General features: G+C 38.9%; 2 protein-coding genes, 1 non-coding gene and 3 pseudogenes across 3 annotated transcripts; 3 read left to right on the top strand and 3 right to left on the bottom strand.

Annotated features, from left to right (window-relative positions):
* Positions 1–125,864: 125,864 nt before the first annotated feature.
* Positions 125,865–126,486, top strand: LOC134391204 (mitochondrial import inner membrane translocase subunit Tim17-B-like). The gene has a single exon (XM_063115175.1). The coding sequence runs from the start codon at positions 125,865–125,867 to the stop codon at positions 126,219–126,221; it is 357 nt and encodes a 118-aa protein (XP_062971245.1). The 3' UTR covers positions 126,222–126,486.
* A 17,279-nt stretch (positions 126,487–143,765) lies between these two features.
* On the bottom strand, positions 143,766–504,820 carry UBE2E2 (ubiquitin conjugating enzyme E2 E2). The gene is made up of 6 exons (XM_063114307.1): positions 504,681–504,820; positions 499,416–499,599; positions 496,227–496,277; positions 225,249–225,381; positions 183,982–184,129; positions 143,766–144,614 (listed from the first exon to the last, which is right to left on the bottom strand). The coding sequence occupies exons 2-6, from the start codon at positions 499,589–499,591 to the stop codon at positions 144,517–144,519; spliced, it is 606 nt and encodes a 201-aa protein (XP_062970377.1). The 5' UTR covers positions 499,592–499,599; positions 504,681–504,820; the 3' UTR covers positions 143,766–144,516.
* On the top strand, positions 267,510–394,773 carry LOC134390836 (small ribosomal subunit protein eS1-like; annotated as a pseudogene).
* Positions 418,874–419,260, top strand: LOC134390525 (ubiquitin-like; annotated as a pseudogene).
* A 2,998-nt stretch (positions 504,821–507,818) lies between the features above and the next one.
* On the bottom strand, positions 507,819–508,319 carry LOC134390053 (large ribosomal subunit protein eL20-like; annotated as a pseudogene).
* Positions 508,320–549,248: 40,929 nt separating this feature from the next.
* On the bottom strand, positions 549,249–549,322 carry TRNAT-GGU (transfer RNA threonine (anticodon GGU)). Its single transcript has one exon. It is a non-coding gene; the product is annotated as a tRNA-Thr (tRNA).
* Between the last annotated feature and the right edge of the window lie 27,394 nt (positions 549,323–576,716).

Genomic DNA, 576,716 nt, shown 5'->3' with positions numbered 1-576,716 from the left:
GTCAATGTTGAACCCCCAAAATATGAATAATCAATTATGATTCAATAAAAATAAAAACAAAACGAAACAAACAAAAAAACCCCACCCCTCTTTATACAGGCAATTGTAGTGGGAGAGCTGAGATAGCAGAAAGAGCAAGAAAGTAATGATAGTAACAGATTATACATGACACATTGAATAAAACAAGAAACCACTAGTCCATTCTGATACAAATAAATAAATGTCTCAATTGAAAGCCCGATGAGGAATGAAATATTTATGTAGTTTCAAGAGTTTCCACAAAATACTTATTAAAGAGAAGAGAGGCCCTGTATAGATTAGGGATCTGGCAGAGCAGACACCACTCTAATCAAGGGATCCAAGTGAACATCACCATAAATGGGACAAATTGAAATCGTCACCACACAGTAAGATGCAATGAAGGAAAACCCAGCATCACTTCTGCAATATTCCTGCCTGGATCTAATCAAGGGGAAACATCAAGTCAAACCAAAACAGAGGGACATTCTACACATCTGGACTGCAGTCTTCAAAAGTGTCAAGGACATAAAAATCAAGGAAAGAAGGAGGAGCTGTTTCAGACCAAAGGAGCTCAAAGAGTCATTGGTGCCACACGTGATTCTGAATTGAATCCTTTTGCTATAAAAATGACATTATGGGGATAGCTGGTGAAATTTGAATGGGGCTCAGTACCAATGTTAATTTCCTAAATTTTATTTTATTTTTTGGTGGCTAGCCAGTACAGGGATCCAAACCCTTGACCTTGTTGTAACACCATATTCTAACCTAATTCCTCAGCTTTTAAAGTAGTTGTATCGTGTACGCAGGAGAATGTCCTTGTTTGTAGGAAACATATACTAAAATTTTCAGGGCATCAGGTCAGGTCTGCAACTTACTCTCAATGAAAACACTGTACTGTGATTGTAACTTTCCTGTAAGTTCGAGATTTTTTTTTTAAAGAGCAAAGAAAGAGGTCATTTTCACTGAGCAATTTTGGTCAGCTCTGTGGGGGTGGGGGTAGAGGAAGCAGAGGTGGGTTCGGGAGACTGGGGGTAGGTGATAAGAGATTGAGCTTGGGATGACAACATGTAAAGTAGAAGACAGATTTGAGACTTGCTGAGGAGGAAGACTCCTTAAGATTTGGAGAAAGGGGGATGGCTAGTTAGCTCAGTTGGTTAGAGCACAGCCTTGGAACACCAAGGTCAACGTTCTAGATCCCTATACTGGCCAGTCACCAAAACAAACAAACAGAAGATGTGGAGAGGCAGGAGAAGATGAAGGTTTCAAGCCTCATGGAAAGGATGACCTGGGTCAGGAATGAGATGGAGCCCAGGGGAGTGGGCTTGGACGGGGAGAGAGTGGGCACTGTTTGGGGTGTGTTGAATATGACAGCAGCCTGCCTGTGACACTGGGCTGCCTGCTGATCTCCGGGGTATCAAACAACGTGGCTCGTCCTCCCAGATGTGGGATGTGAGATCTTGGTGTGACATTTTCACTGAGACACCAGGAAGCAATGAAATGTGATCTGGCACCAGGAAGAAAAATCACAGCAAGCAATATGGAGTTGGGGGTTATTTGTTTGGAAGCCAAGAGAACAACTGAGATTAGTGAGAGAGGGAAGAGAGGCTTTGAGGAAGGCTGAGGGAAGGAGCCTGTGAATGGGGCAGAGACAGTGCGGCTGGGGAGGTGGCAAGGAAACCAGACTATCTGATTATTTATTTAATGATGTGAACACAGACCCCAAATCTGCCCTACTGAGAAAAAAGTCCACCGGATCACTTTCTTTCTGACCTTCTAGCATATGCTGTTTTTTTCTTATGTGTAAACTAACACCCATGGTTAAAAATAGCTCCCCGTCCCAACACACCCACAGTCTGTATCATTCTCTCTAGTTCGGTTTCTACAGAAGACTTGGTCAAGCAATTGCCAGAGAGGAGGCACCGTGTAGTCATTAAGAGCCTGGAGTCTTACTTCCTGGGTTTAAATCCCAGCTCCACCATTCACTAGCCACATGACCTGGGGCAAGTTACTAAACCTGTCTGTGCCTCAGTTTCCCCATATGTAAAATGGAGATAAAAGTAGTTCTTACTCTTAGAATTGTTATGAGGGCTAAAGGTGTTAATATTTGAAAGCTACTTGGAATAGTGACTGGCACTATATAAGTGCACATGAAACAAACAAAGCCTGAACCCTGCCAGGACTGCCCGCTTAGGCTTTCTTTCCTCCCCCACATCAGCCCCCAGTCATCTAGTAGCACTGTGCTCCTCAGACTTAAAGGTGCATACTCATGACTTGAAGACCTCCTTAAAGCGCAGGTTCTGCTACAACAGAATGAAACTTGAGGACCTTATACTAGGTGAAATAAGCCAGTCACGAAAGGACAAACACCGTATGATTCTGCTCTCATGAGGTACCTTGAGTTATCAGATTCATACACAGAAAGTAGGATGGTGGTTGCCAGGGGCTGGAGGGAGAGGAGAATGGAGGTGCTTGTTTAATCACAGAGTTTCAATTTTGCAGGATGGAAAGAGTTCCGTGGATGGATTGTGGTGATGGTTTCACAACAACGTGAAAATACTTAATGTCACTGAACTGTACATTTAGAAATGGTTAAGGTGGTAACTTTTATGTTACATGTATTTTGCCACAATTTAAAAAAATTTTCAAATGCAGATTCTGATTCAGTAGTTCAAGGGTAGAGCCTGATCTTCTGCATTTCTACTGAACTCCCAGGTGAGGCTGATGCCATTTGAACCACACTTTGTGCAAAGGACGACACCTTGAGTTGCAAGATACTAGAAAGCTGAGCCAGATTCTTTTGGTTCCTTTGTAACAAGGCCAGCACGTGCTTTGCATTAACTCTACAGCGACTGCTTGAGTGGAAGGGAATTGTACTCTAAGCCCTTGAGAGCTCTGGCCTTCTCATTCTACACTCAGAGAAGCTGCCAAGAAAGCCTCAGTCACAACAGACACAATCACAGCAAAACACTTGTATGGCCAGAATTATTTTCTGGTACTCTCGGGCTGGCCTACTCAATAAAAAATTACCTCTAGGGGCCGGCCTGTGGCTCACTCGGGAGAGTGTGGTGCTGACAACACCAAGTCAAGAGTTAAGATCCCTTTACCGGTCATCTTTTAAAAAAAAAAAAAAAAAAAAAATTACCTCTAGCCCAATAGCTCATCTGGTCAGTTTCTAGGAGGTTCTTATAAGGGCTTTTAGCCTGCAGCTTTTCTTTGGTTAGCCCATGAAGACAGGCACCAACTCTGAGATGTTCATTGCTTTAGCTCCAGTCCTAGCATTGTCACTGGTGTGCAGTAGGTGTTCAATAAATATTTGTGGAATGAAAATAATTAACACATATATAGTGCTAATAAATCAATGTTCTGAGAATTTCATATGGTAGATCATATTTTCTAAAGACCATAAAATACCTATATGTTCCTATATGTTCTTGTGAGCTCGATTCCTCCCACTGAAAAATGGGGTATTATCTCCTCCCTTTGAACCTGGGTGGACTTAGTATGGATCACATGGGTAACTTGAAGGGAAAAGTAAAAGACTACGTGCACAAGTTTATGCATACTTCATCATTGGAGAAAAGATCTTTCTAGCGTTGGAGGGTGCTATTAGTCAACTATTTCCACAAAAATGCTGCCACAAAAGTGTTTCCACAAAAGCAACCCCCCATCAGTGGGGTCTGCAATACTTTATTATCAGGGATTTGTGGGTTTGCTGGGGGCTGGCTGAACCAGGTTGTGCTGATCTGGGGTGGTTCGGTTGGGCTGCATGTCTGTCATCCTTCTCTAGAACAGGGTCTAGCCTGGGGATGTTCTTCTCACGGCAATGGCAAAGGATTGAGAGAGCAAGACACATCATGCAAATGCTTTTCAGTCCTCGCCTTGTACCACGTTTGCTAATATCCCAGTGGTCAAAGCAAACCTCATGGCTGAACCCAGAGTGAAAGGACGGGAATGAGAGTAGACATTTTAAACAATAGTCACACCTCTTTCCAAATATTGGCAACATAGTTAGAGGTATGTAGAGGTCTTATACATACATGGTGATCATCTCCTCATTCCATTTGATACATCATTTTCAAAGGCTGCATAGTTCTCCATCATGTAAATGTGTCAAAATGTATTTCATCACTCCCCAGTGGTTGAATGTTTAGGTTGCTTCCTTTTATTGCTGCTGTAATAATATATTACAATGAACACACACACACACACACACACACACACACGCACGCACAAGTCTTGGCTCACTGTCCCTGATTATTTTCTTAGGATCAATTCCTAGAAGTACAATTTCTGGATCAAAGGGATTCAAAAATTTAAGTCTGTGGACAGAGTGTCAATGGCAGAGAATTCTGTTTGACCTCTCTCCTGGAAAGATCACATACTGACTGGTCTATATAAATGAAAAATCACTTGCCAATTAAACTTTTCATTGCAAAACATTAAAGTGGCTTTAAACCACTTCAGTTTGAGTTTGGATGGCATAAGGCAGTTTTGCCTAGGACTAATCACCCCAGGAAAAAAGAAAATTTAAGTTTTACCGGAGAGAGAGATTTTGTGCTCAGACTTATATTCAGACTTATATTCTATGCAGGAGTATAGAAAAATGAAACATGATTTCTGTCCTTGAGAAATATATGTTTTTGTAACAATTCAATTAATAAACTACACTTGGGGAGTAAGACATACTACATTTATTTTTGAAAATTAAATAAGTTCTGGGCCTCCATTCTCAAGGTTGGTGAAAAGTCCAATTCCGTCAATGCAAAAGGCTTTACGTACATACACACACACACACACACACACACGCACACTGTGCCCAGTCAGGGTCACCATATATATGGCACTGAGTTTGTGCACTGTACAACTGCAGGACTATGCATACCATGGACTACGATGTGAATGTTCCCTTCTGAACTTGTTTTAATGATGTGTAAAGCCCTTCACTCCCACCCCACTTAGGCTATACAAGAACTGTGGGGCTTATGTTAGGCAGGAGGAGGGAGGCAGGCCAGGTCTTTGGGTGATGTGGCCCCTGATGCTGTCACTAATTGCTTATTTCCCCTTGCAGATGGTATCTTTGTTTTTGTGGCCAGTTCTTGGGGTGGCTCCAGTTCCTCTGGGTCCAGCTCAGCCATGGGGATTTTCACTGACACTCTCAAGGTGAAAGCACTTACAGCCCAGTCCTTGTAGAACCAGCCAACCATCTCTCTCCCTGGTCCTGCCCCCTCCAGAGGGTATGTTAGAGCAGGCTCAGTTGTCAAGATCTAGAGAGTGGCTATGCCCTCTTTCACTCTTGAAGCTCATGGCCACTATCTCCTTTGCCTCAAATGCCTCAGATTAATCCCCTTGGTGGGTGTAGGCCAGGGTTGTAAATTCAGATGCTTATAAGAACAGGCAGGTACATAAATGAATGTTGTAGGTGGTACAAGACCTTAGGGAAACTGGAAAGTACATGGCCTGTCTAAAGGGGACCAGCGTGACCAGAATCCTGCCAATTTTTGCCATATGAAAATATGGGCTCAGAGATGCTAAATCTTTGCGTTTTTCCAGAGAACTCACAAAACTTCGATTTTCACGGAAAATCTCCCACTTCTTGAAAATTACAGCTAATATTTAAAATCCATACAAAATTCTTCCCAGGCCAAATTACAGATACACTGAGCCACCAATTTTCAATCTCAGAAAACAAATGGGGAGTCCATCCCACCGGGCAGCTTCCCTTTTTCCCACAGAAAATGCACAAAAAGGCTGTTAACTCTCCCTGGGGCGAAGGGAAGCCAGACTTCCAGGACACAAAGGCCTGGCTACCTTCTCCCAGGGGAAGGAGAGAGGGGAGGGGGAAATACTTTTCATTCTTTCTGGAAGAGCCAAGGAGAAACAACTTCTTTCTCAGCCAGTGTGGTTAATGGAGTACATTACAGTCTGGATCATTTGGACAGCTATTAGTTGGGGAGTCAGACATAAATAACTTTATGCAATAATTACATGGTAGCATTCAGACAGGCCCAGAGCACGGGCCTGCAAGGCTAGGGGTACGGAATGTACCATGCCCTGAGGTGGGAGTCACAGCGGAGGCAGCTGGGGAGGGCTGGGGGCCAGACAGGGAACAGAGGGCCTGAGTCCTTGAGGAATGAAGGGGCGGGGCGTGACCAAGCCTGCAGTTCTGAGAGTCGTCTTGCAGATCAATGCTTGTGTGAGGGCAAATCAGGAGGGAAAGGAAAGGGACAGATGTGGCAAGGCCGGTTCAGAGGCCGTGGAAACCGTCCAGGTATGAGCTAAGGGCTGAGACGGGTGTGGGTAGGGAGAAAGGAAGGGACAGTCATGGGCACTGTTACAAAAGAATTGTCAGGAAGTGAGGCACCGGGGAGGGGAAGCAATCAAGATCGCAATCTGTGCGGCTCCGATCTCCCTTCCTCTGCCAGGCCCCTCAGGAGGGCTCAGGGGAGAAAGTGATGGTTTCAAAGGAACAGGTTTAGTTTGGATCCCTGTATCCCCCTACAGGCCAGCTGCCCCCCCCCAAAAAAAGAAAACAAACAAAAAAACCCATGAAGGAACAGGTTTATAGGTTTATAGGTTCATCATCACCAAGCATAAAGGTGGATTCTCCCCCTTGCAAACTAACCATGTTTTATCAGTTCTAAGATGCACAGTTACTCACATTTCAATCTCTCTCTGACATCAGAATCCATCTAACAACCCATGGCAGGTCAGAGTTTCATTGATGGCTAAATTACAATTAAGGGGCCGAGCCCGTGGCGCACTTGGTAGCGTGCGGCGCTGGGAGCGCGGCGACGCTCCCGCTGCGGGTTTGGATCCTATATGGGAATGACCGGTGCACTCACTGAGTGCCGGTCACAAAAACGACAAAAAAAATAAAAATAAAAATAAATAAATTACAATTAAGGGCTAAATTACATCTCTGCAAAATACATATGTTGAAATCCTAATCCCCAGTGCTTTCTAATGTGACTACAATTGGAGATAGGGTATTTAAAGAGGTACCTAAATTAAAATGAGGTCTTTAGAGTGGGCCCTAATCCAATATGACTAGTGTCCCTAGAAGAGATTAGGACACAGATACACACAGAGGGAAGGTCATGTGAAGACCCAGGGAGGAAGCCAGCATCTACAAGCCAAGGAGAGTGGCCTCACTTAACAACCCTGCCGACACCTTGATCTCACACTTCTAGCCTCCAGGGCTGCGAGGAAATAAATTCTTGTTTCAGTCTGTGGCACTTTATTATGGCAAACTGATATGGTGGGTTTGTTTCATTCTCAAAGGTATGTGACATGGTGGTGCATGTTATAATTGATGTAATCTGAGCATCTGAGAGTCCCTATGAATTAGGGTACTTTGTCATTTTTCTTTTGGTGACTTATTGTCTTTGTTCATATAAACTTTATTCTGATCAAGCTAACTATAGTTTATCATCCAAACTGGCATAATTTTAAGAGTAAAAGGGAGGTGCTATTAATAATTACTCAGGAACAACAGGGGTACACTGGCACTGTCTCAGGAAAACAGAGACACTTCGTCACCCTAACTCTGACCCACCTGAGAATATTAAGAGAGATGCAGATCATTCATCTCAGAGCGACCTCATCCCTACATTTCTGTCTGAGGGCCATGCCCCAGGTCACCATCTGCCCTAATGACAGCGCATATAATGATATTATTAACAGAAACAGAAATCCAGGAGTTATTTGGTGACACATAAAGCCCTAGATACAGGTTGGATCTCATTTTCAGTACCAGAAAAAAATATCTTGGTGGCATAATTGGATAAATTCCCTGAAGGCCCTGATGTCATAAACACGTCTTTCCCAATTGGTCTGCCACGATGTGGGAAATTCCCACAGGGTTTCCTCTTTTGAATGAAAACATCAGAGATTCTTATAAAAATGTGAAGGCAAAAGATTACCCATGAAAAGTGACAACACCTTAAGCGACTAAACCTTAAGTTATGTGGGCTAATCAGGGACAACCCTTTGCTGAACACTAACCATGTGCTTTATATACATCTCACCTAATTTTTATGACAAACCCAGTAGGATAAATACTACTATCCCATTTGTCCAGATGAGGAAACTGAGACTCAGAGATGAAGTGACTTGTTCAAGGCCATACACCTATTGAAGGGTGGAGTTAGCACTCTCATGCAGGTTTGTTGACACTAAAGCTGTGCGTTTTTTGCTCTGCCATGTGATATCTTTTATCCTTCCATCCTTTCTTTATTATTTTTTTTGGCAGCTGCCAGTACTGGGATTTGAACCCTTGACCTTGGTGCTACAAGGCAGAGCTCTATCCAATTGAACCAACCTTTCTTCCTTAACTATTTTTTTGATGTTTGTCCAGCTTGCAGATATTTCATGTATTGATCATAGTTAGTGCTTCACAATAAATAAGGAAGGGTTGGGAGAAAAGATACAGAACCAAATGGAATGAGCTGAAATGAGAGATGAGGGACAACTTTCCTGGTTTTGCCAAACACTGGCCCTATACTTATCTCTGCTATCACATTCTACCAGAATTAGATCTTCTGCACCTGATTTTCTAAGTGATATGTGCACAAAATTATAATGCTGACTGAAGCTCTAGAACCTAGTTCCCATACTATTCTTTGGTACCGAATTAAAGAAGACAGGCAAACACTCCCCGCATTTTCCTTTCCTTTCAGAAGGCAATTATCTTCTAGTTAATGGTCTGAATGTCAATCAGGGTTACAAGAGACCCAGAAAAAGACATGTGGCGTATTAATCAATCACTTTAATACAGCTTTAGCTTATAAAACGGTACAGAATGACTTTTTTTTTCTTACACTCATGCTCTGGTGAAGAAATGTTTTATTCTATTTAAGCCAAAAATCACTCTAACACATTTTCAGAGTAACAGTTGCTGATAATAAAATGTTAGGGTGGAAATCAAAATAGATATCTGGAAATGCAAAATATGGTTTCTTATGGCAAGCCAAATCTCCTATGATTCCCATATGTGAACTCTGGGGCAAAATTGCCAGATGCCTCTTGTATCATATGCATCGTATAGTTCTGCACTTTCTAGCTTAATCAAGCTTTAGGGCCCTTCAACTCATGTCACCTGAAGAAATCTACACCTAATGTTCTCTCTCTTGCTCACTGAACTTTGTTTTTTAAGAAAATACGTATTGAAAAAGCAATTCCATTTTGATCATTTTTTAGTGCGTATTGAAAAAAACAAGGAGGGCTGGCTGATTAGCTCACTTGGTTAGAGTGTGCTGATAACACCATGGTCAAAGGTTGAAATGCCGTTTATAGGCCAGCCATCAAGACCAGAACCAAACCAAAAAAAAGGTCAAGCTTTCTAATAGAGACAATATAGGCATTCTAGTTATTAATATATGTATATGTGTGTGTGCATATATATATATATATTTTTGCTGGTGGGTAGAGGGATCGAACCCTATACCTTGGTGTTTTTTTTATATATATAATAGTTACAAACAAAAACAAATTAGTCCGGCTTTGAGTTGTTTCTTCCTCCTGGAATTTAGTTAGAGCCCAGAGCACTATTATTTGGTGGCGGTTTGGAACACTGGCAGTTTCACAGTTATTTTCAGGCCTCTGGCATTCCTATGCAAAACTAAAGGTGTGTCAGGCACTCTTTGAATGTTCAACAATGCTGCTGGGAAGGGAGAAAGGAAGGAAAGAAGGAAAGAAGAAGGGAGAGAAGGAAGGAAAGAAGGAAGGAAAGGGAGGGAGGGAGGAAGGAAGGAATGGGAGCAGGGGAGGGAGGGAAGGAGGTAAGCAGGGAAATGTGAGTATTTTCTGGAGGAGTCTAATTTGCATTTCTAATGGCTAATGAAACCTGGAGAAGTAAAACCCAAAACAAATTTGGTTGAAAGTCCAGGCAACTTTGAGTCACCAAGGGCTCGACTATCAGCCCACGTGGCACTCTGGTCCCACTCCTACTTCCCCTAATTTCTTCCTTCCTATGGGGTACATCATTGCTCATTGTCACCTTCACCAGATGGTAGACTGAGAAGTGACACTTGATTTTCATTTATTTCTTGGTGTTTCAGCAGCTCTTGAATCTCCCAATGAGGGGAAAATCTGAAATTAATGGCTAGAATTAGTTATTTGGATCTCAGGTTTCCACATACAAATTTTTAATTAGCTGGGTAAGCGATCAAGAGTTGGATCTTATGAAGAAGGTGTCCCTATTTTATTTTTATTTATTTATTTATTATTGACTGGTAAGGGGATAGCAACCCTCGGCATGGTGTTGTCTGCACCATGGCCATTCCTATGTAGGATCTGAACCCACGGCCTCGGCGCCACCAGCGCCGCACTCTCCTGAGTGAGCCACGGGGCTGGCCCTTTCCCTATTTTAAATGACTTGAGAGAAGTGAGACCTGGTTAAGGTAAGAAAAGGCTAGCATCGGAGTGGAAATGTCAGAGAACAAGAGTGGAATTTCCCATCACCTCCACTAGCAGGAAATGGGTCAATTTGGTAACAGTTCATGGTATATGTGCACCAGAGCTATTCAATTCTACCACATTTTGCTTCATGTCTTGGTTTTAGTCTTTAAACAATGGTGGGTGGTGGGGGAGTGGGTAACACAGACAGAGGTGGGAGGCTAGGGTCTCTAGAGCCAATGGAGAATGACCCATGCAAAATCTTAAATTTAAGACCTAAAAGCAGTCTACCAAAATATACCTGTTCAATACTGGATTTTAGGGAAACTATATCATTAATTCTGGGATTCAGTTTCTCATTTTTGTAAAACAATGAGCTTGCTTTCTTTAACTCTGATATTTTGTTAGGGTGTGGGTATGTGTGCATGATTTTTATTACTTTTGTAGGATAAAGGAGGAATAATGTGTTTAAAGATGGGACTAATTAAACCTTTCTTTTCTCCTCACCCCCCGTTTGCTGCCACTGGAAACTTGAAGGAAAAAAGGGCAAGGAATCTGGGTAAAAGGAAAAAAATCATATTTTCCCATTTGCCTTTCTTCACCTCCAGTTATTCCTGCATGCACCTGCATCCAAACAGTTTGGTCCAGACCCATTTCTGGTCCTCCTCATAGTCATTTACAGCTGGTCTTTGGAATTAAGTCCTTGACATCAGCCCACCTTGCCTTTATCCTAAGCCCCAGGCTTAGATTCATAGTGACCACTGAGAGGTAGGCTCTCCGTTTCTGGGGAAGGAAGCACTTGATTTCCAAGAGGGCAAGGGTTTCACCTGTTTGGGATGATGGCCGGGAAGTAGGTAGAAGGGGGTGACAAGATGGGCAAGGGAACTCTGAAAGTTCCAGCCTGAGCTCTGAGGGCTTGGCCACCCATGTTTCCCCTTATCTTTGGCACAGCTGGTAGATAGGAATTTCAGCCATAACCCTGGTAGGAAATAAACACAACTTAATTTTTAAAGCAGATCACTAATTTGTATTTTAAGTTTCCATTCTTCCTAGGGTGGCAGGACCTCAATCTAAATCAAGTTTCTTCCTTCCCTCAGGGCGTTTGTATAGTGTCAAGATCAGGTCACCCCGGGAAACTGAATTACCCCACTGGGTCCTGTGTTGGAGCGGAGGCTCCATTCTGCTGTTTCTGTGCCTTGCCCCTGGGTGGAAATCCTGGAGACACTAAGACCGCTCTGCCTGGACACATGGCAGAGCCCTGCCATTTCCTCTGCAGAAGCAGAGAACAGGTGCCCCAGCTCTTGTATTTCACAAACCTCTTTAGGGTTTTGCGGCCTACCAGGGGTTCTGCTACGAAGTAGGGCATAAGTGGCTTCTCTCCCTCAACTCACCCATGTCTCCCCTTCTCTCCAGCCCTGGAGGAGATCTTGGCTCAAACATCAATCCTCTCTAACATCTTGCTTCTGCAAACATCTTGTCGGTTCCTGGAGTTTAAGCAGCGAAGATGCCTTTGTTTCTGCTCTGCCCAGGCACATCCCTCTCCTGAGGCTAGGAGCTCACAGCTGCCTAACAGGTCTGAATTGGCATTGAGTGGGGTGGAGAGTGAAAACTAGGGAGGGGAGAAAGAAGGTGCTATCTCAGAAAATATTAACCCACTCCGTCAGTAGAGACATTGGCTTGATTCCTCTTTCCCCAAGGACAGGGTACAAGGAAACAAGGACCACGTGTTTATCTTTGCCTCTGTCCTTAGTCTCCCTGACACTTGATATGACCAAGGAACCACCTTTTGGTTAGATGAGTAAATGAATCCCCAAAGTAACCCTGAATCCCTAAATGTTCCTAACTGTACCCTCACTGTCTTATGGAACGGGAGGGGAGGTCCCTCAGCTCTGGGGAATTGCCAACCCAACTGCCACTCTCTCGGGGGCAGGTAGAAAGGTATTTCCACTGGAGCCTGCAGGGTGCAGGGTGCACAGAGCCTGGAGCAGACTGAGTCACGTGGGGCAGTGGGGGTGGGCCCATCACGGAGCCTCCTGGATCTGCATTTAATAAGCACTCCCAACCAATGTTTTAGGATCTTGGTGACAGGTTTGTTACACTGAGGATAGGAAATTGTGGTAGACACGTGCTCTCCCGAGGAAAGGTCCCACAGTTGCCCACTGAAAACCAAGGGAGTGAATGAATTAAAATGTACTTGAATTCCATTCATTAAACCTCTGTCAGCAGCCGCAGCAGCAGCTGTAGTAGGAGCATTCACTAGCATTCATTAGGTATTTTGTTAAACAATCATAAAAGTTCTGTACATTTACTTAGACATAAGCTACCGAAAGACAAAATAAATAAGAATTACAAAACTGAACGAATAAATATAACTCAGATAACAAGTGTCTCTGCTTTTAGCTGGGGAGACAGCCAAGGGATATGTGTTTTGGATTAATTTTTTAAAAAGGAAAACAAATTAATTACTTAGTCAATATAGTTTGCTAGACAAGAGCTCTCAAAACGTGGAAGAAATATGATAAAAAATGGGCATTAGTGATTCAAGCAAAGTCTATTTATTGTTTAAAAGTTGGCTGCTTAAGCACAAGAGGCAAATATTTGCCTTTTTATGTTGGCCTTAAAAGTATTGATATATTTGAATAAAGATTAGGCTGACAGTTAATCAGTGTGAACATCCAAATTTGCTTGAAGCTGGAATTAACTGAGGCCACTAAACTCTGATGCAGAATGAAAAGCCTGACTTTTAAAAATTATCAAAATGTTCAGGGGGCACTGCAGCATGGTTGGTCTTTCTGGTATTTGGTTTCAATGCCTGGGAGCCTCTGAGCTAGCCGAGGGGATGACATTACTCAGTAACTCCACTGTTTGATTCTACCTAAATGTGTTTTTGAATTTTTTTTTTTCTTTTTTCCTTTTTATTTTCTGGCCTGTACAGGGATCGAATCCCGAACCTTGGTGTCATCAGCCCCACACTCTAATCAACTGAGCTAACCAGCCTGTTTTTAAAATATTTGAGAAGAGCAGATTTCCAGATTGAGACTGCTTCCCTCCTAGGATTCTCTTGAAATGCCACTTCAAAGTTGGTTCTTGACCTGTAGCTGAATATGATAGTACCAACCTGGGGCTGCCACATTTGACTGCAAAGATTCTTTTCCCCCTGGTACCTACCAGGGGAGGGTGGTCACCAGAGTCACCAGGCACTTGCATCTTACAGCTGGATGGGTTCTTAGCCTTCATCTGGGCCAATCCCCTCTATTTACAGATCTAGGAACAGGGTAAAGGAGAGTACAGTCTGATTATGCCTGAGCGGGCTTAGAATCCAAGTCTCCTATGCTGAATCCAATGCTCAATCTACTCCATCATGGTCTCCTAAACGGAGTTTCTCAGAACATCATTTCCATATGATATTGACAGATGTTCCTCATCTCCCAAAAGACGGTCTGGGGTCAAGTACTAGTTAAAACAAGTTTAAACAGACTACTTTTTCCTCCTCCAGGAATTATTGGAACCTTTAATATGTTAATATACATTGATAATTTCAAGGGAAAAATAGGTAACCTTAAAAATATTAGATGACTTTGGGCTGGCCCGTGGCTCACTTGGGAGAGCGTGGTGCTGACAACATCAAGTCAAGGGTTAAGATCCCCTTACCGGTCATCTTTAAAAAAAAAAAAAAAATTAGATGATTTCATAATTTTAAACATACATAGCATGTGCTTTACCTCCATATAGCTTATAGAAGTGCTGGTAAGAAATAGTTCATATGTTCAAAACAAATTTATTTTGTAAAATGAGGAATCCATTCTATCGGTTTCAGGGATACAATTTTCAGGAACTACAAGAAGTGTTCCTTGCAGAATATGGCAGGAAAAAGGGAACTTGTACCTACTTTTAAGTAAAATTCCACTTCAACTCTCCTCTTTGCCTGTTGCTTGCTATTTTCAGTAAAACCTATTTGCAACTTGAGGGCTGGAAAAGCTGGATTGTGACTAGGTTATGGCCAGGGTAAGGCAAGTGAGGATCCTAGAAAGAAAAAAAAAATTTTTTTTTAAAAATTAGAATTATTTTATTTATTTTTATATAAATCTTTTATTTTAAAGCTCAACATTATACAATGTAATCACTTTTCATGTGATTTACCATGTCCTCTCTCCCCCACCCCTCCTTCCCTCTTACCCACCTCTGGTAACCTTAGTTCTGTCCTCTCTTTAGAAAGGAAAGTTTAAGGAAGCACTCACTCTCGGAGATGTACAAATGCCGACCTTGCACTTACACGAATCTATGTGAGTGCCTCCTTAAATCATGTGCCCTGGGCTTGGTACCCTAGTCCTGGCCGAAGGATGAGTTGTGCATACACAGGGGCATTGAGTGTGAGCCTCAGGGAGAAGAGTTCACTTGAGACAGGGTAACTCAGGATGTGCTGAATCAATCCCACTTTGGGGAATAAAGAAAAATCCGGCCACTAGCCAATTCTGTGGGACACATGGGACTAGGACATCACGATGGTGGGAGGTTGCCAAGAGAACAGGCTGATCTGGGGACAGAATATTATCAGTAAGAAGGCGACATTGTTTGAAGAAGTATTGGTCTTACTTTGTGGCTCAGAGGACCTGTTCGTGGAAAGGGGATGAGAGAATAAGTACCTGAGTCATCAAGGAAGGGGTTGGGCTAACGGAAAGAATGGTGACGTGAGGTGCAGAGGGCAGGCAGACAATCCCAGGTTTCCTGGTGCAGCAAAATTCACTCATAGAAGAGATGCAGGTCTTTTTGTTAATGAAGCAATTTTTATGGCTTCAATATGGAGAGTTTCCTCTACTGCTTAGATGATTCAGAAGTGGGCATTATGTATAGATTTTATGGGATACCTTCAAAGGTTTATTTATTTATTTTTTTTTAAAGATGACCGGTAAGGGGATCTTAACCCTTGACTTGGTGTTGTCAGCACCACACTCAGCCAGTGAGCGAACCGGCCATCCATATATGGGATCCGAACCCGGGGCCTTGGTGTTATCAGCACCGCACTCTCCCGAGTGAGCCACGGGCCGGCCCCAAAGGTTTATTTTTATAAACTAGAATTTAGCACTTTGCATTTGCAAAGCGATTAATACTGTATGTGTTAGTTAACATCCCAGTTTTGGTCCAAGAGCAATATTTTGTTACTTAAAAATTAATAGCAGTATCACAAAGGGCTTATAAAAAAGAGATGTATTACTCTGACAGGCAATTCCATATAATGCTAAGTTTTTATTTGCCATTACTTTAATTACTTAGATATTATTTTATATGTTTTCATTATTTTAAAGTGCCTTGGGAGTATGAAAGATGTCTTACAGATAATGTATTCCATTTTAGCCAGAACAGCCTAATCATAAGTAGCTGTAGATTAATGCATTTATCACTTAGAATTTCTTTTTAATGTTCTGTAAGCAAGTGAAATTGATATCTGGGAGAAGACAGATACCTCCCATGCCATGGAACTCCTCCTCAGCGAATATTTCTTCATTAAATTATGAATATTCCTGGAAAAGGAAATGAATAAAGCGAACAATAAGTAAAAAGAGTTGTACAGCAGTGTGACAAACAGTAGGAAGAGCTGGTGCTTAGAAAACCCTTCACATCGTTTGGACATGGAATATCTATTTTAAACTAAATGGGTCTTCAAATTCCACATGTACAAATTCTTCCCCATTTCCTCATCGGTGGGTTGATGTAACTGTTCGTTCTGTTGAGGTGGCAGTGTTGCAGGGAGAGTTTAAAATGTCCACAGAGCCATGTGGTTTTCCTTCGGCAGGCAAACTGGAGATAAATGTGACTCACAGTCATGATCCCTGGATGAGGGCTTTTAAAAATAACCTATAGCCTCTATTTTTAGAGAACCTGCCAAGCTGCAGTGCTGCGGGCTCCCTTTTTTACAGAAAGTAATTAAGAATCTCTCATCCCTCAGGAGAGTGGGTATCTCTGAAGTTCCTGATTTGGGAACAGAAATGCACTGTCTTAAACAGCGGACGCAGCTCCTGAAACAAAGAGGGCCTCCGTCATTCCACTGCCTGCCCTGGAAGAGGACAGCTAAACCCAAGGGTCAAATCAATAGGAGAAGAGCAAATAGTTTTAAACTCCTAAGAGGTATTATAAATGAGGGGGACTGAAGCAAAACTGTTTAAAAGCAGCTCAGTCCTTTCTGCTTCCCTGATGACTGGAGCTCATTTTTTATTTGATTTCACTTCCCCATCAGCATTAAAGGCCTGAAAACTTTTGGCAGGTTTCAGTGGAATAATTTAAGTACTCTAATAGAAAGACCAGAAGGGCAATTTATACAAGTTCATTCTAAGTCAACCAAAAGTTTTACAAAATAAGAGAACCCGTGGTTTGAGAAGAGTGAACACATACCAGTGGGAGTGTGTATTAGCCCAGGGTGTCCTTCCAATGGACAAAGACTGTTGGTCCAGTTGACAACACCTCAGGTACAAGGCTCTGCCCAGATCCTACTTTTACACCTTCACATAATTCAGTCGTGATGTCATAACTGTGGTGGAGCCGTCTGTGTGCATTTACCAATTTTCAGTGAAGTTCACTGAAACATTACAGAGGCTATCCTTTTGAAATGTCCACTGGTTGACACTTTCTTTGAAGGCGATCATATGCAAAGTTACTATTTGTTGCAGGTATTATGTGCGTGTTCGCACAGCAAGAGTTCAATAAATAAGAATCCCTATTAATATTTGTTTTTCTTAGCATTACATTCTACGTGTTTGTTTTCTCATTACAGTTTCCTGTTGCTTCTCTGTGCTGCTGCTCTTCTTAAATAATTTTGTTTTGTTAAAGTACGTTTTTTAGCAAACCTTTTAAACAGGGTTTGTTAATGGTATATTTTCTGAGTTTTTGCTTTTCGGAAATGCCTGTATTCGTTCCTGTGAGAATGATATTTTCACTTGAATTCTATGTTCACCACATTTTTCCATCAGAATTTAGAGATCTAGCTTCACTGTCTTCCATTGACTGCTGCTAATGAGAAGTGCAGGGTATCATTTTCTCTTTCCCTGTTTTTTTTTTTTTCCTATGTGTGATGTGCTTTTCTCTCAGAAAGGTTTAGGACTTTCTCTTTGTCCTTGGTGTTCTGAAATTTCACCACGATGTCACCCCTATTTATGCGGCATTTTTCATTTTTCCTGCTTGGATTTTATTGGGCGCTTTTGTTCTGAGGACCCATGGATTTCATTAACTCTGGACATTTTTCTTCTATTATCTTTTTTTGGCAGCCGGCTGGTACAGATATCAAATCTTGCACTTTCTTCTATTATCTTTTATAATATTTTCACTCATCTATCCTCTTTGTTCTCTTATCCTGAAAATGTTATTAGCTGGGTATGAAAACTTATGAAATTATTTTCTGTGTTCCTAACTTTTCTTTTGTACTTTTCATCTCTTTACAGGGAATTCCTTAGTTCAATCTTATAGCTCACTAATTTGTTCCTCGGCTGTTACCCATTCTGCTATTTGTCCATGTACTTTTTTATTTTTCAATGTCAGTGATCAAAAACTTAATTTTCAAGATCTCCATTTAATTCAGCAGATGTAACGTCTGATTCTATGTCCACGAGGGTATTGATTAAACTTACTCAAGAATCATCTTCTGTCTTTTTCAATGAACTTTGTTTTCTAAGATGTTTGTTCTTTTACCTGTTAACTTTGACGTCTCCTTCATGGGATCAGTTTTCATGGTGGTTCCTGTTGCGAGTCTGAAGCAGGAGCTGGCAGGGCTCCATCCACCTGCCCTCAGATCCCTTTACCACTTTGGTCTAATCAGGCCCCCATAGGCATCTACTCCCAACAGCCAGCATTTGTGTCTCTGTCGTAGCCCAGGCCTCAGCCTGCTGGATGGTGCTTTGTCAGTGCACACCAAGAGCCAGAAGCGCCTGGGAGTTTATGTCCCTGGGGGCAGTTTACGAACTTACAGGTACAGGGCTATAAATCCTCCAGGTCCTTCACTGCTTGGTGGAGGGCCCCCTGCTCTGTGACCTGTAGTGACTTAGGGCTCCTTGCATTAAGCCAGAGTTATCCTCTGAGGGATCTGTTTGCCATCACACCCTTGGTGGCCTCCTCTCTTCCTGGTTCCACTTTCCCACGCCCCTACCCATTCTTCCTGGGAATATTTTCTAATAAGTCAGCTTCCCACAAATCTTCATCTCAGAGGCTATTTATAAGAGCCCAGCCTAAGACTGCTCATCTTTAGTTGAGGCCCTGTAGGGCTCTCTGTGAGTACCGCATTTGTCACCACCGCCTGGATCCAGTGATTGGAGGGAGGGGCTGGATGGGATGTGTGAACACACACACATAAGTGGATACATAAAATAAGAATACGTATCTTTTAAGTCTTTTTCTAGGGATTTGGAGGGGGAGGCTGAAACATATGCTCAGCTTGCCTTCTTGGTCCAATCTCCATAAACATCTATCTAGTTTTGTTATTTTAATCACAAGCCAAAGCTACAAAAGCAGAGTAATGTAAAATATTTACTCCCAACTGGCAAATTTCTGTCCTTTGGAGCACAACAACAAATTTAGCTGCAAATCAATCTTGAGCTGCAAAATCTGAGCTTGGAAATCAGTTATTTATTCCATTATTGGGCTCTTACTGTGCGCTAGGCACTGCATACACAATAAGCAAAACAGACCAGGACCATACCCTCACAGAGTATGATGGTTCGTATTTTTGCCTGCTCATGTTCTTACACACAAGCTTGCTCCCCCTCCCACCCAACCCCCTTACCCACTGCCTTCTTTCCTACCCCTTTTGGAAAACAATTTGGCAACTTGTATCACCAACTCTAAGTATTCCCTTTGACACAGGACTCTCCCATTTCAGTAAATTTATCCTAAGTTACACAAAAGAGAAAAAAAAATGTGTGCATAAAGCTGTTTATGATCATAAGCACGAGAATCTATAAAACAACCTAAATATGCAACAGGAGAAAGGTTAACTACTACTATACGTTCAGCCCACTGGATGGACAATAATGCAGAAATGGAAAATTATGGTTCGGAGTATAATGGTTATCAGAAAATGCCTATAGTGTTAAGTGAAAAGGGCTGACTACAAAATTGTATATATTGTTGATTATGATCAATTATACAAAATACATATGCATAGGGGCCCAGATTGATGGGAGTACACTCTAAAAATAGAAGTGGTATTGAGGTAATAAGATTACAAGATTACAGGTGGATTTTCTTTCTTCTGTTTTCAAATGTTCTTTGTTTTCCTATTTAGATTTTTTTGTTTGGCTATAAGAAATATTACTAAATGATTCTTAGAGTCAAGAACCTGGAATGCCATTCTTCTAGAATCTAAATCATTACATGGCTGGCTCCTTCTTGAAATTCAAGTCCCAGGTCGAATACCACCTTCCCTGAATAGTTACCTAATTACCCTGGACTCCCAACTTCCAACTGTTCTCCCCCACATTCTGGTTTTCTTTTCTTCAAAGCTGGAGAATTCTATCTAGAATTCTATCTTATTTATGCACTTGTTTACTTATTTCCCATCTGTTTCATCCAGCTAGAATATAAACCCCATGAGAAGAAAGACTCCACGATTTTTGTTACCTGTAGCCGTAGTGTCTTCAAAGCCAAGCTTTGGAGAATATTTGTTGAATGAATGCATTCATCCATTCATTCATTCCATGGTCTTGATAAGCCAGGGATAAACCATCCTTCATATCATAGACAATAATACCTCCTACAATCTAACCCTTGCTCCCTCTCTACCTTCACCTCCTGCCACTTCCGGCCTCAAATTTTAAGCTCTAGTCATGCTGACTGCTCAATGTTTCCCTCATACACCATGCTGTGCCCATAGACGCATCTTCTCCCCCTTACCCAGTGGTGCCTCTGCTCAGCGTGCCCTTTGCATCTCACTTCACCTGGCCAGTTCTTACTCAAGGGTCAGCTCAGTTGTCATCTTCTTCCTAGTCACCCAGCCCTGGCCCCCAGGACACGAGGTGTCCTGACCTCCATCATCACACATTACAAAGGACTTTGTGTTGTGTCTCTGCCAGAATGTGAGCCTATGAGTACAAGGGTAGCATCTCATTCATTCCATATAATGGCCTGTTTTCTGGCTCGTCCCCAGCATACAGTAGGCACTCAATAAATGTTTGTTGAAATAAATTGTACTACTGGGGGGTCTAATGTGTGCCAGGCATAGTGCTGGATGATGTGACATATTAGCAAGAGTAACTATGAGAGGTTAGTAGCATGTGCCAATTTCTCCTAGAGCAGAGATGACGGATTTTTGGCTAATCTCTAAATATTAAGAGATTTTGCATAACAACCCACATGTCTGGCTTCTAAACAATGAATAGTCTAGGAACAGGCAATGGTTGATTGGAACTAAATGGAAGTGTGTCCTGATCACGTGGCCATGCAATTGCCAGTTCTCCACAGTCCTCACCGCTCCTCATAGCTTACCCAGTCTGAGCTCTGCTATCAATGTGTTAAGATTATGAAAACTTGGAAATAAGACAAGAGCATATCCTTTCAATGTCATATTAAAGCCTTGTCTGTTAGGCCCTGCTAGGGATTTTTAAATTCTCTAGGACTGTACCATCCAATACTGTAACCACTAGCCTATTTGCACTAACTTGCAGCTATTTATATTTCAACCCAAATTAATTAAAATGAAATGAAATTTAAAATTTAGTTTCTCAGTCACACTAACCTTATTTCAAGTGCTCATTAGCCACATGTGAGCACTTGAATGTGGCTAGTGTACTAGACGGCACAGATATAGAATATTCCATCATTGTGGAAAGTACTACTGGAGAGTGTTGATCTAGGAAACGTAACTTTGTTTGATTTACTATTGATTAGGGCCCAGTATCTGTGAAGTCACATGTTACCTGATAGATTTTTGCTCAAATAGAATTCTGTCTGCAGGAAAACATAACCCCCAAGGTTACAGTTTTATTGCCCTTTGAGACATTAACCGTCAATTTGTGCAAAGTCATTTCAGTGTCTCTTTGCTGACTGACTAGATAAATCTCTGTTCCTCAAATTTTTCTCTGAATTAACTTTATCATTCTGCTTGTTCCCTCATTAATGAGTGTAGTGAGTTGAACAGTGGCCTCCAAAAGATATGTCCATGTCCAAATCCCCGCGAATGTCACCTTATTTGGAAAAAGGGTCTTTGCAGATGGAATTAAATTAAGGATCTTGAGATTAAATCATCCTGGGTTACTCCTGTGGGCCTTAAATCCAATGATAAGTGTCCTTATAAGAGACAGAAGAGAAGGTGACACAGGTGGAGAGCAGAGACATGTGGCCACGTGCCAGGGAGACAGCCACTAGAAGCTGGAAGAGGCAGGGAAGGATTGTCCTGTAGAGCCTTTGCAGGGAGCGCGGCCCTGCTGACACCTTGGTTTTGGACTTCTGGCCTCCAGAACCGTGAGAGAATAAATTTCTATTGTTTTAAGGCACCTGGTTTGTGATAATTTTTACAGCAGCCCTAGGAAACTAATACAACTAGTTAAACATTTGGTACGTGCTCATTTTATATTTCTGTGAGAGTTATGATTTTAACTTTTAACAATTTTACTTTGACATTTGCCATTTGTATTCAAGTTTATGCCATTCTTTTCTCTCATATTCTTATACTCATTTTTACCTTCCTGATGCTGACAGTGTTTAAGACTGAGACACGATCCTTGGCCTCCTGGTCGACCCAGCCTCGTGGGTAGAGATAGTCCAGAGCTGTGCAGAGTCACGAGAAGACAGTGAGCAGAGCCCTGAGAACAGATCCAGAACCAGCCTACCTGGGGTTGAATCCTGGCTCTGCCATAGTGTGTTGCTTTGGGCACATTATCTGTCCTGTCTGTTTCTTGGTTGTCTCTTCTGTAAAAGGGCGAATCATATTAACTACCTTATGGGCTTTTAATCTCCAGACGATACACACAGAGACAGGCACCAACAACAGAAGGAATTCACTGATGCCCTCCACAGCAAGTCAACATTTAAAAATATATCTTATAATTATCCTATAAAAGTACAGCTATATTGCATCGTATTTTTATGTGTTAGGAATGTTATTTCTATGTTAACAAGTGGGGCTCCCCAGGAGGCGGACTCAGAAGGAGTCAGGATGCCTGTTAGGGGCCGCCTTGGGATCCACACCAGGGAAGGGAACAGAAGGTGGCAGGAGTGGCTGAGCTGAGGTGCCGCCCAATGGCAGCTGTCACTCACCCCATGGGAAGCTCTAAATGGCCTTTCAGAGTTGTCCCCAGTTGAGCTGATATGACCAGGCCTTTACACCCCTGCTGTCCTCGGTCACTGGGTGTGGCTGCCCCCGCAGGGCGCTATCCATCTGGTTGAGGTGGCATCTGCAACGAGGCTGTGTACCAACGCCCACCTCCCAGAGCTGGGCGCCACGTCCCCCACTGCACAGGGCTGCGGGCAGTGCACCGCCTGCCCCCCACACTCTGTTATCCTCTTCCAGGAGGTCCTCACGTTTCAACAGCCAGGCAACCTTGGAAAATGAGAAGCTCTGTCCCAGGGTGGGCAGACGGTGGCGTCACTCTTCCCTCCCTGGCTGTAGGTGACACAGCAGTGTCGTCTTCTTCGGCCCACTCCTCCCCCAACCCCTCCTTCTTCCTTTCAAGGTCACCCTTGGTGGGGACTGGTGTAGAAATGGAAGGAAGCTGGTGGGGGGGAGAAGCCGGATCTGAGCTGAGAGCTCTCTTCCCTGGGGCCGCCTGAGCCTGCCACAGCTCAAGGTGAATCAAGGTGTGTGTCCCCACGTGGCCCTGGGCAGCCACAGACCCCCCTCTCTGCAGGAGGAGGACATGTGCAGAGGGGTGCCCTAGGGCTGCCTTTCAAATCACCCAAGGAGCTGCTCTTTAAAAGCTTAAATTCCAAAGGGATTATTCCTGTCAGGGGAAAGGAATAAAAAGAATCCACTTCTGTAAACATGAAACAAAGATCAGAATAAGGATTTGAAAGTAATGCTTAACTAAGCCACAGAAAAGCGTGGAAGATTGTACTGTGCTCTGGCTGGGGTTTTATTTCTGATCTGAAGAAGAGGGAAATGGTTAAGTGAATGTGTTCAATGTGGGATTCAGCCGGTTGGAGAGGGGAGCTCCCTGGTTGGCCTTGTCAGGAGAAGCAGAGCTGTGAAGGGACCTGGGTGTTCCCCTCATGCCAGCACACCCACGCTGTCCCCTGGGTGCAAAGGATGATGGAGACAAATTCACAGGGCCATAGTGAGGCCACCACTACTAATTTTAGTTCTGATGCTGCCTCTGCCTTTGCATGGAGTGAGACTGACTGGTTCTAATCCCCATCCTGCCACCTAGTAGCCTGTGGCACCCCAGAGGAGAGCCACTGACCCTGGGCCTTGTTTCTTTTCCTGTACGATGGGACTAATACCTAGAATATCAGTAATGGGCTTGCGTGTAGGTACAGAAACCAAGTCTGCCCACATTAAGCAAAAAGGGAAATTAGTGGAATTGATGCAAGCCTGGAGGTGTGGGAAAATGGCAGGAAGCTAGCATGTTTAGGAGGCCAGGCAGGAGCCAAGGCCAAGGCTACACAGCAGGAAAAATCTTCTCTGCACCCTGCAGTTCCCCTGCATTAGGCCCTTACATCACTCATTCAGGCCCCAGAGTCCCTGCAGAGAGCATCAGACTGGCCAGGCCAAAGTCACCCCCCATCAAGAAGGAGGATCTGTTTTCTTATATTTTACTTCCCTGTGCGAATACACAGGAGGGCAGATCCAGGTGCTAATAAGACCAAGGGCTAATACTGGACAGCAAAAACAAAATCACAAGTAGAAATTCCCCACAAATGGCCATCACATCTCCTCTCCTCTGGTTGCTATGATAAATGGTCTGGGAAGTGCTCAGCACAGTGTTTGGCAACAGTCAACAGAAGCCATCATGAATGGACTAATGAGTTGTGTATGTTCATGCAATGGAATTCTACTCAGCAAACAAAAGGGATCAACTACTGGTACACGACACGGATGAGTCTCAAAAACATCAGGTTGAATGAAAGAAACCCAAACCAGAAGAGTTTGGTGATTCCAAACTGTGTGATTCCATTTACATGAAGTTCTAGAGGTTCTAGAGAAGCTTTGGAAGTTCTAGAAAAAATGTGCGCTGTGGCGACAGAAGTGAGAACAGTGGTTGCCTCTGGAGCAGGGTTCAGGAGGAATGCCTGGAGAGGGACATGAGGGAACTTTCGGGGTGATCGAAGAATTCTGTACTTTGATTAAGGAGGTGATTTCTCAAGTGTAGACATTTGTTGAAACTCATCAAAATATACACTTGAAAGCTATGCATTTAAGTATATGTAAATTAAATCTCATTGAAGATGTTTTAAAATGTGATATTTTTCTATCAATTGATGCATAGTGCCTTTCCGCCAATATCATTATAGTAAAAGCATATCTGGGTAACGAATTTACTTCAGGGTTCACCTGACACCCCCATGTTTCAAACATCATTTGAAACTCCAAGTGAAAAATCAGAAAAGTTTGAGAAGTTTGTTTTAATGGGTACCATGTTCTGAATATTTGTGTCCTCTCCCAAATTTATGTGTTGAAACTTAATCCCCAATTCAATAGTCTTATGAGGTGGGTCCTTTAGGAGGTGATCAGATCAGGAGGGCAGTCCTCACGATGGGATTAGTGCTCTTATAAGAGAGGCCCCACGGAGCTTGTTTGCCCTACCACCATGTGAAGAGCAGAGAGAAGGCGCCATCTACAAACTGGACATCTGCTAGAGCCTTCATTTTCAACTTCCCAGCCTCCAGAACTGTGAGCAATCAATTTCTGTTGTTTGTTTATAAGCCACCCAGCTTACGGCGTTTTTGTGATAGCAGCCCAAGCAGAGTAAGACAACGGGTGTGGCTGATCTCTTTCCTCCAGAAACTGAGGGGAGGCATGTAGAACACTTTTATAGCAAGTTGACATTGTGACATCCAAGTGTGTGATCAGAGGACTCATCTTCTCGAAGAGGAAATAGTCTAAGTTGGGCATTGCTGAACTCCTGTGGTTATCACAGTAGGAGCACATATTGGTCTGCTCTAAATTGGGAATAAAAGGTAGTTCGAAAAGCACTGTGGTAAGCTGCCTTCTCAGCTTATAAGCCACTCAGGGAAGGGCACCCCATGCGGTTATTACTGTCTCAGTGTGGCCCACATGGAGCATACTCAGTGAATCCTTATGCATCTGTATTGATTTTGGGCCTGAGACTTCTGAACAAATAAATACAATTGTCAGAACCAGATTACTCCAGTCCTTTGAGTTGTCCTCCACCCAAGAAAAGCCTAGACAAAGCAGGAAAGCCTATATAAAGCAGGCATTCTCTTGAGAGCCTAGAAAACTTTAGCCCCAGATATTGTTCTAAGGCCAGTCCTGACCTTCGTGTCTTGCCAAATGCACAGGTGGCTAGTTGCCACTCCCCGTATCCCTTCTCCTTTTCCTTCTTACTTCTTCTTTACTTGCTGCGCACATTGTAAACAAGAATCAAATACTTATTTCCCAGCCTCCTTTGCTGATAGGTGTGACCACGTGACTTACTTCTGGCCCATGAGATGAATTTGGGGAGACTTCCAGGAAGGCAGTCTAAAGGGAGCTGGCCCCGCAGGGAGGTGCTTCTTTTTGTCTTTACTTCTCTTCTTCTGGCTTGCAACTCCAGCAGCCTATTTTGGACCATGAGGCAACCCTGAGGATGAAGCCACATGCTAGAATGGAGCAGCAGAAAGACTGATGAGGTCTAGCTCCCGTTAGCCCTGGATGTTGCCTCTGAACTTCCTTTAAGGAAGGAAGAAATAGCCTCCTGTCACGTTTAAGCCATTTTTATCTTAGATATTTGGCTGTTTCATGCAGCCAAATCTAATCATAATTGATACATAACCCAAAGTTTGCCTTTTCTCCTTCATTCACTGACAATAATCCATGAAATAGCCCTACCCATCCTTCATCGTGGAAGTCAATGAGGGAAGCGGACTGCTAGGACAGCAGTCTGATTATGCACTCTCTCAGGCATATTTATACTTACAAGAGGACCATCAGAAAAAGCAGTGCATTGTGGTACTAAGTGGAAATAAAATTTGGAATCTTATAACTTTTCCATGTAGATCTGGATACATACATGTAGGGACTCTCAGAAATGCAGCAGGTGCATCCTCTGGCCTTGGCATACATAGGGACTTGGCCACAGATATGAGAGGAAAATAAAAGTTAACTTGATCGCTTCTAAGATCCAGGCTAACGTGTTTGGAAAGACTATAAATTAATGACTCGGAGGGAGATATTATGCAAGTTAATTTTCCACAGGCTTCAGAAAACATTTTCAAAGGGAAATTATATTCTCTAATACACATTTGCAGGTTTATAAAACAACTATATCTCTTATCAGATGTTTTAAAGAAATGTTGGTCTACTTCAGAACAATTATTTATAAGCTTGATTTCTTCTCTGACAACAATTGAATATTTTACAGAGTTAATAAAGAAATTGCTTCTGAATACAGAAGTTGAAAGTTCAGATTTATAAGCGGTTAGAGAAATTTATTCTCTGGAAGTGTCATGCAACAAAAATCATTATTCTCTTAAATGTTGTAATTTGTTTACAGCATGAGGGCATGCTATTCAGAAACTAATTTTGGATACCTTGATAAAATCAGATGAACAATTGGAAAATAGCACCACTGGCTCCTCCAGCACCTCACCCTGTAATTTAATAGGCCACTGAGACCCTATGTATAAATGGACTTTTTCCAATTGAAGAATGAGAGTTATTATAAAGAAAGGGATACAGGAAAGAATTTTTGATAGAATGCTGGATAGAACCAATTGCAGCAACATTAGGCTATTTACATTCAACTCTTGAAGTTCATTTACTGGATGTATTTTGGTTGATGTGGTTTCCTCTTGAACTTGAGACTTCTTATAGCCCATCTCCATAAGGAAAGAGGGAGTGGTATAACAAATTAAATACCTCAAGGAAGCATTGTATGTTCAGTGACAGCTGCCTAAAGGAAGACTGGAAAAATACTTTCATCTGTTGTGTTTTTCTTTTCTCTGACAGGTGCCTTTGGTTCTGTGAGCTAGCATTCTCAGTGCCCACCCAAAAGCACAAGGCCAAGCCTTCAATTGCTTAATCAAGTGAACAAGCCTAGATCCTGAGTGTAAACTCCAGGTCTTTTGTTGTAATCACAGCTGAACAGGCTTGGCTGGACTTCAGTCGTCTATCACCAGCAGTTTCCACTTGCATTTGGGAGGGGTTCACAGACCAATTCCACCATCCTTTTCCCAGCCCAAACCCATCCCTTGGCATTTCCTCTCCAACGACTGTGGTCAGTGCTGTGGGTTTGAGGCCTTGGGTTGCCATGGCTGCCACATCCTCATATGGATTGGCAAGGCTGTCAGAATGAGTGGATGAGACCTCAGCAATGACTGAGGGTTCCTCCCCACAAATGCCTTCAGCTCTGACATTTTATTGTTTTTTTGAAAGCTCATCCATTGTTTTTGTTTTGTTGCAATGTAATTTTACAGAAATAATACATGAAATGTATGATTATATTCTCTTTGTAAAAATTTAAAATGTCTGAACTCAACAGCACCATCAACCAACTGGATATAATTGACATCTATAGACCACTTCATGGCACAACAGCAGAATACACATTCTTCTCAAGCTCACATGGAACACACAACAAATAGATTTCATAAAGGGCCATACAATACACCTTAAACAATTTAAAAGAATGGAAATCATACTATGTGTACCCTCAGAGCACAATGGAATTAAACTAGAAATCAATAAAAGAAAGATAGCAGGAAAATCCCAAAATATGAGTATTTGGAGATTAAACAACACACTTAAATAACACATGGATCAGAAAAGAAATCTCAAAAGGAATTTTAAAATATTTTGAGCTAAATAAAAATAAAAATAAAGATACAACTTATCCAAATTTGTGAAATGTAGCAAAAGCAGCTCTTAAAGGAAAATTTATAGCATTGAATGCATATGTTAGAAAAGAAGAAAGATCTAACACCACTAATCTAAGCTTCCACCTTAGGAAACTAGAAAAAGAAGAGAAAATTAAATACAAAATAAGCAGAAGAAAAGAATTAATAAAAAATAGAGCAAATATTAATGAAATTGAAAATAGGAAATCAGTAGAGAAAATCAATGAAACCAAAACTGGTTCTTTAAAAAGATCAATCAAATTGATAAGCCTCTAGCCAAACTAACTAATAAAAAAGAGAGATGTCACTAATTACTAATATCAGAACTAAAAGAGAGAACACTACTAAAGATCCCATGGAACTAAAAGAAAGAACTAAAGATCCCATGTACATTAAAGGGATAATAAAGAAATGATATGAACAACTCTGTGCCCACAAATTTGATAAACTAGGTGAAATGAACCAATTCCTTGAAAGACACAATCTGCCGAAACTCACACAAGAAGAAATAGATAATCTAAATAATCTATACCTATTAAATAAATTGGGGCCAGCCCGTGGCTCACTCAGGAGAGTGTGGTGCTGATAACACCAAGGCCACGGGTTCGGATCCCATATAGGGATGGCCAGTGACAACACCAAGTCAAGGGTTAAGATCCCCTTACCGGTCATCTTTAAAAAAAAACAAATTGACTCAATAATTAATAACCTTCCAAAATAGATAGCACCAGCCCTAGTGAATTTTACCAAATATTTAAGGGAGAAATTATATCAATTCTCTACAATCTCTTCCAGAAGATAGAAGCAGAGGGAATATTTCCTAACTCATTCTATGAGGCCAGCATTACTCTAATATCAAAAGCAGACAAAGACATTACAAGAAAATTATAGAGCAATATCTCTCATAAATATAAATGCAGAAGTTTCAACAAAATATTAGCAAATTGAATCCAACAATGTATAATAAGATTTACACAACACAACCAAGTAGAATTTATCCCAGGCATGCAAGACTGGTTCAGCATTAAAAAATCAGTTAATGTAACCCATTACATTAACAGGCTAAAGAAGAAAAATCACATGATCATATCAATAAATTCAGAAAGCACATTTGACAAAAATCCAACATCTATTCATGGTAAAAACTCTCTCAGCAAACAAGAAAGAGAGGGGAACTTCCTCAACTGGATAACGAATATCTACAAAAACCCTACAGCTAACATTGTTCTTAATGGTAAGAAACTAGAAGCTTTCCCACTAAGATGAAGAATGAGGCCAGGATGTCTCCCCTCCCACCACTCCTTTCTAATACTGTTTCTGGGAGTCCTAGCTAATGCAATGAGACAAGAAAAGGAAATAAAAGGCATATTGATTGAGAGGAAAGAAATAAAGCTGTCTTAGTTCACAGATAAGACAATCATCTCTACAAAAAATTTGAAAGAATTAACAAAAATCTCCTGAAACTAATAAACAATTATGGCAAGATTGTAAGATATGGGTTAATATGGAAAAGTCAATTGCTTTCCTATATGCAATTAAAAAGTGAAATTTGAAATTAAAAACATAATACTATTTACATCAGTATACTAAAAGATGCATAACCGAGGTATAAATCTAACAATATATGTATAAGATCTGTAGCAGGAAAACTATAAAACTCTGACAAAAGAAATCAAAGAGTAACTAAGTGGACAAACATTTCATATTCATGTATAGGAAGACTCAATATTGTTAAGATGTCAGTTCTTCTCAACTTGATCTATAGATTCAATGCAATTCCAATAAAAATCCTAGCAATTTATTTTAAGGATATTGGCAAACTGATTCTAAAATTTATATGGAGAAGCAAAAGATCCAGAATAGCCAATACATTATTGAAGGAGAAAAACAAAGTCAGTGGACTGACACTACCTGACTTCAGGACTTACCATAAAGTTGCAGTAATCAAGACAGGGTGGTATGGGTGAAAGAAAAGACAAATAGATATATGGAACAGAAGACAGAGCCCAGGAGCAGATTTACATAAACACAGTCAACTGATCTTTGACAAAGAAGCAAAGGCAATACAATGTAGCAAAGACAGTCAACAAATGGTGCTGGAACAACGGGACATACACACATGCGTGTGCACACACACACACAAGAATCTAGACACAGAACTTACACCCTTCACAAAAATTAACTCTGAATGTATCATAGACCTATATGTAAACTGCAAAACTATAAAACTCTTAGAAAATAACACACAAGAACATCTAGGTCATCTTGGGTATGTCAATGACTTTTAGGTACAAGATTGAAGGCACAAGCCTTGAAAGAAAGAATCGATAAGTTGGCCTTTGTTAAAATTAAGAACTTCTCTGTGAAAAGACATTGTCATGAGAATAAGACAAAACACAGGCTGAGAGAAAATATTTACAAAAGATATATTTGATAAAGGACTGTTATCCAACATTTGCAATAAAATCTTAAAACTCAATAAGAAAGAAAATGTATACTATGATTTAACAATAGCCAAAAGACCTCAACAGACACCTCACCAAGGAAGATATTAAGATGGGAAATAAGCCATCTTATTGAAAAGATGTTCAACATTATATGTAATTAGGTAATTGCAAAATAGAACAACAATGAACTACTACTACACACCTATTAGAATGGCCATAACCCCAAACGCTGACAACACCAAATGTTGACAGGGATGTGGAGCAACAGGAACTCTCATTCATTGCCGGGTGGGGATGCAAAATGGTGCAGCCACTTTGGAAGACAGTTTGCTGGTTTCTCACAAAACTAAACATACTTTTACCAAACAATCGAGCAATCATGCACCTTGGTATTTACCCAAAGAAACTGAAAATATGTCCACACAAAAACCTGCATGTAGAAGTTTATAGCAGCTTTATTCGTAATTGCCAAAACTTGGAAGCCATCAACATGTCCTTCTGTAGGTGAATGAAAAAATAACTGTGGTAATCTAGATAATAATGGATTATTATTCAGTGCTTTTAAAAAAAAAGAGCTATCAAGCCATGAAAACATATGCCGGAAACTTAAATGCTTATTACTAGTGAAAGAAGCAATATGGAAAGGCTACATATTATATGATTCATATACATAATATTCTGGAAAAGGCAACACTATGGAGACAGTAAAAAGATCAGTGGTTGCCAGGTGTTGTTTTGTATGATATTACAAGGTTGGATACATGTCATTATACATTTGTCCAAATCTATAGAATGGACACTACCAAGAGTGAACCCTAATGTAAACAATGAACTTTAGGTGATAATGATGTGTTAATGTAGGTTCATCAGTTGTAACAAATCTACCATGCTGATATCTACATGTTGATAATCGGAGAGGTGTGGTGTGGCGGGGGTGGGGGGCGCAGGGATATATGGAAACTCTCTGGAGTTTTTGCTAAATTTTGCTGTGAACCTTAAACTGCTCTAAAATAGCAAAGTCTGTTTAAATAGAAAAAAAAAAATCATTACAGTTAAAATTCCTTTTAACCACCATCTCAAACCAGTTCCTTCTGGAAGGAACCACTGTTCATGTTTGGGTGTGTGTCTTTCCAGAACATTTTCCTATGCATTGATATGTTAGATTGAACCACAGGAAATCAACGTTTTTGTCTGCCCAAAACGATCAAATATTGGCAATTTTATGACTCAGCCTAAAATGTAAACCTATAGAAAATACATGGTATTAACTGGCACTTGTGTTTATATAAACTGTAGCACATCAGTCACGATAATTTGCATTTTCTATTTTTCTTCCACTCAGTAGTTTTTCTTGGAGTCATTTCCACATCGGTATGCATAGTTCCATCTCATTCATTTTAATTGCTTCATGATATTCCACAGTAGAATGGTGTTTTACCTCCAGATAACTATTTGAAGATCCTAGTATTTACTTCTATTGCTTATTTTTCAGGAGTGTGGAAATGGATGGGCAAACCCCAAAAGAAAAAAAAAATATGTCTGATTGCTTCATTTGGCGGGAAACCTCCTTAGAGGTAATAATATAGATAAGTGAAATATAGCCTATGCTTTAATCCATGCATTGCTACAAAAACCCTTAAAATGTCTTATACGTAGTTGACTTTTCTTCCTCATCTTCTGTACAAGCAGACGACTATGCTGTCCCGAGCCATGAACCTGTCTTTAACATCAGGTGTGCTGAGGATGGAATTGATCTGGATCTTATCACCCGTACACTGTCATTCCACATGCCCTCTCTACACTCCAAGTTTCAACCCATTTCAGATGACATGGTCTTTGGTCCTAGCATCTGCCCAGGGCTCTCCTTTCAGCCACCTTACACGGCTCCTCCTCAAAATGCTGAGATAGACCTCTTCCTCCTCTTTTCCCCAAGCCACCACATATACCACATGCAGAACCAAGGGCATACAGAAGATCTTGGAGTCTGCTGATCCTTCAGACACTGTCCACACAACCAGCCTTCTAAAGAGGGAGTGGCCATAGCTGTAGTATCCAGCAGCCAAAGAGGATTTCCAAATGATGAAAGATCGTCTCTGACTCCTGGCTAAACGTGGCAGACTGGAAACACACATTAACTCCGCCCTCGCCTCACACACTACTGAGATAACAGTAAATTAAAAACAATGATATAAACCCTCAAGGACAAAGAGAACAAAAGAGGAGCTGGTGGCAGATGAGCAATGTCAATAAAATTTTGGAAAAGCAAAAGCAGATGAAAAAATGATAATTGACTTAGCAGAACACAGAAACTGAAACCTACTTCCTATGAATTGGGGACAGATTTGCTTGGCAGAACTCAAAAAATTTTCTGAATGTGGAGAACCAAATATCTCTAAATGCTAGGGTGTAGGGTGGGGCTAAAACCAGGATTGATTGAAAGTTTAATTGATGAATAGTTTAGACATCCAGATTTCCTCCTACCTACCCTTCAGGTATTAGTTATCCATTGCTGCATAATAAATTACCTCATGATGTAGAGCCCTAAAACAAAAATAAGTCTTTATTATCTCACAGTTTCTGTAGGTCAAGAATTCCAGAGTGGCTTAGCTGGGCAGTTCTGGCTCAGGGTCTCTCACAATGTTGGCTAGAGCTGCAGTCATCTGGAGGCTGGACTGGAGCTGGAAGATCAATTTCTAAGATGGTCACTCACATACCTGGCAAGTTGGTGCGTTTGTTGGCAGGAGACCTCAGTTTCTTACCACGTGGACCTCTCCACAGGGCTGCTCGAGTATCCTCACAACATGGCAGCTGGCTTCACCCAGAGCAGGTTGTACCAGACAGCAAGGTGTCTTTAATGATCTCACATTGCAAGTCACATGTCCTCATTTCTGCAATGTCTTTTGGTTACACAGGCCGGCTCTATTCGATATGGGCAGGAACTACACGGGAGGCACAAATAGCAGGAGGTGACAATCACTGGGTGCCATCCTGAGGCTGGCTTCTAAACCTCCCTCATCTCTTTAATGTCTCACTGTTTTAACATGGTCATAGAACTGAAGATCACCATGCATTTGAAGAAAGCTTCTAAGGTGAAAAGAGAGACCAATACAAAAAGAAACAAAGAGAAGAATCCAGAGAAAATAGAACATGCAGGAAGCAGAAAGAAACTTAAAAAAAAAAAGTATCTAAATCTTTAGAGAGAAAAGCTAAGACATTACAAACATGAAACAAGACCTGGATGTGATAATAATAATAATGAGAGTGACAACAAAACCCATACGACCTCCATCCCCTACATTTATGGAGTCCATACAATGTGCCCTTTTCTAAACAGGACTGTACACATATTAACTCATGTAGTCCACAAAACAACCATCCCAGAAGGTGGATTCTATTACTTTGTTTACTTTATAGAGGCATTAAGTAACTTCTCCAAGGTCACAGCTGATAAGAGTTGAACCCAGAGCTGGGGTTCTTAGAAGTCTTCAGATCCTATAAACATATGTACTCCAGGGCTGGCTGGTTAGCTCACTTGGTTAGAGATAATACCAAGATCAAGTGTTCGGATCCCCTTACTGGCCAGCCACCAAAAAACAAACCAAAGCAAAAAACCCCTTGTATAGAGAAGGAAAGAACATTGATTTCAGAAGCAGATTGAACTGTTGGACACTCAGCCCAGCCTTTGCAATAGTCAGGGTACAGCTCGAGGTAGGGGGAGTAGATCTGAGGTGCCCATCATAACGGAGAGGAGGTACACAGGGGTGGGGGCAGACACAGCGGCCCAGGGCAGTGCAGTGCCCTGCGTGCCGTGCAAGGGCACCCACCTCCCACAGTGCCTCGATGTATCCCATGGGCTGCATTGTTTATGGAAACTTTGGAGCAGAGTTGGATGTTTAGGGGTTAGTGTCTGGAAGCTGGAAGTTATGGACATGCCATGACCTCCCCAAATTATGTCCATCTTGACCATGATGATAGCCACCATTTAATGATCACTCAATCAAATCACTCTAACCTGCACCACAGCCTTTTTTTATGGATAAGGAAACAGTGATTCAGAGAGATTACGTGACTTTTCCAAGGCCTCATATCTGGTAGGTGGCAAAGTGAGGTGAGACCCTATGCTTACCTGGCTTTAGACTGTGGCCTTTCCCAGTATGAGAAATTGTTTGGTCCAATTCTTCACCCCTCCTTCTATTAACCCTTTACAACTCCGTTTTGCATGTGATCCTGTGACTTGCTTTGGCTAATGGAATGCTAGCTTGTGTGATGTCACCAAAGACTTGGAAAGTGCTTGTGCATTAGGCCTTCCTCTTTTGCACCTTGGCCACCACTGTGACAAGGACCCACCTGGGCTGGACTGCAAATCTCAAGAAGAGGAAGAGAGACACGTGGGGCAGAGATGCCCCAGTGGAAGCAGCTGGTTTCCAGCTGACCCAGAAATTCATGAGAATAAATAATGCGTGTTTCAAGCCACTGAGTTTGGGGATGGTTGGTTACACAGCATTTTTGTGGCAATAGCTAACTGACATACCATGTCATAGAAACTGCTGCCAGCAAGATAAATTAACAGATGACTGACATTGGGAGTAATGAAAAGGCTCAGGGTCTGTCCGCTAGGGTTGCCAGATTTAGCAAATAAAAATACAGGACCCAGATCAATTTAAATCTCAGATAAACATCAAATAATTTCTTAGTGTGAGTACATAATATTCCCATGTAATATTTGGGAAATACTAAAAAAATGATTCACTGTTTATTTGAATTACACATTTAACTGGGCATGCTGTGTTTTACCTGGCAAACCCATTCTAGCAGATTTGCAAGAGTCAAACTATGCAGAAAGCACCTGTGTGTATAAGTGGGCCTGGGCTAGAAAATAGGAGACATGAAAACAGGAAGTCATTTCCTCTACTCTCTATCAGGTAATAAGTGCATTTATAGGGCAGGCATCAGGGCCGTTGGCAGCTTCTCCTAGAGGGACTGAGGCAGCGCAAAAGCTGCCTGAAACAGGAAGATGCGTAGACTTGCCAGTGGTTGGGGGAAGTCTCTTTCAGCTTTTCTATTCAACCACTTTAAAAGTGGGGCTCCCTTGGGGAGGCCTGACTCTCCTGGTTTCAGCAGCCTGTGGTACTGTAGAAAGCATCTCTTTAGCTTGCATCAGGAGGCGTTTCCCAGGTTGTGGTGCCATCTTTCTCCAGGTGCCTGCAAGGGAAATGTGCTGTGGGGAAGAGAAGGGCTGCAGCCCTGGGCCTGCGGAGGCACTGTCCAAGGACTGTTTGTCAAGAGGTCAGGCCAGCCAGTGAACAGCCAGCAAAGGCAGGGAGCGACCCATGAAGCCAGGGGGCTGGATGAAATCAGAACAAACTGAACACCGTGTGAGCTCAGAGTGCGGAACAGCCACGATGTGGAAACTCAGTCCACCCTCTGCCTTCATCTCTCTTGTTAGCAGATCCTGGCAAAACACCGTTTTTAGGCTTTGCATAGCCCAGTTGGCTATTTTTGTGAGTAGTCACCAGCTCAATCCAGGCGGAAATTCCGCACTGTCAGCCAGCAGCACAGACTGTTGCAGGAAAAATGACACAACTCCTCCTCTGGGCAAACTTGCAAATTATTACAAATTTCCCCATCTCTTCTCTACTCACACAGCTGGCTGGAGAAGGGTGTAAATTTTTCCATGGAGATCGGAGATTTTTCCTCTGTATGATTTCTTGATCAAACAAATTCCTGTGGCTCTTGATTTACTTTCATTTCTGGTTCCATTTCCCCTGACCTTGAAATAGAACCTATGTAGGCCCTATGCTCATGTCCCAGAACTCAGGCAACAAGCTCTACTATGAATGGACTTAGTACAAAGTTGGATTCCAAAAGGGACACTGGCCAGCTAAAATTCCGCACCATCAGATAAATGACACCATGAAAACCACACACACACGATGTGGTCATCAGTGCAGAACAGTTTTGACATAAACCACGGCCCACTCATCTGAGGCCCAAGGCTGACCTAACTACTGATGACTCTGCTCCCGACTGCTGATGGTATGCTACTTTCTCCTGACTTCATAGACTCTCTCCCACTTGGATTCAATTCGATGAATAATTATTGAGCCCCTATGGTGCTCATCACACCATGCTAGGCTCCAGGGGAATACAATAATTAATAATGCACAGGATCTAGCTTCAGCAAGTTTATTGTTTAGAGGAAAGATCTACAAATTGCTATCATGTGAAAAGAGACCAAAAAGGACCAGCGTAGTAGTAGTGACAGTTGGAGGAGGGGATTTGGGGGGATGCTCCTTGGCAGGGGAGACCACGGGATGTCTCAGGAAGCAGAATTTGATCTGGGCCATAAAGGGTTTCAGTAATGCGTCTGGGAGATTAGGAAAGTCTAGGCACCAGGATAAGCAAAGGTGTGGAGGGACGGTCACCCCGGTGCATAGGACTTGTAGGGAGAAGAGAGAGAAGTCAGGTTTCAGTGTGAGATGAGGAGTGGGAGCCTCAGAAGCACTTTGTCGGAGGAGAAACCAGACATTGGTTTGTGATCCTAACTGGACCCCAGATGCTGGAGGGGGGTCTCCATCTGACAGTGCACAGTTCAATGCCTGCCCCTTCTCTTATTTAGAAGGCTAGCTTCTAAAACCTTTTACCCTGATAGTTTAAAGGATGAATCTTACCTGTCCCAATGTTGTTATAATCATGATTCCTTAGGCTGTTTCTTTAGAAGACCTCAAATAGTTCTGAGCTCCAGCTGTCTCTGTGGATAGAGAGTAAAATCTTCCTGTTGCAAAAACTTTTGGAGCAGCAGGAAACCAACCTGTCAACTGAAATTGATTTAGTCACTCAACTGGAATGACCCGACCCACTTAATGCATCCCCTGAGAGGGAGCAGTTCACTTCAGTCCCCCATAGGAGTGGGCTGATTATCACATAATAATGTGACGTCTTCATGAGCAAGTCAGGTTAGAGATGACCATTCCTGCTTAATAAAAGTAGAAAACGCAGTACAACTTCCATAGTCATATAAGAAAGATACTTCTAGCCTAATGACGTGTTCACCAAATCATCCAAACACAGTTTCCGTGGATAGAGGGCGAATTCCAGATTTCTTTGCATCTCTATGCAAATATTTTTCTTAACCAGAAAGCCAGATGCTTGGGCTTCTTTATCGTCATAGGGAAAGAGAAATCTAGTTTTGTACTCCAAGCCCCCCTTATTCCTAAATACCAGGTAGTCTGTGGGTTCTTCACCTCATGGCAGTTGCTTCCAACCTCTCTTGCTCTTGTTTAGAATAATTCTTTGAAAGTCCTTTCTGTGTCTACAGCTTGTGGGCTGAAGGTGAGCTCAGAGCCCTGACAAGCTAAGTTTGATTCTGTGACAAGCCGGCTGCAGGCATTCAGTCCATGAGGAAGTGACATCTGCGGCTGTGTCAGCTTCCAAAACTTCCACCTGGCCTTGATCCCCCAGGGTCTCCAGACACTTGTGAGTGTTCATCTTGGGATGCAAAACAGCTGCTGACCTCTGAAGCGTCTCAGTTACCATAGAGACAAGAATATAAACATCAGTGAGGCTGTCAGGGAGCAGGCGGCCAGTCTTAGGAGTTAAAGCATCAGAGGGATTGATTCCCATGGTCGCTATGTGTTGCAAATGATGAAAGCAAGATTTCTGGGTCTCTCTCATCAAATGGGACTTCTGTAACTTCACAGTGAGACTCCTCTACTATGTCTCCATTTTCATCCAGTTATTCATTTATTCCACAGATATGCAGTGAGGGGTTACCATGTGCTGGGCACTGTTGGGGCACCTGAGATAGAAGTGAATGGGACTAAGTCCCTGGCCTCTAAGAACTTGTAATCAAGTGGCGCGACCACCTGTCTTGGGTTGCCTGGGACTGACGGGAGTCCCTGGATGTGGGACTTTCAAAGCTAAAGCTGGGAAAGTCCTGGGAAAACTGGGAAAAGTTGGTCACCTTACTGGAGGAGACACACAATTAACTAGGACACAAAGAAATATAATAATTTCAAATAGTGATACATGCAATGAAGGAAGCAATACCAAGTTGCTTCCTTCTGAGGATACTGAGTGGCCGGGGGCGGGAAAAGGGAGGAGGTTTTTGTGGAGAGCTGGGCAAGGAGGGTTTCTCTGAGGAGGTGACTCCGAACTGAGGCCTTAAAGAGCCATTGAGGAGTGTTACAGGGACAAACCTGATTCGTCTGAGGTAAAGAAGGAAAGCCAGTGGAGCTGGAGTCCCGTGAAAAGGAAGGAGATGACGTTGGGGAGGTTGGCAGGGCCTGGACAGCCGTGTCCTGCAGGCCGTGGCAAGGAGCTGGGATTCTGTAACATAAACAATCCAGCAACCTCACGCTTACCATGGCCCAGTACTCTCCCAGCGGCCACGTGTGTTAACTCATTTTATCCTCACAGCAAAGGTAGGATCATGTCACTATCCTCCCTTTGTTACAAATGAAGAAACTGAGGCACAAGGAGGTGTGAGAACTCTCCTTCACCCAAGTAGCCATCAGAGGCAGAAAGCCAGGCTCCAAGCCCAGGCGGTGTGGCTCCAGAGTCTGCCCACTTAGTCGCTCCCCCACGTGCCTGGGTTTTAGGCAGAGGGGTGCCATGATCTCATTCATATTTGGGCCAAACCCAGCCTGTGGCCTCCCTGTTTGTCTCTCCTGCTCCAGGCCGTCAGATCCCAGTGCTTCGTGGACTGCACTAAAGCCCCAGATCATCAGCGGGATGTGCCACTTCAGTATTTTCATAATGGGCTTCAAATGGAAGAAACCGGGGAGGTGAGACTATTATGGCGTATTGCTTTTTTAACTTCCATTTTGCTTCTTTATAACCACCCTGAATATGTTATTCTTGCCCCTTGTTGAATATAGAAAACAACATAACCATCCAACTGCAAAGGCTGTTATATCAGCAACCAGATTACTGTATTAGGTGTGGTTAAAAATGGGTTTTCTTTCCTTTACCATTTCTGATAAAATGTTTGCACAGCATTATATGGGAAAATATAGAGCTACAGCAATAAAAAATGAATGAGGATAATTTGTGTGTTGGCATTTCCACAATAGAATGTCAAATATTTCATAACCCAGTGATATTAAGCCTTTCTAAGCTTACTGCTATTTTCTTTTAAAAAATGCTTTATGCTCATTTTATGATTAATCTTAAGCTGTACATATATATTACATACACCATTTTTATATGATATGTTTCTCAAACAATATTTTTAAATCTGTCATAAAAATAAATATGCCTTGAGCATTGAAAATGATACCGTGTCAGGCGAACTAACAGGCAGTTGCAACTGAGAGAGAACATTCTTTCTAAAGACCACCCTGCTGTCATTTCATGTGATGACCTGTCCTTTTCAAATTTCCTTAGAATGGTCTTTTCTACCAAGGGAGCTTGTTGCTTTTTGCAGAACACTGTGATTAATCATTGTGGACTCATTTCTCTGGTTATTCTTGGTGTTCTTCACACAGAAACTTTCCAAGTGGTAGATAAGGATAATCACATCCCCAATTTAACTAGGCATCATCAAATTTTAAGAGTAGTTACAAATCACATATTGTGAAATGAGTTGAAAAGTAATCTGTATACATCATTTGGATGTTAGGGCTTTTTTATTCTTAAGAGATAGTTTTAAAATTAAACCACAACAAATATTTTAGATAAACAAGTATAGAAAGGAAAAATTAAAAAAAGGCAGGAGAGACCTGTAGGTAGCTCTGGTTTTGCATTTCAAAAAAACCCTCAAAAGCAGAAGGGCGCAGCCACCAAGTTGTCCTGTGGTGTCTAGGAACCTGGTGAAGACCTTGCATGGTCCCTGCAGACATTTGTTCTCCAGGTTCAAAGCTGGTTTGAAGAAGATGAAGTAGAGGTTCATGAAGCCCTCCCGAGGGAGATAGTTTTTGAACCTGAGGTGACCTGTCTTAAGGAATTGCCAACAAGATCGGGTGGTTGCATAAATGAGTACAGACATCACATTTGATATCAAACAAGCTTTTCATTTATTTTTCATGGCACAGAGAGAAACAAAGCACCCACAGCATCCTGAAATGAGCAATAGGGAAAGATGTCAGAAACACCTGTCATCTGACAACGGGATACTTGGTACCCAGATCATGGAAATGGCAAAGGGGGACAGTGGGTATTGTAGGTTGAAAAATGGCCTCCCAAAGATATGTCCATGTGCTAATACCAAGAACCCATGAATATTACCTTATATGGCACAAAAAGTGAATATCACATTATATGGGAAAAAATGTGATTAAGTTAAGCATCTTGAAATGAGTTTATCCTGGATTATCGAGGTGTGCCCTAAATGCAGTCGTATGTGTCTTTATAACAGAGGGGCAGAGGGAGTTTTGACACAGATTACACAGAGGAGAAAATGACAGAGCCAACAAATGGAGTGATGCAGCCACAAGCCAAGGAATGTCTGTAGCCAGCAGAAGCTGGAAGAAGTAACCCCCCGGGTTACTCCTGTGGCTGTTACTTTACATTGCAAGGGGATTTTGCAGATGTAACTAAAGTTACTAATCAGTTGATTTTGAGACAGCAAGATTGTAGCATGGCCCTAGCCTAATCTTATGAGCCCTTTAAATGGAGTTTTCTCTAACTGGTAAGAGAAGAGCACTCAGCGAGATGCACTTCAGCTGGCCTGGAGGGCAGCAAACATCCATGTGGTAAGCTGCTCGTGGAGAGGGGTGGACTCTAGCAGCTGAGAGTGGTTCTGTCCGACAACTGACAGGAAAATGGGGACCTTAGTCCTAGAGCCATAAGAAAATGGATACTGCCAACAACCAGTGAGCTGGGAAGAGGACCGTGAGGCCCAGCTGAGAAGCACAGCCTCAGCCAAAACCTTGATTTCATCTTTGTGATGCCCTGAGCAAGAACCCAGCCACGCTGAGCCCAGCTTCTAACCTACAGGCCTGTAAGCTCATAAGTGTTACTGAAGTTGCTCAGTTTGTGGTAATTTGCTGCACAGCAATAGATAATCAATACCCCTTCCCAGGTGTGGAACTGACGTGGATGGGGCAGGGAGGTGCAGGTATGAAAGTTCTCTCCAGCGTCCTGCCTTGGCTCATTCCCATCTTGCATTTGTCTCCACCTACACACCATTATATGCCTGGAGTGCAAGGATCTGCCAAAGCCCAGGACACATTTTTTATTTTCTGATTTATCTGAGTTAATCTTGAAGAAATCAAGTTTTTTTTTTTTTTTAAATGACCAGTAAGGGGATCTTAACCCTTGACTTGGTGTTGTCAGCACCACACTCACCCAGTGAGCTAACCGGCCATCCCTATATGGGATCCGAACCTGTGGCCTTGGTGTTATTAGCACCATACTCTCCCGAGTGAGCCACGGGCCAGCTCAAGAAATCAAGTTCTTAGTCTATCAGAGCTTCCTGTAGGCAGGTGCTAAAATCATATGATATGAAGAATAACCTTGCCCATTCCCAAATGGGTTTCCATGTCATTCATTGTATGACACACACACACACAATGGTACAGCCAAGGGCTAAGATGTATTTTGCCCACTTTCAAGGGATAAAACTACAGATATTCACCACTCTAACCAAGAGAAGGAAAACTGCACCGGACTCAACTCAGAGAATAAATCTCTCTCTCTACTAGCTCCAGCCCCACTAATTTCCTTTAAGTCTCTGGAATGTGCTGAGCTCTTCCCTGCTGTAAGGCATTTGTACATGATTTCCCACTGCCTGAAATATTCTTTTCTCTGCTGTTCAAATGGCTGATTTCTCATCTATAAGGTTTCAATTTAAATATAATCTCCCCAAAGACTCTTTTTCCTGACCACCCAATCTAAAATTGGTCTCCATAGTTAGTTTCTCCAAGCTCCTTATTCTTTTCTGTTATGGCACTTTATCACATTTTGTAATTATATATTGATTTCTTCGTCTGCTTGCTTGACCACTAGACTATAGCTTTATATATTATTCAGTACTCTTTCGGTTGCAAGCAACAGAAACACTCTTTGGCTTGCTCAAACTATGAAAGAGGGATAGCTTTTTGAATTCAAAGAAAAATCTTGTCTTAGCAAGGACAGAAATGATGAATATTGTAGGAGTTTTCAGGCCCTCTCTCACAATTCCAGCCACTTTAGAAATTTCAGATTTCATGTTTCAAATTCCTGGAAGAGAGAATCTGATAGATCAGGCTAGGTTGAGTTTCTGCCCTTGGACATCACTGTAAATTCCTCTGGTGGGCCAGTCTGAGGTCAAGAAAGCACGTCTGTTATTTTGTTATCAGAAGGGGGGAAGCGGGCACAGTGGATGGTCCTGAGCAGGGAATACGTGAGCATCACCAGCTTCTATTGAACATGGATCACGCTAAGCAACCTTACTGTATGTATAGGTCTCTGATTTCTTCACACCCCCATAGGCCTTTCAGTTTGGGGATGGCACAAGTCCCTAGCAAGTGTCGCCACCATCAAAAAGCCTTATGGCACTGTGCTTAGGTAAACAAGATGCCACAGGCTAATGCAGCCTGCTAGGTTCCCAGAGCTAGAGCGGTCCAGATGCACCCTTGAGAAGACAATCTGGGTAGCAGGATATAGTGAGAAAAACTGGGGCTCCAGAGAGAAACTTGAGTATGAATCCTGCCTTGCCACTGTGACGTTGGCCAAGTCACTGAGCCTGTCTGAGCCTCGATTTCCTCATCTATAAAACGGGTATAATTTTATCCACACACATAGTTGGCCCTTTGTATCCACGGGTTCTGCATCTGTGGATTCTACCAACAGTGGATCGTAAATATTAAAAAAAAAATTGTTCCTGTACTAAATATGTACAGACTTTTTTTCTTGTCATTACTCCCTACGTGATGCAGAATCACAACTATTTACATAGCAGTTACTTTGTGTTAGGTATTTTAATACAGAGATGATGAGTAATCTAGAGATGGTTTAAAGTGTATTGGAGTGTGTTTGTATAAAATTGTGAGAACACTGCTTTAAATGGATGCCTAATAAAGGCTTTCAGAGATTCCTTTCTGCCACATCACCTTGTTTTATTTTCTGCGTACCACCTATCACCATCAGAGATTATTTTACACTGTGTATTTATACATTTGTCTGTCTGTTTCCCCATTAGAATGAAAGTTCCAGGATGGCAGGGACTAATCTGTCTTGTTAAAGGCTATATTTTCATTGCCTGGCACATAATAGCTGCTTAATAGATATTTTTTGAATAAATTAATGCATGAATAAACAAACAAATGGGGCCCTGACAGGAAACAGAAGGGAATATGACAGGGGTCATCCTTTTCTGGGATCTTATGTGGAAGTGACTTATGAGCTCCAGCAAATAGGCTGCATCCTCTAAACCGCATATTCTAGGATCGTGTTATTCTATTTTCCTTTTGTCCTTCCTTGATCTTACCCACTCTTATTTAGACATTCCAGCCTTGTCTCAGCACTGCTACAGAGCAATAAGAGGGAGGCTGAAAGTCAGAAGGGCCCCCATCTCTGAGGATGCCACACGCTGGTGACACCAACAACTAGGTGTCAGGAATCCTGATGGAGGTGCCCCACTCTGTCCAGAATCAACTTGGGAGCTCCCGGGGAGTCTCCTTGAAGAAAGCAGCAGCGTCCTCAACACTTCCTGACAGCTGTGAGGATTAGATGACATAAAGTGTAAATAAAGCAGCTGACGCATAGTAGGTCCTACAGGAATGTCAGTTCTAGAAATTAGGCTAAGACTCCCTGATTCCAGCCCAGTACTTGTTTTTCCTTCAGAAATGGCTAAATATTGCTGCTGAGTGATAAACTACTTTCTCAGAACTACTGCCAGCTTTGGCCCCTGGCATTTCCTCTTTTTCAGGAAAAGAGCTCCCTTTCTTCTCAGCATGTGGCAACTCAGCTCAAGCAGAATTGCAAACTGCCCACTGAGCAGCTAACCTTCACTGTAATCCAGTGGCTCTCCCATAAAAAAGTCCAAGAAACAATGGAATGCCTGACCCCTTATTCTCAAGTTTTCCACCTGCTTTAAATTAAACACCCGTTTATGGCCCTGGGGGAAGGACGAGTGAGCTGCACTACGCTACAGTAAGTTTTCAAGCAAGCTTCCTCGTGGGCCTGGCGAGAAGATTCCGCCGAACAGTCTGGGCGGCCCCCATGTTGTTGAAAGGGACCCAGGCGGATTCCTGAATTCAAGGCCACCAGGACACTCAAAAGCCTGGTTTCCTAAGCAAACTTGACTCAGATGCAGCAGGTCACCTTTCAGTGGGGGACGGGTGGGGTGGGGACTTAGAATTACTTGAGAGATGTTTTCACCTTTCTAAACACTTTAGCCTGTTTTGTCTTCAGGAAACTCCTGCAGGACTCCATTGAGGAGTCTCAAATTCTAAGATTTCAGAAGTCCAAGGATGATAATGGAGGGGTTGGTGAATTTCAGCAGATTTCACTGGCTGAATCTCCTACCTGTGGGGTGGGGGAGGCTACATTGCCCCTCTGTAAAATGGGAATAATAATAATAATCTGTATCTTGTGGATATATAACGAGGATCGAATGAGTTAGAATAGTGCCTGGCACATGAGTTAGAATAGTGCTTGGTACATTGTATCATTCAACAAATATTTCTTTCCCCCTTTTCCTTTTCTCTGTTTTGCAAAATGACTGTCTTCATTGATTGAGTGGGAAATACATAAACAGGGTTACAAAAAAATTAAACTTACACATGGATCACAATGAAAAGAAACTCTCTCTTCTACTCCTAACCCTCCTTCCCTTCTCAGAAAATGTTTCCAGTTTCTTGTGCATCCATCCAGACAGTCAATATAGATATACATCTGTATTTATATATATGCACTTTTAAAATGAGGAATGGTAGCACACAATGCACTTCTGTGACTGTCTTTTTTTTTAAAAAAATAACAGCTTTATTGGGCTAGAATTCACATACCATACAATTCAGCCATTTAAAGTGTGTCTTGCTTTTTTATGTATCATTTGTCTCAGATAGTTCCCTATCAGCATGACTACATCTGTCTCATTCTTTTCTATGGCAGCGTCTCATTCCACTGTACAGATGTCCCATAATTTTATTTATTCAGTCTTATACTGATGGTCATTTAGGTTGCTGCCAGTGCTGCAATGAATAATGAATATCCTTAGACGTAGGTCTTGGTGCATGTCCAAACATTTCTCTGAAATTTCTCCTCCCGCCCCTGTCCATTCACTGGAAGTATGGGTCTGCTCCTCAGTTATTGTCAATAACAACATTGCTAACAAGCCAGCATGTGTGTGGTGCTTGCAAAATATACCTCCACATCATTCTATTATTGCCTTTGGCCTGTGGTTTTAATGTATGCTGGGTAACTCATACATTATTATCATTACTAATTATTACTGTTATTAATGAGACTGAACATTATGACAGGGGCTTGGCAGGAAAGTGTCAGGAAAAATTGGGGGATATTTGTGATTTAATTTTGATAGAACACTGTTTACCACTGTCAAGGCTGGCTGTGGCAAGAGAAATTGTGGACACATCATGCAGGTAGGAAAGCCAATTTCTCTCAACTTCTCTTCTGCACTGCACTTGGAAATGCAGGCTTGCATGGAGCTCATCCTTAGTTATTGCAGCAGTTCTCCTTGACAACCTGAGACTGAAATGAAGACTTCTGAGAAGTCTGACAAGAGGCCAGAGGCATTTTTCAGTCTGTCTTATAATAACTGCAGGAAATACTTACAAAAGCTTTTAGCACTCACCAGGCACAATTCTAAGCCCTTTACATGTATTAATTCAGTTGTTCCTAACGACAACCCCAGGAGACAGGAGCTATTATTATCACAACCATCCCCATTTTACAGATGAGGAAACTGAGGCATGTAGAGGTTCTGTAACCTGTCCGAGGTCTTCCAGCTGGTGAGTCAGGAAGCCAGTGTTTGTCTGGTGACCTGGCCCCTTTGTGTGGTTAACTGCTTCTCTCTAATGCTGCGGAGACTGTAGGCACTAGGGCTTTTTGTGTCTAAGTAAATGTATGAGAGGGAACCCAGTCCCTAGCACAATGCTGGGCTCATAGAAGGCACGTGATACATTATAATTATTTTATTTCTCCTGCACATTTTTCTGCTTCTTATTAAATTCTTCTATCAAAGATGTATTATCTTGAAGGCTTTCAGGAATATCCTATGAAAACACAAACATACATCTAAAAAATAGGATTCCACGGGAGGAATCAGTTCAGTGAAAGAAAAGGGCCCTGGGCTTACTTCTTAGATCTGCAACTTGGTAGCTGTGTGGCCTTGGGCAATTCCCTTCATCTTTACAAAGTCTCAGTTTTCTTATTTGTAAAAGTGGGATAATAAGAGTGATCTTGATGCCCCCTGAGTTTCTGTGAACATTAAATAATGAACTTGAAGTACTCAGCACAGGGACTGTAGCAGGGAGGTTGTGGGGTGCGGTGGTTAACACACAAACCCTGGGCTCTGACTGCTTGGTTTCAAAACCCTCCTCTGCCATTTGCCAGCTAGGCCAAGCTGGGCGAATCATTTCTCCCCTCTCTAAGCCTCAGTGCCTCATCTGTAAACGGGGCTTTTAATGAGACCTACGTGATAACCTTACTACAACAGGTAAATGAGACACATTGCAACATATCTAACTGTGAGTATTGGATAAGGGTAAAATACAGAATGAAGTTCTGGTCAGCGACAGACCGCATATACCGTTGTGGTCCTGTAAGATTATAATGTGGCTATACCATACAGGCTAGGTGTGTAGTAGGCTATACCATCTAGGTCTGTGTAAGTGCACTCTATAATATTTGCCCAATGATGAAATTGCCAAAAGGTGCACTTCTCAGAACATATCCCCATCATTAAGTGATGCACGACTGTACCACAGACTGGGTGGCTTAAACAATAGAAACTCACTTCTCACAGTCTGGAGGCTAGAAGTCAAAGATCAAGGTACTGGTAGGGCTGGTTTCTTCCAAGGCCTCTCTCCTTGACTTGCAGATAGCTTTTCTCCCTGTGTCCTCCTATGGCCTTTTCTCTGCACACACATCCCTGGTGTTTCTCTGTATGTCCAAATTTCCTCTTCTTATCAGGACACAAATCAGATTAGATTAGGGCCCACCCCAATGAACTCATTTTAAATTTCTCACTTCTTTAAAGACCCCATCTCCAAATATAGTCACATTCTAAGGTTCTGGGGGTTAGGGGTCCAACATATGAATGGGTGGGGGATACAATCCAGCTTGTAACAATGGTCTAATACCTACTTGAAAGCATTGTTCTGAGGATTAAAGAAACCAGGCACGGGACAGGTTTGCGACAGTGTCTATTTATAGCAGATGCTCAAGAAATGTTCTTTTCTTTCCCTCAGCCTGAAAACCCTGAGTTGTAATGGATGATGGGCTTAGTTCTTAGCAGGTGGGAACCACGAAGGGAATTAGAGAATTGATGGGAGGGCTTGTCAGCTGAAGAGGAGGAGAAATTTTCCTTCCCAGGACTTGCCTACTACAGTGGTGCTCAAAATTGAACACACACAAAATGCCCTGAAGGGCTTGTTAAGACCCAGGTTGCTGAATTGGGGTTCTGGGTGGAACCCATATTGGCACGTATAGCAAGTTCCCAGGTGATGCTGATGCTGCTGGTCGAGGGGCCACACTTTGAGAACCACTGCTCTAGCATATTCCTTGTGCATCAGAGGCTCAGAATTAAGAACACAGGGGAGGGGGCATGGGGAGCGCTCCAGGAAATAATAGTTTATGCAGGTGTGTTGCACTGCATTTCTGAGATGTCCAGGAGGATGACCCCAAGTTAGCTTCTGCACCATTTCTCCACTGTTCTCCAAGGAGAGGAACTAGGAAGATTTTCCAAGCAATTTGCAAGGAGTTAATCCTGCTCACTCCTGTGTCCCCCTTGGCTGCCTTCCTCCCTTCCTTCCACCTGGTCCACCTGTGGCTCCCAGGCTGTTAGAGGGCCTAAGGAGAGAGGGCTTCGCAGCGAGAGAGTGGCCCCTTCTCAAAGCAGGGCTCCTGCGGGAGGGAACAAAGCTGGAGCCTCTAGAAATGTCAGCTTTTCCCACAGAGTTGACTAGATGCTGGGAGACGGGAAGGATTTTCTCCTTCTCATTTAAGTAGTTTCATGTGTCTAAAGATGTTTTATGGAAACAGAAATTGTACCTGATAAAGTGCCAGCATTAATCCATTTGATGTGTTTAAGGGAGGCGTTTTCACAGCAACACATCATATTAATGTAATGCTGATGGATAAGAAATGGCAGAGGATGGTTTCAAAAGATTCTTTTTTTTAACACAATGAGAAAAGAGAGAGAGTGACTTTCCATTTTATGTTTTCCTGTGAATAAATGTATCTTTAATCCTAATAGTATTTGCTGTAATAGAGTTTTGGCTAAAATCCAAAGGGAGTTTTCAGAGTGGGGCAATTTCTTTTTACATCTGCTTCACTGACTCAGCCATCAGACAAGCAATTCAGTTCAATAAACATTTATTGAGCTCCTACTGTGTGTCAGGCACTATGCTGCGCTCCAAGAAGCTCAGAGGTGAGCCGGGAACCGACAAATGACAATGACATGTGACAACTGGGCAACCCCCCTTCTACACTTTCACTTCATGAATTATTTATTTTATGAAATCATTACTGAGCACACAGTATGTTCTGCGTCGTGCTCTACAATAAGGAAGCATAGCATCTATGCAACTTACACTTAAATCTTGAAAATTTTGGTATTTTTAAAAACACATTTATCCTAAGCAAGTCCCTGAATGTCTTCTTCATGAAGGAAAACACAGCATTAATTACCTCTCCAAAGGCATTTTACATGAAGATACTATGTTTGTCCAATGACTGGCCTTTGCCTTTGTCTATTAGAGGGGATTCCGTGTCACTGTCATTCACTTGTGTTACAGTGTGCTCTCTGGCAATGGCCCATGGCCTGAGGACTGGCATTTGTAGCAAGTTCCCTGGTGACGCTGATGCTGCTGGTTCAGGGACCACACTTTGAGCCTCTCTCATCTATCAGGGGCATTTTTGGCAGAAATCAGACCAAGGGCATGTGACCTAGGTGGGACAGGTGTGTTCCAAGCTGAGATTTTCAAAGCTGGACCTGTGGGCATGTGTAAACCAAGGCTGAGGCTCTGATTTAATCACACTACACCAAGAAACACAGAAAAGAAGGCAGCAGCATGGAGAGAGGGGTGGGTTGTTGGCGGAGAAAGAAAAGGGAGCGTGAGAGTGGAGAGAGAAAGATCGTGATGGAAACCACAATGCGATTCAACTCTGCTTGGTAGAAAAGCTGCCTTGTAGGGACACAGCCCCCCAGAGGTCGGGCTTCAGTAATCTTTCCATCATAGTAGGGGACAAGCCTTTTCCTTTTCAATGAAAACTGTTTTCAATCTTTATGAAGCTGAGTCATTATTTATGAATTAGGATTGGTGTCTTTTGAGAATTACAGAGAGGATGCGTTTGGCAAGGAAGTTTATTGAATGGCTTTTATCTTCTAGTGACCCTTCAAGAAAGCCTGGAGCCTAGGCCAGAGCCACTGGATGTTTTACAAAAAAGGGATTGTCAACCTGAAGACCCAGAATGGAATGACCTGGTACGACTCTGAAGTAGGGTATCTGCAGGGCGGGCATCTCATTTCCTTCTTTTTCTCTTCCTTTAGTGATTCCACCACCACCATCTCCCATTCAAATGCCCAATTTATGTATTTCCTTCTTTCCTCCCTTTCTTCTGTTCTTCCCCAGCACTTCCGTGAGTACAGTGCCAGGCACTGTGGACGCAATGGGTCAGGTTAGTAAGGTCGTGGACCTGCAACTAGGGTGTTCTCACTTCAACTCCCAGGTTGGGGGTGTGGGGGGTCAAGGAAGCTTCCCAGGAAGGGCCAGTTGAGCTGAGTCTTGTGGGAGGAGTTGATCCCAGAAACAGAGGGCAGAGCAGGAGAAAGGCCAGGGGAACTGGGCAAGTTTTGAGACTGCATAGAATCCAGGGACTGAAAAGTGGCTGGTAAAGGTAACAGGGAAGGGATGGCTACAGAAGGGAAGAGACGGGCCCAAGTGTCCTAAAGAAAGCAACGGGAAACACTGGAGGGTTTAAGCAAGCGTGTCATCTGATTTTGCATTTAAGAAAGAGACTTCTGGCTGCATTTTGGAGATTAGATGGGAGAGATGAGTCGGCAGTAGGAAAACCAGGCAAGAGCATTTTGTAGAGATTTGTTAGAGATTTAACGTGCTACCATTCTTAGGAATGTTGTATCCTGAAAAGGACCCCAAGGAGAGAGTGATGCTCACTGCACAGGGATGAATTGCTAATGGTGGAATTCTTTGGACTTACAGAGAGATGCTTGGGAGCCCGCTGCTGTCAAACTACAGGAAAGACAGCTGCCTCCATGCGGAAAGGCATTGGTGGAAAGGGGGTGGGAGAGGATGTAGTTTAGGACTGGAGGCTGGGGTGGGGTGAAGTTAGAAAAGCAGTGAGGGAGTCCCTGGCAGAGCCCCTGGCCGTGCCTCCTAAACTCGGTTACACGTTGGGATTGCCTGGGGACCTCCTGATGCTGAGACCAATTGAATACAAATTTCTAAAACTGCAGCTCAGGCATCAGCATTTTTCAAGTTTCCACCACGATTCCGATGTGCAGCCAAGATTGAGAACCGCTGCCCTAAAACAGTGATCCTCAAGGTGTGGTCTGTGGACCAGCAGCACTGGTGTCACCTGGGAGCTTGTTAGAAATGCACATTCTCAGGCCCTAGCCCAGACCTGCCAAATCAGAATCCACATTTTTGATTGATGTGGCCTGGGTGGCAGGACTTCTTAAACCTCCACAAGTGATTCTCAAATGCAGCCAGGGGCGGGGAAGGGCCCAGAAATTCTATGTTATTCACAGCCCTGCAGCCTCAAAATAAAGGGAAGGGTAGAGCTTAGGACTATGCAAACCTAAAATCTTACGACTAAATGAAAAGTAACTTTAGAAAAGTTGAGTTTCAAATGCTTGAATGGAATCTGTGTCATCTGCAGCAAATCACTCCTGGAACTGAAATTCCCTTGAGGCAGAGCAGCCATAATATTTGTATTGAAATAAGTTTCATTAGCTGGCTGCCATGTATAACCCCACCTAAGGCATTCAACCTTGCGTACCTAAGGCATTCAACCTGGCGTGCCTAAGCGTGTGCATCTGTGCCTGTGTGCACTTGCAGAGGATCAGTAGGGGAAGCTGCGGCACAGGCAGCCTCTAAAACGGCCCCTGGGGTCTTGCTGCTGGTTTTCTCCCCTTGTGTGACTTCTCCTGTGTGTAGGCTGGATTGGTGAATGGCTTCTAACAGATAGAACATGGCAGAAGTGATGCGATGCCCCTTCTGAGATTAAGTTATAAAAAGACTGTGGCTTCTCTCTCTCTCTCTCTCTGTGTTTCTTGGAGCCCTGGTTGTAGGAGGGAAAGCAAACTTCCTTGTTGTGAGCAGTCCCGGGAGAGGCCACCATGGTGGGGAGCTGTCAACAGCAAGGTCCTGAGTCATGTGAGTGAACTTGGAGGCAGATCCTCCCAGAGTTGAGCACTGAGGTAAAGGCAGCCTTGTGAAGGGCTCTGAGCCCGTCATGCCCTAACCTCAAAGGACACACCCATCACTGCCACAGATTCTATCGCTTGCTTGCGGCAGTTATGAGACCACCCAGGCTCAAGGGGAGGGGAAATAGAATCTACCTTTCAGTGGGACAAGTGTTAGTCACATTGAAAGAGTATTTGGGATGGGAGATAGATAGATATCAATATCTGTGTATATCACAGCATGGCTCATAAAACACCCTCAAGGAACTCCTCAGATTTAAATTGGAGTTTGTGTGCGAGATGGAACAGCTCCCACAGAGCAGACCCCTTCCACCAACACTTAACAGCTCTGACCAGGCCTTCTGCATCATATTGATTTAGTTATCCATCTCTGCAAAATGCAATCCCTCACAAAGTATTTGCTGCTCCTGTTATTACTACCACTGGTAAATAGTAATAGTTGCAGCAGTATCCCTACCCCTTGGGCCTAGGGGTGGATGAGGAACAGTGTATATACCTGGCATCGGGCTTTGGAGCAAGACAGATCTGGGTGGGACTCTTGGGACTATCTCTTATATGGATTCAACCTTAGAAACAGCACTTCCTCTCTAAGAGTCTCAGTTTCCTCATATATAAAATGGGGATTATAAACAAGGCAGAGTGGTTGTATACTGCAGGAATCTATGAAGCATTTAGCTCATGGCCAGAGTGCTGTAGTCCCCCTCACCCATGGTTTCAGTTACCCACGGCCAACTACAGTCTGAAAACATTAAATGGAAAATTCTAGAAATAAACAATCCATAAATTTTAAATTGCACACCATTCTGAGTAGCGTGAAGAAATTTCACGCCATTCAGCCCATCCGTCCGTGGATGTGAATCATCCCTTTGTCCAGTGTCCCCACCACTGTAAATGCTGCCCACCTGCTAGTCACTCAGCCTTCTCGGTGATCAGATCGAACACACACAGTATATATAGGGCTTAGTACTGTCTGAGGCTTCAAGCATCCACTAGGGGTCTTGGAACGTATTCCTCAAGGATTGGGGCGGGGGTACTGCACAAAAAATGGCAGGGTCAGTTAGGCAATGTCCTTCCTTAGGCCACACTCCTCCCTGACTTTTTCCCACCTGGAAAAGTCCAAGCTCACCAAAAGGCTGGTGGGGAGAGAGGAAGGGGGAGATGCCTGAAGCCACTCTAGGCCAGGCTCAGTGTGAGCCTAAAGGGTTAAGGAGGTCTGGATTCACAAGCAGAGGGCTGAGGGGAAGGCAGGAGGTGGGCCTGGAAGGGGCCCGGGGCACCATTAGCATGCAGCTGGTAAATGCTGCCCACTGATGCAGGCTCAGCTGTTACTCCTCCCAGAGCCAAAGGAGAACGATGAAAAATGGTGGTCAGAGCTGTCGGTGGAAGGGGTCTCTCCGTGGGAGCTGTCCCATCCCTGCGCATAGCCCTGATTTAAATCTGAGAAGGAGCCCCTGGAGGGGGTTTTGTGAGCCATGCAATGCTAATTAACTCCTTTGTTATATTTCATTTTCAACATTAGAATCCCTCTAGGATTGGAGCACTTCTTTCTCTTGCAAGAATTTTAAATTTTGCACCAGTGTCTAAAGTCTCTGCCAATACGGTTGGGCAGAAGGGCCTGAAAGGAGAACCTGCAGGATTTTCTGGATGATTCTGGCAGGATTGAGGTGGAGACACTGGTCTTGGTCCAGTGAGAAGTTGACAGCCCCACGTTACCAGAATCTTCTTTCGATTTTTCATTTTATTTAAACCACTCTCCAGTTTCCTGAGTTATGTGTTAATAGAGCTTTTTAAAGGAAAAGGGTGGTGAGGCGGGGGTGGGGGGTGGTGAGCAAAAACCAATGAACTAAACCTTGAGAGAATGGAAGCCACATGAAAGGGCTGATGATGCCAAATTCCCTGAAAAAGCAATTCCAGAAAACTCAAGTTCCCTCTGCCAAATGCCTGGACTGTCTGGGAGCCAAGAAGGAAAGGAGGGACCAGATGAGAAATCTCAGCAGGGAGCCCTCCCCTGCCAACCCACAGAACTAACTCCCCCAACTTGATCTGATCCCAGAGAGGATCAGGTGATTCAAAAGCTAGTCAGGAAGACAATTGTTCAGGGCGTTCTGGATTACTCATAACTCATGATCTGACTCACCAGGCTGGACTTGCTCCAGGCAGAGAGGGAGGGAGAGGCTCTGGGTGAGCGCACAGAAGCGGCCACTTGGCCACTGGCAAACCACGATCCCAATCTAGAGGACAGTGACCGTGGGATCTGGACTTTTGTCCACGGGGTGAAAGCTAGCTGCAGTTTAGGAGGATGGTGATAACACCCTACACCCCAAGGCTGAGTTGAGAGGGAGGCCCAGATATTCCAAGTACTGACTGGCATCCTAAGGGGGGCATAGCTTGACTGCCCATGATTGAGACAGAGGGGGGTTTATTGTGAACACAAAATGAGAGCAGCCTGGCTATTTCAGTGTCTAAGGGTGACACTAGAGACCCTTTAGACCTGCACCATCCACTGTAGTAGCCACTAGCCACAGTACTATCGAGCACTTGAAATGTGGCTAGTCCAAACGGGGACGTATAAAATACTCACCAGATTTCAAAGACTGTGGGTATGAAAGCACAATGTAAACTATCTCATCATTACTTATATTGATTACATGTTGAAATGATAAAATTTTGGATATACTAGGTTAAATAAAATTATTAAAAATAATTTCAATTTTTTCTTTTTTAAATGTGGCTTCTGGGAGAGTTAAAATCACATATGTGATTCACATTTTTGTGGCTCACATTTTATTTTATTGGAGAGCACTGCTTCAGACCCCCTAAGACTCATCTCTCCTAAGGCAGAGTGATTAAGAACACAGGCTCTGGATCTTGACTATTTCGGTTGAAATCCTGGATGTGCCATTAGCTGGCTGTAAGATTTGGTCATCTTACTTAAACTCACCATGTCTCAGTTTCCCCATGACTGAAATAGGGCTAACTAGTACATAAGTAGGTGAAGTTTAAATGAGAAGATGCACCACAAGCACATAGAACAGGGATTGGCACACAGTAGGCATTTATACATATTTGCCTTTATTATTGTCTAATCTTACAATTTTCTCATAAAACCAAGAGAGTCGAGAATATGGATCCATGAGGTTGTTGCTGTCGGAATCCACTCTCACTCCCCTGGTTGCAGCATATAAACCACTGAAAAGAAGCTCCCTCCTCACATGGATTTCATTTGTGAATTTGGAGACTGAAGGTCAGAGAGGCTCTCTGGCTTTCTCAGTAAAGCAAAATAAGTCAGCCAGCTCAGAAAGGGACACTTGGGGTTTTGCTCTGAAACTGGAGAGGGAATCTGGAAGCCACAGGTGCAGGAAGAGAAAAATCTGACTTGGTATTAGAAGTACTGGGTCTAAATCCTGCTGTTTGATCCTCATGAGAGTGCAAAACCTCTCTGGTCCTCAGATTCCTCACCTATCTATATAGCTCTCTGGAAACCTTCTAGTTTCTACTCAGAGAGGCCACAGGGTTTTCATGAACACCTACTATGTGCCTGCCACTGGGAACACTAGGGATGCCATGAGGAGCTTCCAGTCCAACAGAGAAGACGTGAAGCAATTAATTATGAATGTTCATATTTTCTGAAGTATACAAAGGACAGGAAAGAAAAATACAGCTGAGTAGGGTCATACCAGGAGATCCCAACTAAGCTGGAGGAATCGGGCAGAGATTTTCTAGAATGTGATTCTAATTTTCCTTTTTTTTTTTTGCAGCTGGCCAGTACAGGGATCTGAACCCATAACCTTGGTGTTATAAGGCTGCACTCTAACCGACTGAGTGACCACCAGCCCTGGGGTGTGATTATTTACTGGCATTTCAGCTGAAGAAAGAGGGGAAAGGATTGCAGGCAAGGGACTGGGATGGGGCAAGGCCCTGCGGTGCCAGAGACTGAGAGAAAGCCCAGGCAGCTGGCTACACGAAGTGGAGGAAGGGCTGGCATCTGTGCTGCTTAATTCTATGTGTCAACTTGGCTGGCTGTGGTGCTCAGTTCTTTGGTCAGACACTAGTCTAGATGTTGCCGTGAAGGTATTTTATAGATGTGACTAATATTTAAAAAGTGGACTTTCAGTAAAGCAGATTCTTCTCTATAATGTGGGTGGGCCTCACCTAATCAAATGAAGGCCTTAAGAGAAAAGAACCAAGGTTTCCTGGAGAAGAATGTTTTCTGCCTCAAGACGGTAACATAGAATTCCTGCCTGAATTTCCAGTCTGCCCTACAGATTTTGGACTCAGGACTGCAACATCAACTGTTACCTGACTTGCCACCTACAGATTTTGGATTTGCCAGTCCCCACAGTCATGTGAGCTAATTCCTTAAAATCTCTCTCTTGATATACACACACACACACACACACACACACGCACACGCACACGCACACGTATACATACATATAAAATGTATGTGTATATATGTGTATGTCTCCTATTGGTTCTGTTTCTTTGGAGAACTCTGACTGACATGGGGGTCACAGATGAGTTAGACGAAGAAGGAGTTTGCAGGGGGAGGAGAAGGTGAGGAGGTGCAGAGACAATGCCTGGGCTGTAGCTAGAGCTGGAGTGGCAGTGACGGTGCCACACTAAGATTGGTTTAAACATGCTGGGGGGATGGGAGATCATGAATTCAACATTATGAATATTTATTTTGTGGTGCTCATAAAACATCTGGGGAAGGCTGATAGCATTCATGGCCTCAGGTCTTCTCCTTTGCCTGTGTCCACAGACTTTGCTAGTTCCTATCACTAGAGAAGCACGCCTCCTTTCACACTCCTTGCATCTAGGCTGGCTTTGTGACCTGCTTTGGCCAGTAGAATGTGGTAGAAATGCTGGTGTGCCTGTTCTAAGCCTAGGTCTTAAGAGGTCCTGCATGTTTCCACTTGAGTTCTTGTGTCTCTGCCTTTGCCAGAAGAACATGCCCAGGCTAGCCTGTTGGAGGATGAAGGACACTTGCAGTAGGACACAGTTGCCCCAATCATCCTAGCCAAGGCCAGCCTAGATTAGCCAACAATGAGCTGGCCCCAAATGTGAACAAGTTCAACCAAGGTCAGCAGGACTGCCTAGGCAAGCACCTCAGTCACTTGAGCAGTAAGCGCTTATTATCATGTGTCCCTGAGGCTTTGTCGTGGTTTGTTATGCACCATGATTGTGGCAGAAGCTAGCTGGTATAACATCTAAATGTATATGTGAACTAGGCACTTGAATATTTAAATCTAGAGAGCTTAGAAGAGGAGTCCGGGCAAGAGATGGAGATTTGTCAGCAGGTAAGTGTGGGACAATGGCAGTAAAATGACATCAGCTGGGGAGAGAATATACCAGGAGTAGGGAAAGCCCTGAAGAACATCAACAGGTAATGACCGGATAGAGGATGAGGAACCAGCAGGAAGGCTGAGGGCGAACAGTCTGAAAAGCAGGAGGAAAACCAGGAGAACCTGAAACCAGAGAGCAGAGAAACTCATTCTGACACCACTGAGAAAGGCCTGCATACTAAGATGTCCCCTTCCTTGTGTGGGGACATCTGACTAGTGCTTTCCGAGGGCAGTCTTCTAATCCACCGTTGTTTTTACTCTCCACTTCCTGTACAGCTAGAGACAGGAGACCCTTCCACCATCCACTAAGGTGTGGTCTGAGATGGTAAACTCAAGCCGGTCTCATTCATTAAAAGAAAGTCAGTCTTTTCCTTGACTCTGACATAGCCCTGGGAGAAATGAGCAGGTTACTTCATGAAATTCTTCATAATCAAGGGCTCACTCTCCATGGGATCACCAAGTCCTACTGATGGAGTCTCTGTTATAGCTACCTCTTTAATCCACCTGTTACACACTGAATGTTTGTGTTCCCCCACCCCCACTCATATGTTGAAATCTAATCTCCAATCTGATGGTATTTGGAGGTGGGGCCTTTGGGAGGTAATGAGGGCATAAGGTGGAGCCCTCATGAATGGGATTAGTGTCCTCATAAGAAGAGCCCACACAGCTGGCTCATTCTTCTTTTGCTATGCAAGGATACAAGGGGCAGGGGGTGGTCCGCAGCCTGGAAGAGAGCCCTCACCAGAACTCGACCATGCGGGCCCTCTGGGCTCAGACTTCCAGACTCCAGAACTGTGAGAAATAAATTTCTGTTTAAGTCACCCAGTCTATGGTAATTTGTTATAGCAGCTTGAACCGACTAATACACCACCCCATTCTCTATCCACTCCCTTAACTCAGGCTTTTATCTCAGGCCTGGGATAGGCTGTGATAGTTTTCTGAATCATTTTCAGCCTGTATTCTCTCCCTAGTCCAGTCCTCCACAATGCTACCAGACTAATTGGTTAAAATCGTAGATTTGACACAAAACTCCCCACTAGAAATCTTTAATGGCTCCCTAGTGCCCAGAGCAGCGATTTCTGTTTGAAGGGTAAGGAGGAAGAGTGAATGTCGGTCAAACTGTGGAGTTTTTTAAAAGAACGTGTCATTCTTACCGCTTAGGATAACCTCTCTACCTGTTTCTACTGATGACCCTCCTTGTCCTTTAAAACCTAGCTCAAACACCACTCCTCTGTGGTGCCTCTTCTTATCCCATCTGAGATCACCCAGCATTTGGGACCATTCTCTCAGAGCAGTGGTTCTCAGTGTGGATCCCAACCACAGCAGCCCCTGCACCCGGGAACTTGTGAGAGACACAAACTCTCCAGCCCTACTCAGGACTTTGAGTCAGTCACTCTGAAGGTAGGCCCAGCCATCTGGCTTTTTTTGTTTTTTTTTTGTGGCTGGCTGAACCCTTGACCAGCCAGCCCTATCTGGGTTTTAACAAGCCCTCCAGGTGATTCTGATGTACTCTAAAGTTTAAGAACCCCCTTAAAGCACTCATCACAGCGTTTTGGGACTATGTGTCTGTTTCCAGCCCCAGAATCCTTTTGAGGACAAGGACTGCGTTTTATTTTACTTCCTGATGCTTGGTAGACACTCAGTCAAGGTTAATGGTTGAATAAAGGCAGTGTAAAGATGGATGTCCTAATTCTCTTTTCATCTACCTGTCATTGAGTCCCTACGCTTGAACTCAAATGTAGTTCTCAGAGATTATACAATTCAACACAGAAGAAAATAAAACAGGAAGTTCTGTCAACTCTCAGTTGGGTAGTAGAGAGGGGTGGGAAAGGGAGAGTCCCAGGCAGCTCCTAATCATACTTTTAAAAAATGATTAAAGTGTAGACAAAAATAATCTTAACAGCATGTATGAGTTTCCCAGGTCTGCCAAACCCAAGTACCAAAAGCTGGTGGCTTTAAACAATGTGAATTTATTCTCTTACAGTTCTGGAGGCTAGGAGTCCAGAATCAGTGTTGGCAGGGACATGCTCTCTCTGAAGGCTTAAGGGGAGACTCTGATCCATGTCTTTTAGTTTCTGGAATTGCTGGCAGTCCTATGTCCCTGGGCTCATGTATGCATCACTCTCATCTCTGCCTGTTGTCACATGGGTTCTCCCCGTCTGTGTCTCTTCTCTACTTATAAGGACTGCTTATATTGGATTTAGGACCCACCATGCTCAGCATCTTAGCTTGATTATGCCTATTTCCAAATAAGGTCACATTCATAGGTACTAGGGGTTAGGGCTTGAACATATCTTTTCAGGGAGACACAATTTATACTGCAGCATGTGAATGAACATTTTAGGCGAAATTACACACTATATTTAGGAACACATTAACCACTCTCCAAAAATCATTCAGAAGTGTCAAAACATCACATAAGCTACTTGCCTCAACAATATCTAAAAGGCCTACTTCTGACAGAATCGCTGTTATTGATGTCTGTTTTAGCTGAACTCTAATGAATATTGGAACAAAGCTTCACAACTTTAGTCTGTTGCTGAGCAAACTGTCCTCTTGTGTGGAGTATACTATAAAGCAAATGTACTTCACAGGGCCTGGTTTTCCAAAGCCTTGCAGTTTCAAACATTGACCTTAGAAAAAACAGGAAAATTTCCCCAGGCTATTGAGTCTCTGTTGTAAGATAAAGAGTTGTAACACAGCAAGGTTGCTGGTTCAAAGACAGACAGTTACCGATTGATATGTAAAGATACTGGGAAATTGCTGTAAGAAGGGAATGTTTGCTAAGATCAAGCTTTTGTTGGTGGATCACTTAATTGCCTTAACGGAATGTCAACTAACTTGTTTTTACTGAATGTTACCAGCTTCTATTGTTAAACTTGTTAAAACTTTAACCTCACCTATGTCTCTTCCTGTAAATTCCTGGGCTGGAGAATAAATGCAGGAAGAGAACCCCAATTCGGGGTTAATTTCCCAAACAAAAGAAATGCCTCTCTCTTGAGGGTTTGGGGAAATTAACCACTTCGGGGCTTCTCACTGCTCAGAAGAAATGGGCTTTGAGTAATCCTTTGTGGCTCCATCACCCAGGGGAAAAGGGGTGACAAATCCATGGGGGGCAAAGCAACACTCGTTTCTGAATAATCAGCATCCAAAGTGATTTGATGCAGCACCAGCCACTTCTGGGTTTGGCTAATTGGCCCACAGACATGTTCTCTGTGAACTCCTAGTCCTAGGTTTGAAATGACTTAACAGTCGAAAAATGTCTCCTTCCCTTCTGAGAGCAAGGAAGGAAAGTCTGCCAGTTTACTCCTGGCTAGTACAGACTCTGCACTCCCAACTCTCCCTTGTGGCCTCAAAGTAATCAGTGGAGGAGAGTTTCAATATATTTTTAAAAATTCATTTTCAGTTCATTGCAAGAATTTTACTAGGGAGTAAAACAGTTTTCCTTTTTCATATCACAAACTAAGCTTGTTTTTCTTTTGGTTGACATTTATTAAGCTAAATACTTTACATATTATCTCATTTAATCCTTACAACAACTCTGATTTGGGTATTAGCATTAGCTCCAGTTTATAGATAGGATATGGAGATGCAGAGAAGCAACTTGCTGTGGGCCACTCAGCCACTGAGTGGTAGAACTAGGATTTGAACACAGGCCTACAGGACTCCTGATTCCTGACCTGATCATTCGACTTTACTGCCTTTTCCTCTGTTTTCACGGTCTCAATTGGTGGCTCACAGGCCAAACCTATCCAGTAGAAAAGTATTAGGCAGTGGATTTTCAAAAAATTGGGATACTTTTAAGCTGTCTTTTACCTTCCAATTCATTCTAATTCCTGCTTTCTTATACTGTTACTTCCGAATTTGCGGTTGACCCAGGAGTGCATTTGATTTTTGCCTCTATCTGCTTCTATATTCCAATGCAAGTTGTTCAACACTTTTTCCTGTTCTCCCCCATTTGCTTAACCACTTCAAGATTTTGTTAATGTGAAGCTGCAGTGGGCTGAATAACCCCCCAAAGTCATTAAAGCTTAATCCCCACTGTAACTGTTGAGGGTGGGAGATCCTATTATGGTAATTGAAAGGTGGGGCCTTGAAGAGGTGATTAGATTCTGAAGACCATGCTGTAATGAATGGATTAATAATGGTGGTCATGGGCATCGTTCTGAGGGCTTTAGAAGGAGGGCACATGAGACTCTCTCTGTTCTGCCATTATCTGCCATGTGAGACCCCAGCATTGCTGTAAAGCCACCACCAAAGACAACCCTCACCAGATGTGTTCTCTGGACTTTCCAGCCTCTGAAACTGTAAGCAATAAATTTCATTTTCATACGAATTACCCAGTTCTGTGTATTGTGAGCAGCAGAAATGAACTGATACAGAAGCATTACATTTTTCCTCTTGAATTCTGACATTTGTGATAACTCTCATCACTATAGTTATAAACAGTTGCTCCGTCTGATGTGTGGATGTTTACTAATTAGAAGGTATTTTCATTTTCTCACTGATGTATTATCTATTTTTATTCTTACCTCCTTAATGTCATATCAAAGTATCTAGATATATTTAAAGAGACCTGACAGGAACTTGGGGAATAGCTAGCCTTCCTATGTTTGGATTAGGAAGCTAGTGTCCCACAGAAGTGGGAATTTTACACACTCAAATACATAACTATACAACAATCTTCCAAACACAGCTCGAGGATATTGAGAAACTGGTGTGAAACTACTTTTTAAGTTCATAGTTGTCTTTTTGACCCCACTCATGTTGAATCAGTCTTGGACCTTTCAAACTGCCTGCCCCCCCCCCAAATGGGAACAAGAGAGTTCGGTTTGGTGCTGTTTATAAATAAACTCACATCAATTTTAAAGATTCCTAGGGTCCATAAGGCCAAATGCCCTACATCAGCCAGTCCATGATCTGTGTATTTCATAACATATAGTTCCATACTGTGTACGTGTTTAATATAAGTTAATTACTGTTATGCATTAATCACGTATGCAGAGTGTGATATAATAAAAAATATATACATATATGTATATATTTGGTTTCTACCCCTAGTTCTTGGCACAGAGCTCCTAAATCTCTTGAAATTTCCCAGGTGATAGAAGCATCTTTTGTTCTGTTGAGGTGACTCTTGGTGGAATCCTGGATGAGGGCTGGTCACCAAAAAGACCAAGCCATGATTAGAAGCTTGAAACTTTCAGCCCCTCCCCCGCTTCCAGGAAGGGGAGAAAGGCTGGAGATTGAGTTAAAAGTTGATCAGGCCTACGTGATGAAGCCTTCATAAACATCCCTAAAAGATGGAGTTCAGAGAGCTTCTGTGTAGATGGACACATTTGTACCAAGAGGATGGCATATCCCACCTCCACAGGGACAGAAGCCCCTGTACCTGAGACCCTTCTAGACCTTGCCCTACATTTTTCTTCATCTGGTTGTTTATCTGTCTCCTTTGTGATATCCTTTATAATAAGCCAGTGAACATAAGCGTTTCCCTGAGTTCTGCGAGCTGTTCTGACAAATGATCAAACCTGAGGAGGGGGGATCACAGGAACCTCCAATTTATAGCCAGACAATGACAACCTTGCAATTGGAATCTGACGTGGGGGCACTCTTGTGGGACTGAGCCCTTAACTTGTGGGATCTGATGCTAACTCCAGGCAGATAGTGTCAGAAGTTAAATGTTCTGGAAGTATTGAGTGTTCAGAATGAGAGTATGTAAGGAACGGTTGGTTTTTCCTAGGTGAGTAATAAGGGTTATCTGAAAAGCCCCAACTTCTAGAACCCTTCCCAGAATAAGAACTGCATGCCATGGGAAGCTTTGGCAATCATGTAGGGAAAATAAAGTGTTCTGGGATCTAAATGAGGGGCGAGGGACTCCCTATAATACCAGGAAAATTCATGTGATAAACACATCAAAGAAGTTCCGCTCCACAATTGCTGTGAAGTTCCCAGCCAAGTGGGCACAGGTCGCCATGTCCTTCACGAGTCCAATCATGTTTTCGCAGGGCTCTGAATGAAAATTACTTCCGAAACTTCTGCTGTGTACTTTTCTTTGCCAATTACATTAAAAATCAAACCAAAGACTAATCAGCTTCTTCCCGCAACAAAACGCATTTAATATCTCATTAGCTTTGGAAAGTTTCACAGCAAATTGGTGTAAATGGACTGTCTTCCTGTCTAAATAGCTACTGATACTCTTTGTTCTTTTTTTTTTTTTTTTGACAGTGCACTCTGCCTAGCAGCTTTATGAGAAGAGGGCACGTAGCAGTGTCCCCTCACTTCTCTTCATCTCAGGGCTGAGACAGACAAACAGGCCTGGCAGGCCACTGCATTTCCTTACATGGCTCCCCTGTCTTCAAGCCATACTGTGCAAATTAACCTGAAATATTATCAAGAACCTTTTTGCTCCTTTTAATTCCAGGTAAAGGAGTTACGGCTCATTGTACTTATTCATTCCAAACACCTGGCTGCATTCCAGAGTTGTTAGGTGAACAATAATTGCTTGCAATAACTCGTGCACACAGCCATCCCAAAATGAAACAGAGGAGGTCTTAATTTCAGAGATTCCTGCAAATCCAGGATTCTTCATCCAGCAGAGATACACCACTATAACTTAAAAAAATGTATTAAAAGTCAGACTCATCTCCAAAGAATAGCAAAATGAAAAATAAAATTCCAAGTTAGAGCTATGGTGGAGAGAAACCTGCTGGGGTTGCAGTGGGTAAGTCTTTTATTGTGCTATTGGTGACTACGAGAGAATCATAACAGATTTGGGAGAAACCAGACAGGCCAATACCACATCACCAAGGAAGATGGGGTCTACCCCATCTTGATCTAATTTCATCCCCCGGTATTTCACAGGGTGCAGTATGTCCAGATCATCATGCCTGTTCTAGGCACTAGACAAGGATGCCCACTCTCACCACTCCTATTCAACATAGTGTTGGAAGTACTAGCCAGAGCAATCAGAGAAGAGAAGGAAATAAAGGGCATCCAGATTGGAAAAGATGAAGTCAAACTGTCCCTGTTTGCAGATGACATGATCCTATATATCGAACAGCCTAAAACCTCTACAAAAAAACTCTTGGAATTGATAAATGATTTCAGCACAGTAGCAGGATACAAAATCAACACACAAAAATCAGTAGCATTTCTTTTCTCCAATAGTGAACATGCAGAAGGAGAAATCAAGAAAGCCTGCCCATTTACAATAGCCACCAAAAAAATAAAATACTTAGGAATTGAGTTAACCAAGGAGGTGAAAAATCTCTATAATGAGAACTACAAACCACTGCTGAGAGAAATTAGAGAGGATACAAGAAGATGGAAAGATATCCCATGCTCTTGGATTGGAAGAATCAACATAGTGAAAATGTCCATACTACCCAAAGTGATATACAAATTCAATGCAATCCCCATCAAAATTCCAAAGACATTTTTCTCAGAAATGGAAAAAACTATTCAGACATTTATATGGAACAATAAAAGACCACGAATAGCCAAAGCAATGCTCAGCAAAAAAAATAAAGCTGGAGGCATAACACTACCTGACTTTAAGCTATACTACAAAGCTATAATAACCAAAACAGTATGGTACTGGCATAAAAACAGACACACTGACCAATGGAATAGAATAGAGAATCCAGAAATCAACCCTCACACTTACTGCCATCTGATCTTTGACAAAGGCACCAAGCCTATTCACTGGGGAAGGGACTGCCTCTTCAGCAAGTGGTGCTGGGATAACTGGATATCGTTATGCAGGAGAATGAAACTAGATCCATACCTCTCACCATATACTAAAATCAACTCAAAATGGATTAAGGATTTAAATATACACCCTGAGACAATAAAACTTCTTAAAGAAAACATAGGGGAAACACTTCAGGAAATAGGACTGGGCACAGACTTCATGAATACGACCCCAAAAGCACGGGCAACCAAAGGAAAAATAAACAAATGGGATTATATCAAACTAAAAAGCTTCTGCACAGCAAAAGAAACAATTAAAAGAGTTAAAAGACAACCAACAGAGTGGGAGAAAATATTTGCAAAATATACATCTGACAAAGGATTAATATCCAGAATATATAAGGAACTCAAACAACTTTACAAGAAGAAAACAAGCAACCCAATTAAAAAATGGGCAAGAGAGCTAAGTAGGCATTTCTCTAAGGAAGATATCCAAATGGCCAACAGACATATGAAAAAATGCTCAACATCACTCAGCATCCGGGAAATGCAAATCAAAACCACATTGAGATACCATCTAACCCCAGTTAGGATGGCTAAAATCCAAAAGACTATGAACGATAAATGCTGGCGAGGCTGCGGAGAAAAAGGAACTCTCATACATTGTTGGTGGGACTGCAAAATGGTGCAGCCTCTATGGAAAATGGTATGGAGGTTCCTTAAACAATTGCAAATAGATCTACCATACGACCCAGCCATCCCACTGTTGGGAATATACCCAGAGGAATGGAAATCATCAAGTCGAAGGTATACCTGTTCCCCAATGTTCATCGCAGCACTCTTTACAATAGCCAAGAGTTGGAACCAGCCCAAATGCCCATCATCAGATGAGTGGATACGGAAAATGTGGTACATCTACACAATGGAATACTACTCAGCTATAAAAACGAATGAAATACTGCCATTTGCAACAACATGGATGGACCTCGAGAGAATTATATTAAGTGAAACAAGTCAGGCACAGAAAGAGAAATACCACATGTTCTCACTTATTGGTGGGAGCTAAAAATTAATATATAAATTCACACACACACATACACACATACACACACAAACGGGGGGGGGGTAAGAAGATATAACAACCACAATTATTTGAAGTTGATACAACAAACAAACAGAAAGGACATTGTTGGGGGGGAGGGGGGGAGGGAGAAGGGAGGGAGGTTTTGGTGATGGGGAGCATTAATCAGCTACAATGTATATCGACAAAATAAAATTAAAAAAAAAAAAAAAAAAAAAAAAAAAAATCATGCCTGTTCTGAAATTCTTTAGAGACACACTAATGTCCTCAGTCATCATTTCAGCAAACAGTAACTCTGAGTGGTGGCTGATGGAAGGCAGCCTCTATGGAAGATATGAGAAATCTCTGCCTGAAGAGTATTGCTACAGTTGTAAAACTGGTTTAAGGCACCATCTTTTATAATATCCAATGCCTATTAGTTCAAAGTTCAGAAGATAAAATTTCTACTTACATTTGGAGCCAAGAAAAATTTTGTCTCTTGAAATAATCTTATAAGCTTCCTTTTCAAGGATTAAGTAAATTGTTTTTGCAACATAAAGCTACATTTATAGTAGAAGTACAATAATAAAACAGTCCTGGTGTCTGGCAATCCCCATTTTCTGTTCATTTTACTTAATTTGTTTTCTGATTTTTATATTGTATTTCCATGTGATTTAATATTATAAGCCTTTTTCTTTTTAGCATAGAGTGCCATATTTTAAAAATAACTGCAATTAAAACAATGACTTTCCACAACACATCTATTAGAATGGCTAAAACCCCCCAAATTGACAACACTGGATTACCAGCTAGCTCAGTTGGTTAGTGTGCAGTTTGTAACACCAAGGTCAGAGCCCCATATTGTCCAGCCGCCAAAAAAAAAAAAAAAAAAAAAAAAAAAAAGAAAAGAAAAAAAAAAAAATCCTGACAATACCAATTGCTGGGGAGGATATGGGATAATAGGAACTTTTTTTCATTACTGGTGGAAAAACAACATGGTACAGTCACTTTAGAAGACAGTCTAGCAGTTTCTCACAAAGCTAAACACAAGCATACCACACAATCCGGCAGTTGTGCTTCTAGGTATTTACCTAATTGGATTGAAAACTGATTTTCACAAAAAAACTTCCATATGAATGTTTATAAAAACTGTTCATACTCTCCAAGAATTGGAAGCAACCAAAATGTCCTTCAATGAATGAATGGATAAACCAATTGTGGACATTCACATAATGAAATGTTATTCAGCAATAAAAAGAAATAAGATATCAAGCCACAAAATGGCATGGATGAATCTTAAATACATATTGCTAAGTGAAAAAGCCAGTGTGAAAAGGCTTCATTGTGTATGATTCCAAGTACGTGACACTCCAATTATATGATGTGGGGAAAGTAAAGGAAAATGGTCAGGGTCCCTCAGATGTTCAGAATCTTGCCGAGCATTTGATGTAAATACGCACGTGTGCCCAGGTGTTCCTTGGTTATCGTCTAACGTAATTGCATACATGCACCCAGGTGTCCTGGGTTATGGACTTAAGTATAAAGGACGAGTGGTTCTAATCCACAGGGCTCCCCACCCCCAGCGATGTCCCCCCCGGTGGGGGGCATGGGGAGGCCGCTACTGCTATTGGAGGCCGTTGCTGCCAGAGCCCCCAGGATTCCCTGAGAGGCCACCACTGTTGCTGCTTCTGCTACTGCTAAGGACTGAGCTTGTGTCATCTGCTAATGGCTCCCGGGATCTTTCCCAATTATCTAGCGTGGACCTGTGTGTGAGGGGTCTGGGGACCCGGTCTGTACAACAGGTTTGAAGGGCCTGAGCCCTAGCCATGACAATACAAATGGAAACTTAGTATAACTAAAATAATGAAACGTTTTGGCTTTAGTCACTTAGCTATTGCCTCAATCTGACATATGACAAAACTATAGAGACAGTAAAAAGATCAGTGGGTGCAGGGGTCTAGGGGAGGAGAACTGAGTGGGTGTCAAGCTAGGGCTCACAGACCCCTCGAACCCATCGTACAGACTGGGTCACAAACCCTTCACACGCAGGTCCACGAGCTATGTAATAGGAAAAGATCCTGGAAGTCGTGCGTAAAAATTACTAGTCTTTTTTTTTTTTTTTTTGACCTGTAAGGGGATCGCAACACCTGTTGCGACAATCGTTGCTTACACCACGCTCAGCCAGTGAGCACACTGGCCATCCCTATATAGGATCCGAACCCGCGGCCTCAGCACTACCAGTGCCGCACTCTCCCAAGTGAGCCACGGGGCCGGCCCCAAAATTATTAGTCTTTATTCAGAGCTAGGAGCATCTGCCCTAGCAACCTTCTGGAGTGTCTTGAGAAGCACCGTGTACCAGAGCCGTTAGTCCTTTATACTTAGGTCCATAACCCAGGATACCTGGGTGCCCATACACAATTACATTAGATAGTAACCAAAGAACACCTGGGTGCATGTGGATTTTTACAGCAAATGTTCAGCAAGATTCTGAACATCTGAGTCACCCTGACCCTTTTCCTACATTTTCCCTATAGTGGGTGAAGCACAGAGGATTTTTAGGACAGTGACACTACTCTGTATGATCCTACAGTGGGGTATACTTGGCACAATGCATTTGTCAAAATCCATAGAACTCTATAGCACAGGGAGTAAAATTTAATGCATACTGCATACTTAAAAGAACCATTTAGGAGGTTGGGAATGCAGGATGGAATGCAGAATGTAACTGGTCACACTAATTGTATTAAAAATGTATAATAAACCTCACCGAAGGGGTTGGGGGGAAAAGTACTGACCTAAGTAACTTCGGAAATGAGCGGAGACTTATGAGACTAAAGGCAAAAGACACTATAGGCACTGTGCTCTAGTTAATAAGGTTGTCTCTATGGGGGCGTGAGTTAACAATTCTGATAGTGATATGCATGTATACTGGAATTAAGACAATTAAATTGATGGTAGGACCCAGGTTTCTCACTGTTGCAGTAGGAGGTTAGAAGAATACGTGTGGTAATGAATTAGAGTATGAATTCATGTTCAGCTTAGTAGTTATATATAGAAATATTGAGAGATACTGTATATACACATTTCCTTGTTGTGTCAGCTAAGAGGGCCTATGACACTCCAGCAAGGAGCACACCTAGCAGCTAGATCTTGGTTTCTAATACCATTCCCTGATAAAAGGAATCAGGGCTCCTTAGAGAAACGGCAGATTCTACGACTCGGGCAGGAAATACACAAGATGAGTCTGGAGCATCTTGTAATGCCAGAAAGAAAGGAAGTGCTAAAGCAAGAACCACCCCACAATCACGGGGCACATCAAAGGGACTCACGAGCCAACTTAAAGAGCCCCCAGTGACCAAAGCTAGAACAATTTGAGCAATAAAGTAGTATTGGATTATAACCCCAAATATAAAATAAATTCCTATGAGTCTATACGGGTATAAATAAATGACTAAATCGAGGAGAATAGACAAATCTCCCATGTTGAAGAATTCCAAACATTTTATGTAAATGTTCTGCCCTGAAGGTGTGGAGCATAATTCCCTGCTTCTTAAATGTGGGCTGCACATAGTGACCACCTTCCAAAAGGTACAGTATGGAAAGGGAGAAAAAAGTAACTCTGCAGCAGAGAAAGCCAACAAACATTACCTCCAGCCAGGTGTCACAATGACAAGTGATGTCACGTGGGTAGCGTGCACACTTGATGTGACATGATAAAAATGGCACTTTACTTCTGTGATCTTCACCACTAACACACAAAACCTCATGACAATCATGAGAAAAACATCAGACAAATCCTAACTGAGGGATGCTCAACAGAATACCTGACCAGTGCTCGTCAAAACTGTCAAGGTCATCAAAAACAGAGAAAGTATGAGAAACTGTTACAGCCAAGAGGAGCCTAAGGAGACAAACAACTAAATGCAATGTGGTATCCTGGATGGGATCCTAGGACAGAAAAAGACATTAGGTAAAAATGAAAGGAATCTGAATAACGTATGGACTTGAGTCAAGAACGTGTCAGTGTTGATTTGCTGACTGTAACAAATGCACCTTTCTGATGTTGAGAGAAGAAACTGGTGCTGAGTATATGGGAGCTCTTTATTGTCACAATAATTCTATAAATCTAAAACTGTTTTAAAATAAAAAGTTTAACACACACACATGCACACACCTCCAGAGTTTGAGATGACTCATGCAAGCCTGTAAGGCAAACATTTGGAGTCACCAGGATTCTGGGCAGCACCTCCTAGAGCAGAATTCCGCCCCTCGTGGTGCTTCCTAGGGGAGGTGTTCTTACCTGCCCCGGTGTCAGTCGTGACTTCTCATTTCCAAGGAAGAGAATGCACACAGCAGGGGATTATTATCATTTAGCCTGAGTGAGTGGAAGAGACTCAAAGAATTTCCATGCATTCAAATGAAGTCAGGTGCAGCCCCCATGCTGCAGCTCTTCTGGCAGCTTTCGGGGCGGTGGGCACGGGCACCGCCATGGGGAAGCATTCGTGCCAGGCGGGCAAAGCCTCACCTGCTGCTCTACCCGAGGCAAGACCCTGGAGAAGTGATGAGGCCCACACTGAGGCACCCGTGGAGCAGACCTCAGAGAGGTGAACCGAGACACCAGGCCCGGGTGGGGGCTGGGAAGGGCCTTGAAGACCCCAAGGCCACATGGAAGAGGGGCAGGGCCAGTAGGAAGGATGCAGTCCTGCTGCCAGGCCTTCAGATACTCATGAAAAGCCTGGCATGCCGAATGTTATGTGAGTTGCACAGCTTTTAAATGCAGGCAACTCAGTCAACTTCTTTTTAGGAAAACACCATGCTGGCTAAACAAAACACAACTGACAGTCGTACACCGCGGGTGGGCCCCCAGTGGGAGGCCTCTAAGAGAACTGTCCCTACACGGTTCCAGGTTACAAAATTATTTATTTAAAACCCAGGAAGATAGAACGAAGGTGGGGTGGGAATTTGATATAAAGCTTTTCTATGCACTATGTTAACACATTAGCCATGTGGGACATGTGGCTATTTAAATTAAAATTAAGCAAAATTAAATAAAATTAAAAATTGATTTCCTCAATTACACCAGGCACATTCTAAGTGCTGAACAGCATTTTCCATTATTTTGAACAGTTCCACTGGACGGTGCTGCCGTAAGGAGACATTGGGACAATGGGCAAAATTTGAACACAAAGTCTGTATGAAGGTACTTCAAAAAGTTTGTGGAAAAACACAAAATTTTCCATAACCTTTTTGAAGTACTCTTGTGTTTGTTGACACTATTATATCCATGTTAAATTTCCTAATTTTGATTGTTGCAATGTAGTTATATAAAAGAATGTCTTTGCTCTCAGGAAGTACGTGTGGAAGTATTTAGGGGTAAAGAGAGCATGAAGTCTACAAGTTGGTCTCAAATAGTTCAGAGAAATATATGTACGTACATCCAACAATAAGGCAAATATGGCAAACTACTAATAACTGGTGAATCTGGGCAATATTCTTGCAACTTTTCTGTAAATTTGAAATTATTTCAAAAATAAGAATTTAAAAAAAGGAAAAATAAACAATAAAAAACTCCAAGGAAGCCAAGAAAGTCATAAAGTTGATTTTAATGAAGTGCTAAGAATGGTATCAGGTGGCAGCCCTATGCATCCACAGCACACTTCTGGGACTGTGACCATTCACCCAATTACACCCCACCTGTGTGCTTTGTGGCCCTTCAGGACCTCTCGCCACCCTCATGGTGCCTTCTTACATACTCATAGGCCAACGTTTCCCAAACTCCAGTGAACTCCATTCTTTGTTTCCAGGTTGATGATAAGCTACACTTCCTCTTGCTCAAGGTAAGGTATGACCCAGCTCTTGACTCATGCCCTGAACCTCAGTGGCCAATGTTCCACCTGGAAGAGCATCAACTAAACAGAATATGTCCTCAGCTGCAGCCCACATAGTTTTTGTCCATCGATTAAAACTAAGCTGGTTAGCTCAGTTGGTTAAAGCACGGTGTTATAACACCAAGGCCAAGGGTTTGGATCCCCATACTGGCCAGCCATCAAAAAAACAAACATGAAAATACTAAGTGGCACACCTGAGAGGGGTGCTTCCATCTGCCTATCTAAGGATCACTGCTCTAAGAGCTTTCACAGATCGATTTGTATTCATATCTTTATGTATAATTTTGCTTAAATGTGCAAATGTGATGATCTGCATGGATTTAATTTCAGTGCAATATTTCCTTTTTTCCCCTTTTGCTTGTCCTTCCCCATATCTTTTCTCTCTTCCCTTGGCTCCTACATCAGGGCACACATTTTGCCTCTATTGTGACCCCACAGACCCCAGTCTCAGCCACTCAGAGTTGACATTGGGAGTGGAGGGGAAAGGATCTGTGGTCCCAGAATCCCATCACCTCATTTTCTACATACACCTTTTATTATAAGAGCACCTCATTGTTATTAACCTTTGTTAAGTAGCAGGGAGCTGGGTGTCATGGCGGTCACAGAAGCTGCATGATATTGTAATTAAATTCAGCAAACATTTCTCGAGCGCCTACTCTTGGTCCAGGCACTCTGCCAGGTGCTGCTGATACAAAGATCATCGATAAGACTTTGCCCTTGAGGAGTTCCCAAGCAGCAAAAAACAAAGAATGTGATAAGTGCCATTTTTATTAGCAGCGCTAGGGTATCCTGGGCATGGAGCTGACAGCGTGGTCTCATCCGGGGAGGGAAGCACATTCACTGCAACATGCTCACTCCTCATATAATTTCTGACGTCCTAAATCTAGCACCTTTTCATGTACACTCCTCAGACTCTCATCTCATGTATAACTAGCATCCCAACCTTGCTATATCGACCAGTTTCAAGTCGAACTAACTCGAGTCCAGAATAAAGTATCCAAGACAGGAAAGTGTCTGCTCTCCAAAGCTCCTCTTTGTGTAGATATAGTTTATGGCTCTAGCTTTCTCCTCTTTCATGAGAGCTCCACACCTGTCTTTTTAAAATAATTCCCGTCTTTTTCAGAATTTTCTATTAGCTCCCTTCCACACCCCTGCCAGGCTTTGAAGTTTATGGATAAGTCAGCACTTCTGTCCTGTGTGTATAAGCAGCACTCTGTGTGTGACATCAGGTGAAACACTCAAGGTTGGGTATGTGCATTTTCCACACCAGCTTAACTATGCAAGGAAGTGACTGTGACCTCATAAGTACATCCCATTAAACCCAAATTAAATGTGTTTCAAGCTTAATGACCCCTTAGCAGAACTTCCAAAAATGCTCTCGGACACACCAACACTTGCTACTCCATAGAAGTGGAAGACAGAAAGGAAAAAGATAGTCGTCTTAATCGCTGCAGTTAAAAAAATCTTTTGTAAAATTAACAAAAACGTACCATGCAGTGGCTATTCACTGGGCCCCTTCCAGGGCCTCCCAAGGAAGATGAGGGCTCTGAAGCTCAAGTTTCAGTGGCTTCCTGGTAAATACACCTCTGCTTCCATCAGAATATTTGGAATGAGTCACTCTCATAAAATCACTGACTTCTGAGCATTTCCTCAGAGGGCCTTTGATTCTAGAAGCTCTCTCTGGGGAAGGCATGCCTGGGATCCTTTCTTTTCTCCAGGACATATCAATGAAATTGCTTGCCACCAAGGGGAACACCAAAAACACTTTGAAGTCCACAAGGCTTAGACTAGGTTGACCAACCATCCAGGTTTGCCCAGGACGTCCAGTTCTAGCTCTGAAAGTCTCACATTCTGGAAACCCCATTAGTTCCAGGAAAACTGGGATGGTTGCTGGACTTACCTCGGGCTCTTGGAGGAGGCACAGAGGAGCTGTGGATTTAACAAGGACACTGACTTTGGTACTGCATCCCTGCCTACCTTCCCAGCACAACCTTGAACATATTGACCCTTTAAGCAGCAGAAACCAACTCTGATTGACTTAAACAGAAAACAGATTTATTGAGAGAATATTTTCCTCTCTCTGCTTCTTTGTCTCCCACCTTAAGAGTCAAAGCCTTGGGTGGGAGCATCTGATTTGCCAAACTAAGACACGTGTCAACAAACTTGTGTTGGGGGCAGAAATGAAGCAAGAATTAGCCCTTTCTTAAAGCTTCTGGGATGAATGGTGGGCCCTCCCAATCTCTAAACATATACAAAAGGTGTCAGCCTGTTCAGCCTGCTATAAAAAAATACCTAGGCTGCATAATTTATAAAAACGGAAGAGTATTGCTTACAGTTCTGGAGGCTGGAAAGGCCAAGATCAAGGCGCTGGCAGATTCGGTGTCTGGTGAGGTCCTGTTCCTCATAGACGGCACCTTCTTGCTGCATCCTCCCGTGGTGTAAGGGCCAAACAGGCTCCCTGAAACCCTTTTGCAAAGGCATTAACCTATTCATGAGGGTGGAGCTCTCATGACCTAATCACTTTCCAAAGTCTCCATGTCTTAATACCATCATTTTGGCAGTTATGTTTCAACATACGAGTTTTGGAGGGAAAAATATTTAGACCATATCAGTGGGAAATTCTCCAAGTTTAGCAATAATGTTCAGGGCTGTCTGGTTAGCTCAGCTGGTTAAAATGTGGTGTTATAACACCAAGGTCAAGAGTTCAGATCCTTGTACCAGCCAGCTGGAAAAAAAAAAAAAAGTTACTGAGTGCCCCGTGCAGGTGCCTTTCTAAGGAATGTTGTTCAGGTGATTGCCATGCAAAGAAACCAAAGTCACAAATTAAGAGTTTACGTCATACATGAATGGAGCATAAACTGCCTGGCTAAGGGTGGGAGGCAAGCTCTTTGTGTGAAGCAGTTTTATGGAAAACACCTGCGTTGTAATTTCAGGAGGAGAACTTGGAGGAACCTGGGCTGGGTTTGTATGCTCAAGATCTGATCAAATGAAAGAAGCATGGGTCAAGCTAGGGCTTACAGACCCCTCGAGTTTGTTGCACAGAGTGGGTTACAAACCCTCTATGCGCAGGTGTGTGAGCTAGGTAATAGAAAAAAAAGGTTCTGGGAGCCGTAGGTATAGAAAAGTGAATGGGTTTTATTCAGACCTAGGAGCAACCGTCCTAATGGTTTCTTTGAGAGTTCTGAGAAGCACTGTGGATCAGAGCTGTTAGTCGTTTATACTTAAGCCCACAACCCTGGACACCTGGGTACCCATATACAATTACATTAAACAGTAACAAGGAATTCCTAAGGATATTTACAGCAAATGCTCGGCAAGACTCTGAACATCTGAGGGGCCCTGATATTTTCCTAGTTTTCCCAACAGCATGGAAGACTGATAGGAGACAGGATCAGGAACAAGGTGGCATGCTCTAATCCAAAAGTGCGCAAAGGCTTGAAGGCAGAGGTACTGAGATATTCAAGGATGTAGAGGGGAAATATAACAAGATACTTGGTTTTACTTCAGGGGCCTGTTAAATTGCTTAGACATATTAGCTAAGGATTTTGGACCATGGTTCACAGTGGCAGTGTAGCAAGGAAGATCAGATTGGGGAACTTACATTTTTCTTTCCAAGAGAAGTAGGTATTTAATATTTTTTGCTACTTTGTCAATTTCTCCCCACCCCACTCCAGGAGTATTAGCTGAAGTCAGAACTTCACTATTTCCCAAAACCCAGCTGGTTCTTCCTATTCCTTCTATTTTCACATCTGAAAGTCCTTTGTATGCAAAGCCCTCAGTGCATAACTGCCTGGGCCTATTTCTATCTTTAGCTATTTGGTTGCACAGATAAGTCCCTAGATGTTTCCAGAAGGCAACACATCAAGTCAAAAACCTCCAAGGTCTGAGTTCCACGCATACTTTCTTAGCTCAGTGCTTGCTTCTGGTTGCTTTTCTAGCTTCTACCCTTCAGAGGTGTCAGGCTGGGTCACAGACCCTTCACACCTGTCCTGGGCAGGCTAAGTCACAGACCCCTCATATGCAGGTCATGAACTAGGTAATTGGAAAAGATACTGGGAGCCACTGACAAGGTTGACATGCTTTATTCAGACACAAGCTCCATCCCCAGCTTCCTCAGCAGCAGCCCCTGGGGGCCTCCTGGGGACGTCACCAGGGACAATGGCTCAGAGCTGTTTGTCCTTTATACTTAAGTCTGATAACCCAGGAACACCTGGGTGCGAGTCAGATAACTAAGGAACACCCGGGTGCACATGCACAATTACATCAGACAATAACCAAGGAACACCTGGGTGCATGTGCACAGTTGACATTTACACCAAACAGGGTAGGTCCTGCCCAGCAAGATTCCAAACAGCTGGGAGCCTGACCATTTGCTTTCACTTTCCTTACAACAGGGAATCACTTTTTCCAAATAAGTTGATTTTGTTTTCTGTCTGTGGGCAGAAGACATGATTATTTCCCTGTTGAAATGCAGGCCTGTCCTCTCAGCCTCTGAAATTCCACTTGTCCCTTCTGCTCTATCTCTGCTGTTTCCTCTCCCTAAGACCTGCTCTTGCCCTCCCAGCTGGCAGTAAATTTTCTGGCCTCTCAAGGCTCTGAGAACTTCCCACAACCTGATGATAAGCAGGGTCTCCTCGTTCCTTGAAATCTAGACCTTGCTACTCTCTCAACCAGCAGCATCAGCATTGCCTGGGAGCTTGTTAGAAATGCCGCCCCACCCCAGGCCCACTGAATCAGAATCTTCATTTTTACAGGATTCCCAGGTGATCTGCATAAATGTTAAAGTTTGAGGAACACTTCTCAGGATCACTGTTTTTCAACCCTAACTGCATTAGAATCCACTGGGTAGTTCTAGAACATACAGATGTCTTGGGTCCTACCCTAGAGATTCTGATTTTTGGGGGTGCCTCCCGGACATAGGGATTTCTACAAATTTTCCAAGTGATTCTAATGTACATTACATCAAGTTTAAGAACCACTGGCTTAGGCATGATCAGTCCAACCCGTGTTCCACTCCCTTGAAATTCCAGACCTTTTGTGAGATTTCTCCTCCGAACCCGTCTTGGGCAGGCTTGGGGACTGGTGTGCAGACACGTTTTCCACCCTCCACCTCCTCTGGGATTTTTCTCAGCATGTGTTGTCTCTATTCGTACCATGTCAGCTCAGCCACTTCTTTGAACACCCCCAGCTCTCACCCAGCCAAAGAAAAAACTGAGTCATGTAAGACATCTGTGAGAATGATGGGCTAAGGATCTGGAAATGTGAGTGAAGGAGGAGTTTACACAGCAGCGATGCAAACAGCCTCTGAGAGGAATTCTACCATCAGTGGTTAAGACAATAAAATGTCTCCCCAATATATTTTTTATGTATGTAATAATTCTGCCTTGATTTTACAGTTCTATGGGTATATGTCTTAACTAGTTTCAAACTCCCCGAGGGCAGGAACTGTGCCTTGTAAACGACTGTCCCTCCAGCTCTTAGCCTATAGCAGGTGCTGAAGAAGTGACTGAATAGCTGATTAATATCTCAGGATCTAAGGACACAGATGTGTGAGAGGAACCGTGCTTTTCACCTAAGATTCCTCTTCAGAGATAGAGAAACTTTTCCAGGGCAGAAGCAGAAAGAGAAAGTTCCTGAGAGTGAGAAGGTTTCAAGCATAGTTTAGGAACAGATACATCTGCGCTGTCCAATATGGTAGCCACATGCAGCTCCTGAGCACTTGAAATGAGGCTAGTTCAAATTGAGATGTGCTGTAAGAGTAAAATGCACCAGATTTTGAAGACTTAGGGTGAAAAAAAGGATGTAAAGTATCTCATTATCAATTGTGTGTTGACATAATTCTGTAGATACATTGGGTTGAATAGGATATATTATTAAAAATGAATGTCACCTGCTTCTGTTTACTCTTTAATGTGGTTAATGGAAACTTTCAAATTACATATGTGAAAAAATTACATGTGTGGCCCATATTACATTTCTACTCAATGGTGCTGCTTTAAACACTACACTTGGAGAGAAAGCTGGACAAAGCAGAAGGAAGGGGACTGACCTGGAGACCTGCTGTGTGACAGGCTGTCCTGGCCCCACAACCAACCCAAGCAATCAGTAGTGTCATCTCCACTTTACAGACAACTAAGTGGAGGGTCATGAAAGCTAAATATCATGCCCCCAACCACACGGCTGGTGAGAGGAAGAGCTTGTATTAGAATTTAGATTTATTGAATTCTAAAGCCCAAAGCCAGGGCCATCGTCAGGAGAGGAAACCCACTGGAGAGAAGGTCAGAACCAAGCCATGCGGGAACTGTTACAGGAAAAGGAGGACATTTAGTGTGGAAAGGAGATCTCAGGAGAAGTCCATGAGCGCCACCTTCAAATATCTGAAGGCTCTGTGTCACTCCAAGGGGTAGGAGTCAGTAGGAGAAGTTGTAAGGAGAAATATTTCTAGAGACCGAGGAAGAATTTTTCCAGCAGTCAGAGCTGCCCCAAAGCAGCTATTTTGGAAGGTAGTGAGGGCCAGGTGCTGGAGAAGACCTAGCAAAGGCTTCTGACACACGGCAGGGTCCCCAAACACTGCGGCACTGTGAGTGCTTCTCTAGCACTGTTGTGTGCGGTGCCCTCACCAGGATCACCTGGGTGTTATTCAGAATAAACAGGTCCACTCCAGGCCTACTAAATCAGAATCTCACAGGGGCGAGGCCAGGTGATTTTTATTTTGAACAAGTGCCTTCGTTGACTCTGATGTGCAGCCAGGTTTTGCAGCCACTGGCGCGTAGAGGACATTCAAGCATCGGTTCGATGGTTGGACCATGTGACTTTCCAAAGCTCTTCCAATGTTGAAATTTTATTCCATGGCAGCTAAAGCTCGCCAACAAAATTATGGTGCGTGAACTTGGCAAGATGAATCATTTCCTTATTTGGTCTGTTTAATGGGAGTGGGGTGGGGATTCTTTGGCCAAAACAATAAAACTGTTAGTTGCCCATATTAATCAAGATGAATTAGATTTTACTACTTTTTTTACCTTTGATAGGACAGGAGTTCATGGGAAGGGGCAAAGTGAAAGAAGAAACATTTTCTCATCTTTTCTGGCTGATAGAATTAGCACTCATTGCCAGGAAACAACTCCAAGCTCTTTAATAAAAGCTGGTTTGGAACCTTGGGTTGGTCTGATACAGATGAGCATAGCAGGGGCTGCAAAGTTTTGCCTGTGGAATGAGACTGTGTTAATTTCCAAGGAAGCGGTTTTTCCAAGCCTTATTCATAACACACTAGTGACTAAAAGAAACAAGTGCCAAGCCCCAGCGAGTTGAGGTATTGTGGAGAACACAGCTGGGACACAGACGAGTTGGAAAATGCAACCAGAGAAAAGACCAAGAGCAGCAAACTGAGAACTAAAAAAAGGGGCCTTTTATTACTGAAAGGAAACCTGTGGCACTCAGTCCCAATAGAAAGAAATCATTGGGGACTGAATGTGGGGTCACAGAACATCTGAAACGCCAAATCCAGGTGTTGCATGCCCTCTCCAAAAAGCAAATGAAATTGTCGCTTCTTTGCCCAGAGCAAAGTCAGAGCAAAGGTCATAATTTTGCTGTCTTTTTCATTAAAGGATTGCCTGAGGATAAGTACTGAACTCAAGAAATTAGCTAAGGAGGCTGACAGGAGGCCAGGTGAAAAGAAAATGTAGTAACAAATGACTTAACTTGATTAAGTTTGAGCCAATAGCTGCTGGGTCAGGAAAAGTCATAAATGCAGAGTAGGCAGTTACTGGATTCAGATTCTCTGTTTCTCCCTGAAGGCCATTATTTTGTTCTTGGCTTTATGCAGCTATTAAATATGGTCTTTTAAAAATGATATCTGGATTTAAGACACATGGAATCCTTTTTTTTTCTTTCTTTCTAGAACTTCAAGCAAGTCATTTGTCTCCACTCTTTCTAGCTTATCCTATTTCTGGCACTGTTATAACTGTTTTTATTATTTCTTATAGGATAATTCAATTCTAGTCCTAGCTCCTTCCAGTCCTACATGGGGATTACCTCTTTCCACATATGTGAGGGGCTGCAGTCATTTCAGATTTGTGCCTGCGGTTTGTGTGCCCAAACTACTGTCATGTGAACGCAGTTCAACAAAGAGTCCACATCTGGAAAGAATGGGGAATAAATAGCTCATGTATGCAATGGGTAATAAATGCTCCTGAATATTCTCATATTAGGATTTCCATTGGGAATTCAGAGAAAGCCAACATGGTCTGACTTTTCTTTTTGTTTAAGGAAGTGGTTCTCAATGTGAGGCCTCTGGTGGCTATGAGCTAATCCAAAAATGCAACTCCTTTCACCAACTTTCATTTTTATGTACCACTCAGGTCCATTTCCTAGCAATTTACAAACTTAAAATTAGCACCATACTTGAATATGCAGAGAAATCTATTTGGTCTCTTCTCCAAGGTGCAGCTGTGACAACACTTGGCGTCACTACTTTGACTTAGTTTTGTTTCTAATGAATAACTTTCGTGACCCCATATGCATTGCAGTGCAAATATGAACGAACCATAGCTACAGCTAAATAAAACGTATACACCTACCTGTAACTGGCAATTCTTTGCTGTTACCTAGTTGCTCTTCCACTGGAAGGTTGAAATGGGTTGGCTGTTGGAGTCTTTTGTCTCAACCAAACAAATGGTCTGGAATCAGGAAAGTTTGTGTGACACGGTCTAAAACAATGGGACGTAGGAGAAAAAGAACAAGTATCTGGAGTCAGGCTAGCTTACGGTCAAGCCCTACTTGGGGCCTCTCCGCACCAGTGGGCAGGCTGCTGTGCACAGGGGCCTCTGTCTGAGCGGCTCAGCCTGCACTCTGCCAGCCAGGCCCCTCACCTGGAGCTGTGCCTGCCCTGTGAGCGAGGGGGAAGGGGCAGCAGCTGCCTTTTTATATAATACACAGGAAGGCATAGAGGCCAGCTGCAGCCCTGCTAGTACATCTTGGTAGCAGTGTGACTTTGGGAAAATGCAAGTTCTCTCTGTAGCTCAGGCTCCTTGTCTGAAATTGTAGACTAATTTCTGCTTTGCAGGATTGTTGTTGAAGTAATTAGATCATGTATCTAAACTGCCTGGTGCATGGTAACAGATGCTCAGCAAAGGTGAGCTCTGTGGAAGGTCACTATCTAGTCCCAGCCTTGAACTCAAATGGGTTGGGTGAATGAAGTAACATCTCATCTGATTCCTCAGATGAGATGGTCTGGTCCAGCTTAACATTCTTTAATTTCTGTGGCAAAGTAGAGAGGTCAAGTCTTTGGAGATAAGGTAGGCTTAAGTGTCAGTCCCAATTCTTCTACCCACTCACTATGTGACTTTCGAGCAAGTTATTGGACTCATCTGGGTCTCCTGTTTCCTCATCTGTAAAATGGGAGCTCTTGAGACGATTAAATGAATTAATCAGCTAAGCCCAGAACTATGCCTGGCACGTTTTAGGTGCTCAACAAACCTGAGTTCTTTTCTGCCACACTCCCAACCTCTCCTAACCTAATTCTTTGTTTTATTTAATATTTACTAAACTCCATCCCAAGAGAAGTGCAGTCCCCACTTTCATCAGTGCCCTTTCCTGAAGCAAAAAATTTACAGCTTTCCATGTACATTTTGATTAAATCAAAAACCACTTTACAGACTTACTGAGCCCTGGCAGCCATGTAGATAAACAGGGTAGAAAAGGTAGAAAAAAAATTACAGAAAAGTGGTACTGAGTTAAGAGCCCAGAAACCATCCTTGGTACATTTAGGACTTGGGATGTGGTAGCCATGGCCCTACATATCAGGATATTGAGACAGCTGGCTATCCACATTGAAAAAATAAGATAAAATTAGGTCTTTGCCTTGCCCACCCATATGGAAATAAATTCCTGATGGGACTGAAGACCTATATGTGAAAAACAAAAGTTTACAATATTTTTATAACCTTAGGGACAGGCAAGGATTTCCTAGACATGACACACAAAAAAGCTGACCTCAGATTAAAAAGTGGATCCATCTGAGTGCTTCAAAATGAAAAACATGGTAACTAACACCAACGTCAAGGGTTCAGATCCCTGTACTGGCCAGCTGCCGAAAAAAAAAAAAAAAAAGAAAAACACCTGCTGATGTATATAGCAGACACCACAAAAGTGTTAAAAAAAACTAGTGACAGCCAAGGAGAAGATATTTGCAACAAATAAAAAAGGTGAAAGAGTATATTCAAAATAAACAAAGAACTATACATTAATGAGAAAAAGAGAAAAGGGCAGGGACAAACGGTGTATGAGAGGATACGTGGACGGCCAATATCTCCACTTGAGTGTGTGCTCAACCTCCCTAGTCATCAGGGAAATGAAAGTTAAAACTCCAGAGAGTTCCCCTCAGATTAGCAGAAATCAAAAAGCCTGACAAGACTGAATGTTTCAGAGGATGTAGAAAAACAGGAGCTCTTACACAGGAGCTGCTAGTGGGAGGGTAAATTGGCTACAACCACTTTGCGGAGCAATTTGGCTGTACCTACAAAAGTTAAGTCCACTCGTACTCTATGAAACCGCAGCATCATGTGAAATATCAAATTGGAACCAAGCTGCACGGCCATCAGGAGTGGAATAAATACACTGAGGAATGTCATTATGGTGAAACACTATAGGGCAGTTAAAGAAATGAATGGAATCTGTGTACCCACACGCCGGACTCAGTGCCGAGTGAAAACAGCAACTTACAGAAGGATGTGCACTTACATGTAAGATGTGAGATAACACAGCCATGCTGAACACTACTTACCATACATATATGCATGCGGTAGGAGCGGACAACGGGAACTAGAAGCTGGGTTAGTGATAACTCGCCTCGGGGAAAGGAGGGGTATGAGATTAAATCAGGACAAGAGAGATTTTCATTTGATCTGCAATATTCTGTTGCTTCCAATTTTTTTATTTTGTATTTTTGGTGGCTGGCCAGTCCAAGGATCCGAACCCGTGACCTTGGTGTTATAAGGCTGTGCTCTAACCAACTGAGCTAAACGGCCAGACCTCTAATTAACTTTTAATCACAAAATATCCATCTTTGTTCATTCTTAGCGGTGCACATGCTGGTGCTTTTAGTTTGTTTTGTTTAAAAAATTTTTTTTCAAGCAAAAAGAAAGTGTTACTGGGAGCTGCGGAACTTTGAAAATGAACAATGGAGAGCAAGTTTGAGGTTTCCCTGAGGGAATTCAACAGGACATTTATGGAATTTGAAAATTATAATCCCTTTTTTGCCTGGGGGGGGAAAAAGGGAAAGAAAGGAGAAAGAGAAGGGAAAGGGATGAGGAAATCAGAGGTGGTATGAGCTGGGGACTTGCTCCCGCAAAGCTGCTGAACGCTGGCAATGGCCACCTCGCGTGTTTGATTAATGTTCATGGATAGCAGGTAACCAAGAGCCTCACTTCTCTAGTCTGTCATCAGCTGATAGTGTCTTCTGGTTTCTCTCTCTCCCTTCTTTTCCATTTAGTAATTGAGTCTAGGTCTAAATTCACTTTGCCTTATAGCCCTAAAAGTTTGTGATCGGGGTTTTTATAAGAGCTTGTATAAAAGTATCCTGTTATGTACTCTACCTGAGTTCCTTAAAATGTCATCAATTTAAACTTAAAATCCTTGTATGCTGACTTACCTAGGCTGGGTGAACTCAGTAATGCTCTCGATATAAAACTCCCATTATCAACCCTGCGTTCCTTACGTGCCTACTGGGTCCCCGTGCTGGGTGCTATAAATGTAAAACATACTGGCAGTCCAACTCATACACTTTGTTTTATCTCTGTATGAAGCTCCTCTCCTTTAAAGCACCCAGGGATCTGATTACATGGTCATAGCCAAGGACTTAAGTATATAACAGGTCCAATAATTCGTCATTAAGTACATGGATGTGCTAACCACTAGCATAGGTTAGAAGCACCATGGGGGATGGAGTTAAAGGCAGTGAAAATGAAGCCATCAAGGTGCAGGCATGTTTGGAAATCACACTTGAGTAATCACAGCCTCAATAAAGCATCTTACACTTCCATACATTTGTAACTGACCAATGATTTGTTTCTATGGGGTATGATACCCAATAATAAAATCCAAAGACTAGGACCTTTATCACATAAATATCTTTCGTTCTATTACAGATAATTTGGAGTGGGGTTTGTTTCAGCGGTGGGGTGTTGCTTAATTGTAGTTTTGCATAATTTTTTCAGATTATTTAATAAGTAATCTAACAGACTTCTTTTTATGTCTTTTCTCCCCGAGAAAGAGATAAATGCTACAGTTGTACACTTTTTCCTGTTCCTAATGCTTAGCAGAGTTCGATATATCTCATACGCAAAAAATTGCATTTTATTTATTGTTTAAAACATGAAACTTTACTTTAAGGGTATATTTTTGTTTTATTTTCTTTTTTTTCATGCCTGAAAAAAAAAAAAAACAGGGAAGAATGGGGAAAGAAATATTAAAAGTTACTGAGAGGACATTCCTTCCTGGAATCTGTCGAGTGATAAAATATATTAGGTTAAACCATATTAACCTATTAAGGCAGCCATTTCAGATGTTTAATATTACATAATAGCTATGGCTTGATTTCTGTAAATACAAAAATGTTTAATTGCTAATGGTAATATATTCAGGTCAGCTCCCCTACCTTGAACTGGGGAAAATCACAGAGCAGAAGAGTTGGGCCTCTTTGTGGCTGGAAAAAGAATGCTCCCCCCCAACACTGCATGGGGTACCTCATCTGCAGAAATGGGCAAATCCTCACCGTATGTGAGGCCCGATGCCCATTCCCGTATTCTTTGGGAGAGAAGTTAACAAGGAGGCAAGAGGCAGGATGAAGTGGTTCTCAGTCTCAGAGGGTCTTCAGCCAGTGGGCGTGTCATATGTGTTTTCTTGCCAATATGAGTAACAGTTGGAGACCAGAGGTTTGCACAACTACACTTAAAAATGATTGGAACAGAGAGTAGGGTCTCCTTTAATAATAGCATTGTGCCAACAGGTCTTTTTGAGAGGAGCCAGGAGACCATCTCTCACATCTGTCTTATACTGGCCTACGAATGTTACCTAGGGGGTATGTCAAGGCAGAAGAGACTGGGACAAGCCCAAACTTACATGCACTTAGGGTTTTCCATCTGCTCTTTAGAGAGAACAGGTTATTTGACTTTGCCTGAGGTCAATGAGGTCACAGACCCAGAACTCTGATTCCCAGCCCTGGTCTTTCCACCACCCCCTTCACTTCCCTGCATCAGCTTGGCCAAAAGTGGGTGGACTCTGGCCATGTGCCACAGCCAACTGTGCACAGCTGGGGCCGTTCCCCTGCTTTGCAGATCTTTTCTGCTTGAGCACCCTGTTCTCCCATTGCTAACTGGCTTTGGCATGGAGTCTGGGGTGGTGGGGTGCTGGGCAGAAGCCCTTTTTTCCACATCTTTCTGCATTTTCCCATCTGATGAGATAAACGGGCAGTTGGCAGTTAGGCAGACTGCATATTAATTCCTAAACTGCTACCTACCAGCTGTGTATCCTTGGGAACCTCTTCATATCTCAGTTTTTTCCTTAGTAAAAATGAGACTATAAATATCTCCTCAGAGTTGTTGTGACAATTAAGTAAGTTAATGGAGGTGAGTTGCCAGTAAATGATAAAGAGCAAAAAATATTTTTTTCCCTTTCTCTTTATCACCCACCCCCGTCCCCACCACACTCTTCTTTTGGATACTTGTATTTCTTTTCCATGCATGGAAGGGAAAGTTGGTCTGTAACTATTTAACATTAGCTACTTTCTTAGACAATTATAAATAGTAAAACTTTATTATTAACTTGGACTCCATTCAACCTTGGTAGAAATTCAGCCAGGAATGTCTCCTTGTTTAATCTATAGAGGGTTTGCTAAGCTCAAGTGTGTTAGTTAGGAAAGGCTAGGCTTGTGCTGCAGTAACAACCCCAGACCACAGAAAAGGCTACTGCTCATGGACATGAAGTCCACTGCAGGCCACGGGGCTCTCCGAGGCAGCTGCTTCCATTTGGTGACCCAGTGGCCCTACCTGTTCCCAGTGCTTCCACCAGCTCAATCACGGCCTCCACTCTCCTGCTGAAGGGGAGGAGAGAAAGCAGAGAGCTGCACAGGGACTTCTTGTTGCCTCCACCGGGGAGTGAGACTTACCTCCTCTGCTCACACTGTACCAGCCACAATGAGCCACACAGCCCTACCTATGTGCAAAGGGGCTGAGAAGTGTATTTTCCATGTTCGCAGGAAGGAGAAATATGAAGTGGGGTTTGGTGAACTCACAGCATTGTCCTGCTGTATAAGGGTAATCAGGAGTTTAGGGAGAACATATCAGTTTTTAAGTGGGTTTGAGTATCTAGAAATCTACTATTTGTGTACATAAGAAAATTAAGATACTAAAAACAACCATCAGCAAGTGAATGAACAAACAAATTGTGGAATACCTATACAATGGAATACTGTTTGGCAATGAGAGGAATGAACTGTCTATGTGCAGAAGTAAATCTCAAAATAATTATGCTGAGTGAAAGAAGCCAGACAAAAAGGAGTCACACTGTATGATTCCATTTATAGAAAATATTAGAAAATGCAAAGAAATCCACAGCGACAAAAGTAGATCAGTGGTTTCCTAGAAACAGGGATGGAAGGAGGGATGGATTTCAAAAGGACACAAGGAAACTTTTTGGGGTAATGAAAAGGTTATCTTGAGATGGGAGTGATTTCACGGGTGTATACATATGCCAAAACTGACCAAATTTTACACTTAAATTTGTGCAGCTTATGTACTCTGATTATAACTCAATAGAGTTGAAAAAATTAAGAGAATGATTCAAAATATTTTATCTATTATTTACACCTGAAGAATGTATTTGTCTCTTTTGGTTTTTATCTGTATGAAAAAGCAATAAAATGGAATTTCAGTACACATATCGAGTAGTATGTTCACCACCTCCACACTCTGCTGTTTACTCCTGATTCACTGCAGGAAGATTTTCCAGGGCTTTGCAATGAAGAGAAAAATCAGATTCAAATCTAGACTCACCACTTGCTGGCTGTTTTGCATTGGGCGATCTACTGGACTCTGAGACACTGACACGCTATCTCACAGAACTGTGTGGCCAGTGTGAGCCAAGCCCTCCCGGAGCCTGCCCCAGAGCAGGTGCTCATACCTTAGTCACTTGCCCTGGGTGTCTCCCACTTTCCTGCCACGCCATTTCCAATTCCATGTTAGGGTTGCTCCTCTGGTTTTAAAAATGAATCATCGTCACTGGTTTCCAGGCTTGTATTAAATGCAAACAAAATTTAAGAGCTTGCCAAAAAACTGAGCAATCAAAATAAATATTAAAAAAATCAAAATCGATACAAAAATCCCACGATGAACAAGATATCAAAAATTTAAATAAAGGTGGGCTTAGTCCCATCCCAAATTCCTTTTCAAGCCCTTTTTCAAGTTTTGGCAATTGTTATTGATTCTAATTCCTTCAGGCCTTGCTCTTGAAGAATTACTTGAAAGTCTTTAGGTGTAACTTGTTTATTCCAGGGATATTTACATTTAATACCTCGGGTGTGAAGTAATCAGATCCAATAAAAATTGCCAGAATTGGAGAAAGGACTTGAAAAGAAATTTGGAATGGGACCGAGTCTGCCTTTATTTAAATTATTGATATCTTGTTCATCTTGGGTTTTTTGTATCTACTTTGCTTTTTAAAAAATATTTTGTTAAATTATTATTTTTTGATTACTGAGGTTTTTGGCAACCCCTTGAGTTTTGCACCTCGGTCCTAACCTGCCAAAAGACAAACATGATTGTCCCAGTTTTGCCTGGGCAAGTGGACAGCAGAGGGAGGTAGTGTAACCGTGTAGAGGTGTGCAGGACTTAGATGCAGAGACCCGGATTTTAACTCTTTTTCTGCTCCCCTCACTAGCTGTGTGACCTTCCGTGAGATAGGATGCAGGGTGGGGAGAGACAAGGATTGATGTGTTGTGGTTGAGTATAGATCCTAGAACCTGTTTCCTGGGGTTCAAATCCCAGCTCAGCCACTTATTAGCAGTGTGACTTCAGTTTTATTGTCTGAGGGGATAAGAGTTGTTGCCAATAGTATTGACTTGTGTGGATCAAAGGAGTTAACACATGTAAAGCTGTAACGAGGATCTGACGCAAACTAAGCATCAGTAAATACTTGCTACTATCCTTATCACCACACAGTTGTAAGATCAAAATTTTAAATGTTTGTAAAGCCCTTTTTGCAGGCTGCAGAATCCTACCATTAGCTGTTATTATCCCATGGCCTAAAATTGCACCAGAAGTGGAGTTTTTGGTCATCTCTGCTGCTGGCTGAGTTTTGGTCAAGCCCAATTAATTGCAAAGGACAGCTTTAAATTTGACAGATTGTGACAAGAACGAGGTATATTAACATCTAGTGAAGACGAGAGGGAGGTCAGCCTTCTCAGAAAAAATGGCTCAACTGGCTTTTTTCACATCCACTTCTGCCTCCCCCCACTTCGAAGATCGCACTTGTAACGTCCTTTGCATAACTGAATCTTCGAAAGTTTACAGACCCGTAAAAGACAGCAGCCGAAATGAGACCATGTCAAGTGAGGCTGCTTAGGAAAGTCACTGTGAGAGTTTTGGAGGTGGAGGAATTTCACTGATTAGAAACTGAAGCTGAACATTTGAAAATGTATAAGGACACTCAGGAGCTTGCTTTTTTTTTTTTTTTTTTTTAAGTAATTCGAACATTTCCATAGATAGGAAAAAAATGAAGTCAGTGAGGTTTTCCGTGGGCCACTGCTTTCTATAGATCTTGAAAAATAATTCCTGACATAGAATTTATAATTAAATCTCTGTAGATTTATATTTCTGCACCAAGGGACTGCATACTAAAAACTCAGTAACACTACGAATTTCTTAGGGCAGAAATCAAAATGATAGATGCATAGGCAGAACCTCATTACACAAACACATATGGGGGAATTTAATAAATAGGAACTTCTTAAGGATTGGTTCTATTGCATTCAGTAAAAATTTGAGAAATTTGAGTTTGGATTTGAATTCCTAATCCTTGGAAAAGTAGCAACATTTATTTTAAAAACAAAACCACTTGACCCTTGTTTCCAGGGGAGGGCAGACGACAGAAGACTCCCCTCTGCTCAGGCAATGGAGCCCCCAGTGCTCCTGTGACCAGCTGGGGTCAACACTGGAGGCCCAGCCCCACCACGGAGGGAAGGTGGCAAAGTAGCCCTGGCCCACGAGGAGGTGATTGGAAGGACAGTCTCAGAGAACACTCTGGAGAAGACCGGGGAGGTGGAAACGCCAGGCTTCCCTTTCTGCCTCGTCCCGTGCTCACGTTACCGCATCAACTCATAACAAACACGAGGTGGTTTGGGAATCACTGAAGGGTTATGAATAACTGGAGGGAATTGCCTCTAAGGAGAAAAGTATTTGAACAGGATGCTTAATATAACTGTTCCCAGAGTCTGAGGAAAAGGGAAAAGGTCAAACTCTTCAGAAAGGTCCCCCCACAGGTGGAGACCAGTTCATGGCTTTGCTCTGCTGCTTGGCGTTCACTGTTCTTTAGTTCTCTTTAGTTGTCCACGGTGCAAAATCTTCACACTTCCACCTCCTTAGGAAGGGAAACCTCACCTGCTGCTGGAGGAGCTGGTCTTGCTTCAACCTGTGCAGACACAGAACAAGTAACCCCTAGCAATACTTTTCCCACCGTCTGAATTATTTGGTCTGGAACACTCCAGGGAGGGCTTGGGTCACAGTCAAGGTGTGTTAGTGGGTCAAGTCACACTTCTGTACTCTTTCTGGATTTTATTACATGGCTCAGCCACGAGCAAGATTTACATCATCACAAACATGTAAATAGTAAATGTTGATTCAACCAGACATTGTGATATGACTGTGTTGGGAAGATGGGCGAGGGGGCGTTTGTGTGTAAGTGGTGGGGGGGCTGGGGGGTGGCACCAGGGAGGGGAAGAGGAGATAAAACCGTGCTAAACCCTCATTTTCAGCAATAGGAAGAAGACAGATATCTAACATTGAAAAATCAAGAAGTAACAGTATCAACACATTAGAAATACAAATATAAGCACGAGAAGAAATAACCAGAAGATTGCAAGCGGTTGCTTCTGGGAAGCAAGATGTAAAGACAGGGAGAGTACAGTGGGAGACTGTTCTTTTTCATTATTAGCTTAGTAGTACTACTTAACTAGGTTTTTGTTTGTTTGTTTGTTTGTTTTTGGTGGCCGGCTGACTATTTAACTCAAAGCTAAACAAATTGTGCTTTTGAAAAAAAAGAGAAATTTTAAACAGAGCCATTCCCTCTTTTAAAGGTCACCTTGTAGTTACAGAAAATCTTGAAGTTACCCCTAGTCTTTCTCTTGGGCTACATCAAATTTATAGACAGGATGTGTACGAGGGAACTTCAAAAAGTTCGTGGAAAAATAGAATAGAACGATAACACAAATCTTCCCATGAACTTTTGAAGCACCCGCATATGTATCTCGTCGCTGTCCACAGTGAGTCAGGAGATAAAGGGGTAAGTAGGTTTGGTCACATTGTTGGGGAGTAGCTATTACTGGTGGCTCATCAGAACATCTTCTTGGGAGTAGAAGGCAGTGACAAAGATAATTTGTCACCCTTTGTCTTTTAATGTGTTGGTATCCTGCTCTGAAGAACAGTGACCTTTTTAATAAAATATAAGTGTGAAGTCAGTGCACGATGAGGAACTTCCCAGCAGTGGGAAGGGAAGAGGTGCCCCCTCCCCGGGAGCGCTTTCAGGTGATGACTGCCCAGCAGGGGTGTTCTGGAAGGGACTCCCTCCGGCTGTGGGTGGGAGACAAGACCAGCTGCCCTCCAAATTCTGTCCAACACCGAGATTTTAAGCTGTGGTAGAAAAAGGTCTTAGACTTTTGTTTATCATACTGTGTCCTTCACAGCCCTTCGGTCCACAATAAGAAAATTCACTGACAACTCAGGGCCTCTTCCTCACCCACAGTCTTCCCACAAGGAACAGGACATTTGTCAACTGTGATAAGAGAAAATTGGAAGCCACTACCTGGTATATATTTGTTTTATACTCTGTCATCATTACTGCTTACTTTAAAAAATGGAGACAAAGTAATGATGTCACCCTGAAAACCGGTAATAAATCTGCCTGGCTTGGCATTACTGTGATCTGTGAAGTCTTTTGATGTTCTGGAAATCCCTGTTACACAGGAAATGGCCCAGCTCTGAACTCATAGAGGAAGTGCGAACAGTCCAATATGTACCAGTTGCTTATTAAGCATGTCTGAGTGGTTCTTATAATATTGAAATATATGCATCAGCCCTCCAGTGAACAGCCAGATAAATTGCAGGGTGTGGAGCCAACACTCAGGTCTTGGTTCCAAGCTCAGCTCTGCCGCAGTAGCCGTGCAACCTTGGGCAAGTTACTCCAACTCTCTGGATATCGGCTTCCGCATCTCTAAAATGGGCATGACACCTGCAGCAGTTCAGTGTAACAGAAATTCCAACCAAATTGGCTTTCACAATAATGAAATTGGTGGACCCATATACCTAGGTGTCTACAGATTGTGAGGTCTTCATGTGGTTGGTTCTTCACCTCAGTGATGTCCTTGAGGACCCAGGTTCTTTCTGACCCAAAGGCTGCTGCCCACGATGTTGGCTTCATTCTAAACCAAGCTCCCCTTGGGGTCACAGGATGGCAGCCAGAAGCAATCAGGGCTCCTGGTTTTCTTGTTCACATCTAGCTGAAAACAGAAACTAGCTCTTCCTATTTTTTTCCTTGGGCTTTTTCTCTGGCCCAAGAAAAACATTTCCTAGAAGCTCCAGCAACCTTCCCCCGAATGCCATTGAATCAAATTGGTCAGAAGCCCATTTCTGCACCAAGAAGATGAGATTCCTCTGATTGGCTTAGATTAACCAGGACCACCCAATGACATCCCAAACCCTATGGATGCCACAACAGGGGGTAGAGCAGGCAGAGGAAGGAAAACCTCAAAGCCTGCGGCATCCACCACACGCAAAGGGTCACCGGGAAGATTAAACGAGGAAACACATGGAAAAGTACCTGAGATGGTGGGCAAACAACAAAAGTCCTTTCCCTTCCTCTTACATAGTTTTAGCCCTCCAAGAAAATGTAAATACTTTTCTGGAAGGGAGAAAATATATATAGTTTGTAGGATATGTCACCCAGGCTAAGCTATTAGAAAGCATTGCAAGCGATCTTAATGGAGTACACCAAGACTTGACTGCCCAGAAGCACTGGGAAGCTTCTGTTGCAGGCACAGCAGATCCAGGCTTAACTGCCCAACACAGCAAGGCATGGACCTCAAATGCCAACGTTAGGTTCTTCCTCTGGGGCTCAGTGTCGGGCCTCTGTGGTGGGCACACAATCATAGTGGCTGACCCAACACCCTTTCCCAGCTCCGTCCTCTCTAGGCCCCCTTCCAGGGGTGGCCACATGCTCCAGCTCTGCTCGGTGACACACAAGGAAGGCTGCCGGGACGCTCCTGGCAGAGTTTCTGTTTTCTTGTTAGACATCCTGCCACTCCACTTTTCTGCTGCTGACTGCAGATGTGATGGCTGCAGTGACCGCTAGGCTAAGACGGCATGCTCAGGGACATGATGCCAGCAGATGCCTACCTAATTCTTATCTACTATTATGGGGGAAATCGACCCCATACTGTGCCACTCAGATCTCCTGCTGCTTCTGCATTCACTATGTGGATGCCGAGGCCAAGCTGTCCACAGGCTGCTCCTGGTCAGTGACTGAGCACGGCCAAAGAGCCAACGCAGGCTCATTCCTGTGAGACATAGTGGCCTGCCAATGGGCGGCGCTGGATCAAGGACTACCTGACAGCCTTGGCCAAACCTTCCTTGGACTTGCACTGCGGTCTGAGACATTCTGCTCCATCCTCCCTCCTCCCTTCTCTTTTCTTCCCAGGGCTCAGACTGGCACAAGGTCTGAAGGCTCTCTCCGCCTTCTCAGCCTCTTCCTCCTTATCCTGCACCAGCACTGCCCCAATAAACAGCTTCACATCTAATCGTGTCTAACCATCTGCCTCTCAGAGGACCCAAATGAATGCAGCCATTATGGCCTGTTTTTATTATTATTATTGCTATTTTTTAATTTATAAAGAACAGAAATTTATTTCTTACAGTTGTGGAGGCCAGAAAGTCCAAGATCAAGGCACTGGCAGGCTTGGTGTGTGGTTTCTGAAGTAGAGAAGTGTTGGGTCCTCACATGGCAGAAGGCAGAAGGGCAAGCAAGCCCAAAGCTGGACCAAGTCTCTATTAAAAGGGCCTTTGTCCCATTCACAAGAGGAGGGGGTCTCATGTCCTAATCACCTCTTAAAGGTCCCGACTCTAATATCATCACACTGGGTATTAGTTTCAACATCTGAATTTTGGAGGAGACACATTCAAACCACACAGCCCCACACAGCCCCCCAGTCCCCAACCCTGCACCTGCACACACCTGTACACAGTTCCACAGACCAAGGGCCTGTGAAGCGACCCTTCTGCCTCTCATTGCCCCCTACCCCCCACACTGAGGAGGCCTTTCAGAGCATGAACTAGCACAGGGCTCCAATCCCTGGGGGAGGGCTGGGAACTCCCCTCCATGGCTCAGGTGAGGGATCGGGCACTCAGAGGTTAGCAACAGTCCAAGGTTAACAGCCAGCCAGAAGCAGACTTGCCCACACTCAGAGGACCTGGGGAAGAGCCAGGTGACAGTGGGGGCAGGGGACGGCTGCCTCAGTTTCCCCATCTGCAACAAATCCTTGGGGGAGCCATGGGGTCAATGGGATGGCATGGATCACAGGTTCTGCAGACCCCACAGTAGCCGGTGGACAGTGTTGGACTGATGCAGAAGTGTCAGCATGGGATGACAAGGACCACAGCTCAGTGGTGCAGAAAAGATGTGCTCAGAAATGACTTTGATACCAGACGGAGTCATAACGTTTTAGCTGTGGTGTACACAAAACACCCCTGGCTTCCCTTGGCCTTTCCTGTCCTCATTTTCTTGTTACCTTGATTTACTCTCCTGTTGATTTTAAATGTTACCTTTATATGTTTTTGTGAACCATTGTAAATCCTTTCTGGAACAATGTGTGGGCTTGTATAACTAAATATATTAGCAATTCATGTAAATATATGTATGGCTTTAGGTATTTAGGGTCAGGCTGCCTGGGTTCAACAACTTTGTTATTTCCCACTGTTTGACCTTGGGCAAATCTGTACCTCAGTTTCCTCATGTGTAAAATGGGCACAATAGAAACATTTAGCCCGGTGTATAGAGGTGAGGGTCCAGTGACTTAGCCTGTGCAAAGCTCTCAGCACAGTGCCTAGCACAGTCTAACCTCTAGGAATGCTAGTTATGGTTTTATTATCACAGGCACATTCTGGTCTCTGTCCCCACCCCCACAGGTTCCTGCCTGCAGGGGAGTGAGGAGGGACTTCCAGAAGATGGAACATGGACAGCAATTATTGTCAAATCATTGATGAATCTTGGACTAGACTGGCCAGAGGAGAAAAGCCAGAATGACTGCAGAAAAAGTGGATCAACGGTATTTTTCCAGGGAGGACAGGAGAGTTTGTGTTTTTCTTGGGAGCAGCTGAAAAGCTTTGGAGGGGAAAAGGGAGGTAGTGTGGCTGCAAGGGGGGTCATTAAAGTAGAAGGATTTGGGTGTGGGGGGACAAAGACCCTGGAGCGTTCTCCCCCACAGCCCAGTTGGAGGCCTTGGCGACATGCCGTAGTGAGGCCAGGTGTGAACAGGCAGGTACTAGCCTTCTAGACTCAGCTGCCCCAAGTGGAGATCAGTACCCAGTGCCCAGGAAAGAGACTGAAGCTTCTCTGAGTGACTAATTTAACCTGGGAACAGGGAGAATCCTCTTTAAAATATGCAAAGTGCCTTGGAAGAAAGGCAAGCCAAATCTGAACAGTAATTCTGTTGCTAATTCTGTCTGAGATATTATGTATAAAGAACATTAACAACTGGGAGTGTAGTGAGTTTCTCAAAAGCCTAGAAATTCAATCAAGATTCCCCCAACAAGAGTAACGGGACCCCCCCCCCTTGTTTGATGTGCAAATTATAATGAGATTTTTCATTACACTGAAGTAGGAACTTACAAGCTGCCGATGCATATCTAAGAGTGTCAAGTGAGAAGCAACTTGAACACACACATACTCTTAAAGCTATTTCCAGTGTCTTCCGGAAATAGCAACACCTATAAAAACTCTGTTTAAGATCACAAAAAACCTTTAAAAGCCCTACCTGGGATATTGGAGGCTTCCACCTCTTCTGGAGATGGCTAATTATATAACTTCCTCCACTTCTAAATCACAATGAACAAAATCGAACAGGTGAATCACACTCTTTACTGTAACAAGACATAAATTACCATAAAGACTCTCAATTCCCAAATTTCAAAGTGATGCAATGTGACAGAACGTGCATGTCTTTTTTCCTACTTGTTATTCACAAGACTCCTTCTTGGAAACATTGACTTTGACAATGGATATTCAAAGGAAAAACAGTCCCAGCCCCTGCAGCCATGGAGGCATGTGGGGCCAGGGTAGCTAGGTCTTCCAAGTGTTCCAGAGAAGCCTGAAATCCTAATTTTTATTAAAGAGTAAGATCTTCTGGTTTTTAAATGTTGAAAACTAATTATGATTTCTATAAAAATACCGTGGGGTCAACGGGACATGCGTGGGGCTGAGTCTGCCATTTGTGTTCCCTCTCTGGAGGACTCTCTTGCACATGTGCCTTCCTGGCCCCCTAACCCTGGGTCCTCACTACCACGTCCACACCTATGTCTGGGCACCTCAGATCTGGTGAGCCTCAGAGCCATCAGTCCCCCTGGGCTTTAGGCTTTCATGTTTCTGTGTGGGTTCTGGCCCTTTCAGTCTTAGGCTTCCCTCTCTGTACTAGTCTGCTGGGGCTGCTGTAAGAAAATACTACAGACTGGGTGGCTCAAACAACAGAAAAGTATTTCTCAAGTTCTGGAGGCTGGAAGATGAGAAGAAGGTGCTGGCAGGTTTGGTTTTCTCTGAGGACCTCCTTGGCTTGCAGATGGCCCCCTCCCGCCGCCTCTTCATGAGGTCATCTCTTTGTGTGTCCTAATCTCCTCTTCTTAGAAGGACACGAGTCAGATTGAATTAGGCCCACCCTAATGACTTCAGTTTAACTTAATCACCTCTTTGAAGGTCCCCATCTCCAAATATGGTCACATTCTAAGGTTCTGGAAAGGACTTCAACATATGAATTTTTGGAAGAACACAATTCAGTCCCTAACACGCTCACCTTAGTTAGCCCGGCCCCAATTTCCCATTCTTCCCCAGAGTTGAGAGTGGGAATATGGACATCCCTTCCCTGTTGAATTTCCAGGGAAGAATGCTTCCAGAAAAATTAAGACCAGACCACTCCCTCACTAAACTTAGACCACTGAACTGATCTCTTCAGAATTGGCTCAGACCCTCAGACAACCCCACACAGCCCCTTTCCCCTCAGCCAACTTCTCTGCAGGTGTGAAGTGTCCGAACAGAATGTCATAAGGCTCCTTCTGTGGTGGGTTGCCTCCAAAGATGGCCACTAACAGTCCCTTCCACTCCTGAATGAGCCTGTTTCTTCTCCCATTAGAGGTGGGGCCTGTTTGTTCTCCTCTTGGATCTGGGTTGACTCTGTGACTTGCTTTCTCCAATAGAGTGCAGCGGGAGTGACGCAGGGCCAGCTTAGCCCTTAGCAGGCCTGGCAGCGTCCACTTTTGCCCTGTTAAGTCCCCGAGACCACCATGCTGTAAAGAAGCCCAAGCAAGCCTTGCGGAGAGGCCACATGGAGGAGAACCAAGATGCGCAGCCAACAGCTCCAGCCCAGAAAACAGCTGCTTACAGTCACAAGAGTGGCTCCACAAGGACCACAGAATAGTGAGAGATAATAAATCATTGTTGCTTAAGCCATTAAGTTTTGGGGTGGTTTATTATGTAGCAATAGATATCTGAAACATCTCTTCTCATTACAACCTTTCCCTGTTCTTTATACTCTTCATATCAACACTTCAATCATGGTGCTCAGTTCAATGTCAGGGAATGGAAGGATTGCCTTCATGGAAAAGAGAGGTGAATTGAATTGCAGAACAAAAGCTGCATGGGAAATTTCTTACAGTTCAGGTCTTCTCTTTGCCTTACATGGTCTTATGTGTAGATACCATGTAAGAAGTTTGTTTTTCATATAGGTTACGCAAGCTAAATAGACAAAAGACTGGAGAAAACATTTACTACTTGGGAAAATCGTGTTGCAACTAGACTCCTGCAGTGCTGCATCTTAATCCATCTTTGAGGACATAAATAATTATTACAGAGACATGCTTGGGAGAAAGGGTATCACTAGAAATACCATATACCACTCTTACTCATTAAAGTTTTATATTTATTATGCTGTCAGCTGGCCTTTGCTGAATCATATTGAGGTTGGAAGGTGTTTTTGTTTTTTGGGTTTTTTTATTTAAGTGAAAACCAACTCACAGAGAAGTCAAATAATTTACTCAAAGGTAAAACATTGGTAGACATTAAGTGAGGCTGTTATACTCTTGATGTTAATGTCAAGTCAAGTCTTAGTGGTGGAGCAGACACTGTACGTAACAGGAAGGAATGTGAATGGCCAGGAGTTGGCGTGTAAATGCCCTGAGTGCAAGGCCTTGTCCTGCGTTCTCGTGTCATTTCAGCACATAATGTGCCTCACTCACTGTGGTGGACAGAGCATCCACAGGGAGCTGGCAGACTTGGGCCCTAGTTTTATCTCTACCACTCACTGGCTCTGAGCCTTGGGGAAAATCACTTAATCTTCCCTTGCATCAGTTTCCCAAAGGTTATGATCTTAGCATTCCATGGTTTTCTAGAACACTATTACTTTTAAATGTTTTGCAGAATGCTATTAGGCAAAGGAGGCAGTTGTCCAATCACCTGTGATTGAGATGCATATGGCCAGGGAAATGGACACAATTATTAAAATGATCTTCAATGAACTATGGTCATGTCTATATGTCACACTCTTAGGTAGGTAAAAACAAATTGGAAGCTCTGCGAATGGAAATATGTTAAAGTACACCATTAAAGTTATATAGATTTCTTTAAAAATTAATTCACACCTTATCAGATGCAGGCACTGCAATCCCAGCAGAACAGGCATGGCACAGACTGTTAATTATTGTGGTCTTGTTATCCTCAAGGAAATGTTTCCTAAATATGATCAGGTTTTTTAAACAGAACTGATATGATAACTGTTTTTAAGTAGAGAATTGTCTTTCTATTTTAAAATGTTTCATTTGAGTGCTTTAGATCTCAAATTGAATTTGAACTGAACTTCAAAATTGTTGCTGATGTGAGAGAATGTCTTAATTCAGCCCTTTGTCTGGAGCCCTGTGTCTTGGGAGAGAAAATGCATTCTTTGGTGAATATGAAGCTTGCTATGACCCTGCTGAGTTATGAATAATTTGTGCTATCCAGAAACAGTACTCGATTTGATAATACCATTTTAAAGACATCATTTGTTGTTTGACTACCATTTCCTATTTCATACAAAAATTGGAAAACTAGAATAGCAAGTCCCGTCCTCTTGGGACTTACATCCTCATTGGTTTGATGTCTCCTTCCTACTTGAAAATTCTGTGTCAGATATTTGTGATACAAAATGAAAGTGAGCTACCAGCATTCTGTTTTGATGACTTTGGGGAGTGGGGAGGAGAAAATAGATGGCATCATTTGAAATTTGAAGAGGCAACCAGCATTTGCATCAGGCAATTGCTGTTTTCAGGTGACATCCACACATCATTACTTCCCAGCCCTTAACGCTGTTCCTAGATTTCAGTCCTCCCAAATGGAGTGGGCAAGGACTCATCAATCCAACTAAACATAGAGGTTAGAAAAAAATCCACATAGGATAGATGTCTGGTTATGGCATGGCTACTGTGAGGCTAATGTCTCGAATCCTGCTCACAGTGCCAATTGCAGAGCTACTTATCCTATTCGTGACGCCAGTTGTAAAGCTAGGCGACCACGCTAGTTGTTGCGGCTCTTTTACCTGCTGGTAATCCTGCACTGACTGGGCCGATGGTTGAGCTAGGGCTGGGTCTGGAGTTCCCAGACCCCTCAAGCCCATTCACAGACTGGGTCACAAACCCTTCACATGCCAGGCTGGGTCACCAGATCCCTCCATGCCAGGCTGGGTCAACAGACCCCTTCACACAGGTCTATGTACTAGGCAACTGCCACACCATCCTTGGAAGCTGCAGGTCTGGAAAAAAACATGGCAGTGCAGGGTGGGCACCTGAGGCAGTAAAACACCAGCCAAAGTGGCGCTGCCCTGCAAGCACCATGCACCTACTCCGCCCACACAATGTTTACCAAACTGCCCTGAACCGGCTCCGAGGCGAGGGGAGCCTGACCAAATTGTTTCATTTTCCCAACAATAGGGCTTCCAGAATGGTAAAGTAAGGAGCTCAGCAGACCCGCTCCCCAGCAAAGCAACAATTTAAGTGGAGAAAATGATAAAAACAATAACATAAAGTCCCTGGAAATTGTTCAAAGGTCATAGAGGAAATGGAGAAAAAGGCATTTGAGAGAATCTATTGAACCTTAGTAGGAAGAGCGAGAGAGTGTGGCAACAGAGCCATGTCCTGCTTTCTTGCCCACTGCGTCTCCAGCTCTGTGTTACAAAGTGCTCCCTATACTGGGCCATCAACACTAGGCAGGAACAGCTAAGAAGACGGGGCCTCTCTCTTCCCCCAGCTCCCAGCCTGAGGCTATGGTTTCACCCCAGAGGAGCAGGCTCATGCCCTCAGTCCCTGTTTGCAGAAGCCCTGTTCTGGGCAGTACAGTCAAGAGGACCAATCTCCCTTTCTCCACCTTGCCCCACTTGCTTGTAGGGTAAAAGCTCTACTCCAGATGAAGCAGGTTGAATCCTGGAGTCTCCATCCCCCCAACCCGACCCTAGCTCACTCACTGCTGGGGTGGAGGATAAGCAAAGAAGATGGGGGGGCTACCACGGCCCCCACCCCCAGTACATACTTGTAGAGAGAAGGCATCGATCACTCTGGGATAAGTGGGTCCCTGGCCCCAGCTCCTTGCAGTGGTGCAGGGGTTCTGTTCAGGTGGAAGGGTGGGCCATAAGGACAAAGAATTCGTTTGTCTTTGAGAGGACTGAGTTTATTTGGAATAGAGAGTGGAGAACTCCAGGCCTAACAGTGTTGTCAAAAACTGCAGATCTTGGTGGTGAGTACTTAAGAGAAGGCTGGTACTCAGATACCAGAAAAACAGCAGAGCAGTCAAAAGTTTAACAGAGAGAAGGAGGAAAAGACAGCCAAGGAGAGCTGTCCTGGGATCACAGACAACACTGGGATCGGGAAGGCTGTGCTCAGGAGCGATCCGAGCAGGACTGGAGAGACTTAGAGCATTCTGCAAATCTCAAGCAGAGGAGCCTCATTGACTCAAAAGCTTCAACACAACCTCTGACCATACACTGAATGAAAAGTAAGTTACTCTGACTCAGGGGCAACTCTTAGGAAGCCAGGCTTAAAAATAACCTGTCTTCCTTGGTTGTGTGCAATGTCCACAGCTACACCCTCCCAGGGCACCATCAGAGAGGAGCAATCACAGAACTCCAAGATGCTAGAATACGGGACAAAAAAAGTAACCTCCCCCACCCCACCCCCCAAACCGTGCTTCCAACCTCCGTGCCACACACATGTACAACAAAAGATAGAAATCTAACTGGCTAAAGGGTTTTAAGTACAACCTTTGATTAATAAGGAAGCATCCCCTCGAAGCGATTCCTAGTCTTGGTGGCCAGGCTAAGAGGGAATAACAAGGTGAGGGACGTCTGACGTTGGATGTTAGAGGATGCACACTGCAGGGGACACAGACTTCCCCAGATGATTTTAGTCAAGTTGCTAAACAAAGTAACCCCAGCATCCACCCCTCACCCCCCATCCCCCCGGGCTGGTGTCAGTATCCACAAGTTGCTACAAATATTACCTAAAATGTAATACAAACAAACAAGAAACCAAAAAATGGGAAAGTGTGACCCATACACAAGAAAAAAAGCAAGCAATAGTGGAAGCAAGGTATCCAGATAGTGGAGTTAGCAGACAAAGACTTCAAAACAGCTGTTATAAATATGTTTAAAGTATGAAAGAAAACCACACTCAAAGAGGTAAAAGAAGGTATGATGACAATGTCTCATAAAAATAAAATATCAACAAAGAGATGGAAACTACTAAAAGAATCAAAGAAATTCTGGACTTGGAAAGTACAAACAGAAATGAAAAATTCACAGATGGGTTCAACAGTGAATTTGAGCTGGCAGAGAACTCAAAAGGAAATCAGAAGATACTTTGAGATGAATGCAAATGAAGACATAGCATAACAAAAATTATGCGACGCAACTAAAGTAATGTTTAGAGTGAATTTTATAGCTGTAAATGCCTATATTGAGAAAGAAGAAAAATCCCAAATCAATAACCTAACCTTTTACCTGAAGACACGGGGGGAAAAAAGAGCAATCTAAACCTAAAGCAAACCGAAGGGGAAAAAAAGAATAAAAATTAGAATGGAAATTAATAAAATAGAGAGTAGAAAAACAATAGAGAAAAATCAATGAAACCAAAAGCCGGTTATTTGAAAAGATTAACAAAATTGACAAAGCTTTAGCTAGATTGACCGAGAAAAAAAGAAGACTCAAATTACCAGAACCAGGAATGAAAAAGGGTACATTACTACTGACCTTACAGAAATACAAAGGCTTGTAAGGGAACACTATGAAGAATTACATGCCAAAAAAGCAGATAAACTATCAAACTCTTAGAAGAAAACAGTGGTAATTTTTGCGGCCTTGGGATAGGTAATAGTTTCTTCAGTAGAAACAACAAAAAGAAAAAAAATAGATAAATTGGACTCCATCAAAATTAAAAACTTTTATGCACGGAAAGACATCTAGATAGTGAAATGGCAACCTACAGACTAGGAGAAACTTTTGCAAATCATGTATCTGATAAAAGAAACATATAAAAAACTATTGCAACTCAATAATTAAAAAACAAATAAAACAATTTTAAAAAGGGCGAAGTATGTGAATAGAAATTTTTCCAAATAAGACATATAAATGGGCCATAAGCCCATGAAAATATACTCAATATCATTAGTTATTAGGGAAATCCAAATCAAAATGACAAGATACCACTTCATACCCACTAGGATGGCTAGTAAAAAAATACAGACAATAACAAGTGTTGGTGAGTAAACAGAGAAACTGGAACCCTCATGCATTGCTCGTGGATGTGTGAAATGGTACAGTCACTGTGGAAAACAGTTCGGCAGTTCCTCGAAAAGTTAAATATGGAATTACCGTGTGACTCAGCAGTTCCACTGGTAGGTACATACCCAGAGGATTGAAAACATACGGCTACACAAAAAATTGCACATGAATGCTGAGCAGCATGACTCATAAAAACCAAAAAGTGGAAACAACCTAAACGTTTATCAATTGATGAATGGATAAATAAAATGTATATCTGAACAATGGAATATTATTTGGTAATAAAAAGGAATGAAATAGAAGCACTAATACATGCAGGTATAACTTAGGTGAACCTTGAAAACGGTATGCTACGTGAAAGAAGCCGGTCACAGAAGACCACGTTATACGAGTCCTTTTATATGAAACACCCAGAAAAGGCAAATCAGTGTGTGCTTACGGCTGGGGGTTACGGGTAGGAGTGGGAATGACTGTTAAAGGGTACAGTTTTATTTTTGAGGAACAAAAATGTTTTAAAAGTAGATGGTGGCCATGACTGCATAGTCCTGTGAACATACTAAAAAATCTGAAAACACATTAAATAAGCAAATTGCATGGTATGTTAATTTTATCTCAATAAAACTTTAAAAAAAAATCAATATATGTTTTTCTGTGGCAAAGAACGAGCAAATTGTCAATCTTCCAAGGAGTGTAAAAATCTTTATGTCCCTTATTCAAAAAACATTCCTACCAATGTAAAAACAGTATTTATGGTTCCAGAATAATCTTTCCTGGGGAAAGACGACTAGGACAATTTTCCAGATACATACAATTGAAAACCAATGGGAACAGGTGGCACAAATTTAGTCCCATTGACTGCTACCAGACTGCAAAAAGGGTTTCTGGAAAATGATAAATTAGAAAAAAATACCTTATTAGTCTTAAAAAATAACACAATTACCAGGAAGCCACGGGTTTATATTTGGAGAGACTGTTTTACATTACCAGCTCCTGTTACGAAATGAAATCTCTTTCAACTAAAAATTCTGGGAGATTTTTTTTTTTTTTTCCTCCTGGGGATTTAAAATTTTTATTCATATGCTTTTTAAAAAGAGAGAAACTTCTTTGTAAACATGATCTGTTTCTCATACTTTCCAGTGGGTGATTAGATCCACATTTTTAAGCAGATGGCGGTTAAGGATACTAACAAAAAGAAAACACATTTTAATTTCCTTTATTAAATCGAGGTAGGAAGATAATCTTAGGATGATTAAATTAGAGAACTTAAATAATTCATTCCTTAGGAAAATTATGGCCAAACCCACAAAGCTATTTATGTAGTGACAATAGAAACCGAATGGTCACAGGAAATGGGGAAAAGGCTTATTTTCCTAAATAACCAAGAGGAAACGATCATGCTGTCTAGGAGGGCGCTGTCTCCCCGTCTCACTGCAGGAGCAGCTCCAGAGGCGACAGGAGTCGCTCCAGCCTTGCTGTTCTGTACACACACGGGAGACCGAAACCCTTCCCAGGCGATGATCTTCAACCTGGCGCACTCAGCACTGTCTCTGGTTACAACCGAAAAAACCATGACGGGTTTCCTCGATTTACCACCAGTCTCTCAGAAGAACACCGTGTGCGTGATGTGACCATTAAAAATGACCCACCATTCTCTTTCAGAGCAAAGATGCCATAACCTCTTCTTCAAGAGGCTTTTCCACTTTATTACGTTTTCTTGTTCAGTTCTGGCAAGTAGGTATTTTCTATCAGTACAAGGAGAATAAGTCTTTTGAGCTGTCAAACGGGTTATTGCCTTTATTTCTTCAAGGTATAAATTACATCTGTTTCATCCCAGGAATATAAACTAGCCAGACAATAGTTCTTTCTACACATATGCAGGAATAATGTAGCACCCCTGACCTTTTTCAAATCTGCTCTGAATTACAGGAGTTTATTGATGAAACCAGGGATGAAGCTGGTGTTGATATACCCAAGGCCCCTGACTGACCTGTAGATTACGGGTTCACGCGACACAGTGACGTGGGGGAGGACCTGACCCATATCACCGGAGAGAAAAACACTCTGCAAGTTCAGAAAATGAGACCTGGCTAGATTTTAAAGACTGCCTATATACTCAGTGTTTGAAGGGCTGATAATATTGGAACAGGTAAAGAAAAAAGCATGGTACTATTTGTACACTAGTTGAAGTGTGTGGTAATTTCGCTCCTGTTCTGCTTTAATAGTGGACACTCTGGTTAAGTCCCTTCTCATACCTTCTAGTGGGATCCAACTGGTTTAAAAGAATCAATCTCTTGTCAGGATAGAGTGCATACCAATTATTGTCCGTTTTTCAGGGTATATAGATTGTAGATATACATCCCATTCTACCCACTTTCCTTACTATGTGAATTGACACTCCCCCATCAAGAGGTAGGGTCTGTTTCCTCCCCCTTGAACCCAGGCAGAGCCTTGTAAGTGCCTTGGCCAATAGGAAGAGGTAGAAGTGATACTATGTGACCTCTGAGGTCATAAAAGCCAATGCGCTTCTGTGTGACTCTATCTCTCTGGGTCACTTGCCCTTGGGACACAGCCACCATGTTGTAAGGAAGCCCAGGCCAACAGTGGCCCAGGACACAGCCAGCGTCAACTGCCAGGCGTGGAACTGAATCATCTCCTTGCTTCCAGTCTTCCAGTTATCCAGCTGAGGGTCCAGATGTTGCAGAGCAGGGACAAGCCATCCTCACTGTGCCCTGAATCCCTGAATCACAGGAACTGTGAGAGATAATAAGGGACTACTGTTTAAAGCCGTCTTGTGCTGGGATAGGTTTTTACATAGCAACAGATAACTAATGCAAGAAAGATCTATGCCTCTTCCTGGTAGGGAGCCATAAGATAAGGGAAATTAAAAATATTTTATGACCTAGTATAACAGTATCTCAGTACACAATTTATGATTTTCATGGCTTGGGTCATTTTGCAAAAATAATTTGGTAGGTCATTGAGTATGAGTCTCCCAGTACCCAAGTCAGTCATGCATTTGTTTACATACCAGATTAATACTTATTTATTCATTCTTTCAACAAATGTCTTATGGGTAATTATTATATTCTAAACATAAGAATAAATAAAATGTGATCCAAAAATGGCATTTAGTATAGTCTGCCTGGCTTCAAATTTTACATCTGATATTTATTAGCTGTGTGATTTGGGGCAAGTTACTTAACATCTCTGTGCTCCAGGTTCTGTGTCTGTAAATAGGGATAATATTAATATCCACTTCACAGATTTTGTGAAGTTTAAAGGGATTAATACACATGAGTTATTTAGAATAGGACCGGGCACATATTCAGCACTATATAAGTGTTAGTTCTATTGCGATCATTATCATCTGTAATAATTTTTGTTTCTTAAAGTAAGACTCATAGCAAATATGGTGGAGTGTTAACATTTGTCAAATCCATGCAGTGTACTTGTGAGGGTTATATTATTATTGATACTTTGCTATATGTTTGAAATAATTAATAATAAAATTAAATTTCACACAAAAAGAGATGGTCTCAGCTGTAGAACAGTTCACATTAGGGAGGTAGACTAGTAACCAATCCTAGAGAACAATCAGTGTATGTGTGTGCATGTGCACGTGTGTGCATGTGCACGTGTGTGCATGTGCACGTGTGTGCATGTGCATGTGTGTGCGTGTGCATGTGCATGTGTGTGCGCAGTGAGTTGAAATTCTTACCATACCACCTGGCACCAGAATTCCTCTTAGGGAGAGAACAGCGTTTGTTTTGGGAAAACAACTTGATAAGCCACTTCATGTTGGGGTTGAAGGTGGGACCTCGAGGGCTGGGTGCTGGCAAGAGTTCAAGTATCAAAGAGAAAGAAATAAGCTTCTCTGCCTGAGAAACCGAGGGAGGACAGGGGAGAAAGAGACAAGAGGGAGAAGAAAGGAGAAAAGAGGGGAGCCCTGAAACGGTGGGTGGCGGGGCTTTAGCTGGGGTGAGGGTGCATCTGTTAGGCATGCATTCAGCAGCAAATTATGGAAAATGGGACAGGGCGGAGACAATTAGGAGCTTATTTTTTTCTGATAGGAAATATTGCAGAGGAAGTTAGTTTTTGGCAATGGTTCGATAATGGTGTGGCCAAGGGAACATGCCTCACAGACTTCTAGCTACAGTGACGGTAACTGACCGAGGGCTCCAGCTGTCGCCCTCTACTGCAGTGTTTGTGCTGGAGCCATGCATCCCGTGGGCAGCTCCCAGCCGATGGCATGTGCAGCAGGGATACCAAGGCAGACCCGCTCCTGGGAGACCTGGGGCTCCTCCCACAGCCAGCTTTGGTTTGGAAACTCCTCAAAGGCTTTGCTCAACTTTCCTTAGACTGCAGAACAGTCCAAGATGCTTCTCTTCCTCTCTTCTTCGAGTCAGACTTGATCATAATCTGATGGCTTTCCCAGTCTTCTCCAGCTCCCCCCTCTTTTCCCTCACACAGGCATGTCCCCTAATAAAATCTTTGCACATTAAATCCCATCTAGGTATCTGCTTCTTGAAGGACTTCAACTAAAACAATTAGGGGCTGGTTGGTTAGCTCAGTAGGTTAGAGTGTGATGCTGAAAACACCAAGGTCCAGGGTTTGATCCCTGTACCAGCCAGCCACCAAGAAACAAACAAACTAACTAACAGGCTTGGTAAGGCTGAGGCTTCTTTGGACTTTTCCATGTGGTTACAAAAAGATGGCCAGCCTCCTGCCATCCTGTTCACATGCACGACTGAAGAAAGGGTGGAGAAAGACGGGCTGTCCTCATTGTATCAAACCCTTTTATAGGAAAGCAAAAGTGTCCACACAGTAACCGCCCTGTACTCACATCCTAACACCCAATGAAGTCAAGTGGAGTGTCCTTTCTTGGACATCTTAACCGTAACATGAGGCAATGAAGAAACAGGTCAATGCATCTAAGAGTCACTTCTGAGAACACTTCACATGCTGAAAGAAACTGCTTCCAAAAGAATATCATTAGTCATAATCCAACATCTCATTTATTCATTTATTCACTGTTGTCAGCAGCGTGCAAGGCCTCTGCCAGATTTTATAAAACTTTGGGGAATATTCAGTATTGCTGGAAAAAAAATGTTTTTATGAGCACTCAAACACCGAAAGATTTCCTTAACACTAATGACACTAATAAAGCCTTTATCATATAGCTGTTGGCTCAGAGGGTATGAGGAAATATAAAAGCAATTGTATGTTTCAATAGCTCCTGGAAAAAATCCCTGTATTTAATTAGTAGCTATTAAAGCTTCATTAGAGCATTTATCATTTAATGTAAAAGGCCCAGAAAACCATCAAAAGGCCATCTGACCTGTACACAATGCTTTCTGGAATAAGTCTTCAAAAATACTAAGATCACAGGAAATTATTAAAGTGTATATCTTCCAAGGAATTTGTAATTGGTAGAATTTATCCTACCAAAATGCCAGCTAGTATAGCCTTTCAAACACAAGCTGTTCTTTGGAAAATATAATTTTGCATTGCACAGAAATTTATTGAGAAACTTCCATGTGCCAGGTTTGGATGAACCACTCAGACAAGGTCTCTGCCCTCAGGCAATTTACTATCCAGTGAGGGCAAGATAATAAACAAGCAAATGAATAAATAACTAAAACAGAGCATGTGGCAGGTGCCACAAAGGAAAGGAGCTGATGCTGTGGTAGGTCTACATTAAATATATTGATTAAGAATGGCATTTACCAGAAAGTGACATTTAATCTGAAAAAGAAGGATAGCCAGGGAAAGAACTCTGAGAAGAGGGAGTGAGAGAAAGCTAGAGGGCTGGCTGGGAGACAGAAAACTGGGCTGTGGCATAATTTGATTTGCTGCATTGTAGAAAAAGGACTGTAGTGGACCAAGAGGAAAGCAGGGAGCCACCAGCGGGTGACAACAGTGGACTCAGAGAAAAGTCAATGAACTTACTCCTTCTAAAATATAAAATGGTCTTGAGGATAAATGCTGAGAGCCTGGCTACTGCTATTGCTGTAAATAATAAACTGTTCTTTGTCTCTGATCCAGGGGTCTTGTGTCTTCTACCAGTGTCCAAAAAACTGTGGCAGGCTAAGTTGCAAGCAGTGTAAAATCTCAGACTCTTCACATTCTTGACAGTCACTTAACCTGTTCCAACCATGGACTCTCCCTTTAACCTGCCCCTGTCTCCACACACAAATCTCACTATTCCCCCAGTCTTTCCCATCTGAGTAAATGACATCACTCTCCTTCTAGTTGCTTAATCCTGAAATCCGAGATTTATTAATTTCCACCCACACATCCAATCCCTTAGCAAACTTTGTTGGTTCTTCCTCCAAGAAAAAGGGGGCAAACCCAATCCCACAAGTGCTCCTCAAGCCTGTGCTTAACATGTCATGTTAACATTCCATCGGCCAAAGCAAGTCATATGGCCCAACCTAAGGTCAAGGGACAGGGAAATAGACTCACCTCTTTATTGAAAAGAACTGCAAAGTCATATGGCAAAGGGTGTGGATACAGGCAGGGGTGATGGATTTAGGCCATTAATAAAATTTCCACAAACACCCATTTTTTTTTTTTTGCTGAGGAGGACAAAAATAGTCCATGGACACTTAACATATCATCTACTCTGATTTCAAAAGGGCTTTTCCAGAAGAGGGGCTATTTGTCCATGGAGTCCTCAGCAGAGCTGGAAAAAGGGTGTTTCCTGGGATCTGTGTTTCCTGTCACCTGTGTGACAATGGCAGTCAAGGCCTGGCTCTAAAAGGTTTATATCACCACAACCACCCCTGCCGTCTGGCCTTGAGGACCAGTCCAGGCACAGAGAATACCAGCAGGAGTGGACATTCTGAGCCAGAGCGTCCCAAAGCCTGGTAAGCCTATCAGAGGTGGTACATGAGGTGTTGATTTTAGGCATGTGTAAAGTTAGACTCACAAAGTGAAAATAAATGTCATTTCTTCATCTTTTTTTTATTTTTAAACATCTTTGTCGATTTACATATCATAATATTCACCCATTTTAAATACACAATTCGATGAGTTTTAGTAAATGTATGCACCTGCACAACCATCACTACAATCCAGTTTTAGAACCCTTTTATCATCCCCAAATGTTTCAGTTTCCCCTGTACACATATGCAGTCAATCTCCTTTCCTCCTCTATCCCCAAGCAACCACTGATCTGCTTTCTGTCTCCATATATTTTCCTTGTCTGAACATTTCATATAAATTGAATGACACAATATGTGGTCTTCTATGTCTGGTTTCTTTCACTTTGTTTTTGAGATTCACTCACATTGTTACATGTATCAAGAGTCTGCTTTTCATTGCTGAGAGGTCGTCCATTGCATGGAACCAGTATGTTTTTAACACATGCTAATCTTTGATTTTAAGAGATGATTGGTCTAGGCTCAGAGTCTCAGTAGTCAAGAGTATCTAACTAAAACTCAATGGCATCATTTAGGTTTTATTTTATTTTCAGGATATTATCCTTTTATGGCAAGTGGTACTGGTTTTCCATACATGGTTGCATATCAGTTATCTATTGCTGCATTACAAATAACCTCCAAACTTAGAAGCTTAAAATAATAAACATTTGTTACCTGCAATGGACTGAATGTTCCTTTCCCCCCAAAATTCATATGTTGAAATCCTAACTCTGAAGGTGAGAGTATTAGTAGGTGGGGCCTTTGGAGGCTCTGCCCTCATGAATGGGATTAGTGCCCTTACAAGAGAGACCCCAGAGAGACCCCTCATCCCTCCCACCATGTGACGTTATAGCAAAAAGATGGTGGCCTAGGAATCAGGCCCTCACAGACACTGAATCTGCCAGCACCTTGATCTTGGACTTCCCAGCCTATAGAACTGTGAGAAATAAATTTCTCTTGTTTATAAGCTGTCCAGTTTATGGTATTTTTGTTATAACAGCTAGAACAGACTAAGACCTTACCTCAATCAGCTTCTGAGGGTTGGGAATCTGGGAGCAACTTAGCTGGGTGGTTCTGGCTTAGAGTCTCTCATAAGGCTACAGTTAAGATGTCAGTGAGAGGCTGGCTGATTAGCTCAGTTGGTTAGAGCATGATGTTATAACACCAAGGTCAAGGGTTCGGATCCCCATACCAGCCAGCTACCAAAAAAAAAAAAAAAAAAAAAAAAAGATGTCAGTGAGAGCTGCAGTTATTGAAGGTTTGGCTGAGGATGGGAGCTGGTCTTCCAAGTCGGCTCACATGGCTGTTGGCTGGAGGCCTCAGTTCCTCCTTGACTGATGGCAGGTCTCAGTTCTTTACCATGTGGGTCCCTCTACAGGGCTGTGAGTGATTCAAGACAGTGAGAGAGAGGCAGGTGCAGTGCCTTTGTGATCTCGTTTCTGAAACCTCACACTCCACTGGTGCTTTATACTGTTCTCTAGAGGCAGACCACTACACTAAGTCCACACTCAAGAGGAGGAGAATTAGGCTTTACATCTTGAAGGGAAAAGTATCAAATGATTTATGGACAGGTAGTAGTTTTAAAGCCAAAGTTTCTCCTTAAAATTTATTTAAGTTTAAAGTAAGTAAAGTTTTAACAATTAATGACTGTACAGGTGGTATACGGAATCAAGACCATAATACACAAATGATTCAAGTTTGGAAACACAATTTTAGGCCATGACTTACTTACTGATTTTAGTTCTCAGGGAGACTTATTAATAAAAAATTGTGTTTATACAAAATTTTTGTGAGCCAAGGATTGGAGTAGGCAAAAAAAGTATAGTCATGTGTTGCTTAGTGGTGGGGATACATTCTGAGAGATGCATTGTTAGGCAACCTTGCTGTGGTGCAAACACAAGTGTAAATGGTATAGCCTGCTGCACACCTAGGCTATGTGGGATAGACTGTTGCTCTGACCACTGTTGTACATGCGGTCCATTGTTGGCTGAAATGTCATTATGCAGTGCATGACTGTACTTCCAATTAGGTTACTCTTCTTAAAACTCTCAAGGTTTCCCACTGCCTAAGAAATTAAGTACAATCTCTTTATCTTGTTACATAAGAACCACACAATATGGTCCAAGCTCACTTTCCAGTCCTGTCTCCCCATGCACATCCTATGGTCTGATCCAGCATTTCTCAAAGGGAGTTCTGTCAAATTTCAGCGAGTGTTACTTGAGAGGGCAGGATCTGAGGCCAATGGGCTTAGGGACTATCAGGTTAAACAAGTGAAGCTGGTTTATTTCCCGAAGGACTTGTCAGAGTCTTTACCATGCTGATGCACACTGGAAAAGTCCAAGAGACTCCAGTACACAGAATTCCCCCACATTTTAAAAAGCTATAAACCCCTTGTTTTTGTGTGTGCAGCACCTCGTGGGACTAGTGCTTTGGCACTCCTGTGATGCTGTTGTCAGGGCTACTCGCTGCTTTCCTAATACGACACATTTTCCAGCGTCTGTGCTATGGGGCTCATGGCTCCCTTTGCCTGTAGGCCCTTTCACTGCAAGATTGAACTACTGGTCCCAGTTCTTCACCTCTCTCTGCTTTGCCATGTGATTTTGCAGTACCCCCCCACTAGAGTAAGGGTCTGTTTCCCCATCTCTGACTTTGCGCGTGGCCGTGTGACTTGCTTGGGGCAATGGATGTCAGCAAAAGTAACACAGCAGAGGTTAGAGATGTGCCTTTGCATCACCACGAGAAGAACTGCCCCAGATGGACAAATGTGGGACAGAACTGAGCCACGCAGGGAGTAGTCATGGCTGGCAGGACCCTCAGCGTTTCTCAGAGCTGCCCAGTCAAGCCAGCCTAGCTCAGCCAGCCCAGGCCAACCTGCAGACACAGGAGGTGATGTGCAACCTGGTGTCACTGTGATGACAGCTAACCACCAAACCTTCCCTTGAAGGCCCCCACCCCCACCGCCGCCCTTCTGCTCTCTCCCCCACACCCCCACATGGCCTTGATTGTGATTCCTCCCTTCATTGAACTCCTCAGCAAGCACCATGCACTGCTCCTCCAGCTCTTATCAGACCTGCCTGGTGTCTGCCCGGCACCCCTAATTTGTCTGTGCTGCTTGAGGCCAGGAGTTTGTCTCAGTTGTGCATGTCCTGCACTGTCCACTGCCTTACACTTTACTCAATGAGACTTTGTTGAACCGAAGTCAGATTTAGTTCACAATTCTGCCTTTGCAGACTCTGATAAGAAATCACTACTCGATGTTGTTAGCATAAAGAAAAAGAAAAGGAAGCATCCAAAAAAGAGCACCTTTTATTCAGCTGAGTTTGTGTTTGCTCCAGTCACGACGAGGCTGCCAGCGTCCAGGAGCTGCCCCGAGCTGGAGGACAGAAGAGACAGCCCTCTGCCTGCGAGCTCCACTCCCACTAGAAGTCGCGCTTTCACACCATCACCTTTTGATGGCTTCCCCGCTGATCTCGGAACTGACCTGTCCATTCTGAAAACGCTGTAAAGGAAAACAGGACTGTGCAAATGGAAACAAAATGAAGGATGCCTGGCCCAAGGAGCCGCGGCAGTAGCAATCCTCGTTTCCTGGTGCCGCACACAGGACCAATGTCTGAGTTTTATTTTTATTTCAAAAAGAGTAATTTGGAAGGTTGATTGTTGGTCTTCCGAATGTCTGCTCTCCAGGGACACAGGACAGTCTTGTGCCACTGTCTTGGTGATGAACAGCTCAGGACCCGGCAACAGCGGCTGGGCTCTCCGTGCACCTGGGGCGGGTCCCCATGCACTACCTGATGCGTGTGGCCACCGCGCTCCCTGTGTCCTGCGGACACACCAGGCCGCACAGCACCGCTGGAACCGCCAGCCCCAGAGAGGGCTTCTGTGGCTTTCAAAGCCCTGGTCATCACGAAAGCAGCAAGCTGGAGAAAGCTCTCAAAACGGGGAGTGAAAGGAGAGCATGGACGAGAATGAGCCAGCAGGCCTCCTCGTCTGTGCGGCCACGGGAGAGGCGGTCAGCTGCGTCCTGCGACTGGCCTGATGTCTTATTTTTAATGCTGGCCCACTGTGGAGTCAGCACAGAGCAGACACACTGACCCTGGAAGGTGTCGTGGTTGGCCACATCCAGCTGAACGACAGGGCCTGGTTCAGACGTGTTCAGTGGCTGCTCGTTTCCAGAGCTGCCTGGACATGACTTCAGCCAATACTGGCACGTTTGAGAACAGGAACGCAGGGGTTCTGCCTGGAGGTCCGAGGGACTCACGACTCAGGGAGAGGCCAAAGAGCCCAGGCTCAGAGCTGCTCAGCTTCCCTACGTCCTACCCTTCCTTCATGCTGGCGACCAGCTGAGATCCGCACAGTCAACTACAGGGATGCTTGGCAAAATACATTTAAAATATCGATCAATCCTGATGACAGCAGAAAAGGGTGAATGTCTACAGCAGTAGCTGGCAAATTTTTGTAAATGGCCTGAGAGTAAATATTTCAGGCTTTGTAGGCCAGAGGGTTCTTGTCACACCTATTCAGTTCTGCGCTCTCTCCGAAAGCAGACGTTGACAATACACAACGAATGAGCACGGTTGTGTCTCAATAAAACCTTATTTATACAAACAGGCAGTAGGTCCTAGTTTGTGACCTCTGTTCAGAGCATAGCACGGGGACAGAGTCGTTCATGTGGGCAGCACAGAGTAATGTGTGATTTCCTCTGCTGGCAGAGAACAAAGAATCCCTCTCCACAGTAATCCCAAAGCATAATCCTCCCTTGGTTTTGACTTCCAAACAGTTATATTTATCTTTAAAGTGTAAATCTAAAACATCTCCTGTACTCAGTGGTTTCCTCCCCTGATCTCTTCAAATGTGACTGACACTATTCATAAAAATATCTGCTAGGAAGGTCTCAGGGCAGTGTAGAAAGGGACCCCAGGACACCCAAATCAATCCCCTTGTTGTACAGGTTGTGAAACTGAGACTCAGGCCACAGTGGGCAACGGTGACAGAGCAGGGACAAAGCACATTTGGTCTTCCATTGGGGTCAACTAATTCATGAGCACTGTTAAGCAATGCCACTTTTATTGGCAACAACAACATGATAAAAGGTGTGTGTGTATGTGTCTTAAGTTTCCTGTCACATTATAAACTCTGCAAGGGCAAGATCATATCTTATGCCACTTTTTATTATGTTCTTAAATGAAAATAACTTTTTATAAAAATAGTACGTTTGTAAAAATTAATGAAACAATTCAGAAACATATAGAGTAAAAAGAGAAGGTGCCCTTTCATTCGCACACGTTTCCCCCTAGCATGTTATGAAAAACTTGCTACAGAAATACACAGAAATAATAATTTTGCAGTGAGCACTTGTATACCCAAAACCTAGAATCTACAATTAACATTTTACCATGGTTGCTTTATCACGTGTCTGTGCATCTATCCATACTTCTATTCACCCATCAGTTCATCTTCTTTTTAGAATATGTACTTCAGAGTAGATTGCAGACTTCAGCAATGTCCCCTCCAAATTCCTCCTGTACTTCAGCATGCTTATCATTAACTAGTTTAATATTTGTTTACATTTTGTCTTTTGAGATAAAATCTATACCCAATGGAATGTACAAATCTTATGTGTACATTAGCTGGTTTTGATAAATGCAAGAAATGGAGCATAAACATCACTCTGGAAAGCGCCTACCTCCTTTCCAGGCAACTACTGTTCTGATATTTTTCCAGCATAGATTATTTTGCCTGCTCTAGAGCTTTGGATAAATGGAATATTATATAGACGCACAAATACACACATAAATGCACTCTTTTGTGTAAGACAGCACTTTCTGGTTATCTCCTCCCCACCCACCCACGATACACACAAATAGAGAGGTCTGGGTGCTTTCTTTTTACCAAGGGGCCATGCTCTCCACACTGCCCCAAGGCTTGCTCAGTTGCCAGGAGCTGACAGTCTGAAGCAGAGTGTCTGGCTGGAAACCCTCCTCTGACACTTACTAGCTGAGCAACTTTGGGCAAGTGGGTTAACTTCTCTGTGCCTTTGTATCCTCTTCTGTAAAATGGGAATGATATTATCAGTACCAGCCTCTTGGGTTGTTGTGCGGCTTATATGCCCATGCCTGGAAGCACCAGGAGCGGGGCTGGCTCACAGTGGTGACTGCACCTCTCCAGGCCCTCGGATCCCTGTGTCTGGCTCTGCACCTGCATCCAGGTTCTGCGAGCTTTCTGCTAACATCAGACACTTGTGACCTCCTTTAGGAGACTGCCCTGAGGCCACTGGAGCCCCTCACCGTATACCCAGAGAGCTAATGGTGCCTGTTTTCTGCTCGTATCATGACATGCCACACAGCAGAAATAAAGTGGCTGAATTAATATTTCCTCTACCTGTAAGTTTCATGGGAGCTGGTCCCCTGGATGTTCTGAAGTGAAGGTGTGGGAGAGTGGGGGCTCGGTTCCTTGCCCTGGACTGAGATAAACTCAGGTGTAACTTACACGCACAGCTCCCTGCAGGATCAGGCTGAGGCGGGGACACCACTGAGATCACACCCTCTCTTGGCTTCCTCTCTTCCCTATCCTGCTCCCCCCCCTCCCCCGGTTCCTTCCGAGCGTCTCCTGGTGGCACTTCCGTAATTAGTCCCTTGTCTGCGATTCTCATCTCAGGGTCTGCTTCTGGGGACTCCACTAAGATGGTACCTTATTCCATTTGTGCTGCTATTACAAAATACCTGAGACTGACTAATTTATAAAGCACAGCAATGTATTACTCACAGTTTGTTCTGGAGGCTGGAAAGTCCAAGGTCAGGGTGCCGGCAGGTTCGGTTGTCTGGTGAGGGTTGCTCTCTGCTTCCAAGATGTTGTTGGACGCCTTGCGGCTGCGTCCTCCGGACGGCAGGAACACGGTGTCTGCACGTGGTGGAAGGCCGAAGGGCAACCGAGCCCAGTGCTGCGTGGAGCCTCTTTTATGAGGGCCGGAATCCCACCGAGGAGACGAGGAGCCCCACGACCTAATCACCTCTTAAAGGCCTCATCTCTTAACACCGTCACATCGGCCATTAAGTTTCAACACCTGAATTTTGGAGGGGACACATTTGAACCATAGCAGAGCGTACTCAGTACGTTTCTGTCAATCCCAGGACTCAGCCACACCTGTGGGCGGGGCCTAGCGAGGCTCCACCCCCTGCTCCCAGCAGAGCCTGAGCCTGAGCCCCGGCCCTGGCGAGGAGGCCCGGCCGGGCAGGAGCCGCCACTCAGCGTCCTGGGCCCTTTTTCTCTTTGGTAAACTGGGAGGCTGGATCCAGATTATCTGAAAGAGCTCATTAAAGGAGTCAAGGTGGGGTGTCATCAGAGTCACCGCATATGAAGGTGACTGTTTACTGCAAGTACAAGCTTGCAAGGGGAAGGGAGGTGGCGGATGTTTAGAAAGTGCGTGGCGAATGCGGGGCCGGAGAGACGTCCAGAAAGGTGCTGAGTGAGAAGGATAGGAGGGGTCTCTCTGAAAGAGCCAAGTTTAAAAATAAAGTGGAGGTTCTGAATCAACAGGAGGAGGAGTAGATGGTTGACCTTGGTAAGGGTGGGAGTCTGCGGGATGAGGCAGGCTGGAGGCCTCGTGTGGTGTGAGGCCACATGGAGGGACAGGGCAGGAGTGGCCACATGGGACGCCTGCGCTGGCAGAGCTGGGTGCCAGGGCGAGTACCCGAGACTGCCCATCTAGGGCCGTGAGGAGCACACGAGTTCATTTGGGTGAAGAGCTCGGAGTAGAGTTGGCTGTTCGTGCTCACCGGCGTGGACGCGTCTAGGGTAGCACAATGGTTTTTACTCTCTGAACAGACACCTGTGTCCATTTGGAAGACCACAGAGAGGGCCCCTGGATAAAAGTCAGGAACAGATTTCAACTCAACAAATACTCTGTGATTCAAATAAGTAACGAGTAACTTTTCTGGCTTGTAACACATGTGGGGCTCTGTAGGTTTAAAGAGCACTAGGGTGGGGTTCCCATACTCAGATGCTCCCTGTCTGGTGTGAGGATGGTGGTCGTGGGTAAATCAAGGCACATCCCCCATCCGGGGTGGAGGGGGAGGTGTGGGAGCCCGGGGCCCTCAGGAGTATCCAGCTAAATCCCCATCCAGGAACTTCTCAGCTGAAGACAGTCGTTGCTCCCCTGGTTATGCAGAGCCCCAGAGGACCTGCAGCCAGGACAGGACCCCGGAGTTGATGGGGGCCAGGGCTGGAAAGAGGCCCCCCAAGAAGGTTGCCACTTCCTGAGGCAGAAGATTCACCCCTCCCCAGGCTTATCTCCTGGCCCTTGGGAGGCTCACACCACCAGAGGCTACTCTGCCCGTGGGAAGGCCACCTAGGACAGAGCCCAGGGAACCCACGTGAAGAGCCACCTCCACCCCACTCTCGAGACACGCAAGGATACAAAATAATGCACATGGCTGGACCCCAGCACTGGCTGAGCAGGGCTGAGGAGTGATGACTCGGACGGTTCCTCAGAAACACTCCCAGCATTAGCGTCTCACCCCCACCTCAGCCTGGAAGGAGAGGCCAGTACAGGAGACGTTTTGAGGGATCTGCCCGGAGGGGAAGGGGCTGGAGCGACGGTGGGAGGGGCCAGCCTGGGGAGAGAGTTGGAGAGAGTTGGAGAGATTGGGAAGCAGGTAATGTTTTAGAGGAATCCACAAGCACAGGGTCCCCAGGGAGAGGCTCTGTGGTGCAGCCAGGCAGGCTGGACCCAAGGCATTGGGACTCCCAGTCTTGGCAAAGTCTCCCATGTCCAAGTTTGGCCCAGAAGTATCAGCACCATCCTGGCTCTGATAATGAGTTCATGAGTCATTGTCCTTGAGGGCCAGAAACTAGAGTCCTTGATGCCTGTTCTGGATTGTGTAAGGCCCCAGGGAGCAGGGAGGGGGGCGACACAGTCTCCCTTGAGACTGAGATTGGATTTCTCTACTCTGTGGTAAGTGCGAGTGGGACTCAGAGCTAATTAAATTTGATTTAGAGAAACAAATAAATGTGACAAGTGTTACATACCAAGCTGTGGAGCTTGTGCTCTGCAGCCTACAACCTTAACCTGAGCAGAGATAAATATTAAAACTCAAGTCAATACTGTGGGAATTAAATCACGACACAGAGGAAGACACAAAGTTGCCCGTAATTAATTACAAAGTGGGGATGCGCTGGAAGCCGAGGCTGGGCTCACTGCTCAACTCCTGGGGGGCCCTAGGCCTCCTCGAGCTCTAGTCCTTGGCAAGGGCTATTTCCTCTGGTTGGAACTCACCCCTGTCAATTCAAACCTGTTCTCCAGGTCTCAGTTTAAATAAGAACCTTTCTCAGCAAGGCCCCAACGAGGCTGGCTCCTTTGTTATCTCTGCTCAGCATACCCTCTGCTAGGGCACGTCCAGGTATAATAAACGTGTGGATTCCTCATGGGACTTAGCTCAGCCATCAGGGTGTCTATCTTGTTCACTGTGGGAACCCCAGTTCCCAGCATGTGCTAAGAATCTAGTCCTCCCCCCAGAATAGTAGTAGTGTAGGGTGACTTCATAGTGAGAAAATAAATTATTTGAATTATTACCCAATGGAGTTTCTTTCTCTCCCCACCCCAGCTCTTCACCATGAAAGCGGAGCCGTGTCTGGCCGTGGACGGAGGAACCCAGCCCAACCAGAAGCAGAATCCTGATGGAACAAGTCACTTTGTAGTAATGGCAAATGCTTATCATCTTGATTAGGGGATGGTTTCACGGGTGTATACATAGGTCAAAACGTATCAAGTTGTACCCTTTATACATGTACAGTTGATTGTATGTCAATTATCTTTCTGTCAGGCTGTTAAAAAAGATAAAAACATGGCTTTTGAGCTCTCTCATGGTCTTTGGAATATTTAAAGAACAGATAAGTTTTCAAAGCCTGATGCTTAAGAAAGAAAAGAGCCTTTGAAACCCCAGACTTTGTTTAAAATATCAAGAGCTGGATGTGGTGAGTGCAGAACACTGGAAACGGGCTGTGGTTCTCAAACTCTGGCTGGGTCAGAATCACCTGGGGGCTCCTTAAAGCACAGATGCCCGCCCCACTTGCAGGGTGTGGGGTGGCGCCTGAGAATGCGCTCACAAGGCCTCGGGCTGCTGCTGCTGGTCCGGAGCCCACACTCAGAGCCACTGGTCTGACGTAGGTAGGGGTGAGGGCGAAGGCCCAGCTTTCCTGCCTCACGAGACAGGAGGCCGCCTGCAGGAAGGGGAGGAAGGCTCGCGGCAGACGGGACCAAGCTCAGGGCCGGGGGTCTCTGAGCAATGGCCGGGGGTCTCTGAGCAATGGCCGGTGTTCTGTGACTCCGCTTCAGGGCACACTCCAAGTGGCAGGTCGAGGGGAAGGCTGAGTGTCTCGGCGAGGGCAGGGGCCTTGAGAGCAAGGCTGTGCCGGCCCGACTCTCCTGGGCGTGGACACTCCTGCATCTGGGCCTGGCAGTGGACTGGCAGCGTCTTGGTGCTGGGCTTGGGTGGAGCCTCAGAGGCCCGGTGGACCAGCAGTGGCCTCGTGGCTGGAACAAGGAGGACTAGGAGGGCGTGGACCTGACCCCCGGTGGTGAGGACACTGGAAGCAGACGCCGCCACGCAGACAGGGCGGGTCCTGCTGGCAGAGGCAGCAAGAACAGGGTGGACAGACTCGTGTGCAGCCTCCCAGGACCTCGGATCCCCTGAGGAGCAGTTACCCAAAAGAACATGATTTTTAACTGGAAGCCACTAGTTTTGAATTGGCCAGATTAAATGCGCAAGAACTAAGTTAATTTTAGTAAGAGACAAATGAAGATAGGTCCATCTTTGTGCACTTGAATTGCTGATGTTGGGGTTATTCAACTTGAAACCCGTGAGAAACGAATTGTTTGCACAGCTGTGGACTAAGACTAGCACATCTTCAGGGAGGAGTTGAAGTCTTGGAGGTTCAGTAGGACTTTTGGACATCAGGAGGGAAATAAAACAAGAAAAATCCCAGAGATAAGAAAGTTCAATCCCTAACCTTGATGTGGGTGAAAGAACCATAGGGGATTTGGGGTCTGGCTGTGTCCCCCCACACCATTAGGAGAGGTAGGAAGCTCTGGATGGCTGGATGCTGAGCCCAGCTGGGGGGCGTAGGCAAGGGCTATGGCCTGACTCTGGCCCTCGCCAGCAGAATGGAGAGAGCTGGGTCACCCAGGGACAACCCCAGCCATCAGTTTGTGGGTCTGGTGGAGACTATTTCGGGCTGTGGTTTAAATGGGAGCAAAGGAAGTGGTACCTGAGAGGACAGTCGTCTTTGGGATCAAGTAGTCGTTATTCAGCCGTTATTCATGCATATTCATTATTTAGTTATTATTCATATTATAACACACAGAAGGCATATCGTGCTCTGCTAAAATGAAGAATTTAGAAATAAATTGTAGGATATGCAACTAATAAGTAGCAGGTGTTTGGTCTTATGGGGAAAAACAACTACTTACTATTTACAAACCTTTTCTGATGGTCTGAGTGGCCACTCTCTTTACACCATGAGATACCACTTCACACTCACTAGGATGGCTAAAATCAAAACAACAAGGGTTGACAACGATGTGGAGAAATTGGAATCTTTATACATTGCTGGTGGAATGTAAAATGGTGTAGCCATTATGGAAAACAATTTGGGAATTCCTCAAACCAGATAAACATAGTTACCATATGACCCAGCAATTCCACTGCTAGGAACTTGTACACCCAAGAGAATTGAAAACACATGTCCACACATAACTTGTCCATGAATGTTTGTAGCAGCATTATCATAATATCTCTAAAGTAGAAACAATCCAACTGTCCATCAACCAATGAATGGATTTTTAAAATGTGGTATATATCCCTACAATTACTCAGCATAAAAAGTAATGAAGTACTGATACATGCTACAACACGGATTAACCTTGAAAATATGCAAAGTAAAAGAAGCCAGACATAAGAGAATTGTATGATTCCATTCACATGAACTATCCTGAAGAGGCAAACCCGTAGAGGCAGAACGCAGATGGCTGGTTACCAAGAGCTGGGGCTGGGGAGGGGAAGTGACTGCTAATGGGAAGGGGGCTTCTTTTTGGGGTAATGAAACGTTCTAGAAGTAGTTGGTGGTGATGGTTGCACAACTTCATGAATATACTAAAAACCACTGAATTTTACCCTTTAAGAAGGTAAACTTTATAGTATGTGAATTAAATCTCAATTAAGAAAAAAACACTCTTTAAGAACACATTTGCACTTAACCCCCCCCACCCCATAGTCTTTGATGAATGTGACAACAGCAACTTCTAGAAATGATTTTTTCTTTTCCTCTGGTAAAACCCACAAGAGGAAAAATACAACACGTTTCCAAATTGCTCCCTAGGGTGAGTGGAATGTGTCTAATATATTTTTTTAATAATGAAAAGGCAAGAAGTTCCTTTGATAGCTTAGGGCATCTGCTGAAGAGCAGGACTGTTGCACAATCATGTTCCTGTCTAACGAGGGTCTTTGTCTATTAAATATTGAGAAAGATTATTTTTGAAACTGATGTTTAAATGGTGAAAATAGGATTTAAGAAGTTGCAGCTTCAAAGTCGGAATTCATGAAGCCATATAGAAGTTTATGACACAGTATCACATAAAATTAAAGTGTTTCTACCAATTATAAGGGGATTCTTATGTGACTAAAAGAATTTCTTACAGCCTTCAAACCTATCTTGGTGGACTAAACAAAAGCGTAAAACATTTTACATGTAGATTGTATTTTATAGGAATGATGGTGCCTTCCAGGTCTTACTTCACAGGGATTTTAAAAAATCTGGGAAATATATATGAATGTGCTCTGCTCTTTCTAAAGAAATGTGACATAAATTCAAAGCATTAATATCTTAATTCAATAAAAGTTTATAGAAATGATATAAAATCACCTGAATTCTAATCTGTACTCGAATTACCTACACAAAACATTTTTCACTAGCTCCATAAAAGGCTTATGGTCCCCTTTCTCTTCATTTATGTGAGCTTGGAGTGCTCAGAAAAAAGCCCCAGGGATGTCTGTTTCCCAAGGGACACAGGTGTCTCCCCTGACCAGGTGAGGGGTGACCCTTTGCTGGGGTCTTTCATCTGCTCCATGCAGACCCCCACCTACATCTTCCCTGAGACCCCGACTGCCCCGGTTACTTCGCACCAGCAGCATTAAGGCCCACGTTGGCTTTGGGCGCACCCCGGGCTGGGGGAGAACAGATCTTTACTGACCCAGCTGCTCTTCCTTCCCACGCCCCAGCACTTCTGCTCTGGTTTGCCATCTCCAGTGAACTAAAACCACCAGATTCTGACTCTATGTTACAAAACGGCAGCACGTGACAACCCCGCAGAAACTGGCACCCCACCCGTCGCTCACACTCACTCACCCGGCCTGGAGACGGGCTTCCTCTCTCACAGGCGAGGCCACCTCCTCGCTGTGGCCTTCCTGCCCGGGACTCACCCAGGCCCTCCTTGGGCAGGCCCCAAGAGGGAAAATGCCTAATTGCGTTGATACGTATGTTGCAGACTGTCCATCGACAGTCGTAGAAAAATACACATCTGGGGGCTGTCCCTAGCTTTAGGCACAACTGTGGGTTAGTTCCCAGCTTCAGAAGAGCCGTTTTTCCCTGGTGCTGAGATGCACGGGAGGGAGGGCCGCCGGCCAGCCGCAGCTGGAGAGAGAATTCCTCCGGCTTTGAGCACAGGCTCCTTCTGGGACTTGCTGGGTCTGGTTTTATTTTGGCCTTGTCAAATTCTGGCTAGAGTCTGTTCTGGTATTGCCAGCTCTTTCGTTATGCTCATAAAATAACAATGCTAGCAATAACAACAGTGGATAATAATAACAGCAGATCCCATTTACTCAGCACTCACCATGTGCCCAACGCTGGGCCAAACATTTAACCTGAATTTTCTCATTTAATTCTCATACACTCATAAAGGTGAAATAACCTCCCCAAACCCATGCCAGCCAGGAAGTTCTGTTTGGATCCAAAACCCGCTGAGGACTCTGCTCTTCTGTATACGGCCAGGGCCCCTAAGAAAGAGCCTGTACTTTCAAATCCTCGGAGGACTGAACTTTGAGAAGGCTGCTACCTCTCAGTCCCTGGAGGCTGAGAGGTCACTGCAGGGCTGTCATTTTAGTGAGGTCCTATGCATGGAGAGATGGCGAAGCAAAGACTAAGGGAAATGTCACTCGCAAATGTTAGAAATTTATGAAATTGGTGAATTGATATCAGTGTAAAGCAACGTCTACCTTGCACATAGTAGACACCCCAAATTATTTCATAAACTAGAACCCTCTGTTCTTGCTAGACTTACCTCTTTTGTGCTTAGTAGACTCTTTTGATGTCTTTGTAGAGGAGGCATTTTCCAAGCTCATGGTCCTTGACTATCAGTCTCAAGATCTTGAGCCGTAGATTTTCAGGCCATGAAAAATGTAGGTGGAAAAACAATTTCTCCCTTAATTTCTTTTTCTCTATCATCTTGATATTTAAAACACTCCTTGCAGCCCTAGTGTTTCAGGTATTTGTGAATACACCATAATAATGTTAACCATAAATTAGCAGTAAATTATTTTTCCAGGGCTGGAACATTTATTGAAGTTTCAAAACCTAAACATTTTCCAAGAAAATTTGCAAATGAATATTAGCAAAGTCCTTAAATTCTTTTTAGAAACAGGTAGTGAATGAATCCTGAATCATAAATAGTAGAAACCCAAACAGCACAACCCCTCACCAGAGTTTATTTTAGACAGAATCCCAGATTTAAGATTTCCACTTGGGGGACTGGCTGGTTAGCTCAGTTGGTTAGAGCACGGGTGTTACAACACCAAGGTCAAGGGTTTGGATCCCCTTACCGGCCAGCCGCAAAAACAAATGAACATTGGCTTTAGAAGAAATAAGAAAAAAAAAAAAAAAGAAAGAAAAATTTCCACTTGGGAGTTTTCAGTGACACACCTGACTTCTAGGCTCTGTGTTCCCACTGCGGTTAGCCATGGTCCCCTCAGCTATGGTTTCTTAGTCAAGGAGCAAAATTAACCCCCTCTCCTTTTCTCCCCCATTCCAGCCCTGCTCCCTAAGTCTCTCCGAGACAAGAATTCTTTGTAGTTGTACCTAATTTTCCTTCAGGCCTTGTAAATCTTTATCTTTGTTTTATTTCTTTGGCTACATCTGTTTGACTCTGGGGGCGCAAGTAAGTACAGGTGATAATGTGCATAATTCAGACCAAACTGCCACATGGATTCAGACAGGGACAGAAGGAGGACAGCGCTTCAACTGGCGGTTGGCCTCCAGGAACACGCACCTGCAGGCTTGTCCCCTCCAGCTGCTCCATGCTCAGGACCTCTCCCCAGCCTCAGAGGGCTCACAGCCCAACCCCAGGCTCTTCACAACAGGGCCCAAGTCATTTCCTAGGCTTGGCTCCCAAACCCTCCAACTCCTGGTCCCCCAATGTGCTGCGCCCTCGAATGTGTCTCCAGGCCTTTGCTGAGCTAGCCCCTCTTCCTATAAGCCCACCCTTCCTGCCCTCCAAGGGCCAGAATCCTAACCAGCTTTCAAGGCTGAGATGCGGTCTCCCTGGTGTCCTTCCTCCCTTCTCCTCAGTCACAGTAAGATCTCTTCCACCGCTGGGTTTCCATTCCCTCCCTCCATCGCTCCCTCTTTCCCTAAAATTTTATAATGAGAAACCTCAAGCATTCAAAAGTAGACAATGTAGTGTAAATAAGCTGTTGTGCTCCTGTTGCCCAGTTCAACGACATGAACACGTGGCCAGTGGTGGAACACAGTTCTCCATCAATTCCCCTCCACTGGATCAATCTGAAGCAAACCTCGGATTTCATCATTTTATCCACGAATGTTTCAGAATGTATCTCTAAGGATTCTTTTTTTTACAGTTTGTTTACATGAGAATCCAAATAGGTCTATGTATTTCAAATGGTGGATTTATTTCCTAAGCTGCTTTTAATTTATAACACCCCCTCCCACCCCCGCCTCTTCCCAGCATCTCTGTTGAAGAACCAGGGACAATCACTGGCCCTATACAGCTCCTCAGAGTCTGGACTTTGCAGATCACATCCAGCATTTTCCTTCTACTGTCCTTCTGCCTTGGCACTTGGGGCCCTTGGAGTTAGCAGTTGCTGGTGGGGTTTGTCATCGTCAGGGAGCTGACTGTGGATTAACCACAGAGAAAAGGCCCAGCCGAGGGCCCAGCATGTTGTAAACACTCCCATGAGGATCCGAGCCCCCCAAACTGGAGGTAGCTTTGCGGTGTGGGGGGGCCTGTTCTCCACCATCGACTGCGGTCTGGTGCAGCTGCGGGGCAAGGAAGATCCCTGGAACTCCATCACTAGTGGAGCACTGACCGGGGCCGTGCTGGCTGCCCGCAGTGGCCCATTGGCTATGGTGGGCTCGGCGATGATGGGGGGCATCCTCTTGGCCCTCATCGAGGGTGTCGGCATCCTCCTCACTCGCTACACTGCCCAGCAGTTCCGCAATGTGCCCCCGTTCCTGGAGGACCCCAGCCAGCTGCCCCCTAAGGAGGGTACCCCGGCCCCAGACTATCCCAGCTATCAGCAATACCACTGAGGAAGCGACCGCCTAACACCACCACCGTGGGAGCTGCTCCTCGGTTCCCTCCCCAATGATCTACCTCGAAGGGAGGGCTGGCTCCCAGTTAGCTCTGGGACCCTCTAGAGAGGGCCTCTATATTGCTCCTTTGTCCCAGGGTGGGGGTGGGGCACCCCAGCTGCCCTGATAGATGGGTCCCCTTTTTCTCAGGGCACCCTAGCCCCAGACTCACATGTAACAAGCTCTCACCCAGCTCCTTCGTGTGGCACCCTGATGAATATTTAAAGCCAGTTTTAAGATGAAAAAAAAAAAGGGGTGGCCTGGGGACTTGCCAGGGAGGTAGTGTCCTCCAGGTGAGGTCCTTCCCCCTCTGGGTCCCAGAGGAAATACCCTCTGAAGTCTGAGGCAGCAGTCACTTAGGATTGTGAACTTTCAGCGCCCAGCAGAGTCCCTGCCTGGGGCAGCAGACACCTCGGCCCCTGCCAAGATGGACCTTCCCCGGCCCAGGAGCTCCCGCTAGAAGCACATTCCACATGGGATCTGAGGGGACTCGGGAAAGCTGAACACCGGGACCTCTGGGATTCTGGCCCTGCTGGTTTTCTTCAACGTGGCTGATGTCCAGGTTGTTGGGACAGCCAGAGACCCAGATCAGCCCCCTGCACCCTCCCTTCTCTAAGCCGAAGCCTGTTGAGGGGAAATGGCCATTTCTGCCATCTCAGTCTCCGTCCCCTCCCCTCCTCTGGGGCGTCACAGAGCCAGCTGCTCTACTTCCCGTCTCAGTCTGGATTGCTTTTTTGAAGTCCCCACCCACTGACAGGCCCCAGGACTGATGAAAGGATTTAAATAATTCAAGATGATTGTCAGGCTGCGAAATCCCGCGTTTGGAAGTCAGAAGTCTAACACCCCCTAGTCCTGCTTACCCACCCAACTCATTCCTGCAAATCTTGCTGCTAAGGGAAAAGTCACTTAATGGAAAGATTTTTTTCCATTAATTTTAGTGGGAAAAATCATGATGCATTCTCTCCCAACCCAAGATATGCAAACAATTTTCACAGGTAGAAAACTACCAAACGGACAACGAAAATATGTTTATACAAGGAATACACAACACCATGAAGGTAGATAAATCTAGTTTGTACATGAAATGTAATGTAATAGAGGTTATTTGAACTCACCAAAGGGTGAGAATGGTTGACAGAAAAGGACTGGGAGAAGGTCCTTCTTTAGAAGGTTATTCTTCATTCTTTCTTCATCAACATTTCAGCCATTGGGCTTATAATTATTTTGCCTTCAAACTGTGCTTCATGTTATATATAGATAAATACGTAACTGCTGACTCCAAGGGTCCCAAGCACCAAGGTGGAGGGGCTGTGAAAGGAGAAGCCGGGCCGTGACCCGCAGAGCACAGAAGAGAAAGGCTGGGCACGGACGCCGGGGAATGCGGGAGCAGCGCCCACGCACCGCACCCAGGAGCTGTCGAAGGTGCTGCCACTTCGCAGGGCACACTGGGTCCACGCGACGAGGTGTACGGCGCAGGTGTGTTCTATGTGATGTCTTTGACAAGACACTGTTGTGTTGATTAAATTGCTGAGTGCATTTTTGCCTGCCTGGATGTCAAAAGATTGCTCCTTGTAGCATATTTATTTAGTGTTCTTTTGGATAAAAGGTTACTGTACTGGGGGAAAAAAAAGCTATTGTCCAAAAATGTGGTTCAGGAGCCATTATGTTGAAAGGTTAGTTCAACAGTAATTATATGGGGAAAGTCTGTAGTACCTTGATCTTTCTCTGAGATCTCTTCTTCTGCTGTCAATCCTAACTTCCTCTCAGGCAAGTGCATGCTTCAAGTGAACGATCATGGAAGTTTGGTCTTCAGAAAGCCAAAGAACAGCCCACGGATACTTTAAAAAATATTACCAACATAATACTTACCTGCTTCTTAGTGGATACGTTAATAGTTCTTCAAATTATTGATGCATGAAACAAGATGGACGAATTCCAAAAACATGCTGGGTGAAGGAAGCCAGACACAACAGAATACATATTGTATTTATATGAAATCCAGAACAGGCAAGCCAGTCCAAGGAGACACAAATCAGAGTGTGTTCCTCGGGGGTCAGGGAGGGGAATGGACAAGAAAGAAGCATGAAAGAATTTTCTGAGATAAATGAAATGTTCTACATCTTGTTTTGGGTGGTGGTTACACAGATATATGTAACTGTCAAAATTCATCAAACTCAGCACCTAAGATCTGTGCATCTTTTCGTTATGTTTAAAAAGTTGAAAGTAAATGAAAGAATTCAAGAGTCCCTTACATCGTTATTAAAAGTGTCCTTGAATAAATCTGATAGGTTTGGGGGTGGAAGGCCTGGGTTTAAATTCCAGTTCCACAACTCCCAGCTGTAGGACCCTGGGCGTGGTAGTTAACTTTTGCTGGCCTCAGCATTCTCACCTGTGAACCCGTGATGAAAACAGCACCTAGCTTGTAAGGAGCTGTGCACGTTAAATGAGCTGATGCCCCACACAACTCTCAGTAAGTGACAAATGAGTATGCTCCTCTTCTTCCCTGAGCACTTTTGAGGGCATTCATTGAAGTCCCCCACCCACTTCACGTTGTCACCATTTACATTTTCCCATGATCCATCTTCCTCAGAGGCTCTCCCCACCTCCCTCAACCCTGGTCCCTCTCAGTTCCCTCAGTCCTGGCACAGAGGCCCCTCCCAGTCTCCTTCACCACCCAGCATTGCTGTGTCCTGCCTGAATATGGAGGGGTTTCCAGCAGGCTCCTCTGCCAGCAGGCTCTGTTGCCTGCAGTCCAGCCTCCCTCAAGGCCATTGGGTATAGAACCCCTCCAGGCAGCCAGGCTTCACGTGGCTTCCTCCCCATCATGCTAACCTGGAGTCCTCACTGCTTTGCTCACGGTAGCCCCTTCACCTGAAACACTCTCTCTCCCGCTGCTTCTGGGTCTGCAGGGTCCAGGAAGCTTCCCTGACCTCCTCCAGGCTGCAGAGGCTTCTCCTTGTCTGACCACGGTGGCTTTTTATTTAATTCAACTCTACTTTGTTTGACATATACAAATCTTTGGTAGTTGTCTTTGATGTGTTATCTTCGTACACTAAATATTCCAAGATTGGCAGGATTTTATACATTTCTGTATTCCCCTCATTGCCGTGAACTTAGGAGGTCCTCAGCAAGTGTATGGTGAATGTGTGTTATTGCTCACAATTTCAAAGCCCTTTCCTGAAGACAATCTCCATAGAGCTTCACAGCAATGCTTTGCAGAGCCAAGGGCAGATATCATCATCTGCTTATGACAGATGAGGAAACCAGGCCCAGAGTGAGGGGTGTCACCTCTCATTTGTCACCTCTCTCCCCCTGGGTGGTGGAGACCAAAAGGATTACTCAAAGCCCATTTCTTCCGAGCAGTGAGAAGCCCCGAAGAGGTTAATTTTCCAGGAACCCTCAAGAGAGAGGCATTCCTCCTTGGAAGAATAACACGGAACAGGGATTCTTTCTCAGTATTTATTCTCCAGGCCAGAAAGTTACAGAAAAGGAACATAGGTGGTTACAAAAGAACATTCCTGAGATAACAAAGTGACATTCCATAATGCAATTTGTAAAAAGTTAAGTCTATCCACCAACAAAAGCTTGTTCTTAGCACTTTCTTTCCCTACAGCAGTTTCTTTAGTATGTTTACATAACAATCAAGTAACTTTCTTAACATATCAATTAGTAGGTTAACCTGTACCAAGGGCATCTGTCCTTGAGCCAGCAATTTTGCTGTGTTACAATTCTTTATCCACAATAGAGACTTGAGCCTGGGAAAATTTTTCTGTCTTTTGTAAGCTTAACTTTTCTTAGGTTAAACCTGAAACTGCAGGGCTTTGGAAGCCAGGCCCTGTGAAATACATTTGCTTTATTAATGTTAGTATCCTCCACAGAGGGGTGTGTACATGGTCACACAGCTAGCCCAGGCCCAGGCCAGGCTTTCTTTCTTTTCTACATCATCCCAGCATGAATGAGCCAGGACACTGCCCTGGTGATCAATGGCATCTCAGAGTGAGGACGGCAGCAGTGAGGTTAATGGCACTTAACAGCAACCACCATGAAAAGAGAGCATGGTTGCCATCAGCCTGTCTGTGCTGCTCTAACGGAATATCACAGACTGGGTATTTACAAAGAACAAAAATTTATTTCTGCCAATTCAGGAAGCTGGGGAGCTCAAGATCAAGGTGCCAACATTTGGTGTCTAGCAAGGGTCTTCTTGCTGCATCCTCACGTGGCAGGAGGCAGAAGGGCGGGTGTGGATCCTCTTTTAAAGATCCTTCATCCCATTAACAGGGGAGCAGCCCTCACAGCCTAGTCATTTCACCATGTAATACTATTGCATTGGCAACACCTGAATTTTGGAAGGACACATTCAAGCCATTGCAGTTACTGAACTGCACATGGACTGATGATAGTAGTTAGCTTCTTAAGATGATTTTTAAAATGGTTAATAGTTCTTGATGTAGGGTGCTGGCAAAGGTAGGGGTGAGGCAAGAAAGACTCTAGAGAGCTCCAGTCTAGGCCCAACACACTAACTATTGGAGAGGAGGCTCCAAGGAAGCTTCTTTAGGTCATGGTAGTGAGCCTGGCCCTGGAGGTGCAGTCTTCAAATCAGACCAGCTCACACAGGGAGCGACATCTTAACAGATGCTTTGAGTCATCTGCTTCCTCCAGTCACAGACAAAAGTGCCCTCCCTCACGGCCACAGGTGCCAGTGGCTGGAGAATGCTAGGCAGTTTGGGGATATCTCCAGGCCCTGGACACCTCACTTCCTCCATTTATTTCCACCTGCACATCCTTCTTGTGCTTCACACCCCCAGGGCAACGCAGTGATCTACATTAGTGCGTGAGTCTGCTGGGGCCGCCACAGCAGAGTACCCCAGATTGAGGGGCGTAACCACAGAAGCATACCGTCTCACAGCTCTAGAGGCTGGACGTCTGAACTCAAGGAGCCGGCAGGGCCACGCTCCCTGTGAAGGTGGGTGGGAAGGGTCTGCTCCCGGCCTCTCTTCCAGCTTCTCATAGTTCCTTGGCTGTGGCAGCACAACCCTGATCTCCACATGATGTTCTCCCTGTGTGTGTGTCTGTGTTCAGATTTCCCCTTTTTATAAGGACAGTAGTCATTTTGGATTAGGACCCGCCCTACTCTATTATGACTTCATGTTAACTAACTATATCTGCGAAGGGCCCGATTACCAAATAAGGTCACATACTGAGGTATTGGGGGTTAGGACTTCAACATATGAATTTTGGGGGACACAATTCAACCCACAACAGTGTTTCTTAAGCTTCAGTCATTTTTTAAACCACCTTTCTGATTGTTCTTTTGAATTTTGTGCTACCCACATTATTATTTGCTATTAGCTCTTATTTTTTTTTTTTACCTAATTCTGTAACACTCTATGTCATTGTCTGGCTACTACAAGGGCTACTGCGAGGCTATGGCTAAGGCCTGGAATCCTTACAACACCAATTGTCTAGCTCTTAATCCTGTTCATGAAGCCAATTGTAAAGCTAGGCGACCACACTAGTTGTCATGGCTCTTTTACCTGCCAGTAATCCTGCACCAACTGGGCCGACGGCTGAGCAAGGGCTGGGTCTGGAGATCCCAGGCCCCTCAAGCCCATTCACAGGGTCACAAACCTTTCACATGCCAGGCTGGGTCACCAGACCCCCTTATGCAGGTCTATAAGCTAGGCAACCAGCCACACGGTCCTAGGAAGCTGCAGGTCTGGAAAAACATGGCCGTGCAGAGCGGGCGCCCGAGGCAGTAAAACACCAGCCAAAGCAGCGCTATGTGGGCACACTCACTCCACCCACACACATACAATGTTTACCGAATGACCCTGAACTGGCTTCAAGGCGAGGGGAGCCTGACCAAATTGTTCCATTTTCCCAACAACCATAAATAGAAAACCAGTACCATATGGCATAACGAAGTTACTGGTAAACACAATACATACATAAAATAACAAAAATAACATAATAAACATAGTTATGTAACTATTAAAATAAACATTTGTTGGGGTGGCTGGTTAGCTCAGTTGGTTAGAGCACAGTGTTGTAACACCAAGGTCACGGGTTTGGATCCCTGTACTGGCCAGCCTCCAAAAAAAAGGTGTTTGTCAGTGTCCTACCCCAAATCATTTTCTTATCCTCTGTGGCTGAAAATGCCATTTTGCAAACTCATACTATGTTTAATCTTGATGGGGGCTGGGGGCTGTTTCTAGAAATTACATCAAAAGCCAAGAAGGCACTCTCCAGCATGGGAATTTCAGGCCGTTTGATAGGGCAGGAACAGAGCAAGGCTGTGGTCTCCTGGGGCTTGGGAGGACAGGGTGAGGTCTAATTACTCTGCACCAACACAGTGAGCAGATCAGAGGATCAGAGAGTGACCTTACAAATCACATTTTATAGAAGAGAAGAATGAGATGCAGAGAGGTCAGCACCAGGGCCAAGGCTGGAACCTGATCCCAGGACTTCCGTGCTTCAGTTAAGTAAACTTAACCCTTTGCTGCTCCAGCGCCCAGGGCTAGATAGAGCCTGAGTCTTTGCACCTGCAGTAGATTAAAGACAAGGTTTGCACTGCAGCTGGGCTCTGTCTTGTGGGTTGTCAGCTAACTCTTGGTGACCATGCATCTTAATGAGCTCATTTTGGTTTATTATTGTTAAAAGAGAAAGGTATATCTTGGGTCAAGACTGTTCTCCTAATTGTCCTCAAACTGTTTGCTAGAGAGATTTTTGGGGTGAGGGGAGTGGTAGCTTTTATTTCTTGAAAATACACTAGTTGCACCTGGCTAAAATTCACACACTGCTAAAGGTACGTGGTAAAAAGTTTTCTTCCTGTGTCTTCATAATACTTGAGATTCCCTCCCTACAGGTAACCACTGTTACTGTTTCTTGTGTCTCTCTAGAGGTGTGAGAGTGGAGTGGTGGCTTACACACACGCATCAATGAGATGTCTGAAACAAACTTTTCTGAAATTATATAACTTTTGGGAACAATCTCCACCTGCCCCCTATTTAACCTTTTTTTTCCCTTTTCTCTTCCTCTTTTAATTAAACTTTAACCCTTTTACATTTCTGGGTTAAGAGCACAAGAGGAATAAGGTGGCAGCTCCAGCCACCACCATTGGCTCGTAAAGGTGACTCTGGCCAGCACATACCAGGGGATCAATAAATCTTGTCAGAATGAGAATGTGGGAAAGGAAAGAAGCAGGTAAAGCTACATGACTACTCCAGTTGTCTGGTTGAGGCAATAGCTACCCCAATTGTATGGCTAGGGCAATTCATAACTAAAGACAAAACGTTTCATTATTTTAGTTATACGAAGTTTCCATTTGTATTGTCAGGACTAGGGCTCAGATCCTTCAAACCCATCGTACAGACTGGGTCACCGGATCCTCTCACATGCAAATCCACACTAGGTAACTGGCAAAGATCCCAGGAGCCATTGGCAGACAACACGAACTCAATCCTCATCAATGGCAGCAGCAGTTTACAGGTCCGGCAGCCCACAGGTCTGGCCATGGTGGTGGCCTCTCGGGACATCCCAGGGACACTGGCAACAACAGCTTGCAGCAACAGCCTCCAGCAGCAGTGGTGGCCTCCCCAGGGGCATCCCGGGTGTGGGGGACGCCATAGATCAGAGCCACTCGTCCTTTATACTTAAGTCATAACCCAGGACACCTGGGTGCACATGCATATTTACATCAAACGCTTGGCAAGATTCTGAACACCTGAGGGGCCCTGACCATTTTCCTTCACTTTCCCTACAAGTAACTTTAAAGGAATTTTTCCATTTTCCTCGTAACTGGAAGGCCAAGACTTTTTTCCAATCTATAGATAAGAAATGCTGCCATATTCTTGAGTACCTCTGCCTTCAGCAAGTCATCACCACCCAAGAATGTACTGCCCAGGGTGTCTCATTACTTTGTTAGTGGCCAAAACTGGGGAACGTGTACGCTGACCCAAATGTACCTGTTTGCACACGTGGCCACCAACTAAGTTGATCTTCCTACAGACAGTGATGGGACGGAGTTAAGAGGAAGGGTTTGGAACCCTAAGAGAGTATGAATCTTGGTGACCTTGGGCAAGTTACTTAACCTGCGTCAGTTTCCTCACCTGTAAACTGGGGGATGATTATATCTGTCTTAAGGGCCCATCCTAGGGCTTAGAGAAGGAAATGTAAAAGACCTGGCATGGGCCAGCAGGTGGGCGATTCTTCTCTCCCACTTCTCTCAGCACACAATATTACGTTTACCAGTAATTTAGACTACAGAATTCCCTCAATTTCAACACTAGCAAAGAGAAACAGTGATACTGTTTCTCTGTTTTGATATCAAAACTGCACACAAAACCTGAATCATATGGAGAGTAACTCCCACTGAGAATGGAAGGAGATCTGTGCTGGTTACAGGAACTTGACTGACCATGTTGTCAATAACTAAACCTCAGAGACTAACCGCAACAGTGAAATGTATCAATGCAGGACTGCCTGTTATTTAATCTATAATCACCACCTACCATTCTTCCCTGGCCTTGGACCCCCACTACCAGGGTGGATTTCAGGGTCCATCACTTGATTGGTTCCTTGCAAGTATCCCTCATTCCCTCGTCTGTCTCTGCCTTCTCTTGCCTGTGCCCTGAGCAGCTGCATGTTGCTGGAGGAAGCCACACCACCTGGCTGACTGGCTTCAGCGTCTCTAGCTCATGAGCTCACACTTCCACGTGGACAGTCAACCTCGGCCAGCAATCCTACCATGTTTCTATCAGAAGGTCATGCTCCCTTTTCTGAGATGACCATCTCATACCTTCTGTCTTAAACTTCCACGTTCCCTTCCTGCTCCTAGCAGGTGATCTGGCTTCAGTCTTTTCTCAGAAAATAGAAGCTGTCAGATGGTAACTCTCCCATCATTCCATTGCCAATCAACAAAGCCTCCTGCGTCTACACCAGCCCATAGAGTCCTCCCCTCCTTCTTGCTGTGACAGAGAAAGTGCCCTCCTACCACAGGCTTGTCCCCCAACTTGTTCCATCTTAGTGCTTTTCCAACTTCAACATGCAAGGGAATCAATCGCCTGCAGAACGTGTTAAACTTCAGAGTCTGGTTCAGCACATCTGAACTGTGGCCCGAGACTGTGCATTTCTAACATGCTCCCAGGTGGTGCCAGTGGTTTGAGTAACTACATTCCCAACGCTTCTTTCTTTTACAAGTCATTTTCATCACCGTAAGATACTCGAGTATCTTCCGTTTTTAAAACCCCTTTGCTCAAACATCTCTCAAACTACCACCTTGATTTCTTTTTTTTTTTTTTTAAAGATGACCGGTAAGGGGATCTTAACCCTTGACTTGGTGTTGTCAGCACCACGCTCACCCAGTGAGCCAACCGGCCATCCCTATATGGGATCCGAACCCATGGCCTTGGTGTTATCAGCACCACACTCTCCTGAGTGAGCCACAGGCTGGCCCCCACCTTGATTTCTTTATCTCCTTTTTTCTTTCTTTTTAAAAATTTTATCAATATACAATGTGATTGATTTTTGTGTCCCCTTACCGAATCCTCCCTCCCTCCTCCCTCCTATCAACCTCATATCTGTTTGCTTGTCTTAACTTCAAGAAATTGTGATTGTTGTGTCTTCTTCCCGGCCCCCTCCCCTCGTTTGTGTATTTATTTATTTTTAGTTCCCACAGATAAGTGAGATCATGTGGTATTTCTCTTTCTGTGCCTGACTTGTTTCACTTAATATAATTTTCTCTAAGTCCATCCATGTTGTTGTGAATGCAAGCATTTCATTCGTTTTTATAGCAGAGTAGAATTCCATTGTATAGATATACCGCATTTTCCGTATCCACTCATCTGGTGATGGGCATTTAGGCTGGTTCCAACTCTTGGCTATTGTAAATGGTGCTGCAGTGAACACTGGAGTACAGGTATCCCTTTTAAAACAATTCTTATTGAAAGAATATTTGTTCTACCCAGGCTGCCTCCACCCATTCCAAATTTCACCTTTTGTTATGTCTTTACTTTTTCTCTGATAACAAAAGTAATATACATTCATTATAAAAAAAATTTAAGCTTACCAAAATGTATCACACAGAAACAACTCTTATTCCCCCTTATGTGTCTTACTTAAATCTACCTTTACCTCAAAAATCTTGTTTAATTTGGAAAAACATTTACATATAGAAAATCAGATAATATAACAAACATCTCTATATTCAGCCACACAGAATGTGTTAACATTTTTGCATGTTTATTGGCTTTATATCTCTATAAAAAAATAAAAGGTTAGAGATAAAATAAAAATATTTTCTGTGTACCTACCTAGTGTTTTTTTCTCACCTTCCCAAAGGCCACCATCATCATGAAGTTGGTGTGTGAGCATTTGTTAGGCTCAGATCAGCTGCAGGTGTCAAACTCCAACACAGCAGTGGCTTAAAGAAGATAAAAATAGACTTCTCTCTCAATGAAAGTCTGGCTCGATGTCCAGTGTGCTTGGGTGCTCTGGTATCAGGGACCCAGGCACTTACCATCTTGTAGTTCAAAGCAGCAGCTCTAGTTCCTGCATTTCCGCAGCAGGAAGGTTTAACTCTGGAATGGCTCTAGTCTCTGTAGAGTTCTCCTTTCCGAGTTTTACTTTGTATAAACTTCTGCTATTGACTCCATCAATAATTCCAGTGGCTCCATCTTCCAAATCCCTCAGACTATTTCAGCTACTGATGGCATTCTTTTTTAAAAATGATATAAATATATTATTTTAAAAATAAACATTTAAAAATGTGTTAATGACATGTGGACATGAGATTCAGCTGTGAGGGCTGGTCCTGGCCTTTTTCTCCTCCTTCTCCACCCACTTTCCCAAGTGATCCTCTCCTCTCCCATAATCACATTCCTTTCCATGCTCTGATGATTCCCAACTTCATATCTACTATCCTAGATCCTGAGCTTTCCTGAATATGAGACTAATATATCCAATGGTCAGAAATTTCCACCTGGATGTATTCAAGGCACTTCAATCTCGACATGTTCAAAACTGAACTTTTTCTACTTTTTGCTCTGTATTCTCTCGGTGCCATGGTCACAACTAGCTCGCCTGCACTGGGCGTGTACTGCAGACCACAGGAAAGTGTAAAGAGGGAGTGGAGGGTGAGTGGCTTCATCGTATGGGATGAGATCTGGAATTTGCTCGTGTCACTTCTGTTCACTCTTTTGGCCAGAATTTCGTTCCATGGCCGTGCCTAGCTGTAAGGAAGTGTATTAGTTATTGCTGTGTAACAAATCACTTCAAACTTTGTGGCTTATGTCAGTACTATTTATTATTGTTCACAATGTAAGAGTCAGGCGGACACTCTGTCTGGTCTTGGACGGGTGATGTGTGCATCTGCCATCAGTTGCATCCTGGGTGGGCAGTTCTGCTGATCTTGGCTGGGCTCCTTCATATATTGGGGGATCGGTTGGTCTAGGGTTTTCTCAGTTCTTCTCCACACGCCTCTCATCTTCTAGCAGTCTAGCCTGGGGCTTACTCTCAAGGCATGGATGGGTTGCAGGAAAGTTTGGGAGTCACAAAGCCTTTGGAGGCCAAGGCAAGTCCCAAGGCTTGTCTGATTCAAGGTATGGGGGAAAAAAAGACTACCTTTTCATGCAAGAAGCTGCAAAGAATGTAGATACTGGTAAGGACTGAGAATTGGGACCATTTTTTGTTATTAACCTACCACAGAGAGACTGGGCAATTTCTAGCTGGGTGGCCATGTGTACAGCTAAAAGTCCAATGGTTCTATTTATAACAGGAAGAAAAGGAGAACGGATATTAGGGATAATTTATAGACTCTGCCTCAGAAGGAATTATAGTTCCCTATTCATCTTTCCTAAATGGAGGATACGCTCTCAATCTCTTGCCATAAATAACAATATTACAACTCTGAGAAAATTTCTATTCTTCTTAACTAGTGCACATTTTTTATTTTTCTTTGACTCTGCTGACCCAGCAACTTACTCTTGACCTCTTAATCCGTGAAACAAATCAAGTATAAATTGCTTACAAACATTTTGGAGGTTTACTACTATAGTCTTTGGATTGCTGTGCAGTACCCAGCAAGGTAGCATCTTTACATAAACCTACTTTTTAATATATACTCACTTTACATAAATTTTATTGTTATATTAAAAAACAAATTTTTTATATAAACTTATTTTTTTCTCTCTCCCATTCAACTATTTAAAAAACCCCAAACAATAACTAAATATTACCATTTCCCCCAAATCCAGCAGCTCAAATCTGGACCAACAAGTACATCCTGGTATTTTATTACACATCACTAAGAGCACATGGGGACTTGGAGATTATTTAGTAAGGACATATGTTTTACATTTAAATAAAAACGCACAGTCATGCTTGAGTTTAAAATAATTTCCTTACATATTGCTTAAAGAGAAAGGGGTCTCTCGGGGATTAATAATAGCTTCTGGAGTTTCTCATCACAGGTTTCTAATAACTGTCCATAAAGTGCTTTGATTTTTAAATCAAAACTTGGGAGCTGTCTGGTGGTGAACATAAAGTCAACTCTTGGTCTAAGGGAGGGAGACTACACTGTCCAGTTCGTGGAGGTGGACATGTTCATTTATTTATCTGGCTGTCTGTAGTTTCAGGTAGGAGACTGAATGGACAACGAATGCTATCACTGTACTTCTAGGCAATCTCAGCATGGGGGCAGGGTGTACCGGGAGCGTAGCCTCTCACGGCCCCTTTCTACTATTCCTGCTCTGTGGATTAAGTGGAAGAATCTTGCTTGGTGTTTCTCAATGTGCTCAGAGGCACCAATTGGAAAGCATGTTACTTTTCTGTTGCAAAGCGTGACAGAATTTCTCAGGAGGTCTAAACTTCCTATAAGCCAGGGTGATTGCCATCCTGAACTCTGACCTCCCATCTAATTTTTAAAGACGGATGACAGGGCAATGTTGAGTGGGAGGAGGGGATGATATGAGAGTGGGATTAGGGGTTGCATGGCTCCAAAAGATGACAAGGTTATTGGGTAAGATTTTATTCTGTAACCATAACTGAAAACCCTGACACTGCAAGTTCTGGAGCAGTTGGGGTTGGCCTCCACTTTGACTAAGTGGATTTATAAACGGGCAAGAGAGATCAGTGCTTAGAGTATCTCCTCCACTTTCCTGTGTGTGTCCCATGCATAAGAGAGTTTTAAAATCTGGGAATGTCCCTTTTAAAAATCCTCTCAAAAAGCAGATTATGCTTTCGACTATTCGTTCATAGAAAGGCACACATAGCTTAATTCATGTTTGGAGACGAAAGGGAAGGCTGCAGTTGGTTTAAATCCGTCACATGCCTTCAGAACCAGGGAATGCATGAAGAGGGCTGGGCATGAAAACTATTGAGGGGCTGGGCATTTTTCAAACTGTAGAGCACATGTGTCCTCTAAAGGGATTACTGTGCATCAAGTAAAACACTGTTCCTTAAGTAAAACATTCTATGGGCCAGACTGGTCCTGTGTAGTGCTTGAGACCTTCAGCTGAAATTTAGTCCTAGCACAAAAATACACGTGACCAACAGTCCTGGTTTGTCCAGGACTGAGGGGGTTCTTGAGAGGGACCTTCTGTTTTAAGGTAACCCTGTTTTGAATGAAACTATTAATTTAGCTGGTACCACCAGAGGTCTGGACAAAAGAGCACCAGCAGTGAATCCCATCTGCATGGGTCTCTTCCTCTTTTCACAGCCTCACAGGCAGGGGTTGGATTGCAGGCCTGGCTTCAATGACAACAGTCAGGATGTGTCAGTGAGTTGTGGCAAGCCTGGAGACCAACACACGGAGGTCAGGGAAGAAGGCAGGGAGAGAGGAGAGGGCGTAGGCAACTAGCTGTATATACTGGGGAATAGGTGGGGGTCACTTTCAGTTCACGGGCAAATGCTTGAATGGTGCTTTTAAAGGAAGTGGGGAGCCAAGTCTGCTAGGTGGGTGCAGTGTCTCTGAGTCCTTATCTCTGGCCAGCAGCTTGAGGCATTTGGGTGTGGTGCAGAACTAGAAACTGTGACAAAGGTGGCTGAGCCCTGCCTCTGGCACAATACAGCTAAACCTGCATTCAAAATGGATGCCAAGGCAACTTTAAATTATAAATTATAAGCATTCACTACAAACCCTAACCCACATTTATCAGTGCACGTGGTGAAATGTGAGAGCGAAAGGTGCCTGGCGGAGAAGGAATGTTCCAGGCTCAAGGAACCAGTCAGCTCCCCAGCGGGCAACATGGATGTGGGGAAACACACAGCTACCATGGGAGGTTTTCAGAGGCCAAGCTGCTCTCTCAACTCAGATTCCAGAGTTGATGTAGCTCACAAAGTGCCATGGTTCAGAACACAACTAGGCCTGCTTCACATTTCCACTGAAGATAAATCTAGAACTAGCTTAGGATAACAGGGTGTGCTCCTACAGCTTGAAGTCCCGGTCCACATACCAGAGATCCCTGTACAGAAGGGACATTTTGACAGAATTATAAAGCTGCCTTGAAATAAAATACAGTAGGTCAGGATACTCTGGTAGGGTTTTTTTTGTGCAATTTCAACTGTTTTCAGTATTAAGTACGAACATCTCTCTTTTTAAAGACAGAGACATTTAAAAACTGCCATGTCTGATAATAATTAACACCCTTTATTGCAGTAGTGAGATGCAGAGAAATTCAGGGGTTTTTCAAGTGACATGTTTCTCTACTGCCGGTCAAGTCTTCCTACAGCACCTTTAAGATTAGAAAGCTGATTCCTGCTGTTTGGTCTCCCATCTAATTCCTGGCCCACACTTTCTTTGACATTTTTTCCCCATTTATTGAAGATGGCAAAATCATACCACCTAGAAATTGTACAGTGCCATGACTCTAACACCAAATGATGCCAATTTGTTTTTTACAGTACTGCCTTGGAGTTAGAAGAAAGGTGTATGTGGTTTTGTAGTAGACAGCAAAGGCTCTGGGGTCACATGCTTGAATGGGAATCTCACTTTCGCATCTTGCTGGCTTCCTGTGACTGAGGGCCACCTACACTCTTAACGGCTAGGCTGAGGTTTTATTAGGTAACTTATTATGGCCCGGTACACAGTACATTCTGAATAAATATTTACTTTCTTCCTAATTCCTAAACCAGTATTCCATGATGAGCCTCTCTTTATTTCCTAACCTTGGAATAAGAAAGATCTACTACTTGTGTGATTGCTATCCTCAATGGATTTCTGTAGAACAGATGAAAAATGTTGCATTTATTTGCAATTTGGTGACAAATTAAGGCCACAACCTTTCGAATGATTTAAGATCAATAAATATCATCTTAAACTACCTTCCTGCTGACCAATAGTCTTGCCTCAGTCAAGTATCTGCCAACATTTTATTTAAAACAGCTACAAAATACCATAAGTAGCAATAATTGGTATGGAAAGTTTAGTAATATTAGGGTACAAAATCATTTCTGAATTGTAAAAATGTTATCTTCATTTTTTTTTTTAACAAAACTAGCTTTCTGAATGCCAAACTCTAAATTTTATTTTATAAGCATTTTTGAAAACTTATTGGAATTGTATTGCCTACTGTGACTATAGAGTTCAAGTAAAATTACCATGTTATCTGGAATCTACACTTTAACAGTGTATTAAGAGTTTGCTGGTCTCTGTAGAGTTTTTCTAGCTTTCACATTTTGAGAGCAGTGTACATTTGTTTGTCATGAAGTATTCAGAGTTCGTAAAGATGGGGAGAGAAGTTTCATAGCCTCATATCAGAGACTGGCATAAAATCTAAAAATGGCTCACAGAAAAGCAAACACAGATTGTGACAGGATTTCCTATTAGAATTGTTATAATCTTTGGCTCCTCTATAACACTCATTTTTAAATGATCTGTACAAGCAGATATGAAATGTAGAGTTTAATATATTTGATGTATTACTTAAAATGTGTCCAATGGAGTTGACATTTTAAAAGAAAAAAGGCAAACTAAATTTAAACACTACCTATAAAAGTATTAGTGTCATGGGTCTAGTTTAATCACTCAAAAGTAAAAAAAAAAAAAAAAAAAAACCCCAAACCAGCAGTTTAATAAAATGTCATTTTACAGTGGTTCAATGCTTTAAGGGCTGAATTTTTAAATCTAAAGTATTAAAATAAAAATAAAAACCTTGAGGCTGGCTGGTTAGCTCAGCTGGTTAGAGTGCTGCCTTGTAACATTAAGGTCAAGGATTTGGATCCCTATACCAGCCAGCCACCAAAAACAAAAACAAACAAAAACAAAAACTAAAAACCTTGTGGTGAGAAGTCTGTAGGCAATAATACATTCTGGGTAATTTTCTAAAAATTAGTCCTGTACTATATTAATTAAATTCATTTTTCGTGGTAAAGAAAGCAATGACACACGCTTACCTACCCCACCCCACCCCCCATCTATTATGATGGTCTTTATCAGGGCTTGGCAAACTACAACCCACAGGCCAAATCCCACTACTGCCTGCTGTTTGGTAAGTAAAGTTTTACTGGAACACAGCTATGCCTATTCATTTATGTATTGTCTGTGGTTCCTTTTGCTATAACTACAGAGTTAAGTAGTTATAAAAGAGACCATATAGTATTCTAGTATGCTGGAAAACATTTTCAAATAAAATTAACGGTAAAATCATCATTAAAAAGAGAAAAAGTATCCCAAGGTAACCTTGAATTTAAAAGTAGCATTTTAAATATATTTTCTTTTTAATCACTTAAACACAACAAAAACTGTATCTTTTGAATCAGATATTTCAAATGTTGAAATATTCAGAGGTGAATGACTTACATTTGTAAATCCTACTATTTAGCAGTAAAGATGTTAATGGTTCCTTACATGAGACCTGGCTGTATGGTAAACCTGTGCCTGCACTTAGCAGAATCTCCACTACCTTGTAACACGAAGAACCCTGAATATCAGTCAGCAAGTTAGTGTGTTTTAAAAACTGTACCACTTCCATGTTTCCTCTGCCTCCTATAGCCGAACGTTAAAAGAGCCTGAAGATCAAGCCAGACAGACATACTCTTACCACTGAACGTGCTGATCATGACTGATACAGTTGAGTTTACTTCTTCCACTAAAATTATAAAACAAAACAAAGCTCCAGGGCAATCACTATAACAATTTTAGGAGGAAAAAGAAGAGAGAAACTGAAAGTGGTTGAACACAACAATCAGCTCAGACTTCACTTTCACAAGGAGGCTATTTTTGGAGTTACATATTTTGATTGTTGAAGTAAGAAGGTTGTAACAGGAAGGATGTCCAGCCAATATGTAGAATGATAATGATCTACTGAAACAACCATAAAATCATCAGGCTATTGACAGCTGGAGAAATTCCACATGCTAAGCAACTCAACTACAAAGAAATATTAGAGGTTTGAGATCAAAAATACATTTGAACCTGTAATTGAATTAGACAAGCCTCACTGCATATAGGGCTACGCAGGTCACCAGGATACAAAGCAAACACTTGGTTACCAGAAGTGCATTTATCAGCCACAGTGATTTATTGAGTGCTTTAATAATACAAGTGTACATCAACTGATCCACAGTCAAAAGTGGCAGGTCCCTAAGAAATTTACAAGCACTTTAAGTAAATCAAAATACATATTATTTTGTTCAATCCAACAGTCTTCTGCATGGGGGACAGAAGGCTAGTGATAAACAGAGTCTCAGTAATGCACAGTGATTCTGATTGAAGCTTTTGTACAAAAACTTGTTCCCAGTAGCATGCACCCACCAATAAAGACTTCAGTACAAAAAATTAACCCTAAGCACTACATTTAAGTAGAAACGAGATATAATTCTGAATTTGTGTTTTCCCGAAGTTCACACAAAAGGAAAAAATCAAAATAAAACAAACAACAAAAAACAAAACCACACAGTAATACAAAGCTTTGTAAGAAAGCTCTTACTATTACAGATCCGACATTGTTTGCACTGAAAACAAAAGTTCCCATCCACGCTGAGGTGGGAAAGAAAAAATCCCAACTCTTTCAAGTTAACAGAAATCAAAAAGGGAATAAAACAAGAGAAAAAAGAGAGAGGAAAAGAGAGAAAGAAAAGAGGGGAGAGGGAGGGAGAAGGAAGAAAGGGAGGATGGATGACATACCATTACACAACAGTTCAAATCTTAATAAAAATAGGAAAATAAGAACCAAGGTCTGGAGGGGTGGGCAGGGCTATTGATGCACTTGGTGAATGTGCTTGCACAGATCCGGCGGGGGCGGCAGGCAGCAGGCCCCTATGTAGCATACCGCTTGGTCCACTGTCTAGCCATCCGGTCATGCTCTGCTCTGTTGGTCATGTACTGTGTGGCAATGCTGCCCACCAGTGGGTCGGCTGCAAGGGAAGCAGAGTCAGGAGTCAGTAATGATCCAGTATCTCTTCCACCTTCTAAGTTGGGGAAGGAGTGTCCCGAAAGCTGGCCCTTTTTCAAGGAGTGGATGGGGAGAAGGTGAGAAGCTGCAGGACCAGTATCACTGCAGCTCAGCCAGTGACCTGCTGCTAACAGATCACACTTCACACCAGCTGCCCGAAGAGTCATCTAGCTGTGTTTTACTGATACTTCTTGTCATATTTCTCTCCCTGTTCCTACCACACACTTTTCACCCTGCTCCCCTTGTCTTCAAGTAGGTATTTCACCGAAGAAATCCAAGTGGCCTAAGAGAGGGGGACTCCAGGGCCCATGATGTGATCTCTTGGGAAGAGGATTGCATGGCCTAGGCAGTTCCTTTACCCAGGGGTTTAGACCACAGGCAGCGGTGGCACGCATGGCCCTCATTACCTGCTCTGAGGGAATGTTCAGAGCCTTAGCTGAACAAAATCAGGCAGCAGCTGTTAGATCAAATGAAACAGGGAATAGATTCTCAATATTCGAGAATATCAAAATCTATATAGCTCATTGTTACAAAAATACTGATGGATGTTAGTAACAGCTAACACTCACCATGATTTACCATGACTTCAAACTTTAACGTATCGATGATGTAGATCTCTGAGGATGCTGACACATGAGGAAACTGGAGCATAAGGGGGTAAGTCACTTGTCCAAGGTGGAACAAGGGGTGGAGCAGGGCTCAGAGCCAGAGTCCACACTCTTAAACACAGGGTGCTTGGGAGATGGTTCTGGACCCAGAATGTTGACAGGATCAACATTTAATGAAAAAGGTCAAAGCAATTAGAAAGAATGTAACTTAGGTTCTTAGAGACCCAGAGTCTCCAGTTCTCTAATTTCATTCTTTCCTTGATTTTTATTTCCCCCACTTTTGGTATTTAGAATTTGGGTGGACTGGAGCAGACAGAGAAGAAGGAACCAAAAGGGAAAATGCGAAAAATCAGCAAAAGTAATGTAGTAGTAGTAGTAGTAGTAGTAGTAGTAGTAGTAGTAATAATAATAATAATAATAATAAAAAAAGTAGAGAATATGGAAGTGTGTCTGTGGTCTAATATCACCTTTAACTAGGAAAGATTCTGAGACTCTAACCTAAGTAAGATAGTCACAGTCATACCTTCTCTATAATAAAAGTACAATAGAAACATCACCCTTTAATTGGTTTGCTGAGGTAGATGATAGATAACAAAGCCTTTGAAAGCCTGCCTATTAAGCCTTGCTTAAGTTTTCTTGGAATTTTCTTGGAATTGTGCTAAGCTTGTTATAATTATCCTGGGGAGAAGCCAGTTTCCTACCTTCACTTAAATTACAAACAATTAATAGACTGTATGAGCTTGTTCAGAACTTCTGTTTCTCTGTCTGTTCTCTGTGATTCCTCTCCTTCACTCTCCCAAGTGCTGACTCTGAAGCTTTACCATTTAAACCAGCCCTGCAAGGGTTCGAGAAGATTTAAACGAGCAATACCAAATGTAGACACAAAATACCTGGGAACTAGCTAAGATACTTTTTAAAAATGTGGTCTTTCAGTTGAGACTAAGTAATGACCTTAGAGTCTAAAGGGCCAAGGTAAGGTACGATCCACATTTCTAACTTTGAAAAAATCACCATGTTCCAATTCCTGGCAGCCTAGAATTCAAAGCCTCAGATGAGACCTGGGCATCCTCAACAGCTTAAGTCTACACCATTCAAGACAGATGTTTGACTAAATAGAACTTATATTAGTGGAACACACTAAAGACCCATCTGCACTTGCTAACTTACTGATTAAGGTAAGGCTTAACGTCAGAAGAATGACTAGTGAGTGGCATGAATGGTCTACCTCCAAACAGTATCATCACAGTGTGTGCACACTGGGCACAAGACAGGTCTGTCGTCTCAGCTCAAAGAAGGTAGGGGGACAAATGGAGGACGGAGGGAATAGGAAGCTGTGGGGTGGGAAAGGCGTTATGTCACGTGTTAATAGTATTTCAGTAAGGGCAGAAGGGGGAACAATCTCAAAAACAAATTAGAGTGCTGATAACACAACTGACAAGGATTGTGCAAAAATTGCTTTGTGTGCTTAAACAATTAACATTTAATTTCTTTCAGCTTTTTTAAACTTTCCAAGTTTAATTTTAAAAAGAAAGATATTTTCCACCTGTAAAATTATACATTCTTACTATAAAAACAATAATTAATAATTTTTTAAACTACCTCAGACAATACACAGAGACAGAAAGCTGTAAGTGAAGATTATCTGCAAATTCACTCAGATAAAACTATTGTTAACATTTTGACATATTTCTTCCTAGATTCTTTTTAAAGCACACCATGTAACAAAAGAGACTAATTTATAGACTGCTTTTGTAATCTTTTAAAAAATGACTATATGGCAAAAAAGTTTTTATATCAATTACAGATCTACATCATTTTTATTTTTTTAAAGATCAAATTGGCTTTTATTAGTGATTCATGAATCAGGCAGCATCTTAAATAGGGTACCTTGAAAAGTTTGTGGAAAAACTGAGTTAAAAAAAATATGAATCTTTCCATACTTCATTTTTAATATTTACCTGAATTAATAACCAATTTCCTGCTTATAGACATTTGGGTTTTTTCCAACTTTTGCTTTATAAATAATGCTGTGAGGAACATTATTGTGTATGCATTTTTGGAAACATGCAAATCTTAAATTTGTTTAAAGTATAAATGAAGGAATAAAATAAAAATATAATGAAGGAATTTTAAAAATGATGTATTATTAACCAAATAGCTCTTAATGCTAAAATGGTTTGATGAATAAAAGAAAAGACTGCAAGTAATGGAATCGAAACTATGCAATATACATGTAGCCAGTGGCTAGCACAGTGAATTTAATGGCACAAGACACTCCTTCTGTAGTGTCTTTATAGTTATCATCCTAAGAAAGGTGGAATCTTGTTACCAGGTTTCATATTTCATGGATTCACATATACCAGGGATGAAATAACTGTCTCCAGATATAAATTATTCTACCCTATTTTTCTAATAATTTCTTTCTGAAAAAGAAGAAAATATTTCTCATCATTTTGGGTTTCTAAATTATTACTACATTCCCAAATCTTTATTAATCTTTGAGATTATCATCTGTCAGTTTTCCTCCTCTTCACTAAAGAAAAGCCACAAAACTTGTAAGTGGGTAAGTAAATTGAAATCAAATTCTCCTACATTCCTGCCTTTGTTTAATAATTATTCGAATTTTTTTGAAAAGAGGTACATGTTCTTACTTATACAGAACAGGGTTAGAGGAGTTTAAGCATTTAATTCACCTAAATACCAGTATGGTATGAATTACAGGTTCCCTACGGCAGATGTACAGGACCTACAGTGTGGTCAATGTAAAATCATGAGGTGGGATTTAGGTATACAATGCTTTCCTTTAAATGACATCGCCTCATATATTTAATAAAAATCGTGCTGTCATTTTGGACACAATACTAGTCATGAAATACTATCCTGAATGAAAGCTTAAGACTGAAAGATCACTGATGATGTATGGGCCACATGCCTTTTTGTAGCCATCTCTACTTCCCCTACCCAACCTCTGCCTCCCTACAAAATTCCAGGAACAATAAAAAATGATGTTCAGTAAATACTTGTGGACAGTCACTATTATTTGCAAGATGATCACATTGAATACTTTATCTCCTCCCCCATTTTTTTTTTTTTTTTTTTTGAGATTTGTGGTATGTGCCCCTTTGATTCTAGAAGGAACAGGTTTGGAAAACTCCTGTCTGATCTCTGTCATGGCTGGGGCTATCCTGGGTACCCTGCAGGCCAAATGGGTTTATAGCCCCATCCAGAAAAGGGAGGAGAGAGACAGGGCTCAAGACTAAAAGGGCTAAGAAGGGGATGAATGGTAAGAGGGAAGTGAATTTGCAGGGATTGGAGAAAAGACAGGCAGACTGTTGAACTGATCGATTCTATACGTAAGGTCAAAGAAAATTCTATCTTGGCTGGTAGGTGGCATGGGAGAAATTACATGGAAAAGTTACAAGGATTCCCCTTTTGTAAAAAAGCATACATGTTCTTAAAGAAACACAAAAATAGTACAGTATAGTGGAAAAGCGCAGAGCTTTAGATCCAGACCTTCCGGGTTTATACTTCAGTTCTGCCATTAACTGAGCCACCTTGAGCAAATTATTTAACTTCTCTGTGCCTTAGTTTCCTCAATTGCAAAATGGAGACAATAACAGTAACCACTCCATAGTTTAAGAAACTTATAAATGAATTAATCCTTGTAAAGCACATAAAAATTGCTATTACTTTCAAAATGAAGAGAGGCAGATACGCATTTGTACATGTTTTAGAAATACAAATCTGATCGTCTTTCTTTAGATAAAATCCAAAGTCAGCATGTTTCCCAACATCTTCTGTGATCCAGACATTATCCTTCTAGCTGCCTCCAGCTATGCTTTAATCAAAATAAACTACTTTCAGCTTCTTTATTTAATAAGCACTGCTCTGTCATGGCTCTGTAGCTTTGCTTATGCTGGTTCTTTGGCCTGGGATAACCTTTTCCCCTTCTTTGCTTATAGGAGGCTTCTACTCACTTCTCAACACTTAGCTCAACCATCGCCTCCTTGGAGATGTCTTCTAGGGACTTCTTAGCAATCTATCTCTACTTCTGGAGGGTAGATTCCTCTACATGATAGTGCTAGACCAGAGGGAGTACATTTTAAACTTTTTTGCAAATATTAATACTGCCAAACTGTCCTTCAACAAAAGAATGTATAGTTTACATTTTTACTGGACATTCTCACCACTGCATTATCATTTAAAAAAAACTTTTAATGCTAAACAGAAAAAAAATCTGTAATTGTACGTGCATTTTATCTTTTTTTTTTAAGTGTTAAAGAGAAACTTAATGGAAAGATATGAATGCATTTGTATCACTGAGTATGACTGAATCTTGACAACACCTATAGCTCTTTTTACTGTGAAAATGAATTATTTTTTATTGAAACATAAGTGAGTATACATACTTGTGGGGTACAGAGTTGAATATCAATACCTGTATACAATATGTTATTTGTATACTCATCTCTCATTTTTTGGTGGCTGGCTGGTACAGGGATCAAACAATAGACCTTGGTGTTATCAGCACTACGCTTTAATCAGCTGAGCTAACCAGCCAGCCCTGCATCTACTAATTAAAAATCAAGTGATTAGGACAAAGTTGGGGTTTTGTACTTTGGAATGTGGGGAAACCAAGCTACTAATTTCAGGCCAAACCCAAACAAGAAATATTAAGTACCCTTAAAAGACATATACTGTGTGTGTATGACTCATAAAGTGACTTAGGGAGAAAATGATCATTTCCATGATTTAAATAGAATGGTGGCCATTATTAAGCTAGATCTAAAATCGAAAATGCTAAATAAAACTGCATATAAGTCTAGCAAGACGTGCTGTTACTCCAGTGTTACTAACTAGGGATGCTAAAAAAGGTATCAAGTAGCCCAAATTCTAAAGAGACAATAATATCTACTTCAGGACTTATTAAGAGGAAGATGAGCTGACTCTGTCAGCTCTAGGAGTCCACCATAAAACCTAGGAAAGTGGAGAAAGAAGGTTGTGGGAGTATTGAGCTATACCTTGGAGTGTACTGTATATGGCAGTGGGGGTGCTCTGTTCTCACTCCTCCCACAAAAACAGAGATGACTTTTCCCTCTTGAAGCTATGTGAGGAGGGTACCAAGAGATTCATTAGTATCAAAGATTGATTAGATTTAAAGATTGGGAGGGGGGTTCTTGGAAGAATGAAACTCTTGAATGTCATCTGTGGCTGGAGATTTAAGTCAGATATGAGCTGCTCAGGCAGCTGACCTGCTGATGTGCCCCCTGACTAGCTGAGTAGAGGGAGAGGCAGCAAGGAAGCAGTCTGTACTATCCTTGCCATCTTGTCAGTGTCCTCTCAAGAAGGCAACTCCCAGGGGGCACCCCAGTAGCAAAGAGACCCTTAGGAGAATGCTGTGTGAGAGGGGCTAGAACCTGCTTGCTAGCCAATTTTTAAATTTTTAGGAATTTAAAAGCAATCATTAAAAATTATATAAACTTACAAAAAAAAAATTATATAAACTTACAATTAAATAATATTAAAAATAAAAGTAATAAATACTCAAAACATGACTTCTTAATCATTTTACTATTATTATTGTCTACGCTTTTAATTTTTTATGTCTACTCTATCTGTAGGTGCTAAAACAGTGCACTACTGTGCATCTTGTCCCAATTATGCATTCAATAAGGGTCATGTTGGTAGCTTGCAGTTGGCAAATGCTACAAATCAGGACTTTTTATTGTTTTGTTGACTGTGTAGACTTAAGGAAGTGATGAAGAAAATGCTAATAATGCAGATTAAAATTAAAAGTGTATTAAATCTAGAGTCCTTACATTGTGAATAGCACAAAAATTGGAGGACATATTCTCCCAGTATTTGAAAACTATTATCTGATTTATCAAAGTATGTGCTCATGATATTGACCAATAAGTCAAATTCTGACATACTTCTTTGTTTCACTTTTGTCTTACTTCTTAAATAAAAATATCACTCAACATTCATGGTAGAACTATACGCATTTATCATTTGAGACCACGGAATGAATACAGACAAAAGAATTTGGCAAAAATCAGTGGAAGTCTTCTGGAAGAACAACTGGCTACTTGAAATTTGCATTAAATTGTATTATATATTTTATCATTATTTGTAAATTATATACTGCACTTCTTTACACCACTTAAAATATGTAATAAACTAAACATACGCACATATCACCATCCCGCCCCTGCCCCCAGCTCAGTGTTAAACATTTACCAGTACACCATTGGGAAATGGGTTGGTCAAGGAGATTGAGTCAGGGCTGAGTCTTCAATGTCAGGAAACTGGTCAATGAGCTCTCCAAATTACCTGATGTGATGCAACATTTTGACACCCGTCACTCAGAGGCATGGATGGCAACAAGATGTTTGCCAAAGTTGCAGAGAAGATGGTAACCATGGGAAATTAGGTAAAGGGCCACTGTTCTCCCCCATTACCTAGACCCCACTCCTAAGGAGTTGGGCTTTGAAACGAGAAAGAAAGAAAGGAAGTATCTGAGAATCAGGCCGTATTCCACCCCTGCTGATGGACTGTGGAAGGAGGAAATTAGATTTAAATCAGGTATAAGATGGGAATTTGAAAATGAACCAGATTGATCTTCTCATAACTGAAAGTGACCTGAATGCTGTAAGATCTCCTAGATATTGTTAAGGGACAGAAAAGCAAGAGTCAACAAAACATGGCCTAAGGCAGTAACTGGAGAAAATTAAAAACAAATTAATGCCCCTTGAGTTGAGACTGTTCAATAAGCAATAAAAGTACACTGGCTATAAACTAAAGTATATACTTGATAAACTATTTTTAAAAACTTAAAAACTCATCCTGTAAGCCTACACAGCAGTGCTATGTACATTAAATCAATGTGTGTTTTGAAATATAAAGCATTCTGTTAGAATAGACTCATCTAAAGAAGAGCACAGATGGCACATTCCTACTGAGAAGCTATCAGATTGCAATTCCAGGCTCAGTTAAGCAATAATTCCTAATGAACTCTCAGAAAATGTCCTTACAGTACAGGACTTGTTTAAGACACCAGAGATCCACATATTACTTTCCCCAAATACCACTGCAAAATGATGTGGGTACAGCAAGTAGTCCAGGAAACAAAGATCTCCAACGTATCAGAAGCTAGATTTTTATAAAACAGCTTTATTGAGCTACAATTCACATACTGATAGAGTTTGGATGTGTTGTCCCCCCAAAACTCATGTGGAAATTTGATCCCCAATGTGGCAAGTGTTGGAAGCTGAGTCATGGGGGAGGATCCCTCATGCATGGATTAATGCTCTCCCTTGGGAGTGGGGGTAGTGAGTTCTCGCTCTATTAGTTTCTGGGAGAGCTGGTTGTTTAAAAGACCCCGGCACCTCCTCTCTCTTGCTTCCTCTCGCCATGTGATCTGCTTATACCCGTTGGCTGCCTGCCACTTTCTACCATGAGTAGAAGCAGCCTGAGGCCTGAGCCAGATGCAGCTGTACCAGAATCGTAAGCCTAATAAACCTCTGTCCTTTATAAATTACCCAGTCTCAGGTATTGTTATAGCAACACAAAACGGACTAATACACATACTAGACAATTTGCCCATTTAAGGTGCACACATCAATTGTTTTTAGAATATTCACAGAATTGTGCAAACATTACCACAATCCATTTTTGAATATTTTCATGACGCCCAAAAGAAACTCTGAACCCATTAGCAGTCACCCCCAATCTCCCCAAATCCTCTGGCCATTGATCTAGGTATCCACTAAACTACTTCTATTTCTATAGATTTGCCTATCCTGGACATTCATTCTGTATAAATGTAATCAAAATATGTAGTCTTATATGACTAGCTTCTTTTATAAAGCATAGTGTTTTCAAGGTTCATCTATGTTGTAGCATGCATCAGTACTTCATTCCTTTTTATTGCCAAATAATTTTCCACTGTATGAATATACCACTTATATTTATACATTCACCAGTTGATAACGTGTGTCGTTTTCACTTTTTGGCTCTTACAAATAATGCTGCAATGTACAATTTCTTATGTGGACATATGTTTTCATCTCTCTTGAGTATATATCTAGTTATGGAATTGTCTTGTCATATGGTAACTCTATGTTTCACCATGTGAGGAACTGCCAAAGTGCTGTCCAAAGCCACTCCCACTAGCAAGGTATGAATGTTCCAATTCTCCACATCCTCACTAATACTTGTTATCTCTAAAAGCTGGATTTTAGAAAGAATACCTTATGCCCCACTGGCCTATACCCACCAGATATTCAGGGTTTTTAAAAAATATATATTCTCTACAAACATTTGCTCCTGCCAACCACTGAAAATAAATTCTCTTTAATTAGAGTATTTTTCTCTTGGTCTCTGGCTGTGAGAAACAGAAGACTATCCTGATCCTCTCGTCCCTCTACTTCCACCTCTGATGGAAGTAAAAACAACAATAACCTAATGAGACTTGTTTGTAATGCACACATTTTCTTCAAAATAAGAAAAAAATTTTATTTCATAGTCCTCAGATGTAGCCTGCCCACTACAAACTAGTACTCTAATATATCAAATTCTCCTCAAAACAGTCTTTTCTGTTCACACTCCTCCTCAGTGGCTAAGAGTGGGACAGCAGAGGTTGTGAGAGTGGGTGTGAATGCAGCAGTCATGCCCTAGACATTATCACACATGTACACAGTCTCTGCCGCATGTGGGAATCTGGACTTGGCCCAGAGATATAAATAACCTGGCTCAGAGCCGGAGCTGGACAAGAGCCGCAGTGGTTTCAGTTTACTAGGCAATCCTGACTGCCTCTGACTGCCAGACATCTGTAGTCAAGGCAGCTTGGTCAGTCATGCTGTCCATACCGAGGAACGACTGTCCACTGAAGGTGTGGGCTGATTTGGGCTGAGGCCTTGCTCTTATTCTCCCCTCTGAGAGGATGTCGTTGAATCTTCTGCTAAAGCTGGAACCAATCATTACCTCTATCAAGGAGGACAACGATTACTCACCCTGTGCTTGCCAACTACCCCCTCTCCTTGAGGGTAGCAGGGTCTTTCAGTCTTGTATCGCAAAACCAGCAGAGTGCCTGGGATACTGTAGATGACCATGCAATAAGTATTTGTTTAATAAATGAATCAGGGGATGAGTGGCCAGGATGAGTTTAGTTTGTGGGTGGTAGCAAGTTCCTGACTAGACATCCTTCCTCTTTCCCATGCTTTGGCCTAAATTACATTTATAACTATAGGATCGGCAATGCTCCAAGTCACTAACTTGAGATGGTAAGCATCCTGGAAGGCCTAACTTTTGGGGGTTTAATATTTAGCTATCTCTGCTTTGAGTCTAAAGCAGACAATATGATCCATTTCCTATAATTAACCTCTTCTTATGTCTTTAAGCTTTCTGCAACCTCCTTTTTTCAGTCCCTGAAGGTTTCAATACCTATACTTTATAGAGATTCTTACATTTAGTCTGTATTCAGTAGTTTCCTGTTCTACTAACATCTTGTCTGAACTTAAATCACTGTTGTTTTATCCCCTTGGGCAACATGTTCTATCACCATTCCAAACGATTTTCATATACAGTGCTTCTCCCCTACTCCTGCTTCAGCCAAGTGGGCAGGTCTATTTCTAGGATTCAAACTCCTGCTGTATCCCCCTGTTATAGGTAAAGAATCATGTCCAAACAAATGTCAATATATCATAGCTGGTATGTTATGAACTTGGTTTTCCCATTTTCTGCTAGCAAGATGGCTTGGTGGGGTGAAAGGAGGGTTAACCCACTGGGTACCACGAGGTGACTAAACAATGTTCATTGGTCCTGGAATGTGTCTTTCTAGCTCACCAAGACTGGCCTGGAAATTTGTGGGAGACCAGACATAGACAAGTTCACTTTCTCTAGGGTGACAAACAGTCACAAGTGATGTTGCCAGAGTGGCTAGGAAACTAAATTCTGAATCCCAAATGTCTCTTGGCTCTTCCTCTCCTTTTCTTCTTCATGTCCTCTGTCATTTCTTACCTGGGACAACAAATTCTCCCCTCCCAGATGAACTAAGCTTCCGTCTCTAAAAATACAAACTTGGTCATGAAACTTTCCTCTCTAGAAAGCTTTAACCCTTACTCATGAAATCCTTAATAGCAAGGCCAATTATCCACAAAGATGCATTTTTGCCAATTACCTGATGTCCCAGATACAAAAACACTATTAAATTATTTTTTTCCCCAATATTCTTATCATACTGTTATCTTCAGTAGGGACTGTTCCAATGTTCTGCCTTCCTCCTTAGTTCTATTTCTGGAAGAAATATGAGTTTTCAAAAGAGGCAAACATGTGAGAGAAGACTAAGAATAGTATAAAATCATTGTTCAAAAAGGATTATACATTGCAAAAAACCTTATGCTCACTAACCATGAAAAGCTGGCCTACATGTTAAAACCACCCATCAATATGAAGTGGTTTCCATCTTTATAACCTGATGAGCAACAACTCCTGGATGACAATTTAGTCTACACTGTCATTCTAGTCTTCCTAGGGAGACCAATCTCTGAGGAAGAAGGAAAGAGAAACCATTGACTTCATGAGGAGGGCTCTTAAAGCACAGAAGGGAAGAAAGAAAAGTGGTGGCAGGAGCACTAATCAAAGCAATCTACGTACACATTAACTCCTTTAAAACAGCACTGAACTATTCAGGCAGGATCATCTTGTCCCTATGTGAGAGGGTGAAAATAAAAAGACAAACTTCTTATTGTGGGATTTTCCTAATCAGCATTTTAAGCTGGATTTTAAACCTCTTCAGAGTTGAGCCAACTTCTCTCTAGCCAGATGGCCTCTGTAACCTCCCTAGGGTGGAAATTCCAACCTCTCCTTCCTGCTTCCCTAAGTGGGTTTTTGATTACTCCTAACAAGCCCTGTGGCACTGGCCTCTGTAACCTGCTGACCTTTTCTTACCTTAACACTTCCCAGCCCAGCTGCAAACCTCTTTCACTTTTAATAAAATGCCAGTCCTGTTTTGGAACAAGGACTACAGCAAAACTGTCCAAGTTTCTCACTCTGCAGAGAGTGCAGCAACTCAAAGTTGGGCTTCTCTCTAAAAGATTGAACAGCAACTTTGTAAAGTAGGAGAAATCCAGCTTGCGTCTGGTTGCCTACCTGCCTCCCTCTCTCTCCATCTGGCTAATTCCTTGGCCTATTTCTTCTTCCTGACATTCAAAGATGATCCTCTCCCAGAGGAAATGTTCATATACCTTGACTCACATGTGACTGTCATCTTTTCCAGAGGGATGTACATTTTCGAAGAGAACTATAAAGAGAGGCCACATTTAGCACAAAGAAACTAACACAAAATAATGGGAAAAGAGTATATACGTGTATGTACATAATTTAGTTTTCTTTCTGACAAGGAGGAATTTTGGGTTCTTCAAATCACACAGCTGAAAGCCACCATCCACTCTTCCACTGTAAAGAACCCAGCACAATGTCTGTCACTCAACTGCACCTTTTCCTAAGCCTGGTATTGGTTGTTAGTTTTCCTGTAATTAGCTGTGCCAGCCACTCTTTATAGTAATTTGACCCTCACTGATATTTTAGCTGTTAAAATTATTATATTTTAACATTCATATTATACTACTTTAATTCTTTCTTCAAGATACATCATTAAAGACAAGAAAATGGCTTCTTGGCTGTGATCATGCAGACCATTAACATGTGGGAAGGACCATGCTTTCTATCCCATGGATGACGCTGACAGAATCTCACCTACAGGGGCTTTAACTCACCACTAGATTTATTCAAGACTCGTCAAACCACTGGATTCTTTTTGGAAATTCAAAGGCCACTCTTAATTGTGCATGAAACTGGACATGCTGAGGCCCTAATTTTTAAATACTTGTGGGGTGGGCACAGTTACAGGTTCCCAAATACAATGCCTCATTTTGAGTATTTTTTGGAGGCTGAATCTTGGTGTTAAAATTGAATGTGGTAACAAGCACTAAATTACACAACCATATTTAAATTCAAAAATAGTTATTTTTATAGTAGCTTTGTAAAGTTTAATTCACCTCCTTGCCATCAGAGATTTAATGAATGCTTAAAGCAACTCCACTTATTTTTCTATAATTGGCTACATTTGTTTCCAGTGTAAATATGCTGACTAGATTTGCATAGTGATTATATGTCTAGAGCTCTGTTTTGGGGGTGGAGAGGGAGAGAGGCAATGAGCAGACCCACTGCCCCTAAATGAAAATGCACTCACATCTGCGTGAACAATCATATTTTCACTTGCAAATTAGGTATCATTTATACCTATAATGTTTTCCTTGTTTAAAATAATCATTCTTCATATGCAAATACAGTGGTTGTTCTTAGGAATGATGACAAAAACATATAATTTTTGCAAGGTTAATCAACTCTGTAGACCTGTACGTTTTGCTCATTTTTGTCAGAGGTCATAATAGCAGATTTTTGGCACTGACACATGCTATATTGTCTTACTTAGGTCTAGAAAAAAACCAAAAACCAAAAACTGTAGCCCTATGGAAATATACACCTCAATAATGGCTTATGGCACATAAAATCAATAGAATGGATGCTTCTCTTAATTTTATCTATTTGTCAATATTTCGCTTATAGAATACTTTCAGTGAGGATTCTTGCTTGCATCCTTAAATTATCAATTTGAAATTTATTAAATACTTCAAAGGATGCAATCCAGATAAAACAAAGAAGTTAAAAGCTTCAAAGGGAAAAACATTAAAGAAAATAATATGACCTGCTGAGCACACCTGGTGATACTTCTAGCTCCATATTAATAAACATATATGAGGGTGAGGTGTATCTCGGGATTAATACTGAACAATCTCTTTCCTCTAAATGAAAACACATCCACTATTTGCATAAACTATGACTATATTTTTACTTGCAAATTAGATCCAGCCTATACCCAAAGGACGTTACATATTTAAATGACCAAGTCTAGAATAATCATAAAAAAATGTAATAAAGCAAAATAATATTGAAGAACTATTCCTATAAAGATAACAAAAGAACTATCAGCATTTTTTTTTTAAAGGACCAAAGGGTGCTCACGGGTCTTGAATCGCCCCTGCAGGGAAAGTTGCCAGTTGATTCTTCGTTGAAGGAACTGCTGAGCAAGAGCCAGACCAACATCAGCATTTAACTTGAGGTTATTTCTAATGTACACCACGCCAAGCCACTGTGGTGTCAATCCATGTTAAATATTTTAACCAGACTTTAAAATTCTTATTGGAGTGACAGCAGAAGTTTGTGTCCTTCATTCAACATTGTACCAAAATAAAGGAAGAAAGGAAGGACAGACGGACTGCTCATGGCAGGACAGATGGGGCTGCTGGTATTAGTTAAACATGACATCTTTTACTTCTGAAGCCAAGTATTTAAATTTTGATTAAAATTGGAGATGAAAATTAGCTTAGCAATTTACTTCTCATATATATACTAAGTTCAAGTCTCTAGTACAGTCTTTCTGACACACCCCAGGTACTGTGTGTGTGTGTGTGTGTGTTGGCGGGGGGGGGGGTGACAGGTCATGGTTAAGGTTGATTACAGGGCAGAAAAACTAGATGCTTAATGCCTTCCAGGCCCAATGACTCTTTGGGATTGTGTGTCCCTGGGAGTGACATTAAATGCTTAAGCAAATGCACTTGGATTCCTTAAAAGGTGCACGGTGCATGGCTGTGCTAATAACCCTCAATCTATAATCAAGTTACACACCAAAATAAAAATAATTGTTTCTCTAGGGATAATATAAAAATTAAATGTTAGTGCTTATTTTCAAAAGCTGGTTATTTTTAATCTGTCAAATCTAAAATCTGTGGAGTTGCAACATGTTCAGCCCATGCCTATAGCAAATCATTACATTATGCTTGTGTTGAGATTTTTCTAGTGACTTATTTGACTGACCTCATTAGGATTTCTTAGTAAATGATACTACTAACTTATCATGGGAATGAAGGTGTCTATAAAATTTGGTTTTAGCACTGAACTGGTTGATAACATTTAGATGAGCAGATGTTAGTGAAGTGGTGAAACAGGCACTCTAATATGCTCATCTTGGATGGATAATATCAGCTGTCAGATGCTAGGAAACTATGCCACATTCAAAAAGATGGTATATGTCATCCTTCCCATCCATCTCCAATTTACTACAATTTAGATTAAAAATGAAACTCTATAACCACGAGGAGAATCTATTTTAGGGAAAATCTGTTGATAAGCTGGTGCTCTGAACCCCCTTTTCTTGGGGACTGATTTCAGTGTGGTCTAAACATCACAGCCCATACTCATTCACCAGAACTGTTTTTATGTAAGTGTGAGACTCGGGCATCCAACTGAAAAGATACATGTAATACCTATAGCTACATCTGTGCATATGTGTTTGCCTAGGTGTATAAACTGAGAGGCAGAAGAGGAGCAGAGAAGGAGCAATAATAAAGTGAAATACTGTTTGTATTTGCATTTATCTGGGATTTCACCCTATACTTTCAGAATAAAAGATATTAAGCAATATACCTTTGAGGTCTGAGAATGTGCAAATTAGACATGCTAAGTCTGAGACTAGAGCTTGAAGTCATGGAGAAATATTTAGGCAACCAGGTTTTGTTAAGGCATCAAGCTACTAGGGGTTTGGGGGGACATATCTCATTAGATGGAACCAACCCCTGCCTAGCTTCTATTGTTGACATGCTCTTGATAAAACGATCTATAATATGAGTGTCAAGGAATATCACCCTAAAGAATAACAATGAGAAATGCAGTAAGATAGCCATTTTGACATGCTTCTCTTAAGACACAGGCTGAACTAGTGTTAATGTCAAGACAGACAAAAGCTAGATTGACTTTCTAAAGCAATGTGAAAGATTCCTATAAACTTCCAGGAAGGAAGGCTACTTAGGCTTGGTTTGAGGACAAGAGGGTAGAGAAATATAATGACAGAGTGATTTGCTAATAAAGAACTGAGACATTACCTTTGAAAAAAGTTAAAGATGAGTCTGCTATGCTCCTTACATTTGGAAAACTGAGTGAATGACTGGGAAGTTGAATCTCTATGAATTACATTACTAATAAGTAAAGAAAAGAATAATTCTACAGAACATACTAATTCTGCATGCACTATTTCTGGATCACAGAACATTAGCATTAAAAAAAAACTGTGAAGGACTTTTATGAGTTAATTTAAAATATAAATTTTAATGGTATAGAGGAAGAAATGCTGGCTGGATTCCTGAGACATACATGGTTAAGCTATTTGAGTAGCAAAAAGGGTAAAATTTTAAACCATAAGCTTGTATTCCATATTTTAAGAATGACTTCTTTAACCTCAAATAAACTTAATGAATGTCCAATACTGCTTTCATCTTAAATCTAGGATCAGCTGGTTTTTAACACCAATGCCATATCAACAATTCTAATCTGCTTTATTTTTGTGTTTACTTTCGAAGTAGCGATGTCTTGTCAGGTAAACTTTCTAAAAAAATAAGTTTTATTAAGTATATTTAAGGTATACAACATGATGTTGTAAGAGACACATATACATCGTAAAATGGTTACTATAGTGGAACAAATTCACATATCCATCATCTTGAAGTTACCCACTCCCCCCTGCCCTCCCCCATAGCAAGAGCAGTTATAATCTATTCATTTAGCAAAACCCTTGAATCCTGTTGATCTTTTAACTTGTTCATCCTACATATTTGGTACTTTGTATCCTTTGACCCATATCTTCCCATTTCCTCTCTCTCCTCCAACCTTACCACTGGTTATTGTTAGTTATTCTAATACCAAACACTGTTTTATTCTTTCTCTATATATTTGACTCTCCGCTCTTTTTAAAATAAAGATTCCACATGTAAAAGAGATTATGCAATTTTTCTTTCTGTGTCTGGTTATCTGGTTATTTCACTTAGCATAATGTCCCCCAGGTCCATCCATGTTGTTGCAAATTGCAGGATCTCCTTTTTTGTTTTGGGAGGCTGGCCGGTATGAGGATCTAAGCCATTGACCTTGGTGTTATAATACTGTGCTGTAACCAACTGAGCTAATCTGCTAGCCCCAGGACATCCTTTTTAAAGGCTGAATAGATTCCATTATATCGATATACACCTATATATACACCTATATATAGATATATATACAAGGGTACTTCAAAAAGTTCATGGAAAATAGAATTAAAGATAATACGATCTTTAATTCTCATCATTGAGAATTGTTATCTTCATTTCTCACAGTTTCTTTATCCATTCGCCCACTGACGGACACCTAGGTTGTTTCTGTACCTTGGCTATTGTAAATAATGTTGCCATGAACATGGGAGTGCAGATATCTTTATGACAAGGTGATTTCACTTCCTTTGTGTCTATACCCAGAAGAGGGATTACTGGGTTAATATGGTAATTCCATTTTTAATCTCTTTAGGAAACTCCATACTGTTTTCTAGCTTTACCAATCTGCATTCCCACCAACAGTGTACAAGAGTTTCCTTTTCTCTATACCCTTGCCAAGCTTATCTCTTGTCTTTTTGATAACAGCTATCCTAACAGGTATGAGGTGATATCTCATGGTAATTTTGATCTGCATTTCCCTGATAGTGATGTTGAGCACCTTTTCAATATACCTGTTGGCCATTTTTATGTTGTCTTTGGATAAATGTCACACAGGTCCTTTGCTCATTTTTAAATCAGGTTATATGTTTTCTTGCAACTGAATTGTATGAGTTCTTTATAAGCCTTGGATATTAACCCCCTACAGATATATGGTTTGCAAATATTTTTTCCTAACCTGTAGGTTGCCTTTTCATTTTGTTGATTGTTTCCTTTGCTGTGCAGAAACTTTTTAGTTTGATGTAGTCCCATTTATTTACTTTTGCTTTTGCAGCCTGAGCTTTTGGTGTGATATCCAAGAAATCGGTGCCAAGGCCAATGTCAAGGATCTTTTTCTCTTACATTTTCTTCTAGGAATTTTATGGTTTCAGATCTTATGTTTAGGTTTCTTATCCATTTTGAGTTGATTATTATTATTATTATTAATTATTATTATTCTGTATGATATGAGTCCAATTTCATTCTTTGCATGTAGAAATCCAGCTTTTCCAGCACCACTTATTGAAGAGACTATCCTTTCCCCATTGTGTCTTCTTGGTGCCCTTGTCAAAAATTAGCTGACCATATATGTCTGGATTTACTTCTGGGCTCTCTATTCTGTTCCACTGGTCTATGTGTCTGCTTTTATACCAGCACCATACTGTTTTGCTTACTATAGTTTTACAATGTGTTTTGAAATCAAGAAGTGTGATGTCTCCAACTTTTTTTTCCCCCTCTCAATTGCTTTGGCTATTCAGAGTCTTTTTGTGGTTCCATACAAATTTTAGGATTGTTTTCTCCATTTCTGTGAAGAAAACTACTAGGATTTTGACAGGGACTGCATTGAATCTATATACTAGTTTGGGTAGTATGTACATTTTAACAATATTAATTCATCTGATCCATGAGCATGGAATATCTTTCCATTTATTCGTATCCTCTTCACAGTTTCTTTCATCAGTGTTTTTACAGTTTTCAGTGTACAGGTCTTTCATCTCCTTGGTTAAGTTTATTCATAAGTTTTTGGCTTTTTTTTTTTTTTGGATGATATTGTAAATGGGATTGTTTTCTTGATTTCTTTTTTGGCTAGGTTGTAATTTGTGTATAGACAGATTTTTGCATGTTGATTTTATATCCTGCATCTTTACTGAATTCATTTATTAGATGTGTACAGCTTTAAAAAAGGCCACTTAATGCCTAAAAAAAATCCAAAGAACTATTGTCAATGATTGGAAAAATGAATACATGGAACAGAGCATTTAGAATGTCAAACCATTTCCTTCAGAAACAAATGTCCAATTTTGGGTGGTTAATGTATAATCCACTTTAAGAACTATGTCAGTTTATTCACATAAATGGCAGGTTAAATATCACTGACCTAAACCAAGGCCCACTCTATGGTTATGGCTACCAGCATACTGAAGCACTAATTTAGACAAGAAAATGGAAGCAGTGACACTGATCAGGGAAGGGAGACCACTTCACTATGTGCCCACGTCATGCTTCTTTGAAATTATCTTTTTCTTACAGGTAATAAATACGAAGTATATAATACAAGATCATTGATTCTTGATATAGCATTTTGCTTTACTAAATAATGCGTAACCAAAGGTTTCTATCATACTTTAAGAAAATGTAGAACATTTTGGGCTATATTAACAATAGACATATGTCAAGTAATTTATTAATTTTGTTATCTTAAGTAGGCCATAGGCTAACATTATGACTGAAACTTAGGAAAACATTTTCCCTCTTTTTTCCCCTGAAATCACCAACTTTTATCTATAAAACCCTAGGGTGGGTATAATCAAGGAGATTAAGAATCAACAAGAAATGTTTCTTAAAATTTAGAAAATAAAGAACTTCGTCCTTTACATTTAAAACTTTTATATGGAAAATACTATTAATAAATTTTGCAAAATTTATTGAACTATAAATGTGTTGATAGTTATGACTGGCTGAAAACACAGGGAACAGAGAAAAACAGGATTCTGAAATTCTACTCAACCTAGAGGTAAATGATTTTCTGGTTGACTTATGGCCACAGCTACATGCTCAAAGACTTGAATGGTAATTGAAGAGTATTTCAGACTGCATTTGCATTCATGTGGCAAAAACTGACAGAGAGAGGGTCAGCTAACAGAAATGCCACAAAACCTTATGTTCTTAAAAGTTCCAGAGTACAATTTGTAAAGAAGCTATTATAGAGTAAGAAACAGTGATGCAAGATCTAATCAGAATGAAGAGAACCAGGATTCCTGATTGTGCAAAGACACCGTCCTGCAGAGCAGGAATGCATGCACAAATGTGTACTACTTATTTCTTGGAATTGCAGAAACATTCAAACCCCAAACCTCTCCTTGGTGACTATCCTTGTTTAGGCCCTATTTACCTGTGCCTAGATAAAAATAACATCTTAATTTAGTCAAACAGATGTTTATCATGAAATCTAGGTCCAGTCAATACCCCAGCCCCCTGGGAATTGGAACATTATGCAGAATATTTTTACTGACAGTCTGATTGAAATTTTAAACACACCCTTTATTACTCAGCTCAGGCTGCCTTACAAAATCACGTACACTGTGTGGCTTAAACAACAGAAACTTATTTCTCATAGTTCTGGAGGCTGGGAAGTCTAAGATCAAGGTGTTGGCTGATTTGGTTTCTAGTGAGGACTCTTTTCCTGGTATGCAGACAGCCTTATGGCTTTGTCTTCACATGACAGAGAGAGGAAGAGCTCTCTGGTGTCTCTTATAAGGACACTAATTCTATTGGATCACGGCTCTACTCACATTATCTCATTTAACTTTTATTACCTCTTCATAGGTCCTATCTCCAAATATAGGCACATCAGGGGTTAGGGTTTCAACATACTAATTTGGTGGAGGGTAGCACAATTCAGTCCATAGCACATCCTTAGAGGTTACTCCGCCTGAGCTTGGGACTAATTATAGCAAACCATGTTTTACATCTCCATCGTCTTCTCCCGACATCCAAGGCCCTTCAGTCAGTCTTCCTTTTCACTCTCTCATCCCCATACTTCTTTGTCCTCTGCTCCCGGATAATCCTCTCCCTGCTGCCCCCATCTTTTTTAACCACACCATCTCTAAGATCCAGTGAGGCAACATACTATTTCTTTATTTCCCACCCATCCTTCTAGACTGTAAATGGCTGGAGGAGTAACTCCTACTGTAGTAGTAGTAATAGTAGTAGTAGTTGTAGTAGTAGTGATAGCAGTCTTTGTAGAATACCCTGCAGAGCCTAGTACAGTTCCTTCCAACTTGTAGCACTAAAGATAAATATCTGTTGAATTGAGTGCCTGAGGAATGCTCTGAAATTATAGCAATTAACAATAATTGCAATGGCTATTTATTAATAGGTTGATTTTCAATGACCAATAGTGAACAGGAAAATTATTTTACATTTGTAAGTCTGTGAGAATAGTCTGTATGAGGGGGAGGCATGTAGATGGAATAATGTTAAAAGATTGGGTTAAATGCAGAATACTTTGAAAAGACTGCTTACCCGTGGACATTCTTTCAGAGAGAGACTTGCAGAGTGCTATTACAATGCCAAGAGCAAGACACCCAATAGCTAGAGTTATCTTGGAAAAGGAATTGGAACCTTGGAATCACCAGATGTCAATACTGGCAGATATCCGATTCTAAACAAAGGAAAAAACAGACGCCACCAGAATAAACGCAGGGAACATTTATACATCACTCCTGGCTTCTGTATAAAAGGTTCTGAGTTATTTTCAGAACTACAAAGGCAGCTTCATCTACCTCACCCTCAGTTGGCCAATCCTGAGTCCACAATTAAAACTGTATTCCTAGAGGAGACTGTGTGTGATATGCATGTGACTGTGAGCAACAATGGACTTTTGTGATGAACAAATCAGTTAAGAACAATTTCATGTGTGAGGGGATTTGTCTTAAACCAGCTTGTGGAATCTTCCCTACATAGATCTTTCCTCCTCTTCATGCTCCCTTTGCAGAGACTGCAAGGGTCCTCTGAACAGGGGAATTCAAGGAGACAAAGCACATTTACTGGGAGGAGATGGAAAGGTTGTAGAGTGTATTGTGGAAATTCATCTCTTGGGTCTAATGTGTTTAGCTATTAAGGACCCACTATGGTAAGGGGAGCTGATGACCCAGAAAGATTTGAATTCCTGCTATATCCTGCCCCCACCCAGTGTACCCACCCCTGAATAAATCTGTTGTGACAGTCTCCTGCTTAGCTGAAGGGAAAGATACTACAGAAATGCTGATAAAAGCATTCGGGGCTCCCTACTAGGGAGTACCTCCTATCCTGGCCATAGGAATGTGTGGATGGGGACTGGTTTCTAACTGCAGAGCAGCATCCTCAGGCAGACGGCATTTTTTTTTAAACTACCCTCTCTCTCCTCCCCTGGCCCTGGGCCTGAATCCGAGTTTGGTAAATATTTGTTCCAAAACCAAGTGAATGATCTTAACGCATCAGTATGGTGCCAGTACAAAGAAGCTGGACCTCAGCTGTTTCACACACACAGACCACGGCTGGAGCAGTAAGACCCACCTCTCCAGAGCTTAAGCTCTGGAGTCAAACTCCTGGAATGTAAATCCCGTTTCTGTGTCTTACTTACCTGGACAAGTTAACCTCTCTGAGCCTGTTTTCTCATCTGCAGAATGCAGATAACTTTACTGCCTACCTCACAGGGTGGTTGAGAGGATTAAATGAGAAAACTACTGAGAAGTACTGACTACAGCACCTGGTACAGCCGTCACTGTTGTTATTATTACCATATTCATTATCATTACTATCACCAAACCTGGGAAAAGAACAGGAGAAAAGTCAACAGGCACTACTTACCCTCACTGCCACCTGGGTGTTAATGTTGCTGGAGTCATCCCATTTCAGATGCAGTGGCAGGGAGGGCTTGCTTCTCTACTTTCTTTTCCCATCTTTCTCATCTTGGGTCAACCTGTCATTCAACAGGTTAACTTTTAGGGAAAGATGTTTAGTGTCCCTAGGGAGTTGCTTTTAGGAAGTGGATGGTTACTATTATTGTGATAAAATATACATAAAATTTACCATTTTAGCCATTTTTAAGCATACAGGTCAACGGCATTAAGCACATTCAAATTGTTGTTGGATGCTGGTTCTTGAGGGGCAAAATTGTACATCTTTCCCAAGAACAACTTCTAGGACATCTCTCTTCCCTCAAGTCCAGTGATGACCCTGAGAGTGACCAGGGGCTCCTTGGTGATGCCTAAGGATCTGCTTTCAGCTCTGGTACCATGCCAAGTGCAGTCTCCACATCTTGGTGCTAACCAAGTTAATAAGACCTTGGTCTAAGTTTCTTCTCATCACAGTAACATTCATTGTCTCAGACGGTGAAACCATCAGATGGTGACTGATGAGAACCCAATTTTGGTCATGTGGATGCATCATTAAGACTTGAAGTCAGACCTAATTTTCATCTCCTGGGACACAGATAGAAAATGCACACTGTAAATAGATTTTCAGGGGGTGGGATGACAGGACGGGAATAATAATGGTATCATTTATTTGACTACTTAAATTGCACAACACCTACTGCCTCTATAACTATTTAAAGAATGTTAAACTAGAGAACGTTTAAGAAGAAAATGTCTCAGCCATTTAAGAATTTCCTTCTTGGTGTTAAAAAAAAAATATTTCCATCCTATCTTCTGGCTGATTACTACAATGGCAATGGATGTCACTGGGATGATCTATTAAAATAAATATATAATACACGTTTTAAAAATAAAATTTAGAAGTTCTGAAAAACATTCTAATTATCTACTAGGAAGATCACAACAGAAACCGGAGGGTTACATTTTCTTCCTGCTGCTCAGTAGACGGAGGACGATGCCTGTTCCTATGCTCCCTTTTTCTCATGAGGGCACCTCTAGGGATTACCTTGCTGACAGAGAAGCTGAAGCAATGTTTCTTAACTTTACTAAAACTCCTTGAAGAAAGAGGAAATTAATTTTCCTTTAATTCTGAAATGTATTATTTTCATTTCCTATTGAGTTTCTAATTCTCTGTAAATTTAACATAGTAGAAGAAAACAGTAAATACACACGTCACTAATTACTCATGAAAAGGAAGTAATTCCTCAAGACAGAGAGGGAAACTCCTTAAGTTTAGGAATCAACCATCAGTGACTAGATGCTTTAAAGCAATAAAGATGTGCAGAGAATGCTTACAAAGCACAATGTAACAACTTATTGCAACTTTGAATAGTATAGCTGTTTGCACACTTCTGTTACAGCCGACGTAAGTTTCTGTCCAGCTTTTAACATTTAATATTTTGGTTCTAGTTCAGCAAAAGACATGCTAGTCAATTCTTAGAGCATTCACATTTCATGAACTTAAGAACTGAATAAATTTGAAAAAATTAAAAACTACAAAAATGCTTCAGTAACTAACTTAAAAGCTTGGCCTTTTGTAAACTAAAATTTAATGTTAGCTTTTCCCATTTTTATTTATCTTCTCCTGGTTACAGGTTCTATTTTCCTGCTTTTAAAATGCCTGGTAATATTTCATCGGATGTTAAATACTGTTAATTTTACACTGTTGTGTGTTGGAATTTGTTGCATTCCCTTAAAGAATGTTGCACTTTATTCTAACATGTAGTTAAGTTATTTAGGCACAGTTTGATCCTTCCAAAGCTTGCTTTTAAACTTTGTTAGGGCAGATCCAGTGTAGCCTTTAGTCTAGAACTAATTTATCCCTTCTATTACCGCAATATTTTCTGAGGACTACACGTAAACTTAGCCACAGACTTAAAGGGATCCCTTTTCAGATCTCGAAAGCTTTCTCTCTGTGCAGTCCCTCTTCTCAGGGTTTCTACCCCACAAATACTAGCCATCTTGGTCTTCCCAAACTCATCTCTGTCTCCTCAACTCAGTGAGACTGCTGGGCTCTCTCTTTGGTTTCTTTCTTCCTGTACTGCAGCCTGGAAACTGTCTCTAGACAGTAAGATGAGGGCAACTGCAGGGCTCACTTCATCTGTTTCTCCTGAGCTGCCTGTTTTCCAATGTCTAGTTTTCTTGTTGTTTAAGGTAGGAGTATATATCTGGTTCCTGTTATTTCTTCATGGACAGAAGCAGAAGTCCACTTTGCTGTATTTTAAAAACCTTAACTAGACAGACAGACATAGACTTTGACTTCCAGGAGTTTGCCATCTAATATAATATCCTGACACATTTTAAGTTGTCTTTTAGGCCTGAGACTTATGTCGTATACAAAGTAAGAGCAAAGGAACACTAGGGGTGGGAGTAAAGGTTAAAAAAGGCTTGGGCTTGAAATAAGGCAGTTTCCTGGGGAGTGCTTTGGCCAGATAGGGTTGTATGAGTGGATACAGTTTGTGTATTATGGGTGCTGGGAATAAAGAAGTAGACTTATAACTCATTTTGTAGATGACAGAGGATAATTCTAAATATTTAAACTATCTAGTTAATAAAGATAGCAGCTTAAATAAAGCAAATTGAAATCATAAAGTCAAGTTCAACTTCTAATTCATTTTCCTATTAGTTTTCCTTACAGAAAGTAAATTCTATCACATACAAAACTCCAAATTCACAAAACTATGAAGAAGCTATTTGCATATTCTATGCAGGGAATGAGATTGCTTTTATAGACATCTCAAAGACATACCTAATATGGGCCTTCAGTTCAATACATTCCATATAATGATACTCAGAGCCTTCAAAGTGTTTACAGAGGTCTGTACACACCGCTTTTTCTTTATGATAATGCTGCAAGATAGTCAGAGTTAGTCTTCAATTCACAAATGAGGGCACTGATATATCTAAGGTTACCAGCTAGTTAATGAGAGAGCTAGGTCAAGACTCCCAGTTTTCCTGGAAGCTTTAAAATTTAGTATAATTTGGTTCCTTTTACTTAATCCTTTTTAACATGGCAAGGTATAACTGTTCATTGTGTTCATGATCTGTCTGACACTGGTGAATCTAGCAAGGGGCATGATAAGGTTTGCTGAAATGATGCATACAAAGGCATGTCACTATGGCTTAGAGAAGTCAGGCATTAATGCAGTGAAGATCATAGCAATAGCTTAGAACTAAACGATATAAAACCACTATGGATCAACTCTTGTGTTTTCATTTAAGACCTTGCTATCCATACACAGGACAAAAAGTTCAGAACATCAAAATGAGATTACTACACTACGTGCATGATAATGCTTTGTTAGTCCTGCTTATAGAGCATAAGACTTTATACTGAATATGTTTTCCAAACTAGGTTAAACAAAAAGCTGTTTAACTGGGGAAAGAGGCCACAGCATTATGAAGGTACATACTAGTTGAAACTGGCAAGGATTCCAACATTACTCACAGTGTTCAGGCACATTTTCAGAATTGACACTATACGCCTTGTGAGAGTTGGCAGACCCATTCTTACCCTGGCACACCAGAAGAACAGGAGCCACCAACTTGACATATGAAGTGAAATGGAATATTCCAAGGTCATACTAGGTTAACAGATGCTACAAGCTAAGTCATATGGTTATAGAGAATAAATAAGGTCTATTTAAATAAAAATATATCAAAAAGATAGTCTCGATTTCCTCCTGTTTGTTTTTAAATATTTTACTGGGTGCAAGAAAGTTTAAAAGAAGTGAAGGGGGAAAGCCGCATCTGACCAGTAAGGATAAGAAAAGAAGGGAAAAGAGAAGAAGCTGCAGAAAAACCAGGAGGCTGGAAATACAGAGAGAAGAGACCAGCTAAACAAGGGTCTTGTTTAAACGGAGCTTTGTGGTGCATCTTTGGTTATTCTTCCAGCTTGAAGGTGGAGTCAAATCAGTGCCTAGAGTGAAGGTGGAGTTTGTGTACATGTACTCTGAAAACACAACAGTTCAATTGTTTATATATTACAAACTACAGTAAGTACTCGTAAAGTAAAACACAACAAAATCCCTGGGCTCATGGGGACAGGTCAAAGATGAGTAGGAAAGATTTGCAGGGTGTGGGGTCACAAAGCTGAGAAACATAGCTTTATATGATATCCTAGTATCTTGCAAAAGATGATGCGGTTCATTCTCTTTCTCTTAATTGCTTTTTCTATTAGGATTACTGAAAAAGACAGTCTTTACAAGTCAGCAATGAACAAGCTAATGTGAGAACATACATGTAAAAGTCAGTTGTTCACACTGTTTTGGCTATATCTATTGGCAGGCAGAAGGAGAGAGTCTAATGCTTCACCTTTAGAGTGTCCCTCTTCCATCGGTATTCACACCTGGTCCCTGAGGACATTAGATAGCTACTAACAAAGTATGAGCATGGCTTCATTAAATCCTGTGGGCAAAAAGATTCTTTAAAAGTCAGTGTGATCATAGAGGGTGATCACTCCTCAGTACTGGGTGGATGATGTCATTGTTCTCAGAAGGTGGTACAGTCCGAATGGTTACCTGAAGGGTGAATGTGACAGCCAAATGGGGAACTGTACTGAGATAGAAAAGAATGTCTCCTGTTTAGGAAAAGAAGATCAGGGAACTATGTCCTCTACGCTTTGGAATCCTGAGTGAAGGGTGGGCAATCAATATCCCGCAGGGTGTTTTATGCCATTATCAAATTTGAAAACATATTCAATTTTAAAATTTATATAAAGTAAAATCCATTTACATTATTTATAAACCAGGTACAGGTAGGTGTACCTGACAATAAATTTCATTAGAATGATTCCATTTACCAATAACAAGCTTGCTGTATTCATAAACCACTAACTTAGATGTGGACTGAAGAGAGGCAGAAATCTAAACTGTGAAATAAATCAACCAACAAAGAAATAGCACTTTCAGTTTCAAATGTGGTGAGTGGTCAAGAATTAAGACAATTACACAGACCATAGATAGCTACTTAATAATCTCATCATTTCTAGGTATTTTAAATAGTGGAAAAGACACACTTGTGGCAAACCCCTGCCTGGGAATAACACCTGGAACCTTTCTGTTTGGAGACCAAGAGCCTACTTAACAGCTGGACAACAGATACAGGAAAAATAAGTCTTGCTGTTGGAACAAAATTGCTTAGTAAAGCCTAACACAGTTATGTCTCTCCTGAGAGAAGATGTAAATAAACCCTAATGGTGAGTGCTGGATAGCTATCAAATGTGTTCTTTGAGCCCACCACCAGCAAAAATTTTAATCTCTAATTTATACACCTCACTTTGCCAAATGAGAGTTAAACAATTTGTGATAAAATACATATGCTTAATAAAATAATTTTAACAGAAACGGAATAATCCAACTCATAAAAAAAAAAAAAAAACGAGCATGGATAAAACTATAGAAAGAAGGCTGTATAATTAGCTTACATACAAGTAATAACCATAAATGTTAACATAGTGATTGTAATAAGCATTAAATTAGTGCTGTGCTACCTGACCACCAAGCCAAAAAACCCCAAAAAACAAAAACAAACAAAAAAAAAGAAACAGGCCTAAGTTTAAAGAGGGACAAACTTTTTCCTGGTCCTAAACTGTAAGAAAACAACAACAACAACAAAAACCAACCAAACAAACAAAAAACCCATGTGAAAGGTTACTAAGAGAATAGCAAAGACCTCTGACCTAAAATATACAATTCTTGCCTAATTCTTTCCTTGTCATTTAAAGAAGTACTTTTTACTCTAGAATGAGGAGAATTAATCATCTGAGTTTTTCCCACCACTGTAACGTTTATCTTCTATTTATTTATATTTTTGGCAGCTGGCTGGTAAGGGGATCCCAACCCTTGACCTTGGTGTTATCAATATTCTGCTCTAATTAACTAAGCCAACCAGCAAGCCCTTCTTTTGATTGTCTTCATTTAAACAATAATTTAAATGTTCTTGACTCTTTAGAAATTCTTAAAGGGAAAGAAAGTCTTTGAATCATTCCTTGGGTAAACAGATCTGAGTAAAAGACATATTTACATGAGAGTAAAGAACAGTGTTTGTTTCTATTGAGGATGTGCTTCCCTTTCCAGTTTCCTATTTGTGTTTTCAGAGCCTTTCATTGTTATGACAGAACAGATACTTTCGACAACTTTACCTAATTCCCTAAAGAGCATCAGACACCAAAGATCTAAGATAATTTTAGGGGAAGAAAAACACCTAAAGTACAGACACACTATTAAATTTTAACAGTGAGAAAAGATGTTAATTGATTTTAGTGGAGGAAGACCTCAGTTTTGGGAGAGTATAGAAATCAATAAGTACGGATCTAGAAAACCCTATTTCTTTCTTAGTGTTTCTCTCTTTCACTCTTTTTCTTTTTTTTTGGTGGTTGGCTGCATGGGGATCCAAACCCTTGACACTTTGGTGTTACTGGCATCACGCTCTCCCAAAGTGAGCTAACCGGCCAGCCTAGTGTTTCTCTAAACAAGAAAAAAGATAATTGGTGATCTTTAAGAAGGAAAACTTTAAAACAATATTGTCTAAAAAGTAAACTGAAGAGAATTTTCATCATAAGTTAGGATACAGCAGACTTTTAATGAGATCAACTTCCAAACCAACAAATTGCAGTTTTTATTGCACGGAGAGCAATAGACTTTGTAACAGAAAATTTTTAGCAACAGCTAATCTGTGTCTAGATTTATATTAATTACAGAGCAATAAAATACGTGAGGGAAATGCTAAGAAGCAGGTCAAAGCCAGGGCTAAAAGTTGAGGTCAGCATGTCTAAATTTACACTAAGCTTATAATGAGACAAACTTAAGTGAAAATATACTTTGCTGAGTCCCACCAAATTTGAGTTTCCAGAGCAAACAGCCTCAAATACAAATTAAATACTTATCTTTAAAGGATGGTTGATTGAAGAAAAACTTAGCAAGCAGGTACTATTTTTATTTAAAAAAACAATAAAAATATTTCCATTTTGATAAAAAGAAAAAGCCAGTACAGACACATTACTGAGGAATATATCTAGAACTCCTTTTTCTCACCTTAAGACACACCATCCCTCCACCATGAACACTAAGAATACACACAAGGCCTGAGTTCACCAAATGCAACTCCCACATATAAATCAAAGGCTTCTTTGCCTACTTAAAAAACTGCAACTTTAAATCATCTTTACAGAGAATTAAATAAATAAGCAAACAAAAACCTCCCGCAAACGGTAATCTTTCACTTAAAAACTTTTACCGAATTGGACACAGACTATTAACTTTTTGAACTTATATAAAATTAATCCCAACTCTAAGCTTTCTATAATATTGTGATCCCTCAGATAAATGCATCCTCCTATAGAATACCAAGGGTGGCTGGCCCTCTTATGTGTCTTTGCCCCAGTGAAGTATGGTTATTCATGCACTGTTTTTTTCATGTAAATGTAATGCTTGCACCCAAAGCTAAAGTACAAAGACATCTCCTCTAGGCCTCCGTTCTTTCTAACATCTCTTATGTATTTAAATTAGACTGTGTATGAATTTGTTTCCACCACAGGAGCCATTCTGGACAAGAAAGTCAGTCACTACAGCACACGCATGGCCACAATGTTCTGAATAAAGGAAGATGGTGCACCCACTGGTGTGAACAGTTGCCCCAAAAGGTGCTACCTACACTTGTCTACAGGCACATAGTTAGACAGGCTTTTGTTGGCTGTCTAGGCACTTGAGTATCACAAACAATATGACTTATTTGAGAAAATGCCTTCAGAGGGAAGGCAGTGCCAAAGTGTGTGTGTGTGTGTGGGGGGGGGGGGGTACACACTATTTTCAAGAAAAGATAAATGGGGGTGTTCATTATTCAACTTTATACATGTTTCATTTGGCAACAGGTTTCTTTGTAGGATAATCTTAAGCAGAAAGTTTTTCAAATATGTCTTAAATATTTTGATTTACAATTTTTTTCTAGGAACACACCTGTTATAAAAAAAAATATGCTTCTAGTTTAAATGAACTCCTGTACTGCTTATTATGTGAACTCTTCAACAATATGACATAACCCAAAATCCAACACCTATAATAAGCATTAAAGTTCCAGGATCTCTTAAAGTAAGGACAAATATAGAGAAAAGAAATAGAGAGTAGTTATTGTAATTGTGTAGGAATAATTAGCCTGACATTTTAGAAGTGCCTTTTTTGAGTTAGAATTACTATGAGTGTTGTTACTGATAGCACCTTATCTGGACCAGCTACTGAATGGAAAGCTGAGTTAGAAGTTAAGGAAAAAGAAAGAACTGCCCAGCTGTGAAGGGCTCCAGACTCAAACAATGGTAGAGTTACGTTAATCCTTCAAATTTTCAAAATTATGCTATTTCTCCAAAGACACCATACAATCTCAAATATCCAAATTAAAGAGAAAATATTTTTTAAATTTTAATTTATCAATATACAATGTAGTTGGATTTTCATGTCCCTTTACCAATTCCTCCTTTTCCTCCCTCCCTCTTCTCCCTCCCCCCCACCAACATCATATCTGTTCATTTGTCTTAACAAGTAAAAAGAGAAAATGTTATTCAATCATTTGAATGTTTTGCCCACACTGGTCAATTTCTGGATAGAGGAGTTTTATTATGTTGTTTCAGATTCAAATTCCATATTAAAACTGGTATATATACACACTGGAATATTATTCAGCTATAAAAAAAAAATGATATCCTATCATTTGCAGCAACATGAATGGAACTGGAAACCATCATGTTAAGTGAACGAAGTCAGGCATAGAAAGACAAATACTGTATGATCTCACTCATATACGGAATCTAAAAACCAACCAACCATCAAAAAAAAAAAAAAACATGGTTCTCTAGAAGTAGAGAGTAGCAAAATGATTCACAGAGACTAGGAGGGGAGGGAGATTGGGAGTGGGGGAGAAGAGGTGGACTAATGGGTACAAAACTATGCTGTCGACCCTAAATGAATCATTGGGCAGTACATGAATATACTGAAATAACACACTATACCCCACAAAGACGTACAAATGTTAAAATAATATAAAATTACCTTTGTAAACAACAAATTCCACATTAAAACACTATAGTGCATTATTAAGATTTCAAATATGCATCATCTAAACATGGTGTTTCAATAACTTATCTTCATTTCTCCTTAAAGATCAAAACTTTATTCCGTGGCCTATCCCTTACAGCAACATATACTGCACTTTTCAGCAACATGTCATTAACTTGACCCTTGCTAATTTAGTATTAATAATAATTCTGATGAAGCAAGGTTTTAATGTGATGGACACATTAAGGTTCATTATAACCATTTTCTCTATTTTTGTGAATGTGTAAAAAATCCACTTCAGCCCTTTCTTTGGTAAAGCAGTCTAGAGGACATCTAGTTTACTAATATTTCCTACATGCACTTAAAAGTATTATCTTCACTCATTTAAAATTTCCTACACTTCATTAAAAAATAACAAATCAGGCTGACCTTCTCTCAATTATACAGGTTGAGTATACTTTCTTCAACACGCATAGGACCAGAATATTTTGGATTTCAAATTTTTTCAGTCTTTGGAATAGTTGCATATATGTATTGAGATATCTTGGGGATGAGACCCAAGTCTAAACATGAAATTCATTTATTTTTCATGTACAACTTATACACATAGGCTGAAGGTAATTTTATACAATATTTTAAATAATCTTGTGCATGAAACACATGAGGTCAGGTCTGGAATTTTCCACTTGTGAAGTCATGTCGGCACTCAAAATGTTTTGGATTTTGGAGCATTCTGGATTTGGGATTTTTAGATTAGGAATGTTCAACCTTTACTGAATTGATGAGATTTTACTGAAATGCTGCTGTTGTAGGACACACCAATCAGAATCCTAAACAGGATGCATGGACATCTCTATTACGGTAAAAAAGAAACAGAAAAGGAATCAACAGCTTGCCATCCTAGGGATTCATCTTCCTACCTTAAGAATGCTGGTAGCACTTTATAGGTTAAGCAAAGTTGACAGCTATTCCCTAGGTCAGGGGTAAGGAAACAAAAGTGAGGAAAGGAAACATGAAGATGATAAACACAACACTGTATTTTCTTTACCAAATGGGAGCAATTTCTCCAAAGACCCTTTTCTTTAGATAAGAGATAGGAGTAAAACGTTAAAGGTACTTTTTAATGTATACCATACATCAGCCAATTTGGTAAAGTCTAATTTTTACTATCTTTAAAAGAAACCTACCAAAGACATACATCTAAGCTATGAAAGTAACAAAGTTTTTGTAGCTCAGCATTTCTGAACAAGGACCTATCAAAAAATAATAAACAGCTAATGCTTTTTCATTGAGGCAAATTGAATGTTCAAGGAAGATACCAAAGTGCTGGTCACGTTAAATAAAGACTTGCCCACATAAAGCAGAAATACTAAGGGTTATACAGGATACTCTTGCTTTGCCATGAAGTCATCTCTCACCTACATACTCAAGCCACCAAACTTTCCTGGCGATTCTTTGACTCAAATAGAAATTCTTTTTATTTGTATCACAACTAGGCAATCCAAGATCTAAACCTACGATAAGGTAATTTCAGCTTTCCTTTCTCATTCAGTATTTCCTGGAAAATCATTCTTTGATAAAACAATTGAATCATTTGGTTTTGGTTTGCATTATTATAAATCAGTATCCCTTGTAAGAAAAACTAAAGAGTTTATTTTAGCAGAATTGACAAAATAGGAAAATAGTCCTTTTAATAGCATTTAATGCTCATATTTACAAATTAGCAGCTAAAGGTGAAAATCTGAGAACTGCTATTTTGGTTTTTTTTAAACCAAATATATGATGGTACAAAATCACTTCTGCAAAGCTTCTTTAATTCACAAAACAGAAATGTTCTCTTTATGATGTGTATTCCCTAATTTTATTCACCCTTCTCCATGAATCCTCAATTTTTCCAGAATCTCCATAGCATGAGCAGTATTATTTCCAAACTCATCTGAGTAAGCCGACTGGGACTTGTGAGGAGAAAGGGGGAAGTGTCCCAGGATTCTACAGATAATACTGAGCTAGAACCTGAAGTCCTTTAAAAATTTTTGGACTTTATTTACTCTCCTGGTATTAAAATAGAACACTGACAATTATGAGATTAAACAATATCAAAATATTATCAGTGGGGGCAAAGTGTAACTACAGCTTTCTTTTTCTTTGTGTAAGGTACCAGAGAAGTTAAATGACTATACATTATAGTCTTATCTACATCTATATTTGAAAGTACTGATTAGAATGACTTTTGGAATTCAGCATGTAATAACTGAGAAGAGAAGCCAAATTCTTCACAAATAAAACAGCTTGAAACTAGCTATATATTGTGACATGTTGTGGCGCAGGGGCTAATGTCAAATGCCCTGTGGACATCACCAATTGTAGTGTTCTTAATCCTGTTCATGACGCCAGTTGTCTAGCTACTCGACCAGGCTAGTTGTCGGGCTCTTTTTTCCTGCGGCTAAATCCTGTACCAACTGGACCGATTGTTGAGCTAGGGCTGGGTCTGGAGCTCCCAGACCCCTCAAGCTTATTCACAGACTGGGTCACAAACCCTTCATACACCAACCTGGGTCACCAGACCCCTTACACACAGGTCTATGAGCTAGGTAACCGGCCAAAAGGTCCTTGAAGCCATAGGTTGGAAAGCATGGCCGTGCAGGGTGGACGCCCAGGGCGGACGCCCGCCTGCTTCACCAAAACCTCCCTCCCTCCCTCCCTCTCTCTCACACACAAGAATAGCAACAAAACTAAAAAGATACATTGACACACACACACACACACACACACACACACACACACACACACACAATTTGCTTACAAAGAATGCTGAACCACACCGAACTGGACCCGAGGGAAGGGTCCTGACCAAACTATTCTATTTTCCCAACACATGTGTTTCTACTTTATAAGTTTCTCACTTAGAAAAAAAAGTCGTAGGCATCAGAAGAAGTCTGGTGTTTATGTAGCCAACTATAGTGGCTGCTCTAGAATAAAACTTTTTTTGTTTTGCATTCCTGCTAAGATAGTCTGCTTTGAAAAGAGGTAGGCATCATTTTTATAGGTTTACCTGGATTTCAGTTAAAGAAATTGTTCTTTGTCGGTTCTCAAGTATGACAGAATGGGATATGTAGAAGAAAGGTTTGCACTACTGTGTAAGCACTGAAATCCTATTAAAGTGTTAGAAGAACCTTTTATCAGTCTAACAGCTCATGAACTTGGTATAAATAATCTACACAAATATAAATGTGCTGAAATAATTCTACTTTATGGTCCCTATCCACCAGTAGTCATTATCAATAATAAAATTTTTATATTAAGTAACACAATTTACAATCCAGGCCAAAGAAAAGCAATTCATAAAAATCGAAGCTAAGGTATCAGAGGCAATTTATGGATAAGGACTGTATTAGTTGTTTAAAAAACAAGCTTTAAGTGATCTGGAACAAAGAGCTGTGATGTTACAGAATGAGGAAGGAGCCATTCTCCCGACCTTTTATACATCTCTATAAAACAGCCACTGGGAGCAAATTCCTCTTTTCATTTGCTCAGTCCATTTGAGAAGAATAAAGCTCTTACCAATGAAGCTGCAGCTGTGCTCACCCTCTGCTTAATCAGTGTAAGGCTGAGGTTAATTAGTTGCCATTCTTAGCTCTATTTGTTGTTCTAAAAAAGATTTGCATAAATCTAAGACTGGGGTAACTGATACTTGATTTTTATTTGAAAAGTGATGGGGGAGGGGAATAGCTAATCCATCCTGAGTGTAGGTGTTTGCGGATATGTTTAGAGCATTTTCATTAGACCTGGCCTGTACAGTTCTGCCTATCTGAAGAGTGGTAGAGAAAGATTTCATGGTTGCTTATGAACGCAGGCCCCTGCTGGCCCAGGCTGCACCACTAGGCAGCCGATGGTGTCAAGGCAGATGACAGGGTAGTGAAACACACAGGGCGGGGGGCAGGAGCCCAAATGATTTGCTCCCAGAGCAAAAGAGAGCCAAATCATACACCTTTCACAGAGTATACTGCTGGTATGTCTAATCTTTGGAAATTAAAGAAAAATCTTTATTATGGAAAATATCAAACATATTAAAAAATAGACAATAATATAATGAACTCCTATGTACTCATCACTCAGATTCAATAATCACAATGGTCAATTGTGATATCTTTCACATCCCTACTCTCCTCCAATCTTTCTGGATTATTTTGAAGCAAATTCCATATATCAAACAATTTTATTTGAAAATAGTTCAGTATATATCTCTTAAGAGGCAAGGACATATAAAAAAATTCATAATCACAATTCCATTATTATGCCTAAAAATTTCTGGCAATGATTCTGAATAGCAAATGCTTCTTTTTCAAATTTTCAATTGTCTCATAAGAGTCACATTGTGGGGAAGTCTTTTAAAGATACAGTATCAGAATCACATTTAGACTAAAACAAGCTCGTAACACTTTAGAAAGTAACAGTAGTAGAGTAGGAAAGTAGAAGTGAAATTAGTAAAATACTACTGGAGGGTATATTTATGCGCTTTTTAGAAAAAGGGAAAAGAAATATTTCTAGACATTATAAATAAAGCATCACATCCAGGAAAACTGTTGATTTCCTTGGTTTATCTCATAACTGTCAGTGTTCTCAGGATAGCTGATTCTGTATGAGGTAAAAATAACCATTAATTATAGGTCTGAAGACGATAGTATAAATATTGTACTATTTAAAATGTGTTTAAAGGAGATTTCATATAAAGAATATTACAAAACATCTAGGAGTTAAAAAACCCCATAAAACAGCAAAAACAAATTTCAAAAGATAAAACCAAATAGAACTTAAATTTTATATATGCTGAATAATGAGAGGAGAGTATTTACAAATAAGAGCGTTCTATGCAAAATAGAAATTTGATTCCTTAATAGTATTTTCAACTTTGGCAATTCATTAATTAAATTATGTTCATCAGGAGCTTAGAGCTTAGGGAGGCTGGTTCTGACCTTTTGAGCTTATCATTCTCTGTTCCTCTCCTGCCACTGTTTCCTACTGTGTGTTGTCACAGCCAAACTCTGGCAGCTAGAAATGTCTGACAAATAAGAGTGCTGTATCAGGCTTAATAAACACCACCATGAGGTGGTGGCCTCATATGGCCAGCAGTTAGATCTACCTAGACCACTGAGTTTGAGAACGGAATGATTATCACAGGTGCACCCATCAACTGGCTTATAACATTTGGACATGTGCCACTTGAGAGATAATCCTTCTCAAGAGATAACACAACAGGCACTACTAATTCAGAATTAGGCTTTTTTTTTTTCCAGAAAAAAAAAGAAAACAGAAAATAAAATCCAACAGAATTAATGCTGAGGTGACGGTGTTAGAAATACTATCTTCACTAATATCTTCAATACTATCTTCTCTCAATTAAATTCAATTAAGTAGGTATTCATCAGTCATTTACTGTATGCCCATTTGGTGTCCTAAATACTCTGGGAAATAACACCAACTACATATTACTGTTTTAAAAAGGGCTTTCACATACACCATCTCATTTTAAACTCACAGGAATCCAGAGATTTAGGTAGGGCTGGTAATAATCCCCATTTTACATAAAAAACCAAGGCTGAGGAAAGTAAGTGATTGCTTCAAGGTCACACAACTAATAAACAGTAAAGCTGGTTTTTAAATCCTAATCTGCTGCCTACATATATCATGATTATAAGGATGTGTAGCCCCATCCTAAAAAACATAATGTAATGGACCAATAATTCTTGAAAGAGACAATGTAAATTATGAGAAGAGTATGAAGAAAATGGAAAAAATTTATGTAGAAATAAGAGTGAGAAAGCATTTTTTAAGTTGGTAAAATCTACATCATTATGCAGGGGCCTCCTTTTGAGCTGACAGCATTCTGGTGTTAAAATAGCTCTACAGATGCAGTGTAGGAAAATCTTATTTATTCATATTTTATCAAACATGTATTTGCGATAATTTGAAGGTAATTTAGACTGAAGTTTAACTTAAATCTAAGGGGGAAAAAACCCACAGAAAATGGAACTGTACTGGATAACAGTGTGACGTAAGTCCATTAAACAAATGAATGGGCATTTTAACTTGTTCAAGATAAGCAATTCTTCTTAAGACTCTAGAAGTGTCAACATTCATAAAAATGAGGTGCCAGTTAGGAAATCTTCTTATAAGTGTTAAAGTGTGCAGAACTAAATGTAAGCATGCATTTTACAAGTACTATTTTATTTTCTTAACAGATAGGCTGCCTCTGGTTTTAACGGACATTATTATTTTTAGGCTCATTCTTACTATCAATAGCATTATTTTCAAAATCTATTTCTTTTACTTAAGCGATTTTGCTTTAGTCAGGAGTAATTTTTATTTTTTTTTTGCAGAATGCATCTGCAATTTTCTGAGACACAGCAGAAGAAAACTAGTTCACCAAATAGAAACCTTTTTGATTGCTTAGAGAAGGCTTTGGTGGAATGAATCTATTCCATCAAGCAGAGTTACCTGCGTAGAGAACAGATTCTCACACAGAGAACAGACTCTCACAGTAATGTGTTGTTCGTGTTACTTCCCAGAGTATTTAAGACAACAAATGGGCATACAGTAAATGACTGATGAATACCTACTCGGTTAAATTTAATTGAGAGAAGACAGTATCGAACAGATAACAGGCCCATTTCAGCTGACTGGGAGGCAAAGCAGGCCAGGCCTCAAATCACTAAAAAAGAAAAAAGCCTTCTGTTGACATTACCTCCAAATGAGGTTTTACATAGTCACAGACAAATGGGATTGAAATAGGAACAATGAGATCGAAAGAACAAAATCAACTTTAAATTAGCGTAGCATTATTAGATTTCATTATCTGGGGTGAAGTATGAATTCATTTAAAATATTTTTTGCACAACTATTTTTATTTTCTTTTTGGTGTTAAAAACATTACTTTGTTATTTTAAAATATTTAAAACACATTACAATTTTATTAAATTCTGTTTTAACATTTCTTCGTTAAAAAGGTCTTTATTACTGAAAAATAACAAACATACAAAAGCAGAAAAGATTATAATTTCTTCATGTTTTATAAATCAGCCAGGAGCCTAAGACACCCTGATTCACACTTGTCATTTCTTTTTTGCCTAAAATTTCACTTATCTAGTGAAAAGTTTATTCCTGAACATGAAAGAAAATTTCATGTGTTATTAAAGCTATTAATTAAGGGTCGGCCCCGTGGCTCACTCGGAGAGTGCAGTGCTGGTAGTGCCGAGGCCGTGGGTTCGGATCCTATATAGGGGATGGCTGGGGTGCTCACTGGCTGAGCGGGGTGCAGACCATACTGTGCCGAGGGTTGCGATCCCCTTATCGGTCAAAAAAAAAAAAAAGCTATTAATTAAATACTCAAAGAAGAATGTTCCCATTGAGAATATCAATAAAAACCCTATAGCTACCTTTGGATTTTTTTATTTTCCAAAATAAACCGAAATATATAAAAAATCAGTCATTGGTTTGTCTTTTAGTTAAAAGAAACTAGTCAAAAACACATAATTATATATCTAGGAGCATACAGGAACAACAACTTTCAGTATTAGGACACTAGCAAGCCACAAAGACCTGGCCATAAACTTGTTAGTTTTCCTGGAAAGTAGTATTTCTTTGATTACGTTTGGGATTTCCTATTTTAGGACCATTCAGCTTTTCTGCTCTAATAGCTTGTTGGGATGCATAGTTAGTAAGATGCCAAAAAGGTCACGCCTGTGTGGTGCTGCCTGGTTGTTATTAGATTCTAATAGCCCACATTTCTCAAATTAACATCTTCCGGTAGGCACCTAATAAATTATTAAGCTATTCAATTTGGATTTTCAATATTATTTGGCAGGAGAATTTAATGCATTTTTTAAAATGTACTTTCCCATCTAAAATGATTTTTCATTAATTTTTACCACTCTGTTTTTTTTTTTTTCGGCAAATAATAAGCCTTAAAGGAGACTAATGAGAAGACCCAATTAAAAAAGAAAATAGCTACATACTATGGAAATTTAAAATCAATAATAGTAGTAGTAGTAATTGTGGTGTTAGTAGTAGTAAAATAAACAAGTTACTCAGGTCTGACATTTAAGTTTTGAAAAGCTCCCATTCAATACCAGATTTAAAGTCTCTCACCAGGGTTGCAATCTGTAAGAAGTGAGCAGATGGAGAGGAGAACTTTAGAAATAGTGAGGGCCGGACTCCAGTTGTCCTTTAGGATGTCCAGACAGATCACGCCTTGGCTGTTAATATTACAGTGATAGATTCTTGTTCGGAAGGTAACCTAAGAAGAAAATGTAATGTTGTTACAAACGGATACATCTTTTATTAGACAGAATAGCCCAGCTCACTGGTTAAAATTTACTTGACTTTTCCTTGGACACATGAGAATAACCAATAAACAAAAATCATCATTTTAGAACTTGTCATTCTGGGCACAGAGAACTAAATGCCAACAGCATAAATGTGATGTTCAGCTTGTAATGAAGAGTTCTGTTATTTAACTTATGTTCTGGAAACTGAATTTATTTATTTATTTATTTATTTATTTTGATGAACACTTGACCTTGGTGTTATAACACTGTGCTCTAACCAACTGAGCTAACCGGCCAGTCCTGAATTTACTGTTGATGCAATTATAGCTGTGTTCATGAGGAAAAAAATGACTCTGACCTCTGAAAAATTTTAAAGAAAACTTTTGTTGAATTCTAGTTTTATTAGGATTTTGGACATTTATAAGATTCAAACACAAAAAAGCAGTATACTAATAAAAATAAAATAAATATTCTATAACATGGTTTTAAAACATGAATTAGGCCATATATGTAAATAATATGCTTAGTTTATAGAACTATATTAGTTATAACTTACTATATATAAACCATTCCTATACTGAAAATATCATAAATTGAAAATGCATTTAATACACCCAGCCTACAGCCCAACCTAGTGGCTTAGCCTACCTAACTTAAATGTGCCCAGAACACTTACATTTGCCTACAGGTGGGTAAAATCATCTAATGCAATGGCTATTTTATAATAATGTGTTGAATATCTCATGCAATTTATTGAACACTGTACATTATGTTGAAATTGCAATGATTTCACTCTTTTATTCTAAAGCCAAAAAATCATTAAGTCAAACTATCATTAAGTTGGGGACTGTCTGTATTAGTTATACAAGTTGAGTGTCCCTTACCCAAAATGCTTGGGATCAGAAGTGTTTCGAATTTCTGGTTTTTTGGATTTTGGAATACTTGCATTATGTTCACTGGTTGAGCATCCCTAATCACAAAATCTGAAATCCAAAATGAGCATTTCCGTTGAGTGGCATGTCAGCACTCAAAAAATTTTGGACTTTGGAGGATTTCGGATTAGAAATGCTCAATTAATTACAATTAACAAACTTTTACTTCTTAAATTCTGTGTTTTGAATGTAATATTAGTGCAGCCTTTCCTTTCCCTATGATAGCTAGATCGCCACTGTACTATACTTGCATATAATTTTGAAACATGGTTATAACATTTTTTAAAACTTGAACTGAAAAAAATTAAGTCCAAATCAGCTTTATAACTGCTAAAACGTTTTATAAGTCTTATGTAAGCAACAGTAAGATTTTAATGGTATTTATTATGTTTATAAATATTGCCAAATTTATAAGTTGAAAAATACAAAAATCTTGATGTTCTAAAGACTCGTTTTCAGGAACCCTAAGTTCAAAATGGCTCTGAACCAAGAAAAACACACATGGCAGATTTCTGTAAGTGCTGCCACCCCACCAGGGCATCCAGCATCCACTCAAACATCAGGAGATTTATGTAATACATATGACATCAAGCCTCAGTAAGGACAGATCCAGAGTCTTCTACAGTTGCTGAACAACATGGCACCATTCTCGGGCTCGGTTAGTACTCCTAATAAGAACTGTCCGGGCCGAGCCCGTGGCGCACTCGGTAGCGTGCTGCGCTGGCAGCACAGCGACGCTCCCGCCGCGGGTTCGGATCCTATATAGGAATGGCCGGTGCACTCACTGGCTGAGTGCCGGTCACGAAAAAGACAAAAAAAAAAAAAAAAAAAAAAAAAAAAAAAAAAAAAAAAAAAAGAACTGTCCTTCCAGCATTATACCACAGAAGATAATCTTGACATTATTCCCTGCACACACAGATCTCAAGTGCCTAGAAATGTTGAAAAAAATATAACCAACATTCTTTAAAATGCACAGCTAAATATGCAAGCTGAATCCCCAGGGGTCAGAATTTACAGTAGGACAGTGCAGCAGTCAGGGGTGGGGTTTGGGGAAGAGGGACAGGAGTGAAGGACAGTAGTCAGTCTTAATAAAATGGAGGTTTGAGTTTTGATGCCCTTATGGAGAAAGACAATGAAATCTTAGGAGTGCATGTGACAAAAGGTTGGAATTGAGAACTCTTACATCAATTAGGCCACTTGAGTAACTAGTTTTTCAGTAAATGGATGATATGCCTTATGGGTGAGATAGCAAAAGAACTTGCCAGAGAAAGCCTGAACTCTGAATTGGGGAGAGAAATGTCTCCACTGAGAATTTTAAATCACAGACACATATATTATGCAAACACTAACTACAAAAGAGCTTAAATTGCTATATTACTATCAGATCAGATACATATTTAAGGTAAAAAGCATTGTTAGGAATAATGAGGGTGACTGCATTATGATAAAATGAACAACTCATCAGGAAAATAATAATTCTGAATCTGTTGTACCTAACAATATAGCCAAAAATATACAAAGTAAAAATTGGCAGAATTATAAGGAAAAAATGACATATCTACAGTCAAAGAGGAATATTTTCATGATGGTAACTGATAGGTCAATCAGACCAAAAATCGGTAAGGATACAGAAAATTCAAACAACCAAATAAATAAAATCAAGGGTCTGAATGAACATAAAATTCTTCACTTAACAATTAAAGAATATATATTCTTTTCAAGCACATAAAAAATATTTACGAAGTTGACCACATGCTAAGCCACAAAGGAAGCTTAACGTATATCAAAGAATTGATATTATCAAGACCATAATGCAAAGGCAGAATCTACACATAAAAGATTCCCCCATCATATGTTTGGAAACTAAAAAACACATTTTCAAATAATTCTTGGATCAAAAGAAAAAAATCAGCTACATTTATAGCTGAATGACAATGACAATATTGGGTTGCCAATACCAAAATTCGTGATTTGGATAAAATAGTTGTAATACAGAAATCTACAGTTTCAAATATATACATTAGAAAGGAAGAAAGACATTTAATTAGTTAAGTGTCCAACTTGGGAAAGTAGAAGAAGAACAACAGAGTAAACCCCATGAAAGATAAAATAAGAAATGAGCATGAGTTAATGAAACAGAGAATACATAGTGATATTAAAATCTCTGCAAAGTCAGAGTATCTATCCCTTTAAGTGCTAAATAGACAAAATATTTTTATGAACCAATGTAAGTGATGAGTGGCTTATATAATAATGATACTTTAAAAACCTATCAGATATTAGCTACTCTGAACTAGTTAATCCTCAACACAACTCAACAAGGGATTGAGTATTATTGCACACACTTTAAAAATGAAGAAACTGAGGCACAGAGAGATTAAGGAACTGGCTCAAGGTCCCACATGTGGTAAGTAGTGTAGCCAGAATTTGAACACAATTTTGCTGATCCAAAAGCCCATGGTCTATTACTCAGATTCAGTGCCTGTTTTTTTTTTTTTAAACTTTTAATTTTGGAATAATTATAGCTTCACATGCATTTGTAAGAAATACTGCAGAGAGATCACATATATCTTTCACTCAATTTCCTGCAATGGTAACACTTTGCATAATGATAGTATATCACAGGGAACTGACATTAATTTAGTCCATTGAACTTTTCCAGATTTAACCAGTTTTAAGTACTCTCATGTGTGCATATGCATATAGTTCTATACAGTTTTATCATGTGTAGATTTGTGTGACCACCCCCAGAGTCAAGATACAGAACAGTTCCATCACAAACATCTTTGTGCTATCTTTTGATAGCCACACTTGTTTTCCTCCTTTACTTCTTTAATTCCGTAACTGTTCCTCATGTCTATAATTTTGTCATTGTATGAATGCTATATAAATGTAATCATACAGTATGATGAAATTGGCTCTTTTCACTCTGCATAATTCCCTTCAGGTCCATCCAAGTTGTATGTCAATGATTTGTTCCTCTTTATTGCTGAGTAGTATTCCATGTTTGGACTATGTTTGTTTAACTATTTCCCCACTGAAGGACACCAGGGCTTCTATGAGACAGGAAAAACCAAACTGCTTTTCCCTCTAACATGCAACACAAATACTTCTGTGACCAAATGTGGGGTGGGGGTTTTCCCCCCACAACCAGTCTTCTGACACCAGCTGTGTGGCCCACAATTTAATTCAATTCTGACACTATCCACCACCTGGAGTTAGAGGCGGATCCCATGGGTTAAAGACTCAGCCCTACAAGACCATGCCCCACACTTCAGATGCCAATATTAAGTCTGGGCCTCCAGAACTTCTGACCAACTAACCATAAATTGAGGGTTCCCACTACTCCCTCCTTGAATTTGATCATCTGCTAAAGCACAGAACTCAGCAATGTGCTTTCCTTGTGTTCACTGGTTTAATATAAAACATATTAGAAAGGAAAAAGATGAACAGCCAGACAGAAGAGATGCACAGAGCAAGGTATGGGGAAAGTGGTGGAAAGCTTCCATGCCCTCTTGGGGCACACTAACCTCCATGAGTTCAGAAATCCGGAAGCTCTCTGAACCCTGTCCTTTAGGGTTTTTACAGAGTCTTCATTATGTAAGCATGATTGATTAAATCACTTGGTCACTGGTAATCAACTCAACCTTCATCTTCTCCCTTCCTGGAGGTCATGGGGGTGGGGCTTAAAGTTACAATCCTCTAATCACATGGTTGGTTCCTCTGGCAACCAGCCTCCATCCAGTAGCTATCCAGGAGCTCCCTCACCCCCAAATCAGTCATCTCAGCATACAAATGTACACATTTCACTTCTGAGATTCCAAGGGTTTTAGGAACTCTGTGCCAGGAATGGGGACGGAGACTAAATATATATATTTCTTACTAAAAAGCACAACATCACAGGGTTGTTTCTAGTTTTTAGCTATCACAAATAAAGCTGCTATGAACATTTGTGTATGTGTTTTTGTGAGAACATAAGTTTTTATATCTCTGGGATAAATGCCCAAAAGTGTAACTGCTGGGTCATATGGTAGGCTCATATTTAGTTTTATGAGAAATTGCCATACTTTCCCAGAGTGTTTTACCATTTGATATTTCCACTAGCAATGTGATCCAGTTTCTCTGCATCCTTGCCAGCATTTGGTGTTATCACTATATTTTATTTTAGCCATTCTGTTAGGGTGTAATGATACCTCACAGTGGTTTTATTTGCATTTCCCTAAATGCTAATAATGTTGGATACTTTTTCATGTGCTTATGTGCTATCTAGATATCCTCCATGGTCTGTCATGTCTTTTTCCCATTTTCTAATTAAAGGTTGCTTTTTCTTTCTTTTCTTTTTACTGTTGACTCTATGATGTTTTAAGTAAAGCCATTTCATTAAAACTGAAGTATAGTTGGATGAAAAACAATAAACCATGAGTTTGCAAAGAATCCTGTGCAGTTTTCCGGCAGAATTTTACACTTGAATGTTTTATAACACTGATAAAAAGGATCTACTTTGGTGATATTTGTCAACTTCTATACTGACAGGTATTTGTGAATTAAGTTGCTACATGTTCTAATGCTAGAGCCTCCCACAACTACCACCTTTTGAAGCAGGATAAATTCATGATCCCAGAGTTTTAAGAAGTGTCACGCATTTATCCACTGTAATGTAAGCAGCAACCTCTTCGGAGTTCCCCCATCATATTTCTATTTCTATACTTTAAAGACCTCCTTGCCAAACCATGAATTACTCATAAAAATATTTTCTTTCAAATGATGTCCAATGTAGTGCCTGGCATATAGAAAAAGCCAACTGTTTGCTGAACAAATGCTAACATACCACAGGCAAATGCTCAAACACACAAGTGTCTCTCTGAGGGGTTGTAACATCTTACTGTTGTTTAGGTAAAAGAGCATTTTATGACCAGCCACCAAAAAAAAAAAAAAAAAAAAAAAAAAGCATTTTAGAAACACAACTTAAGAGTAAAAGCTGAAAATTGTGGAGAATATCCTCAGAAGCAGAAGATATTTTTAACATCTTTTTGTCCCATGCTACCTTACTGAATTTTCCTACAGATTAAGAATTATTTCAGGAGATTAAGATATTATTTCAGAAGAGATTTCATATAGGTTAAACCAATAATAAAAAATAATTAATACTTAGTAAGCACTCTATATGTGTCAGGCACTCCAACACAGACATTTTTACTGTTGCTATTTCCTATTTAAATGCTAAAGAGAACGTAAAAAATGTGTGGCCTGGTCATATCAGCAGCAAAAACTTGCTAACAAAAGCTCTTGGAACAGCCATTCTCTTCCAGACCCATGGGAAGAGAGAGAAGAATACATGCAAACTGATAAGGAATTGTCTGCAGTCCTTAGATATTAGTGATTCAGAAATAGGAAATAATGTTTAGAATATTGACAAACAGCAAAGGATTTGCAACTGCCAAGAGATTTTCAGAGGCTGAGAAAGCACCGCCCTCCCACCCTCACCCAAAAGAAGGCTGCTCTGATCTCTGACTCAATTTTTCAGAAAGCCCATCGCATTATCTTGTTCAGGGGGCTGGGCAGCTGTACATCCTTCACTTCACATTCCTGACAAAGAAGCAAATAATAAAAAATGACCATAAAGAAAATTCTAGTTCCATTGCCAGGGTTAATAACTACTACGTTGTGTATCAAACAACTTATCCTACATTTGCATTTACAGCTGTATTTGAAGCACAGCTCAATAACTCATGTTTACAATGACAGCTATCATTCCTCAAGGATAGGTAAAATTATATTGAGAATACTGTTTTCAAAGTCAGGGAAGAGAGCATCTTTTAGAATATTTTCCATATATAAGAAAAATTTAAAAACACGATTTGGATATAATGATATAGAAAATTTATTTATCTAGAATAGCTAATTCCCAGATGACCATGGATGAGAAAGATTTTAATTTATGTGTGATACACAAACACCACATAGGCATGTGAGTATATGTGCAGTAGACAGAATGACCCTCCCCCAAAGATGTCCACAACCTAATCCCTGTAACCTGTGACTATTACCTCGCATGATAAAAGGGAACTATGATTAAGCTAAGGATCTTGAGATGGCATGACTAAACTAGATTATCTGGGTTGGCCCAATATAATCACCAGGATTCTTATTAAGAGGGAGGCAGGAGGATCAGAGGCAGTAGTAGGCAATCTGATGAGTGATGTGAGGAAGGGGCTACGAGCCAAAGAATGCAGTCAGCTTCCAGAAACTGGAAAAGGCAAGGAAAGGCTTTTCCTCTGAAGCCTCCAGAAGGAACTCAGATATGCTGACACCTTGATTTTAGTCTTCTGACTTCCAGAAGTTTAAGATAATAAATTCATACTGTTTTAAGCCACCAAGTTTGTGCTAATTTGTTAGAGCAGCAAAAAGAAACTAATATGGTGTGTGTGTGTGTGTGTGTGTGTGTGTGTGTGTGTGTATGTATTTCCCAGTTGCCCCCTTACTGTATCTTATAAGGTACCTTAAAATGAAGCCGTGCTATTTCTGTACTTCACAGAATTACCTCTCCTTAAAAATAGTTTTAGAAAGAGTTAATGATTCTCTATGTTGACAACAGCATAAAAAGATGCTACTAAGTAGTGACTGATCTTGGATAAGTCACTTTGATACTCTGAGCTCTATTTCCTAACAAAATGAGAGACTTAAACTAGATTATTTCTAAGACCCCTTCTAGCTCCAACATATAAGAGTTGTACTATGGAAGTGTGGGAGACCAAAATATGCCTGTCTGAAATATGAAGGATTGCTGAGCTGAAGACATTTAAGAAGCAGATGCAGAAAAGCTCTCTGATCTCCCCCTATTTGCCCTACAGCAGGACATAAACTTGTGAAAGTGCCTCCTCGCCCCTCTCTATCAAGAAGAACAGAAGTTATTCACTGGAGACAGCTATAGACCCTTATCAGCTGGATATGGCACGAGAAGAATCTACTAACAAACCTTACTCCATTAGTGTTTTCCCATATATTTACCTTCCCACAATTTCCCACCTTTGGAAGCTTTGGACTGCTTTCCTTTTATTTGGTCAATTTCCTAAAATTTATTGTTTTTTGTTAGATATACTGTATAAGCCAGACTCCTAAACCACTGCTTTGACTGACTTTTCACTAAGGTTTCTCCTGCATGATGTGCACTGATTGCTTTTCTCTCGTTAATCTGTCTTTTTTTTGCAGAAGTCTGTCCCAACTATGAATGCATGAGGGTTGAAGAAAAATTGTTTTTTCTCCCCTCAAAAGTATGCATTTGGGAGTTAACTGGACTTGGGCTGTGATAGAGTTTAGATGTGTTGTCCCCACCAAAACTCATGTGGAAATCTGATCCCCGATGTGGCAGTGCTGGAAGCTGTTTGAGCCATGGGGGCAGATCCCTCATGAATGGATTAATGCTCTCCCTGGGGGAGGAGGGGTAGTGAGTGAGTTCTTGCTCTGTTAGTTCCCACGAGAGCTGGTTGTTTAAAAGATCCTGGCACCTCCCTCCACCTCTCTCTCTCTCTCTCTTGCTTCCTCTCGCCATGTGATCTGCTTGTACCCACTGGCTGCCTGCCACTTTCCGCCAAGAGCAGAAGCAGCCTGAGGCCTGTGCCAGATGCAGCCGTCCCAGAATTGTAAGCCAAATAAACCTCTGTTCTTTATAAATTACCCAGTCTCAGGTGTTACATTATGGGAACACAAAATGGACTAATACAGGCTGGAATCCTTATTTCAGATGAATCACTTAGTATCTCTGAGATTCAGTTTCCTTACCTGTGATATGAAGAAAATAACACCTATACCCATAGTAACTGTGAAGAGAGAAATACACAAACAGTTCTAATGGCACGCCTGGCACCCAGCAGAATCCAATCAGTGTTAGTCTTCTTTTCCCTGTCATATCCCCTAGTTATAAGTTACAAGATTATCTGAGGCAATGCATGTGTTCCTGTAATAATCCCCCAATCACCTGGATTTTACATATTTTCTTTATACCACCCCCTTGCTCTAGGGTACAGACAACACTCCAGATACAGACAAAAAAAGTGCTTTTTTAAGGGGAGAAAGATCACAAAGGGTATGAATATAGAGAAAAAAATTTTTAATAAACTATTTCTAACTGATTCTACACATAATTTAGAAAAATATTTTAAAGTAAGTAAACACCTCCAAAATGGAAAACTAATTGATAATGACATTAAAAATGATCCGTTAATTTTTCAATGATAACCTCTGTTTTACACATAGTGTGCATGTAATGTATATATTTTTAAGTTTATTTATTAATTTTTTTTATCTGCTATGATGTTGTGGAGCAGTTGGGGGCGGGGGAAGGGCAAGGGGGAAAGAAATAGGGTGGGAGAAGGAGGAAGGAGGAGGGGTGGGGCTGAAGCCTGTGGCACCACCCATTCCTGCAGGGGAGACCAGGGGGCTTCCAGCGGTGGCTTGATCATTGCTGGGCTGGGTGCAGATATCAGGGTAGTGTGGCTGAAGCCCTCACCCCCCACTGCCTCAGTTCGGGAGCCAGGGGTGCTTCTTGCAGTGGCTCGGTGGTCATTGCTGTGCTGGTTGTGGGTGTTGGGGGAGTGTGGTCAAGGCCCTCAGGGCCCCCACTGCCCCAGCTCAGGAGAGACCAGGGTGCTTCCTATGGTGGCTTGGTGGTCGTGGCTGGGCTGGTTGCAGGTGTTGGGGGACATGAATGAGGCCCCCAGCCCTCTCCCCTCCCTGGATTGGTAGCCCAGGGAACTTCTCGTCCTTCTAGGTTTTAAAGGTGGTATTTGGTGATGTGAGACCTTTACTAGTGAGTATCAAACTTTGCCTCTGGTATTTGCCTGTGGATATTTTGTTTTTCTTCCAATTCTGTGTTGGATTATTTGCTGTTCCTACCACTTAAACTCCGCACTGGAACTAATTTGTTGTCCTTTGCTTACTTGTAAAATGGGGGAACTTCCTGTGGGAACCAGCACTTGAGCTCTGTAGCTGAGCTAAATTTTTGCTTTGCTGGTGATTCCCTGGGGAAAGCTTTTTGTGCAGCTCAGGTTTTAATGGTTGACTTTATAGGTACTTCTGGGTGAGATCTGGTATACTTTGGTTGTGTAGAAACTCTGGTCTGGGCCTGAGTCTTTTCAGCAAATTGCACCCCCTGCAGTTCTATATTCCTGACCAGTCTCCACTGAGTGGTCCTGCGCTGATAGGGGGGCAGATCAGCTGTCCTTGTTGTGCCCCAGTGTTCTCCTGCTGGGCCCATCTCCCCTACTGCCTGTGCTCCAAACACTTCCCATGGGACGGGCCATGCGTTGATCCCTTGCGATGACTCACTGGTCTCTGAGTGGCTCCTTTTTTTTAGTTGTTGTGGTTCCTCTTATGTGGGTCCACAGGAACCTAATGTTAGTAGTTTTGCTGGTCTGGGGGCCACCAAAGTCTTCTTCTCCCCTGCCGCCTTCAAGCAACTCACCCAAAGGGCACAGCTGAAGCTTTTGCCAGCTCCTGCTTTGTGCACTCAGCAGCTCCAACCTGGAAATGGCCAGGGCTTGAAACGGTCAGAGCGCTTCTTTCTTTCTCTCATCGTGGCTTCTCTGGTCTTCATGAACTCTGTAGGTCTCTCCTCCTCTTCCCCTGAGCTCTGGCAGCCCCAACTTAGCTCTTGTTGCTTTGTAATAGTTGTAAATTGGTTGATTTGTGCGAAAGAGTGATGCTGGGGACAGTCTATTCTACCATCTTGACCAGAACCAGTGTATATTTTTCAAAAAACGTTTTGATCAGGAGATAAATGGCACTGTGATTTACTGAGGAAGTACAATACCAGCGAGAAACGCATCCTTCTTAAAAATGCTTTTCCATGAAGAATTAGAAAGGAAATATTTAGAGTGCCTGTGCCATGACTCAGTGAACCACCTAACAAAGATCCAAAAACAGCATGGTTGACATCATTCAAATGGTTCTTTGCCTTAGGCTCACTACAAAACTGTTTTATTTGAACAGGTTATTAGTACACATTTAAAAAATGTCAGTACCCCCTACCTCCTTGAGATTTCAAGTGCTCTTTTCTTAAAACTGATTCAAGAGCACTGTACCAATAACTAACACATGCTAAGATTGTTTTTACATGTGAGTGACATGGCAAAAACTATTTTAAGTGACAGGAATGACAAATCCTGAAGAATATGAATATCTAAGAAATGTATCAACAAAACAAAGCACCGCCCCCCTCCAAACAATGGAAATATATTTCTTGAATAACTGGCAATAAAAAAATTTAAATTAAACATCACCTAGAAACCATAATATATGCAGATGACACCTACCTAGCTGTGAATGCTACATGCTACAGCTACTTTTTAAAGCTTTCAAGTACAATTTAAATGATTAAAAACAAAAGACTTTCAAAGCATAGATTTTTTAAATTTAAAAAGACTTTTTCTTCCTTTTATATATAGAGACAGAAAAACATGCAACTGAAAAATTTTCCCCATAATGAGTAGCAAATCTCTCAGGAGATGGGAACATCTTATTCAATTCCCAGGGCCCTTTCCTGCAATGCAGCAGATTACTCCCAACTCCTGCAAGCAGGACACTTGGTATGACTTTTGAGGGACCAATAATTAGATTCCTTCTCATTCAACTTATAAAAATTCAATTTATACAGTATGTTTTGGGAACATATTTATAATAAATAAAGATCAATTTGGTTCTTTTCCAAATTTGGGTGTTCATTATTATCAACTTGCTCTTTCATTATATTTTGTATTCCATCTTTTTCTCTTTAAACAATTATCTTGTCCCTTTTGACTTGTTCTATGGTCTCAAGTTTCAGGAAAGGTACTCTAGATGACTGTCCTTTATCGTAGATGGTATCACAGTGTGGTGACTGTAATCTCTGAGTGCAAATTCATCCTCTGTGTACACTTTATTTTTCTGTAGAAGTCCCATGTGGTTTGGATTGTGCAGTGTTTTGCATTTGCTTCTTCATGGGCCTCAGGGATAATTGAGTTTAAGACTAGATCATACCGCACATGCCGAAATATAAGGCAATAAAATCATCCCTTAGGAAAAGAATTGATTTACATTCAAATATTTATAAAAATCTCTTATATTATAGATGATGTCTCAATTACTTTATTTTTCACAAGGTACTATCTGGTAAAGACACAGTAGCCTGAAACCAGCTTAATTAATACTTGTTTGACATGCATTTAGAGGTTTCCTTCCTTAAAGGGAGACAGAAATTTAACAGAGCTCTGGGAATATAACATCCCTAGGGGTGCAAACTCACCATTTGAAGGCTTGGATTTTATCAAGCCTTTAAAAAAAACATTAAAAAAAACCCAAAACAGTAAGAAGGAGTTTTTTAAAAAGCTGGCTGTTTATGAGTTTTCTACAAATGGGTTTTTATGGCTTGGGACAAATTTTCTAGTAACAAAATCAAATTATGGATTAAAAAACTGCTGAATCTCAAACAACTGAGGAAGAAATGAAGATGACACAATATCTAAACTTAAACAGGTACACAAAGGATCACTTAAACATTCCCACTGTTCATTGTGCACATACACCATAGGTGCTTAATAAATACCTAGGCGGTCCATCAAAACCAGAACCCAAAGCTCTCATATTTAAATGTGTCCTCCAGAGGCATCTGCCATCCCCAAATCAGACACTAGAACAGCTGCTCTTGAATGCTGAACTTAACAACCATTATATGGGTTATGTTGATCCAACACTTATTTATTAATTAGTACTATATAGGGAAGATAATTTAACAGATGTCCCATGAACCTACAACTCTTAGACAAGATGATTCATTTCTGCTGTATAACTATAAAAGTGCCTCATACATAACAACAATTAATTAGGAAGCACAACAGCTGAGATACTTAATGGATTTCATGTAAAGTATATGATAAATGACTGACTATATGACACTTGCTGTTAAATTAAAGACAGTGACATAAACATAAACAGAAGGAGAATGCCCTCCTTTTTATTTATCTGTTTACATTTTTTATAGGTCTCATACCACCCAAGGCAATACTGTAAGATGTAGCATATTTACGCATTTGCTAAATGTAAAATGGAAGTAACATACAGGATTCCTTCATCCTTCAGGAAAGAAATAATAAATTTTATGTTTGTAGACATATGAAGTGGAATTATTTATCTTAAGAGATTAATAATCCAATTACATACAACACAGTAGAAAGTATTTGTCATAACTAGCTAGAAATGACAAATTTGTTTTTTCATATAGCCCACAACAATGTAGAAGTAAATTATATTTTAACACGGTCTAAAATAAAACAATGACTAATTCTGTTAATGATACAGTAAATTTACAGCAATTATAGAGTTGGCTGAATGCCCACTCTTCTGGTGAATGCTATACAACACACAAAAGAGACATTCTTTGAAAGTGGCAGTGCTCAGAAATACCACAAAAGTTTCCAAACTTTGCATGCATACTAGAGAGGGTAATATTTCTTCGATATGTTTATACTATGAAGTTTATTCCTTTTTTTTTTTTAACAGCCCTATACCATTAAGTTTGAAAATACTGTATGTGTATCATAGAAAGTTGTAACCAAAAAATAATAAAAATTAAAAATGTCTAACAATTATGACATGTTTATATGCCAGACACTGTGCTAAGTGATCTGCATTTATCACATAATTTAATCTTCACAGTCACACTGTGAGGTGGGTACCGTTATTATTCCCACTTTACAGATAAACTGAGACACAGACAGGGTCAGAAAAATTCAAATGCTCATAGTTGAGTCACTTCCAATAGCAGGTAAAGAAATAAGAGGGAAGGAAAATACTAAATAAACGAGAACAAACTCAAAACAAACATACACACATACAACAAAACCCACACCTTAAAGTTTTTTTAAAAAATGACATAAAAAACAAGAAGAGAATGAAGAAAATTATATGAATTCTAGATCTCAATAGTTTGACTTCAGACAGTGAAGCTAATGATGATACAGGAATTCAACAGGTTTCTCAGATCGAGTTCCGATAAAATGAAAATGCATATAAAATGTTAAGCAAAGAGAAAAAATGTTTAATGATATTCACTATAATTATTACTGTTCTTCTGCCAAATGACTTATCATATCTGTGAGATTACTGAAGGCAAGAAAAACCAAGTCAACCAAAAAAAAGATAAAGAATATTTTAACATGACTTGAAAATTGTCACTTAACATTGTTTAATCTTTGAATAATTTAGATTTCAGCATTTAAAATATTCTAGTAAATACTCTTTAAACATTTGTGGAGAACAGATGTAATGAACTGACCTGATACTCATAATATTGTACACTATAACTGATAGCCAACCAGGTGGCCTACTTGAAAAGTAAAAATGGGCACTTTTTGTCTTTATTAAATATTTGAATGTTTTAGTTTGTTTTATAACAGGCATGATTACACTATGCGATGATGTGAATTAGATTCTAAAATAGAAATAACGATATTGTATAAGCCCTCTCTAGGAACACAATAGCAAAAAACAAGAAAAACCAAAAACAGCCACTTGGTAAAGTGGAAGGTAAGCATATTTATTTCTGAAAGATAGTTACTTCTATTTGAGAGTGCACTGATTTTGGATGTATCAGGCCCCCTTGTAACAACCTGACATGAAAATATTTTCATTTACTTAGAAATGGTTAGAAAATAAGATTGAAGTCTGACTGGAAGAGTGAAGGGGTAGACATTGAATGATAAACTAATAAGCTGGTCCTTCATCCTGTAGTTTTTGATCAGGGAAGCGCCACAATGAAAGGGGTATTTTAGGAATTTGGAATAGGATTGTTACATCATGTTTGGTCTTAAACTAGCCTCTCAAGGAACAAATCCTTTCTGGTAGGTAACACTTATTCCTAAGTTCACAAAATGGCTTTTATATGACCAACACCATGGAAGTTTTTCTTTGTATATTGTTTTAATAGCTGACCAAACCAAGAGAGAAATGAATACATGTCAAACAGAAAAAAGGGAGGGAAATGGAGAAAAGATAGGCAACTCAATCCACAGTATGAAGCAGGTATGGAGGAAAGGAGGGGCTGGACACTGCAGGCAAAGAGCAACCAGAACTGATTGAAAAGTCAATTCTGGTCATGGTCTTCACCACCTCCTGGAACCCACCTGCTGAGAAGATCAGGAAGAGGGAAAGGAAGACAGCAAATATATGAGAAGGGCCCAGGGTAAGCATTCTGACTCTGCAGGTCAGGCATCCTTAAAAAGATGAATATAAGTTTCCCCCCTCACTAAAAAAAGAGGTTAATTGGCTCTCAACTCATACCAAGAATTCGAGGACTATCACCCAACATACCTCTTTTCGTTTTCCTGGCAAGTATTCAAGAAACACCTGCTACTTTTACTGAAGGAATATTTAGTATTAGAAGGGATACCTCAAATTTTATTTTTATCTAATGATAACTGTATGGGTTTGTTTTCCACTTAAACTTTCATGCCTAATTTTCTTTTATCCTAGGCAATCTCTTTCTTCCTCTTCTGTTCCCCTCCTATTCTCCACTTGTCCACAATCTAATCTCTGCTCCCACTCTGATTTCTGACATTTATTTCCCTAGTCTCTATTTCCATCTTCTCAGTTATCTTGTTGCATTCACAACTCAAGCCTTCTGAAGCTTGTTATTTGGGTTTATCTTTTCCTCTCCAGATTCTCTGTAAGACTACTGCCTTAAAGAAATAGGTTAATTTTCCCTAAGGCTGTGTGGAAATGTATCTGATAGAAACAAGGAAAAAAGGGGGGAGGGAGGAAAGATGAAGGAGCCAAAGAGCAGTGATTCAGAACTGTGTGGAAAAAAATTACATTCCCATGTTCTAATGTTCTATTCCTGCTGCCTGAATCTCCGATCCCTAAATGAAATCTGAAGTAGTATCTTAAATAAACACTCTAGGCTGCTTTTTTCCTTTCCTATAATTTGCAACATTCATCTTTGTATTGTAGAAAATTGGCTGCTGTGGTATAACAACAAAATATTACCCTTTAGAAGTAAACAACTGCACTACATGTGGCTTTTTTATAAATAGTGCTGAATTCATTTTACAAAACTGACTTGTATGTATAACTACATAAGTAATTTTTGTAGGCTGGCTACCAAAGATGTTTATTTACAAAAAGAACAAATTCATATAAGGATTATAAGGACAGGGATTATATCTGATACTGATTTTTATATCATCTAGAGAAAGTAGGATGCCAGCATGTATTTGTTCAATAAACAAATTAACTGGAAAAATACAGAATATTTACATTTGAAAAGAGGCCACACATACCATAATTAAAAGCAACAATTTAGAAGTTCTGATGTTTCAACATTTAGGTTTACAGTGTGTTTTTTGGGGAGAGGGAGATGAGGAAGTGTCAAGCGACAGACATGTAAAGTTTATATATAAAGGGAAATGTGTTTTGTTATTCAAATTTGATTTATGGCAATTTTCAGTCTTGTGATTAATATTTTAGTCAGTAGAGATTACAACTGTCTTTTAAGCATTAATTGTAGAATTGGGATTAAAAATTAAAAAAATAGAACTGATAGAAATTCCAAAAGCATGGCATATATCAATACATTGTGTCTACTTCAAATAAAAAGTAAAAAGAACTAAAATGTCTGAGATGTCTAGGCAGAAATGACTAATAAACTATGCTTTTTCCCTCCCAGAAGAAGATTCATGTACTTTTGTTCTGACAATATTAGTAGAATTCACTTTTCTTCAAAAGCCTGTATGAGCCAGTGTTTTGTTGTTGTGGGGCTTTTTTCCCCCTCCTTTTTTGCTCAAAATTATTCAGTGATGATATATAGATTAAAGGACCAAGAAATCAACCCCTTCGTTGTAGTAAAAACTATGTTGTCATAGTAAGGTGGTGATGTTCAATATGAAACTGATCAGTTCTAAGGTTTTCAAGGACACATATATAGAGGTCCCAAAACTATAACAGATGAATAGCTTTACTTTCTTAGATATGGTGAAACTCTAATAAGATTCATTTCTTAGGTATGTACTTAAAACCTGTATCATTACTTTATAGTCACTTGATAGAATTTTTTGGTCTGGTTAGGAATACAGGATACAAGAATAAATCTAACATTTTATCCAAATTTCTAATTATTATTAATTTTCACTATTAACTTTTAAAAGTTACACCTTCAGTTTGATATTATGATGCTAGAACAGTTATCTTCTCGAACACTGTTGACTGTTATAATTTACATTTGCTTACTTTATACTGAGCTTAGTGGAGGAACAAGATGTTTTTGGTTATAGATACTGCTGGTATAAGAGATTCTGTTCCCACAGAGTGATTAAGCTTTCCTTCTTCTCTAATAGTAACTGAGGAAGGTAAAAACGTATTTCCCTTCAGCAATTTGTCTTATAGATTTGATCCATGGTGATAATGCAATCTCACCAAAGTAATCTCATAAACTCAAGTTTTATGTACTACTTCAAGAAGATGCTTTTGAATATTCTTATAAGCATACAATGCTATTGCCCTGATATATATATATATGTTTTTTCTAATATTTTTTGCCTGTACTTGTTGCTTCACACGTGTAACACATATACTTTATTTTTTTCCCAGAAACTATTTGAGAGCAAATTGCAGAAATCATGAAGGTTAGTTCATTTGATCTTTCATCATGCCAAGTTCAGAGATGCTGGGAATGATGATATTAACCAGGAATTTGGCTATTTGGTCTTCCAAAAGATATGACCAACGTCAAACTTAAGAACAGGTTTTGGCCCAATACTAAGGCTGAAGACAAATAAATCAGAATTTATTCCCAATTCTTATCTGCCTACTGCTTAATCCTAAATCTTATATTCATTCTTATACTTTTATTGTATTCTCGGAGTTCATCAATTCAATAGTCTGGTCTCAGTTTTTAATCCTTCTGATGGCAGTCACTGCCAGGGTTTCAAGATGGCGGCGGCTGCGGCGGCTGGCGCGGAGTAGCTGAGGTGGAAAAGGTGGCCACTGGGCCTCAGGCAGCCGGGAAACTTGCGGACCTTTCTCTGGCCATCTCTTAAGGGAGGACTGCTGCTGCTGGCCGGTCGTGGGGGCTCAACGCCACTTTGCCCCCGGCAGGAGAGGCTGCCTCATTTACAGGCAACAGCTTTGAAGTGTGGAGCAGGAAAAGAACTGATTCTTAGCTGCAAAAGCGAGTCTTGAAACAGGGAACACGGCGCCAGGGCTGCTGTGGATGCAGCCAGGATCCCGGAGGCTGGGGCCGCACTGAAGGCGGCCAGCTGCCCTATCCAGGATTCGAGGTTTCAGGCCGGCATTAAAGAAGACTCCTGGGAGCGCCGGAGCGGCGCCGCGACTGAACAGCCCGAGGCGGCAGCGCCGAGAACACGGAAGGCAACAAACCAGAGACAGAGCGAGCGCCCGACCTGGCACAGCACTGTGAGTGATCCCTGGCAAAGCTCTGTTCGGGGGGTGGATGCCCACGCGGCTCCCCGCCTGCACCACCAGGCCACTCATTGCCCCGGTGCTGCCTCCATTTTCCCAGGTGCGGGCAGCTCCGCCCTGCTCGGCCATCACTGAGCCCATTTGCTTGGCCTGGCGCGGGGCTTTCCGGACCCTGCGGGCCGGCTTCCTCTCCCACTCCCTCCACGGTTCTCTGGCAGGGCTGGGGGTGTGGGGCGTCCCGACCAGTTTTGGGAGGGCTAGGAAGTACGGGCGGGCCGACTGTCACTCCACCACACCCTGGACTCCGGCCCCGGTAAACTTCCTGTTACGGGGAGGCAGATACCATCTCTGCGACCACCAGTTTGGAAAAAAGCCTAACGAATTTCTGGTTGGGAATAGTGTGGTAGGAGAGTTCCCAGGTCTGCTTGAACCTGCCGGAGAGCAGGCTGCAGGCGGGCACTAGACTCGGTTTATACCGGGGGGATACAAAGGTGAACAAGACCCGAGAAAGATCTACACAGTGCTACAAAGGCACCCAGAGAGACCGGTCGTCTGTGCCTAGCAGAAACCTGGTAGACTTCCTGGGCGAGGCGGTGCTGAGCAGGGTCTTGAAGGCCCAGCTGATAGACGAGGGGTGCAGAAGACACGCCCCAACCCAGCACAGTGTGCACAGAGGGGGGAGACGTGCGGCCAGGGAGGCGGAGACTGGACAGAAACCACACACCCGGTGGGGTCGCCACTGCACGATCTAACAGCCTGGGCCAGAGCACACTGAACGGGGAGAAGTCCTGTACAGAAAGTGAAAGCTCAACAGAGATCACACACCCTGTGGTACGTGATCCACCAGCCCAGCAGAGTACAAGCTGACCAGAAAGGTGGATCCCCGGAGAAGCCCAAGACCCGAGGCAACCACACACACAAGACACTAGAGGCCAACTGAGCAGTCACGGCGGGAGCCATACCAAATTGGCAACCACAGCAACATCCTAGTTAGTCATTAGTCTTAAACCGGTGGACTGTGAAACCCCCTGCCACAATGAATAAACACCAAAAAAAAGACACCAGAAATACAAAAAATCAAGAAAGTACACCACCAAAAGTTAATAAATCTCATACTCTAGATCCTATAGAACAAGAAGCCCTTGAAATAACTGATAAGGAATTTCGAGTGATAATTCTAAGGAAACTGAATGAGATACAAGAAAACTCAGCTAGACATCATGATGAAATGAGGAAAAGTATACAGGATCTGAAAGAGGAAATATACAAGGAAATCAATGTCCTGAAAAAAAATGTAGCAGAACTTGCTGAACTGAAGAAGTTATTCAGCGAAATAAAAAACACAACGGAGAGTTTAACCAGCAGGCTTGTCGAAGTTGAAGAGAGAACCTCTGAACTTGAAGATGGGCTGTTTGAAATAACACAAGCAGACAAAAAGAAAGAAAAAAGAATCAAGGACATGGAAGAAAATCTGAGAGAGATATCAGACAACCTCAAGCGCTCAAATATCCGAGTCATGGGTATTCCAGAAGGGGAGGAAAATGGAGATTCCATTGAAAACATATTCAACAAAATAGTGGCAGAAAACTTCCCAGGTATAGGAAAAATCACAGATCTTCAGATCCAGGAAGCTCAACGATCTCCAAATGTATTCAACCCAAAAAGGCCTTCTCCAAGACATGTCATAGTCAAATTGGCAAAACTCAGAGACAAAGAGAGAATCTTAAAAGCTGCAAGAGAGAAGCGTCAAATCACCTATAAGGGAGCCCCAATCAGGTTAACATCAGACTTTTCATCACAAACCCTAAAAGCTAGAAAGGAATGGGATGATATTTTCAAAATACTAAAAGACAAAGATTGCCAGCAAAGAATACTCTACCCTGCAAGGCTATCCTTCCGAAATGAGGGGCAAATAGTATATTTCTCAGACAAACAAAAACTGCGGGAGTTCACTACCACAAGACCACCCTTACAAGAAATCCTCAAGGGAGTACTGGGTTTGGTTCCTGAAAAATAACTACCACTGCCATAAAAACCTAAGAAAAATCTAAACCCGCTAGTACAATAAAAATGGCATTCAGGAAGAGAAAACAAGCTAACAAAAACACTATCTACAACCTAAGGAACCAACAAACAAAGAAACCAAACAGTAAATCAGAAAGCAAGGAACAAAAGACACCTAAGACAACCAAACAACCAATAAAATGCTAGGAATAAATCAACACCTTTCAATAACAACTCTTAATGTTAAAGGCTTAAATTCTCCAATTAAAAGACACAGACTGGCTGACTGGATCAAAAAGCAGGACCCAACTATATGCTGCCTACAAGAGACCCACCTCACCCATAAAGATTCACACAGACTAAGAGTAAAAGGATGGAAAAAGATTTACCATGCAAACAGAAAAGAAAAACGAGCTGGAGTGGCTATTCTTATATCTGACAAAATAGACTTTAAACTAAAAACCATAAAAAGAGACAATGAGGGACACTACTTAATGATAAAAGGACTGATCCATCAAGAAGACATAACAATCATAAATATGTACGCACCCAATGTTGGAGCAGCCAGATTTATAAAACAAACTCTATTAGACCTAAAGAAGGAAATAGACACTAATACCATAATAGCAGGGGACCTGAACACTCCACTGTCAATATTAGACAGATCATCTAGGCAAAGAATCAGTAGAGAAACACAAGATCTAAACAAGACTCTAGACCAATTGGAATTGGCAGATATCTACAGAACATTCCACCCAACAACCTCAGAATATTCATTCTTCTCATCAGCACATGGATCATTCTCCAAGATAGATCACATATTAGGTCACAAATCAAGTCTCAATAAATTCAAAAAAATTGGAATTATCCCATGTATCTTCTCAGACCACAATGGATTAAAACTAGAAATTAATAACAAACAAAACTCTGGAAACTATACAAACACATGGAAATTAAACAGCATTCTACTTAATGACATATGGGTCCAAGAAGAAATCAAGCAGGAAATCAAAAAGTTTATTGAAACTAATGAAAACAATGATACATCATACCAAAACCTGTGGGATACTGCAAAAGCAGTATTGAGGGGAAAATTTATTGCATTAAATGCTCACTTCAGAAGAATGGAAAGATGGCAAGTGAACAACCTAATACTTCACCTTAAAGAACTAGAAAAACAAGAACAATCCAATCCTAAAGTTAGCAGACGGAAAGAAATCATTAAGATCAGAGCAGAACTGAATGAAATTGAAAACCAAAAAACAATTCAAAAGATCAACGAATCAAAAAGTTGGTTTTTTGAAAAGATAAATAAAATTGACAAACCATTAGCATGGCTAACAAAAAAAAGAAGAGAGAAGACTCAAATAACAAAAATTAGAAATGAAAAAGGCGATATTACAACTGATTCATCTGAAATACAAGGAATCATTCAAGACTACTATAAACAACTATACGCCAACAAATTTGAAAATCTGGAGGAAATGGATAAATTTCTGGACACACACAAGCTCCCAAAACTGAACCGTGAAGACGTAGAAAATTTGAACAGACCAATAACAATAAAGGAGATTGAAGCTGTTATCAGAAGGCTCCCAACAAAGAAAAGCCCAGGACCAGATGGATTCACAGCAGAATTTTACCAAACATTCAAAGAGGAATTGACACCGATTCTTTACAAACTATTCCAAAAGATTGAAACGGACGCAAATCTCCCAAACTCATTCTATGAAGCAAACATCATCCTGATACCAAAACCAGGTAAAGATATAACCAAAAAAGAAAACTACAGGCCGATATCCTTGATGAATATAGATGCAAAAATCCTCACTAAAATACTAGCAAACAGAATACAGCAACACATACGAAAAATTATTCATCACGATCAAGTGGGATTCATCCCAGGGATGCAAGGTTGGTTCAACATACGCAAATCAATAAATGTGATACACCATATTAATAAACTCAAACACAAGGACCATATGATCATCTCTATAGATGCTGAAAAAGCATTTGATAAAGTTCAGCACTCATTCATGACAAAGACCCTCTATAAGTTAGGTATAGAGGGAAAGTATCTCAACATAATTAAAGCCATATATGCCAAACCCACTGCCAATATCATCCTGAATGGGGAAAAGCTGAAAGCTTTTCCTTTAAGAACAGGCACTAGACAAGGATGCCCACTCTCACCACTCCTATTCAACATAGTGTTGGAAGTACTAGCCAGAGCAATCAGAGAAGAGAAGGAAATAAAGGGCATCCAGATTGGAAAAGATGAAGTCAAACTGTCCCTGTTTGCAGATGACATGATCCTATATATCGAACAGCCTAAAACCTCTACAAAAAAACTGTTGGAATTGATAAATGATTTCAGCACAGTAGCAGGATACAAAATCAACACACAAAAATCAGTAGCATTTCTTTTCTCCAATAGTGAACATGCAGAAGGAGAAATCAAGAAAGCCTGCCCATTTACAATAGCCACCAAAAAAATAAAATACTTAGGAATTGAGTTAACCAAGGAGGTGAAAAATCTCTATAATGAGAACTACAAACCACTGCTGAGAGAAATTAGAGAGGATACAAGAAGGTGGAAAGATATCCCATGCTCTTGGATTGGAAGAATCAACATAGTGAAAATGTCCATACTACCCAAAGTGATATACAAATTCAATGCAATCCCCATCAAAATTCCAAAGACATTTCTCTCAGAAATGGAAAAAACTATTCAGACATTTATATGGAACAATAAAAGACCACGAATAGCCAAAGCAATGCTCAGCAAAAAAAATAAAGCTGGAGGCATAACACTACCTGACTTTAAGCTATACTACAAAGCTATAATAACCAAAACAGTATGGTACTGGCATAAAAACAGACACACTGACCAATGGAATAGAATAGAGAATCCAGAAATCAACCCTCACACTTACTGCCATCTGATCTTTGACAAAGGCACCAAGCCTATTCACTGGGGAAGGGACTGCCTCTTCAGCAAGTGGTGCTGGGATAACTGGATATCGTTATGCAGGAGAATGAAACTAGATCCATACCTCTCACCATATACTAAAATCAACTCAAAATGGATTAAGGATTTAAATATACACCCTGAGACAATAAAACTTCTTAAAGAAAACATAGGGGAAACACTTCAGGAAATAGGACTGGGCACAGACTTCATGAATATGACCCCAAAAGCACGGGCAACCAAAGGAAAAATAAACAAATGGGATTATATCAAACTAAAAAGCTTCTGCACAGCAAAAGAAACAATTAAAAGAGTTAAAAGACAACCAACAGAGTGGGAGAAAATATTTGCAAAATATACATCTGACAAAGGATTAATATCCAGAATATATAAGGAACTCAAACAACTTTACAAGAAGAAAACAAGCAACCCAATTAAAAAATGGGCAAAAGAGCTAAGTAGGCATTTCTCTAAGGAAGATATCCAAATGGCCAACAGACATATGAAAAAATGCTCAACATCACTCAGCATCCGGGAAATGCAAATCAAAACCACATTGAGATACCATCTAACCCCAGTTAGGATGGCTAAAATCCAAAAGACTATGAACGATAAATGCTGGCGAGGCTGCGGAGAAAAAGGAACTCTCATACATTGTTGGTGGGACTGCAAAATGGTGCAGCCTCTATGGAAAATGGTATGGAGGTTCCTTAAACAATTGCAAATAGATCTACCATACGACCCAGCCATCCCACTGTTGGGAATATACCCAGAAGAATGGAAATCATCAAGTCGAAGGTATACCTGTTCCCCAATGTTCATCGCAGCACTCTTTACAATAGCCAAGAGTTGGAACCAGCCCAAATGCCCATCATCAGATGAGTGGATACAGAAAATGTGGTACATCTACACAATGGAATACTACTCAGCTATAAAAACGAATGAAATACTGCCATTTGCAACAACATGGATGGACCTCGAGAGAATTATATTAAGTGAAACAAGTCAGGCACAGAAAGAGAAATACCACATGTTCTCACTTATTGGTGGGAGCTAACAATTAATATATAAATTCACACACACACATACACACATACACACACAAACGGGGGGGGGTAAGAAGATATAACAACCACAATTATTTGAAGTTGATACAACAAACAAACAGAAAGGACATGGTTGGGGGGGAGGGGGGGAGGGAGAAGGGAGGGAGGTTTTGGTGATGGGGAGCATTAATCAGCTACAATGTATATCGACAAAATAAAATTAAAAAAAAAAAAAATAAAAAAATAAAAAAATAAACATAAAAAAAAAAAAAAAAAAAAATGTAGAAAGGGGGGAATATTGGAGAGATGTAGTTCTCCAGGAAAATAAACATACTCCTAACTTCTAAAAAAAAAAAAAAAAAAAAAAAAAAAAAAAATCCTTCTGATGTTTTGCTTGAACGAGACCCCTCCGTCTGACCAGACTTCCTAAGAAGCTTCTCAATTTGTTTCGACTTGATGCAGTTCCTTAACCACCTCTTTGAGCCTTCTTGGTCTTCTATGCTGAATATTTTCCATCTGTCATTTCTCATGTGGTCAGGTACCCCGACCCTTTACCATCTTCATAGGCTGACAGTTTTTCTATTTTCAAAGCTTCAAATGATCTTTAAATACATTACCCTAACATGTGCTGTCTCTCTGAATTCAAGTTCCGTATGTGCAATAAATTATCATGCTTATGATGTAGTTGGTAGAACAAGTTTGTTTTTCCACAAGTTTGTTCTACCATCCTGCATATTGAAAACCTAATACTTACTTTTACCTATGGAAATGCTAGCCATCCTTGATAGACACTTCCTATATGAAGCTTTCCCTGCTACTTCCAGATCATAGCACTCAATCATTTTCTGAACTTCTATTACATTTAAACTTACACTTGTGTGTGTATATTTCTTTCTTTCTTCCTACCTAGACTAAAGGCTATCTGAGAGTGGGGCATATAGGAGATTTCTTTCCAATGTCCATGGTACTGCCATACATTTAACAGGGCTTGGATACATATTTATTGAGTGAATAAATGGTAATTCTCTATAAGAAGGCTTTAACTATCAAATGCTTGTGTTCTTCAACCCCCAAGCAAAGGGAGGAGTGCGAATGGAAAAAGAGAAGATGTACTAATTTTTTCTACATAATTTGCATTTAAATTTTAATTTAAACATTTTAGGATGTTTAACCTCAGGAGTATGTTGACATGACTAGACAGTGGTTTTCAATATTGGTTAGAGTTACCTACTTTAGTTAGTTACCAATCCCTTGTAGGCTCCAAATACTTGCTCAGATATAACTCAACTCACTTGTTAGCATTTATATAAGTAAGTACAATCTAGGAAGGTGAGAATCCTTTTCTTAGAAATGTCTCAGTGAGTACAGGATATAAATTTTACTCTTTTCTTTTTTCCCCTTATTTCAAAGTAATGAATTAATCTATTAAACCAAGGAGGTATTTATTGAAGCCTACAGTTTACACAGGTCTGTATTAGGTTCTAGGAAAGATACAAAAGAAGTATAAATACTCTCAGACCCTAAGGAATGTTTGCTGCCAATTATAAAGATAAGAGCCTTTGGTGGAACAAAGGAACATAAGGGACAGCTTTTCATTCACGCAGCAAATACTTGTTGACCCTGTACTACATTCAAACCACTGTGCTGAACTGGGGAGCTGGGGAGGACGGGTGGGAGAGAGAAGCTAAGATGAACAAGCTGGGTCCTGGCCCTTAGACACCTGACCATCTAGCAGAGAAATAGGAAAAATCACACAAATAACTGCCACAAAGTGTCACATAGGTGAACACAGGGCTCTAAAGTTCAGATGAGAAGAAAGGATAGCTGGCTGGGAAAAATCCCAGAAAGTATCAGAGAAGAGGTAGGTAAAAACTGAATTTTGAAGGACTGGGTTAAGGAGGATTTGCTGATAGATTTCTTCCCCCCCCCCCCCCCCAAATTGCTAATCAGGAGGAAGATGGACAACTTCAAATGTTTTTATCTACATAAAAAAATTCTGTCTTATGTCTTACTAACCTGCAGTTATTGGCTTTATACAGTCTAAGCTGCATAGTAATGGATATGCACAAAAGCTTAGATCTTCAGAAAAAAATACAAAGTAATATCAATGTATCCTCCAAGAAACTTATGGTATTAACATGAGAGAGATGTATGGAACAGGGGCTGGCTGGTTAGCTCACTCAGTAAAGCATGGTACCGATAACATCAATGTCAAGGGTTTGGATCCCCATACAGGCCAGCCGCCAAAAAAGAAAAGAGAAATGTATGGAACAGACATTACCTCAATTTCTCTATCTACTTCTTCATTCTCCTTGCCAGTGCTTTAGTTTAGGCACTCATCAGATGAGATTACTGCAACGACCTCATTCATGACATACATTCATGCCCCAAATTGCTTTAAGGCTGATCTTTCCAGCTTGCAAATACATTCAATATTCCACTGCCCGCAGCATAAACTCTAACACTTGCTTACCCCCGGAGGGCCCTGGTTCTCCATGAACCATGTTGCCCTGAAAAGGTTGCACACTTGCAGTCCTCTGTCCATGCTGTTCTTCTGGTCAGGAATACCCCCTTTCTTTTCTCTGAGGGATATGGCTACCACCCTTCAGGTCTTGGTTCTTTATCTCTTCTCTGAAGACCTCACTGACTCCATCAGGCAGATTCAGATACTTTTTCTCCAATGTCCTCACTGCACTGTTACCCTTATGAGAGTCACTGGCACATCTATCTCCCAACTCACCTGTAAGTTCCATGAGGGCCAGGGTTGTGTCTCTTTATTCAAGCGTGGGTGCTATTTCCTACCTGTACTTTTAATTGTCTTAAAATCCTGCCATTAAAATAATTTCACGGGTTTAGACAGATTCAGAAATGAGTTTTAGGGGGAAAAATGCTAAAGAAAATAAGGTCTTTTCGATCAAGAATGTGGCAAATTAAAGAAGAGAACCACTGCTTGGAGTAGCTGACAGTGACATGTTAACAGATGGCAAAGAGAACGCAAAGTTTTTCAACTGTATTCAATTTAATTACATTAAATTCTATTTCTTTTGTTAGCAGAGAGAATGCTATAATTTAAAACAAAATTCTCAAGGGATTATTAAGCAGATAATATTCTGTACTTTGAAAATGATTTGGTGATCAACAGAATTAAGCATGGATATACTAAAAACAAAGTATACCATGGGTGACTCCATTTCACTTTCAAGAGTTATTAAAATTACAAATCGGGGGAATAAAGCAGACACAGTACATCTGAACTCCAGCACAGTTTATGATGAGGTCTCTTAAAAGTCTTTTAAAAGACTTAAGTCATGTCATAGTTTGAAGGTCACATGCAGACTCTTCTTGAATGCTGGTGCTGTACCAATAAGTTACACCTCTGAGGCAATCTTTGGTTATATCTACAAACAGCATTTTCCTATTCTGATCAGGCAAACACAATCAACAGTCTTAAAAGTCCGTCTTTATTTCTGTCAATGGCACTGGTCTAGTGTCAAAACAAATGTACCAGCTTGATAGTCAGAAAATTCTTGAGTGTTATGCATGTGAATAGGCATTATTTATGACCCAACAGATTATTACACATAGTAGGGGCAAATGGACAATTGCAAACTTCACTTTGAGCACATCCTTGTGGGCAAGAGAGAGAATTCCAGGCTGAATAATCCTGTTTTGGTAGAAAATTTGCTCAATAAGCAAATTTTAGACCTGGCTGAATGACCAAATAAATTAAGCTGGCACAAAGCAGCTCTCCAGTGGGATAATTTGTGATTAGTCCTCTTTGAGCATTTCATCAGTGACTTAAATGGAGACATAAAAGACATGTTTTTCAAAGCTATGAATAACGTAAAGCTGGATTGACAGTTAATGCACTAGTCAACAGTGAAGAATTAAAACATCCAAATATGTCAAACACTGGGATAAAAAACAAATTTAACAGGAAAAAAAAAAAAGACCTACATTTAGGTTCAAAGCACTATTTTTACAAGATGGAGAACACCTGGCTTAAATCTAGAAGTATAGGGTTTTTAAATAGAAACTATTGAAAAATTGAAATATAACACATGTAAATAAAAGTACACAAATCAGCAGCCTACAGCTTGATTAATTTTTACTGTCAACACACCTGAGTAACTATAACCTAGAACAAGATAGAGAACATTGACAGCACCCCAAAATCTCCCATTTACTTATTTCCCAATCATAATCACCCCACCAAATCTAACAGCTATTCTGACTCCTACTGCTATACACTAGTTTTGACTGTTTTTGATCTTACATAAATGGAATCATACATCAGTACTCTTTTATGGCTTGCTTCTTTCTTTCAATATCTGTATTTATGACATTCATATGTATAGTACATTTCATCTCATTGCTACATAATACTGCACTGTATAAATAAAACCACAATTTATTTTTTCCCTTCTACTATACATAAATTTCTCCCCCACCCCCCAGGGTTTTCAGTTTAAATAAACCTAAGTGATGATAGTTGTGCAATGTGACAAGGTGGCAGCAAAGACAAAGTTTACATACTTTCTTTGCCGAAGTCTGGCTTTGAAAACAAGCACATGTACTGATTTGGCATTCAGGATGCAACTTCAAATCCTTAAGATGTAAAAATAGTATAGAAAATGAATATGTTCATATTACATTACTGAAGGGAGATATCTACAGGAAAAGGTACTTGATTCATGAATTATATTACTACAATCCTTTGCAAAATTTGGCAAATGTACTGAGTATTATTTGAACCTATATTTAATGATGCAAATTATTTGCTTATAATATGTGTCAACAGATGGCCTGCATAAAATATGGCCTAGATACTTTATAAAATCAAGAATATCATATTTCTAACAACATGAAAATAAAAACAAGTTTTTTCTTTAACATAGACTAATTTCTTGTTGAGCTAGCCAACTAAGTTTCATGACAATATTTGCAGCACTTAATTTTAAGCATTTTAATATAAACTATATTACTTTCTACTGTTTTAAAATAAAATGCAGTACTTTCTACTAGGTTTACTGATGTCCTTATGGCAGGCATCTTCATAGAAAAGGAAGCTCGTGACTTTCAAATGTTTCTAATTCTGTAGGAGAATGAGAATGAATGCACATACACGCTTACCGCACAACATTTCGATACTACAAACCAACAGAGCAAAACAGATATCAGAAATGTTAAGGATATGACAGGCAAAATGAATATACTACTAGTCAATCCTATTAACCAGGCACTACAAGACAGGTAAGGTCTTCGCTCACATGGAACTTACAGTCTAGTGTGGCTAGGCAGAAAATAAAACCAACCAACAAATAAATAAAAATGTGATTATGGAAAAGTTTCATGGAAGAAACTATCAGATTCATGTGACAGTAAATAACCTGTGTGGGACTATTTATATAAGACGGTCAGGAAATGCACCTCTCAGAACATAACTGAAGAGGAGGTGTGAAGATTAAGGTGTTGGCCACAAGAATAACTGGATCAAATGTGTTCCAGAAAAATGGATCAGCAAATCCTATAGTCATTAAAAACAAAAAGGAGGCCTTAGGAGGCCTGTAGTATGAAAAGATATGCACGGCCTTCTAAGCCAAGGTAGGAAGTTTGGATTTTATTCTAAGTGCTATATGGGAAGCCACTAAAGAGCTTTAAGAAGGATGGTGACAAATCAGTGACAATTAAAGATGAAAGGTATCTTAAAGACTGTAAAACCTCTTTCTACAACTGAAAATACTAAGTCCTACAGAATTTGGTGTCATCCAAGTTCCAAGTTTGAAGAGTGTAAAGAAGGGCCTAGAATCTCGTTCCAGGACCCCCACAGATACCAAAATTTGTGGGTGCTCAAGACTTGCACGTCCTCCCGTATACTTTTAAATTGTCTCTAGATTATTTTTAATACTTAATACAATGTAAATGCTATGTAAGTAGTTACACTATATTGTTTTTAATTTGAATTATTTTTTTATTGTATTATTTTTGTTTTTTTTGTTTTTCAAATATTATCTATCTGCAGTTGGTTGAATCTATGACTGTGGAAACTATAGATACTGAGGGCCAACTGTATGTTCAAAGACACTCAATGAAACATTATTTGTGATGGCAAAAGATTGAAATAACTTAAATGTCTATCGAAGGGAAGCTGGTAGATTATGGTACATTCATTTGATAAAATATTATGTAATCTTAAAGATATACACATATAAATATGAGATAATCTTCAAGATGGTTAATGCAAAAAGCAAATGCAGAAAAAAAGATATCTTTGGAAAGTAATGGGAATGCTGGGCACTGGGGAGAAAGACTTAATTTTACTGCATACCTTCTATACTAAGTCAACTTTTTAATGTGTACATATATTATCCATTTAAAACTATTTTCAAAAATAAAATAGTGTGGTTTTGAAAGCAAATCACAAGTATTAGTGATGTTTTAAAGGAACAAAGGAAGGAAGGTAAGGATAAAAGAGTGGGAAAAAACAGAAAACTGGAAATAACTTGAAATAAACATACTGCTTTACATATTATTTCTTTGTTGCATAAACTATTGTTTTATATAATCTATAAGTATAGAGTTGAAAATGCTAGTGGGCAAGTATGGGGAAGCATATAAGGAATACTGTACATATACAGATTTATAATTTGGTAAATGCCACATCAAATTATTTAACTTTAATTTTCCACAAAAACAGAGAGGCAAAGGAACTTGTTCCATTAATTCTGGAAAAGAATGCAAGGGGTGATCTAAAGCATGGCTGTTGGGAATAAACTGAATTATTATGTGCTTAGCAAGATCATGTCACAGTTCAGCTATTGCAGGTGTGAAGAGTGGGGGTTACTGGAATGGAAATTAGGAGGCCAGTAGTTCTAATCCTGGCCCTGCCACTTACTAGCTATGTGATCTTAATCACATCACTTACTCTCTCTAAATCTTAGTTTCCTGTCACAACAGAATTTGAAACTGAAACCAAAGACTCAAGGGGAATCTGAAAAAAGCAATTTAGTCCATTCTCCTGCAGAAGTCCACTTCAACTACAGGTAATGAATTACTTTGACTTATTTTAGGCCTGATTTAGGCACTTGTGGGATAGATTAATTTATCTGGCTTAATTATTTATGTTTTCATGATTTAACAACAAATGAGTTTTTTATTTTTTAATAAGAGCATGGTATTTTGTGAAGTATTCATGCATAAGCTTTCCAGCAACAATACTCTATATGGAAAATAACTTTCCAGTCCTCAAATATTGAGAACATAATGAAAAAGAGAAAATGTCAGTTTTGTTAGTGTTTTCAATTATCAGTCTTCTCCTTTGGGAAGCCCATTCAGGAAATTTAGAGGTCCAAAAATTCAGTTTGGGGTGGAAATTGCACATTTCTATGGGTGAGATAATTTATTCTAGGGTTTTAATCTCCAAATCTGTATCTGCTAACTCCCAAATCTTTAGCTCACATCACTCACCTGAGCTCCAGAGCTGTCAACTGAACATTTCCTACCCAGATATCCTGTAAGTTCCTTAGAGGCAACATATCCCCACCTGGCTATTCGGGTCAGAAACGAGAGTCCTCACTGATGTTTTAAATCAATCACCAGTACACATGAATGCTACTGGTAACACAGTGGTTCTCAACAAGGGGTGATTCTCCCTCTTTTGGAGGACATTTGGCAATATCTAGAGACATTTTTGTTTGTCACATGGGAGAAAAAGGAGACTGATATTAGCATTTAGTGGGAAGAGGTCAGGGATGCTATGTATGCTACAATGCAAAGGATAGCTCTCCACAACAAAGAAGTATCTTCCCCAAAATGTCAATTGTACCAAAATTGAGAAAATCCTGTTCTATCACATCTTGAATGTAAACTCTATGCAAGAAGGGGTATACTCTTGTTCACATACGTATGTTCAGTAACTAGACCACTGCCTGGTACATACATATATATGTATTGAATAAAGGAATGAAAAAGAATTCATACATTATTCCCCCTTGTTTTTATCCTCACAGCTTAGCCTTAGTTATTTTCTGGCTTGGACTATTGTATTAGACCCTAATTGTTCTCCCTGTCTCCCTGTTCCCTAGAGCTGAATCTTATTCATCTTTATTCAAGTGCTTGGAAAGTAGCAGGAGCTCAACAAATCTCTGCTTTATAAATTAGGCTTAAAATAGATATTTTAAAAGGCAACCAATATGTAAGAATTTTTGGCAGATCTCTGCTAACATATTGATAACATCAGAAAAATGTAACTGATGGCTTAGAAGAGCTATACTTGTAGGAATCAGTGTAGCTGTCTGACCCTAGATCCATTTTATTTAGAATCTTTATTGTCTGTCTGACTTTATTTTATTGTTTCTCCTTATTTTCTACAGGGCAAGATGTGCAATACCTGCAAAAGGCCAGTTGGTCATATCTTTTCTCCAGTTCAGTGACAAGCCATGGTTACATACTGACTCTGAACTTGGCCAGCTGGGAATTTAGGACAATCCTTTCTCCCTGCATCATTTTCCTTGGACCTGCTTAAGCAAGTCTCTAAGAGGCTGGCTGCTATCTTATCAAGAGATCTAGCTCTAAGGGGGAAAAAAAAAATCAAGGAAATTTGACCACTTGCCATAAAGGGACTGATATTTGGTAGGTAGTCTTATAAATGAACTTGTAAATCACTGCTCTTTCTGAAAATCCTGGGAGACACATTCAACTTCTTCTCTGAGCAGCAGCATTAACAACAATAAAAACAAGTACATAATAATCTATTTAGGATGAAGTTGTGAAACTCATTGTTAAACTTTATAGCTCTCTCTCTGGCTTTCAAATGCTGGATATATCATTGTTTCTTACTATAACTAAGTAGCTACTTTATCTACGAACGGCCTTGACCTTAAGGTAAAAATTTAATGAGGAAAATAAAGATTTTGAACACCTGAGGACCTAAACTATCAATTTCACTGTCCAAAAGCAGTTAAGCCTTTCCTATTGAAAGCAGTTAAGCTGACATTTCATTACTAAGCAACCCATAGTTAGGATAAAAACAAAAAACAAAAAACCCAACAAATAAATCCATAAAACATATGATACGCTCTGAACTGGTATCTAAGATTTATTTAAGAATGTATTTGATAAAATTTACAATGAAAGAACTGTATTTAAAAACTTTTTATTATTCTTGATTTCTCTCAGATACTTCTATGTAATTTTTTATACAGAAAAATTAGATTTTTTGTAATTTTTTTGTTTTGTTTTTTAAACACCTTAGGCACAAATTTTATCATTCCCTTTTTGGAGAATGTCCACCAGCACATACTGTCTTGCCATAACCAAAGAAGACAAAGTTTTCTAGTAATAGATAGGAACACTGACCTAGCAGGTCTGCCTTGTGCATAGGCTACCTGAGATACTAAAAATAAATAGCAAACACGTTTGACTCACCTACCTATCTAACTTTAAATCTGTTTGGAATGCTCACTTATTTTCTATAAAATAGCCAAATCCGCAGAGAGACCAAAAAAGCCAAACAAATATGGGCTACTTCTCTATGTATTTCTAGCGTAAAAACAAATATCTGATCAGTTACCTAAAATGGCTCCTTAGTTAGAAAGTATGTCATTAGAATCTGAGACAAAAAAACATGACACCAAGTGTCACGTATTATCAAAGTGTTTTTGGTAGAAAAAAACATATGTAGTAATATAACATATTCCATTATTTTGTTTCTAAATTTTTCAAGTATCTTTGTTAATTTTATTTGGTGTGGGACTTTTAAGAAAAAATTCTTTCATACTATTCATAAAAGGAGCAATAATTGGACAACAGTGTACGTAAGAACTACACATCTCACTTGTAGTCAAATAAATGTAAATTAAAGCAAACATGAGCTATCATTTTTCATCTATTAGACTGGCAGAAAATAAGAAAAAAGACTCGGGATCTTCAAAACCGAGAAGAGTATGGGGAAGGACTATACTATCATATGTTGATAAATGTGATGTAAATTAATACAATTTTTCTGGAGGGCAATTTGTCAACTTTTATTTAAAAAATGCTACAAATATGTGCAAACTGTTTATCCAGAAATTCCATGTCAACACATTTAGCCTCAGGAAATAATCATACAAGTATACAAAATATCTAATTATAAGGATATTCATCACATCACTGATTATAACAGAAACTTTGTGTGTTTGTGTGTGGTCCAGTAAAGGGATTGAATCCTGCACCTTGGTGTTATCAGCACCACGCTCTAACTGAGCTAAACAGCCAGCCCTATAACAGAAAGGCTGACAAGAACCTAAATGTCCAACTATAGGAAATTGATTAAATTTTGGTATATTTATACAATGGAATACAATGTAGCCTCTAGAATGCAATATAATTATGTTTATTAGAAATATATATATTGTGGAGTGAAAATATAACGTTAGCTAAAAAAGTAATTCTGAAGCCCAACATGTGTATAAATATGGCCCAATTTTGGTAAAAGGGATGTGTGTGTGTGTGTGTGTGTGTGTGTGTGTGTGTGTGTGTGTGTGTGTGTTCATATATGAGGGTACTTTAAAAAGTTCATGGAAAAGCTGGATTACAAGAAAATACTAATTTTTCCATGAACTTTTTGAAGACCCCTCATATATGTAGAGACCAAAAATCTCAAAAGAGATATACCAAAAATAGCACGAATAGTTAGTTTTTGGGATAGGACTCTAGCTAAAAATTCTCCCTTTTACTTATCTGCAATTGCTTTTTACTCTATAACAAATATTTGGACTGCAAAATTAAAAACATTAAAATACTGAAACATTAAACTTTAAAATAAAAAAGTGCAGATTTTGAGCAGAGGAGTAATTACCTATAATATGAATAAGAAAATGTAATCTCCAACAAAATAGAAAGCAAATTCTACTTTACAAATAAATAGGTATGTCAATAATAATGTTAAATATTATATCCACACTGAAAAATAAATATGGTAAAAAAAACCCTTTGATACATAGCAGCAGTATATTATGCTTTCCTTTCTGGCAATAATGTACTATCCCTAGGTAGTTCCATTCAACAGATAATTTCCTAGAGAAATAATACTAGCATTGATGGTTAAGTACTCAACTGAAGACTTGGCATCAAATGCAACTAACAATGTCATACAAGCAAAGATGTAATGTAAAATATTTTAAAAACTCTGAAACAGTAAAATTAAGCTGTATATTTAGTAAAAGAGGCATAAACATAATTATTATACAAGAAATTTAATGAACTAAAAATTGTACTGAAATATAGCATTTAAAAAATACAACTAGTATTCAACCTATTTTTTTTTTTTTTCTGACCGGTAAGGGGATCGTAACCCTCGGCTCGGTGTGGTCCGCACTACGCTCAGCCAGTGAGTGCACCGGCCATCCCTATATAGGACCTGAACCCACGGCCTTGGTGCTCCCAGCGCCGTACTCTCCCAAGTGAGCCACGGGGCCGGCACGTATTCAACCTATTTAAAACTAGAATAATAAATTTAATGAACATTATATACTTAAGTAAAAATTGTTTTGCTGGCCTTATAAGAATTTAGGTGAATTCTGGAACAAATTATTAGAACAGTTCATCTCTATTTTGAAAAATAGGTACTGGAGTGTGGCTCATCTGAACTTATTAAGCCCTACTTACAAAATGATCCTGTAGCATGAGTTCCGGTCAAGATGGTGGAATAGACGGTTCCCAGTGTCAGTCTCCCACAAATCAACCAATTTACAACTATAAAAATATAACATCAGCCAAGCTGGGGCCACTGGAGCTCAGAGGAAGAGGAGGAGCGACCTACGGAGTTCATGAAGGTGGAAGAAACCACGGCGAGAGAAAGAAAAAACTGCTCTGAGCGTTTCATGCCACGGCTGCTTTAAGGCTGGAGCTGATGAGTGCATGGAGAAGGAGCTGGCAGAAGCCACAGCTATGCCCTTCAGATGGAGTTGCTTGGAGGCAGCAGGGGAGAAGAGGACTTGGTGGCCCCCAGGACAGCAAGACCATTAATGGTGTTCCTGTGGACCCACGCAGGAGCAAGGAGCCAGAACAACTGAAAAAAGGGAGCCATTCAGAAGCCAGTGAGTCATAGCAAGGGACCAGCACAGGACCTGTCCCATGGGAAGTGTTTGGAGCATGGGCGGTGGGGGAGATGGGCCCACTGGGAAAACACTGGGACACAGCAAGGACAACCGATCCACCCCCCAATCAACATAAGACCACTCAGAGGAGACTAGTCGGGAACACAGAATTGCATGGGGTGCAGTTTGATGAAAAAACTTAGGCCCAGATCAGAGTTTCTACACAACAGAGATCCACCTGGTCTCTGGAGAGCCAGAAGTACATAAAAGGTCAACCATTAAACCCTGAGCTGCACAAAAAGCCTTCCCTAGGGAAACAGCAGCAAAGCAACAATTTAGCTCAACCACACAGCTCAAGTACTGATTCCCACAGGAAGTTCCCCCATTTTAGAAGTAAGCAAAGGACAAAAAATCAGTTCCGGTCTAGGCACACCAGTAGCACGTTGGGGCCTGCCTGGCAACCAGAGGCTTGGAGCCGGGGACCGGACCCTACTCCTACATCCAGGCACACTATGCCAGCACCTTGGGCCCCGCCCAGTGACCCAAGGCATGGAGCCAGGTGCTGGACCTTCCTCCCACAACTAGGCACACCATGCCAGCACCTCAGGGCCCACCTGGTGACCTGGGATGTGGAGAAGGGGATCAGACCACTCTCCCACAACGAGGCACACCATGGCAGCACCTTGGGGCCCACCCAGGGACCCAAGTCATGGAGAATGGGACCAGACTGCCCTCCCACAACCAGGCACACTATGCCAGCACCTTGGGGCCCTCTGGTGACCCGGGGCATGGAGAAGGAGACTGGACCCCCCTCTCACAACTAGGCACACCACACCAGCACCTTGGGGCCCACTCGGGGACCAGAGGCATGGAGAAGAGGACCAGGCACACCCCACAACCAGGTATACTGCCAGCACCAAGGAGCATGCCAAAAACTTCACCTCCATGTGCATGGCCCACCATAGCCACCACAGTAATCATGGCTGCTGCAAAAGCGACTAGACACCACAACCACCACGTAGAAAGTCCACCACCACTGCAGTGTATTGACACAAGGAGAGTCACCAGCAGAGATGAAGAAAAGAAGAGGATGTCTCTCTCCACAAAGCCCATTTCAGAGTGACAGAAGAAGCATCTGCTCTATGATAATGCTGGGGGACCTGATCACCCCTCTCAGCATTGGACCGATCATCTAGGCAACAAATTAACAGAGTAACCATTATTCTTTCAGGAGAGAAAAAAATCTACCGTAATTAGTGGGGGATGGGGAGAGATTGGACAAGGGTCATAAAGAATAATTATGATTTGTAACAATATATATGCTAGTAATAATGATTTGATCAACATATCTCAGTGTTGAACCCCTAAAATAGTAGTCAATTTTGATTCAGTAAATAAAATAAAAATAAATAAATAAAATAAAAATACGATAGAGAGAAGCAACAGAGTCAAAAAAAAAAAAAAAAAAAAAAAAGATCCTATAGCAAGAAGAGGCATTCCAAATTGCTCCACTGACTTTTAAGCTGTATTTGAGCTCCCTAGTGTTTAAAGTCCTCACTAAGGGTTCCAAGTTTGAGAATGTGGAAAAAATAATCTCATGACTCCACTCACGCTATAGAGTAATTTTATGTAGTATTAAATGTCTACATAGACAACCAGTAGATAGTCTATTATATTTATTTGTGAGTCTCTGCTCTCAACAAAAAATTTCCCTTGACACCTGCTGATTTCCTGGGTAATTCTTCAGAGTACTGGGAAATGTTACATGAGTCAAAATGCATGGCTAATGTAGAAAAATGAGTAAAGGAGCAGAGAAAAAACAAACAAACAAAAAACCCAAATAAGACAGCCCTGAATGTGGGCTATTTGGAGTGAGAAGAGACCAGAAAGGCATGAATGTGGTACTTAAAAACTATTAATAATAAAAGTATTTGTTTAAGTTAACAGCTTTTAATACACTCACAAACTTTTTCTCCCTAGAGTAATATATGTCTACAAAATCTGATTTCTAAAACTGATAAATTAGAAGGTGATAACTTACTTTTATCAACTTCCTACAGGTTTCTATTAAATGTGCATTTAAATTGTGATCACAGTTACCAAAGTTTGATTTTTCTTTTGCCTTAGAGGTTGTCTAGTCCAATTCATTTAGTGGAGGGATTCAATATTTTCTGGTAATATTTTTGACATGTAGTAATTCAGCTTTTACTTGAACACTCCCAGTAAAGGGAAGTATGGTATCTTACAAGTAGCACTATTTCAACAGCAGACTGTCCAACTGTGGGTCAGATTTTCCTCTTAAAGAATTAAAATCTACTCCCTGTAACTGAGACCCTCCTGTTACTATTTTTGGCCCATCCAGCCATTCAGGATAAAGTTTTATCCCAACCCACATCACAGTCCCTGAAATATGTGAGGATAGATATCACATTCCTCCCATGACCTATTTTTACCAGCAAACCTCTCCAGGACGACTGTGTATAATCCAGTGAAAAGTACATAGCCCCTTGAATCAGAGTTCAGTAGATTCTTGGTTGTATTTTCTTGGAAAACATCTTAAGTCTCATCTAAGTTTCCTTTTCTGTCAATGGGGAAAATCCCAGCCTTACTAGAGTGTTCTGGAGAAGAAATGAGTTGACACAGCTGATGCCCAGTACAGCACTTGACTCAGTCAAGAAACTCAAGAATGCTAATGACTCTGTCCACCCAGCTTATTCCCATTTGTTCTTGAAACGAGGAGCTCAGAAACAAATGAGGCATTCTAGATACCGTGTGATTGGCTCAGTTTTGGATATTGTACTCCTGATAATGCCTCCTTAAGGATGCAAGAACCTCAAGTTCCCACAGAATTTTTAGTCAGCCAACAGCCCCCAAATACTATTTATATGAAAATAAAGCAGGTCTCTCGTTTCCTATCTTGTATCATGATTTTTTCTGATTCTCAATGAAATACTACATTTCAGCCATGTTAAATTCTACCTTCCAGTCCATCAACACCTTTTCAGAAACTGAGTTCTTTTATCCAACTTATTAGTTCTCTCCTACAGCTTTGTTTAATCTACAAATTTCTGCCATGCAGAACTTGAATAAGTCCACACATTTTCTCAGACTTCTATTTCATAGAACAGACCACACCAGATTTACAACCAGCACAACTGCCTGGTCTGAGTTTTCCTCTCTTCCTCACTCTGTACATCTTTTACTGCAGAGGCTATCAAAGAAAGGTGCTCACATCTCTGGTAGTGCAAAAGGTACTCCAGGTGATTTATAAGCTAGTCAAAAGTAGAATGGAAAGGTATACGGTTCCCATCCACTAAAGGCAGAAAATAAGTATTAGATTCACTATGGCTCATTGAAAACCTACCAAATGCAAGCTCTGGGTGGTCACCAGTGCCACTAGCCCTGTCAGCTTGGATAAAATGTGTTTCGTAATGTACTGGGGAGCATGGACTTTGGGGCCAGACTTCCCAGGTTCAAATGCTGACACTAAGATTTGCTTGTTGTATAATGCTGGGCAAGTAACTTTGTGCCTTGGTTTTGTCATTGGTAAAATGAGGACAATTATAGCTATCACTTTTTGTTTTTATATCAAAACACTCTCCAAGCATCAATGGCAAGGAAGGAAGGAAGGAGGGAAAAAAAGAAAAGAGAGGAATTACAGAAAGTCATGGAGAAGGTCTAGTTTTATTCTTGTGTTTAAAATTGTTTACTCCAACCTATAACCCAAAGAAGTTTTATTTCACTCTGCATTGAGAAGTTAAGTCAGAGCCAGATGAGAATTCTTTTCTGGTGGCCAATACATAGAGTCAGTGTCCTCAGGGTCTTATCCTTTCCCATGGTGGAGAACAAATGCTTATGGAGATGATACTTAAAACAGTCAAATGACTGATAAGCAGTAAAGGCAAAGTGAAGACAGAGGATATAATTTTGGTTTAAAAAAGTGAGAATTCTTCCATGTTCTGATTACACTGCACTCATGCACTTTCTTTTTAGATGTGGACATAAATGACTTTTCAATTAATCAGTTTCATTAATGGACTATTATAAATACTTCTTTATTGAATTTTCTTGGCACAATTTTTAAGTCTCTGTGGCTTACACTTTCCATTTTAGTGAATGTGTACTTCATGTGAGCAGCTAAACCCTGGAGGCACCAAAACTCAAAGCTCCATAGCTGTGCTATAATATAAACCTTGCCTTGATGAGGCTTCCTTTGCCTTTTAGCCCAGCTCCTGGGGTTGGGGTCGGCTCTGGCTCTACACTATGTCTGGTTCTCTGGGCTTTAGGGCTGGCCCTGGCTCAACCTCACTCCCCCACTTCTACCCATGAAAGATGGATTTTTATGTTACATTAAAACACATAGGCACAGAAAAGAGACAATGAGAAAGGATGAGAAAAGCAGTGAGATATGAGTAAAAAGTTGGGTTGGGGAAAATAAATTATAATTTTTCATGTTCTGTCTCCTTTTACTTACTATCAGTCCTGGGAAGTTGTCTATGCTAACAGAATAGACATGCATTCCTAGAGAGATATATATTCAAAAATATGTATATGTATATACACATATAAGAATACATATTACTAAAAATGGATGAATATTTCATACTGACCTTTGGGGGTTTAAACGGATAGTCTGGTGAAAAGGTAATGTCAAGAAAGAACACCCCTCCTTCATAGACAGATCCTGGGGGTCCCAATATAGTTGACCTCCATTCATAAATGTTGTCTCCTTTGGGTCCAGCACTGAAATAAGACATACAAATGAAATGTGCTTAGAAATTACATAAAGCCTGGAATTAAAAAAAATGTATCTATGGTTATGATAAATTGAGCAATCCCATAAAAACACAACAAAGTTAATAGGTTAATTCTATATTATGATTCCTATGTCAATATCATTATTGTATTAATAAAATATTTTGATATTACTTACTAAAACAGAACCAAGAAAATTCTGTTTCACCATTCAAAATCCTAAGCCTATAGAACAAAAGATTTGAAGGACCATGGGTCAGAGGTAGGAGCACAAATGTTTAATAAAGCTTAAATTATCTGTGAAGTCCTGAAAAGAGTGACATAGCCCTAGAGTCAAAGAGACAAAATTTTAAAGCTAGAATGGCTGCTGGAGAACAACTAATCTAATTCCTTATCTAACAAATAATGTTCCTGAAGATCAGTAAACGTCCATCATTCAGAAGACTCAGCTCAAGTATCATATCTCATCTACATCTTCTTCCTATTTCCCCACCTAAAGGATTTCCTGACCCCTTACCCCCATCCAATACATCATGAACAGTGTGGTTTGCAGATGCTAAGATTTATCACTTTGTTTTATAACTGTTCTGTGACAGTTACTTCTTCTGTCCTTCCTTAGAAGTTCCATGTTCTATGTCAAATAGATTTTGATTTGTCCTTAATACATAGTAAGTAAATGTTTGTTGGATGATGAATTAATAGCAAAGCAAGTGAAGAAGCCATATGGCTACTAGCAGGAAACATATGTTTCTGAGTGTCAGAAAAATTCACTAAGGAATATAAAGCCCTCATGAGTCAATTGAATTGCATCAGTTTTCTCAGGTGAACAGAGGGAAAAATGAGATAGAATTCAGCTTTATAGTGTTCTTTTTACTTTATTAAGCTATTACCTACATCATAGCTAGAAATTCTCCTCACACCCTATAGCAAGGTAAGCAACCCTACTAAGGTGCTTGGGAAAGATTTTAGTGCCAAAGACTTAGCTTCTTTTCCTCCTTATTTTGAAATTGGTTTATATCTATAAAAAATTCACTGTTGAGCAGCATATCAAAAGAGCATCCTAACCAAGCTGTCATTATTCCAGGAATGCAAGCATGGCTTAATAATAAAAAATTAATGTAACTCACCTAACAGAATAAAGTAGGAGAAAATAATAATCTCAATAGGTGCAGAAAAAGGACTCAGTGGGCTTTAATAGCTATTCATGATTAAAAAACAAAACAAAACAAAAAACTCTTAGCAAAACTGGAATAGAAGGAAACGTCCTAAACCTGATAAAGGACATCCACCAAAACCCTCACAGCAACTACTGTATTCAGTGGTAAAATATTAAAAGTACTCCCTTTAAATTGAGGAAGAAGACATGGATGCTTTCTCTCCATTTCTAATCAGTACTGTGCTAGAGATCATATTCACCAAAGTAAGAAAAATACAAGAAAAATAAAATGTATATGGATTGGGATAAAAGAAATAAAACTATTAGTATTTGCAGTATTTATGCTCACAGGAAAAAAAAACCCCAAATCTATATACAGTTTATTAAGCTTAATAAAAGAGTGTAGCAAAGTGGCTGGATATAAGATCGATATCCAATACTTCATCTCAATACATCAACAAAATTAGAAATGTATTTTAAAATAAGTTACAACAGTATTAAAAATATAAGGAACCTATGAATAAGTTTCATGAAAGATACATAAGATCTTTATGGAGAAAATTATAAAATTTATTGAAGTATAGTCAAGAGAATTAAATAAATGAGAGATATCAAGTTTATGGGTAGGGTGACCCACTATCCTACAGATGTCAATTTTCCCCAAATTGATCCATCACAATTCCAATGAAATGTCCAACATTTTTTTTTAAATGAAAAAAGTTGATTCTAAAGTTTGTCTGGAGTCTTAAAGAAACTCCTCAAACACATATAAAAACCTGGTATATGTCAGAACTGATGGGGCTAGGAAAACAGTTTTTGTATTTGGAAAATAGGAAAATTGGATTTTTACCCTCAAAAAATATATAAAGCTCTGTTACAGACAAGATTAAACACTTAAACGCAAAGTAAAAATTTTAGAGTTTCACTGAAGAGAATGATAGAGCAAGCCACAAACTGAAAAAAGATATTTCAATCATATAAAACTGACCAAATTCTAGTGTCCAGAATATACAAGTTCCTAAGAATCAATAAGAAAAAGACTAACAATCCATTAGAAAAGACATGAATAAACATTTCCACAAAGAAACATGAATGGCCAGTAATCATATGAGAAATGCTCAATCTCATCAAAACCAGGGAAATGAATTCTAAAATTGCAATTAATATTGTTTTACAAAAGATATAGGCAAAAAATGAATGCCTGACAAAAACAAGTGTTGAAGAAGATGTGGAAAAACCATAACTCCTATACACCGCTGATGAATGTATTTGATCACTTTGGGTAAGAATGTGGGCTTATTAAGTTGAATGTACTCTTATATTACAAATAGCAATTGTACTCCTAGGTATAATCTCCAGAGAAATGTTAACACAGATGTACCTGAAGATATGTACAAGAATGTTTGTGGAAGCACTATTTGTAACAGCAAAATTGGAAACAACACAAATGTCCATTCACAGAAAAATGAATAAATTTACCCAAAGGAATAATATACGGCAATGAAAATACATAGATTAACATGAATGAATCTTGAAAATATATCGAATAAACAAAAAAGCAAGTCCTAAAAGAACATATACAGTATGATACTATTTCTACAAAGTTTAAAAGCAAGCATATAAGAAAATATATTGTTAACAGACACATAAATATGGGGTAAGGCAAGAAAATGAATAAGAAAGATGTTCAGAAGACTGGTTTCATGGGTAGGGAGCAAAGGTTGGAGGAGCAGCACATAGGAGCTTCAGTGGTTCTGGGTTGTTCTGCGTCTCGGTGTGTGTGGTAGATTCAGGTGTTACTTGTTTTATTACTAGGTTTCATAACCTACTTATGTGTTAGATATGTCCTTATATATACATCAAATTTCTATATTAAGAAAAAGTATGTCAAAAGTCTATGAAAATGTTATGTAAGAAAAGCAAGTTGCAGCATATGTATGGTGTGATCCTACTGTATAAATTAAAAACAGAACCTATTGCATAAATACTTTACATTGCTTATGGATACATATCAATGTCAAAGTCTTTGAAGAAATGGACTGGAAAGATATACCTAAACCCATGGCAGTGGCTGTACAAGGAACAAGGGGTGAGGTGGAGTGAGGAGATGGGAGGAAATAGATCTAGAGATGGTAAATGAAGCAGAGTTCACTTTTACTTATAGTTTTTAATTTATTTTATTTAAAGAAAAGATGAAGTAATTTTTTAAAGGGCAGAAATACATTGAGAAGCAGTTGTCGGTATGAGGGACCAGAGTACAGCATTCGTGCTCCATCTTCCCCCTTGCCTACCTCTCCTGAAGTTAGCAATGAGGCACAGATAGTATATTCAGCACAGATGACAGTAAAGCTTTGGCAACAACAGCCTCTTGTTGCCAAACAAGCTCACTCACTCAGGTGAATAATACACATGGTTATGCCCTAAGCTATAATTAGACCAAATATGAATAGATAAGTTTATCAGAAGGAAGAGCTTAAAAGTAGAGTAAATTATAGGTTTATAGTTACAACACTACTTCAAGGTAGATGAAAGAATTTAGTTAAAAAAAAAAATACACACGGCAGAGTACACAGCTATAAAACAATGTGCACAACACATTACCCAAATATGAAGATATAATTTGTCTGAGTCACTTCAAGAAATTTTAAGATGATTTTCCAAAAAGGGTAACCACAGTTAGTTTTAAAAAAATAGGCTAAATAATGAGTCATCAAATAGTACTGTCAAGGAAGGGACTCAGAAGTAGAAGACCAGAAATATCTCACTAAGGAGGGCAACGTCTATAGATAAACTCAATTTGTGACCATTCCAAGGTATACCTGGCTCTCAGTCAGAACTCCAAATTTTATTGGTTCTTGGACTAAAATGACACAGCTAACATTATCACCCTGAGTTGGTTTATGCCATCAAAGTGTGTCTTTTTAAGAAATATTTAGCCAGACTATCTTGAAAACAGATTGGTGTTTTAAAAATGCATATAAAACTACTGTTACTCCACTAATACACAGATTGAGTTTTAGCAATCTGGCCTCCTCTACCATTTTAGAAATGGTATATCTGCATTGCTTGCAACCCAAAAGCTTGGAGCAGTGGTTTTTCAACCATACAGACCTCTGCCCTACTCCCATTTGGATATATCCCAGTTTAGAACCCTCTGTATAAAAGTCCAGAACTATGCTGTATAACATAATAGCCATGTGGTTACTGAGCACTTGAAATGTGGCTAGGGCAAATTGAGATGTGCTATAAATGTGAACTATACACCAAATTTTGAAGACTTAATGCAAAGGAAAGTAAAAGATCTCATTAATAATTTTATTTCAATAATTATTTAATAATACTTATTAATTTAATTCAATAATTATAATAAATAATTACATGTGTAAATGGTAATATTTTGAGATATACTGGGCTAAAATATTAATAGATCTGCAACATAACCAGCGCCACTTTAGACAAGCCCAAGTACAAAATGGCGCAGCCCACTTCCTCCCCTTCCCTCCCCCATTCCCTTTACAAGAAGCCTCCTGAAAAATCAGAAACCCCTTTTGCTTCCACAAGGACACAGTTCTCCACCCTGATCCACATTAGCATAATGACCCTCCTTGATGGTATCACCCAGCTCTTGACGCCAACATACCAACACCTGATGTGTATAAGCTCTACCACCCCGACACCTGATGCTGCCCACCATTTTCAGGGCAGCCCCAGGCTGTCTGCCACTCTGAGCACAGCCTGGCAAATTTCTTTCTTTAATAGAAAGAATCTCAGCTCACTTTCTTTCATTATGGTGCCGAACCCGGGAAGGGTTTTGGCCAATGGTGTGGATGATCCCCTCTCTCTTGGGGTGATCGGCCCTTGGCCGCCCTTCCTGGACCTGCCGGAATCAGATACACTGGGGACTCTCTCTCCTTTTGCCGTTTCAGACCAATGCATCCAACACCGGCCAATTCAGGGTGAGTCAGTGGGTCTGTTCTGCCTACTTCTACAGTTCCCCCGACTACTCTCTCTACAACTCAGGTCTCTATGAAGCCCAGGTACCTGGCCGAGGAAACTCTTCTTGTGGCCCTGCAGCTATTGGAGGACGTTCCTCTAGCTGGCTGGTTGGCTTTTCTCTCGAAAAGACGGTGGGCAACAAAAAGGATGCTCTTTGTTGGTATGCTTCTTCTACCAGGACTGACTGCCCTTTCTCACTCTCTACACAGGATCCTCATGATCGAAACTTCCATGCTCTAATCCCTGGCCAATTTCTCGGCCTCCAGGGAGACATTAAAATTCAAATGCCTCATTACAATGGATCCCAGTGGCCACAAGATGGTACTTAATTTAGACACTCACTGAAATGGCAAAAGCTGTAGAGATTCCTTGTTCAGGCCTTCTCCTGTCTCTGAAAGTGTTCTCTCTGTCAAAACTGTCCTATGTCTCAAATTCTCCTAGCTCATGCTCAACCTCTCCTTCCAGACTCTGATCAATCTTCTGATCCATCAGCCCTCCACATTTCTTTCAATTCCCCACACCTGGCCTCCAGATGCTCATCCTCAGCCCAACTCCTCCCCTTCTCCCCCTTTTATCAGGTAACAACTCCGCCTCAGCTCCAGCTTTTTATAACCCTTCTGTGAAGTGGCTGGGATGGAAGGAATTGTTTGAGTCCATGTACAGGGAGCAGGTCTGGATGGCAGCTCAGGTACATGCTCAAAATAATAGGCAGCCTATGGGAGCAATTGCTGTTCCTTGCACGGACCCAAATTGGAACTACCAGGCTGGCCATGGGGATTGGGATCTCCAGGATAACATGATCACACACCTACTTCACAGCCTCCAAAAGGGTACTCACAAGTCAGTCAATTATGACAAGCTTAGAGAAATCACTCAGAGATCCACTGAAAATCCCAGCGAGTTCCTAACCTGCCTCTCTGAGGCTTTACATGAATACGCACATATAGACCCAAACTCCCCTGAAGGCATGGCCCCCTTACACTCTCATCTCATTACCCAATCAGGGCCTGATATTCGAAAAAACTATAAAAGAGATCAGGCCAAATACCAGCTCCTTGCTAATGCCATCCATGGCTCACATGCTCCAAAGCTGGCTGCCTCAAGGGGCAAGCCACCCGAGAACTGCTTCAAATGTGGTCAACTGGGCCACTCAACATGGACCTGTCATAACCCATCCTCACTACAAATGGCCAGGTTACTGGGGGATTGACTGTGCCACGTGCCAGAGAAGGAGTGACCCAGTTCTCAACCTACAGTCTTTGGCTTCACGGCCATTCCTACCAGAGCTTCTCGGCTTTTCCCAGGATGAGGACTGATGATGCCCAGGGCCCAAGGCCACCACAGAGATCACCATGCATGAGCCCAGGGTAACTCCCCTTGTAGCAGGTAAGCCAATCTCTTTTGTCATCGATACAGGGACCATTTACTCTACCCTTCCTGAATATGTAGGACCAATAACCCCATCCTCTATCACAATAGTAGGGGTCACAGGATCAGAAAACCACCCATGGATCACTCAAACCCTTTCCTGCACCCTACATCACACCCAATTTACATACAAATTCTTAATAATGCCTCAATGCCCAGCCCCCTTACTGGGATGGGACATTCTTTTCAAATTTAAAGCTACTCTTACCCTAAACACTTTAACTCCAGCTACAATACTCCTGTTATAGGCCATACCCAGACCTGGCCCCTGAGGCTTCCACCTTCCCTTCCCCTCCCCCTCAGACAAGGTTAATCCCTAGAATGGGATGTTTCTTCTCCCTCCATTGCTACGCACCATTCCCCTATCCTTGTTAAATTACTGAACCCCTCTTTGTTCCCTAATGTCCCACAGTACCCCATCACTAACAAACACCTAATAGGCTTAAAACCCGTCGTACACAAACTCCTTTCTTCTCGTCTCTCACGGCTCACCCACTTGCCTTTCAATACACCCATCCTTCTGGTTATAAAGCCTAACAGCTCATATACAGGACTAATCCTGACACGTGCTGTTCCCAACAGCTTACTTGGGCAGTACTGCCTTAGGGGTTTCGGGATAGCCCCCACTTTTCCAGCCAGGCCTTAGCTCAAGACTTATCTGAACTTCCTCCAACCTCTAGCACTTTAATACAATATGTGGATGACCTCCTCCTTTGCAGCCCCTCCTGTGAGGATTCACAGGCCCACACTGTTGCTCTCCTTAATTTCCTGGCCTCCAGGGTATGTCGAGTGTCCCCAACAAGGCCCAAATTTCTTCTCCCTCAGTTCAAGAGTCTAATTTCTGAACTCCCTACTCCTACCACAAAGGGTGAAATCCTTTCTTTCTGGGGCTTGCAGGGTATCTGTGCCTGTGGATTCCTAACTTTGGCTGCTAGAAAAACCACTTTATGGGGCAGCCAAAGGGGATCCTGCCATTTCCTTAGATCCCACAAAGCTCATTCATTCTCCCTTCCAGCAATTAAAAGCCGCTTTCCTTGCAGCCCCAGCTCTATCTTTCCCAAGCCTATCTCATTCTTTTATCCTATACATCACCAAAACCCAAAGATTGGCAGTTGGGGTTTGGGGACAAAAGGCAGGAGATGTTTTCTCCCCAGTTGCATACCTCTCTAAACAACTAGACACCACAGCTCGAGGATGGGATGGGGCCTTGTTTACGAGCCTTGGTGGCAGCCACTCTTTTAGCACAAGAAAGCTCTAAACTAACTTTTAAACAACAGTCAAGACCTTCTCAGCCAAAAGGCCAAGTCAATTCTCTCCCTTTCCCGCCTACAACTTATTCACATTACTTTCATTGAAAACTCCCAGTTCTCTTTTAAACCTTGCCCTCCCTTAAAATCCAGCCACTCTCATCCCAAAACACTCACAACCCTTAAAACATAACTGCAGGGAGGCTTTAGACCTCTTTCTGAATCCCTTTCTGCACATCTCCCTGCATCCCATTACACGGTTCATAGATGGGAGTGCAACCTCCACGCCCACCCCCTGGGCAGGTTATGCCATAGTAAATCTAACACAAGCTATTGAGGCTGCACAACTCCCAAAGGAGATTGGGGTTATACATTGCAGAGGACACCAAACCTCCAACGACCCCATAGTCCAGGGAAACCAACTGTCGGATATAACCATAAAACAGGCTGCTCAATCGCCAGGCTCCCACTCTTCCTCTCCTGCTCAGGTCCTTCTCATGGCCCCTATGCCCTTATCCCAATACACACTCCAAGAAATACAACACCTCCAGCAGTTGGAGGCACAGAGAAAGGACAACTGGTATACTCTCTCCAGTCGCTGTGTTTTCCCTACTACACAAGCTGAGCAAATCCTTTTAGATTTCCATAATTCAGTTCATACAAGCTAAGAACTCCTACTATGCCTTCTTCAGCCCTTATATTACTCTCCCCACAGAAGGACATGCTATCTTCTAACATTAGTAAATACCTTTTCAGGTTGGATTGAGGCTTTTCCCTGCACTTCAGAGGCTGCTACAGCAGTAACGCATGCTCTCACCTCAGAAATCATCCCTCATTTTGGCCTACCCATCAGTCACTCAGTCGCCTACAGGCTGCCCCCCGCAAACCCACAGGCCTCAGCCCCCTCGAACTTACATACAGTAGGCCCTTCACTCTCATACCTCTCCCAGCTCATTGCCTTTAGGCCAGTATCTCCCTACTCTTTCACTCATTAGGGATCTTAGGGAACAGGCCAACCTTCTATTACCTCATCCTTTCCTCACCAACCCTCTCAGACTTTAAATTGAGCCTGGGACAACAAGTGTATATCAAAACCCGAATTCCAAAGCCCCTCTCACCATGTTGGGAAGGGCCTTATACAGTACTTCTCACCATCCCCCACGGCAGTAAAAGTACTAAGAAAGGCCCCTTGGTATCACTTATCCTTGGTAAAACTAGCACCTGAGACTTTACCCAAAGAATCTGTTAACACCAAGCCAGAGGGGTCCCTCTGCTCAACCCCCAACCCAACATCTCCTTACACTTCATTCATTTGAGGACCCACAGAACTGAAAATCTCCAGGACCTTCGCTCTTCCCCCAATCCCAGAAGGACGATCTTTTCCCTAGCTATTACCCCCTCTCACTCTCGCAGGCCTACTTCACGTTCCTCGCACAAGAGCTACTATTATACTATCTGTTCTAGTATTTGCTACAGGATTGGCAGCAGCTGTCGCAAAAGAGTGTAACATTATGGGAAGATTTCTCCTGGCACTTCTTTACCTCCTATTGGTAGGATGCTTCTTAACAATATCATTGTGGCAATGTGCCCTTTAAATTCTTTTGGCTCCCTAACCCTTCACATCCTTCCCATGTTTTTCCTCCTATCTCAATGCTGCCCCCCACCTGAAACATGGAGGTTCCAGGTCCGCAGGGATGATGCAGTCCTCAGCGAATCAGCCTGGTCTCCGAGTGACTCATCTGTCTCCCACTTTGAGAGAAACTTTTTGTGGTCACCCCCCTCCCTGTCGATGCAGCCCACAACGTTTCCACAAACATCTCTACACTTTCCTCTAATCTCACCTCAGTGGGCATTGTCAGGGTTGTGCGGGGCCTGCCCACTCTGCCTTACTAACACCAAATGCTACCACTCACTCACCCCCTCCTCATCCATGCCCTAAAAACCGGAATATATTTCCTACGTAAAACTGCATTATCCTGTTGCCTGCCCCCAAAGGGATTTCTTGCATATTCTTTTGGCTTGTCCCTGACATCACCCTCCAGACAGATGGAGAGATGGAGACGGGACTGGGACTAACTTTGGCTCCCCCCTCAGGAAGTTCCCCTGCTCCTGTAGGGCACTAATTGTACCTTTTAATTGGGGCAGGGATCCTTCCTGGAACTGGAACTGGCACAGTGGGCCTTGCTACTGCCTCTCAACTCTATCAAAAACTCTCAGAAGAACTAAGTATAGATAGCATCTCCTCCCTCCAGTGACAGGTCACCTCACTCGGGACAGTCAACAGTCACTTTACAGAACTGTCGGGTTCTTTACATCCTTATAGCCTAGAAGGAAGGCACCTGCCTCTTCTTGGGGGAGGAATGCTGTTATTACATAAATGAGTCTGGGGTGATCCAAAACAGCTTAAACCATTTTACTGAACCTGGCTTATGCCCCTACTAGGACCCCTAACTGTGCCTCATCCTACTTTTTGGCCCCTGTCTCTTCCAGTGTTTCTCTAATTTCTTGCAGGAATGTATGCAGGCTTTCACCAACCAATAGGTCGCTGAATTGTTCCTGCAAGGAGGATATCAGCCTTTCAGAATCAGTGACCCCCCTCCCCCGGAGGAATACAGCCTCCCTACACGAAACCAATACCCCACCACCTAAATCTTTTATTTTTTTTCATATCTTCGCCCATCTCCAGCAGGAAGTAGCTTCAGAAGAACAAGACCTCCACCCTAACCTTTTTCCTATACTTAAAAGGCAGGAACAATAGATCTGCAACATAACCAGCGCCACTTTAGACAAACCGAAGTACAAAAAGGCGCAGCCCACCTCCTCCCCTCCCCTCCACCCTTCCTTTTACAAGAAGCCTCCTGACTTAAACAGAAACCCCTTTTGCTTCCACAAGGACGCAGTTCTCCACCCCGATCCACATTAGCATAATGCCCTCCTTGATGGTATCACCCAGCTCTTGGCACAACATACCAATATAAGCTCTACCACCCCGACACCTGGTGCTGCCCACCATTTTCAGGGCAGCCCCGGCTGCCTGCCACTCTGAGCACAGCCTGGCAAATTTCTTTCTTTAAAAAAGCTTGAATGGTACCTGCCATCTCGGCTCACTTTCTTTCAAATATATTAAAATAAACTTCACTTCTTTTTGCTTCTAAAAATATAGTTACTAGAAAATTTAAAATTACATTATATTTCTATTATATTACTATTCCATAGTACTAGATCAGTGCTGTCCAATAAAACTTCTGCTTATCTTTATTCAACATGGTGGTCACTGAAACTTGTGGACATTAAGCACTTGAAATGTGGTGAGACTATAACCAAAATTTCAATTTCATTTGATTTTAATGAATTTAAGTTTAAATAGCTAATTGACTAGTTGCTACTGTATCACATAGTACAGGTGTAGAGGCTCTGGTAGCCCATATTGACCAAAATGGTTTTTAATATGTCAGAATTATTTGTATCTGTATGAAACAGAAGAATGGGCTTGTATGAGGGTATTTCAAAAAGCCCATGGAAAAATAGAAGTAAAAGATAATATGAATCTTTCAACAAACCTTTTGAAGTACCTTCAGATATACTTTACCTGAATCAAAGAAGAAGCAGATGCTGCATACTGTTTTAAACTTTTAAAGATTGCTTCTCCCTTAAATTGATGGAATAAAAGTGAGTGTCAGAGGACACCTGTAGTATAGAGCAGTGGTAAAGGGCATAAACAGACTCTGGAGTCAGACCTGCTCATCTGAATGTTAGCCCTGCCACCTAAAACTATGACTCTGAATAAATGTGTAATCTTTCTATGTCTTAGTTTCCTCATCTGCAAAATAGGTTTATTATAGCACCAAACTTGTGAAGCAATTGTGAATTTTCAGAAGAACTGTACTCACAGAACTTGGAAAATGGAGCCTGTCAGAGCCCAAATAGTAAAACTCCACAAATTAGGTGCTACTGTGGTTGTCGTGATGTGTTGTGGATGATAAAGACGTTCACAAACACATTAAGAGATTAATTGCCTAGTGAATTTATAAGAAAGGTTTCAGGATCCTAGGATTGTGCATTAAAAAAAAAAATAATCCTGCCACAGAATCTTATGATGTCTATTTAAGTAGGACATAATTGAAAAGCATCAAAACCCATAGCTGCCACTCTCAGAAAATCCAGTTTGTCAATGAATACAATGTTTATTTAACATGGAGATTTTCATTTATGAAGTTATTTAGCAATGTTTTCCCCAATTGCAGTATTTTCACTTTTTTCTTTCTTTCTTTTTTTTTTGCAGCTGGCCAGTATGGGGGATACAAACCCTGACCTTTGGGTTATAAGGCTGTGCTCTAACTGAGCTAACCAGCCAGCCCTCTAATTGCAGTATTTTTAAAATGATGAATTCCCTTAACAATAGTTTTTTATATTCAGATTTTATTACTTAGAGAAGAAAAATAAATAGAGCTAACATTCAGTTACATTTAAAATAAAAATGCAATTAGATAAATCTATTAAAATGCAAATATCAGCAAATTATGAATTGGTTGAATACCCCAGCTTTCTACTAGCATAAATTCTGCTAGATAATCAATGTTATAAACTGTGTTTAGCTTTCCATGCTGCCACCTACAGTGGATGAGCCCCTATGTACAGCTGAAATATTACATACAATAAAAATGATGAAAAACTAGGTGCAGTCTTTATTTAAGATCATAAGATGCTATAAGTGTACTGAATACTTTCAAGGTGCTGTGGTGCAGCTGTGGCTCTACAACCATCAGTTTCTGGCTGTTGGCTGCCTTTTCCCTTAACTCTGACTTTGGGATGGGTAAAGAGGAAGGATGCCTGGGCAATGTTGGGGTTTCGGCTCCACAGGAGTTGGGTATCTCTGATGTGCCAGCACTTATCACTCAACCTTTTTGTGACTCAATTCCTTCATAAGTAAAATAATGGTAACTGAATCAAAAGGTTGTTGGGAAGTTTAATCGTATTACTACAAATAAAGTGCTTAGAACCTTGTTTGAACATAGTAAATGCAGAATAAACATTAGCTACTTCTATTACTAGTCTAAATCTTGATTGTAAGGATTGTAATTTTGATGGCATAACTTGAAGAAGTCAAAGGGGAATAGGCCTTTTAAAATTAGTATTCATAGAACAGGCTAGCTAAAAATAGTTTTAACAGCAATGGATACCTAAACCACGCATTAGAAATTCAAGCATACTACACAGCAAGTGGGAGTTGTTGTCTGTTGAGTCCTATGACCAGTGAGATTCTCTTAGAGTGTGTGTGTGACTGACCAGGTAGGAAGAATTTTGTCTGAAGAACAGGTGTTAGTCCCTGCAGGTCCCAAAGTAAACTCACTGAAGATGCTCTTTAGGGCATGGGACTGTCCTGAAATTGACAGGGATGGGGGTGGTGAGAAGATAGTACAAGGGGATTTTTCATAAGATTTAGCAATCACTACTTATACGTCAGACTCTGTTTAAGTGAATTCATCCCTTCCAGCAGGGAGGCATTTTGTTCACACTTAAATAATATGCTGCACCTACGTCTGAAGTTCCTTTGGAAGTCAGCTGCAGGAATAATGAGCTTCTGGCTTACAACACAATAATGAATGTGTTTCTCTAGTGTCAGACTGGACGGAAAAGGTAGTTCCTACCCCTTAAAAAAAAAAACCATGAAGGCAAGGCCCAAATCAGGTTACAGATAAGGACAGTAGGAAAGGCAGTTGAAGAGAGGAAATGCCATAAAATTGTCTGAATAAAATGAGAAAACACATGTGGGGGTGGGAAATTCAAGGGGGAAAATGTCTTTTGTGTTCTGAAGGCCACAGGCCAAGTTACTTGTTGCAAAATCCAAGAGTGCTTATTGTCTTCTCTTTATTAACTCTGTAGTTTCCCTATAGTGATTCCTGAAAAACTCTCTTCCCCAGGTATTTCTCCAAGAGTCTCCCTCTACTTTAGGGATCTAGTCTATTTGCCTTGTCCTTTTCAATGACCTCTCTTCGATGTCCACTCCCTACCCTCAGCCACCTTTCTTCTCATCTTCCTTCTTATTATCCACTGTTGATAATCACCTACCAAACCCTGATGGCACCTGTAATCTGGTCAGATACCTGAGGGTCATCCCTGACGATGCCTCCTCCTCCTCCTATCCCCAAAGTCCCCCAAATTCTGTTGAATCTCACTTCATAACATCTCTGTAATCTGTCTACTGTCTGAATCAGCTCCCACTTACATTATGGCACCAGCGTCCTCTGTGGTTTCCCTGCCTCCAGTCTTGGATGATGGAATTTGGATGTGTTGTCCCCTCCAAAAATGATATGGAAATCTGATCCCCAATGTGGAAGTGTTGGAAACTGATTGAGTCATGGGGGCGGATTCCCTCATGAATGGATTAATGCTCTCCCTGGGGGAGGGGGGAGTAATGAGTGAGTTCTTGCTCTATTAGATCCCACGAGAGCTTGTTGCTTAAAAAGACCCTGGCACCTTCTCTCTCCCTCTTGCTTCCTCTCTCTTGCTTTCTCTCGCCATGTGATCTGCTTGTACCTGCCAGCTGCCTGCCACTTTCTGCCATGAGCAGAAGCAGTCTGAGGCCCATGCCATATGCAGCTGTCCCAGAATCGTAAGCCAAATAAACTTCTTTCCTTTATAATTACCCAGTCTCAGGTATTTCTGTTATAGCAACACAAAATGGACTAAAACACCTTCCTAAAATCCATTCACTAAGCTGTAGATAGGGCAATCCCCCAAAACTTTTTAAAATGGGATTTTTGCTTCCCTGCTTTTTCTGGCTTCTTAATACCTTCAAGATCAAGCCCAAATTCCTTTGTGGCATACAAGGTCTTTCACAAAGATGTGGTTCTCACTTACATCCCTGGCCTCATCCCTTGCCGCTCCCCTCTTCTCCAACTCTATTCTCCAATCACACTGAAATTACTTGTAAAACGCACGAGGCAGCTTGGCTCTTTCTTGTCTCCTGGCTTTTGGATAAGATGCTCTGTAGGTCTGACCATTCTGTTCGACCTTTAGGTCTTAATTTAGCTGCATCTTGCCTACTCTTAAAGCCTGCATTAGGTTCTCCTTTGGAAGTGGTAACATTTTATGCAAATATAAGCATTATAAAAACATAGGCATGAATGGGACCTTTAACACTAGGGAAGGATTAAATATTAAGAAACAGCATCATGTGGATCACAAAAAAAACCCCCAACCTCTACGCTGATAGTGAAAGGGCATCTCCTATGGCCAAGAGACTGTTGAGAAACAGGCCAGTAGTGCCTGAGAGGACAAATGGAGAATGGTATTTCAAAAACTTTGTAAGTTCCCTATATTTGTATTCAGTAATTTTTTTTTTTTAAATAACCAATGCGTCTTAGAAAGTTAAGGATATAATAGTGTTGAAAGAAAAGATCTATTTTGTACACTAAACTCCAAGCAGAACTGGACTGTTAATCTTTCTCCTCCTTTCTAGTCCTTAAGTGTCTGGTCCTAATTCTCTTCAAGTATTCTAAGAAAAATAATTATTTTATACTCTTGGTCGCTACTGTTACCTACTTTTTAAATACCCTTTATTAACATTATCAACAACTTAGCAGAGAGAAAGAAACAGAAGGAAAAGAGGATTTTAAACAAACAAAAATTACTACTTAATAATCATAGTACTTCCTTCTCTTAGGGAAGGCAGTAGCTAGCAAGACTGCATGCTCCGTGAGTGAACTAGCCTTCCATAAGTCACTGAGAAAGAAACACCCTCTCAGTAAATTCAAGATACCCCTAGCATTCCCTGCTTCTTTTTGAGTTACCTGTGTGTATTTAATTTTCACAATGTGCGATATATTGCAGTGAGTGCACAATAGACAAAATTCCGCAATATAACTGTATGAAGTAGTGAGCAGGGAGAAGGAGAGAAAGTGGGAAGCAGAAAGGGAGATTACAGGGAAAACCTGCATATTCTTCCTATCCTTTTAAGCTACATTTTTATAAGACACATTCACTTGTAAGCACAAAGACAAGCCACAGAGTCAAAACAAAATGAAAACCTTACTTTTTATACATATGGGTTCTTAGAAATAAGGTTATAATTATAAACACTTGGGGAACCATCTAGTTCAACTTTATCATAACACACAAGCAAGCATTAGAACTGGACTGGAAGTCCACTGATTGAAGAATTAGTCATAAAGCCAATCAGAATTACTTAAAATTATGAGTTTGGATCCCCATACCAGCCAGCTGCCAAAACCCAAACAAACGAAAAAAGCAGAATTACTTAAAATTCTGAATTATAGAATTTTTAATCCTTAAATTAGCTGAAAGGACCCTAGAAATGAGTTTACTGAGTAATTCTCAACCTTTTTTTTTTGCCATCCCAATATATCCTCTTCTCCCTGAAGTAAAAATGACCCACTTCAGCAGTGATTCTCAGCATGTATATAGGGGCAGGGGAAAGGAAGGAATAATCAGAAAAAATGAAACTACTCTTCCTTTGCTAAGAATCACTTCTATCCAAAGCCTTCATTTCAAAAAGTGATAAAATTAAGGGTCAGCAAAGTGAAGTGCTTTGCCCAAGACCACACCCACAGAAGAAAACCTAAGCCCTCTAATTCTAAAGCAAAGGCTCTTATTCTGTCACAACTCCTGCCAATTTAGACACGAAGACGCAAGTGAAAAAAACTGCATGGTTACCAGTATGATTATCTGCCCTGCTTAAGACAGGAGACCAGAGATCAAGACCAGCATCTGGACACATTTTTTAACCTTTTCATCCTCAGCATGCTTCAAAGGGTTGTTAAACAGCCGTTTTTATTTCTGTGACCAAATTCTTTTTTTAGCTTTTCAAACTAGAAACTCAATGGTGACTTTTGGATTACTCTCTTCATTTCTTTAGCAAACTTACCACTTCCTCCTGCAATACTGCTTTTGTTGCCCACCTCCTACCCCAACTCTTGTGTTTTTAACTCTATTCTGTATGAGAAATGAAAGACCTCAAGGTACTCAGGGCCTCCAGAAATAGCCTCTTTTATCTGTACTGTAAGAATAATTTTGGTATGTGAGCCAGTCAATGTAGCAAGAAATGTTTCCTTATTATTTAATCTCCCCCCATCCCACCACCTGTGTTAAGACAGGAAGGTTGTAGAGCTTTAATGTATCTACTGATCTTATCTTCAGCATAAACAAGCTTTTGACAGATGTGCAAGCCACCGCTGCCCCTACATCATTGTCAGGAAGCCAAATCCCCTCTCAAAAATTTTCAATTTTCAAAAATCTTACCACTCATAGATGATAGAATGTGAAGCTCCCAGTACCATTTGCAGCTTTATTTCTTTCTAACATTTATAGTATAACAAAGTAAAAATTACATTTAAAAGTTAAAACGGGGCAGATTTTAGGGACAGTTAAATATCCTTAAACAAGATAGTTAAGATTGTTATTTGTATGGAGTTATCATCAAGGCAATTTTTTTTCCAAAGTAGGTAAAATACCTCTTCCAATATACTCTTTTAAAAAAAATTTACTATTATTTTTTTACATTCTAAGATGTTGCAGAGCAGTTGAGGGGGTGAGGGGGATAAGGTGGGAGGAAGAGGAAGGGGGGTTAAGGCCCATGGCACCCCCTCATTCCAACAGGGGAGCCCAGGTGGCTTTTGGCTGGTGCTCGGTAGTGGCTTGACTGGATGTGGACTTGTGTAGGGGCAGTGGATGAGGCCCTGCCCCCCACAAACCTAGGGTGCTTCTGGAAGTGGCCTGGTGGTTGTTGTTGGGCTGGATGCAGATGTTGGGGGGGCATGTCTGAGTCCCTTGGTCCCCCACCTCAATACACTTTTCACCAGCTGAGAAAACATCTTTTGTTTCTTGAATAGGAAAATGGTAAACCATTTCTTCACACAGCTACTTAATTTATTCCCAAAAATGTTGGTTGTGATATCCTACGACCTGCATGATTTTTTTTTTGTATCCATGACACTGACATTTGGCTCTCTTCTCTTCTACCGACTGCCTGGAGGCCATTAGCACAGAGGAAGATGAGTCAGCTAGAAGACCAATAGCAAAGTGACCTGCACACACAGGTCACACATTTACTTGGTAAATGTTTGTTGAAGAATAATAAATATCTTAAGTAAAATACTACTCTATTGGTACAGCACAGTGGTGTTAAAAAAGAAAAAAAAAAAAAAGGGTGCTTTGTGAAGATACAGAGAACAGAGTCTGAATCCTGACACTGCCACTTACTGTATAACTTAGAGCAAGTTATTTAACCTCTTGATGTCTCAGGTCCCTCATCACTGAAATCACTGAAAGAATGTCTACCTCAAAGCTGATGTGAACATTAACAAAGTTAATATATGTAAAGTTCTTAAAACAGCACCTGGCCCATAGTAAGGGCTATATAAGTTTATGCTATTATTATTACCAGGCTAAGTGAGAAACTAGTAGGACTCACTTCTCTCTTGAGTCCTGGACTCAAAACACAGAAATAAGAACAGTTTCTCTTTAAGAGCTCTAATTTCCCTTTTCTATACCTGCTGTATGACAACTTGCATGCTAATATCTGTCTCCCATACTTCTCTCCATTAAATGCTGAGCTCATGAAAGAAACTGACAAATGACTGATAAGTCCCACCTTTCTTGGTTTATAATTCAATAAAGAATAGCTTCAGTTTTTGCATCTTCCACCCTATAACAACATCTGAGATAGCACCAAGCCAAAGTTGCCACATGCTCTGTAACAGTGGCTTTAAAATATGTTCTCTCACCTCCATGATACACACACATTACCATTTCAACAAAAAGAAGTAACAGAAGAGAGAGAGAATGCTTTTATCTGCAAGTTTAGGAGAAGAAAGGCTAAATTAAACATTAGCCCTGTATGGGAAGAAAAGTGCTGGTTGGCTAAAACAGACCTTGTAAACAATAATCTAGCACTAAAAGATATTGATTGATTGATAGCAAGAGGCAGTGTTTAGCAGATGTCTTAGTTTTCTTTTGCCTGTAATAGAATACCTGAAGCTAGGTAATTTATAAAGAAATGAAACATTTCTTACAGATCTGGAGGCTGGGAAGTCAAGGTTGAGGGGATGCATCTGGGGGTCTTCTTTCTTGTGGGGACTGTTTGTACCGTCCTGAGGCAGCTCAGGGCATCACATGGTGAAAGGGCTGATAGTGCTAACATGCTGGCTCAGGTCTCTCCTCCTTCTCATAAAACCACCAACCAGTTCCACTTCCATGACAACCTATTACTTCATTAATGCATTAATCCACAAATGAATTCATTCATTCATGAGGGCAGACCCCTCTCAAAGGCCTCACCTCTCAACACTGCCATACTGGGGATTAAACTTCAACATAAGTTTTGGAGGGGACAGTCAAACCATAGCAGCAAATTTAATTCAAAACTTCCCCATTATTATTTCAGGAAATCAAGAACTCCACAGGATTAAATACTAGCTATAGGGCGCTGAGACTTATTTTCAATAGATACCCACCTTTTCCTCAGTGCGTATTATGTATAGGGCAAGACAAGGTACAGTCCTGATCTCCAAGGGGCTTCCTGCCTGGCCAATTTTAGAGAAGGCAAGTTGTATTTGTTCCAAGGAATTCATAATCAAGATGCTCTGAGAGCAAAAAGAATGATTTTACTTCCTGGTGGGTGGGCTTCTTTATCCTGTCTTACACCACAGCAGTAGTATGTCTCATTTCAGCAGTGACGTGAGGAAAAGAAACAATAGACTCTCTCAGGGTGAGCATATGGTTTGAACAAGTCCCACAGGTGATTTTGACATGTAATGTACCTCCTCTAGGGAGAGGCTTCATAAAAAGGGTACCAATTCGACTGGGTTGAAAAGGTAAGTAGATTTCAACAGGTACAGGAAGATGGGGTGTAACAGGTTAAAGGGACCTCATGGATAAAAAGCAGGGAGGAGGGAAGTGGGCTGCCTGTTGGGAGAACAGCAAATATATAAGGATGGCTGAGATTAGATAGTGCAGGGCTTAAATGCCATGATAAGGCATTGGAAATATATTCTGGAGAAATGTGGTTTTCAAATTTGTTGCTCCTAGGAGCTACAGGGCTCCACTGAAGACTTTGGGGTCACTAAGCTCTCTGCTCCTTCCCCATAAGAGATATAACCAGAGAAACTTTACTCTGTGTGTATTTGTGTTTATATTTGTGGGTTTGTGGGTGTGTATCATCAGCACATGATTTCTTCAAATGTTCTTTGAATAAAGGGAGTCTACGGCTTAAAAAAAGAGCTTGGACTGCCTCTGGAATTTAAAAAAAAGCCTGACTACCAACCTGAACCAAATTAATCAAATCTAATGAGCACCTGGAACCACTATCACAGACTATGGAGTCTCTGAGGGCCTGAAAGTGTGGTCCAGAGAGCAGCAGCATTAGGCAGACCTACCGAACCAGAATCTAAAGTTTTACCAAGATCTCTAGATGACTGGTGTGTATATTGAACGTTGACAGGCACTTATGGAAGGTTCTAAGAAGGGAAGACACAATGAAATTCATGTGATATAATAAGATCCACCCTTTGCTGAACATTTCTATGTGCTGACATTGTGCAAGGCTCTTTTCATACCTCTTGGAGCCTCAGTTTCCTAATCTGTGAAAAAGAAAACATTATTTATCATGTAAGGGTGTCACAAGAATTAGATATTTTACATTTATATATGTATAGTGTCAAGTATAGTGCGTGGCAGAGAGTGGGTTCTTTAAAAATTGTAACTATTGCCATTAACATATATATATTCCTTCAAATTACTGCCACTCTGCAAACTTAAATGTTATCTGAAACTAAAGGTCAATGAAGTTCAGTGGCTTGGCAACGGTTTTGCAGTAAATAGTAGAACTGAGTTTCAAACCTAGATGAGCATTCAAAAGCTCATCTTGGGGTTGGTCAGTTAGTTCAGCTGGTTAGAGTATGGTGCTGATAACACCAGGGTAGAGGGTTCGATTCCTATACTGTCTGGTTGCCAAAAACAAACGAACAAAAAACCCCACTAAAGCTCATCTTTCCCATGCAACACTTTTACAGCAAGGCTTGGTGTGGACTGGAAGCAGGAGAAACAGAAGACCACGGCAGCACTGATAATAAACTAAATGATGTTAGCATTAGTTCCCTAAATTTCTGTTTAAGAGACTAGAACTGGCTAAAATTACAAACGAGAGGCAATAAAACACAAATTAGAGCTACTATGGTCTGAAGAAAATGTATGCGTGTCCTAACGTCATCTAAACACTTAGCAATTTAGTTAACAATATTTATAATTATATTTAGTTAGTTACTTAGCAATTTAATATTTAATCTCTAGACAGGTTTACAGAGTTGACAAAGCATTTTCACATATATCATCTTTAACCTTCACCACAACTATGTGAGATAGGAGTATTCTCAAATGAGATAGCTCCCCTTACTTTTTTCCTCCTATTTAATCTCATAAACCTAGATTTCCTAATACCTTGCAGTGGCTTTCATGAAAGAATCAGGCTTTGTGTTAAAAAAAAAAAAAAACCCAGGCCCTCAATGATATGCACAGATTTAATCTCCTATCCCTCCTTCTTCCCTTCGGCCCATCAGCAAAGGTCAGGAAGACAGATGGGTTTTTGGTCAGAGGGAGGAAGAACAGGGCAGGAAGCATGGCACAAGAGTTGTCTATCTTAAGTGCTCCACACAAAAGGAATGGAAGGTATTGAACTGAGTGCTGGGGGTTCTGGGCAGAAGGGTTGCCCCAGCCAGAAGCGAGTTTTTAAGAAACCAGTTACACAGAACACCTTGGTGGAAAGAGGTTGGGTAATGAAATAGAAGACTAAGCAGTTTATTTTTCCAGTTTTTGGGTTATTCACAAAATCTATTTTCCTTGATAAAACCAGTTATTCCCCCCCCCCATCATTTGTGATCACTATTTCTATTAGGCATCTTCTACAAAATTCCTGATTCCATAGCTGTAATGAATACACGTTATCAAAAGGGAAGCAAATGAAAGGATCTATGTAGACACATTTTCTTCCTTACAGCGCTCACAAGAGTTGAGTTACGACAGCACTTTCACATTAAGTCACAATCCACTACTCAACGGCTTAGTTGTCTAAGGATAGTCCATTACGCCCTAGCTTTCATGTGAGATTTTGCAGTCTGTCCTTGTAAAAAATTTATGAAAGTGACTTCTAGCACTCAACTTGGTGATTTAATATCATACAAAGTTCATTAGTCATGGTATCTACATCAATTTTCTATAGTAGCTATTATTGCCTTTCAGATTTCAGCCACTGTCATCTCTCTGTGAGTAAAACAAACACAGATTTTACAGAAGATCTGCTACTTAAGAACCACCAATTTGTTGTATCCTTCAGTAATTCCTGTCAACATGGACTATCTTTGAGGGATTCAGTGGTTTTTGATTTTTGGCACTGCTGCAATAGGGGAAATAACTTACACTGCCCACCCCAGCATACAGTGTCTGCTAATAGGCAGGGTTGTTGGCTGCCAAGCAGATTTAATTTATCCACTTCTCAGTTTGCATTAACCTTTGAATAATAAAGCACAGCTGAGGCTGTTGCTGTAAGAAACAAGCCAAGGGATGAATAATTAAAAACACCTTCTCAGCCTTGGAAAGACCAATCCCTAACCATTAGGGGAGCTTTAATTGTGACTGAACTATGCATTTAAAAAGGCTAATTGTACTCTTTATAAACCAAAACAAATGCTAAAGACATAGTGTGACTACAATATATGAAGTATATGAAAAGCAAAGCTCTGAAAGCACCAAGTAATTAGTTCAAATGAAAAAGAGTAGCATGACTCAAAAAAAAATTTAAAGATGGGCACACTTATTGTCTAGATTCAGAAAAAAACTGCTTCTACTAATAAAAAGCTATTATTCATTTGATGCAGGTGGACTGGCTATAGCAGCATTTGAAAGGATAGAAATGTTAAAGCTGAAACAAAAAGTTGAGTACAGAATATATTATAGGACAACTCTATCTTTATTGAATCTGTCAAGTATTTATGCCAGCTGGGCTGCTTCTTTGATGGATTTAATTGTCCTTTGGGAAGATCAAAACGCAAATACAAATCTGCCATATTTATGTGTTACGATCACAAAATACTTATTGATCTTTTATATAAACGTTGCTAGTATCTAATATTTTCGAACCAAAGAATACCCTATTTATCTGAATAGTTGGAAACAATCATCTGTTTCTAGATCTGCAACAAAGAGCAAGATATCCCCCTAAATCAAAGAGGGCAATTTCCCCATTACTGACTTCAAAGTATTTATGTTTAATTTTTCTTACACTAGGAAGTTTTTTCTTATGCTTAGCTTTATTTTGCTGAACTTAAGGCCCTTTCCTCTATTTCTCTTCAAAAGTCACTTTGTCGGTGCCTTTCTGATAACCTTTCAGTTACTAAAAAGTTAGCAGAAATTTTTTTACTGTACCAATTTTATGGCTTTTTAAAACGGCATTTTCCATTTTTATGCTGCTTTTGCTTCTCTGTATCTTCTCTAATTTTTCTGTATACCTAACTTAAAGATGATTCTCTGCACATAAGTAAAAGGACCAAATGAGAACAGAACTGGATTTGTTATTATAGCAAAGACCAGCTTCTCATCTAGGGGAACAGAAATATTACTTTTTTGTTCTTGCAGGTTATACTCTTAATATTTTCTTGTTTCACATCAGTTCTTGATGTAAGAAAACTAACCACTGCCTTATATTAACTTGTTTCCTGCTGGGACCTGGAAATCCTCCTGTTCTCCTCGTTATTAGCCACCATTGGATAAAGATGTTCTTATTGTTTCTTTTGAACATTACTGTGCTTTTGTTCTCATCGTCTAATTGCTAGATATTTGTTTAAATTTCCTTTGGTGGTCAGTCCTTTGCCATTTTCTCAGAGTTAGCCACTTTGTAACACTTGATTTCACTTCCACACAGTAAAAAAAAATGATCCCTATGCCAGCAGGTGATGACTTCTATCTCTGTTAAAGCACTTATCTCAGGCTACATTGTTGCCTGCCTTTTACAGAGTAGGAGTCTCTTGAGGGCAGGCAGTGGCTCTTATTCATCTTTGTATCCTAGGTAGCTGTAATGGTGTCTGGAACACAATAGATACTCAAAGAACATACTTTGATTGAAAGTGTGAATTCACAAAGAACTGACACTTCCAACACGGATAAAAAGTGCTGAGGACAGAGCAGGTACTGAATAAATACACGATTAACTGTTGGGGCAGGGGGTGGGGGGGTATTTTTAAAAGTAAACTATTTAAAAAGTTTTAGATTTACAGAAACACTGCAAAGATAGTGCAGACTTCTCACATTTGTTCCTATTATTAACATCTTACATTAGTATGATACATTTGCCACAATTAATGATTAGATAAAGTCCATACTTTGAGATTTTCTTAGGTTATACCTAATGTCCTTTTTCAGTTCTAGGATCCCACTTAGGATATCACATTACATTTAGTATTCATGACTCCTTAGGCTCTTTTCTTTTGAAAAAATAAAAAAAATAAACCAAGTTGAGCAACTGGGTGTGTGTGGGGGTGGGGGGGGGTATACAGAAACACTCTGTACTATCTTTGTAACTTTTCTGTAAATCTAAATTTATCCCAAAATAAAAATTTTAAAAATTGATCCTGGAAATGATAACATCTTTTTGTGGCTTCCTTTAAAGAAAATTCCTATGTGTACAACTATATTCCTATATGAACAATATGTTTAAAATCTCTATGTCGAGATTTTCCCCAAATACTGTCAAATGTTTTATATTAGCTACACCCTAGTACTATTAATGACACTGGTAATATGATAGTACTTACCAACAGTGTTAGTAAAATACTAAAATTTAAAATTACTTGTTTTTTGGAAAATGAGAGGTATTGGAAAGAGGTGAGGGTAGGGACATTTCAACTGAATCTGTTCACACTCAAGTTAAACTGTCCAAACTCAGTTTGCATGATCCTTTCCTCCTCCAGACTCTCAACCCCTCCATGGTATATTAGTGTTTTAAAATTTTACTAAGCTGAGTGAAAATGGATATACAATAAAAAAAAGTTAGCTGGGATGTTTCCAGTGTTTATAGGTCATGATATTTTAGGAACTCAAAATACATTCCCAAATTCACCACCCTTTTATCCAGAGACTATGGAGGAGGTATGTCATTCAAGATTTTGTTTGAATCAAATGTGTCAATGGAGTACTCAAGAAAAATAATATAAAAACCCTGGTAATGGTTAAGATTTGGTCAATGGTTGTTTATCAATTCTGTAAGCCCTGCCATACTCTCAGTTCCGTAAGTCCAGGTGTTCATTCTTGTAACTTTCTGTATGTAAACAGTACAGAATGAATCACTGTTACCACATACCTCCAATATATTAACATTACTGATAGTTGCTAAAACTACTTTTTAATATTGTAGCCCCAAAGCATCTTCTTTCATTGTTATAGTTGCATGTCAAATGTCAGCCCATGAAGATCATTATATAATGAAAACTGCTAAGAATGATGAAGTCTGAGGAGAGACCTGAGAAGGAAGTGGGACTGACTAGGCAATAGGTACTCCAGCATTCCTGCATATTTGACTATTGATCCTTTCATTAAGTCTTGAGGATATACACATGCTGGAAAAATATAGAATAAAAAAAGGAAGAGAGAAAGAGGGAGATAAAAGAAAGGAAAGAAAGGAAAGAGGAAAAAAAGTAGGAGTTAAAGCTGTTTGGAACCACTAGAATGTGGCAGAGTAGATTTACAATTTATTATTATATTTATAAAAGCTGGCAGAATTCAATTTTCTTGTCCTACTCCAGTTTAGGCCCTGATGAATATAAAATTTAATTTTGTTTAGGTAAAGTGTATTGTATAATATATATAAAAGGACAGCAGCTATTCAACAACAACCACCTGAAGCTGGGTAGGGCTGCAAGGTGGAGGCCAAAAAAATGAATGAAAATTACCCAAATATAGGATTCTTATTTTACTGAATGGACCCCAAAGCAGAGAACAACAGCTTCTCATATGTTTCTGAAGGTTAATACACACAATTAGCAAATTGCTAGCTAAAATAATAATGAAAGAGGACACTAATCACACTATTTTGCAGGCATCCATGACTTTCTCTAACTGCCCCCACCAAAAGGTTCGGAGGCTTTTATCCAAAGCAAGACAGTCACCCATCCTCACTGCTAAGTCCAAATGACTGTTAAGGGAACATCTTGCACCACATCCAGTGGTGATATTGCAATGTGTTTGTCTGTGCTACTCACGGATACACATGATGCTACAATTTTCCTTACACTGGATGATGAATATTCTTCAGTTTCAAGAGGGTTTTTCTTCAGGAGTCATATCTTCACAAATTTTAAATAATAAAGTACACTGTCAAGCTTTGGTCCTTTTAATTTTTTTATTTAAAAAAAAAAAAACCCCAAACTGGTGGATCAGAGCATAGATTCTATAATCTGTCATTTACCATCTCAGTTTAACAAACACAGGGTTACTAAAACATCTTCATCAGATTTTATTTACATTTAAATGCAAACCTATGCTTTAACGTACCAAACTTCTTTAGAAAGGTATTTTACTCTTTAATAATATAAAGAAATCCTCAAAATATATTAAAAAGAAAAAAGATGCAAAATGAAATTAATTTACTTGTTACCTTATTCATATATTCAACAGATATATACTAAGCACTGCTCTACATGCTGCAGATTCAGCAGTGAACAAATCCCACGTTCTTCATTCTACAGAACTTATATCCTAGTGAAGGGAAGATAACAGTAAGCAAATAAACAAGTATGTACATAATATGTCTGATGCCATGAAATGATGGTGAACAATAAAACAGGGCTGGTGAAGGTGGTGACTCCAGATTATTTTTTAAAACATGTATGTAGAGAGCGCAGCCTTGCAACACCAAGGTCAAGGGTTCAAAACTCCGTACTGGCCAGCCACCGAAAAAAAAAGAGAAACAAAAACAAAAACAGAAATGTATATGTAGAATATTTAGGTATTTACCTCGTGAAATTTATCTTCTTCCACAAGATGCATTTTTCCATTCCAAAAAACTAATCAACAAAAGCGCTTAAAAGTGTATTAGCACACACACTGCTTTCTCTGTGAAGTGTAATAGTTCATTGTATATTCACAGCTAGCTAAGGATTTACAAAACATCAAGAAAAACTGTCCTAATTCAATGTAAGAGTTCTTCTATTTTAGGCTAACAATTTATTCACTGCAAACACAATTACAATGTTTATGACCACAGCATGCTAAGTATCCATGATGTAATTTTTAAAATGGTAATTTTGTTAATGATTTTATCTCTTTAGCTCAGCAGAATAATGTTAAAATAAACACAGAGTATATTTTCAATAAAAGAAACAATAAGGAATTTAACTCCAACTTCCAGGGCTAAATCAACACTACAATTGAAAATACTAAACTTGGACACTCATCAGTTAAAAAGCTAGTACAATCCAAGCTGATTATTCCTGTAACTTTATGTATGATGTGGGCAGCAGCAACTCATAGGACAGCTTTTATAGTACACAGAATGCGAGTAACAAAGAATAGTTTATTAAACACTGAACATAGTAAAACTGAAAATCAAACCATTTAGATTCATTAAATTTAAATTGTGGGTCAGTATCTTTTGGTGGTGTTCTAGTGCCAATTACATAAATCTGAGATCTAGGATAATAATTATATTTAATATCTATGCCCACAGAAGCAATATCAGTCTGAAGAAAATACCCAGTTGTCAAAACATTAGCTCTATTTCTTAAATTTCAAAAACAACAGCAACAACAAAAACCTCAGACAGGTGATAATCCACTTCTTAGCACACAGAAATGGAAACCAATATAAATCAATCAATCAATCAATCAATGAATCAATCTTTTGGTTGGGGGCGGGGGGACTGGCTGATACAGGGACCAAAGCCTGGACCTTGGTGTTTTCAGCACCATACTCTAACCAGTTGAGCTAAGCAGCCGCCAGCCCAGAAAACCAGTATTCATAAATGTATGTTGGATAGAGAAACAAAAATCCACCTTACAAAGCAAATTTATTTGCTGTGTCTCTTAGGCAAGGCAAAAAACAATATGGGAAGGGAAGGAAGAGGCAAGTTAGCTCTAATACTATAAAACAGATTATAGCTCATATAGTGAATGAAAAGGAAGCCTCGGGTATTCCTTGCTTTTGCTTGGATTGGTAGTAGTCCATTTCCAACATTGATATGTTGCCACTGACTAAATAACATCTCTAATTTTAAATTTAGAATCTTATCCAAATGGTGGATGACAGGTCAATTCATGTTTTTAACTTCTCTGTTTAAAAAGGCTCAACTTATTACAGACACATTATGAGTGTTTACAGGTTTACCCTTAATGCTCTGCTTGCCAACTTAGTGGCCTGTATGTTCATTATGGTAACTAGCAATAGATGAGAAAGTTACATTTTGTAATGGCACAATATTATGATGTAGTATATTTCCCTCAGAATAATCAGTGTGTTCTTCTACAACAGTCTCAATGCCAGGAAAAATTAAAGACATGCTTATGTATTTATGTAAACCCTGCTCACATGGATTTCAGAGAGAGCTGCATGTCTTACTGAGAAATCCAGCATTAAATGGTGGAGATCCATTTCCCTTTCATGGTTAATCATGCTTAAAAAACAAACTCTGCCACTTATATATTGGCAGGCTCCTGCTCATCCATAACCAACTGATCTAAGTTTTGATTTATTGAAGAGAATTTAAGAAATGCATTTTACTCAATTTAACTATGCTGCATATTAATAATACAGTTATAAATGCAGATCAAGAGAAATACGTTGAAGGAAGAATGACTGGAAAGAGAATGGGATACTCTTCCTGAGAATGTTGCTAATGAATTTCAATTAGAAAAATGGTTTCAGAGACAAAAGCTCTGGATATACTTACCTCCAGAAAAGAGGAACAGAGAGACTAGAAGCATATCAGGAACACAAAAATCTAGATGAGATCCTGTTAGGTTTGATTAGCCTTTCTGATGCTACAGTAAATATGAAGAGGGCTTGAAAAGCATCAGTTCTCTAAGCATAGCAGTGATGAGTAGGCTGCTCATCACATACCCCTGATGATGGAGTAAAGGAGAGAGAAGGGGGTGAGACAAAGATAATTATCACAAGATTACACCTAAGAAGGGATGTTTATGGGAAAGAGAGACCAGAGGCTGATATCGACTCCAAAGGGGCCAAACATAGAAAAAGACACTGAGCAGTGTGTCCAGGCTCAACCTACAACGTGGCTGGTCACCAAGAAGTTGAAAGAGAATTCCCACAGGACATATGCACTCAGTGGTGTCAGAGAGGTTTTAAGGGTATTACTCTTCTCTCAAATCATTGCCAGCATTGCTTAAACATTAAAATTCTATGTTCTTCTACATATAAGCACAAAGGTAGATTATTTATTTATTTAAATTTTATTTTGTCGATATACATTGTGGTTGATTATTGTTGCCCCTTACCAAAACCTCCCTCCCTCCTCCCTCCCCCTCAACAATGTCCTTTCTGTTTGCTTGTCTTATCAACTTCAAGTAATTGTGGTTGTTATATCTTCTCCCCCCCCCCCGGTTTTTTCTTTTTTGTGTGTGTGTGTGTGTGAATTTATATATTAATTTTTAGCTCCCACCAATAAATGAGAACATGTGGTATTTCTCTTTCTGTGCCTGACTCGTTTGACTTAATATAATTCTCTCAAGGTCCATCCATGTTGTTGCAAATGGCAGTATTTCATTCGTTTTTATAGCTGAGTAGTATTCCATTGTGTAGATGTACCACATTTTCCGTATCCACTCATCTGATGATGGACATTTGGGCTGGTTCCAACTCTTGGCTATTGTAAAGAGTGCTGCGATGAACATTGGGGAATAGGTATACCTTTGACTTGATGATTTTTATTCCTCTGGGTATATTCCCAGCAGTGAAATAGCTGGGTCATATGGTAAATCTATCTGCAATTGTTTGAGGAACCTCCATACCATTTTCCATAGAGGCTGCACCATTTTGCAGTCCCACCAACAACATATGAGAATTCCTTTTTCTCCGCAACCTTACCAGCATTTATCGTTCAGAGTCTTTTGGATTTTAGCCATCCTAACTGGGGTTAGACGGTATCTCAGTGTGGTTTTGATTTGCATTTCCCGGATGCTGAGTGATGTTGAGCATTTTTTCATATGTCTGTTGGCCATTTGTATTTCTTCCTTAGAGAAATGCCTACTTAGCTCTTTTGCCCATTTTTTAATTGGGTTGCTTGTTTTTTTCTTGTAAAGTTGTTTGAGTTCCTTATATATTCTGGATATTAATCCTTTGTCAGATGTATATTTTGCAAATATTTTCTCCCACTCTGTTGGTTGTCTTTTAACTCTGTTAATTGTTTACAAAGGTAGATTTAAAAGCTATTTGTATCAGTGGTGGGATACATAATGACAATGTTAATTGGAATCTTAGGTATTACAACTAGAAACAAAAAATGAAAATGTTTTGCAATCACAATTTGCCTAGAAGATATACTTGTGGGTCTTCTGAGGTTTAACCACCTGTTCTTAGGCAACATTTAAGTACAAATATATTTGTATAATAAAGGTCATTTGAGTTCTTTCCAATTTCTCAATTATTCATTTTAATTAATTTAATGTCACCGTAACCAGATACATGAGGTGAAGAAAAAAAATTTATATGGAACCACAGGAGAGCCAAGAAAATCTTTTCCTGAGCTTTACAAAGAGGAAAAATTGGAGAGCTTAGAAAATTTTCCTAGGAATTTTCACAAAGTTACTAAAAGTTAGATTCTTTTTACACTTTTAAAGCTTTGGGAAATCTGGGTTTCCTTATTATGTTTCAGTACACTGGAAAATGACTGTTCTATTTATTTCACAGGTCCAATAAAGTTTATAAAATTATTTACTTTTTCAGAGGGCTGGAATCTCACCAATAAGTTAGGGCTATGACATGGATCCCAAAGTTGTGTCCTAGCTTTAGTTCCACTGTAATACAGATAATAAAGCAGAAAAAGCATTTGATAAAATTCAACATCCCTTCATGAGAAAAACTCTCAACAAATTAGGTATAAAAGGAAAGTACCTCAATGCAAGAAAGGCCACATAAAACAAATTCACAGCTAACATCATACCGAGTGAGTAAAAGTTGAAAGCTTTTCCTCTAAGAACAGGAACAAGATAAGGATGCCCACTTTCACCACCTTCCCAACATACTATTAGAGGTTTTAGTCAAAGCAACTAGACAAGAGAAAGAAATAAAGAGCATCCAAACTGGAAAAGAAGAAGTCAAAATGTCCCTGTTTATAGATGAAATGACCTTATATATAAAAGCCTAAAGACTCCACCAAAAAACTCATAACTGATAAGCAAATTCAGTAAAGCTGCAGAATACAAAATCAACATACAAAAACCAGTAGTGTTTCTATATACCAAAAACAAACTAGCTGAAAAAGAAATTTATAATAGCTACCAAAAATAAAATACCTATGAATAAATTTAACCAAGGGGCTACATATCTCAACAAAGAAAACATCAAAACACTGATGAAAGAAATTAAAGATGACACAAATAATTGAAAAGACATCCCATGTTCATGGACTGAAAGAGTAAATATTGTCAAAATGACCGTACTTTCCTGAGTGGTCTACGGATTCAATCAATGCAATTCCCATCAAATCCCTACCAATGATATTCTACAAAGAAACAGAACAGGCAATCTAAAATTCACATGGAACAACAAAAGACCCGAATAGCCAAAGTAATCCTGAGAAAAATGCAGGAGGCATTTCACTACCTGACTTCAAAATATACTACTACAACGCTATAGTAATCAAAACAGCATGATTCTGGCAAAAAAACAGACACATGGACCAATGGAATAGAATAGAGAACGTAGATATAAATACACATATCTACAGTCAACTAACTTTTGACAAAGGCATCAAGAACAAACACTGGGAAAAGGACAGCCTCTTCAGTAAATGGTGCTGGGGAAATTAGATATCCATATGTCAAAGAAAGAAACTAGACCCCTATCTCTCACAAAAATCAACTGAAAATGGATTAAAGCCTTAAATGTAAGACCTGAAACTATAAAACTACTAGAAAAGAACATAGGGGAAACACTCCAAGACACTTGAAATGATGTTTCTGCTGTTGACAGGACTGGTGCCATTTTAAGAAAGCCCCTCCATTTTGTATAAACTCAGGTGGGAAAAACTCAGGTGGGAAAAACCCGGGTGGGAAAATGTGGGAGGGGCTGGGAGGAGCCATGCTAACCACAAAATTAGCTTATGTACTGTTGGCTTGCATGTATTGGCCAATAACTCCTAGCACGGTGATTGGGTGACTGAGTTGCCACGCTTGCAGCTTTAAAAATCAAAAGTAAAAATGGCTCGGGGCCACACTCTGAATTGGCTGGTGCAGTCCCGGCTGCTGGCAATAAATTTTTTTTTTCTTTTCCATATCGGTCTCTGAGAGTGATTTCTCCCGACACCTATAACATTTGGGGGCTCGTCCGGGATCACCATTACCCCTTGGGGACCAACTCCACAGTGCTGGGATTTTTCCCCACAGTATGAAGTCTCTAGGGGGGAGCTCCTGAGAAGACATTCCTCAGCCCCGGAGGCACAAGATCTTCTGCTGGCCAGCTTAGGATTTTCCGGTGCCTCTAGATTTGGGTGAGTAGACTCTTTTGGTGGTGATCAGGCCAGACTGGACGCAGTTGCAACGCCTCTTCCCCGGACCCAGCGAGACGTCACTGCGGTCCACTTGGTGGCCTCCCTTGGTGGCCAAACTTGTGTATTGTCTTTGTGTTTGTCTTTATAGTAACCTCGTGGGTTTATGTATGTTGTTGTGAGTCTGTCCATTTTATGTGCTTGGCCATATTTTGCCCCTCAGGTCAACATGGGACAGGGATCCTCTAAGCCAACAGTCCTTCAATGCTTTCTCACTAATTTTAAAACCTTTCAAGAGAAGGAACTTGATTTAGGTGTGTCAGTCTCACCAGATGTTTTAAGAATTTTATGTGAAGTAGACTGGCCAGATTTTGATGTTGGATGGCCTATGGAAGGCTCTACTAGTCTTCCCCTTGCACAGGCTGTCTGCCAGATCATTTTTGGGAAACCTGGGCATCCAGACCAGATTCCCTACATCCAAATCTGGATCGAAATTTTAACCTTCCCAACCCCTTGGTTAAAGAAATGTTTTCCAGAAGTCAAGAAACCTTCACATCTATGAGTGACGCGAACCGTTCTCCTGGCCAGACCGCCCTCCTGGCTTCAGAAACCAGTACTCCCTTCACCCCCTGACGAAGAAGATGTAGTTCGGCCGCCCCCTTACACAGACAACCCCCAGCGGATGGACAACCTCCTTCTTTTGCCTCCTCACACCCGTTCGGGTGCCCCTTATTCCCCTGAACTCTCTTTGCCTTCTGACTCTTCTCACTCCACTTCTTCTCCCTGGGTCCACCTCTTTCCTTTGCGTGAGGCCCCAGGACCTCAGGGACCCTTCATGGTTTATGTTCCCTTTACTACTAGTGATCTGTATAACTGGAAGAATCAGAATCCCTCTTTTTAAGTGGAACCCCTAATCTCGCTCCTCGAGTCTGTCTTTTTTACTCAATAGCCCACCTGGGACGACTGTCAGCAGTTGCTGCAGACCTTATTTACCTCTGAGGAGTGAGAAAGGATCTGGCGGGAGGCACGGAAGGCCATACACGGGCCTGATGGCCATCCCATGGATGATCCTGAACGCATATCCCTTGCCTTCCCATCAGTCCGTCCTGAAAGGGACCCCAACACAGATAGAGGTAAGGGGGCCCTCGATCAGTATCGCCAGACTCTGCTGCAGGGGGTCCGAGTAGCAGCCCGGAAACCAACCAACCTTTCAAAGGTTAGTGAAGTAACCCAACAGCCAAATGAGTCCCCTAGTGCTTTCCTTGAGCGCCTCCTGGAGGCTTATTGGATTTATACGCCGATTGACCCAGGGGCACCTGAAAATAGGTGAGCTATTAATTTGGCCTTTGTAACTCAGTCACCTCCAGATATTAAGGATAAGTTACAAAAATTAAAGGGCTTCGAAGGCAAGGTTCTCTTTGAGCTGGTTGAGATAGTCCAAAAGGTTTACCATAACCACGACCCACCTGAACATAGACAACTAAAAAGGCTAACAAAAGTCCTCCTCGCCGGTCCAGAACAACCCAAACGAGGACAACAGAGAACGAAGTCCCATGGTGTTGGCCCAAATAAACGCACACCTCTGGACAAGGACCAATGTGCCTACTGTAACGAAAGAGGCCACTGGAAGAAGGATTGCTCCCTGCTAAAAGACAAGACAGATTCCAAGGCCATCATTTCATGTACACATGACACAAGATTCAGATGATTGATGAGGCCAGGGCTCCACAAGAAGCTGCCCCCGGGAGCCCAAGGCAACACTAAAAGTAGGGGGCAAACCCGTGTCATTTCTTGTTGACATCGGGGCAACATATTCAATGCTCCAAAAACCTGAGCAGCCCAGTTCTAGATTGCCAATTCTCATCCAAGGGGCAACAGGAAGGACTGAATTTTGCTCTTGGACTGATGCTCGACTTACAGTCTTAGAAAGGAACTGTTACACATTCCTTCCTCCTTAGGCCAGACTACCCCTACCCTCTTTTGGGTAGATTTGCTTCATAAATTGGGAGCCACCATCACCTTTGGGCCCGCTTCTGCCAATCTCCAACTAAATGGGAAAGTCACTACCCTAATGGTAACTGTGTCTTTACAAGAGAAATATAAACTTCTAGAGACTGAAACTTTAGACAGCCCAACCCATGAAAAAGGGTTATTGGCTATCTACATGAAAGAAATACCAGGTGTACGGGCAGAGACTAACCCCCCAGGCTTAGCAAAGCACCAAGCCCCCATTGTGGTGCAACTAACTAGTTCTGCCATACCAATCAGGGTAAAGCAGTACCCTATTCCCTTGAGGGCCAGAGAAGGTATAACCCCGCACATAAATAGGCTTATGAAAGAAGGCATTTTAATTCCATGCCAGTCCAACTGGAACACTCTCCTGCTGCGGGTCCAAAAACCTGGTACAGGGGACTTCTGACCTGTGCAGGATCTCAGAGAAGTTAATAAAAGAGTGGAAACTATCCATGCCACTGTTCCAAATCCCTATACTCTCCTCAGTCTCCTGCCACCTGGCCATAAGGTATGTACAGTGTTGGATTTAAAGGATGCCTTTTTCAGCCTACTTTGGCTAGTTCCAGCCAGCTTATCTTCACGTTCAAATGGAATGCCCCTGATGGGAGCTTCTCTGGAGAGCTAACACGGACTTGACTGCCACGGACTTGACTGCCACAAGAATTCAAGAATTCTCCTACGCTGTTTGGCGAGGCTCTCAGCCAGGATTTACAGCCTTACAAGGTAAAATGGGGACCCAAGGTTACACTTTTACAATATGTGGATGACCTGCTCCTCGCTGCTAACTCCTACCAAGATTGCGAGGAGGCAACTAAGGATCTTTTGACAACCTTACAAGGCCTCAGATATTGGGTATCTGCCAAAAAGACTCAATTATGTCTACCATCTGTAACTTATTTAGGATACATCTTGTCAGAGGGGAGATGGAAACTTTCCCCTAAACGAATAGAAGCCATTCTTCAAATACCCCAGCCACTTTCTAAGAGGCAAATTCGGGAATTTCTCGGAGCTGCAGGATACTGCAGACTATGGATTTTAAACTTTGCTGAGAAAGCCCAATCCATGTATAAGGTCATCAAGGGCCCTGGGTAGGGAATAAACTGGACAGAGCAACAACAAAAGGCCTTCAAAAGCCTTAAATCTGCCCTCACCCAGGTCCCAGCATTAGCCCTCCTGGACCTGAATAAGCCATTTTCCCTCTTTGTGGCAGAAAAAAAGGGAATTGCAAAGGGGGTCCTCACCCAAGATTTAGGGCCCTGGAAACGACCAGTTGCCTACTTATCTCATAAGTTAGATCCAGTAGCCTCTGGATGGCCTAAATGCTTAAGGGCAACCACGGCTACTGCCCTCCTTATCAAGGAGGCAAACAAACTAACCAAACAAATTAACCTTAGGGCAAGAGCTCCAAGTAACCTCCCCCCATGGGGTTGAGACTCTATTAAAGACCCCCCCTTGGGAAATGGATCTCAGACGCACACCTGACTTATTATCAAGCCTTGCTGTTAGACCCAACGCGTATTAAATTCCTTCCTGTAACCACTATAAACCCTGCCACATTGCTTTCTGACCCAGACCCAAAGATACCCATACATGACTGCCTGGAGGTACTGTCTACATTCCAAGGGACCTGGCCAGATTTAAAAGACTCTCCTTGGGAAGGAGCAGAACTAACCTTGTTCACAGATGGGAGCAGCTACATGATTGGCAGGGTCTGGTATGCAGGAGCAGCAGTAGTCACTATGGAGGCCGTCATATGGTCACAAGCGTTGGGCCCAGGAACATCAGCACAACGAGCAGAGCTCATTGCCCTTACGAAGGCATTACAGCTGAGCCAAGGGGAAACAGTGAACATCTATATGGACAGCAGGTATGCTTTTGCCACGGCGCATGGACATGGTGCATTATAAAAAGAGAGAGGACTGCTAACATCAGATGGGAAAACCATCAAAAACGTACCAGAGATCCTGGCCCTACTAGAGGCCATCTGGCTCCACGCCAAGGTCGCCATCATCCATTGTAAGGCACACCAACGGGGGAACTCTCCCACAATACTAGGGAATAATTTTGTGGACCAAATCACAAAAGCAGTTGCCTTAAAACCAGTGGGGATCACAACCATAGAGCCTGCTTTACTGGAGCCCCAGCTGTCAGCAAAAGCCAGCTTAGTCAAAAACTGATCTAGAGTGGGCCAAAAAACTTGGGTTAGAGCCCGATCAAGACACTGGATGGATCAAGTTTAAAGATGGGACACTTTGGTTACCAGAGAACTTGGGGGCCCACCTAGTTTTAGATACTCACAAGGTGACCCACTTGGGGAAAACTAAGTTATTTACCTTGTTGAAAAAAATTTTAACTTCAATAATATGCAAAAAGCAATAGAAACTGTCACTCAATGCTGTTTCCCATGTGCACAAGTAAATGCCAAAAACATTGCTAAAAATTGGCAAGGAAATCGACAAAAAGGAGAATATCCTGGAGAACACTGGGAAGTCGACTTCACTGAGGTCGCACCAGGAAGGTATGGATACAAATATTTGCTTGTTTATGTGGATACTTACTCGGGATGGTTTGAAGCTTTCCCAACCAGAACAGAGACAGCTCAGATAGTTGTCAAAAAATTCATATATGAAATTATACCCCGATTTGGCCTCCCCATAAAAATAGCATCAGATAATGGCCCAGCCTTCACAGCCAAAGTTTCCCAGCAAATGGCCCAGAGCCTGGGAATTACTTGGAAATTACACTGTGCTTACAGGCCTCAAAGCTCTGGACAGGTAGAAAGGATGAATAGAACTTTAAAAAAAAATGTTGACAAAACTCCGCTTGGAGACTGGCGAAAACTGAGTGGACTTCCTTCCCTCTGCTCTGTTAAGAATTAGGAATACCCCTTATAGAGAAAATTTTTTTTTTTTTTTTTTTTTTTTTGTCGTTTTTTCGTGACCGGCACTCAGCCAGTGAGTATACCGGTCAGTCCTATATAGGATCCGAACCCGCGGCGGGAGCGTCGCCGCGCTGCCAGCGCAGCACTCTACCAAGTGCGCCACGGCTCGAGAAAATTTTATACCTTTTGAAATATTGTTTGGGCGACCACCACCCCTGTTGCCCAAGCCCATAGCAAAGGAACCCAATACTCAGGGATCCATACTGGGTGAACTCCAAGCACTCCAACAGGTCTTCTCAGAGATCTGAAATAAGCTTGATGTTACTAATGACCCTTCTCCCAAGCAGGAACGGGAAGCCAAAGTGCCCGTTCCCCAGCCTGGGGACCTCAGCACCCCAACAGCAGTGAAAGTCGCTGGAAAGCATGCCTGGATTCATTGGACCCACATAAAGCCTGCGCTGCCCACTGAAGATGTTTCAGGAGACCGATGGACCATTCAACAAACAGACTCACCTTTTAAGATAAGACTTACAAAATGTTCTGGTTAATTGTTTTAAATATTTTGGTTCAAACTTTAAACTATGTCACTGCAAATCCCCATGCTATTTATAATTTTACCTGGGAAGTAACCCAGGTAGGAGATTCATCTCGCCGTGTATTAACTTCTTTTAGCACGACTGGTGTAAACCTAACTACTGTGGCTTTTCCCAGGTCACTTGCCTTTAACCTAACTGATTTATTCCCTACTATACCCCAGCTCCGACTAAGGTTATACTATCAATGGAATGCATGCCCAGGACCCATAAACCAGCCCCATAATTGGCAATGTGGATATGAAAATAGTTTCTATTGTAAAACTTGGGATTGTGTAGAATCAGCAGGTTGGAACCCCCAAACCGCAAAAATGCTCTCATTTCCATCACAAGGGACCCAGTTTACAGCGGACAAACTCCTCGGGCATCCAACTGAGTCAATATCACCTTTACTGCTGCAGCAAGAGCCCACTCCTTAACTGATTGGAAGATGGGCCTAACTTGGGGCATCCAACTTTACAGATCCTTCCTTCGCCCACCCAGGAGGAATTATTAAAATTAGATAAAAATAACATCCTTGGTAAAATCTATGGCTATTGGCCCTAACCAATCGATAATCTCCCCGCTGATTCCACCAAGCCCATTCCCTAGAGTCTCTGCCCCCACTTTCCCAATTACAGTTCTTCCAGCCAATGATTCTGGGACCAAATAGAAAGTATATATAATGTACTAAACACCACCAACCCAAATGTCATCAGCCCTGGATGCTGGATATGCTTGCTAACCTTGCCCTCTTATTATGAAGGAATAGCGGTTTCAGGAAATTATACCATTAAGACAGACATTGATAACTGCTGCTTGCAACATCCAGGTACAGGAACCACCTTAGAACTACTTACAGGAAATGGGACCTGTATAAGAAATTATTCTGCCCATTCCAGACCCTGCCAAACTGTTAATTCCTCCATCGCTTACTCATGCTACTACATACCCCCAAAGAGGAAATGGTGGCCCTGTACAACTGGAATAACCTCATGTGTCCACGGACAAATGCTAAATAAGACTGGAGGGTATTGTGTCCTGGTATTCCTATTTCCCAGAGCTTCTGTTTATGCCTCTGACCAATTTCTCCCCGAGCTCAGTTCGGACCCTTTACATAGGTCCAAAAGGGAGCCTATAACACTTCTCACCATTGCTTCCACTGTAGGCTTAGCTGGGTTAGGGACCGGGGTAGCTGCATTAAGTACCCAAAACTCTGCCTTAGCAGTATTACAACAAACTATGGACCAGGATCTCTGAGAGCTCGAAAATTCTATAACCCTCCTCCAAACTTCCTTGTCTTCCCTTTCCGAGGTAGTCCTACAAAACTGTAGAGGACTTGACCTTCTCTTTCTACAAAAAGGGGGACTCTGTTTGGCATTAAAGGAAGAGTGCTGTGTATATATAGACCATACCGGAGTTGTTAAAGACTTCATGAAAAATTAAGAGAATGCATTGGACAATGGGAACAAGACTGAGCTCAGTCCTCAGGCTGGTTCGAATCCTGGTTCAATTTTTCACCTTGGTTAACTACTCTGGTTTCTAGCCTAGCGGGCCCCATAGTAATTCTCCTCCTACTACTCATGGTGGGCCCCTGCATCCTCAACAAACTTACAAACCTTATAAAGGAGAGAATACAAGCTGTTAAACTCTTAAGCTTATGGTCTCATTATGATCAAATTCCTCTAGAAGATCTAGAGGACCTTAAAGATCTTAACTGGGGTCCAGATATTGATCCGTAAGTAAGGATTTGCTCTCATGGTTAAAAAACCAGTGGGGAATGAAATGATGTTTCTGCTGTTGACAGGACTGGTGCCATTTTAAGAAAGCCCCTCCATTTTGTATAAACTCAGGAGGGAAAAACCCAGGCGGGAAAATGTGGGAGGGGCTGGGAGGAGCCATGCTAACCGCAAAATTAGCTTATGTACTGTTGGCTTGCTTGCACTGGCCAATAACTCCTAGCGCAGTGATCGGGCGATCGAGTTGCTGCGCTTGCAGCTTTAAAAACCGAAAGTAAAAAACGGCTCGGGGCCACACTCTGAATTGGCTGGTGTGGTCCCAGCTGCTGGCAATAAAGTTTTTTTTTTCTTTTCCATATCAGTCTCTGAGAGTGATTTCTCCTGACACCTATAACACATTGGTCTAGGTAAATTTTATGGGGAGGACTTCTAAAGCATAGGCAACAAAAGCAAAAATGGACAAATGGGATTATATCAAACTAAAAAGCATCTGCATAGCAAAGGAAACAAAGAGTGAAGAGGCAACTAGCAGAATGGGAAAAAAATATTTGCAAACTATTCACCAACAAGGGATTAATATCCAGAATATACAAGGAACTTAACAGCAAAAAAACCAGATAATCCAATTAAAAAATGGGCAAATGACCTGAACAGACATTTTACAAAGGAAGACATACAAATGGCCAACAGGTATATGAAAAAATGCTCAATATCACTAACCATCAGGGAAATGCAAATCAAAACCAGCATGAGATGTCATTTTACCCTCGTTAGAATGGCTACTATCAAAAAACACAAAAATAACAAATGCAGGCAAGGATGCAGAGAAAAGCAAACTCATATACACTGTTGGTGGTGGGAACATAAATTAGGAAAGCGATTATGGAAAACAGTATGGAGATTTCTCAAAAAACTAAAAATAGAACTAACATACTCTCCAGCAATCGCACTGCTGCTTATTTATCCAAAGGAAAGGATATTAGCATACCAAAGAGATATCTGCACCCCCATGTTTACTGTAGCACTATTCACAACATCCAAGATATAAAATCTGGGTGTCCATCAACAGTAGAATGGATAAAGAAAATGTGGTAACTATACACAATGGAATACTACTCCACCATAAAAAAAGAATAAAATTCTGTCATTTTCAGCAACATGGATGAGCCTGAAAGATATTAAGTAAAATAAGTCAGGCACAGAAAGATAAATACTGCATGTTCTCATTCATGTTGGGAAGCTAAAAAAAAAAAAAAGAAAGTTGAGTTTTTAGAAGTAGAGATTATAACTGTGGTTAATAGAGGCTGGGAAGAGGAGGGAAGGAGAGGAGGAAGGGGATAGAGTGAGGTTGATTAACAGATACAAAAATCACAAAAGGAAAAATAAGTCTAGTGGTCTACAGCAGAGCTAAGTGTCTATAATTAATAATTTATTGTATGTTCTCAATCGGCTAGAAGAGATGAGTTCAAATGCTCTCATCACAAAGAAAGAATAAATTCTTGTGATGAATATGCTCATCACGCATTGGATACATGTATTGAAATATAACTCTGTACCCCATAAATATGTATAATCAATACATATCAACTAAAAAAGAAAAGAATTTACCAGTCAGCTGGCCACACACACACACACACACACACACACACACACAAAAAAAAAAAAAGAAAAAAAAGACTATATAAACCCAAAACGGTACCTTAATTCAACCATTAAAAGAAATGTGCAGATGCTAGATCCTGGGATATAATTATGAATAAGAGATAGCTGCACCTCCCATGGAGTTTACCATCTTTTGGAGGAAGACAGACAAGTTAGAAGACAACTACAACACACCACGATAAGTGCTATCTATAATAGGAGTAAGCAGGAGTGCTTACGGAAGCAAAGAGAAAAGGCTCCTCATGAGATTTGAGATCTAAAAGATTCAAAGAAGTTATCCAGGAGTAAGAGGAAAGTGGAAAACGGGGGTGGAGAGAGAAGGGTAGGCAGGGAAGAGCACAGGCAAAGCCTAGGAGGCAACAGAAAAGGGGAAGTTTCTTTCAGAAAACTAAAAGTAATGTGTAATATTGGGTAAATGTAATGTACTGTAAATGTAAATGGTGAGGCTGGAGAGGTAAAAGCAGGGCCAGATCAAGAAAGCACCTTTTATGTAGTGCTAATGCAGACTTATCCCAAGGACAGGTTTTAGAACAGATTCTCATTTTAAAAAGATCACTCTGACTACTATGAGGAAGGGGTTGAGGTTGGGGGAATGGGTCAAGTTAGCAGGCTTTACAGAGATCAAGGTATGAGATGATGGTGGCAATGACAGGGGCATGGAAAGAAGTCGATGAATCTCAGAGCCCAGATACAAAAGGAGCATGCTGGATTTGAAGGGCATGTTGGATGTCCAAGTGCAGATGCTAGCCAGGTGTGAAATTCAGGTGAAAGGGCTGTTTTGCGGCGTATTCATAAGCCAACAGCAGCACACAGTGGGTCTTCAGAGCCCCAGGAGTGCTTCAGGTAAGGAGAGAACGAGCAGTGCAAAAAAAAGAGAAGTTAGGAGGGAAGTTCCCCTGAGAAACACTCATTGACATTTAAAGGTGTGAGCAAAAGAAGAGACTGAGAAAGAGTGATCAGCCATAAGGAAATTCAGGGGAATATGGTATCACAGAAACAGAGAGAGGAGCGTACTTGAAAGGGGAGAAGTGGTCAAAAGTGCTGTACACTTCAGAGTGGTGAAGAAAAATATTGAGAAAGCAAGACAAAATAAGGCTACTAGGCCTGTGGATCAAACTGACTCCATTTTCCCTGCAGAAGACACTTTATTACTTTCCTAGTCCTCAATCATGAGACCCCCGGGGTACATGATTACCCCATGGCCCCCCCTGATGAAATAAACTGAGATAAGAGGGGAACAGATATTCTCTGAGTTGCAAAACCCCTCCCCAAGGCTTGTTTACCATAATCATAAAAATTAAGTTACAGATTAACCTTAAGACCCCTTTAGGAATTCTCGCATGCACACAAAGCTTCAAGGTGACTGCTACGATGACCCTCCTGGGGTGATGATGATGAACGCCACCACCATCTTGGACCTACTGAGCAGGTGCAAGGATCAAAGCCTTAACTGAGCATGTGCTCATGATGCAATCAGCAAGAATAGAATGGACCACCTCTAGTGACGCTGGCCTGTACCCCTTAATTCCTTTCCCTATAAAAGACCCTGAACAGCTCCCCTTGGGGGGCTATCTTTACTGTAGCTACCACCCTTATGCATAAGTCTATCTCCTCTTTTAATAAAGTGTTGCTTGCTTGACTGCTGGGTACATTGTTCATTTCTATGACTTTGGGACCCAAGACCCTATTTCGGTAACAAAAGGTCCATCATTTTCAGCAAAATGGAGCTGCTTGTGACTGAGAAGAGGAGTTTAAGTGAAATGTTTGGCATTAGTTATGAGTTAAGGAATGGAAAAAAAAAAAAGAGAGATTGGAGGGACAATGTGTTTCTCTTCTAGAAGTCTGGATGTGAGGGGGCACAAAGGAATGTGAGTTTTAAGGAGGAAGCAAGAGGAAGTGGGATACAAAGTGCACAGGCAGGAGGGCGGATTAAACCATAGACAGCACTGACATCTCTTCTACTGTGACAGGAAGGAAGGACGAAAAAGGAGGAAGATGGAAAACTACAGTTGGTATAACACTATGTTATTATCGCATGTGTGGAAAAAGCGTAGTTTTAGCCTAGACTGCCACCCCAGTTGTGTGACCACGAGTAAGTCTGACCATGTGTAAGTATAAACTCTTCTGGTCTTTAGTTTACTCTTATGAAGATGAGGATGGTGGATTAGGTACCCTCTATAAAGTCCCCTTAAGCAATAAATCCCATAATTATACATTATGTCATAATCCTATTAGGTTTTTGTGACAGAAAATTATCAGAAATGTACTAAAATATTCAGAAATGTATTTACTTGTGTCTGAAATCTGCACAATCCCCTTGGGGAAGAGCACTTTGAACCAAATTTGCATTTTAAAGTGAGAACTAGAATGACTGTGACACAGAAATATTCACTTTGGTCTAGTCTGCCCAAGCATAACAATTAAAGATAGGATTATGCTTCTTTTGACCCCTGGGGATAATCAATAAAGGCCATGTAGATTGGTTTTAAATACTAGAAAGCTACTTAAACATTCAGAAAAAACTAATGTTGTTTCTACAAGAGCATTTGAATAAAATTAAGAACTTTCCTCCACGCTGTTGTTCTTCCCCCCCTTCCATTTTAAATACAACAAAAGTTTATTTCTTCCTCAAGTCATTTTCAATGCACGTTCACCAAGTGGGGAGAAGGCACTCTGCTCCCACATTAATTAACAGACCATATCTCCTTCCATTTAAGTCAGAAGTTTCTACTCTCTTTTGGGTCATGGACTTATGTTTTTAAATGCCTAACAGAAAATGCACAATATTACAAAGGAAACAAATTATATTGAAATACAGTGATCAAAGAATTAAAAAATTTGTTATAGATATGCTTCCTTATTAAATGACAAAATCTCATCTAATCTGGTAGGTCTAATAATTACTGTAATCTTAAAGTAGTAAAGCATAAACATTATTTTTGAGATATGTGTAATAACTGTAAAGGGATTTCTACTGGTGACAAAGAATATTTTGCTGGACCCTTCGCAAGCAGCTGGCCAATCAGTAAAGAGAGTGTGGAGGATAGTGCCTGGTAGTACCCAGTATTTCTGCCACGCCATGTCAGGGCCAGAACTCAGTTACATGGACCTCTACCTAAGCACTAGAAAACAGAATTTCACCAGCTCCTACCCTGATGTCTCTCCAGTTTTTGTTTTTCATTTTCATTGTCTGAAGCTCATTCTCCACTAGATTTCTCAGCAAGGACTCAGGTGAACAATATCCACTTCTTGGAGTGTTCATACTATTTGTCTGCAGTAGTTGTACTTGAAGGGAAGTTTGGTTGAATAGAAAATAAGTGGCTTATGTTTTCTTTCCTCGAATATCTTCAACATGCTACTCCATGGATTTTTCTCCAATCACCTAATTTCTGAGTCTTTTCTAATTTTGATTTATGTTTCTTTCCTGTCCTCTATCATTTAAAAAATACCTTTCAGCTTGTTTTGACGTAATAATTTAGAGTTTTTATCTATTTTGTGGACTTTTGGGGGCATGCTTTCATTGCAGGAACATTATTTTGCCCCTTATTCTATTTCCTATAAAAACTTTGCTTAACAATTTTTATTTAACTCTTAAAAAAAAAAAAGAAGTTTCCTGTACTTTGGGTATAGTCCACATTAGTATTTCTGACTTCGTGATTCTAGAACTCTTTCTTGTTGTTTTTGCAATGTGATTTAAAAAATATAGTCACCCAGTCCTCTGTTCTCCTTGTCCACTTTTTATCTAGACTTTCTCCTTCTTCTCCCCTATTATGCTGTGCTGCTCAGGTGGATACTAATTCAAGCAGCTTTCTTTAGTGACAGCATTTGTTCTGAAAGGGAGCTTTGTTTGCTTGCTTCAAGAGTTTATAAGGCCCAGGCTGCTCCAGCACCATCAAACTGAATAGCTTCTCAGTCCCTCTGTATTCACCTATGAAAGTGAACCTGCAAAAAAACGCCCACCCAGTGGCTGCTCTGTGCCTGGCTTGCTGTGCTTTCCAATGAGTCCTTGCTGGTATTCTGAGGGCTCTCCTCTTCTCAGGGTCCATTAGTCGCCTGAGGGCTCTCCTCTTCTCAGGGTCCATTAGTTGCCCTCTTTCCTTCCATTTGCTTCCTCTCACACAGTTACTGATCCCACATTGATCTTGTAGTAGTTGCTAGTAGTTTGTCTTTGCTTGCTAGTATTTGGGGGTTTGTGGGAATACCTCGTTTTGAGGTAGTTGCTATCTGTAGCTTTTTGATTTTTCATATCTTACTTGCTCTATCTGTTTATATGGAGAGATGGAAGAACAATGCCACTGCTGCCACTGTCTTTCAGGAAACTACTTCCTGAAGCTTATATTTTTAAATTTAAATTAATTGTTGCTCAAGGTCTACTTCAGAATACTAAAAATTGGGGTTATCAGTCATTTTAATGAAAAGGTAGTAAAATCCAGTGATTTTCAAAGTGTGGTCTTTGAAACCACAGATTTATGTATGCATGTCTGAGTACATGAACTTCTGTTTTCCTTTCTTTATCCTAATTCAAACAGAGGAGATTTATTTTCAGATATTGTACTTCCATGAAATATTTTGTTTGAAGAAAGGGTAATATGATTAAAACTGCCTGAACACCACTGTTCAAGGGTCATCCTTTAAAATCAGTACTTAAAACCTAACTGGACTGAAATGACTTTTATAAAACAGATTTGAAAAGACAATTTGGGCCAAGAACTCGAACTCCAAGAATTGGAGTTCAACCAAACAAATTATCTTTATTAAAATAATTCACGATTTTCAAAGGCTTAAGGAGAGACTATATATTTATTACATTGTTCTACATTTCTGTTACGAACAGATTTTACTAGTTTTACTTTTCTCCCATTATTATTTGCTTCCAGAATATCAACTGTGGTATCAAATGTTCTTAACTGTTCCCACTATTTACTTGGAACACATATGAACATTTAAAGTTACACAGACTTAAAATAATCTCGGAAATGATCAAATTAGATTTTTCCACTTTGTCTTATCTACTTAAAATTTCAATTTTCCTTGGAGATGTTGCAAATAAAACGTTTAAAAGAACAACTTTAAAGGAAAAAACCAAACCAGAACAAACCAAAACCCTTAATGTCAGTGTCTGTTGAGGAAGACATGATTCCTCCCTGGTAGGCCAGACATTCTGGCTTATACTTAATATAGCACATACTCATGGAATCAGATCTAATGGAACTGCCTATCAGCCCCCTAGATCAAAGAGATAGGATCTATAACTGTAGGGAAAATAGAATAGTTTTGGGCCGAGCCCGTGGCGCACTCGGTAGAGTGCTGCGCTGGGAGCGCGGCGACGCTCCCGCCGCGGGTTCGGATCCTACATAGGAATGACCGGTGCACTCACTGGCTGAGTGCCGGTCACAAAAAAGACAAAAAAAAAAAAAAAAAAAAAAAAGAAAATAGAATAGTTTGGTCAGGGCCCTTGCCTTGGGTCCAGTTGGGTGTAGTTTTAGCACATCCTTTGTAAGCAAATTGTGTGTGCATATGGAGTTAGTGCGCATGCGTGCCAATGTCTTTTTAGTTTTGTTGCTATTCTTGTGTTCTTGAGAGAGAGAGAGAGAGAGAGGGAGGGAGAGAGGTAGAGAGGAGTTTTAGTGAAGCAGGTGGGCGGGCGTCTGACTCGGATGTCTACCCTGCATGGCCATGATTTCCAACCTATGGCTCCAAGGACCTTTTGGCTGGCTACCTAGCTCATAGACCTGTGTGAAGGGATCCGGTGACCCAGCCTGGTGTATGTAAGGTTTGTGACCCAGCCTGTGAATGGGCTTGAGGGGTCTGGGAGCTCCATACCCAGCCCTAGCTCAACAATTGGCCCAGTCAGTACAGGTAAAAGAGCCCAACAACTTGTGTGGTTGCCTAGCTTCACAATTGGCATAGTCAGGGCAGGATTAAGAGCTAGACAATTGGTGCTGTGAGCAGGATTCTGACATTAGCAGTAGCGCCACAATAACCTTCCTGGGAGCAGAGAACTTTTCATTTCTCTAGATTCCAAGATCCCCAGGAAGCAAGGAGGGCAGTACTTACTATACTGGGATTTCTGGCAAACCAGAAAGGAAAATGGTGGGACACAGCAGCAATAACTCTTTTGAGAACTATAACACACAATTTTAAGACCTACTTGTGGGTTCTAATTTATTAGTTGGGGACCTCTGTATTTTATCACTGGTAAACATGGCCCTCCAGGAAACCTCTTATTACTTTAATGCTCTTAAGTTTTCCAATCTGTGTGATAGATATCCAGCTTCTTTTACCTAAAGATTCAGATGAGTGCCTCTTGAGCCTTGAAACATTTGCCAATATGGCTGCATGCCAGATAAACAACGCAGTATAAACCTTTATTCAGAAACTTGTCAGAAAAGGACCATATTCAAGATGTGTGTGTACAGAAAGGTTGTGAAAATAAAGGAAAAGAAAGTTGGATTTGTGCTTATTTGAGAAATCAAAGAACTTCAAATACAAAAACCTAAACTGGTAATAGATTACAATTTTCTCTTCAATAAGCAGAATCCTTCACTGAAAAATACAGGGCATCAGTGTTACATTCTCTTAGAACATGTATAATATTAAGGAGAAGTCAAACCTGATGTATGTGTGCTAAAATATAGCTCTCCTGCCAGTGAATTGCCTCTCGACACATTCAACTCTGCTTTAAGTTATTACTGAAATATCTGATCATCCTAAGAGTTCAATATACAGAAGTTCTTACTGAGTAGAATGGAAGGTCAAAACCCAGGGGGAAGATGCTGCAGATGTCCACTGGTACTGTTAAATGGTAAAGCCATATGTAAGTAACAAAATATATTTTACTAGTAGCTAATTTAACATATGTATCTATTTTATCTGTATTATATACGTATGATATATGTGTATACATTTCTCTAAACTATGATGTATCAGAATATGTCATACTCATTTTACTTTAGGCCTTCCCATTTTCTCAATGCATCTGATTTGATGTCTTTTTTGTTTTTGGCACTATGTCAGACAATTGTGGCTAATAAGGGAAAAGTATAAGATACAGCCTTCTTTGCTGTTTAAGTATTTATAATTTGGCTGGAGAAATAAGATTTGAATAGAGGAAGCAGAGAAAAAACAACTACTAAACTGTGTGCTATCAATAGGAAGTCCAGAGAAAAGAATAGTAAAGACTGAAATGAAAGGGAAAATGAGATGCAGGACTTGACAAGAAAGATTGCGATGGGGTGGGAAGAATGAATAGCTTGAAAACAGACAAATGCTGAGTAGCAAAATCCAGAATGGTCTATGCGGAGCAAGAGTAAGGAGGCTCTGCAGGGCAAGTTCAAGGAAAGAAGGCTGCCTAGAAGTGAGACTTTGAATGATGGGGATACATGACAATAGTTCATGGAGCAACTACAGATTACCGAAAATAAAACTAATAGCTGCCATCTATTTACTCTGTCCCAATACTGCAATTAACCCTCATAGTATCCCGCATTAATCTTGATTGCAACCCCACGAAGGATTATTAGGCTCATGTTCAGTTTGTGTAACTGAGGATCAGTTGGCCAACTTGCCCAAAGCCACAGAGCAAGTTAGTGGAGGATCAATACTCTAAGTCAGTTGGATACCAAAACCCACATGATTTCTGGCAGTGGTTTCTCAATTGCAATGAACAGATTTAAACAAAAAACTTTCCCAAAGCATAATCTTAGGCCTTCAACTTAAGTTATTTTCAAACACAACCACAAAGGGAAAAACACACTTGAAAGATCAAAAGCCAAGCCAAGAAAAGAAAAGCTTTAAGTCTGAGGATTCTCATGCAGCCAAATTAAAAACACATAAACACATGTATAAAGTATAAAGTATATGATCAATATACTGATCAATAGTTACTTTGAAATCCTAATGCAGCATACATTTAACAGAGCACTTACATATTCCTTGTGGCAAACTTTACTTACTGAACACCTAATTTTTGGGGGGAAAAACAGCTTTCAAGTTTTATCTCAGACTTTTCCATTGTGAGAAATCTCATTTAAATTGCCAAGAAAAATAACTGTTTTGCATTCATTTTGCAAACACATCTTAGTAAACTCTATGGAGCCTCTTCCACTGTGAAGGAGCTGGCAAATAAATACACTGTTTTAAGAGAAATAAGGAAACAGGACTCTGGGATTAATTGCTATTTTGAATCAGGACAAAACATTCTGTAATGAGGTCTCTATAACACAAAGAATAACTGATCTGAAGTTTTACAGACTGTCACAAAGGAAGATCATCAAGACTCTTATACAGGACAATGCACTGCAGACAACTGGCTGTGAGATAACTGTGCATATTATTGACCAATGTTTCCCACATTTCACATATGTAGCTGCACATACAGGTACTAACTGTAGCAGTCCTCATTCAATATTTTCTTTAACTTTTTTTAAAGAGCAAAATACCTATTTAAGTCCTTTTCTCAAAATAAAATACTTAGTTTAACCACAACTAAAAAAGTCATGACTTGATGTACTATACACTTTTCCTAACATAAATTAAAATTAATATATGTAATTATAAATTTTAGCAATATTTATTTTGTACTGCAAGTAATCATTCTGCATGTCTGGTGGTAAAGCACCACACTTCGGACGATGCCTTTATAGGTGGTCTCCTAATTAGGAATAATTTAAAAACATTTCTCAATAATTGTGTTAATTGTTAGGGGAACCTACCCAACTCTAAAGAATGTGTATCTATGCTCCTAAATATATACTACTGCTCTGAGGTTAGAGACTTAGTCACACAAATTCTGTAAAAATGTGAGGCATTACTACATAATCCTCAGTTACAGTTAAATGAATACATTTTTCCTTTGCTATCTGCTATTCAGGAGGGCTTTTGTGGGCATTCAATTAAAATGGCTTAAATAATTATTTAACTATGTCATGATACTTATCATTAGTTAAGGAAAAAAGTAAGTTGTGCATAAGTTGGGATGCTGAAGGGTGAGTGGGATTTGGAGATGCAGAGAGTTGTGCAGACCTGGCCTGGGGAGCAACAAAAGTGAAGGAGTTAGCAGCTCCCATCTGTCAGTATTACTTTTCTGGCTAAAGAATTTCCCACTTGGTCACTGTATAACTACTGGTGGTCTTGGAGAAGCCAAAGCGTCACCTACTTTCATCTTAAAGATGAAGGAAGTCAATAAATGTTAGCTATCAGTTACATGAAGCAGCATCCCTTTGAATGAGACAAAATTACGATGAAAATTCGAGTGTCAATGAAAGCTCAGGTTACAATATGCTTGCTTTTCAAAGGATGTTAGGTAAATGATCTTCCAAGATATGGAAGTGAAGTTGTAATCTAGAGTCTACACTACTAATTTTATCATTTATATTTAAGACTTCACATATATTTGAAAAACACTTGGTAATTAATAAAGCACTTTTTCATATATTATTTCATTTGATTGTCACCACAAACCCTAAGTAAGCAGTACAAGTATTCACATTTTGTAGATGAGGAAACTGAAGTTCAGAAAGGTTATTTAATTATGCCATAATTATAGTAACTGGAGCAGTGCTTTCTCACTAGACCAACTCTGCCTCTCAAAACTATTTGTTTCATATTTTAAGATAAATAAATAGATACTGCATAATTAAATTTTGATTTAAGGTCATTGTTAATTTGTTTTGCTTCAGATTTAAGTAGAGCTTACACAGTATATTCTAGCACAGTAAAATAAAATTTCTAAATGAATTCTTAGAGTATAGTTTTCTACATTCTTCCCCCCACCACCTGCCATGTTTATTAGGTTCTAGAATAGTATCCTGTTCGGAAGGCCCTAAAAATAAATCTAAAAATTTATGTCGATAGTTGATGTTATTCAGATGCTAAATAGACATCCTTTCTAGATTGGTTTACTGCTCTACAGAGGAGTTATTCCAGGGCACTGCAATTACATTACAGTTAACTAAGGTAGTTACATGCAAGATAAGATACTGGCTTTATTTTGTCTCCTTGGAGAAGGAAGACATTTAAATAATGAATTGAACAGCCAATCTACTATATATGATATAAAATATTTTGACAATATAGTATCATTGATTTTAGAGGTCAGTTTCTGGCTTACCTTTCAAAGACTGTTGTCGTTACTATTACACATACTATTCACTTGTACTGTTACCAGGCTAAGCTCCTCTGCCAGAGTTGATTTTCTGCTTAATGTAAGCAAGGAATTTATGACCATTAGAGGTGCAAAACAGACAAACCAGTGATATGCAAACATGATATTTTGAAATGAAGCTCAATATCACAATTTATATGTTCTGTACATTTTAATTTATCAAATACTTTATGATCTTTAACATATTAAATTGGCTTAATGAAAGTGGCTAGGATTAATTTCTCTAATTCTTTAGAGTTCAAAACTGAGGATTCATGCTATTTTACCATAAGTGACAATCACGAAGCATGAATAGAATTTAGAAGTGTACTGAAATAAACTTAAAATGGGTTCAATCTGAAACATACTTAATGAGGAAGCCAACGGTTACTATATTACACTGGGTAGTAATTAAGAAGAAAAAATAAGTAGTTTATGTGCTATTTTTAAAAAGCCAGCCAAATGTTTTAGAGAAACAACGGAGAAAGGAGACGGTAATATCAAATGAAGAAGTTACTTTGAGGTCCTCTCTGTAGACTTCTGGCACCTGGGGACCCAGGAGGCAAGGCCATTTCAAGTCAATGGCAAGATGGTCCCATGGCCTAAATATTCCATAAGACCTGGGGTGATGGTTATGACTACTCCTTTTTACTAGGAGTCAACATATTATAGAAATGGAATCATGGATTTCTCATTGCTTACAGTAAGGCAATATTTTCTTTGATGTGAGAAGTTTAATTGATTTGGGTATTGATGTTACAGGCTAATATTTCCCTTTCTAATTCCAAGTTGCCTAAAATTGTACCAATTCATATGATTTAAGCAGAAAACATTCCTAGGGTGGTTTGGTTTAGTTGATTATCACATTTTTTCTCCTAACACCCTTACTAGACTATACACTGAAGGAATTAAAATTTTAAGGGGAAAAAGAACAGAGATAATTTTGAGCAAGAGGCACTTGTAAGAAAAGGAAGGTCTTTCATTAATGCAACATTTAGCAAATGTAGCATTTACTTAGCCAGTTCTAGGTGTGATAATGAGGTCTCCTCCCTAGGCCTTATCTAACTTGTAATATGAATATTTTAATACCACTGCTGCTAACACTTCTACAGTACCTACTATATGGTAGGCACTACTATATGCTGCACTTTACATCCCAATTGGGATGGGGTACTATTACACACCATTCCAATTTTACAGACAAGGAAACTGAGGTACAGAGAGGTTAAGTGACTTGCCCAAGATCACACTGCTAAATGGCTCCAGAATCCCTGACGGTAAGTTACCCTAGGCTGTAAGAAAAACCCTCTTCTGTCAGATGTAGAGGATAATCAGAAGTATAAGAGGTAATTAGAGATGCAAAAGATGAGGAGGAAGGGCATCAAAAGCAATTTCTTCACATTGAAATTTGTCCTAGAATTGGTCTGGTCCCTTCCTTAACCAGCAAGTGCCCAGGTGTCACTTAACTCCTGTCCTGTCTCTAATCCCACTTCCTTCTCTCTGCCTAGACTGCTGCCTAGCAAAGAGGAGTAGGGAAAGGACTGTGAAAGTTCCCCGAGTAGAGGTGGAGAAATGAGGATTCATGTTTGGCCATGCATAGTTAAACAAAAGGTGTACGTAGCTGTATTTTTTCATCACATATTACCACACACCTATGTAAACCGATAAAAACTATTAATGGAGGACAAAGTAGAGATTCACTGGGTTTTTAAAATAAATTTAATTATTTCTGAAATCTGTTCCAACATAATGAGAATTGGCATTTTTAAGCTCCTCACAAGTGTCCTGCACAAGACTGGCAACTTGAAAGTAGTACTTCACTTTCAAAATGGTAACAGATAGTTCTTGATACTAGCTGCACACTGATAACAAAGGCATATATTCATATACAATTCTTAACAATATTAAGAATAAGCAGCAAATAAAGTATGGAAAGTGTTAGACAATGAAGACATCAAGTTAAAATTAATACAATATAATGGCAGCATCAGGGAGACATTTTTGAATTATGCTGTATAACAATAAAATATTTCATACTGAATGATGCTAATCTTGTATTATTAAAAATAAAAAATATGTTACAATGTATTCCAAATAAATTCCATAGTGGGATATTTATGACAAATCACTTCAGCTCACTCCCAAGTTTACAACAGAACCAGAACTGGATGGAATTGTTTGTTATAATGTCAGAAAACCCTATACAGTAGATGAAAATCACATTTAATACAAATGTCACATCATATAGTCATATTACTTTTGAAATAACAGTTCTACTGTAGCAGTTTGAATTTTCAGAACATGCAATGTAACCAAGATGTTTCAAGCTGAATATGTTAACTTCATATTCAAAGTGTAACAAATATGCAGTAGCATAATCATGAGTAATAGACTGTATTCATATAATACCAGAGATATCTGTCTTGTAGATTTGATTTAAAAAATGAGCTTTTGTGGCTTATTACAGCAACTAAAATATAATATAAATAAAAGTCATGGTATTTCATCTACATTTTTAAAAAAACCTTTAAAAAGGAAATCATACTAATGGTAAATAGAAAATTGCTAAGAGTACTATGGTCTATGAGTAGGTGCCCATTTCAATGATTTGACTATTATGAACTTATAATTTTGTAATATCAATAAATAAAAATTCTTATTTATTTTTTCAAATATCTTTGAGTCGAGAGTCAAAAACAGGATTCCTCTATCACACTGCAGAACGGCTCTAAGATCAGATATTCATTTATTGGTCAGTTTCAATTTAATAAACTAAAGACAATGTTTGAATAAAAGTTACTTAGAAAACTTCACGCAAGAGCTTGGCTGAGTGTGGCAAAATGGACCATGCACAGTATTAATAAAACACTTGCTTTGTGGCTGCCTCCTAGATACTATCACTATCTACTTGTGGGTTTGGGGTTACATTAAAGTAGTGGTGTTTTATTTATATGGGATCACCTAAGTTATGGTTGATAACCTTGAAATTGTTTCTATGTAGACTAACAGACAGCATAGTGCTGTGGAAATACATGAAATTTAGTGCTTGTACACTGGAGTTCTCTCTTTCCACTAATCACTGCCGTGGAAGCCTCAGTTTTGTTACCTATAAAATGGAAATAACAAAACCTATATTACTGATTTTCTGTGGAAATTAAAAGTATTTTGTTTTAAGAAAGTATTGTAAGAATTCCTAATACCTAAAACAGTTGGCGATGTTCCTGCATGGCCAAAAGAGGAATGAAATGTAATGATTTCTTGAAATCAACATAATAACTTATTTATAAACATTTAATTTTGTCCATGCTTTTGCTTCTCCTTGTTATGTCCTTCATCACTTTCAATTCCTACAGCATTAGCATGTCCAAACCTTTACTATCCCTTAAGATCAAACTCAAAATCCACCTCCTCTAGGAACACTCCATGACAACCCAGATGGAAATAATCTCTCCTTTCTGTAATTACCAAAGAACTCAAGAGTATGCTCATTGAGTCTATATCTTCTATCTTATAAATATTTTATCTACATATTTTATCTCCTCTAATTATATATCAATTACACTGTACCTGTTACTACTGCTCCTATCTACAGAGGGCTTATTATACACCAGAAATCATGCTAAGAGCCTTACATATAACCCGTAAGGTAGATACCATTAACATTTTACAGATGAAGAAACTGAGAACAGAGGTGGTAGAGCCAGGATTTGAGCCTGAGTACTAAGCTATATCACCTCTGTAATAAGCATTCTATATGGCAGGCCAAAAAGGCATGATTTCCACATGGTCACCGAGGTAGCAGTGATTTACCAGAGACATGAACCAGGTCTTCTGAATGCAACTCCAGTGTTTTCCGAAATGTTTTATCGTGTTCTTTGGCTTTCCCACCAACTCCAACTATGTGCAAGAGGCCCTCCGAGTGGCAGCTCAATGGCCCAACCAGTCACATCTGGTCCAAATAATAAAAACAACTCGGGAAGTGTCATATATTGTGTTGCTGCTATCACTTAACCTCCCTGCCAGGGATTCTTCATCTGGAAAATCAAGATAAGCACTTAACCCCTACCCAAACACAGGATTTGAAATTGAGGGGAATAATAAAAAAACCTTTTAGTTATTCAGAAGAAAATTATTTGGCACAAAGTAAATTTTGTGTTTTTTCTTTCTCTTTTCAAAATTTAAATTTAACACACACACAAATATTTGAACTCATTATATAAAAAGTATGCTGAGAAAAGGGGGCTTTATTCTGGCCTGTCATTTTACTGATCATAAGAATTCTAAGGAATATGCAATTAAGACAGGCAAAATAGCTCTCTACACCAGCTGGTGGACCTTCTCCAGAAACTTCCCTAACAACTTAATATGGCCCGAGGCATGAATAATTTGCTCACATGCTGAGTTTGTATGGCAGACCTCAGAGCAATAGATGGGTTATTGCAGAGGTCCTGGGGTGTTTATATAGTTCCTCTACTGTACAACAGTATTTGCTTTTTTTCCTCTTCATATTTTGGGTAGTTTAAAAATTGTTTCATAATAGTATCTGCATTTGTAAAAACGTTATGGTTCTTTTACTACTCAATTATTTTCTTATAATTAGAAGTTGTATAAGAGCTAAAAGTTATCAATTAAGCAGCTTTTAATGACTTTTGAACTAATTTTGGGTGTAATTAAGGTTTTGCTTTTAGTATCTCTCATCTCTAGCTTTGTCAATGAGAAGAATGCTTACAGGAAAAAAAATTCATTTTGTTCTACTAGCTACAAAATAAGTGAATGATGAAAAATAAATTTTAAAAACAATACTCTTAGGAGCCAAAGGATGATTGCTTATAGAATTTTTCATGAGAAAATTTGCTTATAAAAAAAAATTTGGCAGGCTTTGAAAACATAATAGAGGTCAATAACTGTCAATAAACACAGAAGAGTTGTGTTTAGTTTAAATGTGTGTGGCCAAATAAGGCAGAAAATTGAATCCAAACAGTGATCTAGCTCAAACCACCATTTGCAAAAAATGAAATAGAATCTGAATTATCAAATCAAAATGTATATAAAATAAGGGCTGGCTGGTTACTGGGTTGATTACAGCACAGTGTTAGAACACCAAGGTCAAGGGTTTGGATTCTCATATCTGCCAGCTTCCATAAAAACCAAAAAAACCAAAACAAAAAATAAAGTTCCTTAAAATGTACATAAAATAAGTATGCAAGTCATATTACCTTACTTTCAGATTTACTGACATTTACTTTACATGTTTGGTAGATACAAAGGGCATTTCTATTGACAGATAGTTGAATTGCTTAATTATAGCTCTGTTGATAGTTCTGCTCCATCTACTTACATTGCATGCTGGGAAACCTAAACTTTCCAGGTTTCAGAAAGAGGAGAGAGCTAAACCTGCATTAAGCTGTTCTTGTCATACAAAATCGTAGGCTAGGCAGGAAGATGAGACAATCTTAATAAGTTCTCCCATTGCTTAGGGATCAAGTTCCACACTTGGCGTCAATGACTGCTCAGGATCTCTGACACACCCAGAAAGAAGAGAAACATGCAGCAAAATGTAAGCCAAACAGACAAAAAAAGTTTCTAATATTTTCTGTGCAAGATCAGAATTTAAGTTCAGCTTCAGGTGAATTAGTAGTACACTGTACAACAACTTACAGGGAAGTAGATTTTTATTTTAGTGTTTGCATTTGTACTCATATACTATTAAAAATTTTAGCATCTTAAGACTTTCACTTAGTTCAAATGTAGCTCTAAAAGAGTTGTTATTCCAGGTGCATTTACACAGTATTATTTCTCATATAAGCATACCAAGACATCACCCACAGATGAAGAGAGCTGTTGTGGACTATCCCATTAGCAAGGTGGAGCACAGACTGTGTTATCTACTTTATGAGGTGACATTTCTTGTACTGTAAGTGAAGCTACTGTGAAGAATGCTCCTTCCCATTACATCTGCTTGTTAACTTCCTCTAGTCTACAACTCTGTTGTCTTGGGCTGTCTGGCAATTTATTGCTTAATTTTTGTCTTGAAGTTCTTTGTGAGACTAAAGACACAAGATAGAACATGTGACTTAAATCAGATTTCATCAGGTAGATGGATGAAAAGGACTCAGGTATGAATCCCCTTAACGGTCTGACCAGCTCTCAGCTTTTAAAATATGGACTACCTTCATGGGTAGCACCTTTAAAAATAAACCATCCTTTTTCAAAGTTTTTTTTGTCCTTCTAAAAGAATAAGCTTTTTCTAATAGAGATTCTGCTATAAATTAATAAATAAAAATATAAGGCATGAAACAAGTAAGTTGTTACATTTAAGTACTATTAAAATTTTAAAAATCAGTTTACAAAGCGTTAAAATCAATTAAATTGAAGAGCAGCTAATGGGCATCTAAAAAATTCATTAGCTTACAAAAAATCCAAACAGAACGAAACTGAAGAAAGTAAAACATATCTTATTCTTCCCTTTAAGTTCTAGTAGCCTGATTCTAACAAGTTAAATAGCTGCACTTACTTAGCTTTATAACTTTACTCAATTTGCAAATATCTCAGAAATGCTGCCTCTCTACTGAGAAAGTAAAAAGTACAGTCTGTACTTTAGGTTATTTTATGATATTGTTTTATTAGGTTATTTTATGATTCTAGCTGTTAACTCCCAAATGTATATTTTCTTTTTTTTTTTTGTCTTTTTCGTGACTGGCACTCAGCCAGTGAGTGCAACGGCCATTCCCATACAGGATCCCAACCCGCGGCGGGAGAGTCGCCGTGCTCCCAGTGCCGCACTCTCCCGAGTGCGCCACGGACTCGGCCCAAATGTATATTTTCTTTAAGAGATAACTGGCACCACTATAATAAGCTCGGGAAGGAGTTCTTCCCTAACCAAAGATTTAAATAATGTCTTATCACTTGTGAGATACTTCTTGGGCCAATATGCAAATACATCTGGAAAAGAAAGCTTTATAATATTTTGCCCTAGAAGAAAGCTCTGTTGGTTACAGGGGATTAGGAAAATATACAATGACAAATTTATTCACTGTTTCTTTTATAAACTGATTTATATGTAACATTTTCATTTTCATTTTCTTAGAATCTTCAAGGATTCCCTTTCCAGACTCAGAAAAACATGCAAAGGGACTTCCAAAACTATAGTTCTATGCACCTCGGTTCTATTCTTCTAATATTTACACAATTTTTAAATGAGAAGTAAATATGTAGAAAGAGAAAGCATGCTAAAACTTTTGTCTTGATTTGTCTTTTATTAATTATTTGGGTATTTGTTCTGTTTAACTGTCTTTAAACCATATTCATACCAACCCTCTTTTTTAATAAAAGGTACAGATATAACATATTTTCACTTTTGCTCACCATGAATAGTAGAAACAAATCAGTAGCTTGAGAACATATTGCTTCCAACAGAAATGGATGAATTAAAAAATAGTGTGCTCGTCTTAACAAAAAATTCAATAGCTTTAATAATATGTAGAAAATACCACAACCAGGTTGATTTAACTGACGTTTAAAATGGTACACATCAAAACAGGATGCTCTACCAAAGGTAGCACTTGCTAGTTATAGGAAGACAGATTTAAACTTAGGTTCCTATGTCTTATGTATAACTTGTTACTTTCCCAATATGAAATGTTCTAAAATACTTAATCTATCATTTCTTCTATAATCATTTTTCTAAATATACTATTAAAAAATGGGACATATAATCTAAGCAGTACAAGTATACTTATGGGAAAAATAGGATAAAATACCTGAAAGTTGGCCTGTTCCAGGAAATCCTGGACTTGCTATTTGAGCAAAGAGCTATATGTATGCCCATGTACTGTAGAGAACAGATCTCAATGAGAATGCAATGGCATAAAAAGAACTTGTTTATCCTAAGACTGTTAGATCATATGCATTTTGGAATAAATTATGGGCCTTTATGCCTTTTTCCTCCTTACTGTCCTCACCACACCTCTTGCCATATGATTCCATTTTTAGAAAGATAGCATTAAAATGTCATTCTCCCATCACAGATAAAGACTCTTCTTCCTTTGCCCAACACAGAACTATATAGTAGCAACTCAATCACCTTATTACATAACAGGAATCACCTGGCCTAATAAATATTATACCTAAATTAAGTAGGGTATCATTCTAAATCAACAATCTAAATTTTAACTGGTCAGTGTGTACTAGAATTTAAAGTTGCCCTATTTTGCAAACATGACTTTTGCACTGAACTTCTCAGAATCTCAAAAATTTTAATATATATTTAAAAATATGCATTCTAGGCAAGAAAACACCGTCTTCCAAATTCAAATAATTTGTAAGAGTCAATGGAAGACTCCCAGGTTCAAAAGCATATGTACCAATGGAAAATAAATGATTCTGTAAGAATTGCACCTGTTTATGATTCAACTTTTCTTAAAATATTTCCACTTGTGTCTCTTGCTGACAAGTAAATGTATAACATTAAATCCATGCAGTGGCTAAATATATCATGCTATTGATACAGGTATATAAGGCCTCTTCTCCAAGGCCCAGAAAAACTTCTCAAAGAAATGTTCAAAATTCACCACCAACCCTTCTCATATTTAAATTTTAAAACTCTGGCTGGCCAGTTAGTAGAGCATGGTGGTGTAACATCAAGGTCAAGGTTTTGGATCTTATACTGGCTAGCTGCTAAAAAAATTTAAAAAAACAAGAACAAAAACAAAACAAATTTAAACAATCAAATATCTATAGTTTAATATCTAGTAAGAATAACAGGCATAAGGCAAAAAAACCCCCTAATAATCATACAAAAAATAACATGCCACATATTACTCCAAGTTCTTTAAAAATTTACCTTTGTGAGATAAGCAACCACATCCCTTCCCCTTCCCCTTTGGGTATTGCTCTTTTTACTTTTTTTTTTGTTCTCAGCCACTATCTTAAGGAATCAAAAATACAATTTATAAAACCCCACTAACACAAACCTTTCTTGTTAAGAAAATATTAACATATTCCTCACTCACAAAAATAACTGCTGTATGAGAATAAAGTCTGAATTACTGTAATAGAAATAAAGCATACTTCTGTATTTTCAAGTTGTAAAAGTAATTTATTACCAGAGTATTTATTTTCGATTTCTTATAGTGAAAAGTTTGTCCTGCTACACTGATGCCATACAGATCAAATCTTATATTGCTTAATCAAGATTCCTTACGAGGTAATATGGTATAGTTGTTTGAAGGACTCACTCGAGACCTAAACTTCCTGGGTTCAAATCCTGATCCTGCCACTGACCAGCTGAGTAACCATACTCAAATTACTCTTTATTTCATGCCTCAGCTTCCTCATCTGTAAAATTATAATAGTATTTCTCAGGGATGTTTTGAGGACGCCATGTAATGAGACTTAGGTAAATACTACCTATTATTAATCTGATAATTCTTATTTTAGATTCATACAGAGCTAAATTAATGAATCTAAATGCAGAGCAGGACAAAATCTGACACAAGCAGTTTTTTAAATAAACTTAAAAAAATTTTTAAATAGCTTTACATTTACAGAAAAATTGCAAAATTAGTACAGTTCCCATATATTTCACACAGTTTCCTCTTCTTAACATTTTATGATGTAAGCAACTTTTAATGATAGCCCAATAGTGGAAGGATATTTACTCTCAGCAGGTAAAATCACAAATTTAATTAATCTGTAATCTCAGTAACGCATCTACCAAAACCAAATTTTGAAACTTATAAGTACCATATTATAATTAGTGAGTGCTAAATTTAACGTTTTAGTAATAGCACTGCACATACTATACTGATGAAGGATATTTTATAGTCTCATTAAAAAGGAATAGAAAATGAAAAAGTTATTTTAATATATGTAATTACTTCATATACATATTGAAGTTGTAAATTAAAATATGTAAAGTAGAAAATAAAGCTGGGACATTTAAATAGATATTACTTCATAATATTAAGATAGAATAAATTTTCTTAATATAAAGTAATTGAAACTACATAAGGGCAATATGGGTGAATAAATTTTGAAGTGAGAATGCTTAAGTATTTTCTTACTACTAGAGAATATTTATAACAATTAATATACGGCAAATGTTTCTGGGATGTTAATGAAACAGAGGTAAAGAGATACATCTGTAGAAATGTTCAAAGAAGGTGGATATTTCAGGCGCACAGCATTAAATGTAGACATGAACTGTCCAATCTAGTAGGCACTTGCTACATTTGTTGATTAAATTTAAATTACTTAAAATTACATAAGATCAAAAAATTCAATTGCACTGTAGCCACATTTCAAGTACGCAGTAGCCACATGTGGTTAGAGGTTACTGTTTTGGTAAGTATAGATACAGAATGTTTCCATCACTGCAGAAAGTTCTATTGAACAGTGTTGCTCTAGACAGGAACAGATTGTTTCACTAATCACACTTAACCGAGCCTTAATCAATGGTCCTAACATCTTATCCAAACAAATTCTTTTTATTAAACTTGCAAAAAAGAAGAAAGGGGATAAAAGGAGGTTTTATCTCCTTTTCTGAAATGTTTAAGAGGATGAAAAGAAAAAATGCCTGGCCAATTCTCACATCAGACAAATGGCCACCAAGAAACAGTAAAGTTGCTGAGGTCCTCAAAGCCATTGCTGTACTCACGTGGCAGGGTAGCAGTGGGCCCAGTGGCCAGGAGGACTCCTCTTCAGGGGTACATTTCCTCACTAGAGGAGGGGTCCCCATGTGGGGCCTTCGCACTGGTGGGACCTTCCCCATTATGGGGCTGGGGTTCCTGCCAGTGAAAAATGGGAAATTTCATTGTTAGCCAGCTTTAAAACTTTTCCCCTTTGAGATACTGCTTACTGGATTATTTAGTTAATTCAAAACAGATTTATATTAGATAAACTCTTTGAATTGATTAACCATGGTATGTGACTGATCTGTCTGTCCCTTAGTCCCCAAGGAAAAATAACTTGCAGCATTACTGGAACCATCATTAGAATCTTAGATCTAGTTAATGTTCAAAAGATTAGATTGAACCCTGTCATGGTTTTTCCAATCAGGATAAAAAAATAGGGATAACTGTCTTTTAATTATCAGTAATGGGCAGTGGTGAAAAGAACAAATATAATTAGATGTAACAAATACCTCACAAAGTTCCACAGCTTCTCATTCTCACCGCATCCAAAGTTTTAAAATTAGAGTTGAAAATGAGAAGCAAATGTTTGAATTCCATCCACTTACTGCTCCTGACCATTCTGTGATTGGTATCAAATAATGGTGATAAAACAGTCAATAGTAACAAGGATCTGTTTTTTATCCCCCCAAACAAATTTTAAGAAATCCACGTAAGCAGTTTGTTTATATCTAAAAATGTGGCTAACAATAAAAATCCCCCATGAACCCTTTCACTTACAAAATGTTTTCTACTTCTACAAGATGAGCATTTTCATTGCTTTACCTTCAACACACACAGTTACAATGGAAAATGATAGGTGTATGCTTACTGACATTCTGCAACTCCATAATAGTTACCCTAAATTCCTCCAGTTTAAACTCTTTCTGGCAGTACATCTTACAATATATCATTGCATACCTTTGGGCAGTTAGATAAGAGGACCAATTCTATAGAATCTTATGGATACTTCTAGATGACGGATGATATCACATTTCTAAATACCATTGGAAAACATCAGAAAATTTAAGTTATGTTGTGAATTCTGGGAGAGGAGTTGTGGGAAGAAGTAAACAGAAAGAGTTGTGCAGTAAAACTTAAGATATTATTTTTGCCACCAAGTACTATAGATCCTGGATCTGCCTGATTTACTCTTCTAATCTCTTGAGTTGTAGTTTCCACCTCTAATCTCTTTTAATTAACTATGCTCCCAGACAGCAATTTAGAGGTCAGGTTACTACAAATTGCACTTCTCTGTCTATACTACAGTGGAGGAGGGGGATAGAGAAAGGAATCATAAGCAGAAAAAGGTATTTATACAAAATTAAACGACTGTTTGAATATAAATTGTGTTACCTTTCAATTTGTAAGGGAAATTTATTGTAGATGGAAGGTATCTAGAATCCAAGTAATTAATGCCACTGTAACTTTAAATGTTTCCACAACAGGAACTAATATCACTCCTGATTAGCTTTCTATCAGAACTTACGTTAGGCTACACATTAAAAAAAAAAAAAAAAAATTAATGTAGTAGACTCTTCCTACTTGCATTCACAATTTCCAGTATATGGGCAAAGTTAGGCTTACTGTTGCTGGTCAAAGTAAGGCTGTGAAAATTAAATTTTGACACCATTAGTGCGAAAAGTAGTTCCAGAGTAGACGGTCAAACAAAAAACATCGCCAAAGACATAAAAATAAGGACCTACATCAAAAATCAAAGGTAGGCACAGCTTTCAGGAATTGACCAAAGTTCCTAGGGGTGGGGCTGGAATGCTTCATGGCCAAAGCTTCATTCTGAAAAGATTATGAGGTCACGGACCTGGAATTTTGACTCAGTAAAAACTAAATTCTGCAAGACTTCCTGACTACTCCAAAACACTTGGATATCCAGATAAAAGCTTCTTCACAAGAGGCTTATCCACTACAAAAAACAAACAAACAAAACAAAAAAATCAAAACAAAAAACCAAACTGTCTTAGATTGAAGAGAATTAATTTTAAAAATAGAAACTTATTTCTCTGAATATTGATTTGATATTCTCTTTGCTATATAATCAATGTTTTATTTTTTTCCAAGTCATACCATTCAAAGACAGAACAGCAATGTCTAAAACTATAAGATAATGCTCTGTTCCAGGTAAGATAAAATTATTCCTTATAAAACTTACATTACCTTAAGGATAGCCAAAGCTGATGCATGTGGTAGTGCTGGTTTCCCTCTACCCAAAGGCATGTGTGAAAAGGAGCTGAAATCTAGCCTTGCGCTCTCCTCATCATACCTCACAGCCAGCCACAAAGCTGTTCTGGCCTGGAGAAAGGAATGCCTTTTTCTAATTCGCACAAAATGCCATATACTTGTATGTTAAAGGCTCTGGAGACAGCCACAATATACCATGTTTGAATGACTAAAATAAGACCCACCATTACTTTGTGTACCACTAAGAAAGAAAAAACTTCCCAAATTAAACTACGATATAGTGATTTCCTATCACATAAAAATTATTTTACGCTTATTGAAAGGGGTTTCTTGATAGGTTTAACAGTGATATTTAATAATATGTATCATCGAGTCCAAAGAAAGGATTATATGAGCAAAAAATTGATTATTACTAAAACTTCTTCATTCCACTGTATTGACAATAGCATACTAACTGGATCTGGTGAGCAAGAAATAGCACGCTAACTGGATCTGGTGAGCAAGACAGCCTAGTAAAGCACACCCAGCAGACACTTCACAAAAACTAAAGGGGTATTATGGGCAAACTCCTTAAGTTTTTAAGGAGTCAAGGGATCTAGGACATGCTGAGAACATCCTTTGTAAAGTAAAGAACAAGTTTACTGATAAGAAAAAGTTGGGCCTCTTTGGACTCTGGAGGCTGCACATTCTATACTTATTATATACTGTTTTGACCCATTTATCAGAGACTCAGAAGGATGCCAGTTTCAAAGGTGACCCAGAGCAATAGAGAAGATTTTATAGCAAGTCCAGCCTATGGTATATCTGTGAGCAGTGGATTTGATGGATAAGGGTTCTGTGTAATCTCTGGCAAGCACCAAAATAGAAGTCACAATGCAGATCCCTGGAGTTCTGTGGCAGAGAAAACTTTGTTTAAAAAACAGCTCCTAGTATGTTACAGGGCCATAGTAGAGTTTGCATGCCTGACTATGGGTCAGCAAACAACTCTGTGACTGAATGTACCCATTGGGCCATAAGGTTAGATGGGCAAAGAAATAATCTGCTGTATAATGGAAATTGCATATTTGGGTACAAGCACACTCAGAGGCATGAATGAATTACATTCAAAGGTAACCCAGACTCCCTCATCTCCAATGTCTTTCTCATTCATGTCGAACTGACAGAAAAAAAGGAATTCAGTCATAGCCAAAAATGGACTGCTGCTGCATTGCAGCCTTAGTCAGGAGCAGATCTAAAGGACTGTGGTAAAGGAATTTGGCAGTTGAGAACAACTGAAGCAGTATACTTGGTCATCCATTTCAAACAGAAGGAAAAATGGCCTGAGTTACAAATATAACCTGACTCCTGGGCAGTAGTAAATGCTTTGGCTGTTTGACAAAGAGCCTAGAAAACAATAGTGAAAGATGACATGATAAGAGGTTTGGGAAAGATGAACTGGGCACAAATCAGGTGCATTTCTGTCTCACATTAACGCTTGCCAGGAAGCATGCACCAAAATGTCAACATGTGTGTTGTCTAATGTTAACAATGAGGTGAACAGGATGACTCATTCTATGGCTGTCAGCCAGCCTCCTGCTTAGGCCACCATGGAGTTGACACAATGGGTCCATAATAAAGTGGCCAAGATGTTTCCTCTCATCAATGTTGAAAAGCTACTGCTAAATGCCTAACCTGCCAGCAACAGAGACTGATGTCAAGCCCTTGAAATGGCACCATTACTCAAGAAGATCAGTCAATCACTTGGTGTAAAGTTGATTACATTGAGGGGAGGGGAAAGGGGAGTGGGAGGCAGTAGCAATAATTTGTACAGAATACCTACTCTGGATATGGATTTAGTTTTCAGTTCTCAACACCTTTGCTACCACCCCATCCCAGGGCTTACAAAATAACTGATCTATCAACATGGCATCCCACCAAACACTGACTTAGGCCAAGGGACCCCCCCCCCTTTTTTTTAAGATGACCGGTAAGAGGATCTTAACCCTTGACTTGGTGTTGTCAGCACCACGCTCTCCCAAGTGAGCTAACCGGCCATCTCTACATAGTGATCCGAACCCATGGCCTTGGTGTTATTGGCACCACGCTCTCCCAGTGAGTCACAAGCTGGCCCTAAGGGACCCATTTTATAACTAAGGAACTGTGACAATGGGCACATCAGCTCAGAATCCATTAGTCTTACTGCATGCTCTCTAGTCATAAATTAACAGCTGTCCCAATAATTAGTCAGAATGGCCTACTTAAAAAATCATTTGAAGAGATAACTTGACAACAGTGTCCTACGTAGTTGGGGTACTGCCCTCTAGGATGTGGTATATGTATTAAAGCAATGGCCAATTTACGGAGCTATGTTGCCAACAGCTAGATTACTTAGATCTGGGAACCAAAAAATGAAAGTAGGATTGACCCACTTACTAAATTTGTGTTTCCCATCCATGAAATTGTAGTCTCTACCAAGTTAGAGGTCCTGACTCTCAGGCTGGGTTAGGAGGAGAGGTGATTGTTTCCTCGAGGGGATATATCGGAGTTCCACTGAAACTGAAGCTCTGACTACAGCCTAGGTATTTTGGGCTCCTCATGCCAGTTAACCAGAAGAAAAAAGGGAGTCAGGTTACTGCTAGGGATATTCAATCCTGACTATCACAAGAAGCAAAGACTGTGGTTACACAATGGGGGAGAGAGGAATATGTCCAGAACTCAGGAGTTTCAATGGGGTAGTATCTCCAGGTTCTTCCATAGCCAGTGGCAATAGTAAATGAGAAATTTCAACTATGGCTCAACAAGAACAAGACAACTAAGGGTTCAGACATTTGAGCGATGCAATTAAAATTGGCAAACAACTAGCCACTGGCGAAGAAAATCTATAATAGGTGATAGAAGGAGATGTCTGAGTACCAGCATCTGCAGGATCAGCTGTACTTTGTTTCCCTAACTCGCTTACCTTTGAGTCTTTTGAAGATTTTAGCAGGACTCGACCTTGAAGTGGACTCGGTTACTGACTGCACTTTAACCTCTGATCTCAGGAGACAAGTGAGGGCATATTATTCTCACCAAAACAGAAGCCCCATATTGTAGTATAGAAGCTAGGTATAATGTAGAGCATGAATGAACATGAGTGGTAACAGGGGTATATTATACTGAACACCTTTTATGTACCACTTCAGATCCTCTTGATCTCACTTGTGTCTTTTTCCAGCTGTCTCACCAGCACCAACTTCACATAGATATAATCTGACAGAGCCCTGCCTCATGCCTGGGGGCAGCTCTTGCCACTTACTCTATGGTATCTGTGTTGTCAACACTTTAGATCCCCACGTGTACAACACCCCACGAGCTACTTGAGGGTGTGGAGAACTTAATATACTGTGGGGTGAATCTTTAACCAATGGGAGACAGAGATTGGGAGCAAAATTCTTCCTCCTTTTTCCCTTCACAACGTATAGTCTTAAGACACAGTTTATATGATTTTTCAGGGGTGATCCTACAGGACTGAGCAGTGGCAGACAACTAAATATCTCATCTTGGCTCTCCTTCCTCATAAACTACATTCTCTTTCTCCTTCACTCTACTTCTTGAGTTCATGGAATCTTGAGAAAGATTCCATGAACTCAATCTCAAGAAGACTCCTCATATTCCCTAATAAACAGCACACGGCCCTGTACTTCAGGCTCTTCTTTCTGTGGAAGCTAAGCTAAGGCAGACCTAGTCTGTCTTAGACCATAGTCTGTGGTGCCTTTATGATATACAAGAACTCATTTCTCTGAAGTTCAGAGGTGGTAAGTGAAACCACAGGCAGAGATGAGACCACTCAGAGAGGGAGAAAGAACTGGAAGAGAAGACAACCTAACATTTGGTCCATTAATGGCTATGAGGAGGATAATAGCCGGAAAAGATTACAGAGTGGCCAGAGACGTGGGTGGAAAACTGGAAACTACTGTTGTTATTGTGAGGGAGTTTAGGAGGGCACACAGGTAATATATATTTAATAAGCTGATGCTTTTAAAGTTTGGTTCAATACTGACTGCTATAGATATGTGATATGTTGCATTACCAAAGAAAATTGAATACTATGCAAATGAAAGTGTGTTGGAGAAGTTTTTTTCTAACTATTTCTCTGTGGAGAAACCCTAGGCAGAGCTGTACAAGAGTGAAGCAATCACTAACCAGTGACCAGACCCTTTTACCTGTGCCTTTCTAGAGGGCAAACTAGTAGTGGATTCAGACTGAGGAAAGGATCATTGGCTGGCTATTAATTAAGTTATTAATTTACAAAATTCTACCATTTGAAGATTTCCTTTAGATTAAAAAAAAAGCTTTTACATCAACTAATAAAAGAAAGGCTCACAAAACAGGTTTTTATAAGGAGATATTATATGGGAAAAAAACATAGAAAGTAAGGCACTTTTATTTACTATACTTTAAACTACATTTCATAGCAAGACTTTCTTCCTTACTCACAGGAAGGCATAAGTGTTCATAATAATGCTTTATATGTCTTTATGAACACTTAGGATCAGAAAACAAATCTTCCTTAATATTTAGAATATATCACAAAGCTAAAAGGTATGAAATAATGTCATTCTCTGTAACAGAAAGCCATGTAGTCTTTTTCTGGGGAGCAGGGATTAAGACTATGTATCAGCCAGCTGCAGGATTTAATTTTTTCGGATTTAGAAAAGTATCAGTATTCTTCTTTAGTTCATTAAAACTTCTCTTTATTAAGTTCAGTGTAAACAAAATAATCCATTCTGCCTAATTTCACCCTGACTTCCTGTCTGTTTCAGTCAACACTCCTACTCCTACTTTTACTAATGTTTAATGTGTAACAATACTCCACGTCCTTAATAAAATACACCTATGTTCTTTTGCTCCCAGGATGGTTTTATTCTTGTAACGCGCATTACAAAGGCCACATGTAAATCCAAAGGTATAACTGCCAATATAAAAGTCAGGAAACCAAAATCTAAATTTATTACTAACAATATGAACAATCAGGAACGTCAATTTAAGTAACAAAGTAATGTTTTATAATAGCATTCTATTTTTTTTTTTTTCCTTTCCCCTGCTGGGATAATCTTTTTATTTCCTTTTTAAAAAATTATAAATATAACAAGCATATGCATATTTATTTGTTCAAATAACAAATATAGAAACTGAATAACAGGTGAATAACAAAATACTCCGTAGAAAATAGGGCTTCTAACTTTCACAAAAACTGGAGATGTATAACTTATTTATTTGAAATAGCTCTCTAAAGTCTTCTAAAGCATGCAAATATCAAATTAATTTCAACAGAGGAAGATGAACTTTTCAAAGGTAAACTAATTTCTAAGCAAATCAACAAGTCCACTTAATAAAAAGAAATCAAGAACAGAAATTAAATATCTAAGTTTAGCAACATAAATTGCATAAAAAACCAATAAAACAGAATATAAACTCAAGGGCACTTCAAAAAGCTTGTGGAAAAATAGAACTGAAAGATAATGGGAATCTTTCGATGAACTTTGTTTGTGTGTTTAAATTTTATTTTTTTTAAGAATAAGATCATAGAAAGTATGTTCTCTGACCACAACAGAAGGAAATTTAGAAAACTCACAAATGTGTGAAATTAAATAACACTCTCCTTAATAAACAATGGGTTAAAAGATAAATCACAGGGAAATTAGAGAGTACTTTGAGATAAACATCAAAGTGCAACACATATAGGATGCAGGGCTCATTCAGTGCTCAGAGGAAAATTTATACTTGTAAACACCTATATTAAAAATAAGAAAAATCTCAAGTCAGTAATGTAAACTTCCCATTAAGAAAATAGAAAAAGAAGAGCAAACTAAACCCAAATCAAATATAAGTAGGAAATATCAAAGATTATTTCAGAAATATATGAAATAGGGAATTAAAAAACAATAGAGAAAGTCAACAAAACCAAGAGTTGATTCTTTAAAAAGATCAACAATATTTGCAAACTTTTATGTAGACTAACCAAGAAAAAAGCAAGATGACCAAACTTGCTAAAAATCAGAAATAAAGTAGGTGCATTATTATATTGTCACTAAGATTTGGTTTCTTTCTCTTTCTCGTTTGCATTTTTGTACTACCAGTGGGTTTTGTTCTTTCTTGTGTATTTGTGGTAGTAATTATCATTTTTCAGATTCCAGATGCAGGACTCCTTTGAGAATTTCTTGTAGGGCTGGTCGTGTGATGGTGAACTCCCGCAGCTTTTATTTGTCTGGAAATTACACTATTTCTCCCTCATTTTGAAAGGCTAGGCTTACTGGATATAGTATTCCTGGCTGGCAGTTTTTTTCTTTTACTATTTTGAATATATCATCCCATTTTCTTCTGGCCTCTAGAGTTTCTAACCAGTGGGTTTTGTTCTTTCTTGTGTATTTGTGGTAGTAATTATCATTTTTCAGATTCCAGATGCAGGACTCCTTTGAGAATTTCTTGTAGGGCTGGTCGTGTGATGGTGAACTCCCGCAGCTTTTATTTGTCTGGAAATTACACTATTTCTCCCTCATTTTGAAAGGCTAGGCTTACTGGATATAGTATTCCTGGCTGGCAGTTTTTTTCTTTTACTATTTTGAATATATCATCCCATTTTCTTCTGGCCTCTAGAGTTTCTGTTGAAAAGTCTGCTGTTAGTCTGATAGGGGCTCTCTTATATGTGACTTGATGCTTTTCTCATGCTTCTTTTAAGATTCTCTCTTTGTCTTTGAGCTTTGCCAATTTAACTATAATGTGTCTTTTTGAGAGGATCTTTTTGGGTCAAATCTGTTTGGGGATCTTTGAGCCTCCTTGATCTGAAGGTCCATGTCTTTCCCTAAAACTGGGAAGTTTTCCATTAATATTTCATTGAATAGGTTTTCCATGTCTTTTCCTTTCTCCTCCCCTTCTGGAACACCCATCATTTGAATGTTTGTGTGCTTAATGTTGTTGTAGAGCTAGGGCTAGGGTCTGGTGCTCACAGACCCCTCAAGTCCATTCAGAAACACTTCACATGCAGGTCTATGAGCTAGGTATAGGTAACTGGCAAAAAGGTCCTTAGAGCCTTGGCTGAAGTAGAAATAGTCTTTATTGAGCACACACAACACTAAGAGTTATTAGGTGGTACAACGAGAAACTCAGAAACTCAACCGCTACTGGCAAAGTCCAAAGAAAAACTGAAACTGAGCAGCTGCCAGCAGAGTAAACATGCTCTTTTTAGGCATGAGCTCTCTGCTGGCCAGCCTGCTTCACAAACTCTGAAGAACACACAATAGCAATTAACTAGAAAGATACATGTGTGCACATGAACACTAACTCCACCCACACATAACTTGTTTACAAGAAATGTCCAGGGAGCCTGACTAAATTATCCTGTTTTCCCCACAGTTGTCTGCTAGCTCTCTTAGATTTTCTTCATTTTTAAAAAATTCTTTTTTCCTTTTTTTGTCCTCCTGGGTTATTTCAAAAAGACTACCTTCCAGATCAGAAATTCTTTCTTCTGCTTGTTCTAGCTTTCTGCTTAAGCTCTCAGTTGTGTTTTTTATTTTGTTGAGTGTATCTTTTAGTTCCATGAGTTCTGCTACATTCTTTCTTAAGGTATTAATCTCTTTGTAAATTTCCTCCTTCCTATGCTGCAATTTTTTTTTTTAATGTTATAAGAGTGAGTGTTCTTGTATCTCAGTGCATTTCATTAAGATTATTGCTAAGAATTCCTTTTCGTTCAAGGGTTTCCTGCTGTATAGGGTCTGTGTGGGGAAAATAGAATAATTTACTCAGGCTCCATCACATTTCCTGTAAACAAGTGGTGTGGATAGAGTTGGTGTGCATGTGCACCCATGTATCTTTCTAGTTAATTGCTTTTGTGTGTTCTGCAGTTTGCAAGCAGGCTGGCGGCAGAGCTCCTGTCTAACAATAGAGCATGTTTACTCTGCTGGCAGCTGCTCAGTTTTCAGGTTTTTCTTTGGATTTTGCTGGTAGCAGTTGAGTTTCTTTTTGTACTGCCTAGCTCATTGTGTTGTGTGTGCTGAATAAAGGCTGTTCCTACTTTAACGAAGGCTCCAAGGACCTTTTTTGTCTGGTTACCTAGCTCGTAGAACTGCTTGTGAAGGGTCTGTGAATGGGCTCAAGGGGTCTCTGAGCTCCAGACCCTAGCCCTAGCTTGACAGTCTGGTATTTGAGAATTACTGTATTCTTCTGGTGGTGTAATTTTGTCTTGGATTTTCATATTTCTAGTATCTCTGCATTGATGTCTGGTCATCTGCTGGAGCAGTTGCTTCTTCTGTTACTCTGGAGTGAGCTTTGAGGAGAGAGACAACCTCTTCTTTTTCTGGTTTCTGATGGTGACTCTCCTTGTGTCAATGCAGTTGAGTGTCCGGTGGGCTGCCTGCACAGTGGCTGTGGTGGGCCACACACACAGAAGTGGTGTTTTCAGTGTGCTCTTTCCTGCTTTTGGGCAGGGGGCACTGCCCTTGGCTCCTTGCCTAGGACCCTGGGTGTGCTCTGTTGCCTGCTTCCAGGTTGAGGGGGGCTGCGGCCCTTGGCTTCTTGCCTAGGACCCCACGTGTGCTCCTTGTCTGCTTCCAGGTGGAGGGGGTTGCGGCCTTGGCTCCTTGCCGAGGACCCTGGGTGTGCTCTGTTGCTTCTGTAATAACATTCTTAAAGTACTTAAATAAATATGAAATGTTCTTGAACATAAGTGTCACGGCAATATGTTAACGTAAGTGTTTCAAAGGACCCAAGTGGAGTTTTATTTTCTGTCACTGCTTTTGATAATTAAAAAAATGACATATTTTAAAACTTTAGCTTATAATACTGCCTCAAGTGTTGTACAATTAACAACTGCCTTTCAAAAATAATAGCATAAAGCTATACTGATTATGCTATAATTTAAAAAATAAGACAGGCTCAATGCTAACTATCAGCAATGTTGGGGGCCTACTGCAGCCACATGAGTATTAGACTGAGTCAGTGGGTTCCTCTAACGAAGTCTGTGCTTCTTTGCAATAATAACACAACTACTTGTCCCCATACTCAGAGACTGTGACATATCCTCCAGATGTCAAGCTTTCCTTCCCCAATTTTTCCACCCATGATCAAGTAGATGGATGGTATTCCAAACATTCTAATTCACCAGACACAGCAGCTGCCTGCCAACACCAGAGTGGATATTAGTTTTCATGCGATGCTTCAAAATACCCAACTGACACAACACCAGGTCAAATTACAAGTGGTTTGAAAGTTGGCCTAAAAACCCCAGTACTTTTAAACTAGAACTCAGTATCCAAACAGTTCATTCTTTCTTTAGAATTCTAACTAAAATGTCAGTGGCAAGGGTCTTTGAAAATAGCCTGTAGGTGTTTCAAGTTTCTATGCTTGTATCAGCAGACTACTGACCTGCCTAACAAGAAAGTCTCTCAGCTACAACCTATCTAGATACAATGCTGGGAGTCAACAAGAGCCAGTTCTAGGAAGAGCAGGAAATAAAAGTGGCAGCAAATGCCTTCAGGAGTCCTTTTATTTAAAACAAACAAACAAACAAAAAACCTAAGTCAAACAACTTAGCTCTTCATAGTTATTTAAAATCTGTTAACTGTTCCTCTAAAAGTAAAATTTCAAGGGTGATCTTATCCTTGATCTCAGTATCTTACCTAACAGTTCTGTATTTCAAAGCACTGAGAGGTTTGTTTGGTGGGCATAACTGTGGCCACTTCCTTTCTATCAAGATTTTTTTCTTCTGATGCTAAAAGACTTCTGTTCACACAGTATGAACCTGGGTTTGTTTATAAACTCTGAGGTGGAAATGTCAACATGGAGATAACGCAGGTCAATATTTTATTTTATTTTATTTTTTGGTGGTTGGCCAGCATGGAGTGGATTGATATTTTACATCTTATTAGGTATTTTTAAAAGCAAAAAAACCCAAAAACATAAGAATGTCTAGAATTAACAAATATAGCTTCTCTGGTAGGATTCATGGCCATGGAAGCTCAAACTTTGTAGGTTAAACACAAAAAGAGTTAATCATTAATCGCTATGGTACTTTAGTTATGCATCTGGACTGCGGGATGGGGTAGGATATATAATGCATTTTGGGTGAAGGTGTTATCTACTTAAACGTATTAAAATATAAGCATATCTATCTTTCTATTTTCAAAAACTGGTACCATATGATGGGGGGGGTTCCCAACTACTTGAACGGGGAAGGGTTGAGACAGCTGCTAGAGGATAGGCTGGAGAAGCACATCAGTGTGTACAATTCTTTCCAGATCTCCCAAAATTCAGCCTCAATCTCTTGGGGTCCTAAAGGCTTTTTGGCAGCTAGTCATCCTTAGGGCTCATTTAAAATTCTAATTCCACTTTCCAGATCTGCCTTAATTCAAACATTTATCCATGAGAACCCCTAACAGAACTCTAAGGTTCAGAGCTGGAAGGGAGGGGTGCCTCTGAGTTTGGCAGCATCTTCTGGCACAGGTGCCATGGCATATACTCTGCATCCCCTTAGTCCTTGGAGTCCTAGCATCTGCCAAGTAACAGTCTGAGATGACAAATTAGGAAGGAATTCAGTCACATAGTTTCCTTCTGTAGTGTACACAAGTAATATGCATAAGGGGACAGAGTCTCATATTATCCAGAGAAGTACCCTATATAAATTACACGTTTTGGGTTTGTTTGTTTTTTTAACTCACATGTTAAAAGCAAAACATCACTGTATTAGTCCATTTTTGTGTTGCTATAACAGAATACCTGAGACTGGGTGATTTATAAATAACAGAGGTTTATTTGGCTCATGATTCTGGGACAACTGTGTCTGTCATGGGCCTCGGGCTGCTTCTACTCATGGTGGAAAGCAGCAGGTAGCCGGCAGGTATAAGCAGATCGCACGGCGAAAGGAAGCAAGAGACAGAGGGAGAGGAGGTGCCAGAGTCCTTTTCAACAACCGGCTCTCGCAGGAGTAAGAACTCACTCACTCATCATTCCCCACCCCTGGGGAGAGGAGAGAGAAAGCATTAATCCATTCATGAGGGATCCACCCCCATGACTCAAACAGCTCCCAATACTGCCACACTGGGGATCAGATTTCCACATGAGTTTTGGGGGGACAACACATCCAAACTCTATCAATCACAAACTCAATGTCAAGAAATAGAAAATATTTCTTTTGATCAACCTATTTATAAGTGATACTGAATTCTATTCTAAATTTCATATTCTATTCAGATTTCCTTGTTGATAAAAATAATTTAACAATTACTTGGGGGCAAATCTAATAATATTCATGCCTTCCTTAAAGACAATAGTTAACCATTACATGGTGTGGTGAGTATTCAAACATGCTTGCAAATAAGCTACAAACCTTACAAGAATACTGATATGTGGTTAGAAAATTTGTAGCTACAGTGTTAAACTGACCATCATAAACCTAGAGTCATTTTGATTCTTTTATGGTTTCAAGTTAAGTATAACTGAAAGCAAATGTTTCAATTTATGAACTATGTTAAATTTCTCTTTCCTATTTATATGGATGGGCCACATGGGGCAATAGCTAATTTAGTAAGTATTTCAGCATATATCAAGTTCAGGGTGCATAAAATATAATAAAAAGGAAGAATTTAAACACTTTATTGTTCAAGTAAAGAGTACATGACTAAGAGCTGAATGGCTGCCTGTCACCAACTGCCTATTACAATGCTGTAAAATGTACTTAGCACCAACTAATAAAAGCTCAAAACTGTGCAAATACTAAAAGTGTCTGGCACATAATTTCAGAACATTTGTCCCTTTTAATTCAAACCTTTTCAAACTTAGATTCAAGGAATGTGTAACACCACAGAAAAGACAGAAATGTATTATGTAATTTGAGAACTACTACTGCCAATCCCGTTTAAACCTTCCACAGGGGGTTCCAAATGTCTACAGAATAAAGCCCATCCATGTTGTAGTTCTGCTACCTAGATCCTCCATAATTTGGGCTCCCTAACTTCAGCCTTACTTCCCTTTGCTCCAGTATGAGGAAACCTTTTCTAGACCACGAGAATTCCTGAATCTATCCAACTGTGTGTCTTTACTTGTGCTCCTTCTGAAGCTTGCCTAAAATACCTTTTTTGCTTCTTTCCACTCGCCTAAGTCCCATCTATCAAGTTAAAATGCTTTAAGGGAACCTGCACTGGTTCATGTTCGTGCCCCCACCATCTTCACTCAGACACTGGCATGAAATGATGCTCTTCAAATGACTGCTGAATTAAACTGACTCTGTAGCCTACTTAAGACTGCATAATAGTCTGCCCCTCAATGCTCCAACTTGACCATTTCTAGTAACTAATCTTTGGAGCCACTGTGCTCATATTACATCCACTGCCCACACAGAGTTTTAAACTTGTTGATTTCATGGCACCTCTCTGAGTTTTTCTTATATCGATCAAATAAGTGTCCACTTGTCCAGTGTATAGGACACAATGCTGCCACGATGCAGAGATGCAGGACCACCACTTCTGTGAGAACATACATGCAGTCTATGATACAAAAGAGATCAAGGTCAATATCATAAGGGAAGAATTAAAACAGCATAGAAATGCAAAAGAGGGAAACAGGCAAGACTCGATATAGAGGCAAGATTTTAATTCTACCCTTACAAGGAAGGTTTTCATGGTGATTCAGGCCCTCAAGAGACCTCCCCTTTCTGAATTCTTATAGTACTTACAGTTTACACTACTTTCACAACCTAACCTATTAAAATATTCCCATTTTATAGATTAGCAAAGTGTAGCACAGAAAAATTAATTTTTGTTGTGTGTGTGGCCGGCTTGTACAGGGATCACACCCTGGACCTTGGTATTAGTGGCACCATGCTATAAACGACTGTGCTAACCAGCAAGCCCAAGAAATTAAATATCTTGAGAAAATTACACAAGTAATAAGTGATTGGCATGGGAACAGTCAAAAGGGCTAGTTTCAGGTAGCATGGTCAAGGAAGGACTCTCCTTATAGGTAATACTTGGGAGGAGAACTGAAAGAAGAATAGCCAGACATGTAAGAAAGACTGTTCCAGGCAAAATAAACTGCAAGTAGAAGGGTCCTAAGATAGGAAAAACCTGGTGTTTTTGAGAAGTGTAAAGAAGGCCAATGTGGCCAGAGCCAAATGAAAGGAAGAAAGAATAGCAGAAGACAAAGCTGCAGAGGTGGGCAGAGACCAGCTTATGGATGCACTTGTGAAACTGAGTAAGGGAGTAAGTATATGTTCTAGGTGTATTAACTCACCTTTACATTACGCAATCCTTTTTGTTGTTTTTCTCCATAGTAAGAGTCTCAATGTCAGAAACCATCCTACTTAAAAAAAAAAAAAAAAAAAAAAAAACCCATCTTGTAGCATCCAGCCCACAGTATGATGCAAAGTACTCTGTGGAGCATTTCCTAATTGAGATAAAGGATGGGGTGAGTGCTACTGTGTGCAGGAGTGGTTAAGAAGGTCTAATGTAGGAGATGCAACTGGAGAGACAGAGGGGCATTCCAGACTTGTAGTATGCTAGTTTCATGGCCGTGGAGAGGAAGCAAAAAAGTTCTAATAAAAATAATATGGAATTTGGGGAAACAAGATTTTGTTTGGGGGATAAGGATAGAATTCTTGAAAGAAAAAATTTCCTCTGTGTGGAAGAAAACTCTGAATCATTAAAAGGACAAGTCTTCAAAATCTCCTCAAATTAGAGAGTGCTCTAATTTTTTATGAGGATACAACAGATGCTACAATGTATGAATTCTTAAGAAAACAGGATTACAATATGCCCAGTGAAAGAGAAGTACTCATAAAGAAAGTTACTAATAAAATGTTAATATGTGATCCCAGCAAGATGAAGATCATGGAACGATGAAAATGGGCACTGGAGTCAAAGTACACAATCAGAATCCCAGGTTAACCACTGAGGTATAAGGCCTACAATTAAGGTTCAATTATTATGTGCTGCTTTGACATTTGGTAAAATAGGGAAGGCCTTGAATGACTTAACTCACAAGTTCCCCTCCCCACTCTGCTCCTGTGGACAAGGGCCCCTAGCTAAAGGACCCTCATCAAAGTTGCCAAGTGCAATTCCAACTTATCCTTGAGTAGCAGGTTTCAGTTCCCTGCCAGGTTGAGGAATTATTCAAACAAGCCGACCACATCCTTCTGTGGGAACCAGGGGACACCCCAACCTATTGATACTACAAAGCCTGCTTCCAACAGTCCCTGGTTATTCGTTCCCTAGTGCAACCACCATGTGACGTACACATGGTGTGAAGTGTCCTCTTCCCCTGAGCTTTGAGTATATATGACTAAAAAACTGCTATCTATCTCATTTGACCAGTGTCTGCTGTGTGTTCAACCATCCCCATAACCCTATACCAGGAATCCTTCCCTCATCAAAGGGGTGAAGAGGAAGTCATCAAAACAGCCACTTACTGGATATGTGAGACAGATTTCAGGCCAAGTAACTTAACTTTTGTCTCCAAGCTTTTTATTCTATAAATTATGGTTAACAATATTTATCTTGCAGGTTATTGTAAGCAGTTGTCACTGTGTGTACTGTGTCTAGCAGTGCAGTGCTAGACTCATGGTTGATTCTACTAATACCATCCTTATCTCATTACCTGACACTATCACCGTGACTACTGCTGTTGATTTAAAACATATAAAGTTAAAATTAAAAACAGAGTTTGAAAGAATAAGTAGTGATATAAATGACAGATTGGCCAGGTTTGGTTTAAAAAGCAATCTGGCTTATTTATTAGAAGTAATTCCAACAACCAGAAAAACAACTATAAGAATTTACAAGAGTTTTGGGCAAATAATAAGCAGATATGTAACCAAGACTGCTTTCAAAATACTGAATACTTGTTTGGACTATACTTTGATTACATGAATCTGGCTATGCAAATGATGCAGTAATTTGTAGCAATACAAAGCTTTTCAATAAGCTTATATTCTGTGTGCAGATGCTTTATTTTTAAGCAAATGAAAAAAATTGGTTCCTTCAGATAAGAGACAAGGGGGAAAATGTAGCTAATAAAGATTTACCCTGGGAGAATTTCCTTTTCAGTTTTTTCATCTTTCTCACATCTCAATTGCAACTGCTTATTTAAACACATACTCCAATGCACCAATGTTTCCTGAATTCACTAGTTCATTCTTATATTTTTTAATTTGTATACAATTACTTAATTTATACTAGTTTGTATATTTATGTGTTTGAAGAGGGAAGTTATAAAATATATAATCATATATACTCATATTAATATGAGAATGTAGAACTATAAAAAATGGAGGAAAAGGAGACTTATACAATGTAGTAAAGATCCCTTCGGACACACAGAGCGTGATCATTTTAGAGTACTGATTTTGTACTAAGATTTTTTTGACTTTAGATTTTGTTTAGTTTAGTAGAGCTGAATAGTGTCATTTTGGGGATAAAAACTGTATTCTCTTCAGAATTCTAGTTTGACACTGAAATATTACTTATTAAGTTTCGGATAAACCGTAATCCAAGTTATGTTACTCAGTAAGCAAGAGGATAACATATTGAGATGATATTTTTTAAAATATACCTTTCAAACATAGCTCTTTGGCTACCACATTCAATAGATATTTAAGTATTAGCTTAAAGTAGATTATTGTTAACATGTAAGAAAATTGCACAGTGATAAAGCTTGTAATAAAAACAAGCAGAACACCCACCGCTCATTCACTACAGTGAAGTGTATTAGCTGTTCTCAAAAGCATTAACTTTTACTCAAACAGCAGTGGTATTCTGTCCAATCTATTAGATTCAGACAGTGCATATTAGCTGCAGACTACTGGAAATCTTTATGTTCATATGTTCAAATTATATGTGTTATTACATATAATACTGAAGATTTTAAATGCAAATGAGAAAGAGAAGAAAATCAAATCTCTCCTTTTTCTTTATAAACAAAGTAGCTTAAAATTTTGTCATTCTTATTCTATACGTATTCTCATATTTTACATCTTGGGAAAAAGCAAGATAATGATGTACTTCTATTAATTAGCTTTCTAAAAGGTTACAGATTTACAAAAGGAGACCACTGATGGGCGGCTTTTTCATTTACTTTCATTCTGTTAAATCTGTCTTCCCCTCAGGCTGAATAGCTTGGTAGTATTAAACAAATCCAAAACTTGGCTCAGTGTTTTTTTTTTCTAAAGCCATAAAGACAAGTTGTTTTCTTGATTCTTTAATTTTGCATGGTATTTTCAACATTTAGATATCACATATTTGGATAATTTATAACCAACAAGATGTCATCAGCCCATATAAATCAGCATCAATTTATTTAAAAAAAAAAAAAAAACCGGCTTCTGGTCAAAATGGCAGAATAGACGGTCCCCAGCATCACTCTCTCCCACAAATCAACCAATTTAAAACTCTTAAAAAGCAATGACAGCCAAGTTGGGGCCGCTAGAGCTCAGAGGAAGAGGAAGAGAGACCTACGGAGTGCATGAAGACGGGAGAAACCATGATGAGAGAAAGAAAGGACTGCTTCAACTGTTTCAAGCCCCGGCTGCTTCCAGGCTGAGGCTGCTGGAGCCAGCAGAAGCCACAGCTGTGCCCTTCAGAGGACGTTGGTTGGAGGCTGCAGGGGAGAAGAGGGCCTTGGTGGCCCCCAGGCCAGCAAGAGTAATAGGGTTCCCATGGACCCACATGGGAGCGAGGAGCCACAACAACTAAAAAAAAAAAAGGAGCCACTCAGAGGCCAGTGAGTCATCTCAAGGGACCAGCATACAGCCTGTCCCAAGGGAAGTGTTTGGGGCATGGGTGGTGGGGGAGATGGGCCCACTTGGAGAACATTGGGGCACAGCAAGGACAGCTCATCTGCCCCCAATCAGTGCAGGACCACACTGTGTAGATTGGTCAGGAATACAGAACTGCAGAGGGAGCGGTTTGCTGAAAAGACTCAGGCCCAGACCAGAGTTTCTACATGACTCAGGTGCACTGGATCTCAGGAGAGCCTGAAATACCTACAGAGTCAACCATTAAAACCTGAGCCGCACAAAAAGTTTCCCCCAGGGAATCAGGAGCAAAACAGCAATTTAGCACAAGTACAGGGCTCGAGTGCTGGTTCCCACAGGAAGTTCCCCCATTTTAGAAGCAAGCAAAGGACAATTAGCTCCAATGCAGAGTTTAGTGGAAAGAGCGAATAATGCAACACAGAACTGAAAGACAGACAAAATGCCCACAGACCAGAGACAAAGTTTCATATTAAAGATCTCACTTCACCAAAGAATACCTATAAAACTTAGGAGGACTGGAAGCTCCCTGGGTCCCCAAGCCAAGGATGGGGGAGGGCCAGGGGCCTCAGCCATGCCCCCAACACCCACAACCAGCCTAGTAATGACCACCCAGCAACCCCAGGAAGTACTCTTGGTTTCCAATCTGGACAATAGGGGGCCAAGGACTTCGGCCACACCCCTGTGACATCTGCATTCAGCCCTGCAATGACGAAGCCACCACTGGAAGCCCCCTGGTCTCCCCTGCAGGAATGAAGGGGGGTGCCATAGGCCTCAACCACTCTACCCCTCTTCCTCCCCCCCCATTTCCTTCTCCCTTCCTCTCTCCCCCTCCCACCCAACTGCTCCACAACAACATCTTAGAATGTAAAAACAGATGGAGTGAGGAACAGCCCCTCCTCCCACAACCAGGCATGCTGCTGCTGCCACGGGGCCTGCCTGGGGTCTGCCCAGGGTCCTGAGCCCTCCTCCCACAACCAGACAAGGAGCATGTCAAAAACACCACTTCCATGTGACCACAGCCACAATAGCCATGGCTGCCGTAAAAGCAGCTCTAGATGCTACAACCACCATGCAGATGGCCTGTCAGCCACTTGAGTGCATTGACACAATGAGAGTCACCAGCAGAGACCAAAGAATAGGATGCCTCTCTCCACAAAGCCCATTCCAGAGTGATAGAAGAAGCATCTACCGTACGATAATATTGGTGGACCTGAACACAGCTCTCTCAGTACTGGACAGATCATCTAGGCAACAAATCAACAGAGTAACCTAACCATTACTCTTTCAGAAGGAGAGAAGAAATCTAGGGTTATCAGGGGTGGGAGAGGAGAAGGAGAGGGGATGAGGAGAGATTGGATAAGGGGCATAAAGAGTAAGTACGATTTGTAATAATATATATGCTAATAATATCGATTTGATCAACATACATCAATGTTGAACCGCCAAAATATGGATAATCAATTATGATTCAATAAAATATTAATAAAATTAAAAAATTAAAAAAAAAATTTCCTAGTCTCAAACCATGCTCAAAAATCAGATACATTTACTGTAGACATTGGTCCATTCATCTGCATTTAAACACTTTACCAAAACACTTAAGAACTCTATCATCCCTTTTTTTATTGAAACATAATTGACTGTACATGTCTGTGTATGTACAGAGTTGCATATCAATGCTTATGTGCAATATGTGATGCTCAAATCAGGATAATTAGTATATTCAATAGTATACAATGTTATCGTTTCTCATATCACCATTTATCTAGAACCACACATAAACTAGGATTCCAGCTTCACATATGATAGGATTTAATCAGCTGCCTTTCAGTGTGTGTTTTTTTTTTTTTTTTTTAAGGTATAAACTTTGGCTGCTTTTGTTTATTGTCATGAAGTCAGTCTGATTTTTTATAGGGAAGTAAACTGATAACACAGCAATTCAGTTGGAGGAGGAGACACAGGCATGAGAACAAGACTTTGGTACAATGCAATGTCCCAGGCACCTGGAACAATGCCTGGCATATAGTAAGTGGCATTTGATAATTATTTGTTAAATGAATAAACATGTGGGCACAACTCTACAACCAAAAAAAAAATCACATTTTTTGCTTCCATTAACATCTTAATCTTATCACAAACATATGGTATAATCAACAATCTATTATGATATCAAAGAATATCCATTCTTACAGGACCACACACAGGTCTATTAATTTCATTATCAATTGCAAGAAAAAAGCAACAGAGAAGTCTGTGTGTTACTATTATTTGGAAATAAATTCATAATGTAGATACATCTCTATAGGGCTAAGGGGGCAGGGAATACTTGTTAAAGTATTAAAATAGACTATAACTGAAAATAAAATTCTAAAAATTGATAAAACTACTACTAAATTGAAATAAAATAATAGTAAGCATCATTCTCAAGTACTAAACATACTGGGACAGGAAAGTAAAGAGAAAAAGAAGACAGGAATTTATGAACCAAAAAGGTATAACTAATTTGTTGATATATGTACTTATATATTAAAAGCTTTCCAAATATTAAAAAAATTAATAATCACCTCACTTGATATAAAAATACTTTAACACAAAAATCGTTCTTAGTAATTTGCTTTTAAATGCTGATAATATTACAATTTTTGGCTTTTCCTTTTGTTCTACTTTTTGCCTATTAAACATGAAGAATGTTCATACAAATAAACAATAATTTGCACTTTATAGCACCTTTCAGCTCACAATTTTAAAGCAGTAACTAATTAATTAAAAAGAAACTATCCTAAATTAGGGTAACCAGAATTAAGAAAGGTAAACACTCTGTTGCTCTTTTTCTTTCCACATACTATTTTGGACTTTAACACTGCTTGTGATATAATTACTATATTTAATAAAACATAGGGAATACAGAAATTACTGAAAAGCTCATTTCTGGGTATAGCTACAGATCATTTATCTAAATCTTCTGCATTGAAAGTTGTATGTACATCACTATGTGATCATGATTAGCAAGGTTTGTCTACATGCTTTTTAGTTAAATTATTTGATTTAAAGTTGGTTTTATATAATGAGTTGTTCTGGGGAGCTTATTAATAATCATACATCATACTCTTCTGATTACTATTTATCAGCTTATACTACAGTATAGGAACCAACTTGGCCATATTCTTACTGAAAATATTTTGAATTAATTTTAATCCCTAAATATTGAGGCTTTATTTTCACTAAGTATCACATAACTCCATTTCTGCAAATGTTGTCATTTATGATAACACAACAACCAAACTCACAACCCCTCCAGTTTGCGGGGGTTAGTAATTCAACTGGATTCTATTTAAGAATAGGAATACATTTCTATATACAGTGGCTAATGCAAATAAAGTGGTTTTCAGAGACTTAGAAAATCTGTTTATATTATTTTATTCTTACTTTTAAAGCTCTATTTTGTATTTTTAAAGAGTAGATCTGAAGGTATGTAAGAAGTAATAATAAATATATACCAGAGGTCAAGAGGCATCAGAAAATTTTTAATGATTAAACTCTATCCATAGTAAGTATAGTGTACTGTACTCATGCCATTTAACAAAAGCAACGAAAATTGTAGGCTGTATCTTTTATTAAGAAAAGAGACAACCTTAAAAGCAAAACAACATGAAAAAGTAAGCTAACAGTGTGGATATTAAGATTTTTTTAATAGATTAAGTTGTGCTTTTTAATACCTTGCAAAAATTAAGCTTGCAAACAAAATGTACTGAATTCCTGTTATAAAGTATCATATGTTGTTGTGGTCTGGAGGCTGATCTCTTAAACAGTAAAAATCCATCTTGCCCTTACATTGGACTAAACTTATATATCACAAAAGGTATGAATTTTAGTGCAGAGCAATGACTTACACTGTTCTTGGAAGTTATTTAAAAGGCTCCACTTTGCCCCCTACACTTACTCAGAGGAGGAGGGAGTCTATTAGTGAGGAGGGCTCAGCTTTGTATTACTGCTTCAAAAACAGTGATCCAGCTTTTATATATTCTGGAGTTTGGGATCAAATTTTGTTTGAACAAAAGTTTCCACAGCTAAAAACAAACAAAAGCCAAAAAGCAGTTTAAACATTTTAAAAACTGATTACTTTCCCCTTTCTCCTGTTTTTCCCTGACCCACTGCCCCTTACATATTCACATTCCCTACACTTCAGAGACCTGATAGCAACACAGAGCAAGTGAAAGACTGGGGATGAGAAGTCAAAAAGGGTTGAGGGAAGAAAAGGAAAAGATGGCAATGCTGTAAAACTCCCGTTAAATATTATCAGTCTATCCAAGTTGAAAATGCACTGGCCCTTAAAACGCTCAAGTGGGTTAAGAGGTATAACTCTAAATTAACAAAATTGGTTTTGAAAAGACATGTAAATGTCACTGTCACTTCAATGGTTGATGGATTCCACTAACACATGTATTCTTCATCTCTGCATATCAACAGAGTGGCAATAGTGACAGCGAGGACACGAGTTTCTAAAAAGCCAGGCGGAGGACTGTTATTATCTTTGTTCATATACCCAATGTTGCTGTGATAGTAACAAAATCCTATCTTTATATCTTACTTTCTTTCAAAGAACTTTAAAGAAAACCTAATTCCATTAATGCAGTAAAGAGTGAACAGTGTTCTCAGATTGCTTTTTCAATGCTTCATGAGTTCCTGAAAATATACAAGAGTGCTTCAAAATATTCATGGAAAGATTCGTATTACCTTTTAATTCTATTTTTTCCATGAGCTTTTTGAAATACCCTCGTATTAATAGTTTATTATGTAACACTCTCCAATTAACTCACAAGGCTCTATTAAATGCTTTTCTCCCAGGGTTTAGACAATATATTTAATTCTTATGTGATATAAATAGTACACTGGCTAATATATTATATTAAAACATCTTTTGAATACCTGCAATTCAGCTAGAAACTTTCTGGATGATTCATAACTATATTCAGGAATTTTTCTTTTTGTCCCCAAATAAATTAATTCTTTTTCAGATATAAAGGCAAGTTTTTTTGTTCTTTTGTTTGTTTTTGACAGATGGTCCATACAGACATCAAACCCGGGACTTGGTGTTATCAGCACCAAGCTCTAACCAACCCATCTAACAGCCAGCCCTTAATTCTTTTAGTTTTAATGACTGGATTTTGCTTTTCTATCCTTATACACACAAGAAAGATTTATTCTTATAGTAACTTATTTGTGAAGGCAGAGACAGAAGAAGGAAAAATAGGACAATAATATGGGGGGGGGAAGTACATCCTTTACTAAATGGAATAAATAAATGTGATGCCTTATGTGACATGAAAAAGTTACTTATATGACATCTTTTAATTCATTAAAAGATGAAACAGACCTCTCAGGATCTACTTGTAGTCCACAACTCATCAGTAATACCTACCAGCTTACTACATGCAACGTAAAGAAAGCAGAACAATAGCATCTTAATGAAAAGTCCCTTAACAGATTTCAAAAAAATGTTAAGTAGAGTTAAGTAGTAGTATTTGTCACATTATTAAATACAATAGTGGAAACCAGGACAGACCTTAGTTTGAATTCTAGCTTAGCCTTGACCTTAGGTGAGTAATTTAACCTCCTTAAGCGCTTTATTTTTCTCACCTACAAAACAAGTATGCTAACCTTGCAGTGCTGTTGTGAGAACTATAAATGATGTGTACAAAGTATTCAGTAGTACATGTAGCAGGGTTCTTAGTAAAGATAACAAAATTGATAACAAAATTAAGTCTTTAGTTAACTGATTCTTCGGTAAATAATAAGAGGGAAAAGAAGAATGGCGAACAGTGGAAAAGATATCACAACTTCAGTAAATATAAGTGAAAAATGAAATAGTGATATAGAATTTTAAGCAGTGCCATCTTAATTTCAGAACCTCAGAAATTGTAAATGGAGGATTCTCATTGCATGAGTTTAGCTGAGAAACTTGATGGCTGGCCTGTGGCAACCATTCTTTTAAGCAGCCACTGCTTCTCTGGATCCCTCCCTGGAGAAACCTTCAGGTAAGCATCTTTTAACAGCACACTGGGCATGGCCCCTAGTGGGCCTCAATTACATTAAACAAAACAAATCCATAGCAAACAGACTCAGCTTTCTAACTTCTTCTCCTCCATTATTCTTTGAGTCATGTGGGCTCAAAATCTCAAGTGGTTTTCTCACACCAAAGCCTATCAACATTTCCTTATTCATACCTCAAGCACCCATCTCAAAACCCTTTTATTTCTACTCTCCAACTTCCAATTCTCCGTAAAGACACCAAACAGATTAATCTTCCTAAGAGCCCACTTGTCCCATCTCACTCCACTGCTATAAAAACCTCATTGATTCTTTACTATCTTCTGCATTCTTAAAGTGAGGTCTGTGGGCTACCTGCAGCAGAATCACATATATATACATCTTTGTTAAGATGCACTGGCCAAATCTACACCCACTCAATTAAAGCTCTGGCAATGGGATTCAGCATTTTACAAACTCCCTGCTTGATTCTTAGCCAACATATTAAATGCTTCATGTGGGCCAGGCACTGTTATAAAAACAGAGAGGTTAAGTAACTTGCCCTAGATCACGTGTACTACGTTCTTAAGCACTGCACAGACTGCTTTAGCCCATCAATCAAAAAGCCTGATAGTACATGACACTGTATGATTTCCATTCTTTTAAACTAGCTTAAGTGTGCAATATATAGTTACTTCGCAAGGTGTAGAATTCTAGGTTGGAGGTTTCAGTCTCTTAACACTTAAATATTTCACTCCATTCTCTTGTTTGCATGATTTCTGAGGAAAAGCTGGATGTAATTCTTACCTTTTCTCCTCTGTAAGTATGGTGTGTTCCCCCCCACCCCTGCACCTAGGGCTTCTTTCAAGATCTTTTTAATCTTTGATTTTCTGTAGTTCGAATATGAAATGCCTACATGTAGTTTTTTTTGGCATTTATCCTATTGCTTTCTGAGCTTCCCTGAATCTGTGGTTTGGTGTCTGACATTAATTTGGGGGAAACTTTCTGTCATTACTGCTTCAAATATTTCTTCTGTTCCTTTCTCTCTTTTTTCTCACGCTGGTACTCCCATCGTGCATATGCTATAAACTTTATGTAGTCCCATTGTTCTTAGATATTCTGTTCAGTTTCTCTCAGTCTTTTTTCTCTTTGCTTTTCCATTTTGGAAGTTTCTACTGACATATCCTCAAGTGCTGAGATTCTTTCCTCAGCTGTGTCAAGTCTACTAATGAGTCCTTCAAAGAAAGACATTCTTCATTTCATTTAGTGCTTTTCAACTCTAGCATTTCTTTTTGATTCTCTCTTAAAATTTCCATCTCTCTGCTCACTTGGCCCATCTGTCCTCGCACATCATCTACTTTATCCCTAGAGTTCTGAGCATTTTAATCATAGTTGTTTTAAATTCCTGGTCTGATAATTCCAACATCTTTGCCATAACTGAGTCTGGTTCTGTCGCTTGCTCGGTCTCTTCAAACTGTTGTTCGCCTTTTAATATGCACTGTAACTTTTTCTTGATAGCTGGACATGATTTTCTGGGTAAAAGGAACTGCTGTAGATAGGCCATCAATAACGTGATAGGGTATTTGGGTGTAGGTGGGGTATTCTGTAGTCCTATCATTAGATATCAGTATTCTAGTGAGCCTATGACTCTGCACTGTGGAATTCACAAGTGCTTCTCAATCTCCCTCCACCCTATTTTAAGTGGGACAGGATGGCTAGAGTTGGCTGGAGCTGGATATTTCCCTTCCCTCAGGCAGGTTAGGATCTAACAAAACCCCAATAGTTTAGGCTCTGGTAAGACAGTTTCTCTTGAGGTCAGGCCGTAGTAAGAAGAACAGAATATTCTGGTGTATTTCAAAATAGTTCCTTTTCCTCTTCCCCTGACAGAATGAAGGGGTAAAACTCACAGAAGTGGTGGGGCCCCTATGACTGGTCACCTCTGGAGATTTTAACTCTCAAGACTCGTACACTCTGAGCCCCCAGCAATTGGTCAATTAAAGTTCAGATTTTCCTGTCCCCATGCTGATTCCCATGGAGGTTTCTGCTCCTGTACGTTGTTTCTCTGTATTTGCCTGTCTCTTCAGTTTTGAGGGCAGTGGTTTCCTCTCTAACTTCACTTTTCTGACAGATATAAAAAGAGTTCAACAACTCTGTTTTTGTTTGTTCAGCTTTTTTACTTGATGTTTACTTGTTGGACTTGTTAGTGGAGTGATGGCTTCCAAGTTCCTTATGTATCAAACTGGAAACCAGAAATTGCCTCATTTTTTAAATTAGAAGTTTAAATATTTGATTTCATATACATTTATAAATTATAAAATATAAATACTTCTTAGAGACAAATGGGGTTCTAGAGACACTTTAGTTGGATTTCCTCTTTTTAAAGACAAGAAAGCAGGGAAGAGGAAAGTTAAATGACTTGTCAAGGTACCTAGATTAATGTCATCAGACTTTGGTTAGACTCCAGCGTCCCTACTTCCTATCTACAACTAAAAAGTAGCTGTTTTAATGGTAATTATAGTTATGTTGGAAGAAAAAAAATTGGTCATTATTTATAGGAATACATATGGAAATATTTATAGGGATATGATTTGATGCCTGGAATTTGCTTTAATATTTGACGTAAGGTGGGGGTATAGTTGATATGTGCTAATAAATGTGATGGGAAAGCAATCTTAGTTCTACTAAATTCCTATTTTGTACATGATTTAAATTTTCCATAGTCAAATGTTAAACACATGATAAAGTAGAAAAGAATAAAACAATTGTTTATTTTGACTCTAATTACCAATTCACTACTACTGAAAGAAGTGATGTTATTATTAGAAGGCTTGTTAAATAAAAATGCATTGAAAGTTGTACCAACTTGAAAATTACATGGCTTAGTCCATGTACCAAATCACAGAGGTAAATTTTACCACTGCTTTACTTATATAAAATTCACAGTCATTGTACTATTTTAACATCTCATAGCTATCAGAGTACCTTAGCTCAACCCAAGATCAAACTGACACCATTTTATATACTTAACTGCAAACCTTTCACATAATATATTAGCTCAATTTGCTTTTTCATTCTTAAATAAAATATTAGCCCTGCAGCAGGAGAGCTTTCATAAATGGTATAATTTGCACAAGATTCTAAAAAGAATGCTCATTAATCCAAACAGTAGAATTAAATTTTCTACATTTTACACTTAGAAAGCAAAAAAAAAAATAGAAAGCCATCAAATTCAGTATCAATTAAGGCAAATATAGGAAAATCAAAGGTAATCAAGTCAGTTAATATTTGCTCTCTACCCAGGAAGGCTCCCAGCCCCCCTATGAGAATAGATACCCCAGCTGACTGCTTTTTTAATGACAGATCTTAAATAAATGAATTCAGTTAGGAAATCATTTGTACCTTAATATAACTGCAAACTTCTGCTATCTTTTCATTAATACTATATCACAAATTATGTAGTTTTTCTTTTACTTCTTAGACTTATCTGGTTGAATATAGAAAAGAAGCTATTTTAAAATTTTATTTTTGTTTTGTTTTGTTTTTTTGGTGGCTGGACGGTTTGGGGATTCAAACTCTTAACCCTGGTGTTGTAACACTGTGCTCTAACCAAGTGAGCTAAAAGGCCAGCCCCCAGAAACTCTTTAAAAATTTATATCTTATTCAATTTGGTGTTTTCTGTAGTCTGAAGGAGAAATAACTGCAGAATTAAATAGAATTATCAAATATTACTTATCTTTCCAAACCAGGAAACAAAAGCTTAAAGGAAAACCCCTAAAAATATCCACTCACACTGAGAACTCTCAAATTCTCAGTAGTGTCCCCTCCCACATTTCAAGAGCTCAACCACCAGACTTCGAAATAAGCCAGACAAAATGAGCCTCCCTGAAGACCATGAAGTGAAGAAGGCTACAGGGGAGGAGTGGTGGAGATAGTTTTCAGCACCCCACTGGTAAGGCAGGGTTTTCACTCTTCTGACAGACAGGTAGCATCAGGTCTTATTACTGATATTAGATTCAGGATGGGATGTGGGAGTTACTACCATATTCCCACTGGTAACATTCATGAGTACCGTAATAAAGACTTCACACATTTTGAAAAAAGCGTAATTGCCTATATTCCAGTTTAAGGTATGTATTTTTGAGCATCTAGTACCTATTACAACAATCGATTTAGAAATGAATACATAAACTGGCCATGCAAGCATTATACAGACTATTTAGCATTAGTGTGTTATAAAGTAATTAAAACAGTTGTAAGTAAAAGGAGACCAAAGCTGTTATCTAGGCTGGCAATATATATTCACACCCATCCCAAGAGATAAAGAAATTGTGAACCATTAAGACAACATTACGTATATTGAGAAAAATGAAATAGTACAGTTCTATTTTCATATCCTTACTATTAAAATAAATAATAATAAAAATGGAAGATAATCCACTTGAGGATTTAAAAAAATTTTAGTTCACTCCACTTTGCATTGTTAATGTACTAGACCACCCAGAGAGCTGCAGGGACAGAATTTGAATAAACTGGCTTTAGTTATAGTACTAGCTATTCAACTGTTCTATATGTACTTAGGAGAATAAAACAATTATGGCTTCAAAGACTCTGAAGCCTTATTTTTACTGTCGTGATTCCTTAATATATAAGGAACATTTTAGAACAAGAATTGCAAACCAATGAGCCTTCATTACATATTATAAGTAGACACAAAGAGAAAAACCAAGCCTTCAAGAATAATGTACTCTACTGACTTGCCCAGTATGGGAGGGCGTTAACTCACTATGAACATAAAGGCAAATAAAGGTTTGGAGAACAGCTAAACAGTGATGTAGATCTTTGTGATTCAAGAGTCACAAAATAGGATGGAACTTGAAGCGTCATCTTGTCTACACCCTTCTCTGTAAACTCCTGACAACTCATCCACCATCAGCTTGAATACCATTTTCTTAGAAACACAAGAAGTTCGAAGTGTACAGCCTATACTATTCTATTTCTAGTTTGCTCTAATTGTTAGTGCTTCCTTGGAGTGAAAATCTGCCTTCCTGTAGCTTTCATCCACTAATCCCTTTTCTGCCTTAAGGAAATGGAAATGGAACAAGTCAAATCTATCTTCCACCTGATAATCCACAAGTATTATTTGAAGCAGCCCTCTCTCGTTCCCTCAAAGACTTTCTTTTTCTTTATTCTTATGTAGGGCTGAGAACTCAGTAGACACCATTACAGGGGTCACAAACTGATAAAGAAGAACCTCCAATCCTTAGACATGCTTGTTTACCAGCTCAGTATTTTTAAAATTTCATTAAATAGCATGTATTCTTGGCTTCTCTGGGGAAACAGTAGTTCTGGCAACACTGGGCTAGTAGTGACAGTGAGCTGCAGCTGAGTAGTGGCAGAGTAGATCTTCCTTCAGATGGGGCATTCTGCTCCAGTTCAACACTGTCTCTCCACCATTCAAGTGTCATCTCTTAGAAAGAATCTACCTGCCTGTGCTATCTAATATATCCATTCTCCGCACGCCCCCACTCTCTTTTGTCAACACTCCCCTTAAGTATCTAAGAAAATTATCTCTTTTAAAAAACTATCTCTTAAAAACCTACTATGCTGGTGTGGTCTGATCAACATCAAGTACCAACTTGCACTTAACTCCCTTTATTTGCAATATGAATACATATCTATAATTTTTTTAATTGTTCATTCATTCATTCATTACCCCATAATAGCTCATTAGGGTTTTTTTGAAGTCCCATTAATGTTTTGACGCACTGACCAACAAATCTCCTTGTCTTTGGCCAAGAATAGTGACGAAATCTCCTGTTACCATTATACCACATTTCTCTTGTTCAATAACTGTGCCATTATTTGGCAAAATCACATTTGGTGCCTGTTTATTCCTTATATTCCTATTAAGTTTCATGTTTTGGATAAGCAGAAGACTTATCTCCTAAGCTAGGTAATACTAGATTATAATAGACACCAACCATTACCTAATTATGTGAGAGTTTGTGCCTGCTATAAAAATATGCACTAAAATATTTTCTGTTGCACTCAAGAATTACATTGATTCCTGGATCATTATCTGACCTCCAAGCTAACAGAGAAACACCCCATATAACAATCCTTATGAGGTGCTTAAACACTACTAGCACACACATTATAAGTTAGACCATGCCCCTTTAGAAGAGTTCTAACTTCCAGAAAAGTTCTCTGTAATACTAAAGTCAAATCCTACTTCTTATAGCTTTTGCCCTTAAGCTTTTGAAAGTAAAAAGAATAAGGATGCTACCTCTTCTACAGGATCCATATGGCTTTTTTTTTTCATGTTTGAAAACAGTACTTCATATCTAACTCAAGTTTACTCTGTTCCTGACCAGGCAACATGTAGTTAGGGGTTTTGTGGGCCTCATTACAAAGGCAGAAATATATAAATGTAAAAATCAGTCTTTTCCTGGAGACAAGTGGACTATTGGTAGAAGACTTTCTGATAGAAACAGGACTTAAACTAAACCTCCAAGTATATGTATTAACAGACATACCATGATTCAACTCTTAGTGAATACTCTTGTCTCTTTATAAGCGGTTCTGGTGTAGATGGTAAAAAATACAGTAAAGTCCAAAGGCTTATCTTGGAATTATAACTATGAACGTCATCTGTACTTACATACTGATATAAGAAATAGTCATTGACAGGTTATCTGACATTGTTAATTACAACTGCTTATCCCCTGCCTTATTCTCTAGTGCTTCCAATTACTTCAAACTTCAATACCCTTACAAAAGAGCCTTGTATGGACTTTAAATTATATATGGGATTGTCAATTAAAATTATTTTTCCAAATCACAGGATCAAAATACCTGGGAGATAGAAGGGACTTTAAAAGCTTTCTTGTCCAGTCCTTTCATTTGATTAAAGAAGAGACTCAGTAAACATGGAGTTTCTTTTGGGCAGTCTGATCCATTTATACCCTCTTTAAGCATTAGCTGAGCTCCTACTATATGCAACGCACTATGTCAGATGCTATGGAGATTACAAATATGAAGATACAGATCCTGCCCTGAAAGAGCTTACATTTAGCAGATAACTGAAACTAATAAATAATGATGATTCAGGTTAGAAAATTTTAAGTTCTATACTAGATGAGGGCACTTGTTCTAATTTTTCATCATGGACTCCCTTAAGCATCTGCCTCCATTCAAATGCCTAAAAAAGATTTTGTTCGTTTGTTCTTGTATTTACATTCCCAGACTTACTAGCCCACCAGGAGAAGGCATTTTGTCAGCATCCTGCAAGTATGACTGCCAGTTTTGAAGTCTCTTAACTGAGGTGAGGCAGAGCTCCTGAGGGCTTCTGCAGAATGAGCAAGAGAGAGGAAAGGAAGAGTTTCCCTGATGTATATGGTACCCTGCAATTTGAATCAGCTAAGCAGGTGCCTCAAAAGAGGCAAATGTTAATGAAACCAATAAGTAATTCATTAATTTAACAAATATTTATTTATTCAGCACCTAACATCTATCAGAAGCTATACCAGACACAAAGACCATGATGTTAAGAAAAAGGGGCATGTCCCTGCTCTCACAGAGATCACAATCTACTTTGGGTTCTTTCAAGACTAGGCACAGCAGGCAAGTGGAAATCATGTCTGCAGGGCCACTATATAGCAAACACAAATTCTCAAACACCACCTAGAACTTATTAAAAGCTTCCTAGGTGATTCTGATGAGGCACTTCCCCATATTACTTCAAGTCCTGGGTGGCTACTACTCTAGGCATTGCTGTGTTCAACCTAAGGGAGATCTGGTAAGAGAAAAGGTACCACATGTTGACAACCTATCACTATACAGGTAGAACAAGAGAAAGAGCACATTCTGAGGGTGAGGTTGTGGCAACCCTTCTCTAATAAATCTAATATCTCTTCTAATATATTAGAAGCATCTGCATAGCCATAGACAACAAAGCTTGGGAATTACAAGTTAATTAGAAAAGAAACATTTGTAAAAGAGAATATCAGGAAGACTAGAACAGGTGCTCAGGCCTTTAATCTAACATCCTTACTGCCAAGAGTATTTTAACCATATTTAGGTATCATCTGCAAAGTAACAGCATGACGTAAATACTGCTAAATCTTGCATTTGAGAATCATTACTTTTGTAATCATAACATCACATCTTTCTCTGCTGTTGTTTGGAAGATTAAGGGAGTCTACCTATATTTTAACATGAAAGATCTATCATAACAGTGATTTTTTTTTTAACACCTCCAGAAAATACTCCGTTGTTGATAGAATGCCTAGCTTAAGATCTGCTTTTCAACAAACAAACCTTTTTCTTTTTCAGTTATTATCTTGGCTGACAACTCTGTACAACAATAATGTCATTTCAGAAATATGGAAAAGGCTAAATTTTATTTACTGAACTGACCCCTCAAGAAGTGAATAAATTCCAATCCATTATAATACTAGGACTGACTAAATCTATAGTTGTATCCCCATCTGTAATTTACTTTAAAATATTAACTGCTGATTTCAAACATTTTTCTCCATGATCCACAGTAAGAAATACATTTTATATAATTTCCCAATGACATATACATATATAAACTGAAAAAAAAGGTTCAACAACAATACTTACTACATGCAATGTATTCTTATCCCATCACATCCCACCCTTTCCTAATACTGGGGTAACAAGATGTTGGTCCCACTGCTTTGATTTCACAACCCCACTGATGGATCAGACTTATAATTTTAAAAAATACTGATACAGACTGTATGATGTATCTCTGTGTGCAAGGTAGCATTTAAAGGACCTCATCAGGAATTACTACTCCAGGAGTGGTTGGTTAGCATGTTGAAAGACTTTAATCAGGATTTTTAACTCCTGAGGCAGAAGAATCCAATGTCTTCACCTGCATCTAATATCTTTACCTGCATTTCCAATAAAGGGTTCATCTATAAACACAAAAATGTTAGAAACAAATTTTATTGAAGAAATAAAGGGTATTCAAAGTATGTAATTGGCCAGAAATATAATTCAAAGTCCTCAACTCTTGTGAAAGGAATAGGATTACCCTGGCCAGCCCAGCAGCCTAATAACACCTTTTGAGTTGCATCTAAGATCATGAAAGTCTTCAAGGTCTTATTCCCACACCAAACATCCTCTGTCTTAGTCCATTCAGGCTTCTTAACAAAATTCTTAGACTGAGTAACTTACAAACTGCAGAAATTTTTTGCTCACAGTTCTTGAGGCTGGGAAGTCCATGATCAAGGCAAGAGTAGGTTCAGTGTCTGCTAAGGGCCCCTTCCACATAGATGGCACCTTCTATGTGTCTTCATATGGTGGAAGGGACAAATAAGCTTCGTCAGTCCTCTTTTATAAGGGCATTAATCCCATTCATGAGCTACACCCTCATGACATAATCATTTCCTAAAGCCCCAACTCTTAATACTACTGCATTGGGGATTAGGTTTCAACATATGAATTCTGGGAGAACACAAACATTCAGACATAGCACACTCCTCTAAATTCGTAGAAGATTGTGATGACTTAGACTAGAAAATTATCTAATCCTTTCATCAGAATGTTATTTTCTTGCCTTGGTGCTTGTCAGAGTATGTTTAAAAATACAATGTGGGAAATTTACTGGCCAATAAAACAAAATTCCGTCATGATTTTTGTGTCTGCTTGCTAATAAAAGTTTGTAGGTGGAGCAGAATTTGGTTTGAGATTTCAGTTCACCTGTAATAAGGCTGTGAAAGTTACCAAAAGAACTTGAAAAATACAAATGACCAAATGGGCTCAGATAAATTGGCAATAATGAAAAGATCCTTCTGCTTTGTTACCAATATCATTCTCATATAATACACTAATCAGTATCATTTTGTCAAACACTTAACTTCTTTGAAATTTAACTAATGTATAGGAATCTTAAGCAAATGGTTTTTAAGTCCTGAAATAATTACTTTCAGTCTCACTTCAATGAATGATTTTACTGTATTTGAATACAATCTTGTACAAATTTTGTTTTTCAAACTGTAGAGGTCAAATGTTGTGTTGAACTAAAATTCGACATATGGAAGAGAAAAAACGAGGATGGAAAAATATAGCCTATATTGAAAGAGTCAAGAAAAGTTTCATTCTATCAAGAAAAAAAATCTAATCCCAATGGAAAATAAACTCAACTCCTAAATAGCTTCCAATTTGTCAAGCTGAAAGTTTAATATTTATTTTAATAACATAAAACAGATGCATCTTTTATAACATGAAAATGATATTTCACTTTTAAAATGTTTTGCTTTCTCATGTAATAAAGCAGAATGTACATTTCTTACTACCTTTTTTATTGGTATTACTCTGTTGTTTTCAAATCTTGTCTTTGTTTTTGATAGCAGAAGTCCTTCTTCCCTACAATCCCGATAGTGGTAAAACAGATAAATATACGATTGAGTTCCTAGCAGTTTGGAATTAAACAGTTCACTGTGGCAGTCCTAAAGCAGGCACAGAGTCCTAACATTTTCTGAAGCTTGGCTTGATAATTGTTGCTATAGTTTATATATGGGTAAAAATGTTTAAAAATTATATATACACACAAATCCATGTGTAATTAACATGTACCATATATATAGATGCTGGGGGAAATAATGGACTCTATGAAAAGAACATGTCAGCAGTGTTAGTATGATTTTTAGACTCATACCTGATTAGACTCTTTGGGGTTGAGACCTGGCACTTAACATATTTAACAAGAAATCCAAGAAATTATTGACCAAGTTTGAGAACCACTAAATTGGAAATTTGTAGAAAACACACACGCTCAAATTCAACACATTTGAGTTTTACGCTACTTCACAAAATTACTTACGAAGCAAAATACAAATACAATTCTTCAATTCAACAGGTAGTTGAAATTTAAGGGGGGATACCAGCAAATCCTTGAACTAGGTAAGTATAAGGTAGAGTATGATTAAATACTAAAAACTGTGAAATATACCATCACTGCTACAGAAGTAGCAACAAGAAGGAGACATCAAGTGAGAAGTTAGTAAAAAAAACTCAGTTCTGGAAAGGAGGTAAAACTGGAAATGACTACAGAAAAAAAAAACATTTCAGAAATGCTGACTTGGTAGTAAAGTTTTTAAAAGATTAGCTGGCAATATCAATTAAGAAGCAATCACCTGGTTGTGCGCTGTTAGGTGCCTGAATGAGGCTGGTGCCAATGAGGATGGGGGGAAAGGGGTGACTAGATATAAACTTTGAAGGAAGAACTCATAAGACTTTGTGTCTGACTTAATGCAGAAGATGCAAGGGATGGATATAAGATCTGAAACTCAATAACTAGAGACATCCATGATGGATAATGAAGAAAATAAGAGCTTTTGGAAGAGAAAGAGGACTTCAACTTTGAACATGCCAAGTCCAACAGTAAGACATGCCCAAGAAGTAAGTTCTCGTGATAGACTGGGGTAGAGAGACACAAAAATGGAGATAAAAGACTGGAGGTAAAATTGGGAGGTAATTGTTTAAGCTGTTGTAGAAAACCCCATCATGAAAGGGAAGAATGTATACAAAGAAGAACAAAAGGCCAATAGCTGAGCTTTGGTGAATGCTTAGTAGGGAAACGAAGAGTAACTGACTCAGGAGTAAAAGAGGAAGTGGTTTGACAAGAAAGAGGACAAAGAAACAACCACATCATGAAAGCCAAGGAAAGAAGGTTTTAAGAAAGAATGAGTCCCTCCAAGGTGAAAAAATGAGCGCAAAGGTCAAGGGAAGTAACAGCTTTGAAAATGTTACTCTAAGTTTGAGGGTGACCAGAGAGGTCAGCAGGATCACACAAATGTTTTTTAAAAGATGTATTATAAGCCAGAAGAGAGGAAAAGATTTGAGATGCTGGAGCAGGTGACAGATATCATCTCAGAAATTTAGTTTCTAAACATGTATAAGCCAAATTTAAATGAGTTAGCAACAGATACTAGACAGACATAACTAACAATGAAACCTGTAGCTGGCACTCTCTTTACTTATCTTTTTTTTTTTTTTTTTTTTGTCTTTTTCGTGACTGGCACTCAGCCAGTGAGTGCACCGGCCATTCCTATATAGGATCCGAACCCGCGGCGTGAGCGTCGCTGCGCTCCCAGCGCCGCACTCTCCCGAGTGCGCCACGGGCTCGGCCCTTTACTTATCATTTAGACATGTGCTATCACAATTATATTTTTCTTTCATCTAATTATTTGGTAAATGTTTTTCACATATCAAAGTTCAAAGCAAAATGAAGAGAAAATTCTTCCTATTGGCCCCAGATGTCAGTACAGATGTTCCTTGACTTATGATGAGTTTATGTCCTGATAAACCCATAAGTTGGAAATATTGTAAGCTGAAAACGCGTATAATCGTTTGCTACAATCATAGCTTAGCCCAGCCCACCTTAAATGTACTGAGAATACTTACATTAGCCTACACTGGGCAAAATCATCTAACAAAAACCATATAACTTTGTAGCTTATTTTATAACAAAGTTTTGAATATCTCACATAAGGATATTGTATTGCATATTGCTAGCCCCAGCAAAGATCAAAATTCAAAGTACAGTTTCTCCTGAATTCATATCCCTCTTTTGTACCATCCTAAGGTCAAAAAATACTAAGTCAAACCATTGTTAAATTGGGGACAGTCTATATTTCTGTTCCCTCAGATCCTAAGCATGAGTTGTTCTCTGCTTCAAAACCCCCACCCCACGGAGTAGGTTAAGCTGATGAAATAATTCATACACATAGTCAGTGATTTGACATATCACCGCTTGCTAACTTTCATTAAAAAACACAGAAAGAAAATGCTTAACCTAAAGATTTTGTGTGTGTGTGTGGCTAGCTGGTATGGGGAACCGAACCCAAGAGTATACTTTTAAGGTTGTAATGTGCCTTGTGGCAGAGGTGAGGAGGGGGTGAGGAGGATCTGGAGAGCAGGGAGACTGCCAGGGTCCCTTAAACTACACCTAGTGGTTTCCTACATCACGCATTCATAAGGGCAGCCTTGACTAGACACAAATTCTTTAACTCTCTGGAAAGTTTAAGATTATATAGCAAAATTATAAAATTTAATTTAGCAGGATGGCTGAACCAGGTATTCCCAAAATGTTCTATAGATATCACTAAAATACATTTTCCACAGAAAACCTTTCTTAAATGCAATTCTCTGCCTACTGGATCGGGACAGAACCCAATGCTATTTTAATACGGCTCCATTTTCTTGAGGGGAAAAATGTAATAATAATAATAACAATAATAATACAGATAAGAGGAGGAATAACTTCTGTTGTTTGATGTTTTCCTTCTGAAATTTTTTCTTTGCTTAAGTAACTACAGCTGTATAACTACCTCCCTTCAGCCAGTTAACTGTTACGCACATCTTTCCATGTTCATATGTATATCTATGTCAACATTTCAATGGCTGCCTATTCATTCTATTGAATAGATACACCAAAATTTACCTCACTAAGCTCTCACTGCTGGAAATTTAGGCTATTACTACATGAAATGGAAAAATGTCTTTGGGTAGTTTTCCTATACAGTCACAGAATACGTACTGATCAACTGCCAACTAGAAAGACTGCACCAATTTACAGTTTCACCAACAGTATGTGATGCTATCTCCCACATTTTTGCCAAACTTATCTTCTTATCTCTGCCAATCTGATTGTCCAAATATGGGTTTTTAGGTTTCCTGGTTCTGTTGTTTTATTGTTTGGCTAATTTAAAGTATTTCGGGTTTAAAACACAAATGAAACCAAATTATGGTACAACAGCAGCAGAGGTTAGTTATTTTCCTTCTAGGACTGAAAAACAAATCCTTATGGGACTATTTAAAAAAAAAATTCATCAAACAATCATAATTTGTAAAAACAGATACATTTAGATAGCCTTAACCACAACACAATAAAGTAGATGATTGAAATAAACTGCCAATTTGGAAGTTTACCTAGATAGATGGTGGGGTTTTTTGGGTTTTTTTTGTTTAATGGCTAAAACACTATTTCTTGAGCTGCTGACACTCTTCACTGAGCCCATAACTTTGTTTTGCCAAATATAATACAATGAAATCCACACGATGAATTTTAACTCGGACATACATAACACCTAACAAGCTTTAGAAATTGAGGATTATTATGTTGTGTTTGAGCACTTTCTTTGACAGTTAATGTATTTTTGCTCCTCATTTTCAAATGTTCCCATGGCCTCCTCTTCATGGAAATGGTATGCTACCTGCTTTTGAAAGCTCAAAAGAGGGAAGGAAAGCAATTCACATTTATTTACCACTTGTGATATACCAGGCACTGTGTTGGGTGCTTTACAAGTGTACACAGGCTCACATGGACAGATGAAAGATATTTTCACTCACTGGAATCAGGATCAGGTAGACAAACTGTCTCCAGCCAGTGGGGTCTCCCCTGACAGCTCAAAGCAATGGACCAGTACAGTTTTCTCCAAGGTTCATTACAAAATTCATAAAACCAAGTCTCAATTTTAAAAGATTCTTACACTCTGTAACAATTTCATTAACGTAGAATTTCACATTCTGAGTTGTACACTAGGATAAACCACCACCTGGGTCCTGTTTATTCTCTTTCAAAGCATGGATAAATGGGATGAGGCGCATGTAAGAAAAGTTCCTAAGGAAGGGATGCAGTGAATTACAAAGGATTCTACACTCCAAACATATGAAAGAAGAAAAAAACTGTGAAAACCAAGATATATATAAATATATAGTACTAACAGGATATATACCCATACATGCATGCATCCATACTGCTTCTTTTGAATGCTTAGTTGCTAGTTACCTGGTGGAATGATACTCATCTGTTCAATTCATCAAGTTTGTACTGAATGCCTGACGTGTACCAGGCACTGTGCTAGCAACTGGGGAGAAACCCTGACCTTATAGAGCTTAGTAAATTAGGGCCTACAGAACAAAACATAGGCAATTACTCTCTACTGGTATGATGTTAGAAAACAGGAAGCACAAAGCTCTGTGGGAGCACAGAGAAAGTAAGGGAAGTGGTATCAAGAAAGTGATACCTAAGCTAAAACCTAAAGAATAAGCAGGCCAAAGGGAAGACTGGGGTGAAGGGGCATTACTATGCAGAGGGAAGAGAATGTTTTTCATGAAAAGGTGAAAAAGAAGTATTTGAAGTTGAGAGAAATAAAATACAGACTAGTTGGGATTAAGATTAAGGCCAAATTACAACAGACACATGAAAAAACGTTCAACATCACTAAGTATCAGGGAAATGCAAATTAAAACCACACTGAAATATCATCTCTTGTCAGACTGGCCATTATCAAAAAGACAAAGAATAACAAATGCTGGTGAGGATGTGGAGAAAGGGGAACTCTTCTACGCTGTTGGTGGGACTGTAAATTGGAGCAGGCGTATGGAAAACAGCACAGAGTTTCCTCAAACAACTACAGACAGAAATGCCACACAAGCCAGCAATCCCACTGCTGGGTATACATCCAAAGGGATGGAAACCATCCTGTCGAATGGAAACCTGTATTCTCATGTTTATCGCAGCTTTATTTACAATAGCCAACATATAAAATCAAACTAAATGTCCATCAATGGATGACTGGATAAGGAAAATGTGGTATATATATACATGATGGAATACTACTCTGCCATAAAAAAGAATGAAATTCTGTTATTTGCAGCAACATGGATGAACTTAGAGAAAATTATGTTAAGTGAAATAAGCCAGGCACAAAAGAGAAATATTGCCATGTCCTCACTCATAAATGGGAGGAAGAAAGGAAAGAATGGAGAGGAAGAAAGGAAGAAAGACCACAGTAAAATGAACTTTCAGAAGGAGAGAACAGACCTATAGTTACTAGAGGTGGGAAAGGGGGAGAGGGAGGGGAGTTAGGGAGTAACTGGGTAAGGGACACAAAGAGTAATTACAACTTGTAATGATGAACATGCTAATAATATTGATTGGATCATCACATACTGTACACAAATGTGGATAGTCAACTCTGTACCCCATAAATATGTATAATCAAAAATAAGGCTGGAGAGAGAATCAAGATGGCAGAATAGACAGTCCCCAGCATCACTTTTTCTCATAATCGACCAATTTACGACTATTAAAAAGCAAAGGCTGCCAAGGTGGGGCCGCTAGAGCTCAGGGGAAGAGGAGGAGAGACCTACAGAGTTCATGAAGGTGGGAGAAGACACAATGAGAGAAAGAAGGGACTGCTCCAACTGTTTTAAGCCCTGTCCATTGCAAAGCTGGCCCTGGTGAGCACAAGGAGCAAGAGCTGGCAAAAACCACAGCTGTGCCCTTTGTGTGAAGTTGCTTGGAGACTACATGGGAGAGGAGGGTCTTGGTGGCCCCTAGGCCAGCAAGACCATTGACAGGGTTCCCACGGACCCACATAGGAGCAAGGGGCACAGACAACTGAAAAAAGGGGCCAGTGAGTCATCACAAGGGACTGGTGTATGGCCCACTCCATGAGAAGTGTTTGGAGTGCAGGGGGTAGGTGGGGGAGACTGGCCCACCAGGGGAAAGCTGGGGAACAGCATGGATAGCTGATCTGCTCTCCAATCAGTGCAGGACCACTCAGGGGAGACTAGTCAGAAATACAGAACTGCAGGGGTGCAGTTTGCTGAAAAGACTAAGGCCCAGACCAGAGTTTCTACACAACCCAAGTGTATCAGACCTCACAAGACCCGGAAGTGCCTTAAAGGTCAACAATTAAAACCTGAGCTACACAAAAAGCCTTCTCTAGAGAATCAGCAGCAATGCAGCAATTTAGCTCAACCACAGGGCTTAAGTACTGGTCTCCACAGTTCCCCCATTTTAGAAGTAAGCAAAGGACAACAAATTAGCTCCAGTGGAGAGTTTACATGGTGGAGATAGCTAATAATCCAACACAGAACTGAAAGAAAACACAAAAACCCCACAGATCAGAGACAAAGTACTGATATTAAACAGTGAGGGTCTAACACTGCTAAAGAACACCTATAAAATCTAGAAGGGCCGGAAGCTCCTGGGCTCCTGAGCAGGGGTGGGGGTGGGGGCTGAGAGCCTCGGCCAGGAACCTCAATGTTGGCATCCAGCCCAGTGACAACCAAGTCACCACTGGAACCCCTCCCCCAGCCCCAGGCTCCCGAGCCCTAGCAGGGGGTTGGGGGGGCCATGAGCCTCAGCCCTGTGCCACCCTCTGCAACCAGGCCAGTGAAGGAGCCCGCCATGGGCTAGCCCCGCCTCCCTACCACCACCTCTGTCCACCTCTATCCCCCCCCCATTGCTCCACAACATCTTAGAATGCTTTAAAAAATAGTAATAAATAAATTAAAAACAAAGTTTTCAGGGGAAAAAAATGAAAAGAAAATTCATTTTAAAAATGTAGTTAATATTTAAGGGCACCAAATGGGAAAAAATAAACAACCTTACAAATCAAAAATAAAGAAGGAAGGAAAGGCAGACAGACAGAAAGGCAGAAAGAAAAACAATAACCACAACAATTCATTGAACTTTCAAAAGGAGAGAACAGAACTGAGGCCACCAGCGGTGGGAAAAGGGGGGAGAGGGGAGGAGTTAGTGAGAAATTTGTAAAGGGCCACAAAAAATGATTACAGTGTGTAATGTTGAATATACTAATTATCCTGATTTGAGCATCACATACTGCACACAGGTATTGATACTGAATGCTGTACCCCACAGATATGTACAATCAATTATGTTTCTAAAAAAAAAAAAAAAAGATTAAAGTTGAATTTATCTTAGTGACTATGGTCATAACGTGAAATTTAATACTTTCAATCTTTTCTTTGAGTTTTATAAGTTAAAGTATCATTAGGAAAAGAAAAGGTCAAAAGAATATTAGCTATTCTACTGCAGAAATTATATATAATATACATTTCATATTAATGGCTTGAGACACTTATTTGTTTCTGCTACAAAGCTGAAGGGAAATTTTTACCTAGTTAGTGTTAATTATACAACATGCTAAAGTTTAAATTACTTTTTCAGTAAGCACCTCGGTTCCCCACAGGCGGAATCTCCTTTAGTTTGTCAGTTTTTCTTTAAAATCTGCATCAAATTGGCTAAGAGCCAATATTATAAAAAGCAGTAATCAAGCTTTAGCTGCATGAGAATCATCTGGACGTTTTGTTAAAACGCAGGCTCTCTGACAAGAGTTTCTGATTCTGTAAGCCTGGGGTGCGGCCTGATGATCTGCAACGTCTAAGTTCCCAGGTGATGCTGACGCTGGGGTACACAGAACCAAAGCGCTAGAAGTATCACGTTAACAGTGTACTTTAAGAAAGGTACAAAGAAAGAAGAGTTATTCTGAACTCTTAACTAAGGTCTTAATAGCCAGTGTCCCAATTTAATTCAGGTCCTGACTCTGAATTGAATTATCTAAAAATATGTAGAAATTGACATTCCAATATCTCTGTTTGAATTTACTGTTCTGACTTTGAACCAGTAGAATTCTACTCTCAGCCTACCTCTAACTTCACAGAATGGTTAAACAGTTTTAGCTTTTCAAAAATGTGTAGCAAGAAACATCAGCTGAGAAGAGCATTGTGCCTTTGAAATCTCTCTGAAACCAATTTAGTCTTGTTGCTGCTAGTACTAGAGAATGTAACTCTATCTTTCCAAAATGATTTAGTGTACAAATAAGCCATTTTATAAGGCAAAAATCTTTTACTTATAAACATAGTAAGTTTTAAAATGAAAATGAAAATTATAAACAATTATAATGCATTTCACCAACTAAAGCCAACCTTTACATATATTGTTATATCCTATTTAATTAAATATGTGATTATAATAATGAGTAATTCTGCACTATCTCTGGGGAGCTTACCACTTCCATGAACACAAGGTGACTACATATGGGGTCCATATCATCTAAATGTGTTGCTTACACAACCATCTTAATTATCACAGCAGCTAATTTTATGACTCTACTTCTCACTACACACACACACACACATACACACACACACACACATATATACCATAGACAAGTAACAGTGATTTCACTTTTACTTCCTATTAGAACTATTAATTTTAATAACGCATGGTTAAGAAAGATGTGTCAAAGATTTTCATAAACTAACAAAAACATTATGCATAATAATAAGAACAGCTAATATTTACTGAAACCTTAAAAGGTAGTATGCACTGCACTACGTACTTAATTTTCACACCCTACATCTCAATCTTCTAGTTGAAGGAAGTAAACCATAGAGAATATAAGTGGCGTGCCTAAGATGATATTGCTATCAAGGAAACAACTAGGGCATTTCTATCATGCTTTTGAGACATCATTATGGAAGAAAAAACTACTGGAGTACTTCTAAGTCACAATACTGAAAAATTAAAATGAAACTACTGGCATACTTCTAAGTTGCAAAAATGAAAAATTAAAATTAATTTAGCAAATATAAATTTGACCTCAAGTCCCTAAACCTCCCAACTGCTTTCGGGAGGTCCTCAACAACCAACAGACATGCCAGTGAGGCTGGGAATTATCCTCATATCTCCAAGGTAGAGAATAGGAGTGAGGCTTCTTTTCCTCATCAGGCAAGAGCCAAAGGACCAGCAGTAAAGACAGCTTGCTTTGTTCCCAAGGTCTAGAAACCTGCAACAAAGAACAGCATATATGGGGGCATCCAGAGCACAGGGCTTTAGACCCCTACAGGGTCCAATCCTCCCAAACCCAAGTAACTCACCCTCAGGAGCCACACTGCTTCTGGACCTTCTGATTGACTGTCATCTGTAGTTTAACAATACAGAGGGCTCCAGCCACAGCCTCAACTGAGGGAGAAGTGTTCTGCCTGATTCTCAGTTTGCCCTAAACCTAAACAGACACTGTCTTTCCTCTTCCTGATGGTTTTGCTCTATGATGTGAAATATCTGCATTTGATCTTCCAGAGCACAGTACAGTACTCTGCAGTGATCACTCTCTTCTTTAACTTGTTCACTGAACTTTAAAAAACTTACAAACTGTACTCCAGCTTGGGAGGGGGAGGAGGGAGAAAAAAAGGAAAAAGGAAGAAATGGTCTTTAATAGTTCTCCAAATGTTTTTCCTCAAGAATTTTCCTTCCTTTTTTGTTATCTGCCCTCGCCCCACATTTGCTACAAATTGCCCCTATAGATATCTCTACCATTAACATTACATTAGACATAACTGCTTCTTACTTATCTGCACCCTGCACATAAATATAAATGCTTGAGAACAGGGGACATTTGATCTTTTTCTGCTTTTATCTTATCTACATACATCTCCACTTGGTACACTGGACAGGATTCATACTATCTTTTAACAGGAGATAATATATATTACAAAGGTAAAATTAGTAGAAAAGAAAAACTGAAAGTACTACACACTTCATAATTATATTATTCAACCCTAACCCCTATAGTAAACTACAAAGGTTTATTAGACATTGGTAATATACATGTCTCACTACTTTATGAGTAGGCTAGACAATAGGGTTTACAGCTAAGTTCTTCCTCACTCTATCTTTACTCTCTTGACACATAAAAAGAGTATGTGCTCTGGTGCTAGAAATCTGTGTCAAGTATGTGAGCAATAAAAAACAAAGTAAAGAAAAATCCAAAGAATCATAGCCTAAAGGTTAAAACTATTGTTTAAATGCAATAGAGAAAGAGAAAAAAATCTAACCAAAGTATTCAACACCAAGTAAATCATCCTTCACTTAACACAAGTTTTCATTATGTTTTCAGAGAATGAGATCCACTTTTAAATTCTGTGATTAACAATTTTATACTAAAACCAAAAAGAAATAAAACCATAACTCCAAATCTGCACTGAAAACTCATCCTCCTGCTTACCCTAAAGATATGTTCAAGTCTTAACTACCAGAACCTGTGAATGTAATCTTATTTGAAAATAGGGTCTTTGCAGATGTAATTAAGATGAGATCATACTAGATTAGGGTGGACCCTAAATCCAATACTTTGAGAAAGGAGGGGGATTATTGGATTCAGAGACACAAACAGGGAAGAAGGCCATGTGACAAGCGAAGCAGAGATTGGAGTGATGCAGCTGTAAGCTAAGAACCTCAAGGACTGCCAGGAGCCACCAAGGGAGCCACCAGAAAATCAGAAGAGGCAAGACAGGATTCTTCCCTAGAGCCTTCAGAGGGGCCATGGATGGCCCTGCTAACACCTTACTTCTGGCGTCTGGAACTGTCAGAGAATAAATATCTTCTGTTTTAAGCCACCAAGTTTATGTGATTTTTTACAGCCGTCCTAGGAAATTAATACAGCCTCTTAAGGAGGAACACACATCAGTAATAGTGGAAAGACTGCAAAATAAAGAATAATTACAACATCCATTTTCTTAGTTGTCTTATATAATTAGAGGCAAAGTATTTGGGGGGCAGATTTCACCAGAAGGATAAACCACATATTGTCATTTCATCTTCTAGCCAAGTAAGAGCACGTTAATCAGGGAATAGCCATAGGCTACTTCTAGAAATTCCTACCGAAGGGTTCTTATGTTCTACCTAAATCATATTAATACTTGATTGTTTTGTGTATGCCTGTAAACCACATTGATTTTGGTTTGGTGTTATATCAGAGCCATAGAAATCTTTCATTCTGTGATCCAGTGCCTGTTTTCCCACAGCCAACTGTGTAACTTCTCTCCTCTGTGCTGCTTTAGTGATGTTATGTTGAATGGTTGAAAGTGCTGCAGACGCACACCAGCCACACTGGTCATTCCACAGTCATCTACCTACATTCATCCCAAGGCATGTGGCTGAAAGAGATGATACAGCACAATCCACTTTCCATTACTCCTGAGAAAGGAAAGCCATCAGAATCACCCTCTTTAATATAATGTGTGATGAGAACCACACTTATCGTGGTATAATAAAATCGTTAATTTGCTTTGGGTACTGTAGCTACTCATATCTAATATCTTCCAACGAAAGTAGAAATTAAGCATTACTCCAAATACAACAGCTTGTTCTTTATGTCATGTAAAAATCATCACTAATTTCTGATAGCATTTATAACCCCTGAGAGAAAGTCATTAAAGGCTAATGTAACCCTGTGCTTTTGTTCATATTTGACATTACATCTAGGTAAAGCAAAACAACAAAAACTGACAAGCACATTCCAAATAACAAGTGTACTAAAGAAAGGAAAAGAAAAGGGGAAGGGGAAGGAGAGGAGAGGAAAGAAAACTACAGGATTGGCAAAACTCTGGCAGTTTTTTTATGAAATGCGAATCTTATGTATAGCCCATGAGACCCAGCTGGGTGCTGCTCCATCTTTCAGTCGTCGAAACTGTTTCTAGTTTTCAACTCTGGTGTTAAAATGGCAAAAGTTCACTTCTAATTCAGGTCCTGTATATCTGCATAAAGATTTATGACCTCTAAGAGCCAGCCATCAGAGTCATACACTTCAGCAGATCTAAAACTTTACTCAGGGTTGGCACACTTACAAGCTTTAAAGTTATATCTAACTTACTATTGAGATAAATTGCTAGAAGACAATAGTAGTAGCATTTATTTTAAGGATTTAGATGCCCAGTGTGACCCAGATTTAATGATTTTCCAGATAAATTATATCCATTTTTTAACAAATAAAGTACTAATCCAAATCAATACTAAATGACCTTCCTTTGAAAACATTCCATTAGCACAAAAAAGGGAGAAAAGCTTTATTTCTTTACAGTGTAGAGACTGCTAACTTGATATTAAGGCCACAAATATATAATATCCAGCTCTAAATAAGTGAGCTTAAATTATTCTTTTAATAATTGTGTGTAAAAATTTTATTTATAGCCCATTTTTAAGTTGTCTTGCCTTTTAAATACAGAATTAGAAGCGGAATTAGCTTAGTTTCATGCTACAAAGACACCATCATGATATGTTACTGTATTTTTATAGATTCTTTATTAGGATTACACTGTCTTCTATGTAAGTACTTTGATTTTATGCAGGGCCCCAGAATAAGGTGAAAACCCCACATACTCTTCATTCAGCCTCAGAATCTCTAGTCCAGGGACACCTTAAAAACTCTGATAAACAATATCAGTCCATCCACCCACCAAGAACAGCACAAATACACATACAAGGAAATATCTACATTTAATTTCAGAAGGTTCAGTGCTCACCAAGGGTTTCATAAACTTCAAAGTAAGAATTGCTGAAGAAGGATTAGAAATTAGGAATAGAATTAGAAATCTTTGGGAGGCTAGAGCTGCTGAGCGCATGGAGCAGGAGCTGGCAGGAGCTGCAGGTGTGCCCTTCAGATGGAGTTGCTTGGAGGCGGCAGGGGAGAAGAGGGACTTGGTGGCCCCTAGGACAGCAAGACCACTAATAGGGTTCCCATGGACCCACACAGGAGCGAGGAGCCAGAACTGAAAAAAGGAGCCATTCAGAGGCCAGTGAGTCATTGCAAGGGACCGGCGCAGGGCTCGTCCCATGGGAAGTGTTTGGAGCAAAGGCGGTGGTGGAGATAGACCCACAGGGAGAACACTGGGACACAGTAAGGTCAGCTGATCTGCCCCCCAACGAGCACAGGACCACTCAGGGGAGACTGGTCAGGAATACAGAATTGCATGGGGGGCAGTTTGATGAAAAGACTCAAGTCCAGATTAGAGTTTCTACACAACCCAGGTGCACTAGGTCTCTGGAGAGCCAAAAGTACCTATAAGGTCAACCATTAAACCTTGAGCTGCACAAAAAGCCTTCCCAAGGGAAACAGCAGCAAAGCAGCAACTTAAACCACCACACAGCTCAAGTACTGCTTCCCACAGAAAGTTCCCCCATTTTAGAAATAAGCAAAGGACAAAAATTTAGTTCTGGCCCAGGTAAATGACCAGTGCTTTGGAGTCCACCAGGGGACCAGAAGCATGGAGCTGGGGATCGGGCCATCCACCCACAAGCAGGCACACAGCCAGCACCTCAGGGCCCTGCCGGGGACCCGAGGCATCAAGCCAGGGACTGGACGCCCCCCCACCCCACAAGGAGGCACACCACCAGCACCAAGGAGCATGCCAAAATCATCTCCATGTGGGTGGCCCACCACAGTGACCATGGCTGCCATGACACATACAACCACCACGCAGATGGTCCACCAGCCACTGGACTACATTGACACAAGGAGAGTCACCAGCAGAGACCAAAGAAAAGAAGAGATGTCTCTTTCCACAAAGCCCATACCAGAATGACAGAAGGAGCATCTGCTCTATGATAATATTGGGAGACCTGAACACACCTTCCAGCATTGGACAGATCATCCAGGCAACAAATCAACAGAGTAACCATTCCTCTTTCAGAGGGAGAGAAGAAATCTAGAGTTATCAGTGGTGGGAGGGGGGAGGGAGAAGGGAATAGGGAAAGATTGGGCAAGGGGCATAAAGAATAAGTACAATTTGTAACAATATACATACTAGTAATATTGATTTGATCAACATGTCACCATTGAATCCCCAAAACATGTATAATCTACTATGATTCAATCAATCAATCAATCAATATTTGGGGAAAAAAATTTATGTTTTCCTCTATTATTGGTATAGGTAATTATTTCCAAGAAGGGTGAGGGAGACAGAGATTTGAAAGGCTTCAAGTTTTTAGGTTTTATTTGAGATGTATGAGGGTACTTCAAAAAGTTCATGGAAAATTAAAAGTTAATACAAATCTTACCATGAACTTTTTGATGACCAATTGTATAATGAAGTTTAGGAGTGAAATAACATGAAGACTGGGATATTTTCTAAAATATTCTACCCCCCCCCACAAACCCCCCCTCCCCCAAAGGAAACATAAAAAGTAGGGGGAGGGGTACAGAGGAGCTTGATGAAATAATATGGCAAATGTTGATGATAGTGGAAGCTGAGTGATGGGTACATGGGGGTTTAACTCATTACTTCTGTGTACGTTTGGATATCTTAACAATGAAAAGTTAGAAAATCTTCAAAAAGAGCTTTCCAATTAATTGAGTTATCAAGATATCATTTTATATTTGTGGACATGGAGATCCTAGCAAAGGTCACAGAACCAGAGCTAAACAAATATGTAGCTGACAAATTGGGGCTGTTTCAATTATATCAGGTTGTCTCAGATCTTACCTGAATCTTTTAATAACTTGTTTACAAAAGAAAAGACAGGTTAGTTTTGGATAAGGGCTCCTAGAGGGAGGAAAGAACGTAGGGTATGAAGCTTGATGCCCAGCTGAACAGTGGTCAAGTCTAGTTCTCCAGAGAAAAAGAATATACTCTCTTGATGACATCCTTTGGAGAACATCTTTAACATATGGTGCTGATGAAAAAAAAGTCTCCAAAATAGCTGAGTAACTTGGGAAGAAAAGAGTTCATGAATTAAAAATATCACTAATATGGATGTTTTAAGATTTGGAATGGACTTTCCTGCTGACCCTCTCCCCTCCCTTGAGGGTACTGACTTTATAAAGAAGCTATGTGCCAAGAGAGCTAAGTGAATTAAATCAAATATTCTGTTGCACAGAGTCTCACTCAGATCTACTTTTCTTCCTCCTGTGCTTCCCATTTCAGTGGATGGCCCCATTATCATTAGTCATCCAGCTAAACCTGGACATCCCTTGACTCCTCCATTTTTTCTTCACCTGACTCTTACTGACTTTCTAGAATTGTTGAGAAAACTCTCTTACAGAATTTTATGGGGGAAAATTACCTGAAAAAAGTCATAGCTCTGCATGTACCAGACTTCCTATTAACCAGTAATAGCAGACAATGTACTGTGGTTGAAAAAGCACCTATGTGTCAGAAAAGCTGACTTTTTTTTAATTGAACCTCTGCCACAAACAACCTCTGCGACTTTAAGACTAAAGGAAGGCACTAGTCACTGTGTTAGTTGTTTTACAAACCTCATTTCATTCTTACAACTCAATGAAGCAGATATATAACATTCACATTTTTAAAAAATTCTACAAAGACTCAGTGGGTTAAATGCCTTCCTCAAATTTAAAAAGCTAAGAGAGAGATTTGGAATTCAAACCTAGATTGGTCTACCACATTATAGTGTCTCACATGACTCACCATCTGTAAAGTCTTAAAATGAAAGCAAACCTGAGGATATTGTAGAAATATGTTGCTGAAATGTATTTTTTTTAATGCACTGATTACAGCAGCATCAACTGTCAATTAAGTCCCAGCTTTATCCACACTGTTTCAGAATCAGAAAAACACCTTCACATCTGAGTCAAAGTATACAAGCCAGATTTCATAATGCTAACAAAATGGTTGAATTGCATAGAGTGGTGGGAAATGAACTGTGGTATCTACTCATATTTCAGATTTTCCTAGATTCAATATACCTAACAACTGCATAATATAATTTGACAGTGCAGAAAAGTGATGGAAATTTATAGGCAAACTCTCTCTGCCTGTTGCCACAGGAGTACTGAGCACAAAGACATGTTAGGGTTGGCAAATATTTGAATGCCACAGTTTGCAATTATCTTAAACAAGAAACATAAAAATCATAGCTTTTAAATTGTAAAAAATGCTAATTTCAACAAAATCTATGCAAAAGAGGGTAATTGGGACTGCTATAAACAAACTCAAAAAACAGAATTAAAAAGAAAAAAAAAACAGTAAAGTCTTAACGCATTATGATTCAATTCCAAATGCTATATTTCTAGTAGTCCCAAGTGATATATTCATCAAATAACAAGAAAAATTAACTCACAGTTCTTGATATCTCCTAATATAGGAATAATTGGATTATCTTATGAAAAATGAAGAGAAGAATCTGCAGGCTATGAGTAATAAGTCTAAGGTGACTACACCTGTTACAGAAACACTCCATTTATTTGGGCATTTATTTTTGATGAATGGATATCATGTTGTAGAGCTAAGTGGAGAGGTAGGGACAAGAGGAATAGTTCAAAGTACTGACATAAAATCTTATGCAGTCACATAAGAAGCCAATGTTCAATAAACACCAATAGAGATACTTCCCATTATGATATTCCCACATGCAGAATTTCACTGCAACTGAGTTTGTAAACAAACTTACTACTATGTATATGTGTGAGCACATGTGTATATGTGTAATCCAACACCATGCTCTTAGAAAGTAATGTTAAAGGAGAAGAGTCAAGAAAATAGGGTAAAGGTTCTATTTCACTATTACAGCATTTGTACTCTCCATCCAGTTCCTGTTCATGACTTCAGAGAAAATGGAACAGCAGTGGGGAAAAGGCAAAAAGAAAGACAGACACACAGAGAAGCAATGATAGATGCAGCAATGGTTCACTTTTTGGTTACGGACATGGCTGATTCTTCCTCTTGGATGGAAGAAGAAAGTGCTTTTTGTTTTTTTTCTTTGTTTTAAAAGTCACTATTATCCCTCTATGGCACTCCTTGCATATAATCACTCTGAGGATTTAATATGCTGATAACAGAGTTCTGTTATATGGCTGCAATGTTATATTCCATGAAAAGCCAAATATGTATATTCAGAGCCAACAAAGAACTTTTCTGTAGAGTACCATATCATCTGACATTGACAACTTACAAATAATTAAACGAAACACAAGGTTGGATTTAAAAGTAAGGCCTTGGTAATTAACGGCAAAAGACTCATTTTACTAGATCCCAGAAAAGTGAAACTGCAAGTGTCCAAAAGATGTAAAATTTTCATCTGCTTTTGACAGTCACTGCAACATACATGAAATCCTGCCTATGGGTATTTCTCTGAATGCTTAGATCAAGTATTGCAAATGCATGTTAAGTGATAACTGTGCAAAGATAATTACATTTGTTCAAGAAATCAAGTTAATTTTAGTTTCATTAAGCTTTTTAATTTTTGCCTAATTTTATGAAATAATTTTTTGTTAATTTGATTCTTAGTAAGTACAAACCATTTACATAGAAAGATCCAATATCTTCTAGACAAATCAGACTGCCACTCACTTTCTGTACCTGCGGTTGCCATATACCCTCCTTCTCAAGTAGGCTTTAGCCCATAAAACTTGAGGCATGTCAAGGTGGCTGGGCTGTGTTTGTACTCTGGCTGGAGCTCTACCACATCTCTGGTTTGCTGTCTAAACAAGCATCAGATCAAGGCCATAGGCTCATCCCAAGCCTTCAAGTAACTGTCACAACCATTAAGGGTCTTGTGCTGGATCAGAAGGTAGACATTCTGAAAAGTCAAAATAAGCCTTTGTACTTGTTTAAAAGCAGATAGATACAATTTTTATCACATTGTAATTCTGATGATATTACAGCTTTATAACCAGAGACAAATGTCACATAAAATGATTTTCTCTAAATATCTAATGAAAAGTGGTCACACATGTCGTTTGCAAATAATTTCTAAACCAAAGATGGTTGAAAATCTTCAGGGCATGTGGCTAAAACACTAAAGTATTTTTGAAATACTAAATATCAGTTCCTGGATTAAAGTTCTTTAAATATTTTCTTTTTTTTTTTTTTGTCCTTTTTCGTGACCGGCACTCAGCCAGTGAGTGAGTGCACCGGCCAGTCCTATATAGGATCCGAACCCGCGGCGGGAGCGTCGCAGCACTCCCAGCGCCGCACTCTACCAAGTGTGCCACGGGCTCGGCCCCTTTAAATATTTTCTAAACAATCAATCCTAACACTCATCTACAGATGCTCCTCAAATTACAATGGTGTTATGTCCCGACAAATCCATCGCAAACTGAGATACTGTTAAGTTGAAATGCATTTAACACACCTAATCTACTGAACATCATCACTTAGCCTAGACTACCTTACACGTGCTCAGATACTTACATTAGCCTACGCAAAGCCTATTTTATAATGAAGTGTTAAATATCTCATGTAATTTGTTGAATACTATACTGAAAGTGAAAAACAAAATGGTGGTATGAGTACCTGAAGTAGTTTCTACAGAATCTGTATCACTTTCACACCACTGTAAAGTCAAAAAATTTTAAGAAGACCATTTAGACTTAAAAGTGGTCTGCTGTGCAGTAGTAAGGAACATAATTCTCAACTCAAGTGCCAAATAAGGGTACAATCACTTCAGCAAAGTGAGGAAGAGTCCAGAAATCATCTACGTTTTTTTCTTCCACTTTCACACTGGGAGCATATTAATGAAAATAAAAATGTTTAATGATGCAAATAATGAACAGTGAATTATAACGTAACGGACTGCTTAAGCGTGGAAAGAAAATTTAGCCATACAGATAGTTTTATAAATATTTGAGCTGGTCTTTATGTGCTAAATTTTTTATTTTCATTTTACTTCCAAATTCTACTTGTACCATCTTTGTTCTTATCTAAGAAACAGTTTGTATTCAACTAGTTTTCTCATAATTACACTAATATTTAATGAAGTATTTGATTCATGAAGTTTGTGTTTCTGAGACTTGATTTCAAGGTTTAAATCCAGACTATTTTAAAGAAATAAGATGCATTGTCTATGTGTAGGTGCTGCTATAAAATACTGCCTTCAGAATTTCTTGAAATCTCCTAGTAGAGAGACAGCATTCCTAACAGTTTTCAGAAGACTTACACTACTGGTAAGGAAATAAAACATAAAATACCTAGTGAAATATAATTTTGACATCAACACAGTGGTAAGATGCAATGTTTTCAGCACACATCCCTTTAATATACATCCCTATAATGTTTTTAAGTTCTTCACAAGTATTCATGGAAAAACTAAACTTGTCTTCTAACTTTTCCCATCATAAGCTATCACTATCATGTCTCCCCTAAAATCTGAATTCTTAAGTTCCCGGTGATATACCAGCCATTCCCAAAGCTGGGCAGAAAGACCAAGATGATGAGATCAGATATTCCAAAATATAGTGATTACTTTGGGTAAATCAGATGGTGTTGAAGAATCCTACTTCCCAAGTTTCTTCAGAGCTCAATTAAACAATATAAACTGGTAATGTGAAAAGGGGCTGTATAATACTCAAATCCTGTTGTTAAAAAGAAATGAAGACTGAGGAGAAAAATGATAGTATTGATCATTCTAGAGAGAATCGTGGACAAATTAGCTGTATATTTTTCACTCCACACAAGGGAATAGGTATGAATGATAAACATATCTTCAAATGAATGAAAATAACAGTGTCTGAGAATGGAAAAGGAAATATGCATCTCCTGGAATCAGGAGCTTAAAGAAACTGTTATATTTACATATTCATCAACAGTTAAACAGATAAATAAAATGTGTTCTATTTATAAATGGAATACTACATAAAGCAAAGAACATTAAACAGACTACAGCTCTATACAACATGGATGAGTCTTAAAAACATAATGTTCAACAAAGAAGCCAGATACCATGAAGGTTAAAAACAGGTATATGTTATAATATTTAGGAATGCCCATTGAGATGGCAAAACAATGAAAGAAAGCCAGGAAAGCCTACCATAAAAAGTTAAATAGTGATTACCTTTAGGGAGAGAGATGAGGTTATGACTGGGAAAGGGAACATGGGAGACTTCTGAGAGGGCTGTCAGTGTTCTATTTCTTGGGCTGGGTGGTTGTCAATGGATGTTCATTTTATGAGGGTACTTCAAAAAGCTCATGTAAAGATTCATATTATCTTTTAATTCTAGTTTTCTATGAATTTTTGTAACTACCCTCATATAATAATTCATCACGCTATACATTTATTTCATCTTCATTTTTCTAAATGTGTTACTTGTTCATAATTACTTAAAAAGTTAAAAAAGACTTTTTAGTAATAGTAATTTTTAATGGTTATTTATAGTCACCACCTTGCCATATCCTCTGAATTGCCTTCTTTAATTATTTAGCCATTCCATGGGCATAAGATTCTTAATGACAATTAGGTTGTCCATTTGTTGTGTATTCTCCCACAAAATGTTATAAAATTCTTTATATGCTTTGTAAGTGCTCAAAAAACTATTCATTTTACCTGGCATTCATTCACCATAGAACTGTAGCCTGATCATATATGGCAAGATTGGGGGATGTGAGGACTGAGATTCCAGTCATTACCCTCTCTGGATCTGTAAATGGGAATAATCATATTTTGGAGAAATGTGAGGCAGACAAAATGAGGTAATAGGGGCTAGCCAGTTCTCATGTAAGCTAGCACACTGCACAAACCTCTACTTATAGCAGGTATCACAGTGCATCATTTACCTTTCTACTTCCTACTTGTCTACGCACATTAGATTGTGCCCATACCTCCAGTATCCAGCACAATGCCTAGTTACAACAGGGATAAAGTAATAAAAATGATAATTTTATTGTCAAGAACAGTAATAACTAATATTTACTGAATGCTTACTATGGGCCAAACATTGTTCTAAATACTTTGCACGTATTATCTTACTTACTCCTATGAAGAAGTTACTGTCAAGGGTTCAGACCCCTATACAGACCAGCCACCAAAAAGACAAAAAGAAGAAGAATAATGATTACAGCTATTATACTAATTTCTGAAATGACTAAATATGGGAAATAAATTGAAGTATTAAAAAGCACAGTAAGCAAAAGAAGAGAACTATTCTTCAAAACACAGAGATGATGATCAAATTGAACACACATTCATTGTTAAACAATATAAGAAAATCTTCCAAATTTACCAATAAGATTTGGATAATGATAGTAAAGAAGATAATTTAATTGAGTTGCATGAAATAAGAGTTTCATTATATTCATTTGTGTACTTAGTGAAGCTGTAATCAAATTGAAAACATCCACACAAATTTTACTTTGAAATCCTCCACACCTGCTGATGCTACTAGTCATGTGGGCTGGCAGAACAGAGAGCACTAACACCCAGATTCTCTCTTCTAGTTTTGCAGATCACCACAAAAGGCATTCGAAGTTAAAGAAGATTCTGGATTCACTCTTCAAACCCAAAAAAAGAGGTATGGCTTCAGGGTATGTGGCTAAAACACTAACGTATTTTTGAAATACTAAATATCAGCTATTGGATTAAAGTTCGTTAAACATTTTCTAAACTTAATCAATCCTAACACTCATCTACAGATGCTCCTCAAATTATGATGGTGTTATGTCCCGATAAATCCACTGTAAACTGAAATACTGTTAAGTTGAAATGCATTTAATACAACTTAACCTTCAGCCCCTTTCCCCTCCCTGGAGGTTGAGGGATGGGACTGAAAGTCTTGCCTTGGGTCTTTCCAAACATAACACCCATTTGCGCACAGTCAAAAACTAGGAGACTTCCATAAACTGTTATGCCAGATATAGTATTTGGTACGATTCAGGTTAGGATGATTTCTGGTGCACGACATATATTCCATGATGCTTTTGACAAATTACTCACTTTTGCCTCCCTGTGCCTTCAAGAATTTAACACTCTGTCCAGCCCAACCCAATTCTTCTTAAAGTAATGGTAGGATGCCTAAATCCTACCATTTTAAACTAGCAAACATTTCCATACACCCAATGCCATTCTATCAAAATTAGAACCAGCAGAACTGCATGTTCAAACACCTCTTGTTATTCAACTTTCTCTCATCTCATGAAGATCCGATGATACACAGCTCACAGAGTCCTCAAAGCCTCTCAATTCCTAAGCCAGACACCCTACCCCTCCCCAACTGAACTAGCTCTAGCTTGAGAACTACTTCTCTATGCTCACCAAGATTTTTAGTTCTCAGGTAGTTGACCTTGGCATGGTAGTTGAAGAGGCATTCTAATTAAAATAATTCACACAAGACTAAAAGAATTTACAGGGAGACCAACATATTATTTAAACAACTGTGGAGAAAACCAGGGTGCCAACAGACAGAAAGTAAAGCAAATGCTTTAGTTTTCAAAAAGGTGGATTTTGTCTACTCTTAGAAAAATGAGCAATGATTACTAGGATCCAGTTAGGTTTTTAAATTAGTCACAATAAAAGATCCTTATTTTATACTTTTAATAGAGTTACTAGACTGACAGTTGAAGTCTGAGGACATGGTATATATACCAAGATTTCTGCAAGACATCTGATAAGCTGTCATTTGATATTCCAGATAGAGAAATCTGTAGATTCTTAGCTAATTGAAGAAACAGATCCAAACAGTGCTAATCAGTGGTTTGATATCAAGTTGCAACTTGTAAGGTATGGTATATTAGTCCATTTCTGTGGCTTATAACAAAATATCTGGAACTGGTAATTTGCAAAGAAAATTAAATTTATTGCTTACAGTTTCAAAGGTTTGGAAGTCCAAAGTGCAGAGAACACATCTGGTTCTTGGTGGTGGTGACAATGACACAGGGTCTTACATGGTAGAAATGGCAGAGCAGAGAGAGAGAGAGAGAGAGAGAGAGAGAGAGACTAACCTCCTCATTCACTCTCTTTTTAAAGCCACCACAACCATTCCCATTATTTCGATCAATGTATTCACAAGGGTGCAGTCCTCACAATCCAACCAACTCTCCAAGGCCCCACATCTTTTAACTACCACAATTAGAATTTCCCACCCTCTTAACACTGTCACAGTGGGAACCAACCCTCCAACATATTAAACTTTGGGTGTATACAATTCAATCCATAATATATGGCATGCCTTGAAACTTGATCAGTCCCCTTTAACGCTTACCAAGTAATTTTGATGAAAGAACAAAAATTATAAATGTATATATGTTACAAAGCTAGAAAGGGCAGATAATAACAGAATTGCTATGTTTAAAAAGTTTGCAGAGAAGTGGAACATACAATAAAACTCAATGAATTCTTTCAACATTTACTGAGGCCTTATCTTATTTGAGATGTTGTGCCAGGAACTGGGAATATGAATAACAAGTCTTGGTTTAAAAAAACTGTAAAAATTGGCAGATCTGATCCACAGACTGTCTTATTTTCTGTCTAATCAGTATGGGTTTTTTTTTTTTTTTAATTGTATGAATTTCCAGAAGTTAAAAAATCAGAAGACTTCTAACAAAGATGTGCATACTTAACTGCCCTTAAAAAACAAAAATATCTGGAAAAACTACACCAGGATTCCTATTTAGTAAATGATTTGAGTTGCATAGCAGTTACACCCATTTTTGATGAAGTATGTGCTCTCCAGTCCACCATAATTCCCTGCACCACTTATTACTCACAACTATCTGTTTCACTTCACTACCTAACTGATCCCTGCAGCCATCATGGTGTAAAGCACAACTAAGTATTGTCTTGCCATAAGGACTTCTGTCAACAAAGCAGAATAAACTGAACCACAGAAATAATTAGAAAAAAAAAAACCAGGAAAGATCTCAAGAGAAAATCCCCAGGTATGGCAAACTCATGGTGCTGCTGATATTAGCTACAGGCTTATAAAGGTCCTTGATACGCATTCCAAAGTTGTGTCCTTCAGACGACAGGAGGTGGATAGGCTGAAAACGACACTCCTGCACAAAAGTGAAAACCTCCTCCCAGAGCTACTATTCTACCTTAGGAGAGCACTAGAAAGCTTCATCCACTAATTTGGGAATCTAAAGAAAGAAATTGCCTCTGAGATATATAAACACCAGATTTGCACTACACATAAAATAAAAAAACACTGATTTTTCTGTCATACCATCCACATTTATTAGATGATATTCTTATATAAAGAGCATTCCCTCATCAATGTAAAAAGGCAGGGTTTAAAACAATTTAAAAATTTATTCCCTTTTTATACGAGTTTCCAACATAAGAAATTGGTGTAATACTAACCTCCAAGGTTAGCAAATAAATTTTTGGTCAGCTCTGTCTCAGTATTTCAAAGGAATCATAGATTTTTTTTTTTTTGTTTGCCTAATGGTAAATCAATTACAATCACTGTCCTTTTAAATTCCACATTATCCCTTATTTAGACAGTGAGACTCCTGTGCCCTTCTAGCACATTATTATTAGTCTCTGAGTGCTTGCTTGCTTTTGGCACAAGATATCCCAGGCTCGCCTTATGCTTTTCCTCCCCACATATGGAATCAGCTGTTTCTCCAGGATGTCTTGGTTTCTTTTAGAGGGGAATGGTAATTAGAGAGCAAGATCTAGGCACCAGGTATACTCATTGTTATGAGATGTCATTACTTCTGATTCCTCTGCAACAGAGCAGAAAGTACATTTTTGAAATATGAATTCATACTGATATTACCAATTCAAATTTGACACTAAGGGATTTTGTCTTTATTTTCCTTGATTTTATATTTGTAACTTGCTCTTATACACTAAGTATCCTGGTTTCCAATAAAATGCTTATCTGCTTTTATATGCAAAGACTTAAAAAATTTTAAATTACAATGCTAATATTATTATTAACAGTACAACTACTGAAGAAAGTTCAATATTTCTTTGCAGTTTTATGTCCTTAAAATATAACCCAGTAAGGATTTCCCACCTTTTTCATATACCAAATTTAACATTTGTTCTTGGATCTATTGTAAGACTTTTCTTTTCTGTTCTATTCTAATCCCTTCTTCTGTCTGTCTAGGAGCAACTGAATTTTAATAGATATGTAGTAAGTCAAATGAATCTCTAATTAATTGAATGTGGGGAAGAGCAGAAATATTTTTGGATAGAAAAGCCTCTATGGGTTTGTTTCCTTTCTTTCGGTTGTTCATTCAATCATTTTTCAGTTCATACTCTGGCAAAGGAACATGCTTTGAACATTAAATTTTAGTTTAAAAATTGCAAAAGAAAAATATCTTAATATCTTGAGAGTACTCGAAACTGAAATGCATTAGGCATCTGATTGAATTACTAGCTGTGTTTTTAAGAATTTATAACAAAATTCCAGTTCTGTAATACTAAATATATATATATATATAGTTTTTAATCAAAAAATTGAAGTTCAGATAACAAATATTTAAATGTATCAAAGGAGGAAAATTTTCTTTTGTTTACCCAGGAGCACAGTTTAAAATACAAAAGAGCTTTCAATATCAAGCTGACTACAATGAATACTTGTATAAACATCTGAGGGTGAATTCAATAGGTATCTATTGAATAACTTTCCCAGAAGTAATTTGTTTTTTTGAGTTAATAAAGATAGCTCTGTCTAGTGTTATGAAATGGCTTTAAGAAACTAATAAAATGACTGTACAAAGAACTATCACACAACCTTTAAAAATTTTTTAAGTTTCTGGGCTGGCCCCATGGCGCACTCGGGAGAGTGCAGCACTTGGGAGCGCAGCGGCGCTCCCGCCGTGGGTTCGGATCCTATATAGGAATGGCCGGTGCGCTCAATGGCTGAGCACAGTGCGGACAACACCAAGCCAAGGGTTGCAATCCCCATATTGGTCACAAAAAGACAAAAAAAAAAAAAAAAATTTTTTTTAAGTTTCTAATGAGCCATTTAATAGCAGGCAATAAATAAAACACTTAGATATCAAAACTCATGGTGAAAATAATCTACAACTCTGATCTCTGCCTTCATAGTATTATTTCCATTTCCTTTTAAAAATACTAGCTCAAGGACTGGCCAGTCAGCACAGTTGGTCAGAGCGTGGTGTTACACCACCAAAGTCAAGGGTTTGGATCCCCATACCAGCCAGCGGCCAAAAAAATAAACAAATAAAAGTAGTAAATAAAATAATAAAATTAAAATAAAAATATTATCTCGGTATTTAAATAAATTGAATGGAGGCTGATAATGTCAAAGATACTGTGTTTTGTAATGCATAAAATAATCTGAAATATTTCATTAGCAATAGAGTATTAGCATGTAGCTTTGCAATAAAATAAAGAAATATTACATATATATTTAAGGTACTAATAAAAGCTTTAAAATTCTTCAGACAACCACACTGAGACATCATCTCACCCCAATTAAACTGACCATTATTAAAAAGATCAATAATAACAAATGCTGGCGAGGATGTGGAGAAAGGGGAACGCTCCAATGCTGTTGGTGGAATTGTAAAATAGTAGAGCCAGTATGGAAAACTGTATAGAGGTTTCTCAGACAACTACACATACAATTGACACACAATCCAGCAATCCCACTTCTGGGTATATACCCAAAGGAATGGAAATCATGTTGAAGGGATACCTGCACTCCCACATTCATCGCAGCTCTATTAACAGTAGCCAAAATATGCAACCAACCTAAATATCCATTGACAGATGACTGGATAAGGAAAATGTGGTATACATACACAATGGAATACTACTCAGCCATAAAAAAGAGTGAAGTTCTGCTCTGCCATTTGCAGCAACATGGATGAGCTTGGAGAAAATTACGTTAAGTGAAATAAGCCAGGAACAGAAAGAGAAATACTGTATGTCCTCACTCATAAGATAGAGGGAGGGAGGGAAAGACTACAATAATACGTTGAACTTTCAGGAGGAGAGAATAAATCTGTGTTTACTGGGGGGGAAGGGAGGAGAGGAAAAGGGGGGTTGGAAAGATATTGGGTAAGGTGCACGAAGAATAATTATGATTTGTAATAATGACAGTGCTAATAATACTGATTTGATCATCACATGTTATACACAGGTTGTACCTCCAAAATATGCATAATCAATTATGCTTCAATAAAAATAAATAAAATTTCTCAGACATTTTCCTTAAAATTAGCTTACATTTCAGTAAAAATGCATTTGTAAATAAACATCACACTGCCATAAGGTTTCAAGTGAGATATTTTTTTCTCCTCTACTCTAACATCCTATAATTAACAGGGCTCTCTGACTATGACCAGATATGTATGAGAACAAACAATGTTAATTAGTGTACAGAATATTCCCCAAACACTAATATTTTAAAATAGAACAGCAGTGAGAATTCCACCTGTGAAATATGCTACATATTTTACTGTCAGTGATAAAAAATAATTACAATGTAATTATAGAAGCAGGCAAATATTGAGAAATATTGTTTAAACAGTGTAAGTAGTCTCCATTTACTAATAGTTTTAAAGTATTTACTCCATAAAACGATTATGAAGCAAGACTGCAAAGAATGGTAATGAAGCACAGACTTTAACGGCCTTAATTTCTCTGAAAAATATTTGGTAATTTTTCTCAGAGAGCTGAGGATTACCAGGTGGTTTTGAAAAAGTAGGCATAAGGCCACATTCCATTCATTTGAAACTCAGGTTTTCAGGAACTCAACTATTTTTTGTCCTCTTTATTTGTTATTCCTCCCAGTAACAGTCATTCCAAAGTAAATATATAGTTGTTTTTGTCCAAATGCATGTTCTATATGTAATTTTATGGTATGTTATTTTTAAGTCACATTAAAAGACAATTCTAGATATAACCCCACTAACAGCATTAATTTCTGTTGAGCAGTTTTACAGGCCATTTTAAAGGTTTACAGGAATTCACCTGAGGCACAGATGGTATCATGTCGAGAATAACAGAGACTAGAACCTCTGCCACAACTGTAATTTATCTCGGTTTATTTTCAATTGACTGTCAGGCACTTAATACCTATCACAACAGCTGGGTGCTTAAAACAATATACCTAACAGCAAAAGCACACACAAATAATTAGGAATAGACAGGAAAAAACATGAGCCATTGATAACAGAGACTAACTTTACACAAAATTACCAGGATATTTTTGGGTCTTGTCGTGATCTTGTCCGGTACATCATTTCACTTAAAAAATTTCAGTGGAGACCATGACAAGAAAGACAAACATAAAGAAGGAAATCACAATCACAGCACTTAACGGATATCGTGAATGCACAAAGATTGGTTTTTACAGTACAGAGTAGATTTTGCAGAGGTTGAAAGGGGAGGGTTTATCTGAGATATAAGCAAAATCCAATCAAATTCACCTTTTGAAAAGAACTATAGAATAAATACAAGGAATGGAATAGTACTTTGTGCTTTCTGTGAAGATGATCTCACAGCCTCAGTCATGCCTGACCTGCACCCAGTGAAACCTATAATCACAGTCTACTTTAACCATCAGGAATACCACATATTTAAATATCCCCAGAATCAAAGATCCTTCTAGGGCCATCTGCATATGCATGTCTTACACTTTGCTTCATTTTGAACCCTAACCTAGCCAAAAAGTCTTTGTAGGTATCAGCCTCAAATAGATTACTTTTTCATAATCCTCCACAGATGTTTTTCAAAATTGCAAGTACTGTAAAATGCTTTCTAACTGAACAACTTTGGTAAATTTTAACTAATCAGAAGGTCAGGCAGCAGGACTATTGTTAAAATAATTATATTTTCTGATCCCAATACCAAGACACAAGGTCTGACAACAGGTCAGAATGTATGAAAACTGAATGAAAATTTAAAATACAAGCAATTTGTATCTACAGAGGAAACACTTTTATTTTATCTCAAATTTAAAATGCTACTTCCTAATCTGATTGTGTAAAATACTTGAAGAAAATACACTGATTAGCTTACTCCCAGAAGTTGTATCCAGTCAAAACTATAATTTGACAATGCCTCTCTTAACATGTGAAAGCTCACTTAAATATGCCTGCCTCATATTAAAAATTCATGACACATTTAAATAAATCAATGATAATAAATGTAGTGGCTGAATAGTTCTGGTTTTATAATACCAATTAGACAAATATTTTTATATTCATCTACAGAATACACTCATGCCTTTTAAGAATTGAACTATACATAATTATTTTTATTCCTTTATGGACACTCTATGCTACAATCTGAATGTTTCTGTCAACCCCCCGACCCCCTCCCCCGACCAAATTCATATGTTGAAATCCTAACCCCTAAGGTGATAATATTAGGAGGTGGAGACTTTGAGGAGTGATTAGGTCATGAAAGCAAGGCCTTCATGAATGGGATTAAAGCCCTTACAAAAGAGACCTAAGGGAACTTTGTTGCCCCTTCCACACCATGAGGACACAGTGGGAAGATGCCATTCTATAAATGAGGAAAAGAGCCCTCACTAGACACCAAATCTGCCAGGGCCTTGATCTTGGACTTCCTAGCCTCCAGAACTGTGAGAAATGAATTTCTGTTGTTTACAGTATTTTGTTACAGCATCCCAAATGCACTAAGACAGTGTGATGGATTGAGTTGTGTCCGCCCAAAGTTTAATATGTTGGAGGCTGGAAACCCACTGTGACTGTCAAAGGGTGGGAAATCTTATTACAGTAATTGAAAGGTGGGGCCTTGAAGAGGTGATCAAGTTGATGGTTCAACGGTGGTCATGGTTCTGTGGGCTTTAAAAGGAGAGCACATGAGAAGTCTCTCTAGATCTGCTTTGCCATTTTTGACCCCTGCACTACTGTATAGCCACCACCAAATTTGTTCCCTGGACTTTGGACTTTCCAGCCTCTGAAACTGTAGCAATAAATTTTGTTTTCTTACAAATTATACAGTTCCAAGTATTTTGTCATGAGCAACAGAAACGGACTAATACAGACAGTATAAAATTATTAAAGACAACTACTGGGCTGGCCCATTAGCTCAGTTGGTTAAAGTTTGGTGCTGATAATACCAAGGTGCAGGGATTGATCTCTGTACTGGCTAGCTACAAAAAAATAAAAATAAAGTTTTCTAGTTCTATGTGAGCTTAGTGAAGTAACATTGCATCAAGTTGAAAAAATTCACTTTATTTTGAAAAGTTCCACCTCAATATATAAGCCACCTTTCCTTCCCAATTTCACAGTCATAATAATAAAAATAAAGTGATGATGGTGATAGGCAGCTACCACTTATGAGCAAGGGTAAGCTGCTATCTATTCTTGCAATGTCCTCCTTTATCAGAAAACTTCCTGTTCATCCAGCATACAGATATGGTGTGTTCAAGTGCTACAATCTGCAAGAAGCCAGTGCAGGACGCTGATGGCTTCTCTGAATTACTGACTTTTGTCTCTACCGCAAAACCTAGCATTTCGTAATGTAGAACTTATGAAGTTCTCTGGCTATTTCGTGAATGTATACCTATTCTCCCCTAGAAATAAGGTCCTTATGGGTTGGTTGTATTAGTCTGTTTTCTGTCACTAAGAATACCTGAAACTGGGTCATTCATAAAGAAACAAAATTTACTTTTTATAGTTTTTGGAGGCTTGGAAGTCCAAGGTCAAGGGGAGCACCTTGTGAGGGTTTTCTTCTTGGTGGGGACTCTCTGCAGAGTCCTAAGGCAGTGCAGGGTATCACATGGTGAGAGGTCCAAGAGAATGTTCACTTGTTTCTTCCTCTCCTTATAAAGCCCTTAGTGCTACTCCCATGATAATCCATTAATCCATTAACATAGGTATCCATGTATAGATTAATCTATTTGTGAGGGCTGTGGCCATCACCTCCCAAAGGCCCCACTTCTCAACAATGCCACATTGGAGTTCAAGCTTCTACATGAGTTTGGAGGGGACAAACATTCAGACTACAGCATGAGTTAATACCATGTTCTCTTTCCCATACCTTCACTTATATAGCATAGCTCTGGAAAACATATACATTTAAAAGAACAGCTATTGACTCACCCATTTTGCTTTTAATGTTTATTAGAACTCCCGTTATTTTAATGTACAAAAAAATGTTCCCAAGTATTCATCCTCCTCATCCTCCTGACTTCAACACTTTACCAATAAGTCCCCCCAAAAGTTACTAGTTCACCAGACACAAAGTTGAGGCTGACCCTGAAGGAAAAACAAAAATATCTTTAAAGTACTAATAATGTACAGTATAGTAATAAACTTCCAAATATAGTTCCACCAGGTTTTTCAATATAAATGTAGCCAATTTTATGTGACTTCCTAAGTAGTGAGCTCTCCTATTAGCTCCATTATTTTGAGTGTCATGCTGAACAGAATAACACTTCTCTGAATCCAACCAGAGCTCCTGTATTAGTCCATTTCTGTTGTTTATAACAAAATACATGGAACTGGGTGATTTATAAAGAAAACGAAATTTCTTGCTTACAGTTTCTGAGGCTGGGAATTCCGAAGTCCAAAGTCCATCTGGTGGTGGTGACAGTGACCCAGGGGTCTCACATTGCAAGATGGTGGAAGGAGAGGGAAAGAGGGAGAGTGAGGGAGGGGGAGGGAGAAGGAGAGGGAGACTCTCCTCTTCTTTTAAAGCCCTCAGAACCACACCCATGATCACCATTTTTAATCCATTCACTACTGCATGATTCTACAATCCAATCACCTCTTCAAGGCTCCACCTTTCAATTATCATAATAGGATTTCCCGCCCTTTTAACAGTCACAGTGGGGGCTAAGTTTTTAATACTTAATACTTGGGGGACACAATTCAAGCCTCAGTGAGTTTTGGGGGAACATAATCCAATCAACTACAGCTCCCAAGATACTTTAAGTAATCATCCTTTCACAACCAGAAAGGATCTGAAGAAGTCCTCATATTCATTTTACAGATAAGGTATCTAAAGTACAAAAAGGTTAAATGGCACTTAATGGGTTCTCAATACATATTTGATCTTACTGTTCACCAAAGGAAGTTGATGAAGAGAGTGAAGATTAAAGATGGATCATCACGATCCCTAGCTTAAAGCACCCTCTTTTAAAGAAGGCTGAAATCAAACTACAAGAGATACACCTACACAGCAAATCAAGGAAAGATGTTCTCTTTTGCAAACCTTTAGCACAAAAGATAATAATCTCCTTTAAAAATTATTTTAGGTCTCCATCCAAACTATCTCTTCCTCCACAAAATGAAACTGTTATATGACTTCAAAATAATTATGAAAATGCATATTAAGACCTCATTAAAACCTAAAATGACTTCGGAAAGTTGGTGCAAATTAACTGTTACTTATTAAAGAATAATAGAAATTTAATCTCTGGAAAAACAAGTCATTTGTTTTGTGTTCTTTTCCTGAAGTAACCATTTGAATAACAGCTTTGGATTGTGATTTTTAATCCAAATTCTGCAAGTAATTAATAACTGTGGCAACATCCTTTAATAGACTTGTTCTCATTTATCAGAAAGTTACTAATGAGAAACACTTAGAAACTGAATGATCAATTTGGCAACAATGATGATGTTAATCTAAAGGTGGAAATCATTTCAGGATAGAGTCAATACTCAAATATTCAGGACAAGCTGCTATAATGTGTAGAGTATCCATAGCCTTGGTTTCCCTGTTATCCTCCTTGCTGACAGCTTGTGCTATTTAATCATTCATTCTGATTCAACAAAGTACAGATAAGATGTATAAAATTAAAACAAGATAATTTTGCTTTAGGTTAGGAGCACTTGTAAAAGTTTTGTAGGTTCCACTAAGTAAAATAAAAAGGCAAGACTTCTTGCTGTTGTTGCTCAATGACTTATAATGCTATTCCTAATATAATGGATAAATGGTAGTTAACAGTAATCAAAGTTAAGCCACAGTCTTAGAACCATTAAAACTATGATTGTGGCCTCTTAGCTCTGTTATAGTTTGTAAACTGAAGCAACATATTGATAGACCTTTTTTTTTTTTCCTTTTAGCACTTTGAGATGTTTTTCTCAGTTTTGTATAAATAGGTCCTAATTAGCAAAATTTCTTAAGTCCATGTCTCTATGGAGACTAGTTAGGATGCCAAGCAAAAACCAATACAACTGACTGAAAAACTGATTCCAACATTGGGGACAATGATTTTTAAACTTTAAAAAGTCAGATCTATACATTTTGGTATATGAGGGTACTTCAAAAAGTTCATCGAAAAAATTGTCTTAAAAGACAACATGAATCTTTCCACAAACTTTTTGAAGACCCTTCATGTCTTAACAACACATGCTGATGGAGCAGAGTTTGTGTGTTAAACCATACCAGTTAAATTTAGTTGGTTTTGAGGGTACGGATTTGCCCAAATACAGATCAGCAAATGTATCTCAGGGATCAAAAGCAGGAGAGAATGTACTGATGAGTGGAAAAGACATATTAGACATTAAAGAATAATGCAGCTTTCTGAAAGTGTTAGTATTTGCCCTGCAATTGATCAAAACAGAACCTAGCATTGCATATGAAAGTGAGATTTGGCTCTGCTAAAGATCGTATCTGATTTCTTAAGCAGTTTCATCAGTGTCAGCTGTGAGATACACTTAACATTAAATGAAAAGACAGGATTACAATGTAAACTCTGGAGTCTCGCCAATTTGTCATCCTTGATGCCATTGTGGGATGCTATCTAACACTATTGAAAATAGATGACAGAAGGCTATCCAAACAGCTGCTGCACGGTGTGTTCTCTAAAATAGGGAGAACACAAACCAGGCAGGCAGAAGAAATGCTTTAAGGGCACACTGAATCACAGCATCAAATGAATAAAACACAGCTCAGGGCAGCCAGCGAACAATAGTTTTCTGTGAATGCAATAATTAGAAATGAAGTGGATTCCTTTATAGTGAAGCGACTGAAAAGAACATGATTCTAAAACAACTGCTAGCAAACAGGGAGAGAATGAACAAATAATAGTTGCAACTTAAATCAGAGGACAATTTAATACAAATATCATAAAAGGATTTATTAGATTTTCTTTAAAGCAATTCACAAGCACCATTAGAAATAATATCTTACATTACTATTATCAAGGTACAATAATCATTCGCTGTAAGGCAGAATTCAAACATATGTTAGTTTAGTTTAAAAATAACATCAAATGTCCAAAGAGCTAATTTTCCAATGTGCTTAACTGTAGAGTTAATTTATTAATAGTTTTCTATGACATGAAATTGAAATCTTTTTCTTTTTGATTAGAAATAATGCATTTCACTGATGGACACACAGACTATTTCTCTAGTCATGTGCCTATGAACAAATCATATTAGTACAGTAATACAGAATAATTTAGCTAAAAAGTCCTACAACGTAAGTATGTATCATCGAACTTTAGAAAATGGGGAAAGATTGGGTCACAAAGGAGTCCAGAATAAAATATATTTTCAGTTATAGCCAGGTGTGAGGAGCTGCCCGAAATCGCCATTACAAGATGGCGCTGATTTCCGGTGGAGGGCAGTGCTGCTCGGTAACACGCCTGGGCCGATTAGGCAGCCACCAATAAGGTAGGAGCACGTCCTAGGCGAGGAGCAGTCTCTATATAAAGGGCGCGGGTTCCCTCGCTCGGGGTCTCCATTTTTGGCAAGCTTATGCTCTCCCTCTCAAGATGCATTAAAGCTGATCTGCAGAAGGATCCTTTGTGTGCCGCGTCGTTCTTGCTGGCGAGACGGTAGCGCGGGACATCTGGTGCCGAAACCCGGGAACTTGTGTCATCGTCAGCACCTTCGGAGACCCCCTGGAGACAGGGAGGATTCAGAACTGCAGGAGGGTAAGTTCGGAGAGGTATGCCTGTTCTTGGTCTGGGGTTAATCCGGTTGGTTTAAAAGGTTTTGAAATCGCCCGTTGGTGTGGTCAGACTGACGTAGATAAGCAGCTGCACCAGAGACCTGTGTGAGCCTCTAGTACGTAAGGGAACGGCGCGTCTCACAGCGCCTCCCACGGAGTGGGGCGCGTTATGGGTTCCACTCAGTCCATGGTTACCGCGTTAGAGGCCGTGCTGAGACAACGTGATATCAAGGTAGGGGGCCGTGTACTCAGAAATTTTGTGAAAGAGGTAGATCGTGTAGCGCCATGGTATGCCTGTTCCGGCTCCTTAACCTTGAGTTCTTGGAACAAACTGGGCAGAGACCTTGACCGCAAGTACGCGGAGGGAGACCTACGTCAGGGCACCAAGACCATTTGGAAGTTCATTAAGAATTGTTTAGAAGATGAAGGCTGTAAACCGGTAGTAACAAAAGGACAAAATACATTAGAGGAAGTCCAAGACAGCATGTCAGAAACTGAACGGAGTGAGAGGATGGGTACCCGCAGGAAGAGAGACGTCTCCCATAAGAAAAAGGGCCCTCCCGGTAAGTCTACGGACGAGGGAGAGATTCTAAAACAACAAAGTGACACTCCCGGCACATCTGCCGGTAAAGGAGGGATTTCAAAACCCAGACAAAAGTTGGAAGGGAAAGAAGGAGGCCTCTACCCTATGCAAGAGCTGGGGGCCTTAAAACAAGAATTAGAAGATTTAAATCTGGATGAGTCCGACTCCGATCCCCTCAGCCCTAGTGAGGAATCCGATTTGGAGGAGGAAGCTGCCAGGTACGAGGAGGAGAGATATCATCCCGACAGGCGGCGGAGACCACTCGGGGAGTGGAAATGCCGGCTGCCCCCAGTGGCCCCCGCACGGCCTGCGCCTTCGGCGCCTCCTCCTTACGTGCAGTCTTCTAATCCCTTCTCATTCCTCTCTGATAAAGTGAGGAAAAAGGTTCAAGCTGCCTTCCCAGTTTTTGAGGTTGAGGGCGGAGGGAGAGTTCATGCCCCCGTCGAGTACACCCAAATTAAGGATCTAGCAGAGGCGGTTAGAAAATATGGTATAAATGCCAATTTTACTCTAGTAATGCTAGAAAGGTTTGCTGGTGTGGCTGACACCCGCTGACTGGCAAATGTTGGCTAAGGCAGCGCTCCCTACCATGGGTCAATACATGGAATGGAAGGCGCTATGGCATGAGGCTGCACAAGCTCAAGCCAGGGCATACGCTGCTGCACTGATCCCCGAGCAGCGAGATTGGACCTTTGATATGTTAACAGGCCAGGGCCCATTTGCCGCTGATCAGACGGCTTTCCCATGGGGTGCTTATGTTCAAGTTTCTAGCACTGCCATTAAGGCTTGGAAGGCACTCCCCAAAAAAGGGGAAGCTTCTGGACAACTTACTAAGATCATTCAGGGACCTCAGGAACCATTCTCAGATTTTGTGGCTCGAATGACAGAAGCAGCGGGGCGCATCTTTGGGGACCCTGATCAGGCTGCGCCTCTTGTTGAACAACTGATTTTTGAGCAGGCGACCCAGGAATGCCGCGCGGCCATAGCGCCCAGAAAAGGTAAAGGTGTACAGGATTGGCTCAGAGTTTGTCGAGAACTCGGGGGACCCCTGACCAATGCAGGGCTGGCAGCTGCCATCCTCCAGTCGCAGAGACTGCCTAGACAGGGACAGCCAAGACAGGGGCGGAACCAGAGAGTTTGTTTTAAATGCGGTCAACCGGGACATTTAAAAAAGGATTGCCTGAGCCCCAGAAGGGAGGGAGATACCCCGCCCTGGACGGGCTGCCAGTCTAAAAAGGCGGGGTGGGCACTAAAAAATTACTTTACCTTTTCGCCTTATATGGGTACCCAGTATAATGCTACCTCTTCAGGCCTAAATTGGACATATCAAAACCCCACGATGGCGATCCGTTCCAACCCATTTGATGTTTGGCTGTTGTGTGGGGTAAATGGCAGCTGCACGGACCTTTCACCGTTTGCCTTTTCAAAAGGCGGTGGTTGGGGAAATGCCTCTTTTGAGTGGAATGTGACTGAGTCCTTGGAATCCACTGTGTCCATAAAACAGCTTGGAACAAATTACTCTGTCCCGCCAACACCAGTTTGCCTTTATCCTCCTTTCATGTTTATTTTAACTAATATTAGTGATGAGAGGAGTCAGATTGCTTGTGATAACTATACTTGCTTTTATGCACAGTGCCGGAATGCTACGCTGTTCAATTTGGCCATAGTTGCTCGAATGCCTAGATGGATTCCTGTCCCAGTAGAAGCTCCCAATACTATGGTCTTGTTCAGGCAGAGGAGGGATTTTGGTCTCACTGCGGCAATAGTCGCCGCCGTATCCCTGGCGGCGGGTGCAGCCACAGCTGCTGCCGTCTCCTTGACTACCACGGTACAGACTGCCACCACGTTGAATAATTTGTCCTCCGCGGTAACACAGGCCCTAGAAACACAGACTGCGCTAAACGCTCAGCTGAAGGGAGGATTAATGGTGGTTAACCAGCGGGTGGATCTTGTGCAGGAACAAATAGACGTTTTATGGCAAATTGCTCAATTGGGGTGTCAATGGAAATATTCAGGGTTATGTGTCACCAGTATCCAATATAAAAAGTATACCAAAGCTGCAAATTTGTCTAAACAATTATCCCAGCATCTTTCAACAGGTTGGACGAGAGAATTTGACAACCTGATAAACCAGCTGCGCATGGCCATTGTGTCCGTGAATTCAACAAGAGTGGATGTCTCCTTCGCAGCCGGACTGTCCTCATGGATTAAAACGGCCGTGTCCCACTTCAAGGAGTGGGCAGGAGTGATTGGGGTTGGCATGTTCTTATGTGGGGGAACTGTGCTCCTACTATGGTTGGTCTGCAGATTAAAAGCCCAGACCCAGAGAGACAGGGTAGTCATCGCCCAGGCATTTCTAGCCCTGGAACAGGGGGCCAACCCTGACGTTTGGCTGTCCATGCTTAAGGATTAGCCTGCTCTGACTCCCCTTCCCCCTTCCTGTTGGCTGGCCTCCCTGAAGCTTGTTCAGAGGAGTTCGCCCTTGCTCAAACAGGTCTATGTGTAACAACAGGCTCCAGTGTGTCCAGAGACGGGCAACTTCCCCCAGACTTGAACCAACCTAAGACATGGTGCCCGGTGGCGATAGGGTCAACCTATGACGGGTAAGGTCAAAGTCTGTGGAGGGACGACCTAGGACAGGAACGCTGGCTAATTTGTCCGCGACCGCCGAGCTTGTACCAGCCGCTTTAAATGATAAAAAAGGGGGAGATGTGAGGAGCTGCCCGAAATCGCCATTACAAGATGGCGCTGATTTCCGGTGGAGGGCAGGGCTGCTCGGTAACACGCCTGGGCCGATTAGGCAGCCACCAATAAGGTAGGAGCACGTCCTAGGCGAGGAGCAGTCTCTATATAAAGGGCGCGGGTTCCCTCGCTCGGGGTCTCCATTTTTGGCAAGCTTATGCTCTCCCTCTCAAGATGCATTAAAGCTGATCTGCAGAAGGATCCTTTGTGTGCCGCGTCGTTCTTGCTGGCGAGACGGTAGCGCGGGACAGCCAGGTGCCTAATTTACATGCAAGTTACACCCCAAAATTTGTTCAAAATGAGTAGAAAAACCTCAATGTATTTCTACAAAGAAACAGTAAGCAACGGTTAGGTTCACAGACTCACCCACGGATGCCAATTTAAACTATGGTATACCTAAAATAATGTACATTTGCATTGAAAAAGGTAGATAACCACTGTCGTACATGCCAGTTATTAAACACAAAAGAAAAAAAAATGAATAAGGGGATAAAATAGAAATAGTGATCTCTTTGCAGCAAAGCCACTAAAAAGAACATGATTCTAAAACAATTGCTTGCAAACAGGAAGCAAACACACAAGTAAAGGCTGCAACTCAGATCAAAGGATAAGACGAATAAACAGCATGAAAAAGATTAATTTGCTATGGAAGACATCTAATTAGAAGAACTAATTAGAGCAGTAGAGGACTTAGTTAAAAACTTCTGAGTCTATTTTGAAATCTATGTTGGAAGAAGCCTGGTACTTTAGAAAAAGTTATGATAACTGTTCCTTCACTACTTTTCATTGATAAGGGGAAATTAGAAGCCCTCATTCTTCCTCTGCTCATCTTTTAAATGCCAGTTGACTTCTTCCTCATTTTATATACTTTTTGGTGATTTCATCTACTTCCTGTATTTAATCATTATTTGCTGGACTTCCAAGTCTGTACTCCCAATCCGGTTCTTTCCTGTTTGCTAACGTATATGACGTTCAACTGCCTAAACTGCCTACTGAACATTTCCACTGGGATGTCCCAAAGACACCTTAAATTCAGTATGTCCACTGCTATACCTCCTCAAAAAACAAAAATATATATATATTATACACACATGAGCCTAAGTCGAAACCCGGCACCCCTGACCCAATCCCCCTACGCCTACATCCAATCAATTCTCGCCTGCAGTGATAGGATAACATCCTAACTCTTCTTCCCACTTCTACTTTTCTTCATTCAAACCCATTTTTCAAATTCTCCCAGTACTTCCTAAAACTCCAATCTGAAAATGTTACTCTTACTTAAAATTAAAACTTTTCAACTGCTCTTCTTTGCCTTCAGTTAGAGTAAAAACTCCTTGAGTAACAAATGCTGGCAAGGATGTGGAGAAAAGGGAAACCTCCTACTCTTTTAACGGGACTATAAATTGGTACAGCCATTGTGGAAAACAGTATGGAGGTTCTTCAAACAACTACAGATAGAACTGCCATACAATCCAGCAATCCCATAACTGGGTACATACCCAAAGGAATGGAAAGCATGATGGCAAAGGGATACTTACACTCCCATGTTCATCACAGCTCTATTTACAACTGCCAAGATACAGAACCAACTTAAATGTTCATTGACAGACGACTGGATAAGGAAAATGTGGTGTATATACACAATGGAATACTACTCTGCCATAAAAAGGAATGAAACTCTGCCACTCGCAGCAACATGGATGAGCTTGGAGAAAATTATGTTACGTGAAATAAGCCAGAGAGCTCATAAGTGGGAGCTAAAAGAAAAAATAAATAAGGAAGGGAAGAAAGATACAACAATCACAATAATCTGTTGAACTTTCAAAAGATTGGAAGTGGGAGAGAGGGAGAGGGGTTAACAAGAAATTGGTAAAGGGCCACAAAATATGATTGCATTGTTTAAGGATAGATATAGGAACTTTTTTTAAAAAAAAGAGTTCTTCATATATTTTGGATACAAATTCTTTATCAGATACATACATGGCTAATATTTTCTCCCAGTGTGTGGCTTGTTCTTTTAACACTGTCTTGCACAGAGCAGAAGTTAATTAACTTTAATAAAATTTATTAATTTTTTCTTTCCAAAAAAAAGTAAAAACTTCTTAACAATGCACTTCATGACTAATACCTGTTTATCCCTATTGCCTCTTACTTCCTGGCACAAAGAACAGCTGATTTTCTCATTATTCCATTTTTAAAAAAGCCTTTCCCTCTCATGTTTGGTCCTTTGCACATGCTTTTAAATGTATAAAGAAACTATGGAAAAATATGCAATAAACTTAAAACAGATATTTGTTTAAGTGGTAACATTTCCTTGTATTCTAAGCCTACATGCTATCTAAATTTTAACTATCTGTACACAATAAAATCTACAAGCAATGCTGTGATTTTTCAAAAAGTTTTAAGAGATGCTTAATTTCGTCAGTTGCAGTAAATGTAAAATAATGAATCATGTACAGTGAACATTATTTCACTCAAAATAAAAACTTGGAGTCATTTAAAAATAGGAATATCGATCCTATAGAACAAGAAGCCCTTGAAATGACTGACAAGGAGTTTCGAGTGATAATTCTAAGGAAACTGAATGAGATACAAGAAAACTCAGCTAGACATCATGATGAAATGAGGAAAAGTATACAGGACCTGAAAGAGGAAACGTACAAGGAAATAAATGTCCTGAAAAAAAATGTAGCAGAACTTGCTGAACTGAAGAAGTTATTCAGTGAAATAAAAAACACAATGGAGAGTTTAACCAGCAGGCTTGAGGAAGTTGAAGAGAGAACCTCTGAACTTGAAGATGGGCTGTTTGAAATAACACAAGCAGACAAAAAGAAAGAAAAAAGAATCAAAGACATTGAAGAAAATCTGAGAGAGATATCAGACAACCTTAAGCGCTCAAATATCCGAGTCATGGGTATTCCAGAAGGGGAGGAAAACGGAGATTGCATTGAAAACATATTCAACAAAATAGTGGCAGAAACTTCCCAGGTATAGGAAAAATCACAGATCTTCAGATCCAGGAAGCTCAACGATCTCCAAATGTATTCAACCCAAAAAGGCCTTCTCCAAGACATGTCATGGTCAAATTGGCAAAACTCAGAGACAAAGAGAGAATCTTAAAAGCTGCAAGAGAGAAGCGTCAAACCACCTATAAGGGAGCCCCAATCAGGCTAACATCAGACTTTTCATCACAAACCCTAAAAGCTAGAAAGGAATGGGATGATATATTCAAAATACTAAAAGACAAAGATTGCCAGCCATGAATACTCTACCCTGCAAGGCTATCCTTCCGAAATGAAGGGCAAATAGTATATTTCTCAGACAAACAAAAACTGCGGGAGTTCACTACCACACAACCACCCTTACAAGAAATCCTCAAGGGAGTACTGGGTTTGGTTCCTGAAAAATAGCTACCACTGCCATAAAAACCCAAGAAAAATCTAAACCCACTAGTATAATAAAAATGGCATTCATGAAGAGAAAACAAACAAACAAAAACGCTACCTACAACCTAAGGAACCAACAAACACAGAAACCAAACAGTAAATCAGAAAGCAAGGAACAAAAGACACCTAAGAAAACCAAACAACCAATAAAAATGCTAGGAATAAATCAACACCTTTCAATAACAACTCTTAATGTGAAAGGCTTAAATTCCCCAATCAAAAGACACAGACTGGCTGACTGGATCAAAAAGGAGGACCCAACTATATGCTGCCTTCAAGAGACCCACCTCACCCATAAAGATTCACATAGACTAAGAGTGAAAGGATGGAAAAAGATTTACCATGCAAACAGAAAAGAAAAACGAGCTGGAGTAGCTATTCTTATATCTGACAAAATAGACTTTAAACTAAAAACCATAAAAAGAGACAATGAGGGACACTACGTAATGATAAAAGGACTGATCCATCAAGAAGACACAACAATCATAAATATGTACGAACCCAATGACGGAGCAGCCAGATTTATAAAACAAACTCTATTTGACCTAAAGAAGGAAACAGACACTAATACCATAATAGCAGGGGACCTGAACACCCCACTGTCAATATTAGACAGATCATCTAGGCAAAGAATCAGTAGAGAAACACAAGATCTAAACAAGACTCTAGACCAATTGGAATTGGCAGATATCTACAGAACATTCCACCCAACAACATCAGAATATTCATTCTTCTCATCAGCACATGGATCATTCTCCAGGACAGATCACATATTAGGTCACAAATCAAGTCTCAATAAATTCAAAAAAATTCCAATTATCCCATGTATCTTCTCAGACCACAATGGATTAAAACTAGAAATTAATAACAAACAAAACTCTGGAAACTATACAAACACATGGAAATTAAACAGCATTCTACTTAATGATATATGGGTCCAAGAAGAAATCAAGCAGGAAATCAAAAAATTTATTGAAACTAATGAAAACAATGATACATCATACCAAAACCTGTGGGATACAGCAAAAGCAGTATTAAGGGGGAAATTTATTGCATTAAATGCTCACCTCAGAAGAATGGAAAGATGGCAAGTGAACAACCTAACACTTCACCTTAAAGAACTCGAAAAACAAGAACAATCCAAACCTAAAGTTAGCAGACGGAAAGAAATCATTAAGATCAGAGCAGAACTGAATGAAACTGAAACCCAAAAAACAATACAAAAGATCAATGAATCAAATAGTTGGTTTTTTGAAAAGATAAATAAAATTGACAAACCATTAGCATGGCTAACAAAAAAAAGAAGAGAGAAGACTCAAATAACAAAAATTAGAAATGAAAAAGGCGATATTACAACTGATTCATCTGAAATACAAGGAATCATTCCAGACTACTATAAACAACTATACGCCAACAAATTTGAAAATCTGGAGGAAATGGATAAATTTCTGGACACACACAAGCTCCCAAAACTGAACCGTGAAGACGTAGAAAATTTGAACAGACCAATAACAATAAAGGAGATTGAAGCTGTTATCAGAAGGCTCCCAACAAAGAAAAGCCCAGGACCAGATGGATACACAGCAGAATTTTACCAAACATTCAAAGAGGAATTGACACCGATTCTTTACAAACTATTCCAAAAGATTGAAACAGACGCAAATCTCCCAAACTCATTCTATGAAGCAAACATCATCCTGATACCAAAACCAGGTAAAGATATAACCAAAAAAGAAAACTACAGGCCAATATCCTTGATGAATATAGATGCAAAAATCCTCACTAAAATACTAGCAAACAGAATACAGCAACACATACGTAAAATTATTCACCATGATCAAGTAGGATTCATCCCAGGGATGCAAGGTTGGTTCAACATACGCAAATCAATAAATGTGATACACCATATTAATAAATTCAAACACAAGGACCATATGATCATCTCTATAGATGCTGAAAAAGCATTTGATAAAGTTCAGCACTCATTCATGACAAAGACCTTCTATAAGTTAGGTATAGAGGGAAAGTATCTCAGCATAATTAAAGCCACATATGACAAACCCACTGCCAATATCATCCTGAATGTGGAAAAGCTGAAAGCTTTTCCTTTAAGAACAGGAACTAGACAAGGATGCCCACTCTCACCACTCCTATTCAACATAGTGTTGGAAGTACTAGCCAGAGCAATCAGAGAAGAGAAGGAAATAAAGGGCATCCAGATTGGAAAAGATGAAGTCAAACTGTCCGTTTGCAGATGACATGATCCTATATATCGAACAGCCTAAAACCTCTACAAAAAAACTGTTGGAATTGATAAATGATTTCAGCACAGTAGCAGGATACAAAATCAACACACAAAAATCAGTAGCATTTCTTTTCTCCAATAGTGAACATGCAGAACGAGAAATCAAGAAAGCCTGCCCATTTACAATAGCCACCAAAAAAATAAAATACTTAGGAATTGAGTTAACCAAGGAGGTGAAAAATCTCTATAATGAGAACTACAAACCACTGCTGAGAGAAATTAGAGAGGATACAAGAAGATGGAAAGATATCCCATGCTCTTGACAGGCGGGGATACTCACCCTATACTAACGAGGGATGAGCTATCCCATGCTCTTGGATTGGAAGTATCAACACAGTGAAAATGTCCATACTACCCAAAGTGATATACAAATTCAATGCAATCCCCATCAAAATTCCAAAGACAATTTTCTCAGAAATGGAAAGAACTATCCAGACATTTATATGGAATAATAAAAGAGCACGCTTTGCCAAAGCAATGCTGAGAAAAAAAAAATAAAGCTGGAGGCATAACACTACCTGACTTTAAGCTACACTACAAAGCTATAATAACCAAAACAGTATGGTACTGGCATAAAAACAGACACACTGACCAATGGAATAGAATAGAGAATCCAGAAATCAACCCACACACTTACTGCCAGCTGATCTTTGACAAAGGCACCAAGCCTATTCACTGGGGAAGGGACTGCCTCTTCAGCAAATGGAGCTGGGATAACTGGATATCCATATGCAGGAGAATGAAAGTAGATCCATACCTCTCACCATATACTAAAATCAACTCAAAATGGATTAAGGATTTAAATATACACCCTGAAACAATAAAACTTCTTAAAGAAAACATAGGAGAAACACTTCAGGAAATAGGACTGGACACAGACTTCATGAATATGACCCCAAAAGCACGGGCAACCAAAGGAAAAATAAACAAATGGGATTATATCAAACTAAAAAGCTTCTGCACAGCAAAAGAAACAATTAACAGAGTTAAAAGACAACCAACAGAGTGGGAGAAAATATTTGCAAAATATACATCTGACAAAGGATTAATACCCAGAATATATAAGGAACTCAAACAACTTTACAAGAAAAATACAAGCAACCCAACTAAAAAATGGGCAAAAGAGCTAAGTAGGCATTTCTCTAAGGAAGATATACAAATGGCCAACAGACATATGAAAAAATGCTCAATATCACTCAGCATCCGGGAAATGCAAATCGAAACCACACCGAGATACCATCTAACTCCAGTTAAGGTGGCTAAAATCCAAAAGACTCTGAATGATCAATGCTGACGAGGTTGCGGAGAAAAAGGAACTCTCATACATTGTTGGTGGGACTGCAAAAAGGTGCAGCCTCTATGGAAAATGGTATGGAGGTTCCTCAAACAATTGCAGATAGATCTACCATATGACCCAGCTATCCCACTGCTGGGAACATACCCAGAGGAATGGAAATCATCAAGTCGAAGGTATACCTGTTCCCCAGTGTTCACTGCAGCACTCTACAATAGACAAGAGTTGGAACCAGCCCAATGTCCATCATCAGATGAGTGGATACGGAAAATGTGGTACATCTACACAATGGAATACTACTCAGCTATAAAAACGAATGAAATACTGCCATTTGCAACAACATGGATGGACCTTGAGAGAATTATATTAAGTCAAACGAGTCAGGCACAGAAAGAGAAATACCACATGTTCTCACTTATTGGTGGGATCTAAGAATTAATATATAAATTCACACACACACACACACACACACAACCGGGCTTGGGGGGAAGAAGATATAACAACCACAATTACTTGAAGTTGATACGACAAGCAAACAGAGGGGACATTGGTGGCGGGGAGGTGGGAGGGAGGAGGGAGGGAGGTTTGGGGGATGGGCAACAATAATCAGTCACAATGTATATCGACAAAATAAAATTTAAAAAATATATATATTTAAAAAAAATAGGAATATCAACTTCTCTCTCAAATATGCCACTGATATGCTCATAGTAAAACTCAGTGGTTAAAATTTTAAAATATTAGTATTTATGAAGAGTAGTGTGATTTAAAACTATCTTGTTTTGTTGACATTTCTTAAACTACAGTCAATAAAATTGTTAATCCTGGTAAACTGCCAATGATAAGTTAAAGTAACAACTTCTCAAGTTACCACAGCTGTTTTTAAAAACGAGTTATGTTAGAATCCCTTATCCCCAGGATGAGAAAGGAGCAGGAGGATGGAGAAGGATCCTTAGACCATTAAGACCAAGCAACATAGCCTTGTGACATCCAGTGGTCAGCAGCCACCCCACACCCCACCTTCCCAGTCTATATCTTTCTCCACTCTTAGAGGCCAGAGTGGCCTAAACACTGGGGAACCGGCATCTAAAAAAGTACCGTTAAGATAACCAACACTATACCAAAATACAAACGAAACAGAAACTCCTTTATTTTCATCTAATAGTAAACCAACATGGATGAAACTCAGGACCTTATGAAAAATCATGTTCCTAATGAGAACGAATTGACTGTGAACCGAATTCTTATTGACAGAAAAAAAAATCAGCAGGTACTAGTAAATGATACTCATAAAATGTTATGCAGTCTCTTTTAGTAAGTAAACTGCCCCATTCCTGACTGATATTAGTACAATTGAGGAGAACAAGAGATGCTTCACCAACCTGAATTTCAGTCAAGGTAACGGCAGGAAGGGCCAGTGGAGTAATGCAGGGCTCTGAAGGAATGACTTAACACACACACTCATCATCTCAGTGGTATTTTCTTAAACAAATTCAATCCTATGCTGGTAAAAATACTCTCAGTCTATCCCCCTCTGAGATATTTGCATAAACTAATGGCTTATGATCAGCTGACATTTTTTCCTCTTCATGAACAGTGAGATTTATAGATTTACTGGGATTTTGAATAGTGTTTCTCACTTGCTACTAGGAATATATTTCTACATATTTTTTTCCACATTTCCCTAGAAGGAGATTATATTTGACCATCTGATTTGAATCCAGTGCTAATCTACACCTTAACTTTATCCTGACCCTGTAGAAGTAAACTGAAAATACAATCTTCGGATCGTTTTTAACATGGGAAAATAAAAACAAGAGATCAACAGGCAGATGTACAGGAAGATTATCTAAAAGTCCTCATTAGAATAAAAGAATTAAATAAAGTACGCTTTCCAGTTGGGAGAGTAGGAGGCATGAAGGCTCTATTCACTAACACCATCATCAATAACATCACTGTGGACTCTCACAATGAGTCAGAGAACAGGATTATTGAAAATGAAAACACAATTTAACTCAAACAGTTTCCGAATTAAACTAGGTATGTTTCAACACTTGGTCTATCCATCTTAGCTCTTAGAGTTTGAAATCCACATCCCAATTAAAGTATTTTGTATATAGTTCTTAAAATCCCATGATAGTTCATTAAAAAAAAAATCATTTAACCCACAATGTACCCAAAATACAGAGTATTAGAGAATCCAATTCTAAATCAATAGAAAGCATACTCAAAGGTATAATTTTTAAAAAGGTATTCCATTTATATGAACTGAGAACCCGCCAGCCAGGTCATTGCCAGTAGGTACATAAGCACTCCAGCTAAGCACAGAGCAAGAAAGGGGAAAATAGGACTACAGAAGATAAAGGTCAGGATGAGCAATTCTCAGGAAAATTTTATCTGACTGTACGAGCCTGCACATCAAACAGGAAGAAAAGGCATAGGGCAACGAACCCTGTTAAAGAAGAAATGGGAAGACCTGGCCGGTTACCTCAGTTGGTTAGAGCATAGTATTGTAACTCCAAGGTTAAGGGTTCACAGATCCCCATACCTGCCATCTACCAAAAGGAGAAAGGGCTGAGTGAGAGAGGCAGAGAGAGTGCACAAAAGAGTAGGAGCAGAGTTCAGAAAGAGGGGCATTTGTCCTCACATAGCCTAACCATCTGTTCCTCCCTCTTCTTTATACTGCCACCACAACGGGGATCCCTGTCATCACAGACCAAAGTTCTGTATTTTCTTCTGAGATTCAAGGGGAACATGGGAGGTGTGGCACTACGGTTACAGGTAGCAGCTGACAAATCGGGAAGGAAAGGGAAATACAGAAGCAGAGTTAAAGACTGAAGAGAATTACTTCCTACAGCACCTCCTAAGTGGTCATTTGTCAGTAGGCATGTTGAGCAATTATAGATCCTGATTACGGCAATTTCAACAAAATGATGTTTTGGGGTGTGTGTGTAAGTGTATGTTAATAACCAATAGAGAGGTTTAGCAATTTTATGGGACTTGTTTTTCATGTACCCAAATTTTCTTAATTATTTCTCCCTTTATAATCAAAGTAAAGTAATAACTTTACCTCTCTTGTGATTTCACTGAGTTAATATATTATAAAGTGACAATATATAGGAGAAAGACTTCCAGGATGACTTTTACCTACCTTTCCAACCTCATGTCTCACTTCTCTTCCCTTCATTCACTAAGTTCTTGCTGCACAGGCTTACTTTGAGTTTGTCTAGCAGACCGAACTCAGTTCTGCCCTAGGTCCTTGCATATTTTCATTCTGCTTAGACCTTTCCTACACTACCCCCTTCAGATTTTCAACTTAAAGGTCACCTCCTCAGAGAGGTGTACTTAATTGTCTAATGTCTGTCCTTCCCATTACATCTGTTTTGTTCACCACTCTATACTCAGAGCTTAGCACCATGCCTGAGATATAATTAAAGTTCGATAAATATATAATCTTGAAAGAACATGGGAGAATCTCTATAAAACATTTCTTCAGGTGTGAGGAGCAACTTTATAACTACATATTTTTAAATTTCCAGTACTTTACTGATCACAGGTATTCGATCTCACAACAAAACAGTCAACCAGTATTTTGAGAGGTAATCCCTCTCCCAAAGATTTATATAAATACATAGTGGTGATAATTTAAAAAAAAAACACTTCAGTCACTGTTGCTTTGTGTTGCTTCACCCCCCATGGATTTGTCACCCCACTTCCCCTGGGTGATGGAGACACAAAGGATTACTCAAAGCCCATCTCTTCCGAGCAGTGAGAGGCCCCGAAGTGGTTAATCTCCTGCAGGAACCCTCAAGCGAGAGGGATCCCTTCCTTGGGAAATTAACGCCGAATTGGGGTTCTCTTCCTGCATTTATTTTCCAAACCAGGAAGTTACAGGAAGAGACATAGGTGGGGTTATAGTTTAACAGTATAGGCTGGTAACTTTCAGTGAAACAAGCCAGATGACATTCCAGTGAGGCAATTAACAAAAGCTTGATCTTAGCAAACATTCCTTCCTACAGCAATCTCTCAGTATCTTTACATAACAATCAGAAACTAGTCATCTTGGGCCGGTCCTGTGGCGCACTCGGGAGAGTCCCGCCGCGGGTTTGGATCCTATATAGGGATGGCCGGTGCGCTCACTGGCTGAGCGCGGTGTGGGCGGCACCAAGCCGAGGGTTGCGATCCCCTTACCGGTCACAAAAAGGACAAAAAAAAAAAGAAAGAAAGAAACTAGTCTATCTTTGAGCCAGCAACCTGCTGTTCCACAAATCTTTATTTTAAACCAGAGACTTATAGCCTGAGGAAAATTTCCAGTCCTCTGCAAGGTCAATATTTGTTTTTTTTTTGTCTTTTTCGTGACCGGCACTCAGCCAGTGAGTGCACTGGCCAGTCCTATATAGGATCCAAACCCGCGGCGGGAGTGTCGCCGTGCTCCCAGCGCCGCACTCTCCCGAGTGCGCCACGGGCTCGGCCCTGCAAGGTCAATATTTGAAACTGCGAGACTTTGGAACAACAGGCCCTGTGAAGTACATATGCTTTTTAGTATATTCCACAAGTCACTGAGAAGTACAAGGGTACTTCAAAAAGTTCATGGAAAAACAGAATTAAAAGACACAAATCTTTCCATGAACTTTTGAAGTACTCTTGCATATGACCACACATAAGGTTTTCATATATGTCAGCAAATCACTGCTACCAAAAATGTAATAGTTAAAGGACATCACAAAGATATGTCAAATAAGATATGTATTAATATTATTCTTCTGTCTAGTAAAATTTAGGTCTGCCAACCAAATAATATTTTAAATTAAAATATAAACTACCCATACCTTTGTTTGTTCAGTCTTTAAAACTTCAGCCATTTGAGTGTAATAATTGTACTTTTTGCCCTATCCCCATACTAGTTTTCATACCAAATATTTTTATCAACATACTTTTTAAAAAACATAAATAAATGCATTTCAAAGGGAAACTTTACTTATCAATTCAAAAACAAAAGCCAATTCACTTGCAATTTATTGATGATGATAAAATTTACTGTGCATTACTGAAAAAAAAAAATTGAGAGCCACCTATAAATATTTTGCATGAACATACATGTGCCACCAACAGTTCACATAACCAAGCTCTGAGAAACATGGGTTTGACTCGCTGAGCACAGCACAGGATAGGGTTTGGCTACACAGCATACATGCTATTACAGTTTGGAAGGATAACGCAGCACCTCATATTCAGCTTTAGCTTCATGGATATGTTTTAGAGTACAATCAACACCACAGTAGAATCGTTCATCTGGGGCACACACAGCTTCGAAATGTTTTTTTTAAGTATTTTACAATAAAATTCCTGTATATGCTAATGAAAGTAAGATGCATGCAATTTTAAGGCAAAGTGTGGTTATTTTTTTACTCCTCATTTGCGGTTAGTTTTGAGTACATTCTGCTCACTGACCACAATTTCCTTTTTAGATATGTATATAAACGTCATCTGTCTGAGCTCATTTTGTATTCTTATTTTAAGAAACTTGTGCAGTTTTCTGTTCTGCTTTTAATACCTCTCAGCTGTAGTCATATACCTCAAATTATAGCAGATTAAGAAAATATCATGGAAGGAATAATTGACACTAAGATAGCAAAAATAAGTGTTGTGAGTGGTGGTGATTATGTGTGTCCTCATGAGTGTGTGTCTATGTATATACATATACATTTACACATTTACATATCTAGTCATTCCTAGGAAGAAAATGAACCACAGGTTTTCATTTGGCTATATGTATGCACATAAATGGACCTCAGGTTTTCACTTGGCTATACACATGCACATAAGAGATGTATATATAAATTGTTGAAAACTTGAAATTCCAAATATCATTACTAAGATTAAAAAACAAATAATATTTACTAAGCTCTTATCATATACCTGGTACTGTGCTAAGCACTTTATCTGTATTATTTCATTTAACTGGCTCCAAAACCTTAAGAGAGATGAGTAACTGCGCCTTGAAAAGTTTAAAGTAACTTGCTGGAGGTCACTCAGACAACAAATGGAGCAGGTGAAATTCAGACACGACCCTTGGATTCCAGAGCATGACCTCTATACACTTTCAATGCAAGACCCAAAAAACCATCTTTCACCAGGTCTTCCCAATCAATATTCTGTGCAATGGCCATGATCTAATAATAAACCAACTACTGACTGACCTAGTAGGTGTGGAAGACCATCATTCTGGCTTTGCCACTAGCTTTCAAATTAAAGCTTTTGCAAATCTTTCAAATTCTGGTCTCCTAAAGATGGAAATAATATCGACCTAACTGTGAAAATGATCAGGCAACAATCAGTAACATCAATACTATTATTAATAATTACCTAAAAATTACTATCACAGTGAGCAAGTCACATAGTAACACATTTTAGATGCAGGCTGAAACATCTGAGTGTACTTCAGAAAGTTCACGAAAAAATAGAATTAAAAGATAATACGAGGCCTGGGTGGTTAGCTCAGTTGGTTACAGAACAGTGTTGATAACACCAAGGTCAAGGGTTTGGATCTTGGATCCCCATACCAGGCAGCCACCAAAAAAAAAAAAAAAAAGGAAAAGATAATATAAATCTTTTCATGAATTTTTTGAAGTATCCACATATATGCACAGCTATTCCTGCTTCATTGTGCTTGCTAAATGAAACTATTTTATCATTCTTCCAGGTATCTGGGTTCTGAGGCTCAGCTGACTAAGTATAGTGAAAATAACAGCAAGGTTAGGGGTTTTATGTCTCTGTAGGCTGGTAAGCTATCCACGGTCAGAGACGGAACGTGGACTCAATACCAACCAGTTTCATGGTATGCTTGGGTGAACAGAGTAACTAGAGAAAAATAGGACTCACGTTCAAATCTAGGAGAGATGCCTGAGACTAGTTAAGAACCCTGTTATATAGCTTTGAAATGATTCTAAACATTTACATAGTTTGCTATATGAATGATACATGTTTTTGCTATAGTAAGAACAGGGAGTATATTCCCCCACTCCCCTTGAGAATGTGACAGGGAACTCCCCCTCCCCTTGAGAATGTTACATCATACCTTACCAGACCCCATATGCTGAATTACTTACCTCAACTACTGGACTTCAAAATACAAGTGGCTGGCTGGTTAGCTCAGATGGTAACAGTACAGCCTTACACCACCAAGGTCATGGGTTCAGATCCCCATACTGGCCAGCCACCAAAAAAAAACCCCATATAAACCTAAAAGTTTGATAGACACTTTGAGAGCTTAGGCCATGGCAGTCTACACTGAAAGCTGCTTCTCCTAAGACCAAGAGCACACACTGTGAGACTGTGACAGGGCAAGACCCATTGGCCTTCAAGCTAATCTTGGAAACCTTGCCCACCAATATAGGCACTTTTCCTTACTTCAAGAGATCTTATCAATGGTCACGACCTCCACTGTGTGGTCAGGCCAGTTTCTCTCAAGAAATTGCTCATTAAAAGGTACACCTCAATCTTTAATTAGACTCCACTTTCCACAGAGGCCTGTTTCCATCCTAATTGAGCAACCAGACTTTAATAATTTTGGAACTCACTATGTGGTTAAGGTACCTCATCTATCCAGTGTATGCCCTGTGAGATTTGTTCACGTTATTTTCCCCCTCTTTAAGCACTGTGAATCTAAGGAAAAAGGAATTCTCTCTGTATTATAATAAACCGTGTGATCTGCAAAATCATACTTTGATGATCTCATTTTCACCATACAAAACAAATCCACATAAAATGATTAAAATAAGCCGGCTATAGGAAAGATCCTCAAAAGCAGCACAATCTATCTTGTGTTTAAAAGACAGGTTTCCCATTATATATTACTAGGTAGGGGCTCACCTAAAATCTAATCAATGGAAAAAAAACCTACAGAATTGGGCATTGTAACAGAGGACATGCATAATACATACACCAAATTTATACAAATTCCTTTACATAAACAACTTTAAATTAAAATACTGTAATTGAAATTTTGTTTGAGTTATGTAGATTTTATTATGTATCACGTTTTAATAAATATTATACATTTATACTATTAAATATTATTTTGTATAACTCATACATTCTAATTTACAGGCTATTTATAATTTTAAGGGCACTTGACTATGTATAATCTAATTTTTGCCTTCCACACTAACTTTACAATCAACCTACAAATTAGTTGTGACTCTCTACTACAGAAATAAAGAGTGTGATGTAATAATATCTGCAGTGAGAGTGGACTTTTCATGGATCTAGACATGTAAAGAGTTTGTCTAGAGGGTATTCAAGAGCAAAAGTGTCTTAATTATAGACAGCTGGTCCTGGTTCTTTATACAGAAAAATGCAGAGAAAAGGGAAAATAATTTATTATCCAATACTGGTTTGAGAGAAATATCCCTGAAAATGCATCCACTAAAGTGTAATTTGGTTTCCTAACTACAAGAGTATATCTAGCAGAAAGAAAAGGATCTCCCCTATGCATTTAACCACTACATATTATATATGTATTTACTGTAGTCTGACCTGTATTCTATGTATATTTGTCCAAGCTCTCTCACCAGATTATAAACTCATTGAGGATAGAGACTGTTTTTCACCTTTCTATTCACTATAGTGCCTGCACTGAGGGTAGTGGGAACTCAAAAACATCAGATGAATTTTTCTGATTTGGGGATCAAGTAGCATTCCCACAGTAAACTAAAAAGTGGTTTACCAGTTTATCAATCATTCTCTTGTGAGTTTGTTTAGCACAAATTAATTTTTCAGAGTTTGATTCTACTAGTGAACTAATAAAATTAGAATTCAGTAGAATGGTACATATACCAGGAGAGTACAGGGGACAGAGTTTCTAACAAATTTCTATAAATCAACTGTACATTTCTCCAGTGCATATTGGTGGGATTTTACGATGAGCTAACCCTCTTACTGCACCACATTCTCTAATGTTTTGTTACACTGTATGATGTTCAAATAGAAAAGTGTAGAGTTCTTTTTATTTTTTGCCTTTTACTATCACATAATAACATAACTCTTCCCTAAAGGTTTTTAAGGTATATAAATATATATTTAAAAGAAAATATAATATTTATTTACTCTAGAGATTTAAAAAATTAGAATGATAAATGAACAAAAATAATACTTTACTTTAATTTAGCAATCCCTAAAGGCAAGAGGCAACAAGTTCCATCTTGAAAGTCCCAGCTGATCTGTACACTGTGGGTATAGTTAGCAAGCTAGTGTTTTGAGTAGGAAGATAATGATTTTTAATTGGTTTATCACTGAAGTTTCATCCTGAAAGGAAAGAAATGAACTTAGAGTCAATATTAACAGGTGATAATTAAATTACGGGTTCTGCATGAGGCAACTGACGACCACTAACTTTAATAACTGGAGTCTGCATCTCTCTTAAGTAATATGCTTATAGCAGGAGCTAGCCAGTTAGCTCAGACAGAGTACTGCCTTACAACACCAAGGTCATGGGTTCAGATCCCCATACCAGACAGGCACCAAAAAAAAAAAAAACTATATGTTTATAGCATATTAGCAATGGTTGGTTAGTATTAAGTCAGAAAATCAACTTTGTTTTTTAAATGTTCTAACAAAGTTTAAAACAATGTTCAGGATGTTGACATAGCAATAGAAAATGAATTTTAACATGGGATAAAAACGATGTTCAAAATGAAGAACCATGATTGGCTACCTTTAATTATAAAGATCTGGAAACAAGAAAAATTTAAACATTTAATTTTATTATTAAAGCTGAAATTCCTAATTGGAATGTTGAAGCATTTTGTTATAAGGATTTTATGCTACCATTACAATGGTCAATGTTTTAAATTTTGTGTGGTTCTTTAACATTAATTGTATGGTGGTGTCATAAGCATCACGTGGGAATTATATCATCGTAATGAGAATCTCCTTTTTGTATTTTGTTTTGAAGAACATTTAATGAACATTTGGCATTTAGGATATTTTTAAATGTCATCACCACCACTTCAACTTTGAAATACTTAACGCCATGTTTAAATTTGGGGCTTTTATTATACAATTGCTGTGGACTAAGAGTACATTCTTGTTATGATTAGAGTAACCATATAAATTATCTACCAAACTTTTGAGGAATGATAGAGGATACTATTATTAAAAATACTTATGCCAGGGCAACAGGTATAAGCCAGGATGTACATCACCCTAGTGCAGGAGTAGACTAATATACTATTACAGTACAATTCCTGGGTTATTATACTCCCTAATCATGAATGTAAAGCATCTCTGGAGAAATGCTTTCAGAATCCCTGCTTGAGATAACAGAAATGCATGTCTCTCTGCTATACACATGGGATATGGGTCTTCCCTGACGCTAGTAGAGGTTTTTTATTGTTGTTTTCACTTTGGTGTCTTCAAGCACCTAGCAGAGCACCTGGCACGTTAAGATGAAACTAGTGGAATTTTGGGTTACAGACAAGAAGAAGAGTGTGCTGGAGTTGTGCAAAGTGGTGGCTGGAAACGAAGGGAATCAAGGCTGAGGAACTTGGAAGCTGGGCTCTTTTCCTGTTTATGCCACAGGACAGTGTCTCATTATTCCTGTTCTTACAGGATCTCCTAATTTGAATGAGTCCTCCTTTCTATTTCCACCAATCTGGTGTTTTACTCAGTACCCACTCAGAGAAAAGTAAAGGCCACTCTCAAGAGTAGTGAGTATTTAAGTTCACCTGGATTCTATGGGGATCTGTTCAGAGGAGATCATTTCCATGGGGAGGAATGTGGGGTTTAGGCACCCCTCTTCAATTATCTGTTCCTCCCTATACTGTGGCTAAAGACTGTTTTGAAGGAAGGGTTCAAAATTTACAGGATACAGGGGCCAAGAAGGGGAAGAGAGGTTAGTGAGAGGGGAGAATTCAGAGAGTAGTAGCAGATGTGGTCTCAGGCCACAATAGATTCTGTAATTTTAATGTAGGAGAGGGAGAGGAAGTATTTCTGGTAAGATGCACCTCTGCCTATGGCTAGCTGCAGGCACAGCAGTCACAGAGATGCCCCTCTAGTTGGATATATAACTTACAATTAATCCATATCAATATAGTTCTTACATATTTTAAACAGGTCTATAATCTTCTCAAAAAATAATAGCATGAGTAGGCTTACTCAATGATTTTCACAGCGATACCTCTATGCTCCCAAAAAACAAAGGTCTCATAGCATCACATTTTCTTTAAATGTGCTTTTATTGTGTGCTTATCTCCACTATAGTCTCTCACTGTACAGACCCCATGGTGCGTGCAAGATCTTTAAATGGGGAATCTATGTAAGGAAGTTAAATGAGGGAAAAAGAAAAAAATTTCAAGACAGAATACAAATAGCAAGGTTAAATTGAGTGCTGTTAACCCTCTGCTGACACCAACTAATAGTGCAAAAGCAACAGCAGGAATCTGAAACAGAGATTAGTGTTGAGGGAATTTCAGCTCCTGACAGTTATAAATGAAATATACTGGCTAGTTTTTCTTCCTAAGGTATCACTTTAAAGAGCATTTTAAAAGTAACATCAGAGATGATACTAGAGGTATATCCAGTAGAAATAATAAGATAAAAACAATATCTGTTTGACACACCTGCCAGAATTCACGTTTTGTCCTGAATTTTAAAAAGTTGAGATACAATTTATATACAGCAAAATATGTAAATATTAAGTTTTACTTATACTTTTTGCACTCAATGACTTTTAAGCTAGGAATACACCCATGTAATCAGCACTCAGATCAAAGTACTAAACATTATCACAATCCCAGAAAGTTCCCTCATGCCTTGCAAAACTATATTATCATTCAGAAGTTTTCATTCTCTAGTTATTCCCAACTCACCTCCCATTCCATATAAACTACCATATCTGTTTTAAAATTTCAGGTTTGCTGGATCTGCCCCACCGCTCGTCCAATATATCTCTTCTCTTTTAAGACCTTATTTCCTAATATTCTGTTAAATGAGAAGTAGCTCTTATTTCATGGATAAGTCAATAATTAAATAAGAATAACAGAGTTACCTTGATAAAAAAAACTTGCTACTTCAGAATACGTTTGAGAAAATACCAAGAACCAATCAATGTCACCAAGTGAAAAATATAAAAATATCCATAATACTATAGGGTCTATGTAGATATTCAACAACGTAAATAAAATCCATTAAAAACATGTTCACAATTGGTAAATTCCATTATGTATTAAATGATAGTCACGCACAGTCTAATTACTAGCCCATCTTTTAAAAACTTTCTAAATTTTATAAGCAACAGCCTCTTTATTTTTCTTCCTTCTTTTACTTCCACTCACTTTCCTTTTTACAAGAAAACTACACTCAAGTTTACCTTTCATTTGCATATTGCCATCCTCCTGGAATCTTCCACTGAGGTATCCTCTGATTGCATTCTTCATCTCCAAAGAGTAATGCGTCCTCTCTCCTTTTATTCAAATGAATCCAAGAGTTCCATCTCTAACACTGGTGGAGCTTATGATTTCCTCCATCTCCATCCCAGGTCCTTAAATATTAAAATGCAATTCTCACATTTCCCTCACCATTTCACAGAACAAATTCATCCATTCTTCCTTCCACACCAGTCCTATGAATATAGTAAAATCCACTTAGAAAGCTTTTAAGTATCATGAATTTGATACTATATTTCCTGTAGTATTTTATATAGGAAGGTATATAACACCAGGGCATTTCCTGTTCCCTAAATTCCCATTTCGATAATAGGGTTTACTTTGTTCAAATTTAACTAGCTAATGTTTCTTTAATTATCTATATTACTATTATTGTCTACAGTTAATGCAGTTCACTTAATTTTGTTTTGATTCTAACTGCTAGGTGGCAGGGACAGGTGCCTACTAAACTCACTTTGAACAGTGCCTCACCAGCATGCCACAGGAAAAGTTGACAGTGATTCAAAACAGTAACAAACTTGAAGACAGAAAAGGAAATCTATGGTTAAAAAAAAAAAAAAAGTAATGTAGAAGTGAGAAAAGACAGTTTTACAAAGAATGTGGACAGAATAAGAATAAAAAATTTAAGGAAGCAGGGTCATTAGGGCCATTAAAACAAAACTGAATGAAACAAACAAGAAAAACCCCTGCTTTTAGTAAAAAGATGGAGAAAAAAACATGAAATGAGCACAAGCGTATTCTGGTAACTGAGGTGGTGTGGCTTTTGAGAAATTTTCACAACTCTAAAACAGCACGGGGAAGAGCTTACCCACATGGGGATATTATTATCTGAAGAGAGAACAAATATAAAATCTCTTAAGAGATTTTAGAGGATTTTTTTCCTCTAAAGGAAAAAAAATGTTTTTAAGATTACATAAAATTAACCTAAAATTCCACCTACAGGAGCTTGGTATAAGTTTAGGAACCTATATAAATATTAATATAGCCACAGTTGCATTTACTAGCCAGAATTACAAAAGATCAGTGTTCATCTTTCAGGGCATAAGAAGATCACTATATGTAATCAAAATGAAATTTCTCCTTTCTTTGCCCAAATAGGCAACTCACAGGACCTAAAAGCCTGCCTCTAATGCAAGACAGAAATGTGTTCAAAGCAGAAAACCAGACAGGACAGCTGGATGGCTGGCTTCAATATGGCAATTCTCTTATCCCTAAGAACATGTCCAAAGAGCATGCTTAATGCCTCAGCAGGTTTGGTGGTTCTGAAACATGCTGAGTGAGAAATAATAATAGAGCAAGTCCCTGGGGACGCGCTGTACCCAAAATATGATATGTATGTGAAATAATAATATGCAAGAAACTGGCAGCTTTAAAGAACGTAATCCCGTCATTTTTCTTAGGAGTATAAGAAACCAAAAGATCTAACCTTGAAAGACAACTCAGTGACATCTTATGGCTACACATAAGAAATGTATTATTGTTTAATCATATATTCTAGAGGATAACAGTAAAAAACTGAAGGCAATAAAGCAGTAACTTTTGAAATTTTACTGATCTCAGGAGGCATTATTCAAGAAGGCTATTATTCCTGGGACCACAAAGTTCTGAGTGCCTAACAGGCTAATTTTGGACTCCTTCCTCGTATACAATTTGATATTGAAAAGATTTTTTTTTTTTAACAATACAAACAGCATCTTTGGCCAAAGGCCAAGATCACATGCTCTTTGAATGAGAAATGAAACTTTGAAACAACTGAAAATTCACCATAGGCTGAACAAAGACTCGTATCGGAAATTTCAGATTCTGTAGTTTTAGAAAACTGTAAAATATCTAAATTTCCCCATTCCATTCATGCATATACCAAAGCTAAATTCTGATATTGTAGAGTAATGGGTTATATAAACATACTCATTGTAAAATAACTGCAATTTCAATGGCAATCACAGATTTCACTTAAGTAGTCACTGGCAAATGGTGCACCTTTTGAAAATAAGCAGTTACTAGAATTGGATGTATTTCAAGCCATCAAGCAATATTTAAAAACATTACTATATGACTTTTGTTGTTGTGAAAATCCAATTTCATTAATTCCATATCTTCCATTCCCTTCTGACTCGAATCTGCTGAAACAAGGGTATGTTTTTGTTGTATCTGTAGAATACCTCTCAATAACAAGCAGGAAGAAGAAATGATTTTTACAAGATTCTTAACAACCACTGTATATAAACCTAAAAATGTATTCCTAAGTGTAGGCTAATCAAATTTTTATGAATTTTGTATTATATGTACCAAAAACATAATGTAATTTATAAGAGAAAACTCTGAAGTGAATGCTCTTTACACCAAAGAAAGACATAGCATAGTGAAAAGAGCACAAACTTCACAATCAGAATGACCTGTCTTTAACTCCTGAAACACTCATCGCTTGCATGAATTTCTTCAATTTCCTCATCCTGAAGTCAGATGATTAACATCGACCTTGCTAGGCTGTGGGAAGGATTACTATATAAACTGCTTAGTACAGTAATTGGCATAGAGTAGGAAGTTCACAAGGGGCAGCCATTATCATTTTCATAGGAAGAAGTATCATCATCATCTTTGCTGTTCTATAATCTAGGTGGTTTCTAAGTTAGGATAATAATTTTTATGAAGTGAAGACAATACATAATGATAAAAATAATTAAAAAGATTAAATTAAATTTTCTATTAAGGGCTAAAAATATTAATCCATACTAGTTCCCACAGTTAAAAAACAATACATAGGGAAATAAATGCCATCATAAAATGAAAATGCTAATGAAGTGACTGACCACTTACAAAATTAGTCCTAACTCAAATGCTATTGCTCTATTCAATACCAATGTCTATATAAATATACCCATCCTATCAAAGAGATTTTTTTTCAACAAATACAAGGCAAATTAATTCAGTTATAAAGTGAAACTGGAAATCATTCAAAAGATTTCATGAAATCAAAGGGATCATGGAAAACTGCTGGGATCATATTCAAAGTCCCTGATAAATGAGAAAATCAGCAAGGATGATGACAGAATAAGCTTTTCAGAACAACTGGTCTATCAAAGAACTAAGAGAGGTCCTTAGAAAAACTGATGAAGCACCTTAATATTTCTTGTAGAAGTGATGTGCTATCATACTGAAAAGCCAAATATACAGTAAAAAAATCTAATCATACAGACAAAAAAATTATACCAATAAATACTCAATAAACTATTCTACTAATTATAACATAGTTTCAATTATAGTACAAACTCTCTTAATTAAACTAAAATCAACTTATTTTTCTAATTTTTAGTTTAATTTTACACAATTTACTCTGAATGTTTGATCCCAGTTTTAAGTGAATTCACATTAAGAAGCCTTTTCATGGAATCATTCTCAGATAATATGTACCTACTATACTTAAAATTAAGTTTGTATAAAACTATTAAAAATTTTGAATTACATGAAGTGATACAGAGATAGTAATCTGTACTATCCTTGCTTAACACTCAAATACATGATTTTATATAAAATGGTTCTATGGTTATATAAAAAATATCCAACAATATCTTAAATTTTAAAAAAGGAATTTCTTCTGAAGAGCTCAAATTGCTTCATCTGAAATTTACAAATTTGGTTCATCTTCAGTCTGAAATAACTTTTGATTATTTCTCTCTAACAAAGACTACTTTTCATTCAAAACTGGCTAAAATCCCAAAGGAATAACCACGGTAAATCCCAAACTGGTAATCTTACAAAAATATACTTGCACCTCATTTATCTGACACCACTGGAAAATGAAGTATTAACTGGAAAATTCACCATTAACCTAAGGCTGGTTCTGATAGGTCTCCTTCATCCCCCTTCTCAGGAAGATTTCATTATTCTTTCTTCTTTTATGCTCTCCAGTAGCATTTTGAACACTACCACTAAAATACTACATCATATTCTAATTATTTCTTTATATGTCTATTTGAACGATTATATATGGCAAACTCTTTGAGGACAAAGAGGATGTTTTAATCATTTTTGTATCCACAGCATTCAGTACTGTTCTGGCACATAGTGGAAATACAATTAATCTTTGTCACATGAAGGAAATTTTTTTTTAACACTGACGTTTTTAAAACAAATTTCTCTAAATTCCAGCACTCTCTTCTTTTTGTTACTGTACAGTGTGAACATGCTAATAAACTTTTTTGGAAGAATAGGGTCATAGTTTGGAACATCAATTATCACTCTGTGCTATGATGATGATGCCATGCAGTACTATTCAAATGCCCAGGTTACCCTTTCTAAGAATTCATCTATTGTGGGGCCTTTCAGGTTGGGGGATACCTCTTCTAACTGCACAAAGAAATAAATGTTGCCAAGGAAAAAGTCAAACAAGCAGGTTAAAACAACAACCTTGGGCCCGCCCGTGGCTCACTTGGGAGTGTGTGGTGCTGAGAGCGTGGTGCTGACAACACCAAGTCAAAGGTTAACATCCCCTTACTGGTCATCTTTAAATAAACAAATATATAAACAAACAAACAAACAAATAAAACAACCTTAACACTGAGGACAGTCCTGGATCACAAGATATAAAGTGAGGGAGCTGGTTTTGTGGCAGCTCAGAGGTTTTCTTCATATTCCAAAAGATTTGGAGATTTGTTCCTTCTACATTCAGAGTTCAGAAAGTTAGTTCATATTTAATTCCATTATCTATGTTTCATGAATTTTCCCCTTCTAAGTATGCTGCAATTCCAAATTTTCAAAGTGTCCTCAAGATGCAAGCATAATTTTTAAAGTAACAATTCTTTATATAAAAAACAAAAACGTCTGAGTGGTCAACTAAGAATTACACAAAGATAACATATTGTTAGGAATGTCCAGAGAAAGGCAAAAAAGAAAGGGCAGAAAAAGAAAAGTTTTGCCTAGAAAAGGGCAAAAAAGAGAAGTTCTGCATCCCCAAGTGTTGGTTTTAAAACATGCTACCAGTGTTTATTTTGTAGATCAAAGTCCATTTCAAATATGCTACCATCAAAGCAGTTTCCAAAGTCTGCAGATACCAGTTATAGAAGTCACGAAAAGTTATTCAGAAATTACTTTTCATTTAATTCCAACAGGAGGAACAGGAGATAGTGTTTCGTTTAGGAAAAAAATCTGTATAATGAGCTAACACACTAGCCCATTTATATCTGACTGAGGAACCTAGGTGATTTCCCTAGGCTTCACTGCCTATGAAGACCTGGTACAAACCTAACTTTATCAGTCCACATTCTAAAAACCTACCAGAACTGTGTTTCTCAAAGCAGATGCTAACACTAGAGATGACAGGACCAGCACTGGGCCATTACCCTTGGCGACACCATTAGAGTTGGAACATAATCCTGAAAGAGTACAACAAACATGGGCAAAGACATAAAGCAGTCATTTGTCCAGAGTCTGTGACATAATCATCCCCTTTGTCCCTAGTACTCCCATCCCCAACCTCAGAAACAGCAGAGTATCGTGAAAAAAAACATATGAGGGCTCAAATTTTGCTTCTAACATTTAGTAGCTATGTGCCCTTGGGCGATTTACTGAATATATGTGAGCCTCAATTCTCACAGGGTTATAAATAGGATTACATGAGATACCATGCATAAAAAATAGACTACCATGCCTTGACATAAGAAAGCATTCAACCCATGGTAGTTTATGGCAAATTAATTTAAAGTATATGATGCACATTTTTGCTTTCCTTAGCAAAATATATCTAGGTATGTAAAGACCTATTTTCAGTTCCCTTGTGGCATTCTAACAGCTACTTTTTAAATAAAAGAAATGGATATAAGCAAAATAGAAAGCATGATTATCTTTAACCATACAATAAATTACTTTGTAATTTATAGTTGTAGATCAAGTATATTAATTTCATTCTGACAGTTATTTTTTTAAATCCTAAATAAAAGTCTCAACTATTAGCTTAGTTTTTTGCAAAAGTACTTACTGATATTTGATGGCGCTGTCAGATTTTAAAGAGGTTTGTTACATAAAACATTTTATTGTGACAAACATGCTTCTAGAATAATTTTATTGGCAGGGCTAAATGAACGCTTAAGCATCACTGTGAACCATCACCATTTGTTCTGTGAACCATCATATACGAAATTATTTTTTTAAAAGCTTAGTTCACTGTATTTGTTACTGCTCTGAACCATTTCTATAAGGCAGAATAACTACACTATTGTACACAATATGGACTTTTAAAAAAATCAACAGCTAATTCAAAACCCTGACAAAACAACAAAAGGCTACCTAGAGTACATAAATATTTTTTTCAAGTGATCCTGTCATCAGTTTTCTTCTTCCTTTTAAAATAGATTTCCTTCTATTTTTGAAGATTTAACAATTTCAGAAGAGGTATTTCTACCTAAATGTAGACACTAAGTGTTTACAAATCATTAAGAGTAAGATACTGCTGCCAGAGTCAAATCAGCCCCCAGAGACATACCCATGTTTTTTCTAGTTCTTTTAGTGAACTCTCCATTCAATGTACTTCTTTTCTGAAAACAGTTGTTGATTGAGAGCTCTCATATAGAACTGATGGCTCTAATGAAAAGGCTACGTCCCCAGATCCCGTAAATCCTCTTTGGGATGTAACTGCATATATACAATTAAGATAGTAGGATTAAAAAAAAAATCTAGGCTGGCCGATTAGCTCAGCTGGTTAGAGCACAGTGTTATAACACCAAGGTCTAAGGGTTCGGATCCCTGTACTGGCCAGCCACACACACAAGAAGTACAACAAATATAAAGTTTTAAAAAATCTTAAATCTGCTTGTCATACTGAAAAGGAATCAAATACTTACTTAAATATTTTCTGTGGGTATGTTTGCAATCTTATTTAAGAGTACGTGTGTACGTACACATACACACACCTCCAGGTGCTGGCATCCCTAGGACTCAGTAAACGATAACTGGCCCTTTTAGTAAAAGGAATTAAGAAAGTGATCAGATGGCAGGTAGGGAAAAAAAAAAAAAAAACCCTTAAAGTAACAAATATCATTACAATTTCTTGCTTTTCAGAACTTAATAATCAGCACACAAATCTTTCATTGCCAAAGCAAGGTGTGCTAATGACTTAGTACTTATCCATTCTGATTACCTATTCCTTTTGGCCCATACTCCTCTATTCCTCCTTGCAGGTAAGCAAGACCAAGAAACTATTTCTGGCCAATGAGTTTTGGACCAGGTCAAAGCATTTAGTTGCCAATGTGAGCCTCTCTACTCTCTCCTTCCCTGTCATGGCAATCATGGTGCCATAAGATAAAAGCAGCCTGGATTACTAAACTACCAAGATGGAAGTCAGTCTCTCCTGGGAGAATCACCCAGATACACAGTGTATCTGTGCAGTGAGAAATAAACTTTTGTTGTGTTAAATAACTTTAATTTTGGTGCTGTTTATTATACAGCATATTTTAGCCTATCCTAATCGACAACAGAAATTCAGTGTTTTTGTTCTTCCACCTGAAGCTACTTCGAGTTGATATGAGGTTTTCTAAAAGAGGAGAATAGGCTGGTCCAAAGGTAGTGAGTTATCTCAATTGTTCACAGTTTCAGACTGAACTCCTTATTCTACTCTTCAGTCCCTTCTCACTACCACACTGACTGTACCACCATAGGCTGACATCAGGATAAAGCTTTAGTCCTAACCTCTCACTACTCTTTCACTTACCTAATAGATCTAACTGCAGATTTAGTCTGCTTTTCTCTGGGATTAGTTTTAGAACTAGCATGAAATATCTGTTTCACAACCAAGATTTCTTTGTTACCAATGTCTCTTTCCTGCCCTGTATCCCTGTAGGTTTCTGTCTTGCTCAAATTCACATCTGAATTCACTGGGTATGTACCATCATGTTTCCTGACTCTCTTCCTGGTTTCTGATTCACTGCTTTCCCCTGGTCCTGAGGATAGTCCAGAAACTACCTGCAAGATTCCTGATACTCAGTGCATTCCCTTGTTTTTCCAAGCCTGGCTTCCTATTCAATTGCAAAACCAATCACATCTATATTTCCGGTTTTAACAAAGTAACCAACTCTATCAGTTGATAGCTGGCAGGCTCCTATGTAAAATAAAAACTTTAAGAGATGGCAGAATATCTAACAAGAAAATTCAGAAAGTCTTAGATCATTTACTAAGAGCTATAATTTTACATAGTTATGGAGGGGTATGTACATACTGCATACATTGATTTATATGGTCAGCAAACAGGGAGACATGAATGATAGAATATTTTTATCCTTTAAGGGTAATGCTGTAGAAAAAAAAGAGAAATCACAGTATTGTTCATGTAATACAGGTTTTACAGATCAGGGATTTTAATATCTATGAGGATTGTGAAAAATAACTATTATAATTTGATATTTTCTAGCATAATAGGTATAAATCGGCCAGTCATAATCCAGGGTGTGTACAAAAAAAAGGTAACTGCATTTTCTAAACTGATCTCTAATACACACTGCCATTCCATATCATGGTAGAAAATAATCAACCATGCCATTTAAAAAGGTATCTCAGCATCTTCTCATTTAAAGTACATTCTTTTGGCTAGTTATTTAGTACATAAAAATTTCTGCCCCTCTCTATGGTTATCCCCTCCCTTCTAACAAAGTTGGCATTTGGGTGCAGGAGGAAGCACGGTTCCTCTTACTGTGAGAGGCTTCTCCAGTGAGGCTTTTCATAGGCTTGACTTCTGGGTATCAGGTTTTCTCCTCACTGCATCTACCTGGTCAGTAGGCAAGCCGTGCCCGTAGATGTGTGCAATCTCTCTGTTCATAAGAAATATGCACTCAGCTGCCTCCTTCTCCTTCTGAAACCTTTCAGTCCTACAGCCCACTCAGCATTTACAGACTCTTCAGGGGGACCTCCAAACACTTGGTTGCTTTCTCTATACTACTCTGGAGTGTGTGGAACCTGCAAAAACTGCTGTTCGGCCTTATACTTCATTCCTCTATCCATTACTACCATGCCATGATGGACATGGCACTTTCTCCAAACAGCACTTTGTGAAATGATTATGGGTTTTGCAGTTTATACCCAAAGAAACCATCCTGAAGTTTTTGGCTCCTGTGAGGGTTCTATCTTGTTCCATGTCTAGCCTGAAAGCCAGGGAGACTGAAGGCAACTTGATCCCTCCTCAGATCTTATCATCCTCATTCTAGCCTCATTCACTCTGAATCTCTCTATGCATGTCAACCCTTTTAGACCTGAAACAGATGGACTGTCCTTTCCATGGTATCTGATACTATTCTTCTCACTATGATTATGATATACAGTAGTTCCCCTTACCCACGGTTTTGCTTTCCATGATTTCAGTTACATGCAGTCAGCCGCCGTCTGAAAATACTAAACAGAAAATTCCAGAAAAAAACAATTCATAAGTTTTAAATTGTGCCCCATTCTGAATAGTGTGATGAAATCTGTGCCATCTGGCTGCATCCTACTCAGTACGTGAATCATTCCTTTGTCCAGCATCTCCACACTGTAGACACTACCAGCCCATTAATCACTTAGTAGCCATCTGGGTGATCGGATTGACTGTCCGGATATCACAGTGTTTGTGTTCAAATAACCCTTATACTACCTAATAATGGCCCCAAAGCACAAGAGCAGTAATGCTGGTAATTCAGATATGCTAAAGAGAAGTCAAAAGTGCTTCCTTTGAGTGAAAAGGTGAAACTTCTCAATTTAATAAGGAAAGGAGGATAATTATATGCTGAGTTTGCGAAGATCTACATAAGAACAAATCTTCTATCCATGAAATAATAAAGAAGGAAAAAGAAACTTGCGCTAGTTTTGCTGTCGCACTTCAAACTACAAAGGTTTCAGCACAGTGCACAAGTGCTTAGTTAAGATGGAAAAGGCATTAAATTTGTGGGTGGAAGACATGAACAGAAATGTGTTTCAAATTTTTGTTATGAAAAATCTGGACTCAATAGGTTAGTTATAAATGAAAGGTACTGATCTTTTACTATTTCTAGCATATTAACAACCCAACTGAGGGCATTTAACAAATGTAGGACAAATTTTCACATAGCTGAGTCCTTTATTTTAATCAAATGAAGAACAATATTTTTCTACGTCCTACAAAAGACTTAACTTTCGTTGAAACTCAACAGGCTGCCAGTTTTTCCTTTACAGTTAATTATTATCTTTAAAAGAAACACATTGTTAAAAACTGCCTTTTAAGGAAAGGGAAACCCTAGTTACCCGGGCTTAAAAATAACAAGGGAGTGGAATGCATTCCAATAGAACAACATCTGAGTCACACAGAACTGCTTTCTGTTAAAGCACCAGGATCAATTAGATCAGCAACAGCTGAAAACCATTAGCTGCTGCTGGCGTGGTTGGTGAGATGTTTTTCTTCCTCCTCTGTAGCCTAGTGTCACTTTATCACTTTCCTACTCAAGCAGCGCCTGAGGCTCTGGTAATCTTAAATACGGAATTGAAAAAGATGAAAGAAAATATTTTAGCAATCAAACTGTTATTCATATTTTAATCAAATATACAGCAGCAACTGCTCAAAAAAGGATTGTGAAGAATATTTTGTAAAGGTAATTTAAATGCTTACCATAACCAACAAAACAATTCATACAGTGCTTTTTAATTTTTGATGTAATTTTTAAAGTTTCAGTAATTATTCTACCTATACCCATTTTCTTCTGTGATTATTAATTTTGTGAGTAGTCAATGCTATTATGTTAAGATGGAATTCAAATTCCCTTTTAGGTACAAAATAGCTAAAATGTGTGTGTTAGTTTTGTGGTAATTATTACAATCAAAACTCTGAAGAATGTTTTACCATGTTATGTTTTAAGCCACATATGGTAAGTGATATGTAACAAAATGATAAACACACAAAAAATGTTGTATTGGATCTACTGTACTGAGAGCTGCTCAACTATGTAAAATATTGTCTTCGTTAATCTGTTTTAAATTTTAACAGCCTATAGAGTTTAATTCCAGGTGTCCAGAGAAAGAACGATTCAGTCATCAAGAATGTGTGGCCCTAACCCTGCCCAATGTGTGGCCCTAACCCTGCCCAGTGTGATTTTCTGTTAGCTACAACCAGTTATACTCAGCTTACAAAGGTCACCTGCAATTTTAAGTGCACATTTAGGCAGTCAGTTAATCTCTAAATCAGAGGTAGAATTAGAACTGTGCAAATCTCTGCAGCTGTACTGACAAACACCTGTTTAAGGGCAAAACTTTTCTCCTCTTCCAGGTTCTCATGAGGATGTTGTTTTTACATCATTCAAGATTGCAAACTCGGGGGAAAGTCCACAGTTGGATTAGGAACAATAATACCTTACATATATAATGTTTTCTATTCTCCCCACAAACTTTCTTTCTAAAAAAAAAATTTTTTTTTCTCATTACTTCATTCTCATTCATCAAACATTTACTGGTAACTTATGTGCCAGGTATAAAAATTTAACACTACAATACCCACCACTCTCAAGGAGCTCAGTCTAGAGGAAGAGAGATATGCTAGCAAATGACTGCAGAACAATGTGATGAGTGTACAAGATGTTGGAATAAAGATAAAAGAAAATTCAGTTTTTCCTTTAAATAGACATCTCTGAGAAGTATATTTTTAAATGTACTTAAATCACATTTCAATAATTTGCTTAGTATCCTACTGTGAAGACTGTCTCTGATAAAGGGCGCACAGACAATGCTCTTCACTTTGCCCCCCCCCTTTTAACACTTTATCACTTAATTCACCTCATGCTATCTCATTAACATCTATTCTTTAATTCTCAATGTCTTCATCTATTTACTTATTTCTTGCAGCAGAATCCTTTAGGAAAGCAACTTAGAGAGACAGTGGGAAGAGAGGATGGGCATGAAAGTGATTGTATACACGTATGTTAAAATAAAAAAAAAAAAGCATTAGCCTGCTTCATAAAATCTGCCCAAAATTAGATTAATGACTAAGATACAAAGACTTTTGTGGCTCTGAGGCTTTTTTATATCAGCTTTTGATTTCTTTATTACAGGCAGCAGGGGCTGCTCAATATATAACCTCAGGATAAGTTTTCGGAAGGTTTTCAAGAGTCTCTGAGGTTGGAAAAGGAGGAGTGAGCTGGCTGTCTCAATTGTGAAATGACAAAAACACCAGTAAGAGGAAATGAAGATCTCTGAACTACATAAGTCAAAGTACTTATGTTTGAAGAAAAAGTAGGTTGAGCATCATCAATAACGCAATCAGACATCTTTAAATCTGCAGATTTATGATAAATCAGGACTAAAAAAACCCCCACAAAGTAGAAAACTTGTGGAATAATTAGCATACTAAATCATCTGTCAATTTAAAGGTTGTTCCTTTGAAAACTAGATTTAGTTTATATTCATGGTTTTTAAAAATCCACTTTTAATTATAAAAGTAATAAATGTTACAAGTCCAAACTGGAAACTACCTAAGTGCCCACAAACATAGAATGGATGAATTATGATATATTCATACAATGGAATACTACACAGCAGTAAGAATGAGTAAATTAACCCTACAGAATAAATCCCACAATACTGAGCAAAAGAAGCCGGACACAAGACAGTACATCCTGTATAATTACACTTACAGTCTAAAAACAGCCAAAACTTATCAACAGTGGATATTTGGAAGAGGCAGGAGGTAGTGATTGGAAGAGAGCATGAGAAAATGCTGGCAATGTTCTTTTTTAATTTGTGCACTCGTTACACAGGTGTGTTCACTCGAGAATGCTTCGAGCTGTTCACTTATGATTATGCACTTTTTTGTACACGTATCATACTTCACAGAAGTTTACTTAAAAAGTAATACACTGTTCGTTTCATAAGTTTTTAAAAAATTGAATATATTGCCTATTCAGTCTTGAATGTTTTTTTCATTTAATACTAAGTCACAAGTATATTGTCATGTCATTTAGTAAGTTTCATCAGCATCAATACCTTTATATATCTTTGAGATATTTTTAAAATTAGGAAATGTAATTTGGTATACGTATGTATTCAGGCACATATACACTAACATGTATTTTAACATAAAATCAGTTAAAAGCCTAATATACAGTAACTTTTAAACAGTTTTTCCATGTCAGACCACTAGATTACCAAAAGCATAAGCACCATTTCTTTAGCACAGTAACAGTAAGGATAAAAGTTCCCCCACAGAAAATATACTTCTCTTTTTAATTAGTCCCGGAATAGCAATTCTTCTAACTGGAAAGCCTTGGTTGCTATAGTTTTCCAGAGTTATTAAGTAGAGAAAAGGACATAAAAATTTATTCTTGGCCTTAGAACTTATTAAAGGAAGTCTCCTTTTCCACTTCTTGTAAATTCACCTGATCATCTAAGGCTGATGCTAAATATTAACTTACATTCCAGCTTTTTGGCTCTCTGAGCAGCACCACTGCAGTTGGCAAGAACAAGCCCCTTACAAAAGAAGAAAGTGGTTGATCCATTTTCTAAGAAAGATTGGTATGATGTGAAAGCACCTGCTATATTCAAATAAGGAATATTGGAAAAACACTAGTCACCAGGACTCAAGGAACCAAAATTTCATCTGATGGCCTCAAGGGTCGTGTGTTTGAAGTGAGCCTTGCTGATCTGCAGAATGATGAAGTTACATTTAAGAAATTCAAGCTAATTACTGAAGATGTCCAGGGCAAAAACTGCCTGACTTCCATGGCATGGATCTCACTCGTAACAAAATGTGTTGCATGGTCAAAAAATGGCAGACCATGACTAAAGCTCATGTTGATGTCAAGACTACCGATGGTTATTTGCTTCATCTGTTCTGTGTTGGTTTTACTAAAAAGCACAACAATCAGATACAGAAGACTTCTTATGCTCAGCACCAACAAGTCTGCCAAATCCAGAAAAAGATGATGGAAATCATGACCTGAGAGGTGCAGACCAGTGACTTGAAAGAAGTGATCAATAAATTGATTCCAGACAGCATTGGAAAAGACATGGAAAACTCCTGCCAGTCTATTTATCCTCTTCATGATGTCTCCTTTAGAAAAATAAAAATGCTGAAGAAGCCCATGTTTGAACTGGGAAAACTTGCAGAGCTTCGTGGTGAAAGTAGTAGTTCTGGAAAAGCTACTGGGGATGAAACAAGTGCTAAAGTTGAACACTGATGGATATGAACCACCAGTCCAAGAATTTGTTTAAAATTCAGACTTTTAATAGTGACAAAAAAATCTCATTTGTGATGGAAAAAATAATTAACTTACATTCCATAATATTTCCAATGGAAAAAAATATATATATATATTATACGTATTCTTGGTGTCAAGAACAAAGTGAGGAATTTAAAAATATGCACATATGAATAAATAATAAAGCTGACTATAAATAAATACACAATGCACTACAGAATGCATCTGCATTCTATAACCAGAGGCATGGTTTATGTAGTGTAAAAATTTAGTCTATGACCACGGGATAGTTCATAAAATCTCACAGAGTTTAAAGTAAAATGTGTATAAATCAATGAAGAGAACATTTTTATATCTGGACAAAAAGGCTTTTGCCATCAAACCTCCTGTGCTAAATAAACTATGTAATCAAATCAGCTAAAACAAAGTGCCCCATAATGCCTAAATTCCTCTTTTGATCTAAACAGAAGCAAATGGTGTTTCTGTTAACAATCTTTCTTTTCCTACTAACCTAGCCAAATTCAAAGTGTCCACTGTAAACAATAAATTTTATAAAATACCTAATGCTTAGGCAGGAAGTCAACAAATACTTGTTCCCTTTCTTATATGGAACTATATACACTTAGTTATTTGGTCTTTAAAGTCTTTTGTGGTTTGGGTCTTGGTTTCTTCATAATTTTTACATCATCTCACTGATTCCTTTTGAGAATTAAGATAAAATGATATACAGCTAGCTCAGTGTTATCTGCTTTTCACAAGGAAGAAGATTTGACCAGATGCTTTTGCAAACAAACAGTTTGATCAATCACTACACTATTAAAACTATTAAGGCATTTTGGGGGATGAAATGGGAAAGGAAGGAGAAAGTGAAAGGAAAGACAAGAGAGAAAAAGATTAATGCTTTGGAATAAAGTGCATATGATAACAGCTGTTGTGGGAGACAGTTTTATAATGCTACCTTTAATTGCTGTTCATGGCTATCAGCTGATTTAGATGCTTAAATGTAGGCTTTATACCTAAGGTTAAATATGCTGAAACCTATGCTTGTGGTCTTGAGAATTTAAGGTGAAGACACAATTAGAAAAATATATATTATAAATAAACCACTAGAGTTCGTAAGTCAAAAATGAGACCTATGACTCAAGCAGAATCTCAACAGTGTGACTCTAGGTAAGTTACCTAATTATGCCTGTTTCTTTATCCATAAAATGTGGATAAGGTTAGTAATTAAGATTGCAAAGATTAAATGAGTTCATACATGTCAATCACTTAAAATAGTATCTGGCATACAGGAAGTGTTCTATAAAATTTCACCTTATTACTACAACTAACATCACCACCAATAATTTCTTGCTTCCCAGTCTGGTCTCTAGGTCTGCAGTCCTACTTCCAATATTTAATGCTTACGCTAGATGGAAAAAAAATGGAATTTTTAGCTATTAGCAAGACTTAAATCCTTACAATGCAAGGCCTCTGACTCTGTGATCATATACTCCTTGGAACTATGGTCTGTATTTCAAAAGAAACATTCATCATTTTTGTGGGTAAAGACAAGTTGATCTACTCACTTTGTATAGGCAGAACGAATTCCAAGAAAGCTGCAATTCTCCCCCTGGTGTTGATGCTTCACTTCGGGGGTGGGGTGGGGGGTGGGGAGCTTCAGTGAAAGAAGAGAGCACACAAAAAGCAAGCATAGGAAATAAGGAAACAATAAGAGGGGGAAAGTGCACTGCCTGGATAGAAGGGGAAAAAATGGTTCATATAAGGGTACTTAGAAAGGTTCATGAAAAGATTAGTACTATCTTTTGTTTTGTTTTTGTGGATGGCCAGTATGGGGATCTTAACCTTTGACCTTCATGTTACTTAACCGAGCCAACCAGCAGCCTTTTAATTTTATTTTTGTCAGGCTCGGTCACAGACCCTTCAAACCCATCCTGTGCAGACTGGCTCACAGACCGCTCATATGCAGACTTGGTCACAGTCCCCTCATAGGCAGGACACAAGCTAGGTAATTGGAAAGATCCTAGGGGCCGATTCGGATGCAAGCTTAGCCCCCAGCGGAGCAGAGCCACTGTCTTTTATACTAGAGTCAGACAGCCAAGGAACACATGGGCATGAGTCAGATGGCCAAGGAACACCTGGGCGCACATGCGCAGTTAACATATTTACATCAGGCTGAGTCATGCTCAGCCGGATATGAGGTGAGGGAGCCTGACCAGTCAGTCTGTCTCCATTTTCCTCACAATTTTTACACAAACTTTTTGAAGTACCCTCTTATATCTGCCCTAAAGATCCTTCTTAATCTGACCATCCTTTTCACATGTTTCTGGATCTCAGTAATTAATGGGGTTAACAAAAACACCCATTGCTCCCAACATTCAATCTTCCCTGTTTTAACTTATTTACAGGCTAACATGAGGAAATTTATTTCCAGTGCAGGCCAAGAAGGGTTTCCAGGGATAGAGATTTCATTTTGTTCTTTTAATAATTCCGACCATGCACCCACCCATTATCTTTCTCTCAAAAAACAATACATTTCCTGTGTCTTTTAAGAATATCTCCAACACTTTAAAACATGGATTTTAGTGTAGTTAAGTACATTTATTTTAAGAAGGATTAGGTGTGATTGTGTGCTTCATAATGGTAACCTGTAATTATTTTTATAATCATCAGCTGTTCATACTTTAAAATTTTTTTCTCAAGAGCATGACAGGCACACTTGTGATCGCTTCACAAGAATATGGTACACAGTAGATGCAAATTATTTTTCCTCACTTGTCCAAAACCAGTTTTAAACACTCCATATTTTAGCTAAAACCTTAATGTAAATGAATGTTGACAATCTTGCACTCTGAAAACCTGATTACCAGACAAAAAAGAAAAAAAGATTAAGAAGAGTAATGGATCTTTGGAATTCAACACAATGTGTATGTCCTTTATTCATTACAGTATTGTGAGAAAATTTGCAGCCAGACAGACCTAGGTTCAAATGTCACACGTTGTGGCCCTGGCACAACAGTTAAGCATCTATACCTGTTGACAAAGGAAAGTTCACAGTATTGTCAAAATATTTAAAGATTTTAAATGTTTTCCCTTTTCATCCTAACTACCTTTCTGTAAATACTTCAATATTTTCAGTTATTCCTGACAATTAAAAATAAACTAAAACAAATGTAAAATTAATCACTTTGATTTCTTTATTTTAAGTAAGGTTAAAATTAAACTAATTCTAGGAGCACCATACTATATTTTGAAAATACGTTTTAAAGATACATGCTGCTAACAATAAAAATACACGTTTTTAAGATAGTGTTTAAGAAGAAAATGGGAAGAATCAAAAATCCTTCAAGTTAGGTATACATTTAGGGATTATAAATATAACTGAAATGTAACACATACGTGGTGTTGGGAAAATAGAATAATTTAATCAGGCCCCCTCGCCCTAGGTCCAGTTGGGGGTGGTGTGGCGCATTATTTGAAGATAAGTTGTGTGTGGGTGAAGTTAGTGCACATGGGTGGCACCACCACTCGGCTGGGGTTTACTACCCCGGGCATCCGCCATGCACAGCCATGCTCTCCAACCTATGGCTTCCGAGGACCTGTTTGCTAGTTACCTAGCTCAAAGACCTGTGTGTGATGGGTCTGGGTACCCAGCCTGGCATGTGAAGGGTTGGTGACCCAGTCTGTGAACAGGCTTGAGGGGTCTGTGAGCTCCAGATCCAGCCCTAGCTCTACAACTGGCCCAGTCGGCAGGATTACAGGCAGGTAAAAGAGTGTGACATGTGGGTTTTCAAAAAGTTCATGAAAAGATTTGTATTATTTTAATTCTATTTTCCACAAACTTTTTGAAGTACCCTTGTAATTATAAAATAAAATGTAACAAAACCAACTGCACTGTATTACCTCTCCTCCCTCATTAAAATTAGAAAACATTTAAATTCAGGGCCCTATTTTAAAATTTTTTTTAATTTCTAATTTTGAAATAATTTCAGACTTTAAAAAGTTGCAAAAAATAGTACAAAGTATTCTGCAAAGAATTTCCATATGCCCTTCACCCAGCTTCCCCAAATGTTAATAACTTATTGTAAAGATACACGACTACGCCAGTTGCTGGGTTACAACAATAGCTATGCTAATTGTCTGGCTAGACAATTCATAACTAAAGTCAAAATGTTTCATTATTTTAGTTATACTGAATTTCCATTTGTATTGATAAGGCTAGGGCTCAGACCCTTCAAACCCACTGTACAGACTAAGTTTCCATTTTTATTGTCAGGGCTAGGGTTTAGACCCTTCAAACCTATTGTACAGACTGCATCACCAGACCTCTCTCATGCCAGGCTGGGTCACCAGACACCTCACACGTAGGTCCATGCTAGGTAATTGGGAAAGATCCTGGGAGCCATTGGCTGACGACACGAGCTCAGTCCTCAGCAGTAGCAGCAGCAGCTAGCAGTAGGAGCAGTGGCAGCGGTGGCCTCTAAGGGCATCCCAGGGGCACTGGCATCAACAGCCTCAGCAGCAGTAGGGCCTCCCTGTGGCGCCCCTGGGGTCATCTTTGGGGCGGGAAGGGCCCTGTGGATCAGAGCCACTCATCTTTATACTTAAGTCCATAACCCAGGACACCTGGGTACACATGCACAATTACATCAGACAATAACTAAGGAACACCTGGGGTGCATGTGGATTTTTGCAGCAAATGCTTGGCAAGATTCTGAACACCTGAGGGGCCCTGACCATATTCCTTCACTTTCCCTAAACTTATATAACCACAACAGAATTATGAAATCAGGAAATTAACATTCATATTACTCTATTAACTAATCTACAGACTTTATTCAAATTGTGTTAATTGTTCTACTAATGTCTTTCTGGTCTAGGGTTCCATCCAGGATCCCACATTGCATTTAGTTATCAGGTCTTCTTAGTTTCCTTTAATTTGGCACAGTTCCTCAGTTCCAAACATCTTTCATAATCTTGACACTTTTTAAGAATACTGGTCAATTTGTAGCACTGACTTCAATTTGGGTTTGTCTGATGTTTTGTACATTAAATGCACAATATGCACTTTTATCAAAAATGACCAAAAAAGTGATGCTGTGTCCTTCTCAGTGCATCATATTAGACAGTACATGAATATCCATGTGTCTCATTACTAATATGTCTACTTTGATCACTTGGTTAAGGAGATGTCCACTTTCTCCACTATAAGGTTACTTACTATGTTTCTCTTTGTAATTAGTATCTTTTAAGTGAGATACTTTGTGAATATGTAAATATCCTGTTTCTAACCATACTATACTGTCCACTAACCGATGATTCTTGCCTGAAACACTTATTAATGTGGTGTTTCTCAAACAGTGGTTTTTTTTTTTTACTTCCATCATTCTTTCTACATTTATTAATTGGAATTCTGTGGCAAGAAAGATCTTTCCCTTCTCCCCTATTTATTTATTTATTTATTGTTCAAAGAGTCCCTAATTTGGCCACTGAGAGCTCCTTAAAGTTGACTCCTGTGTTCTTGTGACATGCTCCCATCATTTTTTGAACATTTCCTTACTTTCTGGCACTTTCACTCTGTACTTTCCCTGCCCTGTCCTGGAATTAGCTGTTTCTGCAAGAAGTGTTGGTTCCTTTTGCTGGTGTGTGGCACTTAGAAAACAAGATCTGAACACTAGATGTATTCATTGGTGCTATGATGTCACTCCTTCTAGGTCCTCTCATGAACACAGCTAAGAAATGTATAATGTATAATACATATATACAATCTTTTATTTCTATATCACCATTCATTTATACTGATATCTCTAATTCCATTCAATCCAAGATTCATCACAGCTTCCCTCCTTTCCTTCTTTGTAGCAACTTTTTCTGGTGTAAAAAAATGTAACTTTTTTTTTGGCAGCTGTCAAATATGGGGATCCAAAGCCTTGACCTTTGTGTTATCAACACCACGTTCAAACCAACTGAGCTACCTGGCCAGCCCCCAGAAGTTAACTCTTAATATCTACAATATATTCATTTATTTGCTCAATCTTAGAATACACAGTTTCAGAATTGCTAACTCACACTTTAGGTTTTGCTGAATTTTTAATAAGCCTAGTTATACTACACATTTTTATCCTAAAATGAGCAAATGGCATGACCATACATACATTCAACCACTGGAAGTATACCAACAAACATTATTTCCAGTCTTACTCACGTTGGTGATATACAGCAACACCAGGAAGAAATCTGGAGTCATCTCTTCCCAGTTACTTAGCCTTGTTTATTGTATCTCCCAAATAGCTCTCAAACTGCCCACTTTTCTCCCCAAGGTACCGCCATCTCTCACCTAAGCCACTACCACAGCCTTCTGATCTCCCCACATCCAGTTCTGCTCCCCTCCAATCTAGCAACTCATAATATTTATATATCTTTTAAATATACAAATCTAATTTACTCTTGCTTTCTTTGATTGCTTTCTCTGTATTTCAGATAGTCTAAAATCCTCAACCTAGCCTAATACAAACTGCATGATATAACTCCTACCAATCTTTCTAGCTGCAAGTCATGTGATATTCCCTCCCTCTATTCTCTATGCTTCATCTATATTAAACTTTCTTGAATTCTTTATTCATACTGAAGGTCCTGCACATGCTATTCCCACGACCCTAAAGGTACTCCTTCTTCCTACATCCCCCCTTAGTCCTGCTAACTTCCAAACATCAGTCAGCTCTCTATTTAAATACTACTTCCTCAGTAAAGTTGTCCCTGAATTCCCACAGTCTGAATTAAACTTCCATGTGAAATCATCCCAAAGCATTTGGCATTTCTCAATAACAATTTGTAGTAAACACATTTGTAATTAGTCCTCAAAATCGACCTTTCCAGCTAGATTATAAACTCCCTAAGGGCAAGGACTTTGTCTGTGTTGCTGTTATATTCCCCTGCCTGACATAGTGTACAGCACAAAAAACAGCGTTCAATTAATACTGAATAATGCCTAAATAAATGAATAAATGAACCAAAAGATACTGTCAAAAACAGTGGAACCATATCATGATTGGTAACTACCAGCAATAATAGAAACTAAACTTCCTACAATTTTTATGGATGTGGAGACTTTTGGATCCTTTCTGCTGCATTATACTACCCAGCTAACATTGGAAATTTCACTATAAGATAGTAAGCAGCCCTATTCCTATCTACCAAATGGAGAAAGGTTAAAATTGGTTGATACACTGAATCTACAGCCAAAATAATAATAACAACAATGATGATGATGATGATAAAAGCATATAACCCAAACACATAATAAAAAAGCATCAAATATTCCTTTCTCAAAAGTTCATTATTAGACTTTGCTAACCATCACTTATTTTAAATCCAGCTGCTTTAAGAATGCAATATCTGGGTTAGCCTGCTTTTTTGTAAACTTGCTGCAATTTTACATTCAAGATAATTTATGTTGGCTTAAATGCTAATAATACACAGAGCACTGTGTCACTGCCATTGATTTTTTATTCCCAGTGCAGTAGACTTTCTGACAGAACTTTTATCATCATGTGATTGAAGAAAACTGTGAACAACCATAAATGGACCTTCAAATAAATGCACTTTCCTGCCAAAATAATTTAATTTGCCTACAGAAATCTGGAAAGACTATGGCCTTTATTCTTACGGATACTTACAAAATCAAAATCCCATTTAATTTCTCAAGAAATGACACGAGAAGAACTCTAGTTAATTTCAACTGTTTTCTACCTGCTCTTTTTCTTCCTTCCTTCCCCCCACCCCCTGCCACTTTTGGTACAATTATTATTTCCCTGCACCTTGGGAAGACTGAACAACATATTAGAAAACTGATTATTTTAAAACCATAATATAAAGGCTAAACAATATTAATTCTTGTAATTTTTTTTAACACACTATGTTCCTCTCTCACATTTACTATTAACTGAAAATGCAATAGTCTTGCTCAAGAGCATAGCATGTATCATAAGAGGATGAACTAATCTTGCTTTAATCACTGATGTCTGAGAATGATGAAGATAGTATCTTGTACTTTGGGGCAACCAATAGGCTTATACTACCTATTATGTCACCAGTTTTTTGGGCAAAGAGCTAAAACCAAACTGTACCTTTCACCTAGTTCATAATAATTATTATGACTTTTGAATAAAACATTCACTAAATGTAATTTCACTAAATGCAAATTACACTGCATAAAATCCAAAATGCATTAATATAGACTTTGCTCTATTAGAAATAACCATACTACACATTCATTTTTATTTCACCCAAATGTAAAACAAGTTAAAATAATTAGCATTAAAGTGATAACATTTCACTATATTTGAAATTGTTATTATAGCTATTTACTGTGGATTTAAGCTGTGTGTAAAATAAAAGTTGAAAGCAAGTCTAGTGTATGCTTAAATACTTTTTAAAACTCTGAAAGACTATTTTAAATGTATAAAATATATGATCATTAAAACAAAATTAAAACTGCAAGTCTAAATACATCAAACTGTTCGGTATGGTGATCTTATTTGAGTTTTTCCACTATGTTACAAATATTAATAAAAATTTACTTTTATGATCAGATATTTTTAAAATTTATTTTTTGAAATTGTGGTTAAGTATACACAACATAAATTTGCCATTTAAAAAAAATTTACATTTTTTAAGTGTACACTTCAGTGGCATTAAGTACATTTACATTGTTGTACAACTATCACCACCATCTATCTCCAGAATCAGCTTTTTTTAATGAACATTATTTTCTTTCTAAAGTGTCTAAAAAAGTTTGTTCAAAACAAATCATGTTTCCTACATAGACACAGAACACTTAAAGAATGTCTCTCTCCTCAAAGCCCACTCCAGAGTAATAGAAAAAGCAACTGTTCTACCAGATGACCAGACATCAGTGTAGAAATACTAGAAATATGAAACCCAAGAAAATATGACACCACCAAAAGAATACGGTAATTTCCAAATACCAGACCCTATATAGCAGCAAACCCTTGAAATGACTGAAAAGGAATTCTGAGCAACAATCTTAAAGAAACTCACTGAGATACAAGAAGACTCAGACAACATAATGAAACAAGGAAAAAAATCCAGGATAGGAAGGAGGAAATTTACATAGAGATTAATACCTTTAAAAAGAATATAGCAAAACTTATAAAACTGAAAGATCTGCTCAAGACAATAAAAACACAACTGAGAGCATAAGCAGAAAGCTAGAACAAGCAGAAGAAAGAATTTCTGATCTGGAAGACAGTCTTTTTGAAATCACCAAGGCAGACAAAAAAAAAAAAAGAATTTAGAAAAATGAAGAAAATCTAACAGAGCTAGAAGACAACCTGAAGTATACAAACATTTGAATCATGGGTATTCCAGAAGGGGAGGAGAAAGGAAAAGGCATGGAAAATCTATTAAATGAAATAATAACAGAAAACTTCCCAGGTACAGGGACAGACATGGACCTCACATTCAGGAGGCTCAAAGATCCCCAAGCAGATTTGATCCAAAAAGATCCTCTCAAAGACACATTATAGTCAACCTGGCAAAGCTCAAAGACAAAGAGAGAATCTTAAAAGAAGCTAGAGAAAAGTGTCAAGTCACCTACAAGGGAGTCCTTATCAGACTAACAGCAGACTTCCCAACAGAAATTCTAGAGGCCAGAAGAAAGTGAGATGATATATTCAAAATCTTAAAAGAAAAAAACTGCCAGCCAAGAATAATATATCCAGCAAGGCTAACCTTCAGAAAAGAGGGAGAAACAGAATATTTTCCAGACAAACAAAAGCTGTGGGAGTTCACCACCACATGACCAGCCCTGCAAGAAATCCTTATGGAAGTCCTGCATCTGGAATCTGAAAAACGACAATCACTACCGTGAACACACAAAAAAGAACAAAACCCACAGGTAGAACAAAAATGCAAATGAGCAAGAGAAAAAAACTAAATCTTACCACCACAAAAAGCTATAGAGACAACGGCCTACTTATTTCTCACTTTAATAGTTTCAGTCTTCTTTTTTTCATGGTCAGTCTAGATAAAGGTTTGCATATTATGTTGATCTCTTTAAAGAAAAAGAAAAAAAGACATGTCAACATTATTAGTTGTCAGGGAAATACAAACTAAAAGCATCTTGAGATACCACTAAATATCATTAGAATGGTGAAAATTAAAAGCACTGACAATACCAAGTATTGGTGAGAATGTAGAGCAACTATAACTCTCCTCCACTGCTGGTGGAAATGTAAAAAAATACCAGTACTTTGGAAAATAGTTTGTCCATTTCTTAAAAAAATAAACATACACTTACCATACAGCAGTCTTACTCCTAGGTATTTACCCAAGTGAAAACATATGGCTACACAAAAATCTGTACGTGTATGTTCACAACGACTTACTTCATAACAGACAAAACTAGAAACAACCTAAATGCCCACCAACATTAGTGGTATATAAACAAATTATGGTATATCCCTACATTGGAAAACTACTCAGCTACAAACACAAATGAACTACTGAAACATACAAAAATATGGATGAGTCTCAAAAACATTATCCTGAGCAAAAGAAGCCTTACACCAAAGAGTATACACATACCGCATGACTACATTTTTATAAAACCCTAGAAAAGATAAATCTGATCCATAGTGACAAAAACAGATCAAGGATTGCCTGGCACCAGGAAGTATTGACCTGGATGAACACAAGGGAATTTTGGGGTGTCAGAAATGTTCAACATCTTGACTGTGGTCATGCAGGTGCGTTAATTTCTCAAAGTGCATCAAAATTTATAATGAAAATGGATGTATTTTGCTTTATGGAAACTGTACCTCATTAAAGTTGATTTTTAAAAATGAAACGGAAATAAAATGCATTACCAACATAACAAAAAATAAGTGAATAAAATAAAAATATTTCTTATATATTCAAAGTTGAAATAATTCTAAAAAATAAATAAATAAAAGTAAAATTAAAATAATTCTTAAATTTATAAAAATACTTTTTCTCTACTTATGGTATTTAATTCATTTTAACAACAAAAAATACTATAAACTGGGGTGGAGTTTTTTCCTTTTGTAATTTTTGGTTGATTTTATTAATTATAAGTTACAGACAAATGGATTGATGCATTTTTAACAAACATACTACTGTTCATACACATATACACACACAATGTTTGCTCTGTATTTTAAACTTCGTTTGTAAACCTTACATCAAACTTTTTCTTATGTTTAAGTACATTCTATGCCACCAACTTGTCATTGGGCTGGCTTGGACATGATTTGTCATGTACAAACTGTTTTTTAAATATAACCTTCAAACACAACCCTTACAAATTTGAGATTGACTCAATCACTGATTTATATGACAAACAAACATTTGGATTTTTAAAGCACTGTTGGTTTTTAAATTGGTTTATAAGTCATCCTTTTCCTAATCTGTGAGAAGTTAACAGTTACTCAATAACACAGAATTCCACAATAAAGAACTTTTAAAGAATGCTTCACCATATCCTTGTCAATGAACATTAGCATATATGTTTCTGAAAGTCCAGAATTAAAGACATCTGTTTCTTTGTTTCTTTTTTTGCTGGCCAGTACAGGGATCAAACGCCAGACCTTGGTGTTGTTGGGAAAATGCCAAAATAATTTTCACATAAGCCTGCTTTGTCCTTGAAGTAATATTTTATTTATGAAACAACGTTTGCTTGTTACATTATTCTGGCCTCTCATCACTACTTGCATTTTTGACTTCTGTAACTGAGCTCGTTTATCTATGCTAGCCTAGTGAATGCTGAGAAAAGAAAAAAAATTGTAAAAACTCTGGAAGAGTCCGCTTATAAAAACTTTGTGAGACCTGAGCTCAGGGTCCAGATTTTCAAGCATTAGCTTGTCTGGGCCCACTAATAATAATAAAATACCTGACTCTCCAACTCTCTGAGTGCCGACCACTTCTCTGTCAAAGTCCGTTCTGTAACAGAGTTAACAGCAGCACATTCTAACTAACTGAGCTAACCGACCAGCTTGTTTCCATTAAATTTCCTGTATCCCAACTTTTTAAAGATGAAATCATATTTGCATATGAGTCCTGATTTCATCATTAATGTAAAGATCTTTATAGACAAACGAGACAAAACAAAAAGCTGCATTTTAACAAAAGAGACAACTAATCTCAATAGCAGATTTCCCAGCCTGAATCATATAGCTAATTGCCTCTTTTGAGGGTGAGGGCCTGTGGCTGAATGTGCTCCTGTCCTGAAAAATACATTAGAAAGGCTGCTCCTGCAAGGTTTGAAAAATATCACCTTAGCAGAAAGAAAAACATAATACACTTGATCTTTAATTAGCACCAAAATACACTAATATAGTTTGCTGAATGTTTGCCATTATTTTCTTGTTTGCATTATTGAAAAAGTATCCCTATTGTCTAAAAGTTCTTCTAGATGATTTAAAAATACTTGAGAGTTATAATTTCTTCACTTACCATGTTTTGTTTCGGAATTTGGATTCTTTAACAAAGTGAAACACGAATGTTTTGGTATGTTTTCTGTATACCAAAATCTTTTCCTATGAGTAGGTACCACTGATACCCAGGAGTAGGATATTTACACACCAATGGCTATGCCCCATCAATTAGTAATTAGAGGTCTATGAGAGCTCAGAAAACATAGACAGAGATCTCTTAAAAGCCTTTCCATAACCTCAAAAATCTCAAACAATAAAAATAATCACTCCAAAAACACTAGTATGAGTTTTCCCAACATGTTTAACCCTCTTATTAAAAGAAAAATCAGTACAGACTATTTTATCCCTGAAATATTTTGTTACTAGATGTTTTAAGTCCATTTTGTGTTGCTATAACAGAACTACCTGAGACTGGGTAATTTATAAAGAAGAGAGGTTTATTTGGCTTACGATTCTGGGACAGCTGCATCTAGCATGGGCCTCAGGCTGTTTCTACTCATGGTGGAAAGTGGGAGGCAGCCAGTGGGTAAAAGCAGATCACATGGCGAGAGGAGGCGAGAGGAAGCAAGAGTGAGGAAGCAAGAGAGAGAGAAGGTGCCAGGGTCTTTGTAAGCAACGAGCTCTTGCGGGAACTAATAGAGCGAGAACTCACTCATTAATCCCTCCTCCCCCAGGGAGAGCATTAATCCATTCACAAGGGATCCGACCCCATGACTCAATCGGTTTCCAAAACTGCCACATTGGAGATCGAATTTCTACATGAGTTTTGGAGGGGACAACACATCCAAACTCCATCACTAGATGATAGTACACATTTCAATTTAAGATAAGTCTTCAGTAAGGATACAAACTGTTTCTTTTCTAAATAATATGAAGGATCAAATTAATGTTGATCTTTTTTGAGGACAAAATGCACCAACAACTGAAATTTTTAATTTAACAAATGACATACTTGAAAGAACATAAGACTTGAAGTCATATAATCTGAACTTGAGTCTCAGATTCTTGTTTGGCCAGCAAAAACAAAACAAAACAAAAAAATGTTATCTTAGCCTAGTTAACCTCTGATTTATTAATCTATGAAATAGGATGATGACAAATATATCTATATCTCCTGGATATTGATATATTTTATATGTGTGTGTGTCATTTAATACTCATAAACCTGTAAACTTTTTGTAAACTGGAAACTACTACAGATGTTATTGCTCCTACTATTACTCACTATTATTACTACTACTACTGTTGGAAAAATACAAAGTTAATTCTTTCACTAGCTTGTTTTGCCTTTGGAACAGAACCTGCTTATTGTATCAGCTTTACTTATAATCAACTGCTCTACTCCTGCTTTTGTAAACATGCTTGCTTATCGCAATGACTACTGTACTGGCTACATGAATGCTGAAAGAACAAATCTTAAAAGAACCCAGAAAAGTCCGCCTATATAAGCCCTGTAAGACCTGGACTCAAGGCTCAGGTTTTGAAGGGCTAGCTCATTGGGGCCTGCTGGCATAATAAAATACCTGACTCTCCAACCCTCTGAGTGCCAACCACTTCTCTATCGAAGTCCGTCCTGTAACACTATAATACACAGGATTATAAATAGCTGCTCTAATCAAAACAAATGAATGCTAAAGGTTGTTTACAGGGGTTTAATTTTTTTCACTTGCAGGTGAAAAAACTGAGTTAGGTAGGCAGGCGCTGTGATTTTTGTATCAGAAAACATCTCTAAGGTCCTTCTTCCCCATTGCTGATGTGAAACATCAAAATCTTTTAGGTCTGATAACATTCACGTTCTCTGAGAAAAGAAAATATCCAGGGCTAGTCATTCAAATGTCCCGTAATTTATTCACCTGGGCTTTTAAGCTTCCAAAGGCAAATATTACATTTGATGATCATTAGGTATGGCTGATAAGAAATATTTAAATGGAAAAAGAACCCTTTCTTCAAAGCTCTAGAAGCTCAGGACTCTATCTGGTATCCCTCTAACACTCCTTGGAACACAGTTTTAAAACCACTAGTCTCTGAAAACTTTCCAGGGTCGTCACCTCTTTCAGATTAAGACTGAAATTATGATCTATTCATAAACAGCACCAACACAGAGATGGGGACCTGCAGGTGGGGGGAGAGGAGCAGACAGGAATAAATCACCAGTGTCATACTTTTCCTAATCTTTCTCACAAATCTGTGCTTCAAAATAAATGCTTTTATCACCTGTATAACAAAATGTATAGCTGTATTTTCCAGAGCTACCAGCTATGCACACCTGTCATCACTTTTAAAAAGAGTCAAAGGAGTCTTTATAAAGTGTTAGGTCTCTTTAAAACTATCAAAGTGATTTCAGGCTTTAGTGAATTACATTTGGTTTGCACGTAGAAGTGGTTCCCTGAGTAACTAAACATTATGCCTTTTCTCAAATAAAAACATCACAGTTCCTAGACAGAGATACACATAACTAGAAAAAAGAAAAAACCACTGGCTGCCAGGAAGCTCAAAGCTAAATTTTGTGTCTAAATGCAACAATTCCTTTAGCCCAGTTTTCTGTCACTACTATTGTTCATTTTGTTACATAGGTTTGGTTAATTTTTCTTTCTTTAAATAATCTTATTACGGGCCGAGCCCGTGGCGCACTCAGGAGAGTGCAGCGCTGGGAGCGCGGTGACGCTCCCGCCGCGGGTTCGGATCCTATATAGGAATGTCCGGTGCACTCACTGGCTGAGTGCCGGTCACAAAAAAGACAAAAAAAAAAAAATCTTATTACATATGGTTTTTATATTTTAATGGTCATATGATTTTTAATTTTTTTCAGTGATTTATCTTTATTTTAATGACTGTCATATATGTATTTCCTTTTCAGAAATGGCATGATATAAATAATAAACAAAGCATTAAATATACCAAACATATAACAACAGCATTAGCAGATGTAATTATTCCATGACACTTACCATACTTATAAAATTTAAAAATCAATTCCTTCAGATTCATATAAGGTAAAGAAGCATGGGGCTTTAGAAGTGAAAGAGCTCTTTAAAATTATCTAGTCAAACTTCATCTTTAAAAAAAATAATTTAAAAATCAATTGCATTTGGATCTCCATACTGGGCAGCTGCCAAAAAAAAAAAAAAAAATCAATTGCATTAAATGCCCACCTTCCTGCTGTCATTTACTAAGCAATCAGACAAGTGTATACAAGTTACCAAATGCTCCTTTTGAACTGTAAGCTAAATCATGTCACTATCTATTCAAAACCCTCAGTGACTTCCTATCTCACATATGTCCTTCAGGACTCAACATGCTTCCTTTCTGACCTAACCTATTCCCATTCTTCCCATGGCTCACTCTTCTTCAACTACACTAGTCTCCCACTGATTCCTCGAATACGTCAAGTGTGCCCTTTCTTGCCTGAGACACTCTTCTTCCAGCTTGCTCCCTCACCATCTTCAGGTCTTTGCTCAAATGTTACTTTATCAGAAAGGTCTCTGATCAACCCATCTGAAATCACAACCTCGCCCCTCCCCCCCAACCACTGATAGCACCTATTTCTGCTCCCTTCTCTGCTTGACTTTGTTCCAAAGCATTTATTACCTTCTAACATATCATATGGTTTATTTGTTCACTTTCTTCTTCCTCCACTACAATGTAAACTCCAGGCCTGCAGTGTTTTGTTTTGTTTTCCTTCTGTTTAGTTCATTACTATATCTCAGGAACCTAAACCTGGCACCTATGAGGTATTTAACAAACACCTGTTTAATGACTAAAAGAGTGACTTAATGAATAAGGTTCTATTTCTACTCTGCTTTGTACTAATATTCCATTTTCTATGTTGTGAAAGCGATCCATACCATTTACTCACATATGTATACCCTGATATTAACTGAAAGACTTCAAAACAACTTCAAGAGAACACTTAAGACTTAAACTTGGCTTTGATTTACTTTTAGAATCCAAAGTAACATATAAGTAGGTTGAAAGTTAACAAATGAAAAAAGATATATCGTACAAACATTAATTTTTAAAAAAGCAAGAGCAGCTATATTAATACTGGATAAAATAGACTTCAAGCAAAGCAAATTACTAGAGACAAACAGGAACACCACATAATGATAAAAGGATCACACCATCAGGAAGACACAACAATCCTAAATGTGTACTCACCAAAACAGTAAACTTCGAAATACAGCAAGCAAAAACTGACAGGAGAAACAAAAAAATCCGCAATTACATTTGGGAACTTCAATACCCAACAGTTAACACTGACAAACGTACCAGTCAGAAAATCCAAAAGGACACAGAACTGAACAAGTGACCAACCATCAGGGTATAGCTGACGTATATGGAACACTCTTTTTAAAAGCCCATGGAACAGTCACCAAAATAGAACACATCCTGAACAATAAAACAAATTTCAAAAACTTTAAAAGAACTTAAATAATACAGCGTGGATCATCATCAAAACTCAAAACTTTTACTCTGCATAAATACCCTGTTAGGAAAAGGAAAAGACAAGCTACAGACTGGAAACAAACATTTAAAACTCATCTATCTGAGAAAAGGTCTTATATCTAGGATATATAACAAACTCTCAAAACTCAAGAATAAAAAAGTAAACACAACTAGAAAATGGGCGAAAGAGCACGAGGAGACATTTTACTGAAGATGGCAAACAAAAACATAAAAAGAAGTTCAGCCTCATTAGCAATTAGGGAAATGCAAATTACAATGCAATGCAATACCAATACACACCTATAGAAATGGCTAAAAGAAAAATGAGCAACAATGCCAAATGCTGGTGAGGATGCAGAGAAACTGAATCACTGACACATTGCTGGTGGGAATGTAAAATGGCACAACTATTCCACAAAATAGTTCAGAAGTTTCTTATAAAACTAAATATAAACTTGCCATATGATCCAGCATTGCACTCTTGAGCATATGCCCCAAATAAAAACTTATGATTACACAAAACACATATACACGTTCGTAGTAGTTTTACTCAAAATAATCCCAAACTAAAAACAACCCAAATGTCCTTCAGCAGGTGAATGGTTAAGCAGATTGCAGAATATCCACAACATGAAATACTATTCAGTAATATGAAGGAACAAATTATTAATACACACTACTACTCAGATGGGTTTCAAAGGAATTATGCTGAGTGAAAAACAACAATCTCAAAAGGTTAAGTACTGTGGGATTCCATTTAGGTAACATTCTAGAAATGACAAAAGATAATGGGTGTGGCTTATAAGACGGTATCACAAAGGATTTCTTGGGATGATGAAACAATGCTGTATCTTGACTGCTAGTGGTGTTTACATGAATTTACACATGATAAAACTATATAGAACTAATACACACCCACACAAGTGAGTGCATGTGAAACTAGTGAAGTCTAAACAACGTTGGTGGTTTTATCAATGTCACAATTGTGATACTGTACTTACACAAGATGCTACCATTGGAGAAAACTGAGTGAAGGGTTCAAAGAATCTCTATATTATTTCTTATGGCTCCATTTGAATCTACAATTATCTGAAATTAAAAAGTTTAATTTAAAAAGCCAGTACAGTGAATTGAAAGGTATTTAGGGACTGTTAACTTCTTTCATAATAAATCAGTGTTAAGAATTAAATGAGTGCTTAGTACAGTGACCAGCATATAGTAATATATAAATATTAGCAAGTCTTATCACTATTATTTGAAAAGAAAAAACTAAAGGGACAACACTTTTCCTTTAAACATGCATCATAAAACAGGTTCTGAAAGGACTTTTTAAGTGCACTGATTTTTTTTTAACAAAATAAAACCATAAAGACATTTAAAGTTTCTGTATAATACCCAAGTATCAAAGGATAAACTGGACTTTTTAAATCTAAAAAAAAATTACTACTTGTCTAAAAATATCTGCCAAACATTTATTTAAAATTAATATGTTCTACTTTGAAAATCGCAAGTAAGTACTTACAGCATTACAGAGTGGTCAAGTAACATATCAATTATAAGAATAAATTCCCTAGGTGTTACAGAATCATAAAGGAACAATTAAATATAAATAAGTGGTATAACAATGTCATTCTAACCTTTTTCAATAATAGTAAATCCTTTCTTATCTTACGTACTCTTTTTGAAGAAGAATAAACAAGCTCTTTGGGCAAAACTATGTAACCTCAAATGTGTTTTTTGAGCCAAATACTAATTTAGTCCGATCTTAGAAGTGACTATGTAAACAAACAGAACTGAAAAGTTTAGAGCATTTTAGAATCCTAAATAATTTATCCCAGAATTTATCTAGTCCAATCTTGATGCATAAAGCTGCTGGACAATGAAGGGGTCATCTGGGTTCTCTCTATACACCTCCAAGAAAGGCACTCTGCCTTATCCAAATTCAAATGACTCAGTTAGGAGGCACCCAAATCTCTCTTCCTTATGATCTGTGCACTACTCAACGTATAATGTGGACCACAGGATTCTATCTAACCTCTCTTAAATTTATTATATGTCAAAGTTTTAAAGACAGATATCACCTACCCCCTACAGGATAAAAGTATCCAAACCAGCAATGTACAGTAAATTTACTTTTAAGAATTCCATATTTTCTAATATTTACTTTCACACAATAAAATAAGGGAAGAGCTCTTTCAAAGTCCTATTTCTAAAAGCTGTAAGTGTACTAAAGGAGACTAATGAGCTGATGTAATTGAAAGTACAGTATTTAGAGCTGTAAAAAGAGGGCATTAAGTTCAGCTCTGAAGGGTAGTTCAAAGAGTTTCTGGAAAAAGTAGAATTAAAAGATAATACAAATATTTCCATCAACTTTTTGAAGTACCCTCACATTTACAGACTAAATTCATTTATATTTGTTTATAAACACTTTAGTTTTAAAATAATTTCTGACTTCTAAATATTTTAGGAGGCAGTCTGCATTCTGAATAAAAGGGGAAAAGCTGGCTTCTACAGTGTTTGTTTCATCCCATGCCTACTGCATTAGAATTTATGGGGTAGCACCACAGGAACCTAAATTTTTAACAAGATTCCTGAGTGTTTTTATGCACAATTAAGATTAAAATCAGCTGCTCTGTTCTAAGGTACCACTTAAAAGCAGAAGCAGGATGCTTTGTAATAAATTTTTATTCTTGCCAAATAGGGGATCTCTCCATTTTTCTAGAGTAGTAGAACTCTGAGATTGCTAAATATATTAAGGGAGGTGAGTACTAATTGCATCAGTATCACAGAAAGTGAAGGTGATAGGGATTTCCTGGGAAATCCCTTGTTACCAAAGTCCCATATAAGGCAATGCTCTCCAGAGAAAACCCAGAGGAATCTGCAAATATGACAACAGCTGAGCCTTGATGCAAGACTTCCTGGCCAGTAATAAAGCCAACTGTGCCACCCCTCCAGCATTTGTGTGAATGGTGGCAAGCCTATGAGCCACTGGCTCCAATTAGCTGTTGTGTGTGAATAGCTTGCATACCAATGGAAACAACGGCATTGAGGAAACTCAACAATCTCTCATCAAAACCTAGTATTTAAATTCCTTGCATCAACTCATTTAGAGCCATTGGGCAGAGAATCTGCTCTTTTGCCTGCCTACATACCCATTTTCTGCCTACTATTTTTTGTCTTCTTGCTTTGGCAAAATATAAGCACTGCATTCACTTTTAACAGTTTTTTAGCAAATTCAAGGCACACTACAAACAAATTATAATGTGATTTTACCCCCCACCACACCTGGTAAAATGTATATTGACTGTTCATTTCATGAACATTTCTTGATGCCCATTCTGAGACAGAAGCCATGCTCATGTTAGAAGCTCCATGTCTCGAGTTTTCACTATAATACTGAAAATTTAACTTTTACCTATAACTAGAGTTTTCTACTATCAAACATAAAATCCGTATGTCTATGAATTCTCATCTTAATTTTCATAAAACTAAACACTAAAATGTTCATCCAGGGACTGGCCAGTTAGCTCAGTTGGTTAGAGCGTGTTGTTACAATGCCAAGGTCAAGGGATTGGATCCCCATGCTGGCCAGCTGCCAAAAAAGAGAAAAAATTATTTTGTTATATTCCCAAGAGAAACCAACATCTGCTTTAGCAAATAAGAGCCAGGGGGAAGAGGACAAGGTCATAAATATAATGTTGTACCCAGTTTAAATACTGCATGTGCAAAAACACTACTGAGACCCAAGGCATTTTAGTTAAATGACAGGAGTCTATTTTATAGACTCAAAGACACAAAGGTAGAAGGTACTTTTCAGAGATTATCTAATCTAATATTTCATTTTGCAAATTAGGAAATCTGCATGTCAATACTACTGGCATGGCTCATTTTTCTTTTTTATTATAGCAAATTATTCAGAAATGTTGCATTAATTTTCATATCAGATCACAAAAAAGAAAACTTTTGATTTCCTTAGTAACTATATTATGACCACTGTTCTGTTTATGGTGATAAGAGATGAGTCAATTATTACATGCAGTAATTATTGTTAAACAAGAAATCTGCATATTTCTATCATACTACAACGGAGAATAAAAGAAATTTAGAATGAAATTTCATGAAATCAGAACCCTGAAAAACTTCACCTTCACAAACTCCTAGATCATACCAACTCCTAATTTATGCACAGAAATTTTGTCAGATCCTTATGAGCAGGTTTACAATTCTTTGACCTTTAAAAGTTTTCATAGTCTGTAAAATTTTGTTGAGCCTTCCCCAGGATTGAGATGAAACAAAGCTAGAGTTTTGGCTTACATTTTATAATTCTTAACACTTATTTCACCAGAATAAATCCCCTTATGTTAGTTATTACTGATTTTTCATTCCTTCGGCAGGACTGTGATTCTACCTTCAGCACCATCCCCAACTCATCTTCCTACCTGAGGCCTATCCAACAATTCTATAAAATGAACTGATTTACAGAATACTCGCTTGCCCAAGTACTCAGTACTCGTTATTTCTCTGACACATATGGCAAAGAAGAGACGATGGCTGCTTTACTAAGCAGTTGCACTTGCTCTGCCAAAGGGAAAAAGAGAATGAAGTCATACACCTTCATGGTCTGAAAGAATAGAAAAAGCAATTCTAGAATATCTCCCTGACTGACAGTCTCCAACACTAACTGCAGCCACAGACGAACCTGGCTGTAAGTACAATAAACAATCTTATTTGTATTGGCTTATGGAAGTATTTCTCCTAGTTAAAAGGCTGCTTAAAGAGTTTCACATTAGTGAAATGGAAGATATCATCGTGGGAGGGAAGTGGTAGTGGTATATAAGATTCTGTATCACAGCTTAAATTTTATGTGCCATTAAAAGACTTTTGAAAAATCTTTGAATTCAAAACTATGTATAACTTCAAACTTTTCTTTAGAAGGTATCTGACATCACAACCTTTCTCTCACTTAATACTCAACATTCCTAGCAAAATTAACTGATTTAAAAAAAAAACAAGGAAGAGACACATCAATTTTTCTCTTTCATTCTAACCAACTTAAAAACATAAAAATCTCAGCAGCTGCTGCTCAAAGGGATAGTCCCAAAAACCCAGAAAAAAATATTGAAAAGCTAGAGAATTAATGAATGCACTTTTCTTCTTTTTTTTGAGATTACAGTTTACAAACATATATTTATAAAAAGTAAAAATGAGAAAGGAAATTCTTGCTTTTATATATGGGAGTTTCCAAGAATAAAATAGGAATACTTTGATGCCTGAACATAAATTCAGTAAAAGTGTCAGGTTTAAGATATCTGTTCTTTCCCTACCCCTACACATTAATTTCCTCCTCTTCTAAATTTCTATAATGCTTTATTTGTAGCAACCTAATGTTTAAACTCAGCCTGAAATTTATACAGTTATTCATAATGTGACTGTATAACTTATCACCCAAATCAGGACATTTGAAAGTGAAAGGAGGTGGTGTTAATAATCATGCCAGGATGAGAGCATGATTATGGGCTCCCTAGTTATTCTCATAATTCTTTTTCCTCTACTCAACTGGAAACTCAATGATATGGGAAAGTTGGAAATTCATTATTATATTTCTCACAGTAGCACATTACCTCGCACAAACTAAACATTTAAGTCTTACATGCTGCAAAATGAATGAACACACTCATGAGGACTTTCACAACTACTTAAGGAAGCACAAGTTAAATGTACACATTCTGACTCCTTTGGACAAAGACTAAATTTGTAAGTCTCAAATCCAAGAAAAAAAAGAAAGAAAATGGAAATTATTTAGGCTATCCCATTAAATATGGTCTAATGTTCTCTGTATAATATCAAAGGATCTAAAAGTGTTCAAATGCTAACAGTAAAATCTGAATAGTACCACTACTCAAGAAAAAGCTTCTGAAAGTATGATATATTCTTGACAACTGAATAATCTGGGAATACATCTCCCTCCTCCAGCCCAGAATCAGATTAGTGTATTAATTGTGGAAAGAGTATATAAATTGAATACTTTTATTTGCTTCTCACTATATTACTTTTTCTCACCACTATACAAACAAGTTTTTCTATATATTATTGTTTTATGACTATTTGCTATATGAAACACATACCTTATTATTAAATCTAAATCCCTGCCCCAAAGGGAAGGGGAAGTAATAGTTCTATTGTGGCTATTTCAATTCTTGAAAGAGTAAAACAATCTAATAATTGTATTCTTAGCGACCAAAATTAATGTATGCCTACCAGATTCAAAACTGCTAAAGTTTTCCTGATACTAAATAAGGAATAAGGACTGCCCTGCTTCCCATTAACTTTGTATCAGCAAATCTAGTTTTCATTAGGACTAGTACTGGTTGATGGCAGAAAACAATTGGTGTTGTTAAAATATTTATAGTTTCATTTCAGTTTCACAGTGGTTTGTTGAACAGACATAAAACCACAGTCTTTATCATATGTGCCACTTCCTGTAATTCACAACTAAGCCCAATTCCACTATTCATCATATAACAATTTAACAAAATACCACAGAAAAAGAAAATAATCAGAATCCATTTAGGTCTTTTTTTTTTTAAATTCTTTTCCCCAAAAGAAAAGTGTAAAAAAAATCTTGAAAATTTGAGGAAGCTTTCCTAAGTACTCTTTTCCCGCTATTTTAGTCAATTATACATGTCATCATTAGCTATGATAATAGGTAGTAGTAATAAGAATACAGCACAAATAACTTAACTTTGTCTTCACACCTAAAATTTAAAAATCTGCTAACAAGTAACAAAACTGAAGGATGTGAACCTCATTTCCTATTCTACCTCTGGTAATGCAACTAATAAATAGGGAAATAGAAAGTGGATGCCAGAAGGGAGAAGAAAAGCACAGAAAACACATGAACTGGTTAATCAGACCCTAATCACAGTTTCCTGGATGCCTTCCTTTTAAACTCCCTTCATAATTCCCAAGTTTGGTCCTCCTTCACTTCTGGGATAGTCAAGAGTTTAGCTAAGATTTCTATTTTTAAACAAATCTGGGCAAATATGACAGATCTCAAGCAACAAAACTTCATTTTGTAAGAAATTAAATTTCCTGAATAATATTGTTTGTTTTTAATAAAGTTACAGATTCCACTCCTTCTCTCCAATGAGGTGACCGAGAAAGGTTGGTGAAGACAGCTATGTGGATGCAGAGATGCAGATCTTTATGAAGACCCTGATGGGCAAGACCATCACCCCGAAGGTTGAGCCCAGTGACACCACCAAGAATGCCTAAACCAAAATCCAAGACAAGGAGGGCATCCCACCTGACCAGCAGTGTCTGATACTTGTGGGCAAACAGCTCCAGGGTGGCTGCACTCTCTCAGACTACAACATACAGAAACAGTCCGCCTGCACTTGGTGCTTTGCCTGCAAGGCAGCATCTCACTGAGCCTTCTCTCTGCCAACTCACCCAGAAATACGAGTGTGACAAGATGATCTGCTGCAAATGCTATGCTCATCTGTACCTCCGTGCTGTCAACTACCACAGCAGTATGGCCACACCAACAACCTATTCACCAAAAGGAAGGTTAAATAAGTCCCTGAACCAGCTCCTCCTTTCCCTGCGAGGCACCCTCCCGCCCAAGCCCCATGGACCTGAGGCATCAATAAAACTTCTCTTTTATTGACTGAAGCATTTAAAAATAAAGTCACAGATTCAACTAAGGCAACATTACAATAAAACTGTTTCATCCAGGTCCCAAATAACCATAAGTGATGGGGTAGAGCAGGAATAAACGAGTCCCGCACCAACTGAAGACTCCAGAATATTTACGCAGCAAAAACCAACAAACATCAAACACTAAGTAGTCAAACAAATCTTTAACAATGCACAGTTGTTCCAGAATCAGGAAGTACACATTGTTTGGCTTATGTGGTTTGCAGACACACATCAAGTATGCAGCATTCATTCACTCACTTATTTTAAAAACATTTTCTGAGCTCCACTATGGTTCATTTAGGGCCCTGGAGAAGTGGTATATCACAATTTCCACCTTCAAGGAGCTCAACAATTGATGGTGGTATAAACAAATAATATGAGTGTTTGTACCAAGTGAGGCAACATACAAAAGTGCTAAGAGAGAGCACAGAAAAGTAAGGTTGCGAAAAGAAGCAGACTTCACAGAGAAGGTGGCATTGCGCTACAACTAACAGAAAGTCAGCAATTTGCTAAAAGGGGAAAAAAGTAATCCTGACGTTCAGAGAAATTTAACTTATATTCCCTTCCACTTGATCTAGCTTTGGTCAAATTATTCCTCTTAAATTCTCTAGAATAAAAATCATCAAGACTTTTGCATTCCCTGGAAGAAGCGAGTACCAGTGTGACCACCCAGCGACATGCAAAGAAATGGGTAACCACAGGAGTAAATTATTAAGGTCATAAAATTTAGGCAGTTACTTAAACTCCAAACCTCAGTTTCTTCATCCACAAAATGTAAATAATAAAAACTGTCCAAACCACTTCATAAGGTGGCTATGAGGATCAAATATAATAATGTATAGAAAGTGTAGTGGATTGAATTATGTCCCCCTGAAACTCACTGAAGCTTGAATTGTGTCCCCCAAGTTTTATGTATTAGAAACTTAGCTCCCACTGTGACTGTTAAGAGGGTGGGAAATCCTATTATGGTAATAAAAAGGTGGAGCCCTGAAGGGGTGATTGGATTGTAGGACCACGCAGTAGTGAATGGATTAAAAATGGTGGTCATGGGCGTGGTTCTGAGGACTTTAAACAAAGAGGAGAGTCTGTCTTGCTCTCTCTCTCTGCTTCCACCATCTTGCATTGTGAGACCCCTGGGTCACTGTTGCCACCACCAAAAGGACTTTGGACTTCCCAGCCTCAGAAACTGTAAGCAATAAATATTGTTTTCTTTATAAATTACCCAGTGTCAGGCATTCTGTTATAGCAACCCAAAATGGACTAATACAAGAAGCTTCTCTATTTACTATACAGCAATAAACAAATCAAATCATTTGTTAGGACCTAATAAATCTTGATGTTAATTAATTTAATTCACTGATTCAAAAATTCTTTATGTGAGGTGCACAGGTAAGATTTTATATATATATATTAATACTAATTGTTGACAAGTTATTTTATATTTTATCGAACCATAAATGTTGAGAAAGGAGACAAGAAAATGTTTGTCTACTAGAAAAAAATGCAAAACTCTTAGGTATCTAGAATTCTAATTAAGCCTAAAGTCAAATTATTTGGTATAGATGCCAAATTAATGCTAGATAAAATTATTATAATATTAAATTATACAGAAAAATATATTTCCTAAAGCTTTCTGAAGAAAAGACTACACATTCCTTCATGGATTTTTGGAAGTGTTATGGTTTTGTTCTTGTCTTTATACAACCTTACATTATAAGGCTTAGAAAGTTAAACAACCTCTATGGACTCAAGTACTTCATAACAACTATGGGGTTGAACTAAATAAATCTAAGATTAAAACCATCTCTAAAATTCTAAAAAAAGCATTAGTAATAAGTGAACATATACAGAGATGTAGTTACTGTCCTATATAATAAAATATAGCCTACAAAACTTTACTTGCAGTTATTCTTCATAAGAATGAAGTCAGAGTGATTCTGTCTAAAATAGAGCACTTCAGTCTGAGAGAAATTATAATAGAGATTTCTAATAGCTTCCACTTTTAGACATCTCTAACTACAGTACTCACCTTGGATAAAACCAATAACTTCAAAAATACTGACTTTACCTAAATATATTTAGAGTTTTTAAAAAGTTTTCAAGATAATCTTGCCAGCTCTTTAACTAAATAAAATAGAAAAGCTGCAGCCCAGATGGTGACATTTACATCAAATACCCATGAAAAACATGTGCTATAAGTTCATTATGAAAACTTCCAGCTAAATGAAGAATTAGCTTATACAATGTAATATTAAATATTTCAAGAATAACTTTACTTATTGAAATTAACATTCTTCTCTAACCATTTATTTTGTTTTTCTTCTGTGTTTTGCGTGTGGGTACAAAAAGCAGGCTATCAAATAATTTCAATCTTTACAATAAAGGATTGTAAAACTTTTCAATAGTTGAATATGTTGAAAAATAACATCAGTACTAATGGAAATCATTCTCCTAAGGCCTAAATCCCTGAAGAGTTATATGTCATCCCAATCCCTACCCTTGATGGTGATGTTATAAAACCTATTCAAAGGGGCAGGACTTCTAGAATGGCAGTATAAGAAGCTTAGAGAAATCCCCCCCCCCAACATTTATTAAGCTAGCAAAAATTAGTAAAGACAATGATTCAGTCCCTAGAGGTTGACCAAAAGGCTTGCAACAAATTACAAAACAATTTTTCAACAAAATCTACAAAAACTCAGTAATAACAGTGGGAAGCCATGGCATTCAAGCTAGCAGCTGCACCCATCCCCAAACAATTCTGTGTCATGGAAGAGCTGTTCTAGTGGGCTCATTAGTTGAGTGGCACTTCTCATCTCCTACAGATCCCTGGAGTGGAAGACCTATTGCTGGTGGACCCAGAAGCTGGTGAACATCAGTAGATATCACTTCCCACAGCTCCACGCTGCCGAAGACCTAGACCAAGCAGGTAACAGCAGCTAGCTGTTTTGCCACTCCTGATTCCCACTACTAGATCCACTGGGCTGGATGGCAAGATCAGTTCCTATCCCCTCCACACAAACATAAAGTCCCCTCCACACAAACATAAAGACAGATGGAGAAGAGCAAGCTTCACATCACTCCCCAGCTCCTGATCCACAGTTCAAAGTACAAGGAGGGGGGTCTAAGCAAGCCTCATCCTACTCTTGCCAAGAAGCCAGACTCTGTCTGGATCAGACTGTGGAGCAATATATGCCCCAGAGCATTTCTGAAAACAAAAGAGCAGTCAACCAATGTTGTGGATTGAATTGTGTCCTTCCAAAAGCTGGAATCCTAAAAATCCCACCTCCCAAATCTGTGAATGTGACCTTATTTGCAAATAGGGTTACTGCAGATGTAATCAGTGAAAGTTAAGGTCATCGGAATGGGCCCTAATTCAATATGACTAATGTCCTTATAAAAAAGGGGGGGGAAATTTGAACATGCACACACAGAGGAAAGATGCCATGTGAATACAGAGGCAGAGATAAAAGTGATGCCAAGGATTGCCAACAAACACCAGAAATCAGTAGAGGTAAGGAAGGATTCTCCCCTACAGGTTTTAGAGAGACAGTGGCCCTGCCAACACCTTGATTTCTGGAGTTGTAACCTTCAGAACTGTGAGACAAATTTCTGATGTTTTCAAGCCACCTGGTTTGTGGTAATTTGTTACAGCAGCTCTAGGAAACTAATACATTTAGGAATTAGCAGAGGGCAACAGCTGAGTATAATACTAATAGACACAGACTCATCACAAGCTTAACAGGAGATCAAGGGGAAAAATAGTCAAAAAGAAACAAGCCAGCTAAAACCACCACAGAAGACTATACCTATGTCCAAGGCTGTGCCTTCAGAGGAACAACCAGAAAGGGATGTTCTGTGATACAAGTCCCTGGCTGAACTCAGGGCAAACATGTAACCTCCCTGAACAGAATTATATCTTAATAAAGCCATTAAAAAAAAAAAGCTATTCAAGCCTACATCTTGTGAATAATTGGTGGAGTAATACCTAATACGAACAAAGAACAACAGTGTGGCACTATCATTTAAACAGGTCAAGCTGGAGATAACAACTTGAACTTTGACAATGGGCACACAGAAGAAGGGATTGATAAAGTGAAACACTGTGTTGGTAGAAATAACAGTAGTACTTAACAACAGATTTGAAGAATTAATGGGAGAAAGACGGCTGTGACGACCCCCAGGTTTCTGCATTGGGTACCTCTGTATTAGGCACTATGACAACCCACATAAAACCTGGTTTTTCCCCAGAGAAAAGACTTTCACATATGGCTGTTGTTATAGCTGTGTGATAAGTCTGCTTCTTGAAAGAAAACTACTCTCTGGGCTGGCCCCGTGGTGCACTCGGGTGAGTGCGGCGCCTGGGTGCGAAGCGGCGTTCCTGCGGATTCTGATCCTATATAGGGATGGCCGGTGCGCTCACTGGCTGAGCGCGGTGCGGGCAACACCAAGCCAAGGGTTGCGATCCCCTTACCGGTCACACACACACACAAAAAAGAAAACTACCCTCTGAGCCCATCACTGGGTACAAGCCACCAGTGCTGGCCAGATCTGAGGAACTCAGCCATGTTCTACAACGTAGCTATCAACCTCGACAGCAAAGAAGGACAACCTGTAAAAAAAAAAAAAAAAAGAAAAAGGGGGGAAGGAAAATTCTTGGTCGCAGGGTTGTTGTGAGAATTTAATGTGTTAATACTCATAAAAGAGCTCAGAATAGTATCTGGCACATGGTCAGCACCATATAGACATTAGCTATAAAATAAAGAGAATTATAGGGTATTATCAAGGTCAACACACAAACAACATTTCTACAAAGGTAAAGATTAAAACATTTAAGGAGACTGTATTCACCTGCAACTCTTCTTGCTAAGAATGTAAGTTTTAGCAGAACAATGAGGTCCACTTCAGGCCAAAGAGATCATCAAGGCTATGGCAGGGAAGATCAAGAAAAACAATAAACCAATTTATTCCTGTTTACTTTGGAAGATTAAACACTTATAAAACTAGGTTTTAATCAGTATTGGTTAACATGGTCAATTTAGATTAATTACAAAATAATTTTAGTTTACAGTTTAAAATAAGTCATGGTTTGTAAATCCTTTATTCCCTATAAATTAAGACTATCAATTTCTCTCAATTTAATGTACACTGCCTTCTTAAAATGTACACAAACATACTCCTTCCTCATAAAAATATTTTTAAGCAACTGGAACAAGTGTAAAAGATGAAATCTTAAAATAATACTCAAAACTATGTAAGGAGAAATTACAAGACAATGTATATAGGCAGATTGTTATTTAATAAATGTTTAGCTCTGTCCTTTTTTAAAAATTAAAAACACTAGAGACGCTTGGAATCATCTATTAGAAACAAAAAATAGGAGGGAAATTTGTTTTTAAAAGCCTAAATAAATTCAAATTGTTTCAATATATCTAAGTTCCTTTCCAAAGGTATAATATATTAGCTTTGGAAATAATCTAGTCCAACTCATTTCTTTCCCCAGATTGAGAAACAAAAATGCAGAGAACATAAGCAATTTGACTAAGGCTGCACAAGGAAATATGGGCAACCCAAGTCTCTCTGATTACACTAATGGTTCTCCATCTTTTATTATCCACTCACAGTACAGAACTAAACTCTCTCCTACTGAGAATCATGCTATGCAGTCTAGGAATAATAGCATCATCACTCTTACCCTTACTCATGCTTCACACTGTTCTACAATGCTTTCACACTCATTCTGTCAAATGAAAGTTGATCCTTCAACTTGAATCCTTCTCCCCTCTGCCTCATCCAAAGAGATCTTGTCTCTTTCGACTTCATTCCTTATTCTCCTCCAAGTTTCTCCACAATGGAGTAAGCCTGATATTATCTTTTCCCTCTCTGCATTTAGGTCTAAGAGAATTTTCTCTACCTTTAGGTCTCATAATAGCACTTTATTTTTTAATTCCATAAAAAAACGACTTCAGAAATATATTGTGAGCATTTACTAACATCTCCCTTTGGATGAATCCTTCCATTTTCAGTGAGAAGGACTCATGAAGAAGGTCTTCTTTTTAAAAAAGAAAAAGAAAAATCTAGAGGGTAAAGCTAGAAACAGATTTCAGAACCTTAAATAGTTGAGGAGATAAGAATTCATCCTCTGGGTAAAAGGGCAGTTGGGAGGGGGAAAGAATTAGGACTCTAAGAAGTAGAAACTGAAAAGATGGATATGAGCCATTCCAGAGGACTGCTTGCAATGTGGTGTTTAAAAGATGGCTCAGCCTCAAATCAAAGTGACTGGCAGAAAAACTGTAACAATAACAAGCAGGAAGTTAGAACGCTGGTTTGGGGATGTGGTTGGTGAGTATGGTTATAGATCTTTTGCATTGAGAAGATAGTAGGACACCTAACTCAAAAATGCCGCAAATTAGGAGCACCGTTGTCAAAAAAGAGCATGCCTTTTGCGCATATTGCTTTTGCAACACTTTCTCATTGGATTTTGGTATTTACACTGGATTAGAGTTATCAATGTAACTATAGTCTCAAGTTACCTATGAAACTGAATATCAGGAAGGGAAAGATGTTTTATTGCAATGAATTTAAAATACGATATATCCAAGAATTATTTGATACAACTTCCTTCAAAAGGTAGAGTCTAATTCCCCTCCTGCTGCATGTGAGCCAGATTTAGTGATTTGCTTCTGACAAAAAGAATGTGATAGAATTGGAGCTCCAGCGGCGCAATCGGTTAGAGCATGGTACTTATAAGAATGTGATAGAATTGATGGCATGTGAATTTGAGGGTATTCTTTTTAGATAGCTTCTCCTATCCTCATCTCCACCTCTCTACCTTCCCCTATCTTCCTCCTAACTGATTGCTGTACTAAAGCAACCTGTGGAGAGGCCCATATGCAGAAAAAATGAGGCCTCCTGCCAACCACCACCACCAACTTACCAAGCATATCACCGAGCCACCTTGAAAGTAGATCCTCCAGCCTCAGTCAAGCCTTTGGATGACTGCAGACTGTTATTCAGCAGACATTTTTTCCCCCATAGCTTTAGTAAGGTAAAATTGTATATACAGTCAAGATGTACAACATGATGTTTTGATATGTAAAAGATGTCAGCAGACATCTTAACAGCAACCTCATAAGAGACCACCTAAGTCAGAATAGCCTAGCTAAGCTATACCCAAGTATCTAACCCACAGAAACTATGAGATAACAAATGTTTCAGTCATTACGATTTTGGGTGTAATTTGTTATGCAGCAATAAATAACTGATACATTTCTTCACCATTATAGCTCCAGCCCTAGTACAGTGCTAATAACACAGCTGCCAATGAGTGAATGAGAAATCTGAAATAATACCTAGCACCCAAGCTATCATAACTGTGTTCACTATCCTCAGCTAAACTTGTGATCTATCCAAGTAAGAGTAAATTTTGAGACTAAAAGATGTCAAGTTTCTAATAGGAATGTCTATACTCAAATGATAAAAACTAAACTGTTTGTTGTATTTTTTATACAAGGCATGGTAAAAAAATTTTATGGGGGCTGGCTGGTTAGCTCCATTGGTTAGAGTGTGGTACTGATAACACCAAGGTCCAGGGTTCGGTCCCTGTACCAGCCAACCCAAACAAACAAAAAAATTTATGGTTGTCAATAACAGCAAGACCATTTCATTACCTTACCATTTTTATTAGTGTAAAAACCATATCCTCGTCTTTGTGTAAAGTCATCTTTTAATTTTATTAATCCAAAATAGTATGCAATGGACTTTTCACAGTAAAAGATAATCAGGTAATGGGAAATGATAGGAGAATTGGCATCTGTTATTCTGAAGTAATAAAAACTAGACAGGTTCTTTTTTCTTTTTTTTTTTTTGTCATTTTTGTGACTGGCCGCACCGCCGCGCTCAGCCAGTGAGCGCACCGGCCATCCTTATATAGGATCTGAACCCGCGGCGGGAGCACTGCTGCGCTCCCAGCGCCGCACTCTCCTGAGTGTGCCACGGGGTCGGCCCTGGATAGGTTCTTAGAAGAAAACTAATATCTGAACGCCTAGCATTGCTCTAGGTACTTCACATGTTTCATCTCATTAATCCTGACAGTTCTAAAACAAAGGCATCCGCTGCATTTTGTCCTTCTTAAGTAGACACAATTAACAGGTAATGGAGCTAGGATCTAAAGCCAGATATAGCTGATTCTAACACCTATGAACATTCCACTATTCATCACAAGGCCACTTATTATTACAGTATTTTGGGGAGTTTATAAAAACACAAGGCTAAGGTTCCTAAAACTCTGACTTCCCCAAAGGGGGCTACTTGATTAGTAAATCGGTAGAAATTTACAAGTATTTAACACTAAGCATTTTCAAAACCAAACTAATTTTGTCCTGCTATAAAACTTTCCAAATTGTGAATTACTGCTTAAGTTGGAGAGCATTAATATGTCCACTTCTGTTTACATATACCTAATTATAACTACCTAATTCATTAAGTAAATAAAAATGTTTATTTTTTACATAATTCATAGTTTAACTTTAAAATCCTTTTAATAAAAACTACATGTGATAGTTCATAAATAACACTATATGATTTTTTGATGGTATCTAAAACAATACAGGCACTCCAGCCTGCACTTATGTTCTGTGCTTTCACCACCATGGCCCAGGTTCAATTCCCAATCAGAGAACCAGTCCCTTGAAAATATAACAATATAAAGATATGATAGCTAAAACAACTTTTTAAGCTATCATACTGCCTTTAGTACTTGCTTGCTGAACTCTATTGATTTGAAATAAGAACTGTATAGATGCTTTCATATAAATAAGCAAATATTTTAAGTAAAGATAGGAACAGAACACACACATTGACATTTGCTACCTTCCAAGGCCCTATTAAAAGGACAGAGCAAAATTTGTTTTAAAAAAGCATAAATACATTAGTACAAAGGTATGGAGAGAAGAGGTAAAAGAAACAAATTTTAAAAGCTGGAAAGCACATAAACAAGTAATAATGATTTAGCAGACTGGAGACACTTGGACCATAATTAAATATACTCAACCAATCAAGGATCACTAAATGTGAAAGACAGAGTCAGAAAAGAGTAACTTGGAAAAAGACTTGGCGGGGGGAACTGTTATTAATATCTTCAGAAGGAGAGGATATTCACAACCATAAAACTACAACAGTAAACTACTTTCAGAAAACAAACAAACAAAAAGCCACACACATTCACAAAATGGAAAGGGTGGTAAAAAGACATATGTGGGCACCACCTCTACCCCAAACATCTCCAAATTAGTATACTCCCTTTACATTTCCTTGAATTATAAAGAATATTGTACCCCCAAAACGTCAGTTTGTCTGCTGTTTTTTGGCATCATAAAGTCTATACTGTCTTTAAATAATTAAACAAAAAGATTTCTACGAACATACTGAGGAAATGTGTCAATTTCCTTAGTTAAGTCACTCAGTTAAGATTTACTTAACTTCCTTTCTGAATTAATATTTAATAATGGAATCTGGTTTTTAAAAAAATCTAAAAATAAGGAACAGGTCTGTCTGGATTGATAGGAAAACAGTAAAATAAAACTCTTCCACATTATGCATTTATCAGTTGAGCCAGTTCTGAAATCAGTGTCCCTGGGTCAATGGTAGTTCCTGCTCTGTAGTTATCCACTGGTGCATTTGCTTGTCATTCCAGATGGAAGAATGGTACCATAAGAAAGCCAACCAGGAATAGCAAAGTGGAAAAAATGTGTACATGTCTGGCCATAAATCAGTGCCACTAAGCAACATCAACACTTGTAGCATAAACAAAATTACTGTAACCAAACAACTTATTCACCTTTTTGATTTGTTTTGATTGGAATCCTACTGATATCTATAATCTGAACCAGAACATTTTCATTTTGACAGGTACAGCTGTTGAGCACTCAGACATATACTATTTCTACAAATACAGTGAATACATGCCCGGGATAAGGGAGGAGGGAGTGTATACTGACTAATATTGCTCTTTAAATCCAAGCCACAACTAAAATATTGTTAGTGGATTTAAGTAAAGGATCATGTTTCTTTCCATGGAGATCTACTTCAGTTCCTAGATAGACCAAACTTATATTAATGTCAGCTATTCAGGAAACTGAGGTATAAATAGTCTAATGCACAGACAATCAAATGACTTGCTCTGCCTAACAGAATAGATTTGAAATTAGATTTGGTCACATAAAGAAGCTGATTCTCAATCACTGTTATAAAATGAAAAGATATTTCAGTTAGTTTCTTTTAACTATTTCAGGGGGCATGTAGGTTTCTAGCACAAGTTTTCCTAAACACTTTTTCAGTTTCTTCCTTTTTTATCTACCACTTACCTTCTGAAGGAACAAGCAAGAATAATTATCAATATGGCTGTCAGCATGTAAACAAAATAATAAAACTGGAAATAAAGTGTTAGAATGAACAAAGTTTTCATAGCAATATTCTTAGAAAATACCAAAGTAAATGAAACGAGTAGAATAAAAGGATGGTCATGATTTTTTAATGTCAAAAGAAAAAGGCTACATTACATACTGTCCTCTAGAAGAGTTAAAACTACAATTTTAAGGGGAGCACACAAACCTCAGCATCCCAGAGACTCTTTCAGAGGGTCAGTGAAGTCAAAACTTTTTTCAGAAACGCTGTTTGGACATTTGTACTGATGATGCAAAAACAACAGTAGGTAAAACTGTTAGGTTTTAGTAGGTAAATAACTGCTGGTGCCTTATCTTGAATCAACACAATAGCATCTAACTATATCTGCAGTTTAAAAAAGAAATAAAACAGCTTGACTTGTTCTTGATAAAGCAGTAAAAGTTATTAAGTATTGTCTGTTGGGCGTGCATAAAGCATTTCTACTGCGACCTAAATATGATGGCTATCTTAAAGAAAAGTACCTGTGTATTTGTTAAAGTTGCAAGCTGAACTAGCTGCTTTTTTCATGGAATCCATTTTTACTTGAAAGAATAACTGACAAACTATGCTTATTCAGCCAAACTACGCTTATTCAGCAGGTATTTTCTAAAAATAATAAGATTTTCACATTGAGAAAAATAACTAACAGTATTTGTCACCAATGATAAAATTTGACCTTTCAAGCAAAAATCAGAATTTTGGAAACTTATATCTGCCACCAATACCCAAAATATCTTATATGATAAGATCAGTTGTGTTACTGAAGAATAATGCTTTTTGATGTTGCACAATAAAATGTAATAACCTATGTATACCTTAGAGAGCCAATAATTCCCTAATGACCAATACTGCAATTAACCTATAAAAACTACCACCTTTCAACTTTTGGTGTATTATCAAAGAAAAATATACACAATTATCTGAAAAAGCTATTAAAACATTTTCTTTTTCCAACTTCATATTATGTGTGAGGATATCCCTTATACATTTCAAGTAAAGCAACATATCGCAAGAGACTGCAGAAGCAGCTATAGAGATTAAAGAGGTTTGCAAAACTGTAATATGGTGCCATTTGACATTTTTCAAAAGTTGTTTTTCATAATATATTAACATAATGGTTTTACTATTAATGTTTTAAACAAACTGATAACTAAATAAAACAAATAATAAATTTGTTTTAGCTTCTAACAACAAATATTGTTGTTTTTTTTTTTTTTTTTTTTTAAGATGACTGGCAAGGGGATCCTAACCCCTGACTTGGTGGTGTCAGCACCACACTCTCCCAAGTGAGCCAACCAGCCATGCCTATATAGGGATCTGAACCCACGGCCTTGATGTTATCAGCACCACACTCACAAGTGAGCCATGGGCCAGCCCCAAATATTGATAGATTTAATTCAATACTTTTTTAAGAGTATAAAGTTCTGATACAAAAAAGCTTAAGAACTGCTGATTTAACAATGTGGTATAAAACAGTGCTTCTGACTATGAAAAATTAAAATGTGTCCACGTTGTTAAGGTTGATTCCATTATCTTTATTTGAAAATATTTACTCCTTTTGCTACAACTTCACCATGCTTACATCTTTGACCTGCCCAAGGTCAAAACTGACCTGCCAAGGTCAGTTTTAATCTTACACAAAGTAAACAGTGAAATCAAATATACACTACACTGAACAGAAAATGCTAATTCTTTTATGGAGGATAGTAGTTCATTGTTCAACAGCAGAGATGAAATTATCAGCTGGCCGGTTGGCTCAGGTGGTAAGAGCATGGTGTTGACACCAAGGTCAAGGGTTCAGATCCACTTACCAGCCAGTCACCAAAAAAAAAAAGAAAGAAAGAAAGAAATGAAATAAAATTATCCCACAGTCAAGGACTGAAGATAAGGAAGCCTCTTTATGGTAGTAGGTGTGGTAATAAAAACCCAGTGCCCTAAGTAGAATCCAGCTCAGCTAGTTACCAGGTCAGACTAAGAACATAAATACATTAGTTGGAATCTGTCCAGGATAACAGGGTTAACAGTCTAATTCCTATCAGGAGAGCCATGGAATGTTCAAGAGTAGTCAGGAGTTAATTACCGTACCTCAACAGATTTGAGTAGATGAATCAAATTGTTCCTGAGTTCTACTTCTACCTCTTCTAATAACTTATTGTGACTTTGGTTCAGAAATTTTACCTTTGTTTCATTCCAAGTATCTGGAGTACTTAAAAAAAAGAAGAAGAAGAAGAAGAAATTCTGTAGATTTAAAGCTCTACAGTAGGCATCACAAAGGCATTACTCCTCACGCATGCAAAATGTGTCCATTTTATAGACTAGACTTAAAGCATGTTCATCACCTAACAGCAATGTTTCTCAGTGAAAACATAGAAAATTTATACTTGATAATGAAAAATAAATTATATTTCCTTCTTTGCCTGATAATGCTTCTGAATAAAAACAGTAGTGATTATTGTTGTTATGTATTTCATTGTTCTAATACTAACACAAAGAGAAAAATGTGCTGGGACAGTTAGTAGTATTACTCTAGAACAGGGGTCAGCAAACTAGGGCCCACTAACCAAGTCAGGCCTGCAGTCTGTTTTTGGTAATGCTATAGGACAGAGTCATACTCATTAGTTTAAGTGTTGTCTATGGCTGCTTATAACTACCTCAGCCAAGTTGTATAGGAAGTTACATCACAGGTCTGGTTTGGGCTCTGCTGTTAAATATGATCAAGGACAAATCACAAAATTTCTATCATTTATAAAACATACAGATGACTAGCTGATCTCTGAGATCTTTTCCAACTCTAAAAATATCTAAGATATTAGGTGATAAGCTATGCAGCACTCATGAGGTGTAATAGAAATTTGAAGAAATGAGTCAGTGTGACCTGAGGTCACCAGAGAAATTCCTGGAAGGTATGGAATTGAACTTTTAAGGAGATGTGGGGTTTTCCCTAGAGGAATAAAAAACATAGATATTTCAGTGGTGGGGGAAAAGCAATAGTCAATAGGTATAACTGGTAATAAAGCAGCTTCCTAAATTATAGCAATGACTATTTTGTAGTGCAAAATATCGCTGAGTATAGGGTAAGGGCAATATTATAGAGTCTCTGAAAATCTAAAAGAAAAACATATTTAGCAGGCAGGAAATAAGAACCACTCTGCGGAGAGAAGCGGAGTGGTCGGAGTTTTGTTTAAAGTAGACTGGAAATGGCTGGAAGGGACATCAGAGACCGGGAGACAGACTAGAGGAATCATGAAGAGGAAATTTGGCAGCCAGTCCTCAGGAACTCCTAGACTGGAGGAATATATAAAGGTATGGGATACATTTACAAGGAGTAAACAGGGCAAGGAGGATGAATGGAGCAACTCTTCCCAAATCTGAATTATGAGAAAAATGATTAAAGACAAAAGACTCAGAAAGGTCCTAGATTGGGAAGAAAAGATAGAATTCAATATGCGATATGCTGATTTTAAGCTCATAATGGGAAGAAACAGTAAAGTAGTGAAATGTTCCAGAAGTGGTTAGAAATATAATATGCAAACCAGTGTGAAAGGTCAAACAAGAAATAGAGATTTAAAATGATAGAATCACAAATTTTACAAAATTCATGAAAAGGTCCTTGAGCTGAACTGGAGACTGAATTGCTTCCAATTCAAAGATCAGTTAGTTTACTGAGGGCCAAAGAATTGTGATTTCCTCCAAGTTACCAACTAAAAACTTCTTGAAAGGGAACCAGAATTTGGCTCTCTATCTTTTTTTTTTTAGAAATCTTTGAAACTGTAAGAATATATGAGTTCTCCAATATTAAGAGCAGAAATCACAAATTAGAGGCCCATACTCATGTTTGTTTAGATTGCAAAGTTTATTAAAAAAAAAAAAAAAAAAAAAAGAATTCACTTAAAATAGTTGTGGCAGGAAAGGGTGGCTTGGGGTGCATTTACTCCAGTCAGATTCATTGACCTTCCCTCCATTGCACTCCCAAACAATATACATGCAAGTTAACAACACATGCACTTGCACTTGCTGTGAAATCCCCAGGACCACTCTTTATGGAAGTACCATTGGTGCACATTATAATGTAGACTATAAACCCAAAGGCTTATCAAAAGACAAAATTACAACTAATTTAAAGATCTCAATTGGCTTTATTGCAACTCTAGAATCAGGTAACAATTCATTTCATAAAAAAGAATAAATATTCCAATGAGCCATGCTGAGGAGATTGGTTTTATAGACAAAAAAGGCTGAAGAAAGCAGAAACAAAGAACAAAAAATGGATTGGTCTTTTCAAAGTTACTTTCTTTGTAAGGTGGGGACAGGGAGAGAGAAGAATAGAAAAATAATTGATTATTTAATATCAGGTTACTTCAGGCTCCTTTTTGTGTAAGGATCTAGGCAGAGGGACTTCATTATGATGCCTATTGAAGATTTAAGCTGGCCTGTTTGGGGGAACTGGCTGTAATCTCTCTCTCCCGATTTTTCATAAGGTCAGACCACAATTGAGTTTAGATTTGGTGAGGTGGAACTTAGCACGGGTGACTCCATTTTTATTTTCAGCCTGGTGTTTTGGAGCCTAGTGCAGGAACTTAGTCCAAAACAATGGCCTATAACTTTTAACAGGCTGCATGTACAATATACAAGCTACATAAACCCCCTTTCAATCAGAATATTGCTTCAAAACCCCTCTCATTTTGGGTATTCTCAAACTTCCATTGGCTGCCAATGTTCGAAATCTGGGATATTGCACATAAAAATCTAGACTTCCCATACTTCTCTTGATTAATTAGAAAACTAATAAAAATAAACCTTTTCCCCCCACATGATAGTAAGCTGAAGCCTAAAAGTAGAATCTCCTTTGGACAGATTATCTGTTCACTTATGACTTATGTCCCTAGTTGGCCCATTCACTCCTTCACATCACTTGAGGACTCTTTAGGGGAATGCGCAACCCTAAAACAAAGAGAAATAGAGGATTAAGGCCTCAGCTTTAGAAAACACTTTCAGGTGTGAAAAGAAACCAGCAAAGACAGAAAAAAGAAAACAAGAATCAGAAAGCAGAGAGGAAGAGTACACTACAGAAACCAAGAAAAGGGGTTATTTCAGAGAGCAAAGGCAGACACTAGAATTTAGTATGGAGGAGATCACTGACAGACCTTGAGAGAGCAGATTCAGCTGATTTGTGGAATCCGTTTCACAGTGGATGAATTTGAAAAGAACTAGAGATTTTTTTTAAAATGGCAATAACAACAAAAGAAAGGAGAAACGGCTATTAAGTGTAAATATATTTATAAGATGATGTTTATTTTTTTAAAACTGTAGAGACTGACATATATTTGAGTGGAAAAGAGAAAGAAAAGAAAGCAGGGAGAAGTGACTTTAGACTTAAGTCTCAGGCAGCTGGAAAGAATGAAGTCCATTAAGCAGAGTGACTAGCTTTAGATAGTAATTTTTAGACTGAGACAATAATTACCTGCCTTGTTATATTTTTGGTCATAACAAATCTTCAGAGCAAATAATGATGAAGTAAAAAGATGCAACAAATAATCTAAATGCTGATCTTACTACATAGGTGATCAAGAGAAATGGAAATCAAATAAGTCATTTCTTGATTATCTTTTCATTTCTGGTAATCTAAAATAGTAATCAAGGAAGGTAGAGGAAAACACTGCACAAATTGGAAATCAAAATTTCCCATTAATAAACCTAATGTCAAATAACCTACTCTTATAAAACTAGTTGACCATGTGTACAAACTACATAAGGAAGAAGCATATAATAAATATTAGTATCTTTTCTAGTTTAACCACCAACATTGATTATTATGCCTCACTAAGAACTGCTTTATACACCTTTATGCTGTGAATAATGTAAGTTCTACCAACATCATTTAAATTTGTTCTTCTAAAAACATCCAGTTAAAAGTGCTTCGCTCAGAAATAAGATCACTATGCAATTATTCTTCTGGAACTACTAGGTTCTTGGTATTTTTATTCAGTGTCTTAATAAATTATTCAAGCATACTCACTGCCTAAGAACTGTGTTTCTCAATTCAAAAGAAACACTATTGTATGATTTTTAAAGTTGAATTTTAAAAAGGAGAGTTATACCAAAGCATAAGAAAATGAAAGAAGATACATTTCCTACTTTATTTCTAAATAAAAGGAAAAAAAGATCACTGTAAAGCCAAAATAAAGGGAGAAAAGCCTGCTATAGTTGTTAGTCTTCCTCTAGAGTTAAATATGTATATTATGATTTTAACATAGCTCATTTGATCTTTTTCTAATAAGCCATAGGAAGAATACTCATAGATGATTAATTCTTACACTTCAGTGAATTTCCCCATTAAGGTCTCTGTACATATCTAGAAGCAATGTTTGCTCCTTTTTTTTTTTTTTTTTAAAGTTAAGACTATGTTATCTCATAAAACTATGAGGTTTGGCCACACATTTAGCAACTATTTGCTGAATGTCTCCTCCTTGCCAAATACCGTTAAGCATTTGAGATATATAGCGTTAGACAAAATGAACAAGATCTCTGCCCCTTCATGTTTGGGTCCATATAATCAATGGTTAGTGGCTTTGGCAAGTCCTGGATGAAGTTCACTACAAGAGGATCTTTAGAGTAATGGTTCCTAGATGTATTAAATATAAGAATCATCTGAAAAGCTCATCAAATAGAGAGAGACTGAAACAAATTGAGATGGGGGTGTGAATTTTTATTTAGTTTAATTTGTGGCTTTCCACACGAGAGAAATTAGAATGAAGACGATGAAGCAGCTGAAAACTTATTATGTAACTGGCACTGTGCCAAATGTTTAATAATTACAAGTACATGAGGGATGCACAATTATCCTAATTTTAAATGTGAAAGTAAAGAGTCACAAATAGATTATGTAATGGCCACACAGCCATTAAGTGGCAGAGCTAGGATCGTCTAGTTTAAGCTCTTAACAACTATGATACTCTAGCTAGCAGGAGATTATTCCAAAGGCCTGGAATGCTCCCAGGAGGTGAATTTTCATGAAGTATTTCAATAAAGAGCATTGTGGGTAACTATCTATGAGGCACCTAGGACACAGGTCAGAGGGGCTCTGAAAGGTAAGAGAAGTAAAAGAATGATACCATTCTACTTCCAAATTTTCCCAGGCTCAGCATTAGCCTTCTCCTTCTTTCTTAAGGACCAGGAAAAGAAGTTATTTCTTTTTTTGAAAAAATAACGTTCAGTAATAAGAGTAGCACGGGCATTCACAGAGACACACACACACACACAAGTATATTTCTCATATATTATTAACATTGTTTAAGACACTTTAACACCAAAAATAATGATGAATAATGAACAGCCCCTTAAATAGAAAAAATTGATAAATATAAAAACCTCACTGTGTTATCTTATTTTTCTCATTTTGCCTGATACTACAAATTTAGGAACCACTGCCCTAGACTGCTAACCCGTGGAGATGGTTACTTTGCAAGTTAACACAGTCAATAGTGTGTTGCTTATATATGGTCTCTGAATTTTATTTAAGCTGATATCGGAAGAGAAAGTATAGGAAGGCCTAGTAGCTGGCCGCAACCCACCTCATCCTCTTGCAGGTTCTTGACTCCACCACAGGAAAGAATTCAAAAAAGTCACTGTACAAAGTGAAAACAGGTTTAATGTAACAGATAAACAGTACAGGCTTCACAAAGAAAGTACAGCCTAGCTCCAGAGACTGAGCAGGGCCTGCACCAAGTTTAACACAAAAGTAAGAAATTCACACTTAATGTTTAGTACGAAGTGTAGGCTGGCTCAAGAGAGTGAGCAACTGCCCATTAGAAATAAGTTTAACACAAAAGCAAAGTATACACACCTTACCCAGCAATGTGTGGGTTGGCCCCAGGAAAGCAAGCAACCAACAGCAGCAAGTTTAACACAAAAATAAGAAATACGCATTTACAGACAAAGAGCAGGCTGACCCCAGAGTGCATAGCAGCCTGCTAAAGGCAAGTGTCATACAAAAAGAAAGAAATACACACCTTAGGCAAAGTGTGGGCTGGCCCTAAAGAGAGTGAGCAACAGCTTCACCTTCTGCCAGGATCCAACTTTCATAGTTTCACTATCTAATACAAATTCATGATATCTCATGAACATTTCACTAAGGGGGTGGTTCCCAGTTATGTAACATAGTCTTGCACATGCTCAGATGGTATCTTCTAAAGCATGCTCATTGGTTAAATTTCATCATATGCATCAAATACACCCAGAGTATTATAGGGGTTCTTGAGCACCTCCAGTGGAAGGTCATTCAAAGGATAAACTCCCCTCTACTGAGCATGCTCAGCCCCTGGGGTTCTATAACTCCTTTTTATTGGGCATGTTCAGCCATTGGAGTGATACAAATCTTCCCCTTGCGGTCTCAATTTCCCTGTGTTGATGCTGAAAATAGGTGCAATTAGCAACAGAAACTCTCCTCTAAGGGAGGGCCCAGAGGAAGGGCTTGAGACCTTGGGGAGTGACTTGAAACTCAGACGAGTGTCTTGAAACCCAAACCCAGAGAAACTGAGTACCCTCCTATCTCAAACTGAGTCAACAGAGACAAAATCGATTTTTTAAAAAGTATGCTAAAATTGTGGGGAAAAGTCCATTACAACATAAGGAGTTAGGTAAAAATTTCTTGCTTTGCTTATAAACTTTTCAAGCAGTTGATTTTATCACTATAATAATTTTAAATGTTTTTTCATACTATTCTATACTTTTGGACCCAGAGGTTAAACAAAGGCAGGATTAACCAGTACACTGTGAATTTGTATACTGCACAAAAACTCCCACCCCAGGGAGTAAGTGGGGGTAAAATTAAAGCCCTGCATGTGCAGGGTTGCATCTGCTATGCTAATCTAGTCCTTTGCTATCAAAAAAGTGGCACCATCTAGGAATTTGCTACACTGGCACCATCTAGGAATTTGCTAGAGATGCAAAATCTTAGGCCCCATCCTAGACCTACTAAAACAAGGTCTGCACTTTTAACAATATCTCCAGGTGATTACTACCTACATTAAACACTGAGAAACACTGTTCTAGGCTAGGAGAGATAGCAAACATTGGGCCCCATCTAGCCTGACTTCAAGAATTGCTCACAATCTGTTTTAAGTGCCCCCTCATTTGTTTTAGTGACCTAACAAGACACAAGATACAGCAGCTGCCACCTTATAGTTACCAATCTAACTGCTTAGCAGGATAAACACATATTTGGATTTTGTTGTGACAAATAATTCCTATTCATATATTCTAAGAAGCCATTTTTCAAAACCACATTGGGTGTTTTAATTACTGATCTAAAATATCTTTTATATGTGCCCTTTTGTTAACTCAAATTTTCCCTTAGGAATGTTTTCAAGGAGTCCTCTTTAGTCAATTTTGAACACAAACACATACACACACACACCCCCTGAGAGAAATAATTTTAACCCACACATATCTTAAGAGAAACAATTTTAAATAGTCTGTCAATCCTTTATGCAAAAGTATGATTGTATTTTAAAGAAAAATTACATCACATTAAAAAAAAAATCACTTTTACAGAACTATTTTCTTCCTACAACAGAAACTGAAAATTAAACTGCCTATTACAATTGATAGCGAAAGCCTTTAATGTAATGTCACTGGCAGGCACCATTCTTTTACAATTTCATAACTTAAGTTCAACTAAATAGTAAGAAACACTTGGACATTTTAAAACTAAATAGCAAATATTTAAAATTTCTAGTACGCACCTAATGAGTATAAGTATACTGAAAACTATAAAAAGGAGAAGCATAAAAGTAATCAAAAAAGAAGTTTTAAGTGTAGCAAGGATCTGGAAATGCATCCTAATTTTTTTATGGTAATATGGCATGGTATTTTAAAGTGACATTTTTAACAGTATTTCCTCCTGATTTGCTTTTGTTTGCTACTTCCTATTCAAACATCACATTTGAAAAATTATATCTGGAAGTGGCAACGTGTCCAACTGCTTTTTGCTCATCATACACGCACAAACAATTCCTTAATATATAACCAAATGTCCAGTCAGTCCAAACAAAGATTCTTTACCAAGAAATTAATCAAAGCATTGGAAAAGAATAAAATCACCTTACACTATTTTAGCAAACGCTCTTGATAAACTGTCCAAATATTTTATGAGCACAAATAAGCCCAGTCAAGAGCTTATTTATGTTTTTAAAGTCACGTTATTCACTAAAATAAAATATTACAGCTTCTCTTTAATATTACATCTTTCCATTTAGATTCTACCAAAAACCAATCAGAGTAAGCCCTGCCCACCCATAAGTGATTGATTCCTCAAGCTCTGGGTCAGGCAAGCCATTCACCTAAGCCAGAGCTAATTAGAATAGGACTCTACACCCTAGTCAAAGGTAATCCACTAAAGATTGAACAGAAGAGAAACCAGGGTTCTCAGTGGTAGCTGGTGTGAAAACTGTGCCCTCTGGTCACCACAAATTGGATGCTGACTCACCGACCTGAGCAGAACCTCTGCTAGACTGAATGTTTGTGTCACCTCCCCCAGCACCACCAAATTTTTATGTTGAAACCAAATCTCCAATGTTATAGTTTTGGAGGTGAAGCTACTGAGAGGTAATTAGAGTAGATTAGATAGTGATGGTGGGGCCCTTGGGATTAATGCCACTATAAAAGAGGAAGAGACAGTAGGTCTTTCTCTCTCAGCCAAGCAAGGATACAATGAGAAGATCACCATCTGCAAACCAGGAAGAGTATCCTCGCCAGACACAGGATCTGCTAGCACCTTGATCTTGGACTTCCCAACCTTCAGAACTGTGAGAAATAAATGTCTGTTGTTTAAGCCACACAGACTACGGTATTCTGTTATAGTAGCACAAACTAAAATACTGTCAGGAAATTCTGAAAGTAAAACAAGAAAAGGCAATACTATCATAGAAAAGCAGAATCATTAAAAAGAAGAAAGTAAGAAGCAGACACAGCTAGACTAGTCTTCAGTATTCATTCCTTTACTTAACAAATATTTACTGAGCCCAAGCAGTGGGTTATGTGCCAAGCACTGTATTGGGAAAATTATGGCAAGTGCCACTAAAAAAGGCCCTCACTTCTGATGACCATATCTGAGAGGATAAGACAACTGGGTCATCAGGGCTGCTGTTGGGTCAATAGGCTTCCCAAGTAAACAGCAACCTCAACACTGTCAATTGCCAACTACAGACGGGAACAAAGAGTGCAAAATGTGAACAAAGAAGGATCAAAGAGATTGTGTGCCCATGTCTAATCCCATTCATAATCCCTCAAAACTTCCCAGTTGAAGTGGCACCAATGTGATCCTGATCCATGTCAGCACTTCTCTGTAGGGGGACTACTATGGCAATATACACAACATTTATGTTTCCCAAAGAATATTACCACTATCAAAACTCTCAACATTAACAAACTACACTTAGGAGTGCAAATCTGAATACCAAAAGAGCTGCAAATAAGAGGGTCAATAAAAAAAACACCTCCCAAAACTCCTTAGGGGTTTATACACAAGGATTGCCCTTGGAAAAATTTTAAAATAGGTTATTCATCCTTGGTACCCACAGCCTACCTTTTACTACAAGCCCCATCCTATCCCACACTGTTGTCTTCTCTTTCAAAGCCTTCTAAGAAAAGAATTTGGTATTAGTGTTTTGAACCTTAATGTGGTAGTAAGTCAAATGTGTTTTCTTTCCCAGACTTATTTGCATTTGTAGCCTTTTAACAGGTGAATGAAAGACAATGTCTACTATTAAGTGATTTTAAGCATTAGTGAATAGTGACAGTGGTACTGAAGAGAACAAGGTAAGCATTCCCTGAAATCACACATCAACTACTGAACCAAATCTTTCAATTTATTACCTGAAAATTAAAGAATGGTACACAATTATAAAAAATGACGGCTGTTTCAAAACTGTTTATAATTAAAAAATAAGTTAAATGGTGAGATTATTCTATCCAACCTCCTACCCTTAGAAGACTACACAATGACTCAAGACCTGATCAGCAAGGTATATGTAAATTCTAATAAAAGTAAAAAAGTGACAATTTAGTATATTAAGAAAATTATCATATTATCAAAAAATCAGAAAATGAACATGTGAATATTTGTTTAAATAATACTATCAATAAGTCATACCTAATACTTGGTATGTCTGGTTCTATACTGCTGGGGTTTTGGTAATTTAGGTTTTCACAGTGTAGTTCTGCAAAATTTATTGCTGAAGTCTACCACAAATCAATTCTTTTCATTATAAATTGGTTTCAGATTTCATTAATTAATACTGATCATTTGGTTACTATTTATAACTTAGTATAGTTACACAATTAGTTGCTCAAAACCTTTTGAAAACTACACTTAAAAACTATACATTTAATTCAACTCAACAAATGCTTCTGTATACCTACAACATGTCCTAGACATTATACATTAAAATAAAGCTACAGTGACAGCTAACGAGACATGTTTATTATAACTTCTGTTCACTGGAACTTAAAACTCTTTAAAGTAACTCCTATTGGATCCAGAATACTTTTACTCTTATGCAAGATTATAGTTTAAACAAGGTTGAGTAAGCTATCTAATTTCATATATTGAGGGACTTATCAAACCTTTAGAAATTATATTGTTTTATGAGGAAGACCTGTTAAGGGCTACTGTATCTTAAAATGATAAAAACTGCTTCTTTTTACTAAATTAATTTAATTTTCTGGATTCAAACTAGTCATGACACTGTACTAATTAAGTTAGAAAACTTAAACAATATGAGAAATTTAGTAAAAATTATTTCTCATACAACTCAATAATGTGTTAATATACAAGGCATCTAAGTACACTTTAATACAGGTTTATTTGGAAACCGCTTTCTGAAATAGTTATTCTCTACTCAGAAGGTGAAAATTAATCCATATCATTTGCATACTTTTTCCACTCACTTATCACCTATTTTGTAATCTGAATTCCAAATGATAACACCTGACTGGATGGTATTTGAATACTCACTTATAGTTTTATTAGCTCAAAAGCTTTAGAACACTGACTAAAAGTGGGTGTCACACTTCAGAGAATATAAAAATACTGTGCATACACTTTATGTAATATAACTGAGAAATTTAGAGTGTTTTTGTCATGGCTATTTCTCAATAGTCTGGAAATTAGTCTTCAAAGCATATGTAATTAATGACTGTTATCCTCAATAGGGGTTCTTAGCACATCAAAATAATGCTTTGAATGGGACTGATATCGTTACTGTTTTGGTCACTAATAGAGCCCCAGAGACCAGAATAGCCTACACATAGTAAGCATTCACTAAATATTTAGTGAATTAATCTAATTAAACCTTAAGACTCAGGCTATAATTTATAACAGTATTAGAATTAGTTCACAACCCCCCTAATTTAGGGCTCTTTCTTATATATCATTTATTAACTTTTCATGATTATGTTTTTAAAAAACAAAGAGGGAAACAATTACTTTGCAATGACTTTTTTCTTAGAGAAATATTTACGTTGATAATAGGAAAAGCAAGCAATGATTTTGGCTCTAGTTCTAAGATGGCTGGATAGTCTGTGAAGTCTACATAGTAAACACAATATGTAGATACAAACATTGACCTTTGAAGCTGCAGGAAATCATAACTGCCTGAAACCCACACCATCAATTATCAAATGAAAATCTTATTATCAGCACATCTAGATTTTCTGGCAGTAGCCAATCTTGGAAAATATAAGTCAGCATGGATTTGAGAAGACCACTGTGCGAATATAATAGTTTTACAAAGTCACTGTGAAATAATGAACACTAGATTTATTTTTAGTTTTGTATCTAACGCAGCTTATTAAAAAACTGATTTTATTCCCCTACCATATTACTATTCTTCAAGTGTACAGCTGCCAACCATAGTTAAATCTGATTAGGCCCCATGCTGAGTTAATCAATCTGATAATGTCAGACATTATTAAGAAAGCATACATGATATGGTCACACTGTCTACTATCAGAAACATGTACACCAAAGCCTTTGTTTCCTCAGAACACTGCAACTGCTTAAAGTGGCTTACTTTCATTTGTTTTTGATTTTAAGAATGAAAGGAAAAAAACCTCCTTTTTCTCTTCCTTAGGCAGAAGAAAAAAAAATTCTGTTAAAATAGTAATACTGTGAAGAACTACAACTTGTTTATATAATGAATACTTGTTTATGTAATGAAATAACCTCAAGATTAGAAATAAAACAAAATTTTACAAAAGTACAAATGCTCATATTGTAAAATAGCATCCCAAGGTAGTATCTTGAAATAACTTTATATTTTATTTTTGTACATAATTATTAAAGACCACACAACTCAAACTCTCTACTTGTGATTTTTACACGTTTTTTTCACTCAAACTTAACTCTAAGTACAAAGGGAAAAGCAGCATGATCATTTGAACAGACAAGTCTGTGTCATGATCCCACTACAAGAAAAGATTCATATATTTTAGAAAGTAGAAACTAGCATTATGATAGATTAATATTTTTACAAACGTTCTATTTTTCCTTCTAAATATATGAAAAGATTCGAAGAAGGCAAATGAAAAGGAGTTCCATGCTAATGGAAACTAGCCCCTTAGTTTAAGTATTAGCCTTTTTCAGTAAAAATTACTTTTAACTTACTGAAGAGAAGTACAATTTTTGTTTTCTAGTATCCAATTTTAAAAGGTTTATTTCTTAAAACTAAAATTTAAAAGCAAAACTTAGAATAAATGAAGTGTGCCTTTTATAGAACTACAATTCTAAGAAATGTAATTTGCTGTCTCTGTCTTAGGGGAAAAAAGATAGGAGGTAGGTAACTTATTGAAGGAGCTGTCTAAAAGAAATGAATAATTGAAAATCATGGAGCCTCTCTAACAACCAACTTGTGAACATGCCAGATAGCCATCTTACTTTCATTGGCATCGCAAGGCAGATAAAAAGGGACAGAAATTTCTAAAATACAAGTTTATCTCTGCTTTCCTCCCCCACACCATGCCTTATCAATCTACAAACCCTCAGTATCTTTAAGTCAGTAAGTGAAATCCTCTTGATGAGATGTGGTCTGCAGAAATCAGATGAGATGGAGGCAAACATTACTATGAACAGAAAGAAGCTCAAATTCAGATTTTTAATGAATCAGGATCTGCTGGGCAACATAATCTGTTTCAAATACAAACTTAGTCTTCCGGAAACTGATAAAAAGTGATTGGGCACTCTCTGACTTCAAGCCACCAGTTTCAACCCTCCCCTCAATCACATGATTATGGATTTTTAAAAAGTTTTTTTGTTTCCTTTTAATTAGGAGATGTAAGCACATCTACCTATCAAACTGACAATAATAAGGCTAGCAAAACTATAAGGCAATAGAAAATTTCATACATTACAAACCCATTCTCCACATGGCAGATAAAGAGTTCTTCTAAAATATAAATCCTCTTAGGACTCTCCACTAAAAACACTTTAAAAGCTTCCCATTGCTGTTAAGAAAAAGAACTAAATCCTTAACATGGCCAGAAAGACAATGTAGGATGTAGCCCCAGCCTTATCGTAAGCCAGTCTACTCCAGACACCTCAGGATTCCAGTCACACTTGGTCTAATTTTGGCTCCTAAAATATGCCCACCTTTCATCCACCTCCAGACCGTGTCACGCATGCTGCCTCCTCTGCCTAAAACACTTCCTTCCTCTACTTCGGCCACTCATCTAGGCTCCAAAGGTGTTTTTTCAAAGTTAATTTCTGTCTTGCAACCCCTCTCCTCATTTCACGTGATATACTTTCAGGGCAGACCAAATTTCTCTTTCATAATCTTTCTCACAATTGCAATTAAATAGATTGGGAGCAGTTAACACTCAGTCTTCCTCTACAACACAGGCATCAACAATGGTTGTTTTGCTCATTACTATGGTCCCCCAGCCTAGCACAATGCTTTGCACACAGTAGGCACCCAGATGTTTCCTGATGGGGATATTAATAACAGGTTATTTTGAGGATTAAATTGAATAACCCACAAAAAGCCCAAGTCCTGACACATACTCAATATAAATTAGCTCTTAATATTAATACTGATTTTACATGAGTGAATAAATAGGACAATTATCAAAACTTTTCCAAAAAATGGATATTTAGCTCCACTCCATGTATCAACTCCACAGCATTTATTGTAAAGAAATAATGAGAGCTATGAAGAATATTTATAAATAAAAATATCCAATGCATCATTATTTTGAAAAGTAAAGAACTCTAGTGATAAGACAAATTATAAAATTTACAAATAAGGGAACATACAGACACTAAAAATCATTTTCTGAATTAATCCATTGTTGTTCTACAATAATATGAGTTTTTGTAACTTAAAAGAGTATCACAAGATACTAATTTTTTTGCATTTACAGACTGCCACTGGTTTTAAACATGAGCGTGGATCAGAAATCAACATCACATGTAGAGAAAAATACAATAGCATAGCAATTCATTGCTACTATGCTTTAAAAATAATTTTTTTAATCAATAGCCCAGTTCTGTATTTGGCCTTCCTTCTTTCATCAACAGCACTTTTCTACACTGTATCAAAGGGTTTATGCACAATGATGATCCAATCAGTAAGAAGAGGCAAGTTTGTTAACATAGGGTTCATGTTTTAAACAGCATGTACTATATCAACTTCAAATAAAAATACTGGAAAACGGGAGAATGATTCATAATTCAAAATTTTAGAAGTTCATTTACTTACTTCACGATGCTTTAAAATCATTACATTGATTTTTATTATATGAAATTATTTTATAAGTGTAAACCATCTGTGAGGATTAATTTCATCTATCAACTTGACTGAGCCACAGGGTACCCAGAAATTTGGTCAAGCATTATCCTGGGTGTGTCTGTGAGGGTAAAATTAGATGAATGAATAAGACCCCAAAACCACAAGTAACAATAGAAAAAATAAATGGGATTATACAAAACTAAAAACCTTCTGCACAGCAAAGGAAACAATCAATAGAGTGAAAAGACAACTTACAGAATGGGAGGAAATATTTGCAAACTATACATCTGAAAAGGGATTAATACCCAGAATATACAAGGAATTCAAACAATTTCACTGCAGAAAAAAAAAATAATCCAATCAAAAAATGGGCAAAGAAGCTGAATAGACATTTTTCAAAGGAAGACATACAAATGACCAACAAGTACGTGAAAAAATGCTCAATGTGGCTAATCATCAGGAAAATACAAATCAAAACCATACTGAGACATCATCTCACCCAGGATAGACTGGCTATTACCAAAAAGACTGGGAATAATAAATGCTGGCAAGGATGTGGAGAAAAGGGAAGTCTTCTACACTGTTGGTAGGACTGTAAATTAGTGCAAACATGATGGAAAACAGCATGGAGGTTTCTCAAGCAACTACAGATAAAACTACCATACGATCCAGCAATCCTACTTATGCGAATGTACCCAAAGGAATGGAAAGCATCATGTCGAAGGGATAGCTGCACAGTAGCCAAGATATCGAACCACCCTAAATGTCCATCAACGGATTACTGGATAAGGAAAATGTGGTATGTATACAAAATGGAATACTACTCAGCCATAAAAAAAAATGAAATTCTGCCATTCACAGCAACATGGATGAGCCTGGAGAAAATTATGTTAAGTAAAATAAGCCAGGCACAGAAAGAGAAATACCACATGTCCTCACTCATAAGTGGAAGGAAGGAAGAAAGGATCACAATAATATATTGAACTTTGAGAAGGAGAAAACAGATCTATAGTTACTAGAGGTGGGAAAAGGGAAGGGGTGGTTAGGGAGTGATTGGGCAAGGGACACAAAGAATAATTATGATTTTTAATTATGAATATGCTAATAATATTGATTCGATCATCACATACTGTTCACAAATACTGATAGTCAACTATGTACCCCATAAATATATACAATCGACAATAAGTAAATTTTTAGGGAAAATAAATATGGATTGACAGACTGAGTAAAGCAGATTGCTCTCACTAATGTGGGTGTCTCCCATCTAATCAGTCCAAGGCTTAAACAACAAAAAGGCTGACCCTGACGCCAAGAACAGGGAACTCTTCCTGCCTGACTGCTTACACTGGGACATCAGTCTTTTCCTGCCTTGGGACTCAAACTGAAACATGGGCTCTTCCTGGATCTCTACCCTGCCAGCTTTCAGGCTGGAATGTACACCATGGCTCTCTTGGTTCTCAAGCCTTTGGATTCAGATTGGAACTACAATATCAGCTCTCCCAGGCCCCCACCATGCAGACTGCGTATCTTGGGAGTTCTCAGCCTTGTCTGAACCAATCATTTCCAGTTGGTTCTATTTCTCTAGAGAACACTGACTAATACTCCATCCCATACCCCTACTTCAAAACCCCCCCTCACATACATACACCCCAACACTCTCACACTCAGCATCTTTTGAAGGACCAACAGAATACAAGTTCCTGAAACTCGAGGTCCATGTCTCTTCATTCCTGCTATCACCTTAACTTTGGAGTGCCTACTGCAGGTTAATCATAGAGAATAGAGGAATAAATAAGGAAGATAAAGTCTGTTCCTTCTAAGTTAGTCATAGATTAGAGGAGATGCAGATAGATCTAATCAGGAACAGCCTGTTAACAAATGGATTATAAATTCAGTTGTCAGAAGGATTTCATAAATGTTAGACAATTGTCATTTTTAATTGGCTTGTGATCAAACAACAGATATACTTGAGAAAAACAATTGTACATCTAAGAGAATCTGTTAAATAAACTCCTGAAACCATTATTAAATATTGTAACTAGTAACAAAAATCTACACAAATGAGAGTTGACAGGAAGCTTTCTGACACAGGGAGCTAGAAATATCAGATACCAATAAAAATCTGTTCACTCAAACCATTTCCTTATTATTTTTTCGCTAAGACTTAGAGACTAAAAGCTTCAGAGACAGGTAGTTGGTACTTGTATCAGAACCTATCCCACTTATCTATATGTACTCTACAGTTCCTGAGGGTCAGAATACCTAAACCATACAAACACTTGGCTAGGAGGAGAATAGAACCAGCCTTGCAGGGAGGTGGGCAAAGTTTCAGCCCCAGGGTGTTTGTGAGCTAGACTGAGTGGTTCCCATAACTCCCAACGCTTGGCTCCAGGTTTCTCCCTGAGGTAGAGTAATTCAGGCCCATGAGGACTCTCATAGAAAGGAATGCAGAGAAAGCAACAGACAAGCTCAGCCGAGCGCTATACGTACAAATATGCCATCCCAGCACTTATACTGCACCCAAAGGCAGTACTACCACAGAATAGTGGCCTGAGAGTGGCATCATGAAAGGATTCCTGACTCTCACCCTAGATGAGGAACACCCTGCAGCAGGTGGAGCCCTGGGATAAAAGAAGCAAAACCATCCACTGGAGAAGAGGAAAAAACAAAAGGAGTCTTGACCACCGAGTCAAGGGCCCAGTAGGGATCTGCCGGGCCTGCTGCTACTGGGGTAGTAGCCAGTCAGTGCACGACCTACTCAGGGCTTACACCAGGACAAGGCATTTCTGGGGTCCCCGCAGTTATACAGAAGGGGCTCTTAACAAAGATTTTCAAAGAATTTCTAGTTCCTGATGTTATTTTTACCCCTATGTCTTGATTCTTGGTCATTTGGGGCTGCTGGGGCCTGAGAAATGTGCTGTTTATTTATAAATGAAGTAAAGATTTTTCCCCCTCTTTTTGACTAGGCACCTTATCACATGAAGCTGCACATTATTTTCCTTCTTCTATGATTTCTCTCTAAGACTGCTTCCATTGCCATGAGCTTTCTGCTCTTTGTCCATGAAAAGCTCTAGTATCCTGCAAAAGCTATTTCAGCTCCAGCTCAAATATCAATTAAAGGATACTGTTAGGTACCCAGAGCTGTTGAGATTCTTGTAACTGGCCCTTAGCATGATAGTAATGAACTTTCCTCTCTCCTCTCTTCTCCCCACTCACAATCCTGTCCCTCTGGAAGGTGAGAACTGATTTCCTAGAAAGCTGTGCCCCTTTCCAGCTAATAAATATACTCTAGTCTCTAAGCATATAGTACATTTCTTTACTTCAGTGTGTCCCCAACAGCAACACAGACCCTAAAGTCACTGGGCTTTAGCTTTTAACTCTACATGCCAACTCTAAATGGGTGTCAAATGCATTACCCACCTAAAACAAGCTTCCTATGTGAAGGCAACAAATCCAGCTTCCTCAGAACCCCCTCTGACAACCAGGTACACCACACCAGCGCCTTGGGGCCTGCCCCAGGACCTGAGGCATGAAGCCAGGGACTGGACCCCATTCCCACAACCAGGCACACTGCGCCAGCACCCTGGGCCCACCCGGGGACAAGGCATAGAGAAGGGGACTGGACCCCCTCCCACAACCAGGCACACCGCACTAGCACCTCAGGGCCCACCCGGGGTCCCGAGGCATGGAGCCAGGGACTGGACCCCCTTTCACAACCAGGCACCGTGCCAGCACGTCGGGGCCCACCTGGGGACACGAGGCATGGAGAAGGGGACTGGACACCCCTACCACAACCAGGCACCATGCCAGCACCTCAGGGCCCACCTGGGGTCACGAAGCAAAGCGAAGGGGACCGGACCCCCCCCCCCACAACAAGGCACACCGCACCAGTGCCTCGGGACCAGAACTGGGGACCTTTCCCCTCTCCCACAACCAGGCACACCACACCAGCACCTCGGGGTCTGCCTGGGGCCCTGAGGCATGGAGTCAGGGACTGGACCCTACTCTCACAACCAGGCACATTGTGCCAGTACCTTGGGCCCACCCAGGAACCCGAGGCATGGAAAAGGGGACCAGACACTCCCCACAACCAGGCACACCGCCAGTGCCAAGGAGCATGCCAAAAACATCACCTCCATGTGAGTGGCCCACCACAGCCACCACAATAACTATGACTGCCGTGAAAGTGGCTAGACACCACAACCACCATGCAGATGGTCTGCAGCCACTGGAGTGCATTGACATGAGGAGAGTCACCAACAGAGATAAAGAAGAAGATGTCTCTTTCCACAAAGCCCATTTCAAAGTGACAGAAGAAGTGTCTTCTCTATGATAATATTGGGGGACTTGATCAAACCTCTCAGCATTGGGCAGATCATCTAGGCAACAAATCAACAGAGTAACCATTATTCTTTCAGAAGGAGAGAAGAAACCTAGGATAATTGGAGGGCACAGGGAGAGGAGAATGGGGAGAGATTGGACAAGGGGCATAAAGAATAATTATGATTTGTAACAATATATATGCTAGTAATATTGATTTGATTAACATATCTCAATGTTGGACCCCCAAAATATATATAATAAATTTTGATTCAATAAAATTTTTTTTAAAAAACAAAATAAAACCAAATCCAGCTTCTTTACCAAGAGCTCCATGTCTTCAAAATGTTCATGAAAAGATTTGTATTGTCTTTCAATTCTATTTTTCCATGAACTTTTTGAAGTACCCTCATATAAGAGAAAATCATCCACTGGAAGGAGAAGTGGCAAGAATATATTTTTATTTTCACTAGGATTCTTGGTTTCTCTGTCACTCTCTAGCTTATTCCATTTTCTACTCCCAGTACTCCTTCAGGAAGCCTTACTTAGAGTTTAGTAGAGAATGCTTTCTAGTCCCAGTCACCTCTCCAGTCTGGTCATACATGCTTGATTCACATCCTGACTTCACCACTCTTCTAGGCTAAACTTCCTCATGCATCTGTAATTCATATCACTTGGAGAGTGTGGGGGGAGTGGAATAGGAGATATACCCTTACTTCTCAGGAGAGCAGATCCGTTTTCCACCTTCAATTATCTGAATTCCATCCCCTCCAGGCCCAACTACGCCCACCTTACCACATCAATCATCACTCTGTTTCTTATCTTCAATTTTTCTTTCTGCATTGGCTCCTTCTCGGTGGTATATAAAATAGTCTCAAGCCTCTTCAATTTCATACACAAAAATCCTCTTTCAACTCCTGGTCCCCTAGCTTCTGGTTCTTTCTTTCTTCCCTTTACAACTTACTTCTACAACGAGATATCTATACCCAGGTTTGCCACTTTCTCATCTTGCACTCACTCCTGAACCCAATATACTGGGGCTTCTATTCTTCAACATGGCACTGACGCTATTCCTACTAAAATAACCAAGACCTGTTTCTGAAATGTAGAGGACACTTTTCAGTCCTTCTCTAACTTGATATCTCTATGCTGCATTTCTCAGAACTAAAGAATTTACGAGAATAAAGAATAAGAAAAGATGATAAAGAATTTATCAGAACAGTCTTCTAGCCTGGGATAATAACCAATTATTGATAATAACCAGTTGTGAGCTTACAAATAAAATTACCACTATGTTCCTCATTCTCAATTTAAAGACAAAGATGTTAACTCTACTATGTGCTCCTTTGATTTCTGAAATATATACAAAGCCCCGGATTGATTGGCAAACGTGCAGGTCATCTACTTCAGTCCCCTAAATTATCTGGATTTTATATGTGAGTCATACCAAACTGTGTGTGCTTGTGTCTCATCATCATGGTCTCTCACAGAACTCCTTATCAAATCGTGCGTTGGCATTATGGCCTCAACTTTCTTTATTGGATCAATAAGTAGTAGTCCTAGTAAACTCAACACCACATAACATAGGAATGTTGTTGAAGAAATCATCCCCCAAATCTAGAACCAATGCATTCCAAACGATCTTGCATTTCTAACACTGAATATAATACTTTTTCTCTATTTTTTTTTGGTGGCTGGTCAGATGTATTTCATACTATTAAAAAGGACCATCAAATATAATTCTTGAGGTTTTAAAAGGATTCCACCACACTCTTACACTGCTTACCAAATAATGAGTTCCATTAAATTATAGGGATTTATCACATGCACAATACTGTTTTTTATTTTTTCAAAAGAGTGTATTTTTATACATAATTGGGCTAAAGAACTCTGTATCACTGTCACAACCCCCATTTTATGTTTTCTGGGTTTTTGTATATATTTTCTTTTAATTAAAACTACAGCATAAAATATTCCTGGCAGACTGAAAATAATTCAAGTATAATTTGGCACAGGCTGATAATCTACAGCTGTTTTTCAATTCTAAAAATATATATAGCACTGTAAACATATGTAATCAATTAGATAATATGTTTTTAAGTTGTATAATATATCCATCTTGCTAATTTATAGTGACTCATCAAACCAAAATATCCTAAAGTGTTATAAATTCCCTTTGCAAGTTAGATGTTTTCAAAGAAATACTGATAGTAATTTTTAACCCAACAATGTTACACACAGATCTAGGACTCCATTGTGATGAACAAAAAGGCTAAACTAGGGAGGACAGATTCAACTGTAAGATATTTTAAATCACACAAAAAGAAGAATAACATCTTAATTTTTAAAAAAAGATATTTACTTTTGTGGGAAAAGAGAATTCCAGGCAAGCATTACATTTAACGAACTTTAGGATTTTGCAGTCTACTGATCTAATCCCAAATATTTTCCATGCATAGCCCTTGTTGATGCTATAAAGCAGAAAAATGTACGCAAAACTAGTGAATTTTACGTTTGTTCCTAAATTGGGAAAACTCTCTAGGGTTCTTTCACCCTCAAATCTTCCACAGAAATTTGAGAATGAAGAAGTGAGACTACAACAATCTCTTCAAATATGCTGAATCATCCAAACAAATTCCACAGGGTAGATATGATGTAAGGTAATTTTTCTACATGTTACATATACACATGTAATGTAAGTTTTGGTCCCTATGTTCTACTCTAAGAAAAATTACAGTATTTGGGTCAAGGGATTTTTTCAAAACACTGTTTTTTCACGAGAAGAAAAATACAGTAACTAACAATGCAGTGCTTTCACTAAATATTTAGAGAAAGGGGGAAAAAAACCTAACCTCTTGTCAAACCATGCCCAAAAGATAACTTAAATAAGACTTTATAAAAATAAGCACAGCTATACTTTGGGTAACTCCCAGTTCATGGTCATACACACATGCTAGCATGGATGCATACAATTCTCTCTCTCACAAGGACCACCAAAGAAGCAGACAGTGATTTAGGGTGCCCTGTTGGATATGGAGAGGCTGCCCTGTTTATTTTAGGAGCAAGCAGATGGCCCTCCAGGGGCTGTTAGGCAGTTACTCAAGAAATCCTACAGAAGTGCTGGTTGATAATATTCGTGACCCTGTTGCACCCATTTCCCACAATCTAAAGTGACTTTGTGACTTTTCTACTGCAATATTCTTTTTAAAAAGCAGATTTCACCTGTATAAAATTAGTCATTTTAAAGAAATAAACTGCCACGGATTTTCCATGTTTCAGAAAAAGTCTTTTATTTTCTACAAGTCAAAACATTATGACAAATACTTTCTCCATTTGTGGTATTAGATCCACTTTTATAAGATCACTATCAAAAGAAACATGCTCGTTATAATCAACATAATGACCTAATTTTTTGGTAGACAGCTCATTTTAATATTGTTGTTATTAATGAAACTGATATAGAAAAGCAAAGTACTTAAAATCAATCCATTCAAAAGCAGTACATTAAGGTGACTTTTTTCAATAGACTATACTAAAGTCAGTTGATACAAACATGTTTTAAGTTGTTTTTCTTCTTTTTACTATCACTACTAAGTCTACATCAAAACTATTAACAAGGCCATGACTTACCCTCTTATGTCCTACTCTCAACTGTTGGTGACATTTCTTCCTTTTTTGTTATAAAAACATTTAATAGTCACCTTCTTTGCTCCCCTTGTGAGACATCTACCGTTTTGCCTCTTATCTAACCATGTGGAGGATACTAACATTAATAAAACAAATGTATTTCACAGGGCCTAGATTCCAAAGCCCTGTAGTTTCAGGTATAATCTAACTTTTTAAAATTACATATAGAAATGTTAAGCTTGCAAAAGACAGGAAACTTTCTTCAGGCTAAAGTCTCTGTTAGAGATAAGAATTGTAACAGAAAATTGCTGGCTTAAGGAAAGACGTCCTTGGTGCATTTTAACCTACTAATTGATATGTTAAGAAAGTTACTTGATTGTTATGTAAATATGCTAAGGAAATTGCTGTAAGAAACAACTTTTTACTAATTGCATTATGGAATGTCACTTTGTTATCTCACTGATGTTACCAGCCTCTATTGTTAAACTATACTTAGCCATATCCCAACCTATGTTCCTTTTCTGTAACTTTCTGGCCTGGAGAATAAATACTGAGAAAGAACCCTGTTTGGTGTTAATTTTCCAAGGAGGAATGCCTCTCTCTTGAGGAAATTAACCTGGAAATTAACCCCTTCTGGGCTTCTCACTGCTCAGAAGAAATGGGCTTTGAGTAATCCTTTGTGTCTCTGTCACCCTGGGGGAGAGGTGACATAATCAAATGTAAGTTCTTGGCTTACCTTCAGTATGTTCAGTAACATGCTCTAATTTTGCACATTCAGTTACCACTCCATCCTGCTAGAATTCCAATCACATGGTTATATATGTACAGTCATCTCTTCTCATTAACTTTTTCTTTTTAAATCTATTTCTAATACTCATCTCTCCTAAGAAGAGGAATTTTTTAATGTCAGTTGCTGAATAGATGAAAGAGATCTAAATGAAGAAAAGCAAAAATACAGAACATATGAAATTACAACAAATGTGGCAGATTTCTTAAAATTCTGATTATTAATTATAATCCTGGAGGATTAAAAAAGGTAAAGCAAATGCAAGCCTGTATACTATAAATTTTTCCACAAATTATTGATATTTTCTCCAAATTAAAAAAAGAAATAAAAGTAATTCTGACATGTACTCATATTGGACTAAATACTGGATATGTTTTGACCTCAAATGTACCATGAATCACAAGGATAGTAAACACCCAGAATTAAGTCTAACATATTAAAGTTGTCTTCCTTAAGCAAGATAAAGCAGTGGAACTAATTATAGCTATATTGCTGCAGACCTCTGCTCATGAGACTGGGCCTTAGAAATATAAGAGCTAAAGCTCCGATTGCAGTTTAACAGTCCTGGAGCCAAGGAAACAGTGAAGGGCTAGTCCTAGTCTGATGGAGAGGAGAAGGGTAGAGGAAGATTACCAAGAAAGATCTTAGCCTGAGACATGTGCTGTGGATGTCTTTACATGTATCCCATTTAGATAATAACCTGAGACCATTACAGTTCTGGCTTGGTCTCTCCTGAAAGATGGAGACCTACACAGAGAAGCCATGGTTCAGAACCATTTATTAAAACTGTTTCTCTCACAAGCCACATCTATCCAGAAGAAAAAAATACAAGGTCCATAAAAGCACCCTCTTCCCAAGACCTAAGGTGGAAAAATGAAGAAATAACTAAGGTGGTGCCAATTCCTTCATGGCTCATAACACCTAAATAAATAGGTATCTATTCTTATATAAGTGCCTGATGTTCCATCAAAACATGCAGGCAGGGTATGAAGAACTAAAACAGACTGCATATTACTCAAGATAGCCCAGATGGCATTCTAGCAACCTCTGGGAGAATAAAATGGAATGGGCAGTAATAAAGAGAAAGTGGTTTTATGTGTGTGTATGTGCATACGAGGACACATACATACATGCAAGCAGACCTTAGAGATAAGTGGATAAAAGTTCCTAGGTAAAAAACTAAAAATCAGATACCTGATGCACCACATTAAAATGCAGAAAAAACTCAGCAAAAAATGCAACCATGCTACTGACCTAATATAGCATTAATTATGAAAAATTTCCATATTCTAATAATTTCAATGGGACTTTATTAACTGCTTTCCAAAAAACTGACATAACCTCAACAAACCACACTTTTCCTGTTTTTTTAAACTTATAACTAGGAATTAAAATGTTCTTGATTAAATCACATCCCCAGCATGGAAGCAGGCAAGCAGCATAGCATGCCCAAGGTCCTAGGCAAGAGCAAGGGCAGCCACCTCTGCCAGGAAGTAGGGAAGCAAAGCAGAGCATACCTGGGGTCCTAGGCAGGAGACAAGGGCATCATCCTCTGCCTGAAAGCAGTCAAGGAGCAGACCAAAAACACCACTTCCATGCAGGTGGCCCACCACTGCCACGGCTACTGCAAAAGCAGCTCGATGCCACAGTAGTAGCCACAGCTGCCATGTAGGCAGCCCGCCAGACACTCAACTGCACTGACACAAGAGGAGTCACCAGTGGAGACCAGAAAAAGAAGAGGACATCTCTCTCCTTAAAGCTCACTCCAGAGTAATAGAAAAAGCAACTGTTCTACCAGATGACTAGACATCAATGTAGAAATACTAGAAATATGAAACCTCCCAAAAAGCATGACACCACCAAAAGAATACAGTAATTTCCAAATACCAGAACCTATAGAGCAGCAAACCCTTGAAATGACTGAAAAAGAACTCTGAGCAACAATCTTAAGGAAACTCACTGAGATACAAGAACTCAGACAACATAATGAAACAAGGAAAAAAATCCAGTTAGAGGAAGGAGGAAATTTACAAAGAGATTAATACTTTAAAAAAGAATGTAGCAGAACTCATCATGCAACTGAAAGATTCACTCAACGAAATAAAAAACACAATGGAGAGCTTAGGCAGCAGGCTAGAACAAGCAGAAGAAAGAATTTCTGATCTGGAAGATAGCCTTTTTGAAATAAACCAGGCAGACAAAAAAAAAAGAAAGAAAGAAAGAAAGAATTTAGAAAAATGAAGAAAATCTAACAGAGCTAGCAGACTTGAAGCACACAAACTTTCAGATCATGGGTGTTCCAGAAGGGGAAGAGAAAGGAAAAGGCATGGAAAACCTATTCAATGAAATAATAACAGAAAACTTCCCAGATATAGGGAGAGACATGGACTTTCAGATCAAGGAGGCTCAAAGATCCCCAAACAGATTTAATCCAAAAAGATCCTCTCAAAAACACATTATAGTCAAACTGGCAAAGCTCAAAGACAAAGAATATTTAAAGAAGCAAGAGAAAAGCGTCACCTATAAGGGAGCCCCTATCAGACTAACAGCAGATTTCTCAACAGAAACTCTAGAGGCCAGAAGAAAATGGGATGATATATTCAAAATACTAAAAGAAAAAAACTGCCAGCCAAGAACACTATATCCAGCAAGGTTATCCAGCAAGGTTATCCTTCAGAAATGAGGGAGGAATAGAGTATTTTCCAGACAAACAAAAACTGCAGGAGTTCACCACAACATGACCAGCCCTGCAAGAAATTCTCAAGGGAGTCCTGCATCAGGAATCTAAAAAATGATAATCACACACCTTACTAGCTATAGTTCTGTTCAAACTGTTTTTCATAATTTAGTCTTGGTAAGTGGCATGTTTCTAGGAATTTATTCATTTCATCTAGACAACCTAATTTGTTGAACAACAATTATTCATAGTATTTATTCTCTTATAACCCTTTTGACTTCTGTAAACTTGGTTGTAATGACCCCTCTTTCATTTCTGACCCCTCTTTCATTTCTGACTTTAGTTATTTGAGTCTTCTCTCTTTTTTCTTATTCCATCTAGGTAAAGGTTTTTCAACTCTGTGGATTGAGTCAAAGTAACAACTTTTGGTTTCACTGATTTTCTCTATTTTTTTTCTATTTTTTATTTCTTTTGTCTGTGCTTTAGTTTTTATTATTTACTTCCTTTGCTAGATCTGTGCTTAGTTTGCTCTTCATTTTCTAGTTTCTTAAGGTGAAAAGGTGATTGTTGATTTGAGACCATTCTTTTTTATTAATGTACACATTCATATTAAATAAACCTCCCTTTCAGCAAAATAAATAAATAAATAAATAGCATACCAACCACCAAAGATAAATAAACAAATAAATAATATACCCTTCAGGAATAAAGTTTGAGCTAACCTATTTTTTGTCAAATATTACAACACAAAAGTTTCTTTAGTTTATATAACTAATAAAAATACACATACACATATGTATATCTTATGGAATATCCTTCAAAATAAAAGACTCATAAAAAGTTATATGAAACTGTAAGTACTTAATATGACAAGGCAGTTTCAATATTTTACTTAGATGTATGAACAGCTAAAATAAACAAGCATTTTAATTATAAATATCATGATGAAACTATAAATACAATCCTATTAACCTCAGTGAAGTCTTTCCCACAACACACTACAAGCATGTGTATTCTAAAAAGAACTTTATAATCAAAAATTTATAAAAACAAAAGAAAAATTAGGTGGTCATTACATGCCAGCTTTATTTCTAAAGAGCAGGCAAACAGAATGACTTTTGCAGCTGCCTCACAGGCTTACAATGGGGAGCACAGTGCTGTCTTCCTGAACGACCCTCAAAAGCTGGTTTGGGAAAGCAAGTTTACTACTAATAATAAATATTCTTAGAAGCTGCTTTGTTGGAGGAGTTCATTCCCAACTTCTGGGAAATTGGCCAATCGTAAAATAGTTTAGATTAAAAGAAGCTAAATCTGTTGAAAATCAAGATGAAGGCATCATACGTGATAAAAGGCAAAATGTTCAGAAGCTCATACTTTTGTGAATTAGTAAAAAGGGGGTAGCTTAAACCAATCAACCATTTCCCACCTGGACCAGTGTTTATCTGTAAATGCCCTTTTTCTCCCTACTTTGACATTCTCTATACCTGTATTTCTCAATTCTCTTTAGATGCCTAACTCCCTGAATTTTTTGCTTTCTGTTCATACTGCTTATATGAATAAATAGTGTATAGGAATATATGAATAAATAGTAAACCTGTCTTTTACTTCTCTTTCACATCACACTACCTTTAAGTACCTGATGTTAACAAATCAGTTAAATAAACGTTACCCCTTAAATTGATCTCAGCCATATCACAACAAATTTTTCTTAGATGTGCTGAACATGGTCAGGTTATATGCATCAGAAACCATTTAACACAGCACTGACTTATCCCTTTCATTACCAAATTTCTTTTAAACGTGGCCGTATGCTTACTAACATATCATGAGACATAAGGAAAAAAGCCTTAAAGAAACTGAGTTCTCAAATCCTTTTAAAATTATACAACTACGAAGCTTCAGTGGCGCAATCGGTTAGTGCCCGGTACTTATAAAATTATACAACTACCTTGAGAATAGCCTGGCCACAACCTTTCCAGCTCACTCTTCTCCTCACTCCCACCCTCTCTTCTAATTTCTACTCATCTTTCAAAACCCAGTTCACATATGGCCTCCTACAGCAAGTCCTCCTACAGCAAGTCCTCCTTGGTTAGTCCTTCCCAGTGAGGATCAAACACCCCCACCCCCTTCCATGTACTGTAACCCCGTAACATCCTATAATTTATTTTAGAGCAATACAATGTCTTGAATCTGAATTTTGTATACAGGAATTTTAGTAAAGCCAGATAAACCTTTACAAATTTAAGCCAATACATTAGATTTTAGTTACTTATTACTCCCCATACCAGAACACATATACCTCAGGAAGAGGCTTCTGATCTCTGTGCCGCTAGTGAATTGCACAAACAAGCCAGGACCAGTTAGCTTCTTAAACATTGCCTACTGACTCTCCTACCACTGCCCCACAAACACCTACTTTCATTTTGAGAAACACAGGGCAACCAGCTATTCCCTAAACCCAGAATTAACCCATTCTTGATACAAACATCAGTTGGAATATTTAAAAATTCTGACTGCTATCATGGTCTGACGAGATGCAAAGATGAGTCTCCTCAACTAAAGCAGAGCTCCCTTGAAGCAAGGATCGAGTTATTCGTCTTCATTCCCATCACCACCAGACACATGCCTGGAGACTTTATAAGCACTCTATAAAATACAGTCTTTAAGTCTTCCCAGAACATTTGTTTCTCTAATATCAATAGCATATTTCTTTTTATTGTAGTTCTATCTTACTAGACTGGCAGTTCCTTGAGAACAAGAACTAGATCTTCTTAAAAATATAAATCTACATTTAAATTTTAAAATTAACATAACACTATTTCAGAGAGACCAGAAGAGAAAAAAAGATTACCTGTAACCCCATTAACTCTAACAGAAGGATTATAAATTAAATTTTCTTCTCTCCTTTCAAGTGTTTTTTAATATCTATATTTTATAATCTTTAATCATAAATTATATATAACATAGCCTATTCCTTCTTATATGTATCTTTTCATGTTACTATATAGTTTGCTCATTTATTTTTATTTGATATAATAACCAAAGAATAGATTAACCATAATTTACTTAGCCATTTTTCTCCACATAACATTGTTCACTTCTGCATTTTCATTGTTACAGGTAGTAGTCCATATCTTTAATCCTTTTCTGTAAGCTAGAGCCCTTCATGTTAAATTGCTGAATTAAAGGTTATGAATGAACATTTTTAATGCTTGCCGAAGCTCAGTGCCAACATGCTTTCAATTTAGAGTTGTATCTTTCACAGTCCTCCAGCAGCAGGAGTAGTTTCAATAGTACTGCATATGATTACTTTTTTGTTTTAAATCACATAGGTTGAACATTTCCCACGCCTGTTTACTAACCATATTTCCTTCTTTGTAAATATTGTATACTCTGCCCATTTACCTATCACAGTCATCATGTTTTTCTTACTAGTTTGTCATCCTGTCTCACTGCAAATAACATTTTTCCAGTTTGTTATTTGTCCCTTTTGGAATATGTTTTCCTCTCTCTTCCCCCAACACACACTTTTTTTTTTGTTTGTTTTTGTTTTTTGTTTGTTTTTTATTTTATTTTATTTTATTTTTTTAAATTTTATTTTGTCGATATACATTGTAGCTGATTAATGCTCCCCATCACCAAAACCTCCCTCCCTTCTCCCTCCCCCTCTCCCCCCCAACAATGTCCTTTCTGTTTGTTTGTTGTATCAACTTCAAATAATTGTGGTTGTTATATCTTCTTCCCCCCCCCCCCGGTTTGTGTGTGTGTGTGTGTATGTGTGTGTGTGAATTTATATATTAATTTTTAGCTCCCTCCAATAAGTGAGAACATGTGGTATTTCTCTTTCTGTGCCTGACTTGTTTCACTTAATATAATTCTCTCAAGGTCCATCCATGTTGTTGCAAATGGCAGCATTTCATTCGTTTTTATAGCTGAGTAGTATTCCATTGTGTAGATGTACCACATTTTCCGTATCCACTCATCTGATGATGGGCATTTGGGCTGGTTCCAACTCTTGGCTATTGTAAAGAGTGCTGCGATGAACACTGGGGAACAGGTATACCTTCGATTTGATGATTTCCATTCCTCTGGGTATATTCCCAACAGTGGGATGGCTGGGTCGTATGGTAGATCTATTTGCAATTGTTTAAGGAACCTCCATACCATTTTCCATAGAGGCTGCACCATTTTGCAGTCCCACCAACAATGTATGAGAGTTCCTTTTTCTCCGCAGCCTCGCCAGCATTTATCGTTCATAGTCTTTTGGATTTTAGCCATCCTAACTGGAGTTAGATGGTATCTCAATGTGGTTTTGATTTGCATTTCCTGGATGCTGAGTGATGTTGAGCATTTTTTCATATGTCTGTTGGCCATTTGGATTTCTTCCTTAGAGAAATGCCTACTTAGCTCTTTTGCCCATTTTTTAATTGGGTTGCTTGTTTTCTTCTTGTAAAGTTGTTTGAGTTCCTTATATATTCTGGATATTAATCCTTTGTCAGATGTATATTTTGCAAATATTTTCTCCCACTCTGTTGGTTGTCTTTTAACTCTTTTAATCGTTTCTTTTGCTGTGCAGAAGCTTTTTAGTTTGATATAATCCCATTTGTTTATTTTTCCTTTGGTTGCCCGTGCTTTTGGGGTCATATTCATGAAGTCTGTGCCCAGTCCTATTTCCTGAAGTGTTTCCCCTATGTTTTCTTTAAGAAGTTTTATTGCCTCAGGGTGTATATTTAAATCCTTAATCCATTTTGAGTTGATTTTAGTATACGGTGAGAGGTATGGATCTAGTTTCATTCTCCTGCATATCGATATCCAGTTATCCCAGCACCACTTGCTGAAGAGGCAGTCCCTTCCCCAGTGAATAGGCTTGGTGCCTTTGTCAAAGATCAGATGGCAGTAAGGGTGTGGGTTGATTTCTGGATTCTCTATTCTATTCCATTGGTCAGTGTGTCTGTTTTTATGCCAGTACCATACTGTTTTGGTTATTATAGCTTTGTAGTATAGCTTAAAGTCAGGTAGTGTTATGCCTCCAGCTTTATTTTTTTTGCTGAGCATTGCTTTGGCTATTCGTGGTCTTTTATTGTTCCATATAAATGTCTGAATAGTTTTTTCCATTTCTGAGAAAAATGTCTTTGGAATTTTGATGGGGATTGCATTGAATTTGTATATCACTTTGGGTAGTATGGACATTTTCACTATGTTGATTCTTCCAATCCAAGAGCATGGAATATCTTTCCATCTTCTTGTATCCTCTCTAATTTCTCTCAGCAGTGGTTTGTAGTTCTCATTATAGAGATTTTTCACCTCCTTGGTTAACTCAATTCCTAAGTATTTTATTTTTTTGGTGGCTATTGTAAATGGGCAGGCTTTCTTGATTTCTCGTTCTGCATGTTCACTATTGGAGAAAAGCCAACACACACTTTTTAAAGTGCTTTAGTTTGCAATTTTATCTAGTCAAATTGGTTATTGTTTTCTTTATAATCTCTTCTAATATGTCTAGAAGTCATCCTCCAAATCTATTTTCTCCTAGTTTTATTTTTCTTTTATATTTAATCCTTTAACCCACAGGTAAGGAATAAGTCATCCCTGCATGCACCACAGAACCTATTTTGAAACCTTTCACATGCTAAACATTCAATAAATGCTTCTTAAAAAATATTCTTTATTAAAAGATAAAACTTAGAAAACACTAGCCATTACTGTAATCTTATTAGTCTCTTTACAAGCTAGTTTATCAACTGAGACACAAATGCAAAATACACTCTATAATGAATGACAAGACAATGCTGCAGGATTGCTTTGCTTCCTTCTATTGTGGGAATATAAATCATATGGTTTAAGAAAATCTGTTTTTGTGGGCAAACCAAATTTTAATGTCTGTGATTAGGTCATACCAATTTTTTTCCCATACATAGTCCACAGAGTAGGAATTTGGATGACAGTATATTATTCATTTTTCTAAGTCACAGTCCTCAGATCACTGTTACAGTATTCTGTAACTGTGGAGTGAAGAACTACTGAATAATTTATTATAACTCACACCATCACTTACACTGTATAATTCACAGATGCAACCATTTTTATTATAACAACACCTTGGTAGTTTTTTAGTCAGCCATTGACTTTTCAACAAAAAAATATGTATATACAATTTATAAATTTAAACAACTAAGATATCACCTAGTAAGCAGACAGCTTTATTCCTCTTTTCCAGAGTGAGTAACTATACTTTTTGGTTACAGAGAAATAGTCAATTAGACCAAATAGTCAATCCCACAATAATCAAAAATATAATACATGTGCCCCCTTGGATTGTAGCACATTTATGTGTAGTACCTGTAAATATAATTTGTATTTAAAGACCTATAGCAATACTGTTAAAGTGACAGCTGTGGAAATTAATAAGTGGTGAGATTAGCAGCACTGGCTTATTTTCCTCTAATGTTATAGCATCTACCTATAAATGTATAGGTATGACAAATAATTATGTCTCCTAATACTCAAATAGTCCAGAGAGATAATCAGGATTTTATAATCTTTTCTGCTTACTTACACAACAAAAGAAGAAGATATAGAAATATTGTTTTCATATAGATTTTATGATTTGAATATGTTAATTATAAATATAAATTAACAATGAATCATTTTACAAATAATTTACTATTATCTATTTAAGGTAATAAATTCAAGAGACAAGCTCCTTTAACAGAAAATAAACATAGGGGGTACATGGTTTGCATAAAAACATCAACTACTCTCTTAAGTTCCAAGACTGAGTGTTTTTTAAATTACAGAGAGGCTGCTTTTTAACTTTCTGATAAAACTGAGAAACAAAATGATGATCTGAATGTAACAGTATGATTTATAGCCCAACTACTGCCGAAGAGAGTATCAGAGGCTTATAATATAGTAAGAAACTCTATATAGTTAAACCATTAAAATATAAAATGAAAAGCCAACCCAGAGAACTGTTATTTTTTTGAGGGGGAAATAGGAGGAGGTCACTGAAAACCTGAGAAAAGCCAAGGACACTCCCCCAGATTCCCACTGCAAACAACTTTACCTATTATTTCAGAGGGGTTCATGAATTCCCTAAAGCAGATACACATATGATGGATTAAAAACTCCTGCCACAGAGAAGTGAAGAAATTATCTACATCAAAAGCCTAAGCTAACAAGGTTACTATAATTAAAATGAAATATAACTCCAAGCTTCCTTACAGCCAAAGTAAATAGAAAACTCAATGGGCTATATATATTCCTCAAAGGTTAACAGAAGAAAGTATGCCAGATCATAAGGAAAGAAACTTCTCTGAATCTGAATTCCTGAAGAATTTATCATATGAATTCTTATCTAAGGAACACTGAATATCATGAGAGACAAAGTATTCAACACAGTTTTATAGGAAAAGCAGAAATATTTTTCATATAATTGCATCTCATAAAGGTTGATAAACTATGAGGGAATGATACTAAAATACAGGACTAAATAGTTTTCTGGTGATCTAGTTTGATGTGAAGTTAGAAATGAGGTTATGCCACCACACTCTCCAATCTCATGCTCATAAAACAACCTCTGGTACAAAATCAGAAAATTATCACAATGTAGACCTGGTCTCAGAATCCTCAAAGCAGCCACTTTCAATAAACTGAAGTGGGCATTTGAAATCTTCACGTATGAGACAATAATGTAATAGAGAATCAAGAATCAGCACAGAACACATGTTAAAGATACAGGAAGTGGGGGTAGGTGGTCTGAATTTGAATCATGGCTCACCTCCTTTATAGCTACAGCTGTGTGATTTGGGCAAGTTTCTAATTTTAACTATACTGTAGTTTCTCATCTGCAAGATTGTGATAGCTACAGTTCCTCAAAGAATTATTGAAAATTAAAAGAGTTAATATATATAAAGCTCCCAGAACATTGTCAATTTACCCACCTAGATTAATAGGGTAAAACAGGCAAACCACTTAGATCAGGGTCTGACATATAACTTAGTAGCTACTATGCAATCCTTCAAGGATGTATATTTTTTAAACTCTGGGTTAATACAGAATCCTTTTTATTTTAACCAGCAAATGTAATTAAAATAACCTAAATTTTAATTCATATAGACATAACTTTCAAGGTCAATGGAATCCCTAATCTCAGCCAACTTAACCACATTTATCCTGAATCAATCCCCTTCTTCCCACTTGTTCTCAGTGGCTAGAACTTTAAGAATTTGGAAAATATACTAAGCAGTTTTTAAAGAAAATTGTTCGATTAAAGAGTTATTTCTCCACACATATCTTACTAGACCATCCAGTATTTTGCAAAGCCATTTGTTCTCAAATGCTTCCATTTGGCTTCAGCTCTTTTGATCTTGTTAATCTTTAATTCATGTAACACTATGGCAAAGTCACATCTTACTCTAGAATTAGATTCTAAAGTCATTGTAAAAGGCAAAACTTGCACACACTTAAAATTAACTTTGAATATCTCTTATATCAGCCAATAAAGTATTATTCCTCAGTAAGGCTAAAACAGTCATTGTTCCTCTAGCACTGTAACAGATCATTGTCCATTCAGCTGCGTATCAGATAAAACAGAAAAGACTAAAATCACACTCAGGGAAGGGAGCTGTTCACACTATGAAATGCAATTGAGAACTGAAAGAACTTCTTCCATCTCTCAATCAGGGACACACATTCATCAGAATGAAAAGAATGGCTGAATGACTCTCACATATATGCTTTTAACTATTTCTCTAAGCATACTTGAGCTTTCTTTTGTAAGGGAGATTAAGCATATATAGCTGAATTTACAGAAGTTAAATAAAATGCAACGCATGTGAGATAATGTTTGCGCTAAAATGTCTAAAAGTGGCTCTGATGCCATACAACTTTAATGTTTATATATATTTTAATTCTATAATGTGGTACATTCTTTTTTGAGATTTCCACAAGCAAACTGATAAGAGATGTTTCTGTGTTGCTGAATGTTCTAAATTTTCAACATTCCACTTAGCTGGCACAACCCAGATTTTATGGAACTTCAAATTTCACCTGATCCTCTAACCCTTCCTTCAGTCAAGAATTATAGTGGACAATTAAGGTGTGGTCTTAAGGAAATGGGAGAAAAATTTCTTTCCTATCAGTACAAAAGAGAGGAATACCAGTGAGGATATGAGTTAATTCTGGCCATTTTGCCTACTGAGTGTCCCCAGGTTCAAAAACAGAATCAGATGTCTGTCATTAAGATAGTCACCTAATCAAATCATCTACAGAAATATGTAAAGCTGGAGTACATCCAGCACAGTAGTTGCTTTTCTAATGGAAGAAAAATTAATTCAATTACAAAAATTGGGCAACATGATCTATACTTTTGCAATTCTGAAAAATGAAGACAAAATTTATTAGAATTAAGAATTGGAGACAAAAATGCACTTGCCTGGCATATGCAATGGACTCTCTAAAGCCTTATGCTAATCAAAATTTTACATGGCAATACTATCCTTTTAAAATACAATACTGGTGATGAGTGGATACGGGAAAATGTGGTATATCTACACAATGGAATACTACTCAGCTATAAAAACAAATGAAATACTGCCATTTGCAACAACATGGATGGACCTTGAGAGAATTATATTAAGTAAAACAAGTCAGGCACAGAAAGAGAAATACCATATGTTCTCACTTATTGGTGGGAGCTAAAAATAAATAAATAAATTCACACACACACACACACACACACACACACACACACACACACACACCCCACCCCACCCCACCCCGGGGCGGGGGGGGGGGGGGGAAGAAGACATAACAACTACAGTTCCTTGAAGTTGAATACAACAAGCAAACAGAAAGGACATTGTTGGGTGGGAGGGAGGAGAGGGAGGAGGGAGAGAGGTTTCGGTAATGGGCCACAATAATCAACCACATTGTATATCGACAAAATAAAATTAAAAAAATAAAATACAATACCGGGCTGGCCAGTGAGCTCAGTTGGTTAGGGTGCCACCTTATAACACCAAGGTCAAGGGTTCGGATCCCCCTCCCCCACAAAAAAGAAAGTTACTAATAGTTGGTGAAAAGATGAAGATGTATGTGTGTAAAATATGCAAAAGACAGTTTCTGAACTCAAAGAGGCATGATTTTTCTTCATTTTACAAAGGTCAAGAGAGAACAAAACAAATTATTTGGTAGATCTAATAAAAGGTTTAAGAAGCTAAGATGGCAGACATAAAAGCATCCTTTAAAACTGTAAAATGTTATTCTAATATAATATATTATTGCTAAAAACAAAATTGCTTGATTACTATTATGACTTCAATTATTCAAGCTATTATTATGAATATCAAAAGTCCCCTACTACCTAAATTCATACATTTAAGAACTACATAAGGTCTATATTTTATTTTGGTAAGTTTAGTTGTACTATTCAATTAAAGATATCCAATACTCTGTGCCAATTCAGTCAAGTTTGAAGAAATTATATCCTTTGAGTGTTTCTAGCCATATATAACTATTCAATAGAAAGAAAATGGGACTTAAAGTTAGGATTTGAATTTTGGCTTTGTGTTGACCTTCAACAACGTAAGCTCTCCAAAATTCAGTCTCCCCAACTGTAAAATGAGCATGATAATGATGTTGTGAATTTTAAATAAATGAGAATATGACAATATTCAGCATAATGTCTACCACATATGAGAACTCAATATTTCCTTTATATTTTCTTTCAATTTATCAATTATTTCTATTTATCAGTTACACATCCTCTTTTACCAGACAATAAGTGCTCTGTGGGGGGGGGGGGGGTTTCACCTACGACCTTCCACTTTTATGTAAATAAAGTGTAATCTCAATATCTTTTATCATCTCCTCATCTTTCTTGTGTATCTCCACAGAGCTTGAAATACTGGTTAACCACGTTTACCAAACCATAATAAATAGGCTCAAAGGCTATTCTGATTTATAAATGTATTTAAATAAAAAGAAAACAAGGAGGAGTATCTGAAATCAGGACCCTCCCAGAAAATGTGAGATAAGCAAAGCCCTAAATTCCCTGCCCGGGATCAGCCCTACTGCAAATTTTTATTCTATTATTAAATTACTGTAACATATCATTTTTCTTCAGGTCTGATTCAGCAAAGGTAATAACCAAAATTTATAGCTTAGATTGAGTTTTCACTACCTTTCTAACACTATCCATTCATATAAAAGAGCTAAAAGTCTTTCAGAACCAAAGTATATGTAACACTTCTCCAACATAATCATTTATCCAAGAAAAATTTCCAGTATTTTCTTGTAAAAGTGTAATAGAAATGGCAATTAAAATTAGACATTTTAGTTACTATTATCTGAAAAATGTAAGCGTGTGCTTACAAATTCAAGAACCACCCAACAAAGGCATTATTATAATTGGCTGGCCTCACACATTGCTATGTTATTTACTAATCTTCTGTGTATGTTTTCCTCTTTGAAGCATTGTTCAAGTACTCAGCTATAATAAACAAACCTTGTTTAGTTAATTATGCTGCTGCACTAACAATAAAAAGTTGGCCCTCTTCCACTTTAACTGTAAAAATCTTCATTTAGGAGGCTAATGAACACAAATACTGAAAAGTCAACTGCACACAGGCATGTAACCTGTTAAAAAAAATGTATATTATAAAATGGATCTGACATAAAGCTAGACACTAATCTATCTTTATGTACAAATAATGTATGCAAATATGAATTTGCCAACATATGGTGAAAACATATTAAAGATTGTTTAGTTTTTCTTGATTAAAATTTCTGCACAAAGCATATTCACCTTAAAATTTCTCTTAAGTATGTTTTTGTCATTTTTTTAAAAACCTAAACATGTTTTAAAATTTTTCCCATTTACTTTTCTTTTCCAGTGAAATTCAGAATGTTTTTCTACCTATAAAATCAACCTTAGGGCCGAGCCCGTGGCGCACTCGGTAGCGTGCTGCGCTGGGAGCGCGGCGACGCTCCCGCCGCGGGTTCGGATCCTATATAGGAATGACCAGTGCACTCACTGGCTGAGTGCCGGTCACGAAAAAACGACAAAAAAAAAAAAAAAAAAAAAAAAAAAAATCAACCTTAACTGATATAACTGTAAGAGATTAAAGGCTGTACAGGTTTCAAAAAAAAAAAAAACCCTCCATTGCTGAAGGAGTTAAAAATCATCATGGTTATGTCACAAATACACAGTGGCTGCTAAAAAAAAAAACCGTAAAAATGAATAAATACGCAGGCTAAAAAGAGATCCTGAGGCATCATAATTTTCGTATAAAATGTAAAATATTCTCTAAATCAGCATTAGGTGAAACAAAATCTGCTGCATCCTATTATACTTAAGTGTCTTGAAGACAACTACTAGGAATAATTTCATTATTAGAGTCCTAAGGCCAAGAAAAAGAATTTCTAGTTGCAGATGACTGATTTCACATTTTTTAAATACCAGAAAGGTATTTTAAATTAGCCTGACCAATGGTAGGAAAAAAGGCAATAAACTTGCCAAAATAACTATGCCTGAACTAAAAGTACAGTAATTTTTGCTAGGCTGTAAAACTATATTATTTTTAACAATAAATTATTTTCTTAAATAAAGCCATTACTTTAAAATGAATATATGTTACTCTTTAGAGAAAACTCAGAACATTAAATATAAAATAAAAACTCAGGAAGAAGCTGTGGGGGAACAGGGGTGGTTAGGATGTAGGGTAAACAGCACAAGATCTGAGGTCTAATAGGAAAACTGAGGCTCACAGATTGAAGGTCCTGTGGAAAGTCATTCCTTGCTGTCCATGGGTGCTTGGTCCCAGGACATTCCCCTCCTCCTCCAAGGTACCAAAATTGACCTGGCCCTCCATATCTGAGAGTTCCTGAGGATACGGAAGGCCGACTGTATTTAAACTGTAATTAGAAAATTGAAACTGTACTATCTGCCCTTATAGAACTTCTGGATGAATAAAAGATGAAGCATGAGACCTGATACATAATAAATGTTCAACAAATGATATTATTATTAAAATTGTTTGTCCATATTACTGGCTCTAGTACAGCAAGTCAAGAATTCTGTTCACACACATGTACACATACACACACACAAATCTAGGATAATGTCCTTCAAAGATTTTTTCTGCAGTTCCCTTTAACTTCAACAGTTACGAGAGCTTTATAATATTTCTTACTCAGTAACTATTTTTAAGCAAAGCAGTTATGGCAAGTTATAAGAAATTTCTTCTTATATATAAGAAATTAACTTCTTATTTACACAATTTATTGACCTAATGCCACTTTGACAGTAATAATTAAATTTTTCTCAGCAGAAAGACTTGTGAGTTAGTACAATGTACTGCTTTACTTTTCAGTATGACAATTACCCTGATAATCCATCTGCAAAGTGCTCCATATTGTAAATAGAATAAAATGATCATCATGTAAATCATAAGGATGCTAGGCTTTCCTTCACTTGTATTCATAAGAAGCAAAGAAGATTGTAGAAACAACTTAAAACACATTTTCATATACTCAACAAATAGTCTTTCTGTTTCAATGTACATTTTGGCTTTGTGGAATGCTCATGACTTTACTGGAAAATGCAAGATCAAAGAATGTTGTTATACCTCACCTGAAGAACAAAGTTCTATGTAGCAGACAACTACTATGCAATAGATTTACTTGTAAGAGAATGATATCCAATCATATTAAAAATAACTTTAAAAAACATCAGACTTGGAAAGAAGTATGGATAGAAGGGAAAATGAGGGAGGTTTCTGGGGTACTAGTAATGCTGCCAATAAATTTCAATAAAAACTATAATTCAATAAACCTATTGAATACTCCTATGTTCCAAGCACTGATCAAATTATCATCATCTTTAGGATACTCACATTCTAGTGGAAAATAATACACAATGAACCTAATAATAAATAAATGATAGAAGTTGTAATAATAGTAAATGATAGAAGCAAATATCAGAAGGTGTTAAGTCCCGTGGAAATAAACAGAACAGAGTAAAAGATTGAGTGTGCCAAGGTAGGGCAATCAGGATAGGACTCACTGAGGTGCCATCTAAGGAAAGACTGAAGGTGAGGGAAAAAGTCACACAGCTGTTCGAAAAAAACAGTAATCTAAACAGAGGAAAGACTCAAAGCAGAGACCCTAAGGTAGAAGCATGTTTGGCTTACCTAAGGAACAGGGAAGAGACCAGTGTAGCAGGAGCAAGAGAAAAAGAGGTGAAGTCAGAAAGAGACAGTGGGACCTAATCACTTTCGAAGGCCATTGTAATGGGAACCTAAGGAGTAATATGATCTGACGTTCATTTTAAAAGGATCATTCTAGCTGTAATATTAAGAACAGAATATTCCAAAGAAAGGATAGAAACAGGGAGACCCACTGGGAAGCTATGGCAAGAAATGAAGACGGGCTGGACCAGAAGAGTAACAAAGGAGGAAGTGATAAGTGATTAGACTAGATATATTTTGAAGGCAAGGCCAAAAGGATTTACTGATAGAATGTAGCGGGAGAAAGAAAAGAAACAAGGATGACTCCAAGGTTTTTGGCCTAACTGAAAAGACAGATGTGCTATTAACTGAGGTAAAAAAGACAGTGGGTAAAGTAGATTTGGGGAGGGGAGTAGGAGTTCAGTTTTGGACTTGCTACTTTGTTTTCCCTCTTTTTTTAAAATTTATTTTTTATTAGCATTTCATTGTTACAAATCATACTTATTCTTTATGCCCCTTATCCAATCTCCCCCTACCTCTCCCCCTTGACTTCCCTTGCTTTCCCCTTCCCCTCTAATAACCATAGATTTGTTCTCTCCATCTGATAGATTAACTGTTCTTCTGTTGGTTTGTTGCCTAGATGATCTGCCCAGTACTAAGACAGGTGTGATCAATTCCTCTCCTATTATAAATCAGATGCTTTTATTATTACTCTGGAATGTGGCTTCTTGGGGAGAGAGGATCTCTCTCTCTCTTTTTTTTTTTTTTTTGGTCTCTGCTGGTGCCTCTCCTTGTGTCAACGAAGTTGACAGTCTGGTGTGTCATCCGCACAGTATATGTGACTGCTGCTATAGAAACTAGCCACTTTTCCAGCAGCCATGGCAACTGTGATGGCTATGGTGGGCTACCCACGTGGAAATGGTGTTTTATGCGTGCTCTTTACCCACTTGTGGCTGGGTTCGGCTTCCATTGGCTCCATACCTCAGGACTCTGGTGGGGCCCCAAAATAGTGGCAGCAGTTTCCCTAGTCACAGCTGGGTTCAGCTTCCCCCAGCTACCTGCCTCAGGACCCCAGTGGGGCCCCAGGGCGGTGGCAGCAGCTTGCCTGGTTGCAGCTGGGTTCAGCTTCCCTTGGCTCCATGCCTCATTCTAAGATATCATTGTGGAGCAGTTGGGGGGAGGTAGAGTGGAGAAGGAAATAGGGTAGGAAGAGGAGGAAGGAGGTGGGGTGTGATAGAGGCCTGTGGCACACCCCTCATTCCAGCAGGGGAGACCAGGGAGCTCAGTGGCAGCTTGGTCATTCCTGGGCTGGACGCAGATGTCGGAGGTGTGTGGCTGAGGCCCTCGGCCCACACTGTCCTGCTCAGAGCCCGGGGCGCTTCTTGCAGCAGCTTGGTGGTCACTGCTGGGCTAGTTGCAGATGTCAGGGGGGCGTGGCTGAGGCCCTCAGCCCTATCTCATCCCTGGCTTGGGAGCCCAGAGGGCTTCCAGTCCTTGTAGGTTTTATAGGTGTTCTTTGGTGGTGTTAGACCTTTACTAGTTAATATCAATCTCTGTCTCTGATCTGTGGGTATTTTGATTTTTATGTCAATTCTGTGTTGGATTATTCGTTGTTCCCACTACTTAAACTCTGCACTGGAACTAATACTTTACTTACTTTTAAAGTTGGGGAACTTCCTGTGGGGACCAGCACTTGAGCCCTGTAATTGAGCTGAGCTAAACTGCTTCACTGCTGCTGATTCTCTGGGGAACGCTTTTTGGGCAGCTCAGGTTTTAATGGTTGACCTTGTATGTACTTCCAGGTCTTATGAGGTCCAGCCCACCTGGGTTGTGTGGAAACTCTGGTCTGGGCCTGAATCTTTTCTGCAAACTGCACTTCCTGCAATTCTATATTCCTGACCAGTCTCCACTAAGTGGTTCTGCACTGATTGGGGACAGATCAGCTGTCTATGCTGTGCCCCAATGTTCCCCTGGTGGCCCATCTCCCCCACTGCCCACACTCCAAACACTTCCTATGGGACAGACCATGTGCTGGTCCCTCACAACAACTCACCAGCCTCTGAGTAGCTCCTTTTCTCAGTTGTCTGTGGTTCCTCGCTCCTAAGTGGTTTCATAGGAACCCTGTTAGTGGTCTTGCTGGTTTGGTGGCCACCAAGGCCCTCTTCTCCCCTGCCACCTCAAAGCATCTCCAAGCATACGAAGAGCACAGCTGTGGCTTTTCCCAGCTCTTGCTCCGTGCGCTCAACAGCTCCAGACTGAAGAGGCTGGGACTCAAAATGGTGGGAACAGTCCTTTCTTTTTCTTACCCTGGCTTCTCCTGCCTTCCTGAACTCCATAGGTCTCTCCTCTTCTCGTGAACTCTAGTGGCCCCAGCTTGGCTGTTATTGCTTTTTAATAGTTGTGAATTGTTTGATTTGTGAGAGAGTGTGATCCTGGGGACCCTTTATTCTGCCATCTTGATTGGAAGCTGGACTTGCTACTTTTGAAGTGCCTATTAAGTATTCAAATGAAGTGTTGAGTAGGCAGCTATACATAGTAGATAAATTTTAAGTGAGAGGGTTTATTTTACAGACAGCTAAACAAAAATAAAATTTAAACAATAAAATATAACCTTAAATGTTAACATATCTGACTAATCAATAACACATTTTCACTATTATTCACCTTCACTTAGCACATCTTCATAATATTCCATCATTAAAGGTCATGAAACTCTACAAAAAAACTCATTAAATACTAAGATACCCTAATGGAATGATAATTTCACCAAATACTCAGTTATAGGTGAATGTGGCAAACACAGAAAATACTTAGCCTATCCAGCAAGCTTCAATAATCACAGCTCAACAATATAAAGTACTTAATTCACCCTTATATTAAGATGTATACTGCTTGGAAGTGAAAATGCCAAAAGATCCTGTCAGATTTCACCTGTAGTTTTCACTGCAGACACAGTAAACCCTGCAGATTCATAATGGCATAAATAGTGCTGCTGTATGCTGCAGACACAAAACTATTTAATGACAGGTTTTCTTCCCAAACAAAATAACTTAATCATTACCATTAAGGATTATAGGGCAAAACCAGAACTAAGTACTGATAGTTAATGTAAGCACACTACCATGCAGCTATACACTGCCATGTATCAAGTATTACCCAAGTTAGCTGTTTAGTGAATAAACAGCTAACTAAACAGTTTACCAAATAGAAAAAAATTTTAACTGCTAATCCACTAGCACATCTTTTAAACAATACAAAACAGAAACGTAACTAAGCCCTATATGAACTGCTAAGCTAAAGAATTAAAATTTAGATATAAGTGAAATGGAAGGAGGAAATGTCAATGGAATAAATGAAAAAAAGGGAGTGAGTTACCAGCTAACAAAATGTGAATGTTTAGCCAATTATCCTAACCTTAAATATTAAGCAATAAGGTATGAAGGGAAATTACTGAGATGCCTATTCTCCAAGACTATAATATTTCCAAAATTTGACCTGGCTGCTTTATGACATATATTAAAAAGAAAAAGAAAAGAAAGAAAAAATAACGCAGGACAAGGCTGGCATCATCATGAGGCAAGAACCCTACATACCCCAAGAAATGGAAGCTGGGCAGAAATGGGAATCACACTTTAAAAGAAGAATAAAAAAGCTGAAATTCTCCTAGCCAAAAACTGATTGATCTGCTATCCAACTCCTTTTCAAAGAGTTCATTTTTTAATCCTGTACATCAAGAGGATATAACTGTCCTTTTTACTCTAAGTTCAAATCATCAATCAAAGGATGAAAAACTAGCATAACTTTTAGAACCTCTTCTGCTTTAACATTCACATTCTGTTAACTGGTAAGTCACTCCCTTTTTTTTCAGTAGACTTAACATAGTGCCAGGTTTACAGATACTCAATGTTTGCTAAATCTGAATTTCATTTAATCTTGTCACTCCCTCTTACTTCGCCTTCCTTCTTTCAAGGGATCTCTTAAACCTCCCTACACCCACCCAATTATTTAATTAGCATTTATTATTATAAAACTGAATGCTTTCATTATCCTAAGTGAAAAAAAACCAGACACAAAAGGCCACACCTTGTAAGATTCTATTTATATGAAATGTCCAAAATACACAAATCCATAGAGACAGAAAGTCGATTAGTGGTTGCAGAGGCTGGGGGAGGGAAGAGTAAGAAAGAACTGCTAATGAGTATGGAGTTTCTTTTGGAAGGTGATGAAAATGTTCTGAAAGTAATAGCAGTGATGGTTACACAACTTTATGAATGCACTAAAAACCACTGAATTGCATACTTTAAAAGGGTGAACTTTTTGGTATATGAATTACAATTGATCCCACCCCTGAACAACAAAGGTTTGAACTATGCAGGTCCACTCACACATGGATTTTTTTCAATAAATATTTTGGAAAAAATTTGAGATCTGTAATTACAAACCATGTAGCCTAGAAATACCAAAAAGTAAAATAAAAAACTATGTCATGAATGCATAAAGTATATGTAGATACTAGTCTATCATTTATTGCCATAAAATATACACAAATCTGTTACAAAAAGTTAAAAATTTAACAAAACTTCTGCAAACAAACACTTAGAGATCGTACATGGTGCCATTCCTGGTCAAGAGAAATGTAAACAAACATAAAGACGCAGTATTAAATCATAAAATTAACTATACTACTGTTATAATTTTGTAGTCACCTCCTGTTGCTATTAGAGTGAACTCAAATGTTGGGAGCATCTTCTTAAAACACAGAACACTAATCATCTCCAAGTGAGCAGTTCATTGCTCCAGTAACTTGCATATCTCAGTAGAAAGTGATCTCTGTCAGTTTTCTCTTGCTTATGGTTTTCTCAATACCATTTTCTTTTCTCTAGCTTTATTGTAAGAATACAATATGTAATATATGCAACATAAAAATACATATTAATCAACTTTATGTTATCAGTAAGGCTTCTGGTAAACAGTAGGCTACTAGCAGCTAGGTTCTGTGAGAGTCAGAAGTTATATGTTGTTTTTCAACTGCAGAGCAGGTTGATGTCCTTAGCACCCACACTGTTCAAGGGTTAACTGTATATCTCAACTAAAAAATAAAAATTAGAGCAGCCTAAGGTCTTTTTTAGCACTTGAGGCAAGAGCCCTATATATCTCAATAACTCAGTAGGTACAAAATTCATAACTGAAGTTCAGAATGAGATGTTTAATAAAATGTTAAACTCAGTATACTCTGTTTTAGAGGGAAGGGAAATATAAAACTCATCTTAGAAACATACTTTATCGAATCTGGTCAAGATGGCAGAATAGACAGTCCCCAGCATCACTCTCTCCCACAAATCAACCAATCTACATCTATAAAAGTGTAACAACAGCCAAACTGGGGCTGCTGGAGCTCAGGGGAAGAGGAGGAGAGACCTACGGAATTCATGAAGGCAGGAGAAAACTACAAGAAAGATAGAAAAAACTGCTTGGAGCGTTTCGGGCCGTGGCCACTTTAAGGCTGGAGCTGCTGAGTGCATGGAGCAGGAGCCAGCAGAAGCTGCAGCTGTGCCCTTTGGATGGAATTGCTTGGAGGTGGCAGGGGAGAAGAGGGCCTTGGTGGCCCCCAGGACAGCAAGACCACTAATAGGGTTCCTATGTACCCATGTAGGAGTGAGGAGCCAGAACAGCTGATAAAGGGGAGCCATGCAGAGGCCAGTGAGTCATTGCAAGGGACCAGCGCAGAGCCCATCCCATGGGAAGTGTTTGGAGCAGGGGTGGTGAGGGAGACAGGCCTACTGGGAGAACACTGGGACACAGCAAGGACAGCCAATCCACCCCCCAATCAGCACAGGACCACTCAGAGGAGACTGGTCAGGAATGCAGAATTGCATGGGGTGCAGTTTGATGAAAAGATTCAGGCCCAGATCAGAGTTCCTACACAACCCAAGTGCACCCAATCTCTGGAGAGCCAGAAGTGCCTATAAGGTCAACCGTTAAACCCTGAGCTGCACAAAAGTCTTCCCTAGGGAAACAGCAGCAAAGCAGCAATTTAGCTCAACCATACAGCTCAAGTACTGGTTCCCAAAGGAAGTTCCCCCATTTTAGAAGAAAGCAAAGGACAAAAAATTAGTTCTGGCCCAGGCACACCACCAGCACCTCGGGGCCCCACCCAGGGACCTGGGGACCAGACCCCCCCCCGCCCACATCCAGGCATACCACCAGCGCCTCAGGGCCCTGCCCAGGGGCTCAGGGCATGGAGCCAGGGACCAGATCCCCCACCCTGCCCACATCCAGACACACCGCCAGCGCCTTGAGGCCCTGCCCAGGGGCCCAGAGCACAGAGTCAGAGACCGACCGCCCCCCCCACATCCAGGCACACCACACCTCGGGGCCCCGCTGGGGGCCTGGGGCATGGATCCAGGGACTGTACCCCCCTGCTCACATCCTGGCACACCGCCAGAGCCAAGGAGCATGCCCAAAACGTCACCTCCATGTGGGTGGCCCACCAAAGCCACTACAGTAACCACAGCTGCCATGAAAGTGGCTAGATGTCACAACCACCACGCAGATAGTCCACCAGCCACTGGAGTGCATTGACACAAGGAGAGTCACCAGCAGAAACCAAAGAAAAGAAGAGGATGTCTTTCTCCACAAAGCCCATTCTAGAGTGACAAAAGAAGTATCTGCTCTATGATAATACTGGGGGACCTGAACACACCTCTCAGCTTTGGACAGATCATCTAGGTAACAAATCAACAGAGTAACAACTACTCTTTCAGAGGGAGAGAAGAAATCTAGGGTTATCAGTGGCAGGATGGGGGAAGCAGAGGGAGACAGGGAGAGATTGGACAAGGGGCATAAAGAATAAGTACAATTTGTAACAATATACATAGTAGTAATATTGATTTGATCAACATATGTCAACATTGAATCCCGAAAATATATATAATCAATTATGATTCAGTTTTTTAAAAAGGCATAAAATAAAATAAAATAAAAAGAAACATACTTTATCTTAAATGATAAACTATTTTTTAAATTTGGGAACTTAAAGGGATACATTTCAGTTGTTCAACAAATTCACCCATGCAGATCGCTTCGTCTTCCAAAAAGACATGACTGATAATATTTCCATCTTACTGAAAAATATCTTCTTTCTCCAACTACTTCATTAGTTCTGTGTACTGGCTTTTATAAACAGCCTTTACTCTTGGATGTTTTTTTAAAGGGAGACATCCCACCCACCCTTCAAGGTTCAGTATGAGAGCCCCTAACTATTCTAGCCCTCACTATTTTGTTCCTTTTAACTGCTACCACACCTATGGTCTGCCCCAAACAATACTATACATTGTATAACTCTTTATATGTGCACGATGCTTTAGTGTTCTAAAAGCTTTCACATGTATTACCATATTTGATCCTATGAGGTAGGTGGAACGAGTTCAGTAAAGGAAAGAGACTCAATTTCACAGTAGTGATCTTATACTAAAACTCAGAAGATTTGACTCCAGGGAGAAGAAAGGGCTCAGTTGTTTTCTGGTGAATAAATGAACAAAACTGCTAGATGAATTATCTTACTACTACATCACACTTCTTTGCATGCTTTCCAATATTTTTCTCTAATTATTTCAAATTAGTCAGCCTTTTTTCAACAATTAAGATTATAAACTCAAGTCAAGAGGCCATATCTTACACTTATTCCATGTCTCCACAACACTGAGAACTTGTGGAAGCTACCTGTTCTTGGACCAAGCTACCTGTGAACATGAAATGTACTCATGGCTGTTGAGCTTTATCATCAAAAAAGACAAACTAAACTGAACAGCACCAAAAAAAATTTTTTTAATCTTAAAAAAAACTTTAAAAAAATTTTTTTCTCCTCAGGAACTTGTATATGAGCTTAAAGTCAAATTTGAACTCATGTTCTGAAGAAATATTAACAAATGCATTAAGGCCCTGTTTACAGCTGCATTGTACAGAATATTTTTTGGCTTAAGTAGGAGCTTATGCCTTTCAAAAACTATTATTCACCTAAACTATTGACTATGTTAGACCCAAAGAGACCTAAGACCTGTACAATTCACACATCTGTGAGAATGAAGCAAAGTACTTCATACTGAGTATAATAAATATTAAAAAACTAGAGATTACATTTTTAAGTAAAAAATATTTTAGCTGACAATAAACATAACCCCAATTAATTGAGTTTTATAAACATGAAAATCTAATAATTTAATGATAAAATAGTTGATACAACCTCTTAATGAATTTTCTAATCATCTTTCAGCTGATGAGACTTCCACATATAGCTGAAAATGGAAAATCTTTAAGAGATATTGACAACCAAGCAATCTAAGGTCACATGCAATTAACAGGACAACTTATGCAGAAGTTTCTGCCTTAGTAACTGTGTAAAAAATAAAAGTGCCCACTGTATGCAACATACCATATTAAGAAGATAATAAATAATATGTATCATATGTCTTCACCATCCTCAAAACAAATGAAGGAAGTAGATGCACACAAGCTTTACAAGTAATAACAGCATCAACAACTAACAATTATTGAGCCCTTATCTGCCAAGCACTACTCCAAGTGCTTTATATGTATTGACTCATATAATCCTCGTACAAACCCATGTGATTTTACAGATGAAGAAACTCAGGCACAGATAAGTTATGTAACAAGACCAAGAGATTATGTATATGTGATCTAGCCAGACTCTCCAGAAGAAACCACTGTGCAATACTGTCTCTAATTCGAAGTAACAGGTACTGTGGATGCACTGAGAGCAGAGAAAATTATAGAATGGATGTAATATTTGAACTAAGCCTTTAAGTTCAAATGAGAGAGATAAAGAAAGCCTATGCTTATGCACATGTGTAGGCATAGGCTTTCTGTCTCTGCTACTCCTATTTGGCCTCTGCGAACATATAGCACAGTCAAGGGTCATGACAGAGGCAGATTATCCACACATCCACGGGAAATATTTCAGAGCACACTTAAGCTAACCCTAGCTTTAAGATAGCCTTTGCTATTCTCCAGATGTAACATTCCCGACAGCTTTCTGTTTGGCAAAAATGAAGAGTATATGTTGATCACACCTAATTGTGTGTTCCAAGATATGGGAGTTAGACTTATAAACTGAAATGCTACCAGCAATGATTTCTTCTCTAATGAGAAATACACATTAAGAGAAAGAATAAATAATGGCACATGAACAAACAGCTGTGTTCAGTACATAGGAAAAAAAAGTATCCGTGAGTCCTCAAAAGTGGTCAGATTGGGCAACTTTCAAATGGGCAGAAACCTGACTCCCAAGGGAAAGCCTTATCTCCTGAGCCCAATTATGGAGTTTGGCTGAGCAGGTAATATGGATAATCTTGGAAAAGCACAAAAGAAATTACTCTTGAAATGTCAATGCAACTATATAGTCTTTAATTACTTATTACTTTCCTGGTGAGGGGAGTAATTACAATTTTATTCCACTTATTCATTCACTTAAAATTTTTATTCATGATCAATTTAGAGGTACTAAGAACTGGATTCATTCGTATACATACACACACACAAACACACACACACAAACGCATACATCCCTGACAAACAGTCTCTTCTGCTGGTGTATTAGTCCATTTCTGTTGCTTATAACAAAATATCTAGAATTGCGTGATTATAAAGAAAACGAAATGTATTGCTTACAGTTTCTGAGGCTGGCAAGTCCAAAGTCCAGGGAACACATCTCATGAGGGTCTTGGTGGTAGTGACAGTGACCCAGGGTATCTCAATGAGAAATGGAAGAGCAGAGAGAGAGCCTAACCTCCTCATTCACGCTCCTTTTAAAACCCTCCAACCCACGCAAATGACCACCATTTTTAATCCATCCATCACAGCTTGGTCCTATAATCTAGTCACCTCTTCAAGGCCCCACCTTTCAATTACCATAATAGGATTTCCCACCCTCAACAGTTACAGTGGGGATTAAGTTTTGGGGGGACATTCAACCCAAGGCAGATGGCTTCCTCTCCTTCACCCATCTCTAAATGCTACAGTTTCAGAGGGCTTGGTTTTGAGTACTCTGTCTATACTCTTTCCACACACAAATTCATCAATTCCTGTGGACTTAATGTTGTCATTTTTATGACAACTTCAAATTGATATTTCCAGCTCTCCACTGAGCTCCAAACTCATATTCAAATGCTGCTTGACATCTCCATCTGGAGGTATCACAGACATCTCACAATTAACACATCTAAAACAGAACTGTCCACCAATTCACTTACCCCCCACCAATCTTCCCCATCTCAAAATAGGCACCACTATTTCCCTAAGACTCAAACCAGACACCTTGATTTCTTCCTTTATTCTAACATTCCCAACTCTGCCATCTAATCATCAGCAAGTCTTGTCAATTCTCCTTCAAAAAATATACCTCAAATTACCCTCTTTCCATCTCCACTGCTACCACCCTAATCCATAATACCATCCTCTCTCACCTGGATGACTATCAGCCTCCAGTCTTATACCTCCTCTAGTCTAGTAGCCAGAGCAATCTTGATAAAAGTAAAATTCTGCTTGATTTGACCCCAACCTCACTTTGCAACTACATCTTATGCCATAGCAATCTCCTGCCCACTCCCCACTTCTCTTCAATCCAGACATAACATACTTCTTCCAGAACCCGCAACACCAGAACACGTATCTTGCTTTAGAGTCCCAGCACATATAGCTTCTAATGCCAATGGTCCTCCACACTCTATGTATTTAACAATTTTTCTTCATTTAGTTCTGTTAAAATGTCACCTCTTCAGAAAAGCCCTCCCAACCCAAACTAAAAGTAGATCCCCACTCTAAAACTCATTCTTTGCTTGTTTTCTTCATAGCAATTATTATGTCTATTTACTTCCCCCCCTCACCATAAAGGCAGATGTTTTGTTTTTCAGTAAATCCCAAGCTGTCTTCACAGCAAAAACATAAGCTGTGCAAAGGCTGGAGAGCCCTTTCGTCTTGTTCATATTGCATTCCCAGTATCCTGCACAGTGCCGATCACATATTGGCCGTTAGAAAATACCTGTTCAATGTTAAATGAGTATTAATCTCAAAATGCACCTCATTCAGCTTATCTTATTACTAACTTAATCTAGCAGTAGTTATTTTCTGAATGAACCAGCACCTTACACATTCAAGAATACAATTTTATTTTGCTGTTTCCCAGGCCACCAATACTATTTTGAGCCTATCCATGGACTTTCCTATTAATCTCTGACCAGGTGCTTTATCAAACATGGAGGCTATGCTTATCCCGGTGACAAATTCTTACCTCTTAACAACTCGGAAGAATGCATTTCTGCTCTATTCCTACCCTAATTCAGCCCTAATCCCAATAAGCACTTTGAAAAAGATACTTACCCTAAGCCCCTAGGGATCAGTATGGCAACAGACCTCCCTCCTTCTGAAGCTTACAGCAGACTATGGGGCATCATCCCAACAGTCCCTGACTAGGTCTAACTTTTAGAGTTAATATTGTAAACACATAAATATCAATTTAAACCTACCTAGAAACATGTGCTTACTAACATACAGGCTCTACTTTGCAGATCAGTCAATACTCCCCAGGTGGATTCCCAGCCAATAGGGCTGACCACAGAGGAGCTGAAGGTCACTGGGTGAACCTGAACATGCAACTCTGACTACCTTTCAAACAGAAGACTGAAAATCTGCTCAACTAAAATTTATCAAAATCTCCAAAATCAGAGTCAGGAGTCACCAACTGGCTGATTACAAAGCTACATTCAATTTGGTCATGTTCCACTCCAAACACCTTACTTCTTAAAATGATGACGAACTGTAGAAAAAAGAATATTTCAAGCATGAAGAATGATGACATCATAAAACATGTGCAATTCTACTTCTCTGTACAGAGATCCTATCAGCAAACAACCTGCTAATCCACACCCCAGCGAGCCAGAAACTGGAAGAACTGTTAAACAGCTTTTCCCCACTTGAAAGTTGGATACATCTATTAAGTGTTTTATAACACCCATATTTACATATTTGATAGAAGCTATTTAAACCCCAAATTTAGAATTTAAAATGCTTTCCATTATAATATAAATGGCATATTTAGAATACTATTCATGTTCCAATGTATTAAGAAATCATCCAAAAGAAAAAATATACATATTACGAACTCTAAAAATTTCTAAAGGATTTAACACCAATGCAACAGAATAGTAAATTTAATTCCTTTGCCCCCTCTTAAAACATAAATTTGTCTGTCATTTTCCCCACTTCAAATCCTACCTGTTTGCAAAGTAGGACAATAACACTTTAACATCATTTATGAACCAGGGCATTAACTAAAGGGATGTGCAATGCAAGGGCATGGATAAGAAGGCAAATCTTTTACCTTAAGCTGGGGAATATGATAGTTAATGCAGAAAGAAGTGATACTATTCCTGTCCTATCCTGTCCCACATTAGTCAAAGGAGACTGACTTCCAAACCCCTAGAGTTCTACTTTCTCACTCACTCACATTCTAGACTACTTTACCCTGCCCCTGCAAGCTCAGGCAAGTGTGAGTAGCCCTCCTGCAGACCCCTTACTTGATACCTGGCCACTTAGAATCCAAAGACTGCACATGCTGGACTCTATTTACCTGTTAACTTGAGCCTGCCACCAAAATGTCAATTGCTTAAAGTAATTAAGTAACAGTTTTGCCACTCTTCAGAAACTTTGCCCTAGCTTTAGGCAAAGGTTTCCCTTCAGCACTTGTAGCTGAATCTGTCACCTTATTCCAGTTCACCACCTGCATACAGGCATCAGATCATTCTGCTCTGATGCAATTAGGCCACAGAATTTTGCCCTTGCCTACAGACATAATGGTCATCTTTTCCTAAGATTGGACAAAAGTTTTAAAATAAATGTCTCTTAATCAGTAAGCTCGTATATGAAACAGGCAGTCCACGTGTATGTGTAAAAAAAGCGGTGGTGGTTTCTTTAGTGTATTCTGTCATTTTAAATCTTTAAAACTTGGAGTTCTTTTTTAATCCTATGATTTCTTAGCCCATGGAACATCTGTGTCAGAAAAAAAACACATCCCAAATAACCTATAAATTTTCTTTGTTAATAATTATTCAATTTCTAAGGATGCAAGTAATATTTTTTCCAGGACCAAACAATGGAAGGTGAAACCATGAGGATTCTAAACAGTCGGTTACACAGTTTGATAAGATGTACATACTGATCAAATGAACATTCAAAATATCTGCATTAGATAATTAACTCAATTTATATTAACATTTGATTAATGGTAATATTTTTACTTCTTGACTTGTCAGGGAAGTGGAATTTATGAAACAACATGTAATTCTCTGGAACCTATCAAACTGATGGATATTAATTTACATCCCTATCCTTACACCAGATTCTTATTTCCTAATGTTCTTCAAATATCCTCCTCTTTTTAAAAATTTAAAAGTTTTGAGTAAAGAAGGAAATAAAAGCCTTACTATCGACTCAGATATGGACTGATAACAAGCAGGCTGCTTTAAATAGGCCAATAAACTATATAAATTACCTACATGTGGTCCAAGAGGGCAAAGAAGAGAGAAAAAATGAGTCATAATCCATAGATGAAGATGACAAAAGCTGATAAAAACATGCTTCATTTGTCTAGGGTCCAGCAGCCGAAAAATACCATTCTAGTATTACCTCCCACCTCACATCTAAAAATCCCTCTGAAACAAGCAAATATTCATTTTTAATTCCTCTAGAGGTGGGGCATTCATTATCTCTTGAAGTCACCCATTATTTCTCTGGACAGCTCTAACTGAAGTCGAAACTTTTGTATCAAACAGAAAATGGTTTTCCTCTAACTTTAATACAGCAGTGCTAGTTCTACTCCCTAAAATCACACAGAGTAAGTTAAATCTTTCTCCTTTTTTAGAACTCTGAAAATAGTTAACTACAACTATCATAGCCCCCTCACTTCTCCAGCCAAAATAACTCCAGTTCTTTTCAAATGTACCTAATAATCATGGATAGGAATTCCCAATTTTCCTTATTTATACAAGTCATGTCTAAATTTTCTAAGTGTATAAAGTGCATCCATTCTATTAATGAAATAAGCAGCACACTGAACTATCAGGTCTGAATACTAGTCCTGGCTTTGTCATTAAACTGTACATCCTTCAGGAAGTCCCATTTCTCTCTGGCCTGGAAAGAGTAACAGATCACAAGCTTTACAGTTTCAGTAGCCTATAATTCTATGTAAAAACAATATGCAATATCCCTTTCATTGTGTTAAGAATTTAAAAATAAATATTACCCAATTAATACTTTATAATATTAATAAAGGTCTTTTACTTAATTAAATGCCTCTCACATGTAAGGCATGTGCTAAAAAGAATATTTAAGAGCCCCTGACTCTTAGAATATAACAGTTTGGTGGGGGGAGGAGAGAAATAAATACATAACTACAAACAGTTATGGAGTCTTTAGTTATGTATGTATGTATACATGTATTTACTTTATTTATGCAGTATAAATATGCAGGTACAAACACCACCAAAAAAAGGTCAAAATGACCTGGTCTCTTACCCAATATTTAAATATAAGTTTAACCTTAAGAAGTTATTTTTCTAGATCTGTGCTGTCCAATACAGTAGTTACTAGTCACACACAGTTACTTAAATTAACATTAATTAAAATTAAAAATTCAGTTACTGAAATGGACTAGCCACCTTTCAAGCAGTCAGTCACACATGTCTAGTGGCAACTGTATTGCACAACGTATATACAGAACATTTCCAACCTAAGAGAAAGTACTGGGACCATGCTGTTCTAGACTGATTCTCCTAAATCTTTTTCATGAATGGAAACAACACAGCAAAGCCTGAGAACACTTGAATTCTGAAGTCAGAAATATCAAGACTGAAACCCTATTTCTGCCGCTTACGTGCTGTGTGACCCTGGGCAAGTAATTTAACCTCTATAAGCCTGTCTTTCCATCTGTAAAACACTATCCAAAACTAGTATCTACATCAAGGATAATTATGAAGATTAAATGAGATAATTCTGGCAAAGCACATAGCACACTGCCTCAAACACTGGAAGCATTCAAATACTTTTAGATGCCTAATTGTATTAACCCATTCACAGGTATATAGAACACCAACTGAATGCTACAGAAATTGAAGAAACAGCTCCCACCGAAGTGGGTGAAATAGGTAAAATAGTTATAATATGAAGCATCAGGAGAACTGACAGCATTGAATGTTGCAGTGGCAGGTGCTGGATTCTAGGTGGAGGGAACAGAAGATGCCAAGGCAGAAAACTTGGCCCTGGTACAAGGGTTCTGCCTCTCTTTTGCTCATTTCAGATTATTACTAGGCTGCATCTTCCATATAGGTAAGAGTGTGTAGAGAGAGTCTACCTGCTGTGTATTGAAATAGAAAGTAAATTTTAGCTTACGGCTTTGCCTGATTCTATTAAACATTTTAGAATAATGTGCTGCTTGTACACAAATATGGATTTAGGTATACCTTTAAAAGCATCCCATTAAGTCTCTAAAGTATGTACGGACTTACTATAATTATAAATGTATTATAATTCATTATATAAAATTGTACAATTATTGAATATATAAAATCTGTATTTTATATACAATTTATTATCATTTTTAATAATGCATGAATTTAGAACATTAATTAAAAACATAGTCCAAGAAGCAAATTTCAACATAAATGCAAAAAATCAAAATACGTATTGTTCTCAAAATATACTAACAAAAAGTTTTGTCATTTGCACTAATGTTTAGTTCATAAAAAAAATACTTAAATCGATGAATGTAATGATCACCATAAAGAAATGATTTGGATATCAAGAGAATACAATTTTCAGGATATCTTAAAAGATAAGAGATATGGGAATTAAAATATTATGTATTAGAGAGTAATAATTACACTTTCTATCTAAAGTGCTTAGGTAATAAATCTGAAATAATAACCAGTTATAAAGCTGGGCAAATTAAGTGATAAAATGTTCTGTTGCTATTATAAAATATAATCCCTATGTGATCATTTAATGTATTTTTCAGACACATTCTCATTGATAGAAAAAAATAATTTCTCTTCTGCTCTCACACCACAATCAGCACAGTAGACTTCTGTGACCAAATGTATTGGGTTTTTTCCCCACACACCAAGCATGCAATCAGTTCTGCAGCAGACTTCAGCTGGATGTCCTCTAATTCACATATCTTCTGACTCTACCTACCTGGAGATAGTGTCAGCTATACAACTTAAGGGCTCAGTCCCCAAGACTGCTCACACTTCAGATGCCAGTAGAAAGTCCAGGCCTCTGGAACTTCTGACTAACCAGCTATAAATCAGGGTTCGCACGACCCCCTCCTCAGTTTCAATTATTTTGCTAGAGCAGTTCACAGAACTCAGGGAAACACGTACTTCTGTTTAGCAGTTTACTACAAAGGATACAGAAGAAGAGACGCACAGGGCAAGGTATGCAGGAAGCAGCATGGAGCTTCTATGGCCTGCCCAAGCGGGCTGCCCTCTATGAACTGCCATGTGTTCACCTTTTTGGAAGTCTCCCAAACCCAGTTCTTTTGGGTCTTTATGGAAGCTACACTATGAAGACAAGACTGATTAAATCATTGGCCATTGGTAATCTACTCAACCTCCAGTCCCTCTCCTCTCCCCAGAGATTGGGGGGATGGGACTGAAAGTGCCAACCCTCTAATCCTCCGTTGGTTATTTCTAGTGACCAGACCCATCCTAAAGCTACCTAGGGGATGCCAGCCATCAGTCAACACACCAGCATACAAAAAGATATCACTTTGGAGATTCTAAGGATTTTAGGAGGTGTATGCCAGGAAATGGAATGAAAACCAAATATATATTTCACTATACCACACTTGGGTTTTTCTTAAAGCAGCAAAAAATAGAAAAAAAGAAATAAAATTTTAAAAGACTGTAAGTAATGAGCTGTAAATTGACTTTATCATTCATCATTTTTTTTTTTTGTGACCGGTAAGGGAATCGCAACCCTTGGCTTGGTGTCGCCCGCACCACGCTGAGCCACTGAGCACAGCGGCCATCCCTATATAGGATCCGAACCTGCGGCGGGAGCACCACTGCGCTCCCAGCACCGCACTCTCCCGAGTGAGCCACAGGGTCAGCCCTATCATTCATCATTTTTTATTAGCAAATACATGTTTTTAAATCTATGTCATACAAAATAATAACATATTGAAATAAGAAAGAAATTTTTCTGGTAATTCTACTGAGGTAGTTATGTCTTCCCTGAGTACAGTTTTGAAATAAAGGTATATGACAGCAAACAGTTACACATAAAGTTCCCTATCTGAAATGACAGGCAGTCAGCCCTGTAAGCCTCTATGTTGGTTGTGCCCCAGGTGAAAAGCCAGCCTCAAAGTGAAGACAAAAAAACCCCCAAAAAACCATACATATACTCTTGGCAGTAATGAAGGAGCTCATCTTAAAAATCATAAAAGAAGGTAGGGAAATGAGAATATAAAGAAGCTTGAAGCTCTTGAAGTTGTCAAATGCCAATCGAACATAAGGCAAGACATGCTTTCTCATTCTCTGCCACATTGTACACATACTCCAATTCTTCAGCTATCTAACCTGCAAGTGCTATTCCAAACAGTTCTTCTTAACTGTTCTAGTCACTTGGTGCATCTCCAATGTTGTTTAAAGAGTCTTTTGTCTGTCTTCATAAAGTCTATACAAAACTACTTAACACTGCAGCAACTGGTCAAGAAGTCATAGGAATGAATAAAAAATATTTCTCAATTACCTGTATTAAAGAAAGGAGAGATGACTATAAATAATTCAATAGCCTATATAACATAGGCCCTCAAGGTGTATTTAAATTTTGTCATGTAAACAACCCCTCATAAGAAATATGATTCAAAATTGTGTAATCAAGACTGTGTTACTGGCATAAGAATATGAGGGTACTTCAAAAAGTGTGGTAAAAATAGAATTAAAAGATAATATGAATTTTTCCATGAACTTTTTGAAGTACCTCACAGACAGCAACAGAATAGAATTTAGAGCTCAGCAATAAATCTCCACATTTATGATCCACTGATTTTCAACAAGTATGCCAAGACAATGGGGAAAAACCATGTTTTCAACAAATGGTGTTGAGATACTATGCATACATAAGCCAAAAAGGAAGTTGGACCCTTACCTTATACCAAATTCAAAAATTAACTCAAACAAGATCAAAGGGCAAAATGTAAAAGCTAAAACTATAAAATTCTGAGAAGAAAAACATAGGAATAAATTCTTGTAGCCTTGGATTAGGCAACGGCTTCTCAGATATGATATCAAATGCACAAAGAAATTTAAAAAATAGATAAATAAGACTTCATCAAGAGTAAAAATATTATGCCTTAAAGGTCACTATCAAGAAAGTAAAAAAAGCAATTCACAAAATGGGAGAAAATATTTGTAAGTCATAGATGTAATATACGGGTCTTGTGTCCAAAATGTATACAGAACTCTGACAACTCAACAATAAAAAGACAACCCAATTTAAAAAACAAGCAAAGCATTTGAGTAGATATTTCTCCAAAGAAGGTATGCAAATGACCAATAAGCACATGAAAAGATGTTCATCATCATTATCTATCATAGTATTGCAAATCAAAACCAGAATGAAATACTACTTTGTATCTAGTAGATGACTATCATCAAAAACATGGAAGGCAGCTATGCTCACCACTATACCACTTTGGTGATGAGGAGCAATAATCAGCCACAATGTATATCGACAAAATAAAATTAAAAAAAAAAAAAAAAAAAACATGGACAATAACGAGAATTGCCAAAGTTGTGGAGAAACTGAAATCCTCATACACTGTTTGTAGGAAAGTAAAATGGTGCAGTCACTTTGGAATACAGTCTGGCAGCTCCCCAAAAGGCTAAATATAGACTACCTATATGACCCAGCATTTCCTCTCCTAGGTATATACCCAAGAGAAATGAAAACAAATGTCTACCCAAAAACTTGTACACAAATGTTCATAACAGCATTATTCATAACAGCCAAAAAGTGGAAATAACTTAAATGTCCATCAATTAATAAGTGGATAAATAAATGTGGTATTTCCATTAAAATGGAATATTATTCAGCAATAAAAAGCAATAAAGTACTGATGTACACTGCAACATGGATGAACCTTGAAAACATTGTGTTTGTAAAAGAAGCCAGACACAAAAAAACATTTACTGTATGATTCTATTCATTCAAAATATCAAAATAAGGCAAATCCATAGAGACAGAAAGTAAATCGTTGTTGCCTAGGGCTGGGGGTGGGTAAGTTGGGGAAAAATAGGGAAGGGACGACTGTTAAAGGCACTGGTATCTTTTGGGGGTGATCATAATGTTGTAAAATTGATTGTGATGATTACACAACTCTGTGAATATACTAAAAACCTTAAAGTGTAAAGTGAATTTCACACATTATATCTCAATAAAGTGCTTACCAAAAAAAAAAAAAAAAAAAATCAAAAACAGAGCCAGTGTTGAATAAATAGATCCTTGAAACACATAGAAATAAAAAGTGCAGGGCTAGCCAATTAGTTCAGTTAGTAACTCCAAAAGTTAGGGGGTTTGGATCCCTGTACCAGCAAGCCACCAAAAAAAAAAAAAGAAAGAAAGAAGTGCAAACTGCTAGTATAAATGAACTACAGCCTTTTATACTTTTTGGTTTATTTCCTCCTTTTACTTGCTCAATTACTAGATCAAAAGTCAAAATCCAAACAAATCATTTTACCTTAGTCTCTACTTTCAAAAAGTAATAAGGATACTCTGTCATTCCCATGCTCATAATCCTAATACAAACTTTAGCAGTATCAGATCACAGAATTTAAAACTTAGTTTCTCTGCAATACAGAGGAACAAGTTATCCTCTGAATGACAAAAAATTTAATATTAATTTGGAGATTCTCTGACCCACTAGCTGCCAGTTTTCCACTAGCACCAAGGAAATATAAATGAACACTCTGGCATTCACAGATATAAGATCTGTGCTTTTGACGATTTGTGAGGAATTGTGAAAGTCACAACATGCAGTCATTTATAAGGGGCAGCAATGTTACCTGTTAGAGCTCTATAGCATAAATCTGACCCACTCCATCCAGCAAAGCTGCTGTGGCAATGAGCAATTCTAGCCAACAGCTCAGCATTTCTAAGTCAGCTGGTGGTATGAAAACAGTTATGTATCACCAGAGGCCTGAGGGTAGAGCCCTTGCAAATGTCACAGGTCTGTTATGTTATCCAACCTTAAGAGTTGAGGCCAGGCAAAAATATATATTCTATTATTTATATGAAATACTCTAAGCATATACTAAATATCACCCAAATAATAATTTTTTATGCCTATGGCCCTACAGACTCTATGATCTTACACGCAGAAACTTTTTTCTTAGATATATCATAAAGTTTTAATTGTTTTGAAACATTTACTCTTTAAACTATGAGTAATGTAAAAAGAAAAAAAATAATGATAAAGAAAAATTTAACCCAGCTTCAAAAATAAAAACACATTATTGCATTTTTACCTCATTCAAGGCCAGCAAAAAAAGTGAAAAGAAAACTGCAAGATGTAGAGGCATGTATTTTCTATAAGAATAAACAATTCAACCTATTAAGTCATTTGTGAATGTTCTTTTAAAATAATTACTATGTTTACACAAAACCTAAAAAATAAATTAACCAACACTATAGTAGAGTAACTCCCTCTAAAAATGCCTTACATAAACATCTCTCTCTCACTGTATAATGTGATTCAGGGAGACTTTATATTCCCAACATGTACAAATGACAGACTTGCACAATACTTAAACACATGCTATTTCCTTCAATATGATTCCAAGAGTTGCTTAAGTAGACATCACATAAGAGATGAACCAAAATTCAGAGGTCCCATCTCTAACCTGACATAAACACAGAATTGGGTTGTACTAGTTTAAGTTTCCAGAAAATAGAATAAAACCACAACCTAATTGGAACGTGACACACATACACACCCCACCCAGACAACCAACAGATAAAATCTTTCTCCACTCTCTGACTGCCTAAACAGGTAATCCACAGATGTGCCCTCACACATAATAGTTATCTGTGATAGACTAACAACTATTCTCAGAACCAAAAGGCAGGGTTTTGAGAGGAATGTGTACTAGGAGAAGTAATACACAAAAGCAATACCAAGGGAATGATTTCTTCTGAAATCAGATATGACTTACCGATTAAGTAAGGGACTCTGACTCTATTAGGCAGATAACTTTTTTATTTATTTATTCTCGTGTGTGTCTTTTTTGTGACCGGCCACACCGCGCTCAGCCAGTGAGTGCACCGGCCATCCCTATATAGGATCCGAACCCGCGGCGGGAGTGCTGCTGCGCCACGGGTTCGGCCCTAGGCAGATAACTTTAATTTGCTATATTTTTACACGTTAACTCATTATAGTCTTTAGGCCACACAGAATAGAACTTTTAAAAATCAACGACAAAAGCATTGTTAACTTTAGTCAAAAATAAGCCAAACTAAATTTATACTCTAACTTCTCTTTCAGAAGATAGTTACCACATTTTCATTGAAATATAGATGGGCAGATTTACTATAAACCACAATCAAATATTTGACACCAAACAATCCAAAGACCACAGTAATTCATTTAACAAGCACACCAAACATCTATATTAAGTAGCATAAGCACGTAGGGAGTGTAAAACTAATCACCACTAACCAAACAGCCACAGCATAGAGGCTCCTTTTCTTGCCAAAGGGAGCACCAAATAAAGGCAGATGAAATGATTTTTCTCTTTGCCTGACCCAGTGCAAGCAAATATTTTGGAATCAACAAAAGTCAAAGCCACTGCACTGCAGACCTAGCTTCTAAAGCAAACTTATTAGCTATGCAATCCTCAGACCACAAGTGGATATCCTCATAAATTGAAATAAATCAGAAAATTAACCAAAGTAGGTATCTTTCCTGAAACTGTCTGAAGGTTTATTATGTGACTTCTACATTTAAACATTTGACAAACTAATATATGCTTTGCTTTATTTATAAAGAGCTTACATATGAACCATCAACTAAGCCTCTATGAAAAAGTAAACCTCTAAATTTCAGATAACACTATAGTTAAACTTTTTTACTTTAAAAAACTATGGTTCAATTATTTTAGTTTATTTAAATAATAACCACTATGTAATTCATTTCCTCAGTCTCTTAAGTTTTCATGCACGTTCACAATATTGGTTTAATCAAAGTTGAATTGTTATCTGTAATAAGTCAAAGCTAAACTAGACTATCCAATGTATGACAAAATAAAATATCTAATAGAAAAGTTGCATTCTATATCGTGCAATTTTATATGTGGACTTCACTTATCAAAAAAGAGCCTTAAACAAACTCATTAAAACAAAGTAATTAGCTTATTTTGCCAATAATCTGTTGTCAAAATTTAAGCAAAGGAGTGCATAGCAGTTCAATTGTTTGTAAAAGTTTACAAAAATAAAAATATGTGATATAGTACAGTATTTTGGGTTCTTGTTTTTTGCTTTTTTTTCAGACCATTAAAACAAATACTATCCTAAGAAACAAGGGATTTTAGATTTAATTCAAAACTGGAGTTTTTCCACAAATCAATTCATATATATGAATTGGCCGCCAAAAGCTAAACAATGATCTGCCATCTGAAACAGCTTTGATGTAACAGTCTTAAGTATGACAAAAGTCTTAATGTTAAACAGTTTAGCTAACAAAGAAAGATTTGTTCTATTTGAGTGAAACATTCCTTGAACATTATCATTGCAAGTTTATATACTGTAACTGTACATGACTCTCATGTAAAAAAGTATGTTAGACTCATCTTGAACAAAGTAAGTCTTGTTAGAATTTTCCCTACACAAAATAGTTGTCAACTATTAATATAACCATCTGCAAAATTTTTAATTTCATTAATACTTACAGTTATTATTTTTGTTTTTGCATAAAAATAAGATCAGTAAAACCAGAAATCGTACAAATTGATTTTACCTGCACTCAATGTTGGAAACATTTTCATGTAATCTGCCCTCTCACCTTCAATGCATAACACTATCAATTTAAACTATAAAAACACCATGTTGGCCTGGTTCCAATACTGACCTCATATCAAAACAGAAATAAATGTCTTAAAATAGACAAACAGCCGTCTTACAACTATTACACCGGACCCAAGGTACAGTATAAAATAGGGTATTTTCCTCCTCCTCCCCTACGTACCTGTAAAACATTAATCATTACTAGGCAAGCACTTTTATTTCCCATAAGTAAACACCAGAAAATTGGGAAAATGTGGTCATACAGGGAGAGAGTGTTTTATATTTAATATCATTGCCTCAAATTACTCATTCTTACTCAGTCACAACCAATGACCATAAGAAATAATGTAAACCATGAAGAAACACTGTTTAATGTTCCTGCACTTTAAAAAATCAATTTCCAACAAGACAACAATTGAATAATTATCAAATAGCAAATATTTTAGCCACACTATTATTCAAACATTAAAGAAATCACTTAAGGACCTAACACCTCTTTCCCTGAAAGATAATTGTATTTGTTACTCAATAATTTCATTACCTTATTGTTACTGCATTACACCATTTTTGGCAACTCCACTCTAAGCTACAAATAAACTTGCTGAATATTACATTTCCACACAGAAACAACCACCACCACTGTCTTCCACCATCATTTAGGTCCAAACCACGATGATGTTTTTACTAATTAATCAGACTACAACAACAGCTGCACGTCAGACCAACAGTTCAAATACACGTTTGAAAAAGATACAAGTATAATAAAAATCCTGCACCTCAGACTAAGAGTTGGAATGAACCTTCTGAAAAAGATACAAGTAAATAAAAATCCGTAAGTACTTACCTACAGTTGGGAGGAGGGTCCAACGTAATTTCTGCAAGTTCCTTCTGAATTCTTTAAAGAAAAAAAAAGTTATGTTAAAATGTCTTCACTCTTAATATTAACCTATCTCATTAAAATGTTATACTTTAACAGTAATATTTCCGTTTTGTGTGTTTTTAATTTGAAATACTAATACTGTATAAAACATCATATACAACAACAAAGTAGTCATTTCTGCCACAGTTTTGAGGTGATGAGAATGGCCACTATCAATGGATGCAGCTGTGGAGGTGAGCACAACTTCTAAGTCGGAGCAGGTTGGGGCTTTCAAGTTTGACACTATTTCTTTTGCTAGAACTATCCTAATATCACAGGAATAATTATTTTAATGTCATTGCATGGGCTTCATAAAAAGAAAAAAATTTTTTCTAGAACCAGCTTCTGTCTTCATGTATTATTTTCTACTTTGACTTTTAACTGCATCTACTACCCTATGCATATATACAAAGGCTTAACAATGCTACACAAATACAAAAAATGCAAAAAAATTCTCAAAACTATTTCTTCCCTTTTGCCTTAGTTTCTAAATATTAGGTTATTAACAGCTGGATACCTCGTGTCTGGTAATAATATGGTTGATAGCTGACTAAATTACCTAAAACAAGACAAGCAAGATTTTGAACTAAAACGTGTACGCTCATACAATTTCATTCTACATCTTTTTCAAGACAACAAACGGAACTACTAGAATAAATAGGACTCCTCCAATAGGACTGGTACCAACTTCCTAAAGGAACTGCATTCTACTAATATAATTTTCACTTCTTTAAACCATGTGATTCAAGGTTGGGGAGGAATTATGAATCAGAGCAAGACTAATAAATTCAGAGCCAAAAAGCTTTCATTTTAATTCTGCCATGCCCTTAATTGAGTCCTTGGGCAAGAATACTGCTTGCACCTGGGTGTGCTCACTCTCTCTGCCTCAGTTTTCTGTCCTACAAAATTAAGAGACAAACTCTATGATCTCTTTTATTTTTAACACACTGTAATTTCCTTTTAATACGGATTCTATGATATGTTTACATATACCAAAGTACATATGAGCCATAATTAAGTGATAGAAGTCTCAAAGATCTGATATAGGAGAATGCCTTTTATGGACTTCACACAAAAGCATAAAATAAGCACTTTAAAACTAAATGGATAAGTTCAAGTTAAATATAGCAAACTGAGCACACACACATTCACCTCCCACCCATTCAGGACCCCATTAGAGGGTGAGGGTATACAGAAATTGCCAAAAGGAAAAAACGGCGAAGAGAAGGAGGGTGTGGTCACCAATGGATGAGAAATTTTAGTATATTTCTGAAAGACAAAGCAGATGGGTGTAGATTAAACATGTTGAGACAAGAGTGTGCTGCAGTGTATAAGGATATAATATAAGGATATAATAAAGATACATTATTCAAGGAGGAAATAAAATCAGAAATCCCAGAAGAAAAAAAAGCTGTATAAGAAAATCATAGATCAAATATGAAGGAAAGTAAAATGTGAAATAATTTTAATCAAGTAACAAATATTAAGAAAAAAAAGAAGTTGGTCTATTTTGCCTAAATGCTATGACTCACTGGGTAGTCCAGGGATCATAACATTGGTCTTGTTGGAAATTAATCTTAACATGCTGTTTTTTTGTCTGGCATTGAATATGTACAGTTATAATAAATGTACAATTTTTTTTACTGGTTTTTTACTTATAGACGAAGCACAGAAGATGGGTTGTAGTTGCATTATACAATGTAAATGCTACTAACCATGAAGATATAAAATTAAGTATAGCTAATAAAAACCAGCTAAAAGCAGATGGGAGCTAGCAAAGAGAAGATATAAGAATGAAAGTATTAATATCCCCATTTACAAAGTAGGGAATCAAGAAATAATACCAAAATTTGAAGGAACAACCTCCTTTCTTTCACCTAAATATCATATTTTCTCCATTCCCCATTTTCTTATCCATCCTAACCCCACCCCCCATTTCCCAGCAGCAGATCATTTTGTGTTACAGCCAGGTAGCAGAAGAGCCAGCCAGCTGAGTCTTCTTGGACTTGAGGTATGACAGCAAAAACAAACTGAACTCTTTCCCCCACACTCTAGCATGCTGTAGTAGAGAGGCTCAAAGGTTTAAAGTTCAGGGCTATCTAACTTTCACACAACTCCTTCAACAGAGGTCAACGATTAGCAACACATCCCTGGGAAGAAGAAATCAAATACTCTAGTCCCTTGGAATGGGATGCTTACACTCACCATCACTCCAACACCTCTCACCAAGGTGCCTGAGAGAAGGTTCTTTCCAACGCTATGAACTGACTAAGTCAGAGGGAAACAAGGTCTACTAGTCTATAATGGTTTTTGATATTTGGGAGAGGAGTCTCCCCTAGCGCACATCATCCAATAATATGTAAAGCTATCATTCAACATTCAGACATTCCACTATGCCTAAAAGTTACAGACTGTTTTTACTTACATTTCCTATTTGACATTAAAAAGATATTAAAACAAAGCAAGAACATAAAATCATAGGATCAGGAAAGACTCAACTAAATTTACATTTCAATATCAAAGCAGATTTCAAGTTCAATGACCATTTAAAATGCCAATCATCATAAAAGACTGATGTAACAATAGAGAATCTTTCAAATATCTACTTTCTAGATATATCTATTCTCTATGAAAAGACAAATTCTGTATCAAGACTGTCCACTGCATAATGTAATGAAACCAAGATGCATCTGTTGCAACCTCCAGCATTTCTGACTTAACCAACATGGAGTAGTAGAAAATAAACTATCATTCAATAACTATTTCAATAGGTTCCTACTAATCTCTATTCTGTGTTACTGAACAGAAAAAAATAATTATGATCAAGTAACCATAAATCAACCATTGTACTTGTATGTCCTGTATATGCTCTCCTAACAGTAAACAAACACTGTTTATATGTATTTTATGAATCTGTCATGCCATTTAACTGACTTTACCAAAAAGTTGCCTACAATTAAAACCATGTAAAAGAAATCATTTTGAAGGGGAAAGAAAAGTCCGTGAACTTCATGGCCCATATCTCAGAAAAAAAATTAAATGCAACAGAAAAACAGAATTTAAGCCATAAATTGATACTAAAAACGAAAAGGTTATATGTAATAGCTGAGGTACCTTTTAGCACTAGTGGACAATTTAGCAGCTGTTTTGCTGGATATTTTCCCCTCCTTTTTCTTGGGCTGAACTTGCTCTCTTTCTGGTTCTTGCTGAACACTTTCACGCTGGTCTCCATCAGAACTTCCTCCACTAGTGCTTGGACTGTCATCAACTCTTTGTGCCTCAGTGGACATTTTAGATCCTGAATTAAAGAATCAAAAATAATTTATTCAGCTGTGGACAGGACTACAATAAGGTACCTCCAGAAAAGACAGAAAGTGAGCCTCAAAGAAGAAAAAGTAAAACTCAATATAAAATGGATAAGTTGGCCAAAACTTTCCTTTCACCCATTTAAAATGTATTAAGAAATGAAAACATCCAAAACGTATACAGGAAATGTTTACACCGAGCAACATTATTCATAATAGGCAAAAAGTGGAAACAACTCAAATGTCCACTAACATATGAATGAATACACAAAACGTGGTAAATCTACATAATGGACTATTGCTCAGCCATTAAAAAGAAAGCACAGTAGCTACATGCTACAACACAGATGAACCTTGAATCACCATGCTAAATGAAAGATGCCAGTCACAAAGGACCACAAACTATATGATTCCACTTATATGAAATGTCCAGAATAAGCAAATCCATAGAGACATAAAAGCTGAGAAGTGGTTGCCAGGGACTAGGAGTGAGGGGAGAGGGAGGAGTGATGGCTAATGGGTATGAAGTTTCCTTTCGGGGTGATGAAAATGTTAAGTCAGCTCGCTAAATGCCAGAGGTTAGTACAAATAGCAACAGGAACAGAGAAATGGGGCGACATTTCCACATCTATATCCAATCAATACATCCTCATGGCTGGGCTAAGGTTAAAATCCTCTAAACTAGTAAATTGATTTAAGTAGCCTTTGTGATAACAGAAGAACATAGAGGCCTGCATGATTCTAAATAAAAACTGAACCATATGATGGTGTGCACATTGATCCAACTATATACTAAACAGCCATGTTTCACAAGAGATACAGACTGTATTAACACACTGAAGAATTCTTTTTTTTTTTTTTTTCCATAGTCTGGGTGAAATATCCCTCAAGGCTTTCAAATTCCCTTTTCTCTGAGTTCATGGTCCCCAAGCAGCTCTGATTACCAACTCAATTTCCTCAATACCTTGATACCTCAGTAGCTGTTATAACCTAGATAACAGACACAAAAAATTCCAGTAAGTGAAAAGGAATATCCCCTCTCAACTGTCATTCCATCATAATCAATTTCTGAGTTTGATTATTATGAATACATCCCTTATGACCCAATTAGCTTAGAGTGTTCTCACAAATCCAGAACTGAATGGACAAAATCGATGCCCAGACTCTGAAGGGCCTTGTGCTCACCATGGTACTGTCACCTAATAATCACTTTGAGCACTATCTAGTTACCTTTTCAGACACTCCTTTAAAAAACAAAACTACCCGTGTTTAAGAAGTACCATTAGCAACACAAAATATACCTTTAAAAATCATAGATAAATTGAACAAATTCCTTTTGAAAAGGATACTTTTGATTACTCTTAATCAAATTAGTACTTGAAAGAAAACTGTTTTTGATATGACCAAGAATAAGAAATAATAGGTAAAATGAAGACACCTCAATGAAAGCACAATTTTTTATAATTCAGTCCAAATGGATAGCTAGTTGGCAGTGATAAAAATCATCATCGCCAAAGATTTAACTCATAGCTTGCTCTAAGCTAAAGCTATTTTATAATACAGACCTTTAGTGGATTGAAATTTTTATGGTAAGACAAATCAAAAAGCACTGTAAAGGAATGGAAGAATCAGGAAGCACAGAGAGGTGAAGAGTCAACAGCAAATACTCAATGCCTTCACTGAGACACCACACACACCACCACCCTCTCAACCCCTACAGCTCCCTTCCCCCATGCCAAACAAAAATAGGTCCGCCCAAACAGCTCTGAAACACACTGAGGAGAAATCTGAATACTTTTCTACCTATTCTGTAAATGGAAAGCATCAGTCTCCACAGCTGTGACATCTTTTATGAGCACTAAAGTCACTTAATAGAATACTGAAATTTTATATCAGTATGTTTCACATTTAGCTCTAAAAGTCCTAACATATTTCTTGCATTTTTTTTTCATTTTTATTTCGCTTTAAATTCTCATTCTTGGATTCATCATTTTTTTTTCAGCTTACTCCTCTCAGTTAAAATATATCGGAGGTTTAAAACCACGTAGGTATGTACCTAACAGCATGTGAGAGCAGATGTGCATGAGAATAAGAGAACAATTCTCAAGGAAAGGCGCTCAGATATAGCAAAGCTGCCAGCAATATTTTAAGAAATGTGAAATGAGTGAGATATCATTTTATACATCTTAAACAAGAAGCAATCCATTACATGACAAATATAGGAGCTCAAATGAAATAAAGTTCTCTTATACTGAGGCTGCAGCTTCAGTTTAATAAACGATGATTTAATAAACTATGCCTAGAGTTTCAGCTGTGTATCACATTAGTTATAAAGTTACACATTCTTCTCAATATTATAAATGTGCATTTACATACTCATACAATCTAATAATGCCATGATTATATAATTACTTAAAGAGACTACTCAATGATGTAATCTGAGCCATAATTTGAAACCCAATTTCATAAACTACTCCAGAACATCAGAGGAAGAATAAAGTAAAAATTAGTCTCACTACAGAACTATTAAAAATACTATTAAAAATCCTCACATGGAAGCATAATTTCTATGGTTTCACAATAAAGAAAAATGTATTTCCACTTTTAACCTAACATACCTTATCTCATCCAAATCTTTACCTACAAATGATATAAATTCATCTGAGGCCATTGATAACCACTATAGACAGAAACTTTTAGAAATAAAGTTTTTATATATATATTTTTCAAATATCAAAAATAAGGGAATTTCTGCTGGTTTTGTTTTTTGAATGCCCAGTTAAAGAAAAAAAAAATGAAAAAAAAAAAAAAAAAAAGATTGCACCACTCTGGAGCAACTAATTTTTATGAAGAAAAGTAGAATATAAATCATTTTAATTAGTTGTAAGTAAAAAATTGGTGTCTTCTCTAAAGTATAAACGAATAAAAATTCTTGAATTAAAACTCTTTAAACATTATCTTCTAAATTAGCATTTTAAAATTAATTCCTAAACAGTAATTATCTAATATCGAGGGAAGATAAACTTAAATCTCAGGGTTATAAACACAGAGCTACTCTCCAATAATAGTTTCAAAGATACTGAGATACACAAATTAATATTTTTACTTCATATTCAAAGTAAAACCTGGTTTCTAAACATAAAATAGTAAGATATGAGTTCAAATACTGTTCCTTCAACAAGAATTGTCTAAGTTGTATTAGCTATGTACTCTATGTTGTAATTACAGTCCTGGAAATTAGCAACACATAATGAATGAAACTCACATGTTCCATAAAAATGAAATGGCCTGGCTATATTACCGATGACATAAAAGCAAATATAGTCACTCCATAAACCCAGATTACTTCACAGATAAGCCTTAGTACAAAACTGCAAAAGCAAGTGTTCATTTGGGCTTTTTTAACAGGAAAACGTTTGATTTTGTGATCTGTATCTTGCTGTCTTCTTACTCACGTTTCTAATCTTTTCTAAAATGTAAAACAAAATAGCTTATATACACAACATCCAGCAATACCCATCTTTTAACTGTAAAGATATTTATGCGGGAAATAACAGTGAAATACCGGATTTGGGGGAAGGGTTCTGTGTCCTAGGGGAGATAGGATGGGATATGACATTATATGAAAATCTTCATCTTCTGCATCGGCCCACATACGAAACTCCAAAGAGCCAGGGAGTATCCAAACGTCTGAGTAAAGACAAATATTTAGATTCCCAAGGTCCAGACTGAATTATCACATATTCAGAAACATACTTTTTGAAGGATCAGGGATTAAATACTGAGGAGCTTAAAATCTTTCTGAACTGCGAGATGATTTGTGGATAAGTCCTAGCACTTCCTTTTGTACTTTTAAATAAAAATATCTGAGTAAACTCAAGAAAACACAATACAAAACGATGAATCTTGAAAACATGCAAATAGGTGTAACAGCCACCGAGCACAGGATGATGTCTTTCTAAAGCGGCCTTAATTTCCTTAAGGGAAGATGAATTGGACATTTCTGGCTGGTTCTGGGGGAAAAACACACACACACACACACGAAGCCACACACACACACACACACACACACACGAAGCCACACACACACACACACACGAAGCCACGCTTTATGTTCATTAGAAATGGTAAAGGGCAATGGGATCAAAACATTATGAGAGAAGAAGAGTGGAGGGAAAGGGGGATGGGGGGGCAGAAAACAGAGAGAATCCAGTTTCAAACCAGGCCAGTGGGGGCTGCAGAGAAGAGACCAGAGAAAAATGGGCTTCGGTTCCCAACTGTGACAAGCGCCAGGCATCACAAAAGACCAACACAACACACACCCCATACCAGGGCATATATAAATACACCCCACAAGGTCTTCCCCGGGCGGGCCACTGGGGTGCGGCGGCGGAGCCAGACCCGGCACTCGATAGGAGAGACACCATGTGCAGCAATTATGCAATTAGGGAAAACAGCAAAAGATCAAGCCGGGCACTTTCCACCGTGACATTTATCCTGTACTTTTTCAAAGACTTAGTTCCAGGATGAGGCTGGGAGAGGGAAGGGGCTGGGAGGGAGAAGGATGGGGAACTGAGAACGGAAAGGGGTAGAAGAAGGGAAGAAGGGCCGGGAGGGAAGAGGCAGAAGGGGGGGATGGGGAAGAGGGGGAGGAGTAGAAAGGGCGAGAAACGGGGGCAGGAGGCTCGCGGGAGGGGGCGCAGGGAACCCGGCACGCCGAGGAGCCTGGAAAAAGAGAACTAGGGCGCCAGCGGTGTAAGCAGAGACCTGAGGCGTGGAGGGGACGTTGGGGGAGCACGAGGGACGCCCGCGCGAGGGAGGACGCCCGAGGCGGGGGGCACCGGCGCGGCCGAGCAAATACCTGAGGAAGGGGTGTCCGCGCAGGTCGCGGGCTCGAGACGTAGCCGGGGGAGAGACGGCTGCTGAAGCGCGAGAGGGAAAGGGGTCTGGGGAGGCCCCGGGGACGGGATGTCCCCCGCGGACCGTCTAGTCACCGAAAGCCGGACCCACGCACCACGCACCCGACCGCCCAGCCACGCCTGTCCCCGCCGCGCTCGCTCCCGCCCAGACTCACCCTCAGAGCCGCCGCCGCCGCCCTCGGCCGTTCTAGCTCCGACTCCCGAGGCTGTTGCCCCCGGCTGCCGCTGTGGCCGCCCCTGAGTCCTGGAAAGTGAAGCCACCACCTCCGAGAGCCGCCGCCACCGCCACCGCCGCCCGGCCGTCTGCGCGCGCGCCCGCGTGTGCGCGTGCCTGCGCGCCCGCCCGGGAGAGACCGCGAGAGCGCGAGCCCCACGTCGGCCGTGCGGCGCCGCGCCCCCCCCCCCCCCCCCCCCCCCCCGCTCCACCCCTCCTCCACCAGCGCGCGGCCGCGAGGGGGCGGGGGCGGGCACGCGCTCGGGCGGCCTTCCCCACGGGCCGGGCGAGGGGGCAGGGAGGCCCTGCGGAAAAGTAAAGTGACACCAGCGTTCCGCGCGCGGGCTGAGCCGTGGTGGGGATGAGCGAGGGGCGTCCCACGGAGAAGGAATGGCTGGGACGGGGAGAGGTAGGGGAAACCGAGGCTCACGGGGCGGCTTGAGGGGAGGGGACGCGGGGACCTTGACAGGCACGCGCATTAAAGGGAAACACTGGCTGGGGGGTGGGGGGGGTGCCCCCAGACGGTGAAGGGGGCGGCGAGGGACGGAGAGGCCTTTTACCCCCCATCCACTGCAGCCCTTGACTTCATACTCGCCTCAGAGCTTTTGCAAAGTAGCTACAGGGACTGACCCTCTTGATTCACTAAACCAGACTCGTGGACGCGTGGTGTCCACATGCACCCAAGACAGGAAAACTTCACATTGGCCTGGAAAGTTCGCCCAACCTAAGTCTGACTCTTCACCCGACGCTGCAGCCGAAGGTCCTTCAGCCTTTTGGTTCGCCCTGGACCAGATTGCCCACCTGCAAGTAGCTAGGATCTCCAGGCCATTTAGCACTGGGATATTGCAAAGGGGTGGGGTGTGGGCGAGGGGGGGTACAGCGCTATAAGTTGAAGAGTATGGGCACAGTAGCAGTGCTGTGGGTGGCCTGAGGGAACATTAGGTTCCCCTATAACCTCCACCCCAAATAACCATTTTTCTAAAAACTGTGCCTGCTTTGCAAACTCAGCTTCCACGACATTTCCCCCACACCCACCTTCAGCCCCTCTTACCAACTGAGTGCTCCTAAACCTCTCCTATGTAGAGACTCTGGAGCTGTGTGTGTGGAAAAGTTGTCCTGCCCAGACAGGACTGAAGACAGACAGACACACACACACCCGTCCCCCCAGGAAAGGGGGGACCTAGACCGGGTCAGTTGAATATAGCCTATTCAGTCAGTAATTTGGTGAGGAAAACCGGCCGACGAGGTGCCCTGAGCCCACCATGGCAATGAACAGAATCCAGAGCAACTTAAGCAGCCTAAAGATATCAGTGCAATAAGTTGTCAGAAGACAGGAGCAGGTCCAGAGCAATACATATGTCTAGATCTCAAAATTCTTTTATCAAATGTCTTCAAAAATTGACTGTTACTTTATAACATCCCTGAAAATTACCGAAAGCAAGTATTGGCTTCCAGCCTCCGTAAATCACCATTGAGCAAAAAGTGGGTGAATTCTTGGATATCACTTCTATGTGACACTCAAGCATATCAACAAGCCCTGTTACCCTTAAACTCGAAATTAGCATATCCTGGAATTTCAGTTATATAGCCTCCTATATCTTTCAGGTGGTGCAGGAAAGATGTTATAAAATTTATCATATTTGCTTTTTAATATTTAGAATATGACCAAATAGGGCATTTCATAGACTGCTGTAAATGTGCATAATTTATCTCATAAAACCTTTGTATGCTATTATTTTCATTTTACTGATTGTGTTTCAAGTATACAGAAATATCAAAGCCTTCTGTGTGTTTTGCAACTACTGTGATTAGTGAGGATAGATGACAGAATGCCCATTTCCTAGGTATCCATGCTTTTTTCCAAGCAAACTCCTCTTACACTCTTCTGTATATATTCTGGGGTTTTATTTGTTAGCTTACAGTAAACTAACAAATATTTTATGACAAAGTACTGTTACAGAAAGCATCAAAGTTGTTTTTCAGTCCTCAGTCATTGGCAGCTGGGGGCCAGGGATGCAGCAATGTCAGCTTCCATCTTTGTGGAAAGAATTGGAAGAGGTTTCACTGTTTTGTTCTGGTTTTGTGGGTTTTTTGTTTGTTTTTTTCTTTTTTTATTGAAACATAATTGATGGTACATATCTGTGGGGTACGGTGTTGAATATCAAGGTTTCACTGTTTAATTGCTGAAACTTTGGTCATTACAGTACTTCATTTGTCTGTAGATATTTTAACTGCCATTTACTACTTACTGAGTTTTAAAACGGTGTAATACAAATCAGAGTCACTGTTTTCATTCATTCAAGGACTATCTATTGAGTATTAGGCACTGTCTAGGTGGTATGTCTAGGGGTATGACATTGAGTAAAAGAAAAATCTCTGTCCTCACAGAGCTTCCCTATTCCTGACCCTTCTCTGTTTTACACTCTACATACAATTCATCAGCAAATTCTGTTGACTCTGCTTTTGAGAAATTATCCTAAAAGTGTCCCTCCTTCCCACCCCCATCCCGGCTGCTAATGCCCTTGTCCAAGCCACTATCGTCTCAGTAATAGGCACTTATCAGATCTTTCTACTACCCCCTACCACCTCCCTTCACCACACACACACACACACACACACACACACACACACACACACACACACACACACACACACACACACACACACACAGCGGTCCCAGTGGTCTTGCAAACATAGGTTAGGTTACGTCTCTTCTCTTCTCAAAAATTCCAGTGGCTTCCCATCCTAGAACAACAGCCAAAGTTCTTATAATGGCTGCATGCCCTGCGTGATCTGCCCAGCACCCCCAGCTAGGACCCACCTGATCTCCCAGTGAACAATTTCACCCCATCCTCATCTCCCTCCAGCCACACTGGCCTTGGTGTTATGGAACACACCAAGCATTCCTCAGCCTCAAGACTTCTGTATTTCCTATCTCTAGAACATTCTTTCCTCCCACCCCTCCCCCAGAACTTCCTATCTCTCTCCTCTGTTTTATTTTTCTCCATGGTTATCACCTGACCGTGTGCGTACGCGCGCGTTCCCGATTCTGCAGACCCAGGGTGAGCGGGCCCTGCACCTACAGGAAGGTGTTGGGCCTCTCAATGGTGAAGCGTGGCTTGTTTTGGCGAGCCGGACCCCGTTGGAACTTGAGCTTGGAGTCGTGGAACTACTTGACCACCAGCCGGCGACGCTTGCTGCCCGCGATCTCCTCCACCCTCGTGATCTGGATGCAGCAGGCCCTGGCGCGGTGCCGGGCGCCCATATCGCCACAGCGCTGGGTGACGGCGCCGGCGGTGGTCAGGTCAGGGTGTTCCCCATACGTGCTGCTGTGGGTGCCGCTGCGGGAGTCGTAGATACCGAAGTTCACCAGCGGAGGGGACTTCTCGAACACCTATCCACAGTAGACAGTTTCCCCTGAAGATTCTTCATCTTCTTTAGCTGAGATACAAAGTACCAGAAGCGAGACTTGACGAGGACTTGATCAGGAGCAAAGATTAACATGTGGTAGACCTGCGGCGTGTAGCATTTGAGCAGACAGGGGCCCCACCACCTCGTACAGTGTGCCCAAGGCCTTCATGGTGCTCACTCTGCATTGGCCGCCTGTCACCAAAAGCTATACTTTCAACTTTTTTAGTCTTCCCCTTCTTCCCTTCCCTTCTTTCTGCCTCCCCACCCCCTACATTTAAGCACCTTGAGAAAATGGGATTCACTTCTATATATATTCAGTAAATCCTGGTTGAGTGAATGAAATTGATCTCTTTCAGTTGATGACATAATAAACATTGATCTAATTTCTCCAATAATAATAATTAGCACTTACTGTGTTCTTAGTTTGTGCTAGGCAAAGTTCTAAACACTTTCCATGCCGGGTCACAACCACCACATAGGCTGATTTCATGCCATCAACCCCACTGTACAGATTAGAACACTGGGATGAGAACACTGAGGTGCAGAGGGATTAAGTCACTTGCCCACAGTCACAGCTAGTGAGTAGTAGAGCTGGGATTTGAAATCACTTTCAATCTGAGTTTGACTCTGGAGTCTGAATTTCAGGACACTTTACCATTAGTCCACTGTAACAGACGTAGGTTTTTATTTGATTTTCTCAGTTCCTCTTCCCTGAGACTCTAACTTGGTCTCCAAGATAAATAACTCACCTTCCTTATATTTCCTGTTCTGGTGCATCAATCTGTCACCATGAACTCACTCTCTCCTTTCCTACATTTCTTATTTCTGAGCTTTAATATAGAGCCTACAATTTTTTACCTCTAGAATTGGCAAATGGGAATGTTTTTGAAGGGTTCTTCTTATATTCTTGTTACTGCCAAATTTGTGAGTAGGTAGAGTCACAATTAGTTTTTATAGTTTGACTGTATGGGTGATACAAAATACCTCTCTGGTGGGAACTGGACTGGATTTCAGCAAAAAGTGTCAAACTGGTAGAGCCCTGCTGCTTGTTTAGGTAGCTTCCATTCTTGTTAAGCACCCGGTAATCAGGGGTTATTAAATATTTGGATTACATTCTCTGGAAGAAACATCATATTAGTTCGGGTTTACCAAAGATTAGGACACCAAGAGAATGGGATGGAAGACAATGACCTTTTGTTTACAGCCTGGCTTGAGGGAGGCTCCAGACACCCTGTAGTCACTGTGAATGTTTTTGATACCTAGAAAGGGCGGCACTGCTGTGAGAAAATTGGCGCTCCATTACCTCTAAGACCATAGGAACCCCATTACCTAGTACAGTACTGACACAAAGGTATCCACACCAGGTGCTTAACAAACTTTTGTTTTACAAGTGAATAAGTAAATAAATTTCTAATAGGGAATGGAAGAGTTCTGAGAGCAAATTCCCTTGATTTCTCAACTTGATCAGGGACTGCTACCTGGGCCTCTATGTATGATTGTATATGTTGTGCACTGCAAAATGTCAGGAAGTGCCGTTCATAAAAATTAAGATGCAGGCTGGCTGGTTAGCTCAATTGGTTAGAGTGCAGCATTGTAACACCAAGGTCACAGGTTCAGATCCCCCTACCAGACAGATGCCAAAAAAAAAAAAAAAGGAAAATTGAGATGCGTACACATAAGTGTGAATGCTGCTTTGACCCTTGGCCCCTGCGTAAGTAAGGTAGTCAGTCTCTAAGATGACCCCAGTAATCCCTGCCTCCTGGTATTCACACACCTCCCACATTATACCAGGGTCTGTATAATACTGAGAAATGATTGTATGTCACTTCAAGATTAGTTTACAAAAGACATTGGGGTTTCCATCTTGATTGTGTGCTTGTGCTCTCTCTCTCTCTCTCTCTCTCTCTCTCTGTGTGTGTGTGTGTTTCTTTCTCTCTTCCTCCCTTTCTTTCTCGCTCCCTCCCTTTCTTTCTCTTATCACTCACTCTGGGCAAAATCTAGCTGCCATATTGTGAGCACCCCTATGGAGAGGCCTATGTGGCTAGAAACCAAGATCTCCTGCCAACATCCACATGAGTAAGCTCAGAAGCAGATCCTTGAGCCTTAGCTAACTAAACCTTGAGATGATGAAGCCCTGATCGACATCTTATATGCAACCACATGAAGGACCTTGAGCCAGAAACACCCAGCTAAGCCATTCTTGAACCTTGATATAATAAATGTTTGCTGTTTTCAGCAACTAAGTTTTGGGGATAGTTTGTTATGCAGCAATAGATGATTAGTACACCATGATCCCTGCTCTCTAGTGACGAAGTCCTCTATGTAACAAGGCTGCTGCTGCTGCGGTAATTCCTGCAGTGCAAGGAGTCCCACTCACTCCTGAAATACGCTATTGTATCCAGCTTCCCAGAAACACAAACAGAGGAGCTTAAGTAAGTGCCAAGATAGGGGGAAAGTGTTTCAAGAAAGAGCATAGGCCAAAATCAAAAACAAAAAAGTAGTTCAGAGGGGCCATTTTAGATACCACAAGAGTAAGTGTAGAAGTGTCCATTGTCAAATAGATTATCAGAACAGAAAGGAAAGAATAATAACATTTAAGAATCAGAGATTTGTTGAGCAGTGAAACTGTAGACCAGGTTTTCTTTGTAATAGTTATTATAATGTTTTTAGTACAAGAAATAAAAATATTTTCAACTTAGAGAAACATCAGAAGGAAACAAAGACAGAAGGTGGAAAAGCCTTGCCCTGGTTTGTAACTTTCTTGGGTGGTACAGAGATGCTTTAGAACTGGGCTGTCTGGATTCATGATCCTGGCTCTGCTTTGCTATGTGATCGTGAGTAAGTGACTTAACTTCTTACTGCCTCAGAATCCTCCAGTAGAAATGGGGCTTATTTTAATAGCTAATTCTTATATAGGGTAAGAGGGAAGATTAAGTGAGTTAATGTATGTAAGCAATTTGAATAGAGCTTGAAGCAAATTAAATACAATAGAAGTGTGAGCTCCTAGTCTTCCTAGTCCTTTGATAAGTGGGAGGTCATAACACCCTCAAGCCTGAGAGTAATTATCTCACTTGAACTATAGAATCATATAGGGTGGGGTAGGGGGCAGACGGGGAAAGGGAAAAAGGATGGGCCACAGCTTGAGTCTAACATAGGATTCAGAACAGATATGTACTGATAGTGGTAGAGCAAGCTCTTAGAGAGAAGTGGGATAATTGAATGAGGAACCAAGGAGTGTCCTGAGAAGAACTGACCCTGCAGAAAAAGAGATTGGAGGCATAGAAGATTTGCTAAGGATAATGAGTGCACCGTTCTGGGTAATGCCAATTTTAAGCAAGACATACAATCTGTTGCTTCATGATTATTCCTACTCAACCCCTGTGGACTTTCTCTGAAGTCCAAGGAGAAGAAATTCTATGATTAAGAACTAACAGCTATTTGCCACAAAATCAGGGTAACGCAAAAAAGGGAGGAAGTCAGGCATTGCCATGTTGAGGGAACTGACAAATAGAGTGAGAAGTGGCACCAGCACTATCGAGGCATGGTGCAGTGGTACACCTTTCACACGGGGAGGCATTGGTGCAAAGCTATTAGGGGCCGATCGGTGGAGGATGATATTGACCCTTTAGCTAGTGGTAGAGAGCAAATTACCTCTGGGGATTTGGAGACTTCAGGAGATGCCATCACTTATGGAAGTGGAAAGAAGGAAATGGCCTTTATTATGAACACATGTGAGAACATACCTGGTGACTCCCAGAGGTGATGATATGGGGGCTTCTGAAGGAGGTCAAAGCACTGACAATAGTGGAAAGGATGTCGAATCTAACCACCATCTGATTTAGAACTCATTCCAAAAAAATTTGCTTGAATATCTGCATGGAGTGATGGGAACCGCCTACCTCCCCTGATAGCCAGTTTCATCTCTGGACAGCTCTGACTTTCTTCACACCAAAATTGCCTCCTAATCCTTTTCTCGGTATGCTTTTGGGGCTGTAGAAAAATGCTAATAGCCCCTCTGCAGGAAAGCTCTTTTATTATTTAAAGATGACAAACATGCTCCATGAGTTGGTTCTTCCCTGAAGTAAACATCTCCCTTTTCTTCATTTGTCCCTTGTAGTGGGTTGAATTATGTCCCCCAAAACTCTCTGAAGCTTGAATTGTGTCCCCCAAGTTTTATGTATTAGAAACTTAGCCTCCATTGTAACTGTTGAGAGGGTGGGAAACCCTATAATGGTAATTGAAAGGTGGAGCCTTGAAGAGGTGATTGGATTGTAGGACCATGCAGTAGTGAATGGATTAAAAATGGTGGTCAGGGGCATGGTTCTGAGGGCTTTAAAAGAAGAGGAGAGTCTGTCTTTCTCTCTCTGCTCTCTCTGCTTCCACCATCTTGCAATGTGAGACCCCTGGGTCATTGTCACCACCACCAGATGGACTTTGTACTTCCCAGCCTCAGAAACTGTAAGCAATAAATTTCAATTTTCTTTATAAATCACCTAGTCCTGTGTATTCTGTTATAAGCAACATAAACGGACTAATACATCCCTCATGTGACACAGTTTTTTGCTGCCTCACCATTTAAGTCACTCTTTTCCAAATTTACCCTAAGTTGTCTATGTTTCTCTTAAAATATGGTGTCAGGAACTGAACACAATATTCTAGGAGGCATCAGCTCAGCTGAGAGCAGAAGGAAGCTATTTGTCACCTGCTAGCCCCATCCCAGGAATCTTTGATTCCCAACAGCTCAGTGTAATATAAATTCCTATGCTGCACTGGGATTCTGCTTTTCAACCACACGTTAAATTAGGGTCAAAAGAATTAAAAAAAAAAAAAAAAAACTCAAGAAACCCACAACCCCAGGAAATAATCTTGTCGTATCAATTCACTTCATTCTAAATCTTTAACTCTCAAATTATGATGCACCCACCACTCCTAAGGCCTGTAGAAATTAAAGTTGTCAGTTTTAAAAACTAACAATGACTTTTATCTCTTTCAGAAACCCCTGGTTGTTTCTCTTAGAAATGTGTACTTAGGGGGAAAAACATGGGATTGATGACAGGTCAGAATTATGTACTTTTATCCCAAGAATATGCGAACTTATCTCCCATAGAAGAATTCAGATGGGTTTTTTATTTGTTTCTGAAATTACGTCATGTTTACACTTTGATAATAAAAATGATAAATTGATTTCTTTTGGAAATTGTCTACCTGAGTAGATAATTATACATAATAGATTAGTATTTTCTTTTTAATAAAAATTTACTGTATTTTTATATAAATATATTTACATTTATATCTAGAACATTTAATGACAGTCATGAATAATAATTAACCCAAGCATGGTTGACTACACAGTACAACTTCATAACATTTACACTATTAATGGTTTGTTTACTAAACTTTTTCTCTTCCACATCACAAATTCAACATTCCCAACATGTCCCATATTTTTATTTTTTTATTTGTAATAGCTGAGTTATACATAATGAGCTATACATAAACATGCCCTTATTTGTGTCATATTTTAAAACACCAGGCAGGGCTGGCTGGTTCGTTCAGTTGGTTAGAGCACAGCCTTCGAACACCAAGGTCATACATTCAGATCACCGTACAGGCCAGCCGGCAAAAAAAGCCCCCAAACACCAGGCTGCTTCATATCTCTTTACCTTTAGACATTGTTCTGGGAATCTATTGCTGCATAACAAACCAGTCTAAAAGTTGACGGTTTAAACAACAATTATTTATTTTGCTCATGAATCTGAAATTTGGTCAGGGCCTGGTGGAAATGGCTTATCTCTGTTCCACACAGTGTCACCGGGAGCAGTATGACTGAACGCTGGAAGACCTGCTTTCAAGATGGCTAATTCACATGGCTAGCAAATTGGTGTTAGCTGTCAGGTAGGATTTCAATAGGAGTTGTGGGTGAGGATCAAAGTTCCTCTTTACCAAGATTTCCCGTGGCTGCTTGACTTTCTCGCAGCATGGTGGTTGGGTTCCAAAAGCAAGCATCCCAAGAAAACCAGACAAAAGATACAAAACCTTTTCTAATCTAGCCTCATAAGTTACATAGTGTCACTTCTCCACATTTTATTTGTGGAAGTAATCCTATCAATCCACCCAGATTCAAGGAAAAGGGATTTAGACTTCATCTCTTGATAGGAGAGTAAAAAGTTTCTAGGTTTTAAGGGACTAGAGATATTGTTGCAGCCATCTCTGGAAAATACAATCTGCCACAGATACAGGATTCTCTTTTCCTCGAATCCCCTTCCTCTCTTTGTCCTCTACGAAACCCAGTTTACCACTCAGTGCTCTGCTCAGACATTACTTCCTCTGTGAAACATTTTTCAAACAGTTAATCACCACCTCTGCTTTGTCACCTATGTGCTTTATATATACCTCTATTATTCCCCATTATACAATGTCTTGCAATTATTTGTCTAACTTGCCCATTAGACTATAAGCACTTCAAGAGCCAGTACAGCAAACACTGTTGGCTCTCCATCAGCCATCACCAATGTGCTCAGTCCTAGGTGATGGAGTCCTGATAGTTCTAAAGCATTCTTCCACTCCCATATATATCACTCCCATTCCACAGCTGAGTTCTGCCCTTAGAGCCATCTTAGTGGGGCCCCTCACCTGGGCCTGGAGATACTCAAAATGTGGTCCACACACCAGCAGCAGGTTACCACCAGGAAGCTTGGTTGAAGAAATGCAGACTATCAGGACTCACCTCAGACCTATTAAACCCGCATTTTAATAAGATCACCAGTGATTCGCTTCCATATTAAAATTTGAGAAGCATTGCTTTAGAGCACACCTCTTTGGCTCCCTTCTGAGGAATTAGTGGGACCAAGCGGATATGCCCATCTGGAGCCCATGCCTCTGCTTCTAGACCATGCCCAAGTAAGCAGGACAGTGGACAGGAATTCTCTTGCCCAAACGGCTCCAAGAGAGCTTTTTCTTAGCGATTGCTTGGACTTCTTCCCTGGATCTGTACTCAAGAAAGAGGACTTTGTTACTGGTGTGCACATCCTTAGGTTGAAGGGGTGGCCAAGGTGGAGCTGTTTGTAACAGGGCTAGCGGAGGAAGGGTTGGAACTTGTACCTATGGGCCAGGATATACACACACATACAAACACACACACACACAAAGGCAAATGAAGCCCCTCCAGGTGTAATACAGAGCTAAGGGGTGGGAAGATAAGAGAGTAGGCTGTGGCTGGGACTTCCATTTGTACCCTTGTCCCTGGGCCCCAAAATAGGGGGCAAACTAACAGAGATACTTTTTTACCCTCTCTGATAGAATTTTGATAGGGATTGCATTGAGTTTATAGACACTATGAGAAGAATAGCCATCTTGACAATATTGAGTCTTCCAATCCATGAATGCAAAATATCTTTCCATTTACTTAGGTCTGTTTAATTTCTTTCAATGATGTTTTGCAGTTTTCAGTGTGCAAGTCTTACATTTCTTCTGTTAAATTTATTCCTAAGTATTTTATTCTCTTCACTGTTATTGTAAAGGAATTTTCTTAATTTCAATTTCTGATTGTTTATTGTTAGTATATAAAAATACAATTAATTTTTGTATTCTTGTACACTTGCTAAAGTCCTTTACTAGTTCTAGTGAAATTCCTTTGGAATTTTATACAGGACCGTGCCACCTTCAAATAAAGGCAGTTTTACTCTTTCTTTACAATCTGGGTGCCCTTAATTTAGAAAAAAATTTTTTTTATTGCACTAGCTGTAGAAACTTCAGTACAAATTCAAATGAAAGTAGTGAAAGCAGACATCCTTTTCTTATTTCTGATCTTAGAAAGGAAGCATTTGGTCTTTCAGCATGAAGTATAATGTTAGCTGTGGGTTTTTTATATTATGCTCCGTATCAGGTTAGGGAAGTTCTATTCTTAGTCTGAGTTTTTGTTATGAATGGGTGTTGAATTTTTTTCAAATGCTTTTTCTGCATCTATTGAAATAATTATATGATTTTTGCCCTTTATTATATTAATATAATGCATCTTAATTTGTTCAGGAATTTTTAGGGCTTCCTGAAGTTCAAAGCCAAAAGTTGTTACAGTTTCACTTCCTCTGTTTGTCCTGGAGGAAACTAATTTTCTGCCTAGAAATAAAATAATCTGATTGTCAAATGTTACTCCCAGCCTCCTTCCGGAATATGTCTAGTTTCTTTCCCTCTCTTGAGCTTTAAGTTATCTCAGGACTTTCTTAAAATATTCTAAAAAGAATTAGATTCCCAATGAACAGATTGGTATAAATTGATATAAAATTTATTTATTTATTTATTTATTATTTTTGGGGGGTGGCTTGCTGATATGGGGATTTGAACCTTTGACCTTGCTGTTAATCAGTTCTCAAACAAACCATTCAACTGAGCTAACTGGCCAGCCCCCAATATAAAATTTAAATACAATCAGGTAAAACCTTTCTTCATACCACCTGCTTCTCTGCCATTGCTTTAGCAAATCACCTAGGAACAAGAGGAAAAGAAGTCTCCAGATATTGCTGATCTAGAAAATAGTTGTAGAAATAGAATTGGATACTACAGGAGAGAGATGATGTATTGATAAGGATTCTGGAAAGAATGTAGTTGGGTGAGCACTTTGATGAGCAAAACTCAGATTCTTCATCCTGATAACAGCAAACATTTACTGAGTGCTCACTATGTACTTGTACTGTTCAAAGTACATCAAATGACAGCATTTAGGTATCATAGGAATCCCATGAAGTAAGTATTATCATTGCCCTATTTTACAGCGGAGGAAACTGAGGCACAGATTGATGGGACACTTTGCCTAATGACATGCATCTAGTAAGTGGTGGTGCCAGTATGTGAACCCAAGCTGAGTGACTCTACAACCTCTGTGCCTAATCACTTTGTTACACCAAAACAAAACAGGGGCAATATTAATACTGGGTTCCAGTACCTTGCAGATTACATGAGGGTAAAAATACTATCTCCCATTGACAAAATTAGACTCCATCCTTGACTACTATGTCTGTTGCCTACCATTAGAATCAATGCTTTAGGTTCAGAATCAAAAGTATCCTGTGTGAGGTGTCTTTCTATATGCTTAGACTTTAGCAAAAGTTATAAAGTGGGGGCGGGGGCAGGAGGGAGTAGTAGCTTTGTGTTTTATTAAAGAACAAAAGAAATTCAAAAAGAAGAATAAAAGTATTTTCTCTCTCTCTCTCTGTGTGTGTGTGTGTGTGTGTGTGTGTGTGTGTGTGCAAGAAAACAAACAACCTATCTAAAATTTGGTAGATTTGAACAGGTACTTCAGAAAAGAGGCTACGTGAATGGCAATAAAAAGCACCTTAAAAGATGCTCATGGGGCTGGCTGGTTAGCTCAGCTGGTTACAGCGCTATGTTGTAACACTAATTTCAAGGGTTTGGATCCTCATACTGGCCTGCAGCCAAAATAAATAAATAAATAAATATAAAATAAAAGATGCTCATTATCATTAGTCATCAGAAAATCATAATGAGATACGACTATGCACCTATTCAAATGACTAAAATCGGAAGATTGATAATATTTAGTGTTGGTGAGAGAGCTAAAGGACTGGATGGCTGGAGGGAGAGGAGCTATGATGAGGAAGAGGGGAGACATGGGGACGTGGGAATGGAGAGAGGCTAAAACAGACCACCTGTTCCCAGCCCTGTGTGGTATCTGGCTGAGCGCCATTCATTCCATCGTTACATTTCTTATTTTTTCTTATATATTCCTATAATTGTTTTGTCTTTAGTTTTTCAATTTGTTGAACTTCATTCTCCTAAAGGGATTGAGAGAGAGAATGTCGGGAGAGATTAGAAATGTGAAATGTGATGAGGGGCCAGAAATGTTCAGACAATGATGGCTTACTTGTGTTGCAAATAGTTAAGCACTGAAAAAGAGAAGAATGGGAAAGCCCTTAGAGTAGAGAGGAGGGGCTGGGATGTTCCTGAGGCCAGGGAAGCTGGTATACCAACACGATTTAGTCTTGTATTTTTCTTTTTTTACAGGTATCAAAAAGCTCTTAGAAAGGCTGAATTTTACTTTAATTTAGTGTGTAAATCATATAACAACCTATATTATTGACTTTCAAACTTCAATGTGCATAAGGCTCTTGTGTTGAAAGGCAGATTCCTGGGCCCCCTCCCTAAGACCTTAAATCAATTGGTTTAGGATCTGCATTTTATCTTAGATAGTTTGGATGCACTCTCTCTATGGAGTACACTTTGAGAAATACTGACCTAGAAGATTATAGGTGAGAACAAGAAAGCATAATTTTGATGACCATATTCACTACAGAGAAGAGAAAGAAGTGACCAAAAGAAATCTTAGATTAAGAAAAGTGTCAGTATTTATTTCAATAAGATACCTGTGTGTGTGTGTGTGTGTGTGTGTGTGTGTGTGTGTGTGTAGTAATGTGTGTAGTAAGAGAGAGCTAAAAGAGCTAAATAAGGTATTAGCTAAGAGGTATGGAGCCTTCTGATGTGGGGAGCATATGCTTTGCTACCTATCACACTGACCCAGACCGGGTATTAAGGATTCTTCTCTTTACTAGCATATGCCTCAAATTCTTTTTTTCTAAAGCGCATCAAATCGGTAGCAAACGTGAAACATTTGCTGGCCTGTCCACCTAATCCATCATAGTACAATACAAAAAGATACAAAGAGACTAGGTGGATAAAGGAAATCAATACCTGTTTCCTGTTCTTTACCTTAAGATCCTTTGTCTGGTTGCAGTATGTCTCCAACAGAATAAGAAACATAGCTGGAATTCTCAATCAAAATCAGATAAAACACAAGTGATAAGACATTGTGTCTCTCCTTTCTGCAGATAAGAAATATGAATTATAACAGGGCCAAATTGTCTGAGCCCTCTGCCATTTTTTGATTATTAGAGGTTTTTGTGTGTTTCACAGTAATTTTTAAACTTAATCATAAGGTATTTAGAAACAAAGATAATATTCCAACAATAGAATGTTAAGGAAATTGAGCAAAAAATTTAATTCTCCCTAAATTACAGGTAATCCTATATACCTTCCAATTTAGATTGTAATCTTTCTTTGTAAATCCCTGAAGCTGTATGTACCTGACCAAATCTAAATATACTTAACTTGCACACTTCACCTATTGAACGACATAAAGAGCTAGTTCATTCGCAATTTCTAACCTGCTGTCCTCACAAAACAGACTTTGCAAAATGTTTTATAAATTGCCTTTAATTTAAATGGCTTTTTATTTTTTACAAACCATGTTTTTAAAAAATTTATAAGGGTCCTTCAAAAAGTTCGTGGAAAAATAATACTAAAGGATAATATGAGTCTTTCCTTGAACTTCTTGAAGACCCCTCCTATACAGATCTCTCACCTAAATTCTTAGAAAACTGCATGCTTATTACAAAGATGGTACATTTTTCAAGTAAATTATAGTAAGGATTAGTAAAATAATCAATAGAGTATTTCATTTTCGGTATGACATCCATGCTGATTTTTGATATCATACCTAAGTCATTTCTTCAAAATGATCATATAGTGAAAGAGAACAAACCCTTTTCTTTAGCTTTTGAATAGAAATGCATTTAGTATTGTGCTTGTAGACAGGATCGATAACATTACAGGAGACCCTATGGTAGAGAAAGAAAGCCTATTTATAGCAGGTCTAATAAAGTTTGTGTTCTTACCTAATATCCCCACTTTTCCAACTGCAAATAAGGACCAGCACTTTAGTGTGGTTAATGTTGGCTTCCTTTTATTTTTTTTTATCGTTAAAAGCAAGGGTTGTACTCCCAAATTGTCCTCCATAAAAGAGGGAGTTACTGAATATCAAAGTTCTTAGCATGTTTATCCTATTATGGGGCTCTCTCTTGATTTTTAAATTTTGGACAATAAAGTAGTATTTGGGAATGAGATACTAGCCTGAAATGACACTTGTTAATATGAGTCTTAGATTCTGATAGAAGTAATCTGATGAAATAACTTAAAAGAAGGCAAAGAAATATAACACAGATACAGTAATTACTTCTGGGGGTATGACCTCACAATACTTGTATTGAATATCATTGTAAAAAGCTTTCTAAAGTCACCTTTAAAAGCAATTTAGAAAGTTATTGCATTGAGGAGATCACTAGTACACACTTACAGGATGAACGAAAAGGAAACTTTCATAATACTATACAAATAAGCACATATAATTTGGGATAAATTCCCTAATAAAAACATCATACATGAATTTTTAAAAGGCTGTATTTCAAAACCTTGCTTGAAGTGAAGATGATGTATTCTCAAAAGGTGTTGGGGGAATCCAAGATTAATTCTAGTCATGACAATGATGTTGTATTTCGTTAATCTGGGTTAGGACTGCCCCGGCCTAGAAATTATTGCTTGTTCTTGGGAGAAGGATAAGTATGTTCAAGGTTTATTTATTTATTTATTTTTGGTAAGCATTTGCTATTAGAGAATGTGTTACTGTGCTAAGAAAGGAGTGATTGGTAAATTTGACTGTTTCCTCTTCTCATATTGGAGCATAGATGTGACCAGAAACTGGACTTAGCTCCCACCTGAAACTTACCACATGTGGGTTTATCAAAGATGATGAGCCCAGACTTTGAGTTGTGAGTTCTCCACTTATAGCCACCCCAATCCCTTTATCGTTTTAATACACATGGAAGGTCCTGTCAGGTTAGTTCAGTTGGTTAGAGCACAGCCTTGTAATACCAAGGTCAAGGGTTGGGTTCCACACACTAGCCAGCTGTCAAAAAAAACCACCCCAAAACGCACATGGGTCCTTTTTGTGCTTTCACTTGGTAGAGGCAGCACTTGTGTTTTTGTTGAAGGGTCACCCCCAAGCAGCTGGAATCCAATTTGCCTACACTTGGGGAGTTGGAAGTGCTTGGGAATTTAAGATCCAGAGGCAGTTTCTAACCAGTGGCTGATGGATGTGGCCGTATAAATATGCCAGCTCCCTTGCCCTCTGATGGGAACAACTCTGAGGAAGTACCTATACTGTCTTCAAAGCTCTCTTGTAGAATTGAGCCAAAGTTACCTCCTGTGGGACTTTGCTTGATACCCTTGCTTGGCCTTCCTTTTCTGGTCTCACTTCCCCACTCTCTGCAGATTTACTTTGGGACAATTTCCTAGTAAATCACTTCCACATAAATCTTCATCTCAGGGTCTTTATCTAGGAATCCGTCCTAAGACAGGTGGTTCACTGTGAACCTTATGATTTTCCTTACTGGGTCATGGAAATCAGACCACACACTGATGAAATGGACCTGGAGCAGGAAATGAGATGTGTTTTCCTTTTTATAGTGGATGCTGCCCAGATTGCTCATTTAGGACTTAGACACTCATCCCCCCAGCTGCTTGGAACCCTGACAAATCGCATCCTTCTCTGTGAATTGCCATTAGCCAAAGGACAGCCCTCATGGCATGGCTGTTCAATGCGGGAGTTCAAATCCAGGTCCGCTTGTCTTCATTTAGGACAACTTTGAAGAGCTATCCTAACTTCAGGGCTGAGAACTCTGTTTGATTCACTGCAATTCAATATCTCCCTCCCCACAACCCTGCTTTGCTTAGGCCTCCACAGGTGTTGTTCTCAAAGGCATTCTTCCAAAAAACTATTGTTAGTAAATCTCTATCTTAGAGTCTGTTTTCTAAGGAAATGGTCACACTCACACAGCTTGTAAGGACTGACAGAGTCTGACTCAAACCACTTGTGTTTGAATCTGGACACCTCCCCCCCTTCCATTTGCACATAAAACACCCAAAATACGTGGCAAATTTTGTTTTTGAAGATCAGTAGTGAGTTGTTTTTGTTGTTGTTGTTTTGTTATTTTCTTTAATAGTATTTTTAAACACTTTTTTATTTACTTGTTTTTATTTTCTTCAAATAATGAAAACAAGCACTAACTAAACACTCTTCAGGATGATGGACCATTTTAATCTTTTCTCTACTAAGTACATTTCTATTTATTTGTGCTCTAACCAGGATTAAAACAGGCTTATTCTGGCAGCCAATACTCAGAACAATATCTGCAGCAATACTCAGAATAAGCTTCTGTAAGTTGGAAGAAAGTTTCTATCATGTACTAATGACAACATTTCTCACTGGAGCAGATGCCCCAGAGAATAGCAGCTTAATGGTAGAACTTTCATTAACTGCCCAGACAAGTTCATGTCAACTACAATTAATGACTAAAGAAATACATGAATGTGAACACACATACACACCATGGATCCGAGCTCTCTTCCATTCACCATCTCATGTCAGGCTCTGTTGACCTATGAGCAAATAGGACTAAATAAAAAATGTCCATAAAGTTATCTGTTGTGCCTAGCTGTGCTATAGCTGCAGAAAATGAATAGGATTATGCCTGTTGTTTTGCCAGATATGACATAGTATTAATAAAACGAAAGACAATCTTCTCTACTGTGAAGGCTTAGAAGAAAATAAATTCTGGAGAAAGTATTCTTGATAACTTTTAAAATTAGATGTACAGTATTTTATTCATATTTATTAAATACATTTAATTAGTACTGTCATTATGGGAGAGGAAGTAGCAAAAGGGAAAAATAAAAGGTGAGAATATAGATTGGCTGGCAAGAATGAGAATGCGAATGATAAGGGGGCTAAACCTGCTGTTGATTGATTTCTCCAATTTAATTGGTTTTCTGATCTACTGTGGCAATTCTTCTCATTTGAGTTCAAGAAGATAATAATAATGTTCTGCCACTGCCCAGTACAACTTTTCTGTAACTACCATGTTCGATGTGATAGTCACTAGCCACATGTGGCTATTGAGTACTTGAAATGTGACCAGTGCAACTGAGAAACTGAACTTTAATTTTAATTAGTTAAAATTTAAATTTAAATAGCCACATGTGGCCAGAGGCTACTGCATTGGACAGTGCAGCCTAAAATTATGTAACAAGGTAAAGATCATATTTCTTAAAATCTGTAATAAGAATTGCTTTTAGGTATGAAAATATCTTTCTTTAAGATAATTTATGCTAAGCCCATTTGAGATATGTATTCCACTTTGTACATATGGGTATTACTTAATTCTCAGATTATCTCAGTGCGATAGTTACTATTATTATACTCATTTTACAGGCAACAAGTCTGAGGCACAAAGAAATTAACTTGTCAAGAATCACACAGTAAGTAGAGATCCAGAGTCATGGCTATCAGCTGGTGCTAAGGCATCGTTGCAGAAGAAACAGCTTGGCATAAATTAAGGGAAGGTCTGAAATGATGGTGATAAGAGTGAAAAGGTTGGAGAGTCTGGGACGCTTGGGTAAAAAGCCCATGAGTCTACAGGGAAGGGACTAGAGCATGCTATAAATGAGGTAGCTACTAGCCACATATGGTTATTTAAATTTAGATATATTAAAATGAAATAAAGTTAAAATTCAATATCTCAGTCACACTGGCCACACTCTAAGTGCGCAAAAGCCACATGTGGCTAGTGATGACTTTGTTAGACTGTGCAGTAGCAGAACATATCCATCATCATAGAAAGTTTTTTAGGACTGCACTGCGTCAAAGATAGATCAAGGATGACTGTATCTATATGACCACAGGAGGTGGTTTTCACCAATGTAAGGCAAACCTCTTTTTCATCTTTCCCCTAAATTGCCAGCAAAGCCTGTTAATTTTATGAATGCTCTGTAGGAGTGAGAGTGAATTGAAGAAAGGGCTGTGTTCATTGCTTATGTCAATATAACGTTGTACACGGGGTGCACTTCAAAAGCAAGAGGCTGGAGTCTGAGGTGGTCAAATAAAGTTGCAAAAAGTATTGTTAGGACGTAAGGGGGGCTTTGAACTCCCATAAACTGTGGAATTAGAGGAGCAGTAGTGGTTCAAAACTTTTGTTTTACTAGGATTCGTGGATACTGTAACCCTCCCCCCTCTAGCTGTCAGTATTCACGTGACAACTCTTACAATGTGTAAAGGAGAATTACATTCTGCTCTGGTCTTGATCTTGAAGTCCTTAAAATAAGGACTCCGAGGTTTTTCAAAAGCCACAAGTTGTGGTCTGTTTGTATCTAGCCATCCTGTTATTGATTTTAAGTCACCACAAAGGTGACATTCTTGGCTCTAAATAATATTAGTGGTTAGCAATCTAAGAACAAAACACTATTTTAAACACTTCGTGTACATAAATCTATTTAATCCTCAGATTAACTCAATGAGATAGTTACTACAGTATTATTATCCCCATTTTAGAGGCAATGAATCCAAGGCACAAAGTGATTAGGTAATTTTACACTAGTTACATAGTATATGGGAGAGGCAGGATTTGAATGAATTTGTTCCTAGACTCCAATAAATGTCTGTCTTATGTTTCAATAAGTTGATAACCATAGTAACTTATGGCTTGTTGGCTTGGCCCCTGAATCCCACCCTTGTGTGTTGCTTTCATGGATATTTCATAACGAGAAAAACCATCTCCAAAGGTGAATTTCAGACATTAATCCATGTGTTTGTGATCTGTGGGAGTTTGGAATCAGAGGACTAAAGAACATCATAGGCATCCTGAATTCCTTAAACTCTGAAGGTATCAACTACTGTCCTTTGGATGGCAAATAAAAGTGTCCCTGGTCAGCTATGCAGCTCTCTTAAGGAATTGGCTGCACTATTAATAATGTCTAGGTGTTGTCCAAACATATGGTTGACATTATTTCAGCAGCCATGTTAGAGAGGGGAGAACAAAGGGTAGCGATATAAGTAATCTGTAATTAATTGCACATGATAGACTTGCAGAAGGGTAGTGCTGGGATGAATATTAGCAGTCATCTGGTCCATACATTCTCAATTGCTGGGCTATAGACCATGCTTCAGAATCATTCAGGAAGATTTTTAAACATGCAGAGGCCAGGCCCTAGTTCTGGAGACTCTGATTCAGTACAACTGCGGTAGGGTCTGGGCATCTGTACTTTAAGGAGATACCCATTAAAAAGAAATTCATTGGTCATCTTTGGAGGATGTTAAGGAAACAATTCATTATTTTTAAATCTGTCAAATAAAGAGGAAAAATCATTCATTCTGATTTTCATTTATCAACTCTATCAGGAAAGGTATATAGCTGTTTAGGGACAGTTTCTCTTTGTAGAAGTATTGCAGCTAGTAAGTCAAGAAAGAATATTAGAATATCACCATTCTGTAAGTTCTAATGAGTTAGCAGATCTAGCCAATGATCATCAATAGCTGTGAAGGACATAAAATGGGCCTCTTAACAGAAGTATACAATTCCACATGTAAAGTGTTCTAATTGAAAAATTAACCTGGTATCTCATCAGGCCTCTATACCTCACTCTCAATTTGTAGAAGATATGGAGGACAGAGGAACAGGCTAAATGACACTACTGGGATTCAATAATCAAAATTTAAACTGAGGGCTGAGCCCGTGGCGCACTCGGGAGGGTGCAGTGCTGGGAGCGCAGCGACGCTCCTGCCGCAGGTTTGGATCCTATGTAGGACTGGCCTGTGCACTCACTGGCTGAGTGCCGGTCACGAAAAAGACAAAAAAAAAAAAAAGAAAAAAATTTAAACTGAGAAACTCTATAGGTCAAATGATCCAGTTTCTGATCAAATATATTGCCAGGGGGAAAAAAGATAGAGCAGGAACCTATTGACTAAAAGAGACTTATGACATACTAATCAATTGAGAATGGATCTGACTAGACTCTTAATTCAATCACAATTTTTTTTTTTTTTTTGGCAGTTGGCTGGTATGGGGATCTGAACACTTGACCCTGGTGTTATAACACCGTGCTCTAACCTACTGAGCTAACCAGCCAGCCCCTTCAATCACTAATTAAAAATATATATATTGTTAATTTTGTTAGGTGTGGTAATTGTATTGTGGGTATGTTTAGAGACACTTACTAAGCTATTTATGGATGAAATGGATATGAATATTTATGAATATTGGTCCTAAGTTGAAAACTGTTGAAGGTAGTTGATGGATATGTGAGAATTTATTATGCTATTCTTTCAGCTTTTGTATATGGTTGAAATTGCCTGTTATAAAATGCTAAAAATTAAAAGTTGTATCCAAAAATGTGAAGGCGTTAGCTTTTATCAGGGGTCAGCAAACTACAGCCCTCAGATTAAGTCCAGTCTGCTGCCTGTTTTTGTAAATAAAGTTTTCTTAGAACGCAATAAACCACACATTCATTAACACATTGTCTATGGCTGCTTTCATGCTACAAGAGTTCAGTCGTTGCAGCAGAGACTGTATGGCTCACAAAGCCTAAAATATTTACTATCTGGCTTTTTACAGAAAAACTTCACCGACCCCTGGCTTAGATGAAGTTTTAAATTGAAAAAAAGAATTAAGTACTAATTTTTTGAGTTTGGTTATGTTATACATACCATTTCTTGTGTGTTTTAAAATGTCTTTAAATTTTTGAATAATGGTAAAAGGAATATTAAAGTTAGAATATCACCATTCTGTTACTCCTAGTGAGTCAATGGATCTAGGCAATTATCATCAACAAATAATACATAAGAATATTAATGCAATGTACAAGATTATGTACAAATGAATACACTACTATCCTAAAAAATTGATGCTAGATGATTCTGATCCTGGTCCCAAGTTGAGAACATTAATCTCCATCCTCTTCATTTTTCACATGAGAAAACAAATAGGTGTCATGAAAATGATACCAAAATAAGACACTCACTCAGATATCTAAATATGTTTCATCATGCACGTTCTTCCCCTTACTGGAGTAGCACGTACTGGAATGTTTAAAAAAACAGTGTATGAACCCTAGCAAAATATGCTTTGCATCAATTTTCTCTATTTCAATTCTGGTAGTCCCTACTGGTCAGTAAAATATTGTGTCGTGCAGCATCATTACTTTCCAAGTGGAGAAAGGAAGATAGTTCATGTAATGACTATCCCTACAGTGATGGTCCATACATTATCTATGTAACTTTCTAAATATTTGGGTGGTACAGAGGATACCGTAAGTTATAATATCCCTAAGATTAGCTTTTCTGAGGGACAGTTATATTGCTGATTTAGGTAGTGGCTGAAATGCTAGGAGAATGATAGGAAAAACGTTTTAAGTAATCCATAGTTCTCACAAGCTAAAGGGATAATCATGGAGTAGTTGAAAGGCTCGGAACTAAAAGATATAGGTGAAAACCCTTGATTTTCTCTTATACGGTGATTTTAGACAAGTCACTTAACCTCTCTGAATCTCAGTTTCCTCTGATGTAGCAGGTTGACCTCACAAGATAGTTGTGAAGATTAGAGTGCTTACGTGCAAGAATTTTGTAAACTCTCTAACACTAAGTAAAACGAAGGGTCATTCTGCCAATGAACTAGATCCATCTTTGACAGTTGCCAAGTCCAGGAATGTTAAAAGAACTGTTTGGCTTTCTTATAATTGGGTGTTTTTCACTGAATCTAGGCTATAGCCCAATTTTCATCCCTGGCTAGACAATCCATAGGGTCTTTTCAGAGCAAACAGTTTAATTCCTGTCTATTCTCTTGTCCCTAGGAAGCATAAAAGGTGGTGTGTTGGATGGGGTATCATGGAGAGGAAGCACAGAATAAACAGAGAAGCAGGTGACCAGGCTGCTGTACACCTGCTTTCAGAAGCAGTATTTCTCTAAAATTTGGCTAAGAAGGTAAAACTGACAAAAAAGTAGTGCATGATGGAAAATAGAACTAAGAAGAGAGGAGTGAGGAAGGCAGAGAAGGAGACATGTTTCCCGGTTGACATGGGATGGGATCACCCATAGCATGATATTCCAAAGCCAAATACAATTTCTTGGTTTTGTGCACATCTCTGGTGTCCTACCAACCTATTTACTCCTCTGGGTTCTACTCAGCACCTAACAAAGTGCTATGCACATAGCAAAAGTCAATAAATATTTGTGGAACGAATAGTCCTTCCATTAAAGCTCAAAAAATTGAGAGTTGGGTACACATATTTCTTTCCTTCTGTAAGAGGACTTGATAGCTCAGAGGAGGGTTGAGCCATTAAAACAACATTGAGAATCCAGTCCCAGTCTGAGGTGATTAATTATCATCCCGTTTTCTATGGCTGGGCCAGACACCGTAACTACTCTAACTATTTTTAAGTGTTCAATACGGCTCATGTACTACTAGAAGCTACTGACAGGCTGAAGAGAAGCCTAGGAAACTACTATTATCTAAAAATTTTGCAGAGATGTATTTTTTCGTTCTCTCAGGGGCAGAGTTCTTGCTCTTGTATATAGTCTAATTGCTACTCCTAGCAGAATATTTTTAATTGGTGTATCCTTTCCACCTTGCCTGATTCTAAATACATCAGTGAACTCTTTGCTTTAAAATATAAAATAGAGTAAGAGATTTCTCCAGAGGTTGTTGCTGTACTAGGATCTTCTGATGTCTTCTATATTAACTACTACAGATATTAAATATTATTACAAATATCAGTATTCTAGCTATTAAATAATATTGTACCTATTAGATAAATTTATGTATATTTTATATATAAAACACTGAGTAGGATGGCATAAATTTCTGAGATTTAACTCAGGTGACCCAGGCAGTAATAGTTCTTTTTGAGAAATTTCTTGTTTAGGACTTGTCTTAAATCACCTTCCTTAAAGCAGAGCCTGGGATGAGAATTCTTGTTTGAATGATTTATTGGAAGAGCTTTCCCAGAAGAACAGAAGCCCATGCAGGACAGGGTAAGGAAAGGAGGTAAGCGAGGATGTGGTGTCAGCTGGAGATTACCTTCAGTTTGATCACTGAGGGGAAGATCTGAAACACAAGTTACACCGCAAAATTAGATCCCTTTTGAGGCAAAGGGCCAGCCTTTGGTACCATAATGCCAGTCAGTCATTGGTAGGGGTTTGTCCCTGTAGGGACTTGGGGGGGGGAGTGTCACAGCCTTCTGGGTCAGGTGGTTCCAGTTTGACTGAAGATAGCATCTGTGAGCCATTTGCAGCCAACACTCTGCAGCTGAACAAATGGAGCAACCAGAGGGCATCTGGGAAGAGTCCCAACAGCCCCCAGTACACGGTTCCTTTTAAATGGTAAAGGGGGTCTTGAAAGCTCAGTGAATTTTGTAGTCATTTTACTTGGCCAAAATTTTCTAATGAAAAATGAATGAAATTAATGAAGGAGAAAAGAATTGTGGAAGCTCAGGCAGTATAGCATTTCTTGCTTTTGAGCATAGAATTTCTGTTTGTTATATATTTTCTTTGGTTAAAATAATCTAGAAATAGTATTTTTAACCTCTCTTTAGACTTTAAAAAAAAATTGATGAATGTGGAATAATTGACTACACTAAAGAATACTGCTCGGATTAGTACTCTGGAATGAAATTGTAGAAACTAATAACACTTGCTATGCAAAGATAGACCTGACAACTTGAGTTTGCATATTCAGCTTTTTAGTTCATATTAGAAAACAAACTTTCAGATTAAAAAAATATCTATTGTTTAGTTGTTATATAAAGGATGACAATTAGGCAGCAGCTCACCAGATGCATATAGAGAAAATCTTTACCAACATCAATATAACAAACAGAGTATTATGTTATAGGTGCCTAGGAAAGTCTACCAGCCTGAGTGGATTGCATATTGCATGAAACTTCTTCCTTGAATACAGCTGGTGACAATTATTTCAGTATTCAGTGATGAGTATAGGATAGGATTGCAACAATGCTAGGGTAGATTGGTAGATTTTTCTACAGCTAAATAGAACACACACACACACACATCCCCATAGAGTGTCATTTATATTCATTTCACTGCTAGTGCTAAAATGGAAATAGCATTTGTTACCTAAATGGGGTTAAGGGAAAAATAGATTAGAATTCATACAACATTTTATATGTGATAATGTAATGAAATTTGCCAAAATTACACATGATCTCTGCTCTTCTTACCTCTTTTTAATTTGTAAAAATAACTCAATAACTTATGCTACCTCTAAAGGTGTTATTATTTTTAACTTTTTCTACTACTAATTATTTTTATTATTTCAGAATTCTTTTTTATATGTGTGCACAACTAAGGTATGAAAGAGCTATATGTATGAAATAAACAAAAAAACCTTATGTATCATACAATCCAAAATACTATATACCCATGGAAAGATAAAGACAAACACATTTATCTGGACCCAGAATAAAAGATACATTTCCCTATGAAAAACACAAAATACATTTCCCTGCCAGAACTACAGAAATATTTTTAAGGATAGGGGAATAGGAGACTTGTGAGACTTTGAAGGCAACCTGGAGTATATAAAATATTACCAAGAGTCCCAGCATAAAGGTAGCTTAGAAAAGATCAGAAAGATGGTTTTTTTTAGGGTAAGCAGAATTATTCGAGACAACCTCAGGGAATTAGTAAAGTGCTGGGATCAAAAGAAAAATCAATATGGAAGAAGGAAGCTGAGGGTATCAAGAGGACTATAGGTAGGAAAGAATTCGGAAACTTTTAAGGGCATAGAGTTTAAGAGAAGGTCCTTGCTGCCATTGCACAGCCTCCTTAATGTACAACCCAACTAGAATCCTTGGTATTTGCTTAATAAGAAACAATAAATAAATAAGCAATCCTTTTCCAGAAGTGCATCTTTAATTTGCTTCTTTCTCCAGGACCTTTGTCAAGGCCCATCCTTCAAAGATTGCTGCTTCCACATGTAGAATGGAGGTTAACCTTGCTTTCTGGTCTCTACTTTAGCCAGAGACACCCTGGTGCCCTTTGAAAGGATGACTTACAGATGTGCCATGGATGGATACCTCTCTCCACTCCTTGTTCTCACTGCCCAGGGAAAGTAAGCAGAATTTTGTGCTTCAGGGTTAAAAAAAGGGAAAGCTACCAGGCAGCATAGGCTTCCTGAGAATATTGAGGGTTTCTGAAGGCCGAAGGAGAGGCGGCACAACTTTGAAGAGGCAGAAGGAAGTGGAGCATGCAGCCAGAGTGTTGGCAGACCTCCTGAGCCCGACCAAGGGTGTCCAGACACAGGGGACACTCCCAGGGCAGTGTGAAAGATGACCCTCTGGGAGGTGAGTAGAAAATGTTAAAGCTCCCAGTTTTTTCATCTAAAATTAAGCTTTTCTAACAACGAATACACATATTGACACTGGTGCCTTTAATATGTATCAGATGGTTACATGTTATAGATAGTCTGAGGTGTCTCAGGGCAAGAGTGGGAGCTCTGCTCTGCTTGTGTGTGTGTGCGTGTGCGTGTGCGTGTAGGGAAGGGCTGACCTTGGCGCCCTCACTCATTTACTGTCAGAGCATTGTGATTGATGTGTTGTAGCTTACTTGCACCATTTTAAGTGCATTTATGAATTATTATGTCTACTTTCAACTAAACTAACCCTTGCAAAATGAACAAATGGATTAAGCAGATTTCTACAGAGAAACTATTTTGAGACTATACTAAATGCAAGCACAAGCAAACACCAAGAAAGCAACAGAGCTGATGGCGCTTCTAGTCCAAGACAAATTCTTCATCAGTTACTCAAAAGGTAAAAACAATGATGATCTAACTAGATCTGACAAGTTCAGCCAAAATAAATTGTCGTTATCAAGATGACTATGTGGAATAAACATACATCTGTTTTTATTAAGAATGGTCTTACCTTATGAGGATATGGAGCACCAGTATATTAGTGTGACTGTTTCAGAGAATGGGATGAACTTGGTGGAACAAACTCAGGGGGAACAAGACAATAAGGAAATGGCTTTATTTTTCTCTAAACATTGTACCCAACCATGACCCACCCCTCCCCTCTCACTGTTTAACATGATTTGGGTACATTCTATTTTATTCACTTTCAGCTATGTAAAAATTATTTAGGTGATTATAATTCATTTTTCAGGGGATAGAAAATTCAGCCTAGTCTAATATCATAACTTCAGTCTCTTGCAGGGGACCTACAGTGTCCAAAAAGTCTCTCCCTCTTTCTCAGCCTTTCTCAGTTAATTGAAGAGAAGCAAGAGTCCTTCTTTGTCACTCATGCTGGTATTGTCCATCTTGGTTAACACCGTGGTTCTTTCATGGGATGTTTGTGTGTTCTTTGGAATTCTTCCAGAGAGGTATGGGTGATACATTCCACTACTGACCTCTGGGCCCAGCCCATCAGTCTTGCCTTTGACCGTGTACTCTGCAGTCTCTAACTCCTGTCTTAGGTAGGTCCCATCAAGACAGAGAACATGCTTACCTTCCATTACATTCATGTGGTCATGGGAAGCACCTGCATCCTTACCGCCCAGAAAGTGCAGGTTGTTCCAGCTGCTGCTTGCTCCCTGCCTTCCATGGCAGATGGCTCTAGCCAGCCTCTTGCTTTTTGTAGTCATCAGCTGGTAAGCAGAACCCAGTCTCTGTTTCACCCTTTTTTCATTCCCCAAATCATTCTGATTTTACTTCTTAAGTATTCCTCAAATCTATTTCTTCCTATCTTTCCTTGCCACCATTTTGTTGGTTCAGTCTTTCATCTATTGTCCTCCCTCACTCATCTTGTCCTCTTAAAACCTACCCTCCACAGCTGCCAGAATGAGCTATCAAAAATAAAAATTGGATCACATTACGACCCTACATAAAATGTGTTGGTAGTTCTTAACTTGGCATTGCCAGGTTTCTTAACTTGCCCTCAAAATTTCTATATGATCTGGTTCCTGTTGAGTTTTCTGGTCACCACTTGTACATGCCAAACTATATCTGGCTGCCTTGAGTTTTGCTGTTTCTGTTCTTTTGGAAATGTTTTCTATTCACCATACTGTCCTGTTCTCCGCCCCCCGTCCCCTGCCCCCCAATTCACCCATTAAGACTCAGCTCACTTTCATCCGATCCAGGGAGTTTTCCATGAGACACCCCCTGTTTCCCCCCAGCATTTCCACCTCCCGTGAGCTGGTTAGGAGCCCCTCTCCTTGGTCGATTAGAGCATCAGTTCTATTATTTCACTTACTATGCATATTCCAGTATCTGTATGTCTGTTGCCCTCATTAGATTGAGCATTTGGGAGGAAGAACAGGATCTTTTTCTTTTGAGATCTGCCTTGTGCCTGACACATGATAGGCACTAAATAAATATTTGCTGAAGGAATTCATGAATAAATGAAAGAATAAAATAAGGCTTTAGGAGAACTATGGGCAAGAAACCAGGATGGGAGAGAGAATTCCTCCCCTACTTTCCCTTCTATTATTGCTGCTGCTGTTCTGAATCAGCACCAAGTGGGCTTTCTCAACAGCACAAGGAGTGCCATCTGTACTCCCACCGTTTGTCTGCCCGTCTTTTTTTCTTACTTAAGAAATACAGGGGGGGGGGGAAAGGAAAGAAAATACAGGGTCAAAGTAGGTGATCACTATATTTACTTCTAGCACCGAGATTCCTTGCCCCAGAGGATCACGCTGATTTGCTCAATTCTAGAGAAAAAAAATCTGAGCTGGTACTTGTGGATTTTCTTGTTGGATTCCAGACATGGCAGGGGGAGGTGGGGCAGGGAGGAGAAGCTGGGTCAGACTTGTGAGTAGTCATAGAAGGCCACTTCTGAGATGTTTCTAGATTTCTGAGCTAAAGACTAAAGGTCCTAATACTTCCAAGGCATTTTCACAGACTTTTTGTGACCACAGTGCCAACAGGAAAGGATGAGGTTTCTGGGAGGTGGGACTGAACAGGATGATGACAGCTGTGGGAGCCCAGGGCCAGGATGTGTGGAAGACCTGCAAACAGCATTCAGGATGATACAATTTGATGGGGCCCCTAATTAGAGGGCTGGGGGAGGTATAGAAAGGCTCTGATGGCACATTTTGCCCCTGTCTGTATTTACCTAATGTCTAGCTCTGAATCTGGGAAATATTACACATCTGCTAAGGGAGAAGGTGACACAGTACTCAGCAGGATTATTTTAAAAAACCAAACTTGTCCTCAAGCATGGCGTCACTGAAAACTTACTCTTGTAAAAGTATTGACTTTCTAAATTAAGAGAAATAATTCTCTGCCTCTGTTTCTTGCATATTCCTATGATTATTGTTATATAAGCACTATGATTCTCTCATATAAAACTTTGAAAAAAACACCAATATGCTTTTGCAGCCTTAGGCATCCATTTCTCCTTTTCTGATAAAAGAGCCCAGTTTTTCTTTTGGGGAATTCATCCTTCTCTACAGTGAGTCCATGGGGGGTCTGGCCCATTTTTTGCCTCCAGGAGTGGGCATGTGTAAGACCCACGACTACACAATAAGAAGTGTCCATCCTCTTGCCATGGTGATTTGTTTAGGGGAGAGAACACAAGCTGGTCAAGGAGCGACAGGCAGGGGACTATCTTGGAATGATTGCCAAACAGACTTTTTTGATGGGGTGGCTAATAGCAGGAAATGTAAGCTTAGAGATGCTGGAGGCCATATCTGAGGAAAGCCCACCTGGAAATGATGCCAAGTCAGAGGGAAGGAGACTGCACTGATGGAAAAAATCTGATTCCTGAAGATACTGTGTATGTGCCTAGATCAAGCCAGACCTGAAACCAACTGACCCCTGGACTTTTATGTTCTAAAAGAGAGTAAATTTTCTTCCCATTCCCACCATGCTCATTTAAGGCACCTTAGTTGGGTTTTCTGTTAATGCTGACACAAAGAGTTCTGCCAGCCTAGACTCTGGAACTCTGCTTAGGATGGACAGAGCTGCTGCTTCTGTTGCTGTCCAGGAGGTGCTTCTTATTTATGCCCTCCTGGTTCAAGCATTAACAGTGCAGTGGAAAATTACAGTGGTTCTTAGGACAGAAGCTGGTACTGTTTACCCCTCTTTATAGGTAGATATGTAAGGTGGGGAAACTAACACTGATTTGTGAAATAATGTGTCTTTTTAAGGTTGCTCTGAAACTTTAAACACTTTTAAAAGGGAAAATAATTTTCCAGCTTTCCCTTACCCTCGATTTCTTTTCTGAGGACAGTGATAAGAAAAGCTCTTCTACCTGGAATCTTGGGTTTTCTATTTATCCTTCCTTCCAGTCCATCCCCCCTCTTGATTCCCCTTCTGCAGGCCATACTCATAGTCATGCCTTAGACTGCCACATCACCGGGATCCATGCCTTCTCCAAAAGCTCCAATTTTGAAATAGTTCTCTCTGATGTCATTATTCTAACTCTGCATCTCTTCTGCTTTCTTGTTTCCATTGAACTCAGTTCTGTCCTCATTCATTATGCAAGTATTTATTGAGCACCTACTATGTGGCAAGCACAATGTTAGGCATTTGAGATACATCAGTGAACAAAATTCAAAGACCCCTGTTCTCATAGAGCTTACATTCTAGTGGGGGAAACAGACAATAAATAATAAACATAACAGACAGGTTAATTACATAGTGTTTGAGAAGGGTTACAGGAAAAATAAAAAGAACAGATAAAATAGAGAAGGGGGATCAGGATTCCTGGGAGTAAGAATGGTTGCAGTTTTCAATAGGCTGCATTGAAAGAGGAAAATTTGAGCAAACACTTGGAGGAGTGAGGGAGTTCACCATTAGATATCTGGGGAAGAGTGTCCCAGGCAAAGGGAGCAGTCAGTACAAAGTTCCTAATGTAACATGTGCCTGGCAGCGTTTATGGAATGGTAGAGGTCAGTGTGGCTGGGGTGAAGAGAGGAAAGGGGAGAGTAGCAAAAGGCGAGATGAGGTGAGTAGTAGGGGAGAGGTAATGGGGTCAGTGTCAGGGAGGACTTTGATTTTACTCTGAGTAAAATGAGGAATCACTGGAGGGTTTCAAGCAGAAGGGGACACGATCTGACTCATTTTACAAGGCTCACCCTGGCTACAGATTTGAAAATAAACTCCAGAGGAGCAAAGGTGGAAGCAGAGAGTATGCATACTGCAGGAATCAATGTCAGAGACACCGGTGGCTTGGCTTGGATAAAGTCGGGGGCAGTGTAGGTGGTGAAAAGTGTCTGGAAAGCTGGATCTGTTTCAAAGACCAAGGCATCAGGACTTGCTGACAGATTAGATGTGGAGTGTACGAGAAGGAACAGAATAAGATATTTTTGACTTGAGCATTTACAAGGATAGAGTTACCATCAGGTAGGAATGGGGAAGACTGAGGGTAAAGCCACTTTTGAACTATATTAATAGTTCAATTTAGGACAAGCTGAGGAGGAAGCCGGAGATGCCGGGGAGGCAGCTGAGCACTAGGTTTCAGGAGATAGATCTGGACTGGAAAGATAAATTTGGGAGTTGTTGCCATCTAGTTGGTACTTAAAACCTCATTGTAAATAGCAGGTCTTTCCTATCCAACAAGCTTCCTATTACTCTCCTGATTTTACTAACAGAGAGAAGTTGAGTGGAAAAAGTCTGGGCTTTGGAGAAGGACAGATCTGGATCAGAGTACTAGTGTCACTGCCTTAGTAGTCATGTGGCTTTGGCCAAGTTTCTTACCTGGCTGAGTTGCAATTTACTTATCTGAAAAATTGGATGATAACATCTACTTCCTAGGGTTATTGAGCTCATTAAATTTAATAACGCCTGTGAAACTCCTGGCACATAGAAGATACTCAACAATTAAATCCCCACTCCTTTTTTAAAAATCTAGTCTGAAAACTAACCAATGATTGCAGCTCTGTTCTTAGTTCTCTGGACCAGTGCTACTGAAAGTGTGGTGCTTGGACTAGTAGCATCAGCATCACCTGGGAGCTTGTTGGAAATGCAAATTCTCAAGCCCCACCATCCCAGACCAACTGAATCAGAAATTCTGGGGTGGAACTTTGCAGTCTGTATTTGAACAAGCCCTCCAGATGCTACTTACGTGTGCTAGAATTTGAGGACTGCAGCTTTAGTGTCTTCCCATTCATAAAGTTCCACCTGACCCCTCATTCTCTTCAAAAAACAAAAACAACTCTGACTTTCCTCTCTTTTCCTAGGTTCCCTATTTTAATAATAATTAGAGAAAGTTATTTACTGAGAGTTCACTGTATGTGCCATCTTTCTCTGCTCATGGTCTTGCATAGTTGGCCATTGTTGGAAAAATTTATATTAACCCACTTGTATGGCTTTACTACAAATTCATTCTATTGATTCTTTAGCCCTAACATTTCAGTGGAGTCAAGAGGTACACTTCCAATTCTCTCCACATTAAGTAAAGCTGTTCTAGAAGACATGCAGACTCAACATGGCCCCAATAACTCACTCTTACCTGCCCTCATCCCCTTCAAAAAACAAAACCTAACTGTAAAACAACTCTGACTTCCTTCTCTTTTCTTAGGTTCCCTATTTTAGAGAAAGTGATTTGCTGAAAGTCCACTGTATGTGCCACACTACACATGTCATATCATTGACTTCTCCCAATAACTCTGTAATGTGAGCTCCCACTTAGTAGATGTGGAAATTGAGAATTAAGGAAATGAAATAGCTAACTCAAGAGTACAGAGGTTGTACCAATCAGGGGGCACCAGAGGGAGATGATAAGGCTGGAGGGAGAAGAGACTTTCTCTCTCCTCTTAGCTTCCTGTAACTGCATCACCCTTGCAACGACTCTGCACCAGGCAGAGGCAATTTGTTCTAGTAGCAGAGGTGAATTCCTGTTTGCAATTTTCCCAACACCTACAGAACTATTTTTATTGTATTCTTCACTCCCGTCCCCAGAAACTAGCATGACTGGTTGGTGCGCCTTCCTGAAAGGTTTGGGTTCCAGCCCCTTGGGATCCCACCAAACTCAGAAACAGTAGTAGCAGGTAAGGGTACCCACTCTTTAAGGTCTGGGTCCTAGATCTTTGGGGTCCCTCTTCCAAACTTTTATATTTTAACCATTTTAATCTCTTCCCCCCCCCCCCCAAGACCTAGGAATGGTAGCTGCCTCCTGTAGTTGTTACCTTGATGATATTGCTTTGTGGTTCTCCAAACCTGGTTATGGTGTATTCTATTTTTTCAGTTAAAATAATTGATGTGGTTTCTGTTTTCTGCATAGCCTCTGACTGATATGCCTCAGTACTGTGGTACTCTTCTTACTGTCAGCTAAATGCAAGGTGAGAAATCTAGTAGTCTTTTTCATCTTCTTTCTTACTATCTCACCTCATCATTCATCAAACCCAACTGATTCTCTTGTGATGTCTTCCAATTTCTTTCCTCATTTTCATTTACATTGCCTATAGTCCTATTCATGGTCTCTATTAACTTTTCCTTCTGCTTGTACTACTGGATAGATCTTTTAACTTGTATCTCTGTTCTTTATCATGTCTTATTCTAGGTAACTTTTTAACCTGGTTACCTGCATTGTTTTCCCCAAACAGAGTTTAATGATGACTTTTTGCATTCTATTGATGCTCAAAGTCCTTATCATGACTTTCAAGGTCCTCGGGAGGTCAGTCCAAATCTACTTTTCTTATCTTCTTTTAGTTATAACCCTGCTATGCACCAGTTGTAGATTGGGTTCTGTGAAAGCAGACTTCGGTGGGGGAGGGAAGAGAAGAAAACAGTAGTGTGTAGTGTGAGATGTTAAGCTCAGATGCTGCCACAACAAAGGCCTTGGTTAACCCCCTGATGAGCTCTGAAGCATAGATGGCCTTTCAGAGGTGTCCTGCATTGCAGTGAGAGGGCTGGATCTTTACACTCACAGCAACCAGTCACTGGATGCAGGCTCCCATTGGGGAGGAGACATGGCCTTGGGTGAGCAGCTCTGTGCTGCTGAGGGCCATTCCAAGAGAGGACTGACTGTGGAGGGCTGTCAGCAGGCGCACTCCCAGCAGCCACAGGAATAGATCCTTTAGTTCTGAAGGGGAGGCCCTGGGTGACACAACACAGCATCTGCTATAGACTCAACATGACTCTACCATGCTTATAAAGCAAATGAGGTAACTCACTGTGTCTTATGTTCATACTTATTCCCCAGCCTCATATGCACTAGCCTAAATTTAGTCATGTTGAAATCCTATCTTTACAATATTGTCTTATAAAAATAGCATTATTGAAATAAAATTCACATACCATAAATTTACCCAATTAAAGAGCACAATTCAATGATTTTTACTATATTCATAGATATGTGCAACCATCACTACATTCAATTTTAGAACATTTTCGTCGTCTCAAAACAAACCCCATACCCTTTAGCTATCTATTCCCCTTATCCCCCATGCCCTAAGCAACCACAAATCTACTTTCTGCCCCTATTTCCCTATTCTGGATGTTTCATATAGATGGAATCATATAATAAGTGGTTTTTGGTGTCTGGCTTCTTTCACTTACCTTAATATTTTCAAGGTACATCCACGATGTAGTGTGTATCAGCACTTCATTCCTTTTTATAACCAAATAATATTTCATTGTATGGATATACCACATTTGTTTATCCCAATTTGTCAGTTGTTGAACATTTGGGTGTTTCTACCTTCTATTAGTCCATTTCTGTTGCTTATAACAAAATGGATGGAACTGGGTATTTTATAAAGAAAACAAAATTTATTTCTTATGGTTTCTGAGGCTGTGAAACCCAAAGTCCAGGGAACACATCTGGTGAAGGCTTTCTTTGGTGTTGACTTCAGTGACAGCAGAGTATCACATTGCAAAAATGGTGGAGCAGAGAGAGCAAGAGACAGACTCGCCTCTTCTTTCAAAGACCTCAGAACCATGCCCCTGACCACGATTTTTAATCTGTTCACTACGGCACGGTCCTACAATCCAATCACTTCTTCAAGGCCCCACCTTTCAATTTCCGTAATAGGATTTCCCACCCTCTTAACAGTCACAGTGGGGGCTAAGTTTCTAATACATAAAACTTGGGGGACACAATTCAAACTTCAGTGAGTTTTGGGGGGACATAATTCAATCCACTATATATCTTTTGGATATTTTAAATAATGCTGCTATGAACATTCATGTATGAGTTTTTGTGTGGACATTTGTTTTCATTTCTCTTGGGTATTGTAGTGGATTGAACTATGTCCCCCCCAAACTCATTGAAGCTTGAATTGTGTCCCCCAAGTTTTATGAGTATTAGAAATTTAGCCCCCACTGTGACTGTTAAGAGGGTGGGAAATCCTATTATGGTAATTAGAAGGTGGGGCCTTGAAGAGGGGATTGGATTTTAGGACCGTGCAGTAGTGAATGGATTAAAAGTGGTGGTCAGGGGTGTGGTTCTGAGGGCTTTAAAAGGAGAGGAGAGTCTGTCTTTCTCTCTCTGCTCTCTCTGCTTCCACCATCTTGCAATGTGAGACCCCTGGGTCATTGTCGTCGCCACCACCAGATGGACTTTGGACTTCCCAGCCACAGAAACTGTAAGCAATAAATTTCATTTTCTTTATAAATCACCCAGTTCCATGTATTTTGTTATAAGCAACAAAAATGGACTAATACAGGTATGTACCTAGAAGTGACATTGCTGGGTCATAAGATAACTCTTAATTGTTTGGGGAACTGCCAGATCTTTTTCCAAAGTGGCTGCTTTGGAAATGCCACTTTTACTGTGAAGCTGACAACTACCTATGTGCCTCTCCTGAGTCCCCTTCCTCCCATCACAGTTAAATGCTTATCTCTATACTCCTTTAGCATCCTGTCACCTTTGTTTTAGCCCTTTTCAGACTCTGCCTGGTAAGGTTGCAGTGGATCTCTTCATTGTTACCTGCATCCATTCTCCTTCTTGAATGACATCCCCTTTCTTAGTGGAATCATCCCTCCACATTGCAGTCTACTTGCCTGGCTAATAACGTATTTTATCACTGTAGTCATGGAGAATGGTTCAAGGGTGAGAATGTGACCCCAGACAGGATAAATTAGCATCGGTTCCAGGTCTTTTGCTCTCTCCTCTTTTGCTACAACTCTTGGGCAAGGACTCTATTTCCATGGGCATTCTTGAACTGATGACATGTGAGCCTGGAGCCATTGGTGGTGTTGTTACTGTCACAAGGTGAGAACCTGCCTGAGAGTGAAATCAATCCAGAGGAAAGGAAAGCCCCAATGTGGAGTGAGACAGATTACCTGTTGACTTTGCTTGATCCAGTCATGCCTGAAATCTACACAGGAACATTCAGTTACATGAGCCAGTAAATTTCCAACGCAGAAGTTCTTGTAAAGTAGGCTTCTGTCACTTGTAATGCGAAGAATCCTAATCAATAGAGTGGTTAATAGCATATTCCCTCTTCCACTGGATTTTAAGCTTCTGAAGGTAGGGATCACATCTTTTTCATTTTAGCATGGTTCTTGTTCATGGAAATTACTAACAGATACATCTATTGCTGAATAAATGGATGAATGAGGAATGATTCTATCTCTTGCTTTGCCTGGACCCACATCTTATGATTTATGGCCAGCAGCAGGGCTTTCCCTTAATACAGAAAGAGACTGGGCTTTCATGTGTATGTGTGTGTGTGTTCTCCACCAAATTCAAGACCAAATTAGACAATCTTATATAGGGAGCTGACTACCAATCAAAGAACTTTAGTTCTGCTCTTTAGGGTCCTATCATAAACCTCTCCTCACATGCTCTTGAGGAAAACTGGGCCACTTTTGTTTTCACAGAGCAATCAATGTAGCTTGATAAATAGGTCGTCTGCCACTTTATGTTGTTAGTTTCTTTCTACATCATTGACATTTGGGATATGGAAATGAAGATCTGATTTCCTCATTACTTGAGAAAATGAGAGTTTATTTTTTGATTTTATTTCTTTAAATATATAAAACAAAATTATTTAAGAAACAAGTAGGAGTTTTCATAACGAGGGTTATGTGGTACAAATAAATTCAGAGATATGTAGGAGAGGATAAGTGCAGCCAGAAAAAAAAAAAGGCCATTGTGAATAATAAGAACATCTGGAGTGTAGACTTTGGTAATTTTTGGTACTATCATTTGCATTTTAAATGGGTGAGCAATAAAACAGCAGCTATTCATATGTGTCTCTATCTAGCCCGACTTAAAGTACACAATTACAATTTCACCCTGAAAGCTGAAAAAGTCTTCAAAGCACCATGTTGTCTACTCTCTACCCCTGAGACATGTCCCAGTAAGGCAAAGTAGAGGCTTTGTGAGGCCAATGCCTACAGAAAAGCTGCCATATGAAGTCCTGGGCCTAGAGAACTCATGCTTGAGTCTTTCTGTCTCCACAAGGTTGCGATCCGTAATGTCTGCTGTGGTTGTCTGTGCTCTGTGGCCTGAGTAGAACACAACAGACAGGACATTTGGAAGGGATGGTTCTCCTTCCTTGTTGTCATGAGATGTTTTTCCTTTCTCATCGATGCATTAAAAAAAAAAAAAAAAAAATCTTATTGTTTGGAAAGTAAGTGTGCCAGGAGAATATGATCTAACCCTCATGACTCATTTGAGAGATTCTTTAAAGGAGTGTTCCTTAAAATGGAAGGGGATTTTCACTTTGAGGGCAAGTTTCCCTCCTTATGCTTAGTCATAGAGGTTGTGCTATCCCCAACACATCCTCCCTTCCTCCCATTCTACTTCCTTACTCATATTAAAAAAAAACAAAAACAAAAAAACAAAAAAAAAAGCCAGGGAATATACCTCATTATTTAAAGCATTTTCTCCATGCATTTGATTAAAGGCTGTCATTTTCTGTTGATAAAAAAATTAGGAGTGTAGTAGTTCAGTGTAAATGGTGCTTATGGAGTGTGTCTAGGGACAAATCCTTATATCCAAGTGGTGGTGAAAATCCTGTTGGCTATTGCTTGCTAATAAGCAGATTAACTTTCGGTAGAGGGAGGGTCCGGTTTTTTCTGAGCAGTTTTCCATAAACCATTCTGCCCCCTTGAGATCCTGTGGAATACTGTTTAATTACCTACATTGCTAAGACTGTTGATTTCTTTACTTTTTGGTATGTACTTATCAATTGTACCTAGCCTCCTTTCTATTTGCTCTAATATCAGCTTCAGGCCTCTAACTAGCTACACAAAATTTGGAAGTTCTTTTCACATTCTTGGGCTTCAGTTTCCTTTGAAATGTTGAGCACGTTATCTTTAAAATCTTTATCAGCGTTAATATTCTGTAGTTCCTTATCTATGCTTCTGTGTTCTAAGGCATTTGACTCTGGTCTTAATTCTTAAACTAATCTTTGTATTTAGCTTTCATTTGGGATAGATGTCACAAGTAGAGACAGCAGGAAATAGTATCTTGGTGTCTTAAGTACAGGAATTAGAAGCTCATGAATCACAATGAACCTTAAATTGATTGGTGGAGAAGTTGCCTTTTATATCATTTTGCCTCACATAACTCAGATAATATTATTTCGGGGTCAAAGGAGAAATACTGGGGATGTAATTGTGAATGCTCTACAAATAAATAATGCAAGGACAGTAGTAATATTTATGATTGATTATTATATGAAAACCACTCTTGGATTTGTATTGCTTCCTGTTAAGAGTAAAACATTGTGAGGCTTTTGATTAGAAGTCTGTGTGTGCTCATACTGGGAATCCTGAAATCAGCTCGATCATAAATTAAAAGTGAGTATATCATTTATGCTAGGGGCTTCTGCAAACCCAAATATAGATATCACTTAGTCCCAACTTAAGATTATATGTGTCCTAAGAATATTCATATATCACTCTGTGGCAGCATGGCTTTTCAACCCTTAAGTCAGGACAACTTTCTACTTAAAAAATTATGTCGATTAATTATAAGATTTGAAAGGGAAAAATAATTTTTAGATGAGAAGGAAAATTATCTTTTCAGGTTTTTTTGTGCTCCATTATTGCCTTCAAATAACCCCATTGATTTCATTGTATAATGATAGAATATTAGAGAATAATTGACATAGTTTGGACAATTATGTAAATATTGCAAGTTGAGGCAGTTATTTTGAATAATGTCTATACTTAAACATAAATTAAAATACTGAAAGGAAATTATGTAAACAGTAAGACAAGCTGAGACAGTTATGTTGAATTATGTATATACTTAATCATAAATTAAAATACTGAAAAAATATAAACACGGGTATATATATATAATGTATATATATATAATGTAGAACATTATAGGCTAGGCTGCTTGACAATCAGAAAACCACAGGTGTATGTGCAAAGTAAGTTGTAGCAATTGTTAAGTTCAGTTGGTCATATTTTAAACAATCTGAGAATGTAATATGTGTTTACCAAGCTAGTGTTTAAAAACATTCGTAAATACCTATTCCCAGGATATAGCTATTAGGGAAAGTCTTGTCAACTTTCACGCACTTTTATGACAGATTGTTTTTCTTTTTCGCACAAAGGATACATGGCTGATTCAAAGCTCACAACACTTCAATAGCAGTTATATGATACCATGACAAGTTCTATCTAAGCTTGTTTAAAAATATTCCTCAGGGAATGCTTCAAAGAATGGCACACAGTGACAACTGGAAGAAAACTGCTTTATTAATAGTTGGCAATTCTTATGAATTTGAGGCATGTTGCACAGCCTCTGCTCAGACTAGCCTTCTGTTATAATTAACATCCATATCTAAAAGGAGTGCTTAAAGCTTGTACAAGTATTGAAAAATACTTTAATGTAAGCCAAGTTTTATCTTAACTTGAGTAAAATAAATTGTCATTAAACAAACAGAAGCAATGTGAAATATAAGAAACTGCCTTCTCCAATGAAGTATTTGGTACTCTCTTTTACCAAATGTGAATAAGGTGATCCCAGCTTAGGTCTTTTCAACAACTCTCCAGGTGAGAGAGAACTTTTAATCTCCCACTTTTCCTTCTCTGTCTTATTCTCTTTTCCCCTTCCTTTCCTTTTTTTTCTTTTTTCTTTGGCAGTTGGCCTGTATGGGGATCCGAACCCTTAATCTTTCTTCCCTTGTCTTCCCATCTCTTCTATTTTCTTTCCTATGACATTCTACTCATATTTCTCCTTCCTCTCTTGTTTCCCCTTCTTTTTTCTCTATTTTCTTTTTCTCCCTTACTTTCTTCCCTCCATACTCTCAACTCTACCTTTTATCTCCTTGCCAATGTTGAAACCATTACATGCTAATAAAGCCAAGTAAATTACAAGTGCAAGGACATGACCTGATGTGTACAGCATAAAATTTATAAATTATGAATTTTTCTTTCGTTTATACAGGCAATTACAAGAAATTAAATGTTAACTTTTTGAAGTCACGCCTTAATCAGAAGTGTCTCCGTAAAGCTACTACATGTGAAAGGCAGAGTGGAATTCAATTAAAAGACCAAACAAATAGTATTTCATTTACTGATGGTCACTAATGGCTATTTAGACTCAGCATAATAGGTAAACAAGCAAACAATTAACTAATTTGTTTGAAGTGTAAGTAGCAGATAATTCATGAATAAGTAAATTGTACTTTCTTGCTGTGGTATATTAACAGGAAGCATTTAAAGTAGCAGTATCTCAAATCTATAACAATTTCATTTATTTTAAAGCAAAACAAAACAAAAACAGAAAAACAAGGTCTGAGGTTGTACTATGCAAACCAATCTTTGGAATCAATCTGGTCGAAACAACCTCAGCTCATTGAAAAAAGGTATAGCTTGCCTCCAAATGTGAGCTGTCTGACTATTGAGGAAGCAATAAGTTTTATTCTGTTTATATAAGCCCTGAGAAAGCAAATATTGAAATAAAAATATTATGTCGGCCTCCATATCTCCACGTGAACTAAAAGATACTACATTTTTACAGGGCATGAAATATTTAATTCTATGTCCTTTCCCCTCAGAATCTCAACATTAATATTTAACTAAAAAGGTAAGCACTAAAAATATGAAATTAGAAGATACTACTGTCAGGTCTGAAGACATTGTTTTGAAATAAGAAAAAAATGTGATATAATTTTAAGAATAATGTTTTTAAAAATGTATTTCAAACCTATAAAGGCTGCTGATTAGACACCCAATATTTTTCTGATCACTAAACAGGTCTTCCTTGCAAGGGTCTCAGAAAGACATCCAGCTAGTCAATGGCACATTGCTAAGTCGTCACTATGTATTAAATATACTCTTCTCTATCGGTTGTGTTATAGTTTGTAAGCTATTTTATTAAAACTACTTCAGTGAATGGCCTTATAAATGTTAAATAATGAAGTCATGTAAGCAAAATTAGCTTGCAACATTTTTCAGACCTCGATTAAAATGAATTTCTGGCTTATTAGGATATTAGTCAATATTATTTTGTGCTAAACTAAATTATTTTTTTCTGTCTTTCCAATCAAGTTGATAGCATACTTAAAAAAAAAAAAAAACTTTTTATTTAGAAATAATTCAAGAGTACTGAAAAGTTGTAGGAATGAAAATATACAAAGAACACCTATATGTTCTTTACCCAGGGTCGTCATTGTTAACATTTTACCCCATTTGCATTGTTAGTGGCGTGTACTTTCTCTGTATGTGTATATGTGTGTGTGCATATGTGTATATATGTATGCATAGATATACGTAAATTTTTTTTCTGAATCATTTGAGAGTCAGTTGCATATATCATGGCTCTTTAACCCTTCAATACACAGTGTAAATTTCCTAAGAATAGGGATAGTGTTTTACCTAACCACAATGTAGTTAAAACTTTAGTAAATATATTGATCAATACTCTTATCTAATCTGTGCTAATTTTGTCTATAGATTCAGTAATGTCTTTTTTAGCTCCTCTCCTCATCCCCCAACCAGCTCCCAGTGCAGGATCCAGTATAGGATACAGTATTGCATCTAGCTGCCATGTCTCTTTAGCTTTCTTTAATCTGGAACATTTTGACAGCCTTTCTTTGTCTTTTATTAGAAAAGTCCTCATTTTGAGTTTACCTGATGTTTCTTAGTGATTAGATTCAGGTTATGCCTTCCTGGCTGGAATACTGCATAAGTGACATTGTGTCCCTCAAAGTGTATCACCTGGAAGCCCACAATGTTCCTCTGCTCCACATCAGTGATGTTAACTTTGATTGCCCAGTCAAGTATTGTCTCTATGACTCTACTGTATAGATACTATTTTTTTTTTGTCTTTCAGCTGATAAGCAATCTGTGGGGAGACACATTAAGATTATGCAAATATTCTGCCCCTCATCAAACATTTCCTTAGATTTAGCATCCATTGATGATTCTTGCTTGAACCAATTTTCTCTATGATGGTTGCGAAGTGATGAGTTTTTCATTCCTGTATTTTACATTTACCAGTTGGCACTTGCTATTATATTGTAAACAAGATCCTTCCTCTGTCCCTCATTTCTTTATTTATGTATTTATTAGTGATACGGGATTTATTTTTCTCCCAGTGGTTTATAAATCATTACAGTACTCGAACATTTTGGTGCTCAAATTGTCCCAGAGTTGGTCAGTGGAACCCCTTCAAGCTGAATCCCATGTCTTTATGACTTGGCCTCAGCATTTTTAGGAACACTTCCTTATAGGCTGTCCAATGTTCATCTTCTACCTGTCATTCCCCAGCCCCAGAATTGGTCATTTTTCTGAGGAGCCCTGGTTCCTTTTAGAGGAGAATGGTATTAAAATGAAGATCTGGGTGCTAGGTATGTTTATTGCCACTGAGCTATCTTTGCTTCTAGGGCCTTCCAGCAGACAAAGCTAATAAATCTATACATGTATGTATACATACACAAACACATAGTAACATATATACATACACACATATGTATGCATATGTGCATATACACATACATATACATATTTTAAAAGTCATGAGTTCATCAGTATCTTCAAATCCATTCCATCTCCACAGGGTTCTTTTTTAACTTCTGCCATCCCATATTAGTATGTTCCTTCTTGTATAGTAAGAACTGTGGCCAATATTGATACATTTATTCTTTTATTGCTATAATTTATCCAAAATAATTTCAGAATTACTTTGCCCAAATCACTACAATAAACAAACCTACCAAAAAAAGTACCAGTTTTGTGTGCAGTTTTCCCCCCTTCCAGAACCTTGCACAAGACCAAGGATATATATTCCAAGTCAAATACTCTGTTTATGTTACTTAGATTATTCTTTTTTCTTCACTATGAATATGGCATTCATTTAAAATCTAATTGAATCATTGTTTTGGTTTGTTTTCAATTTTAGGTTTTTAATTTTTACTCCTTTCATCTCTGCTGATATAATGAATTTTAAAAATATGTAGAACAGTAACATGCTTTCAAGTTCAAAACTGTACAAAAAGGTATAGTTAGAAATATTACTCTCTTCTATATCCCTTCTATCTCGTCCTCTTACACCCTTGTTTTGTGGTCTTATCCTTCCTGTGGTCTTCTCTTTCTTTTGATAAAGGTAACAGAAACATGTATGTTACCTTATTCCCCCCTTTTTTTACTTTATAGAGAACATTCTATCTATATACCTACTTTACTGCATTTTGCTTGTAAACATTATTTTTACTTAACAATATCTCCTGGGAATAAATTTAGAACAGTTCAAAGAGATTGTCTTCATTCTTTTTACAGCTTTTTATAGTACTCCATTGTGATAATATGCCATAGTTTATTAGACCAATCTTCTATGTTTGGGCATTCATGTAGTTTCTAATATTCAATTACAGATTACAAGTTATGCTGTAATAACCTTATGCATGTGTATTATTTTCATATTATTGGAGGTATATCTTCAGGATAAATTCATAGAAGTGGTGCTGTGGATTGAATGTCTCCCCAAACTCACTGAAGCTTAATCTCCACTGTAACTGTTAACTGTTAATAGGAAATCCTGTTATGGTAATTGAATGGTAGGTGATTGAGTAGGCTGAAAGAGGTGATTAGATTGCGAGGATTCTGTCCTCCTGAATGGATTGATCCATTCATGGAATAAAGGGTGTGGTTCTGTAGGCTTTAAAAGGAGAAGAACTGAGAAGCTTAGGTCTGTCTTACTCAGCCATCCACCACGTGACACCCTGCATTGCTGTGAAGAGTCACCACCCACCAACAAGGCCCTCACCAGATGTGTTCCCTGGACTTTGGACTTCCTAGCCTCCAAACTAAGAAATAAATTTTATTTCTTTGTAAATTACCCAGTTTCAGATATTCTATTATAAGCAACAGAAATGGACTAATAAGTGGGATGGCTAAATATTGCCAGATTTGCCTCCATAGGGAAATTCTCCCTCATTCTGCATTTTCACCAACAATGTGTGAACATGCCTGCTTCCCCAGCTTCACCAACAGTGTGTTGTCAAACTTTCTGTAGACTTTTTTCAGGGGGGAGAGGGGTGGTGGGCAGCTGGCCAGTACAGGGATCAAACCCTGGACCTTGGTGTTACCAGCACCATGCTCTAACCAACTGAGCTAACTGGCCAGCCCATGTTTGCCAATCTCCTAGATGAGAAATGGTATCTCACTTTAGTTTTAATTTGCATTTTTTTAAATTGTAAGTAGTTGCTATAGACTGAATGTTTGTGTCCCCCCACAAATTTGTATGTTAAAATCCTAACCCCTAATGTGAAGGAGTTAGGAGGTAGGGCCTTTGGAAGGTGATCAGGTCATGATAGTATAGTCCCCTTGACTGGGATTAGTACCCTATGGAGACTGGAGAAAGCTCCCTTGCTCCTTCCACCATGTGAGGACATGGTGAGAAGATGGTTATCTATGAACCAGAAAGAAGGCCCTCACCAGACCCCAAATCTGCTAGTGCTTTGATCTAGGATCTTGCAGCCTCCAGAACTGTGAGAAATAAATTTCTGTTGTTTATAAGCCACACAGTCTATGTAGTTTGTTACAGCAATCTGAACAGACTAAAATAGTAGTATTGTACAAAGGCCATTTTTATATCCTAATTTTTTTTTCTGTTTATGGTTTTATCTATTTTCTTTTAGGATTTTTTTATCATATCTCCCTCAATTTGAAAACATTCTTTGTATATTAGGTTTATTAGTAATACGTGTTGCAGATGTTTTATTAGCTCCTTATCTGTAATACGTTGCACATATTAGCTCCCAGTTTCCCCCTTGCTTTGACTTATTTTGTATGTGTGGTTTTTCTTTTTCTTTTTTTTTTTGGCAATCAAACATTCTCTGTTTTTATGTAGTCACATTTATCATGCTTCTCTTTTATTGCATCTAGATTTCTACTCACAGAAGCTTTTCCCTTCACCCAGGCTAAAGAGGAATTTGCTTAAATTTTTCTCTAGTATTTGCATAATTTTATTTTTTATGTTAAGATTTCAGGTCCATTTGGAGTTTATATTTATGTATGATTTATGAAATTAATCTAACTTCATCTTTTTTCCAAATGGTCATCCAGTTATCCGAGCACCATTTATGAAAAAGACTAACTTTGCCCCAAAGATACCAGTTTGATCATATACTGGAATTCTACATTTAGTTGAGCATATTCCTGGACTTTCTGTTTTATTCCACTGGTATGCCTGTCTATTCATACATCAGAACCACGCTGTTTTAATTATCAAAACTTTGTAGAATGTTTCAATGACTGGTAGAGCCATCCCTCCTCATAGCTTTCCCTTTTCAATGTTTTCTGGCTATTCTTACGTGGGTTTTTGTTTTAACCCCCCATATGAATTTTAGGGTCAACTTGTCTAGCTCCATAAAATAGCATGTTGATATTTTTATTGGGACTCCATTAAATTGGCAAGTTCACCTAGAACTGGCATATTGATGATGTTGAGATGTCCTAAGCTAGAATAAGGGATGTCTTTCTATTTGCTCAAGACTCCTTTTGGACAGCCTGCTCTTAAAGTAAATAATAATTTTAGGCAACCTTTAATTTTTTTCTGCTGTGCCTTAATTTAAAATATACGGTGGAATAAATAAGAAATTAAAAGTGGCTGTGGGAAAGGGAAAGTAATTTTTTTTAATAGTTTCTAGGTGCCAGATAATATGCAAATTGTTATTTAATTCTCATAATAATCATGAGGTTATTGATTTTGCTTTCTACACATTATAGATGGTCATACTCTTTCAAAAAAGCTTACATAATTTCATTAAGAATAGCTAATGAATATCAAGAGTAAGACTCAGATCTTGTTCTGTGTCCCATCAATATGCATTTTCTTTAAGTTTACTACCTGCTAAAAAACAATACTGTGTAACTTCCCAACTTAAAAAAAAAAAGAAAAAGAAAAAAATTATGAAGGCACACATTGCCTTCTTTGATTTTTAGAACTGACTATGAAGTCAGTGAGGCATGCAAGGACTATTATTACACTAATTTTGCAGATAAGGACATTGAGGCTCTAGAGAGGTTGAGAGTGCCAAGACTATGGTTAATAAGTATCAGAGTTGGTTCTAGAGTGTATGATTACTAACTCTGATCTTTTCCAGATACTGCACCAAGCCCTACATGTTAAAGGAAGACAATTATACTCTTCCTATCAACCTTAGACATAGATGATTTAAAAACTAATTATTTGAAGTAGAACAGCCCCATAGTGGATGGAAGCATTTTGTTGTTGTTTGAATCAGGGATCTCAACATTTTCTGTATGTAAGGATTACCATGAAGCTTCAATAAATATAGACATCTGAGTCACACACCCAGAGATTATTATTTAATTGATCTAGTGTGGCCTGGTCTTTAGGATCTTTAAAAAAACTGTCCATGATGCTAATGTGCACCCAATGTTGAAAACCACTGGCCTAGATGATGTCTAAGGTACCTTCAAATATAGTGTTCTATAATTCTGAGATTTCTTGTTCTGTAGTACTTAAGAGTACAAACTCTGGAATTGACTGCTGAAGCTTGAATCCTTTTTCCTTATAACAACTGGATTTTAAGTAAATTATTCAATCTCTTTAATCTTCAATTTCTTCATCTTTGAAATAGGCACACTTTTGCTTCATAGAGTTAAAAGGTTTTGTTCAGCTAATAAACTTTATTTTTAAAGCAGTTTTAGGTTGACAGAAAAATTGAGGGGAAAGCACAGATAGTTCCTTTATATCCCATTTCCCAGCACACACACATAACCTCCCCCACAACCGCTGTCCTGTACCACAGTGGTACATTTGGTGCAATTGATGAACCCACATCGACACATCATTATCACCTAAAGTCCACAGTTTACATTAGGGTTCATTCTTAGTGTTGTACATTCTATGGGTTTTGAAAAATATGTAATGACATGCTTCCAACATTATAATATCATACAGACTAGTTTGTTTCACTGTCCTAAAAATCCTCTGTGCTCTGCCTATTTATCCCTCCCTCCCCTATAACCCCTGGCAACCCTGATCATTTTGCTGTCTCTATGTTTTTGCCTTTCCCAGAATGTCATATAGTTGGAATCACATGATATATAATCTTTTCAGATTGGCTTCTTTCATTTAGTAATATGCATTTAAGTTTCCTCCATGTCTTTTCATGGTTTGAAAGCTCATTTTTTTTTTTTTTTTTAGCTCTAAATAGTATTCTATTGTTTGGATATACCATAGTTTATTTATCCACTCTCCTACTGAAGGACATCTTTGTTGCTTTCAAGATTTGGCCATTGTGAATAAAGCTGCTCTAAACATCTATGTGCAGGTTTTTGTGTGGACTTGACTTTTCAATTCACTTGGGTAAATACCAAGGAGAGTGATTGTTGAATTGTACAATATGAATATATTTAGTTTTGTATGAAACTGTCAGAATTGTCTTCCAAAGTGGGTTCCCACCAGAAATGGATGAGCATTCCTATTGCTCCCCATCCTTGCCTTAGAAGAGTTAAATCCATGTGCTGTGGATTGATTGAATTGTGTCCCTCAAAGTCCATGTATTAGAAACTTAGGTCCCACTGTAACTGTTGAGGGTGGGAAATCCTATTATGGTAATTGAAAGGTGATGCCTTGAAGGGCTGATTAGATTGTAGGACCCTGCTGTGGTGAATGGATTAAAAATGGGGGTCATGGGTGTGGTTTGGAAGACTTCCAAATGACAGAAAAGAGCAGTAGGAAAGGAGAGTGCAGGAGGAGCTCTCTCTCTGTTCTCTCTGCTCTGCCACCATTTTTGCAATGTGATACCCTGCTGTCACTGAAGTCACCACCAAAGAAAGCCTTCACCAGATGTGTGCCCTGGACTTTGGACATTTTACTTCCAGAGAATGAAAGTAATTTCATTTTCTTACAAATTACCCAATCTGTGTATTTTGTTATAAGCAACAGAAATGGATGAATACACCATGTGTAAGCAAAAAAACCCCACAAAGCAAAACCAAAAACTTTCATCCATACCTCATATCATATATAGAAATTAACTCAAAATTGATCATAGACTTAAATGTAAAACTTAAAACTATAAAACTTCTAGATAATATATAGGAGAAAATCTTTGTGACCTTAATTTAGACAAATATTTTTTAGGTATGATACCAAGAATACAGTCCATAAAAGAAACAATTGATAAATTGGATTTTATCAAAATTAAAAACTTCTGTTTTTCAAAGTCATTGTTAGGAGAATAAAATGATAAGCCACAGACTGGGAAAAAATATTTGTAGAGCATCTGTCTGATAAAGGACTTGTACCCAGAATACATAAAAAATTTTCAAAATTCAATAATAAGAAAAGAAACAACTCAATTAAAAAACAGGCTAAAGATTTGAATAGACCTTTCACCAAAGAAGATATACTGACAGCAAATAAGTGCATAAAAAGATGCTGAACATCATTAGTCATTAGGAAATTTGAAATTACAAGGAGTGGGGTGTTGCTACTACAGATACCTGAAAATGTTGATGCAGCTTTGGAACTGGGTATTGGGCAAAGGTTGGAGGAGTTTGGAGGACTTAGAAGAAGAGAAAAAGATGAGAGAATGTTTGGAAGATTTTAGAGACTGGTTAAATGGTTGTGACCAGAATGCTGATAGAAATGTGGACAGTAAAGACCATGCGGATGATGAGGTCTCAGATAGAAATGAGGAGATTATTGGGAATTGGACAAAAGGTAACCTTGGTAGACCATAGCAAGGAACGTGGCTGGATTGTGTCCATGCCCTTGGACTTTGTGGAAGGTGGGACTTAAGAGTTGTGAACCAGAATTTTTGTCAGAAGAAATTTCTAAGCAGCAAAGCATTAAGGAAGCTGCATGGTTACTTCTAACAGCCTACTCTGAGTTATGGTGGCAAAAACATGATGTAAAGCCATAATTTAAAAGGGAAGCAGAGCATAAAGATTTGGAAAGTTGGCAGCCTGGCCATGTGAAAGAGAAACGGAGAGCAGGAGAAAAATGCAAGGGTGAAGCAGATAAACTGGTTGCTAAAGACATTATCTTGGTGGTGAGGCAGCCAGATGCTAATTACCAGGACAATGGAAAAAATGCCCTAAAGGCATTTGAGAAGTCTGGAAGGGTACCCCTCCCATCACAGGTCCTGAGGTCTAGAAGGACTGAGTTGTCCCAGAGGACAGACCTGGGGCACAGCTGCCCTTGGGAACCTGCTTCCTGCATCTCAGCTGCTCAGGCTGGAGTAGCCCTCCTTCAAACAGCCCCAAGTGTGGTTTGTGCAGCAGCTCTGGAGAGTAGAAGCCTGAAACCCTGGTGGCACCCATGTTGTGTTAAGTCTGCATGCCAGCAGGACATGAGAGCAGTGGAGGCATGGCAGCCTCCACCCAGATTTCACAGAATGTACGGAAAAGCCTGGGGGCCCAGGCAGAGACCTGCCGCAGGCACAGAGCCACCTCAGAGGCCATCTACCAGATCAATGCTGAGCACGAAAGTGGGGTCAGAGCCCCCACAGAGAACCCCCACCAGGGAAATGTCTAATAGAGCCAAGGCAGTGGGGCTGCCGCCAGGACCCCAGAACTGCAGGGCCAGTGGTAATATACAACTCCGGCCTGGAAAAACTGCAGGCACCAGCCAGCTCACTAGGCTACCCCTGGCAGAGCTGCGGGAGTGAGGCTGCCTGATGCTTTAGGGGCCCAGATGCCCAATTGTGCCCAGGATGCAATGTCTCCCCTGCTAGGTTTTGGACTTGTTTGGGGCCTGTTTCTCCTTTCTTCTGGCCTATTCCTCCCTTTTGGAATGGGACGTATACCCAATGTCTGTTCCACCATTGTATCTTGGCAGTAGATAAATTTGGTTTTGTTTTTCAGGCTCACAGCTGGAAGGACTTTTGCTTTTAGTCTCAGATGAGACTTTGGACTTTGGACTTTTAAGTTGGTGCTGGAGCAAGCTAAGACTTTTGGGACTGTTGGGATGGAATAATTGTATTTTGTATGTGAGAGGGACATGAGTTTTGGGAGGCCAGGAGTGGAATGATAGAGTTTGGATGTGTTGTCCCCACCAAAACTCATGTGGAAATTTGATCCCCAGTGTGGCAGTGTTGGAAGCTGATTGAGTCATGGAGGTGGATCCCTTATGAATGGATTAATGCTCTCCCTGGGGGAGGAGGGATAGTGAGTGAGTTCTTGCTCTGTTAGTTCCTGTGAGAGCTGGTTGTTTAAAAAGACCCTGGCACCTCCTCTCTCTCTCTCTCTCTCTCTCTCTCTTGCTTCCTCTCGCCATGTGATCTGCTTGTACCCACCGGCTGCCTGCTGCTTTCTGCCAGGAGTAGAAGCAGCCTGAGGTCCGCGCCAGATGCAGCTGTCCCAGAATCGTAAGCCAAATAAACCTCTGTTCTTTATAAATCACCCGATTTCAGGCATTTTGTTATAAGCAATACAAAATGGACTAATACAGATTTGAACAGACCCTTCACCAAAGAAGATATACAGACGGCAAATAAATGCATAAAAAGATGCTGAACGTCATTAGTCATTAGGAAATTTGAAATTAAAATACAATGAAATATCACTACATGCCAATTAGAACCTCTAAAATTAAAAATACTGACCATACCGAGTGTTGCCTAGCAAGTAGAACAAACTGGAATTTTCGTATCCTACTGGTGAGAATATAATATGGTACAACTGTTCTGGAAAATAGATCGGCAGTTTCTTAAAAAGATAGACATACCCGTGCCATGCAATCTGGCCATTCTACGATAAGAGAAAATAAAGCTTGTGTCCATACAAACACTTGTGCCTGCATATTCATATTGGCTTTATTTGTAATAGCCCCAAACTGGAAATGACCCCAATGTCCATAAACAGAAGATGGATAAACAATGGCATATTCATACAACAGAATACCACTCAACAATGAAAAAGAATGAACTATTCATATACACTAGGGCATAGATGAACCTCAAGATAACTATGCTGCGTGAAAGAAGCCAGACAAAAGAGTATACACTATATGATTTAACTAAAAAAAATCTAGAAAGTGTGAACTAATGTTAGTGACAGGAATTAGGTAAATGGTTGCCTGAGGTTCGGGAGATCAGGGCAGGACAGAAGGGAGGGGTAACAAAAGGGCACAAGAAACTTTTGGGGGTGATGGGTATGTTCATTATTTTAATTGTTGTGGTGGTTTTACTGGCATATAGATATATTAAAACACACCAAATAGTTTAATTTAAATATATGCAGTTTATTGTATGTCAACTTTGCCTCAATAAAGCTGTTTAAAAACTATTTTGTAATCACAGTGCTAAATCCAAGTGAAGAATTCAAATGAGTGATAGAAGGTTATGTGTAAGTAGGCTTACCTCTATCGGTTGAGAGGCTCAGGGTAAGATAAAAACGGAGGCTCCTAACCCACACCTACCCAGTTTTCTTCCCATTCTCTCCTTTCATTCATGTCTCTGCTCAAATATTACCTTCTTAGAGAGACCATAGCTTAACATAACAGAACACAATCACTCTCTTCCTGACCTTGCTTTATTTATTTTTTCACAACATTTGTCACTGCCTAATGTTATGTCAAAAAGGTGTTTGTTATTCACTTATTGTTTGTATCTGACTCACTAGAATTTAAGCTCTCTGAGGGCAGGGACTTTGCCTCTTTTGTTTAATGATGTAAATATTTCTTGTAAAAGAATGGATAAATGAGAGAATAAATGGATGAAGTTTTTGGAGTTATGATTGATCATACAATATTACAGTGGCAGTGGCACCAGTCACTTCAGTGTCCTGTGTTTGAACCAGTATACACGAGCAAGTAAGTGGCCCAGGAATTTTTGTGGAATGGGATTCCATGAACTGGGACTATCCTGAGGCCTTTTATGGAATGAAAGTTTCCCTGACTTCAAGCATATATACATATATATACATATATATATATATACACATATATATACGTATATATATATACATATATATGTATATATATATACGTATATATATGTGTATATATATATATATACATATATATACGTATATATATATATATATATATATATATATATATATATTTTGGTGGCTGGCTGGTAAGGGGAACAAAACTCTTGACCTTGGTCTTACACAGCTGCCCTCTAACCAACTGAGATAACTGGCCAGGCCTAAGCATATTTACTGCAACCCATCTTAATCCATTATCATGGACTGTAAAGGTGACTAACTTTTTAGTAAAAATAAATAGAAGTAGGGGCTGAGTAACCTCTTGAAACGTTTGTTTGCTCTGTAACTTCTCCTTAAGAAAGCATAAATATTGTTAAAGCAAGCCTCATGATGTTGATCCATTAGTAATTCCAGAGGATGAACTTGAGTTATCGAATGAATGACACAGTTGGTGATAAGAACTAGACAAGTATTAATGGGCAATCTCTTGAACAATCAGGACATTATAACACTTACAGCCAGATTCTATTCTTGAGGAAGACTGAACAGGGTGAAGACAGGCAGGATAAGTTTCCTCTCGAAAAATTCTTTAAGCTCAACTGGAGTAGTGGTCAATTTATTGTCAGAAACAGTGTTGCCATCTTTGTATTTCAGAACTATGATTATTGCAGCAAAGTTTGGGATGAAAATAGGTATTTCTTTGAGCACTCTTTTAAGTCATTGTCTCCTATGAATGAGTTCTTCTCTTATAGGAGAAGTTCCTCTCTTACAGTCATCCAGAACCAGAATTATTATTAATTCTGGAGAACCAGAAAAGGTCGACAGAATAGTGATCTAGAATGTATGTTCTCCCATTTCCTATAAGGTCTTTTTTGTTGTAATGCTGGTAACCTGAATTGTGATACATTATTTGTGGTCTTAACTACCAGGTTCAATTCAAGGACTCCAGATGTATCTCTGGCCTCCACTTGCATTTGAACAATTCCTGGATGTGCTTGTGGTCTGGTTAAGATAATATGACAAACATCTTCTGGAACAACAACTTAAGTGCTCCATGAAAGAAATTCTTTATGAACTGTTAACTTATATTGACAAATTGTGCATGTACTGAATTCCTCAAATAGATCACTCCTTTGTACCCCATCAAAACACTTAAAAAACTGTGATTCCCATGCAATTAATTGTGCAATTTGATTAGCCTAAAGAAGTAGGTCAAGGAGGTTTTCTAACACAAAACCTACCAGGTTCAGACCCTAGATATTGCACAATATAGTTAAAATTTTTTAATGGTAATAGCTCAGGGCATCCCCAATTAAGTTAGCAAGTTTATCTTTAGGAAGGGGCTCCTTCCAAAAAGCAAAACAATCATAGGGCAGAGGGTCCTAACCCTGGCTTCACATTATAATCAGCTGAGGAGCCTTTAAAAAATATTGATGCCCAGGTCCCCTCCCAGAGTGTTAAATGCTTTCTATGCATTTAAAGATCATTAGGTTTTTGTTGGTTATTCTATTAATGTGGTAAATCACTGACTGATTTTTTTATGTTGAAACATTCTTGTGTTCTTGGAGTAAATCTTACTTGATAATGGTGTATAATCCTTTTTTTATGTAGCTAAATTCAGCTTGCTAGTACTTTATTGAGACTATTTGTGTCTACATTCATAAGTTATATTGGTTTTTAGTTTTTGTTTGCTTGTTTTTCATGTGATATGTTTGGTTTTGGTTTCAGGGTAATACTGACCTTACAGAGTAAGTTAGTTCCATATTCTTCCATTTATTGAAAAAGTAAATGGTTGGTCTTAATTCTTCTTGAAATATTTGGTCAAATTTACCAATGAAGTCATCTGGTCCTGGGATTTTCTTGGTAGGAAGCTTTATGTTTACTAGTTCAATCTCTTTACTTGTTATAGTTTTACTTGCATTTTCTATTTCTTCTTGAGTCATTTTGTCACTTCTGTCCTAGGAATTTGTCCATTTCATCTAGGTTATCTAATTTGATGGCATTCGATTGCTGGTAGAATTCCCTTATAATCCTTTTTATTTCTGTAAGGTCAGTAGTAATGTCCTTTCTTTCATCTGGATTTTAGTAATTTGAGCCTTCTATCTTTTATTCTTGGTCAGTCTACCTAAAGTTTTGTCAGTTTTGTTCATCTTTTCAAGGAACTAGTTTTGGTTTCGTTTATTTCCTCTATTGTTTCTCTGTTTTATATTTTATTTATGTCTGCTGTAATATTTATTACTACCTCTATTCTGCTCTTCTTTACCTAGTTTATTTTTTCTAAAATTAGGTACCATATTAGTCCATTTTCTGTTGGCTTACAACAGAGTACCTGAAACTGGATAATTTACAAAAAAATATAATTTATTTCTTACAGTTTTGGAGGCTGGGGAGTCAACAGTCCAGAGTTGTATCTGGTGAGGGCCTTCTTGGCGGGAAGTCTGCAGAATACCATGCCTATGCAGGGTATCACATAGCGAGAATGACAAGAACGAGCAAGCTAACCTCACTCACTCTCCTTATGAAGCCTTCAGAACCATGCCCATGATAACTCATTACTCCATGAATGAATTAATGTATTAATGGGGCACAGTCCTCATGATCCAGTCACCTATCAAAGGCCCCACCTTTTAGATACCATAATTGGATTTCCCATCCTGTTAACATCATTACAGTGGGGGTCAAGTTTATAATACATGAGCTTTTGGGGGATATATTTAACCCATAGCAGGTACTCGTGTTGATTTTTATTGAATGCTGTTTGGGGGTATCTATATACGCCTTATGATTCATCCTATTTGGCCTATTAGTATAATACATCAATAGATTTCCTAATATTAAATTCTGCCTGAATTCTTACTAAATTGTGACATAAAGAGAATGAGTATGTTTGTTTTCTTAAATACATTTTTTTGGCCATACCAACTATGAAAAACAAACAAACAAACCTTTTTTGTATTTATCAAATTTCATATAGTGAGTGTGTATAATATTTATAATAAGAAACATATAATTCATATTTTTTAAAAAAATCATAAAGCTATAGGAAATAATGTTGAATATCTGATCTCTGAGTATGAAAAAACTTGATAGAATTAAAGAGCATGGAGAAAATCTCAAAGCATTTTATTACATACAACGTACAGTTCTGTATGTCAAGATGTATCAAAGAAAACAAACTGGGAAAATATGCATGCAACAAATGTAACAAGCAAAAAACTAAATTCTTACTCTGCAGTAGCTCCTCTGAATGGGTAATGTCTAAAAAAGATTCTTAGTGTATAAATGAGCTAATTAACAGAAAAGACGATCTAAGATAGAGAAAATGAAAAATAACTAATACATATTTGGAAAAGTTGTCACTAGCATTATAACATTTAAATTAAGTTGAAATACTGTGCTTATTTAAGAAATGAACCCAAGATTTTTAAAATGGATATTACTCAAATGTTGGTGAGGGCACAGTGTGAGAGGGAAACTCACACATTCTTGCTTTAAGTGTAGGTAGTATAAACTCTTCGGAAAGCAATATGGTACTATTTCAAAGGCCTTAAAAATGTTCATAAGTTGTGAATCAATAAGGGAAAAAATCTGAAAAAATTAAAGATGGTTTATGGATAAGGAAATTCAATTGAGAGGCTTTTTTAATAACAAAAAAAGTGTTAAGCACATACAAGTCCATTATTAGCACATTGATGATATTTAATGTTTTGCAGCTATTAATATGATCATGTTGGATTTTTAATAGCATGCGAAGATACTGCTGGTAGAATGTTAAATGAAAAAGACAAGATACAAATTTTGTTCAGTTAAATTGAAAACTTGTCAAAATGCAAAGAAAGAAGACATAAGGTAAAATAAGAAAAGAAACATAAAGCCTAACAAAGCCTCACTGGAAAATAGAATAGGTTCAGAGACTTTTTATATTTTTAAGAGGCATTCTCTCATAATTTATTCCATTTCTTCTATTTATTTAGTTCATTCAGGTGTTCCACTTTTTGAGTCAACTACATATACTTCTGGAAAATGATCTATTTTCTTAAGATTTTTAATTTTATTAGCTTTGAATTGAATAAAATTTGCTTAGAATTAAACAAAATCTTTATACTTTATATATTCCCTATATTATTTCTAAATTGTGCCTATGTTTTTGCTTGTTTTTGTTGCTTTGCTTGATTACCTTGTCAGAGTTTTGACTATCTTATTGATTTTTATATTTGAAAATAAACTCCTAGATTTGTTTATAAGTTCTATTATTTTCCTGTCTTCTTCCTTAGTTATCTTGTATGTGTTTTTTTATCTTCAGTATTTACTTCCTCTTATCTTCCTTAGGGACTTTTTTCCTATAGGTTTATAATTCTTGATTTGAGTGCCTTTTCTTTCTTTTTAAACATCACATATTTAAAAAGCTATGGTTTTAACTCAACACAGCTGTGATTATATCCCATAAATTTTTATATATTTTATTCCCATCTCCATTGTTGGGTCTGCAATTTATTTAGGGGTACTTTAGAATTGTCTATTAAAATTCTAGAAATATCCAGAATTGTTTAGCTTTCTTACCTTGAATTCTGGTTATTAGTTAATTATTTTCCTTATCTCCTCCTCCTTTATCCTTTTCCCTCTCAGTTGTTAACAGAAAATGTGGTATAATCCAGGCATCTTCAGAAAATAGTTTTGCTAGTTTGTGGTAGTAGATGGTGTTGGGGACATAGCTTGATGATTCTCGTATCTTTGAGGCCCGTGACTGAGCCAGTGGGAAATGGAGATAATTCAGAACTTTTCCCTTCCTCAGAGCTACCATGCTCTTCTGGCTTACCTGGTGCAGTGAGCCAAGACCGTATTTTGCACAACAACCCATCACTGCTGCATTTAATGGAAATATCTTTAGATTATGACACCAATCTTTCAACCTAGAGCTGTTGTTAATATATATTTTTCGGTGGGGGTGAGGTTGGGGATGGGTGGCTGGTTCCACAGGTACTTGGAAGAGGGCATTCCAGGTATTGTAGGAGCTATGATTTGAATGTATCTCATCCAAAATTCAGGTGTTGCCAATGTGGTAAATATGATGGCCTTAAGAGGTGGGGCCTTGAAGGGGTGATTAGGTCATGAGGGCTTCTCCCCTTGTGAATGGGATGAAGGCCCTTATAAAATAGGCTCCATGCAGCCCTCGGCTAGCTTGCTCTTCTGCTCTTCCACATGTGAGGACACAATGCTCCTCCCCTCTAAAGGATGCAGCAACAAGGAGCCATCTTGGAAGCAGAGAGCAGCCCTCACCAGACAACCAAACCTGCTGGCACCTTGATCTTGGACTTCCCAGCCTCCAGAACTGTGAGAAACAAATTTCTGTTCTTTACACATTACCCAGTCTGTAGTATTCTGTCATAGCAGCACAAACAGAGAAAGCCAGCAGATAACACCCGATCACTTCTAGCTTTCTTTTAAACATAGGATGCCCTTAGAAGAAGCTCTTTTGGTAGTAGTGAAATAGGGAAAAATCTTTAAGAATCTGTCCTTTACTGAGCCCAAACCACCTAAATGCAGATGGACTTTAAAGTTAGGACCTCCTGTCCAGATATCTCTGCTGAGCTCCAGAGGTCTCCCCTTAAATTTTCCAGGTATACTTCTGACTCATCATAGTCAACCTAGAACCCAAGCTCTTCCCAATCTCCTTTTCTCATCTCTATTTTCTATTTTGGTGACTTGCACCACGACCTAACCAGTTCCCAGGCCAGAATCCTTCCACATCCTTCACTTCTAGGTCAGGAACAGTCTTAATATAAATATATTAATATAAATATAAATACATTGGATGCTGTCCCCTTCTCTCCATCTTCACAGCCATCACCTTAGCTAGGCTCTCACTTGTTTGAATTATTATGGCAGCCTCCTACCTGGCTTCCTGCCTCTCATTTGGTCCCACTGCAAGCCCATTTCTACAAAACTGCTAAAGCAGCCTTTCTAAAATGCAAACTGAACTTCATCACTCCTTTATCCACACGACTTTGAGAATGAAGTTCAAATTGCTCAGCTTAGAACAGGCCCTTCAAGGATTTGCCTTTGCTTGCCTCTCCATTCGTGGAGCTCACCACTTTCCATTGTACCTCATTCATTCTAGTCAGATGAAAACCACCTGAAGGTCACTGAATTTTGAATACAAAACTAATGTACTTTGATTATTAATACAAAAAAACTTTATTTTGAAATTTCAAATTTACAGAAAAATTGCTAGACTAGTATAAAAAACCCTTATATATTCTTCACCTAGATTCACCAGTTGTTAACATTTTACCACGTTTGCTCTATCTATTGATCTAGCTAGCTGGCTAGTATCATTTGTTGCCTGAACCATTTGAGAGTAAGCTGTAACATTATGCCCCTTTTATCCCTAAATACTTAAGGATATATTTCATGAGAACAAAGGCATTCACAGGGAAGCTATAAAAGTCAAGAACTTCAACATTGACAAAATATGATTACCTACTTTATCGACCTTATTCACATTTTGCCAATTCTTATAGCAATTTTTTTTTTGGTGTGTGTGCTCTGGGATCACTCCTTCCATATAATTGTCATGTCCCTGCAGTCTCCTTTGATCTGGACAGTTAGATTTTCTTATGCCTGCATGGCCTCTCCCAGTCTCTTCTGTCTGCCTAGAATACTCTTTTTCTCTTTCTTCATCCAGTTAACTCTTAGATCTTCAAAACTAGCACCTATAACTACTTGCCCAGACATGCTTTATCAGACCTTCCAATGTGTTTTTCCCAAATTTCCATTCTTGTTGCAGCACATGAAAACTTTTATCCTTGCTAATCATACAGATTTTCTTATTCCACATATAAGCACCTGAAGGATAAAGATCAGGCCTTATTCAACTTTTTATCACCAGTGCCCAGCAAAGTACTCGACACAAAGATTGAGCTCAATACAAGTGTTTTAAATATTTTAATAGGTGACTGCTCTCATGAATGTGTTTAATGTTTAGGAGTTAATATCCCTGATATATGAAGAGCTCCTTCAGATTGATAAAAGTGTGGGAAAATGAGCTGGTGGGAGTGTGAGTTACTATCACCTATTGGAAGGTACCTGGCAGGATGTAACAAAATTAAAAATTTAAAGAATTAAAACATGCTGCTTGGGGGCTGTATCTTATGACAAAGCAAGTACTAGTACATAGGGACATAAAGGCGAGGAAGTTTATTGTAACATTATTTGAAACAATTTGAATGTTCATCAGTAGAAGCAGAGTTGAATATATTATGGAATATTAATGCAGTTAAAAAGGAGTGAATATGTGTTATATCCATATAATAAAATGGAATGAACTATAGCTAGTATGCTGAACAAAAGAAGCCAAATATAAAAGGTTGCAATCTTTATGATTTTTTTGTAGGAAATTAAAAAACTGGTGAAATCAGATCAATGGGTGATCTGCAGCATGGGGGCAGATTTGATTAGGCAGGAGCACAAGGGAGCCTTCTGGGATGATGAAAACTTCTGTATCTTGATAGGGGTGTCAGTCAGTTCCAAGGGTATATGCATTTGTCAAAACAGATTGACTTTTATACTTGAGGTCTGTGTCTCAGTAATATTGTTAATAAGAAAAATGTGCATAGCCCCTGAACTAATTGCTGTGTTTGGGATCTACATCACGATGTAGATGTAGCCCTCTACTACCTGTGTACCAGGACATGTGTACAAGAAAGTTTGTTGTAATAGTATTTATTATAGTGAAATGATAACAGCAACAACAACCAAAAACTTGGAAACATCCTAAATGTTCATCTCTAGTGAGATAGTTAAGTATGTTTTGGTATAGTTACAATGGAAAACGGTATAGCTACTTCAAAGAATAAGTACAATCTAAATGTACTGATTTGGAAGGATGTGCATGTCTTAAAGTGACAAAATACAAATTCTTGAATAGAGAATATAGTATATTATTTTTATAAAAAATAGGAAAACCTTTCCATATAATTATAAATGTTTGTATAGCATGTGGAGAAAGCTGTGGAAGAATACACACAAAATATAACACAGAGAACCTAGTGAGTATGAATTTCCACTGTGAGTATGTACTACTTTCACAATTATACTATACTCTCACAACACAGACTGCTTCTGTGACCAAATGTGTGAGGTTTCCCCCCAAGACTACTCCCCACCCCGCACTTCTCACACCAGTTACAAGTCTGGGCTTCCAGAACTTAATGACTACCAGATATAAATTGGGGTTCCCACGACCCCCTCCTTGGGTTCAATTAATTTGCTAGAGCAGCTCACAAAACTCGGAAAACACTTTACTTATGCTTACCCATTTATTACAAAGGATATTTTAAAAAATACAAATAGCCAGATGAAAATATTAAAAACGTGAGGTCTAGAAGTGTCCTGAGCTCAGGAGCTTCCATCGCCATGGAGCTGGGGTGCACCACCCTCCTGGCACATGGAAATGCTCTTGTTAACCAACCTGGAAGCCCCCTGAACTCAGTCTTTTTGGGTTTTATGGAAGCTTCGTTACATAGGCATGGTTGATTAAATCATTGGCCGTCAGCTTATCAACTCAACCTTCAGCCCCATTTCCTCCCTGGAAGTTGGGGGGTGGGACTGAAAGTTCCAACCTTTTAATCACATGGTTGGTTTCCCTAGCAATCAGTCCCCATCCAGAGGCTTTCTAAAGGCCCCCAGCCGCCAGTTAATTTATTAGCATAAAAAAGACACTCTTTAACTCTGGAATGCCAAGGATTTCAGGAGCTATATGTGAGGAAACAGGATGAAGACCAAATGTTTTTCATAATAACACAGAAGGAAACATGGGGAAGTAATATGTCTGAAATAAAACTAGTTGGGAAACTACATTTGTTACTGAACTGAGGACATAGTTGATGTTTGGCTCAGTTCCATTGTCATTCCATCCCAACTGTCCTTTGCCTTTTTTTATCCTTTGTCCAATTGTTGAATAAAACTTGTATGAATAATATGAATGAGTGATATGAAATGCTCTTAAAAAAAATCAGTTGAAGTACATGACATTGTGGTTCCACTGAAGTTAGGCATTTGAGTAAATCAGTAATTTAAGACCAGTGAGCCACCAATTTAGCAAATTTAACAACTTGAAGCAAATATGATTTATATTGTGGGAATGAGGCAGAGAGGTTTTCCTGTGTCCTGTATTTATTTGACCTAACATTTTTTTGAGGGGTGCACAATTATGATGTACATGGAATGGACAAAGTGAAAACAAATGTTTGTGTGGTTGGGCTTGTCCTTCTGGTGAAACCAGTCCGCAGACCAACACACCCAAGCCTCCTTCTGTTCCTATGAAGGCAGTGTACGATAGGAAAGAGGAAGAAAACGAACACACACAATGAAAATGAAAGAAAAAGCCTAGGCGTTAGGGTAGGAGATGCAGGGGTTTGCATGATGGCTCTGCCACTTAAGAGTATAGCCATGGGTCTATGTCTAACTTCTCTGAGCTTCTCTTTCCTCATGCTGAGGTGTTTGTGAGGTTTTGCTGTATCTTAAAAAGACAGTGCAGTGCTTGACATGTATTATGTAATTGAACATATTAACATATCTTCCTTTCTAGTTGCAATGTCATTGTTATAACTGCCCAACAACATCCCGGTATTTTTCTTTTGGAAATCCTGATCTTAGAAGTAAAACTGGCTCAGAGTCAAGAGGATTTATCTAGCTACATTAGGCAACTTTCCATATTGTACCTCTATGTGACATCTTTACTCCTTTCAATCAGTAGATCCTACAACTTCCCATCATGAAGTTGGCTTTCCTCTGCTCCCACTTCCACCTCCTTGTGTTTAGCTGTGCAGATTTAGCAGGATAGGATCCTTAAGTCTGCATCTGTGACAGAGGAGGCAGCACCTTCTTCTAAAGTGGCTTTCTCTATGTGCGTTGAGTCTGCCCAGCTGATAACAGATAGGAAACAGTGAGTGGTCTTTGAAATTGAAGCAGTGGCTGTAGTGGGGAAAATGAAAGGATCTTATGTTTTTGATCAAAGAATGATATCTTCTAGTTTGGAAAAGAGGGTTATTCTTCCTACAAAAGCCTGTGACAATCTATCACTTACTTACCCTAGGGAAGAAGATTCAACTTCAGAGCTGTTATATCGCTACATAGTTTTAAAATAAATTTATAGATATACATTTCCTCAGCCATTTTGCTTTCCTTTCCACTCTTTGGGCCTGCATGTTATTCCTACTCTCCTCTTGTCATAGGCTGGGAGTAGGAGCCTCCAGGAATGCTGGGACCTCAGCACTGTAGACCAGTTGAGAATCAGAGGAAGACAGGATAGGTGGAACTGGGTTTGTAGGAACCACTTTGATGCAGAACCTACCGAAGGAGGTTGACTGCACTTGAATAATCAAGGGACATGGTGAATGTGGGAAACTGAGAACTGCCTTGTGTAGGCATTGGTATCTAGCTAGGGGTAAATCTAAAGACTAGGCCATAAATTAAGCCCTGGATGGAACTAAAGGAGACCAAGAAAAAGTGACCAGTGAGGTAGGATGAAAACCAAGAGTGAGAATGTCCTAGAACCAAGTGAAAAAAGTGTTTTAATGAGGAAAGAGTGGTCAACTGGGTCAAAGAAAGATGTGGACTGAGTATGGATCACTATGGATTTTGACAAGAGCAGGTCAGGATAAAAGCTTGAGTAGAGTGGGTTCAAGAGAGAACGGAAGAAGAGTTGGACAAAGTGACTCTTTCAAGGAGTTTAGCTGTAAGAGAAGAAAAGAAATAGTCTCTGTGGAGGTCGGGAGAGAAAATGAACAGGAGAAATACAAAGTGATTTATGGGCAGCATTAAGCGCCCATGTATTTCTAGTAAGATTAGTTATCATGGTTGCAGAGAGTTGGATTTAAACAGTGTTGGAGTTTTCCCCGTTGAGAGCCTGAGGTGAGAGAGGGACAAGAGAGTTGAGGGTGTGTGCAAAGGAGTGATTAAAATGAGGGACCCTGAATCTTAGGCTGGTTAAGAAGGAAAGTGATGGCATGAGGTAGACAAGGTTCTGGTGGGGTCGAAGCACTACTGCAATTGGACTAAAAGTGTGCTGGAAAGATAGGAAGTGGCGATCAGAGTGAGGTGATTGAAACTGTCATCATGAAGGGGATGGGTTATTGGTAATTTCAAGATCTAGAATATGACCATGGGAGTGAGTGGTTGAGGCAAGTTGTCTTATAAGATCATTTGGAGAAAAGGAAATCAAGGAATTGAGAGAACAAGTTACTGAAAAGATCATACGTGCGAATATGGAAATTGTGAAGAATTTTAATAGTAGTGTTGTGATCCAGAGCTAAACTCTTCAAGGAGTGGGCAGGAGTGACTTGGAGGGACAGAAGACTATCATAAGGAGAGGAAATGGATGTTAGAGGCGATGAGATTCGTGGCTGGGAGTTCTCAGGAGGAGGGAGGGAGAACGTGTTGGGAGTGGCAGTGAGCAGCATGAAGGAAACCTACTCCAACTTCAGGCCCGGTGGTGTGAGGCTTACCACTGGAAAGTTCTAAAGCTGGAGCCTTCAGTTGCAACAATAAGGAGAAGTAAAGGCTGTGAGAGCAGGTTGAAGGTTTAGGGGGTTTTGCTGACGATGGACCATGAATTCTAGAGGAATCAGTAGAACTGTTGGCAGGTGTTGGGGAATGGTGGAAGATAGTGGGTTACAAAGATCTGTATGGGGACTAGAGTCCTTAGATGAAGAAATAAAGGCATGATAAAATTAGCATTGATAGTTACAGTGAAGATAGTAGTTTGAGGCTGTGAACTTTGAGCGGGAAAGAAGGGGAAGTCTTGCCAGGAGCCCATAGGGTTTGGGGGCTCCCATCCGACTCTGCTGATGAAGGCATGAGGCCAATTGAGGGGTGCTCTCACTCTGAGTGTGTGTGTGTGTGTGTGTGTGTGTGTGGGGTTCCTCCTGTGCTTCCTTCAGACAAGGAAACAGAGCCAGTGAGAATGAATTGGGTGAGCAGGACCAAGTGAGCCAGCTTAGACAGAGGGACTTACCTCCGGATGATACCCAGAAGGGCCAGAGAGAGGAGGATCAGACAGTAATCTGGCCTTCCTGTAGGACAGTGGTTTGTAAACTAAAGTAGCCCACATCAGTATCACCTGGAGGCTTTGTTAATACCCACATTGCTGGTCCCTGCACCTCTCCTACTGAATGCCTGGATCAGTAGGTCTGGAACGGGGCTGAAAAATTTGTATTTCTAACAAATTCCCAGGTGATGCTGTTGCTACTGATCCCAGGACAACACTCTGAGAAGGACTGCTCATTTCCAGGGTGTTCTCAAACATGCTGTCCTGTGGTAGAGCAGCTGAAACCTCCAGAAGAGGTGCTGATTGCCCACCTCTACCCTAGACAAGTTCATTGGCCCTCAGGTGCAGAGCACCTGAAAGCAATTGCCAACACTGACCTGATGGATCTACAGCTCTAGCCATTTACCTGGCCAGATTCGTTGCTTTCTAGGAGAGGCAGACAAAATATAGCTGGCTGCTTACACATTTGCAGCAGCCAGCTTGAGCACAAGGCTGGCTAGTCAGTTCGGTTACAGGAAAGTTTATAGCTTGGTGGTCATTTGAATATCCAGTGTTCGCCCTGGGCACACTGCAGAGCATGGCCATACCCAGGGGAATAGCTCCAGGCATCCCAACTGGAGGCCAAGGTGTTAATACTCTTCCTCTCTTAGTCGGCATTGGCTTAGACAATGGGCCGAAAACAGATTAGTGAGCCAAGGCTCCACTGCTGCGACAACACTCACCTGCCAACGTTCCTCTCTTTGCCAGCTCTCACCTGCCCTGCTCCTCACAGTAGTTACCTCCAGACTCTTGTTCTGGTTCTTCTGCTCTACCTGGTGTTCCTGATCTCTCACTTCCACAGCTTCAAAATGTTTCTCTCTCTATTTTTTTTTCTCCTTCTTCCCACTCCTCTACCTGTACATATGTTCACTTCTCCCTATCCTAAATAATCAAATTCCCTGTGAATGTTTCCAGCTATTGCTCTCACTTGTATCTTCCTCTTTCCATTCAGAATTCTGTTATATGGGAAAGGTTTACTTTTTTCTATCGTTAATGAGGGCAAACACTCAGGGTGTTTTTGTCTAACTCTATTTTGGGAGATAGGCCCAACTCCTGTAGCAGTGAGGGTGCCAAATGGTGGCTTAGGATGGTTCTAGCCTCTCTACAATTTCCACTGGCCTCCCAAAGCTTCAACATACAATCAAATATGAAGCATGAGTTTGCTACACAGTAAGCCTGCAGTAATCCTTTGCTCCTACTTATAAGCAGATTGTACCTCTAAACCCCGCCAGGGAGAAATTCAAGGGCTTCTACTAACCTGTCTGTGGCTTGGGGATGTCCCCTCAGGCCTATATGGAGGCTGAGAGTTTCAAGCCTAGATCTTGCATGTCCAGTGCATATTCCGGGGACCAAGGCTCCTCAGCCCAGCAATTGATGAGGCTGCTGGAAACATTCTACTGATTTCTGAATCTCCTATAGCAAGTGTTTTTCCCAAACCTTCCTGATGATAAGAATGATCTGGTTGCTTATTAAAAAACAAATAAACAAGCTTTACAACTCTTGTAAGTCAGATTCAGTAATTCTGTGGGCAGGGTTCAGGTTTATCCCAAGAGGGATTTTGTGAACATATTATAGCATGCAGGTCAGTCTCTGGTAAACAAACAAACAAACAAACAAACAAAAACTGTACTAAATAAATATTTGCTGAATGGAATTTAATTTGCTTATTTCCATTATATTATTATGCTTTACAGTGACTTCCACTTTTATATTTTTAGTTGAACCTTATTTTTCTGTTTTAAAGGGTCATTACCTCTATGACCCTTTTAAGCATGCTATCCCTGCAAGTTGTATCAACTTGAGTATTGAATATTAGAATTCAATACCCACTTTTTTAGTGGTAGAATATGCCTGTAAATTCTTATATTGACTATGGTAAAAGTCTGTATCATCATCTTTAAGACAGTTTATTGCCTATCCTTGCTGGGGAAATGTCTTATGTACTTTCATTGATGTAAATGGAGTATTTCATCATTTACTGATAATGAACACTGTTTGCAATTTACTCTGGATGCACGTGCTATCTTAAAACCATGATATTAGATTCAGCTTCCTAAATCATTTTATGAAGCTAATGTAACATTCATACCAAAACCTAACAAAGTATCAAAACTAACACCATTGGCTAATTTCTCTTACAAACATAGATGCAGAATTCTTAAATAAAATACTATCACATCAAATACAGCATTATGTTAAAAGAACAGAATATAATTAACCAATAACTTCCAGAAATTTAGAGATGATTTGATATGAGAAAATATGATTAATTACATTGATATATTAATAGTTGAAAGGAGGAAAACAATTAAGATTTGATAAAAATCAATAGCTTTTTTTTTAAAGACTTGTGCTAAACTTAGGGTTAAAAGTACTTCCTAATCAACTTACTATGGAATGTTTATTTCAAACAGTTTATATAATATTTAAAAGTTACCACCTGAGGCATCCTTGTCAAAGTCAGTGTCAAAAGAAGGATCCTTACTAGCACCCCTATTATTTGAGATTCTTCTGGAATGTTTAGGTGTTGCAATTAGATTTGAAAAGAAACAAAAAGCATAAGGCCAGATTGCTCTTTTATGGTGATTTGATTACTGACCCCAAAGAATCAACCAAAACAATTTAAAAATCATTAAGAGAATAACAAAAAAAAAATCATAGTTTTTTATAACTGATAATAACCAGGTAGAAAATGTGTTATAATAATTTCAATCACAATAATGAAATATAAAATATCTAGTTAGAAATAATGAATGTGTAAACCTCATGTATTTTGTTAAAGAAAAAGCTTAGCTAAAATATGAAAAAGTATATTATAGTTTTTGATCAAAACACTCAATAATAGGATGTCAACGAGCCCCAAATTAATTTACAAATTTGATATAATCTTCATGAAATATTATTGGTAGCTTTGGGGATGGATAAGACTCCTTAAAATAGACTCTTTAAAAAGTTCATATGGAGAAATAAATGGACTTGGGTATCCAAAATGTTTTTGAAAAAGAATGGGGTGTATGTATATGAGACAGAGAGAGAGAGACAGAGAGAGAGAGAGAGAGAGAGCAGGTAACTGTAGATATGAAAGTATATTTTAAAGTTATAGTACTTAAAACTGCAGGGTGCTGGTGAAAGCATAAAGGAAGAAATGGCCAGAATAGAACAGAAAGATCAGAACAGGTCATGTAGGTAATACAATAATGACATTTCAAATCTGCAGGAAAAGAATAAATGATTTGCAAATGGTACTCTGAGGAGTCTTGCAGGCTAATGCAGAAAATCCCCTCCCTTATCCCTTCTCCCCACCTCTGGTTCAACTAGCACAGCTCCATTTTTATTTGTAATACATACAATGGCTTCTCATGTAAGATTTGGTTTGGAGAAAGCCTTCCACTGTTTTAAAAAGGCATTTTAAAAAAACACAGAAACAGAAGATATACAGTAAATGTTTAGGTACATGGAATGGAATAAATTTAAAATAGTATAATGCCAACATAAATTTCAGATGGATTGTGAACTAAATATAAAAAATGAAACTCATTAAAGAACTTAAAGAAGAGAATGTTGGTAAGTATTTATATGATCTTGGGGATGGGAAAAGCCTTTCTAAGTACATAAATAAAGTAAAAGGTTATAAAAGAAAATATTGATAAGTTTAACTATTCAAAAATGGAAAAATCTTCTATATGTGAAAAAGCACCAGAAAGATAATTAAAACAAGTGATAAACTTGATAAAATATCTGTAATATATTACACAAAAAGGCTTAAAAATATAAATAGGATGTTCTTATGATAAGGAAAAATTGAACAGCCTAGTAGAAAATGAACAAAGAACAGAAATAAGCAATTTGCAAATCGAGAAATACATGGCCCATAAGTATGAAGAAGTAATAGGCAGAAGGACTAGTAGTTGGACAAATGCAAGTATAAATGGATTCCACTTTCTCTTTGTCACTTTGGCAATAATTAGGAATAATGAAGCCAATGTTATCAGAGATACTAGGAAATAAACACTTATTTATGTTAAAGGGGGGAGAGCATATATAAGTTAGTAAAAGCATTTTGTAAAGCAATTTGTCAACATGTAGCAAAAGGTTTAAATCTGCACATCCTTTAAAATAGCAATGTTGCTTTTAAGAATATAACCTAAGGAAATAGTCATGGTTGTACACAAAGATATATGTAAAAGGAAATATACTAAAGCATGTGTACAGTAAGGAAAAATTGGAAACAAACTATATATCCAATAATAGGGGATTACTAAAATAAATTATATTATAATCTTAAAATGAAATATTCTGTAGTCAATAAAAATAGTGCTGTAAAACAATATTCAATGACACGAAGAATATATACTCAAATTTAGTTTAGTCTAACATTGAATGTTGGGCTTTAGAGTGTTTCTTTTTTATTCTTTTTTTTTTTTTTTTTTGTCTTTTTCGTGACCAGCACTCAGCCAGTGAGTGCACCGGCCAGTCCTATATAGGATCCGAACCCGCGGCGGGAGCGTCGCTGCACTCCCAGCGCCGTATTCTTTTTGATATTTTTCTATGTTTCCCAACATGTTTACCACAGACATTTGTTTTAACTATAAAAAAAGCAATTTTGGAAATTACTTAGTCTTTTTTTCAAACTGATACAAACTCTTCATTAGCAAAAAAAAAAAAAAAAAAAAAAAGAAATAAACTTTTTTACACACAAAAAAGATTAGTTTTTTCCCATAAGAAAGGTGAAAAAAATATGTACATAAAATGGGTGAGAGATATCCAGAATTTGCCACATAAGGTCAATAAGATAATCCCAACAATTAACATAGACTCGTTTTTCAATGGCCCATTAATCGTAGATCATTAAACAACTATATAAAAATTAAACCTACCTACATATTTGAATAGTGAAAAATTATACTTGTTAACTGACAAGAAAAAAATAGTACCTATTAAATTCATGTACTATTGCTTATAGAGTACTTACAGAATTTTCACCACAATGATTCCTTGCAAAAGAAGTGGAAATCTGAAATCCAGAGACCCTCTTAGAAATGAGCCACTGAAACCCATGTACTTACAGCCAACTGATCTTTGACAAAGGCACTGAAAACGTACACCGGGGTCAGGACAGCCTCTTCAATAAATGGTGCTGAGAAAACTGGATATCCATCTGTAGAAGAATGAAACTAGACCTCTAACTCTCACCATATACAAAAATCAACTCAAAATGGATTAAAGACTTACATGTAAGACCTGAAACTATAAACTTCTAGAAAACACAGGGGAAGCACTCCAAGATGTAGGACTGGGCAAAGATTTTATGAATATGACCTCAAAAGCACAGGCAACAAAAGTAAGAATAAACTTTTGAGATTTTATCAAACTAAAAAGCTCTGCACAGCAAAACAATAAACAGACCAAAGAGGCAACCTACAGAATGGGAAAAAATATCTGCAAACTACACATCTGACAAGGTAATAATATCCAGAATATGCAAGAAACTCAAACAGCTCAATGATAAAAAAACAAATAACCCAATTAAAAAATGGACAAGGGAGCTGAAGAGACATTTCTCAAAAGAAGACATATGAATAGCCAACGGGTATATTAAAAAATGCTCAGCATCACTAATAATCAGGGAAATGCAAATCAAACCACATTGAGATATCATCTCACCCCAGTTAGACTGGCTATTATAAAAAATAGAGAAAATAGCAAATGCTGGTGAGGATGTGGAGAAAGGGGAACATTTATGCATTGTTGGCAGGATTGTAAATCAGTACAGCCATTATGGAAAACAGTATGGAGGTTTCTCATACAGCTACAGATGTAACTATCATATGACCTAGCAATCCCACTACTGCGTATTTACTGAAAGGAATGGAAATCATCATGTTGAAAGGACACCTGCACTCCCTTGTTTATCACACACAGCTCTTTTCACAATATATAAGATATGGAACCAACTTACATGTCCATCAACGGATGTATGAATAAAGAAAATGTGGTATATATACACAGTGGAATGCTACTCAGCCAGAAAAAAGAATGACATTCTGCCATTTGAAGCAGCATTGATAAACTTGGAGAATATTATGTTGAGTGAAATAAGCCAGGCACAGAAAGAGAAATACTCATGCTGCCACTCACACATGGGAGCTAAAAACAAAACCAAAAACCAAAAAAAATAAACAAGAAGAAGTTGAACTGTTCAAAGGAGAGAGGAAAACTGTGGTTACTAGAGGTAGAAAAGGGCAGGGGGAAGCTGGGAGGGGGGAAGTGAGGGGCTAGTTAACAGATACAAAATTATAGCTAGATAGAACAATTAAGTTCCATTGGTGTATACTCAACCAATGCTGATGCACTGCATGTTATCAAATGATTACAAGAGAGGAGATCGAATGTTCACATCACAAAGAAATGATTAAATTTTGCAATGATAAATGTGATAATTACCCTGATTAGATCATCGCACATTGTATACATGTACTGAGATGTAACTCTGAACCACATAAATATGTACAATCAATATGTTTCAATATAAATTAAAAATTAAAAATGCCAAAAAAATGAGCCACCAATAAATACAATATGTTTATAATTTGTATGACATTTCATTCATGTTGTGTGTTTTCTTGAGCATTATACAATTATTAATTTACATCAGGCTTTCCGTATTAGTTAATTTACTGTATTTCTTTGCAGTGGAATTTTTCACATGACTTTTGAAATAATTGTTAAAATTTTTAAAATTTCTTATATTTTCAAAACTGCTAGGGTTTCAATCCAGTGTGCATTCTTATATTCTTATATATATTTAAGATCCAACTACAGTGTGCATTATCATGTGTCTCTGAATGGGTATAAGAGAAGTAAAGGCATTCCCACATTCCATACATAGGGTTTTTCTTCAGAATGAGTTCTTTCATGTCTTCAATAGAACTAGAACTGAAGGTCTTGCCACATGATTATATTCAGAAGGCTTTTCTCTAGTGTGAGTCCTTCCATGTTTTCAAAAAAATATGGAGAAACTGAAAGCTTCACCTCATTTTGAACACTCATAGGTTTTGTTTTCTCAGTGTGAGTTCTTTAATGTTCTTGAGAGCAACTGGGAAAATTGAGTGCTTTGCCACATTTTTTCATTAAAAGGGTTTCTCTGCAAATTGAGTCTTTTCATGTTTTCAAACATTACTGGAAAAACTGATGCCTTTACCATATTTTTCACATTCATATGGTTTTTCTCCAGTATGAGTTCACTCATGTATTCAAAAGGAACTGGAATATCTAAATACTTTCCCATATTCTTACATCCACAGGGTTTCTCTCCAATGTGAGTTCTTTTATGTTTATGCAGGGAAAGAAACACCTGAAGTCTTTACCACATGTCTTACGTTCATAGTATTTTTCTCCATTGTGAATACTTCCATGTATTAGAAAGAAATTGAAAAACCTAAAGTCTTTAACACTTTTAAAAAACAAAACATTTATATGCTCTTTATCCAGTGTGAGTCCTTTCATGCCTTTAAAG

This window comes from Cynocephalus volans, chromosome 11 (assembly GCF_027409185.1).
Source record: "Cynocephalus volans isolate mCynVol1 chromosome 11, mCynVol1.pri, whole genome shotgun sequence".
NCBI classification, from domain to species: Eukaryota; Metazoa; Chordata; class Mammalia; order Dermoptera; family Cynocephalidae; genus Cynocephalus; species Cynocephalus volans.
This window is presented reverse-complemented; position numbering and strand designations above follow the sequence as displayed.

Bases quoted from the DNA above. Each gene is read 5' to 3' on its own strand.
- LOC134391204 (XM_063115175.1), top strand. From the start codon at position 125,865: ATGAGGATCCGAGCCCCCCAAACTGGAGGTAGCTTTGCGGTGTGGGGG.
- UBE2E2 (XM_063114307.1), bottom strand. From the start codon at position 499,591: ATGTCCACTGAGGCACAAAGAGTTGATGACAGTCCAAGCACTAGTGGA. The intron at 496,278-499,415 runs GTACCTCAGCTA...TTTTCTTTAAAG, and splicing joins TTGTCCACTAGTGCTAAAAG to AATTCAGAAGGAACTTGCAG. The intron at 144,615-183,981 runs GTGAGAGACTTT...CTTCCCTTGCAG, and splicing joins TCTTACAGATTGCAACCCTG to CCGACCCACTGGTGGGCAGC.